A 576716-nucleotide genomic window follows, 5' to 3' on the forward strand; every position below is an offset into this window, starting at 1 on the left:
GCCTTACTTGTGTGTGTGTGTGTGTGTGTGTTTACCCAGTTCCCCAAAGAGAAAATGTAGCTAATTGACAAAAGCATTTACAATAAGTACATACAAAATTTCTAAGATTATATGCTATTTTAGGGGAACAAGTCTATTATGGAGCTTAATTTAGTATTTTTTATTTTTGGGGGCCGGGGTTGGGTTTGAACCCACCACCTCCTGAATATGGGGCCAGTGCCCTATTCCTTTGAACCACAGGCACCACCCTCATTTATTTATTTATTTTGTAAGATTATTGCTTATGGGGAGGCCCCTGTGGCTCAAAGGAGTAGGGCGCTGGCCCCACATGCCAGAGGTGGCAGGTTCAAACCCAAACCTGGTCAAACACTGCAAAAAAAAAAAAGATTATTGTTTATGTTTCCAGACTCATGGGCCATCTGTTTGTGCCAAGATTATCTGACCATATACTTCAATCTTGTTATTTTCTTGATTTGGTCCTTTGCCTCCACCATTGTACACAAACCATGTACATGAAATAGTCTTTTTCACCAAGTAATGTTTGTTTATGAGTCTTAGCTTCATTTTTGCTCCTGTTAATTTATCTGGCCTGTACTATATTCTTTGTTTAATTGCTTTTGGATTCAAATACACCTAAAAATTTAAGTGTTTGTACCTATGGACTTCCCCCACTCATGCACAATTTTTGGGTGGTCCACTTCTGACCAACTTGGTTATCAAATTTATTCTTTTTTTCTGTTATATGAGAATTTTCTTGAATGGAGTTTGTACCCTGGGTTAAAGTTCCCTGGTCTTCCCAACTGTGAGACTACTGAGGTCACCTATTTCTGGTCATTAACTTGGGGGTTATAATTACAACATTATCCAGGTTGAAGTGTTAGTATTAAGTAAAATAGTTAATGTAAAAAAAAATCACAAAATGCTTCACACAGGCATGTGTGAATGCCTCTTCAGTAAAAATTAGAAAGTTTTTCTATGAAGATTGCTTTTGTTGTTCTACTTTGAATCTAGAGAAGATATATTTAGGGTTATTAAAACACTGAATTTAATTATAATGTTAACACTTTTTATAAAGGTAGTAAATGTTCAAGGTGCCTTATCAAGGCTACTCTGAGCATCCTTCCTTCTTGGAAGCTTAACAGTACAGCCACATACAAGCCAAGATCTCCCGGATACTAGTTACCTTCATCTTTTGAAGCTGCAGCAGCCGTGTCCCTACATGAGAAACACAAACAGCCAAGTCAGTACTGATGCTGGAACCTTTTGTTGTGCAAAGCAGTAAGTATGGAAAAAATCCAGTTTTATGTAGCATCGTGGTTCAGTGTAAGTGTGGTAAGGTTATTAACAGGCCAAGAAATCAACATGTGAGGAAATGTCAGTTCTACTTTGAGACTGACATCCAGCCCAACCACCATCACTGCCATCTCTGATTAACCCTCCCCACACCAAAAACAACTTTCATTGCTATCACTGGGGCTTTATTTATAACTGTGCATTCTTTTACAGATAGTTAATAACATTGCCAAACAACTAAGACAAAAATGGCTGCTATTTAAGGCAGGAAATAAAAAAAAAATTGCGTTCTGAATTCTCAATCACTTAGTAAGTTAGGCTTGGAAGATTTCACTACTCTGACCACAGTGAACAGTGTTCCAGGCTTTCTTTAATATATTTGGTTTAAAGTCTCTCTGTCCCTATATCTGTGGATAATTAGATCACCTTTCCAGTTTTGGATTCAGAAAATACTGGCATTGTGTTGATTTACTTAAGTCACAAGCTACATGTGCTTTGAGGAATAGAATCAAGTCACTTTTTGGGAAAAGGTGACTCTCCTTGGACTCTGAGAAAGATTTAGACCAGAGCAATGTGTATGCGGGGTGGGTGGGGGCTGGGGGATTTTAATATTTGGGGGGTTGGGCAGGGGGCTGGGGATTTTAATATTTTTGTGTATGGGATTTCTGCAGAACAAAGGAACAGGGATAAAAATGAGGGCAGCATGAGGCAATTTAGAGCAACATTGAATTTAAAACTTTAGTGTGAAATAAAACAGAAAATTTGTTTAAACACTTTGCAGTAGAAGGCTATAAATTCCAGGCTAAAGAAATTAAGTTATTTGTAGTCCATAGTCAATAACTGGAGACAGATAAGCCGGGTACTAAGGCAGAAATCCAGACTGTGAAGGGGAAGGGAGCTGGAAAATCATCTTCTCCAAATCCTACATTTTACTGATTAAAATACGAGGCCTACAGATGATGTGAAGGAACTAGGACAAGCCCTGTTAAAGGTTTAAGTCTCTCCTGAGCTGTATTATGTATTCTTAAGCTCCAGGTATCTTAGCTGATACTGTGTTTAAACATTTTTAAGTAGAGCAACTACGAATGGGGGGGGGGGAAGCTTACACTTTGAAGCTTGGTCTTAAATGGAAACATAAATTTTAACTTTCCATCTCATTGTAAAGCTTTTTGCCAAACCGAAAGACTGATTCCCTTCCATTCCCCTAAATTTGCTTCATCCATTTGGAACATTTTATAATGAAGGCTGCAGCTTCCAGACTTCTGGTGCCAAAACATCAGGGGGTGGGGGGAAATCAAAGATGAGCTTTCACTTCTTTACAAGATCACACCACTGTTCCTTCATCTTCCTTGCAGATATTTAAACAACAACAAAATAAAGTCATCAGCCAAAGATTGTGAAAAATTTATTCTGAAGACAAATAGGGCTCCAGTTACGTCAAAACCGGGAGCTGACTCACCTGTGCCAGGTGTGACTAGAGACCTAAACGGGGTGCCTTTGTTTCAAAATCACACTTTTTCGTACGTGTTTTTTTGTAGTCTTTTTTTTTTTGTAATTGATGACAGTCAAGTACAATCGCCTTTCACATATCTCTTAATTTTAAAGAAGGAAGGAGTAAACAGGGGGGAAAGATTAAAGGGAGGAAAACAGGACAGAGGCAAAGAATAGAAAGTTAATCCTTACTCTGTTTTTTAGGACACGATCCTGTAAAATAATTAATGTTTAGAGCCTTGAAATGACTTGCCTTGTGGTCATCGTGTGTCTGCAAACAGCACGATTTCTAAAAAAGGAAATTATCAATGAAATAAATGAATTAAATTATCGCCTCTTCAACCGCCTGACGCGTCTCCATCTCCACAGCCAAATTCTTTGGCTTCCGAAATCAGGGCTAGCGCCCCGGTATTGAGGAATCCTCCAGCGTCGGAGGGAAAGTGGAGCGATGTCCCCATTCCAGGCACCCGAGCTGGAGAACCGAACGGGTAAGGGGCGGAGACCAAACGGGTTTTTCAGAGACTGGCCCCGGACGCGCAGACCCGCGGACACCGGTGCCACCAGCGGGGAGGGCGGCGCGCTAGGGGCCGAGGTGGGTGCCAGGGTCCCAGAGCTCTGCTGACCAGGGCTGGACCCGCCTCGGTCCCCCGGGACCCGCGTCCTCGCCAGCGCGTCTGGAGGCCCCTTCGCCCTCATCGTCCCGGGAGGAGGACGCGCCCCTCCCGGGGACCGCGGGCGACACTCCGCCTCCCCACTGCGCGCTGCGCTCCCTCCCGCGGCTGCCGGGCGGCGGGGACTGGGGGTGCGGCGGGGGCGGGGCGCGGGGCGGGGACGCGGCTTGGACGCGGCGGCGGCGGCGGTGGCGGCGCAGTTGCGACCTCGCCCGCCCAGCCGCGCGCGCCGCCGCCTCCCCGGCCCCGCGACACCGAGCCGGCCCCGCGCCCCGCGCCCGCGTCCCCGGCCGCCCCTCGCTGGGCCGCGCGCTCTCTGCGTCCTCCGCGCCACGTTCCCTCAACTCCGCGCCCTGCGTCCTCGGACACCCCGCTCTCCTCCCCTTTTTGATGGGGATTTCGTCTCAGGATGACTGGTCTTCCTTACCTGCGTCCACGCCAGCGCTGAAAACGGAGCGAATCTTTACCTTCCGCCAGCGGCATTTACACCGTCTCCAGCCTTAGGAAGTCTCCGGGGCTTTAAGTCTTCAGAGGGGCCGGACGCGAGACCCTCCGGACACGGCGAGCCCGCGGTGCCACTAACTCCGCGCACCTGCCCTGGCGGCCGGGACCAGCGTTCCGGGGAGGGCGACGCAGCCAGCAGCAAACTTCGGCTGCCTCAGCGGATCCCGGGTTCCCGATTTGCAGGACCCGTGTGCCAGAAGGCGTGGGACCCCACGGGGGACGACGAGGAGCCCACAGTCTTCCCTGCCCTCCCCGCGAGGCCAGCCGGAGCCGCGGACCGAGCCGCGCGGGACGCAGCGGCAGAGGCGGCTCGAGGAAGATGCGGGGCTCGGGGCCCCGGGGTGCGGGACGGCGGCGGCCCCCGGGGGGCGGCAGCGAGGGCGACACCCCCAGCACCCCCGCGTCCCTGGCCAGCTGCCACTGCGCCCACCGCAGGGCCCCGCTCTGGACGTGCCTTCTCCTCTGCGCCGCGCTCCGGACTCTCCTGGCCAGCCCCAGCAACGAAGGTAGGGATTTGGGGAATGGGGGTGGGGGGCGCGGAGACCCGGGCGCTGGGGCGAGGCGGGGCCTGGGAGCGCGGTCTGGAGCCGCTGCCCTGGACTGGACTCTCTCCTCCTCTGGAATCAGCCTTGTGGCCGCTCGCGCCGTCCTCTCCGCTCCGGCTCTGCTGGCCCCGGGGCATTGTTTGACATTAGCTGCGCGAGGGACGTGGGAGTGGACTGAGGCCGGCTGCGGGGCTGGGGAGTTGCAGAGCCGCGGGGAGAGGGGCTCCGACCCGCGCCGGGGGGCTGGGTGCGGCCGGCTCTCACTTCAGGCGCGTGAGGAAGTGGCAATTGAGATCGAAGGAGTGGAAACCGTTGCAAGCTGGCGCAGAGGATCTGGAGAGAGCCGTGGGGCTTTTAGAAACCGTTATCTGAGGCCGGTGATGGGAAACGTTGTGGGGGTGGCTGGAGGCTTTCATTTTGGGGGCAGCGCCTGCTGGGAGCTGTTATTCAGGGCATCACCAACTGCAGTTCTGGGGTGGGTGGGAAGACATTCTGTTTCCCGTGGGAGGGGGGTGGCTAAGGTCAGAAGGCGCCCCACACTGACGGGTGCCCTTCTTTTTGGGGAGTTCATTGTCACACTCAGGCTGAGGGGTAAGGACCGAGGTGGGGACTGCGGGAGGAGGGGCGGGGGAGTGGCGCTGCCGGGAAGTTGCTGCTCGAACCAGCCGGGCTCCCACCAGATGCTGGAGGAACCAGCTCCCCTCGCTACCCCCAGTCAGTGGGCTCCGGACTCAGGGGACTGTACCCGCCCCTTTGGGGGAGCGGGGCCGGCGCGGGAGCAGCTCTGGAGCCTCTGTCCGCGCCCGGCCGGTGCTCGGCCCTCCGCCGCCGGTCCCTGGGCCCTGAGTCCTCGGCCCGCTCTGTTCCAGCCGCGCTCACTCCTCTCCCGCCCGCGGACAGCGCTGGGATCTCGGCTCTAGGGCGCATTCGCCGCGGGAGAGGAGAGTAGCAGCATTTCAGATTCCAATCGGGGCTAGTGGGAGCTGTCAGCTCCCCACGAAAACCTGAACCCCGTGGCTGCAACGCGTGAGGCACAGAACCTTAAAGAAATTCCTTCGCCTCCTGTGGCGCGAGGCTCTGGCCCGGAGCGAGGAGGCGGCGGCGCTGGGGTCCGGGGTCCTGTGACTTGCGCGGGCTCAGCCTGGCTGGAGGCCACGGCGCTGGCGGGTGTCCCGGGCGGCCGGCTCGGAGGACCCCGCGGAAGCGGCCACTGGGCGATCCCTCCATCCCGGGAACTTCCTCTCTCTGTAACCCCTGACTCTAATGAAAGGGTTTCGCGTCTCCATCCATCTGTCTGAAGATACGTATATATGTGATTGTCCAAGGCTGAGCCAAGCAATTTGCATTTCCCTTTTCCAGTAAAGTTGCAAAATGTTTTCTGGAGTAGTAGGCCTTTCATTAACCTTTTACGCTAAATTTATTCTGTTAGAAGCCTGGGGGATGATAGCGAGGGTAGAGGTCCTTTTATTAACTCTCTGATTCCCCCGAAAGGGGCGTCCTGGTTTCAAATGTAAGGGGGTCTCACCCTGTATCACCCATCATTTCCTGTTTCCCTTACATAAATCTCTTTTTCTCCAGGGGTAATGGGGCCGGAGGACTTAGAGACGAAAGGGAGTCGCCCTTGGTGGGAAATGGGAAGAGGTGACTTCTGGGGTGGGCGACGTTAAGCGGGAACCAGGGCCAAGACTGAGGAAGGAAGAAGAGGCCGGAGGACATAGCGCGGGGGTCCCCTGAGGTGTCCAGAGCAGACTTGGGGTCTCCGGGAGCAGCCTGGCTCTGCTGCAGATTTAAGGCCCCAGCTTGTCCTCTTACTCACCTGGTCTTCTCCCCGCCAAACTTGGGGTGTAGTAAGATGGGGGTTGGAGGGGAGCTGACCAAAAATGAGTCCCTGAATAAGAGCGTGCGTGCTGTACGACGCATTCTGTCACATGTAATTAGAAATAAAATCTTCCTAACATCGATGGCATTATCCCATCATTGTGTCTCTGCTCAGCTCCTTTTCCCATATTTTTCACTTGGTGTTATCCCCAACCTTTATTTCTGTTTTTCTCTGAAATTTTCATTCTTTTTTTCTGTTTCTCCATGGGATTGCTATAAATCGAACAGCAAAATATATATGTCTAGCAGCAGCTTATTTTAAAATATTTATTTAGGGATTAAGATTAGAATGTCAGCTTTTGTTTATTTACTGTTTTTTTTTTTTTTTTTTTTCTGGAGAGATGTTGGAAGGTCAGGAACAGATGTGAGGTAGATGCTGAATTAATTCATAACTTGCTGTCAAATATAATTTGCTTTCTGCAAATTATATATGCTTAGTGGTTTCCCAAACTGTACGATGCACATACATTAAATATGTGTAGAACATGAATACTCTCAGGACATGGGTGGGGTATGTGTGGAGGCAGACAAATAATCATGGGGGGACTTCCATAGTTGGTATTCTAGATATTTTTAAATTTAACTTTGTGCAGAAAAAACAAACCTATATCTAGCATCTCAAATAAATGTGAAATTTATTTATTCCAAATGTTAGAATATATTGAATATTATATAAAAGGACCTAATAAAAGAAAAACTTAATCTCTAGCCTGAATTGTAAGTGATTTATAAGATACACATGTCTTTAGTTTATTATTTTTTTAGTTTATTAGGCATAAGCTGCATGTGGAAGAAATCGTTGATCTACAGTGTAATACACAAAACTTTTCTTACAAAAGAATTCAGGAGAATATCTAGCCACCGCCATCTCATTGATCCCAGAGGCCAAACGTTAGCAAGTGTTTCAACAAGTGGAAACTTTAATACATTTAATGAGTGAGGAGTGCATGTCCACTGTTAGGAATTTTGGAGGTGGCCCTGAACTTATCCAGTAACTGCCACTTTTTGCTGTCTGGAGATATATTTGTAAACAAGCATTATTTGACAAGTGCTTTTCACAGCAGGGATTCTTGGCCAATTACTGCTGAACAGCTCTGCATTGAAAATGATTCACCCGCAGTGAATCAAGCTTAATTCATTGAGACTACAGTCAGTAATGTCCTGGTAAAGAGCTTCTGATAATTGTCAGCACTCTGTGTTTGAAAAACTGAAAGAAAAAGAAAGGAAGAAAAAGAAAAGAAAAGTCCTGTTGTTCCTCATGTTCTTTATGTTTGAGAAAGTGAGATGGAAAGGCAGAGGAGAAAAAACACACAAGAGAAAAAAAAAACACGAGAGAAAAAAGCAGAATTGCCTAAAAAAAAATTCATAAAATTGTAGGTCTTTCACTGGACAGGAAGAAGAGGGAAAGAAGTTTGTTTTAGGGCTTTTCTTGGTTTATAATAGGACCAGGCCCATAAAACACATTGGAGGACATAAGGGATTTGTAAAACTAAATGACTTTATTTTGTGGCCTTGTCTCCTGTTGTAATTCATTTCCTTTTAGATAAGTCAGCAGGAACCCACAGAAAAAGGACAGTAAAGTCACTTCCTCACCAGGACGCTACAGAGCAAGAAAAGAGAGCCATTGCTCCTATTTAAATCCCAGATCCTGGGCAGGGCAGGAGGACAGGAAGTGTTTGGCTTTTTGCTCAATAAACCATGAAAAGGAGGGTACAGGGTCTTGACCTGTTAAGCTTTTGTGAGGTAGACAAAGATCTTGGGTGTCAGTATGACACATAAGATTTTATGTACTTCTGTAAGACGGAGAGGAGGGTGGGCGATTACTTCCTGCATTTACAGTGGGGAGTTCTCTTTGATTGGAAATATTCTGGTCATATCATCATCTGGAAATACTGTTAACCCTTTATTCAAGTCCACATAGGATACAATTGGGCAAAGGGCTTCCTTTTTATACTGAGAAAAGCATTAATTACCATTACCTACATTATTATTTTGCTCTGCAAAATGTGACCATTTAAAGTAAGCGGGTTTTGTAAGTTTACACAGAATGTCAAGATGAAGCAATATAGCTATTTATACACAAACGTTCCCGAAGTATTAAATATGTTGTTCAGTGTTGGTTGTTGCCGTTGGGAAAATGACTGTGCTTTAGTTATTTCCAGGACACTTTTGTTGAGTGACCCCACCACTTGCCTCTCCTTTGTTTGGAGTGCTTTTTTATTTATTTTCCTGAATGGCCAATTTATTGCTCTTTCTTTTGGAAGAAACTTTTCTACTTTTGACTGTAAAATTAGAGTATAATGTATATGATTATATTAACCAATTATAGCTATTTTTCCTTTTATACGTCAAATTAAATGTTCTTTATAAAAAAAATTGTAGTATTCATATTTTGAAGAAATAAACACCGTAAAAAATGTCGACAGCATCTTATACATTTTTCCATTTAAGTTAGCAGATAGAGTCCCGGTACCTAATGATCCGAAAATTGCTACATTTTTAATAAATCTGAAATGGTTTTGCAGTGGTTTTCATAAAACATCTAAATTAATCGACATTTTAAACATCTAGCTTTGCTTACTAATTATTAAAAGGTGATTTTAAAAGGTGTCTTTTTATTTTTCTTTTAAGAAAGTGTGGATTGTGATTATGAAAGCAGTTGGGAGCTGGAAATGTAAATTGTTACCTTGCAGTCTTGGAGTGGCTCTTATTCTAGTTTCTTCTGGTCTCTATAGCTCAGGGAACCTGTGCACTACTGAGTAAATACCTATTTAGTCCTTTTCTCAAAATTTATGTGATCAGTAGGATAAACAGGGATTTTTTTCAAAAGGGGTACATCCAGTTCATTGTACACATAGACAAACCTAATGGGGTAGTTATTCAACTTCAAAAATTGGTACCCCTGTGTTTCTATGGGTGTATGTAAAAGTAGATAGAAAACAAAATGAGTTGAGGACAGGAACTGTGGAGCCTGTGGCTCAGGGAGTAGAGTGCCTGCCCCATGTATCAGAGGTGGTAGGTTCAGCCCCAGCCAAAAACTGCAAAAAAATGAAAATATAATAATTTTTAAAAAGCAAAATGAGTTGTAAAGACTTTATAAGCACATTCTGAAATGGTTCATAGTGTTTAGAAATAATCCTAAAGTAATTATTAATAGTAGACATTGTTCAGATAATCAACAAAATCTGTCTATTCAGTGAGGTGCACTTGATACAGGAAAATGATAACAAGAGTTTTTCGATGTACTAATAACAATGTTTAAAGTACTGTATAGACATTGGGTAAATGGAAGATTTGACAGTTACTCTGAAAATCTTGTCTGAAACCATTGGTTCCATTTAAAATACTCATTTCAAAATACATATGCTCCATTTTGAAGTATTTGATTTTGAGCATCTGAAACAATTAGCATGAATATTTAGAAGGGCCACCCTTTATGTTTACCTTTAGTTTCTGACTTTTCAGACATTTATTTATTTAGCATTAATTAAATAGATTTTAAAAATGTTTGAACAAAGCTGCGATGTAAGAATTTTAAATATATATTTTGAACAATATATTATTTTTGATGATCAATTTGTTAACGTATGCGAGATGTTCTTGCAGTGAAGAATTTCACATACGTTGGTAGGGTCACTGATTGTAAGTTGTCTTGTGAAATAGCTATTTGCAGGTCAAGTTACAAATAGTGACAGAGGTATTCTTGAGTATTAAAACTGGATTGGAATTTGCAACTTTCTTTGGACACAGTAGATTTCACGTATAGAGCAATGATTCATGGCTATTGTTATCACATAAAATATGATGTCAGTAATTTAAAATTTATATTATAACAATAGAAAACATTGAATTGAATAGTTTAAACATATTTCTTAAAGAGTATCCAAAGAAGTAGAGACGTTAAAATTTTCATCTGAGTTCTTTCCTTACCATCTTAACAAATACTTACCTGATATAATCTGTTAGTGGAAAGCAAAATGAATAAGAAAAAAAATAAGAAAATCTGCTGTATAATACATAAGAATTTGAATTATGTCTGGTGAAATGTATGGCAATTGAAGGTCTTGATCTTTTTCTTTTCTTAAGAGCTCAAATTTGTATCTAACCTCCCCAGTGAGAATCCAGATGTTACAGTCATAAAATAAAATTGCAATTTAGAAGTGCCACACTTAGAGTTTTCCAAAACTTCATGGTTCAGTATGATGACATTTATTAACTGCCTCTTTAAGGTTAGTATAATGTTTTATTTTTTTTTATTATTTTTAGTGGTTTAAAGAAAACATAAGGAGTTATTTCTACTATGATTTTGTTTCATGCCCTTAATTTTTTCCTTCTGTTTCTCTGTAAGATCCTCTGTTTTGTTGAGTCATGCCAAACACTTGTGGTGTTAGATACCCCACAGATTAAATAATTGGGATTAAAGTGTGTGTGATAATTCTAATTAGGTTTCAGTTTCTGGACTATTGCCCAGACCAACTTATCCATCCATCAAGCGTCTCCTAAGTTCTAAATAAACTTAGCTCATAACTCCGTTAAATAAAACAAGTAATTCCAGTAAAAAAAAATTAAATAAAATAAAAGAGCCAAAACTTGACATTCATGCTGAGGGTTGAATATTTTGCATATGCTTTGTAAGAAAATGTTCATCCTTGGAAACATGTTTCAGGCTAAGTATTGGAAGATTTAGAGAAAATACAGTCTGTTCTTTTGCTGAGAGATGTGTAATTCTTTTTTCTCTTGCAATCCTTTCATGTCATTATTTTACTTTGTCAGGTCTCCCTCCCTCCCCCACTTTCTCTCTCTTCCTTCTTTCTTCCATGGCTCACAAGGTCAGAGTAAGTTAGGAGGGTCAGAGCCCCTCCTGTTAGGGTCCACCCTCCCAAAGGATGTCATGATTTTGAATTATCCAATTAAGACAAGGTTAGCCTTCTTGTAAATAAACCGTGGGGCCTAGTCCTTAAAGGTAAAGCATAGATTGTGTTCAACCCAGGCATACATTTCTACTTAAAAATCAGAAGTGTGAGAATTGAAGATGGCTCTGTAAGATTTGCCTTCCTGTAAGATGGCTCACATTTCTCTGCACTGGCAATACCTTTCCTTTGCAGGATGCTGGTTAATGTATTTTCTTTTTTTTTTTTTTTTTTTTTTTTTGTGGTTTTTGGCCGGGGCTGGGTTTGAACCTGCCACCTCTGGCATATGGGACCGGCGCCCTACTCCTTGAGCCACAGGCGCCGCCCTGGTTAATGTATTTTCTAAGACAAATTCAGCAGGCAGATCTGGCTGGCACCAGTTTAGCCCAGCAGTCCGTGGCAGGAGCTTGCTCAGAAAGCAAAGTTCTAGATCTCCCCCAAAGCCCTGGCCTGTGTGCTGGCAGCAGAGGTGAGGCCAGGCGTTTTGCAGAAGAGGGCCTGGTTTCTGCTGTCACTCAGGGGCTATTCTGGGCAGTGGGTTGATGCTGTCATGAGGTGCCAGAAAGCGGAGAGAACAGGCCTCTCCTGAAGTATTCGACTGCTGTGTCTGAAGGATTTTCACCTTGCCCAGTTTCAAACATGGTATTTGACTTCTGTAGAAGGCAAGGGGAATAAAAACACAGCCACAAAACTGCCTTGACCTTACAGATTTCACGTCACTGCTTTTGATTTGAAAAAACAGTGAAATAAAGTAGGGAATGAATTAAATGCTAAGGAATTACAGAAAAACCAGCCAGGAGAACAAAAACTATTTTTTAATCCAATTGGATTCAAAAGCAAACTTAGTCTCCAACACTTATTAGCTCTAACTCCTGTGGCTACTCATGACATTTTTAAAACTCAGTTTATGTATCCATAACGTGGTAATGATGGCTCTGCCTACTTCATATATTTGTGGTGGAGAGCGATTGAAACACTTTTCTAATTGGTAGAGAGCTGCAGAAGTATAAATTGTAAAGCTGTAAGTTGAAGCCTGGGAGTAAAAGTGCTTAAATTCTCCCCACACTCCACATTGTTATTTGCTTGGTAAGGGTCAGAATAAAAGCCTATATTATTTGAGGGAAATTCCCTAAGAACAGGCATATATAAATATCTCAGTTTTGTAATTTTATCATAAACATGGGTCATACGGACACTTGGCTGATGCTTCAGTGGCATGGCAGTGGCCCATGCCATTGAGGCCCCTATCACTTAATTTTAATTATCGTCCCAGTAATTGTGTCTCCATGGGGAGTTCAGAAGGGGCAGAGGTAATGACCATGAACTTGGCTCTACCATGTACTCGTGGTATGGTCTTGAACCGTCCACCTCAGATTTTACATAGTTAAAATGCAGATATGAAGATATAGGTCTAGGTTTCTGTGAAAATAAAACAATAATGCACATATGTGGCCTAGTAAAACTCCTAGAGTCAGGGAAGTGGTCACACAACGAAGGTCAGTCTGTCTTCTCCCGTGACTATGGAGGGAGTATCTGACATGTGATTTCACAGTCCCAGCTCAGGCCTTCCTTGAACAGGATGATTCATGGGAATCCAGACTGGGAAAACCATCTAAGAAAAGAAATTGTATATTTAAATTTGCATAGAACTATCTAGGAGAAACATCGAGGGCGTGACATTGTCCTAACTTTCTCCTGGATTTTCCCATTACTTAATATCGAATATTAAAATTTGGTTAGGGTCCCATCAGTGCTAGGGTCCTAGGTTGTACGTGTTGCATTTTACCTCATTTTTCCACAGGTGGGGAAGATGTCTTTTATTAGCCAGAACACATATTAAGAAATATCTTCTTGTATTCTGGATATTTCATCTTACACAAATATTATAAGTTTCATCCTTAAGAATATATATAGATTTTTTTTTTTAATTTCTGCAGATTTTGGCTGGGGCCGGGTTTGAACCCGCCACCTCCGGTATATGGGGCTGGGGCCCTACTCTTTGAGCCACAGGTGCCCCCCAAGATTTTCTTATATATATTGTACATACATATACCTGTATGTAAAATGTCTATGGAAAAGGCATTAAAAGGAACTGAAAGATGCTGCTGAGAGGAGAATTGTGAGAATCACATCTTCAGAAGTTTCCTAAAACAGAAAGATGATCCTATAATAGCTTCACACCTCTAGTTTTTGTTTCCCATAGACAATTTTCTGATCTGTTCAATTATATGCAAAATTTAAAATATTGCTTGTAGATACACTTGGGTTTTGTATATTCAGAAAGGATTTTACATCGTTCTTCAAGACGGTGTCCTTTTAGATAGGTGAAGTCAAACAGTTTCAGGGAAGCTTGGCCTGTGTCATGTTTAAACCTGCTCCTAAAATACATGTGTGTGTTTTGCCCACTCGTGAACACATATCTGTGTGCTGTGATCAGGACTACAGCTCATTATTGATTTGCTATGTGTGTGACGTTATTCTAAGTATGACAAGCCTTACGGAAGTCCCTGTGGAGTCCTGGAGATCCTTCTTTCATGCCTACTCAGAGCTCCATCCTTCCCCCTCTCAATACATGGTGGGCGGGCTGGCTGTGCTCTTGTGTTAACTCACCCTGGCCCACTTCGCCTCGCCCCCCCACGCACTTCCCCCTTCCTATTTTAGGGCAGGTGTGTTTTAACTTCTCCGTTTGTGTCTGTAACTCTAGTCTGCTCCATAAACAATTCAGCTCCCAATGTCTAGCAAGAGCAGACTCTAGATGGAACTTTGCACACCCAACATTGCGCTAAGAAATTCACCTTTACACTATGATCTATCGCTGATCCCTGCTTTCTGCTCTATTGAAAACTGAAGTGAGCTTTGAGAATAAAAGTTTGTCCTAATTTGTGGCGTATTTTTTTAGGCAGCCGTTCTTCTAATAAGAGAAGGGACTGCAAGATTTTGTGGAAAATGTATTCACCTTTGGGCTGGGCCTGTGGCTCAAGGAGTAGGGCACCAGCCCCATATACTGGGGGTGGAGGGTTCAAGCCCGGCCCAGCAAAATTTTCAAAAAAAAAAAAAAAAAAGAAAGAAAAAGAAAATGTATTCACCTTTCATCTCCTATCCAAGCCAATCTCTCAGATGTTTTTTCCCCACCTTTACATATAAGGTTATAGTAAATATTTTATAATTATTTTCATATAGTTTATATTATGAAAGTGTATTATTACACATGGATCTCTATAAAAATATCTGTATGATAAGTTAGAAAACGTAATTTATTGGTGAGGAATAAAATTAAATGAGGAAAGTGAAATGGGAAAGTTTGATCTATTAAAAACCAAAACTCATATCAAAGCTAAAGTCTTATGACTGCAGAATCAGCACTGCCTTCTGCGGGTGGGAGAGCAGCCTGGCCAAGCCATCTAGAGCTGTGTGGCCTTGGGCAGGCTAGAAAACCTCTCTGTGCCTATGTTTTCTTATCTGTAAAGTAGGATTATTATGACAATATGCTTTAGAGTTGAAAGATCGAGTTCACATCAATAATGTACTTCTTGAAACTTCTGTCTGTAGTTAAGTATATGTATTAAGTATCGCAGGTGCTAAAAAAGTACCCTGGTTAACATTGCAACGTTTAGCAAGGCCTGATTGTCCCTGTTAGTTAGTGAGCACTAACATTTACTGTAAATGGAGAAAATAGAAGGAAAATACTTGACTTCTGTTCAGCAACTCAACAGCCCTCATGTGCTTCCTGGGAAAAACCCTTCAGTGGCCCCCCAGTGCCCTCAGGATAAGGCCTAACCCCTGAGCTGGACACTGAGTTCCTGGTGAACGGCTCCTGGCTGCCCATCCACCCCCGGTTCTCCTCCCCTGCTGCCCAGGCTCCTGTGGGGAGGAACTGATGGGGCTCTGAAGTGCTGAGCTCAGTCAGATGCACCCAACCTCCGTCCTTCCCCAGATGATCTGATGTTTGTGCCTGAGCCAGGGCACACTCATTCCCCGAGGCTGAGGCTGTGTGCCCGTTTTTACTCCAGGTGTGGCCTCTCACACTGACATGGAATTGTATTTTATTCATCAGTACGTTTCTGTTCTTGATGAAGTCCCTGCAAAAGGTAAAGGTTAACCAAGGAAAACCATTCCTTCTGCGCTGAGAATTCACCACAGACAGAGATAGCGTGACTTGCCCACCAAAGCAAGTTCAGTCAAAACTCCTGGCAGTAAAATACCATTTTTTTTTTTTTTTTTGCATATGTAGGAAAAGCACCCATGTAAAGCAAGCTTTGCTTCTCTTAAGCTAGGTCTCCATATGGCGTTTCAGTACACACAGTCGTGTTAAAGGATCAAGGTTATAAAGTAACTTGGTTTTTTTAAGTTGTTGCTTTTAACCACGCCCAGTCTCATCTCCTCACGGAATTGCTGGTGGAGCCAACATGGCTCTTTTCCTAAATCCATAACTAATAGAGTTAAAATCTCTGGTATTACAGAGCCTCTTCTAAACTGAGAAGTTGCCAACTAAAAGATTTTATGATTTGCCAGCCAAAGTAAGTTAACACCAAGAAATTTGTCTGTAGAACATGTTATTTTAGATTTTCCAAAAGAAAATATCAATGGGAAGAAAGTTCTACAGAAACCAGCCAGCTGCTGGAGGATGCTTAGCCGCTGTTCTGTGGTCACTGTCTCTTCGTAATTTAATCAAACCCTGCTCCTCTTCCTCCCCAACTTGTTTTTGATAAATTCTCAGAATTCACATGACTTGAGCCACTATCAGCCAACATTAAATAAAATTATTTACATGAAGGCTGACTTAATTTGACCTCCAGAAAAACAATGTAAAACATCTGTTTCTAGATGGTTTAAGTTTCTTGGGAGTGGATAGATTTACTCTTTCATTTGTTCTAGATTTCCTGGATTATTTGCAGGGTCATTTACTTTATGAAGTATTTTAGGTTTAGAATTCTTAATATTACAGAGAAAATAGCATGAAGATGGTTGCCATCAACCCTGTGACTAGAATAGCTCTAAAACATATATTTATATGGGAGCCAGTTTAAATTGAAAATGATAAGTAATTTTTAAAGGATAGTTTAGTTAGGGTTTAGTTAGTGTGTTTAATTAACTATCTCTCCAGAAATAATCTATTTACTCTAGAATAATAACAAATATAGGAAAAATGTCAGAGAGTTAATACTGGATTTCAGTGAGCTATAAGAATTCCTTGTAATGAATCTTTCTTTAGATGGGAAGGATAAAAATGATAATGGCTATGGGAACTACATATTAGCACATAACTTCCTTTAATTCTCCCAATGCAGTCACATCGATATAATTATTCCAGTTAATTTCCAGAGGGAAATCGAGTTTAGTAAAATTTCAGTAATTTGCTCTATTTCACGAAACACATAAATTGCCAGTATGAGAATCAAAGTGTGTTTGATGATGGGTGGCGCCAGTGGCTCAAAGGAGTAAGGCACCAGCCCGGTGTTCTGGAGGTGGCTGGTTCAAACCCAGCCCCAGTCAAAAACTGCAAAAACAATAACAACAAAAGTGTGTTTGATGCTGGACTTCTTGGTTTTAACCACTCTGCTGGAAAACACGTTTATCTAAATGTACTTAGTATTGTGATGTGGATATTATTTATTTATATCATCTTTCAAACAAGGGATGGTGTTTTATAGAAACTGTATAAGAAATTTTATAAGAAAATCATTTGACGAAAATCATGTAAATATCTGTAGGAAGAAATGTGGAAAACACATATCAAGAAATTCTATCATCAACGCTAAAGCAATTGGGTAGAAAACTCGAGGATAAGCTTTCAGTTACGCAACACTCATTTTCTTCTGGAAAACCTGTCAGCTCATCAGGAAATTGGCTTTTTTGTCTTCTGACTCTGGAGCCTGGTTGAACCTGGTCATGGTAGTGTTTTTGTTTAAATGATGCCATGAACAATATTCTTCGTTTTCAAAGGATAAGAAACTGATTTTCATCTGATAGGCTCTTACATAAGTCACCATAGAAAACCAAGTATGTTATGTTAGCAAAGCTTTCAAACTTGTTTTTTTAATTTCTTTTCAGCAGCAGCAGAAACTCATTCAAATGAAATCACAGTGGAAGCCCCAGTACATGAAAGGCAAATAGCAACAGTTACTCAGTTTCTCAGCTGTGTTTTTCCTCCTTTCTTTTATTTTCGGTGTCACTGAGACATCACTTGTAGAACCTCTGGGCCATTGTGAGCTCAGTTTGAAGCCCACTGGGTTAAAATGTAAAAGGGACGTTGTGCAGAAGACCAGTGTTCTGTAATCTGGTCTTGCAGCTTTACAAAACTCTACCAGAAAAACAAATTATAATATGTAGTAAACTTTAAACAAATGGTTCCCAACCCAGAGATACTCATCGGAGTCAACCTCAGAACACTGTTAAATGTACCAGGTCTGGATGTGAAAATCCAGTTTTAGATGATCCATAGATAATCTCCACCTTTATGCTTGTTGTAGAACCCTTGCTTAGAGCAGAGGCCCTTGAAGTGAGATGTGTGGGCTGGTGCTGGTGCCAGCCTGCGGTGATTCGGATACACAGATCCAGACTTAGCTTCCAGAAGCAGCTCTTGGCAGGCAGATTCTCCTCACTGAATTCTAATTGAGTGTGAGAATCGCTTAGGTGGGTGGGGCACGGGCACTTTCCAAAATGCAGTCTCCTAGGCTTCACTCAGTATCCTGATTTTGTTGGTTTTCGTAAGAGCCAGTGGGTTTACATTTTTCAAAAAGTACATCAGGTGGGCGGTGCCTGTGGCTCAAAGGAGTAGGGCGCCAGTCCCATATACCGGAGGTGGAGGGTTCAAACCCAGCCCCGGCCAAAAACTGCAAAAAAAAAAAAAAAAAAAAGTACATTAGTGATTCCAATGTGGGTGATAGAAACATCACATTAAAAAACAACTTGAATATTTATTTGCTCATATATATTATTTATAATTAACTGATTCAGAAAAATGCTATATAGATATTTTAAAGTATTTATCTCCACAGGGAAAATATTAAAATGTCCTAAGGCTAAAAGCAATATAGATGATCACTATTACAATAAAGAAATCCACGATATGTACAGTTGTAAAAGCCAATATCAAACTTCAAAAATGTTCTAATTACGGTTTTATGTATAACCGATAATATAGCCATCGGTTTTGAAATTAATTTTCAAAGGATATACTTTGATTAATAGTTTCTTTTACCATCCCTGACAATATTAAACTAATTTTGAAAATGTGTATAAATGTATATGTGTGTGTTGTGTGTGTATGTAAGTATCTCTAAATTCCAAATGTTAACTTAGATATCCTCAGAACATCTGACTCAGGAGATATAGATGGATTATTTCACAGATAATATAAAGTGGAACAAGTTTTTGTTCTCTGGGGTAAGCAGTTGGAAGGCTGAGAAGTCAGCAGGATACTTCCTGTATTATTCACTGATGTAACCCTGGGGATGAGAACAGTTCTTGGCACTTAAGTAGATACTCAATACGTATTTGTCGATTCAATGAACCCTCATGGCAGGGGTTATATTCCATAGGACTTGAACAAAAGCTAAGGCTGTAAGTTGGACTTTTCCCCTCAGTTTTTAATTATATTATCTGCATTATTAATATATAGGATTATATTAGGTTATAAATAACAAACAAGTGTCCAGTAGTAGTCAGAAAAAGTTTGTGCTTTTTTAATGTTAGAGAAGGAAGTTGGAGGGTAGTTGTCTGATGGCTGAATAGCATCAAGAGAGGAGTTTGTGATTCTCTTGGCCTCACCTTCATGCCCAGGGGCCATTAGTTACTGGAATCCTGATGCACCTGCCAGCATCACATCCAAACAAGACAAGAGACAGGGAAGGGGAGGAGCCGCGTTAGTTCTTTAGTTGGGACAATGAAACTTTCCCGGAAACCAGTTAGCAGATTTCTGCTTGTGTCTCAAATGGCCGGAGGAGACCATCAGATTCAGTGAGGGCTGAGACATTGTTTGCAAAGACCAGCCGTAATTCAATGTCTAGTAGGGGACATATTATTACTCCAAAGAAAAGCGAGATTCCGCTATCAAACCAAGGAGAAGGGATGTGAGTGATTATTAGACAAAATAGTAGCTGCCACAAACACAGAAAAATGAAAGCACTGTTAATTTATCTACTTTATTTTTTCTTTTCCTTTGTAGCCTTTGTTAAGGAGACAACTAGTATTTTGACCAAAATAGATCATAGGCACCAGCTTAATGAAGCAAAAATAATTACTACATCAGTCTTAAACCCTATTAATATAGACATATACATTTCTATATTTTAATACATTGATTTAAAAAATATTTTGCTGCTGTTACGAATGCTGTTATCCCTTTTGAGGTGGATAATTAGATCTGGGTACTAAAATGATTATACTCAGCCACCTATAATTATTTAGTGCAGTATTTGTTGTATTCTGTTAGCTCTGTGTCTATATTACCTTATATTTTGGCGAGCATTCAAAGACTTCTTGCAAAGTCATTTAAAAAAATTTAGATAACAAAAAAATCATCATGCAGGGTTTATATCAGAATTAAATTTCTTTGTTTTTCTTATTAATTTGGGGTTAATATGAGGGTACAAATGCATCATAATTAAACTGTAAGCTGCAATAGGTGAACATAAAAATAATAACTCAAAATGTCAACAAAAATCCAAATCACTTCTCATTTTGCAGAAGGAACTATTGGGTTTTCCCATTGTTGGTTTATTTTTGGCAAGTGCTGTAGGTGCCACTGTGAGTTTGTTTCCCTCCCCGAGTGTATGTTTCTTTCTAATCATCACTTGTCCGATCCTGAAATCTGGAAAACTAGAGATTATATAGATTCTTTTTGAAGTTTGATACATTTCCATCCGGCATTGGGGATGTGTAGGGGTAAGTATTCATTCAAAACAAAGACTCAGCTTTTCATACCTGTCACATTCTATGCTAATTCTGTAGCTTTAATGTACTTTTTGACTTGAAAGGACATAGTCTGAAATACATATAGTATCTCACCCCAGTTAGCAGATTAAAGCAGAATGAAGAACAAAATGAACAATTAAGAAGAGATCGTTTAATACTACTTTGTTGGTTACCTTTTTGCTTTCTGGAATCTTAGAACTTACTAATGGACATTGAATACCATATTGTGATTTCCCCAGGAAAAGCTATCGTCTGCTATGTTTGCAGGAATGTACCTGAGGATTTCCGTCTTACATACTACATGATGTGAGAGCATTGTGATCTCGGCTTCTGTAACAGACTATTCACTGTTCAATGATTTAATAAAATTCACTGATAGAACTTAGGAGTCTCAAAGGAGTGAAGCTTTATATTCAGCAAGCTGGACGGGGGGCAAGTGTAATATAGCAGCAAGAGAGAGGACCTCGGTGTTAGATAGACTCGGATTCAGATTCCAGCCGTGTGTTTATTAGCTCTGGGACCCTGGGCCAGTGCCTTACTTAGCTTCTCTCAACTTCAATTTCCTGATCTGCAAAGTGGAGAAAGTAGCATGTATATTACAAAGGCTACAAGGATCACTGTTAGGATTAAGTGATGATCTTGTATATTAAGGACAGACACATACAATTTTATCAGTGTTATTTAGTGATGTTACCGGTATGAGAATTGAGGCCCTCCAAGTAAAATTTTTCTCAACGTCACAGATCGGGAAACCAAAACCACAGCCCTGAAGAGTCTTAGAGTTTGATGGGGAGCGGGACATCTCAAAGTGAATTATGAATAAATATATTTATTTAAGTAGTATCTGTAGCCATGGCGGTGTGGAAAAAGAAGGGCGTTTGGTGATGTGAAGATGTCTTTTGTCATCTGGTGTTGACCTTTCTCTTTAGAATGAAAACGGTATGTAAGATTTGACAAGTTTGGTTGCTCCACCTGACAAGGTAGCTGCTGGAATCCAGCTGGAGGTGCTCTTTCCCTGGAATCCAGCTGGAGGTGCTCTTTCCCTCCAGCTGGAGGTGCTCTTTCCCTGGAATCCAGCTGGAGGTGCTCTTTCCCTGGAATCCAGCTGGAGTGCTCCTTCCCTGGAATCCAGCTGGAGGTGCTCTTTCCCTGGAATCCAGCTGGAGGTGCTCTTTCCCTGGAATCCAGCTGGAGTGCTCCTTCCCTGGAATCCAGCTGGAGGTGCTCTTTCCCTGGAATCCAGCTGGAGGTGCTCTTTCCCTGGAATCCAGCTGGAGGTGCTCTTTCCCTGGAATCCAGCTGGAGTGCTCCTTCCCTGGAATCCAGCTGGAGGTGCTCTTTCCCTGGAATCCAGCTGGAGTGCTCCTTCCCTGGAATCCAGCTGGAGGTGCTCTTTCCCTGGAATCCAGCTGGAGGTGCTCTTTCCCTGGAATCCAGCTGGAGTGCTCCTTCCCTGGAATCCAGCTGGAGGTGCTCTTTCCCTGGAATCCAGCTGGAGGTGCTCTTTCCCTGGAATCCAGCTGGAGGTGCTCTTTCCCTGGAATCCAGCTGGAGTGCTCCTTCCCTGGAATCCAGCTGGAGGTGCTCTTTCCCTGGAATCCAGCTGGAGGTGCTCTTTCCCTGGAATCCAGCTGGAGTGCTCCTTCCCTGGAATCCAGCTGGAGTGCTCTTTCCCTGGAATCCAGCTGGAGTGCTCCTTCCCTGGAATCCAGCTGGAGGTGCTCTTTCCCTGGAATCCAGCTGGAGTGCTCCTTCCCTGGAATCCAGCTGGAGGTGCTCTTTCCCTGGAATCCAGCTGGAGTGCTCCTTCCCTGGAATCCAGCTGGAGGTGCTCTTTCCCTGGAATCCAGCTGGAGGTGCTCTTTCCCTGGAAACCAGCTGGAGTGCTCCTTCCCTGGAATCCAGCTGGAGGTGCTCTTTCCCTGGAATCCAGCTGGAGGTGCTCTTTCCCTGGAATCCAGCTCGAGTGCTCCTTCCCTGGAATCCAGCTGGAGTGCTCTTTCCCTGGAATCCAGCTGGAGTGCTCCTTCCCTGGAATCCAGCTGGAGGTGCTCTTTCCCTGGAATCCAGCTGGAGGTGCTCTTTCCCTGGAATCCAGCTGGAGTGCTCCTTCCCTGGAATCCAGCTGGCGTGCTCTTTCCCTGGAATCCAGCTGGAGTGCTCCTTCCCTGGAATCCAGCTGGAGTGCTCTTTCCCTGGAATCCAGCTGGAGGTGCTCTTTCCCTGGAATCCAGCTGGAGGAGCTCCTTCCCTGGAATCCAGCTGGAGTGCTCCTTCCCTGGAATCCAGCTGGAGTGCTCTTTCCCTGGAATCCAGCTGGAGTGCTCTTTCCCTGGAATCCAGCTGGAGTGCTCCTTCCCTGGAATCCAGCTGGAGGTGCTCTTTCCCTGGAATCCAGCTGGAAGTGCTCTTTCCCTGGAATCCAGCTGGAGTGCTCTTTCCCTGAGCTCCGCCCTTGATGTAGCAGACTGTGGTTGAGTCATCATGTAGCCATCAGTGTTTTCAGGCATTAGCTTTGTTTAAGCACTTGGCACGGACTAACCAGTGGACTCTATTTATGAGTTTCTTTTTGCCATCTTTCTGGGTTTATACGTCTAGAGTACACTAACCACTAAAAATATTTAGTATACATTTCTGATTGATTTTGCTGTCCTCAGGGCTGTACGCCTCATGGTATAAAGTTCCACTGTGTAATTTTTGAAGGGCGGTGTCTAAAGCTTCTTTGATATGGTGATGAAAAATATTTGGAACAGAATGAACATAAAAGAACAGAATAGGCTTGGTGCCTGTGGATCAAGTGGCTAAGGCGCCAGCCACATACACCTGAGCTGGCGGGTTTGAATCCAGCCCGGCCTGCCAAACCACAATGACGGCTGCAAACAAAAAATCCGTTGTGCTGGGTGCCTGTAGTCCCAGCTACTTGGGAGGTGGACGCAGAAAAATCACTTGAGCCCAGGAGTTGGAGGTTGCTGTGAGCTGTGAGGCCACAGCACTCTACCCAGGGCAACAGCTTGAGGCTCTGTCTTAAAAAAAAAAAAAAAGAAAGAAAGAAAGAAAAAGAACAGAATAGACAAAGATGAAAGTATTTTGAAACACAATTAACAACAGGAGTGTTTGTTTTGCTGTCAACAATTCAGCATTATATATTAAGATAAAAAGGGATAATAAAAATCTCTTTTAGAAATAACTTCAGAGATGTACTATAATCTGAGAGCTGAAGTGAGTCGATTTTCAATATTATTGGAATTCTGTGAATAGAATTTCGGAGGGTTGAAAACACGGTAGGAGAGTAGGGTCTGGAATGGGATGGACGGGTTGCCAGAAGCTCTGCCCTGTATGGGCCGTCGTCCCTTCACTGTGCTCCTTATCAGGTGACAGAGCATCACTTCCCTGCTGGATTAAAAAAAAACAACAACAACACATTGATTTGACCCACACGAACGCAAGTCCTAAGAGAGGTGCGTTTCGAGTTGAGATGGGTTAGCAACTCTCTGACAGATCGGACCCAGATCCCTTCCCGTTACTCTCCAACCTTAGGTTATAGCTTTGCTCTCCTGCCGTTCTGCTTATTTTCATTAGGTGGCCGTGTCTGTTCTGGGAAATACATCCATACCCAGAAACTTTCAAGGCAGCCAGGAGTTTCCCTTGTTCATGTTTTCTATGAATCCTCTCCCTTTGCAGAGCCCCTTCGCAGCTTATTGGACAAAACGGAGTCAATACCGAGACCACGTAGTTGGAGGTGCAGTGAGTTCACTATTGCCAAAAGGTGAAAATCCAGGGCGGAAAAGGCTTGACGGAATTTTGAGGCCAAAATAGGGATTCCCCTGGGAGGAATGATATTAAACCCGTAAGATACAATTGCAAGGCTGAAGTTGGGGGGAACACAATCTCACTGGTGATTGAGAACGGCCTCTCTGGAAGCAGCATTTTAAATACATTGTCGGACAGGGATCCTGCCTCTTTGCTGAGAAACCAGCCAGGAGATTTTGCAAGTGAAAAATTATGGCAGGGTTTTGGCTGGACGGGTTATACTGTTGAATGACACGGCAGGCAGTTCACAGGGTTATAAACAAGATATACCATAATTAGAATAGCAATTTGGTCAGCGATTCAAGATAGGGGCAAGGGTGAAGGACGACAAGAGACACTCCCGCATCTGGGTAGAATTCTAGTCCTGAAACAGAACACGGTCCACACGCAGCAGGCTGGATTTGGGGGTGACTGCACACCACACCTGTGCTAATAACCAGCAGGCAGTTTTGTAAACTGATGAAAATTCAAAAAGAGAAAAATGAACAATTGAACAATATATATAAATGTGTGGGATCAAGAAGCTAAAGACTTGAACGTTCATGGGCTCCTTCAGAGGAGTCCTTCTATAAGGTTAGATGCTAATACTTAAAACCAAGGAACCAGCAAACAAAAAATAAATACAGAGGGTGCCAAAAAAATGGATGTACATTTTAAGAAAGGAAAACAAAAATCTATTACATTGTGTAATACTCAAGTTACATTTGACTTCTACAGTTATAAGATGTGCTCAGTGTGACTTGTATTTTTCTTTTGTTATCTTTGAGTATTACAATTTTAATGCAGTTATTTTTACCTTTCTTAAAATGTGTATACTTTTTTTTGGAACCCTCTATACACTGGCCACTATCCCTTCTTAATAGTCTGACTCCATCTGTACGGGCTGGCACGGAGACTTTAGTTATTTCAGAAAGCTCCTTTTTGATTTTATGTTCAATCCTAATCAGGCATCACTGGGGTAGTGTAAGAACTAGGGGCGACCTACAGAAATGAAGCATTGACCCAAACCAAAGTTTGCAGCTGATGGGGTTTGAGTGAAGGTTGGTGCAGGTTAGAAGTCTACCGGGGATTTAAGAAGAAGAAGCAAACTTCAGAAGTAAGTCGACACTGAAGACAGAAGGTGAACGGCTTTGTCCTTGGGATCAAGGTCAAATGCTGCAGGTAAATAGGGCAGATTGGGAGCTCAGGGCTCCGCGGTTATCACTGGTGCACAGTGAGGGCTGAGGACAGATTGTAAGGCGTTAGGTGAGGAATAAGGAGAACTGGGTATGAAGAAGGGTGTCAACACTGCGTTCAGTAAGTTGATTTATGAAAAGTGCAGAGTAAGACGTCCACTGCATGAAACATGAGGTTCGTTTTAAAATTTTGGCAAAATACTTTGTAGTGAAGTGTGCAAGAGAACTGTTAACAGAGAATGGAACCAGTCCCCTGGGCTGTGTGAATTTTTGCAAGCAGGGTTTAACAGCCATGGGTCATGTGCAAAGAAGGCAGAGTCCCCCAGGTTAGGGTTTAGCTCACGGCCTTGGCTGTCCAGGTGGCTGTAATAAAGTGATCTTATGTCTGGGTCCAAAGCGGGGCATTTTCTACAGGAAATCATAAGCAGGGCTCCGCCTGTCTCTGAGGCCTCTGTCATGGTTTAGTTCTAACTTCCTCTCCTGCTAGTTGCCCAGCCTATAGGCTGTTGAGGTGATTGACAGAAGGAACATGTATAAATTCCCTGGTAGACCACCTGATGCGAAGTGAGGGCTCATCCTGTTCTTCCCCCGTATTCTTTCTTTCTTCTTTTTCTTTTCTAAAATAGGCTGTGTGCACTGGTCACTCAGAATTGCAAAGGAAATGAATGTTCTCCCATCCATTGTCTGTGGAACTACAGTTGGGTCTGGCTTCTTGTAAAGAGAGGCTGGAGCTCTACACGGCACCCCTGAACCTGTCCTATAATTTTTACCAAATTTACAAATTCAGTTTTCCAATGAGAAACACCTGTTTTCTTTCTCCACTCTCATTTTATCAACAGTTCTTTGTTCCCCGCAGCAGTTGTCAAATTATGCAATTTAGCCCAAAAGCAAGAAAGTAGTGTCTGTGTTGAGTGGGGCCATAGAGAGAAGCTGGACCGCTGTGTGTCTGGGGTTTGTGCCCCCAGATGAATTAAATGACTGCTGTAACTGAGTCCAGTAGCCTTTCTGTTAAAGGGAAATCAATAAGCAGACACCCATCAGAAGTCTGTTGTGTGCAGTGGGACTGGGATTCAAGGCCTTCAGAGAAAGGGACAGCACCCTGTCTGCTGCTAATCCAAGTTCTCTTTTTATAGTGCCTGGAGGTTCACCCGACATTATAGTCGTGTTTGTTAATGTGAAGATCAAGGAGAAGACAGAAATAATAGAAAAGAGAAATGTGCCTTCTGACGATCTCCACCCATCAGGGATCCCATGTCCTCCCATGGCCTTGTCCATGGATGGTGGGTGGTGGGTGAAACGTCTTCCATCTGATCTATCTTTCGACTCTGCAAAGTCTGAAAACACATTTGTTTCCATGTGTTGTTTTCTTGGAGAACCTGATACTACATTTTCCTGCTGTAATGGTGTCAGTTTGTTCAGGGAAGAGCCGTGGAGTCAGAGGGATATGAACAAGTTGCAATTGTTTGAAAGTGACCATCGTTGACGAGCATATTTGTATTAAGTCAGACTAATCTCCAATGCTTAGAATGTGTGATGTCGAGGTGCTTATTCCACTTTATTCATTTATCCTCTCCTTGTTCCCCTTAAATTTCAACATAAATAATGAGGTAGCAATCCTCTGCGTTTTCTGAAAGTAAATTCCTTTTTTTTTTTTTTTTTTGCAGTTTTTGGCCAGGGCTGGGTTTGAACCCACCACCTCTGGCATATGGGGCCGACGCCCTTCTCCTTCGAGCCACAGTCACCACCCGAAAGTAAATTCTTTAAATGCTTTTCTCTTAAGAAAGTGTTGACGTTGTTAATGTGTGGTAATAAAATTTAAGCATAGTGGAGACAACTTTGAATTCGTTTCTGTCAGTCTGTAATTTGGTTGGGCAAACAGCTAAGTGACTTTACTTATTAGAAAGTTCCTGTGTTAGTGAAGCGCTTCCCTCCTATATATTAACTTTAGGAATTTGCAATAGAGCACATACTCACTGACCCCATTAGAATTATGTCTCCTGGATGTCAGTCTTCTTAATTACTGATTAGAATATCAAGCAATATGTCTGTCTTCATTGTAATTATACAATGGCTGAGGGAAAATGACCTTGAAGGCTGTCTCTCAGTTTAATCCTGTCTCTATCTTAAAATATAAGGGATTGAATAAAAAAATTATTTTTCTATAAATGTCTAATATCTAATTAATGTCTTTCAGAGTAAGTGTCGTATCAAATATTTCCTCTAATTATGTTCATTAGTAGCTTTTCCTGGACAAGTTTTAATCAAGTTGTACAATAAAGATCAATATCCCTGTATTCGTTGCAATTTACAACAAGCATCTATACTGTTCAGAACAATTTAATTACTGTAATTACAACACAGAAGCTACTGTGACTGTGCTTCATTCCTGCCAAGCCTTTCTTTAAAAAAAAATTTGGTAATGAAATTGGGAAATGAACTTCTGAAAGTTCACATTTATATATATTGTATGTCCACAGTTCTGTTTTCTACATGATGAACTTTTTATCTTTCTATTTTATTATGTAACTAGCAAGGGCAAGGGAGGCATTCAGAATATGGGTGTCTGAGTACTTCCTCACGTGTGTGCTGTTAAAGATGTTGAGAGACAGAATACAGGTGAGGACACCTGTAATAATGGTACTGGTGGTGCAAAAAATAATTTGAGTGTTGTGTTGTCTGAATAGTCTTTGTACATTCTTTTATTTATTTATTTATGTATTTGTTTATTTATTTACGACAGAGTCTCACTCTGTGCCCTACGTAGAGTGCCATGGCTTTATCATAGCTCACAGCAACCTTAAACTCGTGGGCTCAAGTGATCCTCCTGCCTCAGCCTCCAGAGTAGCTGGGACTATAGGTGCCTGGCTACAATGCTCAGCTAATTTTTCTATTTTTGGTAGAGATGTGATTTCGCACTTGCTCAGGCTAGTGTGGAACTCCTGAGTTCAAGCAGTCTGCCTACCTTGGCCTTACAGAGTGCTGGGATTACAAGGCACTTGACCTTTTTATTATTTTCTTTTATTTCCTCAAATAACAATGTTCTTTTAGTTCACCGTGAATGAGTTCACGTATGCTAACTTCTGTTAACGAACAGCTCTGGTTAATGACATACCGTATGGAGAACTCTCAAGGTGGAAGTTTACTGGTAGCATCCATAGCTGGATAACGGGACTTTGCAACGTTAGCACCCGTGAAATCTGGGCAAGGTGATTCTTTCCTGGGAGCTCTGCTGGGCAGTGCAGAATGTTTGGCTCCACGCTTGGCTTCCTTTCTCTAAATGCCAGGAGCACATTCTCCCCTGCCCCAGTTTTTACACTCAAAAATGTCCACAGACATTATCAGATGTTGGTGTTGAGAACCGCTGGGTGTTCTGATTAACCACACCTCTTGGCCTGTCCAATGACCAATGACTCACCCACAAAACAAACAGCTATCGAGCTGCTCTGTGCTCAGGTCAGGTTCACAGGCATGAGCCAAACATGCGTTCTTTCAAAAGAACAATACAATTCTGTGCATTCATTTTTTCAGCAGTAGCAATTTGGTCCTAATAGGATATTCAATCACAATACCTAATATTTAGGTAAGGGAGGATCAGAGAAGGTTCCTGAAGAAAGTAGTTCCTGAAATATGTTTCCGGATAAATGAAGACGTAGCAATTCGGAAGGGGAGAGGGGCATCGGAGACAGCTAATGTTTAAAGCTTAGCCGTAAAATTAAGATACATATTTAATAATTTATATATGCATTTTAGCTCTTTTCTCTGGGGCATCAAATCTTAATTTATCCTGTATTATATAAACAAAGTTACACTAGTCTGCAAGTGTTTGCTAAAACACCTGATTTTACTCCTTTTCTCCATTTCTAATTCACTAATGATAACGTAAATCACTTTTTTTGCATGTGAATTTTTTGAAATCATTTGTTCCGAGAGAGAGCAAGCTTGGACAGTAGCAGGAAGGGACACCCACGTATTTTCTGTAAACCTTCTAATCTGTTTATTTGAAGGAAAGCCTTTGGACATGGTCCCTGTAAGACTATATAGATTTCTACTGTAATTTTCTCCTGTATTATGGAGTCTCATTGCAAGAGTGAGGACACCCCGTAAGTGATATTCACAGTGGAGCTAGTTTTTTTAGGTCTAATTAATTTACCTCTACATAAATATGTTTTTAGAAAAATAAAGTTAAATAGCAAATTAGATCGAAGCTAATTCAAGTGAGGATCCCTACATTTTGAAAAGTCATCTATAATTTGTTGGAGGTAATGAGTGTGTGGAATCTACATGTTACTAAGAGATCTGTCTGCAAGGAATGCTGTGCTTCTCACGGCAGGCCGGCTGTGAATTCCTAGAATTCCTGTGCTCATCAGGCTGCGTGCGTGCGGCAGGGGTCCAGGTCATCTGGCCCCACAATGACACCCACAGTCTGCTGACCTGCTCCGGTTTATGTGATCCCCACGGTATGCTGCTCAGTATCAAAGGTGAATCAGATGACGCCTGCAGGTGGATAAACAGAACAATGTAGGTTCTGGACTCCCCTGATGTTTAGTCATGTCTAGACAGAGCCCTAGTGGCCCAGAAAAACTAAAAATGAGGACAAGGACGTTTAAGTTTAACATAGTCTTATTCCCATGGAAACCAGAAAAGGCAGCAATAGAGTAAAAAGGGAAACATGTAGATGTCACTGAACAACATCATGAAGGGACTGGAAGGATTTGCGAGGTCAGTGGCGCTGGAGCAATTTGGTTTTGTATTTGTTCTTTTAAACAATAGTTTCTAGGTTAGATCATCTTTCCTCTAAGAAATTACTAGTTTCACAAATGATTTATGTTATTATTCTTTAAAGCAGTGTGATGTGAGCAGGCTGAAAATTATCCAAATGTTATACGACATGCACTTTTACTGTTAAAAGATCTCAGGAAGTAGTGAGATAATCAACGACTGTATTTACCATCAAGGGCCTGTGTATGGCCACATAAAATGCGGCATATTTCTGCTTTTCTATACAGTTTAGGCTATTGGTTTATCTTAATGTTACTACTATTATTATAGACTTCATGTAGTTTATAAGGTATGTATGTTGACAGGTGTAATTTTATCTTATTAATTTGTGCTATAGAAAAATAAATTGATAGATAAGGGCTAAAGGCACATAATTCTGTAACATCTAGAAAATTTTCATTGTAGTTGTGATCCTAATTCCTCAGTCATAATAATTTTATCATATCCTCTTATAAAGTAGAACAGCATTGTCCCCAGCCTGTCAATGTTTATTCCTTTAATAGCCCAGACTTACACTTGGGGGTAGAATCTTTTTGTTTGTTTGTTTGTTTGATTGTTTTTTTAGACACTCACTCTGTTGCCCAGGCTATAGTGCTATGGCTTCAGCCTAGCTCACAGCAACCTCAGACTCCTGGGTTCAAGCGATCCTCCTGCCTCAGCCTCCTCAGGAGCTGGGACTGCAGGTTCCTGCCAGAAAACCTGGCTAATTTTTCTATTTTTAGAAGAGACAGGGTCTCACCCTTGCTCGGGCTGATCTTAAACTCCTGAGCTCAGGAGATCCTCTTGCCTCAGCTTCCTGGAGTGCTAGGTTGACAGGCGTGAGCCACTGTGCCTGCAAATGGAATCAGAATCTTTCTTTTAGAATTGGTGGCATTTCAAGGCACTGGCTCTTGAACATGGTTATTTCTAGTCACAAGTACTGAAATTTCCTTTAACTGAGGTGGGTTTTTTTGTTTGTTTGTTTTTGAGTTCATGTGCCAGGCACATTCAAAGTGGTTCAGCTCTGCAGTGGGCCTGGTGGATCCCTGTGGGTGAGGAATTGCAGATTGGAAAAATAATGGTCTGTGGTCCAGGTCTAAAGCCCTTTAGAGCAGAGAGTACCGTTAAGGTAGATTGATTTCCCAGCACAGATTATGGATACTACATGGATTGGTATGTGTGTATGTGTGTGTGTTTGAGTATGTGCCCGTGTGAATGTGTGTGAGTTCGTGTGTGTGCCCGTGTGAATGTGTGTGAGAATGTGTGTGCCCTTGTGAATGTGTAAGTGTGTGTGTGTTCCTGTGAATGCATGTGTGTGTGCCCGTGTGAATGTGTGTGGGTGTGTTTGAGTGTGTGTGTGTGCCCATGTGAGTATTTGTGAGTGTTGGTGTGTTTGAGTGTGTGTGTATATACACATGTGAATGTGTGTGGGTGTGGGTTGTTTGAGTGTGTGTGTGCCTGTGTGAATGTGTGTGAGTGTGGGTGTGTTTGTGTGTGTATATGCACTCATGTGAATGTGTGGATGTGGGTGTGTTTGAGTGTGTGTGTATGTGCTCATGTGAATGTGTGTGGGTGTGGATATATTTGTTGTATGTGTGCCCATGTTAATGTGTGTGTGTGGGTGTGTTTGAGTGTGAGTCTGTGTGTGCGCCCGTGTTAATGTGTATGAGTCTGAGTGTGTATATGCGGGTGTGTGATTGTGTGTGGGTGTGTTTTTGCATGTCCATTCATCTATTACTTCTTTCTGTAATGATATTCAAACTTCCATCACGGAGTTTCCAGTGTCTTAGGATTTCCAGACGGAATCCGTCTGACAGTTGTAGCTGCAACACGTTTTAGACTGTGGTCACATCTCAGTGGAATACGTCTTTGGCATTGCAGTGATCTCAACTATAGCAACAACCCCAAACTGCTGCAATCACCTTGTCTTGGTTAAGGGTGTGCAGATTTATTTCTTAATTAAACTTGCCATTTGGATTACAGATTTCTGTTAATATTACCAAAAAATGCTACAAGCTTAGGAATAGTGTATTGCTGTTTAATGTAAATTATTTGTTAATTGCTTCATAACAGCTTTCCAGAAGAAAATAAAATACATTTAGCTACACTGTTATGGCTGCAGCTTAATCCAAAAACTTAGATGCAGAGTCTTTTAAGAGGCAGCGTGATGAGTCTTTCATTCTGGGGTGCTTTCTTTTATTTTTCGTTTTTCTTTTTTGTGTTACTAGTTTCTTTTCATTATTCTTTGGCAAAACGCATGTGGGTAATGATTTTTGCTATAATTGTTCTCCAAACGTTTATCCAAAATTATTCCTTTTTTTGTGCCATCTCCATGTTGTTTTTGCGAAAAGTTACACCTATGGTGTTCCCCGTAATGAGAGCTTACTCTAATGGCAGTTCTCTGAGCACTGTGCCCTTTTGCTGACACAGTTGAACGAGGAGCACAGCGTCACACCTGCCACTCACGTCTGCATTCTCTCTTTTCAGTGAATCTGCTGGACTCACGCACTGTCATGGGGGACCTGGGATGGATTGCTTTTCCAAAAAATGGGGTATGTACTTATGAAATTTTCTCTAATATTAAGCTTCCCCTGATCAATGTAACACAGGGATGACATTTCACTGGGCGTACTTGTTTGTAAGAGGAAGGGGGACATGTGTCTTTTGGGGGATGAGGTGAGTGACCTCAGATTCACTCTGACAAGGAAAGGGAGAGAAAGGAACAGGTTTCAACGGCTGAGTACAAAATACACTTTCTGCTCAGTATTGTTGCACAGAGAGATTCGAAGCTTCCTTCAGCATCCAGGAAAATAGACTGAAGCAATGAAAAAACTCTCAGAATTAGTTTATATTAAAAAAATTATTTGATTTGGGGCTCATTTGCCATCATCATATTGTAGGAGGGATAAAAATTGAACATGTCTGTGCTCACTGTTAAAACTGGGACCAATTTATTATTATTCTTTTTATTTCATTTACACAATTAAGGAAATAGAAATATTATAAGAGATACCTTTGTGTTCCAGTGAGATTCAAAATTCCTAAAGATTACCAGTTTAGTCTCCTGATTCAAAGGTGGTTTTCTAATTCTTGAATTTTTCTTCACTGAAAACATTTAAAAAATGTTTTCATTGATATATATATATATATATATTTTTTTTGTGTGTGTGTGTGCTTTTTTGCCAAGGGCCGGGTTTGAACCCGCCTCCTCCAGTATATGGGGCCAGCACCCTACTCCTTGAGCCACAGGTACCGCCCTACATATTTTTACAATTTGTAAGTTTTAAACTAAATTATTTTACTGGTATACATCAAGACTAAAGTGTTTTGGGTGAAAATTTGGTAACTGTCTCTTATTTTTACAATGAGTGTCTCGGAGTATTTTTTGAGATAATTTATGTAGTAAGAGTGTCTGACTCTTACTACATAAATTATCTCAAAAAATACTCCCTTTCCTTCTGCTCAATTTAGAACAGATGGGAAATGAAAACATGAGTAAAATATTAGGACAATGTCATCATATTAAAATATTAAATGTGTTGCATGACTATTACATTAAAAACAATTTAGGCTTTGAGAGATTTTTATTACTTAATAGACATTTTAGTATTTTCTTATTTCTCTGGTGAAACTCATTATAGAACAACCTTATGATAAACAATATTGTCAATCCTCTCTCTTATGAAAAAATATTTAAACACTTTGGATGCTTACAACTACTATAATGTGTACATATGCAATTAATTTTGAAAATTATGCACACCAATGTTGTATATGACCTAGAACACTCAGGTTAATTTTGGTTTAAGTAATTAAATGCACTGTATAACAAATCTGGTGATAACTACCTAAATAGCCAAAGCTATTTTTTTTTTCACAAATTAATGAGAAAACCAGATGTGTTAATCAATCCTTTACTAAGAAAGTTGTTGTGGAAATAAAATATATAGTATTCATCGTCTAATATGTAATAATTTATATGTTAACCTTGTAGTATCAGTGAACCTACCTGCTTTTTTTTTTTTATCAATTTTGCTCTGGTTTTTGGTTAAAAATTATAGCTCATTTAAAGGTATAATGTATAAAAATAATACTAGTAGGTTGTTAAGACATTTGAACATAGAGGTAAGGCAGAAAGAAAACAAAAAAAAAACTAAAAAAAATATTGCATGGTCAAGACACACTCAGGGTCAAAATAATGGTATATTTTCTTTTAATTAATTTCTCTTTTATTTCCCTTATCTCATCCCTTCTCTTCTGTTTCTCTCCCCCTAACCCTGACCTGTCTGCTTTCTTTCTTTCATCTGTTTTTACCCCATAGAGATCAATGCCTGGCTGATATCAGTCTATAAGATTGTATGTTTATAGTTTATATTCTGAATTTTTTCCACATGCCAAAAATGATCTATTATATAAATATTTAAAAATTTTTCTTTCTGAGCAGATGGCTAATCTTGATTTGAAATTAAATTTTTAGAATTCTGAGAAAATACATACATGATATTCTCTTTGAATTTAGTTTTGTATTTTTCCTGTCTTGCCACTCAAAAGTTATTAAAAAAGAGTTTTGATAGTGTATATGTGAAAGTATAAAAGTATAATGTTGTAATTTATTTTGCAACTAGGAATTTGAGAGCATTACTCAATTTTCATGTGATTTCTACATAAAACGTGATTGATTGATTTCTTGATAAAGACATAATCCCTTTGTATAAGGAATGGTATTTCTCTCAGTTGTTCTAATGACTTGATGCTTTCTTTTTCTTTCTAAAATATTTGTTAGCACAGTGCTGCTTTTGTTGAGTTTTTTAAATAATGTGTATCCTTTTCAAGTTCTTGGATCCTTTTATGTGATGTTCCTTGATACAGGTGTACCCAATGTTGATATTGAATAAAGAGCAGTTAATTCAGAGGAGTTTAGTGAATGTGCCTTTGTTTAAATGTGAGAGGTGTGTGGTTTTCAGGTTGTATATTTCATGTCATTTAAACACAAAACAAAGGAAAAATTTTTATTACATCTTAAAGAAACTGAGGGTCTAAAGTATGTAAAATGACGAGAAGAAATATCTATATACGTACTTCTAATATATTTTCAGGAGGCTGTGCCATTTAGGATGAGAATTGTGACATTATCATAGGTGAAATACAGATGATCAGAATGATGTCTAAGAACAGTGTGGAATAAAGGCCTCCAAGAATATCTTGTCAATAAAATCCATGAGAAAACTGGAAAACATTGTCAGAATTGACTTTTGTGGAACCCTTCGAAAATAAGTCAAAGTCTTGGACCAATCTGTGGAACATTTACTCAAGAGTGAAAATTAAAAATAGCAAGGTCTGTGGCATTTTAATTTGCCCTGTATCCTTTCTGACACTTCCCTTCTGAGGTAGCCTTGAAAAAGCAAAAATATTTCATCGCAGTGAAGACCTCCTGGGAGCAGACAGTGTGGAGGATCCATACCAAAGGAGTCTGAGAGAACGGTCATCGTTTGACTGTCCCATGCTCCCTGGAAGATTGCCTGGTCACCACCATTGATTTGATCTGGTCTGGAGCTTCCTCTGTCCAAAAGCATTTTCCCAAGGGGGCATTTGTTAAAAAGAGATGCAATTACCTGGTTTTTCTTCTGTGTGATGGGATGGATAAAATTTGGGCAAACAATAGGCTAGCTAACCAAGGAACTTAAAAGGAGAAGCTGGAAAATGAGCTGTCCACAGGGGCTTTAAAAAACTCCAATGTACTCTTGGGAACCCGTGATAGAAGCCCACACACACGGGAGATGTGCAGGTGCCTACTGGTGCACGTGAGCTTGGCCAGGACTTGAGAAAGACTTACATTTTTACCTGACTTACCTTGAGCCTGTGCACCAGCAGGAAGTAAATACAAAGGCAGCATCTTTAACCACTTGGATGAATTTGGAGGGAATGAGGCAACACACTCAGAACCTCAGCAAAGATAACACACTTGTTGCCTTGAGGTTTAGTAAAAAGGTTATTCATCTGAGCAATAGTTGTCAACTAAGCTAACCAAAAACGCAGTGGCTTCACTGATTACCCATGGCCATTGAAGAATATAGAGTTTACAGCATTAGTTCAGAAAAGTCACTAAACAAATAAATAACAACAAACCCTGGAGAGTGGGGAGAATTTAATTTGCAGAATTGCCACATGACATTATACAGTATGCCTATTTTTCAACGAAAACTATACCATAGGCAAAGACAAGAAAAAATTGCTGATATGAAGAATAAAACCAATTAGTAGAAATTGTGCTGAGGATGTCCAGATGTTTGACTTATTACACAAAAATTTAATTACTATTTTAAATATGTTGAAAGAGTGAAAGGAAAACATGCCTCTAAAGAAGTAAAGGAAAGTATAAGAACAATGATAGATCAAATTCAAATGTCAGTACAGCGAAATTACAAAAAAGAAAGCAAATAGAACTTCTAGAGGTGAGAAGTATAGAAGAGACAAAAGTTCACTAGATTTAAGCAGATGGAAGAAAGAATCATCAAATGTAAATATAGGACAGCTGAGAGCATCTACACCAAGGAACAGAAAGAAAAATAGTGAAGAGAAAAAACAGCACCTCAGAGGCTGTGAGAACACCGTAGCTCCAGTGAGAGTCTCAGGAGCAGAGAGGCCAAAGAAGTCACAACAAATATTGGAAGAATTAATGGATCTAAACTTCGCAAATTTTAAGGAAATCATGGACATGTATGTTAAAGAATCTCAGCAAACGTTAAGTAGGGTAAACTAAAAAGACCCACAACTACACACTGTCATATTAAGCTGTCAAATCCTTTGAAAGCAGCAAGAGGGAAACTTTTCAGCCCTGTTAACAGCTGATTTGTCATTAAAAACCACGGGGGCAGTGGTATCACATACTCAAATGGATGCAAGAGAAAAGCTGTTGAGTGAGACTTCCCTATCCAGAAAATCTACCCTGCAAAAACAAAGAAAAAAATCAAGACATTTTCAGAGAAAATTAGAAAGAATAGAAATATAAATAACCATGAATATTTTTCCATGGGAAATATAATCTCAGAAATAGGTTGTACACATATGGAACCCAAGTATTTTTCAGAGAGAACATCTTTATTTTCCTTTTAAATTTAATTTTTTCGTATTCTAGTTTTAGAGAGAAACATATAAACTGATGAATTATTTGGTTTTTAAAGTAACAACAGTTAACTTTAGAATAGTTTATTTATGATATAATGTTATGATTTAATTGTTTTATTAAAAATGACAATGCTATTTGAATTTATGTTTTCATAGATATGGATTTTAAAATCATTTTAATTCAAAATCATATAGTATGAGTTGCTTTTTACTGTAGTTTAACTCTGATATTTATTCAACATGTGTCCATAAATATTGGTTGTATGCAAGACAATATGTATCAGCATCTGTGACTTATATATAAAATTGAACAAGTCAAGGCCCTGTTCTTTGGTAAGACTAATATAACAGTGCTATTGCTTTACTCATTCAAAAAATATTTACTGTGTGTGATCTAAGTGATTGTTCTGTTCTAGAGATTTATAGTTGATGCTCTTCTTACGTTAGTGGAAAACTTAGTTTTGTTATTTCTATATAGCCTCCTCTAAATAACATTCCTAGTTTAAATTGAAACAGTCTTATTCAAATTTTTATCCACAGTGGGGTGGACATTTCCTGGCATAAGACATATTATATATTTGATAAATATATATTAAACTTAAATTGAATTTGTCTTGTGGGAATTCAAAACAATTTATAAAAAAATAAAGAAGCAATTGTATGAATATTTGATTAAAGCTGCTACACTTTCTTCCCCTCTCCCAGAACATTCTCCTAAACTTCAGGCCTTAGGAATTAATATACTTGTTTGTCAGACTGTTAAGAAAGTCCTACCCCAAATTTAGACCCGTAAATTGGTCAAGAGTTTAAAGGAAATGTTATTCATCCTTCAAAGTTCGGCACATGTGTTGAACGTCTTAGAGGCAATCACTGGTTCTGCAATACACTGCGTTTTTTCTTTTTTGTTCTTTCTTTTTTTGAGACAGAGTTGCCAAGGCTAAAGTGCTGTGGTGTGATTCTAGCTCACAGCAGTCTCCAACTCCTGAGCTCGAGTGATCCTCCTGCCTCAGTCTCCCGAGTAGCTGGCACTACAGGCACCTGCCACAATCTGCCACAATACCTGGCTAGTTTTTCTATTTTTAGTAGGATGTGTCTCACTCTGGCTCAGGTTGGTCTCCAACTCCTGAGCTTAGGCGATCCACCTGTTTTGGCCTCCCAGAGTGCTGGGACTACAGCATGAGCCACCCGGCCGGCCATGTGTTTATTCCCTTTATTACCCCGTGAGCTCCCAGACTCACAGAGTAATAAAGGGACACTCTCTGCCGTGTTTCTAGAACATGCCTACTTCTGGCTTGTAATAGAACTTCAGTAAACATTTATTGGAAGGATACCATTTTTGAAATTACACAATGAAGAATGACTTACCATAGCATTTGCAACAAAGATTAAGTTCAGCCTAGAGAAATACTTGACCCGTATTGGCAGTCAACAGAGACCCTTCCTTTGAGCTTCCGTTGAATTTCTGTTTTCATGCTGAGAGATCTACTGGTCCATTGGGTTGTGGGGTTTTTGTTGTTTTGTTTTGTTTTCTGGTTTTTCTTTGCATATAAGTGTGTGTATATGAACTCATTGTTAGCACTCAAAGATCAGAAATTTTATATAAAATCCAAATGTCTAGTTTCTCTGTTTAATTGGCTTTTTCAGAAAGCCACACCCAGGAGCCTTTCATGGCCATGATAATCCAAAGCTGAGTAGAGCTGCTGTCTATTTTTTTTTTTTTTTTGAGACAGAGTCTCATTATGTCACTCTCTGTAGAGTGCTGTAGCATTACAGCTCACAGCAACCTCCAACTCTTGGGCTTACGTGATTCTCTTGCCTCAGCTTCCTAAGCTGAAGCAAGAAAGAGAAACAAAACCTTTAAGAATATAATTTTTCTTAAAGGAGTATGTAAAAGTTTATGTTTCATATAAATCTCATTTTAATTAACATTATAAAAGAATTTAGAATAGAATTCAAAACTTCATGTCAATACATTTGTCTCAATTTTCTGATTGAATGATTTTTCCGGATGACAGTAGACCTAATATACTCTTTCTGAAACAAATATTTTCTCACTTAAGGCTTTTTTGTTTTCTCTTTTTTGATCTGGACTTAACACTGTTAACCTGGAATTCACAGTCTTACCAGCCTCTTTGTACACACCCTGATGGGGCATTTTGCTTCCTTCTAAATGACATAAGAGTCATCTCAGTCACCTTCTGGAACATTTCATGTTGATGAATCTGAGTAGTCTAAGCAAACATCACTGTTTTTAGCAGGTGTTTTTAGGGCTTATCCTCATGAGAATAAAATTAATGGTGTGGTGCTTGTTTATAACAGGCTATGTTTTTACGTCTTAGAAATTCCACTATTGCTCTTTTTTTTTCCATTCTCTGTTTTATAAATGATCACAGTATACACCTGCCTCCCTTGCTACAGTGGAACCGGCCTCCCCTGCTGGGCGGTCTGTGCTTCTGGCAGCTCACCTGGGGAGCCTTTGGGCTCCCCTGAGCATCACCGCTGAGCCGTATTGCAACTCCTGCTTTTATTTTTTGCTAAATTTTCTTTCCTCAGTCAAATAAAGAGCATAAACGTTATTTTATAATCCTTTCTTGTGTTGATCTTAGAGGCTAGTAGGATCATTCATAATAAGGTACTCATTTGAGGGAGATTTCAGAATATCGACTTTCGTACTGAAATGGAGCAGAATAACTTGCTTTGTGTCTGGAGGAGAAAGAAAAAAAGCCACAGCGTCACACTGTAGACAGTTCAAAACAGGAGCGTGTGGCTTTTCTTGTTTTCTTATAACTTTGTTCTGTTCTCTTATTTCTCTGAGCCAGGGAGCCTGTGCTCTGCCTTGGACCTTGGTAATAACTTGTGCTCACATTACTCAGAAGGGACTGTGACTGCACCCTTAGTGTTTTTTGGGGTTTCCCCTGAATCAAGAACAACTTAAACCGGGTGTTTGATTGTGATTCTCAGGTTTTTGCAAAAGTGTGTGTGTGTTTTGTGTGTGATTCTCTGTCCTCAAAATTAAAGGCAAAGAATGAGCACAAATATTTGAGGACCCCTAATCTTTTAGGTGTTGATGAAGATCATGGAGAATTTTGCCAGAATGTTATTTTGGCTTTGCTTCCCACTGCAAGAGAGGAAAGACAGTGATAAGCCTTCAGGCCCACATGGAAAACAGAGAGGCTGATAAAGGTTAGAATGGTGCACAGCTATGATTTAATTAAAAAAATAAAATAAAGGGCGGCGCCTGTGGCTCAGTGAGCAGGGCGCCGGCCCCATATACCGAGGCTGGCGGGTTCAAACCTGGCCCCGGCCAAACTGCAACCAAAAAATAGCCGGGCGTTGTGGCGGGCGCCTGTAGTCCCAGCTACTCGGGAGGCTGAGGCAGGAGAATCACCTAGGCCCAGGAGTTGGAGGTTGCTGTGAGCTGTGTGACGCCACGGCACTCTACCGAGGGCCATAAAGTGAAACTCTGTCTCTACAAAAAAAAAAAAGAAAAGAAAAGAAAAAAACAAACAAACAAAAAAAAAATAAAAATAAAAATAAAGAAAAAAATATATTAGAATTGTTTGATGTGGGTAAAAAGAGCCCATTAGTGGATCCAGAAAAGCTCTCATTTGGACGGGGACAGAGGAGAGAATTCTAAAGGGAGTGGATATTATAATCTATAACAGAAAAGCCAGCATAAGAGCAATTCTGGTTCAAAGTAGCTTTATATTCATTTTTTTTCAGAAAAAGAAAAAGCACATCCAATCCATAAGATAATTAAGATAAATAATCTAAGGAACTCCAGATAGTCATTAGTATACACTGAAGGTTGGAAAACACAAAATTTTGCATTTAGATTTCCCACATGGAAACTTAACAATTATGAAGAATTTCTTTTTAAATGTCCATCTCTGCTTCTTCGTATAAGACCAATATTGCATTTCGTCTTGAATATATGAAAATACATGGAAAGAATTAGCGACAGCTGCAGGGTATTCCTGCAAAGCAGGGTTGAGGAACGCAGGTATCATCGGCTTATGAAGCATTGCTCTGTCTTTCTGATCATACCCTGTGCTAAAGTCCGTGTAAGATGATGGAAGTATTTTCCTCTTTCTCATGTTGTAGAGAGACTCATACGCTGGGAGCTGGCCTTCATCTCTAATATCTCTTGTAATGTCTCTCCCTCAGCCCGGCTACAGCTGGCTAGTTGAATGTTCCATCCTTTCCATTGTGACTTAAGTAACTTCCCCAAGAAAATACAAGTCCTGGACAAACCCTGCTCCTCCCTGTTAGCAGATCACACTGCACAACCCTTCTTCTCCCTCCGTCTCACCCCATCTGTTTCCCTGAAGATTGCCGTGCAGACTGCTGTGGCATTCTGCTCACCACTTTGTCAAGCTTCGTGTCTAACTCCTAATCCTTCTAACCCGTTCCTGTTTTGGGATTGCTTTTCCACCTGTCTGTAAAACAATCAGAGAGCCTAAACCTGAAAAGTTTCAGACCATTTCTAAAATGTCATCTGCAACTGGCTGTTACGGCTCCCGTGACATGAGGCACCTTTGTACAAACATGTCCCCAGTGGCCATGGCCCACTCCATTCTCACTGTGTCACATGGGGGCCTAATATTTTTCTTTTCTTCATTATGTCTAAGGAAACTTTTAGGTCTCAGACTAAATGTTTCTCTGCCAGGTGATATCATCCATGCAAAACCTGTCTTTTGAAAAAAACATTTCTGTGGTTGATACTTAAATTGGCTTCCCTATGCGAATAGAATGCTTTTTCTGTTTTGTTTTGTTTTTACTTCCATTTTTCCACTTATTAATGAAAATATTAAATACAACTGGGCCTTGCAGAGGTCCCTGGGTCCCAAACACCAGGTAGTTTTCCAAGTGGTTTGATTGCTGTTTATCGTGAGCCTTAAAAAAAAAAAAAAATCCTTCAGCTGTTTTCAATTCACGTGACAGTGCTCGCATGCAAGTCAATTTGAATTAATTTTGCAAGCAAATTCTGTATGGTTTGGAGTATATAATCTCCCTCTCCCACAGAGAAAAAATATACTGTAATCATCCCGCATTCCTGTTGATTATATCCATTAAAGGCAGCAGGAGCAGAGAGACAGGAAAGACTCCTCTTGTGTTTGAAGTTTTTGAAGCTTTGCCTTATTCATTCCCATTTTCATTCTGTCTCCCTCTCTCTCCCCCACTCCCTCTCTCTCTCTGTCCGTCCTTGGTGCTGTCCGGCACCACTGCAGAAAATGATGGTCCAACCTGCTCAGCCTGGAGTTCTGGTCCTTGGGCTGACCACTGCGGTCATTGTGATCTTATAAACCCCACTACAGGTTCCCCCAAAGGAACTTCTTACTTAACTCTCCAAAGGATTTATGTAACATTCTACGTAAAGTGTGTTGCACAAATTACTTGAAATGCTCCATCCCTGCCTACCACACGACCCAGCTTAATGATAATCCGTTGTTCAAGGTCCAGCTAAAGTTGAATCTTCTATTACCCTACAGAAGGGTGGCCACTTCCCAGCATTAATATGGCATTAATATGGCAATTATTGGGTACCGAACACATTGAAAATCAGACATTTCTACTTTACCTGTTCTGTGTGAATAACAAAGCAAGCTGCTCCCCCGTACAGACCTTCGCGTCTTCATCACCCGCACGCCACCCTCTGCCTTAAATATAAATTCACATTAATGGTATTTATTCTGATGGATACTCAAGTATATATTTAAAAGTTTAAGAAGTGGTGACTGGACCCCAAAAGCTGTGCATTTTAAGCTGAAAAATGAAATAGTAAAATAAAAATACCAAAATTGGGGCCGGGGCCAGATTTGACCTTGGAAGTTCCTGTTTATGGAGTGTATTCTTGGCTCAGCCTTTATTTAATTATTTAATTACACAATGCTTTAAACCAAAGGACTGTTACGTGCTGAGCACCGAGACGGCAGCTGTGGATGGGACTCAACTCACTTTCTCTCTTTAAGAATGAGTTTTTAGAGCTGTTCCCTGGGGTTGTGAACTATGCAAGCTGCACTAACACCTATGTTCAGCTTTGGGGCTCCCTTTCCACTGAACCCGATCCACGTTACCAATATGTGTAAATATTTCTTTTCTTAGAGGCAGTCAGGTTAACTTGGATATTTTTAAATAGGTTAATGCGGATTCCGAATCTGGCTCCAACATGATGTATAGCAAGTTTCTTAAATCCCGTGTCTCAGTTTCCTTGTCCGTAATTATGTATAATACTCCCCATTGCGTACGGTTGTCAGAGGGATCAGAATGCGCTCCCCGAGGGGGGTCAGCACTCTACCTGTCCCAGGTTAAGGCCCTGGTCCCATGTCACCAGCATTCCTGTTGTTGGTTCTTGTTTTTATTTTCCTCAAGAGGTAGAAGGGGGCTGTGATAAACTTATAAAGTCTTTATGTTTTGACAATTAATACATCTGTTTACTCTTTGATTTATATTTAAGTAAAAACTAAAAGATGAAACAGTATATTCACCTGTTCAATAAAGTGTCTTTATGAATGAAGCCTTGAGTGGTTTTCCCAAAAATCACCCCGACCATTTTACTTGGTAGTACATAACGTAACGTTCCTTAAAACATTTTATCCTTTTTCACAGATGAAAAATTTCAGTTTTGAAAATCAAAACAAGAACACACACTCCCTGCAGCTAGAAAGAAAACTCCATGGTGAAGGAAGAAGTGGTTCTCAAGTGCAGACTAAAGAAATACAATTTTGTGCATTCTTTGATGGTGAGATTACACAAATCTCTGAAAACTGAACACTTTCTGAAAACCTTTTGGTATACATCACTTTACCTCAACCAGCGGTTCTCAACCTCTGGGTCGTGACCCCTTTGTAACAATGAAAATACATCCTGCGTATCATATATTTACATTACGATTCATAACAGTAGCAAAATTACAGTCATGAGGTAGCAACAAAAGGAATTTCATGGTTCGGGGTCACCACAACATGAGGAACAGTATTAAAGGGTCGTGACCTAGACCAAGGGCAGGGCTACAATCACGAGATACCCCAAAATAAACTTGGTCTTTGAAATAATTCAAGTGCTATTTCTCTTACATAGTCAAAGCATGGGCGAGCTATTTTTTCCATAAATTATTGAAATAAAATCTACTAACAGTGCTAGTTTACCAGAGGCATTCTAACTTTGTAAGTTGTTCAGATAGGTAAGTAGAGTTTAGTTATTTAGTTATTCCGTTGGTCAAATTTGAACTGGTTTCAAGTGCCACAAACCAACTTCAGCTGGCTAAAGGAAAAGAAAGGAACTTATTGTTAATTCACAGGAACAACTAAATTCTTGACATATTGGTTTGAAGGGTTGAGAGAGCTCCCATGAACTGGCCAGGGGCTGCTTTCTCTCTCTGCTTTTTGCTTCTGATCTGTTTCTACCCTCTTCTCTCTGCACCAGATTCCTTTGCCTCGTTTGGCCCATGGCCTTCCTACAATTCCAAATTTGACCTCTTGTATTAAAGCGACCAGCTTACCCTGACTTGGAATGTTCCGAATTCCACATAGAAAGATTGTGATGGGTTCCACGTGGTTCAGCTGTCCATTACTGAAGCAGACAACTGTAGCTTGTCTGGGGGAGCAGGGCAGAATCTTTCAGTATAAATGTAGCCATTGGTGGCCATCCTTGCATTAAGGAAAGCAGCTTAAAAAAGAAAGCATCTGGGCTTCATCTCAATTAGGGTGTCTCTTAGGAATTATGATGGGGAAATGTATTCTTCAATGAAAAATTGTTGTTCCTTGTGACGTTGATTTAGTTACAAAAATAATTAGCAATGTGAAGTCTTTTGTTCTCAGAATTTGCAGAGAAATGGATTGTTATAGTGTGCGATACCCACCGTATCTCTGTAGCCTGGTCTGCGTCATACACGTGAGTTTTACCCAGTGCTCACTGAGTCTACCTGCTCTGTTTAAGCTCTCACAAGTAACCCTCGTCCCATTCTCTGTATATTGTGGCCTTCCTGGTAGTCCCTGATTGTGTGTCTTTTAGTTATTTTCCTTCTTTTTTTTATAACACAACGCCTCTCTTCCTCCATGCTACGGTAAGTGCATAAAAATCTTATGTGCCTGTGTCTATCCAGTTATTATGAGTAGGCATAAAACTAATGACATCCTATTAGCTCATTGCTTCCTTAGAGCCCAAGAAAATCACCCCTGTGATTTCTGACCTGGTTGTAGACGTCCCTCTGCTGCTTCTGAAGTCGGCTGTTGCATGGAAGCAAGTTGCAGACACAAAAATACTGAAACACAGGAGGCAGCCTTTCCTATCTGTATTGCTTTCCTTATGTAAAGTTTCAGCACCTCGGAAATGTTACCATGGATATTTAATGAGACAGTGCATGATTCTGAGCTCCTTGAGTACATGTATTCTAAATCTTTATTTCTTGACATTTGATCTAGAATACAGATCATGGAGGTGGTGTGTGTGTACCACAGGAAAGTCTGATTCAATCCCCATACAGCCCACTCTACGTTATATACAGCAAAGGGGTCAGCTGGCAGGACTGTTGGAGAAATTTTATTTTACGGAGAGTTTTGTATAGTTGGGCGTGCTGGCCATGAGTTGATTATAATATGCAAATGTGTGATGAATGTGCAAATAGACTACGGGTTCTGCTGTGATTGCAAATTATTCAGATAATTCACAGTTATTCATTCAGAAGTCCTTCCAGTCCTCACGATTAAAGGCATAATCACAAGTAGAACCCTGTGAGACAGAAACTTCATCAGACAAGCTCTCTAGTTCACTGTTTTGTTTTGATGCAAGATTGAATAATGAAATTTTTTAAGCCTATTAAGAGTAAAGACTATAAACTGCATTTAGCTGTCCTTATAATTTTTGAATTATTTGACACTTAAAATGCACAAGTTAAAGTTAGTATGATTAAAATGACATATCTAATGTCAAGGCTCATGTCAGGAAGCTTTTTGTGGTTGTAGAGAGCATTATTAGAATATTGTAACCTGGAAGGTTAAAGGTAGCTATCATATCAGATATTGATAGTGTTTCTAGGAGCCAGTCATCAATAATCTCCAAGGTAGCATTATTCATTAACGTACAGAAGTTAGATGTTGACATCTACAAATATTGTGCTGTCCCTTGAACATAGAAATGAAGATACGATATTGTATAATCGGTAAAATATTACAATGAGGATTCTTATATAGCCTCCTCACATTTTCAGATGGAAGGTTATGACATAGCTTTGAAAAATAAACAGCCCAGAGCATTTTTTAATTGAGAATCCCTTGTGATATTATCCAAGGATGGCCAATATGTTCCAATATCCATTAAAGAGTTTTCTTACTGAAGTTCTTACTGAATATACTTACTGAATACTGAAATTCAGAAAGTATAAAACTATGGGAACAACCATCACAAAAACAGCAGCAGCAATAACCCCAAATAATAATGACAGCTTGAGTCCATACGGGTTCAGTAAACGTGAGTTATTCCAAACTTTAATTGGGCAGTTTGCTAATCTATGCAGAGACAGTTGCTGATTATTAAGGTTCTTTCTAGTGGACAGTGTTGGTGCTTCTATTATTCTGAGGTCACTAGAATTATTTCATAGTTAACATTTGTGTGGCTCTCATGAAGAAATCATTTCTGTGGTCCTGGGCGGGTTGGTCAAGCTGGAGAATTCAGGTGTGGACTTGGTGAAGTTTGAGAATGGAGGTGAAAGTTTGTAATTTTTATTTTTCTAAAGGAGTGATAAAGGCATAATGTGGTCAGACTCAGAAAAAGCAATTGGTGACTTGGGGGGTTGCTCTGTCTCTTGGTCAAACTCCAGTTGAGCAAGTGGATGTGCATTTACTGAACAGGACAGGACAGTTAGGATGCTGGTCCTTATAGGGGAATAAATACAATTTCTGAATTGGCAACTAATATTTTATAAAGTGATGTTTCATTACAGATTGTCTGTAACAGGAAACGACTGTGTTAACTCAAAGGGGTTCTGTACTCAAGTCTTAAGTTTGGAAAATATTAAATTAAGTGATAGTAATTTGAGTTTAGAATATCAGAATGTAGAAGTTCGGAAAATAGTCACTTAAATGGTAGTAAGCAGCTTCCTCTGCCTGCAGTATGATACCACACATTTAAATAGATCCGTGGGTATGTAAGTCTGTCCCCTATTAATTATCAGGAAACATGTTACCCATTATATTTATGAACAACTTCATGAAAAATGTTTAGCAGAGTGCAGTTCAGGAAACATTTTAATATAAACAAATTGCTTCATTGTTTAAAACCCTATTGGAATGTGGAGATTCAGGGGAATAGGAGAAGTGATATTTTTTCTCCTTTATCTTGACATGTGGAGCCGTGCCTGATCGCTTTCCACACATTCTGGGAATTTGGTCTAAGGTACCATGTACCACCTTGCCAGTCTGCCCCTGGAAATTAGGTGTCCGTATGGCTGCATCTGGCTGTCTCCACATCAGTAACAGGGAAACAGAGCCATCTAGACAGGCACGCGGAGGTGGCAGAGGATGTCACATCGACTGTTTTCAAAGTGCTCAATGAAATTCCTTCTCTTTTAATTCACACACATGAGAAACTGATTAATTTATTTGGTGTATCTTTTAACTGGAAATCTATATAATTTGGTCTGTTGGTCCATGATGGACAGAGGATGCTGCAGCCATGTAAAATGCCACAGAAAGTTATATTAAATTAATGTCTTCTAAACAGAAATGTATCTTTTTCCTGAATCTCCTGCATCATATATGCGCAAGTCGTTTTTCTAAATACAGATTTGCTTTGAAACTCATGTGTTTCCATATGACCTTGGAATCGTGCCTTTGAACTTCGTGTTTTGATATAGTTGTGGATTCATTTGCTAGTTCATTCATCTCAAAAACGTGCATTTGGGAAAATGTGTGCTAGAAGTATGACAGGCATTCAAAATAAAACAAAGCAACAAACATTTGTCGACTGTTTTACAAGTTCTAGGACTGGTGATTATTTTATCCCACAATTAAATCTTAAAAGAAGTAAAGTCTCCTAAAAGTTTACCATGGAATGAAATTTGCACTCCAGATCCAAAAGAGTAACCTTTAAGTATTTGATCCAAATAATGAAATAATTAATAGTTATAGACTGTCTATGAACTTTTGGAGACATATACTGCATTTCTTATATTCTATAATACATTAGGCTTTCAGTCTAGTATTTATAAAACCCTAAAAGTTCAAAAGTAGTTTTGTTATTTCATTCCATTAATACACTTTGTTCTTTCATTGCCAGTGATAAATTTCAATGTCAAGTTCTGATTTTTACATAACGCCTCTTTTCTAAGTGGAAAATAGTTACCCAGGGTGCATCTCCGCTGTCTGTGAGATTCAGTTAATATGTTTTAAAACACATTCTTTTTTTTTTTTTTTTTTTGTAGAGACAGAGTCTCACTTTATCGCCCTTGGTAGAGTTCCGTGGCGTCACACGGCTCACAGCAACCTCCAACTCCTAGGCTTAGGCGATTCTCTTGCCTCAGCCTCCCAAGTAGCTGGGATTACAGGCGCCCGCCACAACGCCCGGCTATTTTTTTTGTTGTTGTTGTTGCAGTTTGGTGGGGGCCGGGTTTGAACCCGCCACCCTCGGCATGTGGGGCCGGCGCCCTACCCGCTGAGCCACAGGCGCCACCCAACACATTCTTAAATAAATATTAACATGATGTTAAGTGAGAGATACCAAAGACAGTTTCATTTATGTTCAGTGGTAGAGTGAATCAATTATGATCATGTGGGCTGTTTGTTTTCACGTGGATACACCCACCCAAGAGGGAGACTTTCAAGTTCAGCTCATCTTTACAGTGACTCCTTTTTGTGAATTAGGAAAAGTGGGTCCATTGCAGCATGTTTCTAAAGATGAGAATAGGGACTGACTTCACAGGAGAACGGGGGCGAAATAGTAAGCACTCTTTAAATGCTGGAGGATATCATCACACTCTGGAAAGTGACAGCCACATTATTTGATGACAGGAGAGCTGGTGGTTCACTGCTGGGTTGATTGTACCTGCTCCTGGAAGGTAGTGCAGATGTGACGTGCAGAAATCTCCTATGGAAGTATGCTTTCTGTACACTCATCTAAAAGGACAAGTAATTATTTTTATGTGTTTTTTGGTGGTTTTAGAGACATATCCATGAGAATTATTTATCTCAGTCTGTTGCTACCTTTGCTACCTTTGTCTTACCGGAAAGCTCTCTGTATTTCTATCATATTAAACTACGTTCTATAAAGTTTACTATGCTCTTTAATAAAAGGTAACTTATCCCTAAGGTATTTCAGTTAGCTAAGAGTTAGATACCATTAACCCAACAGTTAACAAGAACAATCACGAGTGATGAACGCTGAAATGGGAGGAGGTCATTTCTTCTATGCCAATGATAATTATTTCTATAGCAGTTATTTCTAAATATCAATTTTCCTCGTTGAATTGGTAGGTTCCTTAACACATGAAATGATTTCAATAGTCATTGCCCTTCACTAAATCAACCTACACATTTATTAAAATATTTGGAGAGTTTTAGCAGTGGTATTTGTTATGATTGCTACAGGACATTGACTCCTTCAGAACAGTAAATGGAAGTTCTTACTTTTTGTCTGTAAACACCATGTGGCAGAGTCCGTGGTGGATTTGTGAGCCAATAATGAGGAAGATTCCGAATGATGATGACAAAGCTCGAACGTGTGGGTGGCGCCTGTAGCTCAAAGGAGTTAGGGTGTCAGCCCCATATGCTGAAGGTGGTGGGTTCAAACCCAGCCCCTGCCAAAAGAAAAAAAAAAAGAAGCTTGAACGCGTTGAATTGTTTATTTTAAAGCATCATTCAAGTTGAGTTTGCATTTTAAAATGTTATTGTTTTAAAATTATTTTGTTATCTCCTAATCCTGGCAAGTCTTTCCCCTTAACTCTTATTGGTACTGTCCTCAAGCTCTAAATAAATGTCTTTTTTTATTGTTATTTATTTTTATTTTTGCAGTTTTTGGCCAGGGCTGGTTTTGAACCCACCACCTCTGGTATATGGGGCCGACACCCTACTCCTTTGAGCCACAGGCGCCGCCCAATAAATGTCTTTTTAAAATCAAAACCTTATTTTCCTTTTCTCTGACCCATATTATAATTGGTAATAGTGGAATGTCTAGGTAGCTATTATATCATGAATTTTATTTTGTTCTTTTGTTCATTATTTGTTAGTTACTGCTAGTATGAATACATGCATTTTTGGCATTTTGTAAAGTTTTGGTTAGAATGTATGCTAAAGCACTTAGTTCATTTATTTCTAAGAATGAGGTAACTGCCCTGCACCACTCACAGCCATGGATATGATGGTGTGAAGAAACCTGTTACAGTTTCATGACATAGTAATAGATGTGATGTTGCCAGGAGAATTACCGCCCCCCCCCCCCAGGTGGTCATTAGGAAGTCCTTGGAGCCCAAGGGTTCATGCCGTAGTCTCCACGCCATGTCTGTTGTGACTGGGCCTGGGATTCCAAAACCCTGGCGCTTCCTGCCTCATATAGGCAGCTGTCTTGTAAAGCTATCAGAGAGGTTTTACATTTCCTTTATATTATGGCACTTATCACACACCTGGTATTATTATATTACATCACCTGTTAGACTCCCACGGTTGTGTGCTTTTCCTGATGGGCATAAAACGTGAAGAGTGTGGTTTTCTTTCCTGTTCACTGTTGCATCTTCATAGCAGAGAAGGTAACCCATACCTTGTCAAGTGAAAGGACAAATAAATGAATATGGGGTGGAGACTGGAAGAGAAATTCCTCTTCATTTATAGGTATGTGGGTTCAGGTCCCTGAAACTGTGGCTCACGTGCCTGAGCTGTGAGAATCTGACCTGCCCAGTTATAACTGTGATTCCCGTGGAAAAAAAATGATATATGCATTAATTATATATTAAATAGATTGATAAGCTTTGTGAGGCTTATGGTCTAAGAACCAATCTTTTCCTCATACATGTAGAAGTGTTTTATTTTGAGAAAATGAATTCTGAGTTTCAAATAGGTTATTTGCAAGTAATATGGGACCATTTTCCAAGTTGTCTAAACACATATTATGGAAATCGGCTGATAAAACTTATTATGTAATGAATTTCATGGTTTTTAAAGTTAAATATTAATACAAGGGTTTTTTAATTAAATCATAGCTATGTACATTAATGTAATTATGGGGTACAATGTGCTGGTTTTATATACCATTTGAAATATTTTCATCCAACTGGTTAACACAGCCTTCAGGACATTTTCTTAGTTATTATGTTAAGACATTTATATTCTACACTTAGTAAATTTCACATGTACCCTTGTAAGATGCACCATAGATGTGGTCCTCCAATTACCCTCCCTCCCTCTCCTCTTTTCCCTTCTTCTTGGGCTATAGTTGGGTTATAGCTTTCATATGAAAGCTATAAATTGGTTTCATAGTAGGGCTGAGTACATTGGATCAATAAATTCTGGTATATGTACACCATGGAATATTATGCAGCCTTAAAAAAGATAGAGACTTACCTCTTTCATGTTTATACATGGATGGAGCTGGAACATATTCTTCTTAGCAAAGTATCTCAAGAATGGGGGGAAAAGTATCCAAAAAAAGCATCCAATGTAATACAAGGTTTTAACTGTTTGCTGAGTCTCTCCAGGGACACTGTTCTCATTAATAATTAAAGTTTCATGAGCTGGACGTTCTGCTGCTCTGCCCAGGTTACCTAAGAAGCCAGACCAAGTTCACTGTAGGAGACATCTTTTATTTATTTATTTTTTCACAAGCAACATCCAGTAAGAATCTCCAAGAATTACAGAACAGTTATGCTTATCATTAAACAGCAAGTTGAAAATTAAATTTGAAGGACCTCTAAAGCAAAACCCATAACCTGCCTCCTATTATCGATGTGATTCCAATAAAAAGGGGAATTCTAACACCGAAAGTACATGTATCATCCTGAAATGAAGAATAAGCCTTTAAATGGAACAAATTTGGCTTTATGAAAGATGTGCTAGTCTTTTCTCATTTCCTTGAGAGTTACTGAAAACTTGGTTGTACCATTGGCTGAGATTTGGGAATGATGTAAAACTTGGCGTTTTCATTCACTGATAAGAACACTTGACTTTTTGTCCTGGGGTTTTCCAAATGTGCCATGTTGCCTCTGCCTTGAAAACACTTTGGTAAACCTACCCAGGTACATATGTGAACAAATAAGGTGTAACTTTTTCTAGAAAAACCCTTGTAGTGTTACGATATTTGTCATTATTTTAGCCCAGACACTAGCTATTAGATTTACTCTTTGCAAACTGTTGTGCACGGGGCTGACCAAGGGACGGGGTGCAAGCGGTGTGAGTGATCTCAGGGCCAAGCCGCTGATGGGCTGACAGACTTCCCCTGTCGCTTCCCGAGCTCCACAACCCTCCAAAACCACACATTGAGGTCTGGCCCTGACCTAGGAAGGTTGGGGGCTTAGGGGAGAAATTGGAATGTTTGTTAAGCTCTGAATGTGCATGTATATTTTATCAAGTTCAAAATGTGGATAAAGAGTATAAGAGGCTTAAAGCCTAAGGCAAGAAAATAAAGGGTTCTCCACATATTACACAAGAAGAAAGGAGAGAAGAAGTGAGAGATGACAGGAGGGCGGGACGGATCCCTTTCTGCTGATCACTGATGGTCCCCGTCCTCTTGGGTAGGACCCTGCCCCATCTGCTGTTTCCTCATCTGCAGCGCAGTAACACCCTTATACGACTGCCTGACCGAGCGATTATAGTATCAGTACCACCCAGTGAAACCACTGCAAACCTCACCACAACACTGTGAACGAGATCTGAAAAACATAACCACGTGAAATTTGGTGTCATGTTTGCAAGATAAAAGAACCGCTTGAGGGAAGCTTGCTGCTGAGAACAGGATCTATTTATCATAGTATGTGAATTATATGATTATCACCATTAATGTTTGTGAGAGAAAAGCTGGTCTATGAAATATTATCTTCTAACGTCTTATTCTGGGATATATTTATTTAGAATAATTAAGCTATAGCATAATATCATACCATCTCCATGAAAATTGAACTCAACTCCAGTGAATTGCTTTGAATCAGCGACATTGATTGCGCACTTCATGAGGGACGGACACCATGCAAAAAATGTAAAGAAAGAGTAAGTTCATCTTTCAAGAGTACACTAAATAAATACGGTTTAGAGTTATCTTTAAAGAAAAGAAAATTAGGGCGGTGCCTATGGCTCAAAGGAGTAGGGCGCTGGCCCCATATGCTGGAGGTGGTGGGTTCAAGCCCCAGCCAAAAACTGCAAAAAAAAAAAAAAAAGAAAGAAAAAGAAAATTACTTTTCAGAAAAGAAGTAAAGCAAGCTGAAAAGAAGACAGGCAGGGTTACCATAGGGGATGCCCAGAGCAAGTGGGTCTGAATAATTTTAACCTTAAGACATTGAAAAGTTTAATCATACTTTTCTTCTTTACTTCAGCAAAATCGAATCTAAGTGAAATTTTAATCTGAGAACTTAATGTGAGCTTTTATTTTATTTATTTATTTATTTATTTATCTATTTTTTGAGACAAGAGTCTGAAGCTGTCGCCCTGGGTAGGTGCCATGGCATCACAGCTCACAGCAACCTCCAACTCTTGGGCTCAAACAATTCTCTTGCCTCAGCCTCCCAAGTAGCTGAGAGGCGCCTTCCACAATGCCCGGCTATTTTTTGGTTGTAGTTGTCATTGTTGTTTGGCAGGTCTGGGTTGGATTCAAACCCGCCAGCCCTGGTGTATGTGGCTGGCACCCTAGCCGCTGAGCTACAGGCGCTGAGCCTTAATGTGAACTTTAATCTGAGAACTTATGGACGCAGTGACATCTGCTGCTTCTGGACAGGGCATTCTCCAGGCTGGGGGATGTTGTTACGGAGGGAGATGCGAAGGATGAGGCGGTTTCTGTCAACAAGTGATGTGCCCCAGGCTTTTTATTTTGTTCACCCACACTGAGCATCCGTGCAGTATTCATTATTAAAATTAGGCTATATCCCAATTAAGGGAGAATCATCTATTCAAGACCATTATCTGAGGTTAGTAATTGCCCCATTTCTCATCTTCACGGAATTTTGTATCGTATGGAAAAAATGATGCCTCAGTTCACAGAAATACCTAAGAGTGTCTGATGGCGCACAGGGAGTTGCTGAAGCGTGCGTGTCCCCAGCTATTCAGCCTCGCTCCCTGCGCTGCTTCTTGGGTGTCTCCAGGGAGGAGAGGCTGCATCACCCGCATTTTTCCACTTTCTTCCATGTATTGGAAAGGCACATGGGAAACATTACATGAGTTTAGGCAAATACGTTATCTGATTCCCGAAGTCACCATGATGTCATCTGAGAGCATTTCTTTATGTTATCTTTGTTCCAGAAAATCTAACATCTTTTCTGTCTCAGCATAAAACAAAACAAAACATAAGGCAAGACCATGATCTGCTTTTATTTCACAGCAATAAACATAAAACCTTTCAAAAACAGAAATATCATTTCAAACTTCATTTCTTATAAAAGGAAAGGATTGCATACACCTACAGCAATATGATTTTTGAAAGATTTTCCAGGATGTGTAACTGGCATAGTGAAATGTAAGGAACACAGAGAAAAAAGATACAAAAACACACCAAAAACACGCCAAAAACACACCACGAAAGTGTAACCTGTGTTTCTGAGTCAGGCCAAATGCATGGAAGTTGTTTGCTCACAAATTTAAATGACATAATAGTAAATCTAAGAGTTTAAAGATGTGGAAAAACAATAAATTTAGAAAAAAAAGAAATAGCAAAGGTAAAGAAGATGAGGGTGGACTTGTTTCTCATCAAACACTGAGTTGAGACTCTTAGGAAATGCCCTTAGGTGTAGGAGAAAGTATTTAGTTGGAATGTTGAAGAATAGGCCATATGGACAGAGGAAGGTTTGGTCTATAATGCTTTTTTTATACAGGCAATTTTGGTAAATTTCTATTTGGAGATTTTTTTTTTATTAAGTCATTTGTACATAGATCATGGACACATTTATGCCTTTATGGGATTCAATGTGTCGATTATTTGTACAAATTGGAGTGCTTACATCCTACTAATCAACATAGCCTTCACCTCATTTACCCAATTACAGCATTAAAACATTTGTGTTCTACACCTGACAGATTCAACTTGTACTTGCAATGTGCTCCATAGGTGTGGTCCCCCTACTAACCCTCCCTCTATGAACCCAGCCCCCTCCTCTCCCCTGTCCCTCCCCTTCCCTCCTTCATCCTGGGCTATAGTTGTGTTTCATTCTTCATATGCAAGTGTGAGTGATTATAAATTGGTTTCACAGTAGTACTGAGTACATTGGATATATTTTTTTCCATTCCTGAGACACTTTACTAAGAAGAATATTTTCCAGCTCCATCCATGTAAACATAAAAGAGGTAAAGTCTCCATTTTTTTTTTAAGCTGCATAGTATTTGGAAAACTTTTAAAGACTCAATTCAACAAATATTTGCTGAATATTCAAGTAGTTTGCTAAAGGATTCAAAAGATGAATGTATATTCCCCCCTTTCTATTAAGGAATTTTTCATTTGTTTTGAGAAACTGTCATACTATAAATAACTTTGATCCAGGGTACTGGGTGCTGGTACACTTCCTGGATCTGTGTTCGTAAGAGATTTTTACAGAATTCTGGTTAGATGTTGGGCTCTGTCAAGAGAGACTGTGTGTGTGGCAGACAGTCCAGAGCCAGGACTCTGAAGGGTGTTGCAGAATTGCAGCTCCACAACTCATTAACTTTTTTAGGTTTCCCGTCTCAATAGTAATACCTCCCTTATTGTTTTGATATTCTGGGTTAAAACATGCAAAATGTTTTATTTCTCATATTACATTCTCCATACAGCTTAAACAATTATTAATATGTTATTAAGATGTATATTCTTGGTTCTCAGTACTCTGTAGGCATGATAAAAACTTGGTGTGAATCTGCATTTTAACTAACACTAGAGACGCTTATGATACCTCTAATAACCAAACCCATGTCCGGAAACCTGTTCTAGGTCATCCACATTGAGCATTGTGATAAAAAAGTAGAAATTTTATGATATTACAATTAAAACAGAAAAACATGAAAATATACTACTAGGAATAAATATTATAGAAAGAGATAAAGGGGAAAAAACCCACCTGAGCATGTTTTAACACGTAGATTACTAAGTTGATGTTTTCTGGATATGTGTGTGTGTGTTAGATAAATAGATAAATTAGATAAATAAATAATATTTGTTTATGTAAGCATGACCCCATTAAATGAGTGAAAATTCTCTGCACATAGATACTCTGGAAAAACTGGCCTACCTATGTGTGCGTGTGTACACACACAGATTCACACACTAATGAGAATTTCTCAGTATGTCTCATGCTGAAAGTTGAATTCTATCAGTTTTAAGGTATTTTAGCTGAAGAAAAAAATGCATAAAAATGGTTTAAAGCTAAAGAAAATTACCTTAGTCATCGCTCATTTTTCATTTAGAGATTTTTGGAGAACTGTTCTGCATAAATCAATTGTAGTTATTTAATGTTGCTGTACATACTTTGTAGTTATCTGTCCTATTGTTACAATTATAATTTGAATAAAATTATATATTCTGTTATTAAATACCAAGCCTCCTTATTTGATGTTTTTCTTTAATATACTTTAGAAAACATACTTAGATATATGTTTATATATCTTAGTTTTTTAAGTATGAAGACTGAACAGAGCTATTCTTGTATAGATCTCAGATTCTTTGTTAGAGTTTTTCGATTATGTAGAAAATAGTAAATTGTTTATAATAGATTCGTATAAATGCCTATAGAGTAATGTGTTATCAGTGAGCGTACAATGGCGAACATCCATCAGGTGTCAAGATTAGTTTTTTTTTCTTTTGTGAGCCTCCTTTGGGGCAAACCTCTGAGTCTGAGCGAAGGGTGTGTGTTGCTCATTCATCAGCTTGTGAATAGGATTTCTTGAATGGGAACTTACCAGAATTATAAATGCAATCATTTTCTAATGAATTGAAGTGTAGACTTTGTGAGCTAACATGAAAAGAACTTAAAAATTAGGGGCTTATTAGTTTATCTGTAAAAATCATTGCAGAAGTGAACTCTGTCAACACTACGTTTGTACAAACCATAAAGTGGCTACTTGCAGAGAAATCTTCAAGAAAATATCAATGCTTTTGTGATGCTGTGTCATGATTGGCTCTAAAACACGGCTTTCCATTCTTGGGAAAACTAATTAATTGAAAATATACTGAGGGGGCAGCACCTATGGCTCAAAGGAGTCGAGTGCCAGCCCCATATACCAGAGGTGGCGGGTTCAAACCTGGCCCCAGCCAAAATCTGCAAAAGAAAATACACTGAGATTTTCATTAAAGAAAAATTTAATTATGAATAGTGAGAGCTATAAAATTTTTCTTTGCTTTTTGAATTTTTCCAGGATGTATGTACTTCATTACATTTTCTAGTAATTAAATGTCTAGTCATTTTCTTTTGAGATAGTTTACTTTTAGGAGGATTGTACTTAACTATAATCAAAAAATTAATGTAACTCTGCTGCTTATAAGCTTCCCTGAACATAGCCTTCTGAATCACTTTCTTCTTCTGGGCCATGTGAGCTGGCGTGTGAACGGAAATCAGGGCTCCCACGTTCTTTACAGGGGTGAGTGGAAGAGGATCTGAGGCCCTGTGTTTGAACTTCACATTGAGCTCAATAAGGATCTTGTTTCAAGTCTAGATGGAAATTTCAGATGCTGTTATATGACTTTAATATCTTATTTTATATGGGGGGGAAGAAAAAAACTATTTAGAGCAAGGTCTCCCATCACATGATATAAACCCTGCTTTTATTTATATAAATTACTGAACCTTTTAAATGTTATTTTTTGGTGAGTTACTAATATTTTGGAATCTTCTAAGACAGCCATGGGCTAGCCGCCTGTGACTTCCCATTGATAATTAGATGAATGAATTTTATGATTAGATAAATGCAATTTATCTAAATTTCAGTTACATTACCCTTGCATTATGCACCATAGGTGCACCATTCACCCTCCCTCGATCCGACCTCCCCCCCATCAGATCTATTAGAATAGAGTATAAATGTCTTAACACAATAACTAAGTAAACGAGATGAGGTATATATTAACCAGTGTGATGTAAGTGTTCCTATTCTGTATGAAATCAGCACATTGTACCCCATAAATGCATTAATGTATACATGATCTATGGGTTCATGATTTAATAAAAAATAATTAATTAAAATAAATAAATAAAAATAACTTTCAGTTACACAGATAAATGAAATTCTCAGAGAATCAAGTGGTACCCTTTCTGCTAGATCCAATTCTCCTGACTATAAAACCTTTCCTGGTGCTGCTGACCCTTAATAACATGTCCAGAATTGAATTTACACTTCTCTTTCTTTGCTGTTCTTTTGGTGGTGGTTATTACTGAGAGGAAAAGAAAAAAGAAAAAGCAGTAGCTAGCATAAAAGGCTTGCAATGTTTAGAGTTGACATGCCAAGTGTTTCTTGGAATAAATTGCTTCTGGAAAAAGAAAGGAGAAAAACTGCCACTCAAAAGTTCTCTCTGTCCTCCTGCTGTAGACCCCAGCCCCTCGCTGAGCACAGCTCTGAGAGTAAGGAAACTGGTTCTTGGCCATTTCCTTCCTTCCTTCATTATTCTTATAAACTCACATATGTATATTCACCCCCTTTTCACTCTTACCATAATACCTTCAAACAATGGGTGTTGAATTCGCACCATTCCCCAGGCATAATTCTAAAAATTGGGAGGAGGTACCAAATGGACCAGATTTCTTTGTCATCAAAGCAAGAGAATGAATCCATTGGATTATTAGAAGGTACAGATGTGTCAGCTGATAGAGGAATATATATTAGATGCCATGAAGAATTTGTTCAAAGGGAGTAATTAGAATGTAAGGCGTTATGATACAGTGTCTCCCTGAGTGATCACAACCTGATCAATTGTCAGCCCATACCATAACTGAGAATTTCCCCAAACATGGTAATATTTAGGAGAATGCTTGGTGTGGTAGGAATAAAGAGTTATCTACAACTACAAGTATAGGAAAGACCATATAAAACCAAACTGTCCAGTTCACCGTGTGGCTTTCCTTGACATCTGTGCTTACTGCGAAGTTTCTCTGCACGCAGAATTCTGAAAGCCTTCAATCTAATGTCTCGGAGAAAGATAAACAAGGAAGTGCTCTGTGCTTGTTTTCCTGAAGAGCACTTTTGTGTTCCTTGAAATATTTAGTGGAATTTTAGTTGCATTCAAAAATACGTTGACTGATATTACTTTAATAACTACTTAAGTTTTAATTCAAAGTTAGAAACAAAAAATAAGATGCAGGATGGAATTCTGAAAATCATAAACAAATGTACTTTTGGAAGAATAGTGGAGAGAATTCATTGACCGCATTTGCTCGGTTGCCCAACAAGACTTCCTTGTCATCTGTGTTTATTCTATTTGTGTTTTCTATTATCAGAACGTATTGGTGAAAGGATTATGGTATTAAGCAGAGAAAAAGACTTTAATAGCTCATCTTACTGTTAAGGTTAAAATCACGCTGAAAAATTAATTTTGCTGCTCCCACCTGTGGCTGCTAACCCCAACAAATGGCTTCAAAATGATTAAGGGGCAAATGGGAAGACAGGGAAAAAATATTGGCAGAAGACTTAGGAAGAATAAATGTAAAGACTGCCGCCCTGTACTGTTAATAGCTTCACTAATACTATAAAGATTTTTGTATGTCAGGGCTGCGCCTGTGGCTCAAGGAGTAGGGCACCGGTCCCATATGCCAGAGGTGGCGGGTTCAAACCCAGCCCCGGCCGAAAACCACAAAAAAAAAAAAAATAAAAAAAAAAATTGTATGTGCCTAGAATTCTTCGGATTCTTAGAATCATGTTTTCAGAGTAATTCTCAAAAATTATTTAAGGTACAGTAAAATATATTGGCATTATTGATAAACATAAGAAAATGTCTGTAAACGTTAGTAAATCAAATGCCTTGTTATAAAATGCTACAGTTTGATGTTGGTCAAACTAAATTTGCATTTAAGTAACCATCAAAACATATAAACACTAAAAATCTGTAATTGTCCTTGTAAAAATATCTCTAAACATTTTCTACTTTTGGTAAGAAGGATATACAATTATTATTTTTTTTATTTTAATTTTTTTTTTTTTTTTTGTGATTTTTGGCCAGGGCTGGGTTTGAACCCGCCACCTCCGGCATATTGGACCGGCACCCTACTCCTTGAGCCACAGGCGCCGCCCAGGATATACAATTATTTAATGTTCTTTGCACTGTTAGTGGGATTGCAGACTAATATAGGCTCTTTGGAAAGTACGGAGAATCCTCAAAGAGCTAATAGTAGACCTTCCATTTGATTCCCCAATTCCATTACTAGGTGTCACCCAGAAGGTAAAATAAATATCTTTATTTTACCATAAAGATATTTGCCCTAAAATGTTTATTGCAGCTCAATTCACAATCACTAAGATGTCGAATCAACCCAAGTTCCCAAATGGATTAACCAGCGGTGGTATATGTAGACCACAGAATCCTATCCAGCCATAAAAAAAGACAGTGAATCTGCGTCTTTTGTATTTATCTGGATAGAGTTGAAGAACATTCTCCTTAGTAAAGGATCACAAGAATGGAAAAGAAGTTACCCAATATACTCAGTACTAAATGAAGCCAATAGAAAAACAACTGTATGGCCAAAGGAAAGAAAAACACAATTAAATTCAAGTAGGGGGAGTGTGGAGTGGGAACGGGATGGTGAGCTCTCAACTAATGGGCAAAATGTGAGGGTGCCCAGCACACCCCTTGGGTAAAGGGCTCAGCTACAGGTTGGACTTTGCCTGACAGGTGCAGACATTGTGACCCAATGGTTTGTATCTTCGTATTAATCTGAAATGAAAAAATAAAAGACAAAGACCAATAATGTTGAAAGCAGACACCACAGTGGGTAGCATGCAGGAAAAACAGCTTTGTTCTGAAGTTCCAGGAAGACCATTAATTAGAGCCACTGGCAAGAGAATTCTTTTTAACTAATTTTTGATTGGCAACATCGTGTTTCAAGTGACGTGCTCAATATGTTGTGAGTTTAGATACCTTAACATGGTAGTTTCTTGGCATTTCTGAAAAGAAAACAAAGAAATACAGTTATTCAAAGAGATATTTTTGGTTGAGATTAATCTTTTGACCAGACACGTGCTTGACAGATAGAGGAGGGGGGTTGACATGAGCCTGTCTTATTTCCACCTCTGAGAAGGAAAGAACCACTGGGATTCTGATTTCTTTTTTTTAAGTTGTTTTCAGGCAGCACCTGTGGCTCAAAGGAGTAGGTCGCCGGCCCCATATGCCGGAGGTGGTGGGTTCAAATCCAACCCCGGCCAAAAACTGCAAAAAAAAAAAAAAAAAAAAAAAAGTTGTTTTCTCATTCTCTTTGGTAGAGTATCACAAGAATGGAAAAGCATGGATCGAATGTATCCGATACTAATATGAAGCCAGTAGATGAACTAACACACATCTGCAGAAGGACAAAACTCAATTCAATGCCAGTGGGGGAGGGTAGGGGGAGAAGAGGAGGGAGGGGATGGTGAGCTCCCACCTAACGGGCTCAGTTGGGGGTACCTGGCCCACCTCCTGGGGGAGGGGCACCTGACAACAGGGACTCTACCTAACAAATGCAAACATTGCCATCTAATCATCAATACCCTCATACTCATCTGAAGTAAAAATATATGAAAAGTTGCTTTCTGTGGAAGGTCTCCCTACCCGCTGGACAGCACGCTGACTGTAGGCTGCCTCCATTGCTACAGAATTTCACTAATACCACTGTAACAAATAGATGAAAACTGGACCCTCGTCCACATATGGCAATATAATCACTTAAACTTTAATAAGCCCGTAGCTCTAATGTGCCTGTTTCCCAACAAAAAATGAGATGGAAATTTGTGTTGAATAGCCACTGATTACAAGAGCAAGATTAATGGGAGGGACGGAACTGATTTATGGGCACTTTGGTCCCGGCCTGCGCCACAAGCATAATATTATCTGCTGAAAAATGAGGGCAGAGTAAAGAAGAGAGAGAACAGGCCGTATTATACTTTCTAATACGCTTCATAGACTGGATATATAATCCAGACTGTATGAATAAATGGTTTACTGGAAACCCCCTCTTTTTGGCAAAGGTATAATTGTATTTATTTTGCCTGAAACATTAAGTGTACCAGACGTAAATCTACTTTGTTCTCGTTAAATGGAATCCCAAGTGAGATCTTTATGCTTTTTTTTTTTCTACTTTACTGAAACTTTCATACTGCTTGGAAAATACACCTTCCCCACAGAATTTAGAGCTGTTGGGACAGTATTTATGTTAAGGCGTGCAATAATTTCACTTTTAAATTTTACCTGTTTGGGGAATGTATATATTTACGTAACACGAAGAGGGTCATCTCTGATGCCTCACAGCGACTGTTAGGAAGGAAGTTTTTACAGCCTGTTTGTAAGCGCCTGTGTGTGCACGTGTCTGCCCGAAATCCTGGAGCTCGGGAGAAATATTTCACTGCTCTAGATTTTAAAATCTCTGTGGTAGATGCGTACACCCAAATAAGCAAATATATAATGGAGATCACAACCACTCCTTAGAAAGATACAAACTCACTAACTCTGTAAACTTTAGTAATAGTACCCAAAAGTTTATTTATATTACCACATTCTATGTCATATAAGGGTTGGTCTGACCATCACTTAGCATAATATGGTCAAAAAATATATAGTGGGCGCTGTTATGGCTTAGGCTGAGAGGTGTTCCAACATAGAGCAGTGTTACAGTGAAACTAAATGAGATTGGTGGTTTATAAATCTGTTTATTTTTAGTAGCTTTTAAAATTACAAGTCGTGAAGGTGGTGCCTGTGGCTCAGGGGAGTAGGGTGCTGGCCCCATATGCCGGAGGTGGCGGGTTTAAACCCAGCCCCGGCCAAAAACTGCAAAAAAAAAAAAAAAAAATTACAAGTCGTGGTTCAAAGTTACTGATGAATTATATAATATGCACCGTACGTGATGGGATTGCTCTTGATAAAGGAATAATGAAATCATTTATGATTTTATTAAGTTTATTAACTTGTTAATTTTAGGCATGCCTACATACCCCAGTCTGTCTTTTAAAATTATTATTGATTAGTTCATAAGGTTGAGTCTGTTTTTAGTAGTGAATTTTTCAAGGAAAAGTGCCAGATTTTAAAACTCAAAGTATTTATGACACCTTTTATCTTTTTATGTAATGTGAAACTATTTAATATATCTTTACTTAAAAGTAGAATGGCAGTATATATATACATATAGATGTGGAGTCTTAATATATATGTTTTCCTTTTTTTTTTTTGGCTTGTGTATTATAATAATCTTCCTGTTTAACAAAGAAATAATTTTCTTGATTCAATTTTAATCTTCTTTCTAAATATGAATATTTTATCTGATATTCTATTAGGATTTTCCCAACCTCTGATTTATTTTTACTGCCCTTAGGTAATTTATTTATTGAATAAGAGAAGAAAGGATCTACTTAAAAAAAAAAATATATATATATATATATACACACACTAACTGCAACGTGGAATGGGCAAAATGTCTATTTCCCCCTCCAGGGGGAAAATCTCTTTTACCTTTTTTTTGCAGTTTTTTTTTGGGGGGGCGGGGCTGGGTTTGAACCCACCACCTCTGGTATACGGGGACGATGCCCTACTCCTTTGAGCCACAGGTACCGCCCATCTCTTTAACCTTTGACTTCAGTGTTGTATCTCCATGTCCAGTTGTCTACGGATTTCCCTGGGAACATAGTCATCAAAACTTGAAAGTTTTATTCTCCGTCTTTCTCAAGTTATTTTATTTTATAGTGAATTGGGTTTGAGCTCGTAAATATTTGTGCTGTTCCACAGGCAATAAGGTAATCAACCTGTTTTATTTCAGACTCAGAAAATTAATTGAGCCATTTCTAGCAATATTGGTACATCATACTTATGAATTTTAAAGACATTTTAAAAATTAAACAACTCAAACTCCTACCTGATGTAAGTCGGTTTTTTCACTAACCTATTATTGAGGAAACATAACAAGACTTTGATTCAAATATTTTTTGCTGACGGTTGATACATTGCATATTTATTTTACTAAAGAGCTATTGCTATGTTAGAGATTGAATTCTTGAAACAAAAATTCTGTGCGACGTGTCTTATTCTTTTTCAAACACGTTTCCTTGTGGGGTGTCCATGGAAACGGAGATGCCCAGGGAATCCCTCGAGCAACCATCCAAAGTCGAGAAACAGCAGGAATGACGGAAGTGACAATTTTACAGGAAAGGTTTTGTCTGCCGAAAACGTAAACACCCAGAACTAGGTCGTTGCTGATTTCGGTGACCTCTCTTAGTCTCACATTTCATGAACTTTAATTTTAAAAAGGGGGAAACATTCATTACAATCAGACATATTGATTGGTGGTGATTAGTTTTTCCATCATTCTGGCCTCAGTTTACTCTCCTGCAAAGTGATGTATTTGTTTTCTGTGCTGCTCTGTAGCCTGTGTGTGTCTGTGTGACTGTGTGTGTGTACCTGTGTGTGTGTCTGTGTGACTGTGCCTGTGTGTGTGACTGTGTGTCTGTGTGTGTCCAACTGTGCGTGTGACTGTGTGGGTGACTGTGTAAGGTCGGAGGCAATGGATTCCTAACGGATTCCTAACAAGATTTTTACATCCCTCCGCCAAGGCAAATCCCCAAGATGGCTCTAATGTTATTTGACCACACACAGGCACATGCACACCCCCACACAGGCACACACATCCACATGCTGAGAATCATAATAGGTGGCATCTAAACGTGTTTTGAGTAAAATTTGAAGCCTAGACTTCATTTTCTTTTGGAGTATTTCAAAAGACATTATAATAAAAAAAAAGTGATATCAAAGGATAATGAACTATAATCCTTCTATTCAAAGAAACATTTAAGGGATAAAAAGGTCTTCCTAGAAAATTATGCTTTGGTCGTGTCTCCGTAAGGTCGGAGGCAATGGATTCTTCACAAGACGTTTACATCACCTTGCCAAGGGAATCCCCAGGACTGCTCTAATGTTCCTTGACTGACTGAAATGAGGTGGAGCTCCTCTGACTATTACGCTGTCCTCTAGGCTGTTAATTTGTGTGAATGGTGAGGAAGGTTCTTGAGTGACAAAACAAAAATAGCTATTTTGAAAACATATGCTCAAGAATAAAATATCTAAACTATGCTATGTTATTAATAAAATGTAATGCAACTGAAAGTATCCTGGGTTCATATGCAAAACTAAACTCATCATAAGTATATGGTTAATTGGAATGGGAAATTATTTTTACACAAATACCTAGACCTTTTTAATAATATTTATTGGATTTTTTAAAAAGTCTGCATTTTTAAACTTATCTAATTTGATTTTATAAAGTTTGGACAGTTTACAGAGAAAAATTTAGTTTTGTTGTTAATATTACACAAATTATATAATCATTTGCTTACCACGTTTGAATTATTTCAAATTTCAAATTAGCTCAGTCTATGGACGAGAGAGAGATGCGGGCATATTTGGTGAGAGTTCATTCATTATAAAATGGCCATCGAATGCCCATCTGTGTCCTGGAGCGTCAGATTCTGAGAAAAATGTATTTGTTTTTCTGAATATTAAAATAAAAATATTAAAATATTTTTCATTAAATATTAAATGAAGAAAGAATCATTTATATTTACATGATGGCTAAAAAGCCTGGTTTTAATTTCAACCAACTTGGGGAGCAGGTGACACAGAATATCAGAGAGCCCATCACAAATCTACGCGTTCAGGCAGAGACGTGCTGGCCAGATCCGGACAGAGCGGCCCAGAGGGTCCCTGTGGTCCTGTGTGCGCCTGAGCAAGGCTTGCCTATCATCTGGACTTGAGTTTCTTATTTTTAAGGTGAATAATAGGGCCAGATGTTTGAGGCTGTTTCCCCTTTTGATACTACATGTTAGGTAATTATGCTGAGAGAGTCCAGATTGGATCTCAGTTTAGATGTGAAGACATTTTAACCAGTAGGACTGAACCTGGGTCTTCAGGCTGGTACGTCTTTCCCTGTACAAGACCAAAGAGTCTTTCCATTCAGGAGTCTACAAAAAGCTTCTCACCACTGCTCCTTAACCTTGGTGGAATTATCTTGATGTAGAAACAAGATTAATTCAAACATAATAGTGAAAATGTCACTGGACAACGGGTACCCCCTGATATGGTGAAAGGTCAAAGTGGACTCTGTTCAGATGACGTTGCTTTCTGTAGCTTTGGGCACACAACGGAAGGAAGGGGAGGTTCTCATGTCCGTCACGTGTTCTGAGTCAGGCTTTTCAAGTTCTGAAGGAAAAAGAAGTAATTTTATAGGCCGGGAGCTTGGAAGTGAGAACGGTGATAACAAGACTGCAGGCAGCAGGTGGTTGGGACAAGAAGCCAACAGGCTCTGAGAGGCAGGCAGGAAGGAACAGCTCTGGGCAGCCTGGGGAGGAGAAGTTGCTTTCTCCATCACAGCCTGGGGACATGAAAGTAGGTTTCCTTTTTCACGTCTCTGATGTAGTCAGCTGTGAGTCTAGAAGGCAGCCAGCTTGGAATTTTCAGTGTTCTCAGAGAAGAGGAGTAAGCCCAAAAATCAGAAAGAAAAATCAAGCATGCTCATGCTGACTGTGTAACCAGGTCTCTTATTTTCAAGGAAAGGAATAGAAAATAGGGAAGAGGCAAGCTCAGAGCAAAGCCTGAGCTTCGAAGAAGGGTCTCGGGCAGGAACCAGGACGGGCGAGCAGCCAAGACACACTTCCAAAATGTCCACGTTCACCACCTGTATTCATCATGTACCAGCAAATCATTTGTAATAAGCCATGAATCATAATAAATCCAACAAAATTGAACAGAAAATGTTTTCTATTTGTGCCGTTCATTAAGTTCCTGTAATCTCCTGCCATGACATTTGGAAAATTATCTAGAAAGAAGCCTAAAAAAAAAAGAAAGAAGCCTGCCATGTTCTCAAGCTCTTGGTTACTTTCTCTTTTCCTTCCTTCCTTCCTTCCTTCCTTCCTTCCTTCCTTCCTTCCTTCCTTCCTTCCTTCCTTCCTTCCTTCCTTCCTTCCTTCCTTCCTTCCTTCCTTCCTTCCTTCCTTCCTTCCTTCCTTCCTTCCTTCCTTCCTTCCTTCCTTCCTTCCTTCCTTCCTTCCTTCCTTCCTTCCTTCCTTCCTTCCTTCCTTCCTTCCTTCCTTCCTTCCTTCCTTCCTTCCTTCCTTCCTTCCTTCCTTCCTTCCTTCCTTCCTTCCTTCCTTCCTTCCTTCCTTCCTTCCTTCCTTCCTTCCTTCCTTCCTTCCTTCCTTCCTTCCTTCCTTCCTTCCTTCCTTCCTTCCTTCCTTCCTTCCTTCCTTCCTTCCTTCCTTCCTTCCTTCCTTCCTTCCTTCCTTCCTTCCTTCCTTCCTTCCTTCCTTCCTTCCTTCCTTCCTTCCTTCCTTCCTTCCTTCCTTCCTTCCTTCCTTCCTTCCTTCCTTCCTTCCTTCCTTCCTTCCTTCCTTCCTTCCTTCCTTCCTTCCTTCCTTCCTTCCTTCCTTCCTTCCTTCCTGTTTTTGGCTGTGGTTGGGCTTGAACCCGCCACCTTCGGCATATGGGGCCGGTGCCCTACTCCTTTGAGCCACAGGCGCGGCCCCCTTACTTCTTTTTACACCTTCTTTTTGCAGAGACTATCAAGAAGTCCTGTTTGCATTAAAAAGGAAGGCACCTTGGAAGAATCCAAAGTTTTATTTCAGATAGTCATTCTAAAATAAATGAAATACTTTTGTTTCTTAGGATGTTTCTCCAAGTGAGAGCAGACATGGGCGAGGGAGGTATTATGCCTTTGATACTCTGAGCGGCTCATTGCTGTAATAATTTAAATTCTGTTTGTTCACTGAAAACGTAAAATGTGAACCTTCGTTTATACTTTGGGTCTTTGAGAAGAAAAATAAATAAAATCATAACATGACAGATTCTAAATTCAAAGAAAATTACAGTTTCTTTCTTCTTAATTGAGAATATTCAGAGAAGCCAGATGCTTATGCACATAGTTTGGAATTATCACCTGAAACAGAAACTATTAAGCTGTTTTGTCAAGTGCTGGGCGGCTTGCATTTTTAATAATATTTTTGGTGCCCTGGACTTTATGCAGATGAGAGTGTGAATTGCTTGGCTCATAAGAAGATGCTGTCTTCTGTCTGCCTTCTTCTTACCAGGATCTTGGTAGAATATACAAGTCAGCTTTCTAAAAGTAATTCAAGTAAAAAACATTAAAATCCATTTGTGTGTACTAGAAAACTGTAATAAAATATTTGAAACAAAAATATGGGCAGTGTCTCCATTTCTTTTGGAGAAGAGCTTTTTGATATTATTTTACCTTTTGCTATTTCAAATAATATACACTTAATCTCGTTACAGCAAGTTGGTAATTTTTGCCAATTTCATTTGGTTATTTGAAGTGTTCTTTTGTATCAAATATTAATCATGACATTTAGGGGTCATTTCTAATAAAGAGACTGATGACTAAACCACTTGGGGAAGAACATTTAAGTAGTTTAATGACAGAATGCAGAAGTCAACAGCTGGTTAGAAAATCAGGGGCTAAGTAGAGTTTGCGAGAGAACAAAAATAAAATTAAATGAAAGAACTGAGGCTTTGCATAATGTTATGATGCGAATGTTGTTAGGCAAGGTAACATCCCCATGTCTCTCTTGTGAATCTGAGGGGCTCAGCAGTTTTATCTCAACTAACACCTGTGACTTACGTCAGTCTGATGGCAGGAGGCTTTGGAGGGGGGCCACCAGGGGCCTAGGATTGATTTGCATTTCTTGTGGCTTCACAGTTTTCACATCTTTCCCAGCTGATGGAATCAATAAATAATGCTATATGTAGTTTCATGTCTAAATAAGTGATTTTTTAATGAAGTTTATTACCTATAACACTTAATGTCTGAAATCGCACGTTTATTGAAAAATTAGTATGTTTCTTCTATTGCTCTGTGAATTTCGGGGTCATTTTAAAGATTTAAAATGGAATTAAAATACGTAGCGCATAAAAATGTAGTTTTTGTACACAAATGTTCTACATATGGGCTGAAGAAATTTCTGAAATTATAATGACATCTTAATGAAGGATGAAAATTTGTTTCTATCCTGTTCTGGAGATGGTTATGGTACGCTGAGGTTCTCAAAACTGGAGTATTTTATGAGAAAAGAGATGGGTTTCATGTTGCTTCTTTGAGCAAATAATATTTCAGAAACTATATAAACTATATTAATTCTTTTACACATATCTATATATGTTCAGAATTCTTTTTTTTTTTTGTAGAGACAGAGTCTCACTTTATGGCCCTCGGTAGAGTGCCGTGGCCTCTCACAGCTCACAGCAACCTCCAACTCCTGGGCTTAAGTGATTCTCTTGTCTCAGCCTCCCAAGTAGCTGGGACTACAGGCCCCCGCACAACGCCCAGCTAGTTTTGGTTGCAGTTTGGCCGGGGCCGGGTTTGAACCCGCCACCCTCAGTATATGGGGCTGGCGCCCTGCTCACTGAGCCACAGGCACCACCCTATCTTCAGAATTCTTAAGACCATTATGCATAAAATAATGTATTTGTAAGAAAAAAATTGGTGTATTTCCAAGGACATTTATTTCCAGGAAATTAGTCAGTATTCAGAATGTCGAGATTTTCCATGTTACTAACTAAACTTTTTAATCTCTATTTTATAATTATTTCCATGTTTATATCTGTGGATAAATCTGTAAATAAATATTCAGTTATCCAAATTCTGAAAGCATCCTGAGATGGATTCAATGAAATAAATATCTTTTATTAATTTTAAATGATTTTCTTTCAACTTTTATTAGGTTGATGTGTTATTTGCAGCATGACAGAATTAAATAAATGACTGTTTTCATGTTTACATGTTTCTCGCTTCTGCTCCACACTTATTCTTCTCATTTTCTCTTTCGTAAGTAGTTCTTTTCCTCCCAAACTTTATGCTCTTGTTTACAGACACACCATTCTTACACATACACCTATACTCCTCTCTTCTCTGGTTCACCACATTCCCATTTAATTTTCCTTTAGTTTCACTCTGAAATACTAGCACGTATTTTTTCCCTGGGGCATGTTACTGTGTGTTTATCTTCAGTCATGTTGGAGATAATAATAAGTTCTTAATTTTCTTAATTAAAAATATAACAAATTGTGGTATATGTACACCATGGAATATTATGCAGCCATAAAAAGATGGAGACTTTACATCTTTTATGTTTATGTGGATGGAGCTGGAACATTTTTTTCTTAGTAAAGTATCTCAAGAATGGGAGAGAAAGTATCCAATGTACTCCGTACTATTATAAAACCAATATTTTATCACCCACACTTTCATAGGAAAGATAAAATATAAATATAGCCCAGGATGAAGGAGGGGAGAGGAGGGGGAGGGTGGGGAGGGGAGAGGCTGGGTGGAGGGAGGGTAAGTGGTGGGACCTCATCTATGGTGCATATTGCAAATCTATTAAGTGTGGAGTATAAATGTCTTAACACAATAGTTAAGTGAGGTGAAGGCTATGTGAACCATAGTTGATGTGAGCATTCCAAATTGTATATAAAATCAGCACATTGTACCCCATAAAATATTAACATTCCATATATATATAAAATTCTCTTGTCCAATACTTTATATCGAGTTCCTTTTCTCAATGCTATATATTGATCCCACAAACATGTCTGTATCTGAATTCCTTCTGTTTGATCATTTTTTGCTGTCTTTTCTGGTTCTAGTCTCTCTTTTTTTTGGAATTTCTTAATGTTTCTATTTTATTTTGTACAGTGGGAAGAGATTGGCGAAGTCGATGAAAATTACGCCCCTATCCATACGTACCAAGTCTGCCGCGTCATGGAGCAGAATCAGAACAACTGGCTTCTGACCAGTTGGATCTCCAACCAAGGTGCTTCCAGAATCTTCATAGAGCTCAAGTTCACGCTGCGGGACTGCAACAGCCTCCCCGGGGGCCTGGGGACCTGCAAGGAGACGTTTAACATGTATTACTTCGAGTCAGACGATGCGCAAGGGAGGAACCTCAAGGAAAACCAGTATGTCAAAATCGACACCATCGCGGCGGACGAGAGCTTCACGGAGCTGGACCTGGGCGACCGCGTCCTCAAGCTGAACACGGAGGTCCGGGATGTGGGGCCTCTGAGCAGGAGAGGCTTCTACCTGGCTTTCCAGGACCTGGGGGCGTGCATCGCGCTGGTCTCCGTGCGCGTCTACTACAAGAAGTGTCCCTCGGTGGTGCGCCACTTGGCCGTGTTCCCGGACACCATCACCGGGGCCGACTCCTCCCAGCTGCTGGAGGTGTCAGGCTCCTGTGTCAACCACTCAGTGACCGACGAGGCCCCGAAGATGCACTGCAGCGCGGAAGGGGAGTGGCTGGTGCCCATCGGCAGGTGCACCTGCGAGGCGGGTTATGAGGAGCGCAATGGCAGCTGCCGAGGTAAGGGCTGCGCGCGGCCAGCGGGGCCAGCGGGGTCAGCGGGGTCAGCCGGGCGAGCGCAGGACCTGCCCTTGGCTGATTGAGGGAGGTTATTCCTCTCTTTTCAGAATTTTGGTATTTCTGGCACCTGTAAAACACTACATGTGATTATTTTATCGGCTCTACATCGTGAATGCTCAGAGGTGCACCTGACTTACCCTGTGATATTTTATATTCATTTTGCTTTCAGGAGTTTTATTTTCAAACAACCCAAAGAAGGGGACTGCTCCCTTTTGTTGTAGGATTACTGTCTGTTCCTGCTGTTTTCTGTCCGTGGAATGGACGTTATTTTGCCCTCTTTCCTTGCTGTGTACACGTAAAGCAGCATTTTAGATGGGAATTGTTTTGGGCATGCTTTGAACTGCCCTTGAATAACTCTTCAGAAGTAAGTTCAGCCGTGTGAATTCACAGCAGAACATTTGCAAACCGGCAGGATTAGCTCCCTGTGCTGTTTACATATGGTTGCTGTTACATGCTTGTTGTTAAACATTTATAGATCAGTTTTAAATGCATAATAAGTGGTGCCCCACGAAAATAACTGTTTACAGATAAAGGCAACACAAAGGTCATCCCAAAGCCATTTGCAATTGGAGACTTTTTTTCTGGTTTAATTTTTCTTTTAAATTGAAACTTGATCATCCATGCTTTTCCCTTCATTTGAAATGCCCTTGTTTTGCCTGAAGTGTGGTGAATTGACCTTTTAAACTTGGATATTCATCAGTGTTTTTATGGGACAGTATGGTACTTTTTTGTCAAAAAGGATGGATTATGGGAAGAAAATATAACTTTTCCCCTTTAAGAAAGTTATTTGTTATTATGAACCTGAATTTGTTTTCACCACGAACTGGGTGCAATAAATAGGTGATGGGAATTGCGGAATATCAGCAGAGGGGATTTGGAATTCGGAGCTGCCCTTCAGCCCCACCTCATAGCTTCAGGGCCGTTATTTCTTCGCACTCCACTATATTATGTGATCAAACGCATGCATTTGTTCAGGCTTGTTTTTCCGATCCAGGGAAACAGAACTAGGAAAATTACCTATGAATTACAATGACTTTGGTTAATCAAGTCTCTCCAGAAACACGCTGTGTTTCACCTGCATTTATTTCTTCAGTATCAGCTCCTGTCTTGTGTCCTTACCATAAAATCTGTGATTAATTCTGTGGCTGTCTGTCCATGTAATATACAATTGTCTATACCTGATTATATACATACAGACTTACACACATGCGTGTCTATATACACACACATGCGTACCTGTGTATTCATATATGCACATGGGTAGCTAAAAGTTTTATTAAATTGAAATTATGTTCCTGAAATCTTGTAAGTTTGTCAGAGAAAAAAGTCACAATTAAGGAACGTTCTAACCAACATTACCTTACCTTTTATTTTTGAGCAGTCTTGCTAGTTGTAGGGGTGGTTAAATATGATTCATCAGATGCAGGAGTTAAAAACAACCTATTGAATACATTTTCATCTAAAATATTGTAAAGTACATCTTAATTATTTCTAAAAGTTTGTTCATTGATATTGTAAAGTCATATGAGCTAGTTGTTTTCACCATTTTCTTTTTTTTTTTTTTTTTTCCGGGGCTGGGTTCAAACCGCCAGCCCCGGCATATGAGACTGGCGCCCTACTCCTTTGAGACACAGGTGCCGCCCCACCATTTTCGTTAATATGTGGTTGTGTTAGTTCAGAACCACAATGATCTTTGTCTTCATTCCTAGGGATAGAGGGTATAAGAGCCCTCTCTATTTTTAGGGGTAAATTTGGATTATGCTGGTACTTATCATGAACATACCCCGGGGCGGGGGATGGTGTTCTGATGGGGGTTTTCCTGGTGGATGCTCTGAACACACCTCTCTCCTTTCCCTCTTTTCACTCTTCTCATCATAACTGAGGAGTAGGAGCCGGACAGATAGACAGTGGGATCAACTTGGGGAGACTGCACCTTAAAAAGCTTCTCTAACTGGATTCTGTCCTGATCCGCGTGTGTGTCACCCTGCCCCGGGTAGGGACAAGGAGCGCAGGGTCATGCGGCTGTTGAACGCCCAGGCTAGAGAGCTGGGTGCTTTGCCGTCCATGGAAATAACACTTCTGCATTTACAGTGCAGACATTAGGTGGTGGTTCTCCTCGTCCACAAATAACCCATCTCATCGAATGATTAAGTCACTGAATAAATAAAGGAATGTTGAAAGCTTGCTTTGGAGAATCAAAGCATCCCTGTCTATATACAGTGTGTAAAGGTAAACACATACGTGAGTGTGTGTGTGACGCTCTAACTCACTCTGCGATCAGCATGTGCTGCCCTCGCACCTTCAAGGGGGCAACCTCATGTTCTGGACCTGTCCTACCCACTGGCCAGAAGCCTAGGAATTAACCTCACACCCGTTTCCTACTCATTACCCTGTTCCAATACCTACAAAAGATTTATGGAAATCACCGCCCAGCTATCTGTTAAAATCAGCTACTTCTCTCCACTTTTTTTCCTTCTACAAGCAACCTTGCTATAACTTGATTTTTGAATATAAGGAATATAACTTGGTATAAAATTTTGCATTTTGAGCCATGAAGAATGTACACGTATCACCTATACAAAAATGCAAATCTTGTCTCGTACCCCAAGACCCCGTGCCACCACACGTACCACACACACACACACACACACACACACACAGGATTTATACACTTCAGTGGTTTCCTTCAAATTTTTAATAGTTGCTTAAGACCCTATGTGGTTTTGTTCCTGTTCTCTCAGCTGACTCACTGTATTTTATTTTTTTAAACTTTCCAGTATTTTATGAGGCAACATTTTAAATTGAAAGTTTTATTAAATTGAAATTACGTTGATAGACTCGATAGTACCATTGATAGAATTATGCAGTGATCACCCGGACATCCACCACGTACACTTCGTACGCTCTTTCTTCTTGTTCACGTGTGGGGAATTTGTTCGCAGGGAGGCCGCAAGTTTCGTACCCTTCATCCCCGGATTCCTGGTGGGTGTCATGGGCAGAGGAGCCCTTTCTCCCAACGCTTTTTAATCAAGCTTCTTCCCCTTCCCTGTGCACTCCCTGTGCTGGTGTTTTCACTTTCTCAGATGAGATTTACTCACTTTGGGTTTGTGAATATTCTTTTTCACACTTTGTGCCTGTTCAACCCTTGCTAATCCTTCAGACCTGGGCCCCAGAGTCTCTTAGAAAAGCTGCCCCTGACTCCATAAGACAAGGTCAAGACTCATTATTATTTTTACTTATGAATCTTTTCTTCACGAACCATTTGGAGTTAGTATTTTGCTTCTGTTTGTTGATTTGTATGCTGATTAATGATTTTCCCTCCCCCATAAGACCATACGCTTCTTAATGTTGTGGGGGGGTGTGTCTTAATGGAAGGAATTGGGAAGCAGTCAAAAGGCAAGAAAAGGGAAGGTGAATTCCAGAGAGAGGAAAGAAAATGTGCAAAGTCTTTAAAGTATTCTGTGTTTTTAAATATAGTGTTTCGTTGGTTTATTCACCTTTGTATTTATCTGCAGGAAATCTCCTTGGGCTGAAAATTGACTGATGTATCTTTTTATTTTTTTGAGACAGCTTGCTACGTTGCCCTGGGTAGAGTGCCGTGGCGTCACAGCTCAAGCACCCTCCAACTCTTGGGCTTAAGCGTTTCCTTTGCCTCAGCCTCCAAAGTAGCTGGGACTGCAGGCACCCACCACAACACCTGGCTATTTTGTTGTTGTTGTTGTTATTGTTGTCATTGTTTGGCAGGCCTGGGCTGGGTTTGAACCCGCCACTCCGGTGTATGGGGCTGGCTTTCTAGCTGTTGGGCTACAGGCGCCGAGCCTGATGTATCTTTTAAATTGATCCTTTCTTCATCCTAAGTCTCTCAGGGCAAGTTCTCAAGTCCCAAGTATTAAATCATAGGAGATTGGCACCTCATATAGTAACTGTTACAGAGGCCATCTTAGTGAATTCTGAAGAGTCCGAAGCAAACATATTGATATATATTTATAATGATGATCTCAGAATGTGATGACATTTTGTCAGTTTTTTGATAAATAAACTGTGTTAAGGTTTAATTAAGGAAATAATTATATTAGGAGGCTAAAGTGTTAATGCATGTGTGGTTATGATTTATTCCCTGAGTCTGTGCGGGAAAGTGACTGGGTAGTGACTGTCACACTGTGCTCACATGGCCTGTTGTATGTGTGGGGCGTCGGAGGGTCAACCCAGAGCCTTCTAGAGAGTGAACGGACCCAGGCAGCTCACTAACATACGCCCGACCCAGAATACCCATTCAGCAGTCCTGGTAAAATTTGTAATTTGTGATCAGTTATATTCATACAACTTCTTCTTATTTGACTTCTGTTAAGAAAAACAGATGACTTTACCTATGACAGTCTGGTTTCCATGAGGTAATAAAACAGTATGGTTTCTATGATGTTAACTTAAAATATAATGTGTATTTGTTTTTGTGAGGCGTGCTTACACACTTGGATTTTTTATAATAATCTGTCTTAATTGTACACATACGTTTCTGTGAAATGTTTTTTATTTTCAGGCACAAATAATGTCCCACATCTATTTATCCAAGTATGTTTCACTGTTTGTTATTTATTGTTACGTCTGACGAAATTCCTGCTATTTTTTCCACCTTAAGAGTCATGTGAGATTTTGTTTTGAGTACAAACATGGCTGGCAAAAACCCATCTTGGAAGTTTCTGCTTTTTACTGAAGTAAATGTGTTTGACAGAAGCAATTGAGTTCACATGAATCAAATGTTGCCTGCTGAGTGCTCCTGAGAGTCTGCCGCGGACTTGCTCAGACGCAAGGCAAGGCCACTAATCTCCCATCAGTTGCTGGTGGAATGAAGCAGTAATTTGAAATTAGCCCTAGATAATTATAGTTTCACTTATATCAAATGGAGGAAAGAGATTTAGATTGTGGGTCAGTGCCAAAACCAGTCAAGAGCGAGAAAGGTATATAGCGCAAGCTAAAATACAGGGCTGGTGGCGGTTAGACATCAAGGACCCTGCAGAAAAGACCTTAATTGTCCGACTGGGAGATGATTGCACAGCAAGGAGTATGTAGTGAAAATATCCTACTCAGGAAAGAGCCTTGATCAGAAGCAGCACAGACGCAGCCGGCAGTAGGTCAGCCATTCACATGCTTCTGGTGCATACTTACGACTGGAGCAAAGTTGGCTGGAAATAGAGTACATTAGGCGTTCATGTAATTGTGCATTGGAAAGCCTAGTTATTTTAAATTAGGCATATTATCAAAAAACATTAAAGAATGTAACTTTTGGTTCTATTTGGTATGCAACAAAAGGAAAGCATTTTAATTAGGGGGATGGGTGTCAGGGAGGGACCCCATTAATGTTCTTTTGTATTTGTTTTTTTTTTTTTTTTTTTTTTTTTTTGGTCTGGGGCTGGGTTTGAACCCACCACCTCTGGTATATGGGGCCAGGGCCCTAATCCTTTGATCCACATGTTCCACCCTTTTGTATTTGTTGAGTTGTTGAGTCAGTGGATCCATTTGCAGGATTACAGGTGAGAATCATAAAATCGGTGACTTTTTTTTCATCGTATTGTTCCCTGGCACGGTTGTAGTTTAGTTCCAATAAGATTTTAAACCATACTCGGCGTCTAGTTTTGTGCCCCTGAGCCCTCCCAGATCAGTTTCTCAGCACTGATGTTATTGAGATTTGGGGCCACGTGTTTTTGCTGTTGGGTGGGGGGTGTTGTCCTGTATTGTAGAATATTTAGCAGCTCCTCAGGCTCTCCGTGTAAGATACAGTAGGTCACACCTTACTCTGACCGTCAAAAACACCTGTGAAAATTGCCAAATGGAACGTGGGCAAAAGCACCCCCAGTTGAGACCTGTGAATCCAGATATTTTCCATCATGAGCAGACATGCTGCCGAAACGAAGTGTGTTTGTGGATATGTTTAGAGACTGCTGATCACCTTTGCAAAAGTCAGCATTTGTCCTAAATTTGGCAGAATGAAAGAGATGTACATTTTGAACTTGGCCTAATTTGACTGAGCATCGCGGGAAATTTGCTGCTTATGAGAAGCAGCATCCTGCAGTAGTTGATTCTGAGTCAGAATTCCTGGATTAAAATTCTGCTCCAGGACCCTCTGCCGGTTAGCGAATCTCTCCGTCTCCCACGACCTGTAGCGATCTTAGGAGACCTGGCTGTTACACGAGACCACTCCGCACAGCACCCAGCGAAGCTCATCTGCTTCCTGCGTCTCTCAGTAAAAATAAAATGTATTTACAGGAACATGTGTCTTTTATTAAAAAATAAAGGGTGGCTGCAGCTTAGAAAAACATCTAGTTTTCTCTAAGTAGATGGTATGTTCTTGAGCATTTACATTTATGAAATTCTATATTGTAGTCCATTGGTGGAATAGAGCTGGGTTCTTCCTAAAGAACCTGCTTTATGAAGACTTTGCCAGAGTCCAAAAATGGAAGTTTTGCAGGCAGCGCCTGTGGCTCAAAGCAGCAGGATACCAGAGGTGGAGGGTTCAAACCCAGCCCTGGGCAAAAACTGCAAAACAAAACAAAAAAAAAATGAAAGAAAGGTTAGATACTAAATCTCACTCTTTAAGTGATTGTTTGGGACACTGTCCTGCCTGAGCAGGGCTGTGTCCTAGAAACGCAGCGTGCATGTGGACAGACGGGAATCCCTACTCACATTCAGGTTAAAATTCATGAGAATGTCTCATGGCGATGTGACTTCCTTGGGGTAAAGTTGTGCTATTTTGGGTAGGGCAATATAAATTTTTTTTTTCTTGAGGTGATATTTAACATAGACATGGTAAAAAAAGAAAAAAAAACTGTGAAAAGTATGGAAATAAGCGTAGCAGAGGGAACTTCAGGTGCAAGTTGTATTTTAATACATTTATTTTATGTATGTCTCTTTTTTCTAATATTTTTATACTTTTTAAAAGGTATTTGCATAGTAAAAGCTGAGAATAAAAGACCTGTTGATTTCTGAACTTTCCAGCTAAAAGACACTGCTTTTCAAGGTAGAAGATTATTAATAAATATCTGTGGTCAAATATGTCCACGACAAACACGAAATAATCCAGGTCATTTCTGAGTGCTGTTGATGGATAATTATTTATAATTATTAACCCAGTTAAGGGATGAAGAAACTTTTTTTTTTTTGTTTGCAGAGACAGAGTCTTACTTTGTCACCCTCTGTAGAGTTCTGTAGCATCATAGCTCACAGCAACCTCCAGCTCTTGGGCTTAGGTGATTCTCTTGCCTCAGTCTCTCAAGTAGCTGGAACTACAGGCGCCCACCACAATGCCCAGCTATTTTTTTGTTGCAGTTTGGCCGGGGCTGGGTTTGAACCTGCCACTCTCAGTACATGGGCCCAGCACCCTACCCACTGAGCCACAGGTGCCGCCCTCAAGAATCTTTTTTAAAAAAGAATTTGTTTCATTGATTCAATAGTAGTTTATGCTGTTATCTGTGGATGGAAATATAGGAGAACTTTGAAATGTAGGGGAAAAATAGAACCAAATACATTGTAATCCTTTCTGGTCAAACTTTTTTTTTTTTTTTTTTTGCAGTTTTTGGCCAGGGCTAGGTTTGAACCCACCCACTCCGGCATGCGGGGCTGGGGCCCTACTCCTCTGAGCCACAGGTGCTGCCCTCAAACCTTTAAAATTGGTTTGCATTCAAACTCTTTCACTTAGAAAGTATACTCAGAATAAATGTAAATGCTAAACCCCTTGTCTACAATAATCATAATAATCTGTAGTGTTCCCCTTGGGCTGGTCTCTGAGATTTTTTTTTATTAATATTAAATCATAGCTGTGTACATTAATGCGATCATGGGCACCATACACTGGTTTTATGAACAGTTTGACACATTTTCATCACACTGGTTAACATAGCCTTCCTGGCATTTTCTTAGTTATTGTGTTAAGACATTTACATTCTACATTTACTGAGTTTCACATGTACCCTTGTGAGATGCACCGCAGGTGTAATCCCACCAGTCACCCTCCCTCCCCCCATTCTCTCCCCTCCCTCCCTCCCTCTCCCCCTTCCCCATATTCTTAGGTTATAACTGGGTTATAGCTTTCATATGAAAGCCATAAATTAGTTTCATAGTAGGGCTGGGTATTATGACGGTTGTGACACACTCAGTATTGTTACTGTGCAAAGGAATTTCAGGCTTCATGGACTTGAGTTCCGTCAAGATCGCATGGACGGGGCATTAATGACTACATTTCATGTTCCAATGACTCATACTTGTGTAAAACACCTCTGAATAATAAACATGTATTGAAATTAGATACACTGGATTAGCTCCTTTTATCAGGATAAATTATTATACAAGGGTAATAATCAGGAAAATATTTTAGTGATAAACATCTTACCAAGAGATTTACATAGCTTAATATATTCCATATCTTGACATAATCAGAACTTAGTTAAGATCCACATTTAAATGTGTCAGGAAACAAAAAACGTTGCCCGTTGTTTTATTACTTGCTCTTCTCCTTATTATTCAGAGACCAGCAAAAGACTTAGCTGAAGTCTGATATCGTAAAACTAGCTCTCACGGGAAAAATCATGGATATAAAACAGAGCAATGTTGAAAATGCACTCAGTGTGTTGTAGCAGAAATTTCAGTGTCAGTTCTCAGATTCTGGAGAACTAAATGTTCAAAAATGAACCCAGATGATAAAGAACAAAGTAGCCAACCCTTGCCTAAAATGTCTAAATAAACTCCACACATTAAAACCGATCAACAAACAGCATGAGGGAGCGTCTGCCTGGGCAGTGAATTGAGGGCGTTGGGCTGGAAGGGGAGGCCGGCCTCAGCTCGCCCTCACGCTCCCATTTGGTAGCGTGTAACTGTGGCCCAGTGACAGAACCAGCTGAGCCCTCCTGCCCTCCCCTGTGCAGTGTTAAATGTTACAACACGCACCTGTGAGGTGTTATGCTCACAGGTCAGGGCTGCCTGCTCAGCCGCCACGGTGGACCAGCCGCCTGGGCATCATGAGATTACACTGCCTGGACTCTGTGGTCAGCCAGAGCCCTCGGCATTTAATAGACACATTCAAGGGTGAGTAGAGCTGATATAAGGGACTCTTAAAGTGAATGCTCCCTTGTCCTTTATTTTGCAAATTAGGAAGCTAAGGTACAGTTAAATCAGGGGCCATTCAAATACGTAAGGGCAAGGAGGAGAATGTATTTATCTTAATCCCTTTGTATAAATCTCAGAATATTACACTATCCGTGTTGCATCAGAGCCATTATGCATTAACTGCATATTAATCTCTCTTCCTCAAGATGTTCCTTAATACAGTTTTGTCATAGAGATTGTAATTATATAACTTCTGACAGTATTATATCTAAAAATGCTGATTTTGTAAAAGTTTCTGATAATTGATACCCAGACTTGGCAACCGTATATTTACTATCAGCTCATTCTCCCTGTATTTGGTAAATGAGAGGTAATAGCAAAACACAGGAAAACAGAGAAAAGAGGATAGGTGTTCGTGTTCTAATCATTACAGTTTATAAATTACCCGTTTTCACTTATTTTGCCCCCTTGGGATGCTTGTCTGTTTATTAACACGCAGGAGTTCCCGACACCATTGTCCCTACTAATGTGTGTTACTGAGACTGTTAGTACATTTTTTCTACACTCAATATTTAACAGTGCAACACAGTCATTTTAAAGAATGTGGTTGCTGGTCACACTGTATAGAAATTCTGATTCTATCATATAAGGGTTTAGTATTTTCTTTCTTTTTTTTTGGCGGAGTCTGGGTTCGAACCCACCATCCCCAGTATTGGAGCCAGTTCCCTACCCACTGAGCCACAGGCGCCACCTGGGTTTACTATTTTCTAATTTCTAAAATTTCCCAGGTGATTGTAACGTGCACTAGGGTTGAAAACCGTTCTATAATATCTGAGATTAATGCTTTATGGCGTTTGATGGCTAGTTTGAATTTGCACTCCAAAAACCTTACCTAGGGAAAGCCACTGATTTTGCTTCTTAAAGATTTTTAAATTTAATTTTTATTAAATTGTTAACTGTATACATTTATGGGGTACAATGTGATGATTTGATATACAATGTGGAATGCTTAAATCAAACTGTTTAGCATAACCATGTTATTTTTTTGTAGTCTGACATTTATCATACAGTCTTAGTTGTTTTGAAATGTACCCTTGCAATGTGCACGTTAAGCGAGCCAACTACCCTCCCTCCACGCCCCCTTCCTCTCCCCCCCGTATCCCTCTTTCTTTCTGGACCAATTATTTGTGTTTTATACTTCATATGAATGTGGAAGTGATTATATATTGGTTTCATAATAGTATCGAGTATATTGAATACTTTTTTTTCTATTCTTGAGGTACTTTACTAAGAAGAATATGTTCCAGCTCCATCCAGATAAACATTAAAGACATAAAGCCTCCATCTTTTAATGGCTGCATAGTATTCCATGGTACACATGTACCACAGTTGAATCATTTTACAAAAAAGACATTTGCACCAGAATGTTTCTTGCAGCCTAATTCATAACTGCCAAGTCGTGGAAGCAGCCCAGATGCCCATCAACCCATGAATGGGTTAACAAATTGATTTTGCTTTTTGACGAATGTAATTCCTTCTCCCTCTCAAGAGGTCCTCAGATGCAGGAACCTGCTTCCCTGTGCATGTGGGCAGACATTTTCCAAGCGCCCTCCCGAGGAGGTAGACAGCTCTTTAAGGCTTCAGACTCTCTGCAGAGCTCCCCACTTGGTGCAAGGCTATGACCTTTTCTCTGCATCCCAGGGCACAAAATCCACAGCCCACCTTACCCGCCCTTTCCTGCACAGTAGCCAAGGACCAGCTTCTTTTTGCCTCGTATGGATTGCCCTCGCCAGAGATTTTTAATTTATTGGGGTTTTTTGGGTAAATTTTCTGCATTCAAATAAAATGTAACAACCCTCCAAACTATGTTCTGTTAATTCTAGACCATTTCTAGAGATTTTCTTACACATCCACAATTTTGCAACTGAAAGCCTTCTCTGAAGTCATACGTCCTAAACTTTATAGCTCCCTAAGTATACAATCTCCAAATTTAAAACTTTAAAGTTCTACAAATTACTGTGAACCTACAGGAAGATAAAAGTATTGAGAATTATAAATTTCTTTGTTTGGATGCCCCCAAAGCTAAATATAAAGGAATTTATTATGTCAAAAATCAAGAATGGTTTGTTTTCAAAGATACTTTTCATTTAAGTTTTATTTAACCCATTCTTTTACTAAATACCCAATGTCTGAAAAATACTAATTATGCTGTCTGAAACATTTACCAAATAAAGTAACTTTAACTGTTAATAAGCATTGTCATTTTTAACATTGTCTTTTTTTTTTTTTTTTTGCAGTTTTTGGCCAGGGCTGGGTTTGAACCCACCACCTCCACTGGCATATGGGGTTGGCGGCCTACTCTTTTGAGCCACAGGCACCGCCCACCGTTGTCATTTTTAACATCATAAGGAATAGGGAAAAAGTGTAATTTTTCTTCTGTAAGTAGTGTTAGAAGTAAATGATTTGCAAGACTTAGAAAAAAAAAAACTCTCTGCATTCTTTCCACATTCTCTGATCATAATCTTTAAAAGTTACCAAAAAAATAATATTTATACAAATTAAGGGAAAAAATTATCTGGGCTTTGAGAAAGGAGTGCTAAAGAAATAGATTCGTGAATCTGGGAAACAGAGAAGTGACATGTAGATTGTTTTGTTCTGAATAATTTTAGCAGAGAATCCTAAGTGATAACCCAAAATTAAATTTCGTTTCATTTGTCAACTCATAATTAAATTATGTCATCTGGGTAAGCAAAAGCGAAAGACATGAATTTGGAGGTATTATGTTAATACTGTTTCTGCAATAAGATAAACCATATTTCTTTGTAGCACCAAAATGGAGAAATAACATAGATGGAAATATTGATATATTCCATAAACTCTATTACAAAAGAAAGTAAATTACAATGATACTTCCATGTAAAAAATAAAACTCTTTAATTTTAGAAATAAAAAAAATTTAATTTTTTAAGCACCTCGTGTTTCATGACTTTGATGCAATTGTAAAATATGAATTAGAATTTGTGATTGGTGAACTACTAGAAAAAGTGAAGTATGGCGTTGGGGGTGAGGCTGTGGGATTAACCTAATACCAGCCACCAGCATACTTTAGATTTAGAATAATTTGTTTAACTCAAGACTCCTTGTTCTGCTTTTTTACTTTGTACCATATGTAACCACACCGAATGGTGATAATTGCTTTGTAGTTTGTAATCACATATAATAATATCGATGGTAAACCTAAACAAAAAGAACCTGCCCTATCTCAGGTCCGTATCAGGATTAATATGTCAGATGTTTTATGCCTCATCTGGACAGATTTCTTTAGTGTTCCTCCCATGCAGATTAACCTTGAAAAAACTACTTACCCACATTTTTGAGCATAGCCTACAAAACGATCTAACTTAGCTAATAAGATGTGTCCTTTAGCGTGTATCTAATAATCTGTCTAATTGATTTAATGCTGTATTTCGCTTATGCTCCTCACAGGACAGTAGGTATGACTTTTACTTAAATTGTATAATTTATTGCCTCTAACTTATACGTCTGTCCAGAAAGACGTGACAGTTACTATAAACCAGGAGGCACGGACTTAACTAACACTGGCATCATTCTGTTTAGAAAGGGTATCATTTGCAGCAACAATAAAAAAGTGAATTCTAAACTATCGGTGTTCTCACAACTGGCTCTTATTACATGAAAATGCTTTTATATCCTTCATTATTTCTGGTCATGCCTGCGGATCACAGGTTACCTTCTTCGAGTGTTTGATTCCCTTTGGTGTTTAAATGCTTTGTCTGAATTTATGGCTCACCAGTGGGGTTTCAGCCCTGAGAACTGAAGTGATTTGTTGATACGCTTTGATCTTTTCTGAGTTGGAGGGTGCCCTGCTCATTTGAGTGCCGTTAAGGTACGGTTTAAAGAAGAAACGAAAAAAGAAGAAGAAAGAAAGAGCCACTGTTTGGGGAAGTAACAATTAGAGCACATGGTAATTTGACTGATGGATAACTCCATTTCTTTGATGGAATTGTGAGTAGACACCAGACGCGGAGAATGAATGCTGGGAGGGCCCCGCGGTGTGGCTGTAAAGCAGAATGATAATCCACAGCTCCATACGCAAGAGCCTTTCCTCTGCTGAATTCAGCGTGCTTTGAAGAGATTGCATTGAGACATTTCTAAAATTTTTAAAAATGAGAGTATCAAAATTTTATTTTTCATTTTATGGATCGGAAAAGTCATGGGATGTCAGCCGAGCTTTGCTCTCTTTCCCTCACACTAAGGGTCTTTGGGCTCACCCTCTGAAAGCAGCGTAAGTACTTGGTTCGAGGAACAATTTTCCAATATTCACCTATCCCCAATATTTTCCAATGCTAAAAGCTTCTTTTTTTAGAACCAGACTGACGTGCGTTATTTATTTATTTAAGATGCTCTTCCGAAGGCCCCATGAGCTGTCTGTTTTTGCTCTCTTGCTTCAAGCATGATTTAATATGTCAACACAGGTTTGCTTAACTGCGTTTGATTGTCTCCCAGACTTTCTTGAGAGCTGGGCAAGTACTCTTTCAAGAGTGTTGCTGCCCAGATAAATGAAATGTCGCCACAGTGACGGCCACTTGTTTTGTGACAGCAGTACCTTTCTGTAACAAAGTCAGGGGCAGGGAGGGGCTTTAAACAGTAATGAAGGAGCCAACTTCAGTCACGCTGCTGCTCTCCAGGCCCACGGGACCCAGAGCGATAGAATTATGCACTTGAACTTGGGGAAACATCGCTCTTTATTCAGGTGAAAATGAATGTAAACCCAGAATAAGGACAAAATCCTTAACATCCGTTAGCAGTTTCACCAAAACCACACTCCAAGGCAGCCCCTGACATCTCTCGTCCGACTGTTTTGTGCTTTCTTTCCATTCCTGAGTTGTTCTGGCTCTTAGTACCTAGGCCAGAAACCAGCTCTTACTAAGAAATGCTCCCACTGTCTGCCACAGTAATACATGGTTTATAATTTCAAATCCTGGACTAGATTTTAAACATTGGAGGCTCCCGGAGCTTCCTTAGTCCTCGACACAAGGGAAATTTTCAGCACATGCTTGTGAGCTTTAAGTTTAAAGTCATTCTAATGAGAAGTAACCCTATTTAGTTTGCTGGGGATTTTGTTTGTTTGTTTCTGTTTTTATTATTTTAATGGACATTTGTTGGTTTTACTACAACCATCTTTGACAATGATCTGGTCCTTCCTCATCTGGGGCACCTGGGAGGTGGGGCCTTGTGGGCTGGTCCAGTCCACACGACTCCAGCCCCACATGCCAAGGCCTTCGAAGACTAAGAAGCTTCCTGGGTGTTGTTCCTTTGAGTGTGGGCACGAGAATTTTGATTTCATTTTAAGAGAAACATAAACTAGACCAACTAGAAATGTTGCAAGTGAGTAAATGTATATTACAGGAACGGAGAGAGCATAAAAAAGCCTTGCTTAGGATATGAAGGAAGAAGAAATTAAGCACTCAGGGAGCCCAGAGTTGGAAAAAAGTGATGAAGGTGAAAGTCTTAACCAAGGGCAACTGGTTATCCTCACGGGAACGACCGGCCCGGTGTCCTCGTGAGCAGACCGCACAGGGGTAAGACATTTCTGTCTGGAGGTATAAGGGAAGGGGATCAAAGCTGAGGAGGAAAGGACCATGTTCCTGGAATATACAAAAGTTGTGACTTTTGGGTGTCGTGTGAAAAGCAATCGTATCCTAGAAATAATGGAGACCCAAGAGATAAGGTCTAGATTCCTAACATCCAAAGTGTCAGGATATTTTATTTGGGATGGAGAAGGTTTGACCCATCCATGGAGAACTGCTGTGTGTTTGAGCAGCTAACTGTGTTATTCCTAGTCTGTCTTTTATTTGTTTTTGTTTGTTTGTTTGTTTGTTTTTTTTTAGAAATTGCATTATTTTATTTACTTATTTATTTATTTTTGCATTTTTTGGCTGGGGCCAGGTTTGAACCCACCACCTCCGGTATATGGGGCCGGCGCCCTACTCCTTTGAGACACAGGCACCGCCCCATAGTCTGTCTTTTAAGCTTGATGACATCCCGTGAGCCACAGTTTCAGCCACAGCCAAACACCGGAGGCTCTGCCTTAGTTTTCAGGCCTCGAATGGAGGAAGTGCAAAGGCAGTTTAAGTGTCTAGAAAGGATGAAAAATGAAGCAATTTAAAGAGAAACCAAGAAAGCAAAGTGCAGGACCCTGCAGCTCTTGCCCTGGACGGTCAAGGCCCTGTGATTAGGCCGTATGCACAGGCAGCCAGCCTAGACTGCATAACATCTTTCCTGGGACGATTCAGATGGAGAACTTTTGGCACCATCCCAGCATGTGTATTGTATTTGAGAGCGAGGTTTCATCAGGCTCAGAATTCCCCGTCCATTTCGGACCTTTTGCCTTTTACATTCTTAGGTACGTAAGCTTCCATACCTTACTGGTCTGCTCCCATCCGTGGTACTGGAGAACTTTCCTCTTAAATGTTTTGGCTTTTGGAATATTACACGGCACTTCAGGTCAGCCTGCTCTGCTTGTTTAGTTGTTTCTGTTTTGTTTGGGGCATGGTACAGAGGCAGTACAGCAAGACCAGCCTGGGCCACGTGAGTTAGATGACTGTCAGGACTCTAACTCGGGAACACGTCCTGCACCTGGCTGACCTGGTAGACACTTAGATATTTCATCTCCATGGTGAAGAAGTTAAAGGATTTGTCACCTCCCCACCAATTCTGAAATTACACGGGTAGCAGGTCTCAGACTGGAGGACACTCCCATTCTGAAGCATTTTTGCATCATTCTCCGTGGCGGGAAGTTGAAAAGAAACAGTACAGATTAAACCCAAGACAATATCAAAACAAACAAACAAAAAAAAAACCCAGAGGAAATATATTTCATAAACAAAATAGCACAATTGAAATAATTGCTACTGAAAATAAAGACATTCGTCTTTAAGTTCTAATGGTTGAACAGAGCTGTTACAGAAAAGAAGTTCATATTGAAGTGGTTTAGACCCAGATGCATGCCAGGCAAATAGAAACAATTTAATCCTCACAGCACCTCTCTGAGATAGGTAATGCTGTTTCTATTTTATAATTGAAAAAATTGAGGTTGATGTAGATTAAATATGATTTCCAAGAGCCCTGAGTTAGTAGTTAGCTTGAAAAACAGCTTTATTAGTTTTTAAAATATATATATTTAACTTTGAGGAAAACAAAATACTGACATTTCTAAATTTTAGACTGTATGTTTTATTTTTAATGTAAAAAGAGAAAAAAGTAAAGCTTCTTGCTAAAGTTACGTGGGGAGAAATTCATGTCTAAAGGGAAAGCACGGGCGGGATTTTAGCACCGACCAATGTGAAGGAAAATAGTTACTATTACTGACCTTAAAGACAGCAGATTAAAAGACCAATATTTGCTAATAATTGTAGGAAAAGATATGAACTCATTCCATTTACCTATGTATGTAGTCAGTAATGTGAAAAGAATCACAACTGAACTCAAGATTATAAAATTATTATATCACTTGAATATGTGACTTAGTGGAAAAAAATATTACATTGAGTCCAATTTTAAGGCATTCCTAATATATAAAAGGGATGATTTCATGTGATTCAAAACAATGTGTGTCTGATAAGACACTATAAATATTCAGTGATACTTTCTTATTATTTTATGTGTTGATTATGTGAAAATAATCCAGAAATTCAAGAAACTAAGACTGCAAACCCAACTCTGCTGAGAACAGTCTCTCCCAACCTCCTCCTCACTCCTTCCCTCACTTCACCACTTTGCCTTTTTCTTCTTTTCTTTCTTCTTTTTATTTTCAGGGGACATTATTTTTATTATTCCAAAGATGATAACATATATTTTTTAGAGTATCCACAGTAAAACAAAATAAAACCACAAAGAAGGCTGGAAGTCTCTTTTTTCTTCCAGATTTACAATTACAGGTATTTCTAATTTCATAGAATAAGCCAAAAAAGGAAGGGTCTGTCCCTGGGTGCTATAGGAAGATCTGTATTCCTTTTTTTCTATTTAGTCCAACCAGTTTATAATGTGTGGCATAGTTTTTAAAAGCTTACTGGGGCTTAGAGATGTATAAGGACTGATTGCAACAGGTATTTCACCTTTTCTGTGTAGAAAGGAAAGATATGCACTTGAATTTCCCAGTTGTGTTCAATATTCAGATTTATTTGTTTTGTTTTGTTTTTCCCAAAGAAAGTGTTACTTGCATTTGTCCTGGAGACAAAATGCATTTCTCTTTTTTGTTTGTATCCTGCTATTTAAGTTTGTCTGCTACTGGAAGTGAACACACAGTACTTAAATTCAGGAAAGCATCGACTTTTGAAGTTAATTCAAAAACACTTGGGAAATATTTCTCCTCACTGAAGTGGTATTTGATCTTGAAAAAGTCTGACGGTAATCTCCCACGTAAGATTTAAAACTAAATTTTTCTCCACTTTTTCTTTTCTTTCATTCTTAATTTTTTCTCAACCTTTTTTGCTTATATTATTTTGGTTATTTCTCCTTATATCCTCTCACAGTTTTCTGCTTTATTTTTTCCCCCATTATAGATTTTTCTCTAATAAAAATTTATTTCACTCATTTGAGTGCTTTTTCCCCTTCAGAGAACCTTAATTTAATTCCTTTAGAGGAAGTTGTTGGCTGTTGTTATTATGTTTACCTCTTTCTTCCAAACAAAGGCACTTGGTTCTGTTAATTCAGCACCAAAGGGCTGGTAAATGAAGATATAGCTTGGCTCATAAATATTGGTTAAATAGATGGAGGAAGCTTTGGGATAAGAAATTTGTCCTTTTTGCTCTGTTCTGAATGATAAAAATGATGGTATTCATTGAATGATACTTGCCCCATAATTTTATAGCAAACTCTGAGTGCCACACGCTGTTCTAAGCCTTGCAGACAGCAGAGCCTTTGTGAGCACAGACGTCAAGGGGCTGTGAGAAACTGGTCAACAAAGGAATGAGGCCTCTGTCCTGACCCTGACCTGTGGTGCGTGTCTGGTGTATGAAAATTAGGTCACCTTAAGGAGGGGTCTTTGTAGCGGGGTGGCCAACTGTGGAGGCTCTGCTGTAATTATTATATAAGATACCAACACACAACACTCATTGGTACCGGTACTCTTTTGAAGTTTTAGAGAAACACATAGAAAGGATTACAATATACTGCAGAGTGGACAAAAGCCTATACCGTTTGTCCCAGGGTCTCTTCTCTTAACATTTACATCATTTTGGTAATGGAGCGTCGTGTACGGTATTTTATAATCATTGATTTGTAACATTGATTTGTTACAACTCCTTTCTTCTAATGTTGCCTGAATTTCCCCACCAAGTCCTTTAAAACAAGTTAAAGGGGAAATATGATAATTCCATGAGTGATAAATAAATATTTAAATAGAAATATGTTTGTTACAGTATTCTCTTAAGATAGATGTTCATTGGATTAAAAATCTCAAGAATGCTTAGGCTTTCTTTTTTTTTTTTTTTTGTAGAGACAGAGTCTCACTTTATGGCCCTCGGTAGAGTGCCGTGGCCTCACACAGCTCACAGCAACCTCCAACTCCTGGGCTTAAGCGATTCTCTTGCCTCAGCCTCCCGAGTAGCTGGGACTACAGGCGCTCGCCACAATGCCTGGCTATTTTTTCGTTGCAGTTTGGCCGGGGCCAGGTTTGAACCCACCACCCTCGGTATATGGGGCCGGCGCCTTACCGACTGAGCCACAGGTGCCGCCCGAGAATGCTTAGGTTTTCAATACTTTGTTCTCATAGAGAGATAATTTAAATACAAAATATTGGGACGGCACCTGTGGCTCAAAGGACGGCACCTGTGCCGGCCCCATATGCAGGAAGCGGAGGGTTCAAACCCAGCCCTGGCCAAAACTGCAAAAAATAAAAAAACATAATTTGAATGTTAATAAAGATGATTCCAAATTTAAAATAAATAAATAAATACAAAAAATGTTTCCATCAAGAATTACATTTCCATACATGCAAGCTGTTGAAAAGAAACAAAAATTTTTATGAACCAAGATAGCAGTAGTTTCATGTACAAATATATTATTAATAAATGTAGTAAGAGACCTTTTTCTACTAGTAGTTCAGTTTTGTGCATAGCAGTTCATGTTTGCTCTGAGACTTTTTCATGTACAGTAGGGAAAGCTTTGTTACATCTAACTTTGGGAGGATAATGAGAAAGTTGTGTGTTATGCTACCCCAAAATATGAAACTATCTTTTCCATCAAACTCTTGCAAGACAATTTTTGAAATAAGAATATGAAATATTATTCATTTTTAATGTTTAAAATACACCTAAATAATAGTTTGAACCCTATTGTTAAAATATCAAACATTGGCATTTTCAGTTGAAGCTAAGTTGTCTTTTTTCAGCTATTTCTTTTCATCCAACAGTGACTTAGGAACAAATTAGAAAAGTGTCATATTTTAAGGAAGTTGATGAGCTTATATTTGAAGAAAAATTTACACTACAGGTTGTATTTGCATCTTTTTCATATAATTTATTTTATTATTTTAAGAGGATGGGAAATTCTTAGTTATGAATGGAAAGATAACATAAACTAGAGGAATTACTGAGTCTGGTTTGTCATGGGTCGGTATTTTACCTGGCTTCTTGCCAAATATTTCTATTAATTTATACGTAAGGGGTGTGTGTGTGTAGATATATGTTTCAAATTCTCCTTTTGGGAAAATGCATATTAAAATTTTTCTTTTTTCTCTTTTTTATGTGAATAAAAATCAAATTTTATATGTTCCGAAGGGCGATAACCGCAAGCCATAGGGAAAAGTGCTGGACCACATTCAAATTAGCCCTATTGTTCTACAAAATCTTCCTGGAGTACGAGGTTAATTAGTACCACAGGCGGTATGCATTATTCATCACTGCAATCAGGCTTTTATTCTGCTGGGCCTTTATCAACTGGAAATTGTTGTTCTTCTTGTAACAAAAACTTGATAAACTATTGTCATTTTTAATTTTACTGAATTATATTGGTGATACATACGTGAGTACATGTTCTTTAAATAGTCTCGAGATGCCATTCCAATCTGGAACAGAGACTAAAATTAAAGACCAATTTCTTCTTCAGGAGATCGTAAACTATCCAGATGTGAACATATATTGTTGCCTCTCTTAGATTTCTTTGTACTTTTAGTTCATTTTATCTCTGTTTTGTAGGGAATGCTTTAATGATATATGTGAGTTATTTGTTTCTTTTTAATTTATTTTTTAAATTTTAAGAATTTTTTAAATGTCAAAGTGTTAAGGAGGCGCAGATGTTTTTGTTCCATGGATACCTTCTCTAAGGCTTAGGTGGGGCCTTTGGGTGCCCATCACCAAAATAGTGTTACCTGCCAGGTAAGGTTTGGCCCTCTTCCCCTCCCACCCTGCCCCCTTCTTGGTTTCCAATTTCCTTAACATTTCATTGTTCTCTTTGCCCATCATTTAGCTCCCAATTATTAGGAAATACATGTTATGTTTGTGTTTTTTTTTTTTTTTTTTTTTTTTTTCTGGCTCTTAGTTTTTTTTTTTTATTGTTGGGGATTCATTCAGGGTACAATAAGCCAGGTTACACTGATTGCAATTGTTAGGTAAAGTCCCTCTTGCAATCATGTCTTGCCCCCATAAAGTGTTTGTGTTTTTAATCCTGAGATACTTAGGATAGAGGTCTCCAGATCCAAGTTGCTTCCTGGGACGTTACCTCCTTCCGTTCTACAGTTGAGTCTGTTCTATGTGCTCCGTGGGATATAAATATAGTGAAATGTTTTCTTCATAACTCATGATTGACGGTACTTAGGTTGACTTCACCTCTTTATAGCTGTGAATTTTCCTGCAGTAAACAGCCAAGTGCAGTTTCCTTTTCTTTTTTTTTTTTTTTTTTGGCCGGGGCTGGGTTTGAACCCGCCACCTCTGGCATATGGGACCGGCGCCCTACTCCTTGAGCCACAGGCGCCACCCGCAGTTTCCTTTTCATGCAGTGACTTCATTTCTCTTTGGGTAGATTCCCAGTAGGGGATTCTTGGGTTAACCGGCAGGTGTACATTTCTTTCTTTGAGGTATCTCCATATACAAGAGGTTCTAGAGAGGTTCTGTCAACTGTGTGTTGTAAAGGCAATTATTTCTCATTCAATATTGAGTTCATTTTTCTATATTATTAATTTCTCTTCCCTTCAGAATATAAATTGTCTGAGAACAGAGATTGTGTACATTTTGTTCATAGTTGACACGTATAAGATAGAACTGGCCTATAGCTTCCTTAAATGAATTCAGTGAACACGTGCACATTTGCGAACAAGAATTGTTATGTGCCTGTTGATCAACAATTTAGCAGGACTTTAATTGTAGGTAGGGGGGAAAGCAAAAAATAAAAAAATAAAAGAACATCCTGTCTTAATTCTGGTTTTTATATTTCTCATCCTCTCACATAGAGGAAAAAAAAGAAAAAAAGGACAAGTGGAGGTAAAGTTGAAAACAACCCAGAAACAGCTGTTTATTACATAACCAAAGCTGAGGGATCAGCCAATCGCCGCCCGCGGGAGTCCCAGTGTCATTTTTCTTTATTCGTCATCACTGCAGAATAATTAAGATTTCAAGCCGGTTGCAAGAAAGGCTGGAATTCAATTGTAGCTTTTCCTAGGGGCTACAAATATTATTTTCATAGATGTCTTTGTAACCTTCCCTCACCTGGAGACTAATTATCAGAAAATTTTAATGGTAGCAAAGCACTTTAGCTTACTGCTTTTGGATGGTTTTCCCATGAACGACTTTTTTTCCCGAGGGGAGCATCAGGAAAACTTTGAGGTTGTTTCTTCTTTTCTCTTTTTTTCAGTTGCCAAGTCACTTCTGATATTTGAAAAATAATGAGTGCGTCTTGGTTTCCCAGAGGAAGAGAAAATATTTTATGAGCAGGGAATAACAGATTTCACTTGTCTGATGCATAGTTTCCCTATAATTTAGTCCAAAGATAAAATGTACAGTGGAAAGCTTGCAGAAGGGGTGGTTAAAAATACTGACTTCTCTGCCTTTGCCCATGGATGGAATCATGACCTCTGCAAGATGAGTCATCAACTGTCTTATGAAAATTTTTACATGTACGTAAGGCATCACGTTGATCATTTTGGTTTCAATTTATTAAATTATGATATTTTCCTTGAGAACACCTGGAATGGTTCCTTTTAGTTACTTTTTCCTAAATTATTTCAGGAACTGTTTATTTATTTATTTATTTATTAGAGACATAGTCTCATTTGGTCGCCCTTGGTAGAGTGCCGTGGCATCACAGCTCTCAGCAGCCTCCAGCTCTTGGGCTTAGGAGATTCTCTTGCCTCAGCCTCCCAAGTAGCTGGGACTACAGGCGCCTGCCACAGCACAGGGCTATTTTGTTGTTGTTGTTGTTGTTGCAGTTTGGCCGGGGTAGGGTTCAAACCTGCCACCCTCAGTATAGGGGGCCAGTGCCCTACTCACTGAGCCATAGGCGCTGCCCAGGAACTGTTCATTATATTTATTTATTACATTAAATCATAACTGTGTACACTGATGCATTTATGGGGTTCAGTGTACTGATTTGATATACAATGTGAAATGCTTATATTGAACTGATTAACACATCCATCACAGTTACAGTCTTTTCTTCACACTTTCTTATGAAAGATAGATCACAACTATGCAAGGATGAAGGAGAGAATTAAGGGGGATAGGAGGGGAGGAGGGAGGTTTGATAGAGGGAGGATAAACGGTGGGACCACACCTATGGAGCATATTGTAAAGGCACAAGTCAAATCTACCAAGTATAGAACATAAACATCTTAACACAAAATTAAGTAAATGAGGTGAAAGCTATATTAATTAGTTTGATGTAAGCACCCCAATTTGTATTAAAAAATCAACACACTGTACCCCACAAAAGCACAAATGTATTCATGATCTATGTGTATATGACTTAATAAAAGGAGAAAAGCCAATTATACTAATTTCTTAATAGTTTTGAAATATACCATTGCACATTAGGTGAGGTCCCCCCAAATACCCTCCTTCTACCCACAACCCTCCTCTACTCTCTCTCCTCTTCCCTTCTACTTTCTGGACTATAGTTATGTTTTACCATTCATAAGAATGTGTAGGTGCTTATATATTGATTTTATAGTAGTTTTGAGTACATTGGATACCTTTTTTTCCAATTCTTGAGATACTTTGCTAAGAAGACTATGTTCCAGTTCCATACAGGTAAACATACAAAATGTGAAGTCACCATCTTTTTAATGGCTGCATAGTATTCCATGGTGTATGTAGACCACAATTCCAGGCCCCTAATAGCTGAGGGGGAAGACCCTTCCGTATGCCCCGTAGGGTCAACAGAGAAATCAACAGAGAAAAATCAGCAAAGATTTTGAAACTCACACAGAAAAAAAACTCTCACATTATCAAAAAATGAATACGTTTTAGCTTTTCCATTAAACTTTATTAACTTAAATGATTTGTTAGCATTTCAAACATCTATGTGTCTAGTTATCACGCATTGAAAAACCTTTAAACATTTACCTCCAGATTTTAGCGTATAGTTCAATTTGTTGTTTATTTAGAAACTTTCTATTAAATTGTCACTAAAATAGCTGTTATGTCAACAAATTAACTATTTCATGTCTATATTTCATTTAAGGAAGCAAAATGCAATGAAGACATTTCTAACTTTAAATATGATGATGAATTTCATTCTGCTGCCGTTAAGATAAACAAGAATTAAAAATGTTTCCATGGCTGATATAGCTCAACTCATTACTTTTCGTCAATGAAATCTATATAAAGCTGTGGAATAACAAACACGTTTTAGTTTCAAAGAGCCCAGATTGGTATGTGAGGACCTAGATAGCTAATGGTGTTTCACACACCATCTGTCAAAACAGCCTTCGTGAAGTCACTTGATTTGCTAAGATCTCTGTAGTTAGTCTTTGAAACGAGGGACAGACTTTGTAGGAGAGTAAAAATACTTCCCCCTCCTCTCTTCGGAGTTTTTATCTTGAACCACTTTAACAAAAGGCAGATTCATAAGAAGAAAAGGAATGGAAGTTTAGCATGTGACCCTCCTTTGGATATGGCAGACACTCAGGGAACGTGAGCTTTGGCAAAAATCAAGACCAGCTTAGAGAAGCAACAAAATAAGGGGAAAGGCTGACACTACTCAGGGTGGAAGTTGTGGGATGCCAACAACTTGGGAATCAAATGGTAAAGTCTGTAGAGTCAGATGTGTTGTGGGGATTCCTGCGATGGTGTCCCCAGGCTGGTAAGGGGACGTTGTCTCACGCTCCCCTACTGAGTGGCACTTGTTTTGGCGACGTGTTCTACAATCCCTCAACTTGGCCTGGTGTTTTCCACCATGGTTTCCTGGACACATTCTTCTTATCTCTAAAGATCTTTGCGGGGATATCTAGGTCTTAGGTTTTAATTTCCACAAAATTCTGAAAAAGAAATGTGTAACTATATTCTATCTGAATCTGAGTACTGGAAGCATCTGCATGTTCTTTTGGCCCTCCATCCAAGCAATGCTTCATTCTGATGAGATTACTTGAACATGGATTATTCCGGGTAAAAGAATGAAGTTAGGCAGTTGTAAATGATACGTGACCAAGTTAAACCCAAAAGAAATAATGTTTATTGCTTGACTAAAAGTTTCACAGCCTTTTAAATAAAGAATAGCTGCAAGATTATTGAATTATCACTTTTGTTGAACTAGAAAATTTCCCATGTAATGTGACTGGACTATCTTAAGTGGCATTGTAGTTTCAGCAAAATAACGTGAATTGCCACGTTAATAGGTATGGTTAATATGAATTTTTTTTGGTTCTGTTTTTTTTTGTGTGTGTTAGCTTTGTAAAATTATTTTGTTTTAGAAGTATAGCAGCTATAACCTAACTCAACAGGCCTTATTATTATTGGATTGAAATTACTCTGGTCATAAAATACAAAATTTATCTTAATTGACACCTGATTGGTTGGAGATCAACTCGTTACAAAATGAGAGTATTTGTATTTGAATCACGCTGACTGGAGCTACTAGACCAGGGTACGTTTGGCCAACAGACCTGAAGAGCAGATTCATCAAATGCAGCCACAACAAATACAAGAGTCATAATGAGGAATATGCTCCTAATTTTATAATTAGAAAATACTTTGAAAATGGTATGAAGCATGGATTAAATACAGCAACACATTCCAGATGTAACCAGACCACTTTTTTTTTTCGATTTTCATGCATCTTACATTGAAACTTGAAACTCCCCTGCCATAAACCTGGGATGGCAAATGGCCATTTAGAAAACCTACCTGTCTCCTCCATCACACCCAATCCTGTGGTTGTCGTGGAAATCACCTCTTTCCTGCCTTCCAGTCATCGGTGACACCAGGGAAGAACAGAGTGGTGACATAGTTAATGCATCACAGAGTAGAAATTCCAGCTTCTCACACCAAATGGCTTTTATTTTATAGCTGAAGGAAAAATCTTTCTGTTCATAAAAGCTTCCTTCGCATACATCTTTTACTGATTACCGCCCCGTTCCTGTGGTAAGGGCTCAGACCATCCACACCATGTCTCTATGAATTAGTGACAATTCCATAATAACTTGAATTGCCACATGAATTGGTATTGTTAATTTCTTTTTTTTTCTCCTCTTCCCCCACTTTATTTATTTATTTTTTATTGTTGGGGATTCATTGAGGGTACAATAAACCAGGTTACACTGATTGCAATTGTTAGGCAAAGTCCCTCTTGCAATCATGTCTTGCCCCCATAAAGTGTGACACACACCAAGGCCCCACCCCCCTCCCTCCGTCCCTCTTTCTGCTTCCCCCCCCATAACCTTAATTGTCATTAATTGTCCTCATATCAAAATTGAGTACATAGGATTCATGCTTCTCCATTCTTGTGATGCTTTACTAAGAATAATGTCTTCCACGTCCATCCAGGTTAATACGAAGGATGTCAAGTCTCCATTTTTTTTAATAGCTGAATAGTATTCCATGGGTGGTCTAGTGGTTAGGATTCGGTATTGTTAATTTCAATTTTTTTGGTTCTGTTGTTTTTTTTTGGTATTAGCTCTGTAAAATTATTTTGTTTTAGAGGTATGGCAGCTACAACCTAATTTATGTTTAGCTTTGTATGTGGATACTATGAAGGGTAATACAAAATTTAAAAAAATTAAGTAAATATTGAAAGATTGAAAAATTTCCTTTTACAAATGTGGTTGCAAAAGAAAATGAGCGCCGGCTGGCCTGTGGGTGTGCGTCTGTGACTGACCAGGCCAGCACACCCTGCCCCCCTGCAGTTTAACGGCGCCCAAGTTCCCAGGGTGTGTACCCTTCCCCTGCAGTTTAACGCCGCCCCAGTTCCCAGGGTGTGTACCCTTCCCATTCCCTGCTCTCGCACTGACCTCCTTGGGAAGACACGAGGAGGGAGAACCAGAACCTTTACTTGTCTGAGTATAAAACTATGGGAAGAAGTTTGGAGGTAGCAAAGCTGCCTCTATGTGAAGTGTGTATAAAAAAAAAAATAACTGCTGGATTGGAGGAGGGATTTTATTGGGGAAGGTGTTCTATGAGAGACTTTGTAAAGAATCTGCCGGTTTTTGACTGACATATTTGGAGACATATGTGAAGATTGGCTGGAGATAGAAAAGATTAGTTGTTGAGATACATGTACTAACATACAGAGACCCCCAGAACCATTTCCATGCATTTAAGTCACTTATGAGTAACTTGTATTTAATTGTTCAGAAAATATTAATTTGGGCCAGGTAAGTGCTGCATATACTACAAACTTCTGGTAGCAGAAAAGTGGACAAAGATAAAAAGATGGCTGATTTATTTTTCATTTTATTTTGTAAGACCGAGTCTTACTTTGTTGCCCTCGGTAGAGTTCCATGGCATCACAGCTCACAGCAACCTCTTGGGCTTAGGTGATTCTCTTGCCTCAGCCTCCTGAGCAGCTGGGACTATAGGCGCCCGCCACAACGCCTGGCTACTTTTTGTTTGCAGTTTGGCTGGGGCTGGGTTTGAACCGGCACCCTCGATATATGGGGCCGGCCCCTACTTACTGAGCCACAGGTGCCGCCCAAGATGGCTGATTTCATGGAGACTGTTTCTCCAGTGTCTGGTCCACTGTGAAGGAAGGGGGTCAGGGTTTGTAACAGAGCGTCAAGGTCCAGGCCAAGTACACACTTCCCACTCTTCATGTGTTCATTTTTCTGTTTAAAATTAAACCTGAGTTGTAAGTCATGCAGTCTCTTTCAAATTAAAGAATGAATAATGGTGTACATGCAAAATTTGCTTAAATTTTATTATAGACAGAGGAATAACAAGTAAATTAAGTTTAAATTATAATCACGTGAATTAATCAGAAATGCCATCAGAATGGCTTTTCATCTGTTAGTTTCTAAACATCACATCAGTCATTTACAAGCCTTGATAAATGCATAGCAACTCACCTCATATGCCCTTATATTATGTACAGCATAGTTTTCTAAATTTCACAAAAATTAAGGAATTGTCACTAATTCATAGATACATTTGAAATAAATGCCCTAATTAGCACATGAATGAACATAGCTAAAATTATTAATTAAAAAAGAAACTTTGCAAATACCGAGGTCCGATAGATAAAAAAGGTCATTTTAAAATGGGATTTTTCATATAAATTTTGAAATATTCTGTTGATATAAAATGTATTCGTAATTAAATAGATAAAAATTATAGCAACAGTAAAATAAACATAATTTTGTGTTTAGAGATGAAAATAATAATTAATAAAACTGTACCTTCAAAATGATGCGATTGGAAGTAAATTGCATATGCAAATACTCCGTTAGCAACAGCACTGGAGATTCATACCTGTTGAAGAATGGGGAGGTTTGTTTTCCCATTTCTATTGAGTGTGAAATTCATCTCTTCCTGTGGGAAGAGGGAATGTCCCTCAAACTGATGGACTTGGAGTGAGACGCCGAGGGACCCAGCATTTGCATCAGACGAAGTCGTTGTCTGGACTCCCCGTGGTGCCGCTGCCAACGCCTGCCTGGCCTAACTTCTTGAACTTTCCCTGTGTGTTGAGGGTGAGAGATTTCCCAAGAGAACAAAGTTATAAAATAAGTGATAATTCATGTAGTAAATGAGGAACATGCATCTGTGGGAACAGAAACTTCTGGATTCCCGTTTTTGTATTTTATCCTCAATTATGTGCATTACTGAAGGATGATGTTTAACCACCGTGGGACAAATTTGCTTTATTTGGGTAATTCATTGGGTGACCAATTAACAGATTCTACATGTTTTAAATTTCTATAGTACTTGTAAATACTAGCTTTTTGAGGCTTTAATGAATAGTTTTATCGTGTTTGGAGACTATACTGTGCCATGCTCTGCAGAAAATATTCTTTTATCTACCATTTATCTCCTAAGTGCCCCGCACATGCATCAGAGCAGCAAGAGCTGACCACAAAGGCAAAATTTGCCTCTTGGGGTGAATGATATTTGCACATTCCACCATACTGTATATCTTTTCCTTTATTTTTTGAGAGACAGGGACTCACTTTGTTGCCCAGGCTGACGTATAGTGGTGCAATCATAGATCACTGTAGCCTCCTGGGCTCAAGAGATCCACTTTCCTCATCCACCCACATAGCTGGGACTCTAGACATATGACACCACACCCAGCTAATTTTTCAATTTAAATTTTGCAGATGTGGGGTCTTGCTGTATTGCCCAGTCTGGTCTCAAACTTCAGGCCTCAAAAGATCCTCCTACCTATAGTTTTCCTGCTTGGCCACTATTCCCAGACTAATTATTATACTTCACCAGTTTCTCCAAATGGGTGGAGAATTCTGTACTGGAGACGTTCCTGGAAACCAAAGATTTAGGACAAAATTGGCAAATGCCACACCCTTGATTCATTTTCTATAGTTATTTCTAATGGAATTTTCACTACCTTAAGATTGGGGAAGTGAGATTGCTATTAAGATTTTAAAAGGTTTTTATAAAAGTGTTATTTAAGATGAAAGCTAATTATAAAGTTGATCCCTGTATAGGGTAAAAGGCAGGAGAAGTGGCAAAATTTATGTGAGGAAAGACACCCCTAAAACGCTTCCATCTCTTTGCAGAGTGTGAGGCGAAAATACTGAGACAGGAGTGGACAGCCTTCCCAGGAAGTGGATATCCAGAGGGGATTAGAACTGGGTTGGAGGAGCCCTACGTGGAGAGAAAAGATTATTTTGTGTTGTCAAGTTGCTGAGGGGTGGGGTTCCAGTGTTGAGAGCAGGTCATAGAGGGCTCGCAGCTTGCTGAGCGGCTGACCATCCAAGAAGGTACAAGGGCGATGCTGGCAAGTGGGGCTCCTCAGGTTTCCGTGGCAACCATGATGGCCATGACCCTTTTTGAACTTTACTTTCTGATCTGCTCACTTGATCCAAGTTGTCTGTTCTTTATTGAATTATGATGACTGTGTCCTAAGACTGCTCACAAATCTTAGATTGTTTTTGTGGATTTATTATTTCCTATGGCTAGCAAGATGTCTTTACCGAATTTAAAGCTTACTCCCCTGGGTCAGCCTCTTTACTTCTTGTTTATTTTTATTTTTATTTATTTGCACTTTTTGGCCAGGGCAGGTTTTGAACCCACCACCTCTGGTATATGGGGCCATTGCCCTACTCCTTTGAGCCACAGGCACAGCCCTACCTCATGTTTAGAAAGGTCCCTGGCCAGTAAAACCAGATATTTTGAGTATCACATTTCTCCAACTTGAGGTCCTTGAACTGAAGGTAAGATGTCCCTGGAAACTCACAAGGGACTTTCATAGGAAACATCAATTTGTGATGGGGGAGCAATTCTGAGTGGCATATTCAATAGTCTCCAAGAAAATGAATTTAAATAGCCACGTAATTTTCTACTATATGTATATTCTAGCAATTTATTTGACAATTTCCCCATTATTAGACATTCTGACTACTTTCTCATTTTTGTGAGATGGCATTTTAATGCATTTTTATTTACATACATATTTGACGGTATTCCTAGTTGCTCTTTTAATATAGAGTCTTAAGAATATGAATACAGGTACCTAGGTATTTTCAAACCTTTATGTAAATATACCTGCCAGAATTGTGTAAACTGGCACTCCACATTAATAAATGAGACTAAAAGACACACTTTCTTAGTTTAGTCTAGTTTCCTACACAACACATACTTGTCCAAGTCCTTATACATAATCTGAAACCATTGCCAGAGAAATAGGTTTACAGCCACAGTCACTATGCAGACTTTTCAGCTGGCATAAGGCTCATTATATGATGAAAGGTGACAGAAATTGGGAATCGCGTCTTTTGCACTAAGTAGCTAGATTCCTCCCATTTATTTTACATATTACTGGGAAGATTCATGCTTGGAAGCCTTTAGCTGTTATTGGGTCTTAAGTTTAAGTATCAAGCCTCAATTCTGTTTCTAAGCCGTAGGCTCATCTCTAGATGCCTGCACGGGGGCAGGGGGGATTGACAGTAAAGTGGTAAAATAACCAAATGTGAGGATGCCGCTGTAAATAATACTTGAAACCTAATTGCAGAGTGGTTTTGGAAGAAAACCTTCTGAAGATAAACCCAAGCCTGTACTTTGGGGTTGTGCCGGGGAAGCAACGTCATTATTTGGGGATGGATGTGAGACGTTCATAACCTGTTCTTAAGGGTTTCCAATCTGTAAAAACAGACAAGAAGCCTGCAGAGTACAGAACTAAGCCTCACAGGTTTCTTTGTTGCATAATTAAATTCTTCTCTTCCTAAGGGAAGACACTGCAGGGACCTTGAGGCAGCGTGAGGGTGCCTGGCGATCTGCATAAACACGGGTTGTGGGATGGAGGGTATCCCTGGGGGCTCTGGCGTGTGTGTTCCCTTCTCCCTGAGAGGGACTGGTCTGGACCCCACCTTTGGGTGCTAGCTACTGTTCAGCTCATTGTTGTTGCTAAACAACCTGGCATTTTGCTGTCTTTCTTTCTTTCTTTTTTTTTTTTTTTGAGACAGAGTCTCACTGTGTTGCCCTTACTAGAGTACTGTGGAGTCACAGCTCACAGTAACCTCAAACTCTTGGGCTTAAGCAATTCTCTTGCCTCAGCATCTGAAGTAGCTGGGACTACAGGCACCTGTCACAACACCCAGCTGTTTTTTTTTTGTTGTTGTTGTTTTTGTAGTTGTCATTGCTGTTTAGCTGGCCCAAGCTGGGTTTGAGCCTGCCATGTTTGGTGCATGTGGCCAGCGCCATAACCACTATGCTAAGGGCGCCGAGCCAATGTGTGTAATTCTAATACCATATTGATTTTCTTTTTTAGGATCTTCAGTTGTACTAACTACCCTACAATGTTACCATTTTTCCTCTTAAGTTTAAATTACTCTTTAAAGAACACTTAGAAAATAGTTGGGCTAACTCATATTTAACAAAATAGCTATTCAAATTTTTAGAACAATTAACTTCACATTTCCAAAACATTATTTACTGAACTTGGCTTTGTATTTATTTTATTTTGGGGTTAAATTCTTTAAAACATATTTATTTGAACAAAATGAGGCTTACCTAATTATTTTTCAATATTCTTTAATATTGTGATGCTATCGTGATAGCTTTACAAGCTATGAATGTATCTTCAAAGTAGATATTTGCAGTATAGAATTATGGAAATTACCATGTTTGCACAGGTAAGTGCATTGTTCTCTGAAATAAAATTGATCTGTCGAATATTGTTTCCAAACACGTAGACGTTTTTCTCTCTTATTGTGCTCAGAAAGCTTAAGAAAAATTATTTTTCAAAAACCTGTCATGATAAAGAGGATACTGGTCACATTTAGTATTAAAACATATACTGATTCTTAATGATTAAAAAATAGATTAAAGCATCAGTTAACAAGAGAAACACTTTTTATGCCTTTAACAGTAATACAATTGGTAAAGTCGGAAAATTCATTGAAGTAAATTCATTTTGTTTTATTTTTTGTAAGAAACTTTTTTCTTTAAGTCATCAATGGCTTTAAAAAAATGTGAATACATTATTTAGGATATTATTCCCATTGAAAAGGCATTTCGGCCTTTCAAGGCAACTACTTTTCTAAAAGAATTCTTCTGTGAAAACTGAATGATAGTCAATTTACAGCATTTCTTTTTTTTTCCTTAATGTAAAATAAAACACAGTATTATAGAATGAGGATTGCATATTTAAAAAAAATGGGTAGAATCAATCATTAATTAACAGGAAAATAATTTTTTGTTGTGCATTTTTTATAGTTATTTAAAGTAAAATTGTGGTTATTTATATGATTATTTGATATTTATTGACAAATTGTGAGTAACTCTGATCATTCATATTATAGAAAATTTTCATGATTTGGAATAATAAAATCAAATCCAACAATACTTGGGGAGATAGAATTGTGTTAGGTATCCAAAATGATCTGAATATTTAATTCTTATGCTTATTATCCAGTTTTCCCTTCAGCAATTGTTGTTGGATTCACATTTTAAGAGGTGGCTTTTACTTACACAATGAACTAATTCTACAAAAATTGAAGGTTGTTTGAAAGAGGCACTTGTCACTTGAGGTGAAAAGACATTTTGCTCTAGAGCAGATGAAATTATAGAGTCGTGACCACAAAATTCACCCAAGATGAAAGGAAGGGCTTTTCAATGAAGTAAAGCGGGTTTTTTGAGTAAAAATAGAAACATTTGTCAACATTAGCTATTCAACATTAGCTAATACAAATATGTCTCCATTATTCCTGCACCAAGATTTTGAAGGTGAAGACTAGACATAATTCTTCATGCTTGTAGAAAAGTTCAAAGAAGATCATTAGTTTGTCAGTGGGCAGAATTTAAACCAGAAGAAGGTAACTAAAGATAAATATGAATCTGGAGGTAGAAGACAGTGTCAATTAAAACGTATCATAAATTATAAATAACTTTCCCTTCTCCCATGTAGAAAAATCCACTGACCTATGTTGAAGGTTTCCATATGAGTAGAATGTGGTACTCAAGCCCTTTGTTTAAAAGCTGCAGTCGAGTTCTATGTTTAGAGCTCCCTGGAAAATATGCCTGTAGCTATAGACTTCAGATGCTGCTTGTTGAATTTTTGTGGCGATCATTGTAAAGACTGCTGCGTTTTATTCCATTCAGTAACAAAGCGTCAGACACTGGGAGTGTCCGGCTATGTTAATTTGCACTCGAACATTTATTTTTCCTGATTTTCGGAGCCCTTCCTTAGGCTGTCACCTTTCCTCAACAGGCAGAATACTCAGCCAGAATTCTAGTGCCGTTGATATTATATGCCACTTGTTCAAAATACAGTATATGTTTTTGCTATCTCACGGTGAGTGTCATTTTGTGACAGATGGCAATTTCAAGACCAAGTGTTAAGACTTAGAACAGATCAGTGTGGTGATACAAACTTGGTAAGTGACGGAAATGAGGGAGCTTAATGTTTGGTGGTGAATCCTCCACCAAGTTCATCCATTTCTAATTCGTATCATGAAATAATTTGACAGCCACAACTTTTCAAGAGACAAAAGTAAATGTTTCTTATAAGGATCTGTGAAAGTCAAGATTGTCTCCAGTATTTTTTTCTTTTTGTTCCTTTTTGCTTTCATAGAAGTTCAGAAGTAAGTATTTTCAAGCTTCTGTTAATTTGCCAGAGTTTTTGAAAGTGCCAATAGCAGGGCAGAGGTTTTGTATGTGACCATGGGTGGTCAGTGTGTGTTTTTTATATTACGTGACACCTGTAAGAGATTGTGCATAAACATACATTTCTAAACTTTCCACTCAAAAAAAGAAAGAAACATATATTATAAACAAATAAAATAACCACCAAAACGTAAATAAATTTGTAAAGAAATCGATTTTCTGACACAACCACTGTTTATCTTGTGGTCTTTAGTGATGTCACCGTTTTAGTACAAATAATAGTTTATTATAATTAGCATGCTATCGTGTTTCACTCTTGTCAGAGATGTGAGTGATGAAATAATGGAAGCCCTGCGCAGACAGGACCAGGCACTGCCAGTCAACAGGTGTTTCAGGAACCTTAAAACTCCAGGATCCCCAAGCTTAGTATTTTTTCTGTGAATTAAAATGGACTAGTGCTTTGCTGTGTCTCCAGATTTCCATCAAAAAATGAGGGAAAAAGAGAGAGAGAGAGAGAGAGAGGGAGGAAGAGAGGGCGGGTGGTTAGAATTGAAGAAAGAGCGTGACATTGATTTAGCAGATGGTTCACCATTGACACTGCAGTTTATTTTCTAAATTAATTTGTTATGGGAAAGTGTTTCAGAAGAATCTTAGTTTTTGGAGTGGATTTTAAGGGCTTTTAAGGCACTTTTTTAAGCACTTTGCATGCTGCCACCGGTATGCAGACTGTTAAGCGGTGCCTTACAAAATATCTGTATACATCTTTCAGAGAGAATTGTGTGTTTAGCACACACTGCAATTTAATCCATTTAGACCGTTATTATATTGTGACATGTACATTGAACTTCTTTGTTGCATGAATGGAATTGTTAAACAGAAAAAGGAGACCCCATTGTTTCCGGTTATACAGTCATAAGAAAACAGGGAAGGAAAGCTCTTAATTACCATATTTCTATGTGGTAAAACTAAGGCGCCCACTGAGATGTCTTTGTGATGCAAAGGACAGTGGATTTATGAAAGATGAATTTGAAAGGGTACTTGGAAGGAATTAGAGAACTCAAGGTTATAACCCAAGAGTTGGCTAAATGAAACATCACAGCATTTTAACATGCCAAATTTGAAGAAAACACCATCAGAGAGAAAAAAACGAGTTGGAAATCTTATCCTAGCTTTATGTCGTCAGAGTAGATGAGGGAATAAAAATAGTGCATCATTCATTTGAAATTTTAAACTTAAATATTTAAATTAATATTGTACTTACATTCTGTTTAATTTTTATTCCTAATATAAATCAGCCCTTTAAGAATATTTGGGTTGTTAAATAGATATTTCCTGTATAAGTGTAACCAATACACTTAGATAATCTGTAAAGTTAGGATTCTCTTGACCTTAGATTATCATATTCTTTTACTTTTACTTTTGTTTGTTTGTTTGTTTTTGAGATAGAGTCTCACTGTGTCACCCTTGGTAGAGTGCTGTACTATCACAGCTCACAGCAACCTCAAACTCTTGGGCTTAGGTGATTCTCTTGCCTTGGCCCCCCAAGTAGCTGGAGCTACAGGCGGCCACCACAACCCCCGGCTATTTTTGTTGTTGTTGTTGTAGTTGTCATTGTTGTCTGGCAAGCCCGGGCTGGATTCAGACCTGCCAGTTCCAGTGTATGTGGCTGGTGCCCTTAGCTGCTGAGCTACAGGCACCGATCCAAATTATCTTATTCTTTTAAAAGTTTTTGCTATCTGCTATTCTATTTCATTTGCATTATACATAATGCAAGTTTTCTAAATTTGCTGAAAGTAGCATTTTTTAATGTGTTGACTATAAAAATAAGGTAATATATGGAATCCTACATTTTTAGAAATAGAGAATGCCCTGGAAATATTGACATATAATAAAGTGGGTGAAGCAAGGTGAAAATTACTTAAAACCTTATTAGAAATTAACTTTTCTGAAAAATATTGATATGTCTTTCCTAAATATCTGTTTATGAGTGTCTTTCTTATACAAGAATAGAAGTTTCAACATTAAATGGTCTATGAAGGCTTAAAAAGAGTTGCGGAAGTGAACTGGGTTGAATGTATCAGACACAGGAATTGCTCATTCCACTCGATGGCAGAATGATGTAAAATTCCCCCCAAAGTTCTGTCAACTGGTTAGCAGATGGTTAGCAAATGGGTCACCATTACCACTGAAACTTATTTCTTTAGGAAGTTGGTTTAGGGAAGAGTCTGAATTTCTTGGAGTGAATTTTTAATCAACCCCGTGAGGTGTTGTTACATTGGAACTGGATACGAAGCATGTTAAGGGGCCCTGCGGAATTCTCTCTATACTTCTGCCAAGCCCCTAACATATATATATATATATATATATTTTTTTTTTTTTTTTTTTTCTTAGAGACAGATCTCACTTTATTGCCCTTCAAGGCACCCACCACAATGCCCAGCTATTTTTTTGTTGCAGTTTGGCTGGACGGGGTTTGAACCCACCATCCTCGGTATATGGGGCTGGCACCCTACCCACTGAGCCACAGGCGCCGCCCCCAGCTGGAGCATTTTAGTTAAATCTTTTCTCTTAGATTAAAGACCTTTGTATACTTTGTTTGATTGTGAAGCTAAGTCTGGTATCTTTGCTATGATTAGAAGCATGCTTTTAATTAATATGTATGGGAAACATTTCCCTTGGCTTATGTGTAATAGTGAAATCACCAAGTGAAATATATATGCAAAAGAAAAACCCGGGCCTGGGCACAGGGGCTCTCAGCCGTAATCCCAGCACTCTGGGAGGCCAGTTTGGGAGGATTGCTTGAGCTAATGAGGTCAAGACCATCTCTACTAAAAACAGAAAAACTAGCTTGGTGTTGTGGCAGGCATCTGTAGTCCCAGCTACTAGGAGGCTAAGGCATGAGGACAGCTTGAGTCCAAGAGTTTGAGGTTGCTGTGAGCTATGACACCACAGCCCTCTACATCCTGGTGACTAAGTAAAAATACTTAGTGACTGTCTTAAAAAATAAAATAAAATAAAATCTGAGTGAAAGAATTTTTTTTTTTGGCCAGGGCCACCTCCCTCAGGTATGTGGGGCTGGTGCCCTACTCCTTGGAGCCACAGGCACCGCCCCAAAGCTAACTGTGTTTTTATATGCTAATTTCTAAACATCTTCATCAAAAAAGAGCTGGCCTTAGTCTTGAGTTTCCATCCTGATTGAGAACAGGAAGTGGTTTGGTGTTTTTTGCTGCTCGTATTTTATGCTGAGTCTTCCTTCTCTTCCCATAAGAGTGACGATATCTTGAGAATTTTGCCAATGAATTTGCGACCTTACTGGTTGTTTTTTTGGTTCCAGCCTCGTTCCTAACCGTAATGTAACTTCTTCTGACTTGTTCCTTTAGATAAACACTTGCAGTCGTCTCTGTTAGAATAGGAAGTTACTTGTGTGCTGAGATACTTTTGTGTATCTCAATAGCAATTCTGAATGCTGTGTTCTACTTCTCACGTTTTCGAGTGAAGGAACAGAATACCAGTCTCAAAATGTAGCCGTTATCTGATAAGAGGAATCACCTTTGCTTTCATCAGACTTCGACTCATTAGCAGCACCCAAAGAATAGAATTCAGCGAGTTTTGAACCATGGACAGCTCTGCCCAAAGGGCACTAGCGTGTCAGCCCCGTGGTTCCTCAGACCCGTGGGACTAAAACCACAGTGACACAGGAGATCAGGAAAAGTAAAGAATGTTGATTAAACTGTATTTTCTTGAAAGTATATTTTACCATGATCACAATGCTTTAAACTACGAAAGCAGCATTTTTATGTAGTACATAGTATATTTACTATGTCTTTCATGTCCTGAAGACTTTTGAAATTTTCTTAAAAAAAACCCAGTTTTTAAAAAAAGTGTGAAAGAAGTCTATAAGCTTGCCTTTTGAGAATTTAGACATACCTTTGGCATGTCAGAAATGTTTTGATACTAATATTCTCAGCAACCCCCCTGGCATAATGAACCATGTGTCTTCCCTAGGCATGGATATATAATTGCAAAATTCTCTTATGAATTTTTTATAAGAACTCCCTCTGAAAACAACTTCTAAATGGTTTTTCCTAGGTTAATATGAAATTTAATGGAAAAGCCAAATGTATTTTTTTCCCTTCAAAATAGTGGGAATTCGGGGTTCCCCTGAACATTCACAACTATTCACAAATATTCAAGATTAGATTGGAAAACCCTAAAAGTCTCCACATGTGCAAGAAAAATTATTGAGAAGCATGGCTTTATTTATTTATTTATTGCAGTTTTTTGGCCGGGGCTGGGTTTGAACCTGCCACCTCTGGCATATGGGGCAAAGCATGGCTTTAAAGTTAGAATCTAAACTCTGGGTTTGGTGCCTGTAGCTCAGCGGCTAAGGCACCTGTAGCTCAGTGACTAGGGCGCCAGTCACATACACCGGAGCTGGCGGGTTTGAATCCAGCCCTGGCCCGCCAAACAACAATGACAACTACAACAAAATAATAGCTGGACATTGCGGTGGGCACCTGTAGTCCCAGATACTTGGGAGGCTGAGGCAGAAGAATCACTTGAGTCCAAGCGTCTGAGGTTGCTGTGAGCTGTGACACCACAGCACCCTACCCAGGGTGACAGAGTGAGGCTCTGTCTCAAAAAAAAAAAAATCTAAACTCAGATTACTTAATATAAGTAAGATCCTAAACTACAAATGCAGACAGGAGTGCTCCTCAGTGATAGAGAATTTAGACCTGAATCACACTAATTTTCTTAAATTATCATTAAAACCACGAAAAATGAAATTATGAATCCTCAATTTTATGTGGGTCACACTGGAGAAATACCATCTAATCGTGGCTGTAGAATAAATGTAATGCCAAGCAAGTTTAAATCTTTCAGGGAATGACAGCCAGTGACCTTCAAACTTGACTCAAAATCCCAAATAATCCAAAAAATCCAGAGCTGTGGCATTCAGTTTAGGGCAGCTCATTTTCTGAGAATCAGGGGTAGTGGACTGTACCTGTTGGTCAGACTAATTCTGAATTTCACCATGGTGGATGGTCACTTGAAATGTCTCATGATTTAACACACCTGTGGGACTCCAGAGACATCTATAGGGAACAGCAAAGCAATTCTTTCTAGGCACTTACGCTTATCTTCAATTTTCTGGTGTATCAATTTTCCTTAAAATTATTTCCTAGAATGGTTCCCCTGCAACCCTTTGTGGTTTAGTTCACCCTGTGGTTTCCACACCACGAATCAATATGTGTGTTTGGCTTTTAGTCTAATGGAGGTGCAGGGACTTGGTGGGAGGGTCAAGGCATTGGAAGAGTTTACATCAATAAACTGTTGTCTTAACTTGTTTTTTTTTGGTTTTTGGCGGGGGCTAGGTTTGAACCTGCCACCTCTGGCATATGGGACCGGCACCCTACTCCTTGAGCCACAGAATTGTGGTACATGTACACATGGAATATTATGCAGCCTTAAAGAAAGATGGAGACTTTACCTCTTTCATGTTTACATGGATGGAGCTGGAACATCTTCTTCTTAGTAAAGTATCTCAAGAATGGAAGAAAAAGTACCCAATGTACTCAGCCCTACTATGAAACTAATTTAGGGTTTTCACATGAAAGCTATAACCCAGTTATAACCTAAGAATAGGGGGAAGGGGGAGAGGGATGGGAGAGAGGGGGGCGGGGGGTAGAGGGAAGGGGATTGGTGGGATTACACCAGGGGTGCATCTAACAAGGGTATATGTGAAACTTGGTAAATGGTCTGTAAAGCTAGTGAATGATGCCCCATGATCATATCAATGGACACAGCTCTGATTTAATAAATAAATAAACTGTTGTCTTAATCTCAATGGGGTAAAGCTCCTGTTGCTCCCACATTTCTTCTTTCACTCAGTCAACGCCTTTCTATCCTTGTGAGGCACTAGAAAGTGACCATATGGTCAGCGGACTGCGTTGAATGGCTGAAATTCGGAAGCACATCTGCCAGCTGAGTCTTGCGTGTGTCTGGACAGAGGGACGAGGGCCCCTACACAGGACAGCCCGTGTAACTGTCCCTGAGAACAGCGCTGCGTTTTATGCTTCTTCTGACAGATCACCCAAGAAAGCCTTTGACATTCCAGCAGGGATGCTGTTGTGAGTAAGGGATTTGTGACGTCTTCCCCTGCCTAGATGAGGAATATTTTTAAAAACGTGCGTGTTTTTACTAACAGGGGAGCTATGCTGCTATTTTTTTTTTTTAATGTATGTGCTTTTTGTCCCTGGACAATGTCGCAGGAGGTGCTGAGGAAATGCTTTGTTCAGCCTTTCTAATATCATCTTGGAAAGAAACAGTTTGAATTCCTGTGTTTAAGGGGTACCAATAACGCCTTAGATTTACTAATGGAATTTATTTAGTATGAAATTCCCTTAATATAAGATTTTTATTCCTACAAGAGTTTATGGGTTAGGGATTTAAAGAGTCTCCCTCGGTGGACAGAAGACCCTCACGAGGTTGCTTGAACTCTCAATGTGAGGCCTGTTAACCAAAATCGAAGCACAGCTCTGGACTCAGAAATACTTTTTCTCGTCACTGGAAGGTTATCACCTATGTCCTGTGTGCCCAGAACGCACTCGGAGCCACGTGCCGATGGCAAGCATTGGTGTAGGAGACTTACATGAACATAAAGACTCAGGGCTAATCTAGGAATTGTTTTTACCTTTGCTATTTCTCAACTCCAGTGACTCAACATGCAAATCTGCTTTTAGAGATAAACATAGAAAACTGAAATGATTTGAGATCAGCAGAAAACCTTCTGAAGAAACCATGGGGGAAGGGGAGAGCAGACAGGGAAGGAGGGAGGGGTGAGGGAAAGGAAAAGAAGAAAAAAAATAAAATAAAAAAATAGTGACTAATTCTCACATAAATTGGATTTAATTTTGACCAAAGTGCATTAGTGAAACATTAATTTTTAATTCAAATTGTTAATACGTTGTTTAGGATATCGCATCCTCATTTATAAGTGAAATATGTTTGTAATTTCGCCTTTCTAATAATATATTTTCTCTAATTTTAATATCAGGTCTATCCAGATTAAGTAGAATGATTTTGAAGTATTTCTTCTTTTTCTATTGTCCACAAGATTTGGCGTGGTCTCTTTTTTGAAATTATCCTTTACTTTTATTTATAAATATGGTCTATTTTTTGAGACTTTGGAAAAAAAATAATAAGTTAACTGAAGACTCCATACTGAACCTCAGAGTCAAAGCATTCTATAATTGACATTCTCTTGTCTGACAATGTGAATGTTACTTTCTTTGCATTATTATTATTATTGCTTAATATATTTCGATGCAGCAATCTTCTGATTTATTTCCTGAATGTATTTATCTCTGTTCATTCTTTATGAGGTTTTTGTTTCTAGTCCTTATCTTAAATATTGTTATTGTTATTACATTTTAAGCCTTGTTAATTCTGTGAAGGCAAAAAAGTGGAAACCTAATAAACACATGTAGACGTAAAAAAAAAAAAAGAAAGAAAACCAATGGCTCCCTCTCTCCCTCCAAAAGTAAGCCAGGCAATTGGAAAGTGAGCAGAAGGGAACTTATGACAGTAATAAACATTTCCATGTAATGATTTCACTATTTGTGTCATCAGAGGAACACGTTAGAATTTTCAGAATAAAATTATTTGAAAACGTCTCAAAACAATACAGGTATGGACTAATATTCATCCTTTTCCTCTGTAATAAGATTAACCTGACATATAGAACAGTGGCTACGTATAGGGATCTTGGGTGTCAAAAAATAAACTATTAAAACTTCTACTAAACTATTTACAGAAAATAGTCCATAGTAATACAAAATGGGTATCTGGATAAACGTGTGAATTTTCCTTCAGAGATTCTTTGTTTGAAAAGACATATATGAACCTATTGCTATGATCAAGCAATCATTTTGCGTTCCCTGAAGGTTTCGGGAAGTACCTGATAGAAATAATCAATTTGATTCAAAAGTTCGAGCTGTAGGTTCTGGGATTTAATAAATTATAATACTTCATCCTTGCTCGGCATTTCACAGTCAGAGAAGTCAACCTTTCTCTTAACTGCCAGTATTTTTCTGTGAATGAGAAATTACATTTGGGTATCACCCCCTTCATCGTTCATGGAATTAGGTAAAAGGCATATTATGCACCTGGGCTGCAGCAGTCAGGACTTTTATTTTCGTAAATATACAAAAGAAATTTTAAAACCAATGTCCTCCCATCAACCTGTACCTTTTCAGGAATCAAGACATTTCATTTGGTCAAAAATCAGCCACGTAAAAGAAAACTGCTGGTGTTTGAAAAATAAGTAGAAAATTGTTGTTTTGCAGCTGTAAGAGTGAATGAATTCGGTCTAGAAGTCATGGACATTGCTGGCAGCATGGTTTTCTGGAAGATACTGTAATACAGGTGTCCCACGCACAGGACCCGTAAGGGTTTCCACCTGTTCCCCAGACTGGGAAAGCCGCCCAACGTGCCTGATGGCTAATATTTATGAAACAGGAAGAGCTTATAAAATCTCCATGAACATTCTGTTTTATGGAGGAAGTACAAAGAAAGTAGAGGTTGCTGTTGGGAAACGGAGTCACAGGAACTCTTCCTGAAACAAATGACTTCATGCCCACAGGGAGCTGACTGACCCTCCCAGGGACAGGGGAGAGTCTGCCATCCACTGGGGCTGTGAAAGCTGCGGAATTCACAGTTTGAAAGTACTTTTGTCCAAATTGTTATGGGTTTACTTTGAAATGATGTCCATGTGTGGAAAAGGTCTCTATATCTTGCATGTGCTTTAGACATCTTTATGAATGTTGGTGATAATTCAGCAGGATCGAAATTTAAGAATGACTGTCCGAAAAAAAAAAAAAAATGAATAAAGTGACTGAAGAAAAGTAAGTGAGAACTGGGTACAAAAAGCTTTATCGTAGGACACCTTTAAAAACAGAAAAATAAATTCACGTAAGATAATTATTATTACCTATTTAAAAGTAATTCTTTTCTTCTATATTTAAGAATTATTTGATTAGAAATTTGCTTTGGGCAAGCTTTAGCATCTTGAATAAAATGCTATCATTATTTCTCCTTTCTTATAAAATGAAACTAAGCATAGATTTCTTTAATGATTAAATTCGTTTACAATAAATTCTATCCCCTGTGCTTTGTTTATAAAGGTCTTCAGTAAATACTATACACACATGTGAGCTTATATACACCTACGTAAAATGAAAACCAGTGGAGTGATCAGCTGGGGGACATGATATAGATGAAATACCCGTGAAGCTCTATTTTATTTTACCTACATAACTCCCATGTGCGGGGCTGTGCCTGTGGCTCAGTGAGTAGGGCACCGGCCCCATATACCGAAGGTGGTGGGTTCAAACCCAGCCCCAGCTGAACTGCAACAAAAAATAGCCGGGCGTTGTGGTGGACACCTGTGGTCCCAGCTACTCGGGAGGCTGAGGCAAGAGAATCGCCTAAGCCCAGGAGTTGGAGGTTGCTGTGAGCTGTGATGCCACAGCACTCTACTAAGGACAATAAAGTGAGACTCTGTCTCTAAAATAAATAAATAAACAAAATAGCTCCAATGTGCGTTTTTGGTTTAATTTTTATCAACGACCTGTGAAAAATTTACACCTGAAATGTGGCTTGATATAGGTGTGATCTGTTACCATTATCAATAACAATTAATGCATATATATAACTCTGCCTACACACACCTATTGGAGAAATATTTAAGTAAGTTTTCTGACGACTGCAGAAGAAGTGTTTTTATTTTATTTTATTATTATTATTATTTTCAGTTTTTGGCTGTGGCTGGGTTTGAACCCACCACCTCTGGTATATGGGGCCAGTGCCCTACTCCCAGAAGAAGAGGTTTTGCTTGGAATGTACAGAATCATTTCAGTGATGAGTCAATGTGGGAATATCATCATTTTATTTATTTATTTATTTATTTACTTTTTGTTTTTTAATTCACATTGCCCCTGGCCGTGCAGCTCCTTCTCGGTTCATTCCCCTGAGTCCCCAGGTGGTTGGTAGAGTGTTGCTGCATCTGTGGCTTCTTGTTCCTTGAAATGCTAGCTCTGTCCTCCACTTCCCCATTAAATTTTTGTACTTAATGCAGATGTCTCTGGTTCTGACCCATCTCTAAATATCTATTGCTTCCTGTCTCTCAGCTGGGTCTCTGACTCAGTGAAATGGTCTCCAGGAACCTCGTTTAGTGATTTTATTTTATTTTTTCTGTCTTCTTTATTGGTGTAACCTCAGTGGTTACACATCGTAGGTACGCAGATGGGTGGCGATTCTGATAATCATTTGACTAACTTTAATTTTTCAATGCTTCAGATAACATGTTATCATTTCTGCTTCCTAACAATCCCCAAGGTATCTCTCCCCAGACTTTCATAGTTACGTTTATGAGATGCGTTGTGAATAGCTGTGTGGAAGAAACATGTGTACCCAACATAAATGATGTATGAGATAGGTTCAGTTGCAGCCACAATTACCATTTCCTTTCCTTAAATACGTTTTCATTTTTAGCACCAGTGGTCAAGCCTACAATGTTCCATGTAGATCTCAATGGCTCCATACATCATTCGTATTTTTAGAACCTATTTCTAAGCTTTCTTACGTCTCACCAAACAAGAAACTGCAGAACAAGTCCTTCCATTGCCCAAATAAAGGACAAACAACTCATATCAGTTAATCATCTTTGGAGAGAGGAAGTAGGAGAAAACTCACTCCCTGCGGAATGGAGCACAGGACTGAAGGTTTTGTAGATTACATACAGCTCACATGTTACCAAGCTTAGAGTTGGGACAGCTCCTAATAAAAATACATTCAGCTCTTAGCCAATGCAGGGGCTCCAGATGGAGCACATTCTTTTCCGGGGCCATAATGTAAGGCAGTTGTACACAGTCAGTATGAAATATAGTTAAATGCTGAAGGTAGGCGTCTGTTGGTTGAATGTTTCTGATATCCTGAAAATAGCATTAGAGATAAAACAATTAACAATGAATATTATTGTAGTAATCCTGAAAGTACTTAGAATCCTCTAAATTCTATGAAATTGTTCCCCATGTGACTTGGATGGTCATGAACATAATACCATAGATAAATTTTATTTACCAAACACAAATACATTGTTAGTGGGAGAAACAGCTTAATCCTTCCAATCTCACATATCACCTTGGCCCACACTTGTTAGGTGCTTATGTTCACGGAGAGGAGAAATCGCTGACCGTCGTGCTGGGGCTGTTTCTAACTCTACTGTCCGTTCTCCTCCATGTCCTCAGCGTTTGGCTGGACTCCCACAGGTGAGAGGGAAAACCATCCTTGGCTTAGTCCTGCCACTCATGGGACTACGGTTTACTGACACCACAATAATTCTTGTAGGCTCTCTCAACTGGTGGTCATGTAATATACCCACATTTGCCACCAAATTACCTTTATGCTTTTTTCAAAACTGATATGTCAGTAGAAACATGTGTTTTCCATAAGAAATTTGGCTTCTGCCTTTTGATCTAGGCTACAGCCTTCCTCATGTTAGAACATATCAGGACAATTTTGTGACGTCTTCACATGTCATCAGCTATCAGAATATTCTCTGAGCTCTGGCGTACTAGGAATTCGATTCATAACAGCTTTTATTTGAAAAATAGATTTCTGAACATTTGGAACACTGTTATACATTCTCTATAGATTTTTTTTTAGATTATTTTATAATGACTTGCAGGAATATAAAAAGAGTTTCTAAAAAAATGCAGATTGAAAGTACTAAATTAAAGTTATCATTTCCTGGGTGTTAGCCTAGCATTGCATGTTGACACTAAATACAGTAGGTATTCCTTTGCAGAATTGATTCGACCTAATGATTTTGAGCATAAAAGTTCATACTCAACAATGACTGCCATTTGTCTGAATACTACAATGATGTCTTAAGAACTTGATGAAGTAAGCCAGCTTTGAACAATAGATTAGAATATATAAAAAGTGAAATTCAAAAGAGAAGATGTAAATTTGTTTAAGAAAGCAGATGATAGGGCCTTACTTAATTTTTTGTTTTGAGCCTAAAAGCCACATTCAGATAGGTGAGAATTTGGCGGGGGGGTGGAATGGAGTGAATTTGGGATCTGGAACTGGGTGCATATATTTAACCACTACTTTCAAATCAATGTTTTGATTCATGGGAGTGTGTCCACAAGAAAGCCCGGGACATTTATGCCCCATGCATTCCAAACAGCCGTGGTTGTTTCTTGTTCACCCCTCGTCTGCCAAACCTGAGCCCCGCGTCCGGTGCTATTGAAGATCCTGGGCGCAGAGCAGCTGGGGACAGAATCTGTTCTGCATTTTAGAATGCCACTAAGGAAAAAAAAAAAAGATATCTTTGAGAAATGAGAGTAAATTCATGTCAAAACTTAAATATGTAGATCATAAAAAAACCTGTATAGAAACTATTACTTTCCCTGAACTGGCAAAAACAATATAAGAAATCAATTTTTTGTTGTATGGGGGGAGTGACAAAATTTTATGCCTAGACATGAATTCTCCACATGTCTAAAACATGACCTCTGTGGGAGCATTCAGAAATATCATGAATTATGAATGATGGCAGTCTAAAAACCAGGCATGCTTACTCTCAATTACATACACTGGTTTTCAAACATGGAAAGTATTCTGACTAGGTATTAACTACATGAAAAATAATTAACTAATTCATATAATTGTTTTCAGAAAGAGAGAACTTTTTATAGAGTAAAAAAGTGCAACATGAAATGATATGTATTGTTGGAGACATCTTTTGGCCACACAGAGAGGAATATTTTACTAATAAAATATACAGTACGCCTTAGCATCACCTGAAAAAAAAGAAAACTAGAAGAAAAGAGACCCAGGAAGTGATACAATCTAGGATGCACTTTTATTACAATTATTTATATATTTGCTTAATTACATATTTTTTTCCTGTTGAACAATCATATTTAAGTCAAGGAGTACTTATATCTGCTGGAGCACATTGTGAACTTTTCATAAAATTTAATTTTGTGCATACTTGATAGATAATTATTGATTGGTGAATCAAATAGAGCTGAGTTTTGTTGTTATCACAAATATATTAGCCAAAATTTTAGCCCAGGGCATAAAAAGCTCTCAGGAAATGAATGAAAGCGACGAAGAAAATGCAAACCCAATAGATGGTAAATTTTAATGGATGTATAAGAGTGTGCGTGTGTGTGTAAGTGTATATTTAGATATGCTTACACGTGAAAATGTGTATCTTTCAGATCTGCAGAAATGCAAATTTCTGCTATTTCCCCCCCACTTTAATTGTTTGGCCTCTTCAAATGGTGCATGAAATTAGAAGCTGAAGGATAAAAGAAGAGAGCTTTTCAATGAACATTACAATTTAAGGGTACATGGTTCTTTTTCTTTTGTACTAGAGACATCTTTTGCTAAAAGATGCTCTTCATGAAGTGTGATGAAATTCACGTAGACATTCTTTTCCTTCTTTTTTATTAAATCATACCTGTGCACGTTAATGCAATCATGGGGTACAATGTGCTGGTTTTATACACAATGTGACACATTTTCATCACACTGGTTAACATAGCCTTTCTGGCATTTTCTTAGTTATTGTGCTAAGACATTTATATTCTACACCTACTAAATTTCACATGTACCCTTGTAAGATGCACGCAGGTGTAATCCCACCAATCACCCTCCCCCGACCCATCCTTCTTTCACGCCTCCCCTCCCTCTCCCCTTTCCCCATATTCTTGGGCTATAATTGGGTTATAGCTTTCATATAGGTTTCATAGAAGGGCTGAGTACATTGGATACTTTTTCTTCCATTCTTGACATACTTTGCTAAGAAACATATTTTATTTGTATACATAAGTTTGTCTTGCTCAGCTGTGGAGAAGTAGACCTAATACACAAAATGGAATCAAACTTCACCAGAATTTTTTAGTAGGACACTGTACATTGCCATATACTGAAAGATTTCCAATTTTTTGAAGAATAAGTTATTTAAATTTTTTTTTTGTAGAGACAGAGTCTCATCGTACCACCCTCGGTAGAGTGCCGTGGCGTCACACGGCTCACAACAACCTCCAGCTCTTGGGCTTACGTGATTCTCTTGCCTCAGCCTCCCGAGCAGCTGGGGCTACGGGCGCCTGCCACAACGCCCGGCTATTTTTTTTTGGTTGCAGTTTGGCCGGGGCTGGGTTTGAACCCGCCACCCTCGGTATATGGGGCCGGCGCCCTACTCACTGAGCCACAGGTGCCGCCCAAGTTATTTAAATTTTTAAGCAGATGTGAATCTCTTCACATATAATTTATTTCAAAGTATTTGAGATCCTGCGTCTCAACCTCGTGGTATCTGCCCTACAGTCTTTACCCAGCCAGACGGATGAAGGGAAATGACCCAGCCTTTCACAAACACGAATCTGGCACTTTCTACAATCTACTGTGGTGCACAGCTCTTCCCACAGAACATTTTAGAAATGAATTTAAACTTACTCTTACCAGGTATTTTGCTTGAGCTGTGAATTGACTGGAAGCGAATCAGAAAGTAAATGTCTGAAAGGAGAAATTGAGAACAACTGAATGTTCTTATTCAGTGAACTAGAACTTCAGCATCGTAAATGTGACACCTAGATCATTTCTGGATGTGCCATTATTGAGAAAAAAAGTTTAGACAAAAACAGTAGTAGCTGAGAAGCTGGGCTTGAGGTAACAATTCCTTTAAACCATGTTATCCTTGAAATATGTAATTCTCCCAAGTTTTCATATTTATTTATTTATTTTTTTATTAAATCATAACTTTGTACATTGATGCATTTATAGGGTCAGGGTACTGCTTTGATATACAATGTGAAATGCTTACATTGAACTAAGTAACACCTTCATCACAATTATACTCATTTTTTAATAGTTTTGAAATGGACCATTGCTTCACACACAGTAAGTTTTCATACTTAAATCAAACAGCTTTCTGGTGCTGAGCCGATCTTTGAAGGAGAGGAGATGGCTTGGGTGACCCACTGGCTTACTTACTTGTTGTTCAAATTCGTGTGCTAACACACCCAGTTGATTTTCTTTTTTCCATGAGCCTAATGTAATTTTGTGTACAAGGAGATAGATCTCAAAGTGTTAACACACCCCTAGCCTTGAGATTTTAAACTTTCCATATTCAGAGAACAAAATGCTAATTTTTAGGCCTTTGCCAACTTTTACTCCCACTCTCTCTAACTATTGGTTTGTTTTCCCTCTCTAAAATAGATAAATATGCTCAAAGCAGGTAATATCAAAACTGTACAACCAGCAATTAAGCAGCCCAGTCCTGAATAATAAATCTGAATTTCATATGTCCTGGAACATGTATTTATTTGGATGTCATATTGGTTATTTCCTAAAGTAAGATAAAATCTTTTCCTATTATTTATGGAAGATATTTAATCAGATAAAAAATAATTTTAGTTTGTGCTTTACATTCGAACACAGCTTGAAATATAATTTGAAAGGCAAACAAAACATGCAGGGAAAAACCCTTGAAGATGATTGGTATTTTTGAAGATTCTTAAATAATGTTGTGACCTGACACTTAATACTTTTACAAGTATTTTTTTTTTTTTTGACACACAGTGTGAATTAAGCACTAATTGCTTTTATGTGATGAGTTGAAATTGGCCCTTTCTTCCTTGCTGCCGAGACTTCTCACCTCTCCCTTCTTAAAGAGGTCAGGCTCAGGCCTCTCCCTGAATCCTAAATGAGATTCATCAGCCAAGCGTAGCCAAATCTAATCTCATCCAAAGAAAAAGAAGAAAACAGACCAGAAAATGATCTGATTTTCCGATTTCATGGCCAAGGTTACCCTGGGAAGTGATGAAAGTGGCATTTAAAGCCTGTAGCTAAGGTGGGATGCCAAACGTAGCTGTAATAACGGGTAAACCGTGTGGAAAGATATCGCTTTAACAATTTTACAGTTGCTAAGTGTGAAAATTGTAATGTGGTCAAGCTCCAGGAATCCCTGGCAGGCGATTCAAAGAGCTGGAACAACGCTCAACTGGAAAACGTCCTCAGCTCCTGTAGCTCCTCAAGGCTGATGAAGTCAGCGTTGGTGCTGGCTGTCCTGACATGGGGCCACCAGGCAGAGAACAGCTTCATTAGGGCCGGCGATGTTTGTCCCTTTCTTCTCCGAATGGAAACGTGCTGCCTCTGGGGGGGCAGGCAAAACGTGCAGGGGCCTGAGTTACTGCATGGACTTCATAGATGCTGTTTGTCTTATAGCTCCAGCAGTTTTAGGAGGAAAATAAAATTACCAACCTATACTTGCAAATACAGGCTTTTATTTATATTGTCCAGATTTGTGGACCTGGTAATTTTTATGTTTTGTGTATTTTATTTGTAAAACTATGTAATTATTTGACTTAGAGGAATATTTTCCTTTGACCCAGGGTCTCTAGTAGTTTAATCTGAGATCATTTCAATGCAGGTTCAGGAATTACGAGACCACCAGAAGCTGAGCAGAATTCTGAATGTGATTGCAACCTGGTGTTATCTGGACAGCAACTTTGTGGGGTCACTTTCTGATGCAAGTAATATTTAACTGGGATCCTCCATCCCCTGCCTTGGGTGGCCTGATATTTCAACTTCTCGTTCCCCAGCCCCATGCGGAGGATTTCAAAAGGGCTACATAACCTTTCAGTTTGGGAATCAACAAACACTGCTGGGGAAACTGTTTTCAAAACATCAAGTGGATACTTTTAGATGATTCAGTCTGTTTGTCTAATTTCCCTTAGATGGAGAGAGAAATACCTATTTTGTCATAATCAAAAGAAGAAATATAGGACTGTTTTTAAAATCACCTTTTCTTTTTATAAAAGATACCGGAAACGGCTTAACCAGAACATCACATTTCACATCAAAGAAAACTTATGGTTATGAACTGTTTTAGACTGTGGACTGCGTCACATAGCCCAGACGATGTTTATTGACTGACTTTTCTGAAAACTGGAATCCTGTCTCCTTTGATCATTTTTATTACCTACTTACTTTTATTCTCATCACCAAAGTGATAACAGTGAAGTCGTTTTTGCTTTTTTTCTCTTTTTCCTCTTGCCTTTGAATCCACATTACCTTGTCTGTTTGATGCATGGACAACTCCAGGTAGCAGAAAAGCCTACGGGAAGTGACAATTAGAGACTCACCCCACGATGCCCCGTCCGGCTGTACGTTTGCACATTTGTGAAGCCATCTACACAACCACACAGGCCTCATTCTTTTCTGCGTTGGCCTGCATTGATTCATCACACCAGACTTTCGCGAGCACCTGTTATTACAGTTTTCACGGTGGTAAACACTATATTTAACGTTGCGATGACACTTCTATCACAGAAATTTTGCTTCTAGTCACATGGGGACTTATGAAGGATGATTCTGTTAAGAAAGAGGTTGACATTGTCAATGAATACACTATACAGGCAGGTGACTCTGCAAAGTGGGTCAGAAATGGTTTTTGCGTCTTAATTAGTGAAACATTAAAAATGTGTTGCCTCTCATTAAATAACATTTATTTCAGGGGTTGACACAAACTCATGGTAGTTTAAAATAATAATGCCAGTATGTGTTTTGTGTAGAATTAGGCTGTATGGATCTTGAAGTTCACAGAGTTGTAACTTCTTTTTTTTTTTTTGTGGTTTTTGGTTGGGGCTGGGTTTGAACCCTCCACCTCCCGCATATGGGGCCAGCGCCCTACCCCTTTGAGCCACAGGCACTGCCCAGACTTGTAACTTCTTCTTAATATCTTCAAAAAATGTAGAAAGTCATCTGCTATTCAGATGATTTTTATAGTACCTAGAGTTTAGTTGCTAACTTCGAACAAAGTTATAATGCTGACATTATAAATCATTTTTAAGAACCAAGAGACAAAACAATTGCAGATGTTTATTTGTTAAATGTCTGCAAATATGTCTCAAAACACACTGAACTACAGAGAAAAGTGTGTTTGAAAATAAGTCAGAACTATTAGGAAAACATACTGATCACTGTCATAAATCCAGGGAGAGGTTCTCAGGACGTGAAAGGGGCTGTCGCTTTATAAACACATCCCCCTGTAAGCCACATCTCTCAAACATCTTTTCCTCATGTCTATAGTATGCCTAGAAGTGAAGATAATATTCAGGACAAGTCACATATTTTTTTCTTTAAAATTAATATCCAGCATAGCTGCAACTTAAGTTTAAAATTTAAATGCTTTGTGCCTCTACCCTGAATGTGATGTGTGAAATGACCATCAGAGCCAGCGTCTCCATGTCATAGTGCCGCTGCTTTCCCAGCACTCATTAAATAAAAATTAAAACATACTAAATTAAAATGTTTCCCTTTTGCACAGGGGCATCAAATACCAGCACATGGTCTGAATCTAACCCAGGACCCATTTATTTACATATTATCTATTTCTAATCTCTGGGTTCCCCTCAGGGCTCCTTTGGGGGAGACCTCATGGCCTGGGAGGCTGTTTTTATATTTGTTACCTGGCCCTTGCAGACCCCTGCTTTTCATGGGGTGGCCAATGGGGTGAGCTTTCATCCTTTCTGCCTCTAACACTTGCTCGTACAAATGCGTCAAATCGCCCACCTGCCACTGGACCAATGACCTGCTGTTGCTACGAGAAGGTTTCTTTCCAGACTATATAAGTTGGTCCTAGTGAATGAAGGCATTGGTCCAAGGTAAGGTACTATGGGGTCTAAAGAGTGATAACTTACACGTGTTACACATATAATGTCTTTTGCTACTTCCCAACTCACCCAGTATTCAGACCGTTTCACTGTTTCCATTTCACCACCTGCTCTTCTGACATCATGTAGTCTGTTCCCTGGGACCCCTTGTCTCGTGTTTCACACTATTTCATCTGTGTTCTGCTGTGTCAATCTTCCGTGCTAATAGTTAAGTTGTATAAATCCGTTTTCTCTTCTGGACTTCTAGATATTTGAAAATGCCTGACAATAATTTACTTTCCCTTTTTTTTTTTGAGACAGTCTCAGTATGTCACACTGGGCAGAGTGCCGTGGCGTCACAGCTCACAGCAACCTCAAACTCTTGGACTTAAGGGATTCTCTTGCTTCAGCCTCCCAAGTAGCTGGGACCACAGGCACTGCCACAACACCCGGCTATACTTTACCTTTTATCGGCACTATACAAGCCTTGATGTCATGACTTACTCTCACCTATCAGTTTTCAGACGTGTTAGACGAGACGTGAACATCTGACCTTCTTGGTACCTGACGAGGGGTGATGGGTGACTTTGGATGATGCAGGGTCCATCAGTTTGAGGGTCACCAGGTCCATGGGGCCCACCTTCAATCATGAGTCATTGCATTCAGACTGTGACAGGAGAACGGAAATGAGACTATTAAATGAGGGGATGCAGGAATATACTTAAGAGGATCAGAGATGACGGATCCATTGACATAACTTCCCACTGATCACGTAACAGGTTCAAGAACATCCACAGTATTTGATGATCTCAAAGTTGTTCTTCCTTCATAAATTAACTTCCACCCTTGTCTGTGTGGAAGCACCGATTTGAGGCTTAGAAGGGGAAAAAAACGGACTGGATTTTTTTTTCCTTAAAAGTGGAAAAACACAGAGAAAAGAGGGAACAGGAAGGGAGGACAGAGGGGGAAAAAGAGAAAGACACTAGGGTTGAATTTTCAAGGTTGTCACAGACTCAAGTAAATTTTAGGGACTTTCCTTTGTCAAAAACTGTTCATTTCTTCTCATTAAACAGAAGTCAGCGGCAGACATGGCTGACACTGGGAAGAAGATTCCTTATAAAGAAGTAATTGCTGTGTGATGGGGAGATGCTTGGAAACTCGACCCTTAAAGAGAAGGGTGTGGAAAATTAAAAAGTTATCCAGGAGGGAAAACTGGGTGAAATACACTTGACTTTCTGTCCTACAAATTGACAGGCTAACAGACTAGGTAAAACCAGCCGCATGTTAAAAAATTACTACGGTATTTTAATCATTGTGCAATTAGCAGTGGATGGGAACCTGCCATCTTAAATTCGTGTTTTCAGGAATCTTTTGAAATGCTTCCTTCTTTCACGATAAAAAAATTCTTCTTTTTTGTTTTACTATAATTTTTCAGAGATATACGTATATAATTTTATAGATATGATTTTTATCTATGACATACAATTTATTTGTATAATGATATATATAATTTTTATATAGAATATGTAATTATATGTATAAAATTTTTCACAAAGCTTGGAGAGGGAAATGATGATTGCTTCTAATGCTGACCACTGAACCGCCACTGATAAAGTTAGGCTGCTGTCAGGTCCCACTGCTGATATAAGTGTGCTGTGCAGAGGACAGTTTGATTTTTTAAATTAGTTCATGCTGCTTTTTTTTTCCACTTGAAAAATATTACTCTCAAGGCATTAAGAATACCCGTATCTCCCTTAGTCTATTCAGTGCAATTTAATAATGACACATTTTTGTCGCCCCTGTTTCACTTATGACACCATGATAAGCTTTTGTAACTTGTTGGCGTTTGTTTCCGAGTGATTAATTTCGTGCCTGGTCTTGGCTTTGTCAGTATCTTCTTCCTGTCGATAGAACATCCTTGTAGAAGAAAAAGGTACCTAATGGCCTATTTTTTTTATACAATTTAATACAAAGGAATGCCTCAGAGGAGAACAGTTCTGCAGATTGGGTAAATACTATAGTAGACACATTCATCTTTTATTGTAAAATAAAGTTCAATGATATTTAGCTGATGGTGTGGTCTATGGTAGGATAATCAAACATTAAAATGTGATATCATCACTAACATGACTCACACTAACAGTAATATTGTGGCAAAGAAAGCTGCATTGGCTGACTTATTTTGGTCTTGAAAATAGCACCTTTTAAAGAAACTTACTTTTTACCTACTTTAAATCCTATTTCTTCAAAATCTCTTCACTGATTTAATTTGAACGTTGCTTTAAGTGAGATGATAACATCTCTATTGATGAGATTGCAACATTTTTCAACCTCTTGGCTCAGCGAGGGGAACACTCCATGCCCTTCATCTATTTGTGGTATAATTTTAACAAACTTGACCTTGAACATGATCATAGAAGCAAATGGAATCATGGCCATGTTTTGTATCTGCCTGAAAGCAACTGAAGGAGGGTTGCTTTTGTGATATTCAGACATTATTTGTGTCTTGTTTATGCCAGTGACCCATTCCCTAAATATTGCATTTGTACACATATGTTCTCACCTGTCCATCTTTTAGGAATTTTAATCATTTTTATAAAGAAACTTATTCTAGAATGGTTTCTTTGATCCATTCTTGGATCATGATGGGATAGGAGGAAACACATGACATTGTGCATAATTAATACCTGCACCCGTTTATTCTTCTCTGAGAGAAAAATGAGGTTTTTCATCTTTCTCTAGATCCGTGGACACTTCACCTAAGCTCTAAGAGTATGGTAGAAGTAACAAGAAATGCTCTACGCTGGGCGGCACCTGTGGCTCAGTGGGTAGGGCGCCGACCCCATACACCGAGGGTGGCAGGTTCAAACCCAGCCCTGGCCAAACTGCAACAAAAAAAATAGCCAGGTGTTGTGGTGGGGGCCTGTAGTCCCAGCTACTCAGGAGGCTGAGGCAAGAGAATCGCAAAAGCCCAGGAGTTGGAGGTTGCTGTGAGCTGTGTGAGGCCACGGCACTCTACCAAGGGTGATAAAGTGAGACTGTCTCTACAAAAAACAAAAAAGAAAGAAAGAAAGAAAGAAAAAAGAAATGTTCTATGTTGAAGCCAAGTGTGTGATTCATGTCTTCTGTTCAGTAGTATAAACTAGATTATTCTTGTTTCCACAATGTCATGGTTTATCTTTATAAAACTACCAGATTTTAGTCTGTACTACAAAGCCATAGTGCTCAAGACAGCATGGTACTGGCACAAATATAGGGACATAGACACTTGGAATAGAATAGAAAACCAGGATATGAAACTAACATCTTACAAACACCTAAACTTCAATAAACCAAACAAGAACATACCTTGGGAGAAAGACTCCCTATTCAATAAATGGTGTTGGGAGAACTGGATGTCTACATGTAAAAGACTGAAACTGGACCCACACCTTTCCCCACTCACAAAAATTGATTCAAGATGGATAAAGGACTTAAATTTAAGGCATCAAACAATAAAAGCATAGGAAAAACACTGGAAGATATTGGCCTGGGGAAAGACTTCATGAAGAAGACTGCCATGGCAATTGCAACAACAACAAAAATAAACAAATGGGACTTCCTTAAACTGAAAAGCTTCTGTACAGCTAGGGAGACAACAACCAAAGCAAAGAGACAACCTACACAATGGGAAAGGATATTTGCATATTTTGAATCAGACAAAAGCTTGATAACTAGGATCTATAGAGAACTCAAATTAATCCACATGAAAAAAAGCCAACAATCCCATATATCAATGGGCAAGAGACATGAATAGAACTTTCTCTAAAGACGACAGACGAATGGCTAACAAACACATGAAAAAATGTTCATCATCTCTATATATTAGAGAAATGCAAATCAAAACAACCCTGAGATATCATCTAACCCCAGTGAGAATGGCCCACATCACAAAATCTCAAAACTGCAGATGCTGGCGTGGATGTGGAGAGAAGGGAACACTTTTATACTGCTGGTGGGACTGCAAACTAGTACAACCTTTCTGGAAGGAAGTATGGAGAAACCTCAAAGCACTCAACCTAGACCTCCCATTCGATCCTGCAATCCCATTACTGGGCATCTACCCAGAAGGAAAGAAATCCTTTTATCATAAGGACACTTGTACTAGACTGTTTATTGCAGCTCAATTTACAATCGCCAAAATGTGGAAACAGCCTAAATGCCCACCAACCCAGGAATGTATTAACAAGCTGTGGTATATGTATACCATGGAATACTATTCAGCCATTAAAAAAAATGGAGACTTTACATCCTTCGTATTAACCTGGATGGACGTGGAAGACATTATTCTTAGTAAAGCATCACAAGAATGGAGAAGCATGAATCCTATGTACTCAATTTTTATATGAGGACAATTAATGACGATTATGGTTATGGGGGGGACCAGAAAGAGGGATGGAGGGAGGGGATGGGGCCTTGGTGTGTGTCACACTTTATGGGGGCAAGACATGATTGCAAGAGGGACTTTACCTAACAATTGCAATCAGTGTAACCTGGCTTATTGTACCCTCAATGAATCCTCAACAATAAAAAAAAGAAAGGTCAAAAAAAGAAAAAAAAAAAATCAATTATCCAGAAACAAGTTTGTCTCCTAGCTTGGGTGTCTTGCGATCACAAAAGACAGAATTCTTTCATCCTTGCTGATGTAAAAGAGGACTTAGGAGTGGATTTGACCCTTTAGATTTCAAGCAGAAAGGGAGGAGCCTGGCCTTAGAGAGTCAGAGACGGGAGCCAAGCCAGCAGTTGGGACACTTTACTGTTCTCGGTCTTGGAATTGATAGCCGGTCTTGGGCACCTGCTACATGTCAGCCCACCTTGTTTGCAAGCATTAGAACCTAAATCTCAGATCCTGTGGGAAAGATACAGTTCTATTTCTTTTAGAACTACAGAGTTTGAGGCAAGAAGAGATTAATTTGTTAGAGGTTTACCAGCTGAAAAATGGACAAGTGAGTTCCAAACCAGTCACTTTGCATCCTGAACTTCTTTATTCCCCAGGACGTCATAAGGCCTCTTCACCAATGTGGGTTCACTTTCTCTCTCTCTCTTTTTTTTTTATTAAATCATAGCTGTTTACATTAATGCAATTGTGGGGTACAATGTGCTGGTTTTATATACAATTTGAAATATTTTCATCACACTGGTCAACATAGTCTTCACAGCATTTTCTTAGTTCCTGTGTTAAGACATTTGTATTCTACATGTAGTAAATTTCACATGTAAGGTTCACTTTTAATGCTGCCACAAAGCTAATGCCACTTAAACCTTGTGTTCGATAGGGTGCAAGCTGCCTCTGTAACAGAGAGACGCAACGTGCAGTCGCTCTGACAGGAGGGAAGTTGGCTTTTCCTCAGCAGTGCAGAGGGGGTCCGGCAGCGGTGAGATCACAGCTGCAGAGACCGTGCTGGCCGGCTGTCTGTCTCCACAGTGACCCACAAGGGACACTGGTGGGGAGTAAGGGGTATACTTTTAACCGTCCTTTCACTCTGAAACCAGTAGATGGGAATCCAGAGCAGTGCCTTCAGCTCCGTGGAGATATCTGTGAAGTAACGCACAGCATTTACTCTTACTTCTGATTTGCCTGAATATTGTCAGGAGGCCACATCTACTTGAAAGTATTGCTGAGAAACACCGTCTGGAGCCCCGTATGTGTGTGCCCAGGACATCGGACTGTGCAGAGTGGAAAGCGTATCTGGTCAGTTGTCTGAGGCTGGACTGAGAGACCAATGGAGAGTCGGGAGATTCGTATTAAATGTGCATCTATAATCCAAATTGTGTTTTGCTAATAGGACTTTTTGTGTGACTTTCTTGTATTTAAAGATTTTTTTAAAATGCATTTATTGTGATGATTATTTTCAGCAGTTTACTCTGATGATTATTTTCAGCATCTAAATGTGTATTTTTTTTTCCTAAATGTGTATTATTGGAGACACAAGAGGAAGGAAAACCCCTTTCAGCATCTTAGTCATCCATTCCCAACATACACATTTAGTAGCATAAACCGTGCTAGAATAAGTTTTCTTTTTTTTTTCTTGGCTATTTTAGGAAATTTCCCTTCATTTTCTTAAGACCTGAATTCTATGTGTAAACGCATAAATGTTATGATTTAATAAAATACATAAAAGGTCACTGTTAAGAAACAAAGAACTTACATAGCCTTACAACTCATAAGGCAGAACTTCCCCCTACTTTTATATAAGACAAATTCAGAACTGTTCTTTACAATTTGAGCCTAAAATCACTTTTGGGCTTTTAGTTTCTATACCAAATAGATACAAATGTCCATGTTCAATAGGGTGCTAGTAGAAAATGGTTCTAAACTAAAAAAAGGAATTGACCCTACATTGTTAAAATGACCGCAGACCTAAACCTGTTTTGTGGCTATTTATTTGAGGCATATTTTGATTATTTGGGGATTATCCTACAGAGTAGATAACCATTTTATTTCAGGTATTGCAACAGTTGCAGGAGGACTGCCACAATAACAGTGTGTAATTTAATGCTTTTATCTGGAAAACCTGAGTTTTTCTATGTCTTATATTTTTATAAAATATCTGTCACTTATCCCACAGTTATGGAGTAACTTCAAGACTTCATGATACATATTAGTTTTGTTCCCTGACTTTAAAATGATAATGCTCCGGTTTAGAAGGGAAGGCATGCTCAGTTGAGTTAAAAAGAATCTATTGGAAAATAAGTGGCCCATATCTCATTTTCTTATAACTGAAAATGAATTTTGGTTCAGTTCCTTCTTTTATTTCCACCACAGGGAAAATACAGCTATTCACTTTTTCTCTCCTGTGAGAAATCTGTTCTAATTTTTCGATCCCAAGAGTTTTATGGAAAATTTGTCCCTGTAAGTCATAGTCTGACCCAATTAGAATATGAAAATGATTAATTCATCTACCATTTAAAGGCTGTGAAAGTGGGTTGTCATCATACCAACGCCAGTCTAAAATACGCACAAATGCCACAAATCAACTGTAGAATGCTTGAAATCAAACTCCATTAGTTTTAGTTTTAATTTCCCTTTGTGTATGCTTCACTTCTACACTGAGATGTTAATGTAAAAGTTTTCATAATTTTTACCCTTCCAAACCTCTCTTTTATGAACAACGAATTTAATTTTTTTGTATTTTAGATTTTCTTTTACTCGAAAGTGTACAACTGTCTCACTTTATGTGGAAGAAATTACTGAATTATTGTAATCTTATCTACCTCGTGAACATCTATAATTCAATTCAAAATCCGACTTAGTTATTTCAACAATACCTTTAAAAATATATTAAGGGTGGCGCCTGTAGCTCAAAGGGGTAGGGCGCTGGCCCCATATGCCGGAGGTGGCGGGTTCGAACACAGCCCTGGCCAAAAACTGCAAAAAATAAAAAGAAAGAAATATATATATATTTAGAACAGTTTGGTTATGCAAAGTTTTAAGAAAAAAATCCTATCTCAAGCAGTGCAGTAAAATTGTTTAAATCTCTGTGGATTGACATTTGAGAGGTGGTAAGAAAACTGTATGATGTTTCTTACAATTAATAAAATATGCACGGTTCCATTTATGGAATAGACCAGTAGCGATGTGATCTCTGTGATGGAAATGAGAATTTGTTTTCCTGTGAGTCGTTCTTAGATGCAATGATTTCCTGGTCGTTTGATAAACAGGCAGTTATCAGAGATGTTTGTCATACTTCCAGGAATTTAAGTGAACTGAGGACAGACTGATCACAATGATAAATTGCTTATCTTTTTGATTCACAGGAGGTTGGGCACTTATCTGCTCCAAGCACTGAGGGACAGACACAGATTCACCCTAAGTAATAGGAGGTCTATTATGTTACTAAACAGTCATAAAATGCAAATAAAAATTTGAGACTAATGCACTGATCAATATAAAGTATGTTAAAAGCCCCCAGACATGGTATTTTATTTCCATTAACAAATATTACCACGTGCTAGTATTTTTGGAAGTTTTTGTAAAACATATATCTCTATGAAGTTTCAATATACTTAAAAAATGAACAAAGACAAAACTGATTTCCTTTTGAGACGCTTTAATATAAAACCATCCTATTAAATAGGTAACTTTAGTCCCCAGATAAATAATAATATTAATTAGAATTATTACTAATTAGATTGTATCCCGGAGAGATGACCCAAGAAAGTCAGCTCTCTGCTCAGGATTCAATTTTTCTTAAACCAATACTACTGTTTTCCTTTTGCTTGGTGCATTTTCTTCTCTTTTGTACACAACGTACATTTTATTTATGTTTTTTTTTGTTTATTTTTAATTTTTATTTTGAGGCTGGAGTTCAGAGGCCGCGTCCCAGCTCCCTGCAACCTGAGACTCTTGAGCTGAAGCAGTCCTTCCCTGGTGGGCACCTGACCACTGGTGCCCACCACCACACCCGGCTAATTTTTCTATTTCTTGTAGAGACGGGGTCTTGTTCTGACTTAGATTGCTCTAATTCCTGACCTCAAGTGATCCTCCCACCTTGGCCATGGGCTCATGAAATGCTACGATTACCAGTGTGAACCATCCTGCCCAGCCTCAACATACTTTCTTTTATAATTTCAGGATATTTCAGGAGTACAAATATTTTGGTTTCATGGATTACTGATGGGCTTCTTGAATCAAAGTTCTGTGCATGTCCGTTACCCAGATGTGTGCGTCCTACCCACACTCACATACATCTTAATACTGGGACATTATTATCTAACACGTTTGATGCAACATTAAAAAATGAAGTCCTTAGCATTCTTCTTGGGTATTTTACATGGATTGATTTTTATGTACCTTTGAAAAGAAGCATTTTATTAATTTGAATAAACTATATAGTAACTAGGGTAATGAACGGGGTGGTGTGAGACAACATGTTCTCTAGCCTTTATGTCCAATTTGAGAAATGGGACAAGTACTAAGCTCCTAAATAGATAAGGTCAATCACCGGAAGTGTCTCCCTCTTCATCATCCAACACTGAATTTACTTGGAGACCCTGAGTCTGGGGCGTGCAGATCTCACGACTGCTCAACTGTGGAGAGCAGCTGCCCGGAGCTCTGCACACGCTGTCCCCTCCCAGCTTCACTTATTGGTGTCCCGTGATTCAGCGTGTCCCCTGTGTCTCCATCCCCTGCAGACACTGGGAGTTTTAATCAGGGCAGAAGAGCAGGACAAGGTCTGCAAGGTGGCAGGGACCTCATGAGCAAGTAACTGTATCCAGGGATTAAGAGAAGATCCCATTGTGAATTATTAAAACATAAATAAATAAATTCATTGTTTGATTACAGTGCACATGTAGAAATTCATGCTTACTAGTATGATTAACCACGGGACTCTGTGTGGCACATGGACTCTGCTCAAAGGCATAGATAAGTGATTTATTGGCACTCATCAAAGAATCGTAAGGGAGTAAATTCAGGATTTCAAAAATTTTCAAACTACCTCGCAAGAAATAGGTCACAGATTTTTCCTGGGTGGCCATTTCCACTGGAAAGCTGGAACTGAGGGCAGACTTTATTTCGCAACAATTAGAATCTGTTTTAGCTGGCTGTTCCCGTCATGACTGCGTTTCTAGGGAACAGATAACCCACGTGTGTGTGTGCTGTTGTGTCTGATGTGTTTCCCTCACCCAGAATAATCCCAACTAAGAGATGTGAACGGGGCCTCCGTGTGCAGACCTGCTGAGCTCCCAACTAAGAGATGTGAACGGGGCCTCCGTGTGCAAACCTGCTGAGCTCCCAACTAAGAGATGTGAACGGGGCCTCCGTGTGCAAACCTGCTGAGCTCCCAACTAAGAGATGTGAATGGGGCCTCCGTGTGCAAACCTGCTGAGCTCCCAACTAAGAGATGTGAATGGGGCCTCCGTGTGCAAACCTGCTGAGCTCCCCCTCTCTCTGGGGCTGAGTCAATGCGTGTGATTTGTCTGAGACCATGTTTCATAGCAAACTGTCCGTTCGGTAAATATTCTGTGTGAGCAAAGTACCGCTGTGTCTGCTTAGGACGGTATCTCCACGTGCCTGGTTACTTTGGGATTAGTGAATAATCTGAAAGTACTAGAAGGAAGATATTTTATAACTTTGGGGGTTTATTATTTTCTTTTTTTAATTAAATCATAGCTGTGTACATTAAGGCAATCATTGGGTACAATGTGCTGGTTTTATATACAATTTGAAATTTTTTCATCACACTGGTTAACATAGCCTTCATGATATTTTCTTAGTTATTGTGTTCAGATATTTATATTCTACATTTAGTACGTTTGACATGTACACTTGTAAGATGCACCGTAGGTGTGGTCCCACCAATCACCCTCTCTCCACCCGTCCTCCCCCCTTCCTTCCCCTCCCTTTCCCTATATTCTTGGGCTATAATTGGGTTATAGCTTTCATATGAAAGCTATAAATTAGTTTCATAGTAGGGCTGAGTATATATATATATATATTTTTTTTTTTTTTTGAGACAGAGCCTCAAGCTGTCCCCCTGGGTAGATACCGTATGTCCATCTTTTAGGTCCACTTTCATATTTCCAAACAAACTTGTGTGATTCAAAAGTTACGAATTATTGCCTCCCAGATTTGTTAAGCTGTGACATCCATTAGTCAATACAGGTGAACCTCTGTCAAGTTGATCACCCCGGGGACTGGAACGGATTAGTCCACCTGAGGACCGAGGCCTACTTTACTGATATGTACCCGCGTGAGGACGTAGACCTGTCCAGTCTATGAAAATTAGGTCAACTGAAGGAGGTGGTCAGTGTAGGGAGGTGGTCAACTGTGGAGGTGCTACTGCAATTGTGTAATTCATGATGTGTGTGTCTCATACGCACTATGAAGATTAAGTGATTATGAATGGTACAAAGAAAGACCAGGTGTTCTTACAATTTCTCTCTTTTTGTTCTTTCTTCCTCCCTTTGAGGAATGTGCATAACCTGGTGTGTTGTATTTGTATATGTGCATGTAATCCTGCAGAAATTCCCTACAGATTTTTTTAAACCATGCACGTATAACACATGGAATGTGTAATGTAATGATATAATCCATGCCCAGGTACACATTGTGTATAAAGGCATGCGCACATTGTGTATATGTTTATATGTTTATTTATAGATGTTTGTGAACTTCAAGAGAAACAAGAGATTTATTGGCTTGGACATTACTAGGCCTGCTGTACTGATACGTACGTGTGGGACCTGTCTGGTCTGTGAAAATTGAATTGACCCAAGGAGGTGGTCAAAGTAGGGAGGTGGCCAACTATGGAGGTCCTACTGTGACTGCATAATTTATTATGGGCGTTTCTACCCTATGCACTACCAGAATTATTCAGAGTTATTTCAGTATAGTTATTATGTCACATAATAATTCAAAAAATATGCTTTGAGAAACCATTGGACAACAGCTTGGGGATTAGGCAGTAGGTTTCCCCAGATGTGCTTACATTCTGTCCTTCCTTTCATGAACATTTCTTGAGTGCCTGTCATGTGTCAGAAATTCCTCTTGTTGCTTTTATGATGTCACACCTGATAGCTGTTTTGTAGAAAAAAATTATTCACTTTGAAACAAATTGTGGAAGTTGTGAGATGCTTCGATTGAAAAATACCTAACAAATGCAATCAGTGTAACCTGGCTTACTGTACCCTCAATGAATCCCCAACAATAAAAAAAAAAAGGAAAATAGTCTTTGAACTCACTAAGACCTCAAAATCACTTTTTTGTCAGCTCAGCGCTTTCCTGGACGCTTTACTTGCTCGCTGTTTACCACTCACACTGTGAGCGTTGGGTTAATTATAATTACTTGGTCACCTGGCTGTCCTATGATTTGAAATAGAGTCCATCTGCTGGGACGGGCTCGACAGTATGTTATTTCCAGGCATTCATACCCGATGCTCTTTAAATTGGCTGTGGAACTGGGAAGAAGTGATTTACGCACTTGATTCGGTGCATTGCTTTCGCTGTCCGCTCCAGGCCACTTCCTAGGAGTAGCAGAACGTGAGCAGAATTAAAATTCAGATATGGCCAAAAAGAACGTGAAACGAAAGGAGGTGGACATCTTCCCGTCCTGTTTGTTTGTTGACGTATAGTAGGATGCACACTGTTAAGTGTCCCGAACTACTGATTTCTCTTTTGGGGATTTCTGAACTAAACATTAAAAGGTATATTTTAATGAACGAGTTCCTGCACAGATGGAATTTCCTACAGATTTTTTTAAGAAACAGGGAAAGACTTTTTTTTCTTTTTACAGCTAAGAGGGGTATAATGGAAGAAGTGCTTTAACTACATTTCTTAGGAGTACACAAAATGTACTTCAACAGAAACATCTCAATCTGTAAGGATTTATTTTTAAAAAAAATAATACCAAAATTAAAGCACATGTTTTTCTCATTGATTTATGTAATTTTGGATTAATCAGGCTAAATTTGGACTGTTCTTTCCTTCCGTGGTGTTTTGGCTCAAAGCACCTAATATTTTATCAATGTGTGAGGCTGAGCTGTGTCCGGTTTGACGATTACGTTTGCAAACATGCGAGCTTATTACCTCTCATTGTGTGAGAAATGGCTTAAGAAATGTTTTATGCCTTGCCATTTGCTGTTCAAATGATTTCAAGATGACCATACCTCAAATTTCCATCACTGTAATAAAATAAGTGAGCCAGGAATATTAAGCTGTTAAATATTTGTTTATTGATCTAAAATATTTGAAAATAAAGGAATGCACAGAATTTTAATTTCTAGAAGAATTACTTACAATCAGATTATTACACCAAGCCATAGAGATTTTTTTTGAACACTTCATTTAAAAAATAATTATTGCTATACCTCCATTATTAAACATTTCGTTGAAAATACAGGTTTAAATTTACAAAGGAAACATTTAAGTGATGTTTTTGTTATTTTTTCATTATAAAAACAAGGACTCCACTTCTTGTCCTGAGTCCTAAACCTTCTCAAAGGTTAATTCTATCCTGAAGTTAGGCATTTTTATTCTTCATGGGTTTGCCCTTTGTGAGTATCCGTAGTCCATTGTATAATATTGTTTTGTTGGTTTCCAAAAAAATTATGTCATTGGCAAAAACACTTCATGTATAATTTGACAAGTCAGTGTTTGTCTTATGAATATAATTTTTCATGATTTATCCCTTTGGTAAATGTAGATCACTTTAATTTTAGTGTAGTATGCCGCTACAGAGTGGTTCAAATTTTTTATTATTACATTCAATACACAATGAGCACCTTAATTTATGGTTCTTGACATACAGGTAAGAGTTAGTCTAGAAAATATACAAGTGAAACTTGGGCAGATCAGCCGAATTTCCCTGCCAAGTGTGCTTGGCCTTAGCACTGTTTGTACAAACTCTCCTTTTTTTGCTACTTTACTCAGGTTTGGTGACACCAACATTTCTAATGGTTTGTAGTGTGGTATCTGTGACACGGTAGCGAAAATGTATACTTTCCCAACTCGAGGTAAGAGTGAGCATCTTTTATTTTATGTTTAGTAATAGGAGAGATTTTTTTTATTCTCTTCTGAAATTTCTGTTAATTTGGACATGGGTCATTTAGATCAACTGTCTTTTAGTGAAGAAAAAGAATCATAAGAAAAACGAGAGAGACCTTTCAGTTTTCTATGAAGGTGGATATGAGCAGCGGGAAATCTGCTCTTGCTGTTGGGATGTGGGTGGTGTTATCAACAGAGACACCAAGTGTGGCTTTTGTGGCATTTTGATGACCATAAATTGATATCAGATATCAGGCTAATTCCATCTATTAATTAAAATGATAATTAAAGGGCGGTGCCTGTGGCTCAAAGGAGTAGGGTGCCGGCCCCAGATGCCAGAGGTAGGAGGTTCAAACCCAGCCTTGGCCAAAAACTACAAAAAAAAAAATAAATAAATAAAATAAAATAAATGAATAAAATTAACGACATTGATTTTTCCAACTGATTTTGAGCTATTGTGCATATTTTTAAATGGTAATTTATTCATGAGGGAATTGCTGTGTCATTAGCTTATCTTATTGTAAGCTTTGTCTAATACTCTAAACCTATAGGGTAGAAATCTCTAATAGGACGCAGGAAATAAAATGATTGTGAGACCATTATAATTCTGTGAAATCCAATAATAATCACAGTAGATGTGATGCTGTAGGGTTTTTTGCTTCCCTTGCAGGTTAGTTACAGCCAATGTGAAGGACTCTAAATTCTGAACTATTTCATCTCGTTGTCTGTGCCCCGGCCCATGGCACAGTCATGTAACGTTAACCAGATGTCCAGCATATCAGAGGCAATTCCAGTCCTCTCTGCTTGTATTGGGGCACTGTTAATAGTGTACCTTTTCACTCTCAAAATAGTCTCAATTCTGACAACAATGTATCAGATTTGATAAATGAAACATTCATACTTGATAAATGAAAACTAGTAACACCTCTCAATATTACTATTGCCAAGCATGAGGCTAAATACCAATAGGATTAATTTTATATCTTACAATGAGATCGATCGTGTATGATAACCACTTCTAGAAGGGAGCTGAAATTCAGAGAGGGAGGGTGATTGGCCGGAGTAACTGGTAAAGTCAGCAACAGGCCGCCTTGCCCATCTCTTTATCATCAGGTCCTGCGGTAGTGACCAGCTACCAAGAGATTTCAGAACATCTTTGTTCGCTGTCTGAGAGAAAGAGATGGAAGCAGATATTCTGAAAAATCTCATGGTACTTGTTTGAAGGAGAGAAATGAAGAAACGTGATACGCTGTAATGTTGACTATTCTTAACCCGTTCCTAGGTCAGGGTATTCATGGATTATTCATGCTGTGGGACTTCTCTTGGAGAAAGTGATGAGTCTGTGTGTTTTCAGTAAGGTCCTGGTGTTTTTATTTCTTTATGTTTTTCATTTGAGAAAGTCTGTAGGTTTATATGTGAACACTTTAAGGCAGAAATCACTGCTCTTTAGAGGGCAGTAAATAGCCGTCCAATGGTTCCAACGGGTGCCGTAGGTCACTTAAATGGGCCGCAGACGTGTCTGTGTACAGTTTAAGGGCTGGAAGAGACTTGTAGCAAACAGATTGATAACCCCTGTGGACAGGAGAAAAAAAACACCTCTTATTAAAATGTTCCGGCCTAATAGATGAAAAGCTGTGTATTAGATTCATGATAAAGCTTAAACCTTGTTAAAATTATTATTTCATACTCCCAGGACAAAATAATTAAAGACTTGTGTATGAATGAATGAAATCACATTAAATTGTTTCTGTTTTATAGCCGGTCGTACAGGGAACTCTTTAAACAAATCATAGCTTTTCCTGCCAAATGTCACTCTATTAATATAGCACTTCTAAGACATATCTAGTTAATGGTCTTTTAGTAAATGGAAAATTGAAGAATTATGAGCCTTCAAATACTTTCTGCTAACTTCAAATATAAGGCTTTCCTTACGTCAGAGGATACATACTCTAGGACTGTACAGCAGAACCTGTCTAAGTTGAAGGGACCAAACTGGCCAACATACAGAGATGGTCAACATAAGGAACCAGCTCTCCTGTACCGGCACCCACCTGGGGTGCATGTCCAGTCTATGAAAATTAGGTCAACTTAAGGAAGTGGTCAGTAGTGAGTTTCCACTGGATATGAAACTTATTTGAAGATAGAATGTCAGATATTTCTAAGAAAGGAAAAAATACCAGACACTGACTCACAAAAAGATAGGGGTTTTGGGGAATGCATACCATTATGGAGTGGGGCAGATGTTTCTTTGAAGAATTAAGGACTTCTCCGCGTACAACCAGGAGCCCTGCTCTGGTGTGTAGGAACAGCAAGTGGACCTGACATATTTATTTATATACTTGGGGCTTCAGTGGCTATACAATCTGTTCTTTTCTCAGGAAAATACTGGTGTGAGTATGCTCAAACCTTCCTTATTGATGTAGAGAATTCTCAGGATTTTAGTTGAAATTTGAACATACTGAATGGCATTGCTTATGAAAACTCGTGAAGTGTGCTGTCCATGAAACTGCACACTTGACTTTTTTTTATTAGAGGGTATTTTACAATATCCCATTTGCATAATTAAAGGGATATTTCTCTGCTTCTGGGCAGGTATGTTGGAATTCATACAACACAGCTCTCACTCACTAGGAACTTGCTGTTTGCAGAGAGAAAACTTAGGCAGAGATTACCAATAAACACTGAGCAATGTGGTAAGTGGTTGGTAAGTGTATAGATCTCAAATAGCACAGGAGTGTATGTCTGCTAGAGAATAAAAGCATAAGGTAACAATAAAAGCTATTACATGTTCAAAATTTGCAGGAACCACATTTCCATGTACCAAGTCACGTCCATAAACTCCTCTTCCCTTTATTCACTCACTTGGAAATATTTTACATTTCTTAAAATATTATTTATATATGTTCATATTTCACTCCTCTAAATTCTCTGTAAAAATTTCTTTCCTATTGCTTGATTACTTTTGATTGCTGTGGCCAATCAAAAATGTGGTGAAATTAAAAATAGAGTGAAATACCGTGTCTGGTGCATGAACACGGATGTTAGTAAGATGTGCGCGGATTTCCTTGGAAGGACAGACCAAGATCGTCTCCTGGTCAACTATTCTTAATTATTTTTAGGTATTTCATAGTTTGATATTTACTTCTCAGCTTCCAAAGAGCTGCTGTCGACCTGGTTTAAAACCTTCGCTCTATTGTGGTGAAATTGGAACGGGACCATATCTCCCCTCTTTTTTTTTTTGTAGTTCTTGGCCAGGGCCAGATTTGAACCCACCACCTCCGTTATATTGTTGTACTCATTTGCTACCTGTAAAAAAGACTCGGACCCCACTTCAGGTATAAATCAGATGGTGATTTATTACACCTGCACAGGCCGGCCACCGCCCAAAGGCGAGTGGGCCCACAGAGAAAAGCAGATTGCCTTTCATACCTTTTTGTTGCCATGCAAGCAAGCAAAAACAAATGCGGAACATGGCAGTTAGCCCAGGGGTGGGGTTAGAAAGTTGGCTCAGGGGGGCTACCGCGTGGCGACTGCGTGGTGTACAACGTGGTGGTTGGCATGGGGATAAACTTAGGAGACTTCGTAGCTTGGGAACCTTTGCTTATGTAGCTATTGCTAGGGGGTTGGGTAAGTTTTCCTCTTGTTTTACCTGTTGCTAGGAGTTCTTGGGAACTCAAGGAACTTCCTTGTTCTATTCTGAAACTTGTTTGAGAAATTAACTGTGGGGGGAGGCATGTGGGGGACTAAGGCTGAAACAGGCTAAGACAAACCTGGGTCTTTTAGGGGGATGCTCTTTATCACAATATGGGGCTGGCACCCAACTCCTTGAGCCACAGGCGCCACCCCATGTCTTCCCTTTTTGTCCTAAGGTGGGAGAAGGAATCCTTGGAATCTGAAACCCTGCCTCTAAGCATCCTCTATGTTCAAATCTCTCAGTCAGTAGGATTCCCTTGCTCAGGAGGAGATAAAAACTAAAAAAAATTAAGAGAAAGCCTGTGTTCTTGGTTTTTGATATCTGAAAGATTTTTAGAGGATAACTCCCTAAGGCATCAGATTTGCAAACTTAGTTTTTAAAACTGTTCTTCATTTTACATGTTTGGTTATAAAATGTTTTTCATCAATGGCAAAGCAACGTCCTCTCAGAACCTGTCTTCTATTCCCACTAACCAGATATCTTGTCTTATTAAGTTTATCAAGGCTGACAGCTGAAGAACTATAGGAAAATTAACCAGCTCCCCATCATTATAGCAAAGAAAAATATAATATCAGTCAGGTGAAAAAGCCCTCGTAATTTTCATGGATGCACTTTGCTGTTGCAGAGCCCAGACCCTGCATGGGCATTATAAATTATTTTACGTGATGAACCACAGAACAAAGGAAAAATAGTCCAAGTTGTTTTCTGCGATATTCACCACTCTCCTAGCTTTCCAACAATATGCAGTAAGTTACGTTACATCTTAAATGTATAATACATGAGATTGAATGTTAAATACGTGTGTGTCTATAATTAATCCAGCCACAGAGCTGTGTGACTAAGTGTTAAGAATGGAGAAAACAGAGCGTGAAGAATATTAAATCCACTGACTGATCCTAAACTAGCAGCCGCCGGCAGATGCTTTTGCTTGATTCCCTTTTTCTCTTTTTTTGTGATCATGCTTTTAGAAGCCCTGGGTGCACGCACACTCTCAATTCCCAGGGCATCACTTATAGTGAGTGAGTGATTTAAAATCAAATGTGTAATATAAGACCATTGCATTTAGACTGTGGGTAAGTGATAGTGAGGCACTTAAACTGCAGAGAATTGGAAGAGCAGAAAGTACAGGTGAGCAACTAATGAAGGACGGCTCACGCGTGAACATCCAGCCTCTCGGAAGGGGATGGTGCTGGGATATGTACATCTATAAATCCATCATGAACCAGGTTGCAGCTGTGCTGCTGTTTCTGTCAAAATAACTAAAAATCTACGTTGCTCCTATATTTGCCTTAAGGAAACGTAAGTAGTCTCTATAATGTAAATATTAAATGAGCTAAGTGATGATTATTATTGTTATTATTATTTTTGGTTGCAGTTTTTGGCCAGGGCCAGGTTTGAACCCACCACCTCTGGGATTTGGGGCCGGTACCCTACTCCTTGAGCCATGGGCACCACCCAATGAGTGACACTTTAAAATCATTCTTTATTACCAACCACGGGGTTTGAGCTGTATGTTAATAGTCATCTGGGTAGTTAATTGTGATGGCAGAGTTGGTTTGGAGAAGGATCAGGATTACTTTTTTTATTAGATATGAATGCAGAGGAATCATTTCCTTGCCAGTATGAAAGATAGATGAGGATGGAAACGTCAGAGGAGTTGACTTCGAGTAAGTCAGGTACACCTATCGATCATATATATAAAGTCCATTTACAATGATCAGTTGCCCAGAAAAGTCGAGAAGACCAAGGAGGAAGCCCCAAATCCCCCTCGCGTGACAACCTCAAATAATTGGGGCACAAAGGTCCCAGAGCCTCCTTGGAAGATGTGGACCTTGAACAGGCAGTGCCAGGGCAGACCTCCATCCACCATGGCTGCACCACCTGCGCATTTTAATCAACTGGTGAGGTCTTTGTTTTTTTTCCTGTTGGTGTATGTTTTGAAGAGTGTTTTTGAGTATTATAAGTATTTATTAACTAAAAAGAATTCTGAAATTTAAAATGAAGGGCAAACTGAAGTTATTTGAGGATTTTTAAAATCAGAGCATCGCAGATCGAGCTCCGGTGGCCCCAATCTGAGGAGCTCACACAGCAGGCTGCACAGCGGCTATTGATCTTGCTGCAGCCTGGGACTTCACCAGCTGTGTAAGGCAGGCGATAGGAATGGATTTGCCAGGGTGGAAGTGGAAGCTGGATCACACAGAGCAGAGGAAGGGAAGTGCTTCCTCTTGCTTCCTTACTGGGAGAATTTCAGCAACATCGACTCCAAGCGATTCGGGCCTGGCATTTCTGTGATTCGTGCTTCCTAAGCTCAGCTTCCTTTAATTCTGATAGAAATTTAGACACTAAAAAATGTGGATGTAAATGCTGGAAGAAAATATACTCTAGACTAGAAACCTTTGCATATCAGGGTTCATCTTTTGCTTTTATTCTCAAAGATTCCTGACACATATCTCCTGTCCAGAAGCTTCTTCAGCCAATCCAGGAACAACTCCCTGTTCATCTTGCACCTGACACAGACACGTCTCAGGGGTGTCAGGAAAGCTAAGCTAGTGAAGACCAGATGTCGCCTTGTGCTCCTGTTATACCCAGACGTTGTTGGGCCTTTATTATAATGCCAAGTTAGGCTTTATTTAGTGGTTGGAAAGGGGGATTAAGAATAAAGTACTAAATCTGAGACATGAATAGGACCATAAAGAGGCGTGTGTGCATGCAAATAAACGCATTTGCAAACAAACTGAAATGTGACACAGTGACACATAAAAAGTAGTCAGTTTGCTAATTTATACATTATAAATAAATTCCACAAAACCTCTTAAAATAATCTGAATGGCATGGAAACAGGTAATAAGAAAAGGACAACAAAATTATGAAAGATTTACTTACATTCAAAATTTGCTGCGCTGAGGTGATGGTCCCCAAAGCCAGAGTTCAAGGTGAAGGTCAGCTTTTCAGAGGCAAACCAGCTTGCTCTTCACAGTTTTTAATGAAGTTGATGGAAGATGCCCTGTGTGTTCTTTCGTTTGATTTATAAGACTGGAAATTGACTAGGACTTAAACTTGTAACAGGATTTTGTTTTTAAAAAACTCCATGATTCATCTTTTAATATGAGTTTATTTGAGTCAAGTTGAGAGGTTAGCTGTTCTTAGTGTAAACTTCATGACAGAAGCAGAATCTGTAGTGCTGTCCCTACAGGACATAGACCTCGTCTATTTTGAAATACTACATTATTTTATTTTTTTTATTTTATTTTATTTATTTATTTTTTTTTTGTGGTTTTTGGCCGGGGCTAGGTTTGAACCTGCCACCTCTGGCATATGGGACTGGCACCCTACTCCTTGAGCCACAGGCGCCACTCCATTTTTTTAAATTTAAAACATCTTTTGGGAGAGATCTCCATTTTTGGCTTTTCTTAAGGACTAAATGACAACTGTATTTTGAGTAAATAATCACTCACACTAATCTTCCCAAAGTCAGTTAATCAAAGCACCTGTAGTCCAGCCTCCTGTGTACAAATCTGCGGTGTGGCCCAGGCATCATGGGAATGGCTGATTCTGCTCCGTGGGGTGTCCTCAGTGGCACCTGAATCCTGAAGGCTGGAATACTCTGAAGATTCACCACTCTGTGTAGGTCGATTCTACTTGGTGTTTGAGGCTTCAACTGGGGCTATAAAGTCGAATACGGACATGTAGCCTTTTCTTTCTTTTGTTTTGTAGTCTTTCCTTTTTAAAAAGTTGCGTCTATTTTTTATTTTGTTTTAGAGAGGTCTTTTTTTGTTGCCCAGTCTGGAGTTCAATGATATAATCATACTTACTGCAGCCTCCACCTCCTGGGCTCAAGTGATCCTCCAGCCTCAGCCTCCAGAGTAGCTGGGACCACAGGTGTTTCCAGCACACCTGTTTCTAGGATCAAGCTGTCCTGCAGCCTCCACCCTCCAACATCCTGGGAGTGTGAACCACCACACTAGGCGTTTCATAACCTTTCCATGAGGCCACTTGAATTTCTTTAAGAAGCTGGCTGGATTCCAAGGACAAGTGTCAGAAGCAGCTCAGGCAGAAGCTGTATGACTTTTTATACCTACATAGAAGTGATATATATACATTTCTGCTCTGCTGACAGGCCTGTCCAGATCCAAGAGGCAGGGACATGGATTCCACTTACTGATGAGAAGGATGTTGCCTTCACTCATAAAGAAAGAATGGGGAATGGAAGCTCTGTAGTAGCCACTGTGGAAAATAAAATCTGCCCCAGGGAGGATGGTCTGTAAAGTATGTACACTAAAGAAAAAGGGGACATTTCCCCTCTATAGAATCCCCCGGGCAGGCAGGGATGTGAGAGGGAAAACAGCTAAGAGAGGGTAGTGTCAGCAGGAGAAAGTCACGCATCCATTAGAGTCACAGCACTGGGTTTTCAGGAGCTACGGAAGGAAGGAAACAGTGTCGGATAGAAGGTTACGTACAGAGATAACTACAGAAGATGACTCAGAAGTTGAGGAATACACACATGTGATGACGTATGAAAACGTGTTTATGACAAGGCTGGCATGTAGAAGGCACTCATTAATGTCAAGTAATGATGTTTATCGAGTGCATAAACATCAAAAGTGGTGGAGCCTCAGATAACTTTAAAACCACAAAAGTGCGAATTATTTGGAAATACCTAGAAATCCTTTGAAATACACCATTATAAAAATATAATTAATCAGAATTAGGAATAATTCCATTTTAATCTTTAAACACTCAACAGAGCTGTGGCAGAGGAATAATACTATATATAAAAAAATAAAAACTTCCTATTAATTGTGTACTTCATAAATGAAAATATATCAAAAATATTTAGTTGCTGCGGTGCATCTTAGAATGGGTGCAGGCGAAACTTACTAAATGCGGAATACAAATGTCTACATACAGTAACTAAGAAAATGCCATGAAGGCTACGTTGAACAGTTTGATGAAAATATTTCAGACTGTATATGAAACCCGCACATTGTACCCCTTGATTGCACTAATGTACACAGCTATGATTTAATAATAAAAATAAATTAATTAAAAAAATAAAAGAAAAGAAAAAAAAATGAGCCACATATGTAACTTCTTATTACTTTAGACTAAGTCCTAAAATGTGGGTAGAGGAAAAACATTTGAAATAAATTATCAACATAAATTCTCCCAGATGTCATATTTCCTAACCACAAATTATTCCAATTGTCAAAACCACACAATAATTTGAGATTCTCTCTTTCACTGAAGGATGAGGGCCAACTCTGCGCAGCATAGGACTGCAGATTTTCGATTCTAACATGGCCATCGCACATCTGGCTTTTGAAATTCAGTTAATTTTTTTTCCTATTTTGCCAACAGATTAATTTTCAGTATTTGCACCTATGATTAATTTTTTAAAAGTCAAGAGTAGTCATTTATTATGTGCATGATATCTGGATTGATATTTAGGGATTCATTATAAGATCAGTATGAAACACTACAGCCTTTGTATTTAAAATGTTTAAAAACTAATACAGTTCTGAGCGGCGCCTGTGGCTCAGTGAGTAGAGACGCCGGCCCCATATACCGAGGATGGTGGGTTCAAATCCAAAGCTGGCAGAATTACAAAAAAAAAATACCCGGGGGTTGTGGCAGGCACCTGTAGTCCCAGCTACTCCGGAGGTTGAGGCAAGAGAATCACCTAAGCCCAGGAGTTGGAGGTTGCTGTGCAACGCCACAGCACTCTACGGAGGGTAATAAAGTGAGACTCTGTGTCTACAAAAAAGAAAAAAAAAACTAATACAGTTCCTAACACATTTATTTCTTTATTCTTATTTTATTCTGTCTGTTTACCTATCACAAGTGATGTCCTATTTAATGACATGTTAAATACTCAGTAATAACTAGTGTTGATGGTGGGTATGGTCATTTTTATCCAACCTATCCACTCTTCATCTGTAATTATAATTTCTCTCCTATTTACCCAAAGATATTACTTCATTCAGAGTATCCTGACCCCCTCTCTGCCTCACCACTGAGTATAACTCTTATTTCTTGTCCCAATAAATCCTTCTGTCTTTTTACCTATGCACATATGTTCAAATATTTGCACACAGAACACTCAATAAACGTTGGAGATTTCTCCAATTATACATGCTTTCATTTTACTGCTGGTTATTTATAGCATATTCTCATCTACTCTCCTGTGTGCATGGTACCCTAAATTTTTATTTTTTGTCTAGGATTGGGAAATAAATGACCTTACATAAACTATTTTTATAGCACAGCTGGCACTGCTTTGAAACAAGCACCATGCTGACACATTGAGTGATGTGATGGGAACAGAGTAATTCACAGCCTAAAAATATTATGCTAATTAACCACAGTTAATTATTTGCAAACAGTAACAAAACTTTTCTTATGGCATTTGAAATTAAGTTACTTATTTCTAAGATTATAAATTTCTATAGAATTGGAGGCACACATTGAACACATATGCATGGGTTCTTCTTCTTCTTTTTTTTTTTTGAGACAGAGCCTCAAGCTGTCGCCCTGGGTAGAGTTCTGTGGCATCACAGCTCACAGCAACCTCCAACTTCTGGGCTCAAGTGAATCTCATGCCTCCGCCTCCCAAGTAGTTGGGACTTCAAGCGCCCATCCACAGCACCCGGCTATTTTTTGGTTGCAGCCGTCATTGTTGTTTGGTGGGCCCAGGCTGGATTTGAACCCGCCAGCTCAGTTGCATGTGGCTGGTGCCTTGGCCTCTTGAGCCACAGGCGCCGAGCATGGATTCTAACTTTAGTATTGAGACAAACCCACACACATGCATTGTAGTTTGCAGCATAAGGTAAAATTTTTAGAAGTTAATGTTTCACAAAAATCATTTGGTGTAGTTCCACGGATGAAATTCTGCTACTACTATACAGATATTAAGGTGTAAAAATCAATCCCTACAGCTGGTTGTCACAGAGATAACATCTTTTATTTATTTTTTAATATTAATGATCTGTTCAATTATGCATAAGAGGTGTTCTTGCCATACTATTGAAAATTCAAAGACCTCTTGTAAAGATAATCCTTTAAAAAGCACAATTTAACCAATATTATTCTTCATTCCCTCAAAAAAACACCAGCCTTACAGCCTCTCCACCCGTCTCTTTGTGTAATGTTGCCTTAGGCGGGTCAGGCTGCCGTGTCTGTAGACTGGGGGGACTTATGTGGCTGATGTTAGTTTCTCTCGGTTCTGGAGGCTGTCGGTCAGTTCATTTCTGTGTGGGGGGCTACCTAGAAAGGCTAGCAGCCAGCTGTGTTCATGCCATCTGCTCACAGGATCTTTCCTCAGAGCATATACCTGGGTGTGGGAGGGAGGCTGGGAAAGAGAGAGAGAGAGAGAGATATGGGGAAAGAGATAAATGTCTCTTCCACTTCTTATAAGGGCACTAACCCCATCATAAGGGCCCCATCCTCATGGCCTAATCTAACCCTCATTACCTCCCTCATTATGGTTTCAATGTGAGAATTTTGGGAAGACACGAGAATTCTATGTCTGATCCATGACAGATAGTCTCCTTTTATTATCAATGTGACAAATTTCATGCTATAAAATGTTAGCCCAAATAGCAGGCTCATCCTGTAGAAATGTTTTTGAAAAAGAGAGAAACATAAAACTTGAGGTTTTGTAACTTACATGTACTTTTATTGGCTCTATCACCTGTAATTTTTAGATTTCTCATTTCTTATTTGAGTGAATAAATGGAAATTATTTCTTAAAAGGAAGGGTTTTGCAAAAATTGGGATATTATGCTAATAATTTATAAGAAAATTAATATGTCAGGCAGCTCCTGTGGCTCAAAGAAGTAGGGTGCAGGCCCCATATGCCGGAGGTGGTGGGTTCAAACCCAGCCCCAGCCAAAAACTGCAAAAAAAAAAAAAAAAAAAAAAGAAAGAAAATTAATATGTCTACGTCCATCTGACGCTTGCAAAGACAAAGAAAATCTAGCTTTTTCAATTTTTAAGATTTGAGGAAGGAAAAAATTGTCATGGGTTAAATTTTGGCTTTTGATGCTAGTGTGTAGTAATAAGATAAAACTTACATTTAGCAAGACAGTTGCTGAAAATTTTAAATTCTAATGACACAAGTAGTTTGAATTTATTTATATTATATGATAAAATAATAATAAATATAATATAATAATCCAGGCTTATTTTCAGATGTACCTACAGCGTGATGAGCACCTCAGTCTGGATTGGAAAACACTGGGAACAGCTATTGTGAGATATTTATGGTAACATTAACAGCAGAAGAGATAAAGGCTAACAAAAAAAAATGCTTTCAATGGAATCTGGTTCTAAGAGGTTTACTTTTTGACTTAAAAATGAATGATTTCCCTTTTAAAATAGTTTTATAGTGTATTTGAGAAAGCATAATATTGGACTTGTGGCTAAAATTCTTGTCTTGAATTTCTTTATGACCTCAGGCAGGTTAATTTCTCCATCTTTGTATCTTGATTAAATAACTAAAAGTCCTATAGTTTCTTCTTAATTTAGATTTTAGGTTATCTTTGTAAGACCTGGTCTTGTAATCTAATTTAAGTGTTGGTATGTTTCCTTCAATAGATGAACACAGGGAGGTTGGAGAAATTACAGCTGGGCGTTAAATAGAAGCCTGGTGTGTGTGTGTGGGTGACATCAGCCGGGGACAGTCACCTCGACCATCATTTCCAGTTCTAGGTCCTGTGATTGTGAAATACAAATCTATTTGAAATTGAAGACAGACACAGAGATAGTTAAAATACAAAGACTACCGGCACATTAATCTTAATAAGCGTTATAACAGTTTGAAAGAGATACCATCTTTTAAGTGCTTAATCTCTGAAGTCAGATATTACAGTAATGTGCATTAACTGATGACTCCACACTGAACCTCAGAGTCAAAGCATTCTATGATAGACATACCCTTATCTGACAAGGTGAATGTTGCTTTCTTTGCATTATTATTATTACTGCTTAATATTTTGATGCAGCAATTCTCTGACTCCTTTTCTGATTGTATTTATGTTCATTCGTTCTTTACGAGGTTTTTGTTTCTAGTCCTTATCTTAAACATTGTGATTAAATTTTAAGCCTTTTGAATTCTGTGAAGGCAAAAGCAGAAACCTAATAAACACACGTATAAGTAAAAAATACATAAATAAATAAATAAATAATGTGCATGGATGTGTGTTTGTGTGTGAGACAGTGAAGTTGGCAAACTCATCTTAGAAAAAGTGCTGCATACCTCAGGGTCCTCCCAAGTACTTCTCTAGGAAAGCCGTGCATTGACACCACGGCCTACTCTGCCCTTCAGAGCAGTTCTGGAACACTTTTCTGGAATGGCCATCAAAAGTGTCATCTTGTTACCCTGTATGTCCTGAATGCCATCAAAATATCTTTGTACACTTCTGTTTTCTTCATGGCCTTATCCCCATAAACTTGTACTAACATGTTTCTGATTTCATTTCCACTCTTGCCAAGTTTAACAAGAAATTTGATGTTTGTCCTTTGCTCTCCCTCAAGCTCCGACCTTCTCATGACAGCACATAAAACAATAAACACCACTCAGCAAGACACCACCACACGTTGACGCGACCATGGCTGTGAGACGCTGACACACTGGGTTATGACACCTCCCTGAGTCCTTCCTGCGGCGCTGCCAACGTGAGCAGATGATGTCACATTTGCAAACAGTTCCCAGACCTCATGCACGGGTGTCATCTGTGTGTCCAATTCCAATTAAATTCTTACAGATGTTCCACAAAAGAGGTGTTAGTTTATTCATATGTTTATTTCAAGCCTCATAGAGATACGATGTAAAATTTAAGATGTGAACTCAAGTGTAAGTGACCTGGAGGTCTGTTGTCCTCTAACCAAAGAGGAGATGGTTTGTGGCCATGTGGACTGCAACAGTTATGAACAGACATGGGGAGCACACAATCAGGAGGAGAAAAACTGAATACATGTCTTGTTAGGGGCAGCCCAGATCATCTGAAATTGCATCGCATGGACTTGGGGTCCTCGGGACTGAGAATGGTGACTGGAGAGAAGGCTTTGCTGAGCTTCCAGCTACCCCTGCATGAGCCCCCAGGGTCTCCACTTAATGCCTTGAAGAATTTAGGCCCGTTGCTCAGCCTTGTACCTACAAACTAGAAATATGAATACTGCTCACTCCCCATTATTACTGTGCTAATGGAATGATTGGAGTCTGTTTTACTCACCGACTGGCGCTGGTGGATGTACTGAATGAAAAAACCAGTTGTCTTAGTTGTGTGGCCACAGTTAAAATTACCTTCCTGTCACAAAAGGGGAACTTTTTGGGAAAGGGTGGCAGATAGTCTTATTAAAATAACAATAGAAAAGGCAGATCCTTTAGAAAATGATCTTATTTGGGTTAAGATATAACTTCATGGTGTAAGTTCTCACATTACAAAATCAGGAAACCGTTTTCTAACCATCCCTGAGATCAGTCTTTTAGAGTTAATTGTTTTTCTGGTTTTCTTTTCTTTCTGCTCTGGCTCTGAAAAAAAGCCAAGATCCGTTCTGGTTTTGAAATTGAGATTGCCAGATGGCTAGGACATAAATATAAATGCTGGGGATGGCTGAATAATTCTATAGCACTGATCGTATTGAGCAGAGATGAAAAATATGTTAACTAAATATAGACAAATACAATATTACAGGATGTGTTTGAGAGTTTACACGGGTGAAGCTTTCAGAGATGTGTTATAAAAGGAGCATCTTTAACAAAGTATTTTGAGTTTGAATTTCCCATTCTGTGAATAAAGAATTATGCCACTAAATGCTGACAGCTGAGATTGTTTAGACCCAGTTGGACACTTGCATGCTGAGAATTGGGACAAATAGAGGTTGGTTTCTACCCAATGAGCTGCATTAGCCAGTTGTTTTTACTATGAAGAGTTTAAAGATTTTCAAGTCAAAAGAGTAACGTTTCATAGATATGGATTGAACATTTGTAAAATGGCTTGATTCATTTTAATTCTCAGGGCAGAATCTGAAGAAAACCAGTTTAGAATGATTGTGCGGCCCGGCATTGCTCTCCGTATGCCCTGTGCTGTGTCTGCGAGCACAGACGCGGACCTTCTCCCCAAGTCGACTTTCTCACCAACAATCAGGGGACACAATTTTAACATTTATTTTTGTTGAGAAAATTAGTGTTCAAACACCTGTTACGGCTTATGTTTATCTATCTATGCTTTAAGAAAAACTGCATTGTTAATGCTTTAATTAAAATCAAATTGTAAACAATCTGGGAGGTCGTTCTCTTGAGTTGGCCGCAGAATTGGGTTTTCCTTTTGTTGCAGTTGTTGCTTGATTTTCAAGGAAAAAAGTAATCACGGTGCCTTCTTATTATACCTAATGGCATAAATATAATGTACACATGTGGTGGTTTATTCTTTATTTCACAGTCCAGATTTAATCTGCGCTTTTTCATCTTATTGAAGGGGACATAATTTTGTTACACAGGCATTATTTTATTCTGAGTCAATGAACTACAATTTTATGCCCAATGTTATAAGGAGAAAGATTCATGACAAAAAACACAGTTTCTCCATTAGCACCAAGGTTGAGACCCTGAGCCAGACCTCGCATATCCTTTTATAACAAATGCTGCTGGTTGTCTTTGTTTCTACATGAAACAAAGTTTCATTGCAATTTATAATGCAAAATTTTTATTGCATTATCCAGAACATATTTACTACGCAATTCATAACTGGACTTACTTTATGACCATATAGAGGTGAGTTAACTACACCAAGCTTCACTACCTTGTCTATAAATAATAGAGACCTCAAATTAAGAATACAGGCCATTAAGCTTTTCTTTCGAGTACAGGATAAATCATCCAGCTCACATTTAAACTCTGTATCGCTTTTATCAAAGTAATGAACATTCATGTTAACACAAATGTTCACAAAAGCGCATGGATCAAACCATCCAAGATGAGGGAAACAAGATGGGCGGTTACAGAATGATTTCATGCTATTTAATGAATATTTCATCTATTTTTTTAATTGTGTCCAATATGAAACAAACTGAAAAAGTGTAAATGTTATTGGAATGAGTCAATTTATACACAGAAATTAGCATAGCTTGTGATGAGAGAAAATGGTAAGTGGTTCCCATATGTATCTTCTCGTTTAGAGTAAATACTATGTGTTGAGGGTCAGTAAGCACATGTGACCTTGTGGAAGGTCCATTACCCTGTGAGCACAAATCATAAAAGTTCTTAAGGCATAAAGTGCTGAGTTTCAAGTGTTCTAAGAATTAAGAGTCTATTTTCTTAATATTTGATGATCCTGCCATACCTTGGTGTTTTCAGTCAGTGCTTTCACTGGTTGGCGGCATCGTGAAAGAAAGTACCAGAAACTTTATCATTTAAATTAAAAAGTTATTTAATTGGATTTACCTTCATTTCTATTATCTGCTTTTCCAAAGCATAAATTCATGGTAAATAGGATTTATTAAACATACTTGATAGCTAATGATTCCTTACTTATGAAGAATTTCAATTATGAAAGACTATTCAAAAGTACCATTTGTTCATAAGACCAAAACGCCAAAATAAAACAATTATGCATTTTTTTAAATTAAATCGTAGCTGTGTACTATGATGCAATCATGAGGTACAATGTGCTGGTTCCATATACAGTCTGAAATATTTTCACCAAACTGGTTAACATAGCCTTCATGGCTCTGAAGAAGACAGGCGCACGGCCTATAGACACATGAAAAAGTGCTCATCATCCTTAACCATCAGAGAAATGCAAATCAAAACTACTTTGAGATATCATCTAACTCCAGTAAGATTAGCCCACATCACAAAATCCCAAAACTAGAGATGTTGGCACGATGTGGAGAAAAGGGAACACTTCTGCACTGCTGGTGGGAATGCACACTAATACGGCCCTTTTGGAAAAATGTTTGGAGAATACTCAGAGATCTAAAAATAGATCTGCCATTCGATCCTGTAATTCCTCTACTAGGTATATATCCAGAAGACCAAAAATCTCACTATAAGAAAGATATTTATACCAGAATGTTTATTGCAGCCCAGTTCATAATTGCTAAGTCATGGAAAAAACCCAAGTGCCCATCCACTCATGAATGGATTAACAATTAAGCATTTTGTCTGGCTCATCCTGACACAGGTAGAAAGCTTTTATCTGCATCTGTGAACCAGAAAGCATAAGAGTTGGACAGTAGAAAACAATCCATGCCTAATCCAAACATTGTTAATATTACTTTTTCCTAGCCTTTCAATTTGTACTTTACAAATCTATTAATTTTAACAACAGAAATGCTTTTGTACAACTCCCAGCTCTTTACCTAATTAAAATTTTTGATGAAGTGGGAAATATGAAATCAAAAATTAAAAATGCTTCGCACATACACACATGTACACTTTCATAATACCCTACACGTGCTGTTACTGAAGCACTTTTATATCTGAATTAATTCACATTTATTCTTTTGGGACAGCAGAACCATTTGGCATCTTAAGTATCTATTGAAAGTAGAATGATGAAAAACATGCAATAAAATTAATAATGAAAGTTGAACACATTTGTATTTATGTAGTGGGGGGAAAAATATAATACAAATAGAAAAAGAAGTTTTAAAATTATCCATAGCAATTTTTACTATAGAAGAATGAATTACTAAGACTAAAATAAACCCTGCTTTGCTGTTGATTCTGTTGTTTCTATTACTGATGATAAATTTTCATAGCAACCCTTTGAAGCACTGGGACATTGTGTGGCTTTTATTTTAATGTTAAATCAGGTAAACATAAAATAGTAACATTGTTATGTATGTACAGTTGTCCACGGTCAACTAGCCACATATTAGTTCATTCTAAGCCAAAATGAGCTTCCCGTTAAGTTACTATTTCTCAACCATGTCCACGTTGCCAAGGTGGAAATTCACACCCTGATAGAATTTCACACCCCAGCAGAATTTCTCTGCATGAGGGCGGCACCTGTGGCTCAAAGGAGTAGGGCACTGGCCCTATAGACTGGAGGTGGCAGGTTCAAACAGAAACTGCAAAAAAAAAAAACAAACAAAAAAAATTCTCTCCTTGAATACTTGTCCACACCCTTGATTTCACTGAAATCAGTTTAACTTAACTATTTTGCCTTACTCAAGGAGCCACATCATTTTTCAAAGAATAAGGTAGAAATAAATGCTAATAAAACCAACATGCTTCTATTGAGCACAATAAACATTCTGTCCTACATTATTTGGTGATTATTTTCTAACTATGTATGTTCTGAATTGTAAGTATTTTATGACTCTGCTTGTTAAGAAATATAAAAATTCCCATCTTAGGACTAAAGAAGTATTATGATACATAATAAAGTTTTACTAAATCTGAGGATATTCTGTTTTTTTTGTAAACTCTGAAGATGATAATTTTTGAAATGTGGGAAGGAAGTTACTATTAGAACTGATAACTGTCAATACATGATAGCAACTTCATAAAGGATTTGAAAGACAGGTCAGTGCCTGTGGCTCAAAGGAGTAAGGTACCAGCCCCATATACTGAAGGTGGCAGGTTCAAAAAAAAATATATATATATGCATATATATATATATATATTTGAAAGACAAAAATATGAAGTGCTACAATCCTAAACAATTTTTAAAGTCACCCATCTTTACTTTTTTTTTACGATTGGGAGAAATTTTATTATATACACAGTAGAACCCCTACAATTAACAACTGCCCCTTAAGTTGACCTCATTTTCATAGGTTGGATGTGCATCCCATGTACTCGGTGGAAGACTGACTGACTTGTATGCAGGGCCCACCTCGGTAAGGGGAATCTTGAACACTTGGTGACACACAATATTACTTCAGCCTCCATAACTTTACCCCTCGAGTCCACTCTACATCAAAGGGTAAATAGTGTGGGTTTACTCCTTAGTTATATTATTTTTTCTTCAGTGTAAGTTTTTTTTTTAATGTTTTATTATTACATGTTGGATTAGGCCTAATGTCCTTTTGTTTATCACATGTTGTGGGAGAGTTTTCAACATGAAGGAATTGTAGGTCCATCCTACAATTACTGAAAAAAATTAGAGCTAATTGGGGCATGATGGCCCAAGGGCTAAGACTCAAGGAACAGTGCGATTGTTTGTCTACATTTTCTGTAAAGAATCCCCCAAATAAAGACAGTGGGATGTTTGGTGTCAGCAAAATCACAGTTAAAATATTCAAAATGTGAACCTGAGCGCTTGGAGAGAGATGTAAGGAAAGTAGAGTCCTCCAGTGGAAAAAGAGGAATCCTTCCCTCAACAAAGGCAGTGAAGCCACGTGGAGCTGGTTCAGTAAAGGAGGGCATTCTCTAAACCGAGAGTGTAAGAACTTTCTAAAAACGTCAGTCAGGAAGTCAGGGTGGCAGATTTCCAAGCGCCAAGTCGTTGGCTGGAGAAATTTAAATTGCAACACAAGATCTCCCAGAAGGTCTTGTGTGGTGAATCCAGTGAAGTTCCAGTAGAAGTCATGGAAGCATTCACCAAAAAGTTCCTGGCTTTTCAGAGTCTTCAAAGATCAAAGATGACATCTTTATCGCTGACGAGGGTGGACTCTTTTTTAGGATGGTGCCTGTCAGGAGGGCATGGTAAAGGGAGACAAAGGTAAGGGTGGAAAACTTTCTAAAGAACGTCTCACGGCTGGGCTTTGTGCTAGTTCAGCTGGAGAGAGCTAAAGGCCATGGTGGGTGGTAAATTGGCAGAGCCTGAAGACCTCCCTGTCACTTCGAGGTGGCATGGATGACTGGTGCCCCTTTGAGGAGTGGGTAAGGGGAATCTACCAAGAAATGAAGACGAGATAGTCTATCCTGCTGACAGTAGACGACTGTCCTGGCCACCCACCAGTGAATCATCTCACAAACGAGACATGGGAATTTCTGCCTCCACAAGTGACCTTAGAAATCCAGCCTCTTGACCAATGCATCACCAAAATATTTAAGATGCCTGACCAAGCCCAGCTCCTACAGTGGGTTGTTACTAAAACACACACCTGTGGTCCACCCGGGGAAGCAACTTCATTCTCTGCATCAGCCAATGCTCTGGACACCGTCCTCTGGGTCAGTTCTGCTGGGAATAAAGTTCAGTCAAAGATGATCCAGAAGTGGGTTTTTTTTATTATTTTTTTTATGCAGTTGGTGAATATTTATTTTTTTTCCTTGTTTTTATTATTAAATCATAGCTGTGTACATTAATGCAATCATGGGGCACCATACACTGGTTTTATAGACTGTTTGACACATTTTCATCACACTGGTTAACATAGCCTTCCTGGCATTTTCTTAGTTATTGTGTTAAGACATTTACATTCTACATCGATCCAGAAGTGTTTTGAGAAAGTTGGATTTGTCACAACCTGAGAGCACAATGTTTTGGACCCATCAGACGTCCATCTCCTGTGGAAGAATGAAAAAAAAATAGATTTCAAAGGTTTTGTTGCAATAGATGACAGATGGTAACCTGTCATGAACCTGACCCAGAAGCTACTTTCTAAGCGATATTGACTAAAGTACAGACCAGCGTCAAAGTGCACGAACGAACCAGCTGGTGAAGTGGAAGAAGCAAGTGAGGATGACGTGGGAGACCCCAAAAGAGGCTGTCAGGGTCGGACGGTGCAGGGGAAGTATTTGCTGTGGAAAAACGCCCAGCTGTGCTGAGTGGTGTAGCCAGCGTTGAGAGGGCCTCTCTCCACTTAAAGTTTGTAATAAGAATAAGAAACAGACCAAGATTGACTCTTTTCTTTGGGAAATAATGATTAAACCACGAAAAGACAGTAAGTGTATTGATTTTGTATGGTCCTGTATATTAATTTTACTGTGTTTTTATTTTATGTGATTTTGCATGATATATCCAATACAAGCTGCCCAGGAAAGTAAAGTACAGGTCCGCGTCAGTACAGTGGCCACAGTCCTTGTGCTGACCACCTCTGTATGTTGACCAGTTTGCTCCAGTCCCTTAGGTGGTCAACTTACAAAGATCCTGCAGTTTATTTCACCTGTTACTTGTCACACATAGTTCTGTTAAATCACCGTGTGTGGTGTATCCGTGTGTCACACGCAGTAAATACTATTTTTAAATTGTTGTTTTAAAGTGGGTATTCAATATTAAACATCATTAGCTAATTCATGTCTAAATATGTGCCAGACAACATATAAGCTGTGGCCACCCAGGACTGAGTTACTTAATGGCATAATAGCAATGGACTTATCTTAATTAATATGTGCGTGTCCTGTGACCAGTAGAGTTTATGATACAAAGTTCAGGTTTAATTACTTATTTTTGATGAATGAATATGTGTTAATATATAACCAAATTAATTTCACCTTCCATTTATAAATACATAGTATCAGGTCATTTTTTTTGGATTTCTGTCAATATTTGTATTATGTAAGAGATTTAGTGTCTTTATCAATAGTATTTTTTGCTCTGATGTCTACTCCAAAGTTATAATTAGCCCTATATTGCTTTTCGTTGTTTGAACTTGTATTCTAGGTAGCCATCAGTTCTAGATTCCTAAATAGGGACTTTCTTCTGTTTACAATTATTGAAGAGGTATTGGCAATTTTAGAATTCCTAGCTTCAATTTATTTTAATTGTATCTGTGTTTTAACACAATGCCTATTTTATACTAAGAAAACATCTTAAATGTAAGGGTAAAATGCAGTTACTGCTGAATTTTAGTGTAAATAATTATTTATAATGCTTACTTTGTTTAGAATTGTTATGTTTGTTATGCTGTTTTTCCTTTCCTTTTTTTTTTCTTCTTTTTTTGAGACAGAGTCTCAGTCACCCTGGGTAGAGTGCCGTGGCATCATAGCTCACAGAACCTCAAACTCTTGGGCTCAAAAAATCCTCTTGTCTCAGCTTCCTGAGTAGCTGGAACTACCGGCGCCCACCACAACACCCAGCTGTTTTTAGGGATCTCGCTCCTTCTCAGGCTGGTCTCAAACTTGTGAGCCCAAGCGATACGTCCCCTCCTCCACCTCTCAGAATGCTAGGATTACAGGCATGAGCCACCACGTCCAGCCCACTGATTTTTCTTAATAAACACATCTTTTAAGCTTGGGTTAATCTATCTTCTGAGGATTCCATTTTGAAGAATCTATTAAAACAGCAAATTTGACTTAGCATATACCCACTATGATTCAGATACTATAGAGTTATGATAAAAACCTTGTTCATAGTGGTTTTTTGTCATTCTCAATAATACACTAGTAAGTCCAGTAGTGTTTTTGAATGTTTATTATATCTTGAATACTTTCAGCAGTAACATTTTGTGCATTTTATATTTAATTATTTGATTTCCATTTATATATGAAATATATATAGGTTGTCCCAAAAGTTACCCCTAAATCCATCCTAAAGCTACAATGAGAAACCGTAGCTAAATATAGGTTTATTTATAAAGTATTGATTACAAAATTTTACAAAGCGTTGACCAACCAAATATTATAAAGAATATTTTATAAATATTTTTTAAATATCATAATGATATTTTGTAAATAAAAGTGCATTTAGCTGCAATTTCCCATGAGTGGTATCTTTAGGACTGACTTTATAAAAATGGTTATATATTTTATTCTAAAGAGGAGAATTATAATATTCTAAATTACTCTGGTGATTTATTCTAAATTACTAAATCAGTAATTATTTTCTACATTAATTTTTAAATTTCTTTTCTTGTGTTCCTGAAGTATTGGCTTTTGATTATAAAGAGAATATACTTATGTATCCCGAGGTTGATGGTTCTTCAAGGAATAGTGGTGATATTAAAAGTAATTTAATTAAAAGCAGTGTGGAAAATCAATAAAATTTGTCAGTTTAAAAATTTGTGGTCATTTTTGAGGACTTTAAGAAGTATTCTAAACAGAGTGTACTGCAAGTTTTCACAATTTTAACATGTGAAAATCTTTATTTAATTGAATTTTTTTTTCTTTTTTTTGGAGACAGAGTCTCACTTTGTTGCCCTGTAGAGTTCAGTGGCATCACAGCTCACAGCAATCTCCAGCTCCTGGGCTTAGGTGATTCTCTTGCTTCCGCCTCCCGAGTAGCTGGGACTACAGGCACCCACCACAATGCCCTGCTATATTTAATTGAATATTAATGACTGGATTTTCCTGTTTACTTTTAAAAAAATGAATTTTAATAGATGTACTTAGCATTCTTATTAGAGCAAAAAAGACTAGAGTGTAAATGGCTATGCAAAACTCCTAAAGTAGTGAGTATAAGCTGCAATATATATTAGTTTTATTTGCCAGGATTCAATACATTAATTCAGATTAATCAGCCTTTATCAAGTTTCTGGTATGTCGTTTACATCCCAAGTAGGAACAAAGGTACTATTTATGCTGATAAATACTGATGAATATTTCATTAATATAGAACTGTGCTACATGTTATGAAAATCACATGGACTGTTTCTATTCTGCAGAATGTTTATGTGAGTTTGGGGAAAATAAGAGTTCACATAAATAAGATGATGCAAAATTCATCTGGCACAAGAGAGACGCTGAATAAATGCTTCTGTTGATCATTACATGTTTATTAGTTGTTTATTACTTCACCTGCGAAGTACATAGTAGCTTTATGGGTGTGAAGAGTGATTTTTATTTCTCCCCACAGTCACGCCTTGTCACAATACTTGACAGAAAGTGTGCACTCAAAAAATAAGTAATACCCAAAATAGCTTCCAGATATTATTATGGAGCAGAAGTTTCTTTTTGCCGTTTTTGGCCGGGACTGGGTTTGAATCTGCCACCTCCGGTATATGGGGCTGGTGCCCTACTCCTTTGAGCCACAGGTGCGGCCCCAGAAGTTTGTTTTTAAGGGTAAATTATTTATGTTTCTTGTGTTTTTGTCTGGAATTTTTGCTGGGTTGAGACAGAGAATCCTAGTGTTGCTGGAGACTGCATTTGAAGAGTTTGGGTACATAGTGCGCAAACTTTTAGGCTATGCTGAAGTTTCATAATGAAAACAAGTGGAGATTCCACAAAGCAGGCATGGTCCCAGTGCTGCTGGGAAGTGAGCGTCACAGGTGACAGCTGTCTTCACACAGGTAGTTTCCACTGAGAGGTTTCAGTGGAGTGGGGTGTATCCTCGTGTGATTTAGAGCGAGAAAGTAGAGATGCTAGTATATAGAAATAATTTAAGACATTGCATTCTGAAGGTGGAACAACACTCTGGTAGCTCCTGGGAGAATTGGGATCGAGTGAGGTTGATAGCTTTCCTGTTGTTTGTTTTACTTGGTTTCTGAGTAAGTCAAAAGGCTTGTAGGCAGGACACTCAAACATTTCACCTCGGAGAGCAGAGGGAGGATTCCTAATTCAAATAAAGATATTTTTCTTTGACATGTTTTCATTTTAAAAGAATGAATGGTGAAGAGGATGGGTACAACCTTGAATGGATTTGGCGACAAGGCGGTGGGAGGTGAGGACGCTGCCCTTCTGTTTTCTGAACCACAGACATTAAATAAGTGCACCAGCTGGTGGGAGCAGAGGAAGGAGCCTGTAAGGAGGTGCTACAAGACCCTCGTGTTGATGTTGGGGAATGAGTTTAGCTACGGGAATAGTACGGAGTTTGTCTAGCAGGGCTGTGAATGGTATTGAGATTTACAGTCATGATTTCGAGGCATTAAGTCATTACAGGTTCTAATTTGGGGAGGGTAAGATTGAATCACGTTGTCTTTTTCTCTAAACTTCTCTTTCCATTTCTTTGGCCACCTCAACTTAAATAATGCCTCAAATATCACCCTTTGTCTTCCCCAACACATTCCATGGCTCATGCTCTCATTATCTGGGAGATTTAAACCAAACACCTTAAGAGTGAGTCATCCTTAACATTTCCGAGTCACTCATCTAAATACCTACAATGAATTGTACATGATTTTACCTTATTTCCACTGCTTGCGTTCACCTAGTCTTATCTATCTATTACCTCGGAATCACTCTTGTTAGGTAACTTTGTGTTTTTCAGAATTAATACAGTAGAAACAACAGTGCCCGTGGCCGCTGCCCTTTCTCTCCCATTTGTTACCCATGCTGCTGTGGACTGATTGCACAGACAGAGCTTTGATCTAGTTATTTCCCTGCTTAAAACTTCTCAGTCACTGCAAATGCTGGGGACCGGGGTCCTGGGTCCCTCACCCCCACTGACCTTCCCAGTCACTGCAAATGCTGGGGACAGGGGTTCTGGGTCCCTCACCCCCACTGACCTTCCCAGTCACTGTAAATGTTGGGGACAGGGGTTCTGGGTCCCTCACCCCCACTGACCTTCCCAGTCACTGTAAATGTTGGGGACGGGGTCCTGGGTCCCTCACCCCCACTGACCTTCCCAGTCACTGTAAATGTTGGGGACGGGATCCTGGGTCCCTCACCCCCACTGACCTTCCCAGTCACTGTAAATGCTGGGAACAGGGGTCCTGGGTCCCTCACCCCCACTGATCTTCCCAGTCATTGTAAATGCTGGGGACAGGGGTCCTGGGTCCCTCACCCCCACTGACCTTCCCAGTCACTGTAAATGTTGGGGACAGGGGTCCTGGGTCCCTCACCCCCACTGACCTTCCCAGTCACTGTAAATGCTGGGGACAGGGGTCCTGGGTCCCTCACCCCCACTGACCTTCCCAGTCACTGTAAATGCTGGGGACAGGGGTCCTGGGTCCCTCACCCCCACTGACCTTCCCAGTCACTGTAAATGCTGGGGACAGGGGTCCTGGGTCCCTCACCCCCACTGACCTTCCCAGTCACTGTAAATGCTGGGGACAGGGGTCCTGGGTCCCTCACCCCCACTGACCTTCCCAGTCACTGTAAATGCTGGGGACAGGGGTCCTGGGTCCCTCACCCCCACTGACCTTCCCAGTCACTGTAAATGCTGGGGACAGGGGTCCTGGGTCCCTCACCCGCACTGACCTTCCCAGTCACTGTAAATGTTGGGGACAGGGGTCCTGGGTCCCTCACCCCCACTGACCTTCCCAGTCACTGTAAATGCTGGGGACAGGGGTCCTGGGTCCCTCACCCCCACTGACCTTCCCGGTCACTGTAAATGCTGGGGACAGGGGTCCTGGGTCCCTCACCCCCACTGACCTTCCCGGTCACTGTAAATGCTGGGGACAGGGGTCCTGGGTCCCTCACCCCCACTGACCTTCCCGGTCACTGTAAATGCTGGAGACAGGGATCCTGGGTCCCTCACCCCCACTGACCTGGTTTGATCACTCTGCAGAACTAGGGCGTTCAACCAGGGCACGGTGGGAATAAAGCAGAGTGGGCAGATCCAGAGTAAAGCGGGAGCCGCACAGGCAGCGTGAACAGAACAAGGAACTCGTGCAGCGTTCGGTGTGGCAGAAAGAGTCTTACTTAAGATAAAGAGAACGCTTAGAGCGCTTGCAAACAGAGTTGGAAGTGGGCCCTTCTCCTGAGTGAGGAGAGAGAGAGGAAGAGAGGGACTCACCCCTCGTCTCTCCTTTGGAAGCCGTCTGTGGCTGTGTCCTTGGTCTGTCTGTGCCACCAGGTCACTGTCCTTTTCCACGGGTCCTCGATTATTCCTTTTCTATTGGTCACTGGTTACCTAGGTGGCCGCATACCTATGTTATTCCCCCTTTTTCTGGCCAGGACAGCTGCCGCTCTGAGGGTGGATGCTCCTTGCAGACTCCACTGGGCCTGTTCAGCCAGCCCAACTTTCTTCCCGTACCCTAGAAATCCTTTTCTGTCCTTTCTCAGTAAATATATAAAATTTTCTTTTCTCATTATACCTTAATAAAGCTGAGAAAAAAATTAACTTTGTGATGACCTCCTTTTGTTTATAAAATAATCTCCCAATTACTACATGCTAAAACGTGAAGGTTTGCTGGGAAGGTTAAACCCAACACCTTCCACGCTGGGTAAGTTCATCTCTTCCACTTTATTCTGAGTGTTCTCCTGAGGAGTCCCTTAGTTCCCCAGGCTGGCGGAGCTTCTGGCCCATCGTACCTGCTCAAAGCATTTTATTGAACCGAGCAGAACGATACCTTTATCTACGTTTTGCTCCCTATTGTACAGCAGCGTTCTGTATGGTATCATAGAAAGCATTTCACTTAAAAGGCACTTATTAGAAAGAAAAGAAATGACTTTTGTTTCATGAAGGATGAATGAATTCCAAATACTCCTCAGAACATGGGGATTGACACTTCAGGTCTTTGAAAGCAAATGGTGTTTAAAGTGAGAATGGTTTTACTAAAAGGGTGAAAAAAGAAAAATTGAGTGAGTGAGTTAAGTATGGTATTGGCTGCTGCAGCAATCCTATTATAAGAAAAATAATATTTTAAATCTTCTACTAATCATTTAACTACAGGAATGTCCCTAATACTATTAAAAAGCTCGTCTTATCTTTCAAATACCTTCACATTCTCTCAGAATTTATAAGCGCATTAAGGCTTTACTATCGCTATAATTAGATCTGCTGAAGAAAGTACCTTCTCATCTTTGCCAGTTCCTGATTATTCATGGTGATGGCGAGAGACTGAGCATGGATTACTGAAACCTGAGATCATTTATAGCATATGGAAATTGGCCCCAATTCATTATGTCCATCAAAAATGTCTATTGAAATACACGTTCACCTTTGAGCTTTCAGACAATGTGCAGGGATGGTTGAGTAAAGACCCTTCAGCATATATGGTGAGCTTCGAAAATAGAAAAAAGACAGTTGAGTAGTTTTATGTAAAGTCAGATGTAAAGAGTCTAAAAATGTCTGTTTCATGGCATGCTAACACTCACACTTGTTAGCCACTGAGAAGGAAGAATAGTTAGAGCATCTGGAGATCCACAGAATGAAGGGAGTCACGTCACGAGCTTTTCCTTCCCTGCCCACCAGCGCAGACATGTTAACAAAGACACCAGGGAACACGGCTCTCACCTGATTCTGAAGTTCAGTTACGGCTGCAGGCTCTGCCAGGCCTTCCACGACACCTTTGGACAGGTCTTGTGGGCAAACACCAGAATAACTTTTTTTTTAATGCAAGAATGAATAAGACATAATTTCTGCCCTTTATTGATCATTACAGATTCTATAGTATAACTATTCCAGATACTAGAAAAGATAAATGTCAAATCAGTTAGAATTTCAAAGAAATGTCCTAAAATGGAGGAAAATGCAAAACAAATGCCAAAAATTTGATTACTGAAATCAATAAAATATGGATTATATACCAGTTTGTTCATGCATTTTCCCAATCTACTGGCACTGTAAAGCTTTTAGCACCTACTAATTGCATTAGTTATTCAATTACAAAACTTGGAGCATCTACGGTGTACCACCCCGTTCAAGGAATATGTGGAATAATTTATATTTCTTCAACATAGTTGCAGTGTAAATTGTAGAAAAAGCACTTGCTTCAGTTTTAAATACATATAAATACTCACCACTTAAAATTTGTTATAAGCTCCAGTAGCATACAAATCATTAAAAATATGCATATTGCATACATATTTAAAAACTTTAAATAAATGTAATATTTGAAGATCTGAACGAATAGCCTGGTATTTGTGATTCAGAAGCTCATGAAAAATTCTTGAAATTGCTGCAAACGTTGTGTTACCTTTAATCTGCGTATGCTGGTCAAAATAATGGCTTTGTTCACAAAGCAAACACTGCCTGTGTTTCAGGGAAAAGCTTAGTCTCTTATTTCTCTTGACAGTGTGCAGACCTGGGTTCTTCAAAGCCTCACCTCACATCCAGAGCTGCAGCAAATGTCCACCTCACAGTTACACCCATGAGGAAGCTTCCGCCTCTTGTGTCTGTGAAAAGGATTATTTCAGGAGGGACTCTGATCCACCCACAGTGGCATGCACAAGTAAGGACCCCACGCATATTCGGTGACGCTAACCTTCACCAGCCCGAATAAACAGCAAGACGAAGCCTGTTACCTTCCATGAGCATTTACCCCTGAAACAGGCACCATGTTTAATCTTCCCTATATAATTTTCACCAAATTTCAGTCTTCTCTAGCAAGCATTGAAAAATGAGAGTCTCTTTTATCCCTCACCGTTGCAGGCATGAATTTACCCTAACTTCAAATTCAACGACTACCACGCAGTTCATTTTGTGGCTTATTTTAGGGTTCATGATAGACAAATAGGACTTTGATAAATCCACGTCCCTATTCATGATACTTTTTTTCCCTTTTTCTTCCTAGGCCAGTTTCTACATATGTAATTACACAGCAAATGGCACCTTCACCACCTTAGTGTTCTCACCTGCCACACTAAGTTGCAAAGGTCATTAAGGAAGGTCATTTATAAACAAGAAACACTTGAAGAACGTGGAAACTGGAGGCAGCAAATGAGACTTCAGAGTCATGCACAGATGACATTTTAGCTAGTGTTGTCACGCAAGTGTTAAGTGTCTGGCTAGTGAGCATCCTTGACTGTTATTGATGACGTGTTTGCCAATCATATAACTAGAGCAGATGAATAGTAAGCCCAAGTTCCAACATTTGCGTGATGCATCCACATCTCTCGATGCTTTTGGTGCATTTGTTTTTCTAGTTCTCCATATACTTTTGAGAATGTAATATTTTCGCATTTGTGACTTGATGAGAGCACTTTCAGAGTTCCACAAAGTCTCCACAGCAAATCAAAGGAAAACAGAAAGTGAAAGGGAAGGAAAGGGAATCCCTCCCCCCTCCTAATGTTCCATTTCCATTGCCTTGATGTCCTGTTCCAGGAAAGCGTAGGTCCCAGTAAATTGTAGTTTCTCTTTTGAAATTTTAGTATCCATCTCTAAATTTACAAAGAGAGTACAGACTTCTCATTATCAAGTAATTGCAGATTAAAATTTTATCTGAATTTCATAGTGTCAGTCTAGCATATTTTCAGAATTCCTCAAATCACTGTCATTAGTTAGCTTTACATTACCGAAGACTGTTCTTTTGATGGACAAAGTGATGATTTTATGGGGTAGATGATTACCCCATAAAACATTTCCCTTTTACATGAATGAATGTTGTCATTACATACTTCGGGGAGGATGTATTTGAGTGGAGAAAGTCAAACTATAATGGAATGTAACACATTTTATTTTCTGTGCATTTAAACAATTATTAACATTATTTTTGTTTGTTTGTTTGTTTTTTTATTTTTTTTTTATTTTTTATTAAACCATAGCTGTGTACATTAGTATGATCGTGGGGCACCATACACTTGGTTCATATATCGTTTGACACATTTTCATCACATTAGTTAACATAGCTTTTGTAGCATTTTCTTAGTTATTTTGCTAAGACCTTTACATTCCACATTTACTAGGATTCACATATACCCTTGTAAGATGCACCGCTGGTGTAATCCCATTAGTCCGCCTCCTTCCCCCTCCCTCCCCTCCCTTTCCCCTTTCTCCCTATTCTTAGGTTATAACTGGGATATAGCTTTTATGTGAAGGTCCTACATTAGTTTCATAATAAGGGTGATTACATTGGGTACTTTTTCTTCCATTCTTGAGACACTTTACTAAGAAGAATATGTTCCAGCTCGATCCATGTAAACATGAAAGAGGTAAAGTCCCCAAACCATAGGGAAAATACTGTGAAGACCTTGAGTGGCAAATTAAGGAAAGAAAATCATGTCTCAATTCTTTTACATTTTATTAATTTTCTAATTAGTATATTCTTTTTTTTTTAAGGAAATGATATTTATTTTTTACAACTCCTAAGTGCAGTATAATTTAAAATATGAAAACAATAATTTCATGGTACTAAAACCCAAATATTCTATAGCCAGAAGCGCTTGAAAATGGTGTTACTCTGGTTTAAACATTTTCTTATTACTGTTACAGCCCAGCCAGGTTCATTGCCCCCTGCTCAAGAAGAAGCCAGTACACTGAGATGACAGGTATTACAGCAGAAAGAGTTAAATATTGCAGGTGCCATGCCAAGAGATGGGACAAATTTTTCAAGTGTGTCTCCTCAAGAATTTTGGAGAAAAGGATTTCAAAGATACTTTGGTGGGCAAAGGGCTAGCCAATTGTGTCTGCTGATTGAGTTTGGGGTGGAGTCTAGGGGTATAGAAATTGTCTTCTCATGCTGAGTGAGTTCTTGTGTGGTGGTTACAAGACCAATTGAATCAGTTCCTTGGTATGGGCCCCTGATCTGGTTTCACAAAGATGTTGTTTTCTATGGGAGCAACAAAGAAAGCTAAGAATTTTTCTTTCTTTTTTTTTTTTAAGACAGAGTTTTACTTTGTCACCCTTGGTAGAGTGCTGTGGCGTCACAGCTCACAGCAACCTCAAACTCTTGGGCTTCAGTGCTTCTCTTGCCTCAGCCTCCCAAGTAGCTGGGACTACCGGTGTCTGCCACAAGCCTGGCCATTTTTATTTTTTGGTTGTAGTTGTCATTGTTGTTTGGCAGGCCTGGATTGGATTCAAACCTGCCAGCTCTGGTATTTGTTGCTGGTGCCCTAGCCGCTGAGCTACAGGTGCCGAGACAAAAGCTAAGAGTTTTTATGGCCGTCAGCTATGTGACTCCTCAGTAGTAAGCAGTTATAGGAAAGTAAGCTAGGGAACAATGGTTAGTTATATGTATATTTAAAATATATATATATATAAATATAATATATATTATATATAAATATATAATATAAATACATAAATATATATGTATTATCTATTTTTTATATATTTATGTTTATATATTTTATATATGTATAATATATAATATAAATATAAATTATATATTTTTATATAAATATACTATATATTTTTATATAAATATATATTATATATTTTTAAAAAATATACATATAACTCGCCATTGCTCCCTATAATATTATATTATATATTATATATATATATATATTTTTTTTTTTGTAAATATGCTTTAGCAGAGTTTAGGCCCCTACCATAGTTCCTACTTTGTGACCTTTATTAATTTTATAAAGAGTGGTTTCATTATCTGGAGTTAATTTATATCACTGACACATTCAGACTTTGCTGGAAAAGTTCTGTTGATTACATTTATTTTTATTTATTTATTTTTTTTTCACTTTTTAACTTTTTATTCTTTCAAACATCCATATCTCAAAAAGTTGTTCTTATTTTTTTATTTTTTATTAAACCATAGCTGTGTACATTAGTATGATCGTGGGGCACCATACACTTGGTTCATAGATCGTTTGACACATTTTCATCACATTAGTTAACATAGCTTTTGTAGCATTTTCTTAGTTATTTTGCTAAGACCTTTACATTCCACATTTACTAGGATTCACATATACCCTTGTAAGATGCACCGCTGGTGTAATCCCATTAATCCCCCTCCCTCCCCCCTCCCTCCCCTCCCTTTCCCCCTTCTCCCTATTCTTAGGTTGTAACTGGGTTATAGCTTTCATGTGAAGGTCCTACATTAGTTTCATAATAAGGGTGAGTACATTGGGTTCTTTTTCTTCCATTCTTGAGACACTTTACTAAGAAGAATATGTTCCAGCTCGATCCATGTAAACATGAAAGAGGTAAAGTCCCCAAACCATAGGGAAAATACTGTGAAGACCTTGAGTGGCAAATTAAGGAAAGAAAATCATGTCTCAATTCTTTTACATTTTATTAATTTTCTAATTAGTATATTCTTTAAATAGTCCAGCTGACATCTTTTTAGCATTAATGGAAGCCTCCCTTTCTGTAAAATTTGTTAGGTTTGGAAACTGGGGGGAGGGTGCCTTCATGACAAGGACTGCTTAGCACGATTTTAGGACCGAGCTCCCAGGAGGCCTCTCCTGTTGTCTGCAGATACATGAATTTCTAATATTATGTCTGAAATGAGCACTAATTTGTGTGTATCTCATGCAGAAATACTACTGGGACTCAGATATCAGATGTCTCTAGTATGTAATTGTGAGTGTTGTTGTGTGTCTGCTTTTAGTTGTGTTCACTGCTACACGAATGATGCAGGTGACCCCCTCCTGGCTTGGTTGATGTTCAGATGGAGATTTTCAACTTCACTTTGCCTTGGGCCCTTTGGAATTGAATTTATGGTCCCATCTCCTTTTAACTTTTTTTTGTTTATTTGTTTGTGAAACATACATACTTTTATTTTTTAATCTGAAAACAAAATTATATAAACCTACAAGAAAACAATCAAAATTAAAACCCAAGATTCTAATGAGTCCGTCTAAATGAAGGCTTCTTCTCACAGTTCTGTCTTGGGTTACATATTATTTCTGCTACCAGGGCAGTGGAATTTCGTTACTTGATTTTTGGGGTGCGTTTTCACCTGAGCCTCTCATCTGTATGTCCCCTGTAGGTCTCCACTTGAGTTTGAGCTTCATTTTGACCGGTAGTGGTCAGAGTCAGTGGAAGAGTCAGAAAAAGAGGAAAAGTGTGGCTAGTGGAATCTGTGTGTACAGATTTACAGGAAAAGGGCCGAATGCAAACATATTTCAGTTGCAGGGAAAAAAACAAAGAAGGTGACATTGTTCTAAACTAGACCTTTTTTAGCTAAGTTTCATCTTTTCCTCAGAAGTGACACCTATAACTTTCCATCTCCAATTTCATCTTCTTCATAACTGTTCACTATTAAATTAGCTACAGTTTATAATAAACAATAATATTTGTATTTCCATGCTAAGTAATTATTTCAAATTAAAACGAGATGGCTGTAAATTGAAGTGTGTGAGGTTGTACTTGTAAAAATATTGGTAGTGTTCAACCATGAATATGATGAAGGTGGGATTTTTTTTTTCTGGCAAAATGTCAACTTTTTGGTTACAGGGTTGATTCATTTAAATGATATTTGTTACAGCAAAATTTTAAATCCTAGGTAGCTTTGTTATCACTTTACAAATTATTACTCAATAGTCCTGGCTGTTCTATACATATTAGGTAGAAATTAATGTTGATTTTTATATTTAGAACAAAAATTCATATTAATATGACAAGTTAGATCATCATAAGTAGCCTAATTTGTGCTTATAAACCATTCAACTACCATCATATTTCATTTCACTCCCTGTAGAGAGAGATGTACAAGTTATCTCTAAAACAAATAATAATTTATTTTCTCATTGAGAACATTTCATCATATCTTAACGGTGACTGAAGTTTTAACTCTATCTAGGAATAGAATAGAGGTACACATTTTGTGATCAATTTGTTTCTCTTTGTTATGCTAACTATTTGGGTCAGGAATAGGTAAAATAATATATAAATATGCTATTGTTACCTTTTATCTCAGAAATTTTTCTTTTTTTTTTCTTGGCCGGGGCTGGGTTTGAACCCGCCACCTCCGGCATATGGGACTGGAGCCCTACTCCTTGAGCCACAGGCGCCACCCTTATTTCAGAAATTTTTAAAGCAATTAAAAGTGTGGTTTCTATAACTCACATTTTAGTGGAAAATTCCATCTTATGGAAAGCAGATTATTCTGACTATAAAATATATTTTTAAAAATACATCCAATTTCCATTCACATGTGTACAGAAAAAAAAGGGTCTAAGACATACTTCATGAAGTTAGGAAAGTTACACTAGTAATATTTGAAGATATTATGATTCTATGATTAGATTCATTTATTGTGGTAGGTTATTGGGGATTAAAATTTGTTCTGCTGATCCTTCAAAATCTGAACATTTTCATTCATCCCTATTATAATGCCTTTGAGGGTTTTGTTTTATTGTTTGGGATTCATTAAGGGTGCAAAGAATTAGATTACATTGATTGCAGTTGTTAGGGAAAGTCCTTTTTGTAATTGCATCCCCCCAAGTCATGACCCCATCCCTGACTCCCTACAACCTCAATCCCCTAACCCCCACCTTGTATTAGGTCATCTACTGCCTTCACTTTCAGAGATATTTTAAAAATAAATTTATATTTTCAGTTAAGTAAAATTCACAACTTACAAAATCCTCATATAAAAGAAGTCAAAGTTTTACTACAGTAATGTTGACCATCTACTCAAACCCTGGTGCTTTCTCAACCTACAAGAGAGAATTTCAGATCCTGTAGATGGTTTATCCAGAAGCTATGGAGTCTGTTTTGAAGTAAACTAAAGATCCTTTGTTATTTGCTGTACAATTTGAAGTCAAAAGTCACACCGAAAAGTCCTATTTTTACCTGTATTCACTTGTTAGTAGCTGCTTTTATATTTATTTCACAGACATCAATGAGGAAATATCCACTTCATGCCTCCCAAATTTTAATAGATAATTTTATCAAATATTTTGTACACAATAGGTTAACTGCACAGTTATTTGCACACACACTGTGCAAAACATCTGCTTTTACTAAACTAGTCTTATCACCTTGCTGAGAGAAGCCGTTTCTATAGGATGTGAATCTCACTATTGTCCGCATAAAATGATAACAGAATTTTTCAAAGATAATGAGAAATTAGGACTTAAAAGATTGCTTGGAAATGTGGTTTCTTTTCCTTCAGAGTAGGGATTGGTGTGGTAAATGATGCCTACTTCATAGTATCTTAAAATGTGTTTTTCTCACTTTACTTTGCAAACCAGGACCCCCCTCTGCTCCTCGGAATGCCATCTCCAATGTTAATGAAACTAGTGTCTTTCTGGAATGGATTCCGCCTGCTGACACTGGTGGAAGGAAAGACGTGTCCTATTATATTGCATGCAAGAAGTGCCGCTCCCACGCAGGGGGGTGTGAGGCGTGTGGCGCTCAAGTCAGGTACCTCCCCCAGCAAAGCGGCCTGAGAAACACCTCTGTCATGATGGTGGACCTGCTCGCTCACACAAACTATACCTTTGAGATTGAGGCAGTGAACGGAGTGTCCGACTTGAGCCCGGGACCCCGGCAGTCTGTGTCTGTAAATGTAACCACAAATCAAGCAGGTAAGTGACCTGCCCGACCACCTGTGTACCTGCGTCTCTCTCTCCCAGGGGTCTTCACAGCTGAGGGCTGTGCAGTTGGTCTCTAACTTGGCGGAGACCCGTTAGAGAACTTCCCCAAAACCACAGCGCAGGCCTGAAGGGCCTCACACACCTCAAAATTCCTTTGTGGTTTTACACAAACAAAAGCTAAAACTCTCTTAGCAGACGTATCCACAAAGAAAACTAACAAAAGAGATATGTTTTCATTGAATTTTTCATGAAATTACGTTTCCAGATCAAATCCATTTGTAGCAATAATTTTTATCACAAATAATTTCACATTGTTTATTTTTATAGCTCAAATCTACATTTTCTTGCTGTTTTGTGCCCTTTGAATTTCTTTTTATTATTCATTCTTTAGCATGGAATCAGGCAGGTTTTTATTCACTTGTTTTCTTGCTTTTATCATGGCTGAATTTTCTTTACACATTGCAATAGTGTGGTTTTGATTATTTCTATTATTATTATAACAAAATGCATAAGTGAATTTCTCTTTGGTAATTCCATCTATCAAAATTAGAATAACTATGAACTATTATATAAATGCATTATAACACATCAGTATTTCATGTAGAAATCTCAAGAGTCTTTAGGGAGTGATTATTAGGGAGGAGGGAATAAAGTCTTGTTTCCACTACTAAAGTCAAATATTAACTTTAAAGCAATTCAACAGAGAATATTTATTTTTCTGGTAAAATTAAAACCAAAAATAAACTATGGTTGATTTGATAATTCACCCTGCTCCATGGCAACAATCATTCCAAGCCTAAGAGGAATCGATAACTTGTTTTTGTTTAATAGCAAGTATTCATCAGGGGACAATAAAGGTATTAAAAGCCAAAAAAGTTATAACTTTGTTCTATCATGAGGCCACAACTCTCATCATTACCTCAGGTGGGCTATGGTCAGTGGGCACAGTCTTGCCACCAATACTCACAAGGAAATAAAATATGTTTGAATTAAATCACACATAGTGTATACAAGATAAAGGTTTATAGCTTGTGCCGTGATGAGCCCAACAAGTCAGAACTATAGGTTATCAAATCCTAGCCCAAATAATTCATTTGAATTGATACATCAGGTAAACCAAGTGAACGTCTCTTTTTTTTTTTTTTTTTTTTTGAGACAGAGTCTCAAGCTGTCACCCTGGGTAGAGTGCTGTGGTGTCCCAGCTCAAAGCAACCTCAAAATCTTGGGCTTAAGTGATTCTCTTGCCTCAGCCTCCCGAGTAGCTGGGACTACAGGTGCCTGCCACAACGCCCAGCTATTTTTAGAGATGAGATCTCACTCTGACTCAGGCTGGCCTCAAACCTGTGAGCTCAGGCAATCCACCCGCCTAGGCCTCCAGAGTGCTGGGATTACAGGCCTGAGCCACCGCGCCTGGCTATGGTTCTTATAAAATGGAGTTAGAGTACTAAGGTTGACAGAAAAGAATACTAAAATTATGAGAATTGTCTTGGTTAAGAAAAATAAGCACCTATGAAAGAAAGAAAAGCAAGAAAAAGATGTTACATGAAGGTAAAGGAACACTGGCTATCGTGAAGGAGAAAAGGATGGAAAAAAAAGACACGTTTATTATATAAAGAATAGTTGAATTGTGAAAGGGGAAAAATCGTGCATATGGACAGTGTGCGTAAGTAATCTCTTAAACTCACGGAAGGAATATGCTTCATTGAGTTCCTCAGGTTTTCTAGAGAATTTGTCTTTCATATACAAAACATTCTTTCGCAAAATTAACTGACACAAGATAATCTTTCTTTGCCAAGAAAGAATTTACACTTGTTTACATGACAGTATTCCTGTTAATCTTCTAATTTTGTAGAGCTTCCAAAGTATCTGTTTAGATAGCTGGGCAGGTGGAGATATAACATTTATTATGTGTCATATTGAACGCAGTTACTTCGAGTGTTTAAAATTCTCACAAAATAAAGTGCATGGATCATATAGTCTATAGATTTTTAAAGGTTTCTTTGAAAAGTGGTTTCATAGTAGGCATATTTGAACTAAAGTTTAAAGATCTTTGGATAAACATACGTGTATATTTTATCCCCAGGGAAAATGAGCTCATTCTAACTTCAAAACAAAAGTGACAAATAATTAACATGCAAAGGTCCAGGATCCTAATTCTGGGCTGAAATAGAGCAAAATCTTCATTGTTCTGAAGACAGTCTCACACTCCTAGCCCTTTCCCCCCGGAGTTGCTATGGAACAGGTGACACAGTGTCACCTCTTACTTTGCAGGGACTGTCCCAACCTCTCCCAGATTATCAGAAATTTCACGAAGTTGCGTGGTTCCCATATTTTGATGGATTTTACTTTGTGAGTCTTGCTGAAGAGTCTGGAGGACCCGGCTGCCAGAGCTCACCACATTACCAGTTCACTGCCATTTTGGTGGCCGTAGTTTGCCAGCTGGGTGTCCCCGAGGGTCTCGAGATCCTCAGTGCTCCTGAAGGAGGAGTTGGGCTGGAGAGCTGCCAACTTGACAGGATGATGAGACAGAATAGAAAAAGCACAATGCTGTTTCTGGAAAGGAACAGCAGATGGTTTTTGCTGGTCTTTATCAAGACGTTAAAAAAACCTATTGTCACTTGTTAGACCATTGCTGTAGCAGCAGACACCAGGGTCTCGTTGATGTCCTTCAGGGGAGAGAGTTCATTTGGCTGTATTGTTAATCAGCACCTGATTAAACCTTTTTTTTTTTTTTTTCCGTGCAGCCCAGGCCCGTCGTTTCTAGCTCCTCATGTGTCTGCAGTCCACTCTCTTTCCTCTTCCCCAGTCTTTGTGATGGTTCTGTTGCAACATTAGCCCAAGGATGTGTGTTCACTATTTTGGTGAAGGGAAACGCTCAGAGGTCTTTAGTGTGACCTTTACTAGAATTTTACGGCTTTCACTTCATGGGTCACGAAGTAAAGATTGATGACTCACAGAATAAATCTTCCAAGTATGCAGGAGAGATCTGGCTAAAAAAAATGGAAAAGCTGGAATGGAAGTGTCATTGTACCAGCAGTCACACAGGCTGAGGCCCAAACCCCACTCGTCACGTGACCCTCCCACCCTCCACTGAGACGCGTCTCTTATCTGCGTTCTAAATCGACAGGGATAAGTGTCAGCTGGAACGGCAAGCACTCATCCTCCCCCCTGTCCCCCAGTGTGTTTATACACGGTCAGAGATGTCTCTCAGGGAAGCTGGAAGGAAGAGGTACAGTCTCATGGCTGAACAGTTCTCCATGGTGCACATGTGGCACAGTTTGTTAATCCACTGATGGGCACTTGGGCTGCTTCCACATCACAGGAATGGTGAACTGAGTGCCATAAACATTCCAGTGCAAATGTGATATATTGATTTTTTTTTTTCTTCTGGGTAGGTACCTAGAATAGGATTGTAGGATCAAAGGAAAGGTCTGCTTTTGTCTCTTCAAGGAGTCTCCATACTTCTTTCCATAGAGGTTATATTAGTTTGCAATCCTACCAACAGTGCAAAAGTGTTCCCTTCTCTCCAAATCCACACCAGCATCTGAAAATTCAGGACTTTGTGATATGGGCTAATCTCACCGCAGTTATGTGATAAATTGATAGCACTTTCAAGCTTTGGTGAGTTTAAAAATTCTGTGTATGTTTGTTAAAATGCATTCTTATGGCCTTCAGACCCTGAATTTATTTTTCAGTCTATCCCAGGTAGGAGCCAATAATCTGCATATTTTAACACACACACACACACACACATAAAACTGGTAGTTCTGGCACAGGGAATGTTTGGCCCAAATTTTGAGAAAAATTAACTTGCAAAATGTTCTGAAATTTATTTGTTTATATTTTCTCTGTAGAGGAATAGTGACAGCCTTAAGTTAAATTTGTTTGATGTTACTTTGCCCATAAACTCCCTGAAAAGTACTTGATGACTGTCTGTTTCCAAACCAGCAGTGACTTTGTTAGACGCAGCCTCTTTCTCCCTAATCTGGGTACTCTGTTCTGATCAGTGCTCACTAGGAAATGAGTTTTACACTCTGTGCTTTTTGGATGAGTTTAAGTTGGAAGCTGATTCCTATTCCACATAAATATGCTCCATGATCCATTTCCTGTGTGAGCCATCGAACATCGTGTGGCTCAGCTCAGGATCAGAGCAACCCAGTTACTGACCATCCAGTCATTCATCTCATTGGCGTGTGTGCGGTGGACTCCTTTGCATAAAGATGTGTATTATAAATTGATATTCCCAGACCATCAGTCTGGTGAAGGCCTCCCTCTGAAGTGTCATGGCCCTTTATTACCTGTCCTAGGAAAGTTCTTACAGCCTTCACAGAGGCCTGGCGGTGTGTAAATCTTCCCAGCGTGCTGGGTAAATGCAGTAAAACACTGAACCCACAGATGCAAAATCGTGTTTAAATCGAGAATATGCATGAGTCCACTATTAGATTCTAAATAAAGTTTCCTCAGAAGGCAGAAACTTATTTTTTGCACAGCATATTGAAATAACGTGTTCAAAACGTTTTCCTCAAATTGATGGTCATACGTTTAAACACCACCTATTTATTCAACACCTGCACTCATTATACTCAGATTAACATTTTGAAAGAAAAAGTAGTCTCAGGCATGCTCTATGCTTGGAGGATTTTATTTTTCCACTGATGAGTAAAATAGTTGAATAATAAAATCATTAGAAAATAATTAGTGGGAGTGGGGCATTAAGCTCATAGCAACAGCGTCAAACTCATTACCTTTGGGTGACAATATGGGTTGACTTGTTGGTTTACAAAGTCTTTTCTCCATTTTCCTCCTTTACTAATACACACACATCTGTGGAGACATCCACTCAAACCTACTTAGCTTTGGTGTACAGTTTCATGTCCTGAAATAGACGATAAACGATTTTGCGGCTGTTCTTGTGTTTATTTGTGCAGTTACGCCTCCTTTGGGGAGCCCAGGGCAGCATAATACGCCTTTTCTGATCAAAGGTTCTCTCTTCCGTAGCTTCTTCAGTCTGACTTGGGGGCACTGCCTCTGCCTGTGGTGGTAGGAGTGTAAGTCTCTGGATGGTGAAGTAGGAGGCCCAAGGGTGGGACGTGTTTATTTTCTGGGCTGGAAGGCAGGATGGGTGGTTGGAAGCTCTTGTTCCAGCATCATTTCTATGTCGAATTGTTGAAATGTAGAAGACGCAACCTTACTAAGGAGATTAAATAAGTACCCAAGACTAGCAGGAATAAATTGACACCAAAGGTCCTAACAGGTACAGAAACCAGATAATAGACGGTAAAAACTCTTTCATTGAGTCTGAGATAGTTTTTGTCCAGGTGGCAGCTCCACCAAAATTGGGTAGTCATTTTACCAACTTGTATATTTTTTACATCTTATTCTATTTGTCCTCTGGTGCTGACAATGATTACAAACACAATCTTCTTTACCCAATAAATAAGGCAATTCAGTTATTTATTATTTTATTGGCTGAAGAATCTACAGAGGTCTTAGGCTAAACGTGTCTCCAGTCATCTGAGCTGGAGCTTTCAGTTGGATAGACAAGTTTCTCACGGTGATTTTAATAATAAAATCTCTCCAAGGGAGGAGATTCTCACAGCAGCTTCTGTTCCAGTGAAGGGAAGACTGACAGCCCTTTCCTTTGGGAGCGCAAAGGTGGATTTTCATTTCTTAGAATATTAGGGGGTACATGTGTTTGATTTACATCGTTTGTTTTTTGCATCTTTTATCTTTGTGTGAAGCAAACCTCTCAGGAGCTGTGCCACCATCATTTGCCATCAGTCACCCCATGTTAGGGACATTATAATTTCCTGTTAGACAGTGACTTTAAAATGACAATTAGTTATGACAAGCACAGCAGCTCTGATGCTCTCAGGACCTGTGTCCATTTTAAGGCAAGGTGTTGAGGGGCCCAGGAAAGTGCCAGGCACTTTTTCTAGACAGGTAGGATCTTGGTTCTTATCTGGCTTTTTTTGCAACCTTCTTACAGAACACTCTAGGCTAGCCTAGGTTTCTATTCTATAGTGGGAAATTTGCATTTTCCCCTTAACCTACCCCATTTCCCAGCTCCTGCAATCTTTTAGCCCATATTCTTGGGATATTTTCTGGTCAGTAAATGAGGGTCATTACATCTACGGTACTTAATATTTTATGGCAGTAATTCATATATGTAACTCACAGCCATGATATAGGCAACAATTGTTAATTATGATCGTTATGTCAACTAATAACACACAGCTGTAATGTGTAGGCAAAGAACACCAAAGAATGCAGCTATTCAGAAAAAGAATCAAAGATTCCTAGTTTGTTTTGTTGTTGCTAATCTGGGCACCTCAGTGATGTAAAGCATAGTGACATTGTTTTATTTTGTTTGGGAGTTTAAAGAAATCTGGAGTAAGTGTGCAACAGTTGGTTTCCTGAGCTCCCACCTGCACTGCTCTGAGTACAACAGGGTCACTTTATTTTGGGACATGTCTTGGCAGTTTCCTTGGCTAACGAGGTGCTCAGCAGCGTCGTGGGGTTTCCGGGCTTTCCCTGTGAAGTGACCAGTGCAGTCACCTAAGTGACAGTGTCCAACGTGCCTGCCCAGGGGCTGGAATAGTTTGGGGCCATCTCACCCAGCCAGACCTGGGAAACGAGCTCCACAGGCCTTGGTGTCATTGGGTACCACGGGCAGAGTTTTATGTGTGACTCCGGCAGGAAAGGCCATCCGCTGTCTGCCCTGCTTGTTGGGGCTGGGGGGTGGGGGGTGGGGCAGCACAGGGACGATCCGCCTGGAGCCAGGACCCCTGCACAGGCGCAGCTGTCCGCGTCCAGCTCTGACGACCAGACCTGCGGGAGGCGACCCAGTCTGCAGAAGACGAGGTCCCTGGACCTGCAGCTTTCATATGAAAGCTATAACCCAATTATAGCCCAAGAATATGGGGAAAGGGGAAAGGGAAGGGAGAGGAGGGGGTAGGCTGGGCGGAGGGAGGGTGATTGGTGGGACCACACCTACAGTGCATCTTACAAGTGTACATGTGAAATTTACTAAGTGTGGAATATAAATGTCTTAACACAATAACTAAGAAAATGCTGAGAAGGCTATGTTACCCAGTGTGATGAAAATAATTCAAATTGCATATAAAACCAGCACATTGTACCCCATGATTGCATTAATGTACACAGCTATGATTTAATTAAAAAAAAAAAAAAGTAACTTCCTGTGGGAGTAAACACGGGGGTTTAGAAGGAATGCTTGGGGGCAGAGCCATTGTCCGTGAGATTCTTGCCAACTTCATCCAGGCGCTGTCCAGGCGTGGAGCCGGCACCACACAGTCCCAGCACTGCAGTCCCCCAGGAGTGGCCGCCAGTGGGGTCCAGTCCGGTCACTCTGGCAGCATTGAGTATCTCTGCCCAGCGGAGGCACGAGGCTTTCGGGGTCGAGGAATTGATTTCTCATAACCGTTTCCCTTTGTCTAGACTTTATTCCTGATGTTTAATAATTAATCATTGAATACTGGTTTTAAATTTATAAAATTATTAGTAATGCAGGCATATCAAGATCGACTCCTCCGTTAAGTCTTCCCACACGCACCCTTCAATTGAGTATCTTGTTATATGAAATATAACTCATTACACTGAAGGATTTAGAGACTTTTGGATCGAAATTTTTTGTGGTCTCTTTAAAGAATTGACCATGCTTTAAACAACAACAACAAAAACACTTTAAAATCCTAAGCAGATAATGACAAGAACAGAAAGCTTACATGTAGCTAAATGTTTAAATTATCCAGTAATATATTTGAACTAATTTAGATAGACTCAAAATTATTAAATGAGTCTAAATGTTTCTGAATATAGGACTGGTCTTTTTTTAAATTTCAGGTTAACATGGGGGTACATATGATCAGGTCACATATACCAGTGTCATGTCCTGTTGGGTGGAAATTATCCAACCCCACCCCTTCCCCATCTGAATGTAATTTAGTTTCTCTCTCCTGTGAGCTTGTCCACTAGTTTCAAATTGGTACTGGCACATGTCACGCTCATTTTGTCATTCAGGCTTTCCTGATATGAAGGAGAACACTGTTCATAGCAGTCTTGGTGTTACAAAAGATTCAAAGCCTGTTTGTTTTGTTTATAGCTGAATAGTATTCCACGGTACACACGGACCACAATTTATTAATCCACTCATGTGTTGAAAGGCCCTGCTTAGGATTGGTCCTGTCAATCATGGAAGAAGTTTATGTCAATGGCTGTCTTTGTCCAGGCCTGAAAATGAGGTTTTGTTTAACCTGAGTTTGATGTTAGACACCCAGGAGCGAAGTCCCTGTCACTTAAGAGCACAAGGGTTAGTAATGATATTTGATAGAGCTTTGATTTTATTCTGAGGACCTTTTTCAAAAATGTCAAAAAGTTTAACATACTGATGAAAGTAGGAAGATACACAGAATTACATTTCTTTTCTGGCCGTAATTTTCAAATTTCCCACCTAAGTATCCAAATGCATACTCAAAAATGTAAATCAATGCAAGACTCCCAAAACTCTTGTTAATACTTGGTTCCATCAGATTTGAAAAATTGGAAAAACAAGTATCCAATATGCTGAACACTAATATGAAACCAGTATATAAACAACTATAAACCCACATTAAAGAAAAACACTTTATCCGAGTGAGCAGGGGGGTGGTGGGGTTGGTAGGGGGATTGGCAAGTTCTCACCTAATGGGCACACGCCAGGGTGGACGGCCTGCCCTGAGTGGAGGGCTCAGCTACAATTTGAACTTTACCTTGGAAACGAAAACAATGTGACCTAAACGTTTGTACCCTCATATTAATTTGAAATTAAAAATAAAAGATTTAAAACTTGGGTTATTAAAAACATGTCATTTTATTTTTATTGACATTTTCCTGATTTTAAAAAAGTTGTAATGTTTTTCATCTAATTCTGGGCATCTGAGTTTATTCTACCAATTGCCTGTTTATTAAATACTATTTTACATGGGAATAATTTTTTTAAAAAGTGTACATTTGCTAGGTGGCATTTTTCATTGTTTTTAATCAATGTAAATTTTTATGAATCTGTGGATTTTTTAAAAACAGTTTTACACATTATTTTTCATTTTAATATGGTCAAAATTGGCAACCTGTTCTGTGTAATTTGTACATTCTGTGCCAATTTTAAAAATTATTTCATGGATTGTGCTATAAAAATATTTTTATATTTTGTCCTCTAAAATTTATATTTGGATTTCCTGTAGACGTCTTTGTGTCATCTATAATTTATTTTCTTGTGTATTTTGATTTGGGGATAACTTTAATATAAATAATTTGCTTTGTCGATGACTCTTGTTAAATTGTTTATCATTTCAGTCTGGAAGTTGACAACACTGCTACAATATACATATAGCGAACTTGTACCTCCATGGTTCTTCCCCTGAGACTTTCCACAGTGCGGTTTTATTTATTTGTAATAATCTATTATAATTATAATGTAATAATCATGCTAATGTTGTAATTTGTCAACGATCTTTGTGTCTTCTTGGTACTTTTGGTAAGAGCGGATGTGACTGTTCTTTGCTTTTATTGTACATTAACGGTAATGTGTTTTCATCATAATTGGCGTACTTTGTAATATTTGTGTGCTAGCATAGCCTGTCATCAGTGTAAACATTTAGCCCTCTTCTTATTTGTTCTCTGCTGTCTCTTAAATTATTTTTATCTTTGTAATTTATATAGTTTTTTATAGAACAAAAATTTACGTTGGGATTATTTTCTTTGTAGTTTCTGAAAAATAAGATTATCGAATATGAAGATATTTCACTTTTCACCTATTTTGGAAATTGGTTATTATTATACCTCCAAATAGTGTCTTCTCTTGGTTCTTTCTACTTTATTTCTTGGAACTTCTATTAGATGAATGCTGGTTTTTCTAATAATACCTCCCATGTTTCTTCACTCTTATGAGGAATATATAAAGATATTTGTTGTCTTGTTGTAATTTCTTACATTCTGTATTCTAGATATTTCTTTCCCTTTCTTTATCAGATGAGGGTGCATAGTTTCAAGAAATACCACGAATTCTCAATTACTTTTTAGTTCAATTCCTGTCTAGTAAATGAATTTCATAATTAAACAGGGTCATCTGAGGCATGTAATTCAACACATTAGTTGATGTCATCCATGTGGTCAAGGAATGGATCTGAATGCATAAGCCTGATTTAAACTGCTCTAAGGAAAGTAATATTCAGCAACATTGAGACGTCTTCTAATTTTTGTCTATTTTTGCTTAAAGACAATTTTTTTTTGCTTCATTATTCTCAACTCGAGGCCTTACAATTAGTAGAAAAAATTATATATGCACTGTTCAAAAGTATCCAGCCAGGTAATATGAACAAGAGGTTCTATAAGGCTGGACACATTCCAGACAGATAATCTCATCTAATAAATAAAGTCTATCAAAGATATCTCGTCCAAAAACCTCCTTGAGATAGTCCTAGGGGCAAAAAGATCTATAATTCCATTTGACTTAAATCCCGATGGGAATTGCAGCACATTTAACAGAGCAGCCTGAATTCACACAGGTGTGTAGAGTGTGTAAGTGACCGTGCTGGTCTCCACTAGACAGCTGCCATATGCATGGAAACTCCTGTCACAGCCCGTTTTATTTAAGCCTCACATGGGTGACACCTGTGGCTCAGTGAGTAGGGCACAGGCCTCATATACCAAGGGTGGTGGGTGCGAACCTGACCCCGGCCAAACGGCAACAGCAACAACAACAACAAAAGCCCCATCACCTCTCCAGTCTGTGCTTTCAAATATAGACAAAGTACTTTGCATTGATGTAGACTTGTGGGGTATACCCAGGTGATCTGAGAATACATTTAAACTCTTTACCTTGGTTGATGGGCTACGATTTTTCTCTGTGTACATCATCACCTAACAGCTTACTCTGTGTCTTCACAACCTGTGAGCCCCGCCCGCCACCCCATGCTGTAACCCCTTTCATACCTCAAGTGTCACGCAGGGACTCCCCTCACCACAAACAACACACACACGTGATGTGCTCTCTGCCACAACACGCTTCTTCACGTGCCTTAAAATGGCCAGTTTCTGTCCATCATTCACATTTGGATGCGCAAGTTATCTCTCAAATAGGCAATTTTTGACCGTATTATAGTAGACAGTATATAAAGTTATTCAGACAGTCATAGGATGATGATAAAGCTAAAATATTAATACTACATTAGCTATATGATACTAAAGTAAGCTATAGAGCTGTATTATACTATATTCCAGTATATTTAAAAAATAAAAAGCAAAGGGCAGCCCCTGGGGCTCAAGGAGTAGGGCGCCAGCCCCATATACCAGAGGTGGTGGGTTCAAACCTGTCCCTGGCCAAAAACTATAAAAAAAAAAAAAGTAAACAGCAAACATTTGATAGAATTTAATTAACCTTTTGTACATGTTCAAGTATTTATTTTATTAAAAATAGCATAAAGAGTGCATAAGCAGAGGGTCTACATAATCTAAATTTGTTTAACACAGGTCACTTTGACAGCTGTGCGGCTAAAAGCTGGCTTGGCCGGTATTGTGCCTGGAGTAGATGAAGGCCATGGATTAGGATATTATTTTAGATTCCAGGAGATACCATGGTGGCCTGGATGGCAGTGTGGCCATGGAGGTGGTATATTTTGAATGTTAAATTTCAGAATGAGATCAGTCTTCCACAGGCCTTGTGGACTCCAAAGACCACAGCAGCCCTAATTAATAGCATTTCCACTTTGTGAGCTGCTAGAGATTTAAAAAAGAAATCGCCAGCCTCACTCATTGTGGCCATTTGCACACGTGGGTTTAGTCATTCATTTGAGACATACTTTGAGTCACAGAATCAAGCTTAATACTTTTGAACAAAAACATTAAACCTTTTGTCAGTTTGAATGAGGAATGCGGGAAGTGTAAGCTGTCAAGGGGAAGAGAGTTCCTGGACCACCAGGCTAAGAAAAGGAAAATGCTTAAATTTTAGATGCATATTACAGGGGTATTTGCGAAACTTGGTAAATGTAGAATATAAATGTTTTGGCACAGTAACTGAGATAACGCCGGAAAGGCAATGTTAACCACTGTGATAAAAATGTGTCAAATGGTTTATGAAGTGAGTGTATGATGCCCCATAATCATATCATTGTATACAGTTATGATTTAATAAAAAAAAAAGTCAAAAAGTGAAAAAAAAAAAAATTTTAGATGGAAACTAACTTCTTCCAAGCTTGCGAGCTAAAACAGGAGTACATGGATATTCTACTTAATGTGGTGAAGTGAAAACTGCTTGTGATAAAACACGATGAAACTCTACGTCTGTTATATTAATGCTTCATTTTTTTATGGCTAGCCATAAAAAACGTCTACATGCTGTCCACGATGTTGGTTGACAAAGCAGCATTTTCAGATGTCATTACTTTCTGCGGGATAAATTTGTGTTGGCATTTTCATTATCTGGGAGGCTATATTATCTCTTGTATTTTCTCGTAAAGCAGCGGTATTTGAAGGCTTCTTGTATTTGTTTTAAACTAACACCTTCCATCTGTGATTATAAACATGCTTATGGAGAGTTATTTCAGTCAATTAACATTCAGTGATTAAAAATTTAATATTTTTGTTCATTTATTTATAAACTTCACAGCCACATCCTCTATTAAAAATGAGAAATGTATTCTGATTCGAGCAATTTGGATGAAAATTTAAAATGTACCTATAGCAAATTTAAATCATACATCAAAATACTAAACTCCAAAGTGTTTAAAATAGAGAATGATTTAAAGTCACAATATGTCTTGGTTTATTGATAGCCTATAAAATATGTATATCTTAATCATGGATAAAGAAAATAAGAAACATTTGTGAATTAGAAAAAGAATCTAAAGAAATATTTTATTTATTAGAAGTACAGTGTAAAGGATAAAACATAATAAAATTACCAAATGAAACTCTTCTAAAACCTGGCTCCCTTTTTTGCTTTCCTGTGCTGGTCCAACAAAATAAAATATGTTAAATGGCTAATTTAAACAAAAACTGAAAAAAATGATCTATCTTTATAGGTATTCATACACATAGGAAATGTCTACGGACAGAATAATTTTAAGTTTTTGAGAAAAAAAATTGCCAACTCTTCTAAAAATAAGCAAAATGTATCAATATTTGGAGTTGCTATTTTTTATTCAATAAGTAGTGACGTGGTAATACAATATACTAGAAATACAAAAAAGAAGGTAAATATTGTCTATGGTGACAAAAAAAAAATACAGCAAATGAAATGTATTCCTAATGCAGAATAAGAAAGTAAATCTGTAGGTTGTCCACTATGGTAGCTGAACTTACGAGAATTAAACAGACATAGTTAATATTTCTGTAACTGTGACTAAAACAATAAATAAAATAAATTAAATCATAAAAAAATCATAATGACAAAAACAGCAAAAGCACATTGGTTTTAAATGGTTCCTGTGCAGAATGGAGCTGATCCCTTCACCTGCCTAAACTCCATTTCACCCATTTGGAAAAGCAAATAATATGTAAATAAAGGTACTGTCTGTGCAAGTTTTTATCAGTGTGCTACACACGGAGAGCATTCAATAGACAGCTTTGATTTCCTCTTTTTTTTACTGAGATTTTATAAAAATTAAATGGCCTTATTCAAAGGCAAGTGTGTCACATCAGCGGTGATATCAGTGCGTTATGGGGGCAGCTCTATAAAACAGGCACTGGCTAGAATGTGAGTGTATGTGTAAGTGGGTAGCTTTCATTTCTGTGATGACTTATAAATAGGCATTATCTTCATTTTATAGACTTGAAAAGAGGTTCTGAATGTGTCAGTAATTTTTCCTAAATCACTCCACTAGAAAGTAGCAAAACTGGAATTTAAGTTCAAGTTGGCACTCTTTTCAACTTTAAATGTTCACACTTCCACGTTTTAATGGAAAAGCACAACTCTTATTAAAATATACAGCCTCATTACCTGGTAGCAACATTAGTAGAATTATCATTTAAGTACACAGGTCAACCATGTAAGCCTTTCCCGTAACAGCCACAGCCCCTCACTAATAGACATTCAGTGTGAGAAAAAAGCCAACCGGGGACTCCTCAGGCAGCACCTCCCCCTGCCAAAAAAAGCTTCCCCTTTGTTAAAGGGAAAATAGGCTATTCTATGATGGTTCTTTCACTGGAAAGTCATCCTAGGGCAGGCTGCTTTGCCATTCCTAGGGCTGGGACCCACATGTTTCTGTTCCACCCTGAGGCTCTCTCTGTTCCAGCCCCAGCGGGAGGCCGTTGAGGGAGGCTGGGAAGCAGCTGAGGGTGGAAAGGATGTCTCACTCCTCTGTGCTTGCCGCCCTTCAGCCACCACTGCTGGAGCAATTGCGTCTGTCTCCACAGCAGCAGGTAGCTGCAGCCCCACCCTCTCCCAGCTCCCTACACAGCCTCATTTTACCCCTCCACAGACAGCCTCGGGTTCATGGGGAACCAGCTGCAGCAGGTTCTTTGACCTGAAACCCCCCAATTTTATCTTCTTTTGACCTGGACATGGTGGTTTCCTCTTGCCGTTCCTGTTGTGGGGCTACCTCAACATCTCTGACTAATCTAATTCAGTATTGCAGCATCGTATAAACCGTTCCCTGCGTTAAATATCCTCTGGTTGAATCTCTAGTACGGACACTGTTTTTTCTAACTAGAAGCCCTCATAAAGTTTACAGCATTTGTGCAATAAAATCCATTTACTTTTTAGAAAGACTTTGTATTAAAAGACTATAATTCAGATCGTGAAAATGGTTATCTAAACACATTTTAAACGGTAATGGAAAGCAGAAACACCCATGAAGTACCATGCCTCAGTCCAGAAAAGCCTAATAATCGGAGCAAACCCCCGGACGTTGACACCTATAGCTTCTCACTCACTCAGCTGACATTTTAGATCTGTTCCTCCAAAAGGCCGGTGTCTGAGGCATTTGAGGTTCCTAGCATTGGTCTTTGAAAAGAACTGCTGGACGATATAGTATTTTTTCAAGCAGAGGCTTTAAAAGGTTTCTAACTTCTGAAGTTCACCGTACAAATGATGGTGATCTGGGGGACTTAGTAGAGATCTGAGACTTCATGCCGAGGGCTGGGCAGTGACTGTGACGCAGCAAGTCTCCTCCCTCCTTTGCAATTCAGCTGCCCCTCCCCTTAGAGGGGTGCTCAGCCCATGAAGACTAGTGCACCTTACCATAGGCAGTGCAAGGTGGCTGCAAACTTTGATGCTGTCTCTAAGAAAATACACGGTTGTGGTGTGCATGTTCACTTTCATTCTGCTTGACTGTGTAAAGAAATTCAGGACTTTAAAAGTGCGGCATATTTACATGCGGTGTTAAAAACTATTATTCAAACACTTTCAGGTTTATATCTCCGGCTCCTACACACACACACACAATTTCACAGGGCAGTGCTGGCGTAAAGATTGGCCATGTTATTATAGCATCGAGGTAAAGAGCAAATCTTTTTTTTTTTTTTTGCAGTTTTTGGCTGGGGCTGGGTTTGAACCCGCCACCTCTCACATATGGGGCCGGTGCCCTACTCCTTTGAGCCACAGCCACCACCCAAGAGCAAATCTTGGTAGTCAGTCTGCATTTCAGTTGCCTTGTACTAGTATAATTAAATACCACGGACTGGATGGCATAAAGGACAGAAATTAGTTTTCTCACAGTTGGGGGTTGGGAATTCCAAGATCAAGGTGCTGGTCTGCTTGACTGTAGAACATGTTTAGATACAAATTGTCGCTATCTGAATTGCGTGAAGTCTTTCTAAAAAGTAACGTTTAATATATAACATACTGCTTGGCGTCTCTTTTTACAATCTGAATGACATTGAATATTTTACTTAGGAAATTTTACTTAGCCTGTTTGCCTACATATTAGACAGGATAATAACAGTATCTAATTCTTGGTTATCTGGAAGATCTCTTGAATTAATTACACCATACTATTAATTTTTTAAAGGGCATTAAAACTGACGGTAGAAATAATATTATAACTTGGAGTTATCAGAAAATCAAAACCCAAACATATTGACGAGCATGACTCACTTTATAACAGTTAACTTTTTGTCTATTAGCAAATTTATTTTCTGATAGTTGATTCATGGAGAAATAAGTTTGGGACAACGAATTACTTTTTGTGTGTGTGTGTGGTTTTTGGCTGGGGCTGGGTTTGAACCCATCACTTCCGACATATGGGACGGTCACCCTACTCCTTTGAGCCACAGGCGCTGCCCAACGAGTTACTTAAAGTGGCATTAGGCTGAACAGTCAGCAAAGGCCTGGCATTAATTTGTTTTTCTGCTTGGTAAGTGGCACCTGAGACCGTGATCTCTACTCCACTGGTCCCCCTCCCAAACTGTCACCCCCTGAGCATACCCACCAGGGACGGGCCACCAGAAGTGGCCTTCATCCTTTCTTTCCCTCGTTCTCTCTCCCTCCTCCTAGACATCCCCTTAAAGACCCCCCTGTATATGCCTGAGTCAGTGACAAGCCTTGAATCACTTGTGATGACAGATCTGGTGCCGTCTGTTTGATATGAAACCCCTTTGAAAAGGAGGAGTCCAGGACCTGGCAGTGGGGAGGGTTGGCTGTTAACATGAATGTAACTGAAAAATAATATGCAGCATATATACTGAAGTATCGTGGAATAAATGTGTTTTAACTGAAGTTTATTTTTATTATAAACTAATAGACTTTCTTATCTGTCTTCACAAGAAGAGAGAATTCCTTGTGCTTTTTGTGAAAATTTAGGAAAAATGTGGTACGTTGAATAAAAATAATGCATTTATATATTTTCCATAATTTCATGCTCTGATATGATTGTTACTAAAATTCCATAGATATATTAAAGTTGAGTTTGCATCCAGGTCTCCAACTCTGTTCCAGGATCTCCTTTTTTTGTTACAATGTTCCCTTGAGGGTGTGTCACTGAAATATTTATTGAAGAGACTTTTTTTTTTTTTTTTGATAGAGACAGAGTCTCACTTTACTGCCCTCGGTAGAGTGCCGTGGCGTCACACGGCTCACAGCAACCTCTAACTCTTGGGCTTACGTGATTCTCTTGCCTCAGCCTCCCAAGCAGCTGGGACTACAGGCGCCCGCCACAATGCCCGGCTATTTTTCTGTTGCAGTTTGGCCGGGGCCGGCGCCCTACTTACTGAGCCACAGGAGCTGCCCTGAAGAGACTTTTTTTAATCAATGAATTAGTAACAGCCATAGAGTACCTTTATTGATTTTGTTTAGTCATAGCTGTGTAAAAGTTTTAATAATTATATTCATTTTTATTATAGCTAAAAGCTTCCTGAGGTTAATGGTTAATATTTCTGAAGATAGAAATATTTTATTTTCAAATAATTATTTGAAGAATTAGTAAGAGATCAAGAAGTTGATTTGATTTTTATATTTTTATGTAAATAAATATTTATAGTAACATTCACAAAGTCCCCATGTCAGAACACCTTGCCATTAATATCTTATTAGTGGCAAGTATTTCTGAAGGGAGATATTTATTTTTTAATAATTAGGATATAAGGGTGGCACCTGTGGCTCAGTGAGTAGGGCCCCGGCCCCGTATACCGAGAGTGGCGGGTTCAAACCCGTCCCCGGCCAAACTGCAACAAAAAAATAGCCGGGCGTTGTGGCAGGTGCCTGTAGTCCCAGCTACTCAGGAGGCTGAGGCAAGAGAATCGCTTAAGCCCAGAAGCTGGAGGTTGCTGTGAGCTGCGTGATGCCACGGCACTCTACTGAGGGCCATAAAGTGAGACTCTGTCTCTAAAAAAATAATAATAATAAAATAAATAAATAGGATATAAGTAACTAGTGCAACTGTAACCATTACAAAAAAGAAAAGAAACACAACATAATTAATATCATAGCTACAAGCATGAAAGAAACTTCCATTAATTTAAAGCTTTTTCTTTACTTTTTAAAAACATCAAAGGCATTGTTTTGCATAAATCAATTAAATATAATTGATCCTAACCATTTGACTTTCCTTTTGGTAAATGCAAACATGAAAGAGAATGGATAGATATTGGCATATTATATACAGAATAAAATATACTGCTGCAATTACTAAAATAAATCAGAGTAGTTTTTGAAAGAGGTCATGAATTCTCAGTCCAGACTACTAAGGAGATTAGATAAAGTATCTTGTTATCTGTCTTTAACGTAACTTAGTCATTGATTTGTGCACATTTGCTGCTGACACCAAATGCTTTTATGCCAGCATCTCATAACGCCGCTCAGATTTAGGAGGGAAGGTTCACTCAGCACATGAAGATATGAACTTTTGGACTAGTAAGAGTTGTAAAGAGTGATTGTTTCTGATACTCAGTATCCCATAGCTAAAGCAGAAAAAAAAAAAAGCACTAAACTTTTCTCAGTTGAACAAAGATTGTGTACCTTTTGTCTTAGAAATTAGACATGAATTAAATATACATTAACAACCTAACTTGTTCAGTAAATCCAGGCAGGACTGCAGTGCTAAACATCTAGATTTCCTTTGCAAAATGTAAAGTGGTTTTTACATGTATTAATGTACTCAAGCATTCTGTGTTTTCCTGCCTCTTCTACAACAGAACTCCTAATATTCAGTATCATGCTATCAAAGGCTATATGTGTGGAGTCTGAGCCCAATTCCCCTGGGTTTGACCAGGCCAGCTCTGCCTCAGTAGTTCTCCACCTCAGTATTCCCATCTGTAAAATGGCCTGATAACGGAGATGGCTTCATAGGATTCCTGGGATTTTTATGTGAATTGGCATATGTTAAGGCGTATGTAAATGTTAGGTATATTTTAGATATTGCCACGTGTAGAGTTATGTAAGCTATCTATGAGTGTCAGCGATTACAGTGATCTCCAAATACTAACTGCCTCAATCCTTCTGCCGTACTGGCCTCCTCCCCTACAAATGTAGCTCTGATTTCTCTCACCCGATTCATCATTATACTTTATAATCTCTTACAGTTACAACTTAACTTATTTTTTTTAATTCTTTGCTCCATTTGAGCTGGTATTCTTCCCTTAAATATTCCCACATGCACTCTTCATTTTTTTTTTTTTTTTTTTACCTTTTCAAAAAACCCCACTAGCCATCTTGTAAGTAATTCCAAAAATGAGTTTTCCGTTTGGGTGTGCTTGGTATCCATATGGAATTGCCTCTACATTTGGCATCCACACTTTCACTCTTATTTTTTGCATTGCATTTTTTTTTTCAAAATTGCTCAGGGGCACATATGTTTTTGGTTTGGCCTCATAGATTGCTTTTTTAATGCTTGAATCAAGGCTGTAAGTGCACCAGCACCCAGACAGTGTTCACTGTACCTCGGCAGGCTGTGCCCTGATGCTGGAACCTAGTCCACCTTCAGAGTGATTTTGGAACTCTTTTTTTTTTTTTTTTTGGAATGGCCATCAGAGCTGTTGCCCTACAAGGTCTGATAATCTGATAATTAAGTTCATGAACTTGTCCTAGAAAAAGTGCTCCCTACTGCGTTGCTGAATAGCCCTCCGATCGCCTATATGGAGAGCTCCCTTGACTGGGTGACTCTACACAACTGGTGTCTGCTGAGCCGGTCTGTGTATAATACACTTCCGTGTATTTCCTGCAGGGCAGGTCTGGTTTGAAAGTCCTTTAGTGTTTTTACTAAAACTTTTCAGGAAAAGTCTTTATGTCTCCCTCATATAAGATTCACCAGGACCCATCGGCCCATGTGGTCTCCACAGCCTGGGCAAGATTTTGGAAATGTTTGTATAGGAATGAGCCAGATGAAAACTGAGGGGCTGGGGCCCTTTGGGGAGGACATGGGGTACAGCATCACGGCCCTACCATCTTGGCTTGGGTTTTGGTGACAGGAAGCAACCCCAAGGGGGCTGGCCGCCCAGGGGTTTAAGCTTTAAGAAGCTCTTAGTCCTCTGGCTGCAGACCCTCTTGGGTTTGTGAGAGTACAAGGCTCGGTAGCCTGCTCACTGCCAGAGATGTGGGGACAGGGATGGAGACCAGCCCATATCCCCGTCCACTGGGCTTCCAGCCCCTGGGGGCTCATCGTCACTGTCTGTCTCTCTCTTTTTTGTTCTGTTCTGCAACTTATTCCTGTGGTCTCCCTGGTAGACTCTGGCATGTGTCCCTCAGAATTACAACTGATCTGTGCTTGTTTCTTCATTCTTTACCTTTTCTTCTAAAACTTCTCCATCAGGCGGCGCCTGTGGCTCAAGGAGTTGGGCGCCGGTCCCATATGCTGGAGGTGGCGGGTTCAAACCCAGCCCCGGCCTAAATAAATAAATAAATAAATAAAAAATAAATAAATAAAACTTCTCCATCTTTCTGAAACAATGTGGCATCTGGCGTCTCTGACAGTCACCCCGCTGCCTCTTCCTTCTGTGCAGACAAGGCTGTTCCCAGGCTGGGGCTGGACAGGACGAGCTGAGGTGTGAAATCATCTGGCAGCGAGAGAAAGGAGGTGGGACCAGAAGCAGGAGCTTAGGGAGGTGGGTGCAGGCAGCCAGGCAGGGGGCTTGAAATTTCTTTTTTTTTTTTTTTAATTAAATCATAGCTGTGTACATTAATGCGATCATGGGGCACCATACACTGGTTTTATAGACCATTTGACCTATTTTCATCACACTGGTTAACATAGCCTTCCTGGCATTTTCTTAGTTATTGTGTTAAGATATTTATATTCTACATTTATGGCAGCAACTCTCCGTGAGAGGGTGTTGAACTGTTGAGTAAGATTTCAAGACCCTGAGAAATGCAGGCGTCATAACACAGGCGAGGAAAGATGAAAAACAGCTCGCTAGAAATTACCTGGTGGGCATGCATGATCAATTTAGTTTGGGATTAATTTAATATTTTACTGTAGAGGGCATGATGACCTTGAGGCTTTCCACTGGGTAGGCTCTAATTTATCACAAGAAAATGAGAGATGTTCTGGTGCAGTCTGAGCAGCATCACATTGGGTTGTGTTAAAAAAGGCAAAGCAGCCATGATCAAGGCCCATGTTATTTTTCTTTGGTCTTTTAAAATTTAACAATGTTCTGGTTTCTGAACATCTTAATTTGGTCTGCTGAACTCCTTTCATCCCAGATATGCGGCAGACTTTTAAAGAGGTATCTTTTTGCTTTACTATTTTCTTGGTGGTAATGAATGTAGACGAGATAGCAGGTCTGCACTAGACAAGCCACACACACACACTTCTATATATATCTGTCTGTCGTGGCCTGGGTCTAATCTCATCCTCATTTACAAAGCCCGTCCTACATTGATCTTATCGTAATGTTTATCTTCAATGCCTTCAATACAAAGAGGACAGCCCTTGAAACATTATTTTTTATTTATTTGTTTTTTGAGATAGAGCCTCAAGCTGTCACCCTAGGCAGAGTGCTGTGGCATCACAGCTCACAGCAACCTCCAACTCCTGGGCTGAAGCAAATCTCCTGCCTCCATCTCCCAATGAGCTGGGACTACAGGTGCCTGCCACAACGCCCAGCTATTTTTGGGTTGTAGTTGTCATTGTTGTATGGTGGGCCCAGGCTGGATTCGAACCCACCAGCTCAGGTGTATGTGGCTGGCGCTTTAGCTGCTTGAGCCACAGGTGCCGAGCCACCTTTAAACATCTTTACAGGTTACCACTTTTTGTGATTTTACTAATTTTCCTTGGTGAAAGGCCCTCTCTTTCTTTTTCTGTCTCCTTGTGCTCTCCTTGGTTTGCCAGCTGAAACCCTGTCTCCAGCAGCCCACTCTGATCTCATTTCCTTTGGATTTCTGCAGATATTCTCATTGGTATTTAGCAGGTTTGCCTTTACCGTCCTGCCCCCAGAACCAACAGGCCGCTCAGCACTGGGGATCACAACCCTTTACCACGTGGGGCCCATGTGTCCATGCACAACTGTTTGCGTTAGGATCTGGGATGTAAAATTGTAGAAGTCTGGTCACTGTCTTCAAAAGTTTATAATCTCTTTAGAGATACTTATATACACCAAAAAAAAAAAAGTCACCAGGACAGCGATGACACGATGCCAACTAACCGGATGGTAGAGTCAGTTATCCCACCTTGCCTGGTTCCCGCCACTGGATGAACGGAGTCCAGAGTCACACGCCGATATCCTGGCCAACATAAATGCACCAGGGTACACTCTAAGGGATATCAAAGATATTACTGTGATCTTAGAACTATTGTTTCGCAAAATAGAGTTCTAATAATTAGACTGGGCCTTAGAATATTTTGCTGGGTATTTGTGTATATTTTAAAATTAATCCTGGACTTTACCTAGATGATATTTAGATTCTACCTTTATTAAATAGGGAAACTGTTTATGTCATTGAAGTCATTTTTAGGTAAACAAAATGTTACAGATGTAGAGCATGTGTTAACAATAAATACCACACCATGTTTTATTATTTTTTTACATATGCATGTGTTTATTAAGTTTCCATTTTTTGCCTTCACAAAATTAAAAAAGGCTTAAAATGTAATAACAATAACAATGTTTAAGATAAGGACTAGAAACAAAAATCTTGTAAAGAATGAATGGATATAAATACATTCTGAAAACAGACGATTGCTGCATCGAAATACTAAGCAATAGTAATAATAATAATAATGCGAAGAAAGTAACATTCACATTGTCAAATAAGAGTATGTCTATTATAGAATGCTTTGGCTCTGAGGTTCAGTATGGAGTCTTCAGTTAACTTCTTATTATTTTTTTTTAGTCTCAAAAAATAGAGTGTTTTTTGAGACTAAAACACTCACGATGTTTTGAGAGTCTCAGAAACACTGTGTTTTTAATGAACTAGAAGAATCTGCTTCTTTACTCAATAGCACCTGATATTTCTTTATTTTGCGTAAGTTTAGATACTTAACAATCTATATGTGATGCTTTGAGTTGGTGAAAGTTATATACGTATGTAAGTGTCACCACACTCCATCTCCCCGGGCAGTAACTTGACTAGACACCACGTTACATCACTATGTGTGGAGTCATTGAGTGAACAGCCTTGAGCATCAGACATTCCTGAGTTTAAATCTCAACTCCTCCGTTCATGAACTGTAGGTATATAAAACAGATTGGCACAAAATAACCGTGTATATTTACACATGTATTTATGCGTCATACCTGAATGTATATGTTAGTTCATTTACTTTCTTTATATAAAAATAAGGTACAATTTACACCAGGCAATAGGAGGAAATGATGACTGATAGATTAATGTCAAAAGAAAAAAAGGAAAAATAAGTGGATTAATTGAAAAAGGGAACATAACACAGCAATCTAGGCTGGTGCGATGGTTCTCAGCTAGCGTTTCACAGGTAATCGTGAAGGCTTTTTCAATTTACCCCCTTTTGGTTTTTTAAATACAAGATTATCTACAAGTAAAGTAGCATTTGTCAGTTTTATCTATCGATTTTGAAAAAGCAGGATTCCATTATGCTTTTAATGATGATATTACATCTTCACTCCTGGTGAGAAATCTTGCCCCTGCCCTGTTTCACTGGCTTCTCAATGCAGCGGGTGGTTTTGTCCTGGGCACATCACTGCTCCCCGCCGTGGTTACAAGGTAGAATAGATCTCTCTTGTACTCAAGAGTGGTATAGTCTAAAGTGTCAAAAAATAGACAACTAATATTCATAAATAGAAGTAAAAGACAACTTAAAAATTTTTTTTTCAAAAAAAAAGAACTTAACTGATGACTCCATACTGAACCTCAGAGTCAAAGCATTCTATGATACACATACTCTTATTTGATAATGTGAATGTTACTTTCTTTTGCATCATTATTATTATTGCTTAATATTTTTATGAAGCAATCGTCTGATTTCTTTTCTGAATATATTTATCTTCATTCTTTACAAGGTTTTTGTTTCTAGTCCTTATCTTAAACATTGTTATTGTTGTTAAATTTTAAGCCTTTTTAATTTTGTGAAGGCAAAAAGTGGAAACCTAATTATCACATGTATATGTAAAAAAAAAAAAAGAAAGTAAAGGAATGGTATAGTCTGGGTGCAGCAGATAGATTTTTCAGAGGAATAGTCCAATTTTCTATATTTGTGGTATACAATACCTGTCCCAAACAATTAAATCTTAATATGCCTAGTTTTACAGCAATCGGCTTGGACGTGGGGAGTGGCTGATTTCAATAGCACAACTCACTGTCCCCTGATACAAGATAATTTTTCAGTAATCTTAGGAAAGGAGGGAGGGAGGGAGAGGGGTAAAAAAAGAGTTATTAGTAACACTGTTTCTTTTTTCTTCTCTCTGTGAGCCTCTTACACTTCAGGACAAGAGATAGTTTGCATTGGGGGGAACAGAATGTAATGGTAGAAATGAGAAAAAAGTTCACACCTGAGTGTTCAGATTCCTGCTGTGTCCTGCCAGAACACAATTGGTTAATCATTAATTGTGCAGTATCTACGTTCGTAAAATATACATAAAGTATAGAATATTTATGGCTATCTGTAACAAAATACTTGCCACAAATTGTTTAAATATGCATTTTTGAGGAGTAGAGAACAATGACTGTACATGTAAGAGCAGAGAATCCTTCTGAATCCCTCATTCTCTGACTGTTCTGTATGGCAGGAAGGTCATGCATTACACAGGTGCCGTGAGTGATTGTGAGTGATTGTGAGGGCGATTTAACTTAGGGCATTTCAGAAGATAAGTTTCAAGTTCTACAGTGCAGAAGTGTACAAGGGATCTCTCCTATATTCTAAATCTATCATCTAGATGTATTATGGTAGATGAAGTGGCCGTGAATGTTTCAAGTAACAGCTCAGTGTACGCACAATTATGTGTCATATGATGAGTACATTATAACAAAAAGTTGCCTAATATTTATTAAAGACTGTTGTTTACCTTTATTTCTTTATTTATTCAGTTTTATAAATGTAGGGCATATAAACGTTTCCTGTTACATAGATGAATTGTATGGTTGTGAAGTTAGGTTTTTTTTTGTTGTTGTTGTTGTTGTTTTGTTTTTTTGTGCCCATCACCCGAGCAGTGTACATTATATCCAACAAAGATTTTTTTTAAATCACTTATCCTCCAACCTTCCCTATTCTTCATTCCAGTGTTCTTTGTATGATCATATATACTCACGTCTTTTATCTCCCTTTTATAAATAGAACATATTTATTTATCCTTTCTTGAGATACTTCTCTTAGGATAACAGGTCTCCAATTCCATATAAGTTGCTACAAAAGATATCATTTAATTCCTTTTTATGGCCATGGAATACCACACACACACTGCTTTGAGGAATTTCCATCCTGGTTTTAGAGAGATTACACTGATTTAAACTCCCGCCAGCAGTGAATAAGCCTTCCCTTTTCACTGTAACAGCACCAGCATCTGTTGTTTTTGGAATTTTTTGTAGAGACAGAGTATCTGGGACTACAGGCGCCTGCCACAATGCCTGGCTATTTTTTGTTGCAGTTTGGCGGGGCCGGGATTGAACCCATCACCCTCAGTATATGGGACCAGCATCTTAGCGACTGAGCCACAGGTACCGCCCTGTTTTTGGAATTTTTAATATTATGTGGCCATTCTAACTGTGGTAATGTGGCATCTCATTATGATTTTAATTTGCATTTTCCTAAAAATTCATGAACTTTTTCATGTGTTTATCTTTTGAGAAAAAAATCTGTTTATGTATTTTGCCCATTTTTGAATGGGCTTTTTTATTGTTTACATTTTTTTTCCTGTGCCCAGATTTTATCAAAACACTAAGGAAATTGAACAATACCATGCTATTAAATAGTTAAAGGAAAAATGAGATAATCTGAATAATCTTTAGCATCATCTGATGAGAAATTACACATTAAGTATAACACATCTATTAGCAGCTATTCTTTCATTATTCTACGGAGTAATATATAAGGATTCAAAGTCTGAAGCAAGATTGTAATGGCTGTTAATTCCTGGTGGGCAAAACTTGGACAAATTACTTTGCTATACCTCAAAAAGGGATGATAATCATTTCTACTTCCTAGGACTATAAAGAAAATTGAATGAGGGAGGCACCTGTGGCTCCAGGAATAGGGTGCCGGCCCCGTATACTAGGGGTGGCAGGTTTAAGCCCAATCCCGGCCAAAATGGCAAAAAATAAAAATAATTTAAAAAAAAAGAAAATTGAATGAGTTTACGTATATAAAGTGCTTAGAATATAAAGTACTGGGCGCCTAATATTTAATATAAATATATACTGTTATAGTAGGCCAATTAAAATAACCCCTTTCTCCCCCTGTTCAAGCATGCGTGTGTTTGTTCATTCATTTAGCCAACACTTGTGAAGCTATTCTGTCGGTAAAATTTAGCCTTCACTCTTTCTAATCACCGATTTTTACAAAATGTATCACCTTAGGCATTTGACCCCCAGGATTACGCCATTTTATTTACATTTTCTGCAAATATGAACACAAACCACTGTTCCAATGGAGTAAAAAATGTGGAGCTTCTCCCATTTAAACTTCCAATGACAAACAGTGCTGTATTTTTTTGGCTTTTAAATTCACTCTGTGGAATTTCAAAATTATCTTTTACTTTTATTTATAAATAGTAGTTGTCTATTTTTTGAGACTTAAAAAAATAATAACAAGACGTTAACTGATGACTCCATACTGAATCTCAGAGTCAAAGCATTCTATAGTAGACATACTCTTATTTGCCAATGTGAATGTTACTTTCTTTGCATTATTATTATTATTATTATTGTTGCTTAATATTTCGGTGTAGCAATTGTCTGATTCCTTTTCTGAATGTATTTATGTTCGTTCGTTCTTTATGAGGTTTTTGTTTCTAGTTCTTATCGTAAACATTGTTATTGTTATTAAATTTTGTTTTTAATTTTGTGAAGGCAAAAGAATGGAAATAAATACATGTATATGTAAAAATAAAAATAAAAATTCAAATTCACTCTGTGGGATCCTCTGAGTAGTAAATAGATTTAAATGCAATTTAAATATGCGATATTTCCCACAACTTGGAGATAATATGGTTTGGTTCCCTAAAAATAGTCCCATGGTAACAGCTGAGGAATTAAATATCTGATAACACCACTAATTTGGAAGAGAATGCTCTAATTTGGCTTTCTTCTGGACTTCAAAGGTTGTAATCATTAATCCTATATTTTCTTTACTTCCAGGCTGCCATTTTGCCACTAGGAATTATGCTATTTATAGTTTTGTGATTGGGATACTTACGATAGCAGCTGAAAGCTCCGGGGTTATTCTCTAGTTATAAAGTTTAATTTTGTGTGTCTACTGCCCAAACTTCAGACTTTATAGGAATCTTGGCAGATGGCTTCAGAGAGAATATATTTAGGGAAAGAAGATGGAATAACTCTGAATTTTAATAGTGTGATAGGAATCCAGTCTTGTCCTTTACAGAATGAATGGATAAGCATTAACTTATTATTATCACAATTCCTGGTCAATCAAGGGATTCCTCTTTGTAGGTAGCTATGTAAGATGAAGACCAGTGGGAAATGGGAGCAAAAAACAAGTAGTTGTCCGTATTTATGATGTATTTGTTTTGTTTTCAAAATGCTGGATTAGATTAATTTGGGTGAAAATTTTGAAGTAATTAAGAATTGAATTGGTTCCTACTTTATGGCTTAGTTGCTTTTAGAGGCTTATCATGCAATTAATAAGATCTTATATGATGTGGATTTGTAGGAGGATTTAAAAAATTAAAGTTTTAATTATTTAAAAAAAAGAACATAAGCTATGAAAATGTGTTTTTAGACCTAATTGCTGCTTGTCCTTCTATAAAATAATTGTCATAGTCCATAACCATAACTGAGTTTTAATATTGATAAGACAATATTAAAAATTGTGTATGGGACTGTATTCCCTTGACTACAGTGTAACTGAATATACTATGTTGACTAATGTTTCCAATTATTTGTTACATAGACTCATTTTCATTATTTGTTAGATAGACTCATTTTAAAGGTTACTTTGAAAATTACTAACATTTTGTTTCTCATAAAATGGTTATTGTGGTTAAGATGAAATAATTGTTGAGACTAAGTCCACTGTGTCTATTAAAAATTCTATGATAGGGAAATAAGTAATAAATGGAAAACAAATTCTAGCCTAATTTATTTGTTGTAGGATTAATTTTGCTCTTCAGAAAGAGGCGTGTTGTCATTTTATACCTCGTTATGTTTAATATTTGGTATTGTAATTTCACTGTTGTTTTGCCGAATGGTGTGGTGAGTGTAAAAGTCAGTGATACAGTTCTGTATTTTTATTATTATCATTTTTTTCTCCTAAGTAGCATCATCATATATGTGACTTTACAATAATATTTGAAAAATATGGCTTAATACTAGTAAGCAAAACATCAAAAATTACTTCTTTGCAATTAAGTTCCTTTTATTTCCTGCTGAATCCATTACTTTTCAATATTTTATAATTTTCGAGTCTTTGAAATAAACTATACCTATTGAGACACTTCCGTTCATAGGTTCTTTCTGTTAAAAAAAGGCATCTCTCCAGAGCTACTGACCGTTTAGGCCAAGTTTTTATGAAATGGCCATTTTAAAACTTCACTGGGATCATATATCAAAAGACCCAGCTGCAGGGGTCTAAGGTGGTGTGGTTGTAGGTTTTTGTCTGAATGAGAAGATAGAAGTTTTATTTGACAACAAAACCTCCAAAGTGCCTTATTTTCTTTTGTGACAGGTCCCAGGTGTGTTGAGAATGAACAGCAGTTTTGTCCTGGCTCTGGTTATACCAAATGGCAACAGAGTCAGAAGGATACATTGATTATATAATAAGCATATATTTGTATTCTATTTCTATCTTATGTAAATACAGGTGGCCATAAAGTCTGTGTGCTATTTAAAATAGTTAAATTGCACACAAAATGTATGGCCACCCTGTATACAAAATATGATCTATTTATTTAGGGAGACGTATATATAATAAAATATCTGCCTCATTTAACATGTATATAATTTTAAACATGTTTATATGATAATTCAGCAATTGCAATTCTCATTTACTTTAGGAAATCTACTTTCTCATTTTCTTACTTTGAATTGATAGATGTGTACTCTAAAATAAATAAAGCAAAGTAATTAGATATTTCCATTGAACTAGCTCTAAAAGGTGAACCTGGCTGTTTCTCTCTGTTGATGTTCTATGTAGATAACACGAGTGACGATAAATGGATTGAATTTAAGTTTTATATTCTCCCATAATGCAATTTCTCTGAATTTTCTACAGCTATATCTCAGTGTTATAGATTAGTTAGAGCTTTTCTTTTTTTTTTCTTCCTTCTCTCTTTCCCGCCTTTGTTTAGAGGCTCATCAGAGCTGTTAGATCTATACCCACACTTTCTGTGTCACCATTTCAAATGTCTATTGTTTAGTGAGAGAATATATCAAAAAAGTTTTCATGATTAGTTAACTTATTTATATATAATTCTGTTCTATATATGTACATATACATACATAATATTTAAAAGATTTTCAGTTACAGATAATTACGGCTATAGAGTATGAACTTAGCTAAAAGTCACTTAACTCCCAATTCCTTGTTTACTCTTTACCCCAGAAATCTCTAGATTTCGTTCAAATGCTTCGATAACATTGTTTATTTTTTCTAATATCCCCATCATTTTAATATGTATATTATAGGTGTATCCAACATAGACTGAATTTCCATATAGTTACACCTACTTCTTTCTTTCCATTTTTTTTTTTTTAAGAGACAGTCTCATTCTCTTGTAGACTGTCATAAGTAGACTACACTGGTGTCATCACAGCTCACAGCAACCTCAAACAACTTCTGGGCTCCAGTGAATCCTCCTGCTTCAGCCTCCCAAGTAGCTGGGACGGCAGGCGCCCCGTGACGCCCAACTAGTTCTTTTTATTTTTAGTAGAGATGAGGGTTTCAGTCTTGCTCAGGCTGGTCTCCAACTCCTGAGTTACACCTTTATTGTGCCAAAAATAAGTGGAAGGTTGTCCTTTTGAGGACAAATTATATCCTGGAATTAAACAAGTATTTAGATGGAGATGTTGAGCACCACTGTTGAAGTGGAAAGTTACAGGTACGTAAGGTGAAGAGGGTAGAATGGTTCACGTGATCACTGATGTGAGTTGAAAATTATAAAGATCATACACTCTACATCCTTTCTAAGCTGGAAAAATAATTTGTGCAAATTAGAAAAATTAATTCTGTGTATCAGGAATTTTCGGGGCTCCTGAGCTATAGCAGTGGATGGAGAGGGGAAGGACTTCCACACAGAGGCCATGCTCCTGGAGGGAATATAAACAGCTGAGCAAAGAAATGAACATGTAATTTTTTTTTCTTCAGTTTTTGGCCGGGGCTGGGTTTGAACCCGCCACCTCTGGCCTATGGGGCCGGCGCCCTACTCCTTTGAGCCACAGGCACTGCCCTAAATGAACATGTAATTTTAACAGTGTTGTTAGGAAGAAAAATAAGGGATGGTAGATAGCCACAGTGTCCATTCTAAAAAAGACAACTTGATTTTATTTCACTTTACTTTTTGCAGTTTTTATTTATTTATTTTTTTGGCCGGGGTCAGGGCCGGGTTTGAACCCGCCGCCTCTGGTTTATGGGGCCAGTGCCCTACTCCTTTGAGCCACAGGCACTGCCTAATACAACCTGCTTTTTTTTTTTTTATTGTTGGGGATTCATTGAGGGTACAATAAGCCAGTTACACTGATTACAATTGTTAGGTAAAGTCCCTCTTGCAATCATGTCTTGCCCCCATAAAGTGTGACACACACTAAGGCCCCACCCCCCTCCCTCCATCCCTCTTTCTGCTTCCCCCCCATAACCTTAATTGTCATTAATTGTCCTCATATCAAGATTGAGTACATAGGATTCATGCTTCTCCATTCTTGTGATGCTTTACTAAGAATAATGTCTTCCACTTCCATCCAGGTTAATACGAAGGATGTAAAGTCTCCATTTTTTTTAATGGCTGAATAGTATTCCATGGTATACATATACCACAGCTTGTTAATCCATTCCTGGGTTGGTGGGCATTTAGGCTGTTTCCACATTTTGGCGATTGTAAATTGAGCTGCAATAAACAGTCTAGTACAAGTGTCCTTATGATAAAAGGATTTTTTTCCTTCTGGGTAGATGCCCAGCAATGGGATTGCAGGATCAAATGGGAGGTCTAGCTTGAGTGCTTTGAGGTTTCTCCATACTTCCTTCCAGAAAGGTTGTACTAGTTTAATACAACCTGCTTTTAAAGGCCTGAGTAGAGTGAGCAGGGATTCATGTGAAGATCTCGGAGAACATTCTGCACATAGAAACTGAAGTGTAAGGGTCCCACGGCCGGAAAATTTAGAGTGTTGAAGAAACAGAAGGTGACGCCTATGAAAGGGAAAATGACAGGGGAGGAGATGAGTCAGAAGGTTTAAACAGAGGCAAAGTACGCGTGGCTGCTACACCACGGGGCGTTTTTTTGAGCAGAACAGTGATGTGACCACATTATGGTATGGACAATAATACAGTGGGTGCTTTTAGAACAAATCCCTAAAAATCTAGGAGGTTTAAAGGAAATATTCTAATTAAAAGAAAAATCACAGTGTCTTCAATGAGGATGCAAGTTAAGTTAAGCAAGTACATGAAGAAATTTTCAGAAAACCCCACTAAAGACTAAACAAGCAGTAAGAGACTAAGCCAGACCTAAGAGTTTTCTAATTATATAGAGATTATAATCTGTCAGATTAAACAAGGTTACGAAAGAAATGAGCAAACAAAGAATTTTACCGGAAAGTAGTGGAGAATCAAGACACACCGAATATAAGCAGAAATCATTTCGAATGGAGAAAAGCAAACGTAGTCACAAGCACCCGGTGACGGGCAAAAAGTGAGTCAATTGTTCAAGACAGCGGCAGTTCAGGAAACCTCCACGCTCAACACTTCCAGTCTCAGGCTTCTACGTTTGTATTATTTCTTTTTAGAGAAAAATGCACCCTGGTATGATTTTCCTTTATGTATTTCCTCAATTACTGATAAAATGATTCCATAATAGTCATTCTTTAAAAATCCAGAAGCCTTGGTCATGTTCTGACCTGTTGAGTCTGAGATTCAAGTTGAAGTTTTTGGAATAATGTTCTGGCCTCAACCCACCTGGATAACAAGGAATGCTTTTGTGTGACAAATTGTGCATGGCTGTGAGCAGCGGCTTTTTGCTGGCAGGTATTGACTGTCCAGTTGGCCAAACTTTCTTGTATGGAATCAAGTTAAAGATACATGTATTTTTAAAAGTTATGTTTAAGTGGACGAATGCCTTACTCACGTGTAAGGACTCTTGAAGGAAGGTAAAAAGAAGTGATGGAGTTCTGAGTGGCGCCTGTGGCTCAAAGGAGTAGGGTGCCGGCCCCATATTCTGGAGGTAGTGGGTTCAAACCCAGCCCCGGCCAAAAACTGAAAAAAAAAAAAAAAAAAAGAAGAAGAAGAAGTGACCAAGTTCTAAACATTGAAGAACTGTCACAGAGTACCATATTATCTTCTCAGTGTTTCGAGAGTTAAAATATGAGTACATAAATCAAATGTACAGAGATATGGTTATCTGTCTTTTAAATGCAAGTAACCATATATAATTCATTTGATTATGATTCAAATATAATTGAATCATGATCTATATAATTTATTTTTGTCTACAGAAGCAGCATTGGCTACAGAAATGAATAAATGTTATTTTATTTTATTTAATTTTTCAATAAATGATATTTTCTTATTCCATATACTCCAATCAAAGTTCATATTTTCATCGTGTTCACTTTCTTTCTTTCTTTCGTTTTTTTAAGAGATAGAGTTTTAATTTATCGCCCCTGGTAGAGTGCCATGGCATCACAGTTCACAGCAACCTCCAGCTCTTGGGCTTAAGCGATTCTCCTGCCTCAGCCTCCTGAGTAGCTGGGACTACAGGCACCCACTACAATACCCGGCTATTTTTGTTGTTGTTGTTGCAGTTTGGCAGGGGCTGGGTTCGAACCTACCACCTTTGGTAGATGGGGCTAGTGCCCCACCCTCTGAGCCACAGGCGCCGTCCAATGTTCACTCTCTTTTAAAGAATAAGGAAGACATTATTCTATGCCAAGTTTATCTATTTGTCCTTTAATTCACATTGAAAAGCTCAACACTATTTGCTTATTACCAAAATCAAAAAAGCTTACCCGTGACCATTTATAAATGTAGAGTTGTGAAGTCCATTGGAGGGAGTAAATATTTTGCCAAGTTCACAAAAGAGGCTAAAAGATTATTTTGACTAATGAAGGATGAAATGGTTTAGGACATATGGAGAAGCCATTATTGAACTCTTTTAAATAATTTTCTAACATTTTATAATCGATATTACAAATAGCATTTTTTGGTATTATCCTCGTACTTCAAATGGTACATATGAATCAGATGTCAATGTCAGAAGAAAATAGTACATTTATATATTTTATCTATTCCAAGATTCCAAAATATATTCATAAAAGTTCAGTCACTTAAACAGGGTCACACAGAAATGCCTGGCTGCTAAAATATTTGAAGCCAATTTTGTCTGACTTCAAAGTTATATGTGCCGTGGCATTCCTTTACATTTTGAGATACCATCATTTCTATACTTGAAAACTGGCGGTGCATGGGGCTCAAGTAGGGTACTTGAGTAGGGTACTTTCCCCATATACCAGAGGTGGCAGGTTCAAACCCGGCCCCAGCCAAAAACTGCAAAAAAAAAAAAAAAGAGTAAGGAGGACATTTCATTTTATACATCAGAGAGCAAGATTTTGTATAACATTGTTTCTCCCATTAGGTTGTTAAAGATTTCTACATTATATAAGTCTCAATAATCCAAACAGGCATAGATTAACAATTCTGAAACCATTAGAGACAAGTACTGGAATTGAACAGTTATGTAACTGGATGGCATGATGGGAGCCACTGCTGGAGACGGGAAGTCACAGACCAGTAAGAAGAAGAGTCTGGAAGGGTCCACGTGATAACTGACCAGAACTGGAAACATTCATGTCTATTCATGTCTATGAATAGGTGTAAATGGTTGTATAATACAGGTACAGAGGTGCACAAGTTAAAATGCTCACATTCATTTACTTGTTCTATTAGCTGAGAGGCCCTAGAAGCACTGTCCTCTCAGTGGCGGGGAACATGCCCAACATCCAGGTCTTCTCTGTAATGTCATCCTCCAATAAAAGAAACAAGTGCATCTTGGAGAAATGCCTGAGTCTAGGGCTGGTGTGGTGGGTAAACAAGATGAGCCTGGAGTGTCTGGTCTCCTGATGTCAAGAAGTAAGAAAGTGATGTAGAAAACAGCAGACCCACCTCCTGTGATGGGGGTTGTGGACCTCTGAAAGAGTTTTCAGTGGCCAAAGAATTAATAATCTGAGTAGCAGAATAAAGTATTACATTATAAACGAAAGTATTAAGAAATCCCCGAGCCTATGCTGACATAGATAAATTATTAAATAAATTTTAAAATGAGGAAGAATAGACAAATTCTCCATGAAGAAGAATGTCCAATAATTTAATGTCTGTGTTGATATTTATTTGATATCTTCACTTTTAAATGGTTGATTGTGTTATTAAATAACTAAGTTCTAAGATAAAGCACAAATCCAAAAGCAATGTAATTTGTGTACCCATGATGAGTCAAACTCAATTTTGAAGGGTGTGTGATGATGCTGATGTGTGTATTTGTCATCTGCTCATTCAGTTATGCATCATTCAACAACTTTTTATACACAAAGTAATGTTATCAGGGTGGCGCCTGTGGCTCAAAAGAGTAGGGTGCCGGCCCCATAGACCAGAGGTGGTGGGTTCAAACTCGGCCCGGGCCAAAAAGCTGCCAAAAAAAAAAAAGTGATGTTGTCATCCTGGAAAATAGAGCAGTGACCTAAGGCTGTTCAGTTTCTCCCTTCATGGGTCTTACATGTTAAATATAGTTTGTGAAAAGAAAATTACCATACCATCATTTCATGAGATGAAAACGGACAACTGTATCAGAAATACATTGACCTAAAAAAGAATGATTTCACTGTAGGAAAAGTGAGTAAAAAACTTTAAAGACCTGGTCTTTATCTGGATTTTTATAATGTATAGAAGCATTTTTATAAATGCATAGAAGTAATGAGAAAGAAAGTATGATGTATGATTCAAGATTCAGCAGAACTTCCATAGCTGACCACCTCCCTACACTGACCACTTCCTTAAGTTGACTTATTTCTTATGGATAACACAGGCCCCACATGTATGTGTCAGCACAGCAGGCCTGGTTCCTTATGCTGACCACCTGTCTATGTTGGCCAGTTTGTTCAAGTATGGTGGGTGATCAAGTTATAGAGATTCTACTGTAATTGATAGAAATATTCACTACTTAAAATCGGTCTCATTTATTTTTGTTGCTGTGCTGTGACTGCCTTTGGGGTCTTCATAAATTCTTTTCCTAAGTTGGTATCTATAAGAGTTTTTCCAGTCTATCCTTCTAGAGGTCTTACAATTTCTTGCCTTAGGTTTGAGTCTGTTATCCACTCTGAGTTAACTTTTGTGAGTGTTGAGAGGTAAAGATCCTATTTCTGACTTTTATATGTGCTCATCAAGTTTCCCAGCACCATTTGTTGAATAAGGATTATTTTTCCCAGTGTAAAATAATCTTTGCTTCGTCAAAGATCAGAGGGCGATATGGGGATGGTTTCGTACCTGGATTTTCTATTTATATCTACTGGTCTATGTTTCTGTTTTTGTTCATGCTGTTTTGGTGATGATAGCCTTGTAGTATAGCTTGCAGTCTGGAATAGTCATGCCTCCAAATTTGTCCTTTTTTGCTTAAGGTTGCTTTGGCTATTCAGGGTCTTTTCTGGTTCTATACAAAGCATAAAAATCATTTTTTCTAGCATTGATATTTTAATGGGGAGTGCATTGAATCTGTCATTGCTTTGGATAATATAGATACTTTAACAATGTTGATTTTGCCAATCCACAAGCGTGATGTTTTCCCATTTGTTTAGATCCTTGGTGATTTCCTTCCTCAGCACTTCCTAGTTCTCCCCATACAGATCTTTTGCCTCCCTCATCAGATATGTTCCTGGGTATTTTATTTTCTTTGTTGCTATTGGGAAAGGCATTGAGTCTCTGATTTGATTTTCAGCTTGACTGTTGTTGGTGTATAGGAATGCTACTGATTTGTGTACATGGATTTTGTAACCTGAGACGCTATTGAATTATTCATCAATTCCAGGAGTTCCTGGTGGAGTCTTTGGGGTTTTCTAGACATAAGATCATATTGTCAGCAAAGAGTGATATTTGACTTTTTCCCCCCTATTTGAATTCCTGTTGATTTCCTTCTCTGGTTAGGACTTCCAGCACTATGTTGAACAGAAATTAAAAGGCTTCTGTGCAGCTAAGGAAACAGTCAATAGATTTAATAGACAATCAGCAAAATGGGAGAAAATATCCAGTCAAGGGCTAATAACCAGAATCTACGAAGAACTTGAGCAAATTAGCAAGAAGACATCAAACAATTCCATTACAAAAAATGGGCAAAAGACACCAGCAAACGTTTTTCAAAAGTAGATAATGTCCAATAAACATATTAAACATACTTAGTGTCTCTAAATATCAGTGAATGTAAATCAAAACCACAATGAGATATCACCTAACCCCAGTGAAAATGACTTTTATCACAGTGTCCAAACACCAGATCCTGGCATTGATGCTTAGAGAAAGGGGCACTTATACTCTGCTGGTGGGACAGCAAATTAGTACAGCCCCCAGGGACAGCGGTGTGGAGCTGCCTCAAAGAACTCCAAGAAGACCTATCATTTGATCCAGAAATCCTATAACTGGACATTTATCCCAGGGGAAAAAAATTATTGCATAAAAAAGACACTTGCTTTTGAATGTTTATAGCGACAAAATTCACAATCACAAAGATGGGGAAACAAGCCAAGTGCCCATCCACATGTGATTAATAGAATGTGGTGTGTTTCCACCACGGAGTAACTGCTCAGCTGTAAGAAAATGGGGAACTAAGAATGCCTTTTGTAACAACCTGGGTGGGAAGGGAGACCATCCTCCTAAGGGAAGTATCACAAGAACGGAAAAACAAACACCGCATGGGCTCACTTTTAAATGAGAAGCAAAGGATCATCATACCTGTGCACATATGGTGGTAAAATTCCGTGGAGACAGAGCAGGTGGAAGGGGCGGGAGACAATGGGTGAATTCACGCCTAACAGGTCAATGTTCACCGTCTGGGGATGGCTACGGTGATAACCTCAACTCAAACTGTACAAAAGGAACGCACGGAGCCAAATGTGTGCACTGCTCCAGCATTCTGAGAAAAGTAAAGTAAAAGAAAAAATGACATTCATTACTGAACAAAATACATTACAAAAATCCACTGATTTCCTGAATTGTCTATTACTGTTTCTTCTTGTAAATTTCCTCTTTTGCTGCAACCATACAATGAATTAGGGGTCCCATAGCTCACATCTGTATGTTGCCTCATTTTCTGAACATTTTTCCTAACTCAGACCATCTCAACAGATTGATAACATGACTTTGACTCAAGTAGCCAAATGCTTTGTGCACTAAAATATCCGAACAGATACGTAATATTTCAATTTTTATTGAAATAGTTTAATAGACACTATGCCAAATAGAAATGAAGACCCAAGTGTTTATGATTTTGAATGAAATAACTGGGCAAAATGGAAATGAAGGAAATGTTTCTTCTAGCTGTTATGAAGATATACCACCTATTTAATGAGGTTTTTTTTTTTTTTTTTTTTGTAGAGACAGAGTCTCACTGTACCGCCCTCGGGTAGAGTGCCGTGGTGTCACACGGCTCACAGCAACCTCCAGCTCTTGGGCTTACGCGATTCTCTTGCCTCAGCCTCCCGAGCAGCTGGGACTACAGGCGCCCGCCACAACGCCCGGCTATTTTTTTGTTGCAGTTTGGCCGGGGCTGGGTTTGAACCTGCCACCCTCGGTATATGGGGCTGGCGCCCTACTCAGTGAGCCACAGGCGCCCCCCTTTAATGAGGTTTTTTAAAGAAAGCCCCTACTATATTTAATATATGATTAGTGAATGTTGCACCTGTGTAATCTAAAAAATAATGAATTATTGAAGAGTCTTAATTTTGTGGAGCTAGAATAATGTTATGTCTTCATGGTCTGTCAGTATAAGGGAATATACAATGCAGAGTCCATGTGTTTTAGGAACATAGAAGAAAATAAGGTCACCAAGGATACTTTTATTCTATAAAATACAAAATCATTTGTACTTCTAAGCTATACGGACAAAATGTGGACTCCATCTTATCATGAGAAATGATGCCCCATGAATATATCAATGTACACAGCTATGATTTAATAAAAAAAATTTATATTTGAAATAATTAAAAAAATAAATAAATAAATAAAAATAGAAAAAAAAGATAATCCTCAGGATATTTAGCTGATTTATATTTGTAAAAACTCTACACTCTTTATCATATTATAGAGAGAAAGTAAAATTGCTACAAGTTAAAAGAAAATATAATTGTTTGGTATTTTTGTCATGATGCAACAATACATTCTAAGAATGTGAATATATATGTGAAAATATATAAATAAAAATACACAGAGAAGGGTCTAATTTCCAGTCCTTGTGATTCATGCTACTTTTACATTTATATTATTTTTCAGCCCCTTCGCCAGTCACCAATGTGAAAAAGGGGAAGATTGGAAAAAACAGCATCTCTTTGTCTTGGCAAGAACCCGATCGCCCCAATGGGATCATCCTGGAGTATGAAATCAAATACTTTGAAAAGGTAAGATGAACAGAATAAAGATACCCTTCCCTTCCTTTTTGTTCCATTTTAGCAACTGCAATTATCCAATTTGTTGAAGAGGATGCTGCAATTTTATGTGTGAATCAATGAGAATTGATTCTACGGTCGTGACTGTGGAGGCCGGAGTGTGCGGGGAGCTCTCTGTGCTTTACCAGCCTGGAGATTGCCCTGAAGTCTAAGTTGGTTTAACTGTGTTCACAACATTAAAAGATGAAGTCATAGGATGTTTGAAAGTGTTTGCAATGTGCTAGAGGAAACCACGTGAGCTGATGCCCATTAACTCAGTATAACACTTACAAGGGAGATGCCAGAATCAAAATTCATGTATACCATGTAATTTGTAAAGATGTTTAAGGATCTAACACTGTGGCATAAACTTCATGTTCAAATTTGAGAGTGCAAAATCAGAAATGCATGTCCCTATTTCTTTTTATTTATTTCTTTTTTTACATATACATGTGTTATTGGGTTTCCACTTTTTGCCTTCACAGAATTAAAAAGGCTTAAAATTTAATAACAATAACAATGTTTAAGGTAAGGGCTAGAAACAAAAACCTCGTAAACAACAAATGAAGATAAATACGTTCAGAAAAGAAATCAGACCATTGCTGCATTGAAATATTAAGCAATAATAATAATAATAATGCAAAGAAAGTAACATTCACATTGTCAGATAAGAGTATGTCTATTATAGAATGCTTTGACTCTGAGGTTCAGTGTGGAGTCATCAGTTAACTTCTTCTTATTATTATTTTTTTCCAAAGTCTCAAAAAATAGACAACTAGTATTTATAACATGCCCCTGTTTCTTGTATTTTCTTGACTGACTTGGTTCCCTGAGCTGTCTCTTAAAACCATTTTCACGTATGTATATTTACCTTAATGGCTGTTGAGATCTAATGGTAATACACGTCTCTTTAACTCTCTCAAAGCCACAACCAAGTGAGTTTTGATGAAGGAATCAAACAGATGGAAGTTAAAGAAGAGCTTATAGGCTGGTGCAACGGCTCATGCCTGTAATCCCAGCACTCTGGGAGGCCGAGGCAGGTGGATCTCTTGAGCTCGGGAGTTTGAAAGCAGCCTGAGCAAGAACAAGGCCCTGTCTCTCCTATAAATAGAAAAACTATCCAGATATGATGGCAGGGGCCCTATAGTCCCAGCTACTCAGGAGGCTGAGGCAGGAGGATCCTTGAAGCTCAAGAGTTGGAGGTTTCTGTGAGCTATGACACCACAGCACTCTACCCAGGGGGACAGAGGTGAGACACTTGTCTCCAAAAAAAAAAAAAAAAAAGAGCTTAAAATTTCTGAAGCTGGGCTGGAGTATGGGAAAACAAAGAGACATGGGTGCCCCAACCAGCCTGCAATTCAGGGGTAGGAGACCCCAAGCCAGAAGCCCTGGCCTCGGGTTGTAGAAAAGGAAGACAGCTGTAGTGGAAGCAAGCAGACCCCAAAGGAGAGAGGAGGGCCAGCCGATTCACACAGTTGCTTCCCCACACTCACAGAGGCATCACTCCTCTTCTTTAAGGTTCCCTGTTCTCAGGGAAGCAGGAAGCGATAAGGGCAAAATCTCACTTTATAACAACTCAAAGATTGCCCAGGCTGGGACACTGGGAAAGAAAAAAGGAGAAAAACGGGTTTGTCTAATCATCATCAGTAAAAAATGCTAATGACTTACTCATGGCAATTACTTCAAAATCAAAGACTCTATCTATGTGTATAGATTTATAAAAAGTTTAGGGAAAGAAATTGAACATTAATTTGCCGTTTATTACAGGTATTTTTTTAAATTTGCTTTTCTGTTTCTTGATTCAACTTTTTCCTGTACAAGGATTAAACAGCAGAAAGAAAAGGAATTGAAGGTTATCTATTTCTAATTTGTGGCTTTGGGATGTTTCTACAATGTTCATGTATTGATTTTATAAATAAGCAATTTGCACTTTCAAAATAGTTATCTTTCGGGGAATGATGTGCTGATAGCCTTACAAACAGCTGTTGACTCTTTTGGGAACACAAATGATGATACTTAATGAGATATTTCGTATAAAATATGTTGTCAAATACATTAGTTGTGAAGAAGGTTCTAGAACACCTCTGAGGCAAAGTTATGTTGGGATACGGGTTAAAGAATTTATTGTCAACAAAAAAGCAGTTACTCACGTGGTCTGTTGTGACATTAATATTCCTCGCTGATTCCTGTTTCTCTGAGATCAGTAATCAAAAACAGCACTGCACATTCCAGATGTCTACAATTTAAACACATGCTATATCCAAAAGTAATTTCTACCATTAAAGTTCACATTCTTCATTCAAGTTTCGTAAACCTTTATTACTCTATACTAATGCAAAGTTGTGTAGACTTATATAAATATATACAAACACATGCCAAATTCTGTTGTACACATTCTAAGTCTCCAAATTTTCTTTGCGAGTAATATTGACTTTAAAAGATGTTGAGGGCAGTGCCTGTGGCTCAGCGACTAGGGTGCCAGCCCCATACACCGAAGGTGGTGGGTTCAAACCCAGCCCTGGCCAAAAACTGCAAACAAAATTAAAAAAAAAAAAAAAAAAAAAGGACGGTGAGCTTTTATTCCATGTGTGGAGGATGCATTGTGATAGGCCCAGAGCTCCTTTTGAACCGTCAGAGTGACACCACCCTCTTGCTGGGTGGCTTTTGGCCAAACAGGTGGCAGAGCTGTCCAGGGCACAGGCACGCACCCGCTGGCATGTTGGCCTGCGATTGCCCTGCTCTGATAGAGGTCACCAGGCTCCTCTGCTCCCGCATGACGATGGGCCCACTGCCATCTCTTAATTAGAGGCAGAGCCTGCGCCAGCTGGCGCCTTCTGCCCAGGCCCCCTCGCCGCGTGTGAGCAGGGTTTGCTTGTGAGCAGGGTTTGCTAAGCAGCTGGGGAATGCAGCTCATTTGCTCAGCTGGAGCAGGAAGGCAGCGAGAGCCACTACCCTGACCCAAAGCTTGGCAGCCAGGCGGTCGTGGGCATCGGAGAGGTGGACTAGGGTTTGCCATCTGAAATTGTGATGTGAGAGCAATTTAAAGGGATAGAGCAGAAAAATTTTGGAAAATACCTTAGATCACTTACAGTGTCTATTGTTATGTATTGGTTTTGATCTGTAGTTAAAGGCTTTACTAAATTATCTTCAATTATGCAGTATTAGCTAACTCAGAGAGACGATGTGTAATGAAACCCCAGATAAGAAGCAGCTGAGACACGGCAATGTTAATTATTCATTGGACGTGAGGCTGCGGAAGGTGACGGCCCCAACACTAGGCCACACGTCATCTCAGGGACCAGCATTTCGGTTCTGTTGTGTATTGTTTTTTTCCTTTTTGGCAAAAATATCAATTTTTAATATTTTTCAAAATGTATTTGTTGTACCCGTGATAGAATGAATCTACAAACACGTAAGCTTTTAAAAATTGTTTTGTATCTTACTTTTCAAGAGAAGAATTGACCACCATGTTATAGCATTGAGTGCACCAAATACAGCTAGAATCTGTTCTACAGATACTGTGCTCGGTACTGTGTGTATGACTCCACCTCTTCCCAATAGTATTGATAAATAACTTTATCTTCGTAACTACATTTGTGTACCCACATTTACTCACTTATTTAACGACACGATAGAATTCTAACTCTGTTGTTTTATGTGCTTTAAAAACATTCTCCGTTTACATTGTAAATGTTAACATTTTATGTAAAAATCCTGATTATATTAAGTACATCAGAATCTCGTACTTTAATTTTGGTTATATTTTTTCTCTAAGTTAAGCCCCCTTTACTTTTTTTTGCTTCTTTTTTTTTTTTTTTTATTAAATCATAGCTGTGTCCATTAATGCAATTACGGGGTACAATGTGCTGCTTTTATATACAATTTGAAATACTTTCATCAAAATGGTAACATAGCCTTTACTGCATTTTCATCTTTTTTTTTCTTTTTTTTTAATAGAGAGAAAGTCTCACTTTATTTCCCTGAATAGAGTGCTGTGGCATCACAGCTCACAGCAACCTCCAACTCCTGGGCTTAGGCGATTCTCTTGCCTCAGCCTCCCGAGCCTTTACCGCATTTTCTTAGTTATACTGTGTTAAGACAGCTTTAAACAAACAAAAATAATATCAGCAAAGACACTTAATCATTTCTTATTGAAAGTCACAGCTGCAATCATAGCCAAACCGGAAAATATAATATTATTGGTAAACAATGTTACTTACTCTCAACAATATTGAGAAATAACAGTATCATTGGGTTTATTTAGTAACAAACAGCCACTATCAGAACAATCAGTAACTGTCATAGTTATAGAAGATATTTATAATTTCTAAAGGGAAACATGAAGTAATTACTTGTTATTCCTGGAAAATCGATCATATAGAAGGTGTAATAGGGTAAATAAAAGAATAAACACTTGGGAAGCTGAGGCCTAAGCCCAAGAGCTGGAAATTGCTGTGAGCTCTGATGCTACGGCACTCTACCAAGGGTGACAAAGTGAGACTCTGTCTCTAAAAAATAAAAAATAAAAAAAAAGAATAAATGCTTGTGAATGAAGAAAGTGCCTGGTATTACTTGGCAAACTTTTATAGGATTTACTTACCTACTTTGAATGCTTCACAAAACTCTGATAAAATTTCATAGATCTTTTAAAGATTAGTCACTTTGGCTTGGCGCCCGTAGCACAGTGATTACGGTGCCAGCCACATACACGGAGGGTGGTGGGTTTGAACCCATCCTGTACCAGCTAAACAATGACAACTGCAAACAAAAAATAGCCAGGTGTTGTGGTGGGCATCATAGTCCCAGCTACTTGGGAGGCTGAGGCAAGAGAATCGCTTAAGCCCAAGAGTTTGAGGTCGCTGTGAGCTGTAACGCCACAGCACTCTACCAAGGTACGACAGCTTATGACTCTGTCTCAAAAAAAAAAAAAAAAGGATAGTCACTTAAATTAATCTGCACGTTAAAAAACTAAAGATCAATCATTCTCCTATAATGAGTCAGAAAACCTGATATTTGGTTTAGAAATTGGACCACACCCATATAGAAACAAATGTGTTTCCCCTTCATGCCGAGGTAATGATATATGTTTAGACATCAACGTGTGAGCGGTGAGTTGCTCTGTAAGAAGAATGTGGGTAGGTCGTATATTGTAGGAAATCTAGAAGGTGGTGAAAAGTCAATTTGACATGGCAAATAATAAAGAGTTGAGAATATTTAAAATAATAATCATGAAAATTAAACATGCATTGTAGTCTGTTGGGTGTTTCCGTAATGCATTAAGGGTTCCCTTGCTGCTTCTCTGAGGAAGCTCATGCTAAAGCTCATGGTTTCCTCAGGCTAAAGAAAGTTCCCTGTGGAATTTTCTACTCCAATTTTACCGATCTGGAAACTGAATGTGGAAGGAAATGTGGACATGCTGTGTTTTAGCACAGGATTGCAGTGTCCGTCCCAAGTCAACACGCTGCCTTCCAGGAGACGATGGGAAGACGCGGGGTGAAGATGGACTTCTGCTAGCAGACTAGGTGGGGACAGCGTCTCCTCTGCTCAGTTTCCAAGTTTATCCTTCCTAAACCATCTCCGTCCACTGCTTACCTAGCTCCCCCTAACATAGGAAATTCTAAGAAGAAAAGCTCTTCTCACAGCATTTTTGTTTTTAATGCTTCCTGTTTAACTTTATTTAATTAGAATTAAAGTTCTCCAGGGAAGGAGGAATGTCTTCTCCCAAGACTTTTATTAACTACCATTAGAAGTCGAATTCACCAAAGATTTAAAGCGTAAGTCTTCCCTCACCTTCTGTGTGAGATGGCCCACTTTCCTTATGTATAGTCAGGTTGTTAAAACTTACCTGAGGAAAGCCAATAGCAGCAGCACAAGTCTGTAAAATAATCAATCTCTTGCCAAACTGTCTTATAAAAGTCTTACAAATTCATTTTTGCCAAAGGCAAATAGGGTGGGTGGGTAGACAGCTATGCCACCACCTGAGTTCTAGAAAAATCTTTAAGCTTTTGTACAAATAGCACAGAGGATACATAGGATTTTTTTCTGAATTTCACTGTATTTGTCTTAACAGAGCATCCACTGCCCTCTGGGTTCTTATCTGATCTATGCTTCTGAGTTTTGCTGTCATTAGTAACATATATATGTTGACTTTTTTTATTATATGTACACGTGCACTTGAAGGACCAAGAGACCAGCTACACAATTATCAAATCGAAGGAGACCAGCATCACTGCAGAGGGCTTGAAGCCGGCCTCCGTGTACATCTTCCAAATTCGAGCTCGAACCGCAGCCGGCTATGGTGTCTTCAGTCGAAGATTTGAGTTTGAAACCACCCCTGTGTGTAAGTCATTTTAATTACTGTCAACTCAGGTCTCTGTAATGGTTACCAGGAGAGGGTCAGTGGATCAGTACCCAGTCTGGACCCTCCGTCCATCTCTGTCTCCCTCGGTCTCCCAGGCAGGACCCCTCCTGGGTAGGATGCACCTGTCACCTGTCAGGCTGTCACAGAGCCAGGGGGTTAACACATTGGTCCCTGCTCCTCACTGTGTTTAGGCTTACTAGGAGACCGCGCAAGGGGTGGGGGTCCTTCAGGAATGTTTAAACTTGTTTTAAACACTTTCTTCCCAATGCTGCTATACTTTATGGAGTTATTACCATTTACTTTTTACTTCTTTTGTTGAACTCTGCTACCAGAAAACTCCACAGGGAACTTTCTTTAGCATTAAGTTTGTCAAGGTAATGGTGCTCTCAAGAACCAGTCTGATTTCTTAAAAAAATAAAATAAAATAAATCTCTGGCACTATCTCCGAGTACAGAATCTGGAAATATTTCTGGAACATCATTTTTGCACAATTATTCCCCTTAAAATATATAACTTTAGCTTCCATAAAATACTAAAATTACATACTTGTTCCAAAGTAAGCACTTTGAAAGCAGAATTAGAAGACAGAAGTTTGCCTTGTTTGTGGAGGGAAGAATCAAAATTATTCATCTTTTACGAAAAAATAGACATGAAATGTGTGTTTGTTTCCTCTTTAAATCAAGTTACATAAGAATTTGTGATTTTAAAATTAAGAAAATAAAATGCTCATTTTTTTGAAAGACAACAAAATGAGAGCTTAGTTATCAGATTTACTTTGTTATAGTTAGAATTATTAAATTAAAATTTCAGTGAAACTACATAATATGGCCCTTTAGAAAACCAGCATATATTTTTGTTATAGCCTGCTTAACTGAATTATTTAGGAAGTAATTTTTATTACTTAGATATATCTAAGTGTCACTTCATGGATTTTTTATAAAGACACCATTGTAAAAAAATGATAAATTATTTTCTTTCTCAGCAAAGGAAAATTCTACAACTGCAGTTAAAGCTACTTGAATTTGAACCTCTAAGAAAATTTTCTTAATATGCTTCATAACAACATATGTAATTAGTCATAAAATTCTCATAGTATTTACATAGTCTCGTAAGAAGTTTACAAAGATACAATAATTAAAATAATCCTTTCTTTTCAGAATTTCTGTAGCTTCCGTCATATGCCTTTCATTGGATAATTAGTTATGTAGTCATTTCTAAAATTACATTAATTATTTTGTTGGTCAATTCTTTATATACATGGATGATTTCCTCAACAAGGCCTCCAAATACTTGACTGCGGGAATGATGGTTCCTTAAATGCATCTGTACTTTCCCTTATAAAGTTATGGGTGGTGTTTATTTGGTGGGTAATAGTTAAAAAAATAGTTAAGTATTTATGCTGTAATGACTCATTGCTCTGAAAGAAAGGCTATTTTATCTCCCAGATATGTAAGAAGAGAAAATTACATTAAAATTACCTTCAGCACACTTTTTAAAAACAGTTTTCTAAAATTGCCTGTTCAACTCCTATAATGTACACATGTATGATAATGACACGTTGACACAGTTTGTTATTTATTTGCTCAATTTCCAAAATTTATTACTTATTAATTTATATTATACTTCAGTCATTTGTTGATAAGGAGATAAAATTCTTCTGAGGGGCTTTTCTTTTTCATCTACATTGTATTATAGTTCAAAAATACAGGCTTAAAACTAAACGCCAATAGTAGTAAAAACAGGAATGTAAAAATATTTATTTTAGAAAGACTAATTAATGTGAAGACTTGGGTTGAAAAACCTCCAACCATTTGTGCTCTGCCAGGCTTTAGTTTACGTTTTATAACCCACTCTTAGCCTCTTTATTTTAATTTTATTGTGCATAAAAATGACATATTTTAAAATTGACTCTGTATTACCTCTATTCTTAAACATAGTGACAAAAAAACACATCGATGAATAAACCTTCCGTGCATTCATGAAAGCATTCAGTCAACTACTTAGCTCTTCTTCTGATTTCTTTTAACACAATTTGTCTTGAAATTTCAGGACCATCACTGACTTTTTCCCAACCCTATTAAGGGTGTGTATTAAGTCAGGTCACTTGCGTAGGGTCATGTTGCAGACAAGACACCAGACGGTGCCAGCCCCACGGAGATCCCTGCAGGGCCTTCTCACAGCCACGCCCACTCCCTGGGGAGCAGGAGCAGCTGGCTGCCATTGCTAATTTCTGGGAACCATTTATATACCCTCCATTTCTAACCTTTCTGTTTTAAAATTGAAAAAAAAAATTAATATTTTTGTTTATTGTTTGGGATTCATTGAGGGTACAAAGAATTAGGTTGCTTTTGTTAGGGAAAGACCCTCTTATAATTGTGTCCCACCCCCAGGAGGTGTGTTATCCACTCTGACCCCCATCTCCCTCCCTCCTCCCCTCTCCCTGATCCCTCATACCCCTGTTCCCACCCCACCTTGTATTAGCTCATCTGCCACCTTCATTCTTGAAATGAGTACGTTAGATTCTTGCTTCTTCATTCTTGTGATGTTTTACTAAGAAGAATGTGTTCCAGCTCCATCCAGGTTAATGCAAAAGATGTATAATCTCCATCTTTTTTAATGGCTGAATACTATTCCATGGTGTACATATACCACAGTTTGTTAATCCATTCCTGGATTGGTGGGCATTTCGGTTGCTTCCATATTTTAGGAATTGTAAATTCAATTGTGATAAACAGTCTAGTGCAAGTGTCCTTATGATAAAAGGATTTTTTTCCTTCTGGGTAGATGCCCAGTAATGGGATTGCAGGATCAAATGGGAGGTCTAGCTTGAGTGCTTTGAGGTTTCTCCATACTTCCTTCCAAAAAGGTTGTACTAGTTTGCAGTCCCACCAGCAGTGTAAAAGTGTTCCCTTCTCTCCACATCCACGCCAGCATCTGCAGTTTTGAGATGTTATGATGTGGGCCATTCTCACTGGGGTTAGGTGATATCTTAGGGTGGCATTTCTCTGATGATTAGGGACAAAGAGCATTTTTTCATATGTTTGTTAGCCATTTTTCTGTCTTCTTTAGAGAAGGTTCTGTTCATGTCTCTTGCCCCGTGATATATGGGATTGTTGGGTCTTTTTTTGTTGATTAATTTGAGTTCTCTATAGATCCACTAGGATCTATCAAGCTTTTGTCCAATTCATAATATGCAAATATCCTTTCCCACTCTGAAGGTTGTCTATTTGCTTTGGTTGTTGTCTCCTTAGCTGTACAGAAGCATTTTTGTTTAATTAAGTCCTATTTGTTTATTTTTCTTGCAATTGAAAGATTTTCTTCATAAAATCTTTCACCAGGCCAATATCTTAAAGTGTTTTCCCCACACATTCTTTGAAGATTTTTATTGTACATGCCTTATATTTAAATCCTTTATCCATCTTGAATCAATTTTTTAAGTGGTGAGAAGTGCGAGTCCAGTTTCAGTCTCTTCCATGTGGTTATCCAGTTCTTCCTACACCGTTTATTGAATAGGGATTCTTTTCCCCAGTGTATGTTCTTATTTGGTTTATCAAAAGCAGGTGGCCATAAGATGTTAGTTTCATCTCTTGGTTTTCTATTTTATTACCAAATGTCAAGAGTCTATTTTTGTGCCAATACCTTGCTGTTTTGATCACTATGGCCTTGTAGTATAGCCCAATAAATATAGATGCAAAAATTCTCAATAAAATCCTGGCCAATAGATTACAGCTAAACTTTATTTTTTTTATTTATTTATTTATTTATTTTTTAATTTGGCCGGGGCTGGGTTTGAACCCGCCACCTCCAGCATATGGGACCGGCGCCCTACCTGCTGAGCCACAGGCGCCGCCCTACAGCTAAACTTTAAAAAAAACATTCATCACAATCAAATAGGTTTCATCCCAGGGATGCAAGACTGGTTTAACATCCACAAGTCTATAAATGTAACTCACCATGTCAACAGAAGCAGAAACAAAGACCATGTGACGCTCTGAACAGATGCAGGAACACTTAAGAATACAGGCATAGATGACACATTTATTAAAATGACAGAAGCCATGTACAACAAACCCAGAGCTAATATTGTACTGAATGGAGTAAAACTGAAATCTTTCCCGCTCAGATCTGGAATCAGACAAGGATGTCCTCTATCAGCACTACTATTCAACATCGTGCTGGAAGTTCTAGCCAGTACAGTCAGGCAACAGAAGGAAATAAAGGGCATCCAAATGGGGGCAGAGGAGGTCAAACTCTCACTCACTGGTGACGATATGATCTGATACTTAGAGAACCCCAAAGACTCAACCACGAGACTCCTGAAATAATAAAAAATATATTAATGTCTCAGGATATAAAATCAATGTCCACAAATCAGTAGCTTTTGTGTATGCCAGTAACAGCCAAGATGAGAAGCTCATCAAGGACACAATTTCACATTATCTTCAAAAAAAATGAAATACCTAGGAATATACCTAACAAAAGAGGTGAAGGACCTCTACAAAGAAAACTACCAGGGTGGTGCCTATGACTCAGTGAGTATAGTGCAGGCCCCATATACCAAGAGTGGCAGGTTCAAACCCAGCCCTGGCCGAACTGCAAAAAAATAGCCGGGCATTGTGGCAGGAACCTGTAGTCCCAGTGACTTGGGAGGCTGAGGCGAGAGAATCACCTAAGCCCAAGAGCTGGAGGTTGCTGTGAGCTAAGGCACTCTACCAAGGGCGATAAAGTGTGACTCTATCTCTAAAAAAAAAAAAAAAAGAAGAAGAAAACTACCAAGTTCTAAGAAAATAGATAGCAGAAGATATTAACAAATGGAAGAACATACCATGTTCATGGCTGGGGAGAATCAACATTGTCAAAATGTCTATACTTCTCAAAGCAATCTATAGATTCAGTGCAATCCCCATTAAAATGCTAACATCATACTTTCAAGATTTGGAAAAAAACAATGCTTCCCTTTGTATGGAACCAGAAAAAACCCCATATAGCCAAGGCAATTCTTAATAATAAAAACAAAGCTGGGGCATCACCCTACCAAACTTCAGGTGGTAATTCAAGGGCGTTCTAACCTTTTGGCATTTAAAAAATGTCAAAAATAGAATCATACATTGTGTGACTTTGTACTTTGTACTTTGCATTGGCTTGTTTTTCAATTTAGCATAGTTCCCTGGAGATTTAGCTGAATTATTTTGTATACCAGGTTTGTTTATTTTTATTATATGCCGCAGTCCACGGTAGGTAGATACTACCACTTGTTTAACCATTCCTCCGTGGAAGCACATTTGAGCTGATTCCACTTTTGCTATTATAAGTAAAGTTGTTCTGAACATTTTTGTGTATCAGCACAAGTTTTCATTTCTTTGGGATAAACTACCAAGAGTATAATTACTGGGTCATATGACAAGTACATACTTAGTTTTTTTTTTGTTTGTTTTTTTTTGTAGAGACAGAGTCTCACTGTACCACCCTCGGTATAGTGCCGTGGCATCACAGCTCACAGCAACCTCTAACTCTTGGGCTTATGCGATTCTCTTGCCTCAGCCTCCCGAGTAGCTACAGGTGCCCGCCACAACGCCTGGCTATTTTTTTGTTGCAGTTTGGCTGGCGCTGGGTTTGAACCCGCCACCCTCGGCATATGGGGCCGGCGCCCTGCTCACTGAGCCACAGGCGCCGCCCTGTACATATTTAGTTTTGTGAGAAACTGCCAAACTGTTTTCCAGAGTGGCTATGTCATTTTCCATTCCCATCAGCCGTGGGTGACCAAGCGAGTCTTTTCACTTCCTCATCAGCATTTAGTGGGGTCATTATTTATTTATGTATTTGTAAATTAGTTATTCTGGATAGGTGGGTAACAATATCTCCCTGTGGCTTTAATCTGAATGTCCCAGAGACCTAGTCATGTTTTCACATGTTTATTTGCCTGCCTTACTGTTTTAAATGTTCCCAATAATTCTTCAAATTATTTATTAAAAATTGTAACTTTGATCAGGTTCTCTGAATAAGAAAGTTGATAGATAACTATTGCTATCAGAAAAATATCCAAACTTCTCAGTCTGGCCTTTGGGCTTATAACCTGGCCCTCAGGTACCTTTTGAGCTTTAATGATTTAACTATTCAAATACGTGGCTAAGTATGATGACACCATAGCACTCAATCCTGGGGCAACAGAGTGAGACTCTGTCTTAAAAAAATAAAATAAATAAATAAATAAAGTAAATAATTGAAAAAAAAATTAAAATCCAAATACGTATCTAAGGCAATAAAAATCTAGAGACTACACAGGTGATCTGTATTTGAGATCAGGAGTGTGGGAAGCAAGGCCAGGAACAAAACGTGGTTTCTTAACAGATTCTAACCTTAAAGTTTCCAGGGAAGGTATATATAATAATATTATATTTATATATATTATAATATATAATATATTTTTAACAGACACCTTATTTACTATCAAATATCAATTTTTATAATTGTGGTCTTTTCAGTGTTGTGTTAAACTGCTTCAATATTGTCTTTTAAGTATTTGCAAAGCATTCCTCAGCTATTCTCCCAAATTTTTGTCATCAGTTAACTCAATTTTTTTTTACTTTTTTTTATTAATATTAAATCATAGCTGTGTACATTAATGCAATCATGGGGCACCATACACTGGTTTTATAAACAGTTTGACACATTTTCATCACACTGGTTAATATAGCCTTCTTGGCATTTTCTTGGTTATTGTGTTAAGACAATTATATTCTACATTTACTAAGTTTCACATGTACCTTTGTTAAGATGCACTGCAGGTTTTAATAAACACACCTAAGAAAATGGAAAACTAGAGTGACTAGAGGTTTCTATCTTTAAATATTGCACATTTAAAAATATGTTAAAATGATAATCATGGCTCATACTGGGCCTGAGATTTGTTTTTCTCACTCCTAAAACATGAACAAGTAGGAAGGCCTTGGCAGTGTCTATTAAATCTTAATTCTGTCTGAGCTAATATGTATAATTAAGGGCTATATTGATAATGTTAAGCTCTTGATTAGTTATTTCCTATTAGAAATAGCTCAGAGATTAATCAGCACATGTGATCTAGTCAATATTTAAAATGTACCTAGGACATTAGAAAATGTTGCAAATTAAAAATATAATAAAGCTTGGGAGAAAAGATGGCAGACTGAAGCCAGCTTTCAACAGAGGCTCCCGTCCAGAAGGAGAGTTAAGGGGTAGGAATTTAGTAAGTATCCTGGTGGATTTGAGCTGCACCAAGAGAGAAGGTTGAGGAACGCACACCAACACTGCTGAGGCAAGCTGTGATCACAAGGACACAAACAAAAGCAAAACGGCTACCTTCTGGATATTCTGAAGCCACAGCCCCTGTCTCCCTGGGCAACCAGAGGAGGCCACCAGTGAGCAAAGGATTTGCCTGATGCTGCTCACACACCCGGGAAGCTTCCAGGGCAGGGTCAACACAGAGAGGTAATCGGACACAAACCTCCAGCAGCAAAGACGTTTGAACTCAGAACAGCCCATCTTCTGTAGGCGATTTTAGCAGAAACAGAGACAGAACCCCGCAAAGTTGTCTGTTCTGTTAGCAACATCAATCAGGGATAGGGCTAAGCCTGAGTGAACACCTCCCTCCCACCACCTGCACCAAGCACTCAAAGATGTCAGGCCCCATCTCCTCCTGCTAGATAGCGGCAGACTGCAGGGGCCTGGCAGACTTCCTTGCAATTCAGGCAGGTGCAAACCCCTGGAGTATCTGTTCCCTACAGGCAACTGGGCTAGCCATCTGCAGAGATACCAGTGACTGGGTCCGACGGAGGGGCAAAGTGGGGAAGGAGACATCAACTTTCCCAGACTGATCTATTTGCTAGGTGGCTCCTCCTGACTCCACACAGCACTGGAGTAAGCCATATCAGAGGAGTCACTAGACCCCTGTGATCCAGTTCCCAGAGACCTCTTGAACTCTCCCACCCGAGACAGGTGCCAATTGAGACAATCGATTTGGACCTTTTGAACTGAACTAATAGACTGAGGACATTTAGGGCGGTGCCCTGGGTACGCGGTTGTAGGAAGGTTTGATTTTCCTTTTCCTTTTCAAATTGGTGCCAGAGGTGGGCGGGCGGGGTGACTTAATTGCTGGTTTTTCCACACAGCTGAGACTTCAAGCCAGAGTAAATGTTACAATAGGATCAAACAGAAACCAACTGAAAACAAGACAGAACCACTTCACCCCACCGCACAAGACAGGGCCCCAGTTTCTCAGGCCACAACACTGTATGGGCCCTCGATAAAGCCCTAGGGGAAAAAACAAAGGGAGTAAAATAACCATGGGGCGTAATCAGTGGAAAAACTCTGGTAACATGAATAACCAGAATAGATCAACCCCCCCAAGGAAAGATACGGCAGATGCGATTGAAGATCCCATTCATAAACAACTGGCTGAGATGTCAGAAATCGAATTCAGAATTTGGATTGCAGACAAGATTAATAAAATGGAATTAGGAATTCAAGGAGAAATTCAAAAGTTGTCTCAAGAATTTAATGAATTTAAAGACAAAACCACCAAAGACTTAGACACATTGAAGCAAGAATTTACAGCCCTCAAAGATATGAAAAATACAGTAGAATCCCTCAGCAACAGAATGGAGCAAGCAGAAGAAAGGATTTCTGACATTGAAGATAAAGTCTTCGACCGCTCCCAATCTCTCAAAGAGGAAGAGAAATGGAGAGCAAAAACGGATCATTTACTCAGAGAATTCTCGGATAATTCGAACAAAAGCAATATATGAATAATTGGGATTTCTGAGAAGGATGAAGTGGCCTTGAAGGGCACAGAGGCCCTTCTGCATGAAATTATGAAAGAAAATTTTCCAGACATGCCTAGAGAATCTGAAATTCAGATAGCAGACAGCTTCAGAACCCCAGCACGATTCAACCCCAATAAGTCATCCCCCAGACATATCATAATTAGCTTCATTAAAGTTAATATGAAAAAGAAGATTCTCAAAGCAGCCCGGCGAAAGAAAATCATTACGTACAAAGGAAAGAATATTAGAATAACTGCAGATCTCTCTGCTGAAACTTTTCAAGCCAGAAGAGGGTGGTCATCGACTTTTAATCTCCTAAAGCAAAATAACTTTCAACCCAGGATCTTGTATCCAGCTAAACTGAGTTTCATTTATGATAGAGAAATTAAATACTTCAATGACATTCATATGTTGAAAAAATTTGCCATAAGTAAACCAGCCCTTCAGGATATTCTCAGACCTATCCTCCACAATGACCAACCCAATCCTATACCACAAAAGTAAACTCACTCAGAAACTTCGGATCAAACTCCAATTTCCACACTGGCTAAAGGATTAAAAATGTCCACTGGACCTTTGAAAAACTCAATACCCAAAATTCCACCAGACTTATCAATACTCTCCATCAATGTGAATGGCTTAAACTGTCCTCTAAAGAGGCATAGATTAGCTGACTGGATACAAAAACTCAAGCCAGATATTTGTTGCATACAAGAGTCACATCTTAACTTAAAAGACAAATACAGACTCAGGGTGAAAGGATGGTCTTCCATATTTCAGGCAAATGGTAATCAGAAAAAAGCAGGTGTTGCAATTTTATTTGCAGATACAGTAGGCTTTAAACCATCAAAAGTAAGGAAGGACAAGAATGGTCGCTTCATATTTGTTAAGGGTAATACTTAATATGATGATATCTCAATTATTACTATCTATGCACCCAACCAGAATGCACCTCAATTTATAAGAGAAACTCTAACAGACATGAGTAACTTGATTTCCTCCAGCTCCATAATCGTCGGAGATTTCAACACTCCCTTGGCAGTGTTGGATCGATCCTCCAGAAAGAAGCTGAGCAAAGAAATCTTAGATTTAAACCTAACCATCCAATATTCAGATTTAGCAGACATCTACAGAACATTTCATCCCAACAAAACTGAATACACATACTTCTCATCAGCCCACGGAACTTACTCCAAAATTGACCACATTTTAGGTCACAAGTCTAACCTCAGTAAATTTCAAGGAATAGAAATTATTCCTTGCATCTTCTCAGACCATCATGGAATAAAACTTGAATTGAGTAACAACAGGAATCTGCATATTCATACAAAAACATAGAAGTTAAATAACCTTATGCTGAATGATAGCTGGGTCAGAGATGAGATTAAGAAAGAAATCGCCAATTTTTTGGAACAAAACAACAATGAAGACACGAACTATCAGAACCTCTGGGACACCACAAAGGCAGTTCTAAGAGGGAAATTTATAGCACTGCAAGCCTTCCTCAAGAGAACGGAAAGAGAGGAAGTTAACAACTTAATGGGACATCTCAAGCAACTGGAAAAGGAAGAACATTCCAACCCCAAACCCAGTAGAAGAAAAGAAATAACCAAAATTAGAGCAGAATTAAATGAAATTGAAAATAAAAGAATAATACAACAGATCAATAAATCAAAAAGCTGGTTTTCAATAAAATAGATAAACCTCTGGCCAACCTAATCAGAAAAAAAAGAGTAAAATCTCTAATATCATCAATCAGAAACAACAAAGGCGAAATAACAACAGACTTGTCAGAAATCCAAAAAATCCTTAATGAATATTACAAGAAACTTTATTCTCAGAAATATGAAAATCTGAAGGAAATTGACCGATACTTGGAAGCACGTCACCTTCCAAGACTTAACCAGAATCAAGTGGAAATGTTGAACAGACCAATATCAAGTTCAGAAATAACATCAACCATACAAAATCCCCCCCAAAAGAAAAGCCCAGGACCAGATGGTTTTACGTCAGAATTCTACCAAACCTTTAAAGAGGAATTAGTACCTATATTACTCAACCTGTTCCAAAAGGTAGAAAAAGAAGGAAGACTACCCAACACGTTCTATGAAGCAAACATCACCCTGATCCCCAAACCAGGAAAAGACCCAACAAGAAAAGAAAATTATAGACCAATATCACTAATAAATATAGTTGCAAAAATATTCAACAAGATCCTAACAAGCAGAATCCAGCAACACATCAAACAAATTATATTTTATGACCAAGTCGGTTTTATCCCAGGGTCTCAAGGCTGGTTCATTATACGTAAATCCATAAATGTAATTCAGCACATAAACAAATTAAAAAACAAAGACCATATAATTCTCTCAATCAATGCAGAAAAAGCTTTTGATAATATCCAGCATCCCTTCATGATCAGAACACTCAAGAAAATTGGTCTAGAAGGGACTTTTCTTAAACTGATAGAGGCCATCTACAGCAAACCCACAGCCAATATCATATTGAATGGAGTTAAATTGGAATCATTTCCACTCAGATCAGGAACCAGACAAGGCTGCCCATTGTCTCCATTGCTTTTCAACATTGTAATGGAAGTTTTAGCCACTGCAATTAGGGAAGAAAAGGCGATCATGGATATCCATATAGGGTCCGAAGAGATCAAACTTTCACTCTTCGCAGATGATATGATTGTGTATCTGGAAAACACTAGGGACTCTACTACAAAACTCCTAGAAGTGATCAAGGAATACAGCAGCGTCTCAGGTTATAAAATCAACATCCATAAATCAGTAGCCTTTATATACACCAACAACAGTCAAGTTGAAAAAGCAGTTAAGGACTCTATCCCATTCACAGTAGTGCCAAAGAAGATGAAATATTTGGGAATTTACCTAACAAAAGATGTGAAAGATCTCTATAAAGAGAACTATGAGACTCTAAGAAAAGAAATAGCTGAAAATGTTAACAAATGGAAAAACATACCATGCTCATGGCTGGGAAGAATCAACATTGTTAAAATGTCCATACTACCCAAAGCAATATATAATTTCAACGCACTCCCTATTAAAGCTCCGCTGTCATATTTTAAAGATCTTGAAAAAACATTACTTCGTTTTATATGGAATCAGAAAAAACCTCGAATAGCCAAGACATTACTCAGAAATAAAAACAAAACAGGAGGAATCACACTACCAGACCTCAGACTTTACTACAAATCGATAGTGATCAAAACAGCATAGTATTGGCACAAAAACAGAGAAGTAGATGTCTGGAACAGAATAGAGAACCAAGAGATGAATCCAGCTACTTACCGTTATTTGATCTTTGACAAGCCAATTAAAAACATTCAGTGGGGGGCGGCACCTGTGGCTCAGTCGGTAAGGCTCCGGCCCCATATACCGAGGGTGACGGGTTCAAACCCGGCCCCGGCCAAACTGCAACCAAAAAATAGCCGGGCGTTGTGGCGGGCGCCTGTAGTCCCAGCTACTCGGGAGGCTGAGGCAAGAGAATCGCTTAAGCCCAGGAGTTGGAGGTTGCTGTGAGCTGTGTGAAGCCACGGCACTCTACCAAGGGCCATAAAGTGAGACTCTGTCTCTACAAAAAAAAAAAAACATTCAGTGGGGAAAAGATTCCCTATTTAACTAATGGTGTTGGGTGAACTGGCTGGCAACCTGCAGAAGACTGAAACTGGACCCACACCTTTCACCATTAACTAAGATAGACTCTCATTGGATTAAAGATTTAAACTTAAGGCATGAAACTATAAAAATACTAGAGGAGAGTGCAGGGAAAACCCTTAAAGAAATTGGTCTGGGCGAGTATTTTATGAGGAGGACCCCCCGGGCAATTGAAGCAGCTTCAAAAATACACTACTGGGACTTGATCTAACTAAAAAGTTTCTGCACAGCCAAGAACACAGTAAGTAAAGCAAGCAAACAGCCTTCAGAATGGGAGAAGATATTTGCAGGGTACATCTCTGACAAAGGTTTAATAACCAGAATCCACAGAGAACTCAAACGCATCAGCAAGAAATAAACAAGGGATCCCATCGCAGGCTGGGCAAGGGATTTGAAGAGAAACTTCTCTGAAGAATACAGGTGCACGGCCTTTAGACATATGAAAAAATGCTCATCATCTTTAATCATCAGAGAAATGCAAATCAAAACTACTTTGAGATATCATCTAACTCCAGTCTGACTACCCTATATCACAAAATCTCAAAACCAGAGATGTTGGCGTGGATGCGGAGAAAAGGGAACACTTCTGCACTGCTGGTGGGAATGCAAATTAATACATTCCTTTTGGAAAGATATATGGAGAACACTTAGAGATCTAAAAATAGATCTGCCAATCCTGTAATTGAATCCTGTAATTCCTCTGCTGGGCATATGCCCAGAAGACCAAAAATCACAACATAACAAAGATATTTGTACCAGAATGTTTATTGCAGCCCAATTCATAATTGCTAAGTCATGGAAAAAGCCCAAGTGCCCATCGATTCACAAATGGATTAATAAATTGTGGGATATGTACACCATGGAATATTATGCAGCCTTAAAGAAAGATGGAGACTTTACCTCTTTCATGTTTACATGGATGGAGCTGGAACATATTCTTCTTAGTCAAGTATCTCAAGAATGGAAGAATGGAAGAAAAAGTACCCAATGTACTCAGCCCTACTATGAAACTAATTTGGGGCTCTCACATGAAAGCCATAACCCAGGTACAACCTAACAATAGGGGGAAGTGGGAAAGCGGGGGAGGGAGGGGGTGGTGGATAGAGGGAGGGGGATTGGTGGGGTCACACCTGTGGTGCATCTTACAGGGGTATTTGCAAAACTTGGTAAATGTAGAATGTAAATGTTTTGGCACAGTAACTGAGATAATGCCAGGATGGCTATGTTAACCATTGTGATGAAAATGTGTCAAATGGTCTATGAAGCGAGTGTATGATGCCCCATGATCATATCAATGTATACGGTTATGATTTAATAAAAAAATAAAACAAACCAAAAAAATAAATAAAATAAAAATATAATAAAGGGCTTGGTGCCCTTAGCTCAGTGGTTAGGGCACCAGCCACATGCACGCAGGCTGGTGGGTTCAAATCCCACTGGGCCTGCTAAACAACAATGACAACAACAACAACAAAAAACATAGCCACGTGCTGTGGTGGGCGCCTTTAGTTCCAGCTACTTGGGAGGCTGAGAATCACTTCAGCCCAAGAGTTTGAGGTTGCTGTGAGCTGTGACACCATAGCACTCTACTGAGGGCAACATAGTGAGACTCTGTCTCAAAAATAAAATGAAATAAAATAAAATAAAATATCATAAAGGAAAACATGTTCTCTAAATTCTTCTTCATATCCCCTTGATTTGATTGCTTATTATACAAAAAATATCTGATTTCAATGAACATTACATAAAAACAGAAATAATACATGTCGGTGATTTGGTAGCACTTAGAAAATACTGTCATCAAATGTATTAAGCTATAATTGGACTTTTTGGAATATCATTAACAATTATTTTATTGCAACATAATGTCTCATACCTACATCCATTATTTTAGCACATTATCAAATTATTGAAAATGAAGGCAATTATTAAAAATGAAGAATTTGACTCTATAGAGAATCCATACTTTTTCTCAAATTTAACACTTGCTCTGTTGTGACCCCCGTGTCTGACCAGTCATGGTCCATCCTCCAAACCATAGCTGGGGGAGCTCCCAAGAGGGAGATGGGGAGCAGAGAGGTTGGTTAGAGTCAGGTCAGAAGGTTTGAATGCTACACCGAGTGTCTGGGAGTTTCTTTCATGGGTATTGGGACTCTCTCAACTCTTAATCAGAGAAAGATGATCAAAGTGAAATTTTGGGATATTTACTGTCAGCACAGCAGAGGCAGAGGGAAGACTTCAAAGGCTTCAACACTTAAAGTAGTTTCTTGATTATACAGATTTGAATCAAGTAGGTGAGTGTTGAATAAAAAGAAGAGAAGCATGAAAGAAAACACAAAATAAACACAAAAATAAGTGGTAATTACTAAGCAAGGAGAGGAAAAGAAACCTTCAGTGATAGTTAAAAGGAAGCGAGAGACAAGGGCAGCTTGGTTTGTTGACTTGACTTGTTTATTTGTTGATGGGGCAGACGAGGGATAAGGGTCAATTGGAAACATGGTTTTCATATGACAATAAAATACAAATAAAGGGGAACAGTCTGTAATGAAAATGGAGTGATGCTTTGGAGAGAAACGGAGAGTGGACACACAGATACCTTTCACGTGATGGCTGTTAGCGGATACCACCTGCACAGGAGTGTCTATCAGGGCAGCAGAGAAAAACAAGAGAGAAGTTGGAGACCAGGAGTGAGGACACGTCAGGAGCCGTGCAGGGAAGAACAGAAAGCCAGCAGAACAGGGAAGAACAGAAAGCCAGCAGAAACGCCCGGAAGTGCGTAGGAGAGAGACAGAGAAATCCCTCTGATGCCTTAGAAACCAGGAAAAGAGTTTCTCAGGGAAAGTGTGTTCAACAAGGTCAAATCCCTTATCGTGGTGCAGGGCGAGGTAAACAGATCAGTACTCGGTACAGCAGCAAAAACACAGCACAATATCCAGCCTGAAATTCAAAGGCAGAAGGAGACACGTTTCAGAGATAATTTAATAATATCGGCTCTTAGAAAATAAGACGAGGTCTGGATATCCCTGTCAAGACACGGACAGATAGGAAATAATTAGATTGGTAAGAGTAGAGCTAATGTTTATGGTTTATTTAAGTCATTGAAGCTCTATGGAAGACTGAAATCTCCAGTCTTAACAGAAATATAATGATCCAGGGAAATTATCTCTACTTGGAGATTGAAGAAATGAACATTAAAAGGTTAAGTAATGGCTCAAAGGAGTAGGGCGCCAGCCCTATATGCCAGAGGTGGCGGGTTCAGACCCAGCCCCGGCGAAAAACTGTAAAAAAAAAAAAAGGTTAAGTAATTTTCTCAACCTATGTGTGTGGTAGGTGTTGGAACTGTTTTCAAATTTGGGTTTAGATACAAGAATATATTTCTCTCTAAAAGTGAGAATTGGTCAGGCTTGTAAGTAGCAGAGAAATAGTCTATAATGAAACAGAAGTGCCTCCTGGAGGGAGCTCTTTGAGGGAGCTAGGTCTTGGGAGAGACAGGAGGGGCTGCCACAAGGGAGTTAGGTAAAGCAAAAGAAAGTAATGCAGTTATATTTAACCCTGGAGTTCAGACTCGATCACACTCTTTGATCTATAAAGTTTAAGCGTCTCTAAAACATAGGAAGTAGGAATGATTAGTGTCTGGAGAAAATGAACAGCATTCATTACTGGACAATTTCCTTAGGAAATTAGTAAGAGAGAATCATGGGTGTTTAAGCAGCAGTGACCCCCTCAAAATAACGCCGAATTTAAATGGGCCACGTTGTTTTCTCTACTAGAAATAGTGCCTTCTGCCAAAAAGAAAGAGAACTGTGGCTCAGTGGGTAGGGCACCGGCCCCGTATACCGAGGGTGGCGGGTTCAAACCCGGCCCCGGCCAAACTGCAACAAAAAATAGCCGGGCGTTATGGCAGGCGCCTGTAGTCCCAGCTACTCAGGAGGCTGAGGCAAGAGAATCACTTAAGCCCAGGAGCTGGAGGTTGCTGTGAATGGTGACACCACAGCACCCTACTGAGGGTGATAAAGTGAGACTCTATCTCTGAAGAAAGTAAATGAAATGAAATAAAAATAAATAAATAAAAGGGATAGGTGAAATGCAAAAAAAAAAAAAAAAAAAAGAGAACAACAAACTCAAGTGGAAGGAATCTGAGTGTAGAGCCTGAAACTCCAAAATGGGCATAGTTTTTCCTTCTCCATTTATATTTGGTGCTGGTGACTACAATTTTAGCCACAAACCTCAGCATCAGAGGATAGGATGAAACAGGATAAAAAGCTATTGAATTGCAACTACTATCACTCAAAAAACAGACAAATAAGAGCATACACATTTATTGTAAATAATAGTTTTATTCGAACCAACTATTAATAGTATTAAAATCTGAATCCTGGTTTGTAATGGCTGGGAAGTGTAGGTCAGTGCTGGATGGGCAGCTTGGAGAGCCAGTCTGTTCTGCTAAGAAAGAATCAGGGATGAGTTGAGTAGAATGGAAAGGGAAATGTTTGGAGACCCCCATCTCTCTGGAGGCCACGATCTGATGAGGGCTTGTAAAAGGCAAAACACAGAAAGTACAGTTGCTGCGACTTTTGGTGACTTTATATTTGATATCACGGAGGTGAACTAGTGCTGTTTTAAAGTTGTCAAAATGATTATGCCTTCAAACAAGAACATGATAGTTACTCTATTGAGAGATTATTAAAAACATTAGTACAATTTGCTCTCTACTTTTTTTTAAATATATATTAATCAGGATTAGTTATCAGCACAGAAGAAAAATCCCTTTGCTTATTTAGGTACAACTGCTTTTTTTTTTATTAAGTCATTTGTACATAGATTATGAATCCATTTATGCTATTATGGGATTCAATGTGTTGATTATTTGTACAAATTGGAGTGCTTACAACTTCTAACCTTGTCTGTATTCTTCTTATTATGACACTATATGCTAAAGTGTAAACTATTTTATTAAATCCATGCATTTTGAATAAGGTGATGTCAGTAAATCTAATCTTAATGCAGGCTCCTCAAAGTTCAAAATGCATGCCTTCATATTTTCCAAAAGTGATCTGACTTACAAAAAGGGTATGCTTACTGATTATGTTCAGCTTGAAATTATGTTTTAAAATCGTATTTAGAATGGTGATAGTATATTTAACTTCACTAAAGTCAGAGTCACGTTATTTTGGAATTTAGGTATATGGTAAAACATCCTATCTGAATTAATCAGATTATTCTGGAGAACAGGAGTGTGCGGATTCCAAAATTGTCAAATTCTATGTATTGAACACCTTCTATGTAAATTAAGGTGTTTGAAGTAAGAGAGGAAATTCCATTTTATCTTGCACAGCTCCGGCCCCCAGATGAGTATTATGCAAACAATACACATTCGTTTTTTATGATGACAAGGAAATGATCAGTGACTTGGTGTGACTTTCACATTTCTGTTTGGAGAGTCAATATTTTCTACTAAAGATGGCTTTTCAGTTACACACTTTTTTTTTTGCAGTTTTTGGCCAGGGCCAGGTTTGAACCCGCCACCCCCAGCATATGGGGCCGATGCCCTACTCCTTGAGCCACAGGTGCTGCCCTCAGTTACACACTTTTAATAAGAGGTATTAGGGGGATAGCTCAGCTTAGTGTGTGTGAATTGCTTAAACTTTGAATTGATTACTGACTATTAAGCAGCTTCTATTGAGTGCACGTGAACACTTTACCCACAAGCCCCACTCTCTGTGTCTCCCTCAGCCGTGGAAGCGTCCAGCGATCAGAGCCAGATCCCCATAATCGCCGTGTCCGTGACCGTGGGAGTCATTCTGTTGGCCGTGGTCATGGGCTTCCTGCTCAGTGGAAGGTAAGAGGGGAGCTGGGATTCCTGACGGCGGACCCAGTCCTCACCTTGACCATTTGATGTTAGCCACATCCCAAACAAACCAGGCAACCCGTGTTATCAGTGGGTGCCCTTGATACATGGTGTATTTTTAAACTTCATTCTTATATTATTGCCAATGTAAGCATAAGACTTCCCTTTATACATATCCTTTCTTCACGACATCATTATAACATGTTGTTGTTATTCAGTTGTTAATATAACCATACCTGTTTTTCTGATATATTTTTAACTTGGATATTTCCCCCTCTCTCAAAAGTATATATGTTTGTGTGCTCTAAGTTGAATTGCTGTATCTGTGCTTAGTGAATGTCTGGGGAATAGAACTGGTAAATTCTAGGTAGCCAGCATCATATATTAACAAGGGGATGAATAAGCAGTCATTCTGGCAAGACAAAGCTTCTTGGGAAATAAACAAACCTTTTCGAAGACAGCTTTTATTTTTCGCTTGTAAAGGATTTCAACCTGAATGCTTCAATGATGGTGTACACGGATTGAAAGCAGATTTTTCTGAATGTTCATATAAGTATTGTGTATGTACTTTTTTTCATCTTTAAACTAAGAGAGGGCAAGACCCCTACACACACACTCGCAAGGCTTTTGTAGATGGTATTTTTGGACGTTAAGCTGAGAATAATCAAAATGCCTAAAAATAAAAGAAATAATACATGAATATGCCCTATTCCTACAACAGACATCTTTTCATATTTTCCTATGTTTCTTTAATCTAGGTTATAGTTAGAAGGAATATTCAGAAATTTTAAACTTTATTTTGGTGTTAGACCATTATAGAAAAGAGTATTCATGGAAACATTTAAACCTGACAGAAATAGGATGTGCTGTAAGCCCCTCTCAAAAAAAGCCACAGAGTCAATATTCGTATTGATTTTTTTTAGTGTCTACTTATTGACAGTTGACTCTTCAGCACCTGTTCAACTCATAACTATACAGAATTAGGCACTTTTCAATACATTGCACATTATGTCCTGAGCAGATTTGTGACTAGATCCTTAGCTAACACTAATATTTTATTTTCATAAAATATTGCTAATTCCTTTGACCATCCTTTCTCTTTACATCTGAACATCCCTTTTCTTCCAGTTCCTGTTCATTTAAAAGTGTTTGAAATTTCCTTAGGAATATATGTAGACTATCACTGCTTACTTTTATTATTAGAATAATAATAGCTATGCATTTTTGGAATTCCTAGCGGGGGGCAGTGTGTGTTTTGGTGAGGACTTTGAAACCCAACCCACCAAAGGCCTGGCTTTGTCTACCCCACACGGCCCTCTCTTTTCTAGGCTACCTGGGGAGAAATCTCAGCCTACCACCCTGCTTTCTGGAAGATAAGCAGATTCTTACTATTCTCGTCATCAAAACTTTGCTCAGATTTTGATGCAATTAGATAATCAGGTTGTGTGAATTGTAACTACTAAGAAAACTGCCGTGAATAATGTCTTTTCCACAAAGTCTGGATAAAAGCAATACATTTGCAGAGCTAGTTTGTAATACCCTTTCTTTACTTCTGACGGAGAGAAAAATTGGTGTCTTCCTTTCTAATGAATTCAGTAAGCACTAGTTATGTTTAGGGACACAGGGATTATTAAGAGCCAAAGTGTAAAATGTAATATATTTATGTGTTTCCAAATTTATTAAATGATAAACTCTAATATAAGAAATTGTTTAGTATAGGTTTTTTTTTTTTTTTAATGGAGCTGGAGAACATTTAGTAAACTATCCCAAGAATGCAAAAGCAAGTATCCAAAGTAGTCAATACTAATATGAAATCAGCAGGCAATCAAATATGCTCCCATACAAGAGAAAAACACAACTAAACTGAAGTTGGGGTTGCGGGAGGAGGAGGTTAGATAGATGAGCTCTCACCTAACAGGGACATTATACAAGTAGATGGCGTTCCTCCTGGAGGGCACAACTACAAATCGAGCTTTCCCTAACAAATGCACACACTGTAATCTAATTACCTGTACCCTCATACTAAACTGAATTTTTATTTTTTTGTAATTTTATTTTTTGTAATTATTTTTCATTAAATCATGACTTTGTACATTGATGCATTTATGGGGTTCAGGCTACTGCTTTGAGATACAATGTGAAATTCTTACACTGAAGTAAGTAACACATCCATCACAATTATACTCATTTCTTACTAGTTTTGAAATGTACCATTGCATCATGCACATTAGGTGAGGTCCCCCCAAATACCCTCCCTCCTCCCATATCCCCCTCCCCTCCCCTCTCTCTCGTCTTCCCTTCTGCTTTCTGGACTATAGTTATGTTTTGCCATTCCTATGAATGTGTAGGTGATTATATATTGATTTCATAGTAGTATTGAGTACCTTGGATACTTTTCTTTCCGTTCTTGAGATACTAAGAAGAATATGTTCCAACTCCCTCCGGAATATTTAACCTAAAAATTCTTAATTTGTATTAATGTGAATTTATTACAGACATTTGACTATGGGTTCTTGCTTACCCTTATGTGACACCTACAACATTAAATAAAATGTTTGAGGCAACATTCAAACTACATGCTATTTAGTCACTGAAGGATGCTATAGTTTTAGCTTGTTCGATACTCCCTGAGTCCAACACACACATTCACCCACACACACACAAAATCCATGCCCTAAATTGCTGTTGAGAATACCTAAATTTTAATATAATGTCTCATTTATTCTGCAATCACATCTATGCCCAAGAGACAGTTTAATTTTCAGTGTAAGTGAATCCAAGGCTTGGTAAGAAAATTTATGATTGTATTGTCTTACTGAAGTGTACTGCTTTTAAGAATCGCAACGCCTTACCAATTAGTACATTGCTCATTCACATTAGAATTCTCTCTTAATCAGATATAATTTAATAACATCATGCATTTATGATGCTGATGCTAGCAATTTGAATTTGAAAAGATTATAAATTTCACCCAAAAGATTCTGAGAATTTTTTTACCAACATTTTTCTTTTTTGCATGAAATTTTCATACTTCATTTTGTTAAATGTACGTTCTTGAATTTCAGGGAGCATTTGTCATACGATAGAAACATCTTTAGCCATTATGTTAAGCTCTTCATGGACCAATTATTTCATATTTTGATTTATGTAACTATACATACACAAAATCAAACTAATATTATTCTTGGGAGACTTTTCCTAGGTCATTTTAGGCAATGAAGTCTGCGATTTTTTGTCTGGACTCAGAAAATCTTACCCAATCTGTAAAACCTAGATGTCTTGAATTAAATCAGTAAAGATTTGTCAAATAAATGGAAAATTAAATTAAGAAATATGGCCCAAACCGAACACAAATTTGGTAAGTTATATTTGAGTACTACCAAATTATTGCTGCTATTTTATTTATTTATTTATTTATTTAGACAGAGTCTTACTTTGTTGCCTTGGGTAGAGTGCCCTGGCATCATCATAGCTCACAGCAACCTCAAACTCTTGGACTTAAGCAATCCTCTTACCTTAGCCTCCCAAATTACCTGGGACTATAGATACCCGCCACTATGCCTGGCTAGTTTTTTCTATTTTTAGTAGAGTCGGGGTCTTGCTTTTGCTCTGGCTGTTCTTGAACTCCTGAGCTCAAGGGATCCACCCACCTTGGCCTCCCAAAGTGCTGGGATTACAGGTGTGAGCCACCACACCCAGTCTAGCAAATTACTTTGAAAAGTCTTTCCCAAGATTGGTCAGAGAATGTTTAATTACCTATGTTTCTCCCTCTTCTCTATGCCAAACTTTGATTACTAAACACACACACACATACACATGACATTTAGACGGCCTTCTCGTTTTTAATTTAATATTTTATTATTTTTTAATCCCTTGACTATGGCATGGTGTACAAAATACTTGCACCTAGGTAACATATCCTTTCATTGAAAATAATTTGACTCCTCAATTTTTAAACGATTTCATTATATTGTGAAATATTAATATCACTTATAGGTAATATTCATTGAAAATTCGTATCACAGTTTAAGCCCAGGAAAAAATATCCTTAAGATCCATATTCATGGACAATTTTTACTTTTGTTCAGACCAAAGAAAAAAATAATTTTCATATTCTGACACATTGAGTATTATGAGACTATTTCCAAAGGAAAAATCAACTTTTTAAATTCCGAAATCTACTCAAAGATGAAAAAGGAATCAAGTATGGAGTCTTTTTCATCTTTTCAGGCTTAAGCTAATTATGCGAAAACTTTGGGGGTCTTTCTGCTTAGACACAATTTAAACAATACAGTCAAGTGTCAGTCTTGAAGGAAAAAAAGTCTATTAAAAAAATGACATATTAGAAATCTTGATGATTTTTAAATGGGTGTGATCCTCCCTTTTAAAGGTGTTAACTATTCCAGAGGGCATTTTCTGCATGTTTCAAACTCTTTAAAATACTTTCCTATATATAAATTATTTTTCTCGCCATTGGATTAAAAACAGTTGACATGACCTCAGCAAGCTATGAGCTAATTGTCCTAGGACAGATATGAATTAAGCCTCTTGATATGCACAGAATATTGTAATTGTTCTTTACTTTTGCTCTTTTATCAGTAATGGCACTGAACATGGGTAACTTTTCACATCCTAATTCTGTGGGCTTTTTTCTCTGCTATGTCATAGATTTAAGCTGTTACCTGGCCAGTCTCTCCCCACAGATGCTCACAGATTCCAGTGTGATGCTGGAGAAAGTACTTCCCTGTGTCATTTTTACTCTTTTTCTTTCCTCGAAAGATTATCATTAATATTCAGTTGACATTTTTTTGCTTGTGTCCCTGTTTCAGAAATCGTGTCTAAATCCTGAAAATTGACTATTGGGTACTTCTTAGTCTGACGGAAGTTAATGTTACAGGATTTAGTGGTATAGAAAACATAAAGGAGAATTTATTTACTTTACAGAAAAAAAAAAAAAACAACGTTTTTTGAGTCTCTTTCAAAATAGCCCTTGTGGGATTAAACGAGGTATTTGTAATATTACGAATTTTGCGTTTCCGATCCCTCGTTTGTCTTGTGTTCTGGAACTTAATTAAATTTCAAGAAAATTTTGGGCCATTTTATTTATTTTATTTTATTTATTTATTTATTTATTTTTGTACTTAGTGTAATATTTTATGTTTTTATCGTATACTTGTGTTTATTAGGTTTCCAATTTTGCCTTCACAGAATTAAAAAAGCTTAAAATTTAATAACAATAATAATGTTTAAGATAAGGACTAGAAACAATAACCTCGTTTCAGAAAAGAAATCAGACGATTGCTGCATCGAAATGTTAAGCAATACTAATAATGCAAAGAAAGTAACATTGACATTGCCAGATAAGAGTATGTCTATTATAGAATGCTTTGACTCTGAGGTTCAGTATGGAGCCATCAGTTAACTTCTTCTCATTTTTTTTTCCAAACTCTCAAAAATAGAAAACTAATATTTCTAAATAAAAGTAAAAGATAATTTCAATTTGCTTTTTATTTTAAATTAATGTGGCCCGTGCAGGTAGACGTAACACAAACACACACAAGTAAATACATCTGTAGTCCCAGTCATGTTGGTCACATTCTTGCACAGAAACACAAAATGCAAAGTTTTTTGTTAGTTTTTGAATCACAAAACAAAAACCAGAAAATAAGGCCCTCCAGAGAAAGAGGAGGAGATCTTTATGCTGCTTAGCCTTAAATATGGTTTAAAGGTTATTCATAAATTAATTCCAAGCTTTGATGTTCCTGAGATGGTAAATGGAGTTTGAGGGGCAACTTAATGCCTATTAGAAAGATTATTTTCTGGGAAAAAAGATTTTTCTTTCTTTTTTTCTTTTTTTTTTTTTTCTTTTTTCTGGTATGTTCAAATCCTATGCCTGGACAGAAAACTGCTAAACTCCATTTCCCTCTGTTTTTAAACAATTGGAACTGAATCCACTTGAGCTATCTCTATTTTCTGAGACAAAAAAATCTTCAAAAGTCAGGTGATATTCTAGAGAATAGCATCTCAGAGCTAAGGTGCTGAAACTATGTCAGAAACGTAGAAAACAAGCAGATTTATCGATGACACACTGCGTCAAGATTTTTTTGATACTTGCAAATAGTACTAAAATTTAGCATGTTGTACTTATTTTTAGATTGTGAATGGCATATTCTTCGCCATCAGCTCTTACAAATATTCCTTAACCTCTTACTGCACATAAGTGAGCATCCTGTTTTATGAAATTTTGCCTACGTTTCACCACTACTGAAACCTTGTGAGAAAACAATGTAAGGATTTTGTATTTATTTTCAGGCTGTAAATAATATATTATTCACAATCACATGTTGAAAATACTCTCGAGCACTTCTTATACCCATGTCCCACCCACATGATTTCAAAAGGTGATATTGTTTTCTCAGAAGGTTTCAGTAGTGTGATAAGTGGACAAATTTCCATAAAACAGCATCACAACAATTAGGGTAAAAAAAAAATAAAACAAAATTGGAGTTCTTCCCACCATAGTAACTTCTCCATTTGCTCTGATTATTACTGCAAGAAATTATTTGCTCTTTGCTTGCCTGGCACAATTCTTATGTTAGCAAAAACAATGGCTTGAAGGTAAAATCCACTGGACTTAGAAACGTTTCCTCAAGCTCATTTGGAGTTGGGTAAAATAACTTCAGGAATTCTGAGTGCACCTGTGAGTTTAAACGAGTGCAGAGCTCTGCTTACACCTTATCCAGGCATCAGATACCTTTATGTGAGTATTGCTAAAGGGCATGGAATATTCTAAAACTTTCAGAGAAGACCCTTTGCCTAATGCAAGTGACATGATGATAATGTTGATAATAGTGTAATATCGTGTGTCACGGATGGCATTTTCATCTACCACGGGGCACCGTACTGAAGGCTTCACCTGCAGTATCTCAGGGCAACACTGGGTCTCAGCAGTGAACCTGCACCCAGTTGACACCTGACAAAATCATTTTCCTGCTGGGTCTTGGACACTGGAAAGACGTCCTGTCTTACGTCCTTTGCTCTGGCTCTTCTCGATGCATAGAGCTCCCTGGCCCCAGACCCTCCTTGTTCCCCTCCTGTTTCTTCCAAGCTGTCATTCAATCTTGTTGTCTCAGGTGAGCTTACAAAAACGCTGACTCAGGCTTCCATCCTCTGCAAAGCAGGTCTTCTCCCCCACCCCCCAGGACAGTTATTGACATTCTAGACCACGCACATCCTTCTCCTGCTGGACGTTTGTTTATCTCACCTACTAAAGTAGGATTTTCTTTCCCTCTGGGACAGTGTCTAGAATAGAAGTTATTGTGCATCTGGGTAGTGAGGGCCTGGCACCTGAACCCACCACCTCAACATTAAAGCCTTTTCTCTTTCTTCATGACATAACTTCCTTATGACTTGTGATCATGCGACTTTGGAACTCTTGTGTGCGAAGCTTCTAATTCTCTGTTGCCAAAAAGAATGGAATTAACATTTAAACTCTTTTCGAACGGATCAATAACATGAATAAAATATCTTGTAGAAATTCATGTCAATGGTTTATTGACACTCAAGTAAATAGAAATGCATTGGATTTTAGTAAATTCTCTCTCTCTCTCTTTCATGGGGAAATTGTACCTGGCAAATTGTACTTATTATAAAAGTACGCACGTCAAACGTCACCAGCACCATGGCCAGCGCCGATTTTGTGAAACTCGGTTAATTTCACTTCTGTGTACTCCTAAGACTTTCTTTTCTCCCCACTGAAGTAGTCATGATTCATCGTTTCATGTATATGCCTCCTGGGTAGTAGATAGTGTCTGGTAAATGTCCCCAGATAGTGTGACGGGAGGATGAACCTGAAATTCTAGACTCTTAAAAATGTGCTCCCAACTACCTTTCCAAATTATCATTCTGCCTTTTTGTCTTGAACATCTTGGTTGCAAGTGACAGAAGCCAAATTTAAAGTGGCTTCATCTAAAAGAACATTGTTGATCTAACAGTGGAAAAGTGCCAGACTGAAAAAGGAAACGAGAAATTCCAAAAGGTAGGTACTGATAGATCCAGGAGTTAAAATGATGTCTGTTGTGCAACTTGAGACACATCATTCAAGAATGTGTTGCAGAAATATGTTACTTAAAGATGCTTAAATATGTTACTTAAAGCATCTTACAAGGGTACATGTGAAACTTACTGAATGTAGAATATAAATGTCTTAACACAATAACTAGGAAAATGCCGTGAAGGCTGTGTGAACCAGTGTGATGAAAATAGTTCAAATTGTATATAAAACCAGCACATTGTACCCCATTACAGCTGCATTAATGTATACAGCTATGATTTAATAATAATAACAATAAAAAGGAAGATAAGGACTTCTGTGATGTTGACGGGTGGGACCCAGCCAACGGAGTGGCCGGCCATGGGGACAGGTGACCAGGCACTCGGCAGCTGGTCTCCCCAGATGGGCAGGGTCCCCGTCCTGATCCGGCTCTGACAGAACTGTGACACCCAGCTCCACAGGCTAAATCAGTTAGCAGCCCAGCGACCTACCAGTTAGGACACTGGGGAAGTCACACTGCAAGGCCCAGAGTGACAAATGCTCACTCCTGACCTGAAAATAGACTCAGTTCCATAAAAAGCTCATGGACTGAGGTGGTGAAAGAGGGGCTCCCTCTGCACCCTCCATGTGGTTGGAACAAGTGTCTCACCATCTCTCAATATTTAAATGTTAACACGTGTCAAGACCCACATCAACCATGATGTTGATGAGAAACCCTTTCCAATTCCTTCAGCCAAAGAATTCTCTGCTTTGAAAGATATATCAGAACAGTCCATCAGTCTTGCTCAAGAACTTAACACTATCAAGCGTCTGTTACAGGGCAGTGTGTGAATAGCCTGTCCTGCCTGCTAGTAAGTGTTTGGAGGATGAAGACTTCCATGGCTCTCCCACAGAATCTGATTGAATGAATGCCTCCTAAAACATTGAATTCAAGATGAACTGGACACCACTCTCCCTAGTCAAGGCTCTTTGTCCATTTTTTTCCTATTAATGTCGATAGTTTAGAACATGAAAAATGTTAGTGTCTCTAAAATGAACATAATAGAATGCCCAGCCCATAAATGTTTACTTTTTCTAAATTAAACCTTTCATGACATCACAATATAAGTACAACAATTTCAAGAAGTATTTATTACACAACAATGAAGAAGTCTTTACTTGTTAGTTATTTTATTTGACATCTGGGCATGCTAAGCCGGTGCTCTGGTGCATCTGGTGACGCCAGGTAGGTAGCGCAGATAACAGGTTTGTGTTTCTCTGATTCTCCTCAGACTTGGACCACATTGGTGCACAGGTGTTTGGCATCTGCAGCATAACTGGGTTTATACAGTTTAAGAACTTGTTAAGTTTTAATAAGAAAAACGAATCATCCCCAAATATTTTAACTGAATACAATTTTATTTTAAAATAATGATAAATAGACTAATCTTTGTAATCACACGTGCAATCACTGATTTTAAGAAAGAGCTCATTAAAAAGTTAATCCCCGTAGTTTATGAATTAGCAATACATGTGACTTTATAGAATTGTAATACATCCAGACTTGTCTATCGACTTAGTAGCTGAGAGTTGTTACCCCTCCTATTTTCTCGCGATTACATGATTTTTTTCTTCAAAGGCCTTGAGTCGGAATAATTAGAAAGCAGATCCTAATTTATTAATAACTGACAAACGGGGATTAGGGCAGAGGAATGTCAGGAAGATGCAAACCGAGCAAAAACTCATTGCCCAGTGCGGGAAGTAACCCCCAGGAAGCTGAACCTGGGGGGCTCGCTGGCTGAATCGCTCAGCTGGGTTGAGTACCCCACCTGCTATTTCTGAGAGATCAAAGACGTAAGCATCACTGGGACTCTCAAGTTATACCGAGGCAAGCGTTTAAAAGGGCAAATTCTGCTGATGGGACTGGAAACAGCAGGTAAATATCACTGATGGGCCATGATGCAAATAGGTTGGTAAAGAATCTGGTGATTTTTAGTTTTCCTCTAGAATGAAGCAAAGGGAAGCCAAAAAGCCAAGCAAAACAGATATTTTGTTAAAAGCTGCATTTCTTTTCTTTTTTTTTTTTTATATCGAAATACTCTTGGTTTATTTTGTCAGTATTTGATTTGCAAGATTGTGTTTGTTCCAGTTACTCACATTTCTTTGAATAACATTCTAATCAAAATAATTTTAAGGGTCTTTCATGGTAATATTTCATTCTGTCAAGATTTGAAGGACTTTTTGCTTAATCTTGATAAGAGCTATTCTTTTTTTATTTAATTTTTTTTATTAAGTAATTTGTACATAGATCATGAATACATTCATGCCATTATGGGATTCAATGTGTTGATTATTTATACAAAACAGAGTGCTTACATCCTACTAATTAACATAGCCTTCCCCATGGAGAGAGGGTTCATAGGGGGACCACACCTATGGAGCATATTGCAAGTACAAGTTGGATCTAGCAGGTGTAGAACACAAATGTCTTAACAACTGTAATTGAATAAAAGCTGCATTTCTATGAGAATATGATCCCCATGTGAAAGGAGAGCAGGCTGTCACAACAAAAGGTGCTAGGTGGCGGGAAGGCCCTGCCCACTTCCTGGGGGTTCTGCTGTGTCTCTCGGAACCCACAGTGAACAAGCTCTCACGGGAACCTGACACCCATCTGCCCCATGAGCTGCAGGAGCACCGCCCTGCCCCGGAGGAGAACATCTAGTCCACAGAGGAGCCCATGGAGTTCCTGGGCCGTGTCTGGGAGTATATTCATTGCTGAAAAATGAAGCAGTGTCCCAAATGATTTTAAACACCAGCTAAAAGCAGTATTTGCTCAAGATCTGTGTCTAAAAGGCCTTGCATGGACCAATAAAGAAACAACTCTTTCTAATAGGTTAGCAGCTCGGTCTCGACACGACTGGATTCTTTTTGTACATGGGAAGGGGCTGACTTCCAGTGCACCTGCCAGCCGTGATCATTACAGGGCAACCAGGGTGTGATATCCCGGTGGCCCACTCAACACCACTGTCGCACTGTCACTCACTCCTGGCTCCACTTGTTGGTCCATAGGTGTGCAATTTTAAAATATGGAGAACTATTATACAGACAAATGTAAAATGTGGTCATAAGAATAACAGAGAACAAGGAGTTGAGCAAACATCTTTTAAAACGTGTAAGAATATAAGACTGTGTCAACTACGTTCTATGTTAATATTAATTGCCCCTGGAATTTGCAAGTCCTGAAGGCTAATGTTGTTTGTGAGACCTTCAGAAATGCCGGTTTCACAGTGTTACTTTTTCAAGGATACAGAGTTCAGTGTAACTATTTAACAAGTATAAACATTAAACCTGGACAGGTATTTCAATGTTCTTAATTTGTTGCATGTAAAATTATCAGGGAACACCAAACTGTAGGTCCAGTCTCTCTCAGAAAGATATTGAGATTAAATCCCCCTGAAATGACTTATTTTTATCCATGCCAAAGATGACCCAAAATCTAACAAGGCATCCTCAGATGAGTACAAGTTTGATATTTACAAGGTGAGTGACTTCACCTGATGTTGCCATGTAAGTGATGATGGAAAACGCTTGATAAACCAGGGTTCTACGTCCCTAACAGTAGTCCCTTGGTGATTTATTTGGATGCCATATCTGACTTCTTCTGACCTTGTTTTATTCCACTTGTTTCAAAGGCACGTCTTGTGAGGCCTTTTGGGGAGTGTTGACCATCTATAATTAATTATTCCAAACCTGTGTTAGTGTTATTGTCACCTTTTGGGCACCATAGAAACTCAGTTCCTTTAAATTTTTAGTAGGTGTCTCTTTTACAACTCACGTTACATTTTACCACATAGTCTATAAATCTTCAGCCAAAATAATGGAAAGGAGGAGGAAGTTCTTCTGGGGGTATCATAACGATCGTAAGGGAGCCTGTGAGGTTTAGCACGCTTGCTCCCATCGGTTGCACAGTGAGGGGGCCTGGGTCCTGTTCTGCTCCCTCTAAGACTCTGAAAATCCCCCGTGCTAAGAGGACTCTCACATAGCAAAGCTTGGAAACCTCTCAGGGGCCGGCTCAGGCCACCACGTGCTCAAAAGTGAGGTCACCATCAGTCCCCTCCCTGTGCCCACCCACCGCGTGTGTCTCCCTGGACCTCAAATACTCAGAGAGCATCTGAACGGCTCCAGCCACGTTCCAGCGTCTTCGTGGAGGTTAGATTGATGACCATTTCCTTAGGTGAATGTCCTGGTACCAAGATCTGTTACTACCCCCTTTCTATAAGTTTCAGTATTTTCTTTTACCTTGTACATTATAAACTTGGCCCAATTAAGGTGATTGCCTTAATTTCTCACTAGCTACTATTTTATTTCAGTATGCCTTACTCAATTTTCTTAAAAATTACAAAGACCATATCTACAAGACAAAATGTAGAGAGAAAACAAATCATACTTTTGCCTCGAGAAGCAATCGCTATTAATATTTTGTTATGTATATTTGAGATATTTTTATGTTTGCAGAGAGGTTCACAATTTATGGTTTTGTTTTCTGTTTTTCTTTAACATAGCATGTTAGTATAAAATCTATTTGAGTTATTGAAATTGTTTTATAAACAAAACTGTAATGCCTCTCAGGTAGTCTAATGTCTAACCACCTCACATTTCCTTTATTTCATTTTTATATGTGTGGGTTTTGGTTGGGAGGAGGGCTCTAATTTGTACATGTTTTGCTTCATTTGTAACTATCTGTCTTTAATATCCTTAGATCCCATTAATATACTTAATAGGAAGGGTCACTAAATATTAATTATTTTTAGGATGTGAAAATATAAGTTTATTTTACGTTAGGGAGAAGAAAGAGATGGAGCAGAGAGGGGAGAGACCAGAGAGCAGGAGTCAAATCTCAATATTTGTAAGGCTGTTGATATATACTAGCAAATGTTCCTTCCAAATCTTTGTACTAAATTAGCATTCGCCTAAATAGGGCGTGAAGTAGACTGATATCCACAGTCTAATCTGTCTTTGCTGATTGGATAGGAAAAAAAATAGTTCTGCATTTTTAATTTAATGTTTTTTGTTTGTTTTTAAGACATAAAAGATCCATTTCTATGTGAGCAAAAGGTAGTCATTAACTATTTTAATACCGGTTTTAGGAATTGCACGTCCAGGCTCTTGAACCGTCAGAGCTGGCAGGGTGGCAGTGCCTCACGTGGGAGAGAAATATTGTTGGAAATTTCAGGTTTTATTTGCTTTTTAGTAGTGGTTATTTTGCATGGCATTTCCACAGATCTATGAGAACATCTCACTGTTTACCAGTATAACCTGTTCCCACAGGTTTCCATCCATAGCACATAATAAATGAGTGTCCATATAGATTTTATTTTATTTCTATTGGCTCTGGGCCATCACAGCCATTCTACTAATCTGTCTGATTTGTATCTGGATCACATGGCATAGATATTATAATTTCTCCCTCTCAAAAAAATAAATTAAAGCTGAAAATAGCTGAGCACATACAAATGCGTCACCATAGTCATATGCTATTCTGGAAGAAGCCTTCGAGACAGACCTGATTCAGCTGCGAGATGACTGGGGAGGAGAGAGAAGTTCCATGGGAGAAGCTTGCAGTCGTTTTGGGCTTCTAGCAATGGAGGTAATTGATGTCTGCTCCGCTGAGCTGCACCCTGCAGGCGCAAACAACCCACGTGACTCTGTGTGTTGTGTGTCAACACTGTTATTGCGCTAGCATGGAAATGAGATGGTGGTTGATTGCAAAGAAGAAGCTGCGTATCTTCCCTTTATTGAACTAGTAAAGATTATCTCTTCTGCAGAAATAAACCAAAACCACCCAACTGGGAACACACACAGACTGTTTTTTCAGAGTTTGCTGTAGAAGGGAGCAGCCAGCATCGCTTGCATGGGACAGAGAGACTGAGGGCAGCAGATGAGGAGGGTGGCCATGGGCTGCCTACAAGCAGGGCATCCTAGACCCATGTGGCTTCCTCTGGCTGGCTCCAGATTGGAAATGAGGACAAAAATTAGGGACGCTGGCAACTGATAAGTTCCAACCCATTTATCTGATTGCTCCGAAGGTGGTAGTTTGCCTTTCTGGACTGGGTGCTACAGATTGTGAGTATTTAGAACAAATTGAGAAGAAATTGATGTGAGAATAGAGGGTATGATTATCTCTGGTTGAATGCGTACAATTATAGTGTTAAAAGAATGGTGGGTTTGTGCAGCACCTCCAGGATGAAGAGGAATTGTACCCAAGTTGGTCAAGAAGGTGTGATGGAAAAGCTGCTTAGGGAGAGATTCACGTGGTGTGTGCAGCCCTGTCTGCTCAGCCTCTCACAGCCTACTCCTGGGACCTCCCAGACCCCTTCCCACCTTCCTTCCTATCCATGGCCGCTTCTCTGTATGCAAACCGAGGTTTGAAAAATCGGGGGCATACTGGGCTGGACACACCAGGTGAATCTATCTAATATTCACACACACTTATCCACACATGGATAAGATTTTCTTCCTAGAAAATTGCAACTTTACAGGACATGATAGTGCTTCACTTTGTCTGTTGTTCCTAGAAGTCCAGATGGAAATATGGTTTGTCCGATGTATGTTCTTTTTTGATGACATGAGTCACTGGTACGGTCTTTGAAAATTTCAAAACTCAATTTCTGCCCTCCTTTCCCCAACTCCTTTTCCTACTTTTATGCAAATATTAGAGGATAATTTCAAGTGTCCAAATCACTGATATGTCATAAGTTATGAAAAAGTCACATGACTTCTTCAGATTGGCAGTCACACATAGCAGGACATAATTCCAAAATAGGATACGTACTCGACACCAAGCTTCACGAGTCCATTCTCTCAAACATCGGGGGCCTCCTCAGGGGGCCAAAGATTTTATGCTGGTTTCTTTCCCCACATAGTACTCCTGCCAAGGGAAAACTGAGTAAGATTTTCTTACTATTTTTCCTTTTCTAGCTGTAATTCTACTGCTACTAGTGGGAGTGGGAGTGATGGTGGTTTTGCTTTTTTTTTTTAATATTTAATTTTTGGTGATTTTTCTTTTCAGGAGACAAAGGTAAAGATTCTTATGTATAGAAATATTTCTTTCCAACCTGCTGTTGCTACTAAAATATCATATACAAGCCTTCCATAAGAAAAACATCAAGTATTTCTTTAATTTTCTTATTGTAATTGACCCTGATTCATTCTTTTATTTATTTATATGCATATATAACATGTAGTTTACATTGGCATACTATAATTTATATATACATATCTTATAAATATATATTACTCATATATATTTAATAATTATATATTACTTATATATGTTTAATAATTATATATATAATATGGGTAATATAATTACGCATATATATAACAATAGTATACATATATATATGCGTAATTACCAAAGAATTTTTTTTTGGCAGTTTTGCCTGGGGCTGGGCTTTAACCTGCCACCCCTGGTATATGGGGCTGGAGCCCTATTCCTTGAGTCACAGGTGTCTTCCCCAAAGAATATTTTTAAGCCCCTGCAGGCATTTTAGAAACTTTTATTATCATACTGACCATTAATATGGTAATTATCAACCTTTCCCTTTTTATTCATTAAATAAATTCCCACAAGAATCTTACATTATTCAATACAGGCAGTATCTCTTAAGTACCTATTGGATAAGTGATTCTGAACTTGGAGCAGAGTCAAAATCAGCCAACAGCTGCTGAAAATAACAGTGTCGGCGGAGGGGGGTTCCACAAGCCCCACGTTCTGATTTAATTATCGTAAGGTAAGACTTGGGGTTTTTCTTTAAAGTATCTTACCGATTAATCTGTAGCCAGGTTTGAAACACCATATTATGTGTGGGTAGAAACTGTGGTTACATAATTTCTTTATTCTTAAAGTGTAGCACACGGATTCTCAGTAAATGTCTGATGAAACTTGTTTCGATTTCAGTATATACTAAAGGAACCCGTTGCGCCTAATGTGCTCAACAACATTTGCTAGTTACGTCAGTGCCTTTATAGAAGAGAATGTTTAGTAATGATCTCTGCCTACTAGGGTCATGAAATGGAGTGCAGAGGAGACTCATCATTAAAAGTGTAGCTTGTGAAAAAAAGCATTTGAAGTAGGATGGCGCCCGTGGCTCAAAGGAGTAGGGTGCCGGCCCCATATGCTGGAGGTGGCAGGGTCAAATTCAGCCCCGGCCAAAAACTGCAAAAAGACAAAAAAGCATTTGGAGTGTGGTCTAAATATATCTCACCTCCAGTGTTCTTTTTGCTTTGATTTAGTTTAATATTCCTAAAGTCCAATTAGTAGTTGATTTTAGCATAAGAAATGAGGAAAGGTTCTGATGCTGATGTTGGAATTAGTTTGCATTTGTGACTTTGTCCTGAGGCAGAGCCGTTGCTGCCCAGGGATCTTCCATCTGTGGGGCTGGTTTGTTTTAAATTTTTGAAATGTGCATCATTTAAGATTTGCCTCCATCGTTTATGTGATGCAATTTTTATTTCAAACATGCATTGGAATAATGTAGAATCTGGATATCAGATGATATCAAAGGTATATATATTTTCATGCATTAAAACAAAATTGGATGTGTTTGGGGCGGCACCGGTGGCTCAAGGAGTAGGGCGCTGGCCCCATATGCTGGAGGTTGTGGGTTCAAACCCAGCCCTAGCCCAAAACTGCAACAACAACAACAAAAAATTGGATGTGTTTTGCTACACGGAGGCCTAGACTTACATAAAGGCGTTCTAGTGTCGTGTGTGATTTATAGTGGGATAATTTATCGGATTCTTTTTAAGTCAGTAATGTGCATTGACTGAAGGAAGAAACAAAACATGCTTAGCAGGGTTCCCTGTGAAAACTTGCTAAGTTTTCAGTGGGGTGAGGGAAGGGGGAGGTGCAGCTGAGAGAAGTGGGGGCTGAATGGAGCTGAGCTGGGAATGAGGGAGGATGAACTTCCGCTGGGCGCCCGCACTCACCTCCACAGACTCCATCAGGGCCCTGCAGGGAAGCTGCCTCCCCTCTAGAGTCCCAGGGTTCTCAGCGCAGTGCTGAAAACTATAACAGGAGTTTCAGGCTTGAAATAGGAAGCACAAGGGCCACACAAGATCAAGAGGTCCAGGCTCTAAGTCAGGTAGAATGAGGCATCTATCTGCTGGGCAGCTAGACACCCAGCCACCAAGTGTGAAGACCGTTCAGGAGGGCAATAAGAAGACCCCAATAATCCCTGTTGAGTGTACTGTGCTCAGTGGAAAGAAGGAAGCAGAGAACTGGAAAAGAAGATGAAATTAGTGAATTCAACTGTGTCTTGACCCACCTGCTATCCCGGGGCCAGGGTGCAGTCACCAGCTCACAGACATAACGTCCTACCTGTGTTGGAGGTATCCCCCTCTGAGTGACTGAAAACACATCTTACATATCAAAAGAAACAGCTTTTTTTTGGTCCCCCTCCTGTTCGCTTTACCTTCTCTTGTAAATGAATAGTGTGCCTTTGTATTGGGAGATGCTAAAGGAATAGTCACTCTTAGCACTTCATGACTTTGACAGGTCCCCCTTTCCCAGATGTTTTTTGCTTGTTTGTAAGACAGAGTCTCCCTCTGTCACCTTGTTGCCCCAGGCTAGAGTGCCGGGGTACCAGCCCAGCTCACAGCAACCTTAAACTGCTGGGTTCAAGTGATCCTCCTGCCTCAGCCTCCCATCGAGCTGGGATGCAGGTTCTTACCACCACGGCCAGCGCATGTTTTCTAGTTTTAGTAGAGATGGGTTTCATTCTTGCTCAGGCAGCTCTCAAACTCCTGCGGTGAAGGAATCTTCCCGCTGTGGCCTCCCGTAATGCTGGGATTATAGATGTGAGCCACCGTGCTTGGCCCCCTTTCCCAGTTTTCTTAAAAAAAGAGTTCTATGGAGTTTTAGCCTGGCTTCATGGGGAAATCAGTTCTAAATCTTAAAACTATGGCGGTGGATTGAAAAACATTCAAAAGGTATTTGTCTCAGTCTGTTCAGGCTGCTATAACGAAGCCACAGACTGGGTGTCCTGTAAACAGCACAGATTTATTTCTAACAGCTCTGGAGTCTGGGAAGTCCAAATGCGAGGTGCAGGTCTGTGTGGTTTCTGGCGAGAGCTCATCTGGCATACGGGAAGCTGCCTTCTTGGTATGTCCTCTTATGAACAAAGGGCTAAAGAAGGAATTGGTCTCAGCCACGAGGGCTCTGAACTCCCGACCTAATCAGTTCCCAGATATCTTACCATCCATGATCCCACTGTACAGGATTTTATGGGAATTTGAGGGAAACATATATATTCAGTAGGCTGCAGCATCACATCAGAAGATACTTTCAGAAATGCACAAAATGATTTACATAGCAGTGTTAATTGAAAGTGAACCATTTCCCCATTTTTGGCTAAAGATTACTTTTTTTTTTTTTTTGCAGTTTTTGGCCAAGGCCGGGTTTGAACCCACCACCTCCAGTATATGGGGCCAGTGCCCTACTCCTTTGAGCCACAGACACCACCTGCTAAAGATTACATTTTTATCATTTTTAAAGCTGATAGGTGTGAATAACGATATGTTGAAATCAGCATCATGAATAATTGAAATTGTTTAAATTGTTTAATTTTCTTAAGGTTATAAAGTAATATAAACAAACAAAAAGAAAAATTAGCATAAACTAAAAATCTTCCCGCAATGCTAAACTCCTGAGTGCTCTATCTTAGTTTGTTTACATACTTATAACACTATTTTATTCAGCTTAACATTAATTTTTACCTAATTAAAATTTTAATACACTGTATTTATTTTTATTTCTTTATAGAGACTACAAATATATTTTGTTTAGTAAAAACAATTATTTTTATGAATTTCTATATAATCTGTGACCACACCCATGTACATTATTTTTATCAGATTTTTTTGCCTTAAGACAAAGTGCTGACTGTGAGTCTAGAATGGTGCAGAGCTTTGCTTGTATTATCACATTTATTCTTCAAAGCAATCCTATGCGGTATAGTTTTATTATTACTACATCACTGACAGGTTTACCCCAAACTATACATTTAGTAAGGGAGACCTCCAAGACTGCTCCTAATTTGATGACAAACTCCATAATTCTGACTGTGTCACAACACAACAAAATATGAGATCAAGTTTGATTGATCTTTGGCAGGTTTTAAAGTATTGTTTTCTGAAGGATTCGTGTCCGTCTCAGAAACACTTACCATGTGTAAGGGCACCAGCCTTTCCTTCTCCAGCACTGGACCCCACCATTTGTTATTGTTTTAATTTAAAATGAGTAAACATTTTAGCCATTTTGTTTTGTTCCTCTTTTAAAACCAAGTACGGTGAAAATATGTTCTGTGCAATTAAAGCACTTCTTTTGTGAAATTGCTCTGCTTACTTTCCTCTCCTCTAATTCCTGGCATCTTAGGAGTCTTTCTTAGACATCTGTGGGGTCTCTTGTTGAGGATTTAAGTCATCACTGACCCACTGCGGCAGTCTGACTTCTGTAACCTAGTATCTTTGAGAATTTCTTCCCTAGAGGTACAGTCACCTTGCCGCTGTGGGAGGGAGGTTATCTTACTTACCTGGACGCCCTTCCTACATAACATCAATCAACTCCATGGAAGACCCAGCTCACGTAAATTCATCTGAATCTTCTTCGGGTCTGGAAGATTCTGTTATCATACTTTGATCTGCTAAAGGACAAATTGAATATCATGTTAAAACAAAGACCAACAGTTTTTTTTTTAATTATTATTATAAGCCTAACCGAGCTAAACTATTTTAAACTTGTATAATAATGATCTTCTTGTAGCTGTGTACACTTAGTCACAGAGTTCCAGGTGCTAAAAACTGATGGGAAACAGCTGTAGGCTGCACTGAGCCCAGGCTCACAGACAAGACTGGCTCCTATGTCTAGCACATTTTAGTTTCTATTTATAAATTATTCTTGAGGCTTGTAAGCATTTTCAACATATGCTCATCTGATTATTTATTGATTAAGGCAAAAACACAGTTTTTAATACTATCTGGTGCTGTGATAGAATCTATACAGTTTTATTTAAAATAAGCTATTTGGGGAGCCTCATTTCACTTCATATATACATATATATAGAAAAGGATCTTCGGTTTTAATTTTCTTAATAACAGTGATACACAGCACGCTCTGATGACTAAAATGTATTTTGTGGAAATTACTTTTAATTTCATTGGTCATGATGTCTCTTCTAAATGAATAAAAATGTAGTAAGTTATTTAGTTATATTACAAACAAAAATATCTAGGATGGTAATATATGGGAATGAGCAATATTTGTTCTTTTGAGATAATGAGAATTTAGTCTGTCACATTGATAATGTGATTACTCAGAGGAATAGCTGTCACTTTCCCCCCCAAATATATGACATATCAGACACAGATCAAAGTGAAAGGTATACATTCTCTCACTTTATTTTCACAAAACTATGAGATAAGATATATTATTATCACTATTTTATAGCTGCTAGCCTAGACACAGAAAGGTTAACTAAGTTACTCCAGGTAATTTATTTATTCCATCTTTTCAAAAGTCACAGAAAGTATCATTATAAAATTTAAAACAATGATTCAGAAAAAAACAGTGTTTGATTGTACAGTTGCAGACATTTTAAATAAATTTGATTATCACTATAAAGCTACATTCCAATGATATCTAAGATGATTTAGATTTTTCAGGAATGAAATTTGTGAATTTCATGTTAGTATATGTAGTAGATACTGATTTATAAGACAGAGCTTACCATTATTTTTTTTTAATTAAGAGAACTTTATAAAATGTTCTTAATGTATTTGGAATCACTAATATGTTTCTTGAGCATTAGAATATCAACCAGTTATTAAAAGTGTGCTGTTAGGTAATAATCACAGCGGAGGTAGTGCTTTTCTGTGCACCATTCCATAGGAGTTTATAGACCATGCGGTCTTCAAGAGGAGGAACACTTGTACTTTATCAGGAAATGGCATCATCTTTTCCCCCTCACTAAAAAACAATTAGATACCCTCGTCTATAACCAGAAATTAATTCTTTTTATTGCATTGAAACTGAGCTGTTTAAAATGAACACATATGTGAAAACTTCTATTTTAGGCAGTATCAGTAAAATGAAGCAATCATGCTAACAATTAACATCAATTACAGTAGAACATTGATGACTTACAAGTGTCACTCATGAAAATTAAACTGAAAGAAAAAAAGATCAAAGAATCATCTTCATCTCCAGACACCAGCAGTCAAAGTAAAAAGAGCAAACTCTCTTTAAAGGGCCATTTATTTACTAGCAAGTATATTAAGCTTTGCAAGGCATACTTTGCTGCAGGACTCACTGTAGCACCTGCTGAGGAAACCACAGACAGCAAGAATCAGGTGAAGCTGTGTCCCGGGAACCTGTGTCGGCAGAAGCAAGTGTGGGCTGGACTTGGGCCTCCGCCTTCAGTGGCCAGCCCTTACCGTGAGTGCAGAGACAAGGCAGAAACAGTCGGAAAGTCAATTTGTAGCGTGTCAGTAATTGTTTCAAAGACACAAAATAGATGCATTACAAAGAAACATGTCAAGATATTTCAGAATATTTTATATTTTGCCTACTCTTAGAGTATTTTAATATTGTGATATACTGTAAATCAAACTTCCAATATCTCTGCAGTGAAAATAATTGCTCAGCGTATTTTTCAAAACACAATGAATAGATGAATTGGAAATACATGTCGTTAGTCATTGCCAAATTTCTAGACATTCAGTTTTACTAAAAGTGAAAACATCATCGGTGCTACAAAGAAAATTATGAAACTGTGTCCACTTTTTCTTTGTAAATGATCCATTGGAATTGGGTTTGGAAATATTGTCTGCCTCATGGCTTGGTGCCTGTAGCTCAAGCAGCTAAGGTGCCAGCCACATACACCAGAGCTGGCAGGTTTGAATTCAGCCCGGGCCTGCCAAACAACAATGACAACAACAACCAAAAAAAAACTGGGCGTTGTGGCGGGCGCCTGTAGTCCCAGCTACTTGGGAGGCAGAGGCAAGAGAATCACTTAAGCCCAGGAGTTGGAGGTTGCTGTGAGCTGTGAAGCCATAGCACTCTACCCAAGGCAGCAGCTTGAGGCTCTCGAAAAAAAAGAAATAATAAATAAATATATATATATATAGTCTGTCTCCACTAGTCTGTGAAAATTTATTGGATGTTTATATTTTATTTTATTCTTATTTGACATAAAATAGAATAGATACATTTCAAATAGCAAAAGTTCAAAGTAGACAGATTTTAAACAAAAAACAAGACCTGCTGATAAGTGTGTTGTTACAGACCTCACATTACAGACCTCATGTTTCAGTTCTACTCAAGGCACTATAAATCCCTTTCTTTAGAAAAAATAATAAGAGTGAATGCATTGAAGCACTAAATAACTTCTACGCTATATTCTGCTGTCGGTTTACATGGATTTCATCAATAAAGTCCATTAAAAAATAATTTACTTTGCATTTTCTGCATTTTGACCTGTAAATAAGTAGAAAATTTCTAAAAGTCTTGAATGCTGCAGTATCCATAAAAATGCATGTATTATATACAGTTTGCTTTTTCTATATAGAAATCATTCTTAAAATATATATTTGGAGATGCATTTTTATAAAATCTGAAAATGTAAATTGAAATTGGCTGCCTTCCATAGATAATTGAAGAAGTCACATAAGCAGAATGTTTTCAATAGACTTTGATAATTGATACCCTTGGCATGAGAAATCGGTGAGTCAACTTAGCAAGACCTCGCTCTCCCTCCAAATGGACGTGGAGGCTGTGTGCAGAGCGTGTGTTTAAAGGGCTCTTTAGAATATCTTCCAAAGGTAAATTTTGAGGGAATTTCTGAGGAAAGATCTATTTAAATGAGCATACATCTTTGTATGTCTATATTAATTGCATGCAATTCATTCAAATAAATTGGCTTGCTCTATTTCCTACTGAAACGTCCTTTTAAGCAAACTAAAAAATATCCACATGGGACTTCCCTCCATAAAACCCTTCCTCATTTGAAAGTCTTTGTGGAAAAGTTCGATTGTGTGTGTTCAGGGCTATTGGTTTGGAAAGGGAAGGCAGACGTGTGTGGACTGAGAGTGTCTTTATGCTGCGTCTGCGGGAGTTGATCTGTCCTCACCCTGGGCTCTCTCGTTTGCCTTTCAGCTGCTGCTCATGTGGCTGTGGGAGGGCTCCTGCCCTGTGTGCTGTTGCCCATCCAGGCCTAACATGGTCAGTGTCCCTCCCTCCCACGTTCACTTCTGTGTGGTGTCCGCCTGCGTCCCTTCCCTTTCTCATTTGTACGCATCTGAACAGTCAGTACACCAGTTACACCTCGTCAGGGAGAATCATGGAATGCAACTGGCTCCCCAAAGTAGATCCAGAGCAGTGATTTCACGATGGATTATTTTAAATAAAACAGAACATGTAGCACACCATCCTGTGTTGGTCATTCATACGCTGTGCTGAGGCTTTCACGGGGGTTCCGAATTAAATCGGGGAGTTCTAAGATGATAGCCTCTGCCCTGCATTCAGCATGTCGCTGTTTTTGTTGTTCCATTAAGTGAAAACCATATCACACGTGGAGGCAGAGTGTCCTCTGTCAAGGTGAAGTCACCTGTTCTGTCTCACAGCACCATGGAATGACCATGATGTAACTGGATTATTATCATCTCATCGTGGGTACATGTGTCATTGGAAAGTAAAATCACACCTACTTTTAAATGGTTTACCTAACTTTATTAAGTGTTAATTATGCTGGATATTAGAAATGACATTCCTACTTTGATACGGATGAAGTAAAAAAATGTGCTCTTTCTTTGGAATTTGTCCAAATGGGAGGGTCTTATTTATAAATACAAATCTAAAAATATGTATTTGTGGTATAACTATAATGCTGTTGGCTAGAGTATAAGACCAGGGCACTCTATTCCCAGATTTATGGGGGACTTTCCCTTAATCAGAGCTACCTCATAATTACACCAATTTCTTTCTAGATTACAGAATCTAAATGCAATTTATTGCTAAATTAAAGAGACTAAATCTTGGCACTATTATACTGAATTGTTATTTGTACTGAAAATTAGCCAAAAAAAAAAAGAAGATAAAATATATTTTGGAGAATTATGGAATTTCCTAGGGGCGTTTGAAATTGTTACATGTATTCTCTAGATATAAATTAATGTTTGTTGCTTAAAAATTTATGTCTGTGAATGAGTGTGCACAGGTGTGCATGCGTGAAGTGGTGGAAGGTCCACCAGCCATCTGGGAACAGGAAACAGACTCATGTAATTCAGAAAACTTGCACTCAGCCTTTTAGTTTTGTGTTTGGAAAAAGTTTTGAAGTTAATGTGAAGGTAAAGATTTGTTCCAAATCATTTAACCTACACAGGAAATTCTTACAAGCCTGGGGCTTTAGTGACAAGTCAAAGAAAACCTGAAATCTAGAAATAAGCAAAGTATAAATTAAATGGCATCACAGCGTGATCTCTTTTAATGTGCTATGAAAAACTAAAATATGGTCACTGAATTACCTAGTCTACTTCAGTGCTTGAGATAATCCTAAATTTGATATTAATTAAGAAATATAGGGGTGGCGCCTGTGGCTCAAAGGAATAGGGCTCTGGCCCCATGTGCCGGAGGTGGTGGGTTCAATCCCAGCCCCGGCCAAAAACTGCAAAAAAAAAAAAAAAAAAAGAAAGAAAGAAAGAAAAATTATCATTGAAGCAAACTAGACAGCATTTACATCTCAGAAAAAAAAGATTGAGGTCTATTCCTACATTGGACTAAATCACAAAGACTCATCAATGGATGTATGAGCATTTATGAGCCCATGACTTACTACTGGTAAAGACAAGCTTTAGCTAAATTGAAACTCTTGATTTTTAAAAATAATACCTTTTTCTACTGTGTAGTTGGCTTCAAGAGGTTTATAAAATAAATAAAAGTAGGAAAGTAGGAGGCAGAGCTTTTCCTTCACAAAGAACACGTCAGAAAAGTAAAGATAGATCACACTGTCCTTTCTACGAATAATGTTAAGAATTATTCATTGTGGAGACAATGAATGTGTTTGTGTGTGCTTATATATTTGTATTTATACGTGTGTGTTTGTGCAAAAGTCATTTAACCACAAATGTACTGACCTGCTCGATAAAATACTAACAGTTTTCATGGGAAGGTTAATGGAAGAGCTGGAATTTTTTTTTAAACTGTATTTTTAGTAAAACAAAGCAAAAGAGACGAACTTTAGTGGCGCTCATATAAATTAGACAGTGATAAAGTCGTTCAGGAGGAGAACTGGAAAGGATAAAAGACAAAAACGTTTTTATTGCTGTGTGTTCTGAAGTTCCATTTTATATTTTCATGTCACTACAAGGTTTCAATGAAGGATTTGTTTAGATTAAAGCAGTGAAGAGAAAACAGCCTTAGAAAATGGGAATTAAGGGCAGAAAAGAATCATTTTTTCTAGTGGAATCAGGGTAAAGCTAAGAAATCTGAAATCTCGTCATCTAAGGTTGTCTAATTGTACCAGCATTTTCAACTGCCATGTCAGTGATTTTCCAGGCACACTCTGTCATTATCATTTGTGAGCAGAAACATTTGCAATTATAGAATAGAGATGGGTAGACCTTTGGATCTTGGAATCTTGTTGTTTTTCCTTTCTGGAAACATTGTTCATGAATATATACGTGATTGGTTTTGACCTTAATCTATCGCGATCCATATACTTTAAAATTTCTCATCGTCAACTGACTTTTAGAAATACCCTGAGATACCTGGTGGGAATTTAGGGTTGAAGAGCGTGATTTCAGAACTGTTGATCAAGAAAACCTTTGGTTTCAAAATTCAGATGCATTAAAGCTTCTGTGCGGCTCTGAGCTTCTGAATTTAACTCTGTCATATTTCCCACCAGGAAGCCACGTTCCATTGCGTTTCAAGTGCACGCTACGCCATGTATCAGATGACATTTGTGATTACACGTTGCCATTTTTAAATCCTTTCATCTCAAATTATTTCTCATCACTGTGGTTGCTTTCTTTGTTGTGACATGGATAAATGTAAGTTAGGATTCCAACCATTGCTTTCATGAAATCTACCCAGTGCTAGAAGCTATTTCTGAACTATTTTGAACACAGCTGAGATGCCTAGATTTCAGCGTCCTGTCCCTGGGAATGCCCATGTTTTTCACAGAGATGTCTTTTAGTATTTGTCTTTGTTTTTAGTGCTATCACAACCAGCTGGAAATGTTCATCATAATTTCGCTTCTCAAAAAATTATTTTTACAAACCACCAATGTTGAATTGACTCTTTAATGTTACACTACTAACGTGTGCACTTTCTAAAATAAGGTTACTATTTATCTCTGAATATTCATTTGTGTTGTAGTTACAGAAACCAATATGTATCAGTAACATAATACATAGTAATCATTATAAATCCATCTGAAGATCTCACAGCCCCAAAGCACCCATTTCTTGCATGTCTCAAATCAAATGTATGTCAGATTTTTTTTGCATTCATTCACTCAAACTTCCCAGTGTTTTCATATCATTCACTGCATCTTCTGAGGGGTTCAAGGGGCAAGGGTAAAAATGTCACTACATGGGCAATAGAGATGTGAAATTATTTTTATTCATTTACCTAATCTCTGATCTCCAGATTATCCTCCTTTTTTAACAAAATTCATTTTTTTTAATTTTTAAAATACTTTTAATCAGACACCTAGGAGATGAACTCTAGCTCCTTTTATGAAGCAGTTATTTAAATTTCTCAGACACGTAGCACAGATATTCAAAATAAAACACAACACATTTCTCTGGCCAAAAGGATTATGAATCTTTTTGAAATGTTAATCTTAACTTTTTAGTAAACCATGTTTTCTTATCTATATTAGCTGTAAATTTCTTGAAATTGGAAGCAAGAGAAATTTTTTTTGCACACACTATAGCAAGATTATTTCACTCGTCTTAACATGATATCTTCCAGGGAAGTATGTAGAAGTAGTCTTCTCTTAAATATAGTAGAAAAGTGGAAAAAATAAAACTTTGTCTCTGTAATTCTAGACTTTCATTTAAAGTGCCCTGTGGCAGGTAGAAGGAAGGGTTGCTTGAGATTTGTATAGAGTGTACTAAATTTTAGTTGAAGGCTTGCTGTGTAAAATACAACCATAAACTGTTGCAAAACCTTATTATTATTAAATTATCATCAACCCTCACCCTATAGGAGTTATTAAATGGATCTACTCTCACTGACAAACCCAATGGTGGCACCAGTGAACTAGTTTTAAATTAATAGTAAATAGCTACTCTAGCATTTGAACAAAACTTGCTAAAAACAGGGAAATGTAATCCTATGTGCTGATGCTTTATGAGATGCATTGTTATATCAAAATTCTAAGTCAATTAAAATTTAATTCAACATTGAGACCAGTTGATAATTTATCTTGAGTGATTTTAAGTATTTGAAATTGTTCTGATCTCCCTATTAAAGCTAATTTTAAAAATACTTTAAAAGTTCATTAATGGAAGAGTTATAAATTTATATGCACTACACTATTATGGTGTTTTTAAAATGTTGTATTTTTAGAATATAAAAATATAAAATAACATGTAAGACGTCAAATAAGAAATAATCTAGCTTCTCACATAAGTATCCTTGATCTTGGATGAGATGGTAAGCCACAAAATGGCCCTCATTTTTTAGCATAATCATTATCTCCTTCCCATGTCCAACGAGGGGTGTGTTTTTCAACATGAACACATTTCTCTTAAAAAAATACTTGAGAAATTTCAGCAAGTCAAAATAGATTAGTTGCATTTTTCTGTCTAACTTAAACCTACCAAGGAAACATTCAAAATCCCAGTATCCTAGTATTTTAAACAAGGAAAACATGGATAAAGATTTATAACGTTCTGTTAGCAAGACAGCCTCCATCTTTACTGTCTGATTGTGTACTTAGATTATTTTTGAAGAATGCTGTCCCATTAAACAAAACTTAATCTATCTCCAGTATTTATTAGCTGTATTAATAACCTAATATTAATATGCATCTTTATTTTATGAGGCTGAGTTAGCTGATCTTTTGCTTAAACTACCTTTGTTTAGTTGGAGAAAATCTTGAAGTAAAAGAATCAAAAAGGTGTAATTTATTCAAGATTCCAGCTATAAAATTCTTTCAATACAATATGAGGCAGTGGTTGAGGTCCTATGTTAGAACAAGGAAATGTGCCATTATGAAGAAAAGTAGTTTTGAAAAAGCTAAATTAAACGTTTTTTTCTGTCATCTCATAAGAATGTTAATATTTGCTATAATTTCTTTTCTTTTGAATCTTTTTACTTTTAAGTACAGGAAAAACATTTTTTAAAATTAATACGGACCACAGAGGAACAGTATGGGAGCGCCCGTCTCTGAGCTACGAACTGCATTTACTCACTTAAAAAACAAAAAATCAAAACACAAACCCCTCCTTCTTCCATCTGGCGTGTCCCCCCCCCACGTTATTTAAATTAAGGCAATAAATGGGCGGCACCTGTGGCTCAAAGGAGTAGGGAGGTGGTGGGTTCAAACGCAGCCCCGACCAAAAAAAAAAAAATTAAGGCAATGTAAGTACTCAGTTTTTATTTCTGTAGGCTGAAGTGATAGAAAAATCTGATCATGCTGAGACTCTTGTTGAGCAAGAATTTACCATCTTTTTGGAAATCCTGTTCATGCATCTTTCTTCATTGGCCACCGGAGTGCCATCTAGTAAATTACTAATTCCATGCATGGCTTGGTACTCTGGAGAGTTTGACAGTCTCCTCCCAAATTTATTATCACATCAGAAATTTATGTCCAAGAACTGAATTATTCATTTGTACCTCCATCCCTACATACAGATTATTGTTTATTATTTCATGTACGTGGAAATTTCAAATATCCAAATTTTGATGATATGACCACAACTAAGATTTTAAGATCTGCATTGATGTTATAAGGGATATTTTACCCAAATACTTAAGATAGTCACGAAAGAAAAATCAATTTCAAACATACTCGTAAGATCATTGACGTATTTATATATCAAGCACATCTCCACAACTTTTTAAGTAAATATTAATTAATAAATAGAACTTATGCCCAGGTACAATTTCTTTTTCTTTTCTTTCTTTCTTTTTTTTTTTTTTTTTTTGAGAGAGAGAGAGCGTCTCACTCTGTCGCCCTCAGTGGCATCACAGCTCACAGCAACCTACAACTCTTTGGCTTACATGATTCTCTTGCCTCAGCCTCCTGAGTAGCTGGGACTACAGGCCCAGGTACAATTTCTTATGCCTAGCTTTAGTACTAAAAAATAAAGCCACATTGTTTTCCACAAGAGCCTGAGTCCAAATGATTAGAAGAAGATCATGCCTCTGAATACTAACACTACAGATATTTTTTAATACAATCATTTCAGAGCTCATTAACATCGTGATAGGAAGCAAAATGGGAGGGGAAAGACTATATCTTTTTCATTAAGAAAAAAAGGAATCCTTTCCAGAAGGTTGGAAGCATAGTTGATGTACAGATGACTTATTTGTTGAGTGTACTCTGATTGGTTAAAGTCACGCACCTGCAGCAGGTGCGGCAGCCGGTCCTGGGTGAGTGAGCTTCCTGCAGTGCTGTCAGAGGCTGGATTGTTGCCTGGCCTCAGTCTCTGCCAGCTCCTCTCTCACTGCTGTGTCTTGTTAAGACGTGTTTTAATGATGCTTTGGGGGGGATTCCAGAACTTAATTTTACATGTTAATGTGGCATGTAGCCGTGTATGTTCCAGAGCTCCAGAGATGCCCACGGTCAAAAATAACTCTTTTCTGTGGGCCTCCTGACTCTCACCCTAGGTGATAAAATGTTAACCGCTCCGCACCAGTGTACTCCCAAATCATTTTTTAGATGAGATCTAGTTTGATTTCCATTTTCATATGTGGAATTTGCATGCAATTTAAAATATCCACAAGGGTTCTTTAATGATAAAAGCTATCTGAGGACACAGTTTTGAAAGCTCATTATTATTATTATTTTGAAGGTGGCAGAGTTAAAGGTAGATGTTTGTTTCCTAACATAAAGTGCGGAGTGTGTATAGCTTTTAGGTCTCTATAGAGGTCTTCTAATGAAAAGAACCTTTTTTGTCAGTATTATTTAAATAACATCAATCTTAGTATAATTTTACACAATCCTACTTAGAACATGGTTAAAAAGAAATATTAACAACTGCTCTCTCTGGAGGAACATATGAAAAGATAATGTAATATCTAGAAAAAATGATGAACAATGTATGAAAATAACTAAAGTGTTAGCTGAAATAGACCAAATGCCACGTATAATTTCGGCCTGATGTCGTGTGTTAGTTTTTTCCTCCCCATTTCCCCGGTGGCTCAACTTGAGATGTCTCAGGAGCCCTTGAAGGACAACTCCATCTCACTGTTATAAATAAACTTTGAAAAGCCACCAGCTTCCTGCTGTGTATTTTCTTCACCCAAGAACATTGTTTGTATCATGTATATTACTTCATGATTACTCATAATTTACAAGCTGTACTTTACTAAAAGATTGTGTTACTTCACATTATAAATATAATCATATTTTTTTCCAAGATGGTACTAACCATTTTGGGGTAATATGTATGTAATGACACACCAGAAAATGACAGAATAAAATTAGTTTTATTTGTATATGAAATACAAAACTATTTTGAAATATCCCTCATCAGGGCACAGTCTCTGTACTCGTCTCTTAGAAACTTCGTCTTCATCACACAGATGTTTTCAGTGTACGTGGGAATGAAAATATCATGCCAGTTGATTATTTTGGCTGTTTTTCCTTAATGCGAAAGTAAATGGAATTTTTGTTTGTTTGTTTGTTTGTTTTGTTTTATTTTTTCGAGACAGAGTTTTACTTTGTCACCCTCTGTAGAGTGCTGTGGTGTCACAGCTCACAGCAACCTCCAGCTCTTGGGCTTAGGTGATTCTCTTGCCTCAGCCTCCTGAGTAGCTGGGGCTACAATGCCACAACATCCGGCTACTTTTTTGTTGCAGTTTGGCCAGGGTTGGGTTGGAACCTGCTACCCTTGGTGTATAGGGCCGGTGCCCTACTCACTGAGCCACAGGTGCTGCCCCGAATTTTTGTTTTTAATGAACTCAGTTTTATGGTGGAAGCTTGTGAATAGGAAAATCCCCTCTGTGGGTCTCCCTTCAAAATGATTTAAATATTTTCACTGCAGCCAGCTGTTTTGTGTCATGTGATTAATCATCCACTTGGTGTCCATGGCTTGTTTTCTCTCTAAGCACCTGCCATTGTGTAGACACAACGAAATATCACCCACTCATCCATTCATCCACGTGGCAGATATTTTAAGGACCGAGTCTGAGTCAGGGGCTGAGTGACCACCAGGAATTACAGGGGAACGCTGGCTGCTGCCATCCAGGAACTAATGAATCATGAGGAAAAACACATCAGCGTGACTCTGATGTCCCTGTAACGGGCATTGCACCCTGAGAGGGCACAGAGGGCTGTGGGGCTCAGAGAGAACCATGTTAGAACATCACAGGGGAAAAGTGAAGAAGTAAAAATTAAACTTGACTTTTAACAGTTGGAAATGTTTAGGAAGAACATCACTGATGAATGAACCAATGTGTGCCTTATGTATGGAGTCAGGGAGAAATATCGTGGAGATTTTAGGCAAAAGCTTAGCACAAGTGAAGTTGAACAGTTGGGGGGGAGTCAGAACTCAGACTAGTAAGCAAGCAGAACGTCTAACGTGTGAGACTTGGCTGAGGTTATGTGAGTTTTAGAAAAGGAGAGTTAAAGGAACGAGCATCTTTTGGAGGCATTTACAGTAACGCAGAGGAAAGATAACACGGCCTCAACCGAGAGCATGACAGAGCTAAGGGAAGCAAAGATGGGTTTTAATTTGTTTGCATCATTTCACGCGAGGGATCTGGCAACTAATTTATTGTGAAGGGCACAGGAGCACAACCTGCATGTTAAGGGATTAAGGCCTTGGCGGTGTCATTAGCAGGAAAAGAGGACGGTTAAAAGAAGCAAAGGAGAACACACTGATTTCATTTCAAGGTCCATTGAGTTTGAGTATCAGTTGAATATCCCTATAAAATCAATCTACCAGCAATAAGAATATAGTTCTCAAAAGAAATTAAACCAGAGGGATAGATGTGGGTGGACAGACATGGGTGGATTGAGAGGGCAGAGGCAGAGAAGTTCATGCTGAGGACCTAGGAAAATGTCAGTTTATAAATGCGGAAGGGGCAAGAAGCCTGAGGAAAGCAGTTAGCCGTCTCAGGGCATCATGAATAATTAAGATAAAGCATTGGATTTAGAGGCTAGGGTGTCATTTGCAAACCTCGAAAGGACAGATTTTTCATCAGCTGGAAGAGTGGTCTGTGAGGACTTGGAGATCCGTAGGTGGTCGTGAGAAAGAGGGAGTGTGAGGTGGAAGAGGGGACCGGAGAGGCGGATTGACTTTCATAGGGAAGTGAAGTGAGCGGAAAACAAGGGGGCCAAGACTCCAGAAAAACAGACAAACAGTGAACCAAATTTGTGGGGTGCCGAAGCTGGGAGAAGAGTGTGTATCAGAGACACGTGTTGGTGATTCATTCTTAGAAAGATGGTGGCCTCTGAGGGAGCAAAACAGGAAAAGACCTGCAGAGCCCGAGCCGGATGGGAGGAGTGTGGAAAGGAGATCAGATGTAGGTTTCGGTGGCCCTGACTTCCCAAGATCTAGGCAAGATTACTTGCTGAGAGTGAGGAATGCTGGCTCGGGAAATAGGTCTTATCAAAGGAACGCTGATGTTGTTTGAAACTGCTCAGATGATAATCAGTTTAGGATTATAATAATCTCAACTGGCCATCGGAGGGCAGTTCCAGATGTGGCTGACCGAGTCTCACTTTGTTCCAGGCGGTGCGGCTACAGCAAAGCAAAGCAAGATCCCGAAGAGGAAAAGATGCATTTCCATAACGGGCACAGTAAGCAAACCGTGAAAAGTAAAACAGAGCAAAGCAGCAGACGTTCTTGCTGGTTTTGTCTCACTTTAGGGTAGAGGATTTGTAATGACTCACCAAAAGTATCATATTGGAAAAGTGTTCTGTTAAATTCCTGTAAACCAGACGGGTGTGGACATTGCCGGCTTGTTCTAGACAGTAGCTGGACGGTTTATTCATTTCTTTTACTTCCTTCTCTCTCTTTTTTCTCTTCTCTTTTCCCCTTCCTTCCTCCCTCCTCCCTCCCTCCCTCCTTCCTTCCTTCCTCCCTCCCTCCCTCCCTCCCTCCCTCCTTCCTTCCTCCCTCCCTCCCTCCTTCCTTCCTTCCTCCCTCCCTCCCTCCTTCCTTCCTCCCTCCCTCCCTCCTTCCTTCCTTCCTCCCTCCCTCCCTCCTTCCTTCCTCCCTCTCTCCCTCCCTCCTTCCTTCCTCCCTCCCTCCCTCCCTCCCTCCCTCCTTCCTTCCTTCTTTCCTCCCTCCCTCCTTCCTTCCTTCCTTCCCTCCTTCCTTCCTCTCTTTCTTTCTTGAATAGAGTCTATTGACAGGGAAAAAGATTGATAATCATTATAAACAAAAGAGGGGGGGACCAAGAAAATGGGGACAGCACCTCCAGTGTGATGCGACCAGCAGGCCACTTCCAGATGTGGCCGACCGAGACTCACTTTGACAGAATCTCCAGCAGTAGAGAGGGAATCCCTTATTCAGTTCTTTAAAGAATACTTTCATTGTAACTATACAATAAAAAAACTCTTCATATAAAAAGCTATTATATTTGAAATCAAATTCCCAGGCTAATTCTAATTCCTAGCAACACAATGAATAGAAATCAATCATTAAATAATACTGCCAGGTTAAATGAATGAAGTTTCTAAGTTTTTTCTGTCTTTTAAGATTAATAGTGAGAATTTACCTGAATAGATTTTGTAGCAGCAAATGAGCTTTAAAAAAATAGCCTAGGCTGGGTGTGGTGGCACCCGTCTATAATCCCAGCACTTGGGAGGTTGAGGCCGGTGGATTGACTGAACTCACAGGTTCGAGACCAGCCTGAGCCAAAGCAAGACTCCATCTCTAAAACATAGCTGGGTGTTGTGGCAGGTGCCTGTAGTCCCAGCTACTAGGGAGGTTGAGGCAATAGAATTGCTTGAGCCCAAAACATTGAGGTTGCTGTGAGCTATGATGCCACAGCACTCTACTGAGGGTGACAAAGTGAAACTTCGTCTCAAAAATTTTTTTTTAAATAGGCTAAGTGAATTTTAATCATGGCATTTTAATATGTTCACCACTTTTTCTTAAGTGGTACAGTATGAGTTAATTTACCAAGTAAATGACAAGGAGAGTTTCTTTTGTTTTTATCACTTTGCCAACATCAACATCATTAAATCTACAACTAACATTGCAAAGCATTGAGTCCATCTGTTCCGGAGTCCCCTGGTGTTTTATAGTAAAATAACCCTAAGAGGGCGGCATTTCTATCCGTAGTGTCTAACGGTGATAAAACTGAGACTCCTGCAGCACCGGGGCCCTGCACAGCGTCACACCCGGACAGAGGCGGCACACAGAATGGGTTCCTCGTTTTCTTTCAACTCGTGTATCAGCCTTATTGCATCACTCCCCTGACGGTGGTGTGAAATAACTGGGAAGTTACTGCGGATTGTTTTTGTTAAATTGAAAATCTAGGATCATATTTCTGAGAGGAACAGAATGCACACACACGAATGACCCACTTATTTATCGTCAAGTTGTCTCCCTTCCAATCTGTCATCCTTTGTGCATTTCTCGTGTGGTGCAGGTGTCTAAGTTAGAGAAGTGCTGTTGCTGAAACACCTGCCTCTCCCACCTCGGAAGGGGGCCTATCCTTGTAGCTCAGCTACTTCCAGGAATTAGAGATTTAAGGCATGCTAGCATGTCAATAACATTTCTAACTTTACTGATCCATCACGAGCACTGCTATTTTAAAGCACATTTATTTTTGCAGTTAAGCTACCAGGAGTAAGGACTTACATTGATCCCCACACCTACGAAGATCCCAACCAAGCTGTCCACGAGTTCGCCAAGGAGATAGAAGCTTCCTGCATTACCATCGAGAGAGTCATCGGAGCAGGTGGGCAGCGCGCGGGACTCTGACTTCTAACTTCTGCCGTAGCATCACCCGTGATGTATCTCGGGGCTGATCTAAGGCAGAATCCCTTCTATCTCTTTTAATTGACGAGCTTTCCAAGTGGGATGGAATTGATCACATTTTAATGCAACTTTCCCTGTGGCTCGTGCTTAAACCAGCAAACGTCTGGTTTACGGAATAAGAAACTGGCAAAAATTCTGTTTTCAAATAGATAATATGTCACCATTTACTACAGGTATAGAGAGAATTTGTAATACCCTGAATATTTACATAATTCATCTGTGCTTTAATTTTTTTATTTTTTCTAGCTATAACCTTTGTTCTTTTTTCTTCTTATTAATTATACTACTAGAGTAGAAAGAGAAACAAGAAAATGTATTTTTTAGTCTGTTGCTTTTCTTTTATTTCTTATGCTTTCATTAAACTTTTTGTAGGTGAGATGGATGGAGCTAATAACCCCCAAAATGTTTTAGGATCCCCTGCAGATGGTTTTCCCAAATGTACCATTTATTTTTACGAACATTGATAATGAAGTTTAAACTCTCCTTTTTGGCTCTTTTTTTTTTTTTTGTCTGCTTTCATATTCTAAGAGAGCATTAGAACATTATTAGAGTAAGAATTGCAAATGAGTTTGTACATTTTCCCCATCTTTATCACAAGGTGAATTCGGTGAAGTTTGTAGTGGACGTTTGAAGTTACCGGGAAAAAGAGAATTACCTGTGGCCATCAAAACCCTAAAAGTGGGTTATACAGAGAAGCAGCGCAGAGACTTCTTAGGCGAAGCGAGTATCATGGGACAGTTTGATCATCCCAACATCATTCACTTAGAAGGTGTCGTGACCAAAAGTGAGTACACGGGCAGACTGTGTGTGTATGTGCACAGCGTGAGCATGTGTCTGGGTGATGCCTAACTTTAGAGAGAAATTAACCATTGTGATAAATTAATGTCTTTATTTTTTTTATTAAATCATAGCTGTGTACATTAATGCAATCATGGGGTACAATGTGCTGGTTTTATAGACCATTTGAAATATTTTCATCACACAGGTTAACAGAGCCTTCACGGCATTTTCTTAGTTATTGTGTTAAGACATTTATATTCTACATTTAGTAAATTTCACGTGTATTCTTGTAAGATGCACCGCAGGTGTAATCCCACCAATCACCCTCCCTCCGCCCACCTCCCCCCTCCCTCCCTCTCCCCTTTCCCCATATTCTTGGGCTATATTTGAGTTACAGCTTTCATGTGAAAGCCATAAATTAGTTTCATAGTAGGGCTGAGTACATTGGGTACTTTTTCTTCCATTCTTGAGATACTTTGCTAAGAAGAATATGTTCCAGCTCCGTCCATGTAAACATGAAAGAGGTGAAGTCTCCGTTGTCTTTTGGAGGATGTTGCCCACCGTGAGGCTGCAGGTGTAGGTAAAGGAGAGCGTGAACACTTCTTAGGAAAGTATTTCTTCACCTTCACTTTTCATTCTACACGAGCCAAAACCGTGTTTTCCCTTCGCTCTTGTAGCTTCTGTTGGTCACCTTAGGAAGGCTCCGACTTGTTTTTAGTTGACCAGGTTGCAACTCACTTCCTATTTGTCCTTCATCTCACACTCTCTGATCCGATGCTAATTTATTCAGCAATTATCCTCAACCTGAAGCACACAGATAATGAGACATCAGTGCGACTAGATCTCGTGATTTTTCTGATTGGAGCTGAGGTTGGGAGTTTGACGCAGCCCCCCGAGGGTTGGTGCCATCCCCGAGCCGCCTTCTTTCCATCACTGCCTCAATGCCAGAAGCTTCAGTCCCCACCCAGATCCCTTCTGTGATTTACTGTGAAACAGGACCCGTATCTCTCACACGCACAAATGCGTATCTATACACGGAGAGAGATGTAGGGCACTGATGAGCAGAACCAACCATCGTGTGTACATTGATTCTGGGGCTCTTTCATGACAGATGACGTAAAAACCTGCAGGTCTCCGCTAATTGACTCATTTGCAAGGCACAAGACAGCTTGGTGTAACAGACACAGTGCCAGCTTCAATTATTTAAAGAGACTCAGGAAGAAAGATTAAAAAGAGGAAAAGGTTGTAATTTTCCCATTGCAGCATCCTTAGCTCTAAGATTCCTTTTTATACCAGTGAAACGTTGTCATCTAAACTGAGTCGCAGAGGATTTCTATCAAGTCTTAGACTTGTGTATAGCAATGTTGCTTAATCGAGAATATGTGTGAATAAACTTAGTTCTCTGGTAAAATTAATAAATGTAAACAAAATATTGGGAGAGCAGAGAAATATCTTTTTTTCTATATTTAAGGAGATGGCACATTCGATGAGAATTCAATGATCACTAGACAACTATGACTTGTTTATATAAATTTATAACTGACTTTCACACACATTGCTGGTCCCACCGTGGACGGGTAAGCTCCCTCCCTCTTCAGGCTGCACCCCGACTGTCTTCAACTCGTCCTCCCACTTGGCATTTTCCCACCTTGATGTCCACACTGGCTCCGGCAGATGTTGCTAAATTGTTGCTTTCCCGTTTTATTGCCACATAGCAAACAAAAAGCCCAGCATGCACGTGCTTTGATACTTACCCTGAAAGTCTGGACACATTTCCATCTTCCATTCTGGAAACCTCTGCTGTATTCTTGCCCTGCCCTGGTGAGATTTTCCCTTTTCCCTAGAACACCCTCTCTCCTTTCTACTTGACCTTCAAGTTTAATTCAGATGCGACCTTCAGATCAGCCTCATTTATCTTTATCTTTCCTTCATCCTGAGTGCCCATCTGGCATGGGGTTGGCCCTCAGTACCATGAACAGCAGAGCGAAGGGAAACTTCCCTGCTGTAAATTAGGATTCAAGCTTCAGAACACAAGCTTCCAAGGGCAAACATTTTTGTTCTCCTCTCTGGTGTTTTAACAGGTCCACATGCATCATGTGTAGGAATTCAGGGATGTGTGGATTTTCAGCCACGGGCAGCTGTCTAAATGTCATTAGCCCGTCATGTGACACGTCGTATCATAGTTTATATCTGCACGTGTTTAACTCCCCTTTAAACTAATACAGGTTTGTAAGTCTCTTGTGTCTGCTACAGAGGAGACACATTAGGTAAATTTTTAAAGAGACATAAATGAAAATAAAATAGTGAATGAATAAATTGCAGTTACTTAAATATTTTAAACTAGTTAGAATCATATAGGTTGTATTTTCTTTCTTTTTTATTTGCAACTTTTTTTTTTTTTTTTTGTAGAGACAGAACCTCACTTTATCGCCCTCAGTAGAGTGCTGTAACATCACAGCTCACAGCAACCTCCAACTCCTGCCTCAGCTTCCCAAGTAGCTGGGACTACAGGCACCTGCCACAATGCCCGGCTATTTTTTTGTTGCAGTTTGGCCGGGGCCGGGTTTGAACCCGCCACCCTCGGTATATGGGGCCGGTGTCCTACTCACTGAGCCACAGGCGCCGCCCAGGTTGTATTTTCATTTTGGAAAGTTTATAATGTCATAGTCTTTTAGTAAAAAAATTAAAACTCGTGGGAAAGAAGTTGCCTAAAAACCTTCTCATAGGGGAACTTGAGTCTATCAGGCATTGCCACTACCGGTCACTAATCTTTCTTTAAGGACTCACTGGGCTTAGGGCTTTCATGTATTATTTTCATCAGTTTGCACAATGATGCTGCACCATGTACACTGGTATTTGTTCTTTCATAGATGGTAAAATTAACACCTAAGATGTTCAATATCTCTTTCAATATCATAAAACTAACTTGGGACCATGGCAGATTTTGAAACAGCTCTAACACCAAAACCCACGATTTTAAACAGTGTGTATAACCAACCCACATTTTGTCATCCCATATCCACTTGAAAACATTTATCCAAAAATAGAAATTAACCATCACCTGATGCATGTTTATTCCATTAAATGGGGAGGGCAGATCAGAGATTAAACTGAGTTTCAGCCTTTACATTTGGGTGGTACAGACAGAGATGGAAGGAGTGAATGCACTTATCACAGGTGAAAATAAGTGGAGAAACTTGTGCTAAGAGCATACACACTGCTCCTGCGGGTGGTTGGGGTGACTGTCGTACTTAGACAATTCAGAAGAAAGTGAAAGTGTGGGCCTTACCGCCAACTGGGCAGCGTGGTGCAGGAGGAGGGCCCGGCCACGCTCTAAGCAAACCTGCCAGGAACATTCAAGAAACCACAGGAAGGCCACTGTTAGTGCTGTGGGGCGAGTGAGACGCGTGTCCCGTGAGAGCTCAGCTTAAGGACTCGAGGGAGACAGCTGGTGAGAGACTCTGGTTCCCGCAAAGACCACAGCTCACGATCTGAGCTTCAAAGACATGAGAGCCAAGATTTGACAGCATCTGGTTTCTACATGGACAGGATCAGTCAATGGGCGGAGGTGAGACAGGCGAGGAAGCTACTGCATTTTTAAACCTTTATAATATCATGGGCTTTTAAGAAAAAGTTAAAATCATAAACATTAGAGAGTCGCCAACCATTCTGGATTAGATCACGGCGATGAGCTACATGCCAGAGAGTGGCGGTGGATTCTGTGGACGTTCTGAAGGTGATCCCAGGACGGCTTCCTGAGGATCAGACGTGGATGGTGAGAAAAGGGCGGGGCCAGAGGTGATTAGGAATCACTTTTCCTGAGTATTTAGGAATTTGCAGGAATGAGTTTGGGAGGAACAAGATCAGGCTTGGGCATCAGTAGTTCGATAATGGACGTGTTATTCGAGATGCCTATGAACCATGACAGCTGTTGTGTATAAAGTTAGATTATTTATCTTTCTTTAGACCTGAGAAGTGCAAATAGTGTTTGAAGTACAAATGTGTTTGAATTTTATGTTTTGTATTTCACAAAAAGAAATCAAATTCTATGAACTGGTGGTAAGAGCCATGATAGAAGTGAACAACACTAAAACTGCAGTAGAAATAGAAGCCAGCTCCTTAATTTGGTACTTGTTTTTCTTTGTTAGGTTATATATAGGGGTTTAATAACTACAAATAAAACATAGTCATTATAAGATATTTAAAGAGCTTCTCCTGAAAGAATCTACATTGCAGTCATCCTAAAGAAATACAGATCTACAGAAATGGGGATTTACTGACACGTAGACTGGTTGTTAGTAAATGAAACATTGTATTTTAAAGTTATTATTGGTAATAAAACCAAGTTGTAAGGTTGATCGTCTTGAGAGTCTCCACCCCCTCTGAAAAGGCAATAATTTCTGATTCCATAATTACTTATTGTATGAGCTACCTTCGCTAATGTCAGAAAACTTTGAATTTGTTTTCAACTTGAGAAAGGAACATTGAATAAGAAAGATGGTAAGCAATCTGAAGTGAAGGAAGATATTTTGGAAAGCTTGGAATTTCCACCTGTAAAGACATCTTGCATTCTTAGGCTCTTGTCTCAGGTGAAGTTATATGGGCTTTTGACATTATCATATTTTTCTAACTTAAAATTATATAATTTAATAAATGATTTGCTCTCCTGTGTCGGCAGCAAACAGGAACCATGACAGAATTAAAATGTCTGAGTACCCTTCTAAATTCTGTCTCATAGTTTTTTGTTTGTTTTTGTTGTTTATTGTTGTTTTCTCTTTGTAATAAGCATGGATATCCTATTTTCCGGTTGACCATGAACCATGGATAATTGATGCACATATTTGTGTTATGCCAACCTTCCCATGGGGTAAAAACAGAAATAATTCCACATACTCCAAGTGTTAGCATAATAAATAGAGTACAATCCAAGCAGGGTGGCATAATGAGATAAAACTACAGATACTTAAATGTGAACAGAAGGTCACATTTCGCCATTTACAAGTCTTACAGACTGTTCCTAAGAGAAACTGAAGGACACTTGTTTTCCCATGAATTAGGATGCTTCTAATGAAATGCTCCATGATAGCCCTAAGTGGAAGGAGCCTGTTGAAAATCTCATGGTTTCAGAAAGGCAGATGGTATGAATGCAAATAAAATAATTCGTCCAGATTTAGCTGCAACTCTTGTGATGCGGCCTAGTTTAGTGTGCCTCTGGGGATATTGCTAAAATGCAGGATCTGTTTTAGGAGATCCAACCGGAGACTGAGATTCGATATTTCTAATAAGCTTCCAGTCCAGGACACAGCTGACATTTGTCCCACCTAACTTTGGTATGCCTTATGGAAATTATGTGTATTACCAGGAGGGAATAGTCTTTTCTTTCTTAGAGATCTGTGATGGATATTAGCACCAAAAAATCCTGTAGTAAGGAAAAAAACTCTCTCTTTCTTTTTAATTGGGATAAATACACACACACACACACACACACACACACACACACACACACTATGAGATCTAGCCCCTTGAAATTATTTTAAGTCTCCAGTGCAGTTTTGTAACTCTGAGTGCCATGTTGCACGGATGTCCAGAACGTCTTCATCTTGCAAGACTATAATTTTTTACTCATTAAACAGCAAGTCCTCACCTCCCTCTCCTCATCACAGACTTCTGAGAACATTTGTGTCAGTATTGACCTTCTGCAAATAGTATGTCTGTGGAGAAGGTTAATTCCTAACAGTTCGCTGTCAAGGTTGAATATGGGTTCAGACATAATCATGATTGCCAAATAGTTTGTATTAACGCAAAAGGGAATATTTATGAGATTTTAAAATGAAATTAAAACTCAGAGTAAGTATTTGAGATTATACATAGCCGATACAGTGTGGAAGGATGGAAGGATCAGCCTTTATATCCAGGCTGATATAAATTTGATTCCCAACTTTGGTTCTGATGTGACTTGCTCTCGTCAACCCAAGTAAAGTATTGAACCTGTCAAAGGCTCATTTTCTGTAGCTGAAAAATGTTTATTTTGCTATCATGGTTGTGCATTTTTAATAAAAATTAATTATAACAGTGCCTTGTCAAGAGGAGGTGTTCAATACATTAGTACATGTAGAGCTCTTTTATGATTGATTATCAGTGATACAGGTGAATCCCACAAACAATGTGCTTCTGTTCCTACTTAGACTCTGCCTGGCTAAGCCCTAAATAAATAATATCAATTAATATAAAAACTACTCTGTAATTAAAATCAGATTCGACATGCTTTATGAGCTCTTTTTACATGGATTTTTCATAATACGCTTTCGAAATTATTGGCAGATTTACTCTGTGTCTGTACTTCAAGCAGGATAATGGAAAATGATTTATACAGTTTTATTGAATTTACAAGGGCTAAAGTAAGCCACGTTAATTATTGCCATGTCATTCCTGCAGGCTCCCAGGAAGTGAGGCAAAACATAAGCCAAACTAAATGTCATTAGCATTAAAATGACTTTAACATGAAAAATAATCAAATGGTTCCCAACGTGTCTATTCTTGTCAACACAAGAAGATCATACTTGTTTGCAGACATTCGTGGTGATTGTTTTTCCCCATCATGTGAAGTATGAGAGATGTTTTTGGTCCTTATTGTATTTCTCAAACAACTTTTTTATTTTTGACCATCACAACCTCGACTGTCATAAATAATCAATCTGACTTTCAAAACGAGGTGACGCTGGCTGCAGATCTTACAGGATGAACGCCAGCTGCCCATCTCCCTAACAAGTAATCACTTTTCCCTTCCCGGTGGGTATCAGTTCATGTGAACACGTTGCCTGGCCGTGCGTTCTCTTTAGAATGGAAATGGCAACTTCAGTGACTTGAGGATGAATTTAATACACAAATTTTCCCAAGAAAGAGATATTTTACATGGAATGTCATCCAAATTACATTCACTAGACACAGGTGAGCAGAAAGAGTGTTTATCACTAACCCAAAACAGAAAGAAACGAACCTAAAATATGAGAAAGGAGAAATTCTAGGAAAAGAGAGAGGAATGAAACTGCAGGTGTTATAAGCGGAAATTCAGAGAGAGCCCCATGCAGGGAAATATGAGGCGTGGGCAAGCATCTTGGTTTGAGGGAGCTGCTCGTGGTGGGAGGTGCCAAGGAGGGAGGCTGAGCCTAAAAGTCTGTAATCTTTTTTCTCTCTTTTGTTGTTGGAGCCATTCACAAAGACAGTTTAAATCTTTTTTTTTTTTTTTTTTACTACTGAAGAATCTCATTTCTAAGTAGTTTAAAATCAGTGTTCCTCACCTCAGTTCCTATCTGGTTTAATAAATAAAAAAATTCAAGACTTAGGCCCTGATTGGCCTCAACGGGTTCCCTCTCGAAAACACCCCTGGGCGGTGCTGCTCCTGCCCAGTCTCGTTTTATCACACCAGCTCCTGCGCCCAGGGTTCAAGTCGGAGGTCATGACCTGACTCTGCACAGGTGAATTCTCACTTAAGGCAGTTGTCAAACATGTGTCCTGTGAACTATTTTAGACAGACTTTGAATTGACTTTTATAAACTATGAAGAAGACAGAGGAAATTGTAATGTACTTGTCATATTACTTTAAAAGAAATGTGGAGCAGAGAGAGGGAAGGAGGGAGGTGGTGGGATCTTGGTGTGTGACACGCCTTTTGGGGGCAAGACACAATTGTAAAAGGGACTTTACCTAACAAATGCAATCAGTGTAACCTGGTTTCTTGTACCCTCAATGAATCCCCAACGATTAAAAAAAAAAAAAAAAGAAAGAAATGTGGCCTCCAAGTGAGAAATTAGACCTTCCTACTTTAGTATTCTAAACGCTGAGATTTAAGAGAGCTTGGAATGGAAAATCTTATTTCATCACCATTGTTTCTTTTTCATGTGGAATTGTCAAACATTCTCTCTCTCTCTCTCTCTCTATATATATATATGTATTCATAATATATAGATGTATATATAGTTTGTGAATATATATAGAAAGTTTATATATATAAAGCTTCTATTTATATATAAACTTTCTATATATTTGTATATTTGTACTTCTGGACAATATGATAAGTCTAAGTAATCAAGCTCTAATTCTATGACCTGAGTTAATCAACTTTCAAGTAAAATACAGATGCCCCTCTGGAGAAAACCGTAAATTAATCGTGATTGAACAAAGCCTAGACATCTTACAATTGTGTGAGCCTTGTTTCTCTTAATATTATAAAAACTTAATGGGTTTATGAGATAGTAACTTTGAAGTCCTAGGTCTCCTTTTTCTTAACTCAAAATGTTTTAAATTGACACTTAAATTTTATGTAGTGTATTTTTTAAGAGAATAGAGGGACATGTTTTCATATATATTAGTTAATGTGGAATGATAACCCTAGTAGCTATGTTTTAGATATTTTCCTGTATAGAAAAGATTTTTTTATCTTCTACTTTTATCTCATATCACAGGAAACTATCTAAAACACAGCTACTAGAGTTATCATTCCACATTAACTAATACATATGAAAACATGTCCCTCTATTCTTTTAAAAAATACATGAATCGATTAAAATAGAATTCACCTTTAAACGCATTTTCTACATTAATTAGTTCCAATACTAGCAATCCTGTGAGTCTGTTTATCTTTAATGTCAATCTATTATTAACCTCGTGATTAATTTTTCTCACAACCTCCACCAATTATAATAGGATCTTATCATGTCAGGAATTTTCTTGCTACTCAAAGAAGATACTTTTTTAAGGACTATGTATAATTTGGACACAATATATACCTGTGTGTGAATTTCCTAGGGAAGAATGAAAACTCAAAAGGCAGCAGTGAGTATGACTCTGTTTTCTTTTCCAGGTAAACCAGTGATGATCGTGACGGGGTACATGGAGAACGGCTCATTAGACACATTTTTAAAGGTAGGATTTGGGATGACTTTAATTACTCAAAATGACATTCAGAGATTACCTGTGATGGAGTAATTGAAAAGTTCAAAACTTTAGTTCTAAACAGAATAGAAATCTATAGAGTCAATAATTATACTCCGAAACTGATGTTGCTGTGAAAATTGTCCTTTTCAGAAAACTTACACGAATTATACACCCTACAGTTGTAATTACATGTTCATTTGCAAAAAAAAAAAAAATAGTTAAAAAGGCATAAAAGAAGGGAAGAAGGAAAAAGAGAAGAAAAGAAAAAAGAAGAGGAAAGGAGACAAAAAATTCTCAAAGGACACAGTATCAGGCAGAGGGAGAAAAGTGTCTGAAGGATTCGTACAGATCATCCTGCAGGTGTCCCGTGGGCATCTATAAAAGCTCATGGACCAGGGGCCAGTCATTTAATAATCAATAGCCCATATTGTCAGATAACCTGGATTTCAGGAAAATGTTTTTAATGTGCAAATCTCCAAATTTTAAATGTCGGAAACTCACTGCCTTAAGAAATAGCTTGTGTTAGACCATGTACTCCCCTGCAGGCCTGACTAAACATGAAGGCTGGCTTTTCGTAACTTCATTATATGGACGACTGCTGATTGATCGATTGATTACCCCCAGGGGTGGAGTGGTGGCATTGATGGGGCGTATAAGAAAGGCGTGTGCGGTGAACACGCTCGTGGTCCACTCAGGAGCCAACGTTGCTTTCTTACCTCCAGCCTCGACCAGATGCTGTCGCCCAATATTGCATCCATTCCCTCAAGTTCTTTAGTCTCTTTTTTATTGATTGATTGATTTCTTTTTTTTTTTATTTTTGTAGAGACAGAGTCTCACTGTACCGCCCTCGGGTAGAGTGCCGTGGTGTCACACGGCTCACAGCAACCTCTAACTCTTGGGCTTACGCGATTCTCTTGCCTCAGCCTCCGGAGCAGCTGGGACTACAGGCGCCCGCCACAACGCCCGGCTATTTTTTTGTTGCAGTTTGGCTGGGGCTGGGTTTGAACCCGCCACCCTTGGCATATGGGGCCAGCGCCCTACTCACGATTTCAGAATAGTTACTAGTTGAACCTTCTGGGTCTGTGTGACCACGTTGAGCTCAGTGCCCTGACAAACACTAAACGTCTAAGCACTGCTGACATTGTCCTCACCCCTGGTCAGTCGTCCCCTGTCTTCTGCTGCTGCAGAAGTCCCTGCGCCCTCTGTGGCCACTGCACATTTACCTGAATACGCCCAGCCAGGCGGTATCATTCAAGTCACCTCACCACAAGTACAGTATTGACCCACAGCAGGTCACAGGCTGGAGTGATGAAGGGACTCCCGGTGTGACTCAGAATAAAGGAGTCACAGGAAAGAGCAACAGAGAGGGTCTGACAAGAGCTCTCACCAGAGGACAGAGAATCACTCCCACGTTAGCTGTGCCTTTCCAACAGTTTCCGTCCTCCCTCAGGTAGACATCACATACGAATTTTAATGAGGGATGTTATTAATTTGGGAATTGAAGGAAGATCCTTTCGTATTTCCCCCAGCGACTGCGGTTGCTGGGCTGATATTTCCACATTGTCTCTGCAGAAGAATGACGGGCAGTTCACGGTGATCCAGCTGGTCGGCATGCTGAGGGGCATTGCAGCGGGGATGCAGCACCTGTCGGACATGGGCTACGTGCACAGAGACCTGGCCGCCAGGAACATCTTAATCAACAGCAACCTCGTGTGCAAAGTGTCTGACTTCGGCCTTTCCCGGGTGCTGGAAGATGACCCTGAGGCCGCCTATACCACCAGGGTAAGAGATAGAGGGATGCATTTCTGAAACACTGCGCTGAGGCCTTTAAGGTTTAACGATTTTAAAGGAAATGGCAAAAGGGCTTTGCTACAGCAAAAGCAGGAAGAGGGAGTGAGAGAATTAAAAGTCCAAGTGATTCATCTATGGCTCAGAAAATTTTAAACTCAGAAAAAATGTACTTGGCTCTAAGTCTTAAATTCATTTTTCCTAGAGATACTAAAAAAAGTATTTCACCCTGAAGGAGGTAGGGTTTAAAGGTCCTTATCATGTACTCTAAGAAATAACATACCAAATAATTCTTTTTTTCTTTTTGAGACAGAGACTCACTTGGTCGCCCTTGGTAGCCATATGTCATGTCTCACAGCAACCTCAAACTCTTGGACTTAAGGGATTCTCTTGGCTCAGTCTCCCAAGTAGTTGGGACTACAGGCACCTGCCACAACACCTGGCTATGTTTTAGAGACAGGGTCTCACTCTTGCTCAAGCCGGTCTCGAACTCCGGAGTTGAAGCAGTCTACTGCCATGGCCGCCCAAGTATTGGGATCATAGGCGTGAGCCACCACACCGGCCAATTTTTTCCTTTTCTTTCTTTCTTTTTTTCTTTTTTTTTTTTTTTTTTTTTGAGATAAGGTCTCACTCTGTCACCCAGTCCAGTGTACCGTGGCTTCATTATAGCTCACTGCAGCCTTGAGTTCTTGGGCTCATGTGGTCCTCCCATCTCAGGCTCCTAAGTAGCTGGTCTACGGACATGACCCACTACATCTATTTTTTTTTTTTAATTGTTTTTAGAAATAGGGTCTGACTGTGTGGCCCCATTTGGTCTCAAACTCCTAACCTCAAGCATTCTCAGGCCACATCAGTTTTATACAATGTGAAAAAAAAAAAAAAAACACTCTAAACATGAAAATGTTTTTCCCATATGTATTTAATAATTTTTAATTTCACTAAATTACACAAATACTCACCTCTTAAATAGTATAAACAAATAAATATATGCCAACAGAAAAAAAAAAAGAGAGAAAAGCCAAGTCTAAAAGAAATAACATAATATTGAGGGAAGTATGACTTTTAAGCTGTTAATGTGTCTGGAACGGGGTTTGAACCCACCACCTCCAGTCTGTGGGGCCGGCACCCTACTCCTTTGAGCCACAAGTGCTGCCCAATATATCCGATTTTCATGCTTGCCTCATTAACTGCTAAGCTTCTCAGGGTTTCATTCAGAAACCTAGAACGTCCATGTACATTTTGTGTATTAAAAGGAAAAAAGCCCTCAGGGGACCCAAGTCTTCCCTCTCTGTCGGCGGGTCCTGAGAGCACCAGGCCTTCCTCTCTGAGTGGCTGCCCTTCCTGAGAGCTGCCATCCTGAGCTTCACAGTTGACCTGTGGGTTCACATGTCCCTGTAGCCTGAGTTTAAACTAGAACCTTTCTGGACAGCCAATTAGTAGTCAGTCTCCAAGTGCTTAGGGGCCGAGAATTGAGGAAAGAAGTTGTGTGCTGTCAAACAGAGTCACTTAAAAATGATTTCTCCTTCTAGATCTTTCCAGCATGGCCAGAGTGTTGTCAGATAGATTAGAGACACATGGGGATATTTTTAATTCTGTGTGTGTGTGTGCGTGTGTGTGTGTGTGTGTGTGTGTTTGCAGTTTTTGGCCAGGGCCGGGTTTGAACCCGCCACCTCCAGTATATGGGGCTGGCGCCCTACTCTTTGAGCTACAGGTGCCGCCAGATCTTTTAAATTCTTTTTCTGTTTCAGGGAGGCAAGATTCCAATCAGATGGACTGCCCCAGAAGCAATAGCTTTTCGAAAGTTTACCTCTGCCAGTGATGTCTGGAGTTACGGAATAGTGATGTGGGAGGTAGTGTCCTACGGAGAGAGACCCTACTGGGAGATGACCAACCAAGACGTAAGTAGGCAACTCTTCTTTCTCACGTTGAAAATGAAGCTCTTTGTTCTTGGCGTCAAGCCACTCACGATGTTGTTCATCTCTGAAAGTGACAGTTGCTTACAAAAAAATAAGAAATAACTGTGCTTTGTTGTTGAAATACCCTTTATTCAGAAGCTGGAGAAGAGTTAGTACAAAGGAAAGAAGTTACAGTTATATAAAATCTCAGTTCCTCGTCAGAGAGGGATGACTGTACTGTAGTGATGTTTCACTCAATTTATGTCAGTATCATTTTCAAAGATAAAAAAAGACCCATCAGAGAATGAGTAATGGCAGATACATTTCTGCAATTTGCGTCTGAGAGAGGCCGCTAATACTCCAAACCAAAAGCATGAACGGTATTGACTGAACAGCAGGTGCTCCTGAGGATAAAATGGAATAATCTATGTTTCTTTAAATTAAAAAATATAAGACTTGTGTCTATTTAATTTGGGGGTAGGAAAAACAGGAAGGATTACTCAGGCTTAAAATAGCAGAATTCTAGAATTAAAGGAGCCCATAGGATCTTCTATTCAAATGCAGAGTGTTTACTATTCGATGCCTGCCTGATGTGTGGTGCTTACATCTCTGCCTGTGTGATTTTCCATCATCATTATTCAACACAGCCCTTTCCATTTTGGAATGTATGGAAATTTGATATTTTCTTTCAGGAAACATTAATTATAAAAGCAGCTAACATGTCCCAAAGTCTATCTTCCCCACTTAACTACTATCTCATACCTTCTTTGTAAAACCAGCATATTGAACACTCTTAATTTCATAAGGTACGTATTTGAAGCATTTATTTTTTTCCCCAGTAATCTTCCATCCATGCCCTGTAAAATCTCCCTCTCCTCTGCCTTCAGGGTTGGTGGGCAATCGTTACACATCTCCAGCTGAATTTTGTTGGAATGAGAATGCCAGGAAGTAATGTTCTCTTTCCAATATAAAAAATTCAAATCCATCTAAAAGTCAACCGCATATTCATTGAGAAGTGTTTTCCACAACTATAGAGCCAGCCTGGCCCTAGGTATCTACACAGGGAAAGAATGGTCAGATTTTTGTTCTCCTTGCTCTGCCAACATCTATATCTGGATTCTCCAAGACTGGTCTGTGTAGAGAGGTCGAAAAGAAGAGGCAAAAGAATTTTCTTTTTTTTTTTTTAGAGATAGAGTCTCACTGTACCGCCCTCGGGTAGAGTGCCGTGGCGTCACACGGCTCACAGCAACCTCTAACTCTTGGGCTTACGCGATTCTCCTGCCTCAGCCTCCCGAGCAGCTGGGACTACAGGCGCCCGCCACAACGCCCGGCTATTTTTTTGTTGCAGTTTGGCCGGGGCTGGGTTTGAACCTGCCACTCTCGGTATATGGGGCCGGCGCCCTGCTCACTGAGCCACAAGCGCCACCCAGCAAAATCATTTTCATAATGGGGGGGGCTACTGATAGGTCCTGTGGGACAGGTGAACAGATATTAGTAGCTGAGCTTTTACAGAAGCCCTAGATGGAGGCTTCCTCTCTGCAAGCACACCGGGGGAGGAGGATGCACTTGAACTTGCCATAGCTCTTGTCACTTCTCACTGTCCCCCCAACCGTCTCCCACACCACCACACCCATGCCCAATGCACCCCAGAGGAACATGCTCCTGCTGGGTGCTCTTGCAGTGACCCTCTTTGGGGCTTACTGTTGTCACCTCTGCTAGCCAGCCTTCTTCTAATTCCCCAAGTGAGAAGCTGGGGTCACACATCAGCTTCCCTAAGAATCATTTCATAGCATTTTTCTCCGACTGCAGCAGCAAACTGGCTTCATGCTTTCCTGCCTCTCAGCAAAGACGCTGCCAGGCAGAGAGCCCGTCTCCCTTGCTGCAGTCACCTGAAATTGCTGCAGTTGGTTTCCCTTGATCTCCACTCCCTCGCCTTGAGGAGTAAAGCGCTGACTTGTTTTTCTAAATCTGGGAAAACAGTATTTATTGTCCTCAGCTTTATGATATTGGCAGTAGGACTGCTGCAAAACTGTCATTCAATTCCTGTTGTATAAACAGTTATTAATATATTCCACAAAGCATCAGAGAAATGCCATTACTATTCCTGTTTCACAGTTAAGAAACTGAGACTAAGAAAAGTTGAATGACTTTCTTAAGGTTACGAAAATAATAAAATTATACCGGAAATTACCACCTTGTTCTTTAAAACTTCTGTATGGAACGATCACACAGTCTCCGGCTGACCAAACTCTACGTCCCTTTCCCTTCTAGTCTGTGGTTCTAAATCAGCCTTCTAATTGACTATAAAACATAAATCATTACTTGGACATACAATAAGTACCTGTTTACAATTTTCTATTCTTCAGACGATGCCAAATTCTAACACGTTCCCCTATGAGCACTGTGTGGTTTGGCTGCTAAGTTATTAGTCTCAGGGCTCATTTCAAGGCCATCCTTCCCTTTAATTTTTGCAGAGGATTTTTATTCTGTCCTGCTGGCAAGCTTCCAAATATGCTGGTCCCTACCAAGTGTCTACTTCACTGAAGGGAAACTTTTGTCCTTTGCCTAGGTAACTCCTACTCCAACCTGAGGTGTTCTGAATTCTGTTACTTAGAATTATTGGCTTTCCCAGCTGCGTGGCTCATTATCCTCATTATTAGCAGTCGAGGCTAAGATAGTTGTATTGGCTATGGATAAAATTATAAACCACAGTAGACTGTGGTGCCAGGTGAATGTTTGTACATGTGTGTGCTGGTCCTGATGAGGCTTGGCGATGCTTCTGGGAGTCAGCTGGTCTATCCTGGCACACCTTAGCTCTTCTGGACAAACCACTCACCTTCCCCCTGACACCAGCAGGCTGGCCTACATGTGACTTCATTTATCAAGGGGCTAAAGGGCCAAAAAGAGCCCATTTGCATCTCAGCCTAAAGCATGTCTGCTCAAATCCCATTGGTCAGCCCCATTAAGGAGACAGCTGGGCCAACGCCCTGCCCTTTGTGGGTGGACCCTGCAAAGCTCCAGAGATAAATGAATCAAAGATCATTTCTTTGATGCTTTATAGATTCCTTGACACCATCTATTTTTGAATTCATAGCTGCTGGTTTGTTATTTTTTATCATTTTTCATCTTAAGTCTTATGTATTTGGGGTTTTACTAGGTATTTCAAGAATCTAAATGAGGTTTACAGAAAATGACCATATAATTGCAGGTTGTAGCATCTTTAATGGGGGGTCCAGTACAGGCTTATTATTTCCTCAATGAGTTCACGATCATCAACGGCTTCAGTTCCTAGACAACATCACGTTTGATGTAAACCAATTTCTGTCCGAATTTTATCTGCAAGAAACATAACAAATAGGCTGTATTTGAAGATCATGATGCCCGAATATTTCTTTGGGGAACAAAATCTCAGAGAACAAAGTAGAAATACTAATTTGGCAATTTCAAGTGATATATCCCATAATCTCTACGTTCCAGATGCTATCTGATTCTAAAAGGTTTTTGCCACCATGAAAATGTTGGATTACCAAGACATGCAGAGTGATCTAATCCCACAGGGAGGACTTTTCTCTGTGTCAGGAGGACAGAAGGTAGCAGGAGGTTTCTTGTGATTTAAGATTAAGCTGCCAGCACAGAGAAACGCTGCAACAACACAAAATAAAAATAAACTAGAACACTAAGATGATTTCAGGTAAATACCAGACCATGAACTGATTCAAACTCAGAAAGTTCAGATAAGATCCTTTCGTCAGTAGAAACCTATTTATCTACAGGAAGTATTCTAAATGTCAACAATTTTAAGAACTTAAAATAAACCCGAACTAAAGATTTCCTTTTTTGCATTTAGATGATGACTGTGTCTTTTTCTTGCATTTATGGTGGAACGTGTGAATATAGAGATTCTACCAAGCCTAGTTTTCTAAATGTTTTAAAGAAATTTGTTTTTTCACTTGTCTTCTGTTACAATGATTTTTTTTTAACACATTTTCTGTTCTCTGCATTTTCTTTTCCTGCATGTTTAATCCAGTAGTTTTATTGCTACTTCAGTTGTCCAAGAACTTTATATAAAGCAGCAAGAATATGTGATTCCAAAAACACATAGCTGTGTCCTAGGAGTTCCTCCCTTCCTATTTCTACCCTTTATTTCAATTTCTGCCGTACTATATTTACGGGCGCGCACACACACACATATATCCCTAAATATTCAAACATAAGCATTCACATACTGTGTATATTAGTGGAGCATTTTGCGGCAAAATGAGTAGTGTGTTGTCATGAATCAGTGGAAGAATATGAAGAATTGAGTTTGCTCCTAGATACTGAAAATTGCTAAGATTTGACAGTGAGTTGAACCAAAGAATATTGGTCCTCTGAGATAACACTGGGCTTCTAATGATAATGCTGACCCTGGATATCAGTAATTATTTTAAGAATTGGTATCCACATGAAAATTACCCTTTTGAAAAAGTGATACATAAAGAATTATCAGTACTTCAACTCAATATTCCTGTATCCTGCAGTTTAACAACAAGAATGACAACAGTGACACCTGAACCGGGGCGGAGGCGGTCATTCAGGGACCCCCCACTCCCACCCCCACATGCCATCAGCTTCAGGGATCATGAAGGGTAAGGATTGGAAGAGCCCATTTCTAAGATCATTTTAATCTCTGGAACTCTGTTGCTCTAAGACCAATGTACTAGGAAAAAGAGACACATACCATGGTAACATTCACGCTGCTCTCTCGTTATTTACTTGAGGGTCAGGAGGTTGTTCCTGGTTGTGATAGTGTGACTCAGTACGTAGACGGAAGACCTAGGCTCATGTGTCCAAAACATGTAAATGTGAACCAACCAGTCCCCTTTCTTTTTATAAATTATGTTTTATTTCTAAATATTAAGGGGATACAAATTGTTTCATCACATGGAGTTTCGTAATGCTTTGGTCAGGGCTGTAAGTGTAGGGTAACCTGAATATTGTTCATTGCACCTGTTGGCTGGGTTTTTACCCCACCCCCACCCCCTGCTTCTTGACTTCCAATGATTTTGATGTTTACTTCTCTGGAACTCTGTTGCTCTAAGACCAATGTACTAGGAAAAAGAGACACATACCATGGTAACATTCACGCTGCTCTCTCGTTATTTACTTGAGGGTCAGGAGGTTGTTCCTGGTTGTGATAGTGTGACTCAGTACGTAGACGGAAGACCTAGGCTCGTGTGTCCAAAACATGTAAATGTGAACCAACCAGCCCCCTTTCTTTTTATAAATTATGTTTTATTTCTAAATATTAAGGGGATACAAATTGTTTCATCACATGGAGTTTCGTAATGCTTTGGTCAGGGCTGTAAGCGTAGGGTAACCTGAATATTGTTCATTGCACCTGTTGGCTGGGTTTTTACCCCACCCCCACCTCCTGCTTCTTGACTTCCAATGATTTTGATGTTTACTTCTTTCCGTGCCCGTGTGTGCTTGTCAGTTAGTTCCAAATTATTAGGAAATATGTGGATATTTTTACTCCATTCTTTTTTTTTTTTTTTTTGGGCCAGGGATGGGTTTGAACCCGCCACCTCCGGCATATGGGACCGGCGCCCTACTCCTTGAGCCACAGGTGCCGCCCATACTCCATTCTTGAGATACTCCACTTGTGACCATACTCTCTAGTTCCCTCCAGATTGCTGCAAAAGATGGCAATTCATTCCTGGTTATGGCTGAGCTGTACTCCACAGTATGTGTGTCTGAAACATACATTTCACATTCTGTTAATTCACTCACGAATTGACAGGCATGTGGGTTGACTCCACATCTTTGCAACTGTGAATTGTGCTGCAATAAACATTTGAGTGCAAGTGTCTTTTTGATAAAAAAAAAAAAAAGAAAGAAAAAGTCTTCTTTCCCTTTGGGTAGACAGTAGTAGGATTGCTGGATCAAATGGCTGGTCTAGTTTTAGTTCTTTGAGAAATCTCCATGTGGTTTTATGGAGAGGTTGTATAATTAGCAATCTCATCAACAGTGTATAAGCTTTCCTTTCTCTCTGCATCCACACCAGCACCTACTGTTTTTGGACTTTTTAATAATTGTCGTTTTAATTTTCATTTCCCTGCTGATGAGTAACATTGAGCATTTTTCCATACGTTTGTTTTCTATTTTTCTATCTTCCTTTGAAAAGCTTCTGTTCATGTCTTTTGCTCACTTTCTAATAGGTTGTTTATTTTTTTCTTGCAGCTTTGTTTGAGTTATTTATAGATTCCAGATATTCACCCTTTATTAGATATAAAGTTCGCTAATGTTTTCTACTGTTCTGTGAGCTGTCTGTTTGCTCTGTTGATTATTTCCTTAGCTGGGCAGAAGCTTTTGAATTTAATTAAGTGACATTTGTTCATTTATACTGTGCTATCATTGCCTTTGAGATCTTAGTCATAAATTCTTTGCCTAAGCTGACATCTAGAAGGCGTTTTTCTCCATTTTCTTTTATAATTTGTATGATTCCATGACTTGCATTTTAAGTCTTTTATTCATCTTGAATTATTTTTTTTAATGGTGAGAGAGGGGGTTCTTGTTTCATCCTTCTGTGTGTGGCTGTCCAGTTTTCCCAGCATCATTTATTGAGATGGCTTCTTTTTCTTTCTTTCTTTCTTTCTTTCTTTCTTTTTTTTTGTAGTTTTTGGCCAGGGGCTGGGTTTGAACCCACCACCTCCCCACCTCCAGCATATGGGGCCAGCGCCCTACTCCTTTGAGTCACAGGTGCCGCCCTGTTTACAGGGCTTCTTTCCCCGTGTATGAAGTTGTCTGCTTTGTCAAAGATCAGTTCGTTTTAGGTAGATGGTTTACATCTGGGTTCTGTGTTCTGTTCTATTGGCCTGTGTCTATTTTTGCACTGTTGCTAGAGCCTTGTAGTACAGTTGACATCTGATAGCGTGATGCCTCCAGATTTGTTCTTTTTTGGTTAAAATTGCTTTGGTATTACACTCCCACTTCTTAGGTGTCAAAGATGGGCAATTACTTAACCTTCCAACTTTTTGAAACCTCAAGTATTTCTTCTATAAAACTGTGTATAGCAGTTCTTATCTTGCAGACATATTGTAGGGAGGAATTTAGATAATGTACATATGGTCCTCAGAATCATGGCACAATCTGTGGGCTACGTAGGTCCTCAGGAGAAGGTTATAAGACATATGAGAGTGTTATTAGGGGAAAATGTTGTGTGAAAAATCACAGAGGGATGAAGGGAAGCCAGGAGAGATAGTCTACTGTGACACAGGTGTGTTCCTGGGTTCAGGTGAGGTGAAGGAACGGAAGTTTGGTTGGGTGCAGGGAATTGAGAGGAAATTCAGTTGTAAGAGTGTTTAGAACTTTCAGCAAGTCCCCGTCTAATATTATCTTTCTCAAGAGGTGTCCCATATCTCAGGAAAGTGGGCCTGTCTTATCCCCTGCCTTACTCAATACTTGCCTGGGAAGAGTCTTCATAGAACATGGCCTTGGGGAAAATTCAATGCAGGTTAGAGAACACAGCAGTCAGGGCTGTTGGCTGACCGGCAGGTGGGGTCTGAGAGACCAGTTTCATAGTGCCATGCTCTAGCCCCTTTTACCACAGATGACTTCTCCACGTAGTTCGCAGAGCATCTGCTCCATGGTCTGTGGGCTTCTGTTCCTGAGGGAGAACTCAGAGAAGAAGGTGACTGCATGAACCACAGCATCTGAAACTTCAGTCTCGGGGTCTCCGGATCCCACCTCGTCCCTACCCTCTGTCTCCTTCCCCATCGGTTCTGCAGCCCCCTCTCCTGTGATCCTGGCAGGCAGTGGTGGCTTCTCCCGGGGTCTGATGCAGTTCCTTATTCTTAGGGTCTCACAAGGTATTCTTCCCGCCCCAGCTGTGAGGACACAGCCTAACTGCCCCTTCCACTCAGTGCCAGTCGCCCTCGCCACCCTGGTGACTCCTCTTCTGCTGATCCTTTTGCACAAGTGAACTCGTAACTGTCAGTTCAGTGGAACCCTTGCCGAGTTTTCTGGCGAGAGTCACCGGCAATGGCGCACAGCTTAGAAGTCTGATTTGACACATGTACTACAACGTGAATAGGCACCCAGGACTTTCAGAGCGCTGCTTCCTGCTGGTGTCAGAGCCGCACCTGTGAGGCACCATTCCAGCATCCGTGATGCTGCTGCTTCCTGGTGCTGAGCCCAGTGCCCTGGTGTGCTGACTCCAGCTCAAGGCACCTAGCGTGTTTCAGAACATTTCTGCCTGGATGAGACCATGTTGTAGCTGAAGACTGGCATGGAGAGAGTATTTGTGCCACAGAAATTTGCAAATGTTACCAATCTGTCTCTCCTCTAAGCAAAGCCAGTTATGACATATATTTATCAGACTCCGTGAAGCCCAGCAGGTCCCGAGTAACAGAATTGTGCTCAACACCACTTTGTTCTGATGTTGAGAAAATACAAGTTTGTAGACTTTGCGCATTCTCCTCATGTCTGCCTGGGTTTTCTTTGGGAACTTTTATTTCCTCACACATCTCAAAGACGAGAGAGGGAGGTTACTATCCAAATGTGTCAGGCTGAGAGGCTGTGGTCTGCCCTGGGATCCTGAGACCCTAAGACTGAAGTTTCAGACGGTGTCCTGCCCAGGGATGGCTCCTGCCTTGTGCCCTGAGCTGCTGGGAGAGGCTCTGGTCCCCTGGGACCTCGAATTGGAAGAAGCAGGTAAATTATTATCTGATTTATTTTTACTAATCCATCTTAAATGTGGATAGAGCTCATATTGTTTCAGTGTTTAATGGTAGATGTGTTTTGGTCTGTATTTAGAAGTTTGGTAATCTCTTTGTATCCAGAAGTGAGCAATAGGAACGTGACTCTTGTTTATATCAATTAGACAATGGTAAAATTGGTTTTGTTATACTTAAAGCACAACAATGTGTAACAAAAACAATTTTACCATTGGGTAATTCATAGGAACCTATTGAGGGTGTGAAGTGGTTCTCCCAAATATCCTTCACTTTGAGGGCCACACCCTTGTTGGGGGACATGCTATGTAGGACCCCCCAAAGCAGTGGATCAACTTTCCAAGAATCCTGCTGTTAGCTGAGTTTCTGTGAACAGTAGAAGCAAAGCATACCCCAAAGTAGGTATCTACACATGAACCCAGCGGCTGTTACATGATGGGAGGAGCCTGGCAGAGCTCACACTCTACCAAATGAATAACGCTATGTGGGCAGCTCGGTGTGGGGTGTTAGGAACTGGAAGGAGAGGTGGTAGACTTTAGATGCTGCTCAGACTATTGATTTATAGGCCAATGCTAGGAAAATGCACGGCCCATAATAAGATTGTGGGTATAGCACTTCTGAACTGGTGCCAGATCGTCTGCAAAACTTCCCATCACCTTTTTCTTTCCTTCGTCCGTTCAGTGTGAGAGGGACGAGCAGGTCAGTTGGGTCATGACTCACATGGTTGCATGTTATAACCAGCAGGGGAAATTGAACAGCCTAAATTTCACTTTGGTAGATTTTGGTAGATTTTCATCATTTTTACAAACCGTTAAGAGTACTCACATCATTCATTTATTCATAAAACTGGAAACAAGTTAAAAATGACAAAAAATTCAAAATTTCTACCTATGATATCTAAAGTTATAGCTCAAAGTCTGTTCTAAAAATAAATTCTAAAGATGAATTAGAAGTTATATCTGGACCAAGTTCTAAGTTAACACAGAGACAGAGTGTTATATTTCCAAATATAAATGTACTGGAACACAAAACTAATTAAATAATAGATTCTGGAAATAACATCATAGATGAAATAACAATTTAAGTTGCTTCAAAACTGATGAATTCATTCAATTTTTTCATTTTGTAGTCGCCTGTAAAGACTAGCTATTTAGTGGAGCAATTTTTTCAATAGGTGCTAAAGAAAAAAATGACTTAATTGGTAGCAGCTTTGTGGAAAAAAGTACATTATGAAATAAATCGTGTTTTAGGTAAGTAAGAATTAACCATTCACACGGTACAGTGGAAATATTTGGTAAACTATTTTCAGTAGGACTTTTTAACATTTTGGAACATACCCACTATTAAAGAAAATAACAACTGTTCTTGCCAGCAACAGAAAGTTTTATAAGCAAACTAGTAAATAAATACATTTCCCTTATCCTGTGAGTGCAAATGTTAATTATGTTAATTTTTATTTCCTAACTATTCATTTATTTGATCACCAGTGAGAAAATGATTCAACAAACTTTTTTTAGCATTTTTTTTCTTTTGTAAACCTTTGGTTGGTATCTGTTTTATTGTTTTACGTCACACCGTGCATAAGTTTTCAATACATTATATATTGAAATTATCAAATTACATTATATATCGTGTCTGAAGCAACCCGTTAGATGTGTGAGTCCCATGTTATAGTTGCTGGAAGTATCTTCCTCTGTGGGTCACCTTTTTTATTGCTTATGTTGTTTTTGACGCAAGTTAAGGGTGTGTGAGATCTTTTGCCAATAGTTATCCTATGATTTGACCATTTCTTCTCAGAGTCCTTGAGTAATTTTTATTTCTCGGTCTGCACTTCACTATTGGCGCTTCTCAGGACCTTTATTATATGCTTTCCCAGGGGGACGTGAATCACACCGACTTCAAGCTGTGACCAAGTCCGCTGACCCTCACGTTTATGTGATCAGTGCAAACGTCTCCCGCGGTCTAGCCAGAATGCCCTCTGGGTGTCCCCATGCACCTTAAATAATAGAAGTCCCAAATTATACCTAACAGTATTTTCTACTCTAACGAATGTGCTATCTCATGTTCACAGAAACAGACCCTCAGTGTGAAGGGCTTGAACCTGTCTGACCTCAGCCACTCCTGTCTCCTCTCTGCTCATTCCTGTGTCATAAATGTCTCAAAAATCTGCCATTTCATCCTCTGCGCATCTGCGTCCGCATTTGTTCAGATGACATCCCTTTATCCTAGTGAGACTGGTTTCTTGCCCTACTTTTAAAGTTATTCACAGGGGAAAAAAGAAATCTTTTTTTTTTTTTTTTTTACATATACACGTGTTTATTAAGGTTTCCATTTTTTTTTTTTGGCTTCACAAAATTAAAAAGGCTTTAAATTTAATAACAAGAACAATGTTTAAGATAAGGACTAGAAACAAAAACCTTGTAAAGAACGAACAAACATAAATACATTCAGAAAAGGAATCAGACAGTTGCTACATGGAAATATAAAGCAATAATAATAATGCAGAGGAAGTAACATTCACCTTGTCAAATAAGAGTATGTCTATTAGAGAAGGCCTTGACTCTGAGATTCAGTATGGACTCATCAGTTAACTTCTTATTATTGTTTTTAAGTCTCAGAAAATAGACAACTAATATTTATGAATAAAATTAAAAACATAACAAAGATATTTGTACCAGAATGTTTATTGCAGCCCAATTCATAATTGCTAAGTCATGGAAAAAGCCGAAGTGCCCATCGATCCACGAATGGATTAATAAATTGTGGTATATGTATACCATGGAATACTATGCAGCCTTAAAGAAAGATGGAGACTTTACCTCTTTCATGTTTACATGGATGGAGCTGGAACATATTCTTCTTAGTAAAGTATCCCAAGAATGGAAGAAAAAATACCCAATGTACACAGCCCTACTATGAAACTAATTTGGGACTCTCACATGAAAGCTATAACCCAGCTACAACTTAACAATAGGGGGAAGTGGGAAAGGGGGGGTGGGTAGAGGGAGGGGAATCGGTGGGATCACACCTGTGGTGCATATTACAGGGGTATTTGCGAAACTTGGTAAATGTAGAATATAAATGTTTTGGCACAGTAACTGAGATAACGCCGGAAAGGCTATGTTAACCACTGGGATAAAAATGTGTCAAATGGTTTATGAAGTGAGTGTATGATGCCCCATAATCATATCATTGTATACACTTATGATTTAATAAAAAAATTAAAAAAAAAAAATAAAAATAAAATTAAAAGATAATTTCAAAAAACAGATCATGCCAAATCTTATAGTCAATAGAGAAAGAAATACTTCAAAATCATTCTACTTGATCTGGGTACACCTGATATTCAAATTGGAGAAAATATATTATTATAAGGGGGAAACTACAAACATATTTCACTTATTAATGAGGATGCAATATCCTAAACAATGTATTAACAAGTTGAATTAAAAATTAATGTTTAAGTAATGTACTTTGGTCAAACTTAAATCCAATTTATGTGAGAATTAGTCACTTCTTTCTTTTTTTTTTTTTTTTCTTTTTCTTAAAATAAATCTTTTGAGCTTTTGGAAGCAGAAGGTGGAATTGTGGGAATTAGGGGTTAGGAAGAAGGGTGAGAGGATGGGAAATGTTGGTTAAGGGATGCAAAATTCCTTCTAGATGGGTGGAATGGATGCTGTTGTTCTACAGCACTGGGGAGCAAATGTTGTGAACTATTATTTATTGCCTATTTTCACAAAGCTAGAAAGGAGGATTTAGAGCAAATAAATGATAAAAGATTGAAGTGATGGATATGTCAGTTCCCCTCATGTGGTCATTGCATTCTGTACGTGTGTTGAAATTTCATTCTGTAGCCCATAAATATATACAGTTATGACATCAAGCAAAAATAAAAAGAAATCATAACAATAAAATCTCTTCTTCATAAATGTCCTATTCTAATTATTTCCACCATGTTTCAAGTCATCTGATTTTTTTCGTGGGAGATATAATTAAGTCTAATTGTTCACTATTCATAGTAGGATTTTTGGAACTGTGTTCAATAATACTGGGTTGGGAACCAATCAATATTCAAATTTTAATAATTTATTAAAACCTGTATTGTTATATTCAGTAGCACAAACAAATATCATCAGGAATTAGATAGTTTGATGGCAGTAGCAACATTAAAATTGTTCTCGATGAGAAAGACTTCACAATTAGACTGATCCTCTGTATCTGTGGTAACATTTAAAAATCAATGGTGTTTCTAATTCCTGTGCTACTAGACAGTGATTCAAGATTCCTGACAGAAATCAGCAGATAATAAACAGCCAGACCTTCACATTATTCATGGTACATAGAGAGCTATGCTAATTTAGCCTTTGACTTATCCATCATTTACCATCCAAAAGTCTCTTTTGAAGTAAAATTGCAGTTCTTTTACTTTTAAAAATGTGGCTGTGCCCTTTTTTTTTTCATTAAAAAGACATTAACTTTTCAGAGAAATAGGTAGAAAATTGCATCTCTATTTGATTCCAGAATGCGAGGATAAATAAAACATGAACTATATATTTTTGTATCAATTCATTTTACAATCACCCTTCATCAAGATTTTAGGTAACAATAATCATCATTTATTTTATTTGTAGCATGCGAAGAAAGCCTATCTTTGTCCACTGTGATAGGATTTTTCTTTAATATTGTTTTATTTCTCAGGGAATAGAAGTAATCATGGACTTTAAGGATAGTGATGCTGGGTGTTATTGCAAGAGTAAAAATAAGAGAAGATGAACGTTGGACGGGGGACATTTCTGGAGCTGTACTAAGTTCATGGTGTGGGGACGGGCTCTGTTTTGTTTTACACAGGTGATTAAAGCAGTTGAGGAAGGCTACCGTCTGCCAAGCCCCATGGACTGCCCTGCCGCTCTTTACCAGTTAATGCTGGATTGTTGGCAGAAAGACCGGAATAGCAGGCCCAAATTCGACGACATCGTCAACATGTTGGACAAGCTGATTCGTAACCCAAGCAGCCTGAAGACTCTGGTTAACGCTTCCTGCAGGTATGAGGCCGGATCTGAGCAAATTTTCAGAATACGGCTAATTCAGATCCATGTCACAAACACATAATTTCATAATGAAATCTTTCTCCCGTGCATGTTAACCCATGAATTTATGTGACGTGTTCATTGGAGGATAGAATTTGCATGTCCCTCTCTTAAAATGAATGGAGCACGTGGCTGAATTAACCTGTGCCTGCTCGAATAACACAGCACGCCAGTCTCAGAGGAACACAAACTCTCACATGGTCAGGTGGTTGTAAAAAATATGCTCAGATCTGTGTATTTTTGTACATTTTGGAGAGTATATTTGGGTGGGGAAAATAGGATTTTATCATCATCAGGGAAAGCCAACTAAGCACTTATGTATTTTAAACCAGAAATACCTAACAATAATTACTCCTTGATTTCTTTAGAATATATGTAGTGTCTGTCATTTAAATATGAATATATTTTCATGTTCATACTTATGAGCATAAGACAACCTCAGGGACCTGTTGCTCTTCTCCAGATGTGTATAGGTATTTGGTTAGTCATTTAGTGTGCAGTTTGAACAAGACTTAACACCGATAAATGAGTAATCGCAGGGAGAAATTTTATGGTAGTTAATGAGCTCATCTTTTACTTCTCTGAATAGCCCATGAATGCATTTAAATAATGTCACATATTTGTAAAGTGTGCTTTTCTTTTTACGTGAAAAGCAGAATTATCCTCTTAAAAATCAGTGTGATTTTGTGCTAGAAAATTTAGTGCATATTTTAATTTTCACCGTATTTGAGGAAATTGTCTATTTTTATGAAAAAGTATGATGTTGGTACCTAAATGAGAAACAATTTGTTGATAAAGTTACAGAAGTGTTGTGATCCCGACAGAACATGTGTTTACTGGATGAAAAGTCATTTTAATACAAATGAGGAGTGAATCTTTAACCTCTGTTCAGGCATCATTAATTTTCTGTGTTAACAACGGAAGAACGTGTCTTTTTGGAAATTATTGTTGCTCCCTAAATATCTGTTTTTAAATCGGTTGTTGTCCTGTGACACACCAAGGCTTTCTCTCCTCTGCTTTCTTGAAGGATGTTACGTTGTCACAAATGGACCTAAGGAAAGGAAAGTTAAAAAAAAAAAAAAAAAAGAAAAACTCTTAATGTTCTTGATCACATTAATTTACTTTGTAGCTTGAGGGTAATTAAAATTTTCTAGATAATTTTTACATTTCCTTGCAGGCAGTATGTAGATTCTGCTTGCTGGTTTTGTTTAAACAGATTTAGCTTGAAGACCAGCTGTAACTCCCTCCCTATCTTTCCTGCACTTAGTCATCTGCAAAGCCTGATCTTAGAAGGCCTTAGCTCCTTGAGGAACCATGCAGATGACACTCAGATGCTTCCCAGTAACTTGGATGGTTCTTCTTCAAAGGTTTTCTTCTCAAACCTACTAGGAACTCATCTTCCCATGGTTACATTCTGATCCTTGCTGTTACCAAAAATTGCAACTCTTATGTAATTTCAACGTTGAGGTCCCATTCTCCAGCTGTCCCCTCTTCATTTCCCCTACGAGCAATTCTTCCTCCATGGTCACGTATCACACTGGCACATGTATTTATTCCTCTGACAAATATTAACCCTTCTACTGTGTCAGACTGTAGGCCAGATGCTAAGGACAGGGCATTAAGCAAATGGACCGTGGTATTTGCCTCTGTGGCGTTCACACGGTATTAGGGATAAAGAGATGTCGAACAAAATAAAAACTTGCACAAAATGTGTTTGAATCTGGCATGAAGAGTGAGTGTGGAAATTGAGAGGATGACTCGAAGGTTAGAGTGGTTGTGTGGGTGAGACACCAGGGTGTCTTCAAATAAGATGGGGATGGGTGAGGGAGCAGTGGTCAGATGCACACGACAGTCCAAGCAGCCTGGGCAGCGTGCACAGCGGCAGATAGTGAGAGAAGGTGGGTGAACAGGAGGGGCTGGGGGCTCATCAGCTGTGGTTGGGGGGGCGTCTTTAGCAGGACTGGGAGGTAGAGAAGATGAGCATCCTTTGGGGCACGTTGGGTGACATCATCATGAGAAATACAGGCGCATGAAGTTGGCCCATAGAGACACAAGGGACAGGCCGCAGATAAAAATTGGAGAAAAACAGATGCTATTGGAAGACATCAAAGCAAGTGAAATTGCTAGAATGCAGTTATAACTTGAGCAGAAAAGATGGAAGAGCACGGCCTGCCTCCCTCCTAACACGGGGAAGTGAAAGGGTGGTGAGCCAAGGAGATTGGAGGCGCACACAATGGAAGCCAAAACAGAGATAATAGTGATCTTTAAATGCAGATATAAAGGGCGGTGCATTGAGTTTTTAGAACAGTTTGTAGATTTACAACAAAATTGAGGGGAAAGTACAAAGATGATCTCCCCAGCCTCCAAACGAGGATAGCCCTCCCCTCCATTATCAAAATCAAACCCCAGGGGGACATTTTAATCCCGCCAAAGAACCGACTTTGACCACGTCATTATCGCTCAGGTTCAAAGCTTACGTAAATTAGGCTGCACTCTTGCTATTGTACATTTTATGGGCTTGGACAAATGTGTAATAACATGTTCCCACCACTATAATAGCATACAGAATAGTTTTATTGCCCTAAAAATTCTGTTTTTTACTAATACTACATGAAGCTTTTACCTATTGTTTTGTCTTATAATTTATTTATTAACATATCATCAGTCCTGATTAATTACACATAAAAAGTCAATGGACTGATTTTATATTTTGTATTTTGAACTACTTTCTTTCCTATTAGTATTTTTGCATTTTTCTACAAATACCAAGATCCACTGAATTGAATATGAGTTAGCACGCAACAAGCTTTGTTATAAAAATGTTTAAGTATTACTTCTAACATCTCCATTTTATGTGTTTTAGAGTTTCAAATTTATTGTCAGAACACGGCTCGCTAGGATCTGGGGCCTACAGATCAGTAGGTGAATGGCTAGAAGCAATCAAGATGGGCCGGTATACAGAGATTTTCATGGAAAATGGATACAGTTCAATGGACGCTGTGGCTCAGGTGACCTTGGAGTGAGTAATTTTTCTGATAATTTTTACATAATTGCTGGGGCGAGAAAAATTATTCAGAAATCAACCTTGATGAGGTCAAAGGAATTCAGTTAACCTTTGCCCGTGTGTGGCAGCTCTCAAAGAACCCTCTCCTTTTTTTTTTTTTTTTTTTTTTTTTTGCAGTTTTGGCTGGGGCTGGGTTTGAACCCACCACCTCCAGGCATATGGGGCCGGCGCCCTACTCTTTTGAGCCACAGGTGCCGCCCCAAGCACCCTCTTCTTTTTAGGCTATATTGTTAACAACTGCATGGTTCATGTAGCTGGTATCTTCACTTCTTTGCCTCCAACAAACAGCGTTTGAGGGTTTGAGTAATTGGAATAACAGCTCCTTGGCAAAATACTGGTATTTTGTGTTGTGGAAAAGATGTTTTCTCGACAAGTTTTTTATACTGGTACCTAGGTTCTATGAATGTAAATACAAAACAAACTGTGAGCACAATTGGTGTGTCTCCTTCTAATGAGGACAAAACACATTCACAAATTTCAGCTCTCTGTGCTGAATACCAAGGTTACAACAGCTTCAACCAAGCTTCCCTGGCAGGAATTTAATTCCCAGAGGTGCACCTTATACTCCTGTGGTGTAAGGATGTGGTAGATCCTGTCTCCTCCAATATATTGGGAACAATCTCAGCGGAACCAATTGTGGCCATTTCTGTTTGCACGTTTAAGATAAACGTTATCAAAGTCTTAATAAATAAAAATCACTAGAGATAAATACCAAGTTCTTTAAGGTTGTAAGATGTTTGTACTTTATTATATATTCTGTACGTGTGGTCCTTTCAGCCTAATTGTTATCTGTGGAGATTAATCGTCGTTAGTGGTGATTCCATCTAGATTACGTTGACATTTATAATGTTTTGACCTGTGAATATAACGATAACTCCCTTCAACTTGCCTACACATTCAAAGGTTACAATACTGCTGTAGTAAGGATCATAAAATGATAGGCTACTCTAAAGCCCTCAACCACAGTCCTTATTCCATTACACCATGAGACCTGGGCTCTGAGCAGCTCTCTCTCAACATCACTGTCTAATTCATCGCTCATCCCCACAGAAGGTTACAGGGTACCACTATCTGTCACCAAGTAAAGTCACGTATGGGCATTCTCTTCATGCTGAAATCACAATCACTCATTTCACTTTCTTACTTGACCAAGTTCCATTCCATGGTCACCGCCAAATCATAGTGACTTAATGACACACACGCTTTGCCCACTATTTCTTTGGACACTCAAGAAACTCATTTTTGCTGTATTCAAAATAGTATACTGAAAAATTTAGTGATAATTTTAAACTATTTTTACATGACTTCTATTTAATTTTTCAGTAAAAATGGTCATTTTAATTTATGAAAGTCATTTGTCATTTTATATTAAAATGATATTGTAGGTATTTCTTCTACCCGATGTCAGATTACTTGTACATCTATAATAAAATTATTTGCATTATATGGTGTCTCTTTTTGATTAAAATGCCACCTATTCATATAGAGTCATATCTGCTACATTTTTTATTCTGCCTTCACAGAATAGTTACAATCACCTAACGTAACGACCTGTGTTCCTTCCCTGACCTACCTGTGTTCTGACGCGTATCGCTGGGACTCCAATACAAATATGTGGAGTGTTCCAGCATCGTGGGTTCTCTTTTTATTATTTTTGAAAAGCTTTTTCTATTTACTTTCCTATCTGCTCCGCGCTCTCCAAACTCTCTGTATTTTGCGTGTTTTCCTCCTGGCCCTTCAAGCCTCTGGCACGTCCCCAGCTCACGGTACTTGCTGTGTTCTGTCAGATACTCTGCTTTTAATGCGTTTCCTCTGAGCTCAAGAGTCAGGTAAAATTTGGAGACCTACCAGCATCTTTCCACTCAGAGAATATTGGTTTCCTTTTGTCAGTTGCTTCAAATTCCCGGGGCCCATCGCCATTCATACGCAGCATTCCTTACTAGGAGTTGGGCCAGCAAACCCTAACTCTACTAAAGCTGATTTCTTGAGAGAAATCTAGTAACTCTAAATACATGTCCTCTGCTTTACTGTGTTTTTAACCATATATTTTTTCTAGTTTGCGGGAACATGTCTATCCAAACATTATGTAATAACTCATAAAATGAAGAGTCATGAGTTTATTTTGGTTAAAAATAAAGATCGTCTATGCATTTTGCTTGCCCTTCACCCTAGAGAAATAAATAAATAGAAGTTATCACCAAAGACTAATAGTAAAGGAGACACAGATTCTCAGCAAGAGGCAAAGACAAACTCTCAAACACCTGGAAGATTTTTCACACATAGTCTTTATCCAGTGTCTGAGTATTGATTTTCTGAAACCTATAATGCAATGTTATTCCTGGAGTTACTCCCAGAGAATAATGGTGGCTGAGAATGAAGGAATACATTGATAACTGTTATAAATGCTTCAAAGAACTGTTATAATCAACTCAAAGCAAATGTTCAAATATGCAAAAGAATGTGTGGTAATTTATGACATCAAATTTGTTTTCAATAGTGGGTTTAGAAAAAGAAGAGTAGAGAATGCATATTTCAAAACTTATTTTGGTTAAGAATTCCTTCATAAAGGTTTAACTTTGTTTTTGTTGTGAACTGTTTGCCAATACATGTACGGATGGCTAAATATGCAAAGGGAATGAAGGGGCGGGGAGGAGGGTTACAGGCAGCTTGTTAGTCCAGGCTCCTTTCCACTCGCAAGTTTCTGTCTGCTGTTGTCTGTGCCTGAAGCTTGCTGGTCTGTGTGTGGTGCTGATGGAAGAACCATGGACTGGGCCGTGCTGGTGCCAACCACGTGGGGAGTGTGGGGAGCTGCTGCCAGCAGAGCGTCGGGTGGAGACTGAATGCCCAGACTTTGGCTAAGGACCAAGTTACGGCGACTCTTCAGCTTCTGGTCAGACTGTTGCTGTCAATTCTTGATTACTGAGAAAATGAACAAAATCCAGGGAATTTACATGTGTTATTACCCCAACTGTGTGTATGCTGAAGAGGTCCCTGTGAGTACCAATTAATAGAATGGAGTCTTAAACGCCTAAAATGAGAGTTTTTGTTAAACCTAGAGCCAAAATCTATAAAGGCTGATTTAAATAGATTCACTAAGTCACCAACAAAGTCATTACCCATGGTCTATTGTACACGCCAAGTACATGTGAGAGCTTTTAAAATCCTCTCTGTTTCTTAATGAAGCTAAAACTCCAAGTCCAGACCTCACAACGTCTCCTGTGTTGAAACCTTTAACAGACCCCTGTGAAATCTCCTCTGGCCAAACGTAAATGTTTGTCTTGTGCAATATCTATATAAATGATTGTTAGGATTCTCCTAGGTTAACCAAAAATGACAAACCTACAACCACAAGATACAACGATGAAAAAAGCATTCAGTCCTGAAGTTTAGTGAGTTTTCATTGGTCGCTCTGCTCCCTTCTGTCCAGCTGGCGTTGGGGCTTAGGACCAAGGAGGTGACTAAAGGGCTTATGAGGCGGAAAGGAAACGGGACAAGGGAATGAGTCTTCTCCAGACGGCTGAATCTGAGCCTGGATAATCAGGAGTTGGCTCCAGCATCCACTAAATGCCTCTCATTACGGTCTGTTCTTCATTCTACCATTTTAGTGTCATAATATCAGTGTTGTCCCATTGTTTAATATCACATAATAATATTTGAAAAAATACTGGGATGCAACCCAATAATGGCCATGCATTATATTAGCAGCTTTTGCAAAATGAATCACTTTTGTAAACAAAATCAAACTGTTTTTTATGTAGCAATCCTAGTCTCATGTTTTTATTCATAAACCTACGCTGACAGATAGTTTATCACTGTTAGAATTGGCCTTGGGTATTGCTTATGAGTACACAGGTCGTGATAAAGTTAGTATAATATTTATATAGGGAACACAGTTAAAACTTTGTCAATAACATGTCCGGCTTATAAAAATAAAGTGAAAAAAATAGCCTATCTTTTACCATTTCCCTTTTTTTTTTCAAAAGTCTTTGTAAATAGAGTAACCATTTCTTCATAAAATGTAAAATATTTTGTTTTATTTCTATCAATTTTGTGTAATTATTACTGCTTTTTAGACCATGTAATACATGTTTCAGGTAGTCAAATAGCAATTGTTGGAAATAGTAAATGTATCAGACTAAACTACTTAAAAGAATATCCTTTAATGCTTTATCAATATTGAAACAAAGTCATTTAACCTTTGCTAATTGGAAATTTAAATACCACTTTAATTTCCTTTTGCGGCACCATTGAGCAAATTGAAAGCTATTTTTAAAGAACCTACTTTGCTCCTGAGAACAATTTAAACTTAATATAAATAATTTTATTTCTCGTTTCCTTTTTCACCTGAACTTCCACTATATAAAGGTATAGGTACATTGGAGGGATTATAATCTTGCTATTTCTTATCTCTGCATTGATTTGACAGGTTAAGAACTGACAGGTGAGATTGAAAGAAAATCAACATTATTCTATTAAAGACACACGTCATATCTGGCAGTGTGTAAAATGCAATGCTATGTCGTTATAACTCCATGAAAGAGAGAGACAGGGGAGGAAGGGAGCTCGCCTGGTCTTACCTTACGAAGGCATCTCAGGAGATAATCAGATAGTAAATTGATCTTGAAATAAAATGTTATACTTAGTTCACTGGCAAAACTCAAGCACATTTTGATTTAAAATCTACATGTAAGGTATGTTCTGAAGAAGTACAGGTTTGATTTTCCCACAAACACAAACTCTGTACTCACATTCTAAACCAAATGTAATTCCTCAAAACTTTCACTCTTTAGCATGACAGAGATATCACCAACAATTGAAATTTCCAAGCTCAGTGGTTTTAGGGCTCAGGTTACATGTACCAGGGCTGGTGTGTTTGAACACGGCCCTGGCCTGCTAAACAACGACAACTACAAAAAAAAAAAAAAATAGCAAGACATTGTTGCAGGCATCTGTAGTTCCAGCTACTTGGGAGCCTGAGACAAGAGAATCACTTAAGCCCAAGAGTTTGAGGTTGCTGTGAGCTGTGATGCCACAGCACTCTACCGAGGGCAACATAGTAAGACTCTGTCTTAAAATAAATGAATGAATACATAAATAAATAAATGTACTTCTAAAGCACTGAGGTAGAGTTTTTGGGGGCGTCAAGTCATTTCAAGAGAATTAAATTATATTTGCATTTACGATAATGGGGTAGTAAAAATAAAGATCCGTCAGATTACTTATTTGATATTTTTTAGGCAAAACAGCCAAGAAATGGAGTACAGTAAACACACGCTTCAAATTCAATTTGTAGATCGAAGTCCATGTTGTTTGAGGGGAAATCTATGAATTCTTTTTCAGTTCGCTTGGAATAGACTGTAATGATTATTCTCAAGAACTCATTCCTAGTTAGTATAGCCATCGTGAATTTTCTGATGAAACTGTACAATCCCAACCCCACAGGTTGAAAGCTTCATTTCTCATTCAAACTAAATTCTGTCCTAGAGATTTATTGTTTTCAGGTTAAGAAATTTAACGTTTTAGCTTTATTTTTTTTTCTCCTGCATATGGGCCAAAGTTTGCTAATGAAAATCCACACATACCCACTTCTATACAATTCTTAATGATTGGTAAGTTGTATGTGGACATAGGGAATATTAATTAGCCTGTATCTGAAACAGCTGTGAAATAGAGATCTGGCCAGGGTAGCCTCAAGGAAGTCGGTTTCATCCTTTCCTTACTTACGTTCTTTCTTTTAAATTTTCCTAAGTTTTGTGACACCCTTAACAGAGTTTTCCTTCCACGGGTGAATAATTGTGCCCTGTAGTTTGAAGCACTTTTATAAAAATTATAACTCAGAATAATGAGAAAATCAAGAACATGGACTTCAGTGTAATTTACTTCATTTTAGTCTGTTCTGTTTCCTCATCTATAAAAGGAAATGTTTTAAATCTATATGACAGGGTTATCTATTTTCCCAGAAGAGAGGAAGGAGATGTCTATTAAGTGACACCTGTAACTTTTTATGTTTAGTGCAACGGTTCTCAAGAAAAATATTTCACTTTTAGCATAATGTGTTCAATAAAGTCTTTGTCTAAAGAAATCTAACATTGTCAGTATCTTTGTCATTTAGAATCTTGAAGGTTAATGCTCATCTTTTTCCTGTAATTAATGTTTATCATTGCCAAACGTATCTGACAAATATATATATATTAGGGGAACTGCATTCTTAAATATTCTATAAAGGAACATTTCAAAAGCTTGGGGACTTGTTTAAGCTCTGTTTAAGCTAGTTTAGAAATCAAAATGTTTGTATTTTTTTGAATGAGTTTGTTTTTTAAAAAGGCACAAAATGTTGAAAAAACTTTGCACCAGCGTGTCATCCTCAGAATGCTCTAAATAAACGCCAACGGTGTCTTAGATATTACTTAGTAAAGGATAAAAGCTCTGATACTTTGGATCCAAAGTAAAACATGACAAAATTTTGTTATAAGAACAATGAAGAGATGATTACTTCCTAAAGCAATTGTTTTATAAAATGATTCTTTAGAATGAGTCATGTTGAGACTTTGGTTTTAAACTGCACAGCTGTGCAATTTTAAAGGTATAGTTTATGCTTACATCTTTTAGCAAAAAAAAATAAAAATGCTCGTGAATATTATAGGTCCACATTTTCAAAACTTTTCCATGAAATTGTACCTTTCTGCTCGAATGTGGGTAAGCAGGTGCATAACTGTGTTTTCACTACTAAACTACTGATGTTCACAGCCAGAGACAAATACGTATAATATCACTCTGTGTTATAAATATTTCTTTGCCAATAGATATTCAGGTTCAATTCTAAAGCCTGTCTTGAAAATTGGACCCTGTGAATTTAAATTGGGACTGTCATCTGACTAGTCTGTGCAAGATACGTGTTCCTTTGCCAGCGTGAAATAGTGAGGTGTGCTGCTCCGTGAATCAATACAGACATCCAACGTGTGCTTTCTTCACGCAGGGACTTGAGGCGGCTGGGAGTGACTCTTGTTGGTCACCAGAAGAAGATCATCAACAGCCTTCAGGAGATGAAGGCGCAGCTGGTAACTGGGGTGGTGCCCTTGTAACTTTACCTTAATGTCATTTCTTCAAGTGAACCAGTCTGCACCTTGTAACAGCCCTGAGATTTCTTTTAACCAAAAGGGGGAAAAGGGGAACAGTGATTTCTAAACCTTAGGAGAGCATCTGTCTCAGCCACAGAATTTGTGATCATTGTTTTACTAAAATCTCCATAGCTTCTTCCCCATGTCTTCATTTTTCATGAAGCAAATATAACTTGCTTAAAAAAAGAAAAAAGAACACAGGGTAAAACATCATCTTACAAAGACAAAATGCTTCCCACTATGCCGACAGAATTTTGTACATGAAATACATAGATACATAGCACCTGTATAGACTGAATTAAGAAGCCACTTTCAAAACTTCCAGGGGTCTCCTTGAAGGAAAAGTTTTATAGCCATTTGTGGGCTAACAAAAGCTGCAGTTTACTGAAGTTTACTTCAAGTCTTAATTGTCTACGTAAGTGTATGGAAGGGCAATGTGATGAGATTATTTCTTCAGAGCTATCTTCTTTTGTAATTTTAAAATGCTGTTACACAGAGTTAAGTTATAGAAACCAGTGTATAAACATGTTGCTTGACGAAGAAAAAGGACCGTGCAGGGTGTATATTTATTTTTCTGTGTTATAACATTTATGTTTAGTTGCTCTTCGAGAGTTTATTAGGTAATAAATGTGTATATATTGTATCATTTGCAGTATCCCCAGGAACTGATTTGAGCCGGAGTTGTGCGTGTGTTTGCACACGTATTACCGTTCTGATTGTAGTTTTAATCGTGTTTTAGCAACATATAGGAGTGAATGGTTCCGAGGGTAACAGTATGCGTAGGACAAATGGGGAAGCAGTAAAACAAGATGGAACACAAAGTTGCGTCCCTTTTCCTCTCTGGTGTCCAAAAGCTGCTAACTCATTGTTCACTAACAGGGAATGTGAGACATTAAATCCCCTTGGACTTTTTAAAAAACACTTTGTGATGTCCGTGACAGTGCAGTTCATCCAGCCATTAATCTTACACCCCAGTAGCAATTTTCGCCTTTCTGAGTCTCAGAAAATATCTTGTCAAGGGAAGTTGACACTAAAGGGCCCACTCTCAGCAGGTGCAGGAGGATCAGCTGCGCAGGTGCTGCTAATGTCCTTAAACCCAGGCACGTGGTACTAAGCATCCCTCCTAACTAGAATCCTTTGACTCCGTTCTAGAAATTTTGATGTTAGGAAGTAAAATCAATTTTGACCCCGTTCTAGAAATTTTGATGTTAGGAAGCAATGAATGAGGCAGATACCTTTTCCTCTTGAATTTTCTGTATTTCAAGACTTGACCAGTTTGGTTACTTCATTTGATAATTTCATTTTATATTCATTTAAATTTGCATTGAATTAATTTTGGTGAGCAAATCTCACATATTATTTCCTTGAATTCATGAAGGAATATAAGCTATGTCCTAAGCATGCTTTACATACCACACAGGGGGAAGATTGATATTTATAGTACAAAGTATACCATTGGTTAGAAATTATACCAAATTGAGCTCCTGGGATAACCACCATTTTTGGATTATTACACTTCATAAAAATCATGGAACATTATGTAATTATTCAAAAAGCTGAGTATGAAGATAAGATACAGCCTACTCATGGTTAGCAAAGACTATAGTGCTGGGGTCAGAGCAGCCTGGTTGAATGAGAGCCCAGGAAAGCACAGCTGTGCTGGGTCAGAGATCCTGGTTTGTTCCCAAGCACTTGCTTTACTACAACGTTAGCACAGCCAAGAATAACCTTTTGGGAGATAACTGCTTTCCATTCTGCCCACCCTTTTACTTAAGCAGCAAAGTAGATCTTTGCAAAAGAATAAGGAAAATCCAAAGTAACAACAAAAAAGGTCGAAAAATATTCAGATGATATACTGAATTGTGTCTCCTATAAGGGGGTACAAAGTACTGTGGGTTTACCACACAAGACGGGTTTTGAGCGTTTTCTACTAGTTTAGTGAAATTTCCAGAGAAAGGTGAGGGAGGCAGATTTAGTATCATCTTGATAAAATCACAAGTAAATAGGCATCACCAGTAGTAAAGGAGCATTTGTCATTTCAATAAACAGAATATTCATGAAACAACTGTTGTACCAAGTAATTAGAGCCCGCATTACACTTTTTATTGAGTTTTGTAGAAGTATTTGAATTTCAGTGATAAAATAACAATCGAGAAACTTCAAAATAAAAATAGGCTGACTGATTTGAAAGGAAAACGGCAATGCTGTATATTTTAGAGCTGGTAGACTAGCCATAGTTGCTTAGATAAAACAAACATAGTTTCCAAATTGTTTATTGACTTTTACATTTTGAATGATAATCGGGAGGTAGGCTGGAGTATACCTAAGTCACTAGTATTTTAAGTCAAAATGTAGATTTACTTGCCTTCTTTTTAATCTTAGTGCTTGTTTTGGAAAATAAATCAAAAGGAAAGTTAAATAGCCACATAGCATCCCTTGAGATTTCCACTTGATTGAGAATTTCTAAGGTATATCAGCATGATGTTAGAATAAATAGACTTTCAAATAAATGCACTCCTTGTGGAAAAGAAAAAAAAGAGGGAAAATGCCACCGGCTATGTCACCAGCTGGAAAGTGTTCATCTCACCTACAGATGTGAAAAAAGGAGAGGAAAGAGCTTTTAGGAAATGCAGGGGGCTGCAATCTGGGGCAAGTTTTGACAAATCTGCATGGTGTGACTTTATCTCCCATTGGTTCATTCTGTCATCCACCAGATTACCAAAAATAAAGCATAGACTGGGTAATTGTATCACATATAATAGATTTGTCAAATGACACACACATCCTTGTAATGTCCATCCATTAAGTATAGGACATTAAAAAGTAGACACAGGGAGTAATTGTCAACTTACTGACACCTGCGTAAATCCCTCACTTCCTCCTTTTACCAATTTTGTTTCTAATCTTACCATTTGCTCACATATACAATTGTATATAATCAGTTGCTCTTTTGGAGATGGATTCATTGAATGTAAAAATGTAAAGATTCTGATTTTCCCATGTTTAAACATTGTGATGCTCATGGTCTTTTATGCCTTGTATTTTAATCACCACATCAGTGTTCTGAAGTTGTAAGATTGCTGTAAAAAATTGTATTCCAGTATTTTATTTAAGCTTGAGCGTGGCCAGCACTGTTAGTTACAGAGTTGCCTAACCCCTCCAGAAGATCTCTAACCCAGACTGTGGGAGTTTTGACCATCGTGCAATGTTGAAAACACAGGTTAAAGTCTAAGTTAATATCAGCTGAGCCCTGATGGGTTTCCATGTCTACTATTTCATCTCTACGGGAAAGTCAGAGATGTTTTGGCACCATTCTTTGTCCCACGTAAGTGGGTTTTGGAAGCACAATCAGAGATATTTACCTTTGGAAGATGTGTTTGTACATAATGGTACACTGGTGGGAAACACTATTTATTAGAAATTTAGTAGATGTATGATGTCGTGTAGCAGAACAAGATCCTTTTTTTCATTTTGTTTTTTTTTCTGAAAAAAAGAAGGAAAAGAAAGTTAAGTGTGACAACAAACTGTCTTTGCTTCTTTCTGCCAGATGATTAACTTTAAAGTAAAAGTAGCCACAATATGATGATACTGCTGGGAATAACAGAATGAAATGTTAGCTTTATCTGAAATGGACACCTAAACCACATCACCATTTTTTTGGCTCTGTCGCACAGCTGGTTACATTGAACATTTTTCTCTACGACGCCTACGACGCTGTTAATTGTACAGTAATGTATCAAAAGAGAAATGAATAAGAACCACTCTTTTCCTTATTGTTCATTTATGAAAAAAATCTTTTCACCCATAAATGGTTGAATGTTCTTATTTAGAAGGACCACATAATTATTGCTTAGAAGACACCAATTATTTAACCAGAACAAAATATGTGATAATAAACTAAGTCAAATCTTTGCTGCTTCTTCATGTTACTGAAAAAGGTGGAAGGTGGTGACTGAAGGTCACGTTTCTTCGGGCTCTATTAACCCGTGAAGTGTCAGTGGTCACCGTAGTTGGGACTGTAGACTGCTGGTGTTTTACAGTTGATTATTTAAAAGTTTGTAAATTACATTTATGCTCACTAAGAATACTCAGACTTAGTCATTTCTTAATGTGTTTCTCAAAATCTTTTCACTTCAGTCAGATCAGAAGCAGCTGTATATACAATTCGGCATATCGTATCCTACAATAGGCATCAGAGATCTGAATGTCCTGCCTCCGAGTTAACTAAAGAAGGATGAATATTTCTGATTCTCTTTCCTTTTTTTCAGCTCTGTGTGTGTTTGGTTTGTGTACATGTTTTTGTAGTGTAAGATACCAAATTTTATTTTTTCAGAAAATAAAAAACCTTTGAATACAGTTAAATTGTCATGCTTGCCTCTCCTCCAAGACTTTGAATAGTGATGTCAGCCAGTTCTAATAAAAAATGTTTGTATTTTTAACACTACCTATTTTAAAGGTCATTGACAGCCATTTTCTTCAAAGACTCAGGAGTCTACACTGGAGTAATTTTTACAGAGAGCGGTGGACAGAACATAAGCCTTCCTGGGGCAAAGCCTTGTGCCAAAATCTGAGTAGAAGTCGACTAGTGACCATGGAATAGAACGTCACTTGGAAAAGAGCAAACACACAGAAAATGCTCACAGCATCTGCGGGGAGCCGCTGAGTGGCCAGCACAGAAGAGTTCATCATCCTAGGAAGGGATGTCGCCCAGTACAAACTCTCTTTTTCTATAAGAATTGTATCGTATTGCTTTTTTTTTTTGTAAACAGCATAGCAACCAATCTTCTATATTCAAGGAAATGAATTATATCTGTCATTTTTGCATTTATAGCATAAACAGTGATATGGCACCATCCTACATATGGAAATAATCTGTAAATCCTTTGCATATGCATAAAATAGCCAGTGCGGGGTTATTTAATATTTTAGTAGACATTCTCACGTAAGTAATTAAGTTCTTTGTCACTAAGTAAATGATTTTTGTCCCTGCTTTGCTACACAAGTAAAGATCCCATGAAAATGAGTTTTCCAACCCTGCAGTTACTCTTAAACAGGCAGGAGAGACTGGGTATGCTTAGGGTAAAAGGTAGTTTCGTGAAAATGCACGTCGCTGCGTTAGAATCTCTCACCCTTAACTTAACCTACTTACTGTTGCCTCCATTTTATGGATGAGGAAACAATGGCTGTTCAGTGATCGCCCAAGTCCTGAATGTCTCCAAGGCTGGGTGAAAGCCGTGTTTATTTGAGACCAAACTCATGAACTTTCTGTCACCCTGCTCTGTTGACTAGCTATTAAGATAACAGAATCATTTACGCCAATCTGCTCATTTAATTGACACAAGAACTGAGAGGGTCATCAGGAAAAAATGACTTGCACATTTTCACTAAGCACAGTGTAAACGTTGGGTGAAAATTGGGGTCTGTCTTGTGTTCAGCTTTGAGAATGAGGGAAACTTTGATAATCAAAGCAACAGTTTGTCTTCTGTGCTGTTCTCCCACTGAGTAGCAGTCTGATCCACATGAGGATGGTCTACGATACAGCATATTTTTGCAACTACTACTCGAAGAATTGTAACAAGCAGGGTTTCCAGCTATAATATATGAACTTCACTGACAGAATTGTAAAATCTACAGCCAATTCACTATCTAGCATAACAGAACCCAAGTAAAATGAAAAAGGAGATATTGGTAAAAACACCTGGTAGTCAGCTGTTCAAATCAGGCAGAATTGTATATAAAATAGTCAGTGTAGTTTAACTTGAATTTAGCAGATTAAAAATCAATGAACTAGATAAAGCTGACAGAAGTGCTAAAATATGGACAAATGTTTTAAATCACAGGAAGAGTTCTTTGTTTTTAAATTATCCCTCTAATTGTTCAAAAAAGAAGTTGATTATAAAAACTATAAAGATATTGCCATGATGGTTTTCAATCTGACTTGCCTAGTTACCTTAAATTTCCAGAGAGTGAAAGTCAAGGCCGGCTGTGGAAGCTCACACCTGTGATTTTACTACATGACACATCGTGAGGCCCAGGTGGGAAGATTGCTGAAGCTTAGGAGTTTTGTGTTCTTTTTTTGTTTGTTTGTTTTAACTAATTGCCAATAGCAACCCAAGTGCCTATCAACCCATGAATGGATTAATAAACCATGGTATGTGTATACAAGGGAATACTATTTAGCCATACAAAGATGAAGACTTTACATCTGTTGTATTTACCTGGATGGGATTAAAACACATTCTTCTTAGTAAAGTATCACAAAAATGGAAAATCAAGTAGTCAATGCACTCAATACTAATAGGAAGCCAGGAGAAAGACAAACCCAGTGAGCTATGATGAAGCCGCCACACGCCAGCCTGGTCTCACTCCAGAGTGAGACCTTGTCTCTAAAAAATAAGTAAGTAATTTTTAAAAAATAGTTCAGAATTATATACAATGTTGTGATAATTGGATTTCTAAACAAAAGGGAAAAATTCCCCATTTATTAGCATTATGGCAATAACAAAATTCAACACCAAATCTCAAGTTAAAGATGTCTCTCTGAAATGTTATGAGAAAAAGACTTTTTAAATTAAATATTTTAATATGTGACAAGTTCCTTCCATGAAATAAAATATATTCACCGTGAATGAACAATTTGAATTACTATTGCTCATGTAAAGTCATTTGCAAGTGTTTAAACTTCGGTCTGTACCGGTGTTCTCAATTAGCTAGCAAGTAGAAATTTAGCTGTGTTTTTTTTTAAATTATAGCTTCTTATTCTGCTATCTTGCTAAGAATTATTTAGCATTTTAGCCCACTTCATGTTTGAATTTGAAAAATGCATTGGAGTTAAAGTTTGAGTCCTTGCTTGCTCAGATTTGCTTTCTGTGTGATCACATCTGAATGCTGGCTGGAATTGGAAGTTCTTATTTTTTTGTCCCCAGCGTTGAGGACATAGCCTCTTGTTTTTATCATCCATTGTCTCATGACACCTCTCCTTTCTATTTCAATGACAGTTTCTTTTTCTGGAAGTTTTGGTCTATCTCACCCAAATATGTTTCTCCCCTCACCCCATCCTGTTTTCTCTGCTGCTTATTTCATAGACTCTCAATGTAAAAACAGGTGGTGAGATCCCTTGAGCTCAGAAGTTTGAGACCAGCCTGAGCAAGGGTGCACCCCCATCTCTACTGACAATCGAAAAACTAGCCAGGCGTTGTGGTGGGCACCTGCAGTCCCAGCTTCTTGGGAGGCTGAGGCAAGAGGATCATTTAAGCCCAAAAGTTTAAGGTTGCTATGAGCTGTGATGTCACAACACTCTACCTAGGGCGACAGCTTGAGACTATCTCAAAAAACAAAACCAACAAACAAAAAATACCATATATCTGTTATCTTTGCATATCTATTATTTTAAGCCACTATCACCACTTGCTAGTGGCCCCCCCTACTTACAAGTTGCCCCCTTCAATTTGTATTTTACATATCTGATGGTGCCATTCTCATGCCTAAAATATGTGGACCCCAAACCAGTTCAATGTGGTTGAAGTTCTTCCTCGGGAAATGAATACCCGTCTCAGCAGAACACTGTCAGTGTTGATGACATTGGCCTTGTCTCCAGGCTCTTGTGCATATGATTCCTGGTCCTTTTTCCTCCAGTCTTCGATTCACTCTTTTATGTCGCAAACATTAGTTTACTTTCCAGAATGTCATTCTCAGTATTGACAGTGAATAGAATAGCACACTCCAACGAGGCTACTTGAGGCAAGTTTGACGAAAGAACCATTTACAATGGAGGGGGCAGCCTTAAGGAATCAATAAGAAACAGTGGAGGGCCCTGGGGTTAGGGAAAGTCATGCCCTTCCCTCGTCCTGAATGGAAAAAGGAGAGGAGCCGTTATAGATAAGGTTTGGAAGGGACACCGTGAAAGGGTGTGTGACTTTACTGGAACAAAACAAGTCAAAAGGAGGGAAAAACAGGAATAAAGATCTCACTTTCATTTGACAAGGAGAAATGGAAGCACATACCATGCTTACGGCTGGGAAGACTCAATACCGTTAAAACGTCTGTACGACCCAAAGCAATCTAAGATTTAATGCAATCCCCATTAGAACACCAGCATCAGAACTTGAAAAAAATAGTAGTTTGATTCATATGGAACCAGAAACAACAACAAAAAAAACCCGAATAGCAAATACTGTTCTCAGAAATAAAAACAAATCTGGAGACATCATGTTGCCAGATTTCAGGCTATACAACAAGGCTAATGTGATCAAAACAGCATGGTCCATGTATAAAAATAGAGACATAGACCTGTGGGACAGAATCAAGAATATAGAGATGAAACCAGCTTCCTATCACCACCTGATTTTTGACAAACCAGACAAAAGCTTTCATTGAGGAAAATCACAACAGTTGGTGGGTTTTTTGTGTGTACTGTTCTCATTTAAAATGATCACCTAAGGTGGTGCCTGTGGCTCAAGGAGTAAGGCACTGGCCCCATAAACCAGGGGTGGTGGGTTCAAGCCCAGACCCAGCCAAAACTGCAAAAAATTAAATAAATAAATACTAAAATGATCACCTGCTAGAAGAGCCCCTCAGTGGCTGTTTGTCTTGATGTTATATGAATATCCCTAATTCCATCATTCTCAGATTTATTAATTTTTTAATAGAAGAAGACTTTTTTTGATAGTACACCCATCTTGAATATTCCCCTTTTCGTGGCATCTAGTAACCTAATTGCCTACATTTCTGCCCATTTATTCTTAGTCATTTCCACTGTCTTCTCTTATTCTTCTTTCCTTTTAAATGCTGACATGATAAAGATTGTATTTTTTATATATTCTTCCCATCCCATGCCATATACTTTCCCTAGGAAATTGTGTTCACTCATGAGTCTTTGATTCAATATATGACATTCAGTGTAGTACCCCATGCTAAATCTCCAATGCTGGTCCTTTTCCCCAAATATTGCTTTGTGAATATAACTTTTCACTGAATATTTCTATTTGACTGTCCTGTGGGCATTTGAAAATCAGCAGACCCTTACCTTCAACACAACTGGTATCTCCACCCATCCTTCCAGCCAGTGAAAGGTATCAACTGATAGGTAGCCGAGTTAGACAAACAAAATTTATCTGTTAATTTTTCTTTGCCCTCAATGTCATTAAAACTTGTTGTAAGATTGTGTTCATTTCATGTTGAATATGTTTCTCCAATATATTACTGGTAAATGCAGAAAAGTAAGGAAAATCTAACAGTAGAAATGAGTGGGAAACATAACCCAGAAAATTAAATGTCATTCTCAGACCCAAAGAGACACTCTTGCTTAGTAATAATTTATTTCATGTATTTCAATGATAAGAATTTAACATAAATCTTACAACATTAAGTTGTCTACTATACACATTCAACAACACATTTTGATGAAAAGCTTAATCGTGCAGGTAGAAACCAGGAAGCAAATGGCTGAGTCTTGCCCAGACAGATAGACCGACCCCACGGGGAAAGTGCTCTCAGCTATTTCAGCAAATACATTGCTACAGGTTATACTGAAAACTTTAAAAATAAATACAATTTTAGTTACAGCCATTTTAAAAGGTAAGGCTTGCATGGTTTCCGTTTTGACATAAGAATAAGAGGAAATGATTTACGGTGTGCCCTCTAGGATAATAACAGCACTTACTGTATCAGGTCTGGACGTTAGACAAAACAGTATGTGCCTGGGTTTCCATCATCCTCCATCCTCTACAGATATGTGTAATGTAATTGTAACAAGTATTAATAGCAAGGAAAATACAGTAGAAATGTGAATCCTAAGGTCTTTTTCAGGACAAATGGGTTGTAAACTTCTTGGTCCTTTGCTTGGCTAATGCTAAGAGAAAGGAATTTAGTTTTTTATGTGGTGAATCCTGGGTTTTTCTCAGGACTTATGGAACGTCACTCCTGTTTAATCATGACCCCTACTTCAAGTAAGTATTCTTCATCTTTATAGATAATTTTGTTAAAATATAAGTATTTCTTATTTTTTTAAAGAAAAGTGGTTCCAAGGTCCAAGTGAAAGTGGTTTTGAAAATCCACTTGTTTCATCATCACAAAACATCCTGGAGCTACAAAAGCTCAACTAAGTTTAATTCAATGATTCCCTGAATTTTTGACAACAGGACCCTTTTGGGAAGTAGCAGTTACTACTAAGATGATTCTAAGACTGGAGTGTCATCGTATGAACATTTTTAAAGTTAACCATATGAATATTAGATTTACTCAACGATTGCCACTCTGGGGAAAATGATAAAAATCAATACACTCTGAATTGCATCAGTGTCCATACCATCTATTTGCATAATGGTCCACCCATACGTACGCCTAATTCTGCTGGGAACTAACGGAACAACACAGTTATGATGAATTGGATGGAGTTGAGTGGGCTGTTAAAAATGAAAAACCTAGTTACTTAAATTTACCCTCCTTGAAACATGTATTCCATGTCACTAGTTTCAGACAGTTAAACTATAACCTCAGGAGAAAAACTCACTGAATAAAATGTTAAAAAATAATGTAACCATGATTCCAGACTTACTGCCCTTATTACTCTGGTGTATGTGTCATTTGATATGAAAGTAATCCAAATATGCAACTATTTTAACCCAATAGGCTTGGGGAAAGGAAAAACATGGAGAATGGCGTTTGAGAGGGAGAAAAGTGTAACCAGCAGTTACTGATAAAAAATGTATCTTAGTAGAAATGAGTATACCAGTAGACTGCATCAAACCCAAAGAACTGAGAAAATACACTTGGAGCTAGAAAAAAGACTGAGAATTAAAAAAAAACACTTTGGATATGCGTCCTTAACACATACGTATAATCACGTAGAAATAAGGGCATATGTACACACACACCAGTAGACTTTCAAATAATATCTACATAAAAAGGAGGTATAAAATTAAAATACGTATGTGTGTGTATGTCTCTATATAGACACATATAGTGGACTCAGAAAAGCAGAAAATAAATGAAATAGGAATACACGTGACGGTTTTACACAGGTATTTCTGCAGAAAGGAAATAACACTAAAAGTTTTGAAGCAGGCGCTGTTAACCGTATATAACATTATTTAGTATCCATGAATGACAGCCTTAGAGAACTGTGAAATCCTGGGAAACCTCCAATTTGATGGTTTATATTTTGGAGGGAAAAGACCCAGGGCTTTCATCAAATTCACAAATGGCTAACTGCCAATAAGATGCTAAAAATCATTGACTTAACGTAATCTTTAGATATCCTTTAGCCAGGGGCATACTGCACCTGCAAGCAGACAGTCTATAAAAGGATCATCCTGTTATTTATTTTTCCAAACTTTAATCCAAGTCCTAGGGAGTCTCCCTAAGTTATAACTCCTACAAGATTAACTTCATTGTAGCTCCTGTCCAGTAGGCAAAAGATTGTGATAGTAATAGCTATGGGTGGTAAAATATGTTGATAATAATAATATAATGAGTTCTAAGGATAACAATGTGACATACATTTTTTCACAAAATGAATAGAAAATTATATTAAATATTAAACAAATTCTATTACATCTCTACATCAATGGTATTATCATAGAAAATAAACTTTTAAAGAAAAGTAATAAATTGTTCAACTACTAGATTGTATGGGTGTTAGAATCGAATGATGTCAAATCTACATGGCCTCAAACTCACCCTCAGGTGATACACCTGTATTTCTTCAAAAGCCTTTATTAATAAGACTTTTACCTTAAATAAAATGACTATTTTTAGACTATTGATTTCGCTGACATTTGGCTGACCAGACCAGTTTTAATGTCTCCATATTCATTTCCTTTCCAGCACTCATTTTTTTCACCTTTTCGGTTATTTAAGCACCTGTTGTGTTTGGTACTCAGGATCTACACCAGAGGCTCTGAGTCTTGCAGATATCATGGAACTTCTGGCTCTGCCACTGACCAGCAGTGACTTTGGGCAAATTAGCTTACATCTCCACACCTCAGTCTTCTCATCTGCAACTTGGACAAGAATGAATTTTCCTTGAGCGTGTCCCTCGGCCCAGACTCTCTGTGTCCCTGTCACATGCACCTGTCCACTGCTGTCTCCCCGGGGATCATACTGTGCTTTTCCCCTCACCCGGGAGAGCATCTTCTGCAGAACATTGCACGACTGGTTATTCCAGATGTCTGAGTCAAGGTCTGCTAGAATTTCTCACTCTGTCTAAAAGTAGCATACCGGGTCCCGTCTTTTTTTCTCCATGGTGCCTGGCTTATTTCCTTGAAAGCACCTTACAAATATATAATCTTCTTTATCTATTTTATTGTCTACTTATTATCTTTTCCCTCTGGAATATAAGCTCCATGAAAGCAGATACCAAGTTTATTTTGCTGACTGGTCCATCCCTGTTACTGAGGTGTAGACATTCATTACTCACCATGGGACATCATGGCCCAGAGTTAACTGCCAAATAAATGTAGCAGTTATTAGTCTTGGGAGAACATAAATTAATAAATTATGAATTCTTCCCTCTAGATTTTGACCAAGGGATGCAAGATGTAAGAAACCACTGGGAGTAAAGTCCTTATTAAACGAAGCTCTTGTAGGTCCCGCACCACAGGGCTCTGTAGTTCTGAACTGAGAAAAGGAGCTTGAATTTGGAACCAATGGGATTCTTGTCTTTTCTCGCCTCCCCATCAGCCAAGACTTTGGAAGCCACCTGTTGATAAATTTAAGTCTTCATAGCTTACTTCAAATGCACTTGCTATTCACACAGAAAATTTTGGCTTACCTTACAAACTTATTTTCTGCCATAATAATATATGATTGGCACGTCTCTGATTCCCCAAGGCTTCCCTAGACTGCCCCTAAGTCCAACCTGGATGTGTTTCTTAGTTACCAATATTTGAGGCAAAGTAATTCTGCCAGTACATATGACACGGCTCAATGAAGGTTGGCCTCTCTACAGCCCAATTCTCCCCATAAAGAAGAGCAAGTGAGGGAAAGGGTAGCTTTTCCAATGATTTTCCAGCATGGCAGAATTATTGGTGCAAATTTTTCTGTGACTAAAGGAGAGAGGGAGGTAGACGGAGGAGGTAAATGGTAATTCTAGCCATTTCTTTTAGATGTTATTGTTATTAAAATTTTCAGGACAACGTTCCTGCCCTCGAGAAGGTACAGTCTAGCAGGATGGGGCATATGTGTAAAGCAGTTAAGTCAGTGAAGCCACGTATGTGGAGTCTCAGGAGCAGATAAAACAGAGCATTTCATCGCTGATGCCAAAGGAACCGTCTCTGCTGGAGCCTTTATTCTGCAGTTGTTCTGCCCAGTACGGTGGCCCTCACAGACGTGTGTCTATTTAACTTCAAATAAAAATTAAAAATAAATTCAAATTCAAATTATTCACTCTCACTAGCCACATTTGAAGTGCCCAGGAGTCACCTGTACCTGGTCGCTCTCTTGTGGACGTGGCGGACAGAGAATATTCTCTTCATTGTGAGGAATTTATCAGACAGCCCTGATGGGAGAACTGACATCATTCTGCATCATTCTGTGTCATTCTGCGTCACTCTGCGTCATTCCACGTCATGCCGGGGTATTTTGCATCATTCTGCGTCATTCTGTGTTCTTTTGAGTCATTTCACTCATTCTGCGTTATTCAGCGTGCCAGGTGAGTCAGAAGGATGAAGACCAGGAAAAAAACTGGGATAGAAGTGTCATTAATGTGGAAGATGAGAGACACTGAAATCAAAAAAAATAGTGGTGGAGGGTTGTACGTGAAGGATGGAGAGAGAAAACTATCTTTTGATGACATTGAATTAGGAAAAAAGATGAGGCCAGAGCATCTGGCCTGGGTGTCTAACAAGCAGATTACGGTGATTAAAATATAAAGGGGATGACCTGGAGTGACAATTGCACTTCAGCAGATGTAGCGTCCTTCTGTCCAGAGTTATTTCTCTGGCCAAAGACAAATAACTGAGCCTCGCGTCTCGTCTGCCGTCCCCTGGATCTCAGCTCTGGCCCCAGTGACTGTTCAGATGTGAAAACGTTCGTGTCCACACAAATAACATCTCCATGCAGCAGGAGTTGGAGTCTGTACCCGGGAAAGAAACGTTTCTTCCGAGGAGAGCAGCACGATTTTTATTGACAAAGCTCTGACTCAGAAGAGTCATAAACATCCATCTTCATTACCCAAAGAACCTGAGCTTAGAAGTTTAAATCTCCTGGTACTTTCGGGCCTAGGAACAAATCAGATTAGCTGATAACCATTTTACCAACATTTACATCCCTCGATTTTAAAAAGTTATTCAGATAGCAATTTTAATAGACAGCACTCAAAGTCTGTAGGAGTTTCGTAATTTCCGGAATAGGTATCTATCTGTCTAAGCAACAGCTCGGAGAAAAAACATGTAGGAAGTCTGCATATTAGTTGCAGAGAGCTGGTCTTCAAAGTCCCTGCTGTGACCTTCTTGGAGCTTTGCAGATTGGCTGCCACTGGAACCCCTGCACTCATGGGGCACTTCCATTCAGAATAAATAAACAAATAAGTCACATCTTAAGATGTCCTTCCCAATGTGACTTCTGGTGTACGCATTTAGGGGATACTTTGTTTTTTGGTTGTGATTTGGAAAATTTTGTCACTTGGAGATAAGACAGAGAGGGGGAAAATTGTAGAGCGTTTCAGCACAACTATTGAATTCTATTTTTCATGAGGACTGTAGCCTCCTTCACGTTATATAACTAAAGTATACTCAAATGTAAGGGACATTGAGCATTTATTTGTATCCTGGGTTTTTGAATTTATTTTACATGGCCAAAGAATCTAAGCAATCAAGATCTAAGAAAAGATAACATACATTTCTCTCGGACAGATGGAAATGAATTCTTTTTTTTTTTTTTTTTCCACTCAAACACACTATTAAGTAAATGACATCAATTCAATAAGACATTTTCTTGGGAATAATTCTTTTATGAAGATCTTAAAAGCATATCAGTTTTAGTTCAGCTTTAATCATGCTTATGTTTATATGTAAGTTTTTATTTATTTTCAAAGATGAAATAAGACATCATATGCTATTGGCAGAAAACCCCTACAGATTAAGTCAGACTCAATATTAGTTGCATTTATTATATCCAATTTTACAAAACTTTTATTTGTTTATAATACTGACTTGAGAATCTATGAACTATGTTGCTTCACCTCTTTCAATGTCACATACGAGTGTTTAGCCACACAATGGGGTGGCGTATGCTCATCTCAAACATAATAGACTCCCTAGTGACATGATTATAATTTAGCCGATATCATTTATTAACTTCAAATTTCAGTAATTTGACATAAAGGAGTTGTATTCCCACCACATACCAAGAGTACACTGGGACAGTTTCACTAGGAAGGACCAGCAGAGATCTCCTTTCTGTAAATCCAGAGGCTATTTTGGGTCCTCAGTTTATTGATTGGTTAAACACTTTTGGACAGCTTGAAATATTACTTCCCTCTCGAAACACCGTCTTTTACACTGTGTAGGTTTTTCTATTTTAGTTTTTTTTTTTTTTTATGACTCCTTATGGCTTTATTGTCTTTTCAGCTAAAAAATGTTACAGCTTCTTAAATGTGATCTCAAAATACGATGCTCCAGCAGCATCGACCTCAACTTGAAACTTGTTACAAGCACAAACTCTGGGGTCCTACCCAGATGTACGGAATCACAAACGTGGTTGGAGTGATGGCCAGAAATCTGTAACTTTTCTCCCTATTTTTTTTTTTTTTTTTTTTGAGAGAGTATCATTCTGTCGCCCAGGCTAGAGTGCCGTGGCATTACAGCTCACAGCAACCTCAAACTCTTGGGATTGAGTGATCCTCCTGCCTCAGCCTTCCGAGTAGCTGGGACTAGAGGCGCCCGGCACCACGCCCTGCTAATTTTTCTATTTTTAGTAGAGACGGGACTCACTCTCACTCAGGCTGGTCTAGAACTCCTGAGCTCAAGGGATCCAGCACTAGGATTCCAGGCTGGGCCAGCACAGAAATCTGCATTTTAACAATCTAAATTATTCTGATAAACACAAACCTTGGAGAAGCTCTTTCCTGCTTTACTGTTTCTTCGTACTCTGTATTCTTATCTCAGTTCTACTCCGATAAAATCATGTTCTTCCCTTGAAAACAAGAGTCAGTAAACTTTTCCTGTAAAGGATGAGATAGCACTTATTGGATGATTTGTGGACCGTACAGGCTCTGTCTTGACTGCTCATTGCCACATCCAGGAAACCAACCCCAGACAGGCAGACGTGAGTGAGTGTGACTGTGTCCCAGGATAACTTTGTTTAGCCACGTGGAAATTTGAATTTCATATAATTTTACTTGGCATGGAATATTCTTCTTCTTTTAACTTTTCTAATCATTTACAACTGTCACTGGGCTTGTGGGATACATAGAGGCAGGCCGGTGTCTGGCCATATCTGGCCTGGAGGCCACGGTTTGCACGCCCATGCTTTGGAGCCCTGCTACTTGTGGGTGTTAATCTTGTTATGTGTCAATTCGGGTAGGCTGTGGTATCTAGTTGTTTGGACAAACATTTCCAGTCTAGATACCGCTGTGCAGTTACTTTTTAGATGGAATGGACATTAAAATTAATAGACTTTCAGTAAAATTGATTACTCTTCATTATGTGGGCAGGCCTTGTCAGTCAGCTGAGGGATCTAAGGAAAAGATTAAGGTTGCAAAAAAGAGGGGGGATTCTGCCTCCAGACGGCTTTTGAACTTAGGAAGGCAGCACTGACTCCTGCTGGAACTTCCAGCCTGCCTTACGAACGTCTCACTAGCTCCTGTAGCTGCAGGAGCCAAATCCTTCCGTCCTCTCTGTCTCCTCTAGAGAGAGGTATTGAAAGATGGAGAACTGACTGGCTTTATTTCCCTGGAGGACATTGACTAGTACACTTCTCAAGGATTGTCCTCACTCCAGTGTTGTCCTCAGCGACTGTGGTTCTCAACCTGTGGGTCGCGACCCCTTTGGATTGTATTAGGAAGGTTGAGAACCACTGGAGAAGCCCCCGTGTCAACAAAGAGCTTAATAAAAAACGTAGAATTTTGGGTGGTGGCCTGGACCTATTAGCCCAGAATTCACTTTTTTTTTTTTTTTTTTTTTGAGACAGAGTCTCACTATGTCGTCATTGTCACTGCTCACAGCAACCTCCACCTCCTGGGCCCAAGCCATTCTCTTGCCTCAGCCTCGCAAGTAGCTGGGACTATAGGCGCCCACCACAATGCCCAGCATTTTTTTTTCTTGCAGTTGTCATTGTTGTTTAGCTGGCCCGGGCCAGGTTTGAACCCACCAGCTTGGTGCTTGTGGCTGTTGCCGTAACCACTGTGCTATGGCCACCGAGCCCAGAATTCACATTTTAACAAGTTTGATGGTGATGTATGTGCACATCACACTTTCAGGAAGACCACACGACTTCCCTGAGTTTAAAAGTTCACGTTTCTCAGTGGGATCTTTTTGGGTGAATAGTTACCTCTTCTAGGTTCTAATTCCATGAGCAGAGACTTGTTTCTGAGATGACGAGCCTCATTTCATGCCTACGCTAATTGGACACTCCAGCCCTAGAACCTGAAGCCAAAATGAAAACAACAGTTACTATTAAATGGTTGAGAGCATGGGATCAATTCAAACTCCCATCACACATACTTTGCCACACCTGTGTTATATTTCCCATTCCCGTAGCTCTGCTTTCTGTAGGAGGTCAAATTTTACTTACCTGGGAAACTAGCAAATCACTAAAACAACCAAAACTGAGATATAAACAAGAACTATCATTCCGATGAAGTTTACATGTTTTGCAAACCATTGCAAAAAACACACTGGTGACGGCCAACCATTTCTGTTGGAGAGCGACTTCTGAGACCAAACGCTGTTAAGCCCGAGGGACGTCGCTGCTTTTCTCTATACTCCACCTTCTCAAAACGTCCTATAGAAAACGGTACAAAATTATTGTTTTGTGTCATCTCCATTTCCTGCTGTAACATTTTTTCATAATGAAGATCACATCTACCGTCTTTTCTTTGCTGTATTAACCATGATGCTCTCATCCTTTATTTGCTGAAGTATTTGCTTTTGATTTTCAGGGACTCCAGTGAGACGGTGGGTGCATTTGGGCCAGTGGCCAGTCTTCCTTCTATAGGTTGACCTGTATCCTCAGATTTCTTTTCTAAGCTGATATAGATCAAGACAAAAAGACAATTCTTTTCCCCTAACATTTTACAACTTCATACAACAAATGAATAAGAGATCCAGAAACATTGTACTATTTCTGGGTATTATAGACTAATATCTTTGTATATATTTTAATAATAGGGTCCTTCAGACAAATGCATAGTTATAACTCAGAAACGAATAATCAGGGTGGTGCCTGTAGCTCAAGGAGTAGGGCACTGGTCCCATATGCCAGAGGTGGTGGGTTCAAACCTAGCCCCGGCCAAAATCCAAAAAAAAAAAAAAAAAAAGAAACGATATAATCAAATTGCTTTAGCACTTTGTTATGCTAAGATTTTCCATCATAAAAAAGAGAAAAACATGAGTAACTCATGTAATCTTTCAATATATTTTTTAGTTTATTAACCCACATTGGTCTAATTACTAGGATCCTTTTGTCTAACTAATAAGAGAAAACTCAATCAAAAAGAACATTCTTTGGAGGGTGATCTGTAATAAAATCTTATTTTTCTGTTTGTACATTTAAAAAACACAGAGGAGAAGGGGTACTTGGGTCTACTTACTGGAACTGAGTAATAGAATAAGCATGAAACCAAATTACAGAAGCTTTTAAAGCTCTGCTCATTTTTCTTCATCATTTAAAACGTAGTACTAAGGAACATATTTAGTCTTCGCAATGGTGAACTGTGGACTGAAGGCGTTAACATTCTCCCCTCGGTAGCGGGTGGGTCTTCTCTTTTCAGCAAAGAGAATCAGCCTGTGTTGTGATTTGTTCTGTGATCACACCAGCGATGAGATGGGGACGGCTGGATGTTTTCCTCAGGTTTCTTTGGTCCCCCCCTGGGTTTGTGTTTATTTGTTTGTTGTTGGTTTTTGGTGTATGGGAAGTAGAAATTCAACAAAGCTTGTGCCTGAAGGGAAAGCAGCTGGTCACCTTATTCACATTATCCTTTATGTTTATATAAAAAGGAGAAGGAAATGAACAGGTCCTAAAATCTCACTGTTCTTGAACAAACTAGGGAAAAACATGTAATCAAAGAAAAAGGAATGAATGTCCCAGGCACCCCTCAAGGCCTGGAGGGAGGATCCTGCAGGTGCCCCAGCTCTGGGGACCACCCCACCCACCCACTCCAGGGCATTCCCGTGGAATGGCCCAGCAAAGGCCTGAATTGCACCCTCTCTTTAACTCTGCCCTTGATATCATTCTTACCGATAGATGGAATAAATCTAGTGGCCTTTTGTTTTTATTTTTTATTTATTTTTTTCTGAGTAAGATTTCAATTTTATTTAAATACATATATGAAAGAGAGAAATAACATTTCCCTAATAACACTAATATTGATAAGTACGGCAAGTAACGTATACTGATTTAGTATTTGCTAGGTACTTTTGTTTTTTTTTTCTGCTTTATTTCTTTTTTTTATTATTAAATCATAGCTGTGTACATTGATATGATGTTTTGTTTTTATTGAGTCTATCTATCTTCCATACAATATATTTTGCTTTAAATCCTTACAAAAAAGGTGGAGCCCACTTCTTGTTTTTATTTATACTCAACATTTTTCTTCTGGCATATATTGAAAGATCAAAAACTCCTGAAAAAAAAAAAATGTTTATGAAAAGTAAAACCTTGAACACCAGGTATCTTACTGAAGCCTAATTCGTAAATGTTTAGGTGAGTTATAAACATGGTTTTCAAAGAAACCTGCATTAATTTTAGTTGCTTACATAGTTATGGGTCCTATCTTAAAACATCTCCATGTTTTTATGTGGCGAATAAAGCTGTCAGCAGCCTGTGTCTCCCCATCACAACAGTTGATTCCCGCAGGACCATGTAAGAACAACAAAAATGTCACCTCAGGGCTGTAGCACTGGGGACAATTAAGATGTCTCAAAAACATCTCTCAGAGCACCTGCATTGGAGTATATTACAGGGATGTCACAGAGCTTTGAGAAAATAACTCTGGCGAAGTGTCTATGCATTTATAGAGAAAGGTTTTCTGCTACACACCAGTACAGAAAACCAGTCCTCAAGAGCAATCTAGCCATCCTGAGTGAGGTGACGTTTCATTAAACTATGAATCTCAAAGGCCTCCACGTGAAAACCCAAGACTGTTAGAAAAACAGCTTCGTCACCCTGGGTAACCCTACACAAGTTCCTTTTGCATATTTAGTTGTTAGTACGTGTGTGTGTATATATATATTTTTTGTTTGTTTGTTTTTTGGGTTTTTTTTTGAGACAGTCTTACTATGTTGCCCTCAGTAGAGTGCTGTGGCATCTCAGCTCACAGCAACTTCAAACTCTTGCACTTAAGCGATTGATTATCTTGCCTTAGTCTCCCAAGTAGCTGGGAAAACAGGCACCCACCACAACACCTGGTTATTTTTTATTGCAGTTGTCATTGTTGTTTAGTTGGCCCAGGTCAGGTTCAAACCCATCAGCCTCAGGTGCATGTGGCTGGCACCATAACCCCTGTGCACAGGCACCGAGCCAGTTGTTAGTATATTTTGTTTCATTTTCTTTACATACAAAGTGGAGATGAGGCTAAGGTTCTTACCACTTAAAAAAATGTGACTCTGTGAGTTCTAAGTGTCAAATACAGAGCAACACGTGTTTCCTTTGTATAATTTACATTTCATTTATAACACACTTAAACTTTTACTTCCAAAGCATAATTTCTTTGTTTCAGAAATACTTTCATTATTTGAGCATACGTTTACAGAACACATTGGAAATAATATGGTACCTATGAAAGATGGAGATTAGGTAGAATGAGTGAAATGAGATCGGTGATAAGGGTAAAGACGCTTTTTGTTTACCATGCTATAGGTGAAAACTTACTCAGCAATATGTATGAATTTTGGAGAAAAACAGCCATCCAGAGGTTTTATGCTTCTTTTGAGGACCTTAAAAAATTTTCCTCAGGTTCTGCAATTTTTTTCTCCCCTTTTTCATCTTTCTTTTCTACGACTACTATTTTAATTTAGACTTTGATGCCTGGAGTAGGTACTATTACAAAAGATTTTAACCAATGTATTTGCCTTTAATCTCTTTTATTTCCAGTTACGTTTGTGAGAGCAATGTTTAAAGATTTATTCAGTTACCTTTTACTCCATGACTGAATAAATCTTTAAACATTGCTCTCACAATGTTGGTAAACCAATCAACAAGTTTAACAATTCTTCACTACCTACAAATACACTATGAACCTAGAAAAAACATTGAGACCCTTGCTGTCTGGATTCAGGTAAGCATTATTTCCTCTTTTTTCAAATTTCTAATATGTATTTTTAGCTGTTTGATTACCCCCAAAGAACTCATATTTTCCTGAAGAATGCTGCCTGTATTTTTTCCCGTTCAAATCATTCCCTTTGTTTCTGAGTATCACCTTCTCTTTCCTAAAGTGGGGATAATAATGCCTCAACCTCAACCCATGGCCTTACCTCAGACCTTAGGAAGAAAACGGATGGAATTGTTTAAGAAATAGATACTACAATATTTGCCGATCTATGTTTTTTTGTTTTTTGGTTTTTGTTTTTGCAGTTTTTGGCCGGGCTGGTTTGAACCTGCCACCTCCGGCATATGGGGCTGGCACCCTACTCCTTTGAGCCACAGGTGCCACCCAGATCTATGTTGTTTTTAAACTGTGTCCAATAAATTTGATATTCATGCTTTTCTCCAAATCCAACCCCTTCCCTCTGCCCTAGAATCCATCTGTTTTTACTTTCTCAAGGTCTTTGTATTGAAGTTGTCCTTTTTCAGATCTGAATCCTAAATTTCTCCCTCCCTAATGCATCATGACATCAGCTTTAAAAATGTAACCCATTTATAGCAAACAGGTTGCAAAGCTCTGCAGCTCGTCTGGCTCAGGAGTCTCAGCTTCCTGAGTAATTACATTATCTGAGTGGTGTACATAAGTGATTCCTGGGACAATGCCTGGACCTGCAAAGAAAACTGAAGGGGCATGGAGTGTATTTTAAAACACTAAAGGAAGAGGCTACTCGTCCCACAGCACAGGAGAAAGCTCGTGTGGGATGGTACACAAAAACAAATGCTGGCATAGAATTAAACCTAAATATTGGTGTAGGATTTTCTGAAGATAATAATAGCATATGTGGTGCTTGAGTGAAAAATGAGGTGATCACAATTTGCCACATTGACTTTCCCATGTAATTTAAGAACTATTTTACTTAATAATCCAACAGTTTTTCATGGCAAAAAAACTTCTTCCCTTGTATAAAAGTCTCTTTTCACCTTGAAAACATTAATAGTTGCTTTGACTATTTTAAAAGTGCAAAATAGTCTCATCCAAACCTCCACATTCTAAACATCTGGATTGTGTACTATGTCTAAGGATGAAATTCTACCTTGATATCAACAAATATTAAATATATATATAAATATATATACACACACACACTGTGAACCTATGATCACTTGGGCTCAAGCCATCCTCTTGTCTCAGCCTCCTGAGTACCTGACACTACAGATACCCAACAGAATGCCTGGTTATTTTTTTCTATTTTTAGTAGAGATGGAGTCTCACTCTTCCTCAGGCTGGTCTTGAACTCCTGAACCCAAGTAATCCATCTGCCTCAGGCTCCCAGAATGTTAGGATTACAGGTGTGAGCCACTCCACCCAAAGATATATTTTTTCAAAAAGTAAAATTATGACTTTCATATAAATACAAATAATCATGTGCCAATGATGCTATTTTACCCCGTAACTAATAAGGGAATTGGTAAAGTGCTAAAACTGTTTCAAGAGATTCCAAAGTATTTTTCATGCGTAGGCAATGCTATTCTTCAGAAATAGACAATCAACAGTGCTGAAATATGTCTAATAATATATACAAAACTGGTCAACATAAAAATAAAATGAAATCTCATGTTTGGAATCATTTATTCTACCCTGGTGGATTTGGATGTGAGAACTCAATTACATCTCCCTGAAATATAATTAATTTTCATCTCTGTGAACAAGAAGAGTTTGCATCACCATGAGGCTTGTACAAGCTAATGTCTATATAGAGTTCCATAACAGACCTGTAGTATAATGAAAATCAATACCCTATATAATCAGGCAGCCCCGCTGTTGACGAGCAGCACAGCCGTTCCCAAACCTCATGCTCAGCCACTATTTACTCATTTCAAAATCTTTCAGAAAAAAAAAGTTGTTGTTTGTTTTTTTCTTTTTTTCTGATACAGTCATGTTCAATGGAAGTGGAGCTTATAAATACTCACTCATGCAAGGTGACATGGAAATAAAAAAAGCTGATCCTCGATTTTTAATGTTCACATAAACATATAATTATCAAAACAAAATTCCCTCTAATCTGTTCTAAATTTGCTCTAAACAGAAGACTATTGAATGGTAATTTTCTTGGAAGATTCTTCTTTCCACCTCTGATTATAGACAGAAGGAATAAAATAAAATACAAAATATGTTTCTAGAATGAAAATAAATTACTGATACTATAATTGAAATATAAACTAATACATCTCTTGATTTTAATGGTTATATCCATAACTTTCCGTGTAAAACGCCAATATTCCATTTATTAAACAACATTATTAAAGGAAAAACTCATGATCGCCTTACCACATTTATTCTGATAGCCCCAAATTTGAACACACTAATTTAAGTCTCAAACTATTAATAAGTACAGAGAATAAGATCTGACTTGATGTGACAGTTTTTCATTTAATTCCTCTCGCTCTTTTCCGATCAGAATCCAGTGGAAACGGTCTGCAATGATCTCATAATTTAAGAAATAAGTAAAAGAATAGATTTATTACAGTACTTTTTAAAAAACTTACATTACGAGTTGCTAACTTTCAGGTAGGTCCCAACTGAGAATTCTATATTGTTTTCCATGAATTTTTTTTTTTTTCCTGAAGTCAAAGAGAAACCTTTCATTCTTTTCACCTTTTCCTTTTTGCTGTTTCTAGGAAAACGAACCCTTTCAACGGGCATTAACCTTCCTGAAACCATTAAGCCCATCGCATTAATTCACACAGCTGAAAAAGTCTTAGATGGTTCTTTGCTGAAAAGGCCCATATCTGCGTTCTATTGTTTTTCCATCAGGATTATTAATACTATAAGAAAATTGCTCACAAAGGTATTCTCCTCCTTCCTGCATTTTAATAAGCTGTTTATGCAAAGCAGGTGTCTGCAAGGGGCTCTTAAGAGGGGCACACTCATCTGTCCAGGAGTAGACAGGTGAACCTGCTGGGGCTGAGTCATTTACATCTCTATAAATATGTATGAAAAATTTACATATCAATGTAAATAGCCCGCGTTAGATGTTCCTTTTGACTTGCTTGAGAGATAAAAGCAGAAAAGATACTAGGGATTTAGAAAGATTATACTGAAATTCTCATTAAAGCTGTACAATACAGGGGAGAATGTAAAAAAAAGTTCTCAGCACTTTGAACTCTAAAACTACGGCACATTTTTCTCTGTACTACACATTCAATGTGTCTGAGTACTAGAACATCATTTTGGAAAAAAAAATTCAGGAAGGAGTTAGCTTGAAAATTCTGAGATTTACATAAAATCGGTAGTGACGATGTTAGATGCTGGTCTATCAGATGTAGGATTTAGCATTTTTTTAATTTTTATTGTAAAGGATGTCTGCTATGCTTTTAGTCTGAGAAATACTAAAAACTCTCTCCAAAATTGGAGAAGAGTAATTACAAGTAGTGACGGGATTTTTTCACTTGGATATACACAGAGTGATATAGTCTTTTTATAATATGCTCAGCGGGAACTTGGACTATGCATAAATTTTACAAACATGCCATTTAACAAGATGCCTGCATTATCTATACACACGTTCAACTTGGAGAGGCACTATTTCAGACCTTCAGCTCAACTTTGAAAAACTACACTTTCCCAACTCTGAAACTCCAAACATTATAACAATATATTTTAACATAAAAATAATTTTCAGATCAAAAAAAATTGGAAAAACATATCAATTTTTTTGTATGTTGAAGAAGTTGCAATTCTCAGTGAAAATTTCTTGGTATGATGGATGAAGTTGCATTCTCACTACTCAAGGTGCTCACCTCTACCACACTGATTTTACTAAAAGATAAACTAGATGATATCGCAGTTTGAACACATATAATAGTCTTCACTGTCTCTCTCAAATACAATCCAAATTCCTGGCATACAAGCCTAATATGAACTGGTATAGCCCAGTCATGTCACAAACATACAAATGTTGTTCTGTGGACATACTAAGTGCGTGTAATTTTTGGAGCTCCTATAATTATTGCTGTGTCTGCCTCCTCTGACCCTCTTTTTTTTTTTTTTTTTTTTTTCAGTTATTGGCTGGGGATGGGTTTGAACCCACCACTTGGGGCATATGGAGCTGGTGCCCTACCCCTTTGAGCCACAGGCACTGCCCTGTCTGCCCTTTTTATAAGGTCATTCTTCTGGCTGGAGTATAACATCCTCCTCAGCCCCCCCACCTTTAATTTTTTTTGTTCTTTTCCTTTCCCTCACCCCCTCCCTCCTTCTCTGTCTGCTCTCCCCTTCCCTCATGCCCCACTGTGTCATTAATTGTCCTCATATCAAAATTGAGTACATAGGATTCATACTTCTCCATTCCTGTGATGCTTCACTAAGAATAATGTGTTCCACCTCCATTCAGGTTAATACAAATGCTGCAAAATCTCCATTTTTGATGGCTGACTAATTTTCCATGGTATACATATACCACGGCTTACCAATCCATTCCTGGGTTGAAGGACATTTAGGCTGTTTCCACCTTTTAGCGATTGGAACTCCTCAGCCCCTCTTCGTCGGTCAGTATATCCACCATGATGCTTACTGCAGGACTTGTGTGTCTGTGAGATCGCACTTTGCAACCCAACGCACATGCTCATATGTGTGTTAAAATCTCATTCACACACTAGACAAGGGTGGTCTAAGCTCTCGGCTTCTCTAGACCACACTGGAATAAGAATTGCCTGAACACATACTAAATACACAAACACTAATAAAAGCTGATGCACACACACACACACAAAGATCCATGCATAATTTTTACAGTGTCTGCCACCACAGAGAGGCAAAAAAGTCCTCACATGATAATCCCAATTCTGCATCAGTCCGTTCGGAGAGTCTTTTGAAATTGTCAAGCAGGTCACTACATTAGGACGGTTGAGAACCACTGGCTTAAAACAACGATGTGGTGCTTTAAGTCACAATTATTTAAAAATACTTAAAATGAAGATTAGTAAGAAATTTGTACTTCAGTACTGTTCTAAAATATTCCTAGAAACCATCAAAATGTTGGTATTGGGTGTGAGGAAGAGTTTAGAGATAGGTTAGTAAGGCTGAGGTATGAGTTGGTTCAGAGCACTCTACTCTCCACAGTGACTACTGGATAATAGGGTTTAATCTAAAGCCCTTATACTGCTATGCTTGGATGGCTCAATCAACAAATCTTATTTATGGAGCAAAATTTTAAGTTCAGTAACCACAAAAGACAGTAGCTCATATTAAAGAGATGTTTCATGGACCCCACTACCTGTGCTCAGATGCCTCAGAATCACCAACTTGTGAAGGAATCAAGGTGACCTTGTTGTCACCCTGACCCAGGCTGTGTTGTCTGCATTGTGACAAGATTAGCAACCAGAGATGACCTTTACACCTGATCCACATCCTACCTTTCTTTAAATGTACTGACTCAATTTTAGTTGATTTTTAATTTGTACAGTATTAGCTCCCTTACCTTTATATTTACCTCTAATAATTTAGAATTTTTTTTTGCACCTTCACAAAATCTAAAACTTTTAATATCTTGATTTCCAACTGCCATTGGCAAAGCCCCATTATATTTCATACCTCCAAACACTATGGGTTTTTGTTTCCTTTCAGAAAGAATACCACACATTTGTTCTATTCTGCTCATTTTTGACAAATGGGACATCCCATTACCTTGTAAAATAAAAATGCTGTTTTCATATTAACACGTTCCAACAGTACAAATAAAAAGAAAATAACATGAATTAATTTTAATTTTTCAACAGTAACAGGGTAACAGGTCTAAGTCCAGTTGTAAACACAACTCTTTAGTGGAAAGGCTTCCTGGGGTTGTAGAGAGGTGCTGTTTGTAAACATTCTGCTATAAGGTGTGATATAGCTAGGGAAAGCTCCTTGAATTTGATTAATTCAGTCTTAAAGGAAAAAGTTAGAAACAGTCAAAACAGGACAAAAAGATAATAATAGCTTGTGGAGCTAAAGAAATCAGGGCTGGCTTGGTGACATGGGCTCTGTGTAGCGTCTCTTTGAAACCACGCCATCTCTCCATAATTAGTTTTTCTAGAAGCTTAAAATCACATTACCTTCAAAACTGCCTTAAGATAAAAATGATGGGGGAAAAATGAACTAATAAACTGCCAGTTATGGGAATTGGAGTTTTAAAGGTTGACATAAAAAAGTCAGAAAATATTAATTTTCTACATAATACTTGTGTTAACCAATTTCACACGTTCATGGAATGTTTTCTCACAAGTACACACAGCGTTAAAATAGTCAAACAGCAGCAAACTTTATGTATTGAGGTAATGTTTCTCTGGAGAAATTATTTTAAATTAATTGTTATCAAGATAATACATAACGTGAGATTTTTAAAAATCAGATGCCACAGGAAGCTTCATAAAAGCAGAGAGTTGTGCTCTGACCCATTCTTCTCATCACTGGTAACTGTTTTCATTTCTTCCAGATGTTTCTTGTGTTGAGTATCTTGTGTCCCAAAATACTGTGGTCTAGTGCTATCGTTCACTTACCATCTGTAGACCTTTCTATTCATCAGTCCTTGTGATGGCGAGGACTTACCCTGGCCCCCCACCCCGACTTCCTCTCACTGGAGTAATCACCTGTCCTTCAAACTAAACCACAAATTAGGGTTTTTCTAATAATCAGTAAAAAATGTTCACGGAAGGACCAAGTAGTACATGATATTCAATTATGTTTCCTTTTCATACCTCTGTATTTTTCCAGAAGTTATTGGTTGTTTTCTTTTCTTACTTGTTCAAATGTTTTTTATGCTTGCCATTTTTTTCCCCACCTCTCCTGGTTATGTTGTGTTTCTCTGCCAGCTGGTTTATCAAATTCACCTTTTTTTCTAGCTTCCTCCCACTCCTCTCCCACTCCCTGTGCTGCAGACCGTGTCAGCATCTCACCCCCACCCCCCCAGTCATTCCTCTCTGCTCCTTACTTCACGTGATTTTCTCTGAGCTGGGTTATTCTCTCCCTCCCAGAAGAACATTCATCATAGGATTTCTGGGAAATGACATAGGTGAGATGTTTTTTTCTCAGTCTTGACATGTCTAACACTTTCTTCTATTCTAACTTCACACTGGACTGACAATGGTTAGGTACACATGCCTTATTGTCACTGATTGAATCCCAGGGGTGTGCGTTTTCTTATTTGCTATTGAAAATATCAGAAATATGAGAATTATGATTTTAACTAAATTGCATCAGAACTATTTGGTCTTCTCTGCTGGAGCACTATTCATATAAAGTCAGTACTTACCTTTCTGGAGAAATCTCTGTTTCTCAGTTCAGTTCTTTTGAAATTTCTCATTTAAAAATTACTTTTTAATTGTTATGCTTTCAAAAATATTTACTAAAATGTTTAAAATAATGGCTATTAATAAAAATAAATCTTGTTCTTAGACCATAACTGTACTTTATACACAGGAAATGCCTCAGTTTTCAATTTATATCATTAAAAGCTTAGATATAAATACACAAAAAATATTATAGTTGCTTAATTACCTCTTTTTAAGAAAGATTATAATAAAACATTCTTAGAATCAAAAGCTTAATAGTTGCTTAAAGCTATCATAGTTGCTTAATTAGCTCTTTCTAAGAAAGGATATAATAAAACATTCTTAGAAGCAAAAGTTCAACAATTTGTCAATAGATACTAGCAGAATAATTTTCAAGAAAATATTGTGTCATAACAAATGTAAAAAATATATATGAAGTATAAGTGGGTTGGAGCTATGTGTGGCAACCCCTACTCATGTCCAAGATATCCTGAGAATGGAAAAAGAGGAAAAGGTTGTTTAGAGTATAAAGTACATGTCCAGCCCTGAAGAGCTAATGATGGAGAAATTGAAGTACCTTATTTTTCCCTGTAATTATCTTACAGACAGATGAATGTATTCTTCTTTGTTTTAGAGAATAGACTCTGAAAATATAAGGATTTTATATATTTTTGGAGAAGAAGGATCCTTTGCGTTCTGAATGTAAGTGAAAGTAGAAAATAAAAGAAGAAAATTATTTACTCCAATATTCATTTGTAATTCAATATTTAGAAATTAATTTAACTAGCAGTTGGTAAAAAAATAAAAGCATTCAAGCAATAACAACACTTACTACCACAAACCATATTGAAAGAAACAGGGAAAGATGGCCATGTATGTAACAAATAAATACAATTTTTAAGAGTCTTATAAAGTGTCTATCCATCTGAACAGATGCCTGAAATCAATCAGTGATTTTTTTCTTTTAAGGCAAGTTAGAGATACCATTTCCCCAGATTTGCACTTTAACCCACTTTAATTAGGGCAGGCATGTGGAATTAACCACCATCATATCCTTCTGACCAGTGTGGAAATTGTTTGACCTTACATGAAGACAATATGCATAAAAGTTAAAAATGTGTGGAAACTTTGACCTAGCAATTTCACCTCCAATGATTTATGAAAAGAAAAATAATTGGAAAAAATGAAAAGATGCACAAAAAATATTTTTCACAGTATTGTTCATGGCATCAAAACCCCATATCAACTAAAATGTCACTTGGGATGGCTTGGTTAAATAAATCATGATACCCCAACCAAACATAAAGCTGTGTAGTCATTACAAAGGTAATAACAATTCTTTATTATCATATGAAATATTCACCATGTATTGTTAGCATGAAACAACCAGGTAAAAAAATATTATAGGAGTGTGATTCTTCTTTTTTGTGTGTGGGGGGTTATATATGCACACAGAGCCATATACAGAGGAAAGTCTGTGAGATTCAATAAAAAGATCAAAAATACCACCTTTAGGATTTTGGTATGTGATAAACATTGCCTTAAAATTTATACTTCTGTATTTTCTGTTTTCTAGCTGAGAATATGTTATATTTTTATTAGAAAAAGACATAATTTGATTATGCTTTTTAAACTATTATACACACAAGTTCAAATGTAAGAGTGATTACAATGAACTGAATTATTTGTTCACATTTGTTCTGTTTATTGGATCAGAAGAGAGGCAGAAAAAGTCTAAATGTTTAAGCATCTGTTTAAACAGCTCATAAATGGTTATTAATAATACATCATCAACTTTAAAAGTAGTTCACTCTATCGAAGTCATTAAATCCTCCCATTTTTTCCTCAAAAACACAATACATAATCTATAAATGCTGAAGAAATTCCAATTTGCTAATATTTAATCTGTCAAAGTATAAAATTAAATAAACAATAGTTTTCCATGTAGGTCTCAAAAGTTTAAAAATTGCATTTAAAAAAATAATTTAAAAGCAAAAATCAACTCAAAATCAATCAGAATTAGAAACTCCTAAAGAATGACCTCATGAGATCTACTCTGTAAATTAATTTCCATTGATGTTATTGATAAATATGAAATTGAAGCCTTCCACACAGCACTAACAAAAAATGTCTGAGTTCTCCTACATATAACCTCTAGTGGCAAAACATCCTATTTTAAATTTATGTTACATTTATTGAGCTCAGAATCATTTAGCTTCACTGAATAATATTTCAGTAACTTTCTTTGGCAAATTTTTTTTTAAATATTATATATAAAATTGTGTAGAATTCGATTTAACAAATAATGTTTTAAAATTTCAGCACAGCAAGATGGGGTTCAACGTAACTCCCACAAGCACTGGGCTTCCCTGTTCCCACAAGGTCTCTGAGTGGTTCTAATTAAGTAAATCATATGCTTACAAGCAGGTGTTTTTAATAACACACTGAGGGTCAGAGGTCAACCTTTATTTACATAAACATGGGGTCTGAGGTGGATATGCAAAATCAGATGTTAATACAAAAGGCAAAATGTTAATAAGAGAGACTCCTGGAACAAAAAGCTTTATCTTAGTCCATGGAGTTCCTTTGACTGTTCACTTGGACACTCGTAAGAAAATTTGAATTACACTAAAATAAACAAGCTATCCCATTTGAAATATCCGGGACCAAGGATGCTCAGGCCTTGGAGACGTTACCATGGAAGGTATGAAGCTAAAGAAATTAAGGACTCACCTAGAAGATATTCTGGATGTGTGATACTGTGTTAAGGAGCCAAGTTAGAGGCTCCACACATGATAGAAAGTTCAATATGCAATATATTTAACTAAAAGTTTCATATATTATTTCCTATTAAATAGCAGGTTTAAGAAAATTAACATTCTCCTAGAATATCCATTTTAATTTTTTTTTGGCAATTGTGCTGTTGTAGAAGACTTTTCTTTTTTCTATCTAAGGGTCTAGCTTTGAAACACGTAGACACAGATACTCATGTATAATAGACATATTTACATGTAATGTAAAGTGAGCAACTCTGAGCCACTTGTTAAATGAACCAGTCATAACTCTTTCTCCTTGAAGTTTCTGCGATGATATATATATATATATATTTTTTTTTTTTTTTTTTTTTTGGCAGTTTTTGGCTGGAGCCAGGTTTGAACCCACCACCTCTGGCATATGGGGCCGGCGCCCTACTCCTTTAAGCCACAGGCACCGGCCATCTGCAATGATATTCTTTGATCGTTGTTTTGTTTCCCCCACCGTTCCTCCAAAGATTTTGATCTAATTTAAGTATATGTGATAAGTTAAACTGATTACACAAAATCTTCATTAACAGAGACCCTCCCCCAATTTGGATAATGATACACTTCATATTCATTAAAATTCTGTTTAGTGCTAACAGTAATTCAATGTTCAAACTGGTGGGTTTAACAAATAATTATTAAGGCCCGAATATACTTGGGATATTATTTATTTTTTATTTACTTTTTGAGGCAGAGTCTACTTTGGCCCTGGGTAAAGTGCTGTGGCGTCATAGCTCACAGCAACCTCCAAACTCCTGGGCTTGAGCAATCCTCTTGCCTCAGCCTCCCGAGTAGCTGGGACTATAACACCTGGCTAGTTTTTCTGTTTTTAGTAGAGATGGGTCTTGCTCTTGCTGAGGGTGGTTTCAAACTCCTGAGCTCAAGCAATCCACCTGTCTCAGCTTGGCAGAGTGCTTGGATTACAGGCGTGAGCCACTGCCACTGGCCTATGCTTGTGATATTATTACTATAAAGTTTTCCCCTCAGTGCTTGAAGACATGAACCCCTGACTCTCATTTTCTCCAGCACTTCTCCAGTCCAGACTCTTAATGGTTTCAAGTAATAATGACGGTCTGTATGGAGCAGTGACTATGGACCAGTGTGTCACTCTCCATTTCTTACACCTCCTAGCGACACTATAGGTAATATTAACACTTCTGTGTTACCCTGTCAAACAAGAAGCCTGGAACTTATAGAAGCCTGTCCGAGGCCTCGGAGGCATGTTGGAGACTTAATTAATCCCAGGTATCCATTTCTACCTTACACACATAACCACACTGGTTTGTAACTTATACCTGGGTACATGGAGATTTAACCTTTCCATAAATTTTTTCATTAAATTACATACATTTATGCATGTTCAGATGATTCATGTATTACTTTAAAATATAATTTTTGAAAGTACATTTTAGAAACACGTTGTAATTCAAACTTTTTCTCAACTCATACCCTTTCCATATTTGAGTGTTAATATGACGATGCGTTGTGCTTTTGCCCGAATCGGTTTGTCTCGGTGTATGTAAGGTGGGTTTGCAGTCTGGCTGGCTGTTCACAGCTTACCTTTCATCTCTTTTGCAACAGTTTCATTGACTAGAAATAGAAATGATAGCGTCACACGCTTCATATGGCTTTGTGTGAATATCAACGTATTAATTCACAGAAAGTACAGGAATAAAATCCAACTCATGAAAAGTGCTAAATACAGATTTTATATTTTATTATTAACATGTTCTTTAAGTATTAAATGCAATTTTTGCATTTGGAATTTGCCAGAAATCATATGAAACGAAGTATATTTAAAGTATATGCAAATCATAACATTCTGAGATGAGGCCCCAGGGCTTCGTATGCGCCTTGGAGAGTCTGCTATTCTGTCCCTGACTCCATCATCCAGGCCCCTCATCCAGCTTACCAGGAAGCCCATTAAGCCTGAGTCCAGAGGATTCTTCTTCCTTTTCAGGCAGGTAAAGTGCCTCTCACATCCCAAACCTGTACTCTATGCACTGAACACCATGCTGCCTTCCTTCTCCAGACGGTTCTCCAACAACTGGCCTCTGTTCTCTCAAAATTGTCTAGATAATTCCTCAAACCATATTAAAAAAAAGGCTATAACATCTCCCATAAGAATACAAATTTCCTTTGAGCATTTCTGGCTTGTAGCACATTTCTTTGGTATACTTGGCAGCAAAATTTCAAAATAATTTTGTAATGATGAACTGTTTCTGGAACCTGCCGTCCTTTCCTTGTCTTGCCCTAGGGACCTCACCCAGATCCCTGAGACCTTGTGATCGTGATTATGATCTATGTCGGTGCTTCTGACTTCAGCCCTCCAGCCTTTGCCCTGACCTGAAACCCTGCTCTCCAACTTAGAATTCAGTATCTTCACGTGAAGTAAACTACTGGCCTCAAATATGTCCAAGTCTTAACTTTTAATTTATTCCTCACTTATCTCAATCAATTACGAATTTGCCCTGCACTGTTCAGACCCAGAACTCACGGGTCACTCCTGGCCTCTCCATTCCTCTCCCCCGCTACACTGGGATTTTCCGTTGGTAGAGTCTGCTGTAGACTGAATGTTTGTATCTTCCCAAACTTCGTACACTGAGACTTATCCCGGATATGAGGGCTGTCAAAGAGGGGCCTCTGGGAGGCCATTAGGTCATGAGCTCGGAACTGTCACACTGGGGTAAGTGTTTTTGTCTGAGAGAGACACGTGCGGACAGAGAGGTGCTGTCTAGGAAGGGCAAACGCGTCTTTCCCAGACACTGAATCCTGCCTGCACCTGAATCTTGAACTTTCCAGACTCCAGAACTATATGAAATAAACTTCTATTATTTATAAGGTACCAGTTTTTGATATTTAGTTATAGCATCTTAAATAGACTAAGGCAGACTGAAGAGAAATCTTTGAAATCTGTGTTCAGAATGCCTCATAAATCCAACCACTTTTTACTACCTACGCCCTTCCTTTCCTAAGCAAGCCACACTTCATTAAAAGCCCCCAACCAATCCATCTCTTCCAGGCATTCATCCTCTGTTCAAGTTCTCTCTCCTTGGCAGTATCTGTTCACCTAAACGAAATATAGCAGGTGCTTACTATGCACAAAACACTGAGCTAAGCAGTCAAGATAACGAAAAGGAAGGAAAACAAGTGATGTTAAGACATTTCCCTGAGGTTAACAATGGGTGAGTCATATGAAAAAAGATCTTCTATGGAATCCTAATTTTTGAATTCCAGACTTCTAACTAATCTTCCTCTTGTCTACTTTTTACTCAGCAGAGAGATTGAGCTTTTGAAAATGTGATCTAGATCTGGTCATCCCTTAATCCTCCCACTCACTAATACAGAGTTTCATAATTGTCAACGGCGTCTTCCAGGCCCGTCTCCACTGTCTCTGCTGCTGCCTCTCCCGTCCATGCTCAGGCCCGGTGCCCTTTGAGACCTCCTGTCCACACACCGGGCACGGCCTCCTGCCTTCACTGTCTGCTAGGTCTCCCCCGCCTAGTCCCGGAGCCTGTCTTTATGATTTGGGGCATATCCCTTTTCTAACGAGCCATTCCCCAACAACCCTAAATAAAAAAAAAAAAAAACCTCCCCCTTTCCAGAAACTCTCTTTAATCCCTCAATTTCATTTTTTTTTTTCTACTGTTCTCGCCATCATTTGACAGTTTGTGTGTTTACTTTTATATCCGTTCATCAGTCCCTTCATCCTTTGGAATGGAAGTTGCATTTGGGTGGGGTCTGCTCCTGGCATAAAAGGTTTAATAAATATTTTTTGAGTAAAAGAACTACTGACCTATACTAGATGTCACCTTTACAGTGTGAAACCTCTCCCTGTGGTTGAACGTATTCCTTTAACCTGTTCATTAGCCACCACATCTCGCTTTCCAATTCTTACACTGATAACAGATGATTTTTTTTTTAAGTCCTTGAAAGGAATGTCTGAATTGAGAAAATCTCAGTAAAATTTTCTTTCGGATCTTCTCAGACTTCTCATTTTTTTTTTTTTTTTCTTTTTTTTTTTATTGTTGGGGATTCATTGAGGGTACAATAAGCCAGTTACACTGATTGCAATTGCTAGGTAAAGTCCCTCTTGCAATCATGTCCTGCCCCCATAAAGTGTGACACACACTAAGGCCCCACCCCACTCCCTCCCTCTCTCTTTCTGCTTCCCCCCCCCATAACCTTAATTGTCATTAATTGTCCTCATATCAAGATTGAGTACATAGGATTCATGCTTCTCCATTCTTGTGATGCTTTACTAAGAATAATGTCTTCCACTTCCATCCAGGTTAATACGAAGGATGTAAAGTCTCCATTTTTTTTAATGGCTGAATAGTATTCCATGGTATACATATACCACAGCTTGTTAATCCATTCCTGGGTTGGTGGGCATTTAGGCTGTTTCCACATTTTGGCGATTGTAAATTGAGCTGCAATAAACAGTCTAGTACAAGTGTCCTTATGATAAAAGGATTTTTTTCCTTCTGGGTAGATGCCCAGTAATGGGATTGCAGGATCGAATGGGAGGTCTAGGTTGAGTGCTTTGAGGTTTCTCCATACTTCCTTCCAGAAAGGTTGTACTAGTTTGCAGTCCCACCAGCAGTGTAAAAGTGTTCCCTTCTCTCCACATCCACGCCAGCATCTGCAGTTTTGAGATTTTGTGATGTGGGCCATTCTCTCTGGGGTTAGATGATATCTCAGGGATGTTTTGATTTGCATTTCTCTAATATATAGAGATGATGAACATTTTTTCATGTGTTTGTTAGCCATTCGTCTGTCGTCTTTAGAGAAAGTTCTATTCATGTCTCTTGCCCATTGATATAAGGGATTGTTGGCTTTTTTCATGTGGATTAATTTGAGTTCTCTATAGATCCTGGTTATCAAGCTTTTGTCTGATTGAAAATATGCAAATATCCTTTCCCATTGTGTGGGTTGTCTCTTTGCTTTGGTTATCGTCACCTTAGCTGTACAGAAGCTTTTCAGTTTAATGAAGTCCCATTTGTTTATTTTTGTTGTTGTTGCAATTGCCATGGCAGTCTTCTTCATGAAGTCTTCCCCCAGGCCAATATCTTCCAGTGTTTTTCCTATGCTTTCTTTGAGGATTTTTATTGTTTCATGCCTTAAATTTAAGTCCTTTATCCATCTTGAATCAATTTTTGTGAGTGGGGAAAGGTGTGGGTCCAGTTTCAGTCTTTTACACGCAGACATCCAATTCTCCCAACACCATTTATTGAATAGTGAGTCTTTCCCCCAAGGTAAGTTCTTGTTTGGTTTATCGAAGATTAGGTGGTTGTAAGATGTTAGTTTCATTTCTTGGTGTTCAATTCGATTCCAAGTGTCTATGTCTCTGTTTTTGTGCCAGTACCAAGCTGTCTTGAGCACTATGGCTTTGTAGTACAGACTAAAATCTGGTATGCTGATGCCCCCAGCTTTATTTTTGTTACTAAGAACTGCCTTAGCTATACGGGGTTTTTTCCGGTTCCATACAAAACGCAGAATCATTTTTTCCAAATCTTGAAAATACGATGTAGGTACTTTGATAGGAATGGCATTGAATAGGTAGATAGCTTTGGGAAGTATAGACATTTTAACAATGTTGATTCTTCCCATCCATGAGCATGGTATGTTCTTCCATTTGTTAATATCCTCTGCTATTTCCTTTCTGAGGATTTCATAGTTTTCTTTATAGAGGTCCTTCACCTCCTTCGTTAGGTATATTCCTAGGTATTTCATTTTCTTTGAAACTATGGTGAAGGGAGTTGTGTCCTTAATTAGCTTCTCCTCTTGACTGTTATTGGTGTATACAAAGGCTACTGACTTGTGGACATTGATTTTATATCCTGAAACATTACTGTATTTTTTGATGACTTCTAGGAGTCTTGTGGTTGAGTCTTTGGGGTTCTCTAAGTATAAGATCATGTCGTCAGCAAAGAGGGAGAGTTTGACCTCCTCTGCTCCCATTTGGATTCCCTTTATTTCCTTGTCTTGCCTAATTGTATTGGCTAGAACTTCCAGCACTATGTTGAATAGTAAAGGTGACAGAGGACAACCTTGTCTGGTTCCAGTTCTAAGAGGAAAAGCTTTCAGTTTTACTCCATTCAGTAAAATATTGGCTGTGGGTTTGTCATAGATAGCTTCAATCAGTTTTAGAAATGTGCCACCTATGCCTATACTCTTCAGTGTTCTAATTAGAAAAGGATGCTGGATTTTATCAAATGCTTTTTCTGCATCTATTGAGAGGATCATGTGATCTTTATTTTTGCCTCTGTTAATATGGTGGATAACGTTTATGGACTTGCGTATGTTGAACCAGCCTTGCATCCCTGGGATGAAGCCTGCTTGATCATGATGAATGACTTTTTTGATGATAAGCTGTAATCTATTGGCTAGGATTTTGTTGAGAATTTTTCCATCTATATTCATGAGTGAGATTGGTCTGAAATTCTCCTTTTTGTTTGGGTCTTTTCCTGGTTTTGGTATCAGGGTGATGTTTGCTTCATAGAATGTGTTGGGGAAGATTCCTTCTTCCTCAATTTTTTGGAATAATTTCTGCAGTACAGGAATAAGCTCTTCCTTGAAGGTTTGATAGAATTCTGGAGTGAAGCCATCTGGACCAGGGCATTTTTTAGTTGGAAGCTTTTTTATTGTTTCTTTGATCTCAGTGCTTGAAATTGGTCTGTTCAGGAGGTCTATTTCTTCCTGGCCAAGTCTAGGGAGAGGGTGTGATTCCAAATATTGATCCATTTCCTTCACATTGTCAAATTTCTGGGCATACAGTTTCTGGTAGTATTCAGAGATGATCTCTTGTATCTCTGTGGGATCAGTTGTTATTTCCCCTTTATCATTTCTGATTGAGGTTACTAGAGATTTTACTTTTCTATTTCTAGTTAGTCTGGCCAATGGTTTATCTATTTTATTTATTTTTTCAAAAAACCAACTCCTTGTTTCATTAATTTTCTGAATGATTCTTTTGTTTTCAATTTCATTGATCTCTGATTTGATTTTGGAGATTTCTTTTCTTCTACTGAGTTTAGGCTTAGATTGTTCTTCTTTTTCCAATTCCATAAGGTCTCTTGTGAGATTGTTGATGTGCTCTCTGTCTGTTTTTCGAATGTAGGCATCTAAAGCGATGAATTTTCCTCTCAAAACTGCTTTTGCAGTATCCCACAGGTTTTGGTAGCTTGTGTCTTCATTGTTGTTATGCTTAAGGAAGTTAGTGATTTCCTGTTTGATTTCTTCCTTCACCCATCTGTTATTCAACAGAAGATTGTTTAATTTCCATGCCTTTGGATGGGGTCGAGCATTTTTGTTAGAGTTGAGTTCCACCTTTAGTGCCTTATGGTCTGAAAAGATACAAGGTAAAATTTCAATTCTTTTGATTCTGTTGATATTTGTTTTGTGTCCCAGGATATGATCAATTTTGGAGAATGTTCCATGGGGTGATGAGAAGAATGTATATTCTTTATCTTTGGGGTGGAGTGTTCTATATGCGTCTATCAAGCATAATTGTTCTAGGGTCTCATTTAAATCTCTTATATCTTTGTTTAATTTCTGATTAGAGGATCTGTCCAGCTCTGTAAGAGGTGTGTTAAAGTCCCCTGTTATGATGGTATTATCAGATATCATATTGCTCAGACTGAGTAAGGTCTGTTTCAAGAATCTGGGAGCATTTAAATTTGGTGCATAGATATTTAGAATTGAAATGTCTTCTTGTTGTAGTTTTCCCTTGACCAATATAAAGTGACCATCTTTGTCTTTTTTGACTTTAGTTGCTTTAAATCCACATGTATCTGAAAATAAGATTGCAACTCCTCTTTTCTTCTGAATTCCATTTGCCTGAAAAATTGTCTTCCAACCCTTGACTCGGAGCTTTAATTTGTCTTTTGAAGCCAGGTGTGTTTCTTGCAGACAGCAAATGGATGGCTTGTGTTTTTTAATCCAGTCAGCCAATCTATGTCTCTTCAGTGGGGAATTCAAGCCATTAACATTTATGGAGATAATTGATAAGTGTGGTAGTATTCTATTCGTCTTATTTGGTGAGAGTCCATTGCTTAGTTTTATCTTTTGCATCAGTGTGGAGGTTAGGTTCTGTCCTTTGATTTCTGAGTTCTTACTTTGCTGCTGATCCATTGTGGTGGTCAGTGTGCAGAACAGGTTGAAGTATTCCCTGTAGAGCTGGTCTTGTTGTGGTGAATTTCCTCAATGTTTGTATATCCGTAAATGATTTGATTTCTCCATCAATTTTGAAGCTTAGCTTAGCAGGGTACAGAATTCTGGGCTGAAAATTGTTCTGTTTAAGTAGATTAAAGGTAGATGACCATTGTCTTCTTGCTTGGAAACTTTCATTAGAGAAGTCTGAGGTCACTCTGATGGATTTGCCCCTGTAGGTCAACTGGCGCTTACTCCTGGCAGCTTGCAGAATCTTTTCTTTTGTCTTGACTTTGGACAGGTTCATCACAATGTGTCTTGGAGAAGCTCGGTTAGAGTTGAGGCGACCTGGGGTCCGATATCCCTCTGAAAGCAGTGTGTCAGAATCTTTGGTGATGTTTGGGAAATTTTCTTTTATAATATTCTCTAGTATGGCTTCCATTCCTCTGGGGCATTCTTCTTCCCCTTCTGGAATTCCTATAACTCGTATGTTGGAACGTTTCATAAAGTCCCATAATTCTGACAGTGAACGTTCTGCTTTCTCTCTCTTCTTTTCTGCCTCTTTTACTATCTGAGTTATTTCAAAAACTTTGTCTTCTACCTCTGAAATTCTTTCTTCTGCATGGTCTAACCTGTTGCTGATACTTTCCATTGCATCTTTAAGTTCCCTGATTGACTGTTTCATTTCCTTCAGCTCTGCTATATCCTTTTTATATTCTTCATATCGTTCATCTCTGATTTGATTCTGTTTTTGGATTTCCTTTTGGTTATTTTCCACTTTATTAGCAGTTTCCTTCATTGTTTCCATCATTTCTTTCATTGTTTTCAACATGTGTATTCTAAATTCCCTTTCTGTCATTCCTAACATTTCTGTATAGGTGGAATCCTCTGCAGTAGCTACCTCATGGTCCCTTGGCGGGGTTGTTCTGGACTGGTTCTTCATGTTGCCTGGAGTTTTCTGCTGATTCTTCCTCATGAGTGATTTCTTTTATCTGTTTCCTTGCCCTAATTTTCCTTTCACTTCCTCTTGCTCTTTAAGTTCTTGTGCCTGTGGACTAAGGGTTACAGGACCAGAAAGGTGAGAAGGTTGAAGAGCAAAAAAGGGATGAAAGAAAGGATGACCGAGTGATAAGAAAAAAAAGAAAGATAGAGAAAGGAGAGGGGGTAGGGATAAGGAATATTGACAAAAAGAAGAGAGGCACAGAAAGAGGGAGACAGGGCAATATAGGTGTACAGTAGGGTACTTTGACACAACCTTAAAAAACCCCACCTTCTGGGGGTTGGGTGCCCAGTTGGGTGGTTCCCTTGAGGTCAGCAGCTCTTTGCTAACCTGGTCAGACACAGTACCCCACCTCCACCAAGTAGAGAGGAAAGACAAAAATGCTATAAATCAAACCAAAACAAGCAAACAGAAAACTTTATGGCGATAAAATTGGGTGAAAAACCAAGTGATAGCGGTAGAAACACTAGCAAAAATGAAGTTGTAGTTATTAAAAAAGGCAGCAATGGGAAATTATAATTAAACTAGAAAAATTGAGAAAGAAAAAGGGATCTGTATGGAAAAGATTGAAATTAAGAGAGAAAAGAACATCAACAACGTCAAAATAAACAAACAAAAAAACCCAACCAAACAAAAAAAAAAAAAAGAAAAAAAAATACACAACCAAAAACAAAGCAGTTTGTATATGTTGTTGAATATTGTCTGGGCAACACGTGGTCTTTTGGGGTATGAGATGTTAGTCAGAGTTCTGATACGACTGGAGGCTGCTGATTTCTCAAACCCCAGCAGGTAGACACCCTAAATCTCTCTTCAGCCCACTTAAAAGGCACTTTGAACTTGTAAACTTGCTGAGCAGAAGCTTTCCCAGCTTTCTCGCTGGAATCACTGCTGAAGTGGCTATCCACTTACTCAGTGTGCCAAAACCGGTCTCACTCTGCCCCTGAGGGTTAGGGCTGCAAGGCGGCTCAGACCCCACCCTTAGGCTACTTGGTTGCTGGGTTACCAGCTCCCACCCGTTTCTAGCTCTGCTACCCTGAGGGCGGAGCTTGCCGGGGCAGATCACTGACAATGGATCCGTGTGACCCACCGCCAAACACTATTAGCTCCGTCTGGCTCAGCGGCTCAGACTGGGGCCCTAGACAACGGCCAAAGTTCTCCGCACTCCCACTCAGGCCTTCCCCAAGGCAGTTCAACTCAGTGCCAAGTCCAAGGACATCAAAAGAGTTCACAGGTAAGGCCTTTCTGGTTTGTAGTCTCGCTGCTACTGAACTTACAGTTGTGGGCGGGTTTAGACGGGTTGAACACACGCGACCACTTGCCGGTTTTCCACTGTTTTAGTCCTCCTCTTGGGGTCCAGAAGTCTCTCGCTGACTCCCTGTATCCTCATAGGAGTGATGATAGGCAGTTCCCACCAGCCAGAGATGCCTGGAGTCCTATCTCCCCAGACTCACGGTGCCCAGATGCAAGGAAGCTGTTACTCGGCTGCCATCTTGCTCCGCCCCCCAATGGTAATCCAGACTTCTCATTTTTTGATATTTTTTAATCTCAGGCTTGCCTACATGGATAATGAGTACTTACCTGGGTTTCAAAGTTCGTTAGAACTAGCAGAGACTGAGGGGTAATCCTGGGGCTCCTGGATAGTACCCTCGGCCGAGAATGGTTACAGGCTGGGATGAAGGACACGCTGTCCAGTGGTGGAGTGTCTGCTGAAGGCGATTGTTTTTTGGCATGTTCTATGCTTACAACTTCAAGAACTACGTAAACTGCTAATAAGTGAATTCAAGGAGCTCTGGAAATGCACTGAACAGTTGAAGAACGCTCATGATGATGGCATGCAATGTCCTTTATGCTACCTGAGAGGCATTTTAAGACCTGAAAGTTAAAATGCATTTCAAGCACCTACTTATATATGACTTTGGGCAAGTTACTTAAAATTATTGAGACCTCTTTTCCTCATTGGCGGGATAGAGATAATTGCAAGCCTCCCTCATGTGGTTATCCTGAGGAATAAATCACTTAATACAGGTGAAGTGCCTAACACAGGGTCTGTACAAAAGTGAGCAATGCATATTTGCTTTTTGAAAGATTACCTCAGCTTGCAATTCTTCAAGATTTTTAAAATTTATTTTAAATATTTTTAAAGATTAAAAGTGAATGTTAAAATTATCTGAAACTCCCCCGAGAGTTTTCCTTTCAATTTGAAAGAAAATTAAAATGTGCAAGTTTTACATATAAACAAATCAAATGTTTTATTTCTAGAACTGTTTAATATGTTGGGGAAACCTAAATATCTGGATTTTGTTAAAGATTATTTTTTTCTAGAAATAAAATACTAAGTGTAAGACCACAAATTAGTACTACCTTAAAAATTGTGGTTGTCAATATAATAATCAAAGATTATTCCTTCAAACAGGCTATGTTTTGTTTTTCTGTGCTGGTGGCCATTGTAGTTAGCTTTTAAAAATATAAGTAAATCATTAAACAGAATACTTCACTGTTATTTGAAATCCCCTTCCTAGAGGTGGAGCCTAACATTCACACTGTCTGATAAATGAAAGATTTCAGACATGAAGGGCCCGGCTCCGATGGAACCCGATCATAAACACGGATCCTGTCAGTCAGCCCCAGACAGCGTTCATTGGTACTTGGGCAATTTTTGATATCATTAAGCTTTATACTTGGCATAGGAGATGTATTTAATCAGCCACATGACTCATGTTACATGTCAAATGATCAAAAGTTAACACAGTGCTGAGGAAATGTTTCTTTTCGTTCTGAAGATCGTGATTGTTTTTATATGGCTTAAAGCAACACAAAGATAATTTATAATGTACTTTATCAACTCATCTCTTCCTAGGTTCTCCTTGCTTTCACATTCCATATCTCTACATATTCTAGCACAAATGACTTCTTGCTGTGAAAATTTCCCATGGGGGTTAAATAACAAATTAACACTAGTTTGGATAAAGGTTTCCTAATTAGCTGATCAAGGCTGTCAGGCCACGGGAGGAAGCAAACCACGGTGAAATTCTCAGCACTTTGCACACCCCTCCCTCACCCTCACCCTCTTCCACACTAATTCTGTCTTATTAGTTCAGAGGCCTTGAAATCAGTTAGCTTTTGTAATAAAGCTTTTGTGAGTTGCAGCCTTTCTTTCCTAAATATGTTTGTTGTCAGCGAGCCAAAAGTACATTTACAATCTTCTGTAAGCTTCATTTGAGGGAGATCGAGGTTTATAATAAGAAGGCCATTTGCATATAAATTATGCCTAGAAAATAAGTGGAGTGGAGGCTAAGAAATGCTATTATTTGGAAAGAAAATAGAGGGCAATCTCTGATATAAAACCATTTGAAAAAGTTTTGTGGGACTGTCTGGCTTGTATTTCTTACAGCCTGACCAAGCTGCAAGTTCTGGGAAGTACATTTTGGCAAAAAGCTTGTGCACCATCTAATTGGAAATCAACATTCTTCAAAAGTATATGAAAAGGGATTGGTGTGATATTGTTATAAAGTAAAGTTTTTTGACAATTCTGAATAATTGAACAAATTCAGAATATTACGTGGCTATCATTGTGTCTCTGGAACTTTACATAGAATTAAAAATAATAAAGCTTGTACTAAAATAACAAATACTCTATTCACTTAAAACACACATTCTATTTATGACTACACTGACTCTGCAACATATTAATTTGCAAGAGTACAGAATATTTCTGATTATAAATTTGGATTTAGATAATCAGCAGTAGTTGATTTCCAAGTTCATGTTTGAAATGAATTACATACCTACTGTCGCGACCTGCCATAAAATGCTTCATGTTTAACATCAGCCTTACGACTACAGGACTGAACTTGGCTCCTCTAGGATTACTGAGTTACTGGGTGGCTTGCCTTCCAGGTCACAAGAGATTTCCGGGCTTGCCAGGAAAATGTCTTATTCTCAGTAATTCCTCAGATGAGTTATGATATTGGTGGCTGTTGTAGTAAGTATGATGTTTAATCCTCTATAACCTACCATTTTAGAATTATTTTGATGAAAAATTACAGCTGAAAAGAGAAAAATCTCAAACTGTGCACTATTGAGAGGTCAACATTTCTAGAAATATTAATACAGCCACGTCATCTCCATGGGACGCTATTCGTGATGGGGTTGACTAGTCCTTGGGTTCCGCTGTCCTCATGTCACAAGCCATGAGAAATCTGTGATGCAGATGTGTCCTAAGAGATCTGGGGAGTAATTTTGTTCTAATGAACCCTAATCCTTCAGGGCATAAAGACATGGTCCTAAGAAGATGATACCTGGCTGAATTAAAACCCTCAGCTAACCTCTCTCCATTTAGAAATGTTCTTTCTCCGATTTCTCTGTTCTCCCCTCCCCCTTCTGTCCCACCTTCTGGTGACTTATTCTGATATGATGAAAACTTTATTTTAGCATAATGGTGAGTCTTTATACATCAGACTGTATAAATTAAAAAAAAATCAACACATTGTACCCCACAGATGCATGAATGTATTCATGATCTATGTGTATTTGACTTAATAAAAATAAATATATATAAAGCAAACTTTTGAAAATAGGTCGAGGGTTGGATTTCTGGAGGGGCTGGTTCTTCTCATGAACATCTCTGATTCCACAGCAACAGCCTGACGGACACCAACATAGTGGTGTTGGTTTCTCACTTTGCATTTTAGTTAATGAGAACAGGATAGCCATGCACCAGAGTGAGCCAAAGACAGAGGACATTTGTATAACGGTGAATTTAATAATTAATAAAAGTTAGATCAACAGGGGGAGAGAAGATGATGTGGATAATTTTAGGATTCACTTCGAAAAGAGAAGCAGTTCTTTCATTGGCATTAATGATTGCAGAATTTGTGGGTTTCACACAAATTCTCTCCCCTGAAAAGAGATTATTTTATTATGTGTGAGTATTTGAGAGCTAAAGAGTGGTTTACAAAATAGTGAGTTATAGCACTTACTCCATGCTAATTTTAAGTGGTAAGCCCTCAGATTTCCTGAGTATAATTTGTCTCTTTGAGGCATTAGGCCTGTGTCCGAGTTCGCTTTCCTTTATAGAGCATCCTCTCCTAAATGAAATACAGCAATGGTTCACTGTACAGAAAGCACTGAGCTATGTACTCAAGATAACAAAATGTAAGGAAAACATGTGTTAAGACACTTCCTTAAGGTAAAAAATTGGCGTGTTTTATGAAGTTCTAATTATTGAAATCCATACTCTAAGAATGTCCTGAATAAACATTTCTGGTTGAAGTTAAAATGAAATACGTGGTGCTCACTTTTTTATCGTTTCTCACCACAGTGCGTTGGTGAATTAAATAACCAACAAGAGTTCTCATATCGTCACACAAACTGGTCAGAGGGCTCGAAACGGCTGCTTCTCAACAGTTCTTTCTATTCTTATCCTATGCCTGGTGAATTCATACAGTTTTGGGGAACAATCTAAGATATATGATATCTGTGTGAACTTATACCTGTGTTAGCATGTACCTGTGTTAGGGTATTCTCTGCACAGAAAATACTACTAAGAAATTTATTTTGATTTACAATTAGATTTCATCATATTAATTCAAATTATTAAACTCAAACTATATTTTTCTTACACATCCCTTATAAAAATGACTCCTTTAAAAAACTATAAAATGTTAACAATTATTATAAGTAGTCTTTTGATTAATATTCATTCTAATATACATACTGTGATAATTTTTTTAAAATGTGAAATGCATTTACATATTAATACATTTGATTTTTTTTAGTAAGTACTCCGATAACTCTTCTCCAGTACTTCAATAATACTTGTGAATCTAATAAATTAAACTTATGAATACTTTTACTACTAAGTTCACATAAGTGCTCCAGGAAAGTTTATAACTTGAGTAAAACTTCAACTTATAATAATAATTACACATAATATATTGGCATAAAATATTTTGGGTAAAACTGTTACTCAATTAAGCCGAGTTCTCTCAAGAATTATAAATATAAATAACACAAAATATGCACAGAATATTCCTTACTCTAAGGGAGGCTTCTATGTGTTTAATTAGATTCGTCATTTCTACACCAAAATCTATATCTTCCTGTAAGTAACATTCACCAACCCAGCAGCAAACAGTTACGTCATTGTGTGCAGCGAGGATAACACTCACTTTCCTATCTGTCCACACTGTAATCTGGAACCTGTGGATAATTATCCTACACGGAAATGGAGATTTTTCACATATGATAAAGATTACAGAGAACTTGGGGGTAAGGGAGATCTTCCTGGACAGCCTCTGGCTTAACCCAGTCGAATCCCATCAATGCTAAAGGAGGATGCTCTCCCGGCTGGGACAGAGAGAGATCCGAGGAGTGAAGGGGAGAGAGCTGGACGGGACAGGACAGGAGGACCCACACCACCTTCACGGACTCTGAAGATGGGGAAGGGCGACCTGAGAATGGCGGTGTTGGACCATCCTTCCGCCGGCATCTCCTCTTACAATCACAGAGGCAGAATCCCACCAGCAACCTCAGCAAGTGAGGACATGGATTCTCCCCAAAAGTCTCCAGAAAGAGACGCAGCCTGGCTGACAACCCGCTTTGCACTTAGTAAGTCTGCAAGGAAGTTGAAAGATAATAGATTCTTCTTGTTTAAGCCACTGAATTTGTGGTAAGATGCTGTATAAAGCAAATCCACGTTCCATGGCAACTGGCAATTTTGAAGATGGCATCTTAATGGATTTGTGCTGCCTATTTTCCAGAAAGTTAAGCCACCTTGTGAAGGCTGAGGAACAAATTCGTGGTGTGTTGCTTCCACGCCCAAACTGCCAGGCTGAGACAGCCTCTATCACATCTACAACAGGGAGCGACTTCAAGTGTAAGAGGAGCAGTTTGGAGTATTTACCACGTCAATCCTAGGCCAAGTCAGCCTAACTCTGGGACGTCCTGATGCTGTTTCCTGATTGGATTCAAATGATGTGGTTGTTACTCTAGTATATAAAGAGTTATCTTAATATTCTTCTCATTTTTCTACCCTTTGAAATGACAGCTGATGTCTCTAGAGATTCTGGTGTTACAATATCTATAATTTTGTGAGGGCGGTTGGGAAGCCTTCTCTGATTGACACCTCTCCACATCTGCTGGTCCTCACATGTAATTCTGGAACAGACACTGTCTAAGCTTCTGACACAACACCCTGTGTCTTAGACCATTCATGCTGCAACAGAGCCTCAGACTGGGTGGTTTATAAAGGATGGATATTTATTTCTCACAGTTTTGAAAGCTGCGAGGTCAATGCCAAAGTACCAGCAGGCCTGGGGTCAAGGATCTGGTCTCTGCCTCCATGACAGTGCGTTGTTTCTGTATCCCCCAGAAAGGATCTGTGCTGTGTCCTCCTGTGGTTAAAAGGATGGAAAGGAAAGAGGACCTGTCTAGTGTCCCCCACGGCCCTTTTATAAGTCACTAATACAATACATGGGGGCAGAGCTTGGGGGACGAGTCAACCACCTCCTAAAAGCCCCACCTCTTACTACTATTGCCTCGGCATTACAGTGCGGGAGCTGTGCAGGGGACATGGCCTTCAAACAACAGCACCTGGATGGAATTGAGAAACACGTGTCTGCACCCTGCACACAGCAGGAAACGGACTGAAGATAGTATGATGCTCGTATATAAGCGAGGACTAAATTCAGTAAGATTGGGGCAGCGCCTGTGGCTCAAAAGAGTAGGGCACTGGCCCCATACGCTGGAGGTGACAGGTTCAAACCCAACCCTGGCCAAAAACTGCAAAATAAATAAATAAATAAATAAATTCAGTAAGATTAATATGAACACAACTGGTAAATCTAACAGACGTGATTTGTATTTTAGAAAAAAAATACATCCCAACGCGTGAAAAAAATGGAAAAACCCAGCCAGGTGCAGGGGCTAGCGCCTGTAATCCCAGTGGCCCCGGAGGCTGAGGCAGCAGGGTGCCCACAGCCCGAGTCTGAGGTAGCCATGAGTTACCACGCCACTGCCCTCTGCTCAGGGCATAGGGTAGAACTCTGCCTCGACAAAAAAAAAAAAGTTACATATTTATTAAAAAAAGATGAAGCCATCTTTTTTTTAATAAATATGCATTTTTTTTTTTTAAAGATGGCTTCAGGGTGGCACCTGTGGCTCAAAGGAGTAAGGCGCCATCCCCATATACGGGAGTTGGTGGGTTCAAACCCAGCCCTGGCCAAAAAAAACTGCAAAAAAAATCTTGGGCGGAGCCTGTGGTTCAATGAGTAGGGCACCGGCCCCATATGCCGAGGGTGGCAGGTTCAAACCCAGCCCCGGCCAAAATGCAACAAAAAAATAGCCGGATGTTGTGGCTGGTGCCTGTAGTCCTAGCTGCCTGGGAGGCTGAGGCAAGAGAATCGCGTAAGCCTAAGAGTTAGAGGTTGCTGTGAGCCCTGTGATATCACGGCACTCTACCGAGGGCGCTACAATGAGACTCTGTCTCTACAAAAAAAAAAAAAAAAAAAAAATATATATATATATATATGGCTTCAGTTTTCAATTACTTTGTCTTGGTAACTATTTCTTAGTGGTACAGAAGATGCAAACAATGAGGGTCACCCTGTTTAGTTGTTGTACAGCAAGAAGAGTGAAGAGTCTGAGGGTCCCAAGTGGTCCCCAATTTGCTCTCACCCAACTTATGTATAAGACTACTTTGTTCTGGGCAGCGCCTGTGGTTCAAAGGAGTAAGGCACTGGCCCTGTATACTGGAAGTGGTGGTTTCAAACCTGGTCCCAGCCAAAAACTGCAAACAAACAACAACAACAAAAGGCTACTTTGTTTTGCAAATATTCTTGAAAATATTGTCAAAACAAAAGCCGTCAAGGCCTCTCCCTGTAAGAAGTCCCCGAGTCATGACAGACTCATGGGGAATCAGCCACTTGTTCCTTCCCCATCTTGAATCTTCCCCTGAGCACAACATTCTGTGGGCCGCTGTGATTCAGCTGAACGACAGAGACAAGGACCAAATCTCTGCAAGTTTTCCATTCACTATTTAAGAGAAGTTGTTGTCCATAAGATTCCAGGCTGCGTGAAGAGCCCAGACTCCCATATGCGTTTAGGATCTTAAATCCACCCACGAACAAACCCGGAAACCACCACCATCCACCCTAGAAAGCCCAGAGTCTTTCTTCTCAGGTTTATGGACTGACCTCTCCACTTAGCAGAAGGCCTGCTGCTGGGGGTGGTGGACTGTGTTAGCCATGTTTGAACCACAGCCTTGGTTCATAAGAAGGATACGTGCCACACCTCCTAGGGGCAAGACATGATGGCAAGAGGGACTTTACCTAACAAATGTAATCAGTGTAACCTGGCTTATTATACCCTCGATGAATCCCCAACAATAAAAAAATAAATAAATAAAAATAAAAAGGAGGATATAAGAGTAAATCATTTATAACAGTCCTGCTGGAGAGTTGAGGGTGACTTGAACGCCTCCAAGGGCCAAGGTTGTGCCGAGTCTAACGTTCATATGATCTTTTCTAATTAAATTACTTTCTTATTTCAGATGATTGTTAGAGAGGCACAGTGGCTCAAGGTGGCTGTTGACATGATTGAAGAGAAAAGGAAAGTTTTAGCAAGAAAGGAAAAGTGTATTACGGACTTGTGCAGGGAGCCAGGTCTGTTCCTGGTTCCTGCAGGTTCCATGGAAAACATAGTTTGGGGTTTTATGCACAACTTTGAGGCATATCCACTGCTTCTTAGAGGTCTCCCAGAGTCTTAATTAACTGTTCTCAAAACAACCCACCTGCAGGGTCTTCATCAGCCTCATTCCCAGAATAGCCCTGGTCAGCCTGACCCAGACCAGTACAAAATAGACTAACCACATCCGTCATCCCCCCCGCCCCAATAACTAGCTAACTGCCTAACACAACTGTGTGTAAGAAACACAAAATTCATGAATCATTTATTTTTATTAGAAGGTTTCTCCAGTATATTGGCTTTCTACGAATACCATAACAAATCGCCACCAATATGGGGGCTTAAAACAGCAAATGTTTTTTCTGAGATCTAAAATCGAGATGTTGAGAGGGTAATGTTTCCTTCACCTGCTGCAGGGGAGAATCTGCTCCTCCCTCACCCAGCTTCCCATGGCTCCAGGCTTCCCCTCGTTTGCAGTGACAGCACTCCAGGCTCTGCTTCTGGGTTCATTTGGCCTTTTCTCTCATCTAAAGACCCTTTTTATTAGAGTTACGGCTCCCCTGGATAACACAAGATAAGCTCCTTATCTCAAGATCCGTCACTAAGTTAATTACACTACCAGGACCCTTTTGCAAAAGTAGGTGGTATTCCCACATTTTCAGGGTTAGAATATGAATTCATGTTTTCCATTCAGCCACGTGCACCAAGTAACCAAGTGTCGCCTCATTTTTGAGATATTTAAGCAATTATTTGAAGGCCATATAATCTACCATAATGTTTCTTTAAACAATTGAAAGTCTCTTCTGATAACCCCTTACATGTAATCCCCATGTTTCTGGGAGAGAGGCACGTTCTGCCTGGCTTCACACAGGAAAGTACCAGCACAGAGACGTGTGTGTCTCTCTAAAGGGAAAGTGTTGGTAACGGTTGGTGACCTGCAGAGGGGACCCACATCACTCACGGAGTGCAAGTTGATAACACTTCCAACATGACCTTGTTAGTTTTCAATTCAGTTAGAATAATTACATTTGGGTGGCGCCTGTGGCTTCAAGGAGTAGGACACCGGCCCCATATACCAGGGGCGGCGTGAACCCGGCCCTGGCCAAAACTGCAACAACAACAAAAGAATAATTGCATTTAGTGTTTGCTTTAACAATATGTAAGGCAGTGAGTCCTGCTGTGTCACTGTGTTGTCTGGTCACCGACTGGAGAGTATTTGTTCATCTTGCAAATGAATGAGTGAACATGAGGTTCAAGTGGGGTCGATACCCAGAGATTCTGCCAGGTATTTTGTATGGAAGATGCAGCAAATAGAATCTTGGCCTGCAGTTTCCAATAGATTTCTAGGTAAGGATAGGTGGAAATGTCTATTAAATTATGACCAGAGGCAAACAGAAAAATGGCAGTCAGCAGTCAGTTACATTTAATGCATTAGTTACAACAGTTCAGTATGGTCAAGCCAGGGTATTTTCCTTGAGGAAGCCTTTAGTTGTTGTTCTGAAATAAAAACATCATAAATGTCACACCCCCTCATTCATGTGAGAGTCTACTGTTTTTCTGCCCAGGTTTCATGATTGCTCAACACAAAATCAGTGCATCTGATTCCAAAAGTTATGAATCAACCTTTTGTTGGTTCATCTTCTCCTGATGATGAACTTTTTGTCCAGTAGAGTCAGGTGCAAAGGAAATTTTCGTTAAATGAACAGAAATCTGTCTCATTTCCTACTTTGACTCATGCTGGCCACTTTAGGGAGCCTCAGTGACCAGTGTGCCTAATCAAGTGCTTGTCATCTTTATGATAGAAAAATACATTAGTCCAATTAACATATGAGTTAGTGTGGATGACACCTCAGGATTTAGGATAAACAGAGACTGCAGGATTGCAAACCAGGCCAGACTTATTTGCATTTAAGGGAGAGAAAAATGTCCACGGTGATCAGAGCATGAGCCTGTTTTAAAAGAAGCTTGTGCGATCTCCTCCCCTTCACACGGATCATTATTGAGAGTAAAAAGAGAAGAAAAGGTCTACTGTAGAATAGTCTTAGAATTATTTATTAATTACTAAGTAAAGATCCTTCTTGAAGGTTTTTTTCAATATTTACCTCACATAGTTTTTTCACATTTCTGTAAATCAAGTGTGTCACGGGGAATTAGTTGAAGTAAAATTCCAAGTTTCAATGAATGCAATAGGATTCATTTGACTAGAACAAGGACTTGTCATTTATATGAACACAATATTTTCAATTTTTCTGAGGCATTTTCCTCTATGATCCCTTTTGATCATCTTATCAGAAATAAGTGTAGGAGGCATTATTTCCTTCTGTTGTGACCTCTAAAAAATAAGTCAGCAGGAAGTAATTGAACAACATAAGATAAAAATCCAGGAATTTCTTCCTTCTTACCAGCGTTTTTGTCACCACATTGAACACACTCCTCACAGTAGGGCTTCTTATGAATTAATATGCCTGCAGTGTCTGTGAGGGTGGAAGTGGGGGCCTGTGGTCCTGAACCTGGGAGTAGCTCCCTGAGACTAGCTCCTGTAACCACAGTGAGAGGGAGAGTCCCACATGAAACTCCACTTCTCACACTTGGCTTTCAGTAAGATTCATATACCTGTCTGTATATTAGTAGAGGTTTCCCAAAGAGACAGAATTGAGGGAATTTATTAAGATGATGCACAGACAGAGATATAGGTGAATGGGAAGGATCTGCCAGGATCTATCAGTCCCACCTTCTTACGGAGGCTAAGGAGTTCTGCACCAGACTGCCTGCAAGCCAGCAACCCTAGAGGCCAGTAGTACAGGTCAGTTCAAGTCCAAAGTTCTCAGAACCAGGGAGGCTGAAGGTGTAACTCCTAGTTTGCGCCCTAAGGCCTGAGAACTCAGGAAGCTGCTTGTGTAAGGCCTGGTGTCTTAAGGATGGGAGCTGGGACTACTGTTCAAGGAAGGGAGTGCAGAGTGTACCCCAGTTTCATCAAGTGGACAAATCCTCCTTTGCTCTGTTTTGTGTTCAGTCTGAACCCTGCGGATTAGAATGCACCTGCCCACAGTGAAGGCGCACTTTCTCCAACTGCTCACTCCATTCAGACTCACCTGCTCATCTCTGGAAACAATGTTGGAGACACATCACAAAATAATCTTTTGTCAGATATTCCTTAATACAGTCAAATGGCACCCAGACTTAATCATCACAATACACATTTGTCACCATTTTGAAATTTGTGGGGTAATCAACTACTGCAATTTGTTTTATTTTATCCCAAATCATGCCTATTTTTCACACTTACAAGGTGAGAAGTGAAATATCAGTCCCTAACAAGGCTGTTCTGTAAATGTAACATTTCCCACTGGGAGTGTATTTTCCCTCCAAAATTTTTATAATCATATATGATCATTGATTGTGACAGCAGACTCTTGAGCAATTCTTGGACAGCCTGAGTCTCCTGGTTCATTTCGTAATGCATTGTAGTCTTTGCTAGAATTGTAATGAGTTTTTTTGTTAATATGAGAGCTCACATCAATTGTATAGCCAGCTAATACATGCCAGTATATCACCGACCCGTAATGATGTTATAGACACAACTTTTCCCCCACTAGACATCTTATCATAAGAATTTATATCAAGTTAATCTTTGTGAATACTTTTTAAAAACAATCGCATCATCTGCCACTCAGCAGATTTTCCATAGTCCATTTAATCCCTGTTATTAGAAATTACGGTTATTTCTACAGGGTCAGTGTAATAAATAACGGTGATGACACCGTTTGTACAGAGCTGATTTGGAAATGCAAGGCCCCTTTCATGCAGCTTGAGACTCACCATCCCGCCCCTGAGCTTCTGCCAGACAGAAACTATTATAGACACACTTTGCCCACACAATGTCAATCTACAATTTTTTTTTAAAGAACTTGGAAAGTTGGGATAATTCATATATGAATTTTGCGTGTGATTTTAGAGCTTTTTTTGAAGACCCAGGGCCCACAGTCCTGCAGGTCACTGGCTGCTGAAACCCTGTGAAGGGGGCCTGGGCCTCCCTTTTGCTTGAGACGAGGAGACCAAACCTTGTTCTTCATCCTCCATGACAAAACTCCACGTGAAGACAAGGAGGACGTTCATGCCACTAAATGAACTGCAGATATACTTCCTCTTCCTTAAGATTTTTTGAAAGACATTTTTCTTATTTCTAGTTACTTTATTGCAAGCAGACATAGTAACACGTGTGACAGGCAAAATAGGTGTGAATTGTTTGTTTACATCTTTAGTAAGGCTTCTAATCAATAGCAGACTAATAGTAGTTAAGTTTCGGGGAAATCAAAAGCAATTCTCAGATTTCGGACTATGTGGGGGTCAGTCCTGAGTTGTTCAAGGGTCAAGTGTATATTGAACAGGATAAAACTAGAAAAGACTCCATTTTCTCAAGCTTTACTCGGCTTTCTTGCACACCCAGCCTCATATTTACTCTTTTTTTTTTTTAATTAGATCATAACTGTGTACATTACTGCATTTATGGGATACAATGTGCTGATTTTACATACATTTGGTTCATGTATTGTTATGCTTTGAACCATAGTTTAGGCATTGACTGCTCAAGAGTTTGTAGACCTTGTTTCAATTCAAAAAGTTCACCACGTAGGTTATTTTAGATTAGGTATTAATGGAAATAGAAGATCTTTTAAATATGGTTGGAAATACAATAAGTCGGACACCAATGTAATATAATGTTTTAATTTTAAAACAATGTTTTTTAGATGACATTCCATATTAAGTTTGTCTATTTTTCAATTAATGTGTACTTATGCTCATATAATATGTCATCAGTCTTCACAACAAAAATGGACATCTATTTTAAATCGCACATGAACTTTATCGCCACCCTGTGTATTCTGTGTAGAGAGCTATGATGGTGCGGTGGCAGTTACGTGGAGTTGCTGGAGAATCACTAGCTCTAAGAAATTATTTTTAGATAGTGTAATAGTGTTGCCTAACAAAAGGTTCAGGCTGAATCCCCCGATATAAGCTAGTGAAGAAAATAGATGTTTCTGTTTGGAGCAAAGGTCTAGGCAGATTCTGTTTCCTCTCCACATCTTCAGTGGTGCCCAAGGCTCTTCATTGAAAACCAGGATTAACAATTATCACATGCAGTTAACACACAACACGTACGTGCTATGTCACTGTGCTATTTACATTCCCCTCTCACATTTTGAGAGGACTGCAGGGGTTAAAGAAGTGGCATAACAAATGAGCATGATTTAGTTTAGTAATTTCTCATGATCATTTCAGTTAAGAAATTGGCACACACACTTTTTATATCTCTTTCTCTGAACTTAAAGCATTCAAGACCCATCAGTCTATTTCTGGCAAGGATGAAGGCACTGGTGACCTTATGATTGTGCCGGCATTGCTCTCGGCTCTAAGCTTCTGGAGCATTTCAAGTTTACAAACTGCAGAAGACAAACAAAAATGACATTTCACCAGCCTGACCCACTCACTCCAGATAGACCATGAAAGTCAACTGCAGGTTTATTAGAGAAATGATTCCCTGAACTCTGTATCTCTCCAGCTGTCAATTGACATTTCTTGGCTGTTGAAAAAAATACTGAAGTCAGACAATCGTACTGTTTATCTAAAAGGAAAAATAAAAAAAGAACAAATCTTGCTAGGAACATAAAATGTTACCCTTCTGTACACACACACACACACACAGGTATTACACAAAAAGGAAAAATTGTTATATATTTTTCAGGTGATAAAATAATCGGAAAAGAAAATGTTGTAAGTGTAAGCGATAAATCGTTTCAATTCAGAATATGTGATTTTGTGTGGAATAAATAAACACACCACGGCCCAACAAACTAGTATTAAGAAAAAGCAGATTGGAATGCATTGATTTTCAAGAATTTATGAACACTCACATGCACAAAATTCCTAACAAGGACACTGACATGAGCATGTGTTTTTTTCCTTAAGTTCCTACGTCACTTAAAGGAAATACTGCATTAGTAACGCCGTAAGACAGTGTCTTATTTTTCTTCCAATAAAAATGTATTTGCGAAAAGTAAATTGAAAGGATTGATTTTTTAAAAGGCAATACATTTCAAGGTCAACATTAAACTCAAGGTTTAATCATGTTCTTTAACCAAAATATCGTTCTTTCACAAAGAGAAATCACTGCAGCATTAGAATAAAGAGATCTTCTGTAAGTGAATTGACTCACTGCAAAGCCTTTCTAACTGTGGATTAGAAGGAAAGATTTGTGTGATGGTGAATTTTATGTTTCAACTTGGCTGGGCCCTGGGTGCCCAGACATTTGATCAGAATGACTGTGAGAGTGTTTTGGGATGAGATTAATATTTGAATCAGAATCGGTAGACTGAATAAAATGGACTTCCCCCCCTAAGGTGAGGACTGGAAAGAAAAAAAGATGCTGAATCAGGGGGAGCTCTTCCTGCTATTGTGCCCAGGAGTGTCTCAGAGACCACACCACAGACACGTCGAATTTAAAGAGGAGTCCTTTTATGGAAGAGCCGGCTAAGCAACTGCCTCAGTGTCCCAACATGGGGTTTCTGAGAACAACCCCCAGAGGTCTGTGGCTCTGGGCTTTTTTTTTTTTTTTAATTAATGATAGCTGTGTACATTAATGCAATCATGGGGTACAATGTGCTGGTTTCATACACAATTTGAAATATTTTCATCAAACTGATTAGCATAGCCTTCCTGGCATTTTCTTAGTTTTTGTGTTAAGACATTTGTATTCTACATTTACTAAGTTTCACATGTACCCTTGTAAGATGCACCGCAGGTGTAATCCCACCAATCACCCTCCCTCCGCCCATCCTCCCCCCCCCTCCCTCCCTTCCCCATATTCTTAGGTTATAATTGGGTTATAACTTTCATATGAAAGCCATAAATTAGTTTCATAGTAGGGCTGAGTACATTGGATACTTTTTCTTCCATTCTTAAAATACTTTGCTAAGAAGTATTTGTTACAGCTCCATCCATGAAAGAGTAAAAACTATCCTGAGTTCTGGAAACGAGGCAGAGAACACACAGCTCTCTCCTCCCACACAGAACTCACATCCCAGAAGGGAGCTGTGGACCAGTTGAGTGATCAACGTACCCTCTGGTCAAAGGGCCTAGACTCCTGAGTCAGATTCCGTTAGAAATCCAAGTCTGCCTACTTGGCAGCTGGGGGATCGTGGCCAGGTTCTTCAATCCCTCAAAGTCATTAATTCTGTCTCCAGGGTCAGGATGAAAATATTGTTTCAGGGGAATTTTAGACAATTCAGGAAGGACATCTTTGACTGTGTTGAGGTTTGTATTAACTGCTGCCTTCTGTCAGCTGGATTCCGGAACCTCAGGAAGCTGAGGCAGGTCAATCAGAAGCAACTTTTTTACCAAGGTTTTTCTTTATTCCCCTCCCTCAGCTAAAATGTGATGATAGAACAACCACTGACAGTTTTCTTCAAGTCTGCGGCTGAGGAAGTCTTTTTCCTTAGCAGCTTAAGTTACTGATCTTCGGTTCCGAATGCCATATGTGAGACCCTGGAGACAGAGCTGGTTCCCCAGACACAGTCTGGACGTGTCCCTGTCCTCCTGAGGTCACCTTCCTGCTCCTCCAGGCAGGCGATGATTGACTCCTCATGACAGCTCCTGCATTCTCATTTGCATCCCTGAGGAGCTGGCACCTCCACTCACCACCACTTACATCGCAAGGTCAAAGCAAGAATTTCTCATGACATAATGTGGGAAGCAAAGATAAAGGAACTTTGTATTTTATTCTATTTCCTTCTTATAACCGACTTATGCCTCATGAGAATGGAACGGCTTGGGGCTGCTCTAACAGTCTCTCCTAGTGACAATTTACCAATTTCAAATAGTCACAGGTGATAAATAATTGTCGCGTGAAAAAGGCCTGAAATCCCTCAGACCACTGGACGCAAGCACAAAAATGTGTCTGTAGATACAGGCCCGTCATCTGTGTCTGTATCTGCCCCACACACAAACATATACACACACGTATGTGCACTGTCTACACTGTAACACATATAACCCACAAATACTCTGTACATAGACACACGTGTACATATGTATATATACTGTACATAATAAAAGCTTAGAATGTGTGCTAATGAGACAGCTCGTGTGTTAGAATCCTCCAGAGCATCAGCCGTTTGGATGCGTGTGTACACATAATGCCATTTTTTGAGTCTTTTAGGCTTATTGTAAGAACAGATGTGTATCACCTATAAGGAGTTTTGCAAGATGCAAAGTTCAATCTACATGTGAGGTGGAATAGCTCTTGTTATAAAAGGTTTTGAGTCATCATCATATTGAGCACAACTTTTAGTTATACAGAGTAAAAGAGAGACGGAGACTCAAAGAGCAAGGTTAATTTTACCCATAATTTTCCCATCATCACTGTCATCTTTGGCTGCACTACTGGAATTTAAAAATACGTATGTAGAATGCTTTCCTATTTTAATCTTTTAAAATTTTCAATGTGAAAATTGCCCTGCCTAAACTACTTCATATAAACACAGTTACTATACATCCATGTAATCCCCACTGGTTGTCACAATCCCTCAGACTCATGGACTATTTTGTGCCAAATATATAATATTATTTTTGAACACACTCACATATCTTTTATCCAAATTTTGAAACACAGAACAAAATTCAGAATTTACCAAATTAAATAATATTCACTGGATGGCACGAGAATGTTAGCTATGCACTTGAGATTTAATGTTGAAAACCAGACACTAAAATATTACAACTTGCTCTGTGATAACAGGCTTTGCATGATTTCTTGAGTCAAGTTGAGTCTCAGCTTTCTGATGGGTGTGGATGAGGCTCCTACTAGGTTGACAGTTCTGGGAACATAAAAAGGGAAGCTATAAGGCCAGGAAGGGCAGCATTATTGATTACCTTTGGAAACTAGGCAAGTAAATATTGAATGTGTTTTTACATTCTGTTAATAAAATGGAGGAGATTATTTGGCACCTGGCAAGCACTCAGTAACTGTGCAATTAATTACCTGTAACCTTTCCTAGATCTTGCTGACTGGCATAGTTTAGAGGAAGAAGGATATAAACAAAAGAAATTTATTTCATCCTTTCATGTTAAAATGGATAGAAGCACCCTCTTTGGTCACACTTACATTTTTTTTTGCTGAGGCCAGGTTTGAACCCGCCACCTCTGGTATATGGAGCCAGTGCCCTACTCCTTTGAGCCATACAGGTGCTGCCCTGGTCACACTTTCATTATAAAAACATATTACATTTGGGCTGGGAGCAGTGGCTCACTCCTATAATCCCAGCACTCAGGGAAACGGTGTTGGGTGTATTGTTTGAGATCAGGAGTTGGAGATCAGCTTGAGCAGGAACTACACCCCCTCTCTAGTAAAAAAATAATAAATTAGCAGGTGCTGTGGGGGGCATCTGTAGTCCCAGCTACTTCAGAGGCTGAGGCAGGAGGTCTGCTTGAGCCCAGGAGTTTGAGTTTGCTGTGAGCTATGGTGACACCAGAGCACTCTATCCAGGGCAACAGAATGAGACTTTATCTAAAAAAAAAAAAAAAAATTCCATTTGGACACTGTGAAAAAATCACTTCCCTGGTAACACTAATGAAAAAGAAGAAACCAGCAACCTGTGTGTATGTGTGTGTGTGTGGGGGGGGATTATTTTAGGGCACATAGATATCAGTGGGCTACACATATATTTTTATGGTTAAATATATTTCTTGTGTTAGAAAATTCAATAATACATATTCTGTTTTATTGATTTGCAATTAGTTTAAAAGCTAAACATCAGACAAGTCAAAGATTTCTAAGCATTTGCTGTCAGGATAATTTTTAGGTCTTATTCTTCTTCCAAATTTCTAGAAATAAAAATCTTTACAAAAGGTTTCCAATTAACTAGCCACATCTGTAGTGGAAACTGAAGAAATCGGTTACTGATCCAGAAAAAGGCCTTAGTAAACATCTGGTTCAGAGCCTTCCTTCTCTCTCCCGTGTCACACAGGTATTACCATGCTCAAGATCTTTTTTTTTTTTTTTTTTTGTAGAGACAGAGTCTCACTTTATGGCCCTCGGTAGAGTGCCGTGGCATCACACAGCTCACAGCAACCTCCAACTCATGGGCTTAAGCGATTCTCTTGCCTCAGCCTCCCGAGCAGCTGGGACTGCCTCCCGAGCAGTCTCCCGAGCGGCGCCGGCCACAATGCCCGGCTATTTTTTTGTTGTTGTTGCAGTTTGGCCGGGGCTGGGTTTGATCCCGCCACCCTCGGCATATGGGCCGGCGCCCTACTCACTGAGCCACAGGTGCTGGCCCCCTCAAGATCTTTTTTGACTACAACTTCCTATAAGTCATGTAGGTATCACCAATATTCTACACGGAAAAAGTAGGTTAATCAAAAAGCTCCAGAAGTCTTCTTTACAATTATTTAACATGAAGAATCCAAAGGAGATAATTTCACATCCCTTTGATTAGAATAGATGTTAAGAATTGACTTAAAATTTAAAACTCTCTTTTATGGAACACATAAAGCCTTCCCTCTGGGCATATGTCACAAAATAAGTTGTCAGCCAATTTCCAAAGTCATCGCAAATTGACACTATCGTATCCTATGGATGATATTTTTACAATTGGCATTCGCACCATCTGCACATTTGATTTTCTATATACAAACCAAATGATTTGATTCACAAGCCAACAAGTGATCATTCCAAACCATAATTTCATACATAAACAGGTTTGCTGCAATCCAGAAGTTAATCACACTCAGATGAATTCATTAGCTAACGAACGTATTTGTGATAAAATCCCAATCTGTTAGGCACACAAAATTGTCTGGAATTGGATTTTGTTGTTGTTACAGCCATACGGTAATTTTTTTTTTTTTTTTTTTCCCCTGACAGCACATTTGGAAGACCTCTTGCTGGGACTTTTCATTTGATAATTTTGATTTTTTATGAAAAATATTCCCAAATATTCATTTGGCTGTCTGTTCCAAATCAGTGCATTTTAAGAATGCTTACAAAATGAATTAAGTATTGTCAAATGTTCTTAGTAGTGAATAAATTAGTGATATACCAGCACTGTGCTTATGCAAATGATAGTTATTAGGCGTCATCTGAAGCATCTTATGAATCACCCAGAGGTTATACAAATATCAGGATAGGAACCTTCACAAATTCTTTGAAAGAGCTTCCTCTGAAGAGAACATAAAGCCATGTATATTTAAGTAATCTAATACATAATGAAGATATATTTTATAGGATCATTGATATGACTGGTGGATTTTGGCAAAACATGCTAAAGAAAGTAGGAACTGAGTTTGTCCTTGAGAAAATATACTGCCTTAACATAGATCATGGAAGATAAAAGGAACCTCAAACCCAGCAAATATATTCTTACAGGCCAGGGCTGGTGGGGAAGGAGAGAGCAGGGGCCAGGTAAGCTCCAGAAACAGGTCTGCCTTGGGAAAAGCAGGAGGTGTCCTTGTCATCTTAGAGTCAGATGGGATTTTGGAAAAGGTTATAAAGGAGTTGAAAGTGTCAGACATTGGGCGGTGCCTGTGGCTCTGTGAGTAGGGTGCCAGCCCCATATATGGAGGGTGATGGGTTTGAAATCCGGCCCTGGCCAAACTGCAACAAAAAAATAGCTGGGCGTTGTGGCCGGCATCTGTAGTCCCAGATACTGGGGAGGGTGAAGCAAGAGAATCGCCTAAGCCCAAGAGCTGGAAGTTGCTGTGAGCTGTGATGTCACTGCACTCTACAGAGGGCAACAGAGTGAGATTGTCTCAAAAAAAAAAAGTGTCAGACATTTTATAGTGGATAAAACTGGAACATCAAAAGTTTAAAAATAGGAAGCAAACCTTCTGTTTTAAGAATTAATCTTGTAGCAGTGCGTGTGTGTATACCCACTAAGCAAGCATGGAAGGACCCATTTAAAACATTAAGGGCTTTAAAATGGAGAAAACTAGCATTTTAGAAAGAAAAGTCCTGGAATAAGAGACTAAGTATGTAAATCTTTCTTTGTTAAAGTAAACAATAGCAAATTGATGTAAAAATAGAGGTACCCAAAGGTACAGTATTTAGATGGTGGGCTGGATAACAGATAATCAAGAGAATAATTAGGATAACAATTTTAAAAGAATAGAGTCGTGTTCTCTAGGAGAAGAAACCCCTATGGATGGTGTCAGATGAGGGTGATGTGGGGAAGAAGAGGAAGTTCAGTGCAGAGCTAATTCAGGCTGAAGTGGTGAGAAAGATTTGTTCACCGGAGCGGGTTGGAAGGCCGGAAAAGCTGTCATTTTAGTGAGGTCCGATGCATCTTCTCACCAGTGACAAGGCTAAGCAGAACTCTACCAATTTCTGATGTGACTGGACCCACCTCATTATTTCCTTTGTGTTACTTAGGAAACGGGCACCTTAGTATATTTATTTATCTATGAAATTATTTCCAGAAAGATTTACTGCAGAAAGCACTCAATACACAACTGTATAAATCAAAGCAGATGCAGATAGAAAACTAAAGGGTAGTAAACCAAATAATATTGGGACCGAAGCTTATTTAGAGACCTGTACAGGCCATTGTCCCCTAATCATGTACTGATATTGAACCATGTGACTTTAGACTTCCTAAAGAATTCCCATAAAGAATAAATATGTCTTTCAGTTGCAGTTTTTGAGGTTAACCATCCTGGCTTTAGCCTGGTTTGTGTGTGTGTGTGTGTGTGTGTGTGTCTTTAATAATATATTTTTAAATTTTTACTTAATGTTTATAATCATTAGCTAAAAGTAGTTAGTCCAACCATTCTACTCCTGTGCCATTACTGGAACTCTTTCAACATTAATTCTTTTTTTTCTTTTCTTTTTTCTTTCTTCTTTTTTTTTTTTTTTTTTTTGCAGTTTTTGGTCGGGGCCAGGTTTGAACCCACCACCTCTGGTATATGGGGCTGGCACCTTACTCCTCCAGCCACAGGTGCTGCCCTTAACATTAATTTTTCATTATCACAGGCAGAGCCAAGTTTTCCATTCAATTAACCACGGTTTTTTGTTTGCAGTTGCTCTTGGTGTCTGAAAATATATTCTATATGGGGGCAGTGCCTGTGGCTCAACAGAGTAGGGCGCGGGCCCCATATACCAAGGTGGTGGGTTCAAACCTGGCCCCGGCCAAAAACTGCAAAAAAAAAAGAAAAGAAAGAAAGAAAATACGTTCTTTATGACCAGATGTAAGTTGGCACCAATTATGTCTTTGATGCTAATGAAACTCTAGCACCTGTCTTTAATTATGATAGCATCTTATGCATTTTGGTTATTTATAACATGTAATGCTATTTCATTGCCTATTTCTCATTGTATCTTATGGAATAACACAGATGTTGATTTGATTTATAACGATGGGCAACGTTCTAGTTTTCATTATTATACTACTTCTTTTAGAATTTATCTAGTTTTAAAAAATTCAACTCACGTACAGATAACTTAGAAGATTTTTCTTCTTTTTGCTTTGTTTTCTAATAGCTCTCCAAATCACCTTATTCATAGAATTAATTTACATTTTTGTATCAAAAATTTTCAAGAAACAAAATATCTTAAAACGGGCTCCCTTTATTTTGTTTCAAGAAACAAAATATCTTAAAACGGGCTCCCTTTATTTTCTTCGAACTATTTCATGTGAACAAAGGATAACTTGCAGAGAATTTCACAACAATTAATATTCACTTCCAAATTAAGTATTCAATATAATATTTCTGATTTAAAATCTTTTTTTTTCCTTATTTTTAAATAGAAATCTTATATTTCTCTACTTCTTTTCTACCAAGAAGTGGTTTCTTCAGGAAGTGGAAAAGCTTTGATGAGTAACAGAACATAAAATATATCACATATCAAAATATTAAGGTTCCATACAAAATATAAGATAAGTTGAACTTTACTATTGTACAAGCAATAAGACATGTTGGTTTCAATATTCCTATTTTTAGGCCAGGTATTTCAATAGGTAGTTAGTATAGAAAATTTTTAACTATAATTTGAAGGCTGTGTGAACCAGAAAAAAAAAAAAAAACAGAAATAACCAAGCGATTAAAACTCCAGCAAACAGATGAGATCCCAGAATCTCCCCGGAAGGGCAGCACAGATGTGGAAATTCAATCCTAGAGAAAGAAATGTAATCTCTTTACCGTTGGCTCCACTGAGGAAGAATAATGAGATTCATTCTAAGAGTATTAAATAAAGTTTGTGAAACTATCTGCTACTGCTTGGAGGAAAGAGCCACCCCTGGACAATGACGCTAAGGACGGCACAGGGACCGTCTGCGGAGTGTCCTGCCCTCCACACACCGCAGGCTCCTTCAACTCACATGCATTTAGAGCTGAGATAAGATTGGTAAATACCGTATTTTTCCACATATATGGAAGCACTCCCATGTATAATACACACCCATGTTTTGGGCCCAGACTTTCAGGAAAGAAATCTTCTGTTTTAATTTTTTAAGAGAGGGTGGACATGGCCATGCAGTGGTGTTTCTTTCATTCTTGATAGATGTGAGGCGCAAAGCAGCTGCTGCAGAGAAGCTGAGAGCAAGGGCAGAGCAGGTGAGGGCGGGGCAGGTGAGAGCTGGATGGGGCAGGTCAGGGAGGGATGGGGCAGGTGAGGGTCAGATGGGGCAGGTGAGGGAGGGATGGGGCAGGTGAGGGAGGGATGGGGCAGGTGAGGGTCGGATGGGGCAGATGAGAGCTGGATGGGGCAGGTGAGGGAGGGATGGGGCAGGTGAGGGAGGGATGGGGCAGGTGAGGGTCAGATGGGGCAGGTGAGGGAGGGATGGGGCAGGTGAGGGTCGGATGGGGCAGGTGAGGGAGGGATGGGGCAGGTGAGGGAGGGATGGGGCAGGTGAGGGTCAGATGGGGCAGGTGAGGGAGGGATGGGGCAGGTGAGGGAGGGATGGGGCAGGTGAGGGTCAGATGGGGCAGGTGAGGGAGGGATGGGGCAGGTGAGGGTCGAATGGGGCAGATGAGAGCTGGATGGGGCAGGTGAGGGAGGGATGGGGCAGGTGAGGGAAGGATGGGGCAGGTGAGGGTCGGATGGGGCAGGTGAGGGTCAGATGGGGCAGGTGAGGGAGGGATGGGGCAGGTGAGAGCTGGATGGGGCAGGTGAGGGTCGGATGGGGCAGGTGAGAGCTGGATGGGGCAGGTGAGGGAGGGATGGGCCAGGTGAGGGTTGGATGGGGCAGGTGAGGGTCAGATGGGGCAGGTGAGGGAGAGATGGGGCAGGTGAGGGTTGGATGGGGCAGGTGACGGTCAGATGGGGCAGGTGAGCATCAGATGGGGCAGGTGAGGGCCAGATGGGGCAAGTGAGGGAGGGATGGGGCAGGTTAGGGTCAGATGGGGCAGGTGAGGGCCAGATGGGGCAGGTGAGGGAGGGATGGGGCAGGTGAGGACTGGGCAGATGAGACCCCGGTGGGGTGGGTCAGGTGAGAGCCAGGGAGATGAGTGCTGGGCAGTTGAGGGTGGGGAAGGTGAGGGCAGGGCAGATGACCTGCGCTGCCATCCCTGGATGGCCCCTCCCAGCCCATCCTTGTCCCCACATCCTCCCATTTCATAACAAATTCAAATCCATATGGTTCTGCCTAACAAAATGTAACTCTCCCTGATACAAAATTAAGTCTCTTTCTCCCAAGTTAGATGCAAATTCCCACTGTCTGCAGTATCTGTCTTTAGCCTTGGTCACAATTGCTCACATCAATCCTCTTCTTGTTCAGCTGAATACCATGAAACCTGAACGCGTCATTAGAAAGTTACCAATCACCCTTGTCTAGGATGATAAAGGAAATAAGGAAGGGATCTGTGGGAAAATAATAAACAATTGGTTTATTGTTTCATTTCATTTGGGCCAATATTGATGAAAAATAATTCCCATAAAAGAACATGACTGAAACATTAAGTACCTGAAAGTAAAAAAATTCTATTTTGGTCTTTCACTTCTAACGTGATGAGAAGTTTTCACCATTGCAAAATAAAGACATAAATTTGCTATCTGAATTCTCATGATGTTGTTATTTTATTATATTTCTTACATATGTACAATTTCTGCTGCAAAATTTCATAGGAGATACATGTACTCTCCCACTCATCTAAGGCATGATGATTTTTTTTTTTTTTTTTTATTGTTGGGGATTCATTGAGGGTACAATAAGCCAGGTTACACTGATTGCAATTGTTAGGTAAAGTCCCTCTTGCAATCATGTCTTGCCCCCTTAAAGTGTGACACACACCAAGGCCCCACCCCCCTCCCTCCGTCCCTCTTTCTGCTTCCCCCCCATAACCTTAATTGTCATTAATTGTCCTCATATCAAAATTGAGTACATAGGATTCATGCTTCTCCATTCTTGTGATACTTTACTAAGAATAATGTCTTCCACTTCCATCCAGGTTAATACGAAGGATGTAAAGTCTCCATTTTTTCTAATGGCTGAATAGTATTCCATGGTATACATATACCACAGCTTGTTAATCCATTCCTGGGTTGGTGGGCATTTAGGCTGTTTCCACATTTTGGCGATTGTAAATTGAGCTGCAATAAACAGTCTAGTACAAGTGTCCTTATGATAAAAGGATTTCTTTCCTTCTGGGTAGATGCCCAGTAATGGGATTGCAGGATCAAATGGGAGGTCTAGCTTGAGTGCTTTGAGGTTTCTCCATACTTCCTTCCAGAAAGGTTGTACTAGTTTGCAGTCCCACCAGCAGTGTAAAAGTGTTCCCTTCTCTGCACATCCACGCCAGCATCTGCAGTTTTGAGATTTTGTGATGTGGGCCATTCTCCCTGGGGTTAGATGATATCTCAGGGTTGTTTTGATTTGCATTTCTCTAATATATAGAGATGGTGAACATTTTTTCATGTGTTTGTTAGCCATTCGTCTGTCATCTTTAGAGAAAGTTCTATTCATGTCTCTTGCCCATTGATATATGGGATTGTTGGCTTTTTTCATGTGGATTAATTTGAGTTCTCTATAGATCCTAGTTATCAAGCTTTTGTCTGATTGAAAATATGCGAATATCCTTTCCCATTCTGTAGGTTGTCTCTTTGCTTTGGTTATTGTCTCCTTAGCTGTACAGAAGCTTTTCAGTTTAATGAAGTCCCACTTGTTTATTTTTGTTGTTGTTGCAATTGCCATGGCAGTCTTCTTCATGAAGTCTTTCCCCAGGCCAATATCTTCCAGTGTTTTTCCTATGCTTTCTTGGAGGATTTTTATTGTTTCATGCCTTAAATTTAAGTCCTTTATCCATCTTGAATCAATTTTTGTGAGTGGGGAAAGGTGTGGGTCCAGTTTCAGTCTTTTACATGTAGACATCCAGTTCTCCCAACACCATTATTGAATAAGGAGTCTTTCCCCCAAGGTATGTTCTTGTTTGGTTTATCAAAGATTAGGTGGTTGTAAGATGTTAGTTTCATTTCTTGGTTTTCAATTCGATTCCAAGTGTCTATGTCTCTGTTTTGGTGCCAGTACCATGCTGTCTTGAGCACTATGGCTTTGTAGTACAGACTAAAATCTGGTATGCTGATGCCCCCAGCTTTATTTTTGTTACGAAGAACTGCCTTAGCTATACGGGTTTTTTTCTGGTTCCATACAAAACGCAGAATCATTTTTTCCAAATCTTGAAAGTACGATGTTGGTATTTTGATAGGAATGGCATTGAATAGGTAGATTGCTTTGGGAAGTATAGACATTTTAACAATGTTGATTCTTCCCATCCATGAGCATGGTATGTTCTTCCACTTGTTAATATCCTCTGCTATTTCCTTTCTGAGGATTTCATAGTTTTCTTTATAGAGGTCCTTCACCTCCTTCGTTAGGTATATTCCTAGGTATTTCATTTTCTTTGAAACTATGGTGAAGGGAGTTGTGTCCTTAATTAGCTTCTTGTCTTGATTTGATTTTGGATATTTCTTTTCTTCTACTGAGTTTAGGCTTAGATTGTTCTTCTTTTTCCAATTCCATAAGATGGCTTGTGAGTTTGTTGATGCACTCTCTTTCTGTTTTTAGAATGTAGGCATCTAAAGCGATGACTTTTCCTCTCAAAACTGCTTTTGCATTATCCCACAGGTTTTGGTAGCTTGTGTCTTCATTTGTTATGCTCAAGGAAGTTAATGATTTCCTGTTTTATTTCTTCCTGCACCCATCTGTTATTCAACAGAAGATTGTTTAATTTCCATGCCTTTGGGTGGAGTTGAGCATTTTTGTTAGAGTTGAGTTCCACCTTTAGTGCCTCTTGGTCTGAGAAGACACAAGGTAAAATTTCAATTTTTTTGATTCTGTTGATATTAGTTTTGTGACCCAGGATATGATCAATTTTGGAGAATGTTCCATGGGGTGATGAGAAGAATGTATATTCTTTTTTTTTTTTTTTTTTTTTTTATTTTTGGCCGGGGCTGGGCTTGAACCCGCCACCTCCGGCATATGGGACCGGCGCCCTACCCGTTGAGCCACAAGCGCCGCCCAGAATGTATATTCTTTATCTTTGGGATGGAGTGTTCTATATGTGTCTATCAAGCACAGTTGTTCTAGGGTCTCATTTAAATCTCTTATATCTTTGTTTAATTTCTGTTTAGAGGATCTGTCCAGCTCTGTAAGAGGAGTGTTAAAATCCCCTGTTATTATGGTATTATCAGATATCATATTGCTCAGACTGAGTAAGGTCTGTTTCAAGAATCTGGGAGCAGTTAAATTGGGTGCATAAATATTTAGAATTGAAATGTCTTCTTGTTGTATTTTTCCCTTGACCAATATAAAGTGACCATCTTTGTCTTTTTTCACTTTAGTTGCTTTAAATCCACATGTATCTGAAAATAAGATTGCAACTCCTCTTTTCTTCTGAATTCATTTGCCTGAAAAATTGTCTTCTAACCCTTGACTCGGAGCTTTAATTTGTCCTTTGAAGCCAGGTGTGTTTCTTGCAGACAGCAAATGGATGGCTTGTGTTTTTTAATCCAGTCAACCAATCTATGTCTCTTCAGTGGGGAATTCAAGCCATTAACATTTATTGAGATAATTGATAAGGGTGGTAGTATTCTATTCATCTTATTTGGTGAGAGTCCATTGCTTAGTTTTATCTTTTGCATCAGTGTGGAGGTTAGGTTCTGTCCTTTAATTTCCGAGTTCTTACTTTGCTGCTGATCCATTCTGGTGGTCAGTGTGCAGAACAGGTTGAAGTATTTCCTGTAGAGCTGGTCTTGTTGTGGTGAATTTCCTCAATGTTTGTATATCCGTAAATGATTTGATTTCTCTGTCAATTTTGAAGCTTAGCTTGGCAGGGTACAGAATTCTGGGCTGGAAATTGTTCTGTTTAAGTAGATTAAAGGTAGATGACCATTGTCTTCTTGCTTGGAAAGTTTCATTAGAGAAGTCTGCGGTCAATCTGATGGATTTGCCCCTGTAGGTTAACTGGCGCTTACTCCTGGCAGCTTGTAGAATCTTTTCTTTTGTCTTGACTTTGGACAGGTTCATCACAATGTGTCTTGGAGAAGCTCGGTTAGAGTTGAGGCGACCTGGGGTCCGATAGCCCTCTGAAAGCAGTGTGTCAGAATCTTTGGTGATATTTGGGAAATTTTCTTTTATAATATTCTCTAGTATGGCTTCCATTCCTCTGGGGCATTCTTCTTCCCCTTCTGGAATTCCTATAACTCGTATGTTGGAACGCTTCATAAAGTCCCATAATTCTGACAGTGAACGTTCTGCTTTCTCTCTCTTCTTTTCTGCCTCTTTTACTATCTGAGTTATCTCAAGAACTTTGTCTTCTACCTCTGAAATTCTTTCTTCTGCATGGTCTAACCTGTTGCTGATACTTTCCATTGCATCTTTAAGTTCCCTGATTGACTGTTTCAGTTCCTTCAGCTCTGCTATATCCTTTTTATATTCTTCATATCGTTCATCTCTGATTTGATTCTGTTTTTGTATTTCCTTTTTGTTATTTTCCACTTTATTAGCAGTTTCCTTCATTGTTTCCATCATTTATTTCATTGTTTTCAACATGTGTATTCTAAATTCCCTTTCTGTCATTCCTAATGTTTCTTTATAGGTGGAATCCTCTGCAGTAGCTACCTCATGGTCCCTTGGCGGGGTTGTTCTGGACTGGTTCTTCATGTTGCCTGGAGTTTTCTGCTGATTCTTCCTCATGGGTGATTTCTTTTATCTGTTTCCTTGCCCTAATTTTCCTTTCACTTCCTCTTGCTCTTTAAGTTCTCGTGCCTGTGGACTAAGGGTTACAGGACCAGAAGGGTGAGAAGGTTGAAGAGCAAAAAAGGGATGAAAGAAAGGAGGACCGAGTGATAAGAAAAAAAAAAAAGAAAAATAGAGAAAGGAGAGGGGGTGGGTAAAAGGAATATTGACAAAAAGAAGAGAGGCACAGAAAGAGGGAGACAGAGCAATATATGTGTACAGTAGGGTACTTTGCAAAACCTTAAAAAAAACCCACCTTCTGGGGGTGCCCAGTTGGGTGGTTCCCTTGAGGTCGGCAGCTCTTTTCTAACCTGATCAGACATAGTACCCCACCTCCACCAAGTAGAGAGGAAAGACAAAAATGGTGTAAATCAAACCAAAACAAGCAAACAGAAAACTTTACAGGGATAAAATTGGGTGGAAAACCAAATAATAGTTGTAGAAACACTAGCAAAAATGAAGTTCTAATTATTGAAAAAGGAAGCAATGGGAAATTATTATTGAACTTGAAAAATCGAGAAAGAAAAAGGATCTGTATGGAAAAGGTTGAACTTAAAAAACAGAACAACATCAACAACATCAAAATAAACAAAAAAAACAACCAAACCAAAAAAAAAAAAAAAAAACACAACCAAATACAAAGCAGTATGTATATGTTATTGAATATTGTCTGGGCAACACGTGGTCTTCTCGGGTATGAGATGTTAATCACAGTTCTGATACGACTGGAGGCTGCTGATTTCTCAAACCCCAGCAGGTAGACACCCTAAATCTCTCTTTAGCCCACTTAATAGGCACCTTGATTTTGTTCACTTGCTGAGCAGAAGCTTTCCCAGGAAAGTGCTTGTTGCTGGAATCACTGCTGAAGTGGCTATCCACTTACCCAGTGTGCCAAAACTGGTCTCACTCTGTCCCTGAGGGTTAGGGCTGCAAGGCGGCTCAGACCCCGCCCTTAGGCTACTTGGTGGCTGGGTTACCAGCTCCCACCCAATTCTAGCTCTGCGACCCTGAGGGCGGAGCTTGCCGGGGCAGATCGCTCACAATGGCTCCCTGTGACCCACAGCCAAACATTATTAGCTCCGTCTGGCTCAGCGTCTCAGACTGGGGCCCTAGACAATGGCCAAAATTCTCCACACTCCCGCTCAGGCTCTCCCCAAGGCAGCTCAACTGAGTGCCAAGTCCAAAGACACCAAAACAGTTCACAGGTAAGGCCTTTCTGGCTTGCAGTCTCGCTGCTACTGAACTTACAGTTGTGGGCAGGTTTAGATGGATTGAACACACGTGACCTCTTGCCGGTTTTCCACTGTTTTAGTCTTGCTCTTGGGGTCCAGAAGTCTCTCACTGACTCCCTGTATCCTCGCAGGGGTGATGATAGGCAGATCTCACTAGCCAGAGATGCCTGGAGTCCTATCTCCCCAGACTCATGGTGCCCAGATGCAAGGAAGCTGTTACTCGGCCGCCATCTTGGGGCACTCGGCATGATGATTTTTGATAAATATCTGTTTTTCCATTTTAAAATGAATACATTCCTAAGTTTCCTAAAATATAGATTCTTTTAAAACTGGCATTTAATTTACTGCAAGTATATTCCGTGCTATTTGGTATTTTTTGACTAAGGTTTTACATAAGCTATCCATAATTGCCCACCGCTGTAATCTCAAATAATGCAACTGGCAAATTTCAGATAACAATGACGCAACAAATAACTAAAGATCAAAACATCCAGGCAAAAAATCAGGATGATTTCCCTGCTTTAATTTTGTGGACATCCCAGTAATATAATGGTAGAACAAGTTATTAACAACCATTGTCATCCACTTACTTAATCTATTAATAGTGAGTTACACTGCATAGCAATCCCAAAATCCCACTGGTATGTGAACTTCTCAAAATTTTTTTTTTCCCTAGGAGATAAATGGAAAAAAATCTTTCCCACTGTCGAACCCAGTATAATTTCAAACCACACAACCATGAATTCTTCAGTCGTGGGGAGTGATGATCCCAGGGCTCATCCTTTCATCAGTGTTGAAGCCTCATTCTGTGTGGTACAGTTCTGCTGGACACACTGTGACAGACCTTCAATGTCCATTACAGACCTTCAATGTCCATTACAGACCTTCAATGTCCATTACTTTATATTCAGAAAGAGTCTCTTCCTGGGTGGTGGTACTAGACTATGTAATTGAGGAAGAATCAACAGACTCAATGGGTTCAAAGTATATATTTGAATTATCAATTCCTTCTAAATTATGCTGAAAAATTGAAATCAAACTGAATTTATCTATTAGCAGAGTCAAAGCCATTGACATGGAAAAAAGAATGTAGTGGCTGCCAGGCTTCTGTGTTGAAGTGTGGAAGGTTCAGTTGCTCCCAGCAGTGTTTACGGGCAGGACCAGCACGTCTCTGGGGTACAGGGGATGTGAAAGGAGAGGAGAAGAAATGGAAAGTGAAAAGAAATAAAATATGAACACAAACAAAAATTTTTTAAAAAATCAGAAGTAAAGAAAGATTTTCATTGAATGAGAAGTAATCTACTCTAAATTCAAGATGTCAAATGTAGTTCGTAGCTGAGGTTGTCCCACATCTCAGAATAGTTTTTCCTTTTTTATTTTTATTTTTTTTCCATATGGTAGACTTCACAGTATGAAAGGCCGTGCGCTGGTTACCCTTCTTATCCCCGTGTGTTTTCCTCACTTCACTTTTTCCAGTGATGACAACAGCAGATACTGAGGTCTTACTAGTCATGTCGAAGTAAATTACAGGGATAATTCAGTGGGAACCTCGCAGTGCTATCGCCTGCTGTTATAATCTCCACTGCGGATATCGGAGAGCTAAAGGGGCTAAGTAATGAATCCAGGGTCCTGGGCTGTCTTTCGTCCCAGCTGTGCCTGTGAATTGGAAAAATGTGTGCCCTCTGAGGAGCCTGAAGGTTGGCAAGCAGAGCTCCAGGTGGGTTCTGCCTTTCTTGTTCCTTTGGCCACAGACACTGGTACTGAAAACATCCTGCCCCTGCCAAGGTCACACACCTGCTGTTAGGGGAACCAAGTCCCCATGACTCCAAAACTCGTGTTATGTGTTTTCCACTATTACACTTCGGACCAGGGGTCCTCAAACTCCACATGAGGCGGTATAATTGTATTTGTTCCCATTTTGTTTTTTTACTTCAAAATAAGGTATGTGCAGTGTGCATAGGAATTTGTTCTTTTTTTTAAACTATAGTCTGGCCCTCCAAAGGTCTGAGGGACAGTGAATTAGCCCCCTGTTTAAAAAGCTTGAGGACCTCTGCTTCAGGCTCTCCACCATTTCCAGTGAACACCTAAATCTTAGAACGGTTCTCTCTTCCTCCCGGAGATTCCTTCCCTAAGTGCCCCTTCGAAACTGGGTGATTCTCTGTGAACTTCAGTGGGTCTTATTTCTGACATGAACTTTTCATGTTGCTTGGGACTGTGAAGTTATTTGTACATTTTCTTGGGTGACCGGTAAACCTCTCTATAGTGGGAATTGCCTCAGAATGCAGCACCAAAGCAGTCGCACATTAAGATTTTAATAAACTCACATGCCAGGAATAAAGGAAGTCCCATTACTCAGTTGGAATCTAGTAAATGTGTGTCAGGAGCTACCAAAACCTGAATACGGAAGCCTGGAAGGACATTAAAAAAAAACTAGACATTTGAAAGGACAATTCCTCATACCTGTCTGTCCCAGCTGACTGTCCATGGAAGAGTCCCCATGGGAGCCACAGTGTCACCCCAGGAACCCACGGCATTAAACTCTCTCCTCCTGTGTACTGGCCCCTCTGCAGGTTTTCTCTTTTGTACCATTTCAACTTCTGTTTTACTGAATGGAGGTGTTACATTATCACATGAATGAAGGCAAAGTACATATTGACTTCGATATATAAAAACTTTTAGTCCGAGTGGCGCCTGTGGCTCTAAGGGCTAGAACACCGGCCTCATATGCCAGAGGTGGCAGGTTCAAACCCAGCCCTGGGCAAAAACTGCAAAAAAAAAAAAAAAAAAAAGTTTTAGTCTGAAAACAGCTCACAATGCCTTCTGGCCTGTGAGCATTTCCGTCTTCAGTGTGACATTTGAAAGAAAGATAAGAAAATGGAGTGTCAATTTTTAAAGTCACTGTTTGGTTGACATTTCTAAATAGCACAGGATTATAACAATATTTGATATAACTTGACTAATCATCTTACATTTGACCTCAGTTCATGAGCATATTTGTAATCACATGTGATCAAATGCCATTACTTTATATGAGCTTTAAAATGCCATTCAATAACTACATCTCTGTGAGAGATTAAATGTTCCACACCTTTATTTATATATGCTTTGTAAAATAATAAATGCATATAGATTAATCTATGCATCTCTACAGGCGTAGATTATTTTATCTGTTGTTTCAAAAGTCAATCTATTATGCATTAAGTGGCTCAAATGTATATCAATGGGTCATTATGTGTTTGTTACGGTATCGAAATCTCTTTGATTCTCAATCTTTGTGGACATTAGCCAGAAGGTTAAAAAATCCACCCACATTTACAATGTCACACTGTTTTTTACCATTGGACATACTCGTATTTGGGGGGAGATGTTTCCTATATAACAGAAGAAAGTCTAACGTCTCAGTGTGATTGCCCAGCATCAGGATTATCAGAAACCAAAGTAAATTTGTGCTATAAGCCTGGTTTTTGAATCTTTACCTTTGAACTGGTTTCTTCTTAACATATGGGATAAATGGGTTTGACGTGTATTTCTTCTTTGAATATAGTAATGAGACTTAAGAATCAAAATAATAGAACTGGGCGGTGCTTGTGGCTCAGTTGGTAAGGCGCCGGCCCCATGTACCAAGGGTGGCGGGTTCAAACCCAGTCCCCGCTGAACTGCAACCAAAAAATAGCCGGGCGTTGTGGCGGGTGCCTGTAGTCCCAGCTACTCGGGAGGCTGAGGCAGGAGAATCGCCTAAGCCCAGGAGTTGGAGGTTGCTGTGAGCTGTGTGAGGCCACGGCACTCTACCGAGGGCCATAAAGTGAGACTCTGTCTCTACAAAAAAAAAAAAAAATAATAATAGTAATAGACCTTACTGGGTGGGGTTGATAAAGTAATTAAACCAGCTCCAGTGTATAAAGCATGCAAACAGTGCCCAGCATGTGGCAAGCACTGTGGGTGGATACAATTTGTACAATACGCTACCCTTTATACCTGCCATCGGTTTGGGCTTGACTTATTGTTGATTGCAACAATTGTACAAATTGTACAAATCATATCCAACTATACATTGATTCAGTGCTTGCCACATGCTGGGCACTTTGCATGCTTTATACACTGGAGCTGATTTAATTACTTTATCAACCCCACCCAGTAAGGTCTATTATTATCCCCGTTTCACCCAGGAGGAAACTGACCGACGCTGAGGGTAGGCGATTTCCTGAGGGTCGTGCAGTACCTGCTAGTGGGTTTTTATAGGGCCATCTAGCTGCAGAATGTATACCCTTCACTTCTATTCTAGGACCCCTGCTTGGATTGCACACAAACAAGACACCATGATTAGATGTGCAAAGCTACGTTTACAGGCAGAGTGTTTAGGAACAGAAGGAGCCGGGATGCATGTGCATCTGAGCGATTCCTTCAGCGCTGGAACGGAAGATGGTCTGGAGCCCATTGCTGGGGACTGAGGCCAACTCAGAGGCAGGATGACTGCGCGGTGGGCGGAGCTCTCAGACACATCTGGAATGGAAAGTGAACTGGTAGGTCAGGTTCAGTGGGTTTATTGCACGACATAGACAGGTGTGTTTCCTGAGGAAAGAGAGACCCAGTCAACAAAGCACTTAAAAGCTCAGAATAGGCGGTGCCTGTGGCTCAAAGAAGTAGGATGCCGGCCCCATAATGGGTGGTGGTGGGTTCAAACTCGGCCCTGGCCAAAAACTGCAAAAAAAAAAAAAAGCTCAGAATGCCTGGGCTGGAAGTTGGAGCCTTCCTCTATTGTGTGACCTGGAGCGAGTTGCTTAACCTCTGTGGGCCACATTGTCCTGCCTGTGGACAGGGATTAATACAGCACCCCATTCTGTATTGTAGTGAGAATTGAGGGAGTTAATATCCAGGGAGTATTTAGAATAATACTTGATGCAAATTGAATGTGCTGTAATTGCTTTAAGTAAAGATGAAGCGAGGGCTGTCAGGCTTGACTGCATAGGACAGTGTCAGGGTCAGTTTCGGAGGGAAGGAATCACCCAGGATTCAGCATTGACTGTCACTCAGGCCGTCACCAAGACTCAGAGAAAGCCTTCTAAAACCTAAATCTACAGTGGTAGATTGTGCCAGAAATTTAGTAGAATCAGAATGGGGGTAAAGCAAGCTCGACCAAGCAAACTATAAAAGTAAAAGAAGAGATAACACATCAGGGAGGAGAAAGGGCAGAGAAAGAGTCAGTCTTCCACCCAGAAGACCGACCTAGAGCTCATGGAAGAGTGGGGCAGGTGAGGAGGTGGAGCAGAGGGGCTGCAGGCTGTGGTGTTGCAGTGTTGGTGGTGGGTGTTGTGGTGTTATTGGTGTTGTGGGTGTTGTGGTGTTGTGTGTGCTGTGCTGGTGTGGGTGTTATGGATACTGCAGTGTTGTGGGAGTTGTGGTGTTGTGGGTGTTATGGGTGTTGTGGGAGTTGTAGGTGTTGTGGGAGTTGTGGTGTTGTGGGTGTTGCAGTGTTGAGGGTGTTGTGGGTATTGTGGGAGTTGTGGTGTTATGAGTGTTGCGGTGTTGTGGTAGTTGTGGTGTTGTGGGTGTTGTGGGAGTTGCGGTGTTGTGGGTGTTGCAGTGTTGAGGGTGTTGTGGGTATTGTGGGAGTTGTGGTGTTATGAGTGTTGTGGTGTTGTGGTAGTTGTGGTGTTGTGGGTGTTGTGGTAGTTGCAGTGTTGTGGGAGTTGTGGTGTTGTGGGTGCTGCGGTCTGTGGGTGCACATGGGAGGAGAGAGACAGCCTTGCACAGTTAGCATCAGCAGCACAGCACCAGGCGTTGGGGGTGTGGGCACGAAGCAGCCTCGCTCCCAGTACCAGAGAGGCAGGCCGTGGGTCCAGGGAGTAGTAATGCTAAAGTGTGGGCCACGGGGCAGAACTTTTACTACCAATGTCTCTTATAAAAAAGTCCAAGGAACAAACCCTCAAATGCTTGAGAACTTTAAACACGGACTAGAAATGGTTTCTCCCTCTGTGAAGCTTGCTTTCACCTCCTTGGGCAAACTGTTCAGTAAAATTTTTATCAAAGGTCATTGTCAACATTCTCATGATCAAATTTGTGTAAATGGCAATTATCCCTTTTTAAATTTAATTTTTCAAACATATTTTTACCTTATTTTAGTCTTATCACTCCCAAACTAGACACTGATACACACATATTAAAAGCCCACCTTTGTAGTTCAGCTATATGGTATGATAGAATCTACTTCATCTATTTCCTAATATTTAAACTGGGAAACATTCCAAGAGGGCAATGGGGAGGGAGCAAAAGGGACTTTCTTAAGAATATGAATTAGTGTCTTTGAAATCTTAACATAAAACAAGATGAAAAGAGTAAAATGAACAAATGTGAGTTGTTACAAAGAATTTAGACAGTGAAGACAAACAGTTCACAAAAACCCTGGTCCAGAAAATAATCATTAAGTGCTGTTTGGAAAGTATACCTTTGAATTTTCTGAGTTAAAGCTAACTCACTCTGAATTATAAAATATTTTTATGTGTATGCTTAGAATACTTTTTCTCATATATTAAGTTTTCTAGTTTGAACACTCATGGTCTTAACTAAAATAATAATCATTCTTTTCTGGGTTTGACAAGAACTCTTTTTTTCACTATTTCTGGGTATTTTAAATGCCTGTCTGGCTGACACATCAGGATCATTCTTCATTTTCTTTCTTTTTTTTTTTTTTTGGTTTTTGGCCGGGGCTGGGTTTGAACCCACCACCTCCGGCATATGGGACCGGTGCCCTACCCCTTGAGCCACAGGCACCGCCCCATTCTTCATTTTCAAATCTATTTCATCTGATATGTTTTACGTTCGATTGGAAAAATAGAAAAAAACAACACACTTAAACAGAAACATTCCCTATGGTCCTACCGTTCAAAGGCAAAAATATTTCCCATTGTATATTTCCCTTCAGCTTATTATTTTTAAGATGATATATAATGGTACAGTTTTCTCACTTAAAAAAATAAAATGTTGGGTGGTGCCTGTGGCTCAAAGGGGTAGGGCGTTGGCCCCATATGCCGGAGGTGGCGGAGGTGGCGGCTGGTTCAAACCCAGCCCCGGCCAAAAACTGCAAAAAAAAAAAAAATAATAAATTGGAATTCAGGTGCTGTAATCTGAAGCCAAAAGGCCGACTGTGATAGCACCTGCTTAAATCCGGGGTCAAAAGGCTGGCAGAGACATGCACTGAGCAACCCAGGCGCTCTCGGGACCACAGGGCAGCCTGTCGAGATGGGGGCTGGTGGTTCCAACCTCTTTCTCTGGCTACTTTATCATCCACATTCAGTGATCTTTATGGAAATGACCAATAAGATTAACTGACACAAATGAGTCCACCCAGGTGGTTCTTAATACCCATTCTTATCAAATGGAATCACCACGGAGCTAATCTCCTACAAATTATTTCAGAGACTTGACATTTTATGTGCACAGAAAGGCTTCCTGGAAAGGGCCCATCTGTCTGGAGGGGGCACAGCTGATTTCCGCCAGGTTCCAGCGTGTTTATTAAGTTGAGTCTGTCTATTTTTTAGCACCAAAGGAAACGTGTCATCCTTAACCAACTCAAGGTGGTGGCAGCTAGAGAAATAAAGGAGCTAGGGAAGAAGAGAAAATAACAAGAGTGTTTTTAAAAGAGCTAGATCAAATGAATGCATTTAGTGACCACAGGCACGTTGACTTCAGTGAAACGTGCAGGTCACACTGATTCATCAGGGTGTGATGGATGCAACCTCCAATATTGTCTCATTTACTTTATAACAATTTACTTCAATTAAAAGCCAGAGGAAGAAGTAATTATCATGTGACCAAAATGAGCCATGGTTGTACTGAGATGAAATCTTTCTAGGTGTGTGTGAACATGTTATAAACAGCAAATTTATTTATCACATTTTGGGGGGAATTTGAATAACACATTTTTGTACTATGTGAAAAGTTTTATCAGGGTATTCCAGAAGGATTTAAAGTTATATAAGAAATAAACTCTTCATTTAGTACTTAAATTTCAAAGTGGAGGAGAGTGGGGGAAGGGCAGAGGCCTGGGGGTAGAGTCCTCGTAACACCAGACATAATTATCACATGTAAACAAATTAATCCATCCTTTAATTCATTTACCTGAAATACCATAGGTTAAAAAACAGTATTCTTTATATGTCCTAACTTTTCTCATTTCTGAATCTTTAAAACAGCCCTGAGATTTATGTTCTTTAGTTATTACCATTAAATCTAAATTACTCAAGAAGATTTTGAAGTTCACAGAAGATGCACATTTTCGTGAAGTTTAGCCCTGAGTCACTGTGCTATAACTTCAGTGTCTGGAGTCCGACCATCAGGCCAACAGTATACTCTTCCTCCTAGCATAAAATTATGGGATACGTGAGAATTATTGATTTTATTGTTATTATTACTATTACTCTATCATCCTGGGTAGAGTGCTGTAGTGTCATAGCTCACAGCAACCTCAAACTCCTGGGCTCAAATGATCCTCTTGCACCAGCTTCCCGAAGCTGGGGGACTACAGGGGCCCACCACAATGCCCAGTGTTTTTTTTTTTTTGGTTTGTTTTTTTAAATGGAGATGTGGTCTTGTTCTTTCTCAGGTTGGTCTTGAACTCCTGAGTTCCATCAATCCATACGCTTCTGTCTCCCAGAGTGCTGGCATTACAGGTGTGACTACCACGCCCAGCCAGATTATTGATTTTAAATAATAAACATTAGATAGAAGAATCTATTTCTGCCTGATGAGATGGAATTTTTTTTGCTCTACATTATTCTTCGTATTGTACAGTAAATGAATTAATTCTCTGAACCTGGTAGAGAGAAAGAAAGAGAGAGAAAACTCTCTTTCTTTTAGTTTCACTAAAACTCCGTGCAAAAAGTTTCCTCCCCATTTCTCTAAGGCTTCAGAGCCCCTAAACTATGAGGTCTGTATCATTAAATCCTAAAGATAATTTTCTTTTATTTATTTATTTATTATTAAATCATAGCTGTGTACATTAATGTGATCATGGGGCACCATACACTAGTTTTATAGACTGTTTGACACATTTTCATCACACTGGTTAACATAGCCTTCCTGGCATTTTCTTAGTTATTATGTTAAGACATCTATATTCTACATTTACTAAGTTTCACATGTACCCTTGTAAGATGCACCACAGGTGTAATCCCACCAATCACCCTCCCTCTGCCAATCCTCCCCCCTCCCTCCCGTCCCTCTCCCCCTTCCCCATATTCTTGGGCTATAATTGGGTTATAGTTTTCATGTGAAAGCCATAAATTAGTTTCATAGTAGGGCTGAGTACATTGGATACTTTTTCTTCCATTCTTGAAATACTTTACTAAGAAGAATATGTTCCAGCTCCATCCATGTAAACATGAAAGAGGTAAAGTCTCCATCTTTCTTTAAGGCTGCATAATAGATATTTTTCATGCCTCATTCTAATGCCAACAAACACTAACCTCTTCACCAACTCATCTCTTTCTGAGAAACCCTTTTCAGTTTTATTTCCATTTGTCTTTATTTTTATACCCTCTGAGAACGGTTACACACGCACACTCACGCACATGCACACTTTTCATGTTCAAATTAGCAAATTGGATTTAGAACTCCTCTCCCTAAAGGTTCACAAAGTGAACAACTATTAAAGGATTTTTATGAGACAATTCTACACATGACTGTTCCATCTCTGAATGTCCTATACGTGGAGACAGAGAATGTCTTTTCATCTGAACAGATTTGGAGAATAGAGATACTATCTCCCTCTGAAGAAAGTGTAAGACACGCTTATTATTCAGTATAATAAGAATAACGATTACCTCAGGAGCAAAGCAGAGGCATCCTCTCTGTTCCTTATAACAAATTTGGGTTTCCTAAACTCAGATCTCCTCTGCTGTTCTTAATTCGTGTATCTGGGCCCATTTTCACAGCATCCCTGGAATACAAGAGTGAAAAGAAACAACGTGGAGATGCCCGTGCCCTGCCCGCCGTGCCATGAGCACTGAAATGATCGGTCTCCAGCTGGGGTTGCATGGCTTCTGTCAGCACCATGAGGCTGCGGCTGGTTCAGCTGTCAGCCTGCAAGTGGGCAAAATCCCAAATCTTCCCTGTTCTTAAATATGTACTCTCAAGGTCTTTAGTCAGTGATGTTTTTCCATAATTTAAATAAGAATTCTCAAATGCATTCATCTATGCAAATGCAAATGCAGTATAATTTTACCCCTAAGATTAGAATATCTTCAACTCTTTTTACTTCAAATTTTTTAAACATGAATGAAAAAAAAGATAAAATTCCAGCTTATAAACATTACATTACTTTTACCTCCCCACCGCCCCATTAAACCAGCCAGTATACTATAAAAACACTTTAACCAGTGTTTGAATGCCAGCAAATGTTACGTTGGGGAAGAAGATATGCTTATATCTCAACAGAGTCATCAAACTTTTAAATTCTTAACAAGACTTTGAAACTGAGGGATGGCTTAGAAAAGACCATACCCCCAAACTCAGAATAAACAACCCCTGACCACATCCACTTTGTTCTTGATTATGATCTCACTCCTTACTACCCAGGTAAGTGCTCAGTCATATAAATATTAGACATATATCCCAAATCCTCCTCTATTGAGGAAAGTCAGTTGGTTTAAACCTAGTGTACCAATTTATGTTAATAAATCCAACTGATACCCTAGACCTTATGACACTGGTAGTCCTTTAAAATGTAATGATTTTTAAAAGCATAGTTCTTTTTTTTTATTTTTAAAGTTTTAAAGAATTTTGAGAGTGTGTGAAACCCTTGGGGCTTTAATCTATGACATTTTATAGGAAGTATTAATAATTAAAGGAATCATAGAACCTAAAGAATCTACGAAGCCTTTTCATGGAATGTTTATTAATATCCCACAGACTCACTGTCTGATAAATGCTGGGATTGTCCTAATCTAACAGTTCAACATAGTAGTATACTTTTTGACTGAATGATCTCTCAAAATGCAATTTGGCTTGATTAAGGACCCAGTTAAATGTATGAAAAGTTCTGTGGTTTTCACTAAACTCAGGTTTTCCATTGTCATGTGGTATAAGATACCTTCCCGTGTCTGTCTCAACCAGGGCTGATAGTTTTAGTCTGGCTAGGCATTTAGCGTAAAGAAAAGATTCCTTTTTTTTTTCCCCCATGCCTGATTACTGGCAGAACAAAGCAGTGTTGCCATGGCAATGTAGACTGCGATATATATTTATAGGAAGAAAGGTGAAATAACAGGTAACAGAAACCTGTAGTTGAAAAACCACCATGATAATTCAAATAAAAATGTTATTGGAGGCTATTTAATGTGCTAAATTCAGGTTTTGGATTTCATAATTATATTATGAATTTTATTTGTGAAATATTACTGACTATGATCTTTATTGGAGATCCTTGTTCATTTATAAATGCTAATAATATTATGAATTTATAAACTATACATAAGAAAAGAACACATGACCAAAAATTTAGTGGTAAAGTGTTTTGCTACAAACCTCTGTTCATTACGTTTTCTTAATTATTACTGTGAAATTGTTCCTATCACATAAGGTAAATATTTTTGTCAGGTGAAACAAAACAAAGTGAAAGAATCTGGGAAAACCCTTAAAAATTTAGGGTCTTCTCTGAAAATGTGACAATTCTCTTGTGGTGAAGCTATGACAGTTATGTGATAAGATATAATTACTTTGGTTTCGAAATTGCCTTTCATTCACTGCTCTTGTTTTTTATTAGAAAAACTTTTATTCTTTTCTTTTCTTTTTCTTTTTTTTTTTTTTGTAGAGACAGAGTCTCACTGTACCACCCTCAGGTAAAGTGCCGTGGCGTCACACGGCTCACAGCAACCTCTAACTCTCGGGCTTACGCGATTCTCTTGCCTCAGCCTCCCAAGCAGCTGGGACTACAGGCGCCCACCACAACACCCAGCTGGCTATTTTTTTGTTGCAGTTTGGCCGGGGCTGAGCTTGAACCCGCCACCCTCGGCATATGGGGCCGGAGCCCTACTCACTGAGCCACAGGCGCCGCCCTATTCTTTTCTTATTTTTAATGCTCCAAGATATTATAATCCTATTTTATTACACTTTTAGACCACAAATTTAAAAAAGATAAGTCAACAAAACTGTATGGAAAAAAGAAATTTATGTTCTTAAAATTTAAAACGGTGCTAGCTCTCAGATGGTTTGTGAGCATAAAGACAGCCCTTGTTACCCAAGCCCTCCCTTTATAGCACAAGGTTCCTGGGTTCTGGAAATCCTCTCACCCACCCAATACATATCACTAATGAGATTACAATGTCCCAAATTTGGAACACCAGTGAGCTCAAATTTAACTGTAGTTTTAATTTAAAGTTTTTATGAGTTGACTTTTCTCAAAATACTTTCCTAAACATATCTGTGAATAGAAAAGCAATTTATGTGAATAGTTGAAAATTTACAAAAGAAAGAAATATTAAAGACACAAAGTTGCACATCAACCCCACTAAGATGTAACGATTTCTACTATTACGTATGAATAAACTAACCACTGGGAAAATAAAGGACATGGTTGTTTCCTTTGTGTGTTTTTATTTTTTTTATATCAGATTAATATGAGGGTACAAACAACTAGGTTGCAATGTTTGCATTTGTGAGGTAGAGTCCCTCTGGTAGCTGGGTCCTGCACCCAGGAGGTGGCCACACACCCTTACATTGTAGTTTCTCCTTACCCATGGGGGATAAATTCCAAAACCCCCAGTAAATCCCTGAAAAATGGATACTACCAAACCCTATATATGCTATTTTTCTCCTATACATGCACAGGTATGATAAAGTTTAATTTATAAATCAGTCACAGTAGGAGATTAACAGGGAATAATAAAATAGAAAAAATAATAAAAATACACTTCGGATTACATGAATGTTTTCTTGTGCTCTCTCTCAAAATATCCCATTGCTTTATACTCACCTGTGTTTGCACCATGGTTAACAGTGCATAACTGAAAGTGCAGACATGGAAACGGCAGATAAAAGCAGGTTACTGCAAATGCACGCACTTGAACATACGTATACGTTAGTGCCCACGTGTATGTTTTCTATGCGTGTGTATTTACATATAGATACATATCTGTGTGTATAGAGACAGAAAATCTGCATGCTTTGATGTATCTGTGCATTCATTTATTTACTCAGTTACCCAGTGAGCATTTACCCCCCGAGTCCCCTATGGACAGAGCACTGAGGCAGGTTCTGAGAATCACACGATGATGAACAGACCTCATCTCTCACTAACATCCTCGTCACTCAGAAGCTCATTCATCTGACCTGCTCCCCCACTACTCTTCACAGCCAGTTCTTTTCACTTCCAGCGTTTTACCATTTCACACTTTAGCTTCAAGTGAGAACACTTGTTTCAAATGTGTTCGAGACCAGCTAATTTCTGAAACTGAGGTTCTGCTCACTTCCAGAGAAAAGTACATGTTTTTAAAAGTCTTTCAAACATAACTCCTGAATACACATGCATATTTGTAATAATTTTATTATAGGGCTATTGAAATAGTCTCAGTTTCTGTGAAACTATTTAGAAAACATACCAGACAGCTTGGAAGGAAATAAATCTGCAGAAAATAATAAAACCAACCAAGAGTGTGGCACAGGTTATAAAACCGAACATATGTTCTATTTCAGAAAGACTTGGTAGAAATATCTCAGAAGGAGTTGGCTGGAATAAAAGTTGTACTTCCTGAAAAGCATACATTTTAGTGACTCAACCATTTCTCAAGGAGCTGTGTCAATTAAAAATAGAAGTGATGATGTGTCTTTTACTCTGATATAAAAGATTTTACAGATTAGAATTCTAGGGGAAATACTGACTTAGGGGGCGGCTCCTGTGGCTCAGTGAGTAGGGCACTGGCTCCATATACTGGAGGTGGTGGGTTCAAGCTTGGCCCCAGACAAAATACTGACTTATGTAAATCTTTAAGTAGTAGAAAGAAAAAGTCATCTAAGGAACGCCTAAGTATCAGTATTTTTCATCATTATTCTTCTTCATCAGAATATATTAGTTCAAAATAGCATTAAAGAATATGCATACATTCACAAATTTGGTAAAATATCACATATTTTGGGAGAAATTGGTTACTAATAGGTGCTGATGGATTTAAATAAGAAGCCAATTGAAGTGATAGATTTCAAGCAGCTTTATTAACTCAGGAAACATAGTGACACAAATTAGTCAAATTTCTGAACTGAATATTGATAAGGAAATGTGGAAATCTATTTATAGCCAAGTATGTAACAATAGATCAGATAACAACATTAAGGAAAATATGGTATCACCACTTAGCTTTTAACTTATATTTCCAAAATATGATATCACCATATTAAGTTAGAAGCCTTAAGTTTGCTTTTAACTTATATTTCCAGATTTCAAGCACTATCAGATGATCTGGTTAGATTCAATTTGGTATTAAAAATATGTTAACTATATGGTTTTATTGTCAATGTTATTAAAGATAATATGTCCTTTTCAAAGTGATGCTTAATAAAAAATTTTAATACCAAAATTATTTTTGGTAATTCTCATGATTATACTTGGTATCATATTTCAAAATTTTGTTGATTTCACACATAATCAAAGGAGATTTGACATGTTACTGGGAGAATATTTTGCAACTAACTTAACAAGATAGAGCATCATGTGTTTAGAGCCACCACCCCATTGGGATTTTGCCACTGCTCATGGTGAAGCCCCATAAATGTTTCCTGGGATTGAATTTCTTCACTGCTGATTTCTGAACCAGCCCCAAACAACACCATAGTTCCTTCCCAGTGCTTGGTGGTGATGTAAGGATGAAAAAAATAAAGAGAGAGAAAGAAAATTTAGATTCAAAAAGAGTAGGGCCCAGGGGGCTGATGGGGATACAGCTCTGGGGATGCAAAACTATTTGATAATATACTTTACTTAACTGGGATGGTTTCAAAAGAAATTCTGACTTTGACTATGGACCAAATTCATGTAGAAGTTGGTTATCCTTTCCTACTTTTTTCTTTTTATGAATTAATATTTATTTTATTGTGGGTTGATAAAAATACATGGAGAGCATATTTTTACAACTTTAACCTGCAACTCAAAATACTAACGAGATCACATTTTTTTTTTATATATAAAATATTTTCCACATTTACCAAGTGTCTTGGCACAGTAACTGAGAGAATGCCAGGAAGGCTATGTTAACCAGTGTGATGAAAGTGTGTCAAACGGTCTGTGAAGCTAGTGAATGATGACCCCTGATCATATCAATGTACACAGCTATGATTTAATAAAAAAAGAAACAAAAAAATAATAAATAAAATATTTTCTTTCAAGTTCTAATCAAAAGCTCACCTGGGAACACAGAAGGTAGGAGAAATTTCTGCAACACATGCTGTCTTTACACGCTTCTCACTTGCCTCAAATAAACCTAACAATTAGAAATCCCCAAATATTTTCCAGGATAATATTTCAGCTTTATAGAAGATCCCTCCAGTATGTGGCATTTCAATATTTCATCTTTGACTTTCATCAAGGAATATAATTATAACCATATTTGAACTTTTTTGTTAAAGGAATGGTGTTGAGTGTGTTGGTCCTTACAGTAATATTTAACAAACTAAAGAATTGAAGCATCTCTTTTAGATATTGGTCCTTAGAAAAGTTTGAATATTCCCCCAAAACAGACAAACTTCTTACTTTCTGAAATTGCTACTATAGAATTGAACATATTTTTTCTCTCTTGGCTTCAAAATTGGAAGCAACATTTTTACCACTCAAGTTTTTAAAGTCTGCTTATTTGATTTCTTCACTCCAGTTTTTTTACTACTTAGTCTTTTTTTTTTTTTGCCTATTTTTATTTCTTTTTTTTTGTGCAGTAAATACCCTGCTCTCTTTCAAAACAAGAAGCCCAGAATAATATTACAAATTTCTCATATGGTGAAGAGTTTGAAAATCCCAAAGGATACTATTTTCTTTACTATTTGATAGAAAATAACCTCTAACTTAAACCAGATCTACAAAAATAAAGTTTACACTCTCTAGGCTGAGTTGTTTTTGATCCCCCAGGAATCGCTCACATTTTGTTATAATTGCTTGACTCCTGAAAAACGTACATTTCATGTCCACCCTTTTCCTGGCTCCTATTTTCTTCTGTTTTCCTTCCTTTAACTTTCCTAGGTATTATAAGTTCCGTTAAACTCAGTTTTGAGTTTATGCTACGTGGGGGCCTCTTGGTTTCATTCTTTCTATAGCCCCTGTGAGTGTATTTTATTTTTCCTCCTTAGAAGCCACGATGATGGGAAAAGGCAAAACAGAAAGATCTGTGAGAAATGCATTTCAAACAAAGGGAAAGAGCAACCACCCAATTACTCAGATTCACAGAGACCCAAGTTGAAACTCTAGTGATGCCTGTGGCTTCACTGAAATGGAACATTGAAATCTCAAACTGGAGACATTTACCTGTTTGATTCATACAGAAATATTGTTAAATATTTGCCAAGTACCACAGGCTTTAGATGCAGCCATGGCTTCTAAGGAGGAATATTTCTGGCTCATCACAGGGGAGCTCGGCTCTGGGCAGGACTCAGGGACTGGACAGGAATCTGGTTGTTTTCTTGGAAAATCTGAGAATATTTTCTGCATGTAAAAAGAAAAAAGGAAAGGAGTATTTGGTGACAATTTCCACAAGTTGTGGAAGGCTGCAGAAGCAGGTTAAAAAAATCCAGTCTCCAGGTCATTCTGCATTTGGTTTCATTGAGGAATTTTATAAGAAACAAAGTTAAGAAAAATATCATATTCTAGATAGAACTGTTAGCAAGAAATTTGTGAAGGATGTTTCAATCTCTTTTGAGGATCCATGGTTGACTTTTTCTTGCACTCCCACAGTGTGATGCGGGGATGACAAAGGAGCAAGCTTTTATTATAAGGTAGAGGGCATGAGTCACGGAATTGGTGTGTCTTTTGAATTTACTTGATAAGAAGACTTCTGAATTTATTTTTAAATTTTAATAACAAATTAAGTAGCCAAATTTTAAATGAAGCTTACATTTGTGTAGGTTTTTTTTCAGGGAATAAAATTCACTTAAATATTCAATAGATATTTTTGCTTGGCTTAGCATTGATTTTTTAAATTAATTAATTAATTTTTTAATTGAGGCAGAGTCTCACTTTGTGGCCCTGGGTAGAGTGCTGTGGCATCATAGTTCACAGCAACCTCCGACTCCTGGGCTTAAGTGATTCTCTTGGCCAGCCTCCCAAGTAGCTGGGACTACAGGTCACCACAATGCCTGGCTTTTTTTTTTTTTTTTTTAGAGAGAGAGTTTCACTCTGGCTCAGGCTGGTCTTGAACCTCTGAGCTTAGGGCAATCCACCTGCCTCAGCCTCCCAAAGTGCTGGATTACAGACGTGAGCAGCCACACCTGGCCTTAGCATTGCCTTTTAAATATCATATGGTACCACAAGCATTAGAACAAGTTGACTCAAATTCCTTTTGTAATGACAGGAACTATGAGTAAATAGATACCAAAAAAATCCAGGTTACATAAGTGAGAGAAATATAACCTGCCCAAAGAAAGAATACAATCCCCTTTCTAAAAAGGAGTACAATGTACACCATGGAATATTATGCAGCCTTAAAGAAAGATGGAGACTTTACCTCTTTCATGTTTACATGGATGGAGCTGGAACATATTCTTCTTAGCAAAGTATCTCAAGAATGGAAGAAAAAGTATCCGATGTACTCAGCCCTACTATGAAGCTAATTTATAACTTTCACATGAAGGCTATAACCCAACTGTAGCACAAGAATATGGGGAAAGGGCCAAGGGAAGGGATGGGAAGGAAGAAGTCAGGGTGGAGGGAGGGTAAGGGGTGGGGCCACACCTACCGTGCATCTTAGAATGGGTACAGGTGAAACCTACTAAATGCAGAATACAAATGTCTACATACGGTAACTAAGAAAATGCCATGAAGGCTACGTTGAACAGTTTGATGAGAATATTTCAGATTGTATATGAAACCAGCACATTGTACCCCTTGATTGCACTAATGTACACAGTTATGATTTAACAATAAATAAATAAATTAAATAAATTAAAAAAAAGTAAAAAGGAGTACAAAGAAAGCCTTGGTCCCAGAAAAAAGAAAATACTTTCTCTGTGTGAAGCTACTAAAATTTAAAAATAAGATTTGTTTCATTTTACAATCATTTCCTGTTTTTAAAAGGATAATAAACATTTAAAAATTGTAAAACATTCATTCCCTTACTAATTTTAACTTTATTAAATACAGAGATTTATGAGTTTAAACTCCACAATTGTACAATTATTGGTTGTGATATTTGTATGGAATATTCCAAAGCGTGTTTTCACATCCTTAGTCTAACAGGCCTTTTAGACACATGTTTATTGTACAAAAGGTGGCACCGGTCTGGCATAAGGTGTCACTTTCAGAATTTATGTCTTCGGACAATTGGCAAGATTCTTATTAAGTTGGATCCGCTGCTCAGAAGAGCCAACCTTTTGAGTCATATATCATGGTGGTGTCTTTGCACCAAAGATCTGTTACAGGAATGAGCCGGCAGCCTGACAGTTCTCATGATGTAAGGGATTATCCATCATGGGTGTTAAATTTTGTTGCATGTCTCGAAGAGCTGTGCACCTGCTGAAGAAGTTTGAGACTTAGGAAATAAAGTAGGTGCAGCTCCATGGGAGGAACTTGTCAGTCTTTAAGAAGTCTATTGTGCATTTATATTCTTGACGAGAAAGCTAAAATAGGAACCTAAAAACTCTGTGAAGCAAATAAAGCATTGTCCTTTTCCCCTACGGTGTTGCTAAACAACCCGAGCATTGAAGTGTTTCTATTGAGTAAAAGAAACTTCAGTCAAGGCACAACATTTTTTAAATTGCTTTTTATTCAGATTAATAGGAGGGTGCAAACGTTTAGGTTACACTGTTTGTGTTTCTAAGGTAAAGTTCAAGTTGCAGTTGAGCCCTGTGCCCAGGAGGTGTGCTGTACCCACCAGGCGGGAGCTCACCAATCCCCCTCTCTCTTCCCTTTTCCCTTTTCCCTCCTCCCTCTCTCCTTCCACCTTGAATATACTGTGTTTTTCTCTAGTGTGGATACTTAGTTTTGGTTTTTCTATTGGTTTCATATCAGTAGTGAAAACATGGGATATGTCCTTTTCCATTCTTAGGATGCTTTGCTAAGAAGAATGTGCTTCCGCTCCATCCAGGTTAAAACAAAAGCTGTAAAGTCTCCGTTTTTTTATGGCTGACTAGTATTCCATGGTATACATATGCCACAGTTTATTAATCCATTCATGGGTTGATGAGCGTTTGGGTTGATTCCACGACTTGGTGATTGTACATACAACATTTTTAACATCTCCTCGTGTGCAGACTATTCTGAAAGCTCGTATCTGAGGAGAAAAGAAAACATCAAAACTTAGCTCTATCTACGCGAAGCATTCAGTTAAATCAAGGACGTTACCTTGATTTAAATTACAGGCATAAAGCACCTGTAAAAAATTCCATTTTCACCACTGATTCCTAAATTACCTTTTCTACTATTTTGCAGTCAAAATAACAGAATATGCTTACACAGGACCAGTCAGTCACTAATGATTTTTCTCAATGGGTAGCTATAGGAAAATGGTTTTGAGGATACCAACTCTTAAAATAACTTTATGGCATGGACAGGAATAAGCTATTGGTCTCTAGAAATTTCAGTCCTAGGATAAGCTAATGCATTGGAAAATCCCTAGTGAAATATTAAGTACACATTATATTTCCGTGGCTTGTCTACATAAGTATAAATATACCTACTTAATCAGACAAATGGAAAAAGAATATTAAACAATAGAAGTGGGCATAAATTCCTCCCTCAGTCTCCACAGGAGATGAGTTCCAGGATCCTCCACAGATGTCGAAATGCGCAAATGCTCAAGCGCCCTACACAGAACAGCGAGGTATTCTCTTATACCCTATAGGCATTCTTCTATATACTTTAAATTACCTCTTTGTCACTTTTAATACTCAATACAATGTAAATGTTATGTTAATAGTTGTTCCATGCTATGGATTTCTTTTAATTTTATTATTTTTATAGTCATATACTTACTTTTTGTTATTTTTTTGAATTTTTTTAATATGTAGTTGATGGAATCCATGGTTGTAGAAAACTTAAGTATGGAGGGCTGGCGGTATATTGTCTCACTAAGAAAAATGTGACCACATCGCTTTTCTGCCTAAATGTCTTCCAATTTCCCCCGAAGCTCTGAGAATAAAACTCAGTTGGCACAACAGCAAGACTGGGGGTGACCTTCCCACCTAGCGACACCGTCCTATCCCAGCCTCTGCCTCCACGTGAGCCCACTGGCCATCTTTTAGTCTCCCTTAGCATATGATGTGTTTCCTACTTCTTGCTCTCTTCAGAATCTTTTTATTTCAAAATACTAAGGGGTTACAAATATTTGTATTACATATATACCTTGTGTAATGCTTCAGTGAACACACGTAAGATGCCCATCTCCAGGGTAAAGTTCATTGTACAAGCTCTTGTACCTTTCCCTGAGTCTAAGATTATATTTTAGCTCTCTGATAAAATTTTATGAAGGTAAGTTGTTGTTAATTATTATGCTATCAAATTTATGAACATTTTGCTTTAAAGTTTGTTTTTTTACACCTCGTTTAAGAATTATTTTATAAAGTTAATGTCTTATGTTTTCTTCCTACATTTAAAATTACTCTTTAAAATCAAGTCTTTTAACGTATATAATATCACATACGAATCTACTTTTCCCCATAAAAATAATCATTTTTTTTCAGGGCATGGGGTATGCAGTCCATCTCTACACACTAATCTATAATGCTTAGTATATTTTTTACTTCCTTATAAGAATAGTGTGAACTATTAGAACATTTTCATTGTTCTAATTTACTCCGCATTTGCTAATACCTTATTATTAACACTTATTCCTTGATATGTGGTAGGGCGATTTCCCCCAACTCACTGATCTTCTATTTTAAAATCAGCATGGCTTCTCTTACACTTTTAGTTTTCCATATAATGTATAGGAACTGCTTATCAAACTTTATTAAAAATAATAATAAGGTTTTTATTGTAATTACAAAACTTAAGCTAATCAACGCATAATCATCTTTTTCATTTTGTTTAATTCTTCCATTTAGAAATCTTTTTATTGGGTGGTGCCTATGGCTCAGTGAGTAGGGCAACGGTCCCATATTCAGAGGGTGGCAGGTTCAAACCCGGCCCCACCCAAACTGTAACAAAAAAATAGCCAGGCGTTGTGGCGGGCGCCTGTAGTCCCAGCTACTGGGAGGCTGAGGCAAGAGAATCGCCTAAGCCCAAGAGCTGGAGGTTGCTGTTAGCTGTGACGCTATGGCACTCCCCCGAGCAGACAAAGTGAAACTCTGTCTCTAAAAAAAATATATATATATATATATAAAATATATATTCTATTATTTCTATGAGAGTATTATTCTTTTATTACATTTTCTTACTGAAATCCACCTCTGTTTGATGAACTTAGCATTACATTTTTGCATCTGTCTCTGGATTATTTGTTCACATCTTTTCCTCCATCAATGATAATAGCAATTATAATAATAAAATAATAATTAAAAAAATAAGTACTGGTCAACCAACACGTACACACCAACTGGGGTAAATTCTGAAGTAGACCAGGGCAGTGTCACAACTTATGTCAGAGTCTTAGTACTCAAATGACCAGAGAGGACTTATGTCTTTCAAAGACAACCTAGAAGCCTCAGATGTTAAATAGTGTAATTGTCTTTTTAAGTATGTATCAGTCCATAAAAGAAGTCAAGTATAAAAGGAATCACGCCCATGGACTTTATGCTGAATTCGTTCTTGAGGGCTAGACCTCTGTCATTCATCTGCCTGATATATACATCTTAAACATGGAAATGGGTGGTGCCTGTGGCTCAAAGGAGTAGGGCACTGGCCCCATATGCCGGCGGTGGTGGGTTCAAACCCAGCCCTGCCTAAAAACTGCAAACAAACAAACAAACAAAAAAATGGAAATGCATACTAATTAGGAGAAATATATAAGGATATTCCAAAGGAAGTTTTTGTCCAAAAAAGAGAACTACAATTAGAATATTCCTTTACTCCGTAGAGCAGCTGTTAAGTTTGCTTACTGTAAGCAGCTGTTGAAAGAACCTAAACGATAGTGAAAAGATTGTAGGAACCTCTATACTTAAATTTCCAGAATAAGGCTTTTCACTTTTACTTATTTTGAACCGTTTGTTTTCCTTGTATTTCATGTTTTGTCTTCTCAGCTAATCAAATCTTATCTCTTTTGAAATGTAGAACAAAGATCTATGTCTAGAAATTAACATTTATCAACAACATAGAACAAAGATCTATGTCTAGAAATGAACATTTATATTTTTCCAGACTATCTCTCTCAAGGAAAAGAAAGAGGGACGGAGGGAGGGGGGTGGGGCCTTGGTGTGTGTCACACTTTATGGGGGCAAGACATGATTGCAAGAGGGACTTTACCTAACAATTGCAATCAGTGTAACCTGGCTTATTGTACCCTCAATGAATCCCCAACAATAAAAAAAAAAAGAAAATGTAATTTTTCCATGAGCTACTTTTTCATATTTGCCCCCACCAAAAAATCTTTAAGGAACTTCCATGGTGCGGACACTGCACTCACTAGTGATTTCTTTCTGGGCCACTTTTTCTAAATGACCAAATAAAGAAATTCAAAGAACAACATTAATATACAATGAAATGCAATAAGGATGGGGATTTTTCTAAGAAGCAAAAAAGCACGTAGAGCTGCCAAACCCACTTACACTAAAAACAAGTGAGAAAAATGTAGACTGCCTTCCGCGCTTTCAAAAACCATCAGACAGTCAATGCCAGTAATGACGGAACATAGTCACTGTACTTAAAGCCTATATAAAAAGAAGTGTCTGGAGAAATTTGAATTAAAGAAGATTTTGTGAAATTTGCCTAAGTACAGAATGCACATCTATTTTGAATTTTCTTGCCTTTTTTTAAGACAAGTGGCAGATAATTTCACAGCTGTCAGTTAATGCACATAATGAAGGCCTTGTAAAAGGATAAAAGCATGAAGTCGTATTCATGCTTCCCAAGTATGTAAAATAAATTCAAAAGGATGTCAAGATCTGATACGAAATGCAAAACGCAAGAACATTTCAGTTTAGCGTGGACGGCCGTGGGGTGAGGTGGGGGTGGGGGTGAATATTTACCTCTTTTCTCCCTATAAATTAAATCAAGAGGAGAAGAGGCAAAGTATCAACTACTTTAAAACACATAGTTTTGGGGGTTTCTTTAATCAGTTTTTCAGGACTTTATTACATAACACTTTTATTTGGCATGGAGGCAACTTTAATTCATTGCTTTGAAATACTTTGTGTTTTCAGTTTAAAGCTAAATTCTGGCATTCTTTCACATTTGGAATCTGTGGGCATTTCTTATCTGGATAAGATGGGAAAGGATATTCTCTGATTGTGGAAAAGAAGATGTAAAGATGTTAATCAAAAAGAGTCGTACGGGGTTAACACTGGGTAAAGGTAAAAGTGTAACCTGGCTCTTTGTATCCTCAATGATTCCCCAACAATTAATAAAAAGTCTACATTTCACTCCATCTAATCTCTTATAATCATATTTCATGAAATTGTACCAGAATCACTTCTCTATTTCAGAAAATGAAATGCTTAATACTATTCTTCAGTAGTATTTGATCATTCTTGTGCTGATTTTTAAAAGTGAGTTAAAAGAGAAGCCTATGACCTTGTTTCAACTTAAAACAACATACATTTTTTATATTTTGAAACAGTATATAATCACACATTTAAAACACAGGATTATATTTCATTTGAAGGCAGAATGACCTATTCCTTTCTGAGTCCTTTTTGTTTGTCTATGAACCTCTCTAAAAATCACTATGGCTTTGTAGTCTTGAACGTCACCTCTGGCCCGATGTTACAATCCAGCCTAATAAGAAAAGGAAACATCAGTCCATAAAATAGTTTCAGAGTTTCAATTGATTCTACTGGACAGTGAAAAAGAAGTCATTCTAAATTTAACCTATTTCAGAAAATAGAGATCCATTTCTATCGCATTTGGGGAGGCCAGCACCACTCTCATAACAAAAGAAATGACTGTATTTGGGGGTCAGGACCTCATTTTTAATAATAATAGAAGTATACAAACCACTGATACATTTATGTCGGCCCCCCGCGTGCAAGTTCCACCATGCGATGTGTGTGCACAGAGAGGGCCAGGTGAGCAGGCACATCAGACACAATCCTGACCTTACAGAACCTGAATCTTATATGACAGACAATGAGCCTCCTGCCCTCTGATCCAGGGATAGGGACCATCTCTACCTTCGAAGAATACAAGCTGAGTAGTTTGTCTTTGCTTTGGAGAAAAGCATCACCTCATCTCCTATCTGCTTTACAAATACCCTTGAAAAGTTAAAATGCAGCAACCAAAGTTCACTTCTCTGCTTTCCAAACTTGCAGAAATGTGACAGGTAAGTGGAGATTTTCCTTTCAATAATACCAAGAGTTGTCACCAAGCACAGTGAATGACATAGTCTGATATTGGCTAAAGAACAGTCAAATGAGCTGAAGAACCAGGCAAGCAACAAATCTGCATATATAATTACAGATTAGTGGGAACATGCTCAGGAAAGGCAGCCTTGTCAGTAAATTGTTGTGTTAACTGAATATCTACATGGAAAATATGTGCAAATGTGATGGGCTGTGTGCATATACACTAGCATGTATGTGCTATGTATACACAGGTGTTATATAAGCATATAAATATTTAAATTTATGTATATACTCAGTTATTGCTGCTTTATATACACATATACATGCAACACACATATTTATATTTATAGCATATGTGTACTTATGTATTTCTGTACATATGTATATATACACACATTGACCTCTATGCTGTACACACACACACACAAACACGCACGCACGCACATACATAATCAATTTGAGACACATTGTAGACTTAAATATGTGAAATGTTTTTTAGAAAACACTTCTAGGAGATAATAGAAAGGAATATTCCATGAATAGATTTTTAAATACCCCTGAAGAGAGACAGATTCGGGTCGTAGTGGTCAATGGTTTCTGTCCTCTGATAGCTTGTCAGATACCTGGACCAGCAGAACTAAGTTAGCTCAAAGACAGGAGAGTTTGAGACTCTATCGCCCAGCCTATCAAAGCCACTTCCCAAGCTCCCATTGTTGGAAGTGTCTCATAGTTTTACGTAGGCTCATGTTTTCCCTGCTCCCAAGGCCTCGCACCTCACTAGGGTGTTACTGAGGCAAATGTGCTCTCCTCTCCAATGCTGGCCAGGGGGTGTGCAAGACATCTGCATCCAGCAGAGGTTGCGTGACGGGGTCACAGGAGAACTATCTCTTCTCTGCTTGCAAGGTGTTCCCAAGATACCCTGTTATTTATTCACTTCTGTTTTTCATCTGCAACCCCTTTCATGAAGGCAGTTGCTGAGCACAAAAGGACATACCTCGCCCTTTTAGATGCTAAGAGTTTTTGGATAAGCATTTAAGTGGTCCATCCCTGGGTGGATACAATTTCTTCCTGCTTTTGGGATAGGTTATCCTCTGCTAGCCTTGAAGCGAATGGGCTTTCTGTGGAGTCAGGTAAGCCCCCTCCATTGAAGTTGCTGCTGAGATATCTCTTCCAAGCCTTAAAGACTCAGTTTGCAAGACAGCACATCAGGTGGCCCATCCCTGCTAGCCCAGTACCTGTCATATTCTCAGAGATACCTGCTTTATCTCTTGAGGCCCTTGCAGTCTCCAGTTGGCCACAGATACCAATTGCAGAGTCCCCAAACAAATGATTTATTCAGAAGGCAGCAGATGTTCTGTGAGGAAACGTTCTGGATGTATCCTGCCTCATCTGAGCGTGGAGAGCTAGGTATAAAGGGCTGAAGTTGAGCTGGCAGGGGACAGTATTTATGACTGTGATCATTGATAGTTTGGATATGATGTTTTATCCTGAGAAACACTGGTGACATTAGGCAGCTGTCTTCTGGCTCATGTTGACCATGGACAACTCTCCCAGATGACTTATATCTAATAATGGAACCATCTCTTGTTATCTGGCAGGAAAAAAACTTGGTGTGGTGATACCAAAATGTATACAGAAGCACAAAGGGCCAGTAACAGCAGAGACATCAAAATAAGGCTGTGCACTGAATTACACGAATAGCATAGAAAATAAGTAGTTGGAAAAGATCACTGCATAATGTCCTGTTCCTTGTGCAAAAGAGTCAGCTGTCCAGGTGAGATGGAGGTGTAGACCCCTACCTGGCCTGAGGGCAGGAAGAGCGCAGCCCTCTCTGCTCCGTTAAGGAGGAGTGCCTCCTGGATTTGATAAGCTCTCAGGGTATGTGGGTTTTGCCTCAGACTATAAACAGTGCTTAATATTTGTGATAATGCATCACTGCTAGATAGGATGGAGGGAGTCTACCACAGATACGAGAAGTTCCGTGACGAGTCTGGGTCCAGCACACCTATCCAGTTTTTAGTGAAGGTAAGAAATACCCTTTGATGGTAGAACTAAAATTCACTCTGCAGTGGCCTATTCTCTCCGCAGACGTATTTGAGAACACACTAATGCACTCACAAGACTCTTGTTACCTCTAAAGTCTTAGAAGAAAGAGCAGAGAGTGGGAGAGACTACATCACAAGTGAACTCAATGTCTGAGCTAGGATAATGGGCGTCTGACTGGCATGATGGCTTGGATGACACAGAGGATTCCCATTCGGCTTCTCTCCAGGCATGGAAAGGTGGCTCAGTGGATGCCTGTGGATTAGCATGGAGCACGTTGACAAAATCTACACGAAAAAAAATTAGCAACAAAAACAAAGTTCTTTTCAAAACCTTTGAGAGTATTAGTTGATGTATAAAGGCTAAAAACGATATGAAGCTTGATCCAGCAAAAGGAAAGAAACTTGTATTTGTAATGCTGCTCCTGGAAAGCTGGTGGACCCCACATGAGGGTGGAAGTGATAGCCCTACCTTGCAAGGCGGCAGCACCTCCACTCGCATTAGTACTCGCTTTCTCCCTCTGCCTGTGGAGATTAATTCTATATTGCTGAAGAAATGGAGGTGTCCTCTCTGAGGCACTCACCAAGCAAGGCCTAGCTGGCTTTTCTCAGGATCCACACCCAGTCCCCCTCTTTCCTCCTAGACCTGTACATCGACTCGAGTCCCAGCCAGCCCCTCCGGATGAGGTGCAAGCGTGAATCACGAGGGCATGTGCCACCCTCAGACAGAACTACTGGAGCCTGCTAATTTATAGGGATAGAAATCTGGGAAATGTGGGGGGGAATAGATGCAAAGGCTGAGAATAGAGAAAGAATCATAAGGCTGGACCTGGCCATCAGAGAGGCCCACCTCAGAGGGTCTTCATTTCTGGCTGCCGTGTGGGATTAGGAAATGCACTAAGAGTCGGGTTGGTTGACTGAACATGGATCCAAAGATGACCCACGTGAATGAGCTGGAGTTGACAGACCCCCGCCCTGGGTAACACAGAAGAAGGGATTCAAAGGCTCAGGGAGCTTGGGTTGCCAGAAATAATTTGTCATGTAAAGCCTGCTCAGTCACACTGGAATGGGCCAGAAGACATGCCTTTCACTGGTACTTTGGGAGCCCTGGTGAAGGGAGTCTCACATCCCCGAAGAGCTCTGTGACTGCTCCATCTCTGTGGCCCAGACTTTACAGGGAGAACTTCTGTCCAAAACTGGAAAACCTAAATGCAGTGAGAAGGACTGGATCCCAGGGCAGCAGAGGACACCAGGGGCACTGGATCATCAAAGGCAAGGTGGACGCAGGCATGATAGTAGAAAACAGAGCAAAGCAACTATTAGAATTGGTTACCAGATGCGGGCATGATAGTAGAAAACAGAGCAGAGTGACCACCAGAAGGGTTTGACTTGAGCACAGGTCATCCTGGCATTGGTTAATCACTGTGTCACTGTGTTGCTAGAAATAAAATAGGTAGGGAAGCTTCTAAATTCTTATTTGATCTGTATAAGCAAAAAAACTTTTAGATCAATTTAAAGTCTAACTTGAATCAGAAAAAGCAAAGAATCACAAACTCTCAATTAATTCCCAAACTTGAGTCAATTGATAGAATCTCTTGAATGAAACAGAGGCCTCGTCTTCCAGAAGGAGGGAATATAATGCTATTACTCTGTCTTCCATACTTCCCCAAAGGGACCTGCAGACTTTTACTGGGGTTACCTGCACATTTGAAAAAAGGAGGTAATCAGATGTTTCCGGGACTACCAGACACCAGCTATAAACTGGCATTGATTCCAGGAAACCTGGAAGTCCACTGTGGCTCTGCAGCCAGGGTTATGCAGGTCAGTTGATTAATGGAATTTTAGCTCAGTTTCAACTCACTGTGGATCCATTCCCTGACCCTTTTTCCAGTTCCAGGATCCATGATCAGAACAGACACTCTCAGCGCCTGGCAGAATTCCCACATCGGTTCCTTAATAATCGCAGGGACAAACGCTTGAAAATGCTAGGTTTAAAATGTTTTTCACCTATTTATTTGTTTTTATTTTGGTAGATATGAAGGGTATGAGTGTTTTCTATGTGGCGGAATTGTATTATGCTGAAGTCAGGGCTTTTAGGGTACCTTTCACCAGAACAGTGCACGTTGTACCCAATAGGTAATTTTTTTAATCCCTCACTCCCCTTCCACCCTCCCCCGTTCATAGTTTCCAATGTCCATTATGCCACTTTATGACTATAGATACCCATCCTTTAGCCCTCACTTATAAGTGAGAAAAGGTGTGTGTTTTTTTTTTTTTTTCTCCTTTCCTGAATTAATATCATTTAGTATAATGGTCTCCAGTTCCATCCAAGTGGCTGCAAGAGACATTGATTCATTCCATTTTGCTTGAATAGTTCACCGTAGTGTATACACTGCATTTTCTTAATCTGATCGTCAGTGGATGGACACTCAGGTCGATGCCACATGGAACTGTGCTCCAATTCAGATATACGTGTTATTTTGACTTAGGGATTTCTTTTCTTTTCCAGCAATTTCACTAATGAGTAGGGGGACTTCTGAATCCGATGGTACTTTTAGTTTTTTGAACAATCTCCGTGATATTTTGCATAATGGTTATACTAATTTACATTGCTGCCAATAGCGTATGAACATCCCCCTTTCTGTGCCCTTGTACCAACATCTAGTACCTGTTGTCTTACTAACAACGGTCATTGCAACAGAGAACAATGGTACCTTCTAGCTCACATGTCTCTGATGATACTGATGTTGGATATTTTCTCGTATCGTTGTTGGCCATTTGTCTATCTTCTTTTGAAAAACATTTGTTCATGTCTTTGTCCATGTTGTTATGAGGTCTTCTGTTTATTCTTTTCCCTATTGTTGTTGCTGATTTGTCTGAGTTCATTGAGGAGTCTGGAGATTAGTCCTTTGTCAAATAGTTTTTAAACATTTTCTCCTATTCTAGAGGGATATACTCAGTTATTTTCTTTGCTGTGCATAAACTTTTTAATGTAGTTGCCTTCCATTTGTTTATATTTATTGTAGCTGTGTTTGCCTTTGGGATGTTAGTCATAGATTTTTCACCTAGGCCAATGTCCACAAGAGTATTTTTGATGTTTTCTTCTAGAAATTTTTATGGTTGCAGATATTACATTTAAGGCTTTCATCCATCCTGAGTTAGGTTTTATGATGGACACAGTTTTATCCTTCCACGCGTGACTATCCCATCTCTGAGCACCATTCGTTGAATAGGGCTTCCTTTCCTGGGTTTGTTTTTGTCTTCTTAGTCAAAAATCGGATGGTTGTAGGTTTATGGTTTTATTTCTGGGCTCTCTGTTTTGTTTACTGATTTGTGTGTCTACTTTTATACCAGTCTCAGCCTGTGTTGCAACCAGTGGTATAACTTGAAGTCAGGCCGTGTAATGCTTACAGATTTGATCTTTTTTGCTTACACTTGTTTTGGCTATTTAGGCTTTTTAAACTTTCGTATGACATTTAAGATTTTTTTTCTAGTTCTGTAAAAAGTGACATTAATATTTTTGGGAGAATTGCATTGAATCTGTAAATCACTTTGGGTAGAAAGAATAAAATCATATCATGTGCTTCTCAGGGCACAGTGAAATGAAACTAGAAATTAATTCAAAGAGGAACTTTCAAAACTACACAAATATGTGGAAATTAAACAACCTGCTGCTGAAGGATCTTTGGGTCAAAGAGAAATCAAGATGGGAAAGAAAAGATTTTTCTAATTGAATAACAAAAGTGACATGTGCTACCAGAATCTTTCAGATCCATAAAATGCAGTGCTAAGAGGATGGTTTATGGTAATAATCGTCTACTTCCAAAAGACAGAAAGATCACAGTTAACAAGCCAATGTCACACAGCAAGCAACAAGAGAAAAGAGCAAACCAAACCCAAGAAAGCAGAAGAAAAGAAATGATAGAAATCAGAATATAATTAAACAAAACTGAAGCCAAAAAAATTACAAAGGATATAAAGTGCTTAAATGTAAGGCATAAAACTAAAAATTCTAGAAGAAAATATAGAAAACAACAAAGATAATTGGGTCTTGATTAAATTAAAAATTCTGAACAGCAAAGGAAATCATAATAGACCAAATAGACAACCTACCGAATGGGAGAAAATAATTGAAAATTACATATCTGATAAAGGACTAATATCTACAAAGAATCAAATCAGCAAGGAAAAAACAAACATCTCCATTAAGAAGAGGGCAAAAGTCACAGATTGAAGTTTCTCAAAAGAAGGTAGATAATGGTCAGCAAATATCTGATAAAATGCTCACGCTCACTGCCGTCAGGGAAGTACATGCAAATTAAGACAACAGTGAGGTGTGATCTTACCGTGTCAGAGTGGCTATCATTAAAAAGTCAAAAGCTACAGATGCTGGTGTAGATGTAGGGAGAAAGGGATGCCTGTATAGTTTGGGTGGCAATGGAAATCAGCACAGCTGTTATGGAAAACAGCAGTGGTGGTGCTGGTGATGTTGTTGTTGTTGTTGGTGATAGTGGTGGCAGTGACTGTGGTGGTGGTGGTGCTTGTGATGTTGTTGGTGGTGATGGTGGTGGTGATGGTGGTAGTGATGTTGTTGTTGTTGGTGGTGCTGGTGATGTTGTTGTTGGTGGTGGTGATAGTGGTGGAAGTGACTGTGATGTTGTTGTTGGTGATGGTGGTGGTGATGGTGGTAGTGATGTTTTTGTTGGTGGTGATGGTGGTGGTGATGGTGGTGCTGGTGGTAGTGATAGTGATGTTGTTGTTGTTGGTGGTGGTGGTGGCAGTGATTGTAGTGGTGGTGATGGTGGTAGTGATAGTGATGGTGGTGGTGGTGATGGTGGCAGTGATGTTGTTGTTGATGGTGATGGTGGTAGTGATAGTGATGTGGTTGTTGTTGTTGGTGGTGGTGGCAGTGATTGTAGTGGTTGTGATGGTGGTAGTGGTTGTGATGGTGGTGGTGATAGTGATGTTGGTGGTGGTGGTGATGGTGGTAGTGATAGTGATGTGGTTGTTGGTGGTGATGGTGGTGGCAGTGATTGTGGTGCTGGCGATGGTGGTGATGGTGGTGGCAATGATTGTGGTGGTGGTGATGGTGGTGGTGATAGTGATGATGTCGGTGATGCTGCTGCTGGTGGTGATGGTGGTAGTGATAGTGATGTTGGTGCTGGTGCTGATGGTGGTAGTGATGTTGTTATTGGTGGTGGTGATGGTGGCAGTGATAGTGATGTTAGTGGTGGTGTTGGTGATGCTGCTGCTGGTGGTGATGGTGGTAGTGATAGTGAGTGGTTGGTGGCAGTGATTGTGGTGGTGGTGGTGGTAGTGATAGTGATGGTGGTGGTGGTGGTGGGGTAGTGATAGTGATGTGGTTGTTGTTGGTGGTGGTGATGATGTTGGTAGTGATAGTGATGTTGGTGGTGGTGGTGGTGGGGTAGTGATAGTGATGTGGTTGTTGTTGGTGGTGGTGATGTTGGTAGTGATGTTGTTGGTTGTTGATGGTGACAGTGGTGGTGGCCTGTAATGTTACTGAACTTGCCTCTCTTTCCTCTTCTGAGTGGAGGTTAAAGGAAACATATTCCTGAATACCTTCCCATACTGATTTGTTTTCAGTTTAACCTGTGTATGATGGGTCACGGTATCTGGCTAAAGAGTAAGAAGCTCATGAATTTCATCAAAAATTCTATACCTATCTAAATGCAATGAATATCATCATTCTATGCTGTTTCACCTTTCTTAAGCCATCCTTAGCAATTTGTCCATAATGAGTCACACTGTCGCATCTGACGAGATGAAGAGGGTCTCATTACTTCTAGGTAGCCCTGGTCTGTTTCCGTGATTTGTGTCCAATTTTAATATTTAACTTCCTTTTGGAAAAATCATTATTATATTACCAGAAGCCGTTTTAATTGTGCTAAGGCTAACAAAATAATGATTATTATTTAGAGAAAGAACTGGACGAATGAATGAAATAGAAGTAATCTGGTCGAAATAACTTTGTGGTCCTGCACCCTGTTACCTTCCTATAAAGCATCTGGTACTATGTGGTGGGAAAGAAACAGTTCACCAGATGAACTGGGCCTGTTTCAGTTATGATATTGTTATGTTTTCATGGAACCATTTTTATGGAAAATGACTTCATTTATTTAATAAGAAGGACACTGTTGGAAAAGATGTAACAATATGCTATTTCCCCTCTAACAAACAGCAAACGGGATTTCCACAGCAAAATTGCTAGAGTGGATGCTTTCCATCTGGTTGAAGGTCAAGGAAAATGACTGTGATGTAATGTTGCCAAATAGCTGAATTTTGTGAGATGCACCCAGGTTTAGATGAGAAAGATTTCTCTATATATCTCACTACAGAGATTTGGAAAAGGCCTAAAATTTGCAATTATTTCACACGTCCCTCTGAACTATTTGCAAAAAAAAAAAAAAATCTAGACAGTATTTCAGGCAAGGTTGTCTTTGTCCCTGATGTCTTATAAAAACAAATGAGATTTTTCTTATTATATGGAATATTTTTGTCTTTTTACTTTTGTTAGAGATGTAACAGTGATAATGTCAAAATACTAGGAAATAATTAATTTCTTCAGGGGTATAGCAGTAGCTATTGGCTCACCATGATTGAAAATTAGTGTAAACTGGAAGAATAAATTTTGAATCTGTGGACAATGTAAAAGCAGCCCTGAACTTAAAGTAAATTTCTTCCTCTGTTACCTGTGGAGTTAATTCACAGTGTTATGTTTTAAAAGTATTGTACCCATTTTGCCTTTAAAATTGGATGTGTGCAATTTTTAATTGTTCCCTTAAAATAATTTAGAAACATGTTAAATCTAAAGGTTCCATAACCATACTGACTGAGGTCATATCTATACTGAGCGACCTATTTGCCGTGGAACCTTGGACTAGATACTCAACATCCCTGCTTTCCTGCTTCCTCATCTCATTCCAGTGAATGGTTATGATAATTAAGTGATTTAGTTCATGTATAACATTTAGCCACTGATTAATATGTACTTGAAAGTTAAGAATATAGATACTTTTGACATTATTAAAATTATTTCATCACAATTCAATTAATAATGTAAACATTTTGTGTGTCTTAGCTGGAGATTTAATTATTCCCTTTCTATGAAAAAGAATGAACTCAGGAGTTCGAGACCAACCTGAGCAGAAGGGAGATACCCCTCTCTACTTAAAATGGAAAAACTAGCCAGGTGTTGTGGTGGGCGCCTGTAGGCCCAGCTACTTGGGAGACAGAGGCAAGAGCATTGAAGGAATTTCTTTCCACAATAGGCCCTTGGTCTCAATCAAGACTGCAGGGATCAGTGATAAGATGGGATTTATTACACAGAAAGAATAAAAGGAAGGAAAGGCATCAGAGCCTGGATAGGGGAAGGAGACCCAAGTGGGAAGACACCCTGGGTCTTTTAATCTAGGGATCATATACTGTTTTGTAAATAGGGAGATCTTGGGAATTACATTTGACCAGGACTTGGCCAACTTCAATGTTGATTAGCGCATGAATGAGTATATTAACAAGTGAATGTAGCCCTATCAGTTCTGGGCAGAAGTGGCCTGAGGACACTCCAGAAGCCCAGCTTACATAAAATACTGGAAAAACTGCTTTCTCCAGCCTTGCTTATATTAAAAGAGTGCAGTTTGGAGAGGAAAAGCCTCTGCTTAGGCCTGGAAAACAGGGGCCCTTATCCACCCCTGATTTGGGAGAAAACCCTGTATTTAGAGGAATTCTTTTGTATCTTAAAGTATTTCTTCTTCATTATTTATTTGGAATGTTTGAAGTTGCAGGCCCTTAAATTATTAAAATGGAAGTAATAAGATATAATGTAAGATTTCTGACTCCAGGAATTCAAGTAATAATGTGAATAATTTGCTCTTAAATATCAGTACAAAATAATATATGCCAAATTGTAAAAGAGTTGTATATTTTATGAACCAATTCAATGGAAAATAAAAAGTCAAGAAATATAGAGTATTGGGTGGCACCTGTGGCTCAGCGAGCAGGGCACCCACCCTGTATACTGAGTCTGGCTGGTTCAAGCCCAGCCCCGGCCAAACTGCAACAAAAAGTAGCCAGGTGTTGTGGTGGGTGCCTGTGGTTCCAGCTACTTGGGAGGCTAAGACAAGAGAATCACCTAAGCCCAAGAGGTGGAGGTTGCTGTGAGCTGTGACGTCATAGCACTCTACCGAGGGCAGCAAAGTGAGACTCTGTCTCTAAAAATAAAAAAAAAGAAAAGAAATATAGAGTATTTAACAGTGTTATAAATAAGTTCTGATCAAAATAAGTCTAATGTTTGTTATGTTCTCAAATATTTTTTAAAAAACCTCCTAATTTATGAGTAGTAAAATAAGTGTGAAGAGACAGGCAACAATTATCTGCTTTTTTTAAAATCCTAAAAATCATTTCTTTGGTGAATTGTCATTAAAAATATCAAAATGCATTTAAATTAGTGTCCCAACTTCTGACCAATCAATAGGCTAAGGAAAAATTTGAAAGGAAAATAACAATATTTCAAATAAATAAAATGATATATAAAAGAGAAAACATTACAAATGATACCTCAATAATGCGATTGATGGTAAGAGATTTGTATGGACAATTGTATGTCAACAAACTTTATAACCACCCCCCCCAAAATAGATAAGTTCCTGGAATCCAAGACTGACTCATGAGGAAAGAAAAAATCTAAACAGATGAAAAACAAGTAAGAAGATTAAATGAGTAACTATATATCTCAAATTGGAGTAGCCCAGGACCAGATGGCTTCACTGGTGAATTCTACCAAACATTGAAAGAATAAGTAATATTGATCTTACTCAAACTCTTCTTAAAAAACTGAAGGGGAGGGAATATTCCAAATTCATTTCATGAGGCCAATGTTACCCTGATACCAATGCCAGATAAGATAGTACAAGAGAAAACTACAGGCCAATATCCCTAATAAACATAGATGCTGAATTCTTCAATAAAATACTATGAAACCAAATTCAGCAGCATATTTAAAAGAGCATTCATCATGATCAAGTAAATCATGGTCATATTTCATGATGTATGATCATCTGCAATGCAAACCAACATACACAAATCAACATATGCAAACCAGCATACAAATCAACATATGCAAATAAAAATATGCAAATCAATAAATACCACGTTAAGAGAATGAAGGATAAAAATTATAGGATCATCTTCAGAGATTTAGAAAAACCAGTTGTCAAAATTCAACGTATTTTAATGATGAAATGTTCAATACATTACTCATGGAAGGAATGCACCTTAAAATGATAAAGGCTACATATAACAAGCTCATAGCTAGCATTATATTCAATGGTGTAAAGCTGAAAGATTTTTCTCTAAGATCAGGCCCAAGACAAGAATGCCCATTCTCAATGTCAGCTTAGTGTTGGACGTTCCTGGCCAGAGAAATTGAGCAAGGGAATGAAATAAAGGCATCCAATTGGAAAAGTAGAAACAAAATTGTCTCTGTTTCCAATGACATATAGGAAACTAAAGAATCTACAAAAACAATATCCTAGAACAGATACATTTGGTAAAGTTGCAGGAACTTTTTGTAAGGGAAATGAATTCAACCCTCTTTATAACAGCAAGAGAAACTTAAAATATTTAGAAATAAACTTAACTCAGGAGGTGAATGATCTGTACACTGAAAATTATGGAGGTTGATGAAAAGTTGGAATAAGACACAAATAAACGAAAAGACAGGTTCATGAATCAGAAGAATTAATATTGTAAAAAAATGTCTATACGATCCAAGCCCCATATATAGATTCTATAATCCCTATCAAAATTCCAATGCCATTCTTTGTAGAAATGGAAAAAAATTAATCCCATATGGAACCAAAAAGGACTCCAAATATTGAAAGCAATCTTGAGAAACAAGACCATAGATAGAAGCTTTGCACTACCTGGCTTCAAAAATTACTATGTGGTATAAGCTAAGGCCATCACAACAGCATAACACTGGTATAAAAATACTCACAGGCCAATGGAATGGAACCAAGAGCACAGAAACAAACCCACACATAAATATGGTCAACTAATACTTCACAAAAGTGCCAAGAACACACAATGTGTAAAAGGTGTTTATTTCAGTAAGTGGTTCTGGGAAAACTAGATATTGAAATGCAAAAGAATGAAGTTTGATCTTATACCACCCTCAAAACTTTAAATGGATTAAAGACTTAAATTAAAAAACCCGAAACCATAAACTTCTAAAACACAGGATAAAAACTGTTTGATGTTGATCTTGTCAATGACTTTTTGGATACTAAATGCAAAACAGCAAATAGAGAAGTGGGACTACATCAACTAAAAATCTTCTGCACAGAAAAGTAAACCAAAAAAATAAAAAAAAAAACAACTTACAGAATGAGAGAAAATATTTGCAAACCACATGTTTAATCGGACAGCTGTCCCCAATTTTTGGCACCAGGAACTGGTTTCATGGAAGACAACTTCTCCAAGGACAGAGGGAGGGAGGAGGGGAGAAGCAGACAGGAGGTGGAGCCCGGGCAGGGAGGCTGTGCAAACGGATTCCTAACAGGTCACACACCAGTCGCTACCCGTTCACTACCCAGGGGATGGGGACCTGAGTGAAAAGGGGTTAATATCCAAAATATACAAAAAAACTCATACAACCCAATAGCAAAAAAAAAAAAAAAAAAGGGAAAGAAAAGAAAAATAATGCACAGCAGATCAGATAGACGACACAGTTTTATAAAGAATCTATGGATGGGGCAGTGCCTGTGGCTCAAAGGAGTAGGGTGCTGGCCCCATATGCCAGAGGTGGTGGGTTCAAACCCAGCCCTGGCCAAAAATAAATAAATAAATAAAAATTAATTAATTAATAAAAATAAGTAAATATATATATGGAAATGGTTAAGAGGCATATGCAAATGTATTCAACATCATGAATAACCAGGGAAATGCAAATTAAAATGACAAAAAACATATTACCTCACATCTGTTAGGATGTGTTTTATCAAAAAGACCAGTGATAACAAGCGTTCACAGGATTTAAAGAAAAACCAGTGGTGAGGAATACGGTCCTGTTTCATCCTGCTGTAGGTGGGGCTGTCCCACCTCCCAGCGCCACTCACTGAACAGGGATTCCCTTCTTTTCCCCAGTGTGTATCATAGTCAGCTTTGTCAGAGATCAGTGGGCTGCATGTGGATGATTTTATAACTGAGTTTTCTGTTCTGAAACAGAAGAGAATTAACAATCTGGTGTCCGTACACCAGTCACGCTCAGCCACGAAGGAAGATGACTTAATGCTTTTTGTAACAATTTAGATGGAACTGGAGACCCTTACTCTATGTGAAGTACCTAAAGAATAGCAAAGCTGTGCTGTGATTCCATTTATTAGAGTATTCCATCGTTTTCTGTACAATTTATGTCTACTTATGAGTGCAATGAAAAGCAGTCGTTGAAAGCACGTTACTCTACAGGATGAGAACTGCCCCTCGTCCGTGGAAATGATTAGAGAGAATCCAATCTGTCTCAGGTTTCCCTATAATATCTGGTCTTGTTGTTATTAAAATATTAATAGTAACTATATGTGAAAAACAGAAGAGTAGGACAAAATTTCCATTTTATTCAGATTAGTTGAATTTTTTTTTCTGGCTCAAAAATCTAATTTTGCAGTTGAATGCATTAACCATTGTTCATCTATTATATATAATAAGATAACTAAACGTACCTTATAGTATATTCATGAACTTTAGACAACTAGATTTGGTATTGTTCCTTTCTCCCAATTAAGCTTTTTGCCTTTGCTTCTATAAACAACATGAATCTATGTGCTGTCTACACACGTTTCTGGGTAATAAAACCCGAACTTCAACATGGGAATGCACTGGTTAACACTGGCATTGCAACAGTGGTTGTATCACAGATAAAATGATCTCAGAATAATTCAAACTTAGTGATTGGCACTTTTCTCAAGACTATAAACCAGGGGTCCTCAAACTGCGGCCCGCAGGCCACATGAAATGGTGTGAATTGTATTTGTTCCCATTTTGATTTTTACTTCAAAATAAGATATGTACAGTGTGCATAGGAATTTGTTCATAGTTTTTTTTTTTTTTTTAAACTATAGTCCAGCCCTCCTCGGTCTGAGGGACAGTGAATTGGCCCCCTGTTGAAAGTTTGAGGACGCCTGCTATAAATAGTTGTCATAGTTGCCAGAACTTTTTTTTTTTTTTTTTTTAGACAGAGTCTCACTGTGTCGCCCTCAGTAAAGTACTGTAACATCACAGCTCACAGCAACCTCAAACATTGGGCTTAAATGATTCTCTTGCCTCAGCCTCCCAAGTAGCTGGGACTACAGGTGCCCACCACAACGCCCGGCTATTTTTTGTTGCAGTTGTCATTGTCGTTTAACAAGCCAGGGCCAGGTTTGAACCCACCGCCCTTGGTGTATGTGGCTGGCGCCATAACCACTGCACTATGGGCGCCGAGCCTAGTTGTCAGAACTTTAATTGCAGCTTTATCATCTTGAATTGTGTCCATCCACGTAATTCTTGTTACGTATCCAGAATATATGAAGTTCTATCTCTGTCAAAAGCTGTAGTAATCATAATTTCTTCTTCATGCTTCACATATTACTATACAAGAATTTAATCTAAATAATTGGTTTGAAATTAGGTTCCTATTTGACAAAGATTTTAATTGACAAAGATAGCTTAAACTATTTTTCTCTCTTGTATTCTAAAATTTTTTCCTGTAATTAATCAAAATGTATTTAGGGTTTGCATTTCGGGGTCACAGGAATGTTATACCTACTTGTCATCTTTGGCTTTTAACATTTTGTATATCTCTTATTAATATGCATTTAATAATTCACACTGCAATTTCATAATCCAGTTACTTTATAAAAAATCAGTTTAAGGAATATTCATAGGGTGGCGAATGAAGAAACAAAGGAATCTCACACATACCGCCAATCCAAGTGGGAACTGCATCGCTGGGCAAGTTATATCAGGTCATCCACATCTTCATTCACAGTTACCCTGCTGAGGTTACATCTAGGCAAATAAGCACGGTGATAATAATGGCTCATGTATCACTATGTTTGAAAAGCGCTTTAAAACAATATTCTTAAATCTTATAGCTATCTATGGTAGTATCATTCTTCTTTCACAGATGGAGAAATTGAAGAGTTTTAATTAAATTTGACCAGAGTCACACAATTAATCATCTCCAGAGCGTGCTGTGACCCATGTCCACCTGACACCTGAGCAGGTGCTATTTTCATGTAACATGATTCTTCTTACAAATACAAGCGTTGAATAAGGAGAAACAGAAACACCAGATCCATGGGAGTCTCTAGGAACTAAAAATGCTCTGGAAAGAGGAGGAATCACTTGATTTTGCTATACTAAGGACAGGGAGCTTCTGAGGCTATTTTAGGAAAATAAGTTATAGGGCTTTGTTTGCATACCCTTTAGAACACCACACACATGTGTACCCCTCTGTGCACATACATTATTTTCTTAACTTGTGTAACTTCATGTATTTTGCAAAAATAGCGAGAATTCTAGGTATGAGGTTTACAGTATTTTATTAAGAACTCTGCTATAAAAATGAAAATAAAAATATTTTTATTTAGCTACTAATATATATTTCTTTTTTGAGGTATATTTAAATGTTTTTTTCCTTGAAACAATATAAGGACATACCTTTTCCTGAGCATTTTCAAATGGAAATATATTGTTTCAAATAATTTTTAAACTCCTAACTGACATAATAATTGTACATATTTATGGGATCCACCGTGATGTTTCAAAGCATGTATATAATGCGTAAGGATCAAATTTGTGCAATCACCATGTGTATCATGTAAAACATTTAGAAGAGATTTTGAATTTGTTGACATTCAAAATCTCTTCTAAATGTCTTGAAATACGCACTATATGAATATTTCTTTAGTCACCCCATGGATAGAAGAACATGATAATTTATTCTTCTTGTCTAACTGAGACTTTGCTCCCATCGCCCCACCTCTCCTGGCTACTTCCCCTCTTCTGTGCTCCTCCCCAGCTTCTGGAGACTTCTGCTCTCCTCCACACAGCTGGGAAATCAGCCTCTGTAGGGTTCTCATACAGAGGAGAGCATGGTCTGTTTGCCTTTCTGGGCCTGGATTATCTCACTTAGCATAATACCTTCTAGGTTCATCCTTTTTGCTGCAAATCACAAGATTTCCTTTTTAGGGCTGAATAGTATTCTATTTTGTATGTTTGCACGTACAATGGTGTATGTACCACCCACACATGCTGTCCGCATTTTCTTTATCCACTAATCCATAGATGGGCACTGGTTGATTCCACCACTTAGCTATCTTAAACAACTCTGCAGTACGCACAGGAACGCAGGTGAGTCTCTGACAGACTGACGTCATTTTCTTTGCATACTCACCCAGTGATGGGACTGCTGGGCCATATGCCAGCTGTGCTTTTAGTGTGTCTTGTTGAGGATTTTAATGTCTGTAAGGTTGGATAAATAAGTTCGTGAACTCATCCTACAAAAAGTCCTGTATGCCTCCTTGCTGAATACCACTAGGTTACCTTCAGAGTTCTCCCTTCAAGGTAATTTTGGAACTCTTTTTCTATAATGGCCATCAGAGCTGTCATCATATGAAGATGGACAATTAAATTTGCCAACTCATCTCAGAAATGTGCTCTGAAGGGGGAACGAGGGCTGGTGTCAGTGTACAGCCTCCCGAGGGGGAGTAACCTGAAAGTGGCCGTGGTGACATCAACAGTGAGGGGTGCAGCATTTTTCCTGAGACATGTTTGTGAAGTTAGCTGTCTGACCTAGTGTGCTCTTCAGGGACACTGGCCTGTAGTTTGTTGTCAATTTGTTGCATCCTTGTCCATTTTCTGTATTAGAGTGATGCTGCCCAGTAAGCTTAGACGTACTCTCTTCTTCAATTTTCTGGAATAGTCCGAGTAAGATTGTTGCGAGTTCTGCGAATGTCTGCTTCTTGGAATATCCTGGGCTGTCCTTTGATTGGAGACTTTTTATTCCTCCTTTGATCCCATTCCTCATTATTCTGCTCAGGCTTTCTATTTCTTCCTTAGGCAGTTTTGGAATGTTTGATATGTCTGGGAATTATTCATTCCTTTTAGGTTTTCCAGTTCACTGGTGTATAGAAGTTTGCAGTAATTTCTCATGACCCTCTGTATTTGCTTGGCCTCATTTTGTGATGTTTCCTTTTTCGTCTCTGGTTTGATTTGCTAGGAACAGACTATCCCTGAGTCTTTGCACGTGCGGTTTCTCATAACAAGACTTCATCTTTCCCAATCTTGGACCTTCAGCTGACAAACTCTCACTGCACTTTACCATGGATTAATGTAGCTTGGAAATACATACTTCTCTGTAGTCCCTGCGGAGTTGAACATCTCTAAAGAGCATGGTTTTATCTCCAGAGCCTGATACAATCCCTACTATCATGTTTCATGCTTATTAGCTGGATGAAAGGCTATTGAATAAATAATATTAACTAATGAAGCTTTGGTCCCCCAACTAACATCTGTGGATTTGTTGCCACTGATTTTCAAGGAGTCATGAATATACTGTTTAGGAACAACACAAGGAACATCAAATGAGAAAATTCTAGTTTTGTGAGCAGGAATAATAAGAAAGGAAATATTCAGTGATAATTAGAGAAATGGTTTTCTCATTTTCACTGAGCCCACAGAAGCAGCAACAAAGTAAAAGTTGTGCTTGTCCCATGAGATTGAGAAATGTCTGTGTCCCTTTTAGAACTACTTCAAAGCCAAATAAATACAGTAAAAATAATACTTGATATGTAATACAAAAATAATATGTTCAAATTATTTTATTTAAAATTAGGTAAGAACGTGTAACATCCCATTACTGTCTGTAAATATCCTCACGGGATCATGAGACTGTGTCTATGACAGGTGTGGTGTGATTCACAGTTGGGGTCTGTGCTATTTGTTACTCCAGCTTTAGCTCCTGGTGGGGAGGGTTCTTAGCATTTTATACATTAAATTGACATGTCCCTATCTCCATCATTCACAGAACTATGAAAACATCATGGTAAACAGGACTTAATATAAATAAGAAATTTATCTGAAACCTAATTTCTGATCTTAAGAACACCTCAGTAGCACCATTTGTGTTAATGATTCAATACATTTCAAAATAGATGAAAGTTCTTTTTTCTCTCATTCTCTTTGAACTTTTAAATAAACTTACTACTACTAATTTTTTTTGTTGACATTTCTGGGTTCTTATGACTCAATGACTTTGTCATCTTTTCCCCATAATTTTTACTAATTCAACCTGACAGCATCTACAGCTAATAGGTAAATGATGATAACCCTTAGGGTACAAGGAAGGGAAAGTGAAGAGTCTAAGTCAGGTCCTCATTTCTATGGAAATGAAGAGTTAGAGGAGGTTTTTTTCGCCTTCTGCCTCAGGATGGATGTTGGATCCACGGCAGTAATGCAGCAAAGATCTGTTAAGAGACTTCGAGATTTCGGCTGGTGCCTTCTTTATGCTCAGCCGCACAGCTGGTACAGGTGTATTTTCAGCCATAATAACTAATAACATTCCCAGTGGAAACATTCAACTGCGGTAAAACAGACAGAAATCTATTATAAATGTGAGTGCAATGTCAATGTTTACAGAAAGAGGTCAAATAACAGAATTCTATTTGGTAAATGTCAGCACTGTAGGAGTGGAAAGCATTTATAATATTTGCATTCTTATTAGACGGAGACGTGCAAAACCTATAAATATTTCATGGATTTTTTAACTTCTACTTTTCCTCCCGCCCCCAAAATTACTTTTCTTGCCAGTTCTCTGAGTCTCAAAGTTCAGTCTGTTGCTTCTATGCTTTTCAGCCTTTATCCAAGACTGGAGGAACCTTCATGTCGACTGTGACTTACTGTGACATACAGGCTGTTCACACTCACCCGTGAACCCTGGAACTGAAGGCTGCTTCTCATGGGGCTCACACAAAGGCATAAGCAAATCTTCACTCAGTCGCCTTAAATCAACCATTTATGTCTTGCGCCAATGCATGCATCTCTGTTGCCTTTAGCGTAGTGAGATTTGCCATGACAACATCAAGAAAGGCCTCATAAATCCAGACATTTCTGCAGCTGTGAGGCAGTTCCTAAAATTACACTACTTGATACATACTGTGCTTTTCCATTTATACAGGTAAGGGGGTCACTTAGAAAAATGATACTGGTTTAATTTGTTTCATATAAAGAAACAAGAAGAATGGTAGACATTGATTATAAAACATATCCTGATTTCAAAAACCTGAAAACACAAAAATAGCACAGTTTTGAAGGAATGTAGTATTTATTAAAGGTTAAAAATTAAATTTCCTATGTTTCTCAGAAATTCGTATAATAACTTAAAGCCACTTACAACTGGTTTTGCTGTTGTGGTGAGATACTCTGGTCTTCTTTTAGGGGTAAGACCCTTGTTACTCCAGCCCTTAAGAGAATTGATGGCTCTCGGCTCTCAGCTCTCAATTTAGTCCCTGACAGAGACCTCTGTTATTGAAACCTTTATTCCTACGGAATTAGAGTTCAAATGCTCCCACTGTCTCTTGCCCGCATGGAAATGAAGTTGTTGAACGGAAACTTCTCTGAAGATGACAGACAAATGCCCAACAAACACATGAAAAAATGCTCATCATCCTCAACCATCAGAGAAATGCAAAACAAAACCACTCTGATTTGTCACCCAACCCCAGTAAGATGAGCCCATGTCACAAAGTTCCAAATCTGCTGATGCTGGAGTGGATCTGGAGAGCAGGGAACACTTCTGCCGGTGGGATTGCAAACTAATACAGTCTCTATGGAAAGAAGTATGGAGAATCCTCAGAGAACTAAAAGTTGACCTTTTATGTGATCTTGCAAGCCCATCACTGGGTATCTACCCAGAAGAACAAAACACATTTTATCACCAAGACATTTTCACCAGAATGTTTATTGTAGCTCACTTTGTAATTGCCAAGTCATGGAATCAGCCCAAGTGCCCATCAACCCATGAATGGATTAACACACTGTGGCATGTGATACCTTGGAGTACTATTCAACCATAAGAAATGACGGAGACTTTATAACTTTTATGTTTACCTGATGGAGTTGGAACACATTCTTCTTAGTGAAGTATCTTAAGAATGGAAAAATAAAAGATGCCATGTTCTCACTACTATCATAAAACTAATTATAAACAGTTGCATGCTAATGCAAACAATAAAACACAAAAATCATCTAGCAAGGGGGAGGGCTGAGGAGAGGGAGGGCGATTAGAGGGAGGAGGGAGAGCAGGTGGCAGGTTCTCACCAAATGTGCACAATGTGAGGACGTTCACACGCCCCCTGGGTTGACAGGCTTTTCTACAACTTGAGCTTTACCTTGGATGTGAGAATGCCATAACCTAAAAATTCGTACCCTCATATTAATTCAAATTTTTAAAAAAGTTAAAAAAGAACAACAACAAAGAAACCCAAATACTTCCTCTGCTTAAATAATAATTAGTAATAATTTATATCCTACAGGTTTAAATCTATTGCACATGAATGAAAGAACTGAAATCTTGAAAATAAGTCAAAACTTTCAATGCTCCAAGCTTGCTGGGTGGCTGAGAGAGAAAGTGTTAAATACATAAGGCTCATGTACATTGAACAAGTGATTTTTATTAAGCAATGGGAACACGACGCATTAATATTTAACTACTGGTGTTTCTTTAAAGTAGGAAAGTCTAAACACTTTTGTAACCTGATAGAAAAGCACCACATACCTAGGTAGATTACTAAAGCAATCTACGTAAACATGACATGTTTATAGGTGTTTTTAGATGCACGAATAAACACTATTTTTATAAATAAGATTTGTATAAACAAGATTTAAACACAATGTCCTGAACCCCATAAGTGATGAAATCTTCTAAATCCAGAGCTCAACAATGAATAAATGACAAAAATTATAAGAATTATATTTTAAAGTCATAAATGTAGTTTAGAAGAAATAAATGTTTGAAGAACTAAAATTCCAGAAATGTAAAAAAAAAAAAAAATTGTCAAGAATGCAAGTTTCCCCCCCACCCCCAAGAGCTTTTGCTGATTTTGGTGCTACGTTGGCAGTTGTCAAATTAGGCTTAAAACTAGAACTTCATGCTTTTTTAAAAAAATTGACAATATGAAATAAAATCTTCCTCAGTCTCATTGTGCTAACGAAAAAAAGAACTGCTATCATGGTATCATGCCTTAGCTCCAGATGATTACCAAATTTGATACTATGTGGGATGGCTTTCTGGTGTATGAGACTGGAGAGAAGGTCTGGAGACTGGACACGCAGGTGTGAGGATCAGAGGTGGATTATCCCACAGATTTTCATTCCTGAGGAGACAGAGACCCCATGGGTTTCCAATCAGAAGCCTGAGATGGCCATACACCAAGAACGGCTGTATACTCTACAAAGACTTAATTTTACTAAAATTGCAACCTACTCTCAGTTTAGGATAATTTATGACAGTATTGAAGTTATCCCTTACCTAAATAAAGGAGAAACCTTCTCTGACAATAAGTATCATTTGGGGCCTCTGCAATTCATTGTCCTTTTGTTTTTGTTCATTTGTTTGGCTTTCATTTTTGCAAATTGCCAAAATATGGTCTGAAATCACAAGATATGAAAAAAGGCAGTAGAATGTGGTCTACAATCCATAGAAAAGCCAGACTATAGAAATAGACCCCCATTGATCAGAAACACGTATTGGACTTAGCACACAGTTACTTCAAAAGAACAATTATAAATGTTTAAGAAAATATGGGGGAAAAAGTAAATCAGCAAAAAAAAAAAAAGGATAATTTTAGAAAATAATTGAAAGAAAGTCAAAGGGACCTAATAGATCTAAAAAATATAGTAACTGAAAAAATGAAAATGTTTAACAGTAGATCAGAAATAGCATGATATTGGATTTTTGAATTTAAAATACTCTAAGTAAACCCTAGAGTGTAAATATAATGGAAATGTAGAACGGGTTATAAAGGATATTCAATGAATGTAAAAGAAACGTCAGAGAAAAAAGAAACACTACGTTCAAATAATAATGATAAGACTGGCAGCTGGCTTTCCACACAAAATAATAAAAGCCTAAAGGTGGTGAAATGATGTCTTTAAATTGCCTCAAAATAGAACTCTATATAGTAGCAAAAAATAGTTTCAAAAATAGAGACTCCATTTTTTTAAAATTTAGACACACGGAGAATTTGTTGAGAAGCATATATGAACTAGAAAACGAAACAAATAAAAACATAATTAAAAATAATTCTCCTAGAAGAAAATAACACAAACAAAAATAGGAAAATTCATGAGGAGATGAGGAACATCAGAAAGGGTTAAATGAGCTGGTGAATATAATTGACTACGGAGTATACAAAACAGTGTTTGATGTTCTGTGGAATGTCGAGGACCCAAAGGTGACCTCCAGAGCTCTCTTCTCTGTTGGTATTTTTTTTTTTTTTTTTGCCTTTTTTGACCAGGGCTGGGTTTGAACCTGCCACCTCTGGCATATGGGGCCAGTGCCCTACTCCTTTGAGCCACAGACACCACCCTCTCTCTGTTGGTATTTAGGCCCTGGTAGAATCTCCTCCCCTTGGGTGTGAACAGAATCTGTCACTTGCTTTAAACAAAGGGATGGCAAATGGCTAGGATGTCATTCCCGTGCTCACACAGGGACTGCATGCTCCCAGCACACTGGCGCTGGAGCCTCACTCACCCTGCAACTGGGACAGAGAAGGCCAGTGACAATGGCGGAAACAACAGCCAGTCTCTGCAAACTGCAGTCAGGCCCCAGGAAGTGAAAGGTCTCTGAGGAGCTGACAGTGGCCTCCAGCCCCCGCCACCAAGAAGTCTGGGGCCCCAGTTCTTCAGTCAAAAGCAAGGGATACTGCAAACAACCTAAGTGGGCTTAGAAGTAGATTCTTCTCTAATTGAACCTGCAGATGAGGACACAGCCGTCTGATGCTTGACTTCTGTGAACAGAGGACTCAGTTGAGCTCTACTGAACACCTAGCCCTGAGAAAGTTTAAAGGCTTTAAACTTGAGAGCTCATAATAAATATGTGTTGTTTTAAGCCATTAAAGGTAAGGAAATGTGTGGGCGGCGCCTGTGGCTCAGTGAGTAGGGCGCCGGCCCCATATGCCGAGGGTGGCAGGTTCAAACCCAGCCCTGGCCAAACTGCAACAACAACAACAACAACAAAAAATAGCCGGGCGTTGTGGCGGGCGCCTGTAGTCCCAGCTGCAGGGGAGGCTGAGGCAAGAGAATCGCGTAAGCCCAAGAGTTAGAGGTTGCTGTGAGCCATGTGACACCATGGCACTCTACCCGAGGGCGGTACAGTGAGACTCTGTCTCTACAAAAAAAAAAAAAAAAAGGTAAGGAAATGTGATCATATCCTCAAAAGTTAACACATGCAGTTTAGACACTATGTAGAACAATTACACATGGTAATAATGTGAAATGTGAGAACTGGGGGAGTCTAAAGATATAAAACTTTAGTGGTATCGAATAAGTGGTGAAAGTAATGTATATTCTGTTTCAATAATTCCAGAATACATGTAGTAAATTCTAAGCTACATTCATTTTATAAGATGTGCGGCCTTGTCTGTTAATGATGAATACATGTACAATGCCCCAACAATTCCTTGTTTAAATCTATATCCAACAGAGTTAATACGTAGATACTAAAAGTTATCTACCGAAATGTTTATACCTCCACTATTCTTTCTTGCCCCAAAGCAGAAAATGCTTAAATGTCCACCAACAGTTAATTAGGTAAATATTTATGCTATATTAATACACAGATGGTTTATAACTATGAGTAACGGTTGGGTACTTGTAATCCCAGGACTCTGGGAGGCCAAGGCAGGAGGATCACTTGAGCTTCCGTGTTCGAGACCAGCCTGAGCAAGTGCAAGACCCCATCTCTAATGAAAATAGGAGAAGTTACCAGACACGGTGGTGGGCACCTATAGTCTCAGCTAATAGGGAGGCCGGGGCCGGAGGATTACTTGGGTCCAGGAGTTTGAGGTTGCTGTGAGCTAAGCTGAGGCCCCAGCACTCCAGCTCAAATGACAGACTGAGAATTTGTTTAAAGTAAATAAACAATACAGCAATCAATAAAAATGTGTGTGGTGTGTAACAATATGAATGAAGCCTAAAAAATGTTGAGTACAAAAAGTCAAATGCAAAGTAATACAAACAATATAGGGGAGCAGGGGGCACTAAATTGCACATGAACTTTAGGACCACCCTGTATTTCCATTTTTATAAGTTACAGAAATGTTAAAACTATAATAATTTTTTATAAAATCTTTTTTCTTTATAAGTATTTAGTTGGTATTCACCTTGTAGGTGGACCAGGCTAGAGGCTGGGTGCAGAGTATATTAATAGGAAGGAGGGTCCTTACTGTTTAGAATTTTAAAATCAGGTGGCAGAGATAGGAAAACAGGAAAATGCTAAATCAGAGAGCTCCTTCCATGTGACATGGAAGTGCAGACTCTTACTTGGAAGAAAAAGAAAAAGCCAGTGAAGTAAGGAGGTGGTAGCAGAGTCTGTACTCTCTGCACCATCCCCGCCTCAGGGGACCAGCTGTGAGGAGGACAGAGAGGTGGAAACTGGAAAGCAGTGAACGGGAAAGACTGAGGCTCAGAAATCTGGAACTTCCAAGCTATATGGGAGTATGTGCCTCCAAACCTGCCTAATTTAAATTAGGCCTATAAAAACACATCCTGTGGGATTTGATGATTAACTTAAATCAATTTCATCGATGAGAATAATCAGAACTCTAATTTATACCATAGAACAAATTAGTCCTGTGAAACTTACAGATTAAAAATGTAGTGCCAAGAAAATATTTGTTCTTCTGATTAAAATGTTGTTATGCCAGTTAGAAATTGAAATTGAGGCTTACACTTATTTGCAATAGCTTTGCTCTGCTTACGTTATCCCATTAGAATCCATCTCCTTCAGTATATCTCTGCTTTTTGCATGTACATGTAAAGTTTTCAAAGTTTTATTTCTTCCGTGTTTTGACCTAAGTCCTTGTAGCTAAATTAGTCTTCCAAGTAGAGAAAGCAAATTCCCAAGAATCCAAAATAGTTTTAATTATGTGGTTTGAATTTGTTGTGTAGTCTAAATCCTTGCCCCTCCAAACGTACCCCATGGACCAGGGGTGCCAGCCTCAGCATCTGATGGGAGGTGCTTGTTAATAGGAACACCCTGCTTCAGATTCGTCCATTTAGTATCTTCATTTTCTCCCGCTTCTCTTTCAAATGATGTTGGATGTCTATTGCTATTAACAGAGCTGCACAAACTTAATGCATTAAAACAACATATGTGGATTATTTCACCATTTTCATGCCTATAGGTAAACGTAGCCGGGTTCTCTGTTGCTAGCGCTACTGTCTGGGCATCAGTGACTCTGTGGTCCTTTCCAGACCTCTAGATTCTCTCAGCTGCTCACGTGGCCTTTGGCCCAGTTCATTTCCTGGGAGCTCACAGTGGCTACTTCTCCAAGGCCTGCAGGAGAATTTCTGTAACATTGGCGGAAAGAGTAAGCCCTTTTTAAAAGATCTGATTAGATTTGGCCACTCCCCAAACTCCCTTTGGGATTAAATGAAAGTGAAACTAGTTAAAGACCTTAACTGGGTCTGTAAGTTCCCTTCCCATAGACTGTAACCTACCAGGGAAGAGACACTTCTCACACCCACAGGTCCCCTCGCAGGCAAGAGGAGCTTGCAAAGGCTGTTTTCCAAAGTGAGAGAAAATTGGGGGGGGGGGCAGGGGGCAACTTAGAGCTGTCTGCCAAGGATACAGACGTGGAAAAACATAAGCGAACACATGAAAAAAAAAGTCCAATTTATTTCCCAAGAGCCTGTGCACACCCCATGCTAAATAAATATACCAAAGAGGTGCAATTATGAACAGATACACATCTTGATAATCACTGGGTGGGTGTGTTTCTGTGGTTTCCCGTGACAGGTGTAGCTCCCTTTATCCTCTTATGGCTGTAGGATGAGCGGTCAGATTCAGCTCCCCTTGGTTTGACGGCTTGTCTCGTCTTGTCTCTGCTCCGGCCTCACATCACACTGACACCCGGCGACCCCCTGAGCCACTCTCACCGCAGTCCCTGTGTTCTGACTCAGTCTCCTGTTGGTCTATACCGCCTGCTCAGTACTCACCTCCCTACCCCGGCTAACAGGAGACTTGGGTTTAGTGTCTGTGGTGATGTACAGCAGCCTTTGATTTATGGTAAAGTTAGGGCTGATTCTGCCGCAGTGTTGACTTATACAGAGAAGGGTGATGGATTCCTTGGAGTGGAATCGTAAAATACAGAATGTGGGCATTGGGATTGGTTCAAGTGGAAACTGAAAAGGGAATAAGGAAACTGCTGATGGAGACTAGAAACGGTAATTGGAGGAACAATTGGCAAGCCTGTTGGCTCAGCACCCGTGGCTCAAGCAGCTAAGGCGCCAGCCACATACACCTTAGCTGGTGGGTTCAAATCCAGCCTGGGCCTGCCAAACAACAACGACGGCTGCAACCAAAAAATAGCTGGGCATTGTGGCAGGCACCCGTAGTCCCAGCTACTTGGGAGGTGGAGGCAAGAGAGTCACTTGAGCCCAGGAGTTGGAGGTTGCTGTGACCTGTGATCACACAGCACTCTACCCAGGGCGACAGCTTGAGGCTCTGTCTCAAAAAAAAAAAAAAAAAAAAAAAATTGGAAAGCCCATTGCTGGCTGTCTTGAAAAACAGAAAAAAGAATTTACTTAAATCGTGTATCTGACTAAAAAGGTTTCCAGGCAGAGTATTAAAATGTCCATTGGTTTTATTTTCCACCCATTATAAGGTGTTAGGAAAGAATAACCATCTAAAATCAGAAAATATTTACATTTCAAACATTACTTAGAAGAAATATTTTCAACTCAGAGTTTTATAGGCTAGCACATAAAACTATTACTAGTGATCATTCTCAACTTTTCCATATGGTAAATGATTCTGAACTTAAGATCATAACATAATGATTCTTAACACTGCCATTCTCTTTTTTATTTTTTAAATTTTTACATATACATGTGTTTATTAGGTTTCCACTTTTTGCTTTCACAGAATTAAAAAGGCTTAAAATCTAATAGCAGTAACAATGTTTAAGCTAAGGACTAGAAACAAAAACCCCATAAAGAACAAAAGAAGATAAATACATTCAGAAAATAAATCAGACAACACTGCCGTTCTTAACTTCAGGGCAGGGTTTAAATCCAGTCAGTTGCCAGCAATAATGCCCTCTCAGGTTAAAGATCATCCCAAGATGATGGCTGTATAGGAGACCTTGTTAAAGATTCAAGGCAGGACCTCTCAGGGCCTCCTAGGTAAATGAAACAAAACACAGTGTTAAGAGATATACAGATGTTTTCCAACATCATCTGACTTACAGTCTGAAATAAAGAGACGTTCACCTCAAAGAGATTTATGTGGTGTTGTTTACCAAAACAAATAGGTTATAATTTTTTATATGAAAATACCTCAAAGAATTTAAAGAAGTTGTATAGTTTGAACTAAAAGGACTGGGAGAGATTCAAATGAATACAGGCCTCTCCGAACCCCGATCTCTACTTGTAAAAAGTCAATTAGAAAAAGCTCTCGGAGTACAAACATGAGGTATTTATTAATGATAAAAGGGGATGGCTCATTTTAAAAACAAACAAACAAAAAAGCCAAGAGCCTGATGGAGCAGAACTGGGTTTCCATCCAGGGACCCTGATGATGTGGGTCCTCCTGTGGGCCCCATCCTCATATTTCTTCCTTTCTGAATGATCATATCCAGTATGTTGATCATCAATCCTCCCTACCATCAATGGATGTGGGTGTTTGGGGGCAGGACCACGTCTTTTGAGTGGAGAGGCCTTTGCATGAGGAAGGGTCACTCCTGAGAGAGCTCATTTGTATTCGGCCTTGATGCAAATGATGAAATCCTGGACTTGAAGTTGGTGACAGGATGGGAACTTGGGGGAAGAAATGAATGTGTTTCATGCAGGTGGGTCATGAATTGCTGTGACCACAGGGTGGATTACACAGGGTGCCCCACAACTTCAGCCAGGACAATGTCGCCCATTCCTATATGTGCACATCAATTCACACATTTGAAGCGTAGTCTCATCTCCCCTTGAATTTTTTTTTTTTTTTTGCAGTTTTTGGCTGGGGCTGGGTTTGCACTCTCCACCTCTGGTATATGGGGCCAGTGCCCTACTCCTTTGAGCCACAGCTCCCCTTGAATTTTTTACTGTTACAAATCCATGGCAATGATGTTACTGTTGGACTGAAGTGGCCCAACAGCCTAAGGCCACATAGCGGTAATAGATAGTTAGGGACCTGTGGGAAAGTGACATAAGTTCAAGATTTCTCTTTCTTCAGACTAAAGTTAGTTCAAAATATGTAAAAGCAAGGGGTTTATACAGCTTTATAAAACATTGCATGCCCGTTAACAATTTAACGGTTAAACCTTGCTAATACTCTGCAGCAATTATTAAACTAAGGTCACACAACAGCCTCAAGTCCCGGGCTGTGGGCCTGTCTGAAAAATGAACTATAGTTACAAAATGGTTCTGCAGGCCAAGATTCCCAGCAGCTGATCCTGATTGCAGTCTCCTGAAACACCCGACTTCTACCCAATGCCTCCATATTTCAAGGTCAGGCTACACTAACCCTCACACAACCAGTCATCCTGTAAGGCCAATAAGTCCCAAATCCATTTTATAAGGTCAGTGCTTGTGACCTTTCCATTTTAAAAAGCTCTGCTGTATAAAATACCTGTCACCTGTGTGAAGGAAGTTCCAATTAGCTTCTCGAATTTGGCAAGGTCAAAAGTGCCTGCTTATTAAAATCTGAAGCCCTAAAGCTATTTGTCCAGGCTTCGCAAGTTAAAAAACAAACCTTCTCCTCCTCCCCCAAATTGCACAGTTCAATTGTGCCACTACAAACTGCCAAGAAGATGTGACATGCAGACTTTGCTTGCTGAAGTCATTGCCTAAGGATGAACATCTTGGATGTACTAATTATGTTGTTTTTGATTAAACTCCATGCATTTTTTAAAAAGCATACTTATGAAAGACTTTAAATGGACAGTTGCTAGCATTACATTTCTGAATTAAGCAAGCCTGCCTGTGGGGTCATAGCCAGTATTGAAAACTTCATCGGTGAGTTAGAATGAGCAGACACAAACCAGACCGTGTTCTTTATTCTTTATCCATGTGCATCTCAAAGGAAAATGGTAAGGGCCTGGATAACACTGGCCCAGGGCCACTGTCAAACTCACCCATCAGTGAGATTTTTATTTTATTTTCTACTTAAAATCTGTAGTTATTCTGGAAAACAATGTCCCAGTCTCACAGGATAGTGCCTTTGTGTGGACACTACCCCTGTGCCTTCGACAGTCTGCTCTGTCACTCTACCTGGACAATTTCTGTGTCCTACGGAATGTGAACCTGGACAGCAGAGCCCATGACCTTGTACCCACTGCCACACAAATGTTGCTCTAAATCCCTGTGTCAGAAATGACAGCATGCGAGATCATATACAAGTGGGTCAAAAAAGTGTAAATCCTGAGATAATGATGTAAAGATTTCCTACGAGTTAGAAAATTAGATCCAACAGTTGAGGGCTGAAAGCAAGAGTGAACCCTTGCTAGTCTCTGCTGTGTGAGTTTAGACCTCCTGGTTCCCAAAGTTGGTCAGTTCTGGGTGCTGGGTCCCTCCTGCAAAGGACCCAGCAGGTGAGGAAGGACTCACCGACCCAGCTGGGATAAATGGCCATTACCTAACGCGTTCTATTTTGGTTCCTCTTCTGATAGTTTTTGATAGTAAATGGAAAAATGATCCAGTAACAGTCTGAAAAGAGGGTGAAGACCAGAGGCTAGGATCTTTCACTGAGGAAGACCTGCGTCCTCACACCTGACTACCCTGAAACCCAGCAGGGTGCTAAGTAAGAGGACAGGGGAATTCAGGAGGAAGGAAGAGGAGGGAGCTGGGTGTGGGCTGTGGTCCACCGGCCGGGTAGCACAGCACCTGCTCAGGTCTGCTCAGTCTCCAATCAAGGGGAGAGTCCTGGTGGCTCCCTGAGGGGTGAGCTGGAAACACTGTATCTGGGTGGGAAACATTGTATCTGGGCAGGAAACATTATATCCCAGTGGGAAACATTGTGTCTCAGTGGGAAACATTGAGGAAAACACAATATCTGGGTGGGAAACATTGTATCTGGGTGGACAGGCGGTGGGCTGAGGTGGCTGCTGGTTTCCCTGAGCCCCCCACTTACCGTGAAAACACAACCCCAGGTGCGGGGGGCGCTTCCAGCAGGCGGCACTGAGCTGTCACACTCCCTTCAAAATGCTCAGCGGAAGAGAGTCACCTTGCTAAAAGTGATCCCCCTTTTTCAGAGCAGCCCACATTCAACAACCATTAGACTCAGGTTACAACAATCCCATCATCAGCTCAGTTACCATACCTCACAAGAGCCCCAGTGTCCCACTCATGGTGCTGCCAGCAGCCTCCACCCCTGACTTTCTCCTAGCCCCCTCCTCCTTCTTTCTGCAGCTGTTGATCTGACAGCTCTCCCCCATAAATACATCTCTTACTTCGTAACATTTGTCTCAGATGACATGCCTGGCAAATAAGATGTGACAAGTGGCAAAAGGTCCATTGCTTTAAATTATTTTATAGTTGATGTAAACTATCTTACTTCTACTGAATAAGAAGTTAATTAAATTAAAATTATAGGATACATTTTATGACCCTTGATCTGTATAATTTCAAAAATATCATTTTAAAAGTATTTTCCCTATGCATTATTCTTTTCATTTCTAGTTCAAATAAATGTTTAATTCCTCACCATTTTATAATTATCACCATTATTATTAAGGTTAATTATCTTAATCATAAGAGGAAAAAGGCACCTGTTTTTTTTTTTTCCTCTGTTGCCCAAAGACTCCATATTTTTTCTGTTCTATCAATATACCATAAGAATTTACCACACTGCTCCTTTGCGTGAGATGCCGTTAAAGCCCTCAGGGTGATGTCAAGATTTCAGTTGGGAACATTTTATTAGTTGACCTTGAACATGGCTAGGTCAAGTAAAAGGCAGAAATAAACCCAAATCCAGAAAGAGCTGGGATTTTCAAATTTTTGTTACTGTCATTGTTGATTGTTTTTTAACAACAAAAGTTGGTTTTTCCACATTTGAAACCTAATTTAAAAAGTGGATGTGAGAGCCAAGGTAAGAAAAAAACATAGAGAAAAACACACCAGTATTCATTTCAGATTGCCCCAGTTTAATTTGGATAAACCTTGTACTTGGTTATGACAAGATGTGTTCTTTTGATAATCGTGTCAGAATGCTTGATGGGCTGTTCAATGAGCTTTGTTTGACCATGGTTTGAATCGTAATTTTATAGCTCACAGTGTTCATTATCTAAGAACCCCAGGCTGTTGATTTTTCTCTGTGATGTATTAAATTGATTTGATTTGTTCAATTGTATCCTGACTATCTTTGATCCTTTCCTGCTACACCTCATGGTAGCAATGAGACAGAACAGCCTAGAAATTTCCACATTCCTGTCATTAAAACTTGGCAGTTTTGCTGGTAGGATTTTTAGAGTTTGACAAACTATAAAAAGCATCATGGAAGATACAGGAATTGGGGACCTGACACGGCCATGACCAGAGAGAAAAGAGTAATTTCACAGGCAGAAGTGTGAAGAGTCATCAGGAGAGAGCTGCAGGGGTGCAGAGCCTCCTTGGTGAGGGGCTGCCTGCAACTCCGTCCTGGTTAACACCCTGGGTGGAATGTTGTTTTCTCAAGCTTCACCTTTCTCTTGCCTTAGGATCTGCTTAATATTTACTTGGAAGTGTTCTGCTCTTTCAACTTCAATTTTCTAAAACAATTAACAATCACCGGACGTCTTCCTCTCATCTCAAAATATCTTCACCTTTCTCAGTGACTTATACCAAATAGAAATCGGGTAATAATATTTGTTTTAATCAACCCATAAATACACACATATACATATATATCCATAGATATATGTAAATCAATATGAAAATAGTACATACATTTTTTCCTGTCTGTATTTCACATATGTATTGTACTTATGAATACAACGGTTATTAACCATTCACCAGTTGTCAACCAGGATCATTGCAATGCCTATTTCATTTTTATTCTATATTCTGATATTTTACCTTATCAATCCTCCAGAATTGTCTGATGGATTTATTATTCTTTTTTTTATATACATTTAAGGGGTGGGAGGGCAATTTTGTTGCCTGGATATATTGAATAGCAGTGAAGTCTGGAGTTCGACTGTATCCATCACCCAAATAACATCCCTGGTGCCCATTAAGAAATTTCTCTTTATTTGCCCGCCTCCCACCCTGTATTCCCCTTCTGAGTCTCCCCTGTTCCTCATTTCACTGACCATGTTCGTGTGTGCACATTATTTAGCTCCCCCTGATAAGTTAGAACATGAGGTCTTTGACTTTCTTTTTCTGAGTTATTTTGCTTAAGATAATGGTGTTCAATGCCACCCACGTTGTTTCCAACCAGAAGATTCCATTTGAATTTATGGCTGAATAGTATTCCCCTGTGTGTCTGCAGCACATTTTCTATCTAATTACCTACGAATAGATACTGAAGTTGATTCCAAAGCTTTGCTGTTGGGAGCAGAGCTGCAATAAACATGACCAGAACAGGTGTATGTTTGGTATAAAGATCTCATTTCCTCAGGGCAGACACCCAGCAGTAAAATGGCTGGATCCAAGGGTAGGTGTGTTTTTAGTTCCTGGAGAAACCTCCATAGTGTTTTCCACAGTGCGGAAAACTATACTAATTTGTTTGTATAGCTGTACTGATTTGCATTCCTACCAACAGTGTGTAAGTGTTCCCTGACAAAAAATAACAGACGTTGGCAACGGTGTGGATTAATTATTCTTAAATGATAATAAAAGCATTTTGTTTAAGACATATTTTCATTTTTTTTTAAAGAGGAGCAACTTTATGATATAGTCACAGTCTGAACTGGTTAAATCTAGTCCATACCAACCTTTTCATTTTATGTCATAATTCTGTATAGTTATTTTTATAGGTAGGAATGTTACTTTTTGGTAATATTAAAATTGTTTTTACCTTCACAGCTCATAGTTTGTATTTCATAGATTTTTATTAATTCTTCATATTAGATATATTGTGTAGACTTGTGTTGATTCTTCCCATTAGATATATTGTATTACATAGATTTCTATTGATTCTTCACCTTAGATATATAAATTATGTATTAAAAACCACTACTTGCCAACCTTATCTACTGACTCTCTGGTTGAACCACTCAATGGAGTTGACTCAACTTGCAGAGCAAGGATAAGATTCCAGTTTTCCTGACACTATCACTTCTTTTTTTAAACATATACACGTGTTTATTAGGCTTCCATTTTTTACCTTCCCCAAATTAAAGAGGCTTAAAATTTAATAACAATAGACACTATCACTTTTTTAAAATGACTACCTTTTACATTTACCTGGATGGAGTTGAATTACATTCTTTTTGGTAAAGTATCACAAGAATGGAAAGATAAATAACCAATGTGATGCAGAGATCAAGAATTTGTGTGTGCACGTGTGTGTGTGTGTTTGTGTGCACGAGTGCACATGTGTGTGATTTTGAAATGTTTATTGCACATTCCACATGGAGTTATCCTCAGATTCGATTCGGGGAAAAGGTCTAGCACAGAGACATCAATATCGGAGTTACTGGCCCACAGATACTACAGTATGCACTTGTTAAATGAAGATATAAAAACCCAGTCTTTAAATCCTGGAAAAAAGGAGAATTATCAAAATATAAGAACCACAGCAACCCTTGAGGTATTGTGTTGCATTTTGAAAGTCAAATGAAGAAAAATGTTTCAAGGATGAGGTACAGATCAGCTGTATCAAATCCTGCTGATAGGTGACATAAAATAAGATATGAGAATTGGGCGTTAAATTTAAGAAAGTGATGATCATTGACAACTATGATAAGAGCAATGTTAAAGGAGTGAGGGGTTTAAACTTCAGTGGAAATGGACTCAAGACAGAATGGGAAGAGAAACACTGGCTACAGTAACTAGTGGAAATTCATTTTAAGAGTTTTGGTAAAGAAGAAAGGAAAAAAATGTAGCAGTCGTTCAAGAGGAAGTGGCATCGGTGTGGTACCTGCGGGATTGCTGATGAGCTTGAGCCTGCTGCTCCCACATAAGATCTTGTGCTGATCTAATCAACCCCATGGTGGGGGAAACAGGATAACTCTGACACGGACAACTGAAGTTGGGAGATGATGCTGTGGGGAGAAAAGAAGTAAGTGTGGAATTAAACCTCTCTGTGTCTCCTAGCAAATCCTCCTTTTTTACATTTTTATTTAACAGTAACGTTAATCATGCGAATATCTGGTACATGGAAAGGAGTCCTGGTAATATGGAAAATGGAGCTCTGTACAGATAATAAACGAATATAATGTATTATCAGAATCACCCTTAGAACAAGGGCTTTATCCACAGAGCCGTCTAACATCCACCAACAAAAGCAATCTCACTGGGCAACGTCAGGAAACTGAGGAGAGGCGTGTAACAAACAGTGTAGAGACACACAGCCATCCGTCAGCATCGCAGGACAGAGCTGGCCTGCAGGGTCGTTACCCCCCACCCTGGCTTTACTGGGCTCCCGGGCCTGTCTCTCACTCTTCTTTCTGGAGGTGAGGAGTGGCCATTGTCACTTGTTTTGGCGTCCACTGAAACTATGAGCAAGTCTTAGAACAAGCCCTAAATGAACACTTTTTGAATTTAACATAATCCTCCCTCAAACATATGCATAATATATCCACATAATGAGCCCTGTGTCACCATAGTATCGAATTGTGTAAGGGCGTCACTAGAGATTAAGGCAGCAGCCAAATAAGAAACAGCCCCGTCCTGGAAGATCTTACTGAAGTCAGGAACTTTCACTTCTTTGCTTCCGTCCCCTTGGTGGACTTGTCTGGTTCTTCCTGCTGTCATTCCCCACGGTGTCCCGGTCTCCTGGATACAGTCCCACTTCATCTCACGTCCATCACCAGCAGCCGTGCCGTGCACCGGCCACTCACACAGATTCCCAAGCATCTTGTACCCAGACCTTTTCTCTCACCAGACAAATCTTTCCAATTCTAAGATTCAGAGATAAAGCCGCACATGTTAGTATTATAAATTTTTATTAGAAACAAAAACCTTGTAAAGGATGAACAAACATAAATACATTCAGAAAAGGAATCAGACAATTGCTACTTCAAAATATTAAGCAATGATAATAATAATAAGGCAAAGAAAGTAACATTCACATTGTCAAATAAATAGACTGCTTTGACTCTGAGATTCAGTATAGAGTTAGTCTAACACATTTTGAAGCATAAGAATGAGAAAACCATGGGCTGAATAACAGGTGAAGCAGAAAGGCTAAGGGGGTACAGTGGGCAGAATGAGGTCTGTGTTCTGACCCTCAGAACCCGTGAACAGCTTAGGTCACACGGGAAAAGGGGATAAGGTTTCAGAGGAAACTAATCAGCTGAGTGTGAAATGTGGACACTACCCTGGATTGCCCAGGGAGCCCAATCTAATCACGAAGGTTCTAACAATAGAAGAGAGGAGTTAGGTGGGTAGGTCGGGGTGACAAAGTCTGAGGGATACTTGACCCCTTCCCCCGAGGATGGCCGAGAAGGGCACAGGAGACGGACAGGGGACGGCCTCTAGAAACGGCCAAGAAATAGCTTCTGTCGAGCCCCTAGAAGTGAAGCCAGTCCTGCTGAAACCCCGGGTTCAATGCAGTATGGCCTACTTTGGACTTCTGAACTATAAAACTGCAAGATAATAAATGTCATTTTGATTAACTAATTCTGAAATAATTGTTTCAGCAGCAGAGAAGGGGACAAGAGAACCGAAAATCGCCTGAACAAGGTCTGACAATGGAGTTGGCGAACTCATTCTAGAAAAAGGGCTACACGCCTCACTGCTAAGTGTCCCCGTAGTCACCTCTGACGGACCCCCTTTGGAATTCTATTTCTGGAATGGCCCTCAGAGCTGTTGTTCTGAGCGGACAAACCCACACAGCAACACTAATAATGCCACTCAGCTGTGAGACATTAACGCACCAAGATTATGAGACCTTACCCAGTGTGGTCTCACCGCACAGTGTGGGCAGCCTCAGCACACGGTGGCAAGTTCACAAACTGAATCGGCAGACCTTTGTATGATGACAGCTCTGATGGCTGTTCCAGAAAAGGAGTTCAAAAACAGCTCTGCAGGGTGGGCTGGGCTTCCCAAGGGGAAGGGGAGTCCTCCACCGCTGGCCACAGTGACATTCAGCAGTGAGGTGTGTAGCACTTTTTCTAGAATGTGTTTGTGAACCTGTCAGACCTAATATGTCAAAGTAGTGTACAAAGTTATTTTTTAAGCAATGAGGAAGCCACCATGCATATACCATACGGCATATTTTGTAGATTGTTCATCATTACCTGGGCTAATAGGTTTAAGGACTGGAGACAAATCACGCAGCGGGTAATCCTGTGACAAGGGTAAGTAAAATATAAGAATAGGTAAAATGGAGAAATATGGAGAAAGACATTGAAAAATGCCCACCTGTAAGTGTGAAGTGGAAGACAGGAGCCAGGAGACTCAACCAAGAAAGACTTGGACAGTAGGGCAAAAGCTCGCTGTCGGAAGTGTCAAGAGTCTAAGGGAGAAACTCTTGTTTCCCAAAAGAGGCTGCGATCCAGTGTGGTGAGTGGTTCAGAACCAGATGGGTGGGGGCTGATGGAAAGTCATTGCTCACCTTTAATAGAGAAATTTTAGTAAAGAGGAGATAACGGCTATGGGGGTGGATGTGGGGGAGCAGTGGAGAGAGATTTCGGATAGACAGCGTTGAGGTATACGGGTACGTCCAAGGTGTCCCAAAAGACGCCCACAAACTCTCCATTCTGAGGAAATTAGAAATTGTAGCTAAATGTCCCTTTATGGGGAAAAGATTCATTACAAAACTTCACCCAGGTGACCAGCATGTAAAAAATATTTTGTAAATATTTTGTAAAATTTCGTAATGAATATTTTATAAATAAAGGTGCATTTAGCTACAATTTCCGCGTGTATGATGATTTTAGGGGTGACCTTTGGGACACCCTGTATTTATGTAGAGTTTGGTATGTTTTCTTTCTTTAAATATTTCTAAACTTTTGCAAAATGGCCTAGTGGTTCAAGTCTCAAGAATTTCTACCTGATACTACACAGTGAAATTTGTAAACAGTTGTATAAAATGAGTGCAATGACATGCTGTTTAAATAATTAATATAGTTGTGATGGGCGGTGCCTGTGGCTCAAAGGAGTAGGGTGCTGGCCCCATATGCCAGAGGTGGCGGCTTCAAACCCAGCCCTGGCCAAACACTGCAAAAAAAAAAAATAATAAAAATAAATAAATAAATATATATATATATGTGCATATATGTATGTATATAGTGAAGATTGAATACTTAAATATCACTAAATTGGGTAACCAAGGGAATTTTTCAGTATGAATAGATTTTACAAAAAAATCACTGCTAAAAATCTACCCCATAAGATCTTACAATATATCCAATTTGTGAGGCATACTTTCAAAGCTAAAGTGCTTCTTAGAAACACAGGGAAGCAGCCTTTTCTTGGAGAACTCCATCCTGACTGAATGGTCTGTGGAAGTTGACAAAACAAATCTGCAATCTGTCATGTTGATGTGGGGACAGGGGCCAAGTTGGTCCAGATGTCTAATGCAGCACAGATGGGCAGGCAAGGCATTTGGCTGTGATTTTCTTGTAAACATAAGATAAAGCGGTACCCAAAGCTAAGTTTTGAAAGCAGTAGCCTTCCAGCAGGGACATGCAGGGAGCTGGCCGGCTGGCGCAGTGCTCACTGCTGTCAGCGCCCTGTGGCTCTGGCTCTCCTGGGCAGCGTCCAGAGTCATAGCCTCCTAGGCACACAGCAGAGCTGTGGCCAAAACAGCTGTCCAGATCTGCCACAGCTCACCGATGAGGTGCCATGACCTAGTTACAGACCTGGACAATGTTTTCTGTTACACTTTGTAAAAGCTGATATGTACTTAGCATGTACGTTGTCAGACAGAAGCATTAACTTCCATGGAGCACAGCACCACAGAGGAGGGGCCGAGAGGGGGCAGAGAGGAAGAGGTGTTGGCATGGTGTGTTACTCATGAATTTCTGACTCATTCAGATATAAAGACAGAACAAACCCCTGGAGGGTACAGAAATGTAAAAATTTCCAAACTTTGAAGTGGGGATGAGTGGGGGTGAGCGTGCACACATGTAATTTCTGTCCTCAAATCTCTTTCCTACTAAGGGGAATATAAACCTTTTAGCACTCTTTCAATACCCTAGGCTATTTCATTGAGGGAAGCAAAACATATTAAGTGTCTAAAAGTGCTTTCTCTGGCTATTTGCCAGGATTTGCCTTAAAGGAAAGTAGCTTTATTCACAAAATAGCAGTATCTTTGCTAACCGAAGTTCTACATTTTACCCGTTAAAAGAAGAGTTTTAGCTCCTGAGGAGTTCACATTCATGTTTTTTACCCGTTTATTAGAAGATCAAAAAACACCCTTTAGATAGCAAGAAAATTCCGTGTACTCTGCTAGTGCAGTAGACAGTTCCATGTTGCCAACTCTGAGTGCCCTTCCCAACGTCAAGGAGGTAATAGAATTAGGTACTAACATTTTCAGAAAAGCAGGCTGAGGGGAAAGGAAGACAAAATCATGATTGAAACCATTCTCTGCAATATACAACTTTGTCTAATCAGGCCCCTTTTTCCCCCTGTGCTTTGAGAATTATCAGACTTTCTCTGCAAGCATCTTACTTTTGTTGCACACACTATGGAAATTCAAAGCTTGCCATAGATCATCGGGCATGTTTCTTTGTTCCATATCAGATAGTTAGAAAAATTAGAAATTAGGTCGTTTTTATTTATTTATTTATTTGAGACCGAGTCTCACTATGTCACCTTGATAGAGCGCTGTGGCGTCACAGCTCACAGCAACCTCAAACTCTTGGGCTTAAGCGATTCTCTTGCCTCAGCCTCCCAAGTAGCCAGGACTACAGATGCCTGCCACAATGCCCAGCTATTTTTTTGTTGCTGTTGTCATGGTTGTTTAGCTGGCCTGGGCCTGGTTCAAACCCGCCAGCCTCCGTGTATGCGGCTGGCGCCCTACCCACTGAGCTACAGGTGCTGAGCCTGAAACTAGATAGTTTTTTGATTCTGTGTTTCCATCTATGTGATCTTAACTTTTATTATAGAGGATGAGTTTTGTAAACCAGGCGGGAGACATTGTACAACAGAGACGTCACTCTGCAGAGAACACCTCGTGAACCTGTGACAGTGGTGGCCGTGAACTCTGAACTCCTGGACATGACCCAGTGGTTCAGCATCTAAAGCTTTCCTTCCCAGTTAAATACAGGCATATTATTTTCTTTTTATTTTATGGCTAGGAGACATTATTGTTTGTCAATAATAATTTTCAATATTGTTAAAATGGGATTCACATATGTATGGGTTTTAGAATATACAGGAATTATGTATATCTTTTAGATAATTTGATATTAAAACATGACTCTAAGAACTTATCTGGGGTTATAAAATCTGGGTATAATATTACTACTGGCTTTATGTAAGTTATTTGATCATCATGCTTAATTTACATTCTTTTTTTTTATTTATTTTTATTAAACCATAGCTGTGTACATTAGTATGATCGTGGGGCACCATACACTTGGTTCATAGATCGTTTGGCACATTTTCATCACGTTAGTTAACATAGCTTATTCTCAAGTTGCTTTGTACTTAGTTTAGAATAATGTATATAAGAGAGACAGAGACCATGCACTTTATATACTTAAAATAAACCAACCAGTTAAAAAAGAAAAGGAAACAAAACTAAGAAGTCTTTACAGTTTTCATTTTTCCCTAGTTTTTCACTATTCTAGAAAGGTCAAATACACCTTCCTAGGAATAGATTTCCATAAATTATCCATATTAGCGAGCTATGATTATGTTTTATGAGGTTGACGTTAATAACATAATGCTTAAAGCTGGCATTTTTACCAGGTTTTTGAAAATACACTCAATGATGACCTAGTTGACGTGACTAGAAAAATAATTAAGCTGGTGAAAAAAAAATACAAGCCTGTGTTTTATTTCCTCAATTCTGTGTTCAAGTTCCAAAGTAGGCAACTATTTTCTGTTATTGGAGAATATTAGGAGGTAATGGATTTATTTTAGTTTGTTTCTAAAAATACATGATCCATATCATAATTATGAAAGAATCATGACTGACGATGATGAGTTAAAAATTTTAAAGAGAGAACTAGACTATGTGTTCCTAATTATCTAAAATATACATATTACCTCAGATTATATTTGTGTATTTCTCATTTTAAAATTACATGCTGATTACTTGCTTAAATTTACTGTAGGTGAAATGGTCACATTTATAATTAATTTGAATAGAGGCATCAAAAATGCTGATTAGTTAAGAATTTTATAAAATCTTATATTTTAAGAAATATATTCTAATTAAAGACTTTCTACCGTCTAATCCTCCTGAGAAACCATTTCCAAAATGTGTAAGTATTAATAATGGTGATGAATAGACATGGAACAATAAATGTGTAATCTGTCAAATTTTATTTAAAAGATAATTTTTCAACAGTTATATATAAAATATAAATACTGATCACTAACAAGAAAAGCCTGATAATGGTGGTTTCAAAGCAAGAAGTGGTGCTGACACTTTATTCTTCAAAAATTTGGCTTAAAGAAAAAACATATATAACTAAGATGTTTACAAAAATAAAACATACGAGGTAGTAAATAAAATACCAAGATGAATTTATATAAATGAACCAATTAATGGATAAGAAAGACAGGCCTAAGAAATAGGAATACTTGGAAAATAAACTAGAGGTAGGTACATATGTACAAGAAAAGGAGGCTTGACCTTCAAGGGAGCTAAGTGTAGTCTTCGAGGTTATTTTTTGTTTTTCTAGAGGCCGTTTCTTTCTATCGGGGAGTCATGCACTGGGCTGGGGTGTGCCCCTGGACATCTAGGATCTCAATTTCTGTCCTCCATGAAAATATGTGTACAAAAGAGCAGATCTCAATTTGAGTACATTTTAGATTATAGACAAATATCAGATTTTAAGTGAGTGGAACAGTTAGAAAATTGATAAACAAGAAAAATTGTAAAAACTTAAGAGAAGCAGAATCAGAAGTGATCTAAAATATACCTTGGCTTTTCCAACTGATGACATATTGGGAAGGGGTTTTGTTAATTTCAGCCTTTTTTAACTTCTAAAATGCATATGTTGACCTCATTTTTTTTTTCTCTCCTACCTTACAGAATATTTAAATCTGTGGCCAACATTGAAATTGTCAGCAGGTCTGTGAAAACGAAACAGAAGAGAGAGTGACTTTCAGTTCCCATGAGCTGTGTTACCCGTGCTGCAGTCACGGGGCCCAGAACGCCCAGGTCATCTAGAGGAAGCAGGAATCTGTGCCAAATCTGAGCTTCAAATATTTACAGACATTTCACAAGTGCTTTTGGATCTGCAGTGCTGATTTACTGCATATTACCAGACAGTGTTTTTGCTTGCTCCCTCTTGAGGATTATTTTCAAAAACTCTATGCTCCTATAAAATATTTTGGATTATTATTGTTTTAGAAAGCAATGTCTCAGAGACTGAAACCGAGTCCTTGGTCTGCTTCCCACACAATGGTTTGATTATACCGAGTATGTTTGCTGAGGATTTTCGTGGTTGACATTTATGAGAAGATTGATCCTTTGATCTCCCAAAGCCACACGATATAGCTCCTTCCATAAGAAACGGAATCTTCATATGATATTACGGCTCCTTCATTCCCGCCTGGTATTAGGCAACATTTATGAATTTGATATTAAATATTATAGAAGTGAGTCTACACATGTAGCATTTTAAATATGAAAAATTCACTGGGAAATTACTGGATGTGCACATGGATTATATATATTGATTTACTATAGTGAACATATTAAAATAAATTCTATGGGATGATTTTTAATAGCACATTAAAACACAGCTTCAGTGGCTGTTATCTACCTGTTATTAAAATATTTATGAATGGCTAACTTAGTGTGGTTATAGACTAAGGTAACTAGACATTCAAGGATACTAGTTAGAAATATTGAGCGAGAAACAGGGATTTTCAGCAAAGCACCATCCCTCCACCAGTTATTCATTTGACAAATATTTAATGAGCTCCTTTTACCTTTTTATTCTGAAGTACATCTGGTCTTGCAGTAGAGTTTCTAGACTAGACAAAAGAAAACTATTTTTATCATCCTACATAATCATAGCACAGTCAGCATAACTAAGAAATTAGCACCAATACTATTAACTCTATATACTGTATTCAGATTTCACCAATTTTTCCACTAGTACCTGTTTGCATTTTTTTGTCCCTAGATCTCATCCAGGAATCCACATTGTACATAGATTTTTTTTTTTCTTTTTTGTCTCCTCCAGTCTGGAATGATACTTCAGTCTTCCCTGATTTTGTTTTGTACGACCTTGACACTTTTGAAGATAAGTTATTTTGTAAAATTCATTTCCACTGGGTTTTCCCAGTGCTTTTTATGATTAGATAAGTGATGGGTTTTTCTGCAATCACATCCAATCAGTGATGCTCTCTCAGCGCGCCCTGTTGGGGCTCACCATCCACGTGATGGGACCAGTGTGGGTCCTGTCAGCCTTGGAGATTGGCTTAAGGTGACAGCTGAGGTTTCTCAATGGTAGGAGAAATTTCAATACCACTCGTGGTCCTTGTCCTGAACTCTCCTGTTGTCTGAAAGAAGAAGCATAAATTCAGGTATAATACTTCACCGATCTGGGAGAGATGTGACTGTTGTTAAAACTTGAGAAAAGGGAACAGAATGCTAGAATCAGGCAACCTTTCCTGGATGGGGTGAAGTGCAAGCCAAGGCCTGAAGAGAGGGTAGGAATCAGCCACTTCAGGCAGGGTGGGAGAAAGATAAGAAAATATGTTCCAACCATAATAATCCAGATATGTAAAGTCACAGCAGTGTTGGAGAGCAGTCAGCAGTACGAGGTGCCTAAAATTGGAACTGCTTTTTGGTAGACCTAGGTTTTGAGGCTGAAGAAGTTACCAGGAGCCAGAGGCCAAGTGTACTGTATGTTTTCTGGAGAATTGCAACAGTATTCTATTGACTTTTTCTTTTCAGGAAAATGAAAATCTAAACTTTTAGTGTATGATTGCCAGTTCCTTGAACAATGTTATGTTAAGCTTCTTATCCTCCTTAACCTCTACTAAAACCCTCTGTGTATGGTATTTCATTCTTCTGGGTGCCAGTTCCTACGGTGTTCAGACCCGCTATTGCTACTTTGGTATAGGGTATGTTACTCTTTTCTGTCTGTCCAAATTCTACTGATTTAAGAAAGCCTTAAGCAAATATCAACTTCTTCCAGGATAACACTTTTTCTTTTCTTTCCTTTTCTTTTCTTTCTTTTTTTTGAGAAAGAGCCTCAAGCTGTCGCCTTGGGTAGAGTGTTGTGGCATCACAGCTCAGAGCAACCTCCAACTCCTGGACTTAAGCAATTCTCTTGCCTCAGTCTCCCAAGTAGCTGGGACTACAGGTGCCTACCACAATGCCTGCTATTTTTTGGTTGTAGTTGTCATTGTTGTTTGGCAGCCCTGGGCTGGTTTGGAACCCGCCAGGTCTGGTGTGTGTGGCTGGTGCCTTAGCCACTTGAGCTACAGGTGCCAAGCCTGATAACACTTTTTCTTTGGAATATCCTAAAATGTTTATTTTCTTTCTTTCTTTCATTTTTTTTTTTTTTGACCAGGAGGAGCCATTTTAATTTTCAATTAAACATTCTTCTAAAAGCATTATTTTTTCCTCTATGTTACTGAATTATAAGAAATAACATTAGCATTAGAAAATTAGGAAAAAAGATAAATGCAGATACTTAAACACACATGAAAATTACAACAAAAGACTGAGAGCTTTATATATTTGAATAGATTATAATTTTAAAACTGTGAATCTCAAAGCAAACTTTGTTTTTAACAGTGTTTTATGACTCTAATACACATATTTTTCAAGAAGGAAGCCCAATTTTAAAAAATTTTTATTTTAAAAATAAGCCTGTGTTCAGCTACACATCCCCCTTCCAAGAAGTGATCACATTTCTTTTATTTTAAGTTGGAAAGAAAATAATGTTTCTGATGGCATGAAGTGCAGTGAGTGTTTTTTTGTTTTGTTTTGTTTTGTTTTGTTTTGAGATAGACTCTCACTATGTCATCCTGGGTAGAGTGCTGTGATGTCACAGCTCACAGCAACCTCAAACTCTTGGGCTTAAGTGATTCTCTTGCCTCTGCCTCCCAAGTAGCTGGGACTACTGGGCACTCACCACAACGCCCAGCTATTTTTTGGTTGTAGTTGCCATTGTTGTTTGGCAGGCCCAGGCTGGATTCGAACCTGCCAGCTCCGGGGTATGTGGCTGGCGCCCTAGCTGCTGAGCTATAGGCCCTGAACCAGAATATGAGTGTTTTAAGTGTGAAAATGACATCTATATTCTTCCTATTTTCATTTTCTATCTCAACGTTTGACCGATGGTCCAGACTCCAATAAGAGGTGAAAGAATGAATGAATTTATAAAAACAAAAATAAAAAGCTCCAATTGAACGAGTTGTTTTTGTCATTATTCTAAGAGCTAATAAATGAATCCAGTTCAAGAGCCTTATTGATGTTATTACTATGGTAAGAATCAGCGTAAGGAAATTAATATGTCTTCTAATTTCCTGTCATAAATATTCAGTGACATTTGGAGAGATTGCAAATGCGTTTCGTTGCCTTCATAGTTTACACATTAAAATCAAACTTTATAATTGCAATAAAATAAATACGCCGAAAGTTATTACTGAGGTTGTTATGTAATTAAAGGCAAAGAAATGCAAAATTATTTTTTATATATCTTCTTAACTTTTTCTGTATTTTAACATAATAAATATCATTAAAATTAACAACCTACACTCTTCTCAATTTCTGAATAAGATGATTCATCCAATATCATCCCTGAGCAGAAACAAATGTTACTTGGAGTGTACACGGATAAGGCTATCTGTATAAGCAGAGGTTCATTAATGTTAAAAAAATAATAATCGAATTAGAGGTTTCTGTGAAATGTTTACTTTGGTCAGTTTCTAGAAATTTCTCTTCAAATCAAAGAGACCAATAGCTCATTTTGTCACTGAACTGTCTCATTTTTTTCAAAATCCAATTTGAATTAATCTCCGAGTCTCTCAAGCAGCCTTATATTATCCCCAGTGGGAGACATGACATCAGACAGAAACTGAGCCGGTTGTTCAAAGTCACTGCAAGGTCAATGTTGCTTCCTTCATAAAATACAGATTCCCGGGCGGCGCCAGTAGCTCAGTGAGTAGGGCGCCGGCCCCATATGCCGAGGGTGGCGGGTTCAAACCCAGCCCCGGCCAAACTGCAACAAAAAAATAGCCGGGCGTTGTGGCGGGCGCCTGTAGTCCCAGCTGCTCGGGAGGCTGAGGCAAGAGAATTGCGTAAGCCCAAGAGTTAGAGGTTGCTGTGAGCTGTGTGACGCCACAGCACTCTACCCGAGGGCGGTACAGTGAGACTCTGTCTCTACAAAAAAAAAAAAAAAAAAAAAAATACAGATTCCCATGTTTCACATACACAGAGGTGGGAAGCTGAGAAATTAGGAAGATACTCAGAAAATTATTAGAACCATCATCTTCTTCTACTAAATTGATTCCAACAGTATTTCTTAGAAATGTTTCTTCCTGTGGCTTATTCTTTGAAGGAAAGTTGAAGTAGTCATAATGATATTGAGAAAATCAGGGCAGCACCTGTGGCTTAAAGGAGTAGGGCGCCAGCCCCATATGCCAGAGGTGGTGGGTTCAAGCCCAGCCTCCGTCAAAAACTGCGAGAAAATCAAGGGCAAGAATGAAATATTTCCAGTGGCATCATTGCTTATATTAGCACAACCAGAATAAGCAAAACATGGTGGGGGGGGTGGTGAGGAGGGACAGATGAGAGAAACGGAGAGAATCATGACGCTAACGGATAACAATAGGTCGTCATGTCAAAGGGGCACAAAGGAAAGATTTTTAGATTGGCAGAATCAAAGGAAGGTTAGTGGAATAAGATATTTATGCCAGAGAAAAAGACTCAAAAGTGAAAGTGAAATCATGTGCCATAAAATATGAAATCCTGGACAGATTATGTAGAAGACAGCTGAGGGGAACGTCTTGGAGGCCTTACACAGGACAGAGATGTCCACATTTACCCTCTAGGGTAAGAAAAATTCTACCCACATGCTTCTTACATCGAAGTCTTGGTAGCCAAGTTCTAAATAATAGAAAAGAAAACAGAATAAAAGTGATAAGGGATGATAGATCCTTAGGGGGAGAAATAAAAAACCTGAGTTGAAGGCAGTGCAGAAAGAAAAAGCTGCTTTCTAAGGTTGCCACTTCTAGACTGTGTATTTTGATGGGCGTGAATGAAGTGCTTTAGGATGGGTTTGACATTTTATGTATAGTGTTCAAGGAGTGTTCAAGGAGCACAGCTAGAGCGAGAGACGAGGAAATAATTCAAGCTTTTGTAATGAGAATTTAGTTGCAGAAGATAAAGGTTTTATAGCACCTTCCCCTAGAAAATGGAACTGCATGAGGATTTTGCTGGAGGCATTTGAACCAACCGTGAACAGCCCAGGAGGGGAACCAGAGTATAATGACGGTGACAGAAGACTTCAGGTGTTAAGTTGCAGGTGTAGAAGAGCATAAAGTTTCCCCGTGCTGGAGTCCTTCTAGAATGGGTCGGTGTCTGCCGAAGGATTTATTCCAGCCTCATTGTATAAATCATTTCTTTAGAGCACATATTTTTGATGAGAAAGGCTACATGGAACTATTTTTTAGACAAGTTATACCCAAGTATGTCAAAGGGACATTTAAAAAGTGTTTTTTTCAAACTATTTTTGTCCTTGGAATTGTACACTGGAATTATCAATGTCTTACAGAGGAAACTATGCCTATAAGATGTACTAAAACACAACCCTTTTGTCTAAAAATAGAAACAACCGGGAATAGTTGTCTAATTTAATTTTAAAGCACTTCACCTCAGGACTTGAGATTAGACTAAAGATGTCAAAGCATAAACAGAATATTGAATTTTTTCCTTTTTCAAATAATGGTAATAGGGCAGATGTCTAGAAAAGAAATATATTAGCATAAAATCCTCATATTAACACATATGAATAATGAGGTATTTAAAAGTATAATTATATCAGTTTGCTATCTCAGGTTTCAAAGAGCTAGTTTCGTGACATAATTGACCGTTTTCATCCTTCAGGGGAAATGTTATAACACAGACTATCCCAAATGTGACTAATTTTATTTTTTGTTTGTTTTGTTTTTTTTTTTTAGAGACAGAGTCTCACTTTATCACCCTCAGTAGAGTGCTGTGGCATCACACAGCTCACAGAAACCTCCAACTCCTGGGCTTGGGTGATTCTCTTGCCTCAGCCTCCAGAGCAGCTGGAAAAACAGGCGTCCGCCACAACGCCTAGCTATTTTTTTTTTGCAGTTTGGCTGGGGCCGGGTTTGAACCTGCCATCCTCGGTATATGGGGCCGGCACCCTACTCCCTGAGCCACAGGCGCCACCTGTGCTAATTTTCAATAAAAGAAAATGACTACTTTTGCAGCTTATGTATTTTTACATATTTACGCATTTTCCTGGCTCCTATCCCTTGTTTATAGATTTTTTTTCCTTTTTCCCTTGACCGAGAGTCTCACTATGCCATCTATGATAGAGTCCACGTAGTGTATTGTGAAAATAGAAGATAAAAGCAAAATAGGAAGCTGTTAACAATGGTAGTTAATACCTATTTAGTGCTTTTTATGTGCCAAGATTTTGGCTGATTTGATTCAAACTTCACTATACCCTTTTGATATTTTTCTTCCCATTTTAAAGATTACAAAACTGAACCTTCCTCAAACTAATTCTATTAATGGTTGGGAAAATCAATTCAACCTAAGCCAATCTAACTACAGGAGCTGAGGTTTCCATGACAGTGAAGGGGAGTGTAAGTTTCGAATAGCTTGCATTTGGAAATATGAAAGTGAGTGAAGTCTTTTCCAAATATGCCAGATATGTTTGGCCATACACAAAAAGCAACTCAAATGTAGATTTTCTGCATTGCAACATATTAATTAGTCTGAAGATTATTTCTGATAGGCTAAATTAATTACCTCAAATCTTTCTCAGGATTATGTGAATTTAAATAGGCGGCTTTAGTACACAGACTACAGTCCTGACTAATATTCAAGATAGTCCTACGTTTCCACTGGCCCTTAGAAATACTGCTTAATTGCATCAATTTCCTGCCTCCAATTCCTCAGAAATTGTTCTAATCTTCTTTGAAAGTCCAAAGAGTACTAATGTAACCAAAATAACTGGATGATTTGAAGTATTCCAAAAAATTTTGTGGGGGATTTTATTTTGTTATTTTTGGGGCCAAACTCTTTAAGTTTCATGTGCCTGCTAATAGCAGTCTTTGCAGCTTACCCCATAGGTAAGTTCTGAGTCTCCATCCCTAGGATTATTTGTATTGGGTCTCATCTCTAGTTTGAGACTTTCATCTTATGCTAATCTAATTTTAGGGAACTGCCTATTGTGGGAAGGTTTTTTTCTGTACCTTGGGTATCAGACCTATAATAGGCCAGTCTAGGTACTGAGTATTCTATAAAATCACCAAAAGACAAACTAGAGATTAAGCATAGCAAGCCATGTGTGATGTGACTGCTGGGCTGGGGAGGTCGGGCGTTCAATAAATATGGAAAGAGACAGAGAGAGAGCTCACAATACCTGGTTTCCACCACATTTCCCTTTGAAATGGGGGAAACTTCCCAGATCTAGACTTTGGTCTTCATCCATTTTTCTGCTGCTATAATATGATATCACACACTGGGTAATTTATAATAGATAAAAGTTTATTCTACTCATGCTGCTGGAGGCTGGGAAGTCCAAGGGTATGGCACAGCACCTGGTTACCGCCATCCCTTGTGGAAGGTAGAAGGTGGATGTGAACACATCAGGCAGAGAGAGAAAATGGGGGGCAGAGTCCTGTGATAATTCATCTGCTCCTAGGATAAAGGCCTTCATCAGTAATGAAGGAGGAGCCATCACGATCCAGTCACCTCCTGAAGTCCCACCTCATGGCACCGTCACGATGGCAAGGGAACTCCAACAGTTGGAGTTGGCAGTTGGGCTCAGGCAGATCCAAGTCAAAGCAACTTCCAAGAAATCACTGAAACTTTGATTTCCAGGGACCCAGAAATGACTCCTAAGATCTGTTTGAAAGTGTTGCTATACTTGAACATCGCTAAAATACGCAGAGGACTCAAAACTTGCTAGTAAGAAAAAAATACAACTTAGTTAAAAAATGGGCAAAAAGTATTAATAGATACATTAGCAAAGATGATATGTGGAATGTTAAATAGCATATGAAGATACGTGCCATGTTGAATATAATCTGGCAAATAAAAGCTAAAACAACAGTAAAATCCCACTATCCACCTGTCAGAATGGCCACGATTCATAGCATGGAGAGTGGCAAATTCTCATGGGGACACACAGTAACGAGAACTCCTCTGATCTCCAACCCAGAGGCGTCTTCCTCTGTTATCAGGGTACACAAGCTCTCCTGCCCATATTTCAGGGCTCGAGCTGTTCCCTTGATCTCTGCTCTGACCATGATACAAATCCCCACAGTGGGTATTTGCTCTGACTGTAGACTGGGCACTGGACGGCCTGGTTAACATCCCCCCCAGGGCTTGCATGTAGCTCCCTCTGTAGCCGTTACTTCTTTAGAGTATTTACAGACCCAGGTGGGGTGTTTGCAAGCTGTATCCCTTACAGGCCAGGCCTCTAGGAAAAGCAGGAAACTACTCAGATAAGTAATTTAGCTGCTAGTTTAAAAGTAAACTAGCTAAACTGTTGTTATTCTGCCTTGCTCAGCTTATTTTTTTGTTTTTACCTTTTTCTGGGGGTGTTTTTCCTTACCAAAAATGGGGTTTGGGGTCCCCATTCTGCCTGCCATCATAAAGACATTTGCAATAGATTGTTTATTGCAGCTCAATTTACAATCACCAAGATGTGGAATCAGCCCAAGTGCCAGTCAACCTGTGAATGAATTAATAAAACTGTGGTATATGGGTACCACCGGGTTACTATTCAGCTGTAAAAAAGATGGAGACTTTACATCTTTTGTATTAACCTGGATGGAGTTGAAACACATTCTTCTTAGTAAACAATCACAAGAATTAAAAAGCAAGAATCCAAAGGACTCAATACTAATATGAAGCCAGTTTAGGAACAAGAGAAAAACATGATTCAATTCAAGTTGGGCAGAGGGAGGAGGGAAGGCTTGGGGAGGGGGATGGTGCTTGGTGAACTCCCCGCTAAGGGGCACAATGTAAGCATTCCTGGCCCACCTCCTGGGTGAGGGGCACAGCTACAACAGGCCTAACAACAAAAACATTATAACCTAACCATTTGCACCTTCATATTCATCTGAAATTTAAAAAAAATTAAAAAAAAACATGTTATAATGGCTATTACTTCTATACACAAATATAAAAAGCTAGAAAAAATTACCACAGTCAAATGTTTGAGGGTTTTTTTCCCCTTTCTGAATGTTGGAAATAGGAAATTTGAAAAAAGAGAACCACAAAGTGGCAAATGACTCTTAAAAAATGGAACCCCACTTAACAGTCATGATGTCATCAATGTCCTCTAAACATAAGCCTTCCTCTTCCCTGGGACAGGTGTACAGAGATAAAGAGAAGGGAACCAACATTTTCTTTTTTTATAATACGAAACTGGTAATACAATAGAAAGTAATTAATAAAGCACACAAGTGATTTTTTAAAGCTTGAGTTTGGGGAGTATAGATTCAGTGGTAGAAATTTATAGTATGTGAATAGGAGGTTGCTTTAATTCTTGCTATTGTTTAGTTGTTGGCTAATATCCAGAGTAAATTTTAACTAATGACAATTAATTTTTACCCAGTGTTTTTTTGCTTTTTCTTTCTAGGTATTGTGCCTGGATGTCCTCAAAAGAACTGAGATTTAAGTATTATTTTCTGCATGTTATAGAAAAAGATATTGAGCTAGGGCAAGATTAGGTAATTTATCTGGTGATCAGAGCTGTGCTTTGAAAAAAGAGAATAGGTGAATGTTACTAACCAGCACTTACCATACTGATTGGCTCCACAGTATTGAAAATTAGACGTTCAAAATACACCTGCTCCCAGTAGCTATGGTTTGGGGTAGCCGAGAGGTTGGGAGTGTCAGAAGGATTTTCTGAGACTAAGAATTGTGAATGGATATTGTTGTTTGCACGAGAATCCAAGACATGGCTTAAGTGTTTTAAGATTGAAGAAACATTGCATTATGCGATTTTCTTAGCTTATTTATATGAATTTCTACATCTAGCCTCTTTATAAAACTTATGTTCTTATGTATACTTGCTTCATTTTTACACACAACTAGAGTCTTGAAGAACCAGAAAAAAAAGAAAATCCCACTTTCTTCATAAAAGAAGGATCGATTCAAAGGTAGAATTAATTTGAAGCACTTTGTACTTTTCTGATTAAGTGGTAACTTTGAAAATAATGGTGTTTGGACTTTCTATTTCTACCTACCTCTTACTTAGTTAGAAAATCTAGTCTCCAAAAAAAAAAGAAACTAGCAATACATTTTTTGAGACTGGGGTATATTGGGTTGGCAAATGTGCCCCTGTGTTTCTAGAGGGGCAAGAAGCATTGAAAGAGAAAATGGAATTCAGATAAGGAATCAAAAAGAAAAGCATGAGGAATTATCTTTGTTCTTGTCATTATTTGCAAAACATTATACACAAATAGATTTAGATTGGAAAGTCTAAGAGTTCTCTCGGAGCTCTCTTAGGCCATGTCTAATGCACGGATGCAACCAGGAAGATTAGAAATACCTTCAGAAAGAACCTTTCTCCTGACCTTTCTTCAGTTCCTACACCGGATAGGCCCAGGGCAGCTTCTCCGCCAAATATTACATCATACACTTAAAGTGATATTGGCCTGGGGAAAGACTTCATGAAGAAGACTGCCATGGCAATTGCAACAACAACAAAAATAAAACAAATGGGTTTTCATTAAACTGAAAAGCTTCTGTACAGCTAAGGAGACAACAACCAAAGCAAAGCAAGGCCATTCTTAACAACGTATCAAGTAGAGCCTGTCAATGTAAAAAAGTGAGAGCTTTTTATATATAAGAGAAAATCTGCAATCTTTTTCAGACTCCTAACCACAGAGATGGTGAAACGGGCTGCCATAGTTTTTCTTTGTATGCATAGCAAGTATCTGATACATCATTTCTGTTTCCTTTGAGGTCATGGATCACTGAGAAATCAATGACCATAGTGAGAAAATTGCCACTTGTTCAACACACTTAGCTGAGTAAAAATGACTTCAAGTTTCAGGGTCTGATGCAACAGCTGTTGGTTAAGACATTGTTTTCTCTTAGAGTATAAGGAGCTATTGTTTCTTACGAAGTGGGTCAGGCAGTGACTACAGGTTTTTGACAGGTCATAATTTTACATGATTAATGTTGGGAGAAAAAGCTGCTATTACATACTCAATGTACGATGATTGGAGCTTTGAAACCACAGAAGATATAACGTGTCTCATATCAAGTATCTTATAATCTCATCATTTGAAGCAAAGTAGGATAATAATTAAACATGCAATGCTGGTATTTCTGCTATATCACATTTTGCCTCCTAACCATTTATAAGGGAATCATTTCTCTGCGGATATTTGCTAATGATACGAAAGCAAACAATTTGGAAAATGGTATTGTTTTAATTAATTAATTACTCAATTAATCTTACCCTTTACCCAAGCTGATTTGATTATGTAGACAGGGCCATACGTCATTTTGAAGCCAGAGATATTTACAACATTTGAGAAGACCGGAGCGATAGGACGTACAATAATTAAATTATTTTTTAAAAAAAGACACATTTATTTATTTATTTGTGAGTTGATGAATTTTATCAGCAATTATGGGATGTTTAAGGAAGGGATAAAAGAGGTCCCAATCGAAGTAATATAAAGAAATTCAGAAAGAAATTCTTGTGATTGAAACACGTGGTCCTTCAGGTGCTAGAGACTTTCCCTGGGGCCCTTGATCCCAACTTGCGTCAGCCTCACCTCCTGGCCCTGGTGGCAAGTTCCTCTCTTTCGCTCTTTGCTTTCCTGATTTGTCTTTTGCTTTTTATTTCAGATTAATATGAGGGTACAGAGGATTAGGTTTCTTGTTTGTGTTTATTGGGTAGAGTCCAAATTGTAGATGAGCCCTTCACCCAGGGGTGTGCCCGTCAGGTGGGAGCACACAAGTCTCCCTCCTCCTCTGCTCCTTCACTTCCTCTTCCCCATCCCCCAATTTGAACTGAGTTTTCCTCGAACATGGGCATTTATTAGTTCATCAATTGGCTTCATATTTGTATTGATTACATCAGACAGTTTCCTTTTCCATTCTCGTTGATACTTTACTAAGAAGAACGTGTTTCGACTCCATCCAGGTTAATACGTAACAGGTAAAGCCTCTATCATTTTTATGGCTGAATAGTATTCCATGGTAGACATAGGCTGCAGTGTGTCAATCCTTTTCATGGGTTAATTTACCATCTTGGTGATGGTAAATTGAGCTGTGATAAACATTCTAGCCATATACAAAGACACACTTTTTAAGCAAAATATGTATTTCAGGATGTGGCATGAGGGATTTAGAGGATATTGTGGGTGGCCAACCAAGCTCATCTGAGCGTCATGCCCTAACAGCTTACAGATGACTCCTTTTCTGGAGACTTGCTCTTGTTTTAACGCTGAATGGGAGTCAGGTGATCAGGTAAGTTGCACCCCTTCCGGCCCAACCTCAGACACAGCTGCAAGCCAACAACTGGCTCAGCAGGGTGACAGTGAACCAGACCCTGCACCAGGAAAGACCAACTCTGAGACTCATTTATGCTCCAGAGCTCCCTGTGAGATTGGGCCAGAGCAGCATGCTCATTTAGCTCTTTCTTCTGCTGTTTTCTTCCATCAGCAGTCTCCTCTTCTTGAGAGAACACCCTCAAAAACCCTTGCACAAGAAATTCAAGTTGCACACCTTACCCCTCAGGAACACAAACTGAAATGATGGGGCTTACCAATGATTATGCAAATAAAAATACATATGTTCCAAGAGGCTGATTCTGAATGCATTCAATATTTGTTTCTTAAGAAGCATTAGTGAATCCAGGTGCAGATGCTCACACCTGTGATCCCAGCCCTCTGGGAGACCCAGGTGGGAAGTTCCCTTGAACTCAAGAGTTGGAGACCAGCCTGAGCAAGAGCAAGAAAAATTAGCTGGGTGTTGCGGCAGGTGCCTGTCGTCCCAGCTACTCGGAAGGCGGAGGCTGGAGGATTGCTTGAGCCCAAGAGTTTGAAGTTACTTGTGAGCTATGATGCCACAGCACTCTGGCCTGGGGCAAGGGAGTGATACTCTGTCTCGAAAAAAAAAAAAAAAGAATAGTGAATCTAAAAATACTCAGGTTAGGTCTATGTACAAAGCTGGCTTATTTTCCCTGGATTGGTTCTCACTAACCCCGTCATGTCAGACACGTATTCTGTGTTCTGACATTGTTCTCACTTTCCACAGAGCAGAGAATGCAGTGTGTGCGCACCTATTCAAGGTATGTGTGTGATGCGTCTTTACAGAGGCCAAGAACCAAGAGGAGGGACATGTCAGGTGCAGTCTGGCTCACAGCCTTTATTGCTGATAAGTGCTGAAGCAGTCAACTTTACACAATTATGATAATGGCATCAAATACAGATTTTCCTCATCTTAAACCTTGATCCTTACCTCATATTAATCATAAATACTTCTCTCGACAGCCAGACATCTATAAGCCATGATATAAGGAATCTCATGAATATAAAAGAATGATGTCTAACACCCTGGACACTTCTCCCACATCTTCCATTTGATATGGAAGGGGTCTCACTACTGCTCCATTAGGAAATTCATGATTAGGATTACAGGACGGAGCCAGCATGGTGCACGCTGAGATCCCAGCTACTGTACAGGCTTAGGCATTGGAGAACAGCCTGGGCAACATAATAAGATTCTGCCAAAAAAAAAAGAGTCAAGACAGTAAGTATCTTAGGGAAAAATAAAAGAACATAGGAGGCCAGGCACAGTGGCTTAGTCACCTATAATCCCTGTCTGGGAGGCTGAGGCAGGTGGATGACCTGAGCTCAGGAGTTCGAGTCCAGCCTGAGCAAGAGTGAAATCGCATCTCTACTGAAAAAAAAAAAAAAGAAAAAGAAAGAAAGAAAAGAAAAAGAAAAACTAGTGGGACACAGTGACTGGCGCCTGTCATCCAGCTTACTCAGCAGGCTGAAACAAGAGGATCATGTAAGCCCAGGAGGGTGAGGTTGTTGTGAGCTATGATGCCACAGCACTCTACCCAGAGTGACAGAGGGAGACTCTGTCTCTATACATACATAAAATAACATAGGTATGAAATCAGATTGAAATTGGGTTCTGGGCTCGGTGCCTGTAGCTCAGCAGCTAGGGCACCGGCCACATACACCTGGGTGGGCAGGTTTGAATCTGGCCCTGGCCTGCCAAACAACAACAACTACTACAACAACAACAACAAAGAAATAGCTGGGCGTTGTGATGGGTGGCTGTAGTTCCAGCTACTTGGGAGGCTGAGGCAAGAGAATTGCTTAAGACCAAGAGTTGAAGGTTGCTGGGTTGCTGTGAGCTGTGATATTACAGCACTCCGCAGAGGGTGACATAGTGAGATTCTGTCTCAAAAAAAAAAAAGGAAATTAAGTTCTGATTTTGTACCTTTATTTTACATGAGACTTTACACAAGTTAATCATGTGTTCTCTATCTTTGGGGAAAATAATAGTATTTCTATTTGGTTGAGAGGTAGGATTGGATTTAGAGATGCTAAGTCCCATTCCAGAGGTGCAAATGTTCCCTTTTATGGCAAAAGGGGCTTTGCGAGTGTGATTACGTTAATAAATCGGAGAGATAAAATAAGTAATAACCTTGAGGCTATATCCCTGTGATCACACGTTTGTAGCACAGATGTAAGTGTCATCACACGTGTCCTTATGAGAAACAGACGGAAGTCATGTGAGCACAGGAGCTGAGAAGAGGACGTGGTTGGCAAAGCCGAGGTGGAAAGGGACGGACTTTGAAGGAGGAGGGGGGTCTCCATGCCAGAGGACATGGGCAGCCAAGAGACACTGAAAACATAAATAAGCAGATTGCCCCTCAGGCCCCTGCACAGAGACAGGCTGCCGACAACTTGATTTTAGCCTAAGCGACACTGATTTCAGACTGCTGACTTCCAGGACTGTATGAGAGTAAAGCTGAGCTGTTTTAAGGCATCAAGTTTGGGGTAATTATTTACAGTGGTAATAGGAAACTAGTACAGCACCCACCTTCACTTCTTTCTAAGTTAGGGTTAAGTAACATAACACCCGTATCTCCCCAAATTCCACCTGGGAGAGCAATCACTCTTTCAGCCTCGGGGGAAAGTGCACACCTAATGCTGTGTGAATTTTGGGAAGTTGGTACCTTCTAAATCCCTTGCCCTTTAGGACTAGAACCCCTGTCAGCAACATAAAACAGTAACTCAAAGACAAAGTGACAGGCTGAACTGTCAGGACCGACAAAAAAGTACAAAAATGCTTTATTCTTTGTGTGTGTGTGTGTGTGTATGTGTGTGTGAAGACAGTTATATTCTACATTTACTGAGTTTCACGTGTACCCTTGTAAGATGCTCCGCAGGTATAATCCCACCAATCACCCTCCCTCCTCCCATCCTCCCCGCTCCCTTTCCGCTTTCCCCTTTCTCCATATTCTTAGGTTATAGTTGGGTTATAGCTTTCATATGAAAGCCAATGTCTTTGTTCTTTATGTTTCTAAACACATGCACGATATCATAAAGGAAGAAAAAGTAAAAGCGTTGAGAAAGTGTACAAGTGGTTAGTACCATTATTCTGGGCCTTATGTAAACTCTTCCTACCAGTCAGGTCTCAGTTAAATCGCACTGTTCTCCCATGAGGGCCAGAGGGGCTGCATTTTTCAAAATTGATAAATATATATGCATGAACACGGGTAAATGTTCAAAGAACCAGGGCTGTTGCCAGTTTGGTGGGCAAACTAGAGAAAAGTCAGAGTTGTTTTTGTCTTTCCTTCACGCTTCCTTTTTTATTTGAACAACATTCTAACAATTGCCTAAAGAGAGTGGTTTATTTTCATACGGGTAAAATAAACAAAACCTCCCGTCATTTTGTCTGGGGTACACTTACGTCATTTCCCTGAAGAATTAGGCAAATAGCAGGAATTCGCTTTTTAGTTCTTCGTCTGTTTAGAAACATCACACCTCCCGATTCAGCGCATATAAAGATACGATGACATGAGAATTTAAAATCTTACACTTTATAGTAAAAACACCTTAGCAATGATGTTTCTGTTCATAAGTTGCAAAACAGTCTAATGATCTAGACAGAGAAAGAGGAGAGACAAAAAGAAGAGGCAGAAACCCACTTTTCTGCCTAAAATAAATCTAATATCTATCCCATGACATGTATGAGCTTTGAAATCCTTAAAAAAAAAAAAATCACACATTAAAGCTGGAAAGTGTTATTGTTCCTGGTTTTAAATATTCATAAGTGTACAGATTCTTCAGGAAACATTAAGTAGGAAATGTCCTTCTGAGTGAGTCTCATGTACCACTAAATTCCTCCTTGACAAGCAGCGGAGGCGGAGTAATTTGAATTGTCTGTCAACCCAGCTCAGCGAGCGGCGCCCTGTCCCAGCAGTGGCAGTCCTGTGAGCAGAGCCATTTAGACGCACACTGACTTTGGCAGCGGTTTGCAGACACACTGCGCTTTTCCTCCAGATGGATTATCTCCACGTGCACAGAGATGCCTCTTAATTCAGCTACTGAAATTAGGGACAGTGTTTGCAAAAGCGCTCGGGCAGTGAGAGACCCAGCAGGGTCAGTGAGCCTTGTTCTCTCCCTTGCTGGCTTCCTGGTACCTGAACTCTTTGCAAAGAACCTGCCTTATTTTGCAACTGAGTCCTGACAACTGCAGCTTCAGAATAAATTAAATCTGCACCTGGTTGTTGTATCAGCACCGATCAGGGTTGCTAAGAGTTCCTAATGAGCCCCTAAGCAAGGGAAGGAATTGTTAAGAAGCATCAATCTGCAGAGTTTCCTAAGGTTTGCTGCTTCAGTTCATTACAGTTAATGTCTTTATTTTAGGCTTCTTGAAAAGGAGTTCTCAGAAAGAAAATGAAAGTATTCTTGCATGCGGCTGCTGCACTGGCCCCTCCGCGTTTGGAGCCCTGAAAAAATCTGGAGAACTCTCCCACATTTAGCCTGGTATTCAGAAGTCTAAGATAAACAAATGCTGACGTGAACAGAACTATAAAACAATCCATGGTTAGATAAGAAGCAATCGCTACAGGATATGAAATTGCTGCAGAAACTGCTCCTGAGTTTGGAGTTATGAGAGATTACCTTGGATTGGGGTCTGTCGCCCCCAAAATGTCCAATTCCTAATCTTGGTGAGCTGTGAATGTGTTATCTGGCAGAGGAGAATTAAGCTTGGTAATCGGATAATCTTAAGGAAGGAGAACATTCTGGATCATCTCAGCAGACACAATGTAATCACTAAAGTCATTTAACTGGAATTGAGAGAGAGATTGAGAATATTGCAGGGCTGGGCTGGCAGGTGAAGCAGCCCCAGCCGCAGGAACGCAAGTCCTGCGTTTACCAGGAGCCCCAAAAGCCCAGACAAGGAAGGACTCTTCCCCAGCTTTGGGAAGAAGCACAGCCTTGCAGACACCTTGATTTTAGCTCAGTAAGTCCCACTTCAGATTTCTGACATACAAACTTGTAAGAAAAAAAATGGAGTAGCGTAAGCCACTGAATTTCTGGTATCTGTGGGAAACCCGAGTGGGGCTGTGGAATAAGCAGAGAACAAAGAGGGGCAAATGTTCAGGGAATATTTGGTTACAAGGAGAACTTTAGCTGATTATCAGTGTTGTGTAAGGGATAGCCTGAGAAATGAGATACTAAAGTATAAATTACATCACTTGAAATTGTAGGTAAGTGGATACCTCTCGCATGCAGAGGAGAAGCAGGAGGGCTATCTAATTTTCTGTACTATCCACCATGAATTTTGTTAGTTTGTTTGTTTCTTTTTTTTTTTTTTTTTTGTGAGACACGGTTTATTGCTGCGATGCCCAGGCTGGAGTGCTGTGCTGCCATCACAGACCACTGTAGCCTTGAACTTCAGCTCCAGGGCTGCGGGATCCTCGCTCTGGGCCTCCCACAGAGCTGGGATTTCAGGCATGAACCACTGCACCTGGCCCCAGGTCTGTTTTGTCATATGTTTTCTTTTTTTCATAATGTAATCCATTATGTATTCCACCTTCTCTTTCTTTTAAAATTATTTTTAATAATTGCACTCTTTTTGTATAAAACAATGTTGGGTCTGTATTAGTTGTTCACTAACAAACTTTTGAATGAATCATTGACAAACAGGCTTCCCTCTTATCTCATGATCTTACAAACTCTTTGTACTGTTCTGTAATTTGGAAGTCAGAGAATATTTTTGGTTAAAATAACTTTGAGCCTAACTCCCCCTCTATTGACTATAGAGGGAGATAAACTTTTTCTTGAGAAGTTAAATTTATTGTAAAGTGTTTAAAATAATGAGCTCATCTTCCAATTGAGTTGTTTTCCTTCATAGCGGGTCATGGATCAGTCACTATGGAGTTCATGTTTGGGGTTGAGAGAACAATTTTTTAATTCTATAAATCTGTAAGATAAAAATTTATGTTCATAAGCTATTTTTATGTAATCGTTCTGCATGTTTCTTTCAGATAGTTAGAGATATTATTCATCACAAATATATTTAGAAGTAATATTTCCCTTGGTTGTAAGTTTTGCTAAGACCACTTTACAGGTAATTGAGATAGCTGTATATTGAACTTGTAAAAAAAAAATTTTTTTTTTTAAGCAGAGAAAAAGGAAAAAAGGAAAGAAAGAAGAATTTGGCTCTATAATAGAATGAGGACAATAATTTTCTAAGTAATTTTTAATTACTTTATTATGAAATCTCTGATTGATTCACTATTTTGTAAGCCCTCAGTGAAAAGTACGTAAAACTTTCCTCCAACAATATCCCTAATACGCTTTAAGCCTTAAAATGTTGCACCTTATACTTAATCATTTCTTGATTTATGTATTTAATATAGCATATTTAATATAGCATATTTATACTTTAGCATGCAGGGTTATGATGAGTGAACCTAACTGAGGTGAGATTTATGAGAAAACTTTCTATTCTGTTTCAAGTACCAAAGACTAATTTTATGGAGTAGGAAGTTAATCATGACTTAGAAATAAAGATATAGGAAAAAACATATTATCAACGTATAAATAATGTACAAAAAGCTAAAATTACATTCTGCTGCAGGAGGAACGTTAGAATAGTCTGTAACACTAAAATAATGGAATTCTTACTTCTTAGAATAATAATCATTATGATTCAACTGGAAAAGTAATAGGTGATTATAGCTTATTCTTTTGATTTGATTAGTCTTTTTTATTTTCTCCTATTATTATTTTTTTCATTTTACCATTAAAATTGTATTTTGGAAACTTGGATTACACACTTGTCACTAGTTTGGGGAATAAAGTAGGCTATAAATCACTGCTATGCAAAACAGTTTTTCTTAATTTGATTTCCTTCTACTTAGAACCCATTCAGTAATTAGATTAGCAACCTCTCGTGCCCTGGAGTAAGTGTATGACTATAATGCTTAGCCTAAATTGTTTTGATAACAAATTTGTAGAACTAGGACACAGTTAAATTGTTTTTTTTTTCCCTCCAAATACCAGATGCTTGAGTCTAGTATCAACTACCTCCTAGTCACTTTCTAAGTCATTTGAGTGTGATCACAAAATATTTATCATCATTTGTCAATAAGAGACCGTGTAAGCCTTTCAGCCACACACATCCCTGTGACAGGGTTGCTTTCTCTGGTTATTCCTAGTAACAACTCTCAGGACCTGCAACATGATGTTTAGTGGCCAAAATAGTTGTGGTCATCACACTCTCTGGCTCTCTCTGAAATCATAGGACTGAAATGAAGTTCCATGTCTTTGTAAATCGATGAACTTGCTTTTGAAAGACGTGCCCAGCGTTGGCTCACTGTAAGTGCCCTGGGCTCCACCTTACGCGGTTTTGGCAGGTATGTGCCCATTAAAACACTGAGATCTTTAATGAATAGTTTTTAAGAGGCCATATAAAAGAAATTCACATAGATGTGCTCTTGAATATATAAATATGTCAATTTTCTAATGCACAGACAAATTTTAAAAATCTGTTATTATTATGTTTTTCTTTTAGATTCTCTGACGTGGTACCAGAATAAATATTGTTAATATCAATTTCAGTATTTTCTAATCTATGACAATGTAATCATATAGTAACCTAGTATTAAACTTTGCCGCATAACTAAAGCAAGATCTTAAAAGCTATGACACTTAACAAAGTCATATAAAAAATTGACAAAGAAAATATTTAATCTCAAATAAAAATGCCAACATTAAGCTCTTGACAATCATCCGTTTCCTAGTTTATCTGAATCATTATGTATTGCATAGTAACCATCGATTACATCTATCCTTTTAAATGAAAAAAATCTCATGGACTTCTAATGAAAGCATTTTGTTGTTACTTAAGCCATTTAAAATAAACTATTCTTTTAGAGCAATTTCACAGGTAGAGCTGGCAATTTCCTAAGAGTTTCATTTAATAAAGTTTATTTTGATTAGCAGTAAACTAAAACTATCTTTAAGTATTTACAAAATGTACTATCCCATTGAACTTACTATGTTTATTGGATCTACTAAATTTAGAGACTTTTTAAATAATGTCTGAATAGAAGTTTTAACTAAGTGTAGCTTTACAATGACATAATTAGTTGAGAAAAACATAGTTTTGGGAAAGAACTCACTACCCATCCTTTCCTAGGTAACGATTCCATTTAATTTACAACGGTCATATCATAGTGTTGCATGTATATATTAGAAAACTAAATTAAGAAGCATGTATTTATAATTATTATATACTTATGTGACCCCATGATATTTAATGGGGATAGTATGTAAATTCACAAGTGGAAGTCTTTAGAGGAAGGCCCAGTTTAACTTTCCCTCTATCTCATCATTAACACTGGCAAATTATCACATTAGTAAAATAAAACAAGACCAACATTTGCTTTTCTTTTGTTTCTAACTTTTCCAGATCAAATATATATATATGTTTTTTTTTCTTTTGGCCGGGGCTGGGTTTGAACCCGCCACCTCCGGCATATGGGACCGGCACCCTACTCCTTGAGCCACAGGCGCCACCCTTTCCAGATCAAATATTAACCAAGTCTATGCTATGGCATCAGGAGACTTTATTATCATTCATACTAATTAAAGAGGATATAAAGAAGGGAAAGATTATGGTAATGGTATGAATCGAAAGTGGAAAAGTCCTACCCATACAGAATTGAGGTTTTCTGAGTAATTATAAGTACAATTCATCATGTATGAATTCATGTTTGTTGATTTCAATCAGAAATCAACTAGGTTTTCTAACTCACGAAGTTTGTTTAATGAAAATATGAAGAATAAATTGGGGGGAACAGTTCAAGAATTGTTTCACTTCATTATAAATGCCCATCAATACTAAAAATTTTTATCTTTCACACAGGTGACAACATGCATCTACCATAGTGTGATGGAATTTTTATCTCATGAGTTTTTATTAATCGTCAGTGAGCACTGATAGTGCAGAGTTGAACAGCCCTTTGATGAAGTTTTTGGCCTTTTCCTCTGACATTTTTCTGAACCAAAGTTTCCATTCAAAAATCAATAACTACAGCATGAACATTGATTTTTTTTTTGTTTCTTATCAACTTTCTAAGTCAAAACATACAATTGTCCTTCATTGCTCTCATGCTCTTCATTGCTCTCCATGCTTGAACGTTTTCATTTAATTGCTTTTACCAACTTCTTTAATACAATTTGCTTTAGACTCCCTTGACACAGGGTGACCAGAAGTTCAAATGTAAGAGACATTGTGTTGTTACCTTGTTCCACAAAATCACCAAGTTCTCAAGATTATTTTCTGACTCTTTTTTTTTTTAATTTACGTGCTCATGTAGTTGGTGGCACTGCAAGAGAATCTTCAAACATTATCAGGTAGGTGAACCTGACCTTCAATATGAGTTAGAAGACATGCTCTTTCTGTCTCAGATTTCATCCACCTAAGGAAAGAATTTATGAAAAAGACCCCCCTTGCAATTGCAGCCGCAAAAACACATAAATAAATGGGACCTGATTGAGTTAACAAGTTGCAGGTAAGGACACAGCAAAGCAAAGAGACAACCTTCAGAATCAGAGAAGATAATCGCTTGCTGCACATTCAGCAATGGCCTAATAGCCACACCCTACAGAGAACGCAAGTCCGCAAGAAAAGATCGACAACCCAGTTAAAATCTGGGAAAGAAACATGAACAGAACGTCTCTCATAAAGACCGACAAATGGTCAACAAACACCTGATAAAATGCTCAGCATCCTTAATCATCAGAGAAATGCAAATCAAAACCATCCTGATATATCACTTACCCCCAGTGAGAATGCCCCACATCACAAAGTCATCACAAAGGGAGCCCTCATGCACTGCTGGGGGGACTGCCAACTGTACAGCCTCTTTTGAAAGATGTGCAGAGAGGCCTCAAAGAGCTCAAAGTAGATCTTCTGTTTGGCCCTATAATCCCATCACTAGGTATCTACACCAAAGAAAAAATACATCTCAGCACAAGGACATTTGCACTCCAGTGTTTATAGCAGCCTACTTCACAGTCTCAAAGATGTGGGAAAACCCATTGCCCTTCAACACCAACATGTGAATAGATTAATAAACATGGTACATGTACAACGTGGAATACTATTCAGCCACGTAAGAGATGACTTTGCAGCTTTCGTAACAACCTGGATGGACTTGGAGAAGATTCTCCTCAACGAAGTATCACGGGAATGGAAAGGCAACCATCACATGTACACAGTTCTGAATGGAAACTAGCAGATTAACAACTACAGGTTCACATGTGAGAAAAACTCAGTTGTATTCAAATCTGGGCAAGGGGTTGGGTGGGCTCCCACCCAGCAGGTGCAATGCGTGAGTATATTACAGGCTCCCTGGGTGAGGGACTCAGCCACAATGCAGACTTTAGCCTTACAATGGCAAACTATGTAACCTGATCATGTGTACAACCATATTAATCTGAAATTTCAAAAAAGAAATTACCAAAAAAAAAAAAAAAGTTAGAACAAACAAAGGAATGTGACAAAGTGAAAACAAAACTGAGGAATGAAAAACCAAAATTTTCTTTAGCCAAAGAAGACATCAGCCAGGATGAAGCAATAACACTGAAATGTTTTATTAAACCACTACATGTCCATAATTTGTTTATTTCTAGTGGTTCATACCTTTCAGTTCTGTCTATAATGCAATTTCCTGTGTTCTTCTGCTAATTCTTAATGCATTTTCTTCTGAACCCTGGACGTTGACTTGATGACTCTCCTCAACTTGAATCTCCTCAATTTTCTTTATCAGAATCTGACATCCCCTTGATGATTTTGTGGTGATTTTCTCCACCAGACCTCTGATTTTTATTTTAAAAGCCCACACCTTTGAACATCCTTCTTCCTTTTGATCCCTTTTCTGCTTCACTCACTAATTTTCTTTTAAATGTATGTTTGTTGAGGGGAGCATTGGGTTTGGGAGAGGTCAATGTGGTATTGAAAATTAATTGCAAATTAAAATTGTATTTAAATTGCAACTCAACATATTTATTCTACAATATGTTGTTCTTTGAGTTATAATTTTTCTCAATCTCAAATTTATAAAGGGCCTAAAACATAATCATTGGTTGACTCACCTGTATTTCTCTGGATAACCAAGAAAAAAAATATATATATATATATATAATATATATATATATACACATATGTATGTGTAATTGGGACAGAGTATTATTCTGTTGTCCTGGGTAGAGTGTCATGTTATCATCTCACAGCAACCTCAAACTCCAAGGTTCATACAATCCTCCAGCCTCAGCCCCAAGAGTAAGTGGAACTATGGGTACCCTTCATAAGGCCTTGGCTATTTTTTCTATTTTAAATGGGATCTTGGTCTTGCTACGAATGGTTTGAACTCCTGAGCGCAATTGATCCTCACACCTTGGCCTCCCAGAATGCTAAGATTACAGAAGTGGGCCACTGCACCCAGCCTCAAGGAAAAATATATATTTTAAATGTCATTTGCACATATTTGTAAGATTTTTTGGGTGATCAGTTAATTTATTATTCCTCAAAACTTGGAAATTGAGGAGCTAAATAATCACATTCCCCCTTCCCATCTCTGGGTGGTACCATCATTTTAATAATCAATTGCTTGGATAACAGAATATCACTTTTGTCATGGGGACGCCCTCGTACAACAGAAGTACAAACAGCTCATGGAGTGAGTAGGCTAGCTCAAACTAAAAACAGGCTTTGCTTTGTTGTATTACTTCATTACAAATACATGGGCTTCTGGGACTAAGTTGTTATTAGTTTCCAATTTTTTTGTAATTGAATACCACAATTCACAAAAAATAATAAGCTAAAGCAACATTCCCAAGTGTTTGAAAGATTTTATGTTAATGAAGTAGTTTGCAAAATAGCTGTCCAGTCAAAATTCTTTTGGTTGCAAGTGACAGAAACCCAAAGAAATAGTTTGTTGAAAATGTAATGGAAAGATCTTGCTCTGATTCAGAGAATTAATGGAAGATGAGCAGGAATCATCCAAACTCCGGAGACTTCAATGACTGGAGCTGCAGATTAAGTATTGTCCTAGCTCCCTAATTTTTCCTTTCTTTTCTCTACTTAGCAAAATCCTTCCCTACTGCAATTAAACCTTTTCTGTTTTTCTTTCTCAGCTCTATTATATCAGCTTCCAGGGGAAGGTTATGATGGGCTTTGATGGAGTCATATATGTCTACCCTTAAATTAATTGTTCTCATTACAGGAATTTGGTCGACCAGGGCTGGTTATAGGCCCAGCACTTATAGCTAGATTATCAGAGCATTATGATTGACAATCTTTCAGAAAAATCTGGTCTGAATGAGAAAGAAACAATTTTTTGAAAGACTGGAGCGGTACCTATAACCACAAAAAGTAAAAATAGTGCTGGTAAGATAAAATCAAATTTAGGAGACCACACTATTTCACATTTTATAAACTTGTTTTTTCTTTTAGTAGGCAGCAACATGATTAAAACGGAAAGTGAGATTTATAAAAATAAGCAAAGAAGGAAGATTCTTAAAAGAATCGCTCTTGTGATGGTATGTATGCACAAGACTGGAGATTACTCTATGAAGGTACGTTGATGGTTTGCAGACACTTTCTTGCCCCTAGCACCCATGGCTGCAACCACATTTCCACTTTCTCTTCCAAAATCACAACTTTCTGTATGGAAACCCTCACGGAGTGCCTCTTTCTGTATCCCCATCTTTACCTACTGGAGAATCCCTTGAATATCATGGGTTCCGTGGCACCTGTGCTGTTACTTCACTACCACCAATCACAAGAGTTTCTGTGCGACACACTTTGGATACTTTTTCTTTTCTTTTTTTTTTTTTTTTTTTGTAGAGACAGAGTCTCACTTTATGGCCCTCGGTAGAGTGCCATGGCCTCACACAGCTCACAGCAACCTCCAACTCCTGGGCTTAAGCGATTCTCTTGCCTCAGCCTCCCGAGTAGCTGGGACTACAGGCGCCCGCCACAACGCCCAGCTATTTTTTTTTTTTTTTGGTTGCAGTTCAGCCGGGGCTGGGTTTGAACCCGCCACCCTCGGTATATGGGGCTGGCGCCTTACTGACTGAGCCACAGGCACCGCCCTGGATACTTTTTCAAATGTGGCTTCTCACCTTGAATTTTATTTGAGACTTAGTTTGGTTGAATCATATAAATGAAAATTATGCTTGCAAAAGCAAATAAACGAAACAAACAAAAACGTTTCACTTACTGATTTTGTATAATTCTAGTGATCCTTATTAAAAAAAAAAACAAAAAACTATAGGCCAAGGCATGATATCAATTTATAGTTGCGGTCAATATAAGTGACTCTTTCTCTTTATAATTAAAAAAACATGTAAGTGAATCCAAAACTATGATTTTTATATTCGGAGCATTGCCTTTATTAGGCTCACTATAGACGGTGGTAAATCATCACTTTCTCTACCATGGGCTTTTTTTTTTTTTTTTTTTACTTTTTTTTTTAATTTTTACATATACATGTGTTTATGAGGTTTCCATTTTTTGCCTTCACAAAATTAAAGAGGCTTAAAATTTAATAACAATAACAATGTTTAAGATAAGAACTAGAAACAAAAACCTCGCAAAGAATGAACGAACATAAATACACTCAGAAAAGAAATCAGAGAATTGCTGCATCGAAATATTAAGCAATAATAATAATAATGCAAAGAAAGTAACATTCACATTGTCAGATAAGAATGTGTCTGTCATGTACGGAGTCATCAGTTAACTTCTTATTTTTTTTAAAGTCTCAAAAAATAGACAACTAATATTTATAAATAAAAGCAAAAGATAATTTCAAAAAACACCATGGGCTTTTGTATGACAATAAGAAATGATCACCCATTATGGAATTCCCTTCTTATTTCAGAAAATTTAGATTTACCTTCTAATAATGTTTGGATAACCTGTATCGTTCAGACATCTAATACAAGCTCATTGTGTCTTGTTTGTACAATTTATGAAGTCTAATTTTCACTCAGAATTTGTTTAACCTCAAGATCTATCATACGGAAAAAAAAAGCAAAATAATTCTCCAGTGTGTGGGAGAATTTTTTTTTTAAAAATATGCTTGAGGGGGTTATTATTGTAATACTACTACACTGCCACCTGCTGGAGTGACTGGGTGAAAACCTGCTAAGTAAACAACAGTGACCCATTTCCACTCCTAGAAGCTCAAACCAGTCTCTCCAGGACTCAGCTCAGAGCTGTGATGTGAGTAATTTATAACTGCATGCATGGGTAAGTTGTGACAACGGAGTACATTGCTTATGAATCCACTCACTACTAAGAATTAGCCAACTGTCGTTAGTTTCTTTAGAGAGAGACTGATTTTTTAAAGATTCTTATATGCTCTGAAGTTCATTTTAGTTGGAACACACAAAATATCAGAATTCAAGTCCTGTATCTGTTTATACCAATCTCTTTTGGCCTCAATTTTTCAAACTTTGAAACAGGAAAGTTACACTTATATATATTTTTTATCAACATCTCATTTAATTCTTTGAGACATTCTTTGAAATTTTTTTTATATACAAATTATTTGTCAGGTAGTGTACTTGATGCTTGAAAATGAATGAAGGGAAAAAAAAAACATGACATGGTCTTATCTGCTTATGATTCTTAGTAAAAAGTTAGATTTAATTACGGTAGAATTTTCCAATTCTAAACCATGAGACAATTATTTAGCATATTAATGGAGAATCTATTTTAACACATTTTGTAAGTGTTTTGTTTGCTTTCATAAAAGGAACTATTTCTAAAGCATTGAAGTTATGTAACCCTTGGAAATAGAACAGGTTTTATAAAATCAAATTCTAGTATTCTCAGCAATCAAATTCTACTCTAATGCAAATATGCCACTATATTTACTTTGGAAATGAAAATATTTCGCTAAATTTATACTCAAAATTCTCAGTTACTTAATTGTAATTAAGTGGATATTTGTACAGAAATTCATTGAAATATTTCTATTTGTGCTTAGATGTGGAATATATTTCTAAAATGTATAATGATTATATTTTTCACTCATTTATAAACATTGGATGAGGAAAAATCACTAACATTTTTTACATTGACTCTTAATAAGAGTACTGCTAAATTATCAATCTGTCATAGGTTACTAATCACTTATTATGTGTGTATATATGAGTGTGTTTACCGTACAGGTATTTCAAAGTATCATTACGTTGAGTTTTTGTCCCCCTCTGTTTTAGCCTACCAGAGTCTTTGGCTTTTCCACCTCCTGGGCAACATCAGTAATTCTCAGGGTGTTTTTTTTTTTTGCTAATTATATCACATTATCTTCCTCTCATCCCAACAGTGTATATATACAAAACAGGCTCTAGTAACTGACCAGAAATGCATGCAAATTGAAACTCATTGGCCATCTCTAATAATTGTGTTCAATATTTATAGGTCAGGTCTATTAGTCCATATTACTTATACATGATTACTACACGTTAAATCATTATTTTTGTCACTCTATATGACTTACCTAAGTGTGTTTTTGTACTTCAGAGCGGCACTGGTTTACCAAATGAAATCTAGTTAAGCGGAAGAAGCTATCAAATATACAAATAAAAAAGAATTAAGCCAACCCCCCTCCACCCACAGAAGCTTAGTTCCAAATTCTAGATTTTGGGGGCACCATGGGGGAAAAATTCTCATTTATTGACCAATACATGTATGAAAAAATATTTCAACAGTGAAACATGAATGTATATAATCAACTGTTTTGATGGATTCATGATATTTCACACTGATGTTGTTTTGCTATTGCCTGGACATCTAGAAGCCAATGCCTTTGTGTGTTTTCATAACAGCAGATTTCTAGATGGCCTTGGTGGAATCAGTTCTTGTCTCATGAATATTGTTAGGCAAAATATACCAATAATATAACACGTGGGAGAGGGAGGAAGTGTCTGAAATAGCCCATACTGTTGGAAATAAGAATATCTAATCCCAAACTTGATTTCTATGATGGCATCTGATTTTTATGGTATAATAAGTTAATTAGGAAGATAGCAGCAGGACAGAAGCCTGTGTAAGTCTAACTAAAACTTGCGTTGTAGAGCAGGTGTGCAGGTGTGTGGGCCCATGGAATGCATGTGTGGCCGTGTGTGTGTGAGTCAGAATAAACTGCTTAGTCACTGGAGTAATTGGCTATTTGCAATTGATCAGGGAGAACATACAGAAACAGGGTCAGCCAAAACCCTGGTGATCCCAGGACCTAATCTGTCAGTCTGAAGTTTGTTGTTGACTCTGCTGTCAGTGTACACACATGGCTGCATGCCATCTCAAAAACTTACAAGAATGAAATCTTATTAGAGTAAAAAAAAAGAATTTTTCCCAATATTTTATGTCTAGTTAAAAATAAATACCTTTAATTTTCTTTGGCTTGTGCCTTTGCGTATAGACTGTAGGGATAGAGACAGGTCTGTAGGGATAGAGACAGGAACTCGTCAGCATTTTTTTCCACAAATGCCCACGCACACATCAAGGCAGTGGAGCTTGTGTCAGCTGCCTTCTCACTCCTCCGCTGCTTCTGTCCAGGGACATTTACCTTGTGTGTTCTTGTTTGTTTACTGTTTAGCCACTAAATCCAGATTCCTTGCCTCTCACAAAGTCAAGATCTTACTTCATAGAAGAATTGAGTGGCCCGTGGGCGGCACCTGTGGCTCAGTGGGTAGGGCGTGGACCCCATATACCGAGGGTGGGGGATTCAAACCTAGCCCTGGAAAAACTGTAACAACAACAAAAAAATAGCTGGGCATTGTGGAGGGTGCCTGAGGTCCCAGCTACTCGGGAGGCAGAGGCAAGAGAATTGCCTAAGCCCAGGATTTAGAGGTTGCTGTGAGCTGTGATGCCACGGCACTCTACCAAGGGCAACAAAGTAAAACTCTGTCTCTGAAGAAAAGGAATTGAGTGGCCCCTTAAATAAGCCAGGCTTTGAATAAAGCAACGTAGTGAGGAAGGTTAGATGAAGCCTCCTGACAGTAGAGTAGATAGGTTTGTTTTAATACCAGGCACAGTGGCTCACTTTTCTCGTATTCTACTTGCAAAATTCCTTTTTAAAGTCTTCCATTGACTTATGAGGTGGTTTGCTTGTTTCTCTTAATACTAGGATTCTAGTTATTACTGAACTTTTAATGAACTACACGTGTGTTTTCCCAGTTCGTTGTATTGATTCATTTTTCTTTGTTTATTATTTGTTACTTAGAATTATATTCATCTCATGACCCTATCAATTACTGTTCTATCAATGACATCTGTTAAAATAAATGTTATCCATAAATGTCAATGCATTACATAAAATTTACGTAGATTAGGAAAAAAGTTATCATAGTATTTGAGAGAGAAAAACATTAGGTTTGATAACATTCGGGTCATCCATCCGTCAAGGGCTCCTATAATATATCTAGTCCAAACCTTATAAAAATGTATAATAAAAAGGCTGATGCTTTCTCTCCCTATAGAGTAAATGTTGGGTATTTTTTTTCAATTTTTTTAGCACTAAAATGGATATAACATAAAATCTGCCATCAAAGCCATTGTAAGTGTGCAGTTCAGTGCTGAAACACATTCACAGTATTGTGTCCTTCTACCCACCATCTGTCTGCACAACACGTTTCGTCCTGTAAGCTGAAACTGTGTGCTTATTAAACAGTAGTTCCCCATTAAGAGCTACTGGGCCCTGGGACCCACCATTCTCCTTTCTGTCTTTATGTCCACTCTCACAGCCTTGTACAAGTGGAATCGTACAATATTTGCCTTTTTTTGTACTGTCTCTAATTTCATTTAGCACAATCTCCTCCGAGTACATCCCGGTTGCGGTGTGTCTGAATTTGTCCCTATTGTCCGCAAGCACAAAATTTCACCTGTCCATTCAACTATCGGTGGGCACTTGTGTTGCTTTGTGTTTTAGCTACTGTGAATAACATCGCCATGAAAACAGGTGTACAGATATCTCTTTGAGATTTTACTTTCAGTCCCTTTGGGTCAATAACCACAATACTATCCAATGTGCAAAGGACAATCTCTTTAACAATGGCGTTGAGGAAAATTGCAAAAGAATAAAGTTAAACCCTTACCAGACATTAGGCACAAAAATTCACTCAAAATGGATCACAGACTTATACGTAAGAACTAAAACTACGGAACTCACGGAAGAAAATACAGAGCAAATGCTTCACAACGTCACATTTGGCAGTGATTCCTTAGACATGACACCAAAGGCTCAGGGAACAAAGAAAAAAATAGACAAATTGTATTTTATGAAAATTAAAAAAATTATGCATCAACAGATAATATCGCAAAGTAAAACAACTCACAGAAGGGAAGAAAATATTGGTATGTTATGGATTTTATAAGGGATTAGTATCCAGAATATGTGGGTAGATGTTTTTGGTAGTTTTTTTCATTCTTTTACTATTTCCGTATCGACACACAAGCAAATATGAATATATTATATGTTTTCTTTTGTTGTTTTTTTTTGCAGTTTTTGGCTGGGGCTGGGTTTGAACTTACCACCTCTGGCATATGGGGCCGGTGCCCTACTCCTTTGAGCCACAGGTTCTGCCCTTATATTGTATGTTTTTCTATTCCCCTTCTCACACAAAATTATAAGGGTACATTTTTAATGCTTATTACATGAAATATCCTTAGCAAGTCTGACCTCAAGTCTATGAGGTAGATACTGTATATTTCCATTTATTAGGGAAGAAATGGAAGAAAAGAACATTGTAGTAATTTGCCTAAAATAACACTACTAAGTACAGGAGCTGGATTTGATTCAGGAGGTCCGTGTCCCAAGCTCAAAATCTCAATCAATACACTCTACTGGATACAATAGAGGAATTCCCAGGCTGAAGCGTTTAAAATTAACGTTGATCTAATGATCTAAATTCCACCGAATCAGTGCTCTTTGATTAAAAAAAAAAAAAGAAAAGGCAGCAGTCAGTAGTAATCAAACCTGAACTACAACCTTGGTCCCTTATTTAGAGAACAAGAACAAAGGTCCCGGCAGGTGTCATGCCCTCACCCCACCCTCTGCTATGGCCTTTGTGATGAAGTGTGGCCCCGTAGCTTAACCAGGGGCCCTCCTGTCATGTGAATATTTTCTTTTTTTTTTTTGTAGAGACAGAGTCTCACTTTACCACCTTCAGTAGAGTGCTATGATGTCACAGGACTCACAGCAACCTCCTGCTCTTGGGCTTCCGCGATTCTCTTGCCTCAGCCTCCCGAGCAGCTGGGACTACAGGCGCCTGCCACAACGCCCGGCTATGTCATGTGAATATTTGTATATGTGATTCTGGGGCAAAGGGGTGGGAGAAAGCATAAAACATTTTGACTTGTACGTAAGTTTCATCCATCTACTTCATGAGACTGTTTCCCTATGGTCAGAAAAAACACACAACCCTTTCGTTGTCTGGGAAGGCACAGTGGCTGGCGACCTTGGGATCTGTGAGAGTGCATTGGGTTAAAGCAGTTAGAGAAATGACAACAGCAACCGGCTGATAGTAATTATTTAATGCGCATAACCTCAGTTACAGGTGTTATCTCACGGCACACTTGAACCTATAAGCACACTTAAATTATGTGGATGAAAAAGAAGGAGTGAAAAAAAGCATACGCTGACTATGCTTTGAACATCTTTCAAAAATATTTTAATTAATTATCTTTAAAACTTTCTGGGGCACACTGGTTGGAAATAACGGCCAGTGAATTGCCTCCAAAATCCAAAGTGGCCCCCGCAGGACTATGCCTCTCTTTTGTCTGTAGGGGGGACAAAATATAACACCTTATCTTTCCTCCTTAGGGAAATATCAGCGTACACTATGTAATCCTAAAAAAGGCCCCTCAGGTTTGTTAGATGTATTTCCCACCGTCTGCTAAGCAAAATTCCTACCAATAAGTCTGAGGAGTGGTTACTTCTTGCTTACGAGGTTCTATTAACATATTGTCAACAACATGATGAAATCCTGTGATATTGTGCAGAAAAGAAAGGCCCGTTCCTTTAGTGACACCTGGCTGGAGAGGTGATACATCCCTGATGTAGGGCAGTGGGAGTGTAGTTCTGGCTTTGCTATCTGAAAGTAAATGGATTCTAGAGGTTTATACTCATAGGTATCAAGGAAAAAATATTTTCCAAATCTAAAGTTGCATACCAGTTCTCAGGGAATGCATTAATTTCCTCAAGCAATAGAAATGTGTCTGGAACAGCAGCTGCGGTAGGAGTCAGCACCTGGTGAAGTTCACTGTAATGCATTGTCATTCCCTGAGATCTATTGGTTTGGTGCACAAGGAAAAGAGGTGAGTGCGGTAGGGCTGAGACAGGAATCATCAGCCTGCATCCTTCAAACCTCGCTGGTGCTCTGTGGCACACGCCCTCTGGGACTGCAATACTGCATGTGCTCTGCTGGGCTCCTTGGTGGAGGAAGCTCAGCTGGCTTCCGCTCAAACTTCCCTATCATAATAGCCTGACTCCACAGGTCCTGGAACCAAGGTGAGGATTCTGCCAGTGGCTAATGTCTATTCCAATTATTCATTTCACAAATGGAGAAACAGCCACAGGGTGGATCCTGGAACCACGGTACCCAGGCTGAGCTGAACTGAAGAAAACAGAGGTGGATCCTGGAACCACGGTACCCACGCTGGGATGAATGGAAGCTAACATTTCGTACTGATCACTTGACTTCTGTGAGCCCCGCTCTGACTGTTGGATGGCAGTTATAATTTAGGCCCCTGGCTAAGTTTTAGTTCAGAACTGGTGTCCAGTAATTCCTGAAAAACATGATTATTTTCTTTTATTCAATGCACCTTATTTTATTTATTCACCTGGGTGAAAAGCTGCAGATCCCTTTGGGGAAGGCAAAGAGAAAGATGAACAAGATAAGTTTTGGTTGTGCTCTGGGTGGTTTTTTTCCTTGTTCAGGCAATTCTAGGTCTGTAAATGGGTTAAGTCTGAGAATTGGTTGAGGCCCCACAACTGTTCTATAATTCAAGTGAGACTTCTATTCACTTGACTTGGACTCTCCTGCTCATACAGCCTGAGAATCCCTTATCCAAAATGCCTGGGACTGAGAGTGCTCAGGATTGGTCTTTTTTCAAATTTTCTAATATGATTAACCATCGGACAATGCAGGAGCTAGAGGCACTGACCCCCACGCAGCCAAAAAGCCAGAAATCATTTTAATCCCCCCACAGCTGAACTACGAGTCACCCGCTGCTGACTGGAAGTCTTGCTGATAACATAAACACTCACATGTGTTTTGTATGCCATGATGTTTTATATTGTATTTTATAAAAAGTAAGCTAGAGAAGAGGAAATTCTATTTAGAAAATCACAAAGAGAAATATATTGATTATTTATTAAGTAAAAAACAGGTCATCATAAATGCCTTCACCCTCCTTTGAGAAGAGGAGGGAGTGGCGGGGCTGGTCTTGCTGGAGAGGTGGGAGGAAATCTGAGTATAAGTGGAGCCTGTAGCTCACGCCTGCATTATTCCTGGGTCAACTGTATTTGTATCTACATAACATGATAGCTTGAGGATGAAACCCAACTTTAAACACGGAATTCCCCCCTGGTCATTATACATTACACACAGACTAAAGGAAATTTTATACAACACAGCAGAACCTCCATAACTGACCATCTCCCCACACTGACCACTTCCTTAAGCTGATCTAATTTTTATAGGCTGAACATGCACCATCTGTCCTTATCAGGACACTAAGACAAGTCCCTGTATGTGGAACAGTTTGTTATAGTCCCTTGGGTGGTCAACGCACAGAGGTTCAACTGCATCTTAAATAATTTTGTACTTGACACAACACTTGTGTATATTCACCTATCGGAAAGCAGACATGTCACTATCTCAGCCCATCTCTGGTGGGTGCCATCACCATGATTTCTGATGCTGAATTTACTTGCTACCAATAAACAACCACTTTCTTAGACTTATTTAAATCTAAATACTTAACAGTAAAAAAATATAGCATTCCATTAATACTGTGAAAAAGTGTGTTTAGAGTAATGAGGCAACACAGGAGTGTCCCCCAGAACACCTTCCCTGGCTGGTAAACAGCGGAAGCCAGAGCAGGCTTCACCATCTTCGTGTGACGTGAGTTTTCATTAGAAGTTTACTGCACAGTGACTCCGCTGAGTAAAGGGTACACACTGCGTGCCTGTATTTTGACAGTGACCTGTCACCCGAGGTCAGGTACAGAATTTGCCAATTGTAGCGTCATATTGGCACTCACAAAGTTTTGTGTTTGGGAACATTTTGGATTTCAGATTTTCAGATTAGGAATGTTCAATTTGTGTAGAACATACATGGATGGAGCTGGAAAATATTCTTCTTAGTAAAGTGTCTCAGGAATGGCAAAAAAAAATATCCAATGTACTCCGTACTACTGTGAAACCAATTTATAATCACTCACACTTGCATATGAAAAATGAAACACACCTATAGCCCAGGATGAAGGAGGGAAGGGGAGGGAGAGGGGACGGGAGTGGGGTGGGTCAATAGAGGGAGGGATAGTAGGGGGACCACACCTATGGAGCACATTGCAAGTACAAGCTGGATCCATCAGGTGTAGAACACAAATGTCTTAACGCTGTAATTGGGTAAATGAGGTGAAGTCTAGGTTGATGAGTAGGATGTGAGCACTCCAATTTGTACAAATAATCAACACATTGAATCCCACAATGGCATAAATGTATTTATGATCCATGTACAAATTAATAAAAAAAAAAAAGAATTAAATGGCCTTCTAAGCTAGTTCACTGCTAGGGATACTGTGAGAGTCGGATGGTTCTGATCACTGCTCTGATCTTGGTTCCTATAATCATGCCCAGCTCCCCTTTGTGGATAAGTACCAGGATCAAGGATTTAAGGATTTCAGTGCAGTGGCACAAGTTCCTGCTGACATTTCTACCCTACAGAGATACTGACCAGGTCTGATGTGGTAAACCCGCTCTCCTGTTCCGATCTCCAAACCTTTGGATTACTTCTTTTACTGCCGTGCAATAAGGATGTTGTGAAATTTCATTTGAATTTAGTTTAGACTATTTCTTGGTCCATGTTTCAGCCAAAAAAAATGAAGAACTGTGAGAGCCCTTTCTAACTCGGTAGACAGAGCCTCGATCCAGAACCTGTGCTTAATGCCCACCAATCATTTTGACCCAATCCAACTTTCTACCATTACCCCACACACCTTCCATTCCCACATGAATTCTCCATCTTCTGTCTGTGTAAATCAAGAACATGCACGGTTCTGCTGGAGCCTGGCATACCCTCCGAAGGACACACGTGCATCTCAGCTTTCTGGGCTTAGGGGGATGTGAGTGCAGAAGCAAACAGGGTGGCTCTGAGGAGAGGCCAAGTCGGGTTAACACAGATGGGGGTGGAGGGCTTCTTCCGCTGTCAAAAAAGGCATCCGAAGTTAGAAGTTCAAGTCCCCGGCTTCATTAGGGTCTTCGGATGTCTTCCAATTCCAGTTTACAGGATTCATGTCTTCCCAGTCAAGGCCCTCGGTTTAACAGGTGACACCCTGAAAGGTAATTCAATTTGTGTTGCAATTTGACCACTCTGGGGATGAGATTCTGGGCTGGGTTTTTAACAACCTCAGCTCTGTGATTACAGGAGACAAAGATTTCTTTCAGGAAATGTATAGAAATGTCCATTTTTTTTTTTTTTTTTGTGTGTGTGTGTGTGTGTGTGGAGCTTGAGTAGGGTATTTGAAGCCCTGAGTTAATCATTTCCTTTCCTCACTTTGTCAGGAAACAAGAAGGAACAAGCAGCCAATTTCATTATACTTGTTTGGCAAAAATGTTCTAAGTTATCAAATAAATGGTGACTTATAACCTTGCTTTTTAAAGGTGTTTGATTGGATTTTTTCACAGTGATACCTTACGCATTTCTACCCCACTTTACATCATGAACTATCCAGCGTCGTCTCTGCTGCTGGAAATAGGGTGTTAGTGCCTTTAAATCTAATTTAGATTAAATACAAAATTTAATCTAAAATTAATTCCAAAAAATACCAGAGCCCATTTGGAAAACTCATCCTTAAGATTCTGTTCTTCTAAAACGATGCTGGGTACCAGAATTGTTCTCCAGATAAACAAATGTGTCTGTATGTACAGGCTGGTATAAGCTTCACATGTGGATAAAATTACTAGAATAATGTTTTCTTCCATATCGCGTCCCAGACATATTTTGCCTACAGGTTCTCGTCTTCCTTGTTGGAAATGTAACATCAGATCAGACCAAACAGTCCCAGTTTACTGTGTTGCGATCACAGTGACTCCAGCTGAATTGATCCATGTCTAGGATTCAGATTTTTACTATCACTTCAAAAGAGCAGGAATTTGATAATTCCCAAAATATTCCCAGAAGAACAATGTAATAACAAATCAGTGGCTATCCATTCTGCTTTCTTTGAAAGGGAAATGCAAACTTTAACTAAATCTTCTTTCTGAGGTTATCAAAGATACTAGTGAGTTCCCAGAAAATACCGTAACAGAATTCCCCACACGTGTGCATGGGTATTCTGGATCAGATCAATAAATTGTGGTACATCAATAAAATGTACACCATGGAATATTATGCAGCCTTAAAGAAAGATGGAGACTTTACCTCTTTCATGTTTACATGGATGGAGCTGGAACATATTCTTCTTAGCAAAGTATCTCAAGAATGGAAGAAAAAGTATCCAATGTACTCAGCCCTACTATGAAGCTAATTTAGGGTTTTCATATGAAAACTATAACCCAGTTACAACCTAAGAATAGGGGGAAGGGGGAAAGGGAGAGGAGAGGATGGGTGGAGGGAGGGTGATTGGTGGGATTACACCTACGGTGCATCTTACAAGGGTGTATGTGAAACTTACTAAATGTAGAATATAAACGTCTTAACACGATAACTAAGAAAATGCCGGGAAGGCTATGTTAACAAGTGTGATGAAAATATTTCAAATTGTACATAAACCAGCACATTATACCCCATGATTGCATTAATGTACACAGCTATGATTTAATAAAAAGAAAAAATCTCAAAAAAAAAGTTTTGCGAATATATATGGCTTGGGGCTGCATTTTAAGTGGAAAACATAGTTTTACTCATCATGGTAAACTGGGCCCATATATCAGCTGAGGTGACACTGTAAACCATCAGCTTAATTTGGGATTGAAAAGCAAATCAACCTTATTGTTGATGCTGGGGGATTAATGATTCTACATTTTAATTTTGATTCAGTTATTTTGATCTTAAATTGGGAGACTCAATTACTAGAGATAAATCCCAACCAGTCTCATGGCATAATTGGTTTTTGTAGAGTCCATTATCCTAATAATTATACTCTAATTGGCGTAAAAATGAAATATTCTGATAAGCAACATCAGGAAATAATAACAGTAATTAATAGTAATTAAATTCTATGCAGCCCACCATAAAACAGAGGGTGAAGGTGATTTAAAAAGTAATTTTGCTAGGACTAAAGCAGAAATAATAAATACTTACCATGCATTGTTTTATTTTTTAATTCATTACACTTGCTAAAATTCATTAAAATTTTCTCCATGCTTAAAATAATTCTGGGTGAATTCATGAGTTTATTTATGTTAACTTTCCCATCCAATTTGTCTGCCGCCCACATACTCCCCAGTTCTTATTTCATTGGGGTGAGAAAGGGGTTGGTGGATTACTTGTCATTATTCTACAGTTTAAAAAGAGAAAATCATACTATGAACTCACTGGAATATTTTATTATCTATTTTAGGTTATATAAAGTAATTAAACTGTTATTGTTTTGGCAAGATGCCAAGATTGAACCTGCCAGCCTTGGTATAGGTGGCTGGCGACCTACCCACCAAACTACGGGCACCCCAGTGATTTTTTTAATTCATTTAGCAAGGTCCCTAAATCTCAGTAAATTATCCTATGTCCATTTTTGTCAATAGTTGGCTTTAAAATAAGCATCTTACTTATAGTTGCATGGATCTTCTTTGCTATTTTTTTTTTATTAAAGATAAACTTAACTGATGAGTTCAGTACTCCTGCAGCTTTAAACTCATCATTAATTTAATGTCACTCACTCTTCATTTATTAGTGGTCCTGATTTTTTATCAACCCTGGGATATGTGGAGAAGCTGACCTATGCAATTCGATCCCAGTTTCAAGCGTTCATTAATCAAGCTCCCTAAGTATCCATGGGCTTTCTCGACAGCTTTAATATTGAAACAATCTTTGCTGGAAATTTTTATCTCCTTAATGTACATGTCTTCTTAGGTTGGCAAAAATTGGAAAGAGAAGTTTGGAGAAGTGATATGCAAGCCATATCAGAATGCAAAGATAAAACATTTCAGGTTGTTTAATTAATATTTATTTAAACCAGATTTTATTTTATTTTCTAACTGAGCTATCGAGCAACTTGAGAACGTGTACCAGAGGCCACTCCTGACTATGTATTATCCAGGTGAATTCTGTCTGGGTATAGAGTCCTGTATATAGGATTTTGCTACTAAATTCTTTAATAACCTGTAAGATAATAGATCTTCAGGCCAGATTCTTTTTTCTTAATGCAAAAGTTCAACATCTAAAGATTCTTTAGTAGTTTATACTCTAACAGTAAGCATGCCTTGTTATGAAATATTGTTTTACTAACTCAGTTTCATCAAATTTTACTATCCAGTTTCACAGAAGCACATGACTATCATTTCTGGTAAATATTTGCTTTCCTATGAGCATTTAACGGGTCTGGGCTGTGAACACTGTCCATTTTTCCCACTGGTATAAAAACAGCAAAGTAGATTGAACCTCCTCTGAGGCTTTCGGGAGACCCACGGACATGTTGGCAATCTCCACTGAGATTCGGCTAGCGGTTTTCTCTCTTTTTCTTTTTCTCTTATAAAATACGTAAATAGACTCAAGAGAAGTGTTTGAAGTGAAGTACTATCTTCTCAACAAGAAGCGGTCAAGGAGCTTTGATGGTACACGAGATAAGAGCCTTCGAGAGTTACATGATGAGGGTGAGACTTAGGTTTAAAAATCTACTTACAAAAGCACTATGTAATATACATTTTACAGGGTTAGTAATACATACAGAAGCGGATCCAACAGATTGACTAGAGATAAACAAATCATCTTAACCACATTTTACACAAGAAATGTTTTTGGTTATTATAAAAACTAGTATTGGACCACCTAAAATTTTAGATCTAGAATCTAACTTAAAAGACAAGCTGAAGATCCTCACTTAACTAGGGATATTCGATCATCTATTGCTTAGGGAATAAATTTAGAAAAGCAACTGGAATTAAAGAACGGCTCCATAGATATATTATATGTAATATTACTATATATTTATATAATATAATACTGTTATATTTATAGTTATACTATAATACTATAATATATACACTTTACAATTGAAGTAAACATTTAATTTGGAAGATATGCAATAATGATTATTCCTATTAATGTTCCTATCATTATAGAATTTAAGTAATGGGATTAACAGATTTAATAAAGTTCCTTTTATGTCCTTCTGTCTGGTGCCTAGAAACTTTTTGAGTGTTTAATTTTTGTAACAGGTGTCAATCTAAAAATAAAGGCACTAGGGGAGATTATCTCCAAATATGTGATGAGGATTATAATCTGGAATGCACAGAATGACAAGCCAGCATTGCATCTGACAGAAAGTAAAGGGAGGTTTTCATTAGTGAGAAGCGGAGGGTTCACATGACCTGCTTAGATGGAGCTCTTTGGTCCCAGATTCTCAAAGCCAGTTCGTGAGAGAGGCGCTATCATTGAACTAGGAATCTTCTGTCTTATCTGAATTACCACAGTCCTAAAGAATGTCTAGTGGAAAAGCTGAAAATAGAACGTACTTGAAGGACACAGAAGGGTTTCTTGTGGGTTTCCTGACAGTCCTGGGAAACAGTTCTCATCTCAGATGTGTAGGCATGAACTGCTCTTGGGTGTCCCCTTGGGCCTGTTCTGTCTGGTGTGGGACAGCGCTGTCCTCAACAGAAACACAGGGCGACGATATTCTCTCAACTAGCTGCATGTGTAAAAAATAAAAATGAATACACACACCCAAGGAACAGGTCAACAGAGGAGGTCTCTTGGTTAGAACCATAAAAGGATATATATAAACAAAGAAACAGGAGCCCTCTGGGCCTTTTCTATGCGGTGTTACGTGGGGTGGCGTCGCTGGACACAGCCATCAGGTTTCTGATTCATATTTCACTGTTTCTATTGATTCAAAGTTTTCTCCCTTACATAGTTGTTGGTGTGAATCCCACAATAAAAGCTGTGGTTAGCAGTCTGACATAATCTAATTTTACAAGAACACACACATTAATTTTTTTTAAAAGCATGCAAAATAGGAATAAAGAGTCTACCTTACTCTGCCACTATATTCCAAGCCTTAATTCTCACGGTTGATTACAATTAAGCCTTTATTATCTAAACTTGACTATTCATACTCCAGCAGTGGGGAATGAAGCCTCCTCTCTAAGACTATCTATTCCTCTCTAAATCAAAATAGAAAGCAAATTGTGGTACATGTATACCATGGAATACTATGCAGCCTTAAAGAAAGATGGAGACTTTACCTCTTTCATGTTTACATGGATGGAGCTGGAACATATTCTTCTTAGCAAAGTATCTCAGGAATGGAAGAAAAAGTATCCAATGTACTCAGCCCTACTATGAAGCTAAATTATAGCTTTCACATGAGGACTATAACTCAACTATAGCACAAAACTATGGGGAAAGGGCCAAGGAAGGGGAAGGGAGGGGGGAGGTTTTGGTGGAGGGAGGGTAATGGGTGGGGCCACATCGATGGTGCATCTTAGAATGGGTACAGGCGATTGCACTAATGTACACAGTTATGATTTAACAATAAAAAAAAATAGAAAGCAGCAGGGAGTCTCCTGTGGCTCAAAGGAGTAGGGCGCTGGTCCCCTATGTGGGAGGTGGTGGGTTCAAACCCAGCCCCAGGCAAAAGATGCAAAAAAAAAAATCAAAGTAGAAAGCAGGACTGGGCTAACTTGCACAGCTGACACCTGCTAGAACCCTCACAGCCTCTGCTCTTACCTACATGTTCGCATTCTAGTCGGTTGGTTGGTGCTTGTTGTCTTATAGCTTTATTTATTATGTAATAACACCTTGTTTGTAAATTTCTTCACCTTCTTCAGAACTATCTAGCAAGACCCATATTAGAAAAATAATTTCAAGCGTTGTCTGTAAAATACTCCTGAATGCATATAATTTTAAAGACCATATTAAACAATCTAAGTGCAAAACAACGTTTTTGCATGTTCTCTTAATAAATATAGCTTGCAACGGCCCTAACAATTTGACATCACTATTTCATAACGTAACCAGAATTTTTTTTCAATTTTATTCATATAATCCTTACAATTTTGCTCTAGGTGTTAACTGACAGATCTTCCATTGAAGGGGAAGATTTAGGACATTTACAAAATCCTAAAGAGTTTTATTATTGCATTCAATATGTTTAAATCATTTCTAAAGTCTAAATTTAATTAGAAAATAAATACTGGAATTCTTGCTAGAAGTAAAATTGCTACAGAAGGAGAAATCTATTAAGAAATGCATGGAAATGTAATATTGATGAGACGGGCATAGCTTTCATCTCATATTTTCAAGCAGTAGAAACTTTTTCATTGTCGTTCCAAGGAAATTAAAATAGCACTGAACCCTTCAGAGGTGCCCTACATAATATCATAATACCATGACTTACAACATGGCTCCTTGGCCTGATTTAGTTGGTATTTAACTACTTACTATAACATTTTGTAAGCAATGGCATGGCTAGAAATACAGAGTTTATGTGAAACTGCACTGGATTTTCTTGTTTTCTCTAAAGATCTTATTAATACAGAGTATTGTCACAGCATGAATCACTCCTAATATTATAATATTTGGCGCTTGAAACAATTGCTGGCCATCATTAGCTGTTTCAGTATCAGCAGGGATTTTCGTGGCCTTTCAATGAAAAAGAATCATTCTAATAGCTATATTTTGATACTTTCCTTCTTCACATATTTCTAAAAAAAGATTTGAATGTTATTGAGATTAATGGTAATGGTTTCCTTTTAAATTGCCTAAGTTATTTATGAGAGGGGTTGGTTAGAACACCTATTTGGTAACTGGTTTTAATTCAATATTATTAGAACTATACTGAACTTTGAATTCATTTGGGTCAAATGTTCAGAAAACCCTAGATGCAATTAATGAGTAATCTGAGTAGCAAAAAAAATATATTTATACTTTCTTACAAACATTAAGTAATCATGGTTTGGGGGGAGATGAAATTTAATTTATGAACACTTACTGTTTATAGAGGTTTTTTTTCTGATTATTTTTTTAAACTTTTTTTCTATTGTATTATTTCTTTAGAATTGGAGACAGTTCTGTCTTTGAAAAATACACTCTAAGAAAGGGTTTAAATGATTATAAGTCTCATCCTATCACCATGATTCTATCAGAAATCCAATAAGAATTTATGTGAAAAAAAAGTTTTTTCACAACATAATGTCTATTTTCCAAGGATAGAAATTTAGAGACAGAGAGGACATAAGAACGTAGGAACCCACCTATGGTCTGGGGAACACACAGCACCCCGAAAATCACATATTGTTACTGAACACAGGTCAGTGTGAGGGGGGCTGGTTAAGGCCCCACCTTTTTAAGTAAAACAGTTTTCTGAGAGTGCAGGTGGGAGGGTGTACATTGTGACAATTTTGGAAAAGTAGAATCTGCCACATGTAGCAACTGGACCAGAAAACAAAAAAACAGAAAAGTTAAGAAGGTCACCTCAGTGCAGCCACCGACAGCCGGTCCCCAGGGCCAGCAGGAGCAGGTGTCAGCGCCCTGGAACCCGCGGCCCCCTGTGCGGGGAGTAGAGGGCAGCCCATCCTGACCAGCCCCGCACTAGGGCAAAGTCAAGAACTCCGGTTTCCTCTGTATATAACCACCTGCACACTCATATGAATAGCAAAACATAACTATAGTCCAGAAAGTGGAAGGGAAGAGGAGAGAGAGGGAGGGGGGATAGAGGAGGAGGGAGGGTATTTGGGGGGACCTCACCTAATGTGCATGATGCAATGGTACATTTCAAAACTAGTAAGAAATGAGTATAATTGTGATGGATGTGTTACTTAGTTCAATGTAAGAATTTCACATCGTGTATTGAAGCAGTACCCTGAACCCCATGAATGCATCAATGTATAAAGTTATGATTTAATACAAAATAATAATTATATCATTATATTATATTATAAAATATAAATAATATATAACATATAATATAAAATATTATATATTTTAAATATTGTGAGAGTAGGGCTGGGGTTAAAATGTCTAAAATATTTCAAGCATTTTAGAGTCATCTGTCTTCAAAGGCAATTGTAACCATCAGAGCTTTTCCTAGTCTACTGATTGAAACATTTATTAGATAATTAATTAGGTTAGATTACTAATCATCTGAGAGAGACATTTTTACATTCCTTTGATTAAGACTCATAACCAATTCAAATCACCAATTTTACCAAGTAGATCCATGCTTCCTTTTTTTTTTTCTATTTTGAGAACTTAATTTGAATATGGCTCATTTTTACCTTTCTATATATCAAATCTTGCCCCCTGAAATGTGTCTTTAGGTTAAAACTCATTGTCACCATGGTTTTCCTATATTAAAAATGAGTATTAAAAAGGGCTTTGTCAGTTCAGATTATTTATTCTCATGTACTTTTCAAACGTCTGCATTTTCAGTCTACAAAAGGCTGCCAGGATATAGAAGGTGTCTATTGAAATGTCGTCGTAATTCCCCGAGTAAAGAGGTTGGTATTGTTTATAGTTACTCACTCACCATTTAGGGAAATTAATTTTAACCTTTGATAACCTCTTTATCCAACAAGAGACTGTTAATTAGGCCTCATTTAAAGGAACTTGACCTTTTGTACTTTTCCTGGCCAGTGGAAAGTTAAATTGATTTAGAAAAATGCAGAGGTACATGTTTGTTTACTTCAGGGAAAAAAGGGAAACACAAATGTTTATATATTCTACCAACCAGTAACTTCATTATCAATAAGGTCCTGGGGGCAGAGGGTCAGTTAGAGAGGGGAGCAGAAGGGGAAGACAGCTTAGCAACGCCAGGAGGCTGCGAGCTGGTGTCTCAGCAGGGGACAGGGTTTGCCATTCTGATAATCTGAAGGGGGTGGGGAAAATGAGCGATGGTTGTGATTTTTGTGATGTGGGCCATTCTCACTGGGGTTAGATGATATCTCAGGGTTGTTTTGATTTGCATTTCTCTAATATATAGAGATGATGAACATTTTTTCATGTGTTTGTTAGCCATTCGTCGTCTTTAGAGAAAGTTCTATTCATGTCTCTTGCCCATTGATATAAGGGATTGTTGGCTTTTTTCATGCGGATTAATTTGAGTTCTCTATAGATCCTGGTTATCAAGCTTTTGTCTGATTGAAAATATGCAAATATCCTTTCCCATTGTGTAGGTTGTCTCTTTGCTTTGGTTATTGTCTCCTTGGCTGTATAGAAGCTTTTCAGTTTAATGAAGTCCCATTTGTTTATTTTTGTTGTTGCAATTGCCATGGCAGTCTTCTTCATGAAGTCTTTCCCCAGGCCAATATCTTCCAGTGTTTTTCCTATGCTTTCTTGGAGGATTTTTATTGTTTCATGCCTTAAATTTAAGTCCTTTATCCATCTTGAATCAATTTTTGTGAGTGGGGAAAGGTGTGGGTCCAGTTTCAGTCTTTTACATGTAGACATCCAGTTCTCCCAACACCATTTATTGAACAGGGAGTCTTTCCCCCAAGGTATGTTCTTGTTTGGTTTATCAAAGATTAGGTGCACTCAAGCTAGACCTCCCATTTGATCCTGCAATCCCATTACTGGGCATCTACCCAGAAGGAAAAAAATCCTTTTATCATAAGGACACTTGTACTAGACTGTTTATTGCAGCTCAATTTACAATCGCCAAAATGTGGAAACAGCCTAAATGCCCACCAACCCAGGAATGGATTAACAAGCTGTGGTATATGTATACCATGGAATACTATTCAGCCATTAAAAAAATGGAGACTTTACATCCTTCATATTAACCTGGATAGACGTGGAAGACATTATTCTTAGTAAAGCATCACAAGAATAGAGACGCATGAATCCTATGTACTCAATTTTGATATGAGGACAATTAATGACAATTATGGTTATGGGGGGTGGAAGCAGAAAGAGGGATGGAGGGGGGTGGGGCCTTAGTGTGTGTCACACTTTATGGGGGCAAGACATGACTGCAAGAGGGACTTTACCTAACAATTGCAATCAGTGTAACCTGGCTTATTGTACCCTCAATGAATCCCCAACAATAAAAAAAAAGAAAAAAATGGTTGTGCAGGTGGTGACCTGCATCTTACCTACCTTTGGGTTTTCTCAACATATATTCTTATTTCAAATGAAAGAACCACATGTGCAGAAACTCATGTGCCTTATCCGAGTATTGGGTATAAATATGGAGATCACGGAATTTTTTTTTTTTTAGGTAATGTTGTCAAGATCAAATGAAAGAACCGGTTTCATTTATTTATTTATTTATTTGTTTATTTATTGCAGTTTTTGGCCAGGCCTGAGTTTGAACCTGCCACCCCCTGGCATATGGGGCTGGTGACCTATGCCTTTGAGCCACAGGCGCCACCCAAGAGGTTGCATTTACTAGTATCTGATTGATATGATTGATGATCTCCTTCATTATTTCTTACATATTGTATTTTCAACTATATCCAGTAAAAAATAAGTTTTGTGTCCTGGTGAGTTATGAGCAACACTGAGTAATCATGTTGGTATTGTGTTACAGGCACGAATATTAATGGACTGGGAAATCAAGTGAGGACTGTCGCTCTTGCTTTAATGAGACGGAGACATTGGAAACATGTGTTTCTTCATTCTTCTTGTCTTCCCTCCCTTTTCCTGGTCCCTCTGAGGACAGCACGTGTGTCCCACCCTCCATTCTGCAGCGAGCGTGAGGTGGGCCTGTGGGCTGCACGCTGGTCCCGTTCCCACCTCTGCTCAGGGAAGGGCTGTGCGTCACGGCAGGAGCAGAGGGACCGCTAGTCTCTTCCTTTACAACCGGAGAGTTGCCCACACGCGAGGTAAAAATAGGCTTTCTTTACTTATTTTCTCTGTTAATTCTGAAGCTGGGTCATTCCTGCAAGAAGATGGTAGGGTTTGTCTCAGATGCACTATCTTAGGTTTATATTTTCTTCACTTTTGGAAAACGATGTGGTTTTCCAAGCCACGTAATATGATGTGTTCATAATAATGTGGCTCATCTGGTAACAAGTGCATGATGGATTGGTTTCCATCAATTTAACGGGCTGGTAAAGTGCAGGTCTGAGCTCCACGTAATGTTTATTTTAGGTTAAAGAAAATATATTGCCACTGAAGTAATCTCTCGTGTCATATGCTGGGATCTTACCATTATGTCCCGAACACTTTGAGCAGCTAGTGTTGTAAGGACATACTAAAAAAATGTAAACTTGTTTTTGTTTTGTTTTAGTTTACCAAATTTTTTTTTTTTGTATTTTTAAAATTAATTACTATGTGGCTCAAGAAGTCGGGTGCCAGCCCACGGGAGGTGGTGGGTTCAAACCTGGCCCCAGCCAAAAACTGAAAAAAAAAAAAAATAAATAAAATAAATGAAATTAATTACTATAGATAAATAGTTGTATATCTTACAGTGAACATGGGATGTTTTGATACAGACATGCAGCATGAATTACTCAAACCAGGATAATTTGAATACCCGTCACCTCGGCATTTATTATCTCTTTGTGTTAGAAACATTCCAACTTCACTCATTTAGTTATTTTGTCACCTGGCCTATTTTTTTTTTTAATTAAATCATAGCTGTGTACATTGATATGATCACGGGGCATCATACACTCGATTCATAGACCGTTTGACACATTTTCATCACACTGGTCAACTCAGCCCTACTATGAAACTAATTGAGGGTTTTCACATGAAAGCTATAACCCAGTTACAACCTAAGAATAGGGGGAAGGGGGAAAGGGAGGGGAGGGGAGGGGGGAGTGGGTGGAGGGAAGGGGATGGGTGGGATTACACCTGTGGTGCATCTTACAAGGGTATATGTGAAACTTGGTAAATGTGGAATGTAGATGTCTTGGCCTATTGTGGATTATAATGACTTTGCACAAGAAAGAATAGGTATTTATCTTCAAAGCACCATCAGGGTGGACAGACTAGGTCAATATCTATAAAACAGCAGTGAATCCCGCAAGAAATGTAAATACTTCTCATGGCGGAGGAGTGAGATGGGGCCTCCGAGAGCTGCCGGGAGCTGGAGGGCTGCCCAGGCCCCTCCTTCCCAACTCACAGCCTCAACTCTCAACCCTTACCCAGAGACCCTCAGGATAAATCCCACCAAACCCGACTTTTCTTTATCTCTTAGTCTTTACAAAAGACTTGGGCCATCTCCTCAGTCAGCCCTCACCAGCTGGGATGTCCGCTGTCCACCTGTCTCTGGACGTGGCTCAGTCTAATGCTATTTCTCACCCATCTCTAAGTCCACATGCCTTCCACTCTGGGAAGCCATGTTCTCACCTAAACAAAATTCCCTATATTTTTAGCTTCGTTTCCAAATGTTTTCTTCCATTTCTGCTTCCAACTATCGCTACTGTCCCATGCCCTTCACATCACTAGGCTGGGAGATGACGCAGGAGGCTCCGGTATGATTCCTGTTGCTTCTAATACACTGTCTTCCCCTCATGCATAAAACTCTAGCTTTGCAGCACAGCTCATCAGGCCGTATCGCCCAATATTGTCACTCACAGTAACAGCCACGGACACCCAGTCTCGTCTTTGGCGATTTCAAACACTCATGATCTCTTTGTCGCTCTAATACTGTTCCTGTCAAAATCAATAATTTTGATTGCAACATAGATTATAGCTGTGTCATAAGAAAGAACGACACCCTTTATCATCACATTTACGAGCATTTTATTCTAGAAACACCCGTGTTAAGCCATCTATTTCTTGAATCTCCATGTCAGCTTTCTCTGACTTTAGTGGGACTTTTCGTACTTTGAGCTTTCAACATCAAGGAGCTTTCGGCATCCTTGAGTTCCTCCTGTCTCCCACTTCTGTGCTCACCTGGCTGAGGTTTTATGGCTTATTAATATAATTGCCTCCTTGCAGATCATTTTAATGTTGTTTTCCATTTTATTTACTTCTACTCACCAGGCAAATCTCTGACTACGGTCAAAACATCTCTTCACATGCTTTTCTCTGAACTTGAAAGATAAATGCGGGTGGGGAAGAACTTGCCATGACGCCGACTCATCTCACTTGATCCCTTATCCATCAGGGTACATGGACTGTTTGCATCGCTCAACAACCTAAGCTCGTTTACCCTGCTTCTAAATGTCCGTCTCTGTAGCTGACTCTTCCACACCCTTCCTCACACCACACTCCCAGCACTGTATCCATCGTTTGCTCTCGGATAATGACATTGCTTCTTATTTTTCTTCCAGAAAATAGGAATTTCTAGGAAAAAATTTCCAAAAACCTAGTAGAACTACCATCTTCTGCATCTGAACTCCTGGCTTCCCTTTTACTGTAACAGATGGATTGTCCTTGTTGCCTGAGGTCCATCCTCCCGGCCTTCCTGGGATCTATTCCCTCTTCCCTCTACAAGGAGACTCCATCCTCAACCCTCAGCTTTATTCCTGAATCACAATTTGGTTTTCTACTGAATCATTCCCCAAGAGTGTACAAAATTGGTAGTTTCTGGTATCTCCTGCTTTAAGAAAGAAAATAAAAAATGTTCTTTAACCTCAACCACTGCTCTTTTATTGCCCTCACCTTAACGGCTCAGTCCTTAAATTATTTTCTTTTATCACAATGCCCCGCAGGAAATCAACCAGTCATCTCGCTGGCTTCAGTGTGTAAGCACTGTACCTAGAGGATTGCTGAAATGGCCCTGTGATGGGTTTTCCAGAATCTAGTCCTTCTCTTTACAGCTTCTGCTATGAAATAGCTCAGGTGAATCTTCTAAATTGTAAATCTGTACATATCAGTCACTTATAAAACCTACTTCAGAGAAAGAGCCAAATCCTTCCCTGGCATACAACTCCCATACTATGCAAACATCATCACTCCTTCCAATCCTTTCTCTTCTCTGGTTCCAGACATTTGGCCTCTAATCTTAGGGCATCTTTGTCCAAAATAATTTTCCTCTAAGTTCCCATACAATGTTCCCCATATTTCTTTCAAAATTCTTCTCAAATATTACCTTGTCATCAGGACCTTCACTGATCAGTAGCCCTTTAGCTCTTCTGGGCCTTGCTTTTCTCTGTAGGAACTTTACTCCCTGATATATTTTATAATTATCAGTTTATTTGTTTATTGCTAAGAGACATTCGTTAGCTTTATCATATCTAAATCCCTATTAAAATGCTTGAAATATTGAATGCCCTCATTAAATATCTTTTGAATAAAGTAATTTTTGAGAACGCATTATAGTAAAAACACCATATGATAAAATGATTGACATATTTTTCCCCACTGGGTGATGAATATGGTGTTGCAAACATATAATAAGTTCTACTCTAGAGTGATTTGTATTTGGGTGGGGTTTTTGGTTTATTGCAGTTTTCGATCTATAATCTCTGGAAGTTTACATCAATGTATTTTCTGAGACTGGTCACTTGTATTAATGTATAAATGTTAGTACATTGATAAAGCTTGCAAATGACGATTGTGCTTAAAAATGATGAAACATTACTGTTTAATCAATTGTGAATCTAAAATGAGTATCTGTATTAAAATGTAAATAATTAAAAGACTAGGGAGCATATTTGATAGGAAATTTTCCAAAATTCATTTCTAATCCCAATTCACAGAATGACAGATCAAATTCAACAGATACATTAAATAATATTTTTATTCCTGCCTATGTTACAATGGTTATGGAAACCACTGCCCTTCGTAAAACTAGCTGCAGACACCATAATAGCATGAAAACATCCTTGTATATTCCATCTGGATGACCCAGGGTTAGAGGTTGAGTTCTTCGCAAGTTAAAGCCATTTGCAATGGACTTCTCTTATTTTTCTATTTTTATTGCATAGTTACAGATTTATCTCTAGTTCAAAATAACATAAAAGTAATTTCTTAATTTTTAAGCCAACAAAGAGCTAAATACACTTTTCCATAAATTTTCTATTTGATTTTAAACAGTGAGTCAAAAGTTATAGTTCTCTGACAAATGTCATAAAATAATGTCTTTAGTAAAAAAAGGAAAGACTAGTGTATTAGAAGTTGAATATAATACTAAATGAGAGTTGTAAATCAATAAAAATTGAGTGTAACACATTTATAACAGTACAGGTATTTTTATGACTCAAAGAAATCAAAACAAGTATTTATAATAATTGAAAGGAGCACATATTTGTCAAAGTATCAAAAAATATAATTACTATTGTGATAGCTTGGTGGGGTTGTGGGTGATTTTAATCCTTATTTTCTCAAATTTTTCATTATCCTGTAGTTTAATAAAGCAACAGTGGAGAAATCATAGATTTTGTATATCAGAGAGAAATGAGCTTGAACTCAATTCTGAGTGTTATTAGCTTGAGAATACTTGGAAAGTAATTTATGCTCTTAGAAGTTCAGTTTTCCCATCTGTAAAATGGGCATTAAGAAAATTTACTTCATAGGATTATCATGAAGACCAATGGAACTTCCCGAATTGACTAGGAAAAAAAAAGTTAACTTCCAAAAAACGCAAATGACAAAATTATGTCAATGTATCTTTAACATTAACCAATTTGCAAATGATTATTTATTATGTTGTATTATAATTTTCTACATTTAAATTCAGGACCACTTTGGGCAGCAGTCCCAATAAACACTGATTAGGTTTTCTTAGTCTAACAGCTAGAGGTTTTTTCTGTTTCTACTTTTGCATTCTGGAAAACTATCTTGTGCTTTTTCTCAGCACTATAGATGCAATTTTGGGAGGAATGACTTCCAGGCAGAAGGCCGACAAGACTGCCCAATTGAGTATATCATAGTCTTATAGGATACTAAGTTTTTGTGGCTTTTTCCAGTTCCCATCCTTACAGAGCATACACGAAAAATAATAATTAATTCCTAAAGCTGCATCGCATATCCCAATTGCTCGCCCGCATTTAACTATTTAACTGTTCTATTGTATATTGGTCACACCATGCTTTTTAACTGTGGGCATCATATTTTTCAGAACACAATATGAAAATGAATCAGTTCAGTCAGTGAAGCACTCACTTATTTTCAGCTGCCTGACATTCATCATTATGCTCCCAGATGCTCAATTTTATTTATTTTTATCTCCTGCATTCATTTTCAATATAATGAATACAGGCCATAATAATTTCAGGCAATTAGCATCTCTCAGCAGCTTCAAACAAATCACCCCTCACTGTAGCCTCCACAGTACCACTGGTGTTTATTTTCCAATAATTAGGACAAATTCTGGAATATTCATAAATCTTTGTTTTAAACTTTGGCAAAACATTAAAATTGGACAAAATATGGGTAGGTTCTCTGGTGTAGAAACTAAGTGACCTGAGTCTTTTTTCAGATTTCTACTGATATTCTGACAGTCATCACAAAAACTTGGAAAGAAGGTCCATAAACCTTTTTCCTCCTTATGGTTAAGAGATTGAAAGATGTAATCTTTAAATCCTTTCTAGCTCTATAATTTCAAAGATCTTTCTATTATAATTATTTCTCCAAATATTTAAATGTATTATTGTAAACAAAGTTTTATGTAAACTTACATGTAATTCACTGACCTGTTATTCAGTGAACATCTGTTGAGCACCCAGTATGTTTTTTTTATTTTTTTATGTTTTTTATTTTTACATATACATGTGTTTATTAGGTTTCCATTTTTTTGCCTTTACAAAATTAAAAAGGCTTAAAATTTAATAACAATAACAGTGTTTAAGATAAGACTAGAAACAAAAACTTCATAAAGAACAAATGAACATAGATACATTCAGAAAAGGAATCAGACCATTGCTACATCAAAATATTAAGCAATAATAGTAACAATAATGATGCAAAGAAAGTAACATTCACATTGTCAAATAAGAGTATGTCTATTATAGAATGGAGCACCCTGTATGTTAAAGGCAGATATGAACCCACATACAGAGTAAAGTGAATCCCATGAGGTTCTTGTTATGAAGAATTCTGTGTATGTGTCGGTGATTCAACTAGAGAACATTTTTTGTACTAGACCAGAACTAATCACCAAATTAACTTTAAATTGAGTTTTAAATGGGCTAAGAAAATGACATCTTGTGATTTGGTTTGACTGATGGACTTATTTATTCATTCGACAATTGGGTACAGAGCAACAGACGCCATACTGAATATTGGTAAACAATCCGTCAAAGGAAGAATTACTGACTATGCGTTTGCTGGTCTCTTTTCCTGGAAGGCCCTTTCTGAAACTGTCAGCCTCACTCACTGCACAAAGAAGCTTCCCGTAGATGGATGGAATGAGTGAGGGAGAGAGGAAGGTCCAGGGTGATGCCTAGAATTTTAGCAAATGGGTAATGATAGTGTCAATTCTTGAAGTTCTAAAACCTGACGAAAATTCAGAGTTGCAGGGTGAAAACCCAGATTGCTGTTTTATGTCTCACATTGGAGAAGCCTGTCATATATATTAGCCGTTGAGTGTGTGAATCCGAAATCCTGGAAACCAGCTGGAGCTAAGGATATAAATTGGAGATTACACTGTGTTCGGATAATATATAAAGTCTTGATGTTTTAATAGAATCACTCAGAGAGGTAAATTGACAAAAAAAGAGGAAAATTTTTGGATAGTCTGTGAATTGAGACACAGAGATTATGTTATAAATTTATAAAGATAATACATTTAATGAAAATAATTGATTTGTTTATACACTTGAGTCTGAAATGAAAGCTAAGATGGATTTTATTTCACATAGCTTTTTTGTGGCCAAGCTTTAAGGCACAGAGTGAAAATTTTGTACAAAGAGCTGGCAAATAAAAATGGGTATAAAAATAAGAATTAGTGCAGGGTACGTACTAAAGCTTGAGAAAAGAAAATTTATAAGACCAGAATTATCTTTTATTTGCTTGTTCATTTGCATGTAAGTGAATACTTAATGCTCTCAGTTTCTCTCAGGACATAGTTCTCTTTATTATTTTTCTTTTATCAATAACTCAGGATATGTTTTGATGAAGAATTTAGAGTGTTCTCATTTACACCTGACAGGGATGAAAACCTTCCTTGGAAATGAATTGTGTTTTACAGAAGAAATTAGAAATATGCTCTGACTGGTTGGTTGATGAAATATCTGCTTCCAGATCTACACTATTGAACTGTACAGGAAGCAGAAAAACAAAAATTAATTCAGCCATCTTTGAAAATAGTCACATTTTCCTTTCCAAATTGAGGCATGGCCAGTTGAGTTAAATATTGCTTGTAGGAAGATGAGAAGGCCAAGAGAGGTCAGAAGGCATAGGAGCCGGTGGGACAGTGAAAACGTTGACCTGGTCATGTTTTAGAGCTCAGGGCACTGGACGTCTTCACACTCTACCCACCACTGCAGGCACCTCATCAGCGTTGAACTATAGCAGCAGTTCTCAACCTGTGGGTTGCGACCCCTTTGGACTGTATTAAAGGGCTGCGGCATTATGAGAACCCCTGAACTAGAGGCACACACTCAAATTTTTTCCCCATCAAATTCAAGCTTAGTAAAGAAGGGCATAGAAAATGACAGTGAAAATAAAAAAAATAAATAAATAAAATAGGAAATAGAAGAAAGGTCAGTAGAGGTTATGACAGTTGGGGATCTCAAACAGCAGACTAAGCCGTGAGGCCCGTAGGTGGCAGACAAGACCAGAGAGAACCTGAAGAGAAGGGGCTGGTAAGGGAGCTCAGTTGCCTTTGACTTTGTTATTTATTTATTTATTTATTTTTATGAAACCATAGCTGCGTGCATTAGTATGATCGTGGGGCACCATACACTTGGTTCATAGACCGTTTGACACATTTTCATCACACTAGTCAACATAGCTTTCATGGCATTTTCTTAGTTATTTTGCTAAGACCTTTACATTCCACATTTACTAGGATTCACATATCCCCTTGTAAGATGCACCGCAGGTGTAATCCCATTAATCCCCCTCCCTCCACCTACCTCCCCCCTCCCTCCCCTCCCTTTCCCCCTTCTCCCTATTCTTAGGTTGTAATGGGGTTATAGCTTTCATGTGAAGGTCCTACATTAGTTTCATAATAAGGGTGAGTACATTGGGTACTTTTTCTTCCATTCTTGAGACACTTTACTAAGAAGAATATGTTCCAGCTCCATCCATGTAAACATGAAAGAGGTAAAGTCTCCATCTTTTTTAAGGCTGCATAATATTCCATGGTGTACATATACCACAATTTATTAAGAACGAAATGAGAAGCGGAGCCCACAGCCGCTTAATATGCCCCAAAGACATGGCAGCACACTACCGAGTGATAATACTGAAAGTTACTGCTCTTGACTTTCAGTTATCAGAGTTAAGATTATTTTTGGTAAACTTTGCAAGAGATTGTATGAAATATTCTATCTAAAATCAAGGAGAATGACCCCCCCCCCAAAATTGGCTGGGACTATCACATATTTAGAACACAGCACTTCACTGAAATCAGGCTGGATAATGAAGATGTCATCGTGAGTAATGATCCATTTCCATGATATCCTCTAGAAAGAATATTGCTTCTGTATGCCTGGTGTGGAGTTCTTCAGTGTCCATAAATCTTCATTCAAGACAGTCTTGATTGAAGCCTAAAAAATGAAAATATATTATGGCACTTATTTAATATATAGTGGGACATAATGTATCCATAAATTTATAAAATAAACGTACAGAGACATACCATAAGGGGAAAGATTCATGATCTATACGTGAGCCTGAATGTGCATAGGTAGGTTAGTTTTAAACGTGTTTGCCAAATGATCTGTCCCATCTAACTTAGGTTCTATTGCTAAAAGGAGTGTGGCAGTTTAAAAATAAATGTCATACTTTAAATGCAAGCTTAGCAGTATAAAGAAAAACAAGGGACATCCATTAATTGAAGCTTTGGTTAGGAAAAATACAAATTAGTAAATTAATAATTTAGTTAATCTTCTGATTGAGAACAAGTAAAGGTTACCTATAGAAAATTTGTGGGCACAGCTAGAAACACGATAATGATTTGGATCTTTGCAGACAGGAAATAATTCACAGAGGAGAGACATCCTTGTTGTCAGTGGGAATATGTACCGAAGAGTAAGTAGGGAACTCATTGATTCTGGAGCCACGGCGCTTGGCTCTGAGTCACAGCTCTGCAATTCCTTATCAACACAACAATGTTGATTTCTTCAACCTTCTGTGCCTGCATTTTATTTTCTGTAAATTCAGAATAGTAGCACTTGCCTTGTAAGATTATTGTAAACACTGAAATACTTTGTGTGGAGCCCACAGAATAGAAGCCGGTGTATAACTGTCATCACGGGATGTGCATCAGATGAGGAATGTCATTGAAATGTGCACTCAGGCCATTGTATTTGCCATTGGGATGGTTTACATTACACATGCTGCAAAACAGCACATAATGACTTTTCATTTATTGAAAAGTATTAATACCAAAACTTAAATACACACCTGTAACAGGGTGTATTTAAAAAATCCAGGGATCCTGAAAAATTGGGCAGGTTACAAAAGGGAAAAAGTCAAACATAAAATAACTAGTTTCCATACAGACTAGTGACGTAGAAAAAGGCATGGTCAGACCCCAAACGCAGAATTCAATGCAAACTGTACACAAGGGCATATGGTGTGAGAGGTACCACTTTTAAAAGTGTCATTTTCAGTCTCAGAATGTTGGGCATTGCTAAATCCCTTCTGCAAAAGATTGAATTGGTCATGAAGAGGATGACCGGGATATAGCTTATATTATCCCATAGATGACAGGGAAAGAGCAAAGGGAAGGATATGGGAAAACAGCACCTGGGCCCTTTCCCCTCCCCTCCCCTCCTCTCCCCTGCCCTCCCCTCCTGTCCCCTCCCCTCCCCTTTTCTTCTCTTCTCTTTCAGAAGAGTCCCATTCTGTTGCAAAGAGAAAAAAAGAAATAAAAGAAAACAACACCTAGTCTCAGTGAGAATAGCTATGCCATTCATTAATTAATCTCTACATAGAATGACAGTGTCATCAAATAGATTTCATTATAGATGTCAAACTTCAAAACATTTTTTTCCTTGCCAATGTCAATGACATAGAATATCCAAAAGACTCCATTATTTCAAATGTTTTAGTGGCTGTAAATATACCAAAGGAGATACCTAGAAAATCTCAGGAGACCAGAAAAAGGGATCTTAATTGTGGTTGTTACCTATCCAGGTTTTAATGGGAAATTTCGGCCAGCGTGATAAAATTATCCATCACAGGTGCAAAAGCTGTAGTGTAGGTGTTAGACATTTGGAAAACTTCCTCCATTTAACTGTTAGGGAACAGTGAGAAAGTATTAAGTCACCAAACATGAAATGTTCAATTTCAAAGCAAAAGCTTATTTTATCCTATCTCAAACAAGAAACGGTCCAGTATGAGCCTAAACTATTGACTCGGCTCTGCCATGTCACTGGCCGCCTGTTTATCCCACACCAAAAAAGTCTGGAGGGCATATGGCAGTGAGATCACAAAAGGTGCTTCCCACAACCTGCTGAGAATCAAATATTTTTCCTTGCGAGAAGTGGTCCAAAGCCTGGAAGAAGTGGTGGTTAGCTGGAGCAAAGTGCAGGGAATATGGTCCATGAAAGAGCGTTCTAAGTCCTGCTTCTGTAGTGTTAGCAACATGGTCTGTGTGGCATGTGGTCAGGCTCTGTCCTGCAAGAGCACTGGCCTGATAAACACCAGCATCCTCGACATTCCATCCAGCTGGCTGCAGTACGCATCCAGTGCAATCCACTGACCTGCTTCATTACCGGGGCTGGACCACTTGATAGACACCATCAGCTTTTTTTGATGAATATTTAGTTTTGGACCATATTTCAGTGCTTCTTTTTTATCCAACTATGTGCTGAATGTTTGTAATTGTCAAAAAGAATCCATTTTTCATCACACATGTCAATGCAATGTAGAAATGATTCTCCTTTATGTTGTGACAGCAAAGAAAAGCAAACCTCAAGCTGATTTCTCTTGCGACGCTTGTTTAATTCACAGGGGATCCAGCCAGCCATCTTCTTTACCTTGCGTATTTGTTTCAAATGGTCCAATACTGTTGGAACAGTAACGACAGATCTTACTGCTAATTCCTGTGTAGGGGGAGATGGATTCGCTCCCTCTACAGCTTTCAGCGCATCATTATCCAGCTGGGTCTCAGATTGCCCACGGGGCTCATTTTCAAGATTAAAATCATCAGAATAGAATGTCTCAATCCACTGATGTTTTGTGCATTCGTTAGCCAAGTCCTTCCAAAACACTTTGTTGATAATTTGAGCTGCATTGGTTTCACAATGGAACTCATGTTCAAAAATAACATGAATTTTTGACTCATCCATGGTTTCACAAAAATTGCTCTAAAATACTTATAAGATAATAACACACCAAAATGTGCTATCTTAAAGAATAAGGATGCACCTTCACAATCAAAGAAGTAAACAAATAAAAAAACAAACAAAAAATATAAAAAAAACCAAGAAGTGTCGAAGTGAATCACCAGAGAGACATCAACTGTCAAACTTTTCACTTGACATATATTTCACTGAACAGATAAAGACATCCCATATTTCATACTTACAACCTAATCTGTGTTATAAAGACATAGTTATGGGGCGGCACCTGTGGCTGAAGGAGTAGGGTGCTGGTCCCATATACCACAGGTGGCAGGTTCAAACCTGACCCTGGCCAAAAACCGCAAAAAAAAAAAAAAAAAAAAAAAGACACAGGCAATAAATTAGGGAAAGAAAGACATAAGTTAAAATCCAGCACGAGGCTGGCCTTGACAAGTTCGTTTAAACTCCTCAATTTCCATTCTGTGAATGAAGAGGAACCAGTCACTGTCCTCTGCAGGGTGGTGAGGCCGCAAGCAGATTGCAGATAAAGTGTGTGAACAACTTGAACGCCCTATGGATGCAAGTTATTGTTATATAAGGTAGCCGACCTCCATCTAATTCTGGGATAGTCTGTTGTAATCATACATGCCTGAAAGAAACATTGGCTGATCAGCTTTTGTTGCTTTTTTCGAATTGGGTGAATCAAAAAGAATAAAATACTTTTAAGGTACACTATCCAACAATTAGTTTACATATAAACATTTTTGTTAAACACATTAGCATAAAAACTATCACAGTTCCTTAAACATACAAATGTTCATTGTGGACCTCTGGCATCACTTCGTAGACACAAACCCTGAAGTCTAATTCATCCCAGAGGGACAGGAGCACATCACTGCTATTAGGTGAAATATGATATATACCTTTTAATTAATTAATCATACAAAAGAGGATAGTTTTTTTTTTTTTCAAAAGAGGATAGTTTTGATAGTAAAAGGAATTATGAAAAATAATGGATATAAGCCTGGCATGGTGGTTCACACCTGTAATCCCAGCAATTTGGGAGTCCAGGAGCTTGAGACCAGCCTAGGTAATATAATGAGATGCTGTTCACAGAAAAAATAAGAAAAATTAGTCAGGTGTTGTGATAGGTACTTATAGTATTCAGGAGGCTGAGGCAGGAGGATCATTTCAGCCTGAGAGTTTGAGGTTATAAGGAGCTATGATTGCACCATTGCACGCCAGACTGGGTAACAGAGAGAGATTTAGACTATAAAAAATAAATAAATGAATAGTATATACATATATATTGAAATACTTATTATAATTTTCAAAGATTATTTGATCATTCTCATCTCCTTCTAAAATATTTCTACCCAAATAATAATTTTATTTTCAAAAAATAAAATTATTAAAAAAATATAGTATGTATATATATTCATACATTTTTGTGAAAGAAAAATGTCTGAACCTTCAAATTTATTTTGTGATCATGAAAAACTACCAGCAAAATAATTCCTTTTGGCACCCAGTCATGCCAAAAGTGATCATTCTCTCACCCATAAATTTCTCCAAGACCACGACACATGGATTTTTCTGAAAAAAAAAAAAAAAATGAATAATTATAATTGGTGTATTACATTGATTTTCTTAATAAAATTGGAAGACATATTCTTTTTTTTTTTTTTTTTTGTAGAGACAGAGTCTCCACCTTATCGCCCTTGGTAGAGTGCCGTGGCCTCACGCAGCTCACAGCAACCTCCAAATCCTTGGGCTTAGGTGATTCTCTTGCCTCAGCCTCCCGAGTAGCTGGGACTAGGAAGACATATTCTTTAAGCTTTTATTTTGTGTCTGCTTGATTCTTCCCTGAAAATTTTGATATATTAATTGATAAATATTATTGTTTAATTGATAAAGCACTTGGGAAACTCAGGGAAGATTCTGCTAAAAGGATATCCCAGGTCTCAATTTTCCATGTTAAAAACACGTATTTCTGTTCTATGTTTTGTGGGTAGACAGGCTTCAAACACAATCTCTTACTTTGACAAATATTTTAAGTGTTATGAGTATATCTTTAGCCCATTTTCTCCTGTGCATACAAATTAGACTCTTGAAAGTTAGTATACAAACCAGAAATTGTAAATACAAAGGAATGTTTTCCTCATATACGATATTAAGTCAAAATGAGGTTTAAATTTGTGTGTGTGTGTTTATCACCTGGGTATGTGAAAAAAATAGAAACTTATTTTTAAATGTTTGACTTTTGAATTATTTTGCGAAGATCAAAGTATATCGGTTAGGTGAATTTTTATAAATTATAGTATTAAGTATTAGTAATGATAGTAATACCAAGAATGGTACTCCAGTATTAAAATAGAGCTATTCTGAGGAATAGATGAAAACAATTCAGGTCAAGTGTTTTGTATATTTCAAAACAATCAATATATTTTTTGCTGTAATTCTGATAGTAAGAAATCAATATATTTTTTGCTGTAATTCTTATTTCTCTACAGAACTTTCTCTTTAATCCATTTTTTTCCAGTTTTCACCTAGGATATTTTCTCTTTTGTCATTAGTTTATGATTTCTGCAAATATTTTCAGGTCATCAATCTTTGTCACATATGAAGCATGTTTTTCCAACTTATTTTTTTTAACTTCTTACATATTTTTTCTTATCAAGCTCTGATTTTAAATTTGTTTTTTATTAAACAGGCCTGGTCTGGGTTCAAACCCATCACCTCTGGGGCACAGGGCCAGTGCTCTAACCACTGAACACAGGTGCCCAGGCCTAATTTATTTATTTATTTACTTATTATTATTTTGCAGTTTTTTTTTTTGTTGTTGTTTGTTTTTTTTGCCAGGGCTGGGTTTGAACCTGCCACCTCTGGTATATGGGGCCTGTGCCCTACTCCTTTGAGCCACAGGTGCCACCCGATTTTTTAAGAGGCTATTTTAATAGTACATTTATATGTGTGTGTACATTCACATGCATTAATATCTTCTTTTATGGTTTTTACGTCTGTTTTTCTGTTTTCAAAGTAAAAAAATCCTTTTAAATAACAATCATTTGCTGATATTTTTATGTACTGTTTTGGACATTTTACAGTAAATAATTTACCTGAAATTTTCGTGTAGTGTGTAAGGTGTGAATTTTACATTTTTTTTTTTTTATCAGATTTTCAGCTAAAATGTTTGGCTGTAGATTGATATCCATCTTTAACATGCAGTTTGATATACAGGGTGGCAATTGCACACAAACTTTATGGCCACCCCATACATTCATTTTATAAGCCTATTTATATTTCCACTATATTTTATTAATTTGATTACTGTGATAATAACACAGCTTTTAGCATTTTGTGTTCTCAGACTGTGATTGTGGCACATCTGAAGGAATAAGGAGATTTTCAGGAGGAGATATGAGTATAGTTAATCTCCAAATATGTGAGTTGAAACAGTTGGGGAACCCTCTAGTGCCGCAGAATTAATAGATGGCTGTTAACATGAGTGAGACCAGCTGAGCTTGTGGAGGCGACAGGTATTAAAGGGTGGTGGGACTGGATGCATACTTTATGTAGCTACTAGATAAATTTGCACTTCTGCAATCATCATCCTGAATGAAGAACCAAATAGGACGGTAAGAAAGGTGAAAGGAATCCACTTATAGCCTGAGAAACTTCATAGCTAAGTCTGCTTCATAGTTAGACAACAAACAGTTGAATAAACAAACAAAAAAATCAAAAAAGAAAAAGAAAAGCGTTCATTTTCAACTTTATTTAAGTAAAATTTTAAAAATTAAAAATTGTCCATGGTAAGATTTGGTTTTAAAAAGAAACTTGCCTTGAGCTCAGAATGACATGTTAAAAAGAAGGATTTTTTCCCACAGACACGAATCTCACGTTTCTTTTATATAAAGGCAAATCCAAAATCAATTCTGCTTTAACAGAATTGATTGGGGATCAGGATTACACACAAATGCTGAATCAACATTTGAGATAACAAACTGTATTGGAGATTTTCTTAATGCAGATTGACAATCGCTAGATGAATGTGACATAATTGATCCTAGTTCTTGGTCTAATAATTATTCATTTATATCCAAATGATTTCTAAAGAAACACCCTCACTCTCCTCTCTTTTATTTTTAAATTATCTCCATTGTCCTAAATTTTAAGTTTCCTAATATTTCCAATGTCATTATTCTAAGTTCAATTCCTAGAAACCTAAAAGTTCTGAGAAATTTGGCAATTTAATTATCTGGAAAAACCATCTGGCAAACCAGCCATTTAAAAGTAATCAATATTAGAGAATATTACACTGGAAACAATCTCTTAATGATTTTGTAGGTGAATATGAAAAAGTTTTTGTTTAAAATTTGAAAGATTCATATAGTTTTGTATCTGTTTAATTTTGTTTTTCTTTCTATGTCTTAAAGCTACATTTTTGGGTCTTAGTCATAAATTCTTTGCCTAGGCTGATGACTACAAGAGTATTTCTAATCTTGTCTATTTTTAGTGAAGATCCTGTCTAAAGTCTTAGTTATATTTGAGTCCTTCACCCAGGAGGTGTTCCATATGCCTGAACATTGTACCTGGTAGGTGGGAGCTTACTGAACCGCCCCCTTCCTTTTAAATTTAACTGTGTTTTTCTTTCATGTAGGCCTATAAATGTTACCCTACTAGTTTTAGCTTATTATTGAGGACATGGAATACTTGATTTTCTGTTTTTGAGATACTTTACTTAGGAGAATGTTCTCTACATCCATCTAGGTAAATACAAAATATTCAAAGTCGCCATCTTTTTATGGCTGAATAATATTCCATGGTATTCTCATATATTAGTTTATCAATACATTCATGAGTTGATGAGCAGTGGGCTGTTTCCACATCTTTCTAATTGTGGTGGAGCTGCTATAACATTTAAGTGCAAATGTCCTTGTGGTAAAATATTTTTTTTTTCTTCTGGGGAAATACCTAATAATTTGTCTCGAAATATTTGATAGTATTTACCAGTAAAGCCACCTAGTTCTGGACTTTTCTTAGTGGAAATGTTTTTGATTACTGATTCACTCTCTCTACTAGTTATTAATCTATTCTTATTTTATATTTTTCTTTCTTTATAATTCAGTCTTGGTAGGGTGTATGTTTCTAGGAGTTTACTTCTAGGTTATCTGGTTTGTTGGTGAATAGTTGGTCATAATAGCATTCTCTGATCCTTTTTATTTCTGTGGCTCTGGTTCTAATGTTTCTTGTTTCATCCCTGAGCTCATTTATTTTAATATTCTCTTTTTTCTTAACCTAACTGAAAGCTTGTGAATTTTGTTGACCTTCTACGAAACCAACTTTTATTATAGTTTAATTATTTATTTTACTGTCTATTGTTTAATTTCTACTGTGGTCTTTATTATGTCCTTCCTTCTGCTAATTTTGGGTTTTTTGAAGAGTAAAGTTAACTTGTTTATTTGAGACTTTTAATGCAGATGTTTACCGTTATCAACTTCCCTCTTAGTGCTGCTTTTACTGCATCTCATGTGATTTAGTATTTTGAGCTCTCGTTTTTATTGGTCTTTAAATGTTTTCCAATTTTCCTTTTGATTTCTTCTTTGATTCAAGTACATTATTTCTCTTCCACAGATTTGTGTATTTTCCAATTGTTTTCTAATTTTAATTCATTCTGATTAGAAAAGATAGTTAGTATTATCTTTTTTAATTTAAGACTATTTTCTGACCTGACTTGTAATTTATCCTGGAAAATGTTCTGAGTATTCTTGAGAGGAAAGTGCATTCCGCTCCTATTGGTGGACAGTTTTTCATAAATATCTGTGTGGTCTATTGGGTTTATGGAATTATTTTTATTTTCTTCCTGGATATTTTATCTTTATTGATAGTTGGGCATTAAAGTCTCCCACTATTATTGTACAACTATTTATTTCTCCCTTTAGTTCTGTGTTTGATTTTTATGCAGGATGCCCATAAGTACATGGACAGCCTGTATTTAGGTATAACATGATTGCATGCAGAGGATGCCAAAATAGTGTATACACATTTTAAGAAAAAAAAAACATTACAATTGTAATACCCAATATATACTGATAACATTTGTGATCTTGTATCTTATATCTCTTGTATTTGCAGAAACCAAATGTGACTTGAGTATTCCAATTTTAATGCATTTTTACCCCCTTTCTTAGAATGTGTATACATTTTTGGGCACCCTCTGTGTTTCTAATCCTTATGCCTTACTGATAACTGGGCCTTTCTATTATTATATATGATGTTCTATATATGATATGTTTTGCCCGTGTATCCTTGTGTCTTCATTTTCCTTGACTTTGTGTGTTGGTACAGGCACATTAGAATAAAATAGCTCCTTCCCAGTCTTAATGGCCTGGTCTAATGCAGGAGAAAACCAGTCAGGCAGACGGAACTTCTGATACCTCTGAAACCTCTTTGTGTGCATCTTCTGTGGAATTATGTGTGTAAATTCTCTATCAGGGAAGTTTGCAGTATCATTTCTCAGGAGCTCATCATCTCTTCCCTGTCTGGCTCCCAACTGCTGTACTGTGGGTGTTCTGGACAAGCAGCAGGCCCCTGGCTGGTGTGTTTGATCTGACAATTCTTCACCTTTGTTCTCAGTGTTCATCTAGCATCTGAGTATGCTGGGATTTGTGGAGCAGTGCCCAGATGTATGAGACAGAAGCTGATTTATTGAGACGTTCTCAATTTGAAATGTGTGTGGTCTGACATGTTGGCACCCCAAGGAGAAGCTGAGGCTGGTGGGGAATTTCTCACTCATGCTGTGGAGCTGTGGAGGTTTTCTGGTGGGCGCTGCAGGTCAGTTCAAACCATCACCTTGTCATCACCAATTCCAACCTGGAGTCCTTTCTTGTCAGCACTTAGATCCAAGGAAGGAAGAAACCAGTGGCCTGAGAAACCTCAGAAAATGTTAGGGTGTTACACATACAGTCCATTTTCTCACCTTCTCACGGAGAAGTTGGGAGTTGGGAGTTTCCTTTGACTCCTACAGAGCTGTGCCATGGAAGGGTTATGGTGAGGAGAGTGGAGGGTTTCAAACTTTTTACCAGCTTTGACAAGCGTGATTTCACTTTTCTGGCATGAGGGAGCCTCTGTATGGAATTCTAGACCCCTTACGAAGGGCATCAATTCATTTAGATGTTGCAATGGGTGTTCCCATTGGTGGTGGAGAGGGTGTCCTATTCTGCTATCTTGGCGACGTCACCTCTTCATAAATGTTTTGCTTTCCTCATAATAATGCATGAAACTGTAGAATAGTACAGTGACCATTAAGACAGTTTTACAGAAATTCACCCAGGCCTGCCTTAGCCTGACTTACCTGTTTAATTTGTGCTAGTAGATTCCCCCATTATATTTTCCATTAGTGAGAAGAAAGCTTATGAGCATGACATCTGAATAACTGCTATGTTGATTCAATCACTCATAGTATTCAGAAATGTTTCCTGTCCAAATTGTTGGCAATGTTAAGAGTAAACATTAAAAGTGTGCTAATCTACAGAGCACTGAGCCTTCCTCCCACACTGTACCTTCCTTAGCACTGAGATTAATGAACTTGGTCTTCAGAACATGTCCAGGAAAGACTTAAATCTGAACTGTTGTGGCACGGTGTTCACATCAGGGTCATGATTTTTACCCTAAGGTGTATGTTTTTAAAATTGTGAAGAAATTGTTGACTGCCACAACTGGAAGTACAGTGTGTTCATAGAATACAGCGGTTAGAAGTCAGATAGATTGCTAAACATCCTCTAATGTACAAAACAGCCTCCAAGAAAAGAATTATCTGCTCCAAAGTGTCAATAGCATTGAGGTAGAGAAATTATGCATTAGCCAGATAAATATAAGTCTTAAAATGAAGATAGACAAGTAGGGTTACAGAAGTTCTAATGTGACTTCCACTTAGATTCATCATTTGCAGGTCTGAACCCAGACAGTTGGTAAAATTAATTGCTGTTACTGGCTAATGCTGTTAACCTCTCTGCTGTGTAACTTTCCAGTAGGAGCTACTTTTGCACCTTTTAGATAAGTGAACCTCATTCAATTTACACAGATTTTGTCTGTGTCTAGTCATCACGTCAATCGGAAGTGAGCACTATCATGTTTCAAAATGGTGAAAATATAAATTGGTGGAGATTGTAAGACCTAGACAATGTCCTCAAACCAAATATGACAAAATATATTTGGGAAAATTGGCAGACTAATGAATGTGATAGGAAAAATGTGTTGAAGTCGGTCTTGTTTCTTAGCCATTAATAATCTAAGATGGCAAAGGTCTTGGAATACACAATGTTAGCAGGATGTCATGATTAAAACACAAAGACAATAAAATAAAAACTATAGTATAATAAAAATAAAGAAAGAAACAACAATTTTACAATATCCTGACTAATTTTATCTGCTACAAGGAAAAACGGTGAGCTGAGAAGGGGCCCTGATATAGCACAGATAAAATTATGGGTTTTGGAGCTCAGCGCATGGTAATTCCTGGACAATGTGGTAAGAGACAAGATTGTGAGTGTGAGTGTGCTGTGGATGGAAGCATATGACGTCTCACTGACAAAGGGGGAAAAGGTGGTACTCAGTATAAAATTTTGAACATGAATTCACTTGTAAGGGACACAGTTATTACTCAAATATCTAAGTTCATTAAGGATATTATGATCAGAATAACCTGACGTCTCCCCAAAAGTAGAGTCGAGAATCTGTATTTTACAGTATTATGAAACCTACTATTTTCCAAAGCCAAGAACTATGGCAAACTGAAGCAATTCAAGCTCCCTGAACAGTAAGATGATATTGACTTTTTATGTTAATTTAAGGGTCCTTGATACCTACTAATTCTTCAATTATGATCTGGGTTTATAGATGTAATGGTGGATATGAATTGCCAACCTAAGGCTTTTTCTATTATTGATGCTGCCTTCTTTGACACAGAATCAAGACAAGGTCATTTCCGTGAGCCGCAGAAAGAATCTCGCAGTAATTAACTCTTTTGGGCCTGTCACTGAGGATGGCTGTGTGGGAGGGAAAGAAAAAGGCTCTTTTGAATGGAAAGAAGGAGGTGTCTTGCCCCGGCAGAAACTCAGAGAATACAGCTCAGGTGTTATCACCACTCCTCACATCTTCCAACTTGTGTGATGTCACATTGATCAGCTACAGCACCATGTCCTGATTGGGACCCTGGCACCAATAAGAGGGTGGGGCTCAGGGCAGATTATGTCTTTGAAACTAACTGATATCTCAGAAAGCTGCTCAGGACTCCACTTTATGGTAATGTTCTTCTGGAGGCCTCGTTAGAGGCACAGTCTTTACTGAAGAGCATCAGATCTCTTCAATATCTGGGATTCCAGATCTTGGAATCCCTGACTTGGAATATTCTGACTAATGACATCAACACGTTCAGATATTAAGCTAAGTAAATTCATTGATTAAATAAAACTTGTGCTGTGAATCTGAGCCAGATATGAAGAATTCATAGTATTCATAAAAATATCACAGATTTATTCTTTAACTGATTTTACCCCAACAAAATGATTTATCTCTGGCCAAAGATATTCACTCATTATGAGAGAGAGTTTCTTACATTTGTTTTTTCTTTGCAGATTCTTTCTATCTCTCTATCTGTGCACGCACACACACACACAGAGTGTGACAATTAAATTCATGAATTCGCCCTAGGAAAAGTACTACATACCTCACTGCTCAATATCACTATGGTCACGTTCAAAGTGCTCCCTTTCAGAAGCTATGCACAAATGCAAGTGCTTAGTCACCATTCAAAGCCATTTTGGAACTCTTTTTTCTGGAATGGCCATCAGAGGTGTGATTATATTAAACTCATTGTCCTGGATGCCATCAAAATTTCTTCCTTTCAATATTTCCTTTATCTTTGGGTAAAATAAAGAAGCCACTGGGGGACAGATCAGGTGAGTAGGGAGGGTGTTCCAATACAGTTACTTGTTTACTGCTAAAGATTCCATCCCAGACATTGCTGTGTGAGCTGGTTCATTGTTGTGATGCAAGAGCCACACGTTTCTCATGCCAAGATTTTCAGGTAAGATTTTCCAATTTTCTCTGATATATACTGGGTCTGCTATGCTTCTCACAGTCATATGATGATTTTGGAATACAAATCAATGAATTCTTTCATTTTTTTCATCAGTTATGCTCTTTAGTGGATGCCCTGACCGCTCTTAATCTCTGATGCTTTCTCTACCCTCCTAAAAATGTTTAATCCATTCATACACTTGACAATGTAAGCACACAGTGGTACATTTACAAACTTAATTGTCTGGAAAGTATTCAGCCACATAATATAAAATGTAGAGACATGCATGGCTGGATACATTTCAGTCATAATATATTTTAAAGTTATTCATCTCACTCTTTATATACATATATATCATTGACCCTCTATTAATGTATAGTCTTACAACAAAGTTTGCAAACTCACCAGTGTTAGCTTATGTTGACATCACTACCCAAAGAGCATGGTAAGATTTCATAACCTTGGCATGTCAGAGTCTCACAGGTGTGTTCATGTCAATGGGTTAGGGTGTCTTGCTGAGTGGTGTTCATTATTGTTGCATGTTTTGTGTGTTGTGAGAATGTCAAAGCTTGAATTAGAACAAAAAAAACAAACATTTAATTTATTGTTAAACTTGCTAAGAGTGGAAGTAAAATCAGGGACATGTTAGTCCAAGTTTATGGGGATAATGCCATGAAGAAAATAGCAGTGTACAAATAGATTAAATGTTTTTCCAAGGAGAGAGAAAGAGTCACTGATGAAGACTGGTCAGGATGGCCCGTAACAAGCAGAGCTGATGAAAACACTGCCAAAATTTGTTCAATGTGCATCAACATTGTTGGCTGACTATAAGACACAGCAGACCAACTGAGCATTGACAGAGAAGAAGTTAGGCTAATATTAATAAACATCTTGGCATGTGAAATGTGCCAAAAAAATAGCCCCAAAGGAGTTTGCTGATGAACAAAAGCAAAAGAGTTGGGGCGATGCCTGTGGCTCAGTGAGTAGGGCATCGGCCCCATATACCAAGGGTGGCAGGTTCAAACCTGGCCCCAGCCAAATTGCAACAAAAAAATAGCTGGGCGTTGTGGTGGGGACCTGTAGTCCCAGCTACGTAGGAGGCTGAGGCAAGAGAATCGCCTAAGCCCAGGAGCTGGAGGTTGCTGTGAGCTGTGACGCCATGGCACTCTACCGAGGGCAACAGAATGAGACTCTGTCTCTAAAAAAAAAAGCAAAATAGAATTGAAGTTTGCCAAAACCTTTTCAAGAGGCAAGATGATATTTTGGGATGCTTTACCACTGGTGATGAAACATGGGTGGACCAATATGTCCCTGAAATAAAGTGTCAAAGTGCACGATGGACGTCAGTCAATTCTCCACAACCTGAAAAGTTCCATCAGTCCAAAGAAAGAGTCAAAATGATGTTGCTAATATTTTTTGATATCAGAGGGATTGTTCTTTATGAATTTATACCAACTGGACAATTAACCAAGTTTGCTATTTGGAAGTGCTGAAAAGTCTGTGGGAAAAATTTAGATGGAAACAACCTGAACTTCTCATGAAACTCATGGCTCTTGCAACACAACAGTGCACCTGCTCACCCAAAACTGTCTATGAGGGAGATTTTAGCCAGTAAAAAAATAACTGCATTAAGACACCCTCCCTACTTACCTGATCTGGCCCCTGCTGACTTTTTTCTTTGCCCAAAGATAAAGGAAATATTGAAAGAAAGATAGTTTGATGACATCCAGGACATCAGGTAATACAATGAAAGCTCTGATGGCCATTCCAGAAAAAGAGTTCCAAAATTGCACTGAAGGGTGGGCTAGGCACTGGAATCTGTGCACAGCTTCCCAAGGGCGGTGATATTTAGCAATGAGGTATGTAGCACTTTTTCTAGGATGAGTTCCTGAACTTAATTGTCAGACCATGTGTATTTTTAACAGATCATATAAAATTGACCTTCTACATATGTATTTTATATATATTTTGTACATATATATTTAATTTATCTATATATTATAGTATTTTATATATGTTTTATATATGTATGCATATGGTTGCCCTTCTGGGTTGTTCTATATACATAAGTGTGTGCATAGAATATGGGATACACATATGTGTACACAGTATATTATGTATATAAATATTTTTTTGAATGATAAGATATTAAATTCATTATTATATTCTAATAATTGTAGGATATTTTGTTTGGAAGCATGGCCAAAATAACAGAGAGAACACACAAAAGAGGAAGCTGTTCTGATGGGCAAGAATTGATGTAATTAAAAGTTAAGGTAGCTTTTTGTACAGTATGAATCATTACATATTTTTCACAAGCAAAATGATATTCCTTTGTGTGTGGTCCCTAAATAGTGGACAGACAGTAGCTGTTTCATTGTGATCCATGTATAAAACAAACAAAAAAACATTGCAAAGAAACTTGAAGAACATATATGGGCAAAAACTATTTTCATCTAGGTAACCCAAAGACATACTCTGCTTTTGTGAGTATGTGACCTGTCTCCAGTGCACCTGTGCCTTACACAGCCAGCTATACGAGCACATGTGGTCAATTAACAAGCCTCTGGCTCAGAAGAATCTAATTGATCTCTATGATGGTATCTGCCCTAGGAGTATTGAGCCAATTAGAACTGGCTTTTGTTAGTCTGGGATATGACAAACAAAATGTATTTTAAGAGAACTTGACTTTTTTTTTTTTTTTTTTTTTTTTTTTGTGTGGTTTTTGGCCAGGGCTGGGTTTGAACCCGCCACCTCCGGCATGTGATGTGGGACCGGTGCCCTACTCCTTGAGCCACAGGCGCCACCCGACATGTTTTTCTTTCAAGAATACGTCCAAGGGTGGAAGTCTGCACCACGTCCTGCAGAGCACTTGCCAAGTGGGCAACTCAAGCCATGAATGCTCCCCCGGGCAAGAGCATGCAGGGCTGGAAAGGGCTTACGTGTTAATTCAGGAACCATTCCCCGCTACCTGATTTTAGAATTACATGTAACTGAAGGTGACAGTGTTGAAGAATTGTTTAAGCTCATGACAAGGGGGTCCTTCAGATGCAACAGGGTGCCACTATTATTATAGAAGCTAAGCGGGAATAGTTCTAGCAACAAAACATTAGCACAGTCTCTAATGAAAGACTAGTGAGGTAAGAAGATGCCTCTTGTCTGCCGTTCTTGAGTGCTCTTTGCTTTCGATCACAAAGGACCACGGTCATGGCATCTACTTGCTCTCTACACCACACGGTGTTTTCTATTTGGGTACTTCTTATTAACATCGTTTTATAAGTCTAGACACTCACTGCATCTCTCAGCACAGATTAGACTACGTTCACTGCCACAACTATTGTTCATTATCACACAGATGTACACAGACAATTCTATGCTATAGGTTGCTTTTTTCTAAGATGTTAAACTTTTAGACCAGACATCTTAGAAATGATGAATTAATATTGGATCTAACCATTAACACGTGTTAGATGACTTGTTAAATACACAGGGAAAAATACTATGAGTTTGGTATTGATCTATGTTAACAGTATTAAAAAATCCTCTATAAAGGAGCGTTAAAGCATCATTAGTCCAACAGTCTCCCCTCTATAACTGTGTGGACTATTTCCTAGAATTTATGTTCCCAGGGGAAATTACTTGTTAATAATCACTTGCCGTGTGACAAAGGATAGCAGTGTGCGTTCTTATGTGCTATTTTGAAATTCTTACAAACTCTGATTTCAAGATAACCTCTATAAGGTATGGTAGGTTTCACAGAGCTGATCAAAAGATAAATTTGTAATTTGACACTACCATTAGGAAAATTCTGGTGCTAGGAGGATAACGATTTTAGGACTACGGCTTAAATCACTGTCACTGGGACTCATGTTTAATTAGTTTTAGATACCTTCTCTACTTAAGAATGATATATTAACTTGCTGGAGCTTTATTTTTCATTACCAAAGTCCCAGACTGATTACCTTGTTCTGTGATCTGTGTAATCAATTGTTTATTGTGAATTGAACCCACAGCTGCGCAACACAGTTGGAAATCACCCAGGAGCAAAGGCAGAGATAATTTCAGCAAGAGAAAAACAAAATATAAAGAATCAAGTCAACTAAAATATAACTTAGGCAAACATGGGTTTAAAGGTGTCTCCAGTGTGCTATTTCTAAAGTATTAACAAGAAACAGTCACAGCCCTCAGGTCCTAAAGTAAAAACACTCACACAAGGTAGGAAGTGAATTATCTGAGCGCAATTGAAAGGCTAGCAATCTTGTTTTTACACTAAGAAGTTTAATTACATCCCCTCCCCAAAGCACACAGTTGTATTCTTTAGACTTTTCATTGCTGTTCTAATTACATATACCCATCAAATGGAAATGACTTGGTTATGTTTCTACATGAAGTAAAAATCTGTTTCACTTTCTATACATATATTTTAAAAAGTCTATTTGAAATAGATTTACAATTTATTAATCCTCGGTAAATTCTTAGTAATTATAATGACTAAAGATATGTTGGTACTAGATGGTTGTGAGCAGAATAAAAGTGCATTCTATAGCAGGGAATATTTTCTTTTCATTAATTGATTTTTAGTTAATTTATTGATATTTAATACTTGGATCAAAATTTTCAAGAATCATTTGGACACTGAATTTGAAAACCAGACGTTTTCAGAGAGAACATAAAAGGAAATTAATAAAATGGGTTCAATTTAATTTTTTGGTCACAACTTATCAATTTAAAATTTTTAAATATTTCATCATTTATTTTGTAAGTAATTTGCTCTGGATTTCTTATATAAGATTTTACTCAGGGGAAACATTTGGCACATCACTTTTCTCCTCAGTGGCTGCGTCTGGAGAACCCAATTTGAGACAATACCTTCTATGTAAATCAGATAGAATTCATTTTGTATTGTGTTCTTCTAAACAGTATTAGTTTTATTAATCGAGTCTATTCCATTTGGTCTTGACACAATTTTAATGACTTAGAGAAAGTATAAAGTTACTGTATATAAAATGATTGATCTTATTAGCTTTAGAGGCTTCATTTGAGAAAATTAATACTATGTCTTCTTGAACAGCTCATTGACTGTCTGTGCTGTAACAATTCATTTTCTCAGTAAAAATGAGAGATTGAGAATGGAATGTGGACATATTGCAATAGCTAGAGCCAGGGAGCCAAAGCGAGAGGCAAAATGCATTTTTCTCAAATTTCCTCTCTTATTAGTCTTTTATTCTACCACACATGACGTCAGTTCCTGAGCTCTTCCTAGAAAAAGTGCTACATTCTTCGTTGCTGAATATCACTAAGGTTACCAGATGGCTGAGCAGAGCCCTTCAAAAGTGACTGTACCCTGACACTCAGCGGTAAGGGACACAGCACTTTTCCTAGGAAGAGTTCGGGGGCAAGACATGATTGCAAGAGGGACTTTACCTAACAATTGCAATCAGTGTAACCTGGCTTATTGTACCCTCGATGAATCCCCAACAATAAAAAAAAAAAGAGTTCATGACCTTAATTGTCCAGCCTTGTATATATGTGGTATAAAGTAGAAATATGTATATATATATTTCTATGGAGGAATATTACATTAGACAGAATATTTTTGAAAAGAAATATTGCTGAAATATGTTTAATTTTAAAGTCAGTTTTATTCAGGATTTTTTTAAGTGCCTGAGTCATCCTTTTTTTAAGCATGTATAAATTCAGGGGCGGCGCCTGTAGCACAAAGAGGTAGGGTGCCGGCCCCATATGCCGGAGGTGGCAGGTTCAAACCCAGGTTCAAAAACCGCAAAAAAAAAAAAAAAAGTAGAAATCCACCACTGTATTCAGAAGTGACTATTAATTGCATATATTTTATTGTGGATCTATTTTAAACTTCAGAATAAAATTCCACTTTTATTTTGAACCAACAAGTTAGAAATAAGCATAATTAAAAGCATTAATGTGTTAACTCATTCGCACAGCCATGAGTGTTTGTTGAGCTCCAGAGTAAGAAACATCCGCTGCTCTACGTGGACCATGGAAAGATAATTGGCAACTCATGGTTTTCAAAGGTTCTGCAGCTTATCAAGGAAGTGAGGCGTGCCAATGTGTAAATATAATATGGTGTGATAGATTCAAACTTGAATGGGGGGAGATGGAAGGAGATCAGGGAACCCATACACACACAGGATATACACAAATACACTATACTTACACACACACACGATACTTACACTACACACACACACTCCTTCCAACCACAATTTTCAAATGATGTCTCCACTTCGGTTTCATAGACGTGACCAATGCCATCATTAATTTAGATACAGCTGCACAGGGTATGGTGCTTTCATTTTATTATTTTAACACTTTTTATTCCTCCTGAAGTCAGTTGATGTTTCGCTGTCTGCTATTGTATTCCTTCACCTGCCCCTCATTCTGTGCAGGTTCATTTCCTAAGTAATCCCCTGGCCCTTCGGAGACGTCACCATCTTACCCCGGTCTGCTCTAGGAGCTGACTGCTCATTTTCATCCTTCCTGTGTAGAACTTCCTTCACTATCACTTTTGGAATTCCCTTATCACTGTCATGGTTGGATACAAAATTTCTGGATTTCAGAAGGAAGTGGTAAACAAATCACAAGAAACGTAAACAGAAATATGATAAAAGCATGCTTCGATTTTCCAGTCTGAACTTTCTGCCACCTGCCTGCTCCTCAGCTCTTACTTATTTGGGGCAAGGAAGACTTTGGTGGATTATTTGTAATTACCCTTAATTTTAGAAGGGAAAAACAAATATGAACTCACCTGATGATTTTATTTTCTATTTTAGGTTACATAAAATAAAGTGTTTCTGTTTATTTTTGCTTATAATTTCTTTGAGGGTGACACTTCTTGAAACAATCTCCAGGAGGGACTCTGGCCTTCCTCTTTCACATCTCATGGTAGAAAATGGTTTCTCTCCTTTAACCTTTCTCGCATCCGCAGCCCTTTGTTGATTTCTTGTCATTTTTCATTATAAAATGCACCTTCCCATTTAGCATTTATAAATGCTTCCTCGGGGGTCAGAAGTTGATGGTCTTCCCCTCTTTCTTGAACATCTGTTCCTCATGTTGCTCACATGTTGGGTGACAAGATTTCTCCTGGGAGGGAGGTGGGTCTGCACTTTGTCTCCACTCTCCTTAACTAATGAGTAAAGATTGTCGTTGGTCACAAATGCAACTTCCACTAGCCAGAAGCATAATTCCTTCCACCATAAATAGGGCCTCCTTGTAAATCTGTAACATCCACAGTACTGATTACCTCTGTTCACTCTTCTGTTTATTCTAAAATAACTGTTGTTTTTTCAAACTGAATGGGATGATTCTTCCTATAAGCAGCGATCTGCTGCGTTTATCCAAAGAATGAATGCAGCATTGTCATTAACTTCTTGTCACAGCATGAGAGGCACATCATTTTCAAATCACATTGATAGGGAACTAATTCAAATTTCTAAAGTCTTTTTTTTTTTTTTCCAGGTCACTTGGACAACCCTTTCTATAAGCCATAATGTGCATGTTATATGTATTTTCATTTTATGCAATTCCTGAACAAGTTGAGGGCTTGTGTAGAACCTATGGGTGCAGATGTGATGGCCTGAACCACTCGTGTGCACCTGCAAATGTTGTCAAAATCACGATTCGAGATTTAAGTGGAAAATCAGGACAAATAAGACTTTCTGTTGTTTTGCTGTAGTAGGAATGTGAGAAAACACGTCACCATTTCTGAATCACATGTGCAAAAATGGTGTTGGAGCTCTTCCAACATCAGAGCAGAATGGGAAAGTCATCATGTCGGATGAGATCCAGCATGGGATCGGAAAGGGGTTAAAGTCAAACTTGCCACAATATTTTTGATGATATAAAGCAATACATTCCTATGTGATAAAAATCAGCTGGAGTTGGGTTTAAGTTTTCTATGACCGAGACCCCCCCTGACAGAAGCACATGGTCAGGACGTGGCAGGCTTACTTCTCGGACGCCTTCTCCCCAATCCATCCTGAACTCCTGGAAAGGAACAGCAGGTCTCCATAACTCAGCATAGGTCTGACTCATATAATAAACCAGCAAATATTTTTTAACAAAGATTGGTACAAACGGTCATACAGATTTTTTAAAACTGAATATCCATTTTTGATTATAAAATCAGATACAAATGCAGTCAGTTATTGTTTGTGAATTTCATGTTTTTGAATTTGCCCTACTCTTTAAAATAGATTCATAACCCCCAAGTCCATGATCACTGGTCTTTTGCAGGAGGAATGTGATGGCCCCACGTGCCTGGTCCTAACAGGTTCTTCCGTCTGTGTCAGCTCCCCACGGAGCTCCCACAGGACAGCAGGACACGGCTCAGTGTAGCCCCAGAATCCTTCATGCTGGGCCAACTGGAATGTCAGTCAACGTCTGTCAGCTGGTATCTGATAGACTCAGGAAAATTACTTAAGAATTGTCCGTTTTCTTTTCTCTTTTATAACACACAAAAATAGAAGCTATTAGGATGACTTGCTTTTCAGAATTTAAGATTATAATCTCTGACACACACACACACTCTTCCCCTAAGAAGAGTAGTTCACTATTTACTAATTCAGTGTTTGTGGGTGACACTACAGAACATTAGCACCACAGATAATGAAAAATCAACTGTATATACAAAATCACATTTTAATAAATAAGCACATTAATGTATTTGGTTAGCACAGGCTAAAATAGGATAGATCAGAATAGTCTCTGAAGACCGAGTGATCTGAATCTGAATAGATGTTTATTTCTCATTCACCCAAGGCTGATGCTGATCAGCTGGACTTCCTCAGCTTGCCCCCTGTCTAGAACAGTTGGACTTGAAGGTAGCTGGCCCCCCCCGCACCCGTCTAGAACAGTTGGATTTGAAGTTTGCTGCCTCCAGTCTAGAACAGTTGGATTTGAAGGCTGCTGCCTCCAGTCTAGAACAGTTGGACTTAAAGTTTGCTGCCTCCCATCTAGAACAGTTGGACTTGAAGTTTGCTGCCCCCTGTCTAGAACAGTTGGACTTGAAGGTTACTGAAGTCAGTGAACAGTAGAGGCATTCCTGACATTAATGGCATTTGAAGTTGTATGATTCATTCTGATTTATACCTTATTAATCATGCTCAAAAGGGCCAAACCTAATAGAATAAGGGACTGGGGAATGTAGGAGAACACATGGATTTTTAAAACATAAACTTTCATAGCCATATATATATATAATATTTGATTGCATAATGATATTTTCCCCAATAAAACTATGCAAGTTTAAGAAATGACCTAAACTCTAACACTCCCAATAAATTTCTAATATTTAAATGTGTAGTCAGAGAATTAATAATGTTATACCCCTTGCTGGAGTTCTGAAATATTTCTAAAATAAAATGGTAAGTTGGGTAACACTCACTGTCAGTGTAGAGTAAGTTCTCTACCAATGACTTGACTGTAATTTTTTATCGATCTCATTATAATGGATTTGAAAATATAAGTTTATATTACATACAGAGTATCTGAAAAGCAGAGAAGTAGGAAAACGTATTTTAAAACATTATACTTTTCACTTTTTATGATATATCCAATATGCTTTTCTTCAATCTCAGATACATTTTCAGTTAAAGCCATTCTAACTGTGAAGCAATAGGCTTAGTTCTTAACATGATAAAAGCTGTTTAGTAAGCAGGGAAACTCAGAGAATATCATGCATTTATTGTCTTTTTAAAAATTAACAATTGAACACTTTTTTGTTTTGCTTTGATTTTCAGAAATAGCGTCTCACTCTGTCACTCAGGCTGGAGTGCAGTGGCAAGTCACAGCTCACTGAGGTCTTGAAGTCAGGGCTCCCAAAGTGCTGGGATTACAAATCTGAGCCAAGTATATCCACCCTACAGTTGGATACATTTCTTTACTTTCTTTTTTTTTTTTTTAGTTGAAAATGACTTCACCTAAAAAGGTGTCTCTCTAGAAGTCAAAGTACAAAAATACAGCATAAAGAGGAATTGGAGTAGAAACCAAACAAAAATGAAGAATCTGGGAAAATGTATTTTTTTTTTAGAATATTAAAATAAAGTTATCACCACCCCTAAAATAAAGTATCAGGCACAAATGGATTCACATATGAACTCTTCTAAACATATGAGGAAGAAATAATACAAAGTATTCACAACTTCTTCAAGAAAATGAAAACACAGAAACAGCAGAGTGATTCCGAAATCATTCTATAAATCCAGAGTTATCCTAATGCCAAAGCCAGATAGAAACATCAACGAAAATTACAGAACAACACCTCCCATGAGCATAGATGCAAACATCTGCAAAAAAATTAGCCAATTGAACTTGACAAGGCATGAAACGAATTCTACACCATAACCAAGTGGGATTTATTCCAGGAACATAGGGAAGAGCCACAATTTGAAAATCATTCAGTATAAAACACATATTTGCAGGTTAAAGAAGAAAATTTATGTAAGTAAATGCAAGAAATGCAGAAAAATAAAACATTTCATGAAACCCAACATCCATTTATGATAAAATATCTTGGAAAAATAGGAATAGAGGAAAATTTCATCAACCTGATGAAGAAAAGCTAAAAAAAAACAAACAAATGTAAACAGTTAATATCATACTTACAGGTGAGAAACCAGACAGTTTGCTCCTAAAATCAGGAATAAGGCAAGTAGACCCATGATTACTAATCACATTTAACATCATGCAGTACTAGCCATCCCAGCATGGCTTAAAGTTATAAAGGCTGGGATGGGAGGAATAAAATTGTCTTTGTATATTTTTCAATATAGAAACCAAAAAAATTACCAAAAAACTATCCTGGAAGTAAGAAGTGAACATCACTTTAGAAAATGGGAAATAAGAACAAGACACCACTAAACCCCTGTTAGAATGGCTGAAACCCACAACAAAAAACTCCAGTGACACCAATTGCGGGAAAGAAAGCAAAGCAAGAACTCTTAGTAATAGTGGTGGGAATGGTACCTCTAATTTGGAATGTAGTTTGGCCTTTTTTTAGAAAGCTGAACATGGTGTCACCACATAACCTGGAAGTTATGCATTTATGTATTTAACCAATTAATTTGGAAACGTACACACACACACACACATAACCACTGCATGAATATGTCCAGCAGCTTTAGTCACCGTAGCGACACTGGAAGCCGTAAAGACAGGCTTCTGTGTGTGAATGCTTAAACAAGACATGGTACATTCCCAAAATGAAGTATTATCTAAAGATAAGATGTGGATGAATATTAAGTGCAGGTTGCCCCATGGAAAAAGTCAGTCTAGAAAGCTGCACAGTGCATGATTCCAGTTGTACGACATTATAAAAGGAAAAAGCACCAGGACAATGGACCCCTCAAATGGTTGCCTATGGTTTTGGGGGAGGGTCAGAAGCTGAACCACTGGAGATATTTTTAAGGCAGTGACACTACCCTGTATGCTAATGCTACGAAAGATACTCCACACTAAGCATTTGTCAAAATCTGTAGAACTTTGTAGAACAAAGAGTGAGCCTCAATGAATGCAATTGTTTAAAAAAAATTACTTAGGTATAATCATCTTACAAGGGTACATGTGAAACTTAGTAAATGTGGAATGTAAATGTCTTAGCACAATAACTAAGAAAATGCCAGGAAGGCTATGTGAACCAGTGTGATGAAAATGTGTCAACCAGTCCATGAAACCAGTTTGTGGTGCCCCATGATCACATGAATGTACACAGCTATGATTTAATAATAAAAAAAATTTACTTGGAAGATGGGAGATCCCAGGGTGGAGACAGACTGTGATGAAACGAATATACGGAGTGACAAACGTAGGAAATGGCCTCACTCAGGGGATGGGGGAAGGTGTTGACCTAATTTTGGAAATGAATGGGATCTGTAAGACCAAAGGCACAAACCAAATGCAAACAAGCAAAAATTCTTCATACAAGCCCAGGGCTCTGGTGAACAAGGTTGGTTCCCACTCGGCACTAGTTACAGATTCACGTAGGGCTACGATGCATGTGTGTTGTAGTTGAATAATTAAGTCAATTGATTGTGGATGGTCGAGGCCAGTTTTCTGGCTATTGGTGGGAAAGCCTGTGAATAAACCAGGTTGGAAGGCTAAATGGAGCATTTAATAATGAATTCACTGTGGAGGCATCCACATAAGCTCACGGTTACGGTGACATAGTGTGCATTATTTTCATTGCCAAACATTTAGAGATCTTTATACCCAGCATATATATGACAGTTGCAACCAACATACTTAGCACCTATATTCTGGTGTCCAATGCCCTCCTTCCGGTAAAATAAAGACGTCCTTAGAGAAATGCCTGCTTTTAGGTTGGGGTAGGAAATAGACTACTCGAATGTAGGGCCTCCTGTGAGTGCTGGGAAGGGAAGGTGCACTCCAAAAATGAATAAATAAGCACCTCATAATGATGTCAGTGTGTCAAAGAGACACTATTGCCTGTTTAATAAGCTCCCAATGGCTAACACAGGAATGATTTGGGAACAAAATAAAGTAGTATTTTATGAAGACCCAAAGTATAAAATAAATACCCATGAATCCTACTGATTTAAATAATTGAACAAATAAATGGGCAGGGGATAAAACTCCAGTAGGAAAATTTCTGAATAATTTATAAAGATACACCACCATCATTCAGAGCGCACACTTCAAGTCTGGGCAGTGCGTAGTTACTTCCTTCCAGAAAGTACAGTGCATAAACGTAGAGAAAGAGAAATGGTGGAGACACCCAGCAAATAGCATCTCAGCCGGGTGGTCCAAGTCCACATCAACATGAAGAGTCTTATTGGTGCTGTGTGCCTTGAAACAGAGTGTGACGGGGGTGAGACGGCCCTTTGTTTCCTCTGTGGACTTTCTTTCAAAAACTCTGTGACACAATGAGTATTGAGAAAATCCTTAGACAAATCCCCGTGGAAGGACATTCTACAGAACCCCAGCAGTGCGCTTCAGAACTGCCAAGGTCAAGAAGAGCCTTGTCCTGGAGACAGTGACAACAGCTAAATGCAAGATGATGTCTTGACAGGGGTCCTTGAAAAGAAAAAGGAGACCAGGAAAAATGTATGAAATCTGAGTACAGTATGGTCTTCCGTTAAAGATTATTTGGCAATATTGATTGATCAGTCATAACAAACAACCGTGCTGACGTAAGATGCTAATAACGGGAGAAACCAGGTACAAGAAACCTGAGAACACTTTGTTCCAGCTTTGTATTTTTCTGCAAATCTAAAACTAGTCCAAGATTAAACGTTTATTTAAAAATAAAACAATGAGAACAGGAGTAGACGAACTGCAGGTTGTAGGAAAATATAAAATATGGACCTGATAAAAAAGCTTATATTTTACACATGTACAAAAACCCTTATAACTAAATTATGAAAAGACAACTTTTTTTTTTAATGGGAGTAAAAGGTATTTTATTGAGTTACTTTTAGGGGAATGGTTTCAATGGATTAATTTTATGGGTGAACAAATTGGCGGGAATATCAGAGCAGTTACTCTGTCCCCTAATGAACATGTTAATATATTAAGAGAAACTCAACTTGAACTAGCGAAGCAGAGCGTGTCATTGTGGAAGGTACCATTTGTGAAATGACGTGGCTTCACTTTGTAGACTAAATACTTGAGGAGATGAAATGGAGAAACCGAGCAAACTCATAACTCACGAGGCCCCTCGAAGAATTTAAATCACATGGTCTGATTCACTGAGAAAGCAAATTGCATAATCTGCAAACACCCACCATTAAGGCATTTGTCAATGTTTTTAGTGATTAAACTTTTTTCATAAATCAAAGGAAAGTGGATGTTTTGTATATACTGGACTCAGACACTGTACCATTTATAAACATTTGCTTTATTCTATCTCTCGTTGTGCTCAAGGAAGACATTTATGCTCCACTAATAAGCTTTCCCTTTAGTAACATCTATGGTTTGAGTAATGGGTGAGTACAGCCAGGAAGAACTAAATCGAATTTCACCTATACCTTATTACAGTGTAAAATAGGAGGTAAGACTTGAGGCTCGTGGACAGAGCGCTTTGTTTCTGATATAAACTGCTACATTTTTAGTTCACGGCAGGATCCTCTTCATTTAAAAGTTAAATTAAATGAACCAGATACCACAATTGTTCCTTACTTGGAAATTAGCCTTTCAATTAATGAGAAATGTTGGCAAGGGTTAAGGATCAAGGACGGTGCATGATTCATCTGTGTATTTATTGGGTATTTCATGCCACAATACATTACCCTGAATCCATGTCTTATAAATAAGAGCTGGGAACCTTGTCACACCCTGAATAGCAATGTGTCTTGGCTGTGTAGAAATGTACCACAGCACATGCATTAAAATCACAGCATATTAGATCTAGGACCTTACAGGTCATTTAGTACAATTTTGTCATTTTTCAAATGGTTTGGGGTGGGCATGGGAGTTGTTTTGCAGAAGCGAGAGAAATGGTGGGTTAAATAGCATCTCAAAAGTCACATGCTTGCTTAGTTTCTGAGCGAGAGCTGGCATCCAGGCCTCCTTATTTTTCAGGCCAACATATTCTCCACTTCATTAAGTTAACAATTTTTAAGAGGTGACAAAAAGTATCATGTCAAATGTATTTCAAAATGTGTAAATTCTAATAAAAATAAGTAAAATATAAACTGTGCATATATTTTAAACAATGATTTGCGAACGTACTCAGTTGTATTATTTTTAAGTATATTTTTTCTAAACATAATTAATTTGGATAATACATGATGGTTTTCTGTTTTCTATATTCTATGCTGTCAATTCTGCACGATCAATATGTAGTCCTATTCTTCCCAAACGTGAAAATACAGGTGATTAAATACTGGCGTTTTTCTATCTGAAATTAATTTCAATGAACTCTAAATAGGTGGTAAAATTTAAGAAAAGGATAGAACATGGCCGGAACATTTTATGTGGGGCTGGTTGAAATATTATCTCAATGTACTTCTGTTCATTCCTTTTAAATCTTTTGTCTTACTGATAGACATAAATAATCTAAAAGCGAATTTAAATAAAAGAAAATCTAACTATAAATAAAGCTGAAGATTAGCAGAAGCTTGACAGGGTAGGAAGAACCATGGGAGGGGGTGACAAAGCCAAAGTAATGCCTGTGATTGCCAGTGTCCTAATTTTGTGGAACAAGAGGACCATAGCCACCTTTGTTGTTGTTCTGTTTACTTCATAACTTCTATGTTTAAGTTTTGTTTTGTTTTTTTTTCAGTTTTTGGCCGGGGCCGGGTTTGAACCCACCACCTCCGGCATACGGGGCCGGTGCCCTACTCCTTTGAGCCACAGGCGTCTCCCTATGTTTAAGATTTTTTACTATAAAAAATGTCAGCTCTTATAGTTTATCTTACGTCACATAAAGTGAAATTAAAAAATAATGACAACTATATATAAAATAAAACACAGTGTTCATTAAAAATAAAAAAATAACTCATCATACTTGCTGGCATTTAAATAAATATAGATTAAAAATATCAGTGATTTAGGTCCTTACTATTCAATTAAAGACTATCGAAAATGCAATTTAGTAATTGTTCTTCAACTTTTCAAGGTAATGATAGCTATTTTTTGTACGTTTTTCAAACCGGGTCTTCAAAACTCTAGCAGTTCTGAAATTGAATTTGATATTTAGAAAAAAAGATGAAAGACAAGCTTTTTTAAAAAACAGATACTCTTATTAGAGTGAATAATAAAAGTTTTAAAAGGGTATGCTTAATTAGCTTAGCTCAAGCAGCTAAGGCACCAGCCACATACATCTGAGCTGGTGGGTTTGAATCCAGCCCAGGCCCACCAAACAATGACGGCTGCAACCAAAAAATGGCTGGGGGGCGGCACCTGTGGCTCAAAGTGGTAGGGTGCCGATCCCATATGCTGAAGGTGGCAGGTTCAAACCCAGCCCCGGCCAAAACCCACAAAAAAAAAAAAAAAAAAATGGCTGGGCATTGTGGCAGGCGCCTGTAGTCCCAGCTACTTGGGAGGCTGAGGCAAGAGAATTGCTTGAGTCCAGGAGTTGGAGGTTGCTGTGAGCTGTGATGCCACAGCACTCTACCCAGGGCAACAGCTTGAGGCTCTGTCTCAAAAAAAACCCAACAACAACAAAAATAATAATAATTATAAATTATAAATTGGGTTTGGGGGTTCTTTTTAACCATAAACCATGGACTTGTTTTTATATTCCACTTAACTGTAAAGGATCAATATAGAGGTTTCTATTTCCAGCACCGTGGCAGACCCCTTGACCCTAATGACCTTTGAAAAATATAATTGAGGTTACAGGAAAATAAGTGTAGTCCCTACTGGCCAGATAAGAAGAAACTGAGAATTAAAACAGTGAGAGTGAAGGCTCACATACAGCAGTCCTGGGTTGTGTGGTGGGCTCCATCTCCATCAACAATACTTTTCATTATAGGGCCAGCCCTGTAAATGAAGGGTGAGACCCCAGAGCACAAAAAGGCATTGGTGAGAGCCGTGTCCTCCACACAATCCCCGAGACTCAAATAGGCCATATTATCAGAGAAAGAGAAGAAGAACAGAAAAACAAATCTGAGAGAAAAAACCTGACGTCAACATTTTGTAACTTTCCGGTTAAAATCATGTTAAATCAGGACCCTTTTTAATGTAAGCACTTTCTGAAAATATATTCATTTATTTGCAGATTTCTGTCAAAATATACCAGGCTCCTCAGTCCCAAATATCCTTTGATAAGAAAGGAACGAGAAAGAGCACACAAAGCAGAGTTTGTTTAATAAAGGTAAGACTAAATACGAGATTGCAAACCTTTCAGTATATTTATGCCATTTTTTTCATATGATAATTATACTTGAAGAATAGCCATTCAGGGTGTTTTTATTGTCCTTGGAGGGAGGACTCTCTTTTTGCATATGATGAGAATAAGCCATACTTTGATTGAAAGAATAGCTATTGTACACAATGCATCTGGAGCTTTTTACTTAGAAGTCAGATGTTTCATTCATGAATATTACAGTCAGTGAATAGTAACAGAAGACAGGAATTCTAGATTGATAAGGCTGCGCTAGCATCCTATTTTGTAGGGCATCTGTAATAGCTCTATAATTATAGGAGAATTACATGTTCCTACAAATTGCTTGATAATTATACTTGATATTACCAAGTAATTCAAAGATTAGTTACTGTATAACTTGCAATTTTGAGATCCCATCGAAACATATTTCTTCCCTCTTTCTAAGGGTTTGCTTATACCTAAAATAGTGTATATTCAGAATAGAATTCAAATTATATTTAGTTTATTTTTATGCATATATTTTGTTAGAAAAAGCAAGTACTTAGCAGAGAGAACAAATAAAACATGAAAGTGTAGAAATCATTTATCTTAATACTTAATTTCTGTTCATGATGCATATCGTTATTACATTTCCTTTAACCCAGATGGTGCTGGAGGACCAGCCAGAGGATTCTAACAAAAGGGAATTTTAAATACAAATAATTAATTAAGAAATTAATATATAGTGACTTGTTACAATCAAACTGTTTTCTTTTACCAAAGCTCTTATAATTATAGGTTGATAACAAATCTTAAAGGTCAAATAGTAAATCAGGTTAAATCAGAGACTCAATATCATTTATATTGTAATGTTATGTGTTATGTAACATTAATTGGCATAGGAAAATTATAAGATCTTAGAAAAATGTAAGTAATACATGGGCAAATAGAAAAAAATTGGAATATGTGTTTGAATATTTGTGTGTTTAAACAAAAACTGAGAAAAAAAGAATTAGGGGATAGAATGTTTCTTAATATCACTGTGTGAGTTAATTGTTAATGTTCTATGCTGTAATGACGGGCTGCATAGATGTTGCTTTACAAGGACCTGACCCACTGAGGAAGCAGGGCCTGGGGGCAGACGCTACACCTCCCTCAAATATTGAACAAGAACCATTTAGTTCAGAGAACAAGAAGAATTTACCAAGTGGACATATTTCTAATTAAAGCTAAGGTAGTAGGCCTCCCAAATGAAAATTGGTGCCCTTTTCCCATAATTATTAAGAATTTCAGGGCAATAACAACTGAGCATTAAATCAAGCATGAGGCTTTTCTGGTCACGAATTTTTTGCAGCAGCCTAAATTACATGCCCATGTAGCTGGCTCGGGTATGAAGGTGCAAAATATTTATTTTGTGGCCAGCGTTGGTCATGGGCACAAGAAAAAGAAATCTGGGATGGAGGATGCTCAGAAATCCATGCTAGTCACTTAAAAGTTAGAAACAAAAAAGATATAAAATTGAAATGATCAACTAGGTAGAAAATAGTGAAATGATTTCACTCTAAGATGCTTGGAACACTTCAAACTCTTATCCTGGAAAATACCAATAGATACCGTATTGCTAAAAATGAACATACTGAAAATGAAAGATCTGGATACTCATCACAAGACATCAAAGACTAAACTGTACACCAAACTATAAGCCATATTGTAGATACATAAAAGAACTATTTTATCTAATAAGACAACATAAGAATCATGAGTTTTTCTCATGGCAAAAGAGGTGCGGGCGCTGTTTGGGTTGCTTCTATTAGGAATCTGCACACATGACCTCTCCCAGGCCCTATACCTGCGTATTATCACGCTGAGGTTAGTCTTTAATATACAATTGTAGGAGGACACTACCTTTATGCTATAGCACCTCATGAATGGAAGTCGAAGCGGGTGTGGGGGGTCTCGGTTACCTGTTGATACATCACGGAGCACATCCACTCTTAAGAATTGTACCAAACGTGGAAGAAGCCCAAGTGTCCATGAACTCACAAATGGATCAGTAATTGTGGTACATGTACACCATGGAATATTATGCAGCCTTAGAAAAGATGGAGACTTTACCTCTTTCATGTTTACATGGATGGAGCTGGAACATATTCTTCTTAGCAAAGTATCTCAAGAATGGAAGAAAAAGTATCCAATGTACTCAGTCCTACTGTGAAACTAATTTATGGTTTTCACATGAAAGCTTTAACCCAGTTATAACCTAAGAATATGGGGAAGGGGGAGGGGAAGGGGGAGGGGAAGGGGAGGGAGGGGGGAGGCTGGGCAGAGGGAGGGTGATTGGTGGGATTACACCTGCGGTGCATCTTACAAGGGTACATGTGAAACTTAGTAAATGTAGAATATAAATGTCTTAACATAATAACTAAGAAAATGCCAGGAAGGCTATGTTAACCAGTGTGATGAAAATGTGTCAAATGGTCTATAAAACCAGTGTATGGTGCCCCATGATTGCATTAATGTACACAGCTATGATTTAATATAAATAAATAAATACATACCTAAAAAGAATTGTACCAAACCTAAAGAATCTGCCCTTTGCTTTGACATGGACGGTCAACAGAGGCCTGAGAGTAGCCAGGACAGTGTCACTAGGGGGCTTAACAGGCAGTGAGAACTTGGTTAGGAATGCCGAGAAAAGGTGACAGGTGCTATTAACAAGTCAGGCTCCTCTGAACACTTCTGCCGCTGGTAATGGGCACAGTTGTAATGGATGTCTGATGAGCTTGTGCAAATGACGACGGAGATTTTTAGGAAGAGTGTAGCAAGTGCCAAATTCCACGTTGTACCGTCCATGATCAAATTCAGGAGGAGAGAAATGTTTCAATGAAGGAACTGTCCAGTTTTGAGAAAAATGTAGAGAACTATTCTACCCAAGGACTTGCTGTGTTGGAAAATAAATCTTAGTTCTCCTTTCGTCTTCTCTACATGGCAAAATGCTCTCAAAGTAAGCAATTGCCTTCAGGAGAAAAAATGGAGGGTAAAGATTTGACTTGTGGTGGAGCTGGAAGGCTCGGTTAATACATCAGGAAGTTGCAAGACTGTGCCTTCTAGAACCTCTCTTGTAAACAAGAGAGCATCTTTCTGGAAACCCTGAACCCCGGGAGATTGGCTGACAGTCGGAGCAAGGCGGCGAGCAGCATGCCGTGAAGTCCACTGTGCAAGCAGCTTTTGTCTAGGAGAGCGAATCTGAGTAAGATTCAGGAACACTCAAAGTTTTAAAGAGTTTATGCTGTCAGGACCATCATCAGCTTGGAATTAAAAATGAAGGTGTTAAAATTAAAAGAAACTTCCAGGTTTTTAAACTTACATGGCCAGGAAGCATTGTAAGAATGTTATTCACCTGCAAACACAGGCCATTTCTTTTTCTTTTTTCTTTCTTTCTTTTCTTTTTTTTTTTTTCTTTTGTTGTTGTTGCCATTTGGCCAGAATAAGTAAAAATTACTTCAGAGGGTGGGGCTAAGACCTCAGAGAGGAAAGTGAAGCTGGGAGTGTGAATCCTTGGGAACGAAGCTAGTGTTGCTGGACAAAGCATGCAATCCAAGCTCCTGAGCAGATGGAGTTGGTCAGGTGTGTCCGACATCTCTTGGACGTGCTATGGGGTAGAACCTGCTATGGGTATTTCATTTTCCCTTTCCGAATGACTGTTCTTGGTGTCACATCACCACCATGACTACCATCCCTATTACTATACAACAATAACTTTTATTGTGAACATTTCTCTCTTTAGACTCAGACCCCAGTCTTTGTAGGAACGTGCACCAATAAACCAGTTTTATTTTTGACAATGGGTTATTGCTCTTTTGCTGGAAATGTATTTCCCTTGGTAGGTCTTCCTTGTGACCTTAATATGTCATTCAATTATTCACAAATATTATTGGTGAATAATTTTTGAAGGAAGTGGAATTATAGTGTCTACATAAAATGGAGTTGATTTGTGGCCTGAACACAATCCTTAAAAATCTGTGAAATTTGCCTTGTACGTGGTGATTACCCACTTTCTTGTCTTGTCTCCATCCAGGACAAAATTAAATTGGCACCAGGAGCACTTGAAGTAGCCATAACGTCTGTGGTCAGAAGTTGAAATTGGGAAATTATCTTTCCTTGGCACTTCTAGATACTTGAGAAAATGTTTTTCCTGAAAGCCAAATGTTAACATACCTATCTTTAAGGAAGGAAAATTCTGATATAGTTGACAAGCTATAAATCAAGTAGACTTTCCACAGTTCAAGAGAAAGAAATGGACCAGTGTAAGGACCCTGATTAAAACAGTAGGTACATTATAATTTTTTAGTACTGGGGTACATGATGTTGGAAATATCATTTCTAGAGGTTAAGAAGAGAAACTTCTAGGGCGGCGCCTGTGGCTCAGTCAGTGGGGCGCCGGCCCCATATACCGAGGGTGGCGGGTTCGGACCCGGCCCCGGCCAAACTGCAACCAAAAAATAGCCGGGCGTTGTGGCGGGCGCCTGTGGTCCCAGCTGCTCGGGAGGCTGAGGCAAGAGAATCGCTTGAGCCCAGGAGTTGGAGGTTGCTGTGAGCTGTGTGAGGCCACGGCACTCTACTGAGGGCCATGAAGTGAGACTCTGTCTCTACAAAAAAAAAAAAAGAAGAGAAACTTCTAAAATTGATAATTTCATTGCAGTCATATTATTATTGAAAATAATACAAATTGGTCAGCTTTATTTTAAGTTTAATCCATTCTGCTTGACTCCTAATATACATAAATTTTTATAAATTTCAACATAGAAATATATTATGCCAAATAAATCATTTCCAAAATCCAAAAATATTGTTCAAACACTAATGTCAGGCTGGTAAGTTATCATATAATAGACCTTTTGAGGGAAAAGGGACATGTTTACCTGAAACAATGTAGCTCTGTATGATGAGTGCTATGCAATCATGCAATTCAACATTTGTCTATATTTTTGCAATAGAAATTTCAGGGGATTTTAGGAAATTTGTGTTTATTTCTGAAACTAAACTATTTTTACAGTAAATTTTAACACAACATTAAAGGAAAAAGAAGGCTGTTAAAAATTTGCTTCGGTCTCAAGTATATCAACTATTAATAATTCAAAAGAGCAAATTGCTGCACCTTCTAAAATAGCACTCATGACAGTTTGCAAAGACTTCTAACCTTCTGTTAAGGATCTCTGTTGTCAAGCTGATAGGTGAATCATTTCACCTATTTCTCCTCTGCACTTGAGTAGAATGATTGAAAGACTTTCGAAAACACTTAAAAAAAAAAAAAAGAAAGAAAAAAAGCCTCATAGACTTTCAGGTAGTGACAAGAGGAAGGACTTAGCTAGAACCAGGTACCACGTCTGACATCCTTCTAAAGACTTGTCAAATCTGTGTGTAATGGAGACATTGTTTCCGCATTATAGGCATAAAATGGTTGTAATTAACTTCTCAAGCCCAACAGCATGGGGAAAGAGATAATTATGGAAGTTTAATTGTTCTTCACAGAGACAGGGTGGGGGCATTCCTAGGAGCCTCCTGTTGTGCTATTGAAACCAAGCAAGCTCGATTAGTACCGATTAGGTCAGGTTTCTCTCCAACCAAATGTTATATTTATGCTCCAAGGAAACTACAAGTGGTAACCTTTCTCAACGAGCAGAACTATGGCAGAGAATTTAGTTTAAAGGTCTTCAAAAGAGAAAGGTGAGTTGAGGTTATTTACCTTGGAGAAGAAAGTTACTCAGACAAGGATTCCAATCTGATTGGACAACAATGGCAACAAATTAGAACGTGTCACTGCTTTTGACAGGTTTGAAACTAAAAGGCCTCTTTTATTTGATTTGTGCCATTAGAGTTGTCAGTGCAACAGAGGGAAGCCCCACAACCTCTATTAACAAAGACACTATGCAAATGCTGTTCTTGTTATTATTATTAACCTGAATATCGGCAGGCTTCAGATGCTTATGCTTTTGAGTTACATATCTTTAAATATTAGTAAAAACTTCCTTTTCCTTCCTTCTTTTAAGTTTAAAGAGGACAGAACGACAGCACAGTTATTTTGCTAATGTATTCAAATGATAATTTAAAAAGAACATGGTACAAAATGATACGAATTGAAGAGAAAGTTGATCATAAGCTGGTTAACATGAGCGCTTCTCATGAAATGCCCAGTCTTCACCATCCGAGAGCCGTGGCGTAAATGCTGTCCACAAATATGGACACTATGTCATACGAGGTTTAACAATTAAGTTCACAAACTCGTCGTAGAAAAAAGTGCTACACCCCTCATTCCCGATGTTGCTACGGTCACCTTCCACGCATTCCCCTGGGAAAGGGGCGCACACACCGGTGCGGAGTCCACCCTTCAAAGCAATTTTGGAACTCTTTTCTGGAAAGACCATCAGAGTTGTCTGGAACACAAAAACCACAGAACGATGCACAATGAATCAAGAGACACCCCCCGCCCCCCAACACGTCAACAGCAACACAGCTGTGAGATCAGGATCCACCAACCTCATGAAAGCTGATGGAATTGTTTGTACAGAGCTGCCAGCATACGGGCCTGGGTCACATTCCCAAACTTAATTGTCAGACCTTGTATGAGGACAGCACTGATGGTCATTCCAGAAGGAAAAGTGCCTGGCCTCGTATCATTTTTTGTTTAATGTACATGAATATTAACTTTTATTTGATTTAAACATTGTTCCATAGGTAATCAAATATCCTTGGGGATCTCATGTTATGCAGACCAGGGTATAATTTCAATACATTTTATTTTCATCTATTGTATGTTTTTATGTAGCTTTATGTTTTCTTTCTTCCTTTTTTCCTTTTCCCCTTCCTTCCTTCCTTTCTTCCTTCTTTTCTCCCTCCCCTCCCCTCCTCTGCCCTTTCTTCCTTTGCTTTGACAGAGTCACTCTGTTGCCCTGGCAGCAACCTCAAACTCCTGGGCTCAAACAATCCTCCTGTCTTAGCCTCCTAAGTAGTTGCGTTTGCAGGTGCCCACCACAACTCCCAGCTAGATGTTTTTCTATTTTTAGTAGACACAGGGTCTTGCTCTTGCTCAGGCTTGTCTGGAACTCCTGAGCGCAGGTGATCCACCTACTTTGGCCTCCCAGACTGCTGGGGTTACAAGCATGAGCCACCATGTCCAGCTCCTCTTCACGTGTTCAGACCCACTTTCATATTTTTTTTACTTCATTTGCTGTTTATTACTTCAGAGTTAGTGACATGAAGTGTGCACTGAAATTACACGTGGCTCCAGTGCACTTCTCCTCTGGGCCATGTCCCTTAACAAGTCTTCTGAGGGTCACGGGCAAAAGGTAAACATGTGCACAGCTGGGGGAGGAGACAGCAGGTCTGTCCCTTTCTCTCTGCATTAGAGGCAGCCGGCATCAGCCACAGTCTCTTCCCCTCCAGGTTCACTGGGGTCTCTCTCTCTCTCGGTGTCCCCACCCCGGGCTCTGGTCTCTCTCTCTCTGGGGTCTCTCTCTCTCGGTGTCCCCACCCCGGGCTCTGGTCTCTCTCTCTCTGGAGTCTCTCTCTCTCGGTGTCCCCACCCCGGGCTCTGGTCTCTCTCTCTCTGGAGTCTCTCTCTCTCGGTCCCCACCCCGGGCTCTGGTCTCTCTCTCTCTGGGGTCTCTCTCTCTCGGTGTCCCCACCCTGGGCTCTGGTCTCTCTCTCTCTGGAGTCTCTCTCTCTCGGTGTCCCCACCCCGGGCTCTGGTCTCTCTCTCTCTGGGGTCTCTCTCTCTCAGTGTCCCCACCCCGGGGTCTGGTCTCTCTCTCTCTGGGGTCTCTCTCTCTCGGTGTCCCCACCCCGGGGTCTGGTCTCTCTCTCTCTGGGGTCTCTCTCTCTCGGTGTCCCCACCCCGGGGTCTGGTCTCTCTCTCTCTGGGGTCTCTCTCTCTCGGTGTCCCCACCCCGGGGTCTGGTCTCTCTCTCTCTGGGGTCTCTCTCTCTCGGTGTCCCCACCCCGGGGTCTGGTCTCTCTCTCTCTGGGGTCTCTCTCTCTCGGTGTCCCCACCCCGGGGTCTGGTCTCTCTCTCTCTGGGGTCTCTCTCTCTCGGTGTCCCCACCCCGGGTTCTGGTCTCTCTCTCTCTGGGGTCTCTCTCTCTCGGTGTCCCCACCCCGGGCTCTGGTCTCTCTCTCTCTGGGGTCTCTCTCTCTCGGTGTCCCCACCCCGGGCTCTGGTCTCTCTCTTTCTGGGGTCTCTCTCTCTCGGTGTCCCCACCCCGGGGTCTGGTCTCTCTCTCTCTGGGGTCTCTCTCTCTCTCTTGGTGTCCCCACCCCGGGCTCTGGTCTCTCTCTCTCTGGGGTCTCTCTCTCTCGGTGTCCCCACCCCGGGCTCTGGTCTCTCTCTTTCTGGGGTCTCTCTCTCTCAGTGTCCCCACCCCGGGCTCTGGTCTCTCTCTCTCTGGGGTCTCTCTCTCTCGGTGTCCCCACCCCGGGCTCTGGTCTCTCTCGGTGTCCCCACCCCGGGCTCTGGTCTCTCTCTCTCTGGGGTCTCTCTCTCTTGGTGTCCCCACCCCGGGCTCTGGTCTCTCTCTCTCTGGGGTCTCTCTCTCTCTCGGTGTCCCCACCCCGGGCTCTGGTCTCTCTCGGTGTCCCCACCCCGGGCTCTGGTTACTCTGTCCTGTTTCTTTTTCCTTCCATCCTTCAGTACGGCAGCTGCTTCTTGCTCCGGCTACTTTCTGTATCTCTTCACTCTCCATTGTTTGCACTTTTAGCATTTCTGGTCATATTTGTACTTAAATCCCTTCCTTACATTTTCTTTATTGAAATATGTGTCATACCTTGGAACCTGACATAGCCACTAAAATTATTTGGTATTGGACAAATAGAGGAACAAGTGCATTATATCAATATCATTGTCTCCAACAAGTTATGCAGAACAAATAAATTATCAAGAATATGTAATAATAAAAATAAATCTGTCAATAATGCCTCTAAGTTTCACCCTAGGCTTACAGTACAGGGACAGAGGATCTTGACTGATAAAGTCCTACTTTCTTCAGTGGTAACTTGAAGGTTGAAAAACTTACAATACAATTTTAGTTCCTAACTGGTTTTTAAATGTAATCTTATTTTACTGTTTTTTGGGACAGAGTCTTACTATGTCACTCTCGGTAGAGTGCTGTGGTGTCACAGCTCACAGCAACCTCATACTCTCTGGCTTAAGTGATTCTCTTGCCTTAGGCTCCCAAGTAGCTGGGACCACAGGTGTCCACCAGAACACCCGGCTATTTTTTGGTTGTAGTAGTTGTGATTGTTTGGCAGGCTCAGGCTGAATTTGTACCTGCCAGCTCCGGTGTATGTGGCTGGCACCTTAGCCGCTGAGCTACAGGCACTGAGCTAATGTTTCACATTTTATTAATAAGTAGTAAAATGTAACCCAAAGTTCATATTCAATTCAGCTAAAATTTCCTGAAACTCCTAAAAGAAAACCAACCCATAATAGCCATTCATTAACCAACATTCATAAGCTTAACTCAAATAGGTAATATTATATTGCATTAAAAAATGTAATAAATTCAGGCTTTTCTGTCATGGACACAATTTCTTGGCCCTGTCTGATGTAAATGTCTAGTGCATTTTTCTTTGTTATGAAATGCAACTTACTGCAAATAGCAGATTTTGGTATTTTGATTTCATGGGATATCTCTCTTAAATAGTAATTTGCAAAAAATGAAACACGTAATACTTCTTTTCAAGGCAGTTTATCATTTAATCTATTCTCTCTCACAGTATTTTCATTTTCTTTACTTTGTGGCAAGAAAAAGTAAGATGAAATATATTCTTTTCCCATATCCGTGTGGCCCAGAAGTGGTTCATATTTAAAGTTTATTCCTTTCACCTTGAATAATCTGACAAGGACAAATGGTTCATATATCAGGAAATACTCTGAACTGGGAGGTGAGGCCCTCACGCTTTGTGTGCGCCGTGTCCTACAGAGGTGACTGTAATGACTCCAATACATCATCTGGAAATGGGGCTGCGGAAACAGGGTGAATCCGCGTCCCAGGAACAAAGGTTATTTATTTCTGCTGTTTTGATAGGAGCTGCTAGAAGCACTTTTCTAATGGTCCTAATGAGTCTCTGAAGATTTTGCTTTTTGTCTTATTTCTTATAGTTCCTAAAAATAGAAGTCGGTATTTGGCAGCAATAGAACTAGATAAATAGATTCAGGAGCATTCAGCAGACCATTCTAAAACATTTATTTTTTTCCCAGGATGGACTGTAGGAGAGTTTAAGCTTATGTTCTATGGCAGTTGATGTAAAACCTCTATAACAGATGTTGAAAGAGTGCCTGGAATATTTTGGCTTTAAAAGCACGGCAGTCTTTACTCATGCCCAGAATCATTCAAGTGTGTTTTAATCCTATTTTCTGATTATGTACTAAATACATCAACTATCGTGATCTCTGGATATCAAATATATGCACTGCTACTTGAGAAAATGTTTTTTTTTTTAATTAAATCATAGCTGTGTACATTAATGCAATCGTAGTGTACAATGTGCTGGTTTTATATACAATTTGAAATATTTTCATCACACTGGTTAACATAGCCTTCATGGCATTTTCTTAGTTATTCTGTTAAAACATGTATACTCTACACTTAGTAAATTTCACACGTACCCTTGTAAGATGCACCGTAGGTGACAAAATGGTTTTGTTTACTATAGGAGTATTACCCTGACGGCATTCATGGCAATTTTACAATTTCTGGATTTTAGAGAAGTACTTTGGCTGCACAATTATTTTCAGAATGCTGCTATTAGCTGGAAATTATGCTTTATATTACTTTTTTTTTTTTTAATTAGGAATGAGGGCCTCAGATTTATGTAAGAATGGGGTAATGCGGATGGGAGGCTTGATAAACAGATGTCAGCAATGCGGCAGCCTGGTGGGTGAGCAGGAGTCCCCGGCCAGTCACTTATCCCCATGGTCTGAGACCAGGACAGACCATCCCAGGAGGAATCAGACTCAGAAAAATGTGCTCAGATCTCTAAATTTGCACACAATTTCAAACAGAGACCATGTAAAGAAGATTTTTGAAAGAACACATTACTAAAATAGTCTTACATTTGTATTTAGTATTGGTTTGCTTTCTATAATAAAGAAAAAAGTATGTGTGTATGCTTTTTTTAACTTAATTTTCATTAACTCATAACTGTACACATTTCTGGGGTATAATGGGATGGTTTGATACACACTGTGGAAAGCTAATTAACACAACCATCTCCTCACTCATTTTTTTTTTTTTTTTGTGGTAAGACATTTAAATAAACCTTGGAGGCTCGAGGACTGTCCTTGAGCCACTTGTCGTTTCATGAGTCCTAGTTCACCTTCTTCAAGGACATATCACAAGTCACACTTCCTTCCTTCTTTCTTTGTTTTTCCCCCCATCCAATCGCTCACCTCTTCCTTTCCTTTTCTTAACTTAGCACCTACCTTCAAATCTTCTGTAGTTTCACTTTCTGTTAAACTGTGCATTGAGATTCCTAGACAAACTGGAATGGCAGTAAGATCGTAAAGGCAATTTTGTAAATGTCCATTGCATCCTTTAAATACTTAAAGGAAAAAAAAAAAGCACTAAATCTCTCATAGTACAAAATGAACAGTGCCTACGATGGGAGAGGGTTGCTTTAGTATTTTTCTCTCTTATTGGTGAGAGTCTACATAGATTTGTTTACTTTTTAACTACATAAAATAGGTTCATGCTTCTCTCTATGAATATTCTACAGGTTTTACTTTGGTTTAGTTTGGCCTGGTCTTGACATAATACTTTAAATGAGATAAATAAAGCTTATTCTCAAAGAACCAAAAGCCAAAACTAAAATCGTTTTGAAATCAGTTGTGAAAAGTACAGACTTTTCCACTTCAAAAATACGGAACTAAGAGACACTATAAGAATTCTTACCTCTGTATGAAATTGCTTATTTTAAAATTTATTTTAGCAGTCGAAGAGAGATGTTCTGATTGACCCTCACCTAAAGTCATTGAAATTTATAAAAATACACATGAAGTGAAAGACAGTTAAACAAGAAAAGGCTATATGGAAAGACGTTAAAAAGGAAGAAAGATTGTCTTAACTCTGAATTAATTAGATGATTAGATCTAGTCTCAAAGAATCAAAAGGACATCTCACTGCAGTTTGAAATTAAAAGGTAGGAGAAAAGTGTTTATCTGCAGAAGATTCAGAAATTTGCATACCTTAAGAAATCTTGAATTTTTACCATGGGCATGTAATTTGAGAATAGTCATCAACAAGGTATTGTATATTTTAAAATACCTAAAAGAATAGAATTGCAATGTTCCCAATACAAAGCAATGATAAATGCTTGGTGTGATGACTCCCCCATTACCCAGATGTGAGTAATACATGTTGTATGCCTGTATCAAAACATCACATGTACTCCAGAAATAAATACAATTATTATGCGCCCATAAGAATGTAAAATAAAAGTAAAAGAGAATAGAAGTTGCATATCGCATGTACTCCAGAAATAAATACAATTATTTATGTGCCCATAAGAATGTAAAATAAAAGTAAAAGAGAATAGAAGTTGCATATGAATTTTTTAAAAAAATTCTTTAAAATTTTATGTATCATTGAAATATATTTCAACTCTTTAAGCTGAATTAATATGAGACCTCTGCTTGTAATAAATCAATTTTATTGCCTCATTTTGGACAGCAGGATCATTTATTTTACTTAACATGGGTAGATTAGTCTCCTGAACTATATTATCTGAAATAAGTTCACTTGCAAAAATAACAATGATTATTATTCTTATTGCTTATTACAATGTACATAGTACGTGACTATTCGTAATTCTTCAATTTAGAGTCAGTTCCATGTAAAATACACGTCCAAATAATCTGTTGCCAGGATTTCAAAACATGTTTGTTTCCAAATGCCAGAAATCTATCAAGTCTGCTGATAAATTGCAATAACAGCATCAATATTTTCCTTTTATTACACATCATTTATAGTCACAATGCTTTCTTCTCATCATCCACCCTTTATAAATAGAGATGGAAGATTTATCCTCAGTGAAAAATCTAAATGATATGATACATTATTGGCTACTTTATCATTTTATAATATAATATCAGATGTATCCTCATTTAAATAACACCATAAGAAATCAATTTAAAGATTAAAGAAATAGGATCTAGTACAGGGATTCTCAACCTCCTAATGCCACAATGTATTTCCATTGTTACAAAGGGGTCGCGACCCACAGGTTGAGAACCGCTGATATAGTATATCTAAATGAATAAATTAAAAAAAAAAAAAGAAAACAGGTTTACATTTAGAGACCAAATGAACATTGTGATGGAGGAGAAACCGATTTTATGGTCCAGATTTTAGGAAGTGGATAATCTGAATAGAAGTGATATATTTAAATATCAGAGAACATATCTTGAAAGAGTTTTACCTTTAATGTGCACAGATATAACACAAATGGCCATATTCTTAGCGTCTATTGTATCATATTTTATTATTTTATTTATTTATTTATTTATTTATTTTTGCAGTTTTTGGCCAGGGCTGGTGCCCTACTCCTTTGAGCCACAGGTGCCGCCCTATATTTTATTCTTTTAAAGCCTTCACTTTCCTACTTTCAGACAGTTCGGTTCGTGAAATAATGACTGCTGTATTTTGCCTCACCGCTCAGCAAGACCATATTCATTTCCATAAATGTAAATATAACCATCGTGGAGATGTTGACTATGGTAGCCAGGAAACTTGCATTGAATGAGGAAGACAAATGAATTGTGGAAGGTGACCCAAGGGTGTAAACCTGGAAGTTATGCCATGAGACAAAGTAATAAGATGACAAGGCTAAGTTTCACATCAGTGTCCTAAGTGACGTTTATTAGGCTACACGATTCTTTCCCAGGGGAAAATGTGAAAGCCCCATTATTTTGGTCACTTAAAATTCACCAGGGAGAATACGTTAGCAAATAATGCAAAATGAAATCCTATATTGTCAGAATCCCACGGAAGAGAGATGACCTAACGGGCCTTTTCCATCATTAATTTTCCTGGTCTATGAACTAGTGATTGTAGCTGCAATTAGCACTGTTTAAAGGAAGGTGCAAGTTCCATAGCACAGCTGGCTTCCCTGGAGCTAGAAAGCCTGGATCCAATTCAAAGTAAAAACAAGAAAAGGGGGACCTGAGCCAAACCAGGACAATAAATACACTTAGAAAAGACCAAAGAAGGAAATTCTAATGTTGTTGGTACCTCTATACATGACTGTTTAGTCCCTTTTATTTTATTTATTTTTTTGTCTACAAAGGAAACTTCAGCAGAGTCCCGGTATTATTCTTTTTCACTCACGAGTCATCTTGCTTCACGGATTCATTCTCCAGTTCAAGAATAACGAGTGTTTGGAGAATTTAAGGCTTGGCTCTCTAGTGAGGCACTTAAAATTTGTCTGTGCCTTCTTTCATCACATTTGCATGTTATTTTATCAAGAAAATTCTAAAGGAGTCAAAAAACACAAATAGATTCCTGGTCACATCTGTAAAACAAGAGGCCCAGATCAATGAAATGCTGAATGTCCAACACCCGGAGCAGCTGTCCCTGGGATGATTTTTTTAATTTATTACTTTTCTTCAGATATCTATGAATGATTTATTTTCTTTTTTATGGGGTTAAAAATAAGTAGTTCTTTCCTTTGACGTTAGTTCTCAACAACAACTTTAAAAATAGGAATGAGGAGAAGAATTGACTGTCATACTTTTGGGAAGTAAACATTTCAAAAGGGCAAAAAAAACACTAATTTGCAGGGCGGCGCCTGTGGCTCAAGGAGTAGGGCGCTGGGCCCATACACTGAAGGTGGCAGGTTCAAACCCAGCCTGCCAAAAAAATGCAAAAAAAAAAAGAAAAAAACCCCACCAATTTGCAAATGAGGTTTCGCAGGAAAAGTAAAACTATCATCAGTAACTGTGATCATCAAAGTTTCAGCTGTTTGTGGGAAGGAAGAATAAGTATAGCTGATTTAGATGATTGCACTGTTAGTAAAAAATAAATATATAGATAGATAAATAAATAAAATAGATTGACCATAGGTTTTCCTAATTATTCAAATAAAAAAATGTTTTTAATTTCCGATGAATATAAGTGTTACTGGATGAAGGGGGTCTGGACCCTGTCACTGTCAGCCAATATACAGAGACTGGGATAGGCCCACCAACCTTTGTCAGGAGACCAGTAATTCTGGAGAACCGTGAGAGTAGCCTCTCAATTCTGTTCTTCCATTTCTAAAATCACAGTTTTATGTGTTCAGTTTACAGCAAAGACCACATTAACTCTTACTTTAAATAACCAACAGGACAACTTAGTGACAATCTATTACAAACATTGCTAATTTAAATGTCAATTTCCAAAAGTACTCAAGATGGACATCTTTAGGGCTGGAGGTAAACTTACTAAACCATAAGAATAGGGTTCAGGAGGTGAAGGCCACTTGGGGCCCAAAAAGGACCCGACCAGCTGTGCCTTCTCTGCCCCAGCCTGACAGACTCCCTCCGCTTCTCACTACCCGGCTTTCTGAGGGCTCAGGTGATTGGGGTACATTGTTTGCATTTGTTAGGTAAGATTTGAGTTGTGGTTGAGTCCTTCACCCAGGAGGTGCCCTATCCCCTACTTTATAACTGTTAGGGGAGCTTCCTGAAACCCTTCTCTCTTCCCCTGCCCCCTCCTCAAATTTACTTGTGTTTTTCTGTCCTGCGGGCCTGTACTTGGTCATCTTTGTTTCAAATTAGTATTGAGAAACCTTTTGTGAAAAAGTCAATCCATGTGACCAATTTCTGTGTTTTCTTACTTTAAGAAATTGCCCCAGCCATCCAGGCTTCAGCAGCCTGTGCCCCACGTCAGCAGCCGTCAACACCAGGGCACGACCCATCACCAGCAAAGCGTTACAATGTGCTCAAGTTTCAGACGACAATTAGCAATTTTTATCCATGAGGTATTTTTTTTTCCTTTTTTTTTTTTTTTATTGTTGGGGATTCATTGAGGGTACAATAAGCTAGGTTATACTGATTGTAATTGTTAGGTAAAGTCCCTCTTGCAATCATGTCTTGCCCCCATAAAGTGTGACACACACCAAGGCCCCACCTCCCTCCCTCCGTCCCTCTTTCTGCTTCCCCCCCATAACCTTAATTGTCATTAATTGTCCTCATATCAAAATTGAGTACATAGGATTCATGCTTCTCCATTCTTGTGACGTTTTACTAAGAATAATGTCTTCCACTTCCATCCAGGTTAATACGAAGGATGTAAAGTCTCCATTTTTTTTAATAGCTGAATAGTATTCCATGGTGTACATATACCACAGCTTGTTAATCCATTCCTGGGTTGGTGGGCATTTAGGCTGTTTCCACATTTTGGCGATTGTAAATTGAGCTGCAATAAACAGTCTAGTACAAGTGTCCTTATGATAAAAGGATTTTTAATTAAAGTACACACACTATTTGTTGGACATGATGCTATTGTACGCCTAATAAAGTTTGTTTTAGTATAAGCATGACTTTTATATTCACTGGGCGACGGAAAGAATGATCTGAGTCACTTTACGGCCATAGTAGCTTCATACTTGCCGTGACGGAACCCAAACTCCACTCACTGGTCATAGAGAGCCATAAAACTTCTTGTTTGTTTGTTCATTTACTTGTTTAGCCAGGAACAACTGTGGTAAAATATGTAAACTACACAGATTATTTTGATGGACAGACTGAAAGAGGTTGCTGAAAGCCTGGAAGTTGGTCAAAATGCTCATGCAATGATGTGAACAGAAAGATGAACATTTTTCTTTGCCAAATCTTTTTTCGAACTGAATTTCTCCCTCACCAGCGCAACCCCTCCAAAAAAAAAAAAAAAAAAATCAGAAAAGATTTTCAGATCTTAATAAGTGTGAGTCTTTTTACATTATAACACAGAGGGAGCTCCAATGTAATTAAGTTGAAAGAGATAAGAGTTTATCCAGCTCACTCGAGGTGGGACTGCTCAGCGAGCCTGCAGGTCTCGGTACAGGTCACAGTGATTTGAATGTTGAAAGGGAGCAGTGGATGCAGAAAGAAACCGCCATGTAATCTCAGATACTAAGGACTGGCCTGAGGAATCAGAGCTGCTCTGTGAACTTATTTAACAGGGAGCTGGTGTAGCCACCTGCCCCTGTCACGTGGGAGAACCCTCCAGGCAAAGTCCCCAAAGCCACAGGGAGCAGGGGGCTGAAAACAGCATCATTCTCTCCCCAAAAGGAGCGCTCCCCCCAAATAAAATTCTTCTGACGGAAGAATCGTGTGTTTTTCTATGGTTACTTTTAGAAATCGATTTCTCCGTGGCATTTTCTGTGATGGCAGGAACAGGGGCTAACAGCAGCATGAGCCCTCACTGGTCAGAGATCACACAGCTGTGGCACTTTTAATGGAACATCTTTTAATCATTTCTGAAACAACCTCTTTTACTGAGTACTACCTAGGTATAAACATTTCTTTTTTTTACCAGTTGCTCTACACATTGATGATTTATTTCAAACTTTTCAGCTCACCTTTCTTAGAAATGCTGGAGCTCTCCTGACGCTAATTACAACAGAATCAACTTTACTTTGGGGGAAGCTTAGACCTTACCATGGGAGGTGTTTTCACGCATTTGATGTTTCTGCAGAAATGGTTTCTCTTGTTTATTATCCAGCAAGCTCCAGAGCGTTTAATGCTACAGTTGTTTTATGTAGCCTATCTCTGTATATCCAGGGGTGAACATATGTTATCTTAAAAGCTTCTCTGTAATCTTTTAAGATTCTCATTCACCGTAGTGACCTTATATTCTACGGTCATCAGAGAACACAGAAAAGATAAGACATAATAACCCTTACAAATTTCTCAGAGTCTACACATAAATGTCCCTTTGTTTACAAGTCATCTTTCTCTCCTGTGATCATGTTCGTTAGAAGATATGGCTTTCTGTGTGTGTGTGTGGAGGGGAGTGAATATTGCAAGGTCAGTAGAGCTAAAAGTGAGGAGGATGAAGGGACTTTCCAAGGATAAATATTTCCAAAACCTGGGACAAAGTTGACACCTCATAGGTTTCCTACTAATATTCCTCACCCTTCTCTCTTGATGCATGAATTTTACAGTATTAAAGACAAGTGAACTTAGAACAAGACTATTAAAGATTGTGCAGGAGATAGGTATTTCTTAAATCAAGTTTGTATATTGATCTAGGACATTTCCATTTGGAGTGGATTCCATTGGAGCACAATGCCTTTCTTCCTTGTAATCTTAGGCTCTCAGAGGAACGTAAGATCTCACAAGCGAGGTAGCCATGGAAATCTTTATCTTCATTAAGTAATTTTCACTTATTCAGGGACCTGATTACTATAAGTAGGACTAATGCAATCCTTACTCTGCAAAGCATTAATTGATTTTTGACCTTTTTATAGCTAAATAAAATGACCATTGGGTATTAGGTAACTCCGTTAAGGTCACAGTTGTCTTTTACTGACTCATAAAAATTTTATAAGACATTTTTTCTGAAAGTACTTCATGTATTTGCTTTATACTATCTGTTTTGGGGACACTCTCTCTACTTCTCCTGCAAGGACCTTGGACAAGTGTGAGCCTTTTTCCATTATAACACAGATGAGTTCAATGTAATTAAGCTTCAAGAGATAAAAGGAAGTTTATCTATCTTGTTTACCATAAAACAAACAGCACAGTAACCTTGGGTGAATCAGAAAGCCCAGCAGCAGGCAGAATGCTGATAGAACAGTGGATGCAGAAACCACCATGTCATCGAAGGTCCCAAGTACAGAATTACAGGTCATGAAACATGGTTGAATCTGATTGATTCTGGAAGCACAGGGTGAACCCGGGAAAGCCCTGAGCAAATCTCCACCCCTGGCACCATCAGCATCAGCATGAAGGGCAGCAGCTGTCATAACCGTGGGTCTTGGTCATCATGTTGACCCGGCAGTGAAGAAGGGATTCGGGGCCACTCACCATAGGTCTCCCTCAATCTCAGAAAACTGAGCCAGGTGCCCCAGGAAGAAGTGAGGTGCAGAGGAAGCCACAGCTCCTTTCGACCTCAAATGCACAACATCGTCTAGCAGGGTCCCCTGTAAGAAGTATTTGAGACGGACATGGCAGAGAAGCAGAAGGGAAGGCATCCAAGTGCAGCAGGCTGCTGTAAAGAAGACAAACCAGGAAGTGGCGCTGTGGCAGAGCAGGTGGAAGCGCAGCGGAGTTCAGGTCGCTGATGGGAACAGGGGAGTTCAGGTCGCTGATGGGAACAGGGGAGTTCAGGTCGCTGATGGGAACGGGGGAGTTCAGGTCGCTGATGGGAACAGGGGAGTTCAGGTCGCTGATGGGAACAGGGGAGTTCAGGTCGCTGATGGGAACAGGGGAGTTCAGGTCGCTGATGGGAACAGGGGAGTTCAGGTCGCTGATGGGAACAGGGGAGTTCAGGTCGCTGATGGGAACAGGGGAGTTCAGGTCGCTGATGGGAACAGGTGAGTTCAGGTCGCTGATGGGAACAGGGGAGTTCAGGTCGCTGATGGGAACAGGGGAGTTCAGGTCGCTGATGGGAACAGGGGAGTTCAGGTCGCTGATGGGAACAGGGGAGTTCAGGTCGCTGATGGGAACAGGGGAGTTCAGGTCGCTGATGGGAACAGGGGAGTTCAGGTCGCTGATGGGAACAGGGGAGTTCAGGTCGCTGATGGGAACAGGGGAGTTCAGGTCGCTGATGGGAACAGGGGAGTTCAGGTCGCTGATGGGAACAGGGGAGTTCAGGTCGCTGATGGGAACAGGGGAGTTCAGGTCGCTGATGGGAACAGGGGAGTTCAGGTCGCTGATGGGAACGGGGGAGTTCAGGTCGCTGATGGGAACGGGTGAGTTCAGGTCGCTGATGGGAACGGGGGAGTTCAGGTCGCTGATGGGAACGGGGGAGTTCAGGTCGCTGATGGGAACGGGGGAGTTCAGGTCGCTGATGGGAACGGGGGAGTTCAGGTCGCTGATGGGAACGGGGGAGTTCAGGTCGCTGATGGGAACGGGGGAGTTCAGGTCGCTGATGGGAACGGGGGAGTTCAGGTCGCTGATGGGAACGGGGGAGTTCAGGTCGCTGATGGGAACGGGGGAGTTCAGGTCGCTGATGGGAACGGGGGAGTTCAGGTCGCTGATGGGAACAGGGGAGTTCAGGTCGCTGATGGGAACGGGGGAGTTCAGGTCGCTGATGGGAACGGGGGAGTTCAGGTCGCTGATGGGAACAGGGGAGTTCAGGTCGCTGATGGGAACAGGGGAGTTCAGGTCGCTGATGGGAACAGGGGAGTTCAGGTCGCTGATGGGAACGGGGGAGTTCAGGTCGCTGATGGGAACAGGGGAGTTCAGGTCGCTGATGGGAACAGGTGAGTTCAGGTCGCTGATGGGAACAGGGGAGTTCAGGTCGCTGATGGGAACGGGGGAGTTCAGGTCGCTGATGGGAACAGGGGAGTTCAGGTCGCTGATGGGAACAGGGGAGTTCAGGTCGCTGATGGGAACAGGGGAGTTCAGGTCGCTGATGGGAACGGGGGAGTTCAGGTCGCTGATGGGAACAGGGGAGTTCAGGTCGCTGATGGGAACAGGGGAGTTCAGGTCGCTGATGGGAACGGGGGAGTTCAGGTCGCTGATGGGAACAGGGGAGTTCAGGTCGCTGATGGGAACAGGGGAGTTCAGGTCGCTGATGGGAACAGGGGAGTTCAGGTCGCTGATGGGAACAGGGGAGTTCAGGTCGCTGATGGGAACAGGGGAGTTCAGGTCGCTGATGGGAACAGGGGAGTTCAGGTCGCTGATGGGAACAGGGGAGTTCAGGTCGCTGATGGGAACAGGTGAGTTCAGGTCGCTGATGGGAACAGGGGAGTTCAGGTCGCTGATGGGAACAGGGGAGTTCAGGTCGCTGATGGGAACAGGGGAGTTCAGGTCGCTGATGGGAACAGGGGAGTTCAGGTCGCTGATGGGAACAGGGGAGTTCAGGTCGCTGATGGGAACAGGGGAGTTCAGGTCGCTGATGGGAACAGGGGAGTTCAGGTCGCTGATGGGAACAGGGGAGTTCAGGTCGCTGATGGGAACAGGTGAGTTCAGGTCGCTGATGGGAACAGGTGAGTTCAGGTCGCTGATGGGAACAGGGGAGTTCAGGTCGCTGATGGGAACAGGGGAGTTCAGGTCGCTGATGGGAACAGGGGAGTTCAGGTCGCTGATGGGAACAGGGGAGTTCAGGTCGCTGATGGGAACAGGGGAGTTCAGGTCGCTGATGGGAACAGGGGAGTTCAGGTCGCTGATGGGAACAGGTGAGTTCAGGTCGCTGATGGGAACAGGGGAGTTCAGGTCGCTGATGGGAACAGGGGAGTTCAGGTCGCTGATGGGAACGGGGGAGTTCAGGTCGCTGATGGGAACGGGGGAGTTCAGGTCGCTGATGGGAACGGGGGAGTTCAGGTCGCTGATGGGAACGGGGGAGTTCAGGTCGCTGATGGGAACGGGGGAGTTCAGGTCGCTGATGGGAACGGGGGAGTTCAGGTCGCTGATGGGAACAGGGGAGTTCAGGTCGCTGATGGGAACAGGGGAGTTCAGGTCGCTGATGGGAACAGGGGAGTTCAGGTCGCTGATGGGAACAGGGGAGTTCAGGTCGCTGATGGGAACGGGGGAGTTCAGGTCGCTGATGGGAACAGGGGAGTTCAGGTCGCTGATGGGAACGGGGGAGTTCAGGTCGCTGATGGGAACGGGGGAGTTCAGGTCGCTGATGGGAACAGGGGAGTTCAGGTCGCTGATGGGAACGGGGGAGTTCAGGTCGCTGATGGGAACGGGGGAGTTCAGGTCGCTGATGGGAACAGGGGAGTTCAGGTCGCTGATGGGAACAGGGGAGTTCAGGTCGCTGATGGGAACGGGGGAGTTCAGGTCGCTGATGGGAACGGGGGAGTTCAGGTCGCTGATGGGAACGGGGGAGTTCAGGTCGCTGATGGGAACGGGGGAGTTCAGGTCGCTGATGGGAACAGGGGAGTTCAGGTCGCTGATGGGAACAGGGGAGTTCAGGTCGCTGATGGGAACAGGGGAGTTCAGGTCGCTGATGGGAACAGGGGAGTTCAGGTCGCTGATGGGAACAGGGGAGTTCAGGTCGCTGATGGGAACAGGGGAGTTCAGGTCGCTGATGGGAACAGGGGAGTTCAGGTCGCTGATGGGAACAGGGGAGTTCAGGTCGCTGATGGGAACAGGGGAGTTCAGGTCGCTGATGGGAACAGGGGAGTTCAGGTCGCTGATGGGAACAGGGGAGTTCAGGTCGCTGATGGGAACAGGGGAGTTCAGGTCGCTGATGGGAACAGGGGAGTTCAGGTCGCTGATGGGAACAGGGGAGTTCAGGTCGCTGATGGGAACAGGGGAGTTCAGGTCGCTGATGGGAACAGGGGAGTTCAGGTCGCTGATGGGAACAGGGGAGTTCAGGTCGCTGATGGGAACAGGGGAGTTCAGGTCGCTGATGGGAACAGGGGAGTTCAGGTCGCTGATGGGAACAGGTGAGTTCAGGTCGCTGATGGGAACAGGGGAGTTCAGGTCGCTGATGGGAACAGGGGAGTTCAGGTCGCTGATGGGAACAGGGGAGTTCAGGTCGCTGATGGGAACAGGGGAGTTCAGGTCGCTGATGGCAACAGGTGCGGAAGCCCCAGAAGTCGCATTTTGATCTTGAACTTCTGAGTCTCCAGAGCTGTAAGAAATGAACTTCTGTTGTTCATAGCCATCTAGTCTACGGCACTCTGTTATGGAAGTCCGGGTTGCCTGAGAGGAGGGTAAGGGGCACCAGCAGCAGGCTAACCAGATGAGCGTGACACCTGCCCCCAAGCCGTGCGAGGGACGCGCAGCTCCAACCTCATCCGCTTTAGTCCTTCCAAAGAGGCAACTGACATGGAGTTACAGCGTGAAGATTAGAACTGAAGGAGGCAGAAAGACCTCGGATGTTAGGAAGTGTCAACATGCCTACATTTGTGAAGTTTACTACCTTCGAAATTTTCAGTGGTTTTGAAATATTTTATAATAATCAGTAAAATAATGATAATAAACTATGGAAATAATATCGCCTGCCATCAAAAGAAAAAAAGGCAGTACAAATGATGAATCCTCTTGCTATCCTTTTGATGTGGTCCACTCAGCCTCCTAAAAGAAAATACCTTCAATTGGATAGTTTAGACACAAGTTTACTGCTCACAGGTGGAAAAGTTGACAAGTCCAAGATTGAGGCTCCAGCAGATGAAGTTGGCGAGGTCTCTCTGCTTCCTAGGTGGTGTTTTCTTGTTTTGTCCTCACACAGTAGAGGGCAAAGGGTGGACACACTTCCCCAGGAGTCTTTCATAAGGGCAGGAATCCCATTCATGAGGGCACCACCCCCCATGACCTGGTCACCTTCTGAAGTTCCTGTCTCTTAATACCAACATATTAGGGATTAGATTTCAGCATATGAATTATGAAAACAAAAAGCCAGACATTCACACCATTACATTCTTCCACTCAGAAACTTTCCTTCAAACATGCGAAATACATAAATTTCCTCCCAATCAGCCTCAACTTACTAATTTGTTCCATAACCAACTTTAAAGCCTCATCTGAGTCTCAACCAAATCACACGTTTGTGAAATTCAAGATATGGTTCATACTTAGGCAGACTTCTCCTCATCTGTCAGACGAGTCCTGTGTTTCCAGAAGATGATCCGTAAACAAGCATAGGATGAATGTTTCTATTCCAGAGGATGAAACTGGAAAGTAGAGAACAGTAGCTGGGCCCAAATAAGTTCAAAGCCAACAGAGAAAACAATATGTATCTTTAAGTCTTGAGAATACTCTTCTTTGACTGAACATCTCACCTTCCAGACAACTGGGCTGTAGAATCAGCCCCATAAAATATTTTCTCTTGTTCTCTTGTACAAAACTGAACAAGTGGGTATTTGGGGGCAACTTCACTTTTAATTCACTGTAAAACTTTACAAACTATAGTCCCTTGTTAATTAATAAGGTAAACAATAGCAAAAGCAATGGTAGACGTGTAAGGAAGGTAACCCTTAAAAGTTAGTCATTGCACTGAACAAGAAACGGTGAGGCTGGCCTTCAGAAAGAAGTGTTACCAAGAAGTGGTGAGGAATTCAGAATATTATCAAAGACGTAGGCAAAGCTTGGATGCTCAATCCGGATTAAATGTAACCCACCTAAAATATTTAACTGAAATCTTACATTAGAGAAATAGTACAAGTGATAATTCTGCACTTTCATGAATTCTCACCAATGTGACTAATACCCAGATAAAGAGACAGAAGATCGGCAGCACCCAGGATGCCCCTTCCCAGTGATGACTAAAGGAAGAATTCAGAATGGAAAAGAAGAGTTGGGGGTGGGACACAATTATTAGAGGGACTTTAGCTAACAAATGTCACCAGTGTCACCTGGTTCTTTGTAACCTCAATGAATCTGCACCAATAAAAAAAGGACTGGAAAAAGGGGTATGATGATGATATCTTTAGTACAAGAGAAAAAGACAAAAAAGACAAAAAAGGGAGAAGAAAAGGAGAGAAAGATGGAAGGAAAGGGGAAGGAGTGGAGGGAGAGAGGAGACCCAAGTGCATCCACAAGGTTTAAGAGCAATGAAGGAAGAAGCTTCATACAGGGGAAGAAAAACACATGAAGTCACATTTAGAGTAACCTTTTAGTGTACATCTGATTTCAACTCCAGGAGAATGAAACTCAAGGGAGATTATTTATGTTTCACAGTCTCCTGGAACTAACAATGAACTACCCCTCCTTCACTAAGGGATGTCAAATAAAGAATAATGAACTTGCTGGAAACTAAAACTAACAACATTTCCTTTCCGCTCTGAAGAAGGGTTGATCCACAGGGCTTTATGGCAGGAAGATCAACAGACTTTCCAGAAGGATCTCCATGAACAAATATTGCTATGATGTACTTTACAATTCTGTAAACTCATCTGCAGGCATGAACTGCAAAGCATTTAAAATAAGTCTCTAAATGTTTCAGGATGTTAGATTCAACAATCCAGGCGGCGTCTGTCACTCAGCGGGTAGGGCACCAGCCCCATATACCGAGGGTGGTGGGTTCAAACCCAGCCCCAGCCAAACTGCAACAAAAAATAGCCGGGCATTGTGGTGGGCGTCTGCAGTCCCAGCTGCTCAGGAGGCTGAGGCAAGAGAATCTCCTAAGCCCAGGGGTTGGAGGTTGCTGTGAGCTGTGATGCCACAGTACTCTAGCAAGGGTGATAAAGTGAGACTGTGTGAAGAAGAAGAAGAAGAAGGAGAAGAAGGAGAAGGAGAAGGAGAAGAAAAAGAGAAAGAAAGAAAGAAAGAAAGAAAGGAAGGAAGGAAGGAAGGAAGGAAGGAAGGAAGGAAGGAAGGAAGGAAGGAAGGAAGGAAGGAAGGAAGGAAGGAAGGAAGGAAGGAAGGAAGGAAGGAAGGAAGGAAGGAAGGAAGGAAAGGAAAGAAAGAAAGGAAAGAAAGAAAGGAAAGAAAGAAAGGAAAGAAAGAAAGGAAAGAAAGGAAGGAAGAAAGGAAGGAAGAAAGAAAGGAAGAAAGAAAGAAAGAAAGAAAGAAAGAAAGAAAGAAAGAAAGAAAGAAAGAAAGAAAGAAAGAAAGAAAGAAAGAAAGAAAGAAAGAAAGAAAGAAAGAAAGAAAGAAAGAAAGAAAGAAAGAAAGAAAGAAAGAAAGAAAGAAAGAAAAGATTCAACAATCAAAACAATCGCTACGCTTCCACAGTCTGTCCCCCTCTGCCTTCTCTAACTCCTGGTAGCACATTCTGGAGCTGCCTGACACTCAATATGTTTCTGTATCAGATTTTCCCTAATACTTCTAAAACCTTTGCTGGTTCAAACATAGACGTGCATTCTTCAATGCCAGCAGACATCTTTTAATTCAAGTGTACTTCAAAAATACTGAATTATCACAGCTCCTTTATAGTTCATCAAGGCAACTGCGATTTAAAAAACAGATCATACAGAATTCAGGTTTTCAGGATGAATAATCCAGCAGAATGTTCTTATCTACACAGGAGATAACCTTGAAGTAAACTAGACATATATCCTGACAAATTGTTCTCAACTGAGAAAATGTCATTGGTTCACTGATTTGGAATCAATTCTCTATGGGATGATGCTACATAAATTGTGAATATCTGCACATCTGCTTAATAAACTGGGAAGGAAAACTTCGCTCTTTTTATTTCTGATTTGGGAATCATTCAAAAGTTTTATTAAAAACTAGTAATTTTAACTCTTTAATTTCATGCCGCTTTCTATGAAGCTAAAATTTAACTTTATGTATCTTTCAACTAATACTTTTTTTTTTTTTGTAGAGACAGAGTCTCACTTTATGGCCCTTGGTAGAGTGCCGTGGCCTCACACAGCTCACAGCAACCTCCAACTCCTGGGCTTAAGTGATTCTCTTGCCTCAGCCTCCCGAGTAGCTGGGACTACAGGCGCCCGCCACAACGCCCTCAACTAATACTTTTAAACGTGAGAATCACTTTCAAAAATCCATATCACACATATTGTTAGTCCGTACAGTAGTTCATTATTTTTAGGAATTGCTCACGTGTATCATTTTACTACAATTTGCCTTATTGTGCCTCCCAGATATTGTGGTTTTTTTAATGCCATAGCTGCCACAGTTCATGATCTCTCTGATGAATCTGGGCAAAGTCAACTGAAATTTTTTTAGAAAAGATTCAGTACTTTCATTGCTATTCAGAACATTTGCACTTCTTAGGAGGAGTACAGCCATAATGGGAGTTTGGAAGAAGATGGTTTCAGTTCTTATGGATAACTTTGACGGGTTCAAGAATTGAGTGGCGAAAGTAACTGCAGATGTGATCGTAGCAGGATGTGGCGTGAGAACTAGAATTAGGAGTGGACTTTAAAGATGTGACTTCATTGCTACAATTTCCTAATAAATCTTGAACGCACAAGGAGGAGCTTCTTACAGATGAGCAGAGAGTGGTGTCTTGAAATGCAATTGATTCTCGGTGAAGATGATGAGAAAACTGTTGAAATGACAACAAAGAATTTATAATATTTTGTAAGCTTGGATGACAAAGCTGTGGCAGGGTTTGACAGGATTGACGCCAAATCTTAAAATGCTATCAACCATCATTCTGTGTTACAGACAAAGGAAACGTCCATCGCTGCAGTAGATTTCACTGTTGTCTTAGGTTAAGAAATTGCCACGGTCGGGCGGCGCCTGTGGCTCAGTGAGTAGGGCGCCGGTCCCATATGCCGGAGGTGGCGGGTTCAAACCCAGCCCCGGCCAAAAAAACCACACACACACACAAAAAAAAAGAAATTGCCACGGCCACCACAGCCGTCAGCAGCCACTGCCCTCACCAGTTAACAGCCATTAACATCAACCCTCCATAAGCAAAAACAAAAACTAAATGAATGCTCAGATGATCAATGGAATTTTTTAGAAATTATTTTTTAATTAATGCAGGTATATTTTCATACCTAATGCTACTGAACAGAGTACAGTACAATGTTGCTGTAGCTTTTATATGCACCAGGAAACAAAAAAATTGTGTGACTTGCCTTAATGTGATATTTGCTTCACTGTGTCCTGTAGAAGCAAATCTTCAGGGAACACCTGTATGTAATAAAATTTCCTAAGGATTAATTCCGTGACCATTCATTACACCCGGTTATTGTGAATAAAATAATATTGCTTTTATTTTCCTGATTGATCTTTATTAACAATAAACAAATTGTATGCTATAAGTTTCCCATAAATGCATGGTTCTTTTCTTTCTTTTTTTTTGGGGGGGGGACAGATTCTTACTTTGTCACCCTCAGTAGAGTTCTGTGGTGTCACAGCTTACAGCAACCTTAAACTCTTGGGCTTAAGTGATTCTTTTGCCTCAGCCTCCCGAGTAGCTGGGACTATAGGCACCCACCATGATGCCTGGCTATTTTTAGAGATGGCGTTTTGCTCTTGCTTAGGCGGGTCTCAAACCTGTGAGGTCTGGCGATCCACCTGCCTCGGCCTTCAAGAATGCTGGGATCACAGGCATGATCCCTCTGGCTGCACCTGGCCCATTTTCTTTTCAATATATATTTTTAAAATGATGCACTGGGAACAACATGTATCTTGATAATTTGACAATACTTTTACTTCTAATTACTGCTAAGTTGTTTCTACTGTATTACAAGGTATTGGTTTGTGACATTTTGAAAAAGAAAACGTGTCCTTCATGACAGATTGTTTGAGGAGCACATGTATGTTCTATTGCAGACTTTGGTTTTGAAGCAAGTTTAAAGATTCCCATCTTTTGGTGCTGAACTTTCTTTCCCTTTACATATTAGTATACACAAGGATTTCCAAGTTCTCTCAACTTCTATCCCATTGGCTCTGAGAATTCTTTGAATCATTAAATGCCCTAAAAATCTCCTAGATACAGTGAGACGTTTATTATGCCGAGATGAGCCATCACAAAATGGTTACAAAATGTGCACATTGGGCCTTAGCTTCCAGAGGGTTCCCAGTCCTTTGGTCTCGACTCACCTTGCTCCCCAAAGATGAACATCTCATTTTTCCTTTTCCAAGAACTTGAATTTCCACGAATGTTTCTTCTTTGTCATAACTTCCTCAAAGAGATATTTGCCCAGTTTCTTCCACTCGAAAAATTCTCTTTAAGAACATAATGTGTATCTTTTGACTAGGGCAGTAGTCAAGATTTGGGGTTTGTCTTGAATACAGGGTTCAAATCCAACTGTGTGGGACAAAAAAAAAATAAAAGAGAGAAGGCGTATGTGGTTAATTGAAATAAAATGAAATGAGAAAAGCACACAGATAAAAACTCTGATACATCTTACTACCAACTTCCCACACATTTTTAAGGATTACTGCTACAAAACTATCCACCCACCTATTAGAGAATTTGACCTTGACTGAGGAAGAATTAACTTGTGAAGGCAGAGCCCAGTCACTAGGTGGTAGATCCTGTCACCAACTCAGTCTTTCCAGCTCCTTGTAGTGGACTCATGGTATTTTCATGGAATCACAGTAGAATTCTTTTCACTCATACCACAAAAATAGAGTATCTAAATAGTTAACGTTTTCATACCTTTTATTATTATTATTATTATTATTTTTTTTTTGAGACAGAGTCTCACTTTGTCACCCCTGGTAGAGTTGCTGTGGCGTCACAGCTCACAGCAACCTCCAACACCTGGGCTTAGGCAATTCCTTTGTCTCAGCCTCCCGAGTAGCTGGGACTACAGGTGCCCGCCACAAGGCCTGGCTATTTTTTTGTTGCAGTTTGGCTGGGGCTGGGTTTGAACCCCGACCCTCAGTATATGGGGTGGGCGCCATGCCCCCTAAGCCACAGGGGTACCGCTCATCATACCATTTATTCTTTTTTGTATTTGGCAACAAACTGGATGGCTGGAAGTTGTAAAATGACATATTCAAAATTGAAAATAATGTACTTTAATTATTAAGATGAAGACTAAATCTTGGAAAATCTCCTAAATCAGTGAAATCTACAAATAAATAAAAATGTTATGTGGCCTATTTAGATAAAAAAAAGTGCAGACTTTAGACTTAAAAATAATATTAGTCTGTTAGTGACACTCATTTAAAGACATGAATGAATGTAGAGCATTTGAAAAATAAGATTCAGGACTAGAACACTGAGATAACACTGTAAACATTTGCTTTTCTAGTATTTTTAAAAGAAAGTGAATATAAAAACAACGCAATTTAAAATAGCTGCCGGTTTTTCCCCTATTTTCCACATTTACTTTTTTTTCTTCTTTGCAGCAAGAACTGTATTGGAGGGAAGAGTAAATTTTCATTCCGTGACTTAACCATGGCTGAATGCAAATGACTCCAAACGGTGTTTATCTTTTTAATCTAAATAGCATTAGGGAGGGGAGCAAAATGAACAGAAGTTCAATCCTGACTTCTGAGTCTGAGAATGGAAATACTTATCAAAAAATATAGTGAAACTGTGTGATCCTCGGAATGGAAATAAAGGGACGATATGTGTGATTTATTAACTAGGTTTATCCTACGAAGTGTAGTGATCAAATCGCTGCATCAGACAGAAGTAGATGGATTCCTTCACTTATTTAATTACAACCTGTAAACTGTCCTAATTCTGTGTTGTTGTATTTTATTTTAATGACAAAAGTTCATACTCCAGAGGAAGAGAAATGAAAAAGGAGCATACTCTATTTTTTTACAAATGATTTAAAAATTCCAATTTGGACCCCAAAATTTTGCTTATAAAAATCTGATTCCAATAAGGAACTATTAAATTGTTTCTAAGGGCGTGTCCATTCTCAACAACATGACAAATAAACAGCGATAATGCAACATGATATTTAGGGTTAGGCATACATACAGATTAAGCACTACCACTCAGCCTGTGCTATGTGTTCTAATCGCCACTGCGGGTGGGGGGTGGTATCGCGCAATGAGCCTGTCCAGCTCTTGACCGCCCTAAACTCCATGTGGGCAGAACGTCCATCTGGTTCCAGAGCTGCCCAGCAAGAGGGGTTCAGACACAGAGTGAAGCAATTAATGAGGATTTAACCCCAGTTTCTCATATGTGAAATGAGAAACTTAAATTAACCAGGTTTAGATATTAAAAGTGAGATATGGATTTTTTTTTTTTTTCTTTTTGGCCAAACAAATGTGGCGAATACATTATACCACACCTGCTGAAATTCACGATGCCTGTGTTCAGGTCTCACAGAAAAATCTAGAAACAAACAGGCAAAACCCCTTCCTGACTCTGTTTAAAACAGCAGTTCCAATATTTGAATCTAAACCTGTCTTCCTTACAAATGCAATCTATGGAATCTCACGGGTTGTCCCTCCCCTACGTTAATCTGAAATTAAAAAAAAAAAAGCAACTTTCCTCCCTTGGCAACTCTCACAGTTCCCACAGACATTCCTATTAATTTCCCAGTGAGTATTTCCACAAAAGACACATAGATTCTCTAGGTTTCTAAGACAAATTTAAACTTGAACACAACTTGCGAACTCTACTTCAGGCCATCAAGGTCAGGGTCAAATGTGACATGTCACCTTGACAGTGTGTGTCTGGGGATGGCATAGTGAGATTGGGGCTTTACATTTGTGGCCTCCACTTCCAATCCCACAACCAGGCTAATAAAGGAATATTTTATGAAACGCTCTATTAGCGCGCTTCAAATCTGTCAGGGTCATTAAAACCAAGAAAAGACTGAGACACAGTTAAGAAGAATCTTACTTTTGAGTCATAAGGATTGAATGCTATTTCAGATCCTGGATGGCATCTTCACACAGAAAAATAATATCAGGTAAAAGCTAAAAAAGCCTGAACAAATCATGAACTTCAGTAAGTAACAATGCACGTATCAACACTGGTCCATTAATTGTAACAAACGTACTTTGCTAACATAAGAAGTAAATAATACGTGAAAATTGATGTGGGTAATATTCCGTAAATCTAAAGCTATTCTAAAATCATTTTTTAAAGCAATTTCGTAGTCCAATGATAAATTATATATATATGCTTATTAATTTCATTCATTAAAACAAATGAATACATATTGCTTTGAATTACATTCATGGAAATGTAATTTAGTAGTTATTCCTGTTATGGTTTGAAAATTTGTCACCCACAGATTCGTATATTAGAACCTAAGTCTGAACACAGTGGTATTAAGAGGTGGGGTATTTTGAGTGGTTAAGGTATGAGGGCTCTGGCCTTCTGGATGTGATCTGTACTCTTATGAAAGAGGTCACAGGGTGTACCTGGTCCCTTTTTTTCCTTCCACCCTTTCTGCCAGGTGAGAATCTTAAGAGATGCCATCTGGGTAGGGGTGAACTAGCCTCTACCAGTTGCCAGATCTGCTGATGCCTTAATTTTGGAATTCTCTGCCTCCAGATCTAAAAGAAATCAATTGTTATTGCTTACAAATATATCAGCCTAAGGTATTTTTTGTAACAGCCCAAAGATAATTTCTTATTCAGATTATTTAAATATTTATTAAAATTAAAATTTATGTAGGTTTACCTGTTATTTGTAATATTCCGCCATATATTTTGTGTCAATGTGCAAGTATATAAATCAAAAAATGCCAGATGAGATTGTATATGGGAGATTATCAAAATATACTTTATTCTCAAACTATCTGCATGGGGTAGGGAGAGCACACAGAACAATGATTGTATTCAATGCAGTGAATTTTAATTGACATCCACTATGTACCTATGTCCCACAGATTGTGCTAAGCCTCATGGATACCCCAGAGAAAATAATGCAATATTTACTCAAGGTGCTTACAGTTTAATAGATAAAAATGTAAGAAGGAATTACACCACAGTGCCATTCTATGATGGCTGGGATCCATCAGGGTCATCATGGGAAGACATCCCCTCCAACTAAACCAGTCTCAAAGGAGTCAAGGAAAAAAAAACGGAAGAAAAATACACTGAAATGCAAAAATTACATAGGAATTATGCACGCTGACTGAAATGATCCAGGCAAAGAAAATAACAATACACCGTCCTAGCAAGGAAAGAAGGGCTGACTCAGGAACTATTAAGATTTCAGTAAATCTAGAACACAGAATATAGAAGAAAAACGGTGAGGAAAGGTGAATTTGGAGAAAAGATATTTTAACACTTCTTGAAGGATCTGGATTTTACCCTCAGGGCAATAAACGGCAACTAAAGAATTTTATCTTTCTTATTTTTATTTTTATTTTTTTTAGAGTCTTATTTTGTTACCCTCAGTAGAGTGCTATGGAGTCACAGCTCACAGCAACCTCCAACTCCTGGGCTTAGGTGATTCTCTTGTCTCAGCCTCCCGAGTAGCTGGGACCACAGGTGCCGGCCACAACGCCTGGATCAGGAATTTTATCTTTCTTTTGATTTCCTTCCTTTGTTCTTCTTCCTTTCCTTTCCTTTCTTTTCCTTTCCGTTTCTTTCCTTCCCTTCTTTCTTTCTGTTTCTCTCTCTCCCTCCCTCCCTCCCTTCCTTCTCTCTCTTTTCTTCTTTCTTTTTCTTCAACTATCAAAGAGTTTTCATTGAGGAAGTGACATCAGCAAGTTGCCTTAAAAATCTGACTTTATTGTGGGAAATAAAAGCCGGGAGCTGGTCTTAAGGACAGTTTAGATTGACTGAATTAATCATGGACTGAGCTGAAGGAACAGCTAGCCACGAGATTGAAATGGGAAACATATATTTAAAACTTACTGAGTTATATGACATTTTCAATGTTTTATCTTCACAGTGGGTATAAAAGCTGAATATGAACATAATTTGCAAAACCTTTATTTCAGAGGTCTTTGATTATCAGGCTTAATCTAAACACCTTCTTCGTCGCTCACAGCCACTCCATCAACACCTGTTTTCTTTCTCTTCTCTAAACCAAGTCCAGACATTAGTATGTCCATTAGTTCCTCCCTTCTGTTTGAACAGCACCTGGCCTCTGAGTTTTGCATGGCTGCCTGCAGCTCACAATGGTCATTTCACGTTAGATGCCATGTTCTCAGAGAGACCTTTCTCTGGGGGCTTTTCTCTGACCCTCAGCTCAGACGCTAGCCCAGATCTTTGATCTGTGTCTTTGGAGGAATTATATGTCAATGAACGTTTTACTTAAAGTGAATGTGAGTTGCGTGAGGAGTAACATTTTCTACATCACAGGTTCTAGGAGGTTCTCCAGAAAAATTTGCTGAGGGAAGGATGAATTGACGCAAGAGGTTCAGCTGGCAAAAGGAGAGGTAAAGATCACTCAGATGTGGCTTTTGCAACTGTTTGAATAGCGTTTAGCAGCTCAAATAATAAATAAGGATGAGTGAGTTTCTGGGAGAGGACAGATAAAACCTCAGAGTGATGTCTGTTTGTGATCAGAGATTTGTCTGGTTCACACACACAGACAGAAGATTTTGACAGGGGCTATGTTTGAATAAAAGAATAAAATATTTCTTTATCAAAACTCAAGCTTGATTGCATTTGTCTATCAGGAAAGTTTCAAATCATTAAGGAAGAGAAAGCACCTATTTGGCCAGATTGAGATTTGAATTTGCATCCCGAAAGCCACAAAATGGTCAAAATAGGAAAAACACAAAACCAAAAACAGCCTCAGAATCTTTCCAGGCAATGTCATCAGAAGTCTAATTTCTAATTCCTCAATCTTTCCTCTTTTATGTCTTGGAAACTGAATGTGTTAGTCTGCCCATAATCTCGCACGTTCCCCATAATCTCACAAGTTCTTTCCTACCACGTGACTTTCTATGGAAGATAAGCTACCCACTTTTGACAAGGAACTCCAGTGAGCGTTTCCTAGCATAGCTCCTTTTTTTGCTAAAGGAACTCCTGTGGTGATAAATGTTTTCTATAAAGTGTCCCAAGATGACATACCGTGTGAAGACCAGCAGAATGAGGACGGAGGCTGAGAAGTGGCAATTGATACAGCATTTTTGATTATATTACTTGTACATTAACCATAAGACTTGCCTTTAGATTTAGCATAATATGCATAGCATACCTACATACCGTTACCAAATGTAACATAAGGCCCTGTGATATTTATAGAGATATATACACACAAATGTATATACACATACGTTTAGGTATAAATGAGGCATCCTATGATTTCACATTAGTTCTGAAACGTACTCAAAGCATTAGGTGGTATTAGCCTTATATTAGAAATTACAGAGACTAAAATTTAGCAATTTGGGTGTTTAGGCCCCCAAGGGGAGGAGGACAGGAAGAGGACTGAGCGATACGGTAGATGTGGGGGGAAGTGAGTTTGCAATTGGTAGTTGGGCCCCTGTGTGCATGTAGCTATCAAATTATTTTACAAAAGCTTCAAACTTTATTTTACACAAAAAACCTACTTGCATTTGAATTTCCAGAATTTAGTAGCTCTTTGAATAGAAAGAAAGCCAGAAATTCTTGGGGCGGCACCTGTGGCTCAAAGGGGTAGGGTGCCGGCCCCATATGCCAGAGGTGGTGGGTTCAAACCCAGCCCCAGCCAAAAACTGAAAAAAAAAAAAAAACAACAGAAATTCTCTATGTTGGGAGGCCTTACTCAGCCACATATTAATTCTTTCTCTCTCCTGACCCCAAGATAAAGACACCTCGGCACTGCCCGACCGGGTCACCTTTCCCTGGGAGTAAATGTGGCCTGAACGTGTCTGCTGCAGCCTCCCTCTCTGGGCACTGCCAATTACACCTTCCCTCCAAAAAGGAAAACACACAAATTAGCATTACAGATCAGTGTTCCTCCCTGATTAAGACTCTGGGTCCCATCAAGAGCTGATTTATATAGAAGTTTCTACTTTCATATTGTGTGCATTAGGCAATTAATGAAACTTTTCTAAGCACTGATTTTTTATCATCCCCAAACTAAGGAGAGTAGTAACACATTCCTTGTAATGTGGCTGTAGACATGTGAATTAATTAATATAAATGTATACATTATACATGTGCTGACACATTCTGGCATTTTATATATATGTACAAATGTATAATATATGTACGATTAATATAAATGCGTATATATTATATATCATGCTAACACATTCTGGTATTTGCTTTAGAAGTTTAAAATACTTCATCTGTTTGTATGTTAAAATCCTTCAGCTCCCTCCAGAGCTCTGTCTAGTCCCTTTCAGTAATAGCATGTGGTAAGGTTCGAAATTGATACCTGTCTAGCTCAGTAATGGAACACCTTGGTGAAAGGGCACGGAGAGGGATTCAGCTCTCCTAACAAGCATGAGAGCTCACGAATGAGAGCAGTGGTGAACTGGCAGTCTCTACACCTGTGCTGTTGAGAGGCCCGAGATCAGCCTTATGTGAGGCTGGAGGAGCAGGCAGTCAGGAGCATGTGCATTCTATCACGGACCCGCTTACTCTGACTCTGTCTCCTCTCCTGCCTGGGGAACACCAGCACGGCGTCTCTCTGCTGAAGATTACCAAGCTCTGCTAAAGACTAAGATCTATCTATTCTAAGACTGCTTTACTCTCTCTCTCTCTCCTGCTGAAGTAGATAGCCCTCAGGCCCCTAAGAGAAATGATTCCTGAGCAAGGTAGCTTAGTGGTCCACGTCCGGAACCTAGTTAAGCCGGGCCCAAGACCTGGCCAGTCCTGGGCCCTGACAAGTGGTGTCAGCTGTGGGATGTGAGACCATACTGTTGGAGTACAATGACAGCTGGAAGGAAACACAAGTCATTTGAATAAGATTCAGTTTCATTAACACTGGGTGGTAATTAAAACAAATCACACAGAGGCAAGGTCAGTATAACATGTGCCCTGAGGGATGCTGAGGTCCAACCCAAATCTTGCCTATCATTTAGGATTTTTCTCTATCCAAATATAAAGTTATTATTGTATAGAACGAAGTGTTGGAAATGCTATGTAAATAGGGCGATTCAACTTTGAATTGTCTTTCTGTTTTATTGTTTTGTCAATTAAGAGCCTGAGAGTCTTTGAAGAAATCCCCGCTGACAAGTCGTTTTGACACAGAGCTGCCAGGCAGCTTCTGTCCCAGTAAGAAGTGACGCTAAAATTAAACTATCACTTCCTCATGAAGATGGCACATTTCATGAAGAAGGTGCATTTCCTTATAATTAGTATGCATACTTTGATGGACCAGACATTTGCAACACTCTTTCAAATAAAAAGTCTAATTAACTACAAATTAATATTTATAAGGCAATCTAGTACCTGAATTTGACTTTATGTATAGAAAGATGATTTTCAAAAAGAAAAACAATAAACTAGGGTTGTCAGTCTTTGGGGGGAGGGGAGGGGAAAGGGTAGTTTAAATTAAGATCTGAGCTGTTCTTTCTTTCCTAGTTTGAAGTACTTTATTTTCAGCTTTTAAATTTTTATTTAGGAAACGCTGCTTGGGACAACACAGATTTTTCTGTGTACACCGATGGTTGTATTTGCTCATCCTTCCAGCCTTAGCTAAAAAGCATGGTCCAGAGTGAGCTGCTGAATAGATTCCATGAGTAAAGGGAAGATGTGTTTGAATTTTCTCCTGCTTTTAAATAGATATAATACAGGGCTGGACAGGGGACCCCGATTTTACATAAGCCCAGCGGGGTCTCTTCTGAAAGGAAAGCATGGCCTTTTGGGGAATGGAGGAATGGTATCTGTTCATTTGTTAATATGTCATAACACTGAGGAGCTGTCGCCCGTCTACCAAGTCCTGAAATATAATTCTCAATACCTTGTACCCCTAGACAAAAGACACACGGGGAGATGGCCCACTTGGGTCTTCCTCTCTGCCAGAAGCTCTGGTGCTTTTTTATTCCTTCTGTATTTCTTTCTGTCTAATCAATCCTATCTCGCCACTGATCTGTGGTCTGTGAGTTCATTCTTGGAATCCCTGAGACCAAGGACCTACTGCAGAAAGAAATTCTAATGATAGATAGATAGATATAGGTAATAAGAAACATCAATTACAAAGCCCTTCCAAAGGCTGCTGAGCCCCTAACCACGGCACAGTAAAACCTGCAGAACAGGATATTGGCATAATAGTTTTAATGATTCTGGAGCAGAGAATGATTTACACGCTGTTCCTTTCTTCGTTGTTTTGCACGGTTATGCAATATTGCAATTTCAAAGCATATTTTCAGTGTCAACATGGCCCGGTGTCACCTATGTAGTATGGAAATCCATGTCCCTACTGTGGGCCCCCAGAAACGCCCCACTCCTTCCAAAGCAGCATTAGAAACAGCCACACAATTCACCACGGTGGGTCTGTTGATGCTGTTGCTTGTTTATTGTCTTCTCTGCTAAACTCAAAGCACCTTAAAAGATAATTTCCTAAACTGATATTTTCCAAGCTCACAGTGTGTGCTAAACAAATATTTATTAAATAAATCAATGAATAAATTTGAAGACCCTCAAGGTTTACTGAGATGTTGCTTTGTTCCAAATTGTGCTGTGTCTGGCAGAAAAGAGTGTACATAGAAAAGAAAGAAGAAAGATGAAGTGATTTTAGATACTATTTTTTTTTTTTTTTTTGGCCAGGGCCGGGTTTGAGCCCACCACCTCTGGTATATGGGGCTGGCACCCTACTCCTTTGAGCCACAGGTGCCACCTCGATACTATTTTTGTCTTTAAGGTATTCTAGAGTCTACAGCATAAAAACATGTCTGTCATCTTGGACAAAAGGCATGGTGGAAAGAGTGCGCTTTAAAATCACATACGGGTGAAACAATTCTTTTTTTTTTTTTGTAGAGACAGAGTCTCACTTTATGGCCCTCGGTAGAGTGCCGTGGCCTCACACAGCTCACAGCAACCTCCAACTCCTGGGCTTAAGCAATTCTCTTGCCTCAGCCTCCCGAGTAGCTGGGACTACAGGCGCCTGCCACAACGCCCAGCTATTTTTTGGTTGCAGTTTGGCCGGGGCTGGGTTTGAACCCACCACCCTCGGTATATGGGGCCAGCGCCTTACCGACTGAGCCACAGGCGCCGCCCAACAATTCTTAAATGTCTCTTGACCTGTTGTCTTTTAAGTTAAAAAAATGATTTTTTTGTTTTTGTTTCTGTATTAAATCATAACTGTGTATATTAATGCATTTATGGGGTATAATGTGCCGATTTGATGTGCAATGTGGGATGTTTACACCTAACCGATCAACATAACTCTCTCCTTATTTGCTTATTTGTTGTGGCAAAATCATTCATACTCTATTCATAATAGTTTGGAAATGTATCATTGCTTTCTGCACATTAGGTTGGATCCCCCCAAAACCCTCCCTCCTCCTTTTCTCCCTCCCGCCTTCCCCTCCCCTCCCTTTCCTCTTCCCCCCTTCTTTCTGGACTATAGTTACGTTTTGCCATTCCTATGAATGTGTAGGTGACTATATACTTGTGTATGTGATTTCATAGTAGTATTGAATACATTGGATATCTTTTTCCATTCTCGAGATACTTTATAAAATTAAATATCAAGTTATAGTTATACTTGATATTATACATAATTATAATTATACTTAATTATAACTATAATTTGATATTATATAAATATAATAATATATTTATATATTAATACATTAATAAATATAATATATAACATAATAAATATAATAATAATATATAGTTAAATACCAGTTATAATCTGATTTTAAGAAAGCACTTTAACTTTATTTAATTGAAAAAAAAATAAAGGACAAAATTTTCAACACTAATGAGCGTATTAACAAGTGAATCCATCAGTCATTCGAGCTTGGGGCAAAAATGGCAGGCGTTCCCTTCATGAAATTACCCCAACCTAGGAAACTGGGACCCCCTGTCAAGCTTGAAGTGGGGAACCCAGCATCTCTGAGATCTTTATTTTTCCTTTACAGATGTAAAGGAGACACAGAAACCACAGCCCACATTAAAGAGAGTGGATTACATTAAACATGAAGGGACTCATTATGCAAAGCCTGGAGAAGTTGGAGAAGATGGTTCTGTGATCTATTTCTGAGGTTTTTAAGTCAATAATGTCTTGTCTGTGTTCAGCAGAGCCCCGGCAATACCCTGGAAAGGAAAATTAGAAGCTCTGTGGTCAGGTCTCCTGGCTCTGTCTCTGCTTTAACCTGTCTGGCAGCTCCACGGTGCTGCTGGGTAGGCTGTGATGCCAAGAGAGACAAGTTCTGAAAAGTCAGCTCCCCCCTTACACACACACACACACACACACACACACACACACAAGTATAAACATACCCACATATATGAATATGTAATCACACAGCCAACACGTCTAATCCAGCTTGGATATTTGGAAACTGAAGTAAAAGAAATCTTTACTCCTTCTGGAATTATTCCAGAGCGTGAATTGTTTTTTACCCTAGTATTTTTCCCAACTTTTCCCTCTTGTTGTCCCCCAACCACTGACCTCCTCCTTTTGACCCCACTGTCTAGTCTTTCTAGTATAGAATTTATAAATAATACTAAATAATAATGATAAATGATAATTGAGTGCAACAATAGTCACAGCGCATAGCACTAACAACGAGAATACATCAAGCCATTTAAATGTACCACTGTTTTCTTGAACATTTTCATTTCCATCACAGCTAAGACATAGATTTCTTTTCAAGGCCTATCGGACATAACAGTAATGTACAGAAGATGGCTGGGGGGATAAAGTGAGAGAGGTTTTGGGGGGCGCCTGTGGCTCAAAGGTGTAGGGCCCCGGCCCCATATACCGGAGGTGGTGGGTTCAAACCCAGCCCCGGCCAAAAACTGCAAAAAAAAAAAGGCAGAGTGGTTTTCTATGCAAGGGTGTATTGAAAGCAGAGAAGAAGGATGCTGATTTTTGCCCACCACTTTTACTCCATGCATGCCCCATTCTGTATTCACAAAGTGTCGAGAACTAACACATCTTGGGAGATTCACCTGTCTGTACACATCAGCTAGGTGACTGGTTCAAGTAGCCACCTCTGTGGTGCTACCAATGTAAACTCACGCCAGGTAAGTGCACCCCAAGGCCATCTGGATTATAACACCAGGCTGGTGGAAGGGAAGCCATTTCTCTTTGAGTGTGCTTCCGTCTTGCTTTGGCTAAAAACGTTTAGACTTAACCTGCCTCTTGCTTATATAGCTGCTGGGCACAAGATTAGAAAGAGACCTTGAGGAAAAACAAATCAAGAGTCTGAATAAGCCAACTGCATTCTGCTGATAACAAGATATGCTGGATGACTTGTTTGCTGATAGCCACGGAGCAAGTCCTATGACTACGGCACCAAGCTCGCCCCTCCCACCCATTGCTTCTTCCCTCTGTAAGTCGCTCAGTTATCAGAGGATAGGAGATGGTGTTTGAAGACAGCAGTTGGCCATCTCTTCATGGTGGAAAGTAAACCACCATTCCTGGCCAACAGTAGCCCACACTTGTTCTGTTTCTCAGAACACTTGGGTCTGAAGGCGGGAAGCCAAGCTCGGGTACCAACACCTGTTGCTTCAAGGACGCCTCACAACAACAGTCCAATTCCTGAGCATCAGACCGCGAGCTAATGCATGTGACATACCCATGGGTGTGACAATGTGTATTTTTATGTTCAGCTTCATTTAGACATAGTCCTATGGAAACAATATATTGAAATAAGCTGTCAGGATAAAGGAAAAGAAACAACACACATTCCCAGATGTGTTTTCATTCCAAACTCAGCTGTTGAAAAGAGGAATTGAACTTCACTGATCATAAATGTGAGTTCAAGAAAACGCCTTCAACAGCGTATTCAATCCTTGTACAGACACGTGTTGAGGGGAATCCAGCCCATCTTTAATTAATTTAATTACAAACAATTTTATTGATTAACCTGCTAGAACAGGGCTATCCATGGGCTGTTCATGTGTGTGCTCAAGAGCCCCACTGGCTGGTCCCTGCTTTTTAAAAAGCCAGATGTTAACTCTTTGCCAGATTTGCAGGCAGCACTTCTGTTAGGGCTATTATGTTTATTGAAGCTTTAACATGTTTTCGCTGACATCCTGCTTCCAAGCATTTCCTGCCACGCTGGTTTTTTGTGTCTTATAACCCCTGTGTGCCTCCATTTTCACTCGCCCCTGTAAAGCGTTACACTTGATAGTGCTCATCTGAAATATTTTCTACAGATAATTAGATCTAATAAATATCAGCTCTGCCACGTCAGAAAAAAAATTGTTGCTCTGCCAGCTCAAAGGAAGAGACAGGCTCACAGCACCGGCTGCACCAGCCACGTCATTTGATGTCACTGCATGTAAAAACGTTACTCATCTATTTCACATTGCTGGTAAATTATTAGAAACACAAATATTTAACGATAGACAAAGGCCACATGATGCAACTTTTGGCTACATGACTTATCCAGCAGAATGAAGAGGAGGAACTTAAAGAAATCCAAGGCACCAATGTAGCTGACGTATTTATTGTTATTGGTACTTACCTGAGTATTTATGTAGTGGCTTGAGGCAAGAGATGACTAGAACCACTGACAATCATCTAACTGATAAAAAGAAAAAAAAACAAAATGCAAAAGTTTCCAAATAAAGCATCTCTCTCCAGAAGACACTGTACTGAGGTTAGTTGGGTCTTATGAAAACTAGAGCGCTATGAGTTGAGAAAAACAGCAACAATCCAAGTTAAGCTACATATTGTGGAAAGCAGTGTTCCAATTATATACGTAATACCTTTTCTAACAGACCCTAAGGTCTTTGGTTTAGAAATAATACATGTTGTATTTACCTCCCAATATCCCTCAGTATTTTTAATATTAAATTACAAAATGGAGAGTTGAAGATGATAAAGAAAGAACTTGGTATTTTGAAATGTCTAGGAACGCATTCAAAATTCCCTTACACTTTCTAAAATGTTGAGTGACATGAACTGAAATCCTTGATTTTATATTTTATTATAAATATTTATGCACAGGTATATACACATATTTACGTGTACCTACATATACGTTTCCAAATATAATTATCCTCTTTTTGTAATACTGGTGGTTGAAAACTGTTAATTCCTTGAAGAAAAGAGCTCCAATTTGATTCAAGTAGGCATAGTGCCTAAGACTGTTTTAAAAGAGCCATTGTAGGATAAAATATAAAGATACTGAGGCACGAGAAGCAGGGATCTGCTAGAAATGAGGGGAAAAAAGAAGGAAAAGGATACAGCAATGAAAGGCGGGCTGGGACAGCTGTTTTACCAGATGCTTTGAACAAAAGTATTGAGATGGGCAGAAACGGAGATCAGCTTTTCTAGGAAATTATGCTAATCCGGTACATTGGAACAAAAGCTTTTATGCTGGGCAAACAATAAATTTCTTCAATTATTTTTAAGTCTGAAAGCGTAATATGCTGAAGATCCCAAAGCTAAAGAAGACACAAACTATAAATAACAAAAAAGAATAAGAAATGTGTTGTCAAAAATGAGGCCACATGAAAAGGAAGCCACAGCCCCACTGTCTCCGTCAATTACTATCGATTCTTAGACGATTTATAAACTGTTCACCGCCTAAGGAAATCAGAAGGATCACTTAGGAAAATAAAAGAAACAATGAAAGGTGAAAATTGCCAAGCCTAACATAAAAGAACACTTAAATGCATTTTTAAAGATCTTGCCAGCCAACAGTGACGGAATCTCTACATCCGCATTAAAGATGTTTATACAGAGAACGGTCCATCACAAAATCAAAGAATTCTATGATTAAGAACAACTAATCTAAAGCCTCCATTATAACACATCTAAAGAAATGATAAGTAATGGGTTGTTAACACAAGGCTACTAGGGTTGGTTTACGTCACCAAGATATTCGCTGCCCTTTTTTCTTTTCTTTGCATTATAAACGTTCCACTTGAAATAAATATATTTGAGGCACATCGTTGCCTTTCACAGTAAGAACCCACCAGTTTTACTTCTTAATGTTTGTTAACAACTTAATTAATTATATTAATTTATTAATTTCTTTCCCTACTATAGCTTTTCCAGCATGGAAATTTAAATTTTAGAATATGAATTCTCAAAATATGTTCTGTACTGTAGAGTGCCTGTGGCTCAGCAAGTAGGGCGCCGGCCCCATATGCCGAGGGTGGCGGGTTCAAACCCAGCCCCGGCCAAACTGCAACAACAACAACAAAAAAA

At 38.9% G+C, this 576716-nt stretch overlaps 1 protein-coding gene and 1 pseudogene across 6 annotated transcripts; one reads left to right on the forward strand and one right to left on the reverse strand.

Moving 5' to 3' along the window:
• The first annotated feature begins 3998 nt into the window (after window positions 1-3998).
• EPHA5 (EPH receptor A5) lies at window positions 3999-310884 on the forward strand. 6 transcript variants are annotated; one of them, XM_053607676.1, is made up of 18 exons: window positions 3999-4465; window positions 32439-32503; window positions 71080-71743; window positions 166307-166462; window positions 173109-173444; window positions 212192-212316; window positions 218524-218683; window positions 236916-237021; window positions 260277-260342; window positions 270035-270102; window positions 272091-272216; window positions 272895-273080; window positions 281935-281996; window positions 283581-283790; window positions 285545-285694; window positions 299254-299447; window positions 302356-302511; window positions 309533-310884. In XM_053607676.1, the coding sequence occupies exons 1-18, from the start codon at window positions 4279-4281 to the stop codon at window positions 309636-309638; spliced, it is 3123 nt and encodes a 1040-aa protein (XP_053463651.1). In that variant the 5' UTR covers window positions 3999-4278; the 3' UTR covers window positions 309639-310884. The 6 variants fall into 6 exon arrangements, with proteins under 6 accessions (XP_053463651.1, XP_053463652.1, XP_053463649.1 ...); XM_053607677.1 differs by lacking the exon at window positions 309533-310884 and having other exon boundaries at window positions 302356-304000; XM_053607674.1 differs by lacking the exon at window positions 260277-260342 and having other exon boundaries at window positions 4154-4465.
• On the reverse strand, window positions 74723-74862 carry LOC128598023 (uncharacterized; annotated as a pseudogene).
• Window positions 310885-576716: the final 265832 nt, after the last annotated feature.

This window comes from Nycticebus coucang, chromosome 10 (assembly GCF_027406575.1).
Source record: "Nycticebus coucang isolate mNycCou1 chromosome 10, mNycCou1.pri, whole genome shotgun sequence".
NCBI classification, from domain to species: Eukaryota; Metazoa; Chordata; class Mammalia; order Primates; family Lorisidae; genus Nycticebus; species Nycticebus coucang.

What these genes read in the sequence shown, in the direction of transcription:
- EPHA5 (XM_053607676.1), top strand. Translation starts at nt 4,279, where the DNA reads ATGCGGGGCTCGGGGCCCCGGGGTGCGGGACGGCGGCGGCCCCCGGGG. An exon ending in GCCCATCCAGGCCTAACATG is followed by an intron (nt 260,343 to 270,034) that starts GTCAGTGTCCCT and finishes ACTTTGTTCCAG; the next exon opens with GCGGTGCGGCTACAGCAAAG. An exon ending in GTGGCTCAGGTGACCTTGGA is followed by an intron (nt 302,512 to 309,532) that starts GTGAGTAATTTT and finishes TTCTTCACGCAG; the next exon opens with GGACTTGAGGCGGCTGGGAG.